Genomic DNA, 576,716 nt, shown 5'->3' with positions numbered 1-576,716 from the left:
TATGATGTCTAAGGTCTTTTCCAACCTAAATGTTTCTATGATTCTATGAAAATATAACACAATGGGCAATGCAATGTGACCCATTATAGTTTATGATACGCTTTATGACACATTTTTCACTCTTTTCTGTAGTCCAGGTGCCATGTCAGGACTGCTTCTTCAAAGGCTAAATGTGGGATTTTTTTCTTTTTTGCCTATTATAGGTGAGTAAAAATTTTTATTGCTGTTGGTAAAATGCAAACCCAGAAATTAAAATGTATCATTTTATAATGCAAAATAATGATCAAATATTCATAAAACCTTGCTGTAAAATAGAGTGGAAGAATGAATGACAAGGCTGGCCATGGGGCATCTATATTCAGAGAGAAATTTAACCGTCCTGTGCTTTCACTCTCTTTTCAACAGGGAGGTACCTCTGAATGATCTAAAAAGCAGTGGAATCGCACACAGAATGAACACGCGAAATTCTTAGTGTACAATTTTCATGAGTACGTACTTTTCTTAGAACCATTTAATTACTTTTTCCAAAATGCACAGAAAAGTAATGGTTCTCAATAGAGATCTTCCATTTTTGTCCCTAGAGACCTCTCAAATATGAGAATCAAAAAAGAGGGACTTAAAAAAAAATATCAATTCCCACATTTATCTCTGCACAATTCTTACAATAATTTTCTCTAGTTTCAACAAGCATCATGCCTACATAATGGCCCACCACTTCATTTTTAGGAGTCCAAGCAAGTTTGTTTTATATGCAGAATCTCACAGATAGCAAAAAAACTGTTTTGAGAGAGACTAAAGTTACTTTAAATCTGAATACACTAAAGCAGAGATAAAGCTGTGGTAAAACATAAAATATATTCAGCTGAGTGTGGCATTCTTTTTATTTTCATCCATTACATACAGAATTAGAAAATTAATTCACTCTAAAGAATAGTTCTTCGAACTCATATCTATGAACAGGAAGCTATTACAGAAATTGTTTCAGAATGTTAATTTATATGTCATAAGCAGCAGGTATTGACTAAGATGCTATGGCACAAGATGGCATGATACACTTGGAACTGGAAAGCAAATTTCTTGAGTCGGACCCACTTTTGTATAGGACAGAGCCTAGAAGTGAGAAAATGCTCCCTTTATCTTCTCTTAGAGGAACTGTCAGCCTTGATGGGATTCAAGGCTGACCCAGAATTTATTCTGGATTGTACTAAATTGTTTTTAAAAGTTCACTCTGACTATCCCAGTAGGTGAGAACCACTAAGACTCATCTGTATTGCCTGTTGTTTTCTACATTGGACTTGTGGAAAAAGCTAGGAAAAACATCCAATGAGTTATTAAAGGATTCTCACAGGAACTGAAGAAACCATGAGAGAAATTCAAAGTCTAGGTGCACCCTCAAGCACAGGATCCAAACCAGTCTTTGTTCTGATCTATTTTATCCTGATGACAGTGCATTAATTTAAGTGGGAATATATAATTTTCCATGGATTTAAATAAATATGATAAAATAAGGAGGTTTTCCTGACAGTCAAATCAATGTGTTCCTTTTCCAAAATAAGTATGTCTAGAAAAACTGAGCCAAATCCTGCTTTGGTTTTGATATAAATTCCAAAGCATAGATCTAGTTGAAGGAAAGAGAGTATATTCCACTTTTCAGACATGTTTGTCCACTTCTCCATCATGCAATCTCACATTAGGATTAGTCCTGCTGTTAGCTGAGGGATCTTGTTCCAATTTCCACGCAGAATAAATAATACATATAGCCTTTAAACTGATTTCATGCTTGAGGATTTCAGTAAGTGAAAGAAATTTTTGAATCTTGCTGATGCTTTCTTAGGGATTGAGACTTGCAGGGTTTGGCACTACCGTAGGGACTATTTTCCTTCCAGTATTCCTTTGCTGCAGATCAAGCCCAGCCAGTCCGCCATGAATGATATCAGGTCTTATTGCAAGTACCCAAATCAGCGAGACTGAGAGGGTAGCCAGCTGCTAATGAGTGGGTTGTTTTAAGCAGAGTGCTCAGGGACTGCAGAGTGAGAAAGCAATGATGGCAACCCTTCAAGGGATTTTGTGAGGTTTATGGGTGAAAATTTATTCTTTAAAGACCGTTACACTTCTATAGAAGCCCAGCCTGTGGTCATTAATGCTGCGGCTACCCAGGTCACCTGGCAGAGTAGAATGGAGGCAGACTGAGGTATGTTACTGCCTTTTTGATGGAAATTTTAGTGCAAGTTTGTATAATTTAGGTAACATGAACCTGTGGTGTGTCATCTTCTATATGAAATTGGTTTGTATGCAGCACTCTGCTCACCTGCAATTGTGCTGTAGGGAGTGTCTGCGGGCAGAGGCTTATGCCTGATCTTTTCCTAATGGGGTCAGCTACCAACCTGGGAAACAGCCTTTTGAGAAGTATCATCCTGCTGTACTTTCATCCCAGCATGCAGGGGGAACACATCACTCTCACCTTCCCCAAGGCAACAACAAGAGCTGCACACATCCAAGCTTGGTCACTGTTGTACGGGAGGTACATCTCTCATGCATTGTCAAAGCTCCTTGCACAGAGCCCTCACATGTGCAAGAAGAAAGTAAAGAAGGAGAAAGTGCTGTAGCAGATGAAAAATGACTATATGCTTAGAAATTCTGAATGCTGATGAAGATGAACGGCTGTTGTACACAGCATCTGAGATAGTGAATAGAGCATTGAATGGTGGCAGAGGGTCACGCTGTTAACACAGCAGGACTGCTAATGCAGGAAGAACTTCAGGGCAGGGAAAGCATTCACAGGTGAGCTTGACACAAAACTGGCTCAGAAGATGATCAACAGAAAAGTGCAGAACAGGAGAGTGCTCCTGAACCTAATAGTTAAGCCAAGAGTTGTTGCCAGTGTTCACAGGTGCTTCTTCTTTCCCTTTTCCACTGGGAAGCAATTCGGGTTTGGAAGGCTGAACTAGAAGTTCAGTAAAGCAATCCATCCTGGAGGTAACCTCTATCCACTGGCAGGTTTTGAGCCTTAAGAGCTCACAGAGGCCTTTTCTACTGTGGCCTTCCTTACTTGTGTTGGCTCTATTGGTGGACATCCTAAGTCTTAATCACTGTTGCCTCTGTCTTGACCAGACACGGGTTGCTCTCAGCACTCAAAGGTGTCTCTCACCTGAGTCATGGACTTTTATGCATACTGCAGATATTTTGATGCTATCATCTTGACTAACCTGGCAAAGATGTGAGACATGTCTTGCACAAAACTTGTTCCATCTCTGCCATGCAAGCAAGCTATCCCAGCCAGTGCCAAAGCTGAGTCCCTGTGTCACCTCTACATTGACTTCACTGCAGTGCACTGACTTCACACTCCTGATTTAGGAATCTGTTGAACTGAAACCTTAACTGACAAGAAAAATATTTCAGCTGCTGTTTGACCAGCTGCACCTTAGTCTTGAAACATGGATTCACCTCTCTGTCAAGGTGTCCTGGTTTTGGCTGGGATAGAGTTAATTTTCTTTCTAGTAGCTGGTATAACATTCTGGTTTGGGTTCATTGTGAGATGAATGTTGATAACACACTGATGTTTTCAGTTGTTGCTAAGTAATTTTTAGACTAAGGATTTTTCAACTTCTCATGCCCAGCCAGCGAGAAGGTTGGAGGGGCACAAGAAGTTGGGACGGGACACAGCCAGGGCAGCTGACCCAAACTGGCCAAAGGCATATTTCATACTATGTGACATCATGCCTAGTATATAAACTGGGGGGAGTTGGCCTTGGGGGATCACTGCTTGGGAACTAACTGGTCATCGGTTGGTGAGCGGTGAGCAATTGCATTGTCCATTGCTTGTTTTGTATAGTCCAATCCTTTTTATTATTTTTGTCATTTTATTATTGTTATTATTATAATTATTAGTTTCTTCCATTCTGTTCTATTAAACCGTTCATACCTCAACCCATGAGTTTTACTTGTTTTTTCTGATTGTCTCCCCCATCCCACTGGGTGGGGGACAGTGAGTGAGTAGCTGTGTGGTGCTTAGTTACCAGCTGTAGTTAAACCTACAACACAAGGTAAGAAAGAGCCCAGACTTGCATTTGCTGTTTTCCAGGATGCTGCTTACCTACATTGTACTGTGCAACAGTTACAGCGGCAGCAGTATAGATGGTAAAGAGGTTGGGAAGTCCAAAGGAAACCTCATTTACTATCTATGGCTGCTGTGGCTTGTTCACATATCCACAAGAGACAGAAGAGTCAAATTATGAGTCCTGTCAGATTACTTTATCATAGCCACTAATGGCCACTTGTTGTAGTGTAAAGTGGGGCTTGTGTTGGACTGAAGGTAATAAAGTACTGTTAGCTGCATTTCTTACTGTTTGCTGCAGCTTGCTTTCTCTCAGAGTGTAGGCTTACAGCCTACAGGCAATCCAGATGCTTCTGCTTCATTTCAAGAACTCCAGAAACAATAACAGCAACTCTTCCACTGAGCAAATGAAAAAGAATTTGATAAAAACTGTGTAAATACAGGTCTCACTCACTCCTTGAATGCAACAAAAGCCTGGGGTTACTTAGAGGCACAAGCCAACAGAAGAACAGAAGGTTAGGAGTACCAAAGAAGGCTGACTTAAGTACTCTATTTCCCATCAGCATCCATCTTGTGCCTATAGGCTCTGCCATTACTCCACAAGGAGGTGCTTGAGAAGCTGTGGGCTGTCCAATGCGGTCTTCAGTAGCAGAGGTGGACTGAAGAATGGCTTCAAGTCTGGATTCATGGAACATGGAAAGGCATGAGATGGAGGGACATCATAAGCACCTGTTGCTAACCCCACTCAAATAGCTGCTGGGGTGTGTGGCTGTCTTAAACAGGATGGTTGCTTACTTTGGGATATCGCATGTTCACTTTGCTAAGCCTTCACTTCCTATCACCTTTATCAGTGTCTCTGGTTTCATTCATGTGTACTAAAACTTGTTTGGATCCAAAGCCCACACCATAAATAAGGGCAGGTGAGGGATTCACTGCAAAATGTACTAATGCTCTGAACTAAGCTAAACCATTATATAGGCATCCAAGGAGGTGTCAGCTCTGTAAGGTCCAAACAAAGAGCAGCAGGGACACACAATGGTAGAATTACAAAAAGTCAAGAAGCAGCAGCAGCATTTTTGATGCAGTGGTAGGTACCCTCAAGCTGGTGTTACCCTGTTGGAGAACCCTTCTGCTTCCACTTTCCTTGCTAACTAGCAAGAATAATCAGATTTGGTACCTCCCTCAGGAAATACAGATACTAAAACCAGAAATCTTGCCTCTGAGAATTCAAAAGGCCTATGAATAAAATCTACCAGGGGTGAAGGAGGACCAGTGACACCTTGTCCATAGAGGAAGGAAGAAAACTGAGGATATCTTAATCATGCAGCTGGAGAATCAATAGAAATTACCACATCCAGCAAACATACAGGCCATTTGCAAAAAATTCTCTTAAAAAAATTCAAGCCATTCTTTGAAAAATATAGCCTGCCTGCCTATTTAGTTATCAGGTAGGAGTTTATAAGGGTCTAGAAGATCTTTTATTTCTTCCTCAGGTTTCATCTAGTTTCTCTCTACCCTTCTATAAACTTAGAAAACAAAATCTTTAACAGATTTTTAGTAGGTAATTTCTTTTTTTCCCACCATCATATGCTGTAAAGACTATTAAAATCTCTCTTTATCTATACGTTTGATGATAAAGTAAAACAATAAAAACCCCAGCTGCAATGTTTTCTAGAAAGCAATGGACTATGAATTGTTGATTAAAGAAACAGATTGGGTACTTACCTCTTTCACATCTGCTGGTAATTTTGTTGATAAATATGCCCATTATCAATCTAGTTCCCGGAATACCCACATATACTTTAAATTGAGAGTTTAATATATGAAAAAAAATATTATCTTTGTATTGCATTGTTATGCAAGATGAAGAAAGAGTGAGGAAAAATACTGGAAACAAAATGGAATCTGATACATTTTAAGTAGAACGACAGTGTTTGAGTCTTCCTTAACTGCTTGGAACTGCTCAGAAAAATCATAGTAGATACCACACTGAACAAATTTACACTCTGCTCTTAGAATAATAAATAGTCAAGAGAATAAACATTTAAGTGAATGGAGGGGCAATGCCAGGTCAAACACATATTTTGCACAACTACGATTTGGAAGCCTGTGTGGTAATAATCAGCTATTCTGATTACTTTAAAGCTATTCCAACTAGCTGTTTTGTTCTCCATTAATTTTTGTAGGTGCTGGTAAATAACACATTGCAGAGTTGAAGGTTGCAGATCACCCGTTATCCACAAGGGCTTCTTACTCTTTTTAGCTGTTACACTTCAGTTATGACATCGGCTCCACAGATCCATGATGGCGCCTAACGACGTAACAGTGCCAGGTAGGAGTGAAGAGTATTAGGATTGGTAACAAGCAGCACAGGCAGGCAGCACAGCAGTCTAAACATGCTGAGAAGCAGGTGCATTACTCCACAAACACTTTCATAATATAGCTAAACATTGCTGTTAGCTGAGTTAGCTTCTTCAGAAATTGCTAGGAAATCTGTGTATACCTGAGAATTGAAGTAGACTGAAACAGCATGCGCACTCACTGTTACAAGGAGAACAGTGTACAGGTGTATAAAAACCAGAGAAGAAATCTGTTTTGCTTTTTGCATAAGCCAATGACGTTCTGTGCTTTTTACTCTTCAGTTACTTTAGCCCCTAGCTATTATCTATATCTATTTTATCAGTAGCAGAAATTTGCTAATAACTGGTATAACCACCAAAATAGTACTAATGCCACATGATGTCTCCTCAGCAGACCAATTACGCCAAGACTTTAGCATTTAGTGCTGTTGATAGTAGTTTCAAAGCCACAATCAGAAGACATCTCAAGCAAAATGCTTTAGCCATTACAAATCTATTTGTGGGTGCAGTATTTGCTGAATTTACCAGACCATTCTTATTTCATAATGATACTACCTACAGAAATAAACATGCAGAGCAGAAAGACCAAAAGAAACCTCACTATACGTGTTGCAAAATAAAGCTTGCAAATACAGCTCTGGTAGATACTCACCTTAGCTCTACTACCTGTGCTGGTTATATGCTTATACTGGGAGCAATGACAGTATATTCTCATGTCACAGAAGTGAAAAATCATATCAGCTTTACACAGGTAGTCAATGTTTGCATCTGCAAGTACAGCTGGCTTCCCAGGCCTCCCTTCAGCTGCTTTTCAATCTCCCCAGTTCTGTATACCACAGGGGGAAAAGGCTTTAGCTGTAACTCGGCTTACCTTCACATTGAGGGGCTATCCTTCAGGTTCTTTTTGCATGATAGCTGCAGGCTGTTGTTGCTCTTAAGATGGAGGAACTTCACAACAGTAAAACCAACCCCTCTATGCTGGTTTTGGCTGGGATAGAGTTAATTGTTTTCATTGTAGCTAGTATGGGGCTATGTTTTGCATTTGTGCTGAAAAAAGTGTTGATAATGCTAAGACGTTTTCGTTACTGCTGAGCAGTGCTCACACAGAGTCAGGCCTTTTCTACTTCTCACCCCACCCCACCAGCGAGGAGGCTGGAGGTGCACAAAAAGTCAGGAGGGGACACAGCCGGGACAGCTGACCCCAACTGACCAAAGGGATATTCCAGACCATATCACATCATGCTCAGCACATAAAGCTGGGGAAAGAAGAAGGAAGGGGGGGGACATTGGGAGTGGTGGTGTTTGTCTTCCCAGCTAACCATCACACATGATGGAGCCCTGCTTTCCTGGAGATGGCTGAACACCTGCCTGCCGATGGGAAGTGGTGAATGAATTCCTGGGTGTGCTTTGCTTGTACGCACAGCTTTTGCTTTACCTATTAAACTGTCTCTATCTCAGCCCATGAGTTTTCTCACTTTTACCCTCCTGATTCTCTCCCCATCCCACTGTGAGGGAGGTGAATGAGCAGCTGTGTGGTGCTTGGTTGCTGGCTGGGATCAAACCACAACACCCTCCTTCACCAGTTTTCTAGCCCTCTTCAAGTCATAGTCTTCCCATTTATCAAGCTGACTCAAGCCCCATTTACTCAGTTGCTTGGGCCTCTTAGGTGCCCAACACTTAGGCAAATTTAGTTCCAGCTTGCAAAGACTTAAAGGGATGCTATTGCACACACCTACAATTTACCTAGCTGATGTTGCCCCCCCATAAGAAATCAAGGAAAAGACCTAAAAAATAAACAGTAACAAAGCTGAGGCTTCATTTTAAGGAAGACAAGAACTGTATGTAGCACAGGACAGAGGCAACAACTCCCCAGGGAGCTGGCTGCAAACAGGGTGTAGGAGAAGAACCGCTTGTGAGGGGTGCTCTACCACTAGGCATCCAAGGCCAGAGGGTATAATTAAGATGTATAGGAGTCTAAAAACATTTTGAAATGTAGATTCCTGACAATTATGTCATATAAATTCAGATTCACTCCAATCAATAGCCTGGAAGCTTGAGCTTATAGTCCTGTTCTGGAATCAATAGGAGTTCTGGCTGTGCAAGATTTGCAGGATATTGCTGTTTGTCACTGACACTGCTGTTTATTACTCTAAAGATTTTTAAAAATGAGGAAGGGAAAAGAATAGCATCCTGATCATTTTGTCAGTGAACAGTATCTAAGTGTCCAACAAGTACCTAAGTGTTCCAATCCTATCCAAGTAACTTTGCCAGATGTTAAATGAAAGGAAAATTTTGTTCACCAATTATTAGTTTTTCTATAAATACCTATCAAGGACTTTTATCTTCAATAAGCTACTGCTGCTATGTCTACTTTTCAGCCCTTTTGTACTCTTCTGTAGTACTTGTTGTCAGAAGATGTTACTTGGAAATGCAAGTCTTTTCTAACTGGTTCTTATTCAAAGAAAGACAGTAGCACAAAACTGAGAATTCAAAATTACCTCTTCTTTAGTGTGGAAAAACAAACTAGAGATCAACAAAATTATATTCTCTGTCAGCACGTGTATATGCTATGAAGCATACTAAAAACATAGGACATACTTAAGTGCAATTCTGCTTAATAGAAGACTTACATGTATGCATTTGGAAAACATCTAGCTACTGAAGGTTATCAGTAACTATTACTTTTAGAGCTTTTTTTTGGCATATTTCTCACAGAATGCAAACAAAAAAAGAAAGACAAAAATACAAATAAGGAGGAAAAGCTTCAGGAAAAATATTGTTACATCTGAGCTGGAGCAGTTGGTTTATCTAAACATTACACAATGTTTTTAAAACGGGCTTAAAATCAAAGGCAAGAGACTGAGCATCAATCTAAGCTTAATGTTTTTGTGATCGTTTTAAATGAACGTGTGAATTCATTTGTAGCTAATAAGTAGATGCAAGAATTTCCATGCCACAAGGTCCAAAATATTTGCAGCCTCTCCAGATAGGAAGCAAACTCAAAATTTGAAATCTGGCATAGAAGTATGAAAAAAACCCCAAGATATGAAAGTTTTCAAGAGATCAGTGTTTCAGCTGAAACCAAAAGATCCAGAAAGATTTGTATCAAATTAAAGCTGATGCTATATTTCTTCATAAAGGCACACTTTTCATTGAGAATTGCAGTTCAGAAGCCTTTGTCCTTTCTTTACAGGCCAGGTACATCGGAACAGGTTCCATCTTCAGGAACCAGAGCCACAAGACTAGACAACACAGCCAGGGGGAGCTCCCACTGCCTTTATCAGTTGCCGAAATACTATTTTAAGTGGCAAAGTCTGTAGGAGAGCTAGGTCTTAAACACAGTTGCCACAAGGGAGTAAACAAAAATGAAATACCACCTATGCTGAGATCATGTGCAGCAAAATATCAGGAATAATTATTAAGAAGACTATATATGCTTAAATATGTATATGTGTATATACATATATGTATATGTGTTTATATACACGTATACATCTATGTATACATACTTAAATATGTATATGTATACATATATGTATAGGTGTATATACACACATGTGTACCTACACATATATCTATATGCACTAATCTACTTCAGATGAAATCTTTTCTGCAGTTTCTTTCACTGGCAAATTGCTATTTATGGAGAACCTTATGACAAGAATTACTTACTGATATAAAGTACCTGACAATTTTCACTAGCTGAACACCTATTTAACCGTTTGTTCATGGAGTCAGTATGTATCAGGACAATTTCTACATACAGTATACCCAATCACATATCCTCCCCTTAGAAAGTCTTGAATGGAGGAAGGACTTACAAACATTCAAAGGTACCTCATCTCTGATCTGAAGTCTGTAAAAATTTATTGCACCTACGTTTGCAAAATATTGTGCGCATATTAAAAAATATCATACCAGCACTCTCTCAAATAATTTTGCAACTTGTTTTCTAGTCTTTAAATTTGTGAGCCATTGCTGCACTCACAAACTAAAGCAGGACTGGGAAGAGTGGATGTCATCCTTGACAAATCTATGAAACACTGGGGAACAGACAGCCCCAAATGTTAAGGGTGTTTAACATGCACCTATGCAAAGAGCAGATGGGTTCAGGGGGTTTAGACACACATCTAAGGAATGTTTGGCCAACTGGGGAGATCACCACAATGTAAAGGTGATGAAAGAAAGCAGCTTGCAACTCTGCCTTATCTTTGTGATCTATGCATGTAGCCAGACAGATAACTTCTGACAGAAAGACAACAGGGGCAGGCAGAAGTCAGGGAGAGACCATATGTGGTGTTGTAGAACTGCTTTGTTTATTCATACCATCATCTCCAGGGGCCTCAGGAAATCATCAGACAAAAAGAAACACTGGAGCTTTGATACCTAGCTGGTTAAATTTGATGGGTAATGTTCTTGCTCTCTAGATAAGCATCGAAGAGGTCAGACTCTGGCTGACCCATGTGAAGAAAAAATAGCCAGGACTTTCTTGAACTAGGTAAATCTTCACTGAAGAACTGTCTGCAGGTTGCCAGTTTATATAATCTTCCTGCAATGCAAATTAACTGGAAACATGCCTTACTAGCTCACAGGATGCACTGTGTGCTAATGCAAATCCTCCTGAGCCTTTAATGAAATTGTAAAATAAGTCTTATATGTTACAGAGAGTTTCTGCAGAAGGATTTCTGTACAGGCTGTAGAAACTATTTCCCTCCATATGAAGTGAGAGGGCAGTTGGTCTGCAAACTGGGAAGCTGCAGAGTGATATCACAGGAAACCTCTCTTAATCCTTTTGGGAACCTCCTCAGCTGGATCTAGATAATAGGACAAATAAACAAGAAATTACAGAAGCCGAACTTGTAAAAGATGGGTTAACAGCTACCTGCATATTTGCCAGACTCTGGGAAAGCTGATAATGAGATCACAAGTGGAGTCTCTCAGTGGTCAAACTGTGGGTTAGAAGTGAAACGTTGAGCCTTATTTTATGAAAAATTTAGTTGATGATTTTCAAATGAAGAATTACAAACACCTCAGAATTTCAAGAACTGACCCTTGTGTAATATAAGAAAGCTGAAAAACGGTGTTTGGTGTTCAGATTGCCTACATGTGTTATCATGTGCCCTACTTAATTAAGCTTCCAGCAAACTCCCCAGAACATCACTGTGTCTAGAATTTAAAAGCTACATGAGCTGTTTATTATAGAAGTGCACACAGGTTAACTATTTCAGGCAGATACTAGAGAGCACAGTGGCTGAGGTTCTTTTCAGACAGAATTTATGTACTATTACATAACAAGTCAGTGACATTTCAGATTTTTTCCATTATCTTTTAAATTTATAATTTCATTGCCAAAACCCACAAATTTAGAATAATAAAAAAACTCTGTTAATTTTTTAGACTTCATTATCAATTTCAATCTCGTATTGCTTATGACACCAGGCAGTATGAAGTAATACTCATGTGGAAACTAAATAGAAAAAATATATATTCATATTGTTACTCTCACCCTGGGACAATGTCTTGAAGTGATGTGACAGTAGAAGAGGACCCTACAGTATGAGAAAAGGTTCATTTCTCCCCACTTGTGTTTTACTGACTCATGAAACTCACTTAGTCAGTGGTATAACCCATTTAGTTTCCAGGACTTCATTTCAAATGCACAGACAGCTTGCAGGTGAAAACTGAAGGTGTAAGCAGGATTGAAAATTAATGCATCCAACAGGAAAGGGTCCAGGTTGTCTGAGGTCAGTCTTTGGTCGGTTGCAGCACTTTACCTTCAGGCTCACCAGCAAGTTCATTTGAGCTGGAGTAGCAGGGTGACCCTGAAGGATACACACACCATTGCATGTATCACTGCAGCACACAAACACACCAGTCATCAAAAGGAAGCAAAGGGAATGATGCAATGGCTATCTCAAGGGATAGGTCACGCTGAACCAATGGGCGCAATTTGCTTTTGTGCAGGTTGGACAAGAAATCAACCAGTCAGCTATGGACTCCTTCTACCTAACTCCTGTATCTCCCTTCCAGCTCTCTGGCTCTGAGAAAAATGGCTCACAATTTTCTTAAAACCTATCTTGTAAGTTTGAGCTGACCTCAAGACAGTCAGATGTTGCCCTGTCTCAAGCAACTTTCTCCATTCTTTTATGCTACTGCTGATCATGGGCAGTTCTGCAGAATAAAAGGTCTAATGGGTTAGAGGAGTCCAAGCAAAAATGTCTCAGCAGTGCAGGAAGCACCTGGGAAAGGTAGTCAGTCATGCTGAACAGAGCAAGCTAGATGGGGTCTCAAGCATGTTCTTCTTCAGCAAGGAGACTATTAAACTGATGTATGGCTCTGTAATACGAGGTAACATTCAGTCAAAGAGTAACATAGATATGAATCATTAAGCCACACTACTCAGGCAGAATTTGCCCACAGAAGTTTCTAAATACTGAGAACCACTTTTTTTTTCAGAAGCTCCCATCAATCCTGCACTGCTAGTGTAAGATCTGTAGAGTTGGTATGCAGAAGTGTCAAACACCAGCATGTCCCATCAACAAGGAAATGGGACAGAGTGAAAGGGAAAGGCAGGTGTTAACACTACAGATCAAGAGAAGTGTCTTAATGTAGAATCCAAAAATGGAGGCTCCCCGGACTGTATATGAAAATAAAAATCTGCAATGACTCCTTTTATCATTTTTCTTTTTGTACAGACTTCAAAAGTTTCCTGAGAAAAAAGCAGAAGCGAAGTGAATTTCACACTCGAAGGCCTAGAGCACAGGGACATGCAGTAAGCACTTGATATGTACTAGCACTCATCCTGACATGCACGGAATGAAACAAAGAGGTAAAATCAACAATATATTTATGCAGCCAACAGGAAACACAGGAACAGGTCACTTGCCACCAGCAGGGAAGACATACATGGCCAAGTTCCACACATAATGGGCCTCCCGAAGGTAGACTTGTACCATGTGTGACCCAGAACAAGGAAGAATGTGTGAGGTGGCACAAACCTGTTTTCAAGAAGCATGTCTTTTCTCACTCCCCCTGACACAGAAAAGCAAAACGGAACAAGTAATCTATGATAAGATGAAAATTTAGTGGAGATGACCTGATGTAAATTTTGTTCACAGAAGAAAGAGCAGAATAATGAGGCAACTGTTTCTCTAGTAGGTCCAGAAAGGATACCATAAGATTTTAAACATGAGAAATGTGCAACCTACATCAAAAGACTCATCTTACCTCAGGACTTAATAGTAAATTGCTACTAACAGTTTAAGAAGGGCATCTGTCCTGCAGAGGATGGTCTTAAGAATTGATACAATTGATACATGCACATTTAGATTTTGACTTACACTTATAAAGCTAGTATTGGAAAAAATTAACTTAGAATCATCAATGTTGCTAAAAATCCCTATGAAAGCAAAAGCCATTGAAGGACACTTTGCAGATTAAGAAAAGATTTCTTGGCATTTTTGATGGGCTATCAGATCACTGAAAAAATAAAATTATTTGCTGATATAGTGTCAGTAGCCCATGTATGGCAACCCTCCTATTAATGAAGTGCCCAAAACAGAGAAGATGTTCCAGCCCACAGCATAGCTGGGAATATTAGGAAAAGCAAAGGCACCACTTTCCAACTTAATGTTGGAATTACCTTCCAACATAAACAAGAAACAAAAATAAATCAACTCCTGTGATGCAGAAATACATTCCAAATCTAAGTTAAACAACAATAGCAATTACTGTCTTCCCATCTAGTCCCTCATACGGGACAGCTCACAAGTTCCTCATAGCAAGTCCACTCAGCATTCTTGATGTACAGTTCAACAGCAAAACACCATGAAAATTAAAGTGCCTTCATAAAGTCTTTTGGTATACTGCCTTGAATACGAGTTAGGTCAGAAAGAGTTTCATGCCATACTAATACAAGTCCTACTCGTTGCTGAGGACTCAACAGCATGTCTCCGAAGATAGAGGAAAGAAATTACCTAAAAGAGCCAGCAACCAAGGTAGAGACTGCTATTCCAAAGCTCACACAAAAGACTGGCAAATAATTATTGAACCTTCACAAGATGTGAGACTTAGGGTGAGGGCCACAGCATCCTGTGTAAAGAAAGCTTGCAAAACCTGAATGACTGAAGGAAAACCAAATGCTATGTTGAAAATAATAGAACAGTATGAACTAGCTGAAAAATGTTAATAAATATTGAAGACCACAACAAGAACATAAGCTAAGACAATCAGATTTCTATACAAGATTATTAAATTCTTCAGGGATTAATACATACAGATGTTAATGACCAAAAGGCTCAAATCAGACATCAGCAACTGAGCCTCTTGCAGTTGTCAGATTAGAGATCAAAGACACAAAAGAGGGGTGCTTAACCACCCGAAAAAGAAAAATCTACTAGACATATTCATGCCTTGGCATTTTTAATTTTCATGAGAGATTCTAGTATACTGGTTTTCAAAATGTATCCTATCATGAAAAATGAGCCAGTGGCAACCCAACCATGTGTATGATGCAAACAAGAAACTTTACTTGCAATAGCAGGCAGATAAGGCCAGGACTGTGTCTGCCCTAGGTGTGTGTAGGGTGTGTGTGTATGTGTGGGGATGTGTGTGTTACACGCTTGTGGATACAGAGCAAAACTACACAGCAGCATGAGCAAAACAGTCTCAGGCAGCAGAGAAAAGTCTACTATACCTTGAAATGTGATTGCAGTACTTCAGCATCCCCATGAACTCCTCAGCTGCCTGCAAGAGTTATATCCATGCCTAATGAAAGGCAAGGGGAGCCAAGACTAGCAACAGTTCCAACAAAATTGTTTTATGTTTTAGAAAAGGAAGAGATCAAACAAAATCAAAGTAAGAACATTGTTAAAAGCTCTAGCCTCTGGAAAAGAGTTGGAAAGAGGCTTTTGGATCTATCCACCAAACAGAGAGAACGGGCAAGATGCATACCAAGGTGTAGTCATCATGCAGCATGACAGTCTTACTGTAGATGTGAGAGAAGATCCAAACCCACGATGTGGAAAATTTTCACTAGCAATAAGCAGAACCTTTAGGACTGCTGTCTATATTTGATTACAGGATTGTTGTACGGTAATTAAATATTATCAAACTGTTACATCATCCTTTTAATATAGATAGGAGATGATTCTCAGATGATTCTTAGATATTGCCCTCATTCTGTGTGCACTGAGCTTTCTGGAAAACAGGTTTGTGTGGGAATTACAGTAATTGCCCAGAATTAAACCAACTCAGTTTTACAAGGGAAAGGTAATATAAAGAGGTAGCTTTACAGGCTGTTTACTGCATGGAAACCTGGTTTAGGCCTACATGGGTGTTAGTTACGACACCTTTGGGTGGGATACTTTCTCTGGGCGGACAATTTTCAAGAATACTTTCCAGTTTGATCTGGTAGTTTTCCTGGCTAGAAAAATAGCTCAGTGCATTTACTTTGTAAGATACTATGCTAGATAGTATGGTGTTTTCTAGCCAAACTGGTAAAGATTATTTCCCAGGCAGAGAAGTCAGCAGTAATGTACTACATTAGTAGTGGAGTAGAGCATTTGATACCTTTCTTGAGGAGGCGGGTATTAGTCTTGGACCAAGAGGTGTGCTAGCTAGTGAAGCAACATTTTTATGTATGTATTCTGCATGCTTATTGCTAGTCACTTAAGACTGTACTTGTTCTGTCAAGAGAAAGCCTATAAGATCAGCTGTGGCTGAGAATTTTTTATTTGGAGGATTTTGGAAGAGGAAAGGAACCTACATTATAATGTAACTACTTTAGAGCTGATGGTTTTCCAGGCAAACAGAAAAGAACAGGGGAGAAAATGAATGTTGAAGTTCAATACGAGTAGTAGCCAAAATGAAAGTGTTTTCTGAATTGAGTATAACACAAAAACCAGTTCTGCTTTGCTTATAAGCAGAGAAGTTCACTTCAAGCCTTGCTTATCTGCACTTCATTAACCTCTATGATGGCCTCATTTGCTCCTTCCACCTTCTAGCAAAGATTGAATATGAAACTGCAGGAGACTGTCACTAAGGAATCATCAGCATTACAGAACATGCTCCAGCATACTCACATACTACCAAGCAGAAATATCAGCCATCAAAATCATATAGCAAATTAGGGGACAAAGGACTTCTTCGAACACATTTAATTTGTCACTCACTGTGTTTACATATACAGTAATTGAAAAAATGCATTACTCTGCAAATTTTGCCCTGTCTTTATTGTAAATATGTTCTAGACTTGCAGCTTGCATTTCATTAGGCACTTTGCTACAGGCCAAACACGTGTGATATAAAAAACTCTGTAGACACCAGGTATACACATTATTGATGAGACTATTCAGCTATCCAAACAATGCAAACTGTAATCAGAGGACAGAACTTGCCTAAATTTGAATGGGAAATGTGTGGGCTTTCCCACACAGCTCATGCTGTTAACGCTTTTCTCCTTCACAGATGGGTCAGCAGCAATGCATTGTAAAACTACTTTGCAATCCTATTTACTTCACTTTAGTTGATGAGGGATGAATTTGGCCCCTGATGTTTAATAACTCTGAATTTGAAAGAAATATTTGTCAGTAAGCACCAAATTAATTCACTTTTGTACCTCAGGAGTCACTTTATCAGAATGATTTTCTGAGAGGAAAGGATTTCAATTGAGACTGTTTCCCTTTCACGGATCAAATAGCATGCAAAAAATGTATTGTGCCACTTAGACCACCAATTCTATAAATTGATTTGTAAGTGCTGACTGCTGGGTGTGCTCTTCTCATGCACGTCCAGGCAGATGTCTAGAGATAGCAATAAAATAAGCAAATTTCTTTTTTTTGCAATAGTTTTTCCTTACATTGGTGGTATCTTTTGATATCAAATGTTCAAGTCTTTTGAAAGGGGAAGGAGAAAGGAGAGAGGATGTGTACAGATTACACTTGGAAGCTCAATAATATTTTAATACAAGAAAAGGACTGTTCTGGAAAAGTTGTCTCCAGTATATCCTTCCAGTATGTGACAGAAGAATTATCAAATACAGACACTTCCAGTTCCAAGAAGATTGTTCTTTACGAACTTATCCTGCTCTTTCTGCTGACATTGAACTGCACAAACATTCATGGACTTAATTAAGATTTGCACCAGTAAAACTTAGGGCTGAATTTGCCATGAATGAGGACTTAACTCTTATATTTGCACTACAAGGATGATGGCTGTCAGAACACCTCTAGGTACAGGTAGTCTGCCTGAGATACTTAAAAGAAGTCTGATTTTTAAATAACCATCAGATATTCACATCATAAAAATCAAGGCCAAATAAGCTATCATCAGGTGGTCATTCAATAACAGAGGCTTCTGAAATAGTAATTTTGAAGAGTCTTTGCACTGTTAATACATTTTAAACAAGAAATATCTGCTTTCTTATGCCTAAGCAGGAACTAGGCTTATCTGACAGACTGTTAAGCATTTCTTCACAAGGGAGGGGAAAACCCATATGCACACACAAAGCTTGGGAGCAGCAGTCATCCACCATGTAATCTAAGTGCCCAGAAAAACTTGAAAAGGAATATCACCAGTTTATGCTTCCCAAAACTCGGCATTTTTTTTCTGTTTTGTATGCTTCTAGGAGAGGGGAAGAGAGGAAAAATGTCCTTTAAGACATTCAACAGTAGAGACCTGCCTCTATGTGAAAGCATCCCTTTTCTCTTTCCTGTCCACACTTGAGCTGAACAGATGAAGTATTTCTGAAGGGAGAAATCAGAAGCACTAGAAATTTGATTTTACTGCAAAGTAAAGTTATGAGTTATTTTGCCAGCCCGTTTATGAGGAAAGAAATACAGATTTTTTTCTTTCCTTTTTCAGCACTTCTTCCTGTAAAGTGTTCTTCTTAATAACTAAATCACTTCAGATGATGAACCTGGGAACCAGCTAGTATCAAGAAAGCACGTTGCAGAAAGCAAGAATGTAACTTTGTCTCTCTGCTTCACCCTGAAAGCTTTGCATTAAGATCCATTCTTGAATTGTCATCTCTTTGGCCCCATTGCTTGATGAGAAATACTGTAGGTTATCCTTTAGTGGGACATGATATAGCCTGGGGGGGGGGGGGGAGCACCATGCCACCAAGAAATAGACAATGTGAGTAACCGTGGTTTTGAAGTATGGATTATTTATATACATGCAGATGAACTTTACAGAGAGAAAAAGCATAATCTATTAATAATTTCTTCACTGTATGAATGGGGAAAGAAAAAATATTTTTATTTTCATTAAAATTCAGCATGCATCAAAGTTGAAAAATAGAGTATCTTTCTTCATGGCTGGAAGTGAAGGAAAATTGATGATTTTAGAATTGTGCAGTATCAGCAAGGAACCAGGCTCGCTAACTTATTTTCCTAACAGATAGAAACATGCATGAAGACAACTAACATGACTGTAGTGAGATCACTTTGAAAGACGATCACCCCAAACACCTATTTAAATTCCCTTTCACTGCAAAGGACACATTTTCAGTGTTTCACAACATGTATTATAAGCCTTACTTCTCTTCAACTGGTGGGATTTTTGTCTGCATTTCTACTTTGTAACTCTTGCTGTACTGATGTCATAACCAAGTGTCTGAAAAAAATTAAGAATACTTGGAACAGAATGACCAAGTCCTCCTGGAGCACTCAAAGCAATAATCTAACTTGCACAAACCATGTTCCTGTGACTGTAGATGGAAAAAAAATATCAGGCAAGTTTTGTCATCATGCTATTTATTAAATATCTAAAGACAGATTTTAGTTAAAGGTGAGTACATACATGTATCTGCATTTGCCATCAGAACATTTTTACCTGAAAGGCCAGTTTCTTAGGTTATGTCATATGAAGATCGGGGTAGTTGCTGCTAGATAATATATGATGTCCATACTGCTTAAATTCAGCTGCATAATTCTGCACTGCAAAAAAATATTTATTCTTGTATGACTACTTCATTCTAAAGCTCTGTTATATTGTGGTTTTCCACCAGTGCAAATCTGTAGACCTAAAGCGTACTTCCAGTACTGTAAACACCAGAGACAGAGTATGCTTTTAGGGAAACACAGAAAAAATCCATAGAAGTCAAAGTTTGATTCCATACTTCCAGTAGAGTAAACCAAAGCAGGTTTACTCCAGAGTTCAATTCTCCTTTTTGTTTTAAAAGCAGAGTTACATTAGCAAGGAATCTGGTGGAGATGAGAAGAGAATCAAGGCAATCAATAAAACAACACATCACACAATGTATGAAGACTTCTTTACAGGCATTTTAAATTAATGAAAGAAGGTGTCAGCTTGGATATAAAGAAAATCATTATTCTTAGCTAATAACATTCTCCTTCCCCAAACTTCAGTACATTTTGTTGCTGTCTGTGAACCTGGATTCTAATTTAACCTTCAGGCTAGCACCTCATCTCAGTTTATCAGAGGCATCAGTCTTCATAACTGTGTTTTGTGAAGATGTTCTTTCTCCCACAATGTCAGGGTCCTCTAGCCTGCACCTCCACAACAGTATTGAATTTTTTCCCCTTACTAGCAGTTGAGAAATTTTTTTCCCCTCTTAGAGATGCCATTTATAGATAAATTGTGTTTGATTAGAGCAAAAGACAGGACAGCAGTGATAAACATACAGATAATTGAAAAGGTAGCGATTTAATTTTCCCCTAAATGCATACAGTCTGCAGTTAAAATTGTTGTTCCTTGTTTACGTTCTCTACAAAGCTGGTGTGGGATATCCACCAGGTTTCACTACTGTGAGAAATTTTGGATAAGAAATCTTAAGTGCACTTTCTGCGCACCCCTTCTCCCCTTACATTCCCTTCACAATTCACTGAAATAAGGCATATTTCCTGGAGATTGCAAACAGTTCTCCCTAATAAATAAAAGTCATTATTTTTTTTTTTACATTATTTCTGGTGTTAAGATCTTTATAAATCTTTCTTTAACTAAGGGACAGACTGTCACTCTCTGTGCAAATAATACATTTGTTTGCATTAATAATTTAGGACTGACTTTGAGTTGACCCCATACTGTATCCCTCAACAGACATCTATGAAGGGATATTTGTAATACCTGTGGACATCTTGCATTACACCAGTGGGAGTTTTCGTCATCAGTAGATGACTAGCAGAAACATGGACAGAATAAAACATGGCAGATATATGCAAAAGAGAGATTGAACCTGATTTATTTAGCAGTCTATTATTTACCATAGCCCTCCTTGGTCTCTCTCTTGGGTACGTGAAATGGCATTATTTCCTATAACAGTAAAATAGAACTGGAAAAAAGGAGCACACATAATAATACCACTTGAATAAAAGAAGCTTAAATCACAAATGTTATTTCCTGGTTCCTAAATACAGTATATTTTCATAGAAGCCTTCAACAATTTCTATTGTCAATCCCCATGTGAAAGAAAGTAACAAGATTCTTATCCTTATTTGTTGTTACTATTTTAGAGCACCCACATGAATACCTGGCACTTTACAGGAGTACAGAAGGAAAAAGGAAGGTCTTGGCCATGATGAGTATACAGACTCCACAGCAAACAGTTGCTGGCATAACAAACCCCAACAGAAAAAGCAAAGCAGATACCTGAGTTACAGGTACAACTATATGAGCACTCAAACAAGCAGGACTAGTCTTAGAATTTTATCTAAAACATACAAAATGTATTTTCCGCTCTCAGTCTTCCCCGAAATATTTATTATGGGCCTTTACTCTCCTCAGACCTGCATACCAGATTTTCAACTACCTGGCAACATAGAAATCAGACTACCAAGATCCCAATCCACTTTGTATTTACAGTTGCAGAAAGTATTAATCAGTATGAAGAGCATGAGGAAAGCATACACTTTTACTTCTGTTGCTTTGATAGAGAATTTTTTTGCCTTAGCAAGCATTAAAATCAGAGGGGATTGTGTGGAACTGGTGGAGCCAGTGGAGTTAACCTCTGCTTAGAAAACCAGAGGTGGAGAAAAGAGGTGGAGGGAAGGTATAGCCAATAGTTTAATTAATCTGTTTGCCATTTATTTGAAAAGATTAAGTATTTGTGTTTAGGCACCAAAGATTAAAAATTTGGGTCCCCCAAAAATGATAAAGACAAAATTTTAGCAGTGGCAGCCCCAGCAATGCATGGGGTCTTACTTATCTTCTTAGAGTATTGGGGTCTTCCTCTCATGTGGCCAGAGGTCACCATGCATAGCCAGGAGGAAAATACTCTCTTGCAAGATCCATTCCTGGTTTGTAACAGTGGGAAAATGCCTGTGGCTTCCCAGATAGTCAGCTCCTTCTTCAAGTACCTGACATTTTATTTTCAGAAGGGGACTAACACCTGGGACAGTATTTCCAAAGCCACCTTCCACCTGAAAGGCAGATACTGAATATGCAACGCTACACACTGCTACCATGATTCTGTTGTGTGACACTCTTGCTCCTGGACACCTTTCCTATAACCTTTAACAACTATTGTTCCCTTTGCCAACTGTTGAAGTACTGCATGGTTTAGGGTACAGATGATTTTTAGAAAGTTAACTATCTGAGATGATACTTAGCCTGATTCATCTTTATTTAAGCTGATTGCGAAGTCCTAGCCAGCAGTGGGTCATTTGCTCAACAGTTGAAACACCCAATTATTATGACTAAGTTTAGTATGTGTTCTTGACCTAGACAAGGTGTGAAAGACTCTGCCACATTAATTTTCTCACAGCATCATTGATCAATGGAAAAATGGAAAGTAATTGAAACAGGAAAAAAGTCAATGGGATATTTTATTTTCTCAATAAGGAAGATGAAATTACTGGTCCTTTGCTTATTTTGAAAAGTGTCATCTGGACATCAGTTATAACTATGCAGGCATGTTTTAAAATAGATGTTACCTGATATTAATAGAACCATGAGAGAGGCTAAAGGAATAAAATCAACCCTTAGGCTACAGTTTAAAATTGGAGAGAAACACTGTGAAGATACAAGCCCACTTCAATGAAATTTTCCAGACTGAATCTTAGTAATCCACCATTGTTATTGGATTAAAATGAAAACCAAAACCAAGGTGCAATGTAACAATATAGTGATTCAAATATAATTCAGTGCTTTTCTCCAAGTTATATTTTTTGAGATTCATCAAGGCCTAACACTCATTCATGGTTAAACAGATACATTGGTATGGAGGAGATTTGCCTGGGATTTTTTTCTACCTTTCATGCTTAGTTATTTCTTTTGAAACAAATCCTGCCTCCAGCCAAATTTAGAAGGCAACATACCTTTCAGAACCACATCACATCCTTGCTTTCACAGAAGAAAGTCACCAAGTCAGTCCTGAGAGCTCCATCCACTTGGGAATTGGAGGACAACTCTGATGAATGTCTCATGAGAAGGGCAAGTGTAGTCTCTGTGGCTTTGGGAGGAGAGCAAGGTCTCTGCCTGATATTCTTAGAGAGCACACATAACCTCAGCTTGACCTTGCATATTAGCATGAATCACTGACTGTCAGGCACAGGCAGAGAATCAGGAACTGGAGCCAAAAATCTCATGAGTTATTGGCAAGAGGTAATAAGTAGAGAAAAGCAATAGTATTTTGCTTCTCTGCTGCAAACCATACAATTTTCTCGTAAAACACTCTTTTGAAGAAGCATAGTTTTAGAAGAAAAGTGCGTGCAGAAGGTGTGGACACATTTTTCTGTATATTATTAATAGATTTGGCTAAGCAGCTCTCTTGAGCTACATTTAGCCAATTATTCTCTCACTGCTTATTGATGTTTAATTCCTAGCACTTCCAGTATATTTTTCAATAAAACTTTTGTAAACTAATCATGATAATAAATTGCATATTTTTCCTGTGTTTAGGGAAGACAGTCCCCTAAGGAGCAGACTGAGGAATATGGACTTATTTCTCAGTTGATAAAAAGGCCTCCTGGAAGTTATGTTCCAAAAATACTTTCAACTAATGTTAAGGGAATTAAAAATGGAATCTCTCATTCATAATATTCTGCTCTGGTGATGCAGCAGAAAATGCTCACTAATAAAACATTTCTTTATTTCTCTTTAAAAATTAAAAGAAAAATCAAAAAGTATTCATGAGTGATATGGGCCAGAGCAATACAAGCCATTTTTTTTAATACATAGTACTTGTACAATGTGGGCATGTTTACCCTAAAGCTTATCTTTGAAGAAGATAATTCTCTCACAGTGTCTAAAAATATGCCAAGAGGGTCAAACAGAGAATGAAAGATATATTTCCAGTAGATAAAAAAAAAAAAAATTAGATTGGGAGAAACAATAAGAAGTTATGTATAGCAAACTCCTTGGAAACACTTCCATTAACAACTTCTCTCTTCTCAGACTCCTTCTCAGGCCATTTTTTGCCCCTGGTTCACCCCACAATATCTTCTCCCTCCATCTGAAAGGGGGATATCACTGTCCTCCCATGCTCAGTAGATCCTGAACAAAGCAGCTCTTGGGCAAAACTCCAGCTAAACCATTTTAGCCTGCATTTGTTTGCTAGCTAGCTTCCCATTGCAAACGGACAAGTATTTGAATTATATCAGACTCATATCTGCAATACTATTCACCAATTTACAACATAAAACCAGAAGCTTTCTGAAAAGCTTTCTCAAAAGAAACAAATAGAGAAAATGTTCCCTTCTGATAGCATTAGATGAATCTGTGTTTGAACACAAACTATTGCACTAGTAGGTAAACAAAGGCTTTCTTTGGTGAGTGGGTGTGAGGGGGAGGAATAAAAGAGATAAATCAACAAAATGAAAATTTAGAATTCTGTGTGGATTTATTTTGCATGAAAATTCATTTTAGGAAAGACTTGAATGTATAATAAGCTAATATTAATAACAGAAAAAAAATACAAAATTCTGAAATGCACTCTGCTAAGTTGCAAGCCAAACTTGTTTTACCGACATATCTCTCCAACTCTGAGGTTATTATTTAAATTATAGGTGGTACAGTGAAAACTCTGTTAGACCTTTAACCACGAAAGTGATTGTAAATGCTGTTCTAATTTATGTACAGATACTGATGCTAATTAAATAATAGCAGAGGTTGTCTTCAAGTTTATGGAGCTATAATCGGCTCCCTTGTGTTCAGTAAATGCCACAGCTACAGTGTGTGGTGTTAATTTCACACTAGAGTGGGAAATGGTGATTGTTGCCGAATATAATCATAAGTCACAGGCAATTTGGATTATTACAGTCAGGTATGGTGCATGGAGAAATGACTTAATCCATAATCACTTTTTAAAATCACTACAAGACATTTGAAAATTATGACTTTTCCACCTCTGCTACAATATACTGTATCTCCTGTTCTTAACCTGAAAGATGACCCAGAAATAACATTAGATACTTAAACTTGCTATTCCAAAAACAATTTCATGTCACTTATTTTTTCTTGCATTTGTCAGGTATAGGAAATTTCATTAAGGTACATTGTTGCTGGTAACAAACACAGGCTAAATTCCCATTCCTGGCAGAGGTTCACACTTAGTCAGTTTTTCGTGGATTTCCCAAAACCAGAACACTCCTAAAGCAGGAGTATGCTTGTGCTTTCCTCCCTCTCTCTGCTCATCACTGATGCCAGGCAGACTGTTCTCACAGCAAGGCTTAATGCTGATGTTATATTAATAGAAGTGTTACAGAGGGAAAGACTGTTATTTGACAAAGTCTTTCAAAATCAGTCAATATGGAAACTTCTATCCTGTCTTGGAAGGCTACTTTTGCTATTTGAATAAAAATGAAACACTAAAATAGAGGATTCTACTTAATCATCTCGGAGTAACCACTCCAGCAAAATCCATCAGTGTAAGCAGGAAGGTTATTTCATCTAGAACAGCTTCATTCACATTTTCCTCTTTCTTTCTCCCTAACCACAAGAAGAAGAGATAAGAGAAGTAGCTGTCCTGTGGCAATACTGATGGTCCCCTCATGTTTCGAGAACTTCTGTCCTCTAATTCCAAAAAGTACCCCAAAACCCAGAAGACTGATTATGGATGGCATTTACAGCAGCTGGGTGTCCCATGGGATTAGCACATGGAAGTCCCCAGAAGAATGTAAAGCACTGGCAGAGGACCGTGTTCTATTCCCAGGCAGGTCAGCAGAGGTTTTCTTGCTCTTGCAAGCCTGAACCTAAACAGCTTCTGTGAGCCATGCCCTGGAAATGGCAGGTGGGAAGCGCTGAACATTGCTGAAGACCAGCTTTAGTTAGGACAACCGTTGTAGAGGTGACCTGCTTGGACCTCAGTATCAACAGAAGTAACCCTCTTCGGGTCACTGGCATGACCGAAGCACGTCAGGCTAAGCGTGCAAAGCCTGCTGAAGGCAATTAGCTGCTACCTATATAACCATGCAACTCCCTGTCTCTATCTGGCTCAGAAAGCAGTACCCTACTTCTAATCTGTTTTAACAGATAATGGTCTCCCCAGAGAAGTGCTGAAAGATGGTTTGCTTACAGTTTTAACACAAGGCCAGGCATTGCTATTGAGAGGAAACTGGACGGGAAAATTGCAAGGAAGTCCACCGAGATCTATCTTTGTATCTGAGATGCTTGCCATTACAACACTTGGCCATTGTAAATGGCCTGGATGATGTTTTTCATTTTTAGAGTGTATGATTTCATATACATAGGCACTCAAATTCTCTTCTGAAATTCCATTAAAATCACCCACACTCCACTGCATCTTCATAAAGTCATCTGCTTTAATTCGGAATGAACTCAGAATTGCAAATCATGGATGCTGTCTGGGTCATCAACATAAACAGCTTCACTTATTAAGAGGTTTTTATCATAATAACTTCAGAAACTACCCTTGACACTAAAGAATTTAGTCCCATGCCATCTCCTATTTCCTGCAATACTATTTGTACTTTACTAAAGATGAAATAATGCTCTTTGTAGACCAAATAGATCTCTTGCTTAATCACCTTCAGATTCTTTTACAAAACACCTGCTCTTCCCTGAGTAAACACCCAGGTGGGTTTTTTTGTCCATGAACCCACAATTTCTCACTTGATCATCACCTTCTCATGCACTTTGCAAGAAACTAACCTATCACAGTTCTCCTAAGCCCCTTTGAGACTGTTTCTGCAATGCTGTAACTCCACTGTTCAGCAGATAAGTAACAGGTTTCTTCTAGAATGTGAAGACCACAGCTTATTAATGTTAGTATTTATTACACCCAACACACAAAATCACACTGAAATTGAAGATACTTCAATAAATCAGTCCTGGAGTCACATTTTTTTCCCAAATATTTGGCTTAAAAAGAAAGCAGTAAAAACCCAAGAGCATTCACTACGGTAAGTAAATGGTAGATAACTTTTGTTTATTACTGTTATAAATTATTGCAAGACAAACCTTCTGATATTAAACTTGAAAATACTATCAAGATAATTGTCAGGAAAGAACCTAGAAGTTTCAGAGCTAGAGTAGGTGTTCTAGCAGACTAAAGACCAAGGAGGAAAGCTATCTATTTACGTAAATGCATGACCATTAATCCAGCCCCACTGTCCCTGAATCATTAGAGTAGCCTCCAGCTGGGACTTGCAGTAGGTTGTCTGAAGCCAGACTCTGTTTATATTCTTATTTGCATAATCATAGCTACTTGGCAGTCCTGCAGCAGTACTGATATGTTTCATCACATGGCTTTAATTTAGTTTGCCAACACTTTCATTGCTCATATTAGCAAGTTTTTAAAATATATTGTCTTTTTGCCCTGTATAACTCTATCCACAGGACAGGCTTTTCTACTCCCTCAGGGTGTTCCTAAGTAAAATTAGCTCATGGCAGAGCTCTCCACAGGCGATGGGCAACAATTATCCAGGAATAGCATAACTTTATGGCACAATTCCCTGTCATATAGAGAGATTTCTTTCCTCCACATAGAATTAACAAATATATTTAACAAAGCATAGATCCTCATAGAAAATAAACCATAATTCAACCAGTGGGTTTGCAAGATGTCATAATCCACAACAGTAATAGAGAGAATGAAAAATCAATTGCAATGAAAGTTTATTGCTTCTAATATTAGTGATTTTCCAAGGTGTTTAAAAAAGATCTTATTTAGCATTTCTGAGGACAGATTTTAATTTACAAGACAGAATAGTAAGCTTTCTAAAGGTGTTTAATATTTCAATGTATAAAGAAATCATTTGTTTTAGAGAAACCACTGAAAGACACTTAGTAAGTCCAGTGCAATATTCTCTTGTGTGTAGCTTTCAAAGGAAGAAATGCAACCGCCCTGTAGAGGGTCATGTCTGATGAAAATGTGTCGTCCCCCCCTTTTTAAAACTTTAAGTCTGCTTATCAACTAATGCTTCTACAGAAGCAGAAATATGTCCCCCAAGCACCATCTGGGAGACCTCTAAGTATCACTTTCAGTAGACGCCTGCCTCAAAACCATTTACGGAATAGTAAGGAGAGGTTTCTAAATACTGTTCAGAAAGATTTTGTTTGAAGTGAAGGACACAGGATGGAAGCCAAAAGAAAGACCAGCTTTAAGTAAAACAAATAAAGAAGGAAACATTGAAAATGTCATGGACCAAAATTACTTGTTAAAGAACAAAACAAACATTTTTCTGAAAAGAACAATCCATAGGATATTTTTTTGTCATTGTTTTAATTTTATGTTTATTTGAATCTGCTGATGTAAATGGAATAATAGTATAAGATTTTTCCAGAAAGCCTTCAGAGGTGAATTCACCTTGTTCAGTTACAGTCATGTGGTTTGAAATCCAGCAATTGCATGTACTATGATATAAGTCACACGTCAGGTATATGCAGATTAAACCACTTTACCACTTACATTGATTTTGATATAGGAATGACTAGTTTTGCAAAACTAGTACAAGAAGTTTACTAAATGGAAGAGCAATTGCAGCTAAGAAAGTATTCACAAGAACCTTGTAAAATAATGCTGTCCACAGAAATAGAAAATTGTTCTTAATGCTGTTTGTCATTGCATTCAGTAGACATGTTTATGCTGGAACAATGATGAACTTTTCAGCAAAGGGAGCCACAAAATGTAACATGCTCTACCATATTGCATTAGATTTAGGCCATTTCTGTCTTCTTTCTGAATTGGACCTGGTGAATTTATTTGAATGGCTCCTTCCCCGTAACAGACAAAACATCAGGGTCTGGTGTCTGTTGAAAAGAGAAGTGTGTTCCTTAGGGGGAAATATGTAACATTGTGAACCAGAAACATTGGAATAGCAGGGACGAGATGATAGTGGAAGTGGACTGAAAACATGGCAATGGCCATTCTCCTTATGAGGCCCTGCTAGCGCAAGGAAAGCAAATGGAGCAAGAGTTATTTCTTTGTGTCTCAATGTCATGACTTCTTACAGTAAAGCCAACTCCCATTCATAGGTGTTGGATGGGATCATCTTATTACAACTAGTGATCTTTCCAATGAAAAAAGAATGACCAAATCCTGGAAAACACAGTAATGAAAGGAGATTGCAAGGTTGGAAATTAGCTAGCATGTCTCTTCCCCGGAGACCCCACAGGCAACTCCTCCAGCCTCAGAAATGTCTGGACACAGAAAGTAGCCAGGGCATCTGATGGAGGTGCTGAGTGAGAGCACTCATGCTTTGGAGATAGGGAAAGGTGGCCAGCTTAACCCTGTCAAAGAAAAGCTCAGCAGAAGCCCTGTTTGCTTTATTCCAGCTGTGAAAAACTGAGTTGCAGCTTTCAATGACAGCCTAGAGGAGGCATTTTCCACATTCCTACATCAACTTTGTAGATCTGCTTTGGTATTGTGATGGAGGAGTGGGTGCATGGAGAAATATATGTGCAGGACTATAGAGTGCTTTCAGTACCAAAGCTCCGACTGTGCCCTAACTCCCACACAAATAAATCCTCTTGCATTAGTAGGGACGTACAGAGTTCAACATCAGGGCAGAACCGAGCTGTGGGTTTCTTTGCTTCATAATAATGTGACTGTGTTGGCGCACTGCAAGAGAAGGACAATGCTGAAGCCTTTGCAAATCACGTTTCAGCATGTATCCTCCCTATTCTGCAGAAGCAGAGTTGGGAATTGCAGGGTATCTTGTCTGGAGCTCTTATGCAATCAGATGGTATGCATTTGCCATTGTGGCCTTGTTTTGAAAGCAAGCCCTTGGTGGGAAAGGAAGTGAGAGCGAATAATAAAATCTACCTCTAAAAATAAGATCAGCTTTACAATAGGCCTTTTGCTCTTACAGAGTTTATATAGGCAAATTACTTGGCAGACTCTGCTCTGACAGCACAGAAGCAAGCTTTAGCCTGCTATTTTTGAGCCACTTATTCATCACAGAAGCTTTATTAAAAATGTACTTTCCATTCTTCTGCAAACAAATACAAAAATCTGGTCTCTGAAGATATCAGAGCCATTCATTTTTGAAGCTGGCAGCACCAACTTGGAGTGAAGAAGGTATGCATTATCATTTTTTTAAGAGCAAACTTTTCTTTTTATCCACTGGAAATAATGAAATATTAAACATTGTATAAAAAAATTTAAAATGTTTTGCAGGGAAGAGAAAGCAAATCACACAGTCTGACTCGAGTTCACCACAGGGAATCTTTCTGATGCTGTGGAGAAGCCTAAGAGAGTGCTGTCAATGCACATCCACAGACTACTCCTCCCATGCAGCCTCAATACTAAAGAATTCAGTGTTTCTAGGGAAGTAACTTCTATGCCCTATGAGCAATGTATGTAATGCACTACCAGCACAGCAGTCCCTGGCTAGTGGTTCAGCTATGCTACACATTCAGAACAGATTCACCTCATATTTCCCCAGAAACCATCACTGCCTAATTTCACCTGGCTTTGCCTGGTATAGCTCTCAGGCAGGACAGCAGAAAAGTCATCCCTTGACTTGGATGTTCCTGCTTGATTGTTGAACACCACCACCTCTGCTTGCCACAACATTGTTATCTACAGACGTGGCAAGAGTTTTCCAATATGATAATTTCTTTTTTTTTTTTTAAGGGGGGGGGTGGCCATTTTTATGTTTAGGCTAAATTTGACTCTTATCATTAGAGAAACCCAAATGATCAGGGAAATGCTAAACAAACAGTTACAGCTGTTTGAACAGTTTATGCATTTCATTACCAACAAGTGTACTAACAGGACATCTCCATCAACACCTCAGAGACAGGACACAGAGCACAGAAAACACCAATTTCCTCTTCCTCCCCCAGTGAGTCAGTTACAGTAACACCTCATTCAAATGCAGTATAAACAACAACAAAAAAAACCCACCCACTATTTAATAGCCTTTGAAAGGTCTTGCCTCTTATCAGTGAGGAACAAAGGCTTGATTCTACAGACTAGCTTAAAGTCTTTCTAACCTGAGGTGCAGAAAACATAATGTAAGATCCATTAAAATACTTAGTCTACCTTAACTATCCATGGACTAATTGGAGAAGGGCAAGGAGTCATTCCCAGATGTCTGTTTAAAGGGACCAAGGTCTCATCCCGACAGTTCTAGATAGCACCAGGCTGACATACAGGCAGAAGATGGGAAGATAGTGAGACTGGGTGCTGGTATCTCCCCTCCCAGCTACAAGAGACTGGGGCATCTCTGCCACCTCCAAGAAGGAAACATGGAGCCAAACAGCATGCAGCAGCCCCGAGAAGGCAGCTCTGCCTCTGCAGGGCTGCATGAGGGTAGGGACCCCTCCATGCCATGGCTGCCTGTGGAGCTGGATCTCCCAGGCTTCATGACATTGGTCCCACAGGAGCCACGTACAACACCAGTGTGAATAAAGGCTCAGATTTACTCCTGTCACAACATCCATAGGAGAAAGACCAGCGAGCAACCCACAGATAATAGAAAAAAATGCTACACATGTAGAGCTCAAACACTGCCCTTGGTTGCTAGACAGCTGTACTACTGATTTGTAAATATGATCAGAGATAGAGAGGACAGAATTGGCTTACTAAAGCCTGGAAAAATAGATATTTTCCTTATAACTGCAAGGATGTAAATGCACAAAGCATTGAGGAAATAGAAATAGGGCTTTGAAAACATCATCAGAAAACTGGGAAGCATATTGTTAATGAACTTCGTCTCACTACTTTTTCCATAGTATTATTATTTCTACTGCTAGAGACTTGTGATCTCTCTTTAGGCTCCATTGTAAGTGGAATTCAATGCCTACATCCTACAAATATAATCTATAAATTAAGCCAAATCTCAAGGTCCATCTTTAGATGGACTTTTCACGTGGTCATATTTGGCTTCATAAAAATAATACTTTTCAAGGTTTGAAATAAGTGTGATTTGATATGAATTTTAAATACTTGATTTCAAAATGTTCATTTGGTATTAACAAGCTCCAGTTGGTCATAAAAACCGCCATGTACATTTCTTATTTAACTGTATGAGCAGATCTTAACCAGTTATTGGGTTTGTGATAATATATACTTAGAGGATCTGAGCCAAAATCTTGCTAGTTATTGGTAGGCTAGCAACTGGATGATCAATTTATTGGCTTTTCTGTTTTTCCAAGAGCACCTTGGCTATTAAAAATTAATGGCCTGAGTGCCTGCAGAAAGCAGGCATTTTTATTTGAGGTTGTATCTTATACACTACTGAAGGCAAAATAAACCCATTCAAATCTTGCCCAGCTTTGGTTTAAACTAGCTTGTTTTAACTTGGTTGCAGTTCTGGAGAGAACACATTGATGTGAAGAGAGGAAATAGTACTGGAATAAGCCTCCTTTGCTTCCCAAATTCATGGAAGAATGAGAGCATAGTTACTGCATTGGGGCTGATGAGGCCACTGCAGACAGTAAGATCCAGGCAACAGAAAGCTGGTGACAGCCCAGCACACGCAAATGCTGGCTGTTCAGAGCACAGTTTTCCATAAATGGTACAATGTCCACTAAACAAAACCTTTAAATGAGGACACTGAAGCCAGTGGGCCAACATTCTCCCATGCTAAGGCAGGGCTGCAATCCTCTGGAGACCTGGTCTTTCCCTAGGCCCCCTCAGAAGCTTAGATGGTTGAGCAAACTCTCTCATTTACTTGTTAATACAAGTATAATTCTAAAACTAAATAATTTTAACACTAAAATGATATCTTTTAAGAAAAAAATGCCTTGGTTAACCTATCTACATCCTATTCCCCCTCCCCTGTCTGAAGTAGGACTTCTTACAATGCTGTAGGATAAACTATAATAGTATAGTGACCACAGAGATTCACAGAAAAACAATTATATGTGTGGTAATGTTGGAAAGCTCATCCCATCTGTTAATTCATCTCATTTACTTGTAACGCAAGAGTAGCAATTGGGAACTGGTTCCTTATCACTGTAGTGATTCTTTATAAAAGGACATAGCAGATAAGGAAAACAGGCCCTAATACAGCAGTAGCCTGCCATTTGGCCTTCTCAAGAGATACTTACCTAACCGCATACTGAGTAGCTGGATTAAAGGTCAGCAATGATTGATGTGGCACTGAGTCACCATTATGAGAAGCCTATTAAAAACAGCTAATAAGGGGACAAAGCAGGACCTATTCCTCACCATTCTTAAATTTTGGGACTTTCTACAAATAATAAAGCAAAAGAGGGACTTCCAAATGGATACTGGATGTGTGTGTTTTCACACTCGTTGTTTCATCTTTATCATTTGCATTTAGTATTCCTTGCCTCCTGTGAGGGAATTATCAGATATCCAACCAAGGAGCAGGCACCAAGTTGAGCATTACATTTCAGGGTACCGGTGAGCAAACAGTCCCTGGAGACCAGACAGAAGTGTAGTCAAAATCAATAGCAAATTATCTATATGAATGAACTTATTTATCAAATATTGGTGTTTTATGAGAATGACTGGAGAAAGAAAGATTAGTTTGCAAAGGATGTAAAAGATTAAGCTTGCAGGATACTTTATCCAGAACTTGTCAGATTTGTCCTGCTAAAGATATAGCCCTGATTTTATGTATTTAACAGGATGCTTTTCAAAGGATCCTTTCCTATAAAAATAGACAACACAAACAACAAACACCAGAGGCAAATTTTTTGTAGTGCCACAGCTTTCTACACAGCCTAGTTTGGCTGTCAGTACAGTTGATAGTGAAAGTCCCACAAGACTTCAAGAGACATCAATTAATTCAGGACTGGGCACTTTCTAGTTTATACTGAACCTCAGTCTGGAAGCTCTGTATGTGTGTGTGCACTACCTGCTATTGCTTTTAAAGGCCTATGTCCTTCACGTTCGATCTGCTATAAGCACTACTGCACTTTCACTAACGTGTTTCCAAAACGTTAATCAGTACTTACCAGTGCAGTAAATATATGGCATGCTGATGCCTGAGATAATTTTGTCAATAATAAACACAGTTATTTCAAGGATTAAAGTTTTAATTAGGATTTCTGTTCTCTGTTTTGAGCCCTCTGTAACTTAAAATGGTCTCATCAAGCTCCATGTCATTACGTATTCTACAGCACATATTTTCTGCCCCATATTTCACTCTCTTCTCTCTTGCCTTATCTACTTTGTTGGATGTCTCACATTCTGAATAAATACACTCTTTCTTTCTTGATTCACTGCATAGCACCAAGTATAATGAAAACAAGTCATAAAAATCATCTTCCAGTCATTATCCAAAAGGCAATAGCAAAGACAGCTGAGGTATTATTAATGAAAATCTGATCAAAAAGAAGAGGCAAGATAATGTAGGTATAATTGTGCTAGATATTTGCAGGTAAGATACAGTAAAATGTGTTTATACTCACTTATACTAGTAAGGGAGATAGGAGGGTAGACAATCCATCTTTAAAAGTCACAGGGGATGTCTCCATTCAAAAACTTTGACTGGCTTTAGCTATTTTGTTTTGTTACACTTAGTAAATTCCCTTTCTGACAATTTCAGTTTCTTTACCACAGTAATAAAATTAAATATATTCAAGTTTATATGATACATTAGAGGGTAACGGGTGGAAGGGAATCTTGAGTAATGGTACAGTGATATGAAAACACAACAAACCTGTAGTGAAACAATTCGCAGCTTGTTTGAAATAAAATTTAGCTTATTCTTTTCCTTTCAAATTATGAAGGGGACTGGCCAGATCATGCCAAATTCTGATTTCCTGGGAACAATATTGCACAACTTATAAGTTTCACAAGCTACTTCCTTTGCCAGTGATCAACTATTTAATTTAGTGCTGTTTGCCTATCCTCATATTTTGGTGCAGGTTCTTACTGCAAGCTGTATCTCTTGACTTGTGATGTCCCTGTTCTGCCACACCACAACTGCCATCATGTGCTTCAACTTACCTAGCTTAGTACAAGAGTCCATCATGCAGCCCAAATGGCACAGCCCAACAACAGCAAGGCAGGGTTTGCAGCTGCACCTACAAAAAGACTGAGTGCTGAAGTTTTAATACAGGCTAATACATTTATTGAATAAAATTAGTGCTGATCTGCAGTATGAGGTGGCATCACAGGAGCTAGCCCCCCTCTTCTAAGAGTGCAGTGCCCTTTCCAGACCTATTAGCATATTTTGATGATGTCTTTTTCATAGCTGGACTATATAGAATTGCTCTCTGAAATACGAGTCTGTTGCTAGACCAGTGCTGGCCACACCAGCAATAGTAATGCTATACTGGGAAAAGAGAGTATGTAGACAGAAAGACCTTCAAAAAAAAATCTGGAAGTAATAGAGCTGTGGAGGTCTGGGGCTCTTAATTCATCCAGCTACTACCTAAGCCATAGCCTCCACTGGTTTTACATGTCTCTGCAGAACTCTCTTCATCAGTTGTATTTCAGTAGGTGGCACTCTGTTCTTGGAGTCTGCCTGGAGCCCAGCGTGGAAAGTCAGCTCTACTTCAATCCCTTAGCTATTGTACAGGGTTGTTGTGGCCGGTGCTGCAGTGTCCCTCACCCCTCCAGCTCAGCCCTTCTCTGCCTCCATCCTGGCCATGCTGCCCTCTATAAGAGATGAAATTCAGTGGTCAGTGGAGCAATCTGTCTGAAACCTGTATTAGTTTTGCAGAGGCAATGGATATTTTCATGTTCAGTAAGTAACTAGTTAACTTCTTAAAGCACTGCAAATCAGCTATAGAATTACACAGGATTTTGTTATACACTACTCAGTATAAGAAAAAACCCAAAACCAACACACAGGAAGGAAAAAAAGTGCAGCTCAGAGTTCAATATTCAGCTTCAGTGGTTTTCTGGAAACCAAACTGTATTCATGTGGCTTTCCAGAAAGTACACAACAGAGGTAGTTGATGACAATAACAGCTGGTGCCCAGGACAGAGAATCCCCCACCAAATGTAAATCAAGGGACAGGGTAGTTTGATGAGTAGGTGAGCAAACAGCTGTTTGTCTGTGGAGGTCAGTACAGAAGGATCATTAACTTCTCCTTGAAGTGATTTTTTTTGTACTCAGGAAACCTGGTCAAGGCATGATTACTGTTGGTACCACCCACTATGTTTTCTTTGCTGTTTATCCCTGATATTCATTTGCACTGGATGGATTTGCAGGCAAGCTGTTGTCCAAGCTCACAGGGACTAGGTTATTGTTTTGCATGGATTTTTCAGCTACATTCAGTGACACTATTGAAAACTCATTGATGAAGGGATTCAGCTCATATGTGTAACAATAGAAAGTGTGCAGACATGGCTAATAAGAAAAACAGGCAAAATCTGCACTACAAATACCTGATTAAAACTGTTTTTGGAAAACGACTGAAATTAATTTTAGTAGTAAAATCTCATTCTAGTGGAAACACAAAGGCAATCACTATGTAAAGGCAGAACACTGTTTTCTGTTTTCTTTCCCCTTCTCATTTCTAATCTTAGCAAGTGTCTCCTAAAGTAGCTTATTGAAATGAAATAACGCTTGATATTGTAAAGGTGTAACATGGTAACTGCAATCAAATTTAAGAATTAACAGTCATACTTTTACTATAAAGTTGTATGGCACCATAAGACTTAATTTCTTCAACCCTTGTTTTCAATGTAAGTTACAATTACTCAACCTTATTTTTTCCTGCCCCCAAATAACTTACAGGCAATTGAAAATGAATGTATTTATGAAACAACATAATGCTTGTAGGGGAAATAATTCCTTTCAGCAGCCCATCCAAGCAGGGGAACCTCTCCAAAATATCACTCTGGTTGAAGTAGATTGGTAAATACTAGCAAGTTATCCAGAGAGCTATAGTCATAACTTTCCATTAAGAGACAGTTGAACAGAGAAGGTGTGCACTGGAAGATTCACACACACCCCATCCATTTCAGTCCTGCTCCTTACAAATATCAACACAAGTTGGTCCATCATTTCATGCGCAGGTCCATCATTTCAATGACCAGTTATTGTTTAGGAAATAACCAAGAAAGAAGTGGTATTTTCTTGTCTCCTTTTGAAAGCATGAGGGATTGTCACAATCTCAGATCCCTCATGATGGGCAAGGATGATCAGAAAAGCAGTCTTCTCTGTGCCTCCCTGCCATCGTCATGACTTACACGCTGTTTAAAAGTCTGCAGAAGCTGTGCTTCTCTGAGCTGAGCACAGGCAACCCAACATCCTTAGGAAGGTCTTTCCTCCTTTCCAGCTGGTGCATTACAGCTCACTCTTTTGCAGTTATTCTCACAAGGTAAGAAACCACAGACTTCTATGACCAGTTTTCTTAAGTAAAGGTGAAGAACACACCTTTTGTAAATAACAAATGGGCAAGGAACAAAGACTACAAGGCACCCAGGTAACCAGACCCATAATAACACCATTAGCAATTCTGGATGTTTGTAGTTATTTCGGATGCCTTCAAGAGTTTTTCAAAATCACTTGTTTTAAAGGAATAAAAAATTATGATCACATGAGTAAATTGTTAAAGTGGCATGGAAGGTGGTGCAATACCTGTTAAAGAATGACAGAAACCCATTCTCCAAGTAGCCCTCTCAAAGAGGACATTTAACAGTTACCTGTGTTGAATCTGCAGCCAATAAAACAGGCTCCACAGATACATGTAGGTTTGTACCACTTCAGATCACTCCAAAAACTACAGGAGCTATTTGAACCTGATCTCAGCTGCTTACCACAGAAGGTTTGAGGCCTAGGTTTTTTTCCTAGTAGTTTAACTTTGACCTAACAAGACTGACTTCTTTCTGAATCTGCTCTTTTTGCATGCTTATCTTGTCTTTCTGTGCTTTCCATTTCAACTTCTTAATCTTATTCCTGAGTTTTTTCTTCCTTCTCCTATTTTTAACTCTCCTTGTAATCCATCTAACATAGATTCACCCTACTAAAAAGGAGTACCTCCTTATTCCTAATTCTGATCGATGCTATACACTGTAAAATTAAAGCAGTATTTAGAGCTTGTGGTCAAGCAGAACTACCTTTTGTTGCTGCCATGAATTAGACTTTCACCATCCCGATATACATTTGTGCAATAAGGTGAGTTTGAAAGATGCAAGCCTTCTCTCTGCTTCTTCAGTGCAGAACTGAGTCCAGTGAGATGGAGAAAACTGGGAGTCCATAAAGGCACTGGCAGAGTAGGATTTGTTGCAGAGGGCCATGGATACAAGTCACCATAAAACCCCCCCAGCTTTTGAAGCTTCAAAATGTAAATGTTATCTTCCTCCTTTTCATGGCTATTACAATCACCTGATTTCCATTTGGTTACAGGGAGTTTCAGATTCACTATCTTGTAACTTAAGTTTTTGTTGTCATTTTTCCTGCACTGTACAGATCACTAAAAAGAGACCAAGTGGGACATTGGAAAACATCCCTTGAAACCTCATTTAGAGGACTGTTAAATCACTCTCTGTGGAATACAACCTGATAGTCTAGCAATCATCAAATGCTCCTGCAATGAGCAACACTTGGTGCCTTGCTGGCCCAGTGTTCACAGCAAGTAAGGGATCAATAAGTAGAGAGCAGATGGAAACCTCAGTGTTCACAGTACATCAGAAATTCATGCCAGAACTTCCTCCCTCCCCTCTTTTAATTTTTATTAAAGCTGCTACATTTTTAGTTGTTCATTGCTGTCATTTTATAATTATATTTATCTTCACATAATGTTAATCAGATTTTTTTAAAAATCTCCTTTTGGATCTCCATTTCTAGAATTAATACACAAGTTTCATACTAGTGATATGTATTTATATAAGACATCAAATGGAAGGATTTTGCTCCTGAAACTTTGCCTGTTTTATTAGTTTGATAGACCTGGAGAAGAGATACCACAGCTAATACAAACCTTGCTTGTATTAATAAAACAGTTAAAAAAACAAATCTCCAGAATTTTTATATACTTCAGCTGTCCTATTTTTCTGTGAGCATTCTCATCTTTTAATATTACTCAAAGGAGAAATAAAAACTCATAAAAATTAAGTCACAAAAAAAGAGTCTCAAGTAACATTTAGAGTTTTACTCAAGCCTGCACAAAGTTCAAGATATTTCATTTGCCTGCAAGACACCCCATTGTGCAAGTGCTTCCACAGAATGAGGACTTTCACAGACCATACGTGCCATGGTATCTACGCTAAACCCTACATTTTCCCCCTCCTGCTCCCTCCTTTCAAATTTATTTTGGGCTTTCAAAGTTGTTTTTTGAATAGGCATGGGGGGGGCATGGGGAGGGAGGGGAAATTCACTTACTAGTTTTGTAATGGTCTTTGTTCCCATTCATATTGTTCTGTAATGATGCATACTATGAATCCTCAGTAATCCTGGAACCAGAATTTCAGCCCAGGATATACCCTGCCACTGGTCAGAAAACAGCATCATCATGTTAAACAACATTCATGTAAAACAAATGGTGCAGCAAAAGACAAAGACAAGTAAACAAAGGAAAAGAATGAACTAGAGAGTGATTTCAATGAATAGCATTAAGTATGAAAGGCAAATTTTCCTCCTGGCATTATTCTTCAATATTAATCTGTGTTAGTTTATGAGCAGATCACAATGGATATTTTTGTATGTCTGAACTGAGAAGAGAGAAGCATGCCTATAGAGAGGAGCATCAGCACACATGCACACAGGCTGCTGCTGTGTGTCTCCTTCTTTCACTAGTGAATACACAGGTCCTGTATGTAGATGCAATGCAGCTCATCCCAGATTGTCAATGCCTACACGAACAAAACATTCCTCTAGAGGAAAGGTAGTTAGGGGAAGTGGTTTAGAGTGCCCAGGCTACTGCTGTTGTTCTTAGGCAAGTCACATAATACCTGCTGAACTCAAATTTTTCCTCTCTAAAGCAAGAACATCTCATATACTTTGACACTTAACAATCTGACAATCATAAGGGGATTTGAGAATTTAGGATAAGAAAAAATAAAGCATCTTTTGGATGTTTATTCATAGCATATTACATTAGACATTTCCAGAGATCTGATTATCTCCTTATCACATACCCATTTTCCAGCCAGAATACCTATGTATCATGACTTCACACCTGTGGAATGACTAAAGGGGGCACAGCATGCCTGCTGCTTTCCAGCCAGGTTGCAGTGCATTACTCTTGAATTCTGATTAAGTTTGTTTTGATTTCTGTTTTGCATTTATACACATACATAGCATACGCCCATCCCTGCAAGGTCCAGTAAGATCAACCACAGAAGTCATTTGGACTGTAGTGAGCAGCAGCTCAAACACAGTGATGCAATCCTTTTTGCTGTATCCTTCTGTATCTTATAGACACTAAGGATTAGCTTCTTTGACAATAGTTCTGTCTTCCTTTATTGTTCCCTCTGTTCTGGTGTTATTTGCCCTCCTAGTTGGGCCCAGACATATCCCATTTCAATATGTATTAACCTCACAGGGAGTAGAAAGATAAGAAAGGAGAACCATTTGGTGCAGAATAGTCACCTGCTTCTTAATTAGAAGACCAACTGTCCAAACAAAAGAATGAATTGCATGCCTGGTTTACTGTGATAGAGTGAAAGGAAGCCTCTAATTACATGATTTACAAAGAAGATGACACCTCTGCTACAGCCCACTTATTTGCAATATGTAATCAGGAGATGACAAGGTCAGATTTTTACACAATGATGAAAGTTTGAGAATTTTTTTGTCTCTTCTTTTTTTGCATCTTTAGGGAATACTAAAAGTTTAAACATCTCAGACTATGTATATCTAAAACCAAAAAAAACCCCAACAACAAAACAAAAAACCAAACAAACAAAAAAAACAAACAGCAAAAACTAAAACCAAAAGTCAAGTAACTTATCCTAAACAACTAGACAAACATGTCCTTGGCATGAACCTTTTTACCTGTCTGTTGGTTGCTGCAAGACCTTCCATTTCTCACAGATAGTTTTAAACTTCATAATTACAATGGGATTATGAATAGACTGTAACTTGATTTAGCCAAAACCTGGGTGCAGGTAGTTCTCACTGCGTACAGTGATAGTGATGGGAAGACAGTGTTAAGAACACTACTTTAAAGTTTTTATTTGTCAAGCCTCTCCCCTGGTAGTGCCCCCTGCACTCAATCAAAGCGAGGATTTTTCACTAACCAGATTGTATTTATATGCAGAATATTACTGTTAACAGAAACATGTGCAGGTATAAGACAGTGTGCAACTGTCTTAGAAGAAATAACAGTCTTCTGTGCATACATTATTCCCCTCTCCCCAACATCGCCCTTATTTTAAACCAAGGCATTTCCATGTGATTTGGGATGTGCAGAGCTAGCATTCTATCTTCAGTGATTTGCTCCAGTCCAGAGGTACATACATCATATGAGAGCTGTCAGCCCAAGAAGTTGCTGCCTGGGGCTACATACTCAATATGTATATGTAACAATTCAGTATATGTATCAGAATGTGGTAGCTGTACCGACCCCCTGACTTTTGCAGCATTGTCTGAAAACAATGCAAGTCTGAGCATCCTGGGCTCTCCATTGGAATCTCTGCCCAGGCAAAACTCCCATTCAATTCAGAGAGGGCTTTGCCCAGGTAAACCCTAAGCACCAAGAGTATTACTTTTCCAGGTACCAATCCTGATCCAGGAAGATAGTTAAGCCTACTTGTTCTACCGAGTCAGCCAAAGGTAAAATCAGAATATTTTAAGCAGGAGCCCCTTATTCTGGGCTTATGCAAATAGGGATGATAGGGCTCACAGGCAAACTTCCAAGATCTAGGTCATCCTTTGACAGGACTCAGGGTCTTACTGCAGCAAAATGTGTGCAGGCTACATACACACACTACATGTCTTAAGGGAAGAGTAATAATGAAATTCAAGTTTGAGAATAAACAGAAGGAACCCAGTTGCAGAAATCTGTACCACAGTATCCTATTTGCAAGGAGAGAAAGGATTTGTTGGGCAGCTGCTCTCAGACTGCACCAGCACCCAGCTCAAGCATTTCATCCCTCTGGACTAAACAATTTTACTCAGGCTTTGCCCTGAGCAGAGTTTGGATTTTGCTCCAAATCCTTACCATATGATCAAGAAGGCATCCCACCAACCCCCAACTGCTCACTTAGTACCCTGCTGCACTGCCAAAGACAGAAGGCAGCAAAAGATGCTCAGAAAGCAGAGTGGAATGACTCCCAGGTAATTTTGAATGTTGCAGCAGCAGAAGATGGGGATTGTGTATGTTTTGGAGAAGTCTATAATTACAAAGAAATTCACTTGGTGGTCTGGAATAAGTACTAATTCTTGATAGAAAAACTTGATAGTCTGTCTCCTGACAATTCTACTTAATCTTTGCTTGCTATAAGTAACAACATATGTTACATTTTTGACACAATGAATATTTTAAACTGATTTGAATGAACAGATACTTTAAGCTTTCTAAAAAGAGAAATGTGCATCTTCCCCTCTCTGGCAGGTGTTTCAAGCTGAGTGTGAGCTAATGCAGGTTGCAAAGGCCTTGTTTTACTTCTCCCCAAACTTACAAGAATAAAGCAATCAGGATACTAAATGCTCATGCCGTGCAGTCCCAAGCTCCAGTCATAGATTGATGCACATACTGCTTATTTATTAAGCAAGTGCATCCTAAGCATTTGGCATTTCTCTTTAAAATAAACAGTCTGCATTAATGAAACCCTGTTTGCTGTCATTGAAATACTATTGCTATTGCTATACTTTAGTTGTAAAAGCTAACAACACAGCGGGTGTTGTTTCATGAGCTCTTAATATCTAGGTCCTTAAACTGACCTATGTTTCATATCATAGACAGCTACAAGCTAGAGCATCTGTATTGACTACAAAAGGACAATGCTGTCTGGTACCAGAGATTTCTCTGTGATCACAAAACAATTTCTCAGCCACTGCTTTAATTATCTTTGAACAGAAAAGAGCATTGCCTGTAGCTCCCTGCTGCTGATTCATAAAATAACCAGGCTATGCAGTGTGACTACTGACATCTTTTGTGAGTTTTAACACATATCCAGAGCTATCCATTTTCAGAAATGTTACTTTGTTGTTATTGCAAAGCATCTAACAAAAGATGAAGAGAACAATATGGTACTGCTTCTCCTTGCATATTTACAACAAGCTTATTAGAAACAGAATTGAATAGCTAAAGTTAAAACAAAAGGAAACTCTTCCCACGTATAAGGTAAATTGCTGCCAAGCCCTTTGGAACTACCATTAATGTGCTGATAATTACATCAGTCCATTACTGGCTTGTTGCTTAAAGAAAAGAAAAAAGCAGCAAACAGCAAATTAGAAGAGAAGGCAGTCTCTATGAAATAGAGATTTCCCATTTGTAGTGCACAAGTATTTTCCAGCAAATAGAGGAAATACAATCCTAGCACTTACACTCTCTGAAACATTAAGGGTAGGGTACTATATTAATATTCTTCCGTAAGGAAAAGGAAAAGATAGTGATCCCATGGTAACAAGAAGCCAGACATACTGAAAACATTTAATCATTACTCTAAACGGCCTAACTACAATCCAGCTTCTACCTCACTGCAACTTCTGTACAGCTCAGACAAAGATTTTGTTTCTGCTTCATACTTTCTTTTTGGTACAAAACATGAGCCAATATAGGAAATATGCAACATGGCAGATTTTGTCACAACTAGGTCTTGCTTCTCCACCTATGTTAAATACCAGTATTTGGAAACTTAGAGGTCACTCCCCATTTCTTCCTTTCTGTCTTCACATGATCCTTTAATACATATTTCTTATTCAAAGACATCTTACAGGCTTTCTGCACAGACTATCAAACACTGCCATGTAAGTGGCCACACACATGAACATGTTAAAATCATTGTTGGCCACAGCATCAGGCAGGAGCCTATGGACTATTCCAGTGAGAAAGGCTGCACTGAAGCACTGAAGACAAGAAATCTGCTGACACTGCTAAGATACTTCAGCTTGTATGACTAGAGTTGATTATACCAGCTAGGTTGGAGAAGAGAATTAAGAATGGTATAAAAAGACATTTAAGACTGAAGTTATGAAAAGGAGCCAAAACAGGCAAAGTCTAGCACCAAGTATGGGAAACATGGAAGTGTTGCAGGTGGCAACCTCGTATTGAGTGTTTCAGACCAGGGGCGCAAGGGAGCGCTAACTCTCTCACAGCTCTTCTGAAAACAAAACCTTCATCCAGGCAGCCACATGCTATATTAGAGTTCTAGTTGTTAAGGATAAGATTTCACATCTTTATTTTATGTTGCATCCTCCACTCAGAAAAACTTTACTAGTATCACTGGCTCTGAACAATAAAACATACCAAATATCTTCAAATCAGAAGATTTTGTGAAAGGATAAATTCCAGGTCATTTTCACTTGGTTCCTTGGTTTAAACTTTCTCCAAGCTTCTCATTACCAGTGCTTTCCTTTCTTCAAGGGAAGGGTAAGATTCACAGACACTTGGGACAGTGGGAAGAAGAGGTAATATCACAAAACTCAAAGTAAAACTGCAAGCATTTGTAATTCTGAGTGCTACCTCAGAAGTACGTTATTAGGATTAATGAGCAGGATCATTGGTGTAGAGTGCAAGAAGACTGTGTAATTCACTAGGGGGAACTTTTACATATGTCCAATGTACACACATCTGTATTTTGTAGTAGGAAAGCCCTCACATGCAGTTGCAGGTATTTATACACCCGCACAGATCTGGTTTAGGCAACTATCATGCTATTTATACTACTTGAAGGTGTGCACTTCCACTTTGAATGTTGGAAATCTGTGGCCATGCAGAAACAGAAACCAGATATTTTGCCTGAAAAATAATAACAATAAAAAAATCCAAACAAGAAGAAAAGCAGACTTCTCTTCTGTCCTTCCTATTCTTGGGCAGGCAGTCCCATCCACTCTTTTGTATCTGTTCTGATGTTTTCACTAGCCGAATTCAACTTGTTAACCTGATAGAAAGCATTTTTTGTTGGTTGGATTTCCTGTCAATTTTCTGCTTTGAGCAAGGGGGAATGGAGACTCGTCTGCTTAATAGTATTGGTAGCACTAGACTATTAAAATCAGTTCAAGCCAAAACATGTAACTTTGCCTTTAAAGTCATGCATAATCAGCCACAGTACAATGAAAGATACTATGATATAAAAAATTTCTGGGTTTTTTCCATGAAAACACCTTAAATAAACAAATGTACAGTTATTTTTAAATAAGAATGAATTTTTAAAATTAAAACATGTGTCTACTTTCATGTTTTACCTTTTCACTTTTTTTTGCAAGATTTGCAAGATAAGTCTTAAGAAGCAGTCTCTTGCCTTCGTTGTTTCAGTGATGTCTTGTTAATAACAAATCCCATATACTAGCATTAATCATGATAAATTGACACATTAAAGAGTGCTGCTGGAGTAATTTTAACAAGTGGCTTTGTTTTTCCTTGTAAAAGTAACACACTTGAAGAAGGAAAGAAATGACTAAATTTCTGAAATAGCAAATGACCTCTATTTCTCTCATACCAGTGAGCAGAGGAACCATCAGCAAGGGCTAATTGTTACCTTAAAGTGAAGCTCTTTGTACAGAAGGAGAAAAATTCAGAGTTCTCCTGGAAGCACTGAGTCCCTGTTTGGACTGTGCTGTGGGCAAAACAACTGGGGTTGTTGCTCCAGGCAGGAACTTTTCTGTCCTACCTGCAGGATAGGCTCATCCACACAGGATTTTTTTACTGTCACATACATTGTATTTTCACAGAGCTGAAGGGCTTTCACAATCTTACCTGTTTGGTCTGGTCTGGAGCAGACAGAGGTGCTGCCACCTAGTCTGGACCCAGCATTTGTGATTTGGAAGGCAAAAGAGTCCTTAATTTTCACACATGCTGCGGTAGTAATTACGTTTCTTCTCACATAAGGATGAGATCCTGACAAAACATTGCAGGTTCACTTGAGTCAAGCCTATTGCCTAGAAATGTATTCTTTATTAAGAAATAATCAGCTGTCATTCCAGCAGCTAGAGAAAGCTGTGAAGTATACAGCACAGGGCTCAAATAGACTAGTTATTTGTAAAAGAAAAAGGAATGGAGAGGCTTACAGACAGTTTCCAGGGTTACTCAGGAGGCCCTGCTAGACTGCATCTCCTTTCACCCTCCCACATCCTTGCAGCTGTCCTAATGGAGAAGCTCTGCTGGGGATGTAGCAAGCTCCAGTCATCACTCCTCACTTGAACGGGTAACAGCATCCCTTTTCGGACGACTGTTTGGACATTCAGGATGGAAAACATACATTCTCCATAGCACGCTTAGTTCTTTAATTTTTTCCTCCTCTTTTCTAAATCTATTTTTTCAAAAGTTGGAGGATCTTTCCCCCTTTCTTTTTCCTCTTATCCTCTCTAGTCAACAATTGGATTTTTCTCAGCAATAGAAAACAGCTGATCAGTCCTAATGGATAAACATTAAAATGTCAGTTTGGAGCAATAGAGTCTTTTTCTGCTCACATTCTGCAGTATTTTCAGTTGGACCCCCATTTAAATTTGGAGCAATTCCAGGACCCAAATGGGAGAATAGCCTTTCACGAGCACTTGGTAGGCAGAATAAAGAAGCTATTGAATAGTCACCAATAAAGGCAGACATGACTCCTACTTCTAAGATCAGAGAGGTACTTATATTTGTAGAGCTTTTTTTCCTGGAGTCTATTTCTTACATGATCTAACAGACCCTTCCTTTGAACAGTATCAGTGTGTATGATATTTTATCAACTAAAAACATTCCTTCCTCAAAAGTTTCCCCATATTCCGTGTAGCAGTAGTTCTCTAGATTACCCTCGCAAGTACTGAAGTGAGTACTTATCATTGCCTCAAAGAAAAAGTGGGATCAAAGAAAAGAATTTTTAAATTTCAAGCTACACATTCACTGTATCTCCACAATCAAATGGGACAAAATATTGGACTGTAACTCAATTTTGGCAAATATACTGTATGTCCTTGTGAGAACAGTCAGTTCAGATGGAGCATAAGACATCAATTATTTTCTGAGGAAAGCTTAAAGCATCAGAAGTGAAAACAAAGTGATATTCTGGTTTAAATGCACCCCACATTCAAAGGCAGCTGCAGCATTTTGGGGATTAATATTCTACCCATGCTTCTCTATGAGTTTTAAATGTTGCCAAAGTACATGCTGAATGAAAACTTTTCAGAACTATTTCTCTTTCCTTAAAGATTTGACCAAACAAAAAAGAAAAAAGGTGCCTGCAGATGCAGGGGACAGCAGAACTTGGTCAGAGAGCATTTTCTACTGGATGGGAAAAATCTTTTGCTGTTACACTGTTACAGGTTTCTCTGGTGAAGTGCAGTTGTTCTGATGAAACAGAAAATGAAAAGGGCAACAAAGTACACTACCCTTTACATTTTTGTGGAGTATAATTTCCCACACAAACATCTTACCATACCAGAGTGCTGACATTCTGAAGGTGGTCTCAGTACAAAAATAATTCTGAAGTTTTTGGGCAAGCCAGACAGCTAGCAAAATAATGTGTATGCAGACACATGCAGGGATATCTCGATACACCAAGATTAATTTGCTATGCTATTTAATGAAAGATCTGCCTCCAGTACCAATGCCACTTTAAAAATATATGCACAAAGATTGCTATCACTTTAGTATAACATGCAAAAAACTTGCCTTTTCTTCCCCACAATATGGTGAAGCTACTGAAATGAAGTAAGCATGAACAAAATGGGAACTCAAATTAATTTTAAATGATCTGATAGGAAATTCTTCCTAACTCCATCCACCCAGCTGCTACACTCTAGCCTTCCTGTTTCACCATTTAATTTCTTCCCAAAGAACTCACCATCCTCTACAAAATCATAGCTTCTAGGTTTTTGAACACAGAGCTCAACAGAATCTGTCTTTTCTCTCAAACAAGAGAACAACCCCCCCCACATACTACAACCACAACCATTCAGACCTTTCCAGCCACTGCAAGATGTACTAACTCCTCCACACCACTTCTGTCCACCCCCCACTTCTTCGTGTGTCACCAAGTTTCTGTTAATAAGATTAGAGAAAAGATGTCACCATACCAGAATAGTATATTTCTTGATATGAATTTTATTTGATACAACAAGTTATAAAAATAAGAAAACTGACATGATAACAGACTTTGAGTCGACTTCATAGTGTTCAGGGTGTCACAGATGCTATGAGAATGTATGCTGATACATGCCACAGTAGACTGAGGAGGAACACACAGGGAAAACCACAGGTCTTGTAGACTGCAAACTAGCTAGTTCCTACAGACAGGACATGATAAATTTGGGGGTGTTGTGGGCTTTTTTTGTTTTTTTTGTTTTGTTTTTGTTTTTTCCCAAAAGAGAAATAAAGTTCAAGAGTGGGTGAAAGTCTTGCAATGAACTGTCTCATGACTGGCAACCAAAGAAAAGCAGCGCTTATTACATTATTCATCCAGCAGTCTTGTAAGAGATACTCAACATGTTTAGTCTTACACTAATGTTCAAAGAGGAGGAAGTGGTACAATTAAATAAACAGAATATGTTCATAGTAAGAAAAAAAAACCTACTGAAAAAAAACTGGATGAGGCAAGCCACTTATGGACATAGATGCAACTGGTTAAATTCAATAACATTTGCAAAGTTGAGAAACCATGCAAAACTATGTACATGTTAGTGTCAGGAACCATATGGGAAATCTCTGTAAAGCCCTATTTAAATTAAGTACACACACAATTCTTTCATGCAAAGAAGAAACAATATGTAGTACTTGGCACCACACAGTGTTTTTATTTATTTGGGTGGGCTCAGGCTCTATGTGGTCACTATATTAACTAATAGTCTGGGGAGAGAAATATTAAGGCAGAATTAACAACTTTCCCAGGCTGTGCACAAAATCTAAGCCAAAACTGCCTGGTAGTTGGCACTCAATTTTTCTAAGAATAAGTTAATTGTACCCAGAGAGCAAGCAAGAGGCATGGCAGCAGTTCCTTATGCTGACTCTATTTTCAACTTTCTACAGCAGAAACTTGTTTTGTTAAGTACCTCAGCTGTGAAAATGAAGGATTTAAATGAAATATACTCAAATCCTTGGCCTTAGTCCTAAAAGTAAACCTGTGAGCATGAGTAAATCTCATTGAAGTCAGTGAATATGTTGAGTCCTTTATAGCACCTGCTTGCACACACTTAGTGGTGCATAGACATGTTGAAGAGGATGCCATAAGGATGCTACATACCCTGAGCACTCCCCCTCTGTGGATGTAACCACTCAAGTCAGTAACATCTGGGAGGTGAGTGGTGCCATCTATAACAGAAATACACCAGTTTCATGTAGCTAGGAAAAGGCACAAATTCAGGTTTTATCTATCAATCACATGGGTTCTGTCACAGTAGAAAGTAAAAAAAAACCCCAAGCAACCAAAACCTAAACAATAAACTATTACAACAGACTATGAAAATTCGGAGTCAACCTTTTCACAAAAGAATCACTCTGCTGAAATAGTTTCCCACTGTCTTTTCCCTGAAAGAAAAATTACATTCTGTTGCAGGTTACTTCTTCTATCATGCAAACTCTGAACAAAAGATATGAAGTACATACTCATTCATAAGGTCTGAAGAGCTGTATATAGTCCTCACAAAACAGGTGTCTATGCACTTGATTGGTTTAATCTTGTTCCCCATTGTTGTCTGCAGAAATGGGAACAAAGCAGTTCAACTAAATGTGTAGCCATTCACAAGCCACCAGAAATGTACAAATGTGTTTGCCTTTTGATGTGGGGTTTATCACTTGAGCTAAGAAAATGAGATACACTAGAGAGCCAAAGGGTTACATCTTTTTAATAAAAAAAATATTACAGTAATGATCTGGTTGGAAGACTCACTTTTTTCTAATTACGTGTCATTTTATAAGTTCTCTTGAGTTTATAGAACTTATTTCTTAAATGCTAGTGATCTGAAAACAACACTGTGCTGCAGGACTTGTTTCAAGAACAGTGCTAGAATAATGATTTAATTTTTTGCACATAATATATATCAGGCATTTACATACAAGGTTAGAGAAAAGGTTATTAAAAATTGATATTTTGATGTAATCAAGTGCTGGAGGTTTCTTTCTAATTTAGGTCCATATTTTGAATTCTAAAACATATTTGCAGTTGTTGGGACAGAGTTAAACACACCCAAAGGATAAAGAAAGTTTTTTCTCATTGAAATGGGGAGAGCTTCTGGGTGAAAACCATTCAGCAGAATTTAACAGCCAGGAAAAAGCTGCTCTGAAGCAACATTACACTACTTAGTGCAGGAGACAGTATATTTTCAAGGTAGGCATAGACAAATTAGGCCCAAACTAACATTTTACTTAGCAATGACTCACCTTGCCCCAGGGTGAACTGCAGTCTGGGAGGGCCACATATGCTGTATGTTGTCTTCGGGATGCTATGGCAGAGCTCAACAGGCATAAACCTGAAAGCAGGGAATATGGCCCAACATCTGCCTCTTCCCTGCTCCTTTTGAGCTGCCTTTCATTTGCCCCTTGATCCAAGATCACATCCTACCCCTCTCTGAGATGGTGACTGTACTTTGCCTGTGAGGGACAACACAGGCCAAGAAGCTCCCTTAGTTCTTGCCCTTTCCACCCACCTTGTCAGGGAGTAGGCACCATCTACCCAATGAAGAGCATCAGAGCAAATAGTTTCTTTTTCCATGCAAAACCTTAGTTATCTACATTGTCATGGGTTAATTAAGATTACAGAGCAAGAAGGTGTGAGCATTACACAGACTTTTGTGCAGAAAGAAAGATGGGAGGGTGAGGCTCAGTCCCAAATGGAGTAAATGCAGCTGGAGAGAAGCAAGGAATTCCTTTTATGGTTAGCAATTACACCTAGTTAGGCAAACGTATGGTGATGAACTCCCACTTATCCTGAGCACATTTATAAGTAGAGCTGTGTATGTCTCATAACCACGTAAGAGTGTCAGATGAACATTGTTAAAAGCTTCATTATCATGCAGTGAGGTGCACAGCACAGTTTCCTGATGATTCAGTTTATGACGAGGTTGTGTGAGTTCTTCCTCTCCTGGTAACAGCTCTCGGCTTTTCACCTTTAATGTCAGCCTTAAAATAGAAATATCTGTCAGTTTTCACAGTGACAAAACCTACAGAAACATTCCTGATCCATCACAATTAATCTAAATGCAATTTTCCCTCTCTCCCAGCAAAGCAAAAAAACTGTTTTTATCTCTGCCACGTCTCTTCTGTTTTCATCTTTTCCATAATGGCATTAGACTCAATAACAAAGTCAAATGTAATGTAAACACTAAGTAAAGACTTCTTTGAAGTTTGGTTAGTGCAATGGATTGATTGGCAGGATTCATATCTAGATTTTGAAGGAGCCAGAATGAGTTTGGACTAACTCATTCAAAGTAGGACTAACAAAAATTTTTGCTAGCTTATCCTGATGTAATATGGCAATGAAAAGCATTATCATGAGTCACCATGTACGTATCATATCCAGTGTCAAGCATTGCAGCAAAAAGATCAAGCACTGTCTTTCAGTAACAAGCTCACTTCAAGGAGACATCATTATGCATTACCAGGACACGCCAAACTATTTGCAAACAAACTGTCCAGTGAATTTATCCCTGTTTTCTGGCCCACTTCCTACAAAGACACTCACTATTTAAACATATTTGTTATTTCCCACAACCAGCCTGGCAAAAGGCAATCTAACAGCTCCCAGACAACTCAGTTGGCTTCAGCTGATCAGGAGACAATGTTATCTCTACTGACCCTTCTCCAAACTAGTAACTGTCAAGTATCAACAGCTGTTCTGCACTAACAAGAGCAAGAGCATATCTGAGACTGACACTTCTCACATGCAAACTCAGAATATGTGGAAAACTTCTTTTCACTGTGGAAATGAATCCCTGCTTATTAAGGGGTTGTGTTTATAACAGTAGGTTACCGCTATTTTTTTTAGTTTGTAAGAGGAGTTTTCAGCATGCAAAAGAAGCCAGGTCCTTGGAGGGCTTTCATCTCAGCAGAACAACTTCCTCCTCCTTACAAGCACAGAAACGTATTTATTTTCTTTACATGCCATCTGTAAACAGAGGATGTAATTTGTTAAGGGCCTGTCTTGAGCTGTTACATGGCCCGTATACAGCTGTACAGGGGAAAATTAGTTCCATCATTAAGAGTACCAGAGTAGCTCCAAAGGCCACTTAACTTGCTAAAAGATTTTCTTTCTTACCAGGCTTGGGATAAGCTCCAGCAAGGGAAGGGGTAGAGATTTGTTTTTTGTTTGGGTTTTGGTTTGTTGGGGTTTTTTTAATGTGTTCAACATTCAATTTTGCAAGCAGGGAAGGGCAAGCTGTTGAGTTAAGATCACCTACACTCACGTAAAGTTGGATTTTGACTTAAGATTTTGGAACTGCATTTTCTAAACACTAATGAAGTTTTCTGTCTCTTCAATGAAACTCAGGCTTGGGGTTGTGGGCCTCTAACTATGTTCACACTTAATTGTAATTCTCTGAATATTCCTCTTCAAAGCAATAGGGCCTTCCATATGCTTCCATATATTAAGCTCCCATAAAGCCTTCAAGGCACAAGCACATTGGAAGCCACAGGCAAATTAAAGATTTTTTTTTATTGTTTAGTATTATGGTTCTGATTGTGGTCATTTTATTGTCTGATTCACTGAGCAGCCTCACAATGGAACTGAAACTGTTAAAAAGATAATTGGAGATGTATTCATGTTAAAAACAAAAGCTTTAGTTTATTTGGAAAGGTTTGACATTCTCAATAGAAAGAGGACTTGTTCTGCAGAAGCACAGGGCTGATAAAATTGTCAAAATTTATGACCTTTTACTATTTTTTGCGTCCCTTAGCAGGGCTTTTCACCTCTGAAAAAAACATGTTTTAAGACTATGCTGGAACAGTAAAAGGGCTGATTGGTGCACCACCACAGAAAAGCAAGTTAATTTGTCATGTAACCAGGACATGGCTTCTCTGAATGTAACTCAATATTACATGCAAAATTCAGAATTTATGGTAAAATAAGCATAAATAATAATATGAAGAGGGAAAGGATTTTTGCATATACCAGCAATTTTTGCATATAGCAGCATTTTTTGACATGTCTATTAATAACAGGATGAGAAAGAAGGGAACAACATTCAACTTCAGTCTAATTTGCCTTAGGAATGATAATGTACAGCACAATTGAGCAGCAAGTTAGCAAAGAACCACAGGTCTACAAGATGCTGACAGGGGATTTTGCACATCCAGGTAGCTGGAGCTGAGCAAGAGGCTGAGCTGTAGCTGCCCTCAAATATCTCTGAGCTCAGGGCAATGACACCAGCTGCTGCTCTGCCCCCAGGTAATTTTCATACCTTGTATTTGAGACCTAATCCACAAACCAACTCTTTCTCCTCCCCGAAAATCCTTAAAACCAAGGAGTAAAAACACCAGTGGGCATGTTTGACTTTGTCAGCCAAAGTGCTTCTACTTTTAGCTGACTGGAAGACATGTTTCTTTAGAGTGCCAAAGTAATGGCTACAGTCTGCTATTTAACACTTAAAAATTGGAGTGGAAGTGTGGATTTCAGAGGCTGTTTCCTGTATAATACAATATAAAGCTGAGAACCGCCATTCTCCTGCCACTCTGGAGCTGTAGTCATGTGAAATTTTAACATAGTGGGATGGAAGGACTAGGGTCCTCCCACTTCAAACAATAGCATTTTATTAGTAGCATACAACAGTACAGCACATTCTTCAGAGATGCTTTTTTATATAGTGCAAATACATGATGTTGATGACATTCCCTCATTGTGCTTCTCCATGCCAGTTGCTGACATAATAATTCAGCAGTAACTTGTATTGTACAGGCCCTCTGCAACCTCAGTTGAGCTCAGCACCCCAATGTGCAGGACCTAGTACAAAGACTTCATCTTTCCAGTACACCCAACAGTATAAAACTGCATCATACAATTAGATGTAAGGGGTTCATCACTGTCACAACAGGGTTGTCAGACCAAAGGCTTTGTACGAAAGGATAACAAACTTTTTCATTAGTGGAAAGTGCAGTTCTTTCAGTTTGTACAGTTGAGGTTTCATATGCATTATTTTCCCTTAAAGTTATATGGCATGAAATAGAAGAGATGTCTTTGAGGTTAATGCCCCCTTATGATAACAATAACCCAAACCATTGGATACTATCACAGCCAAACAAATTAAGACTAACTAGGTATACAAGCTCCTGTTAAAAGTTGTCAATGACACTCCATTCAAGAGTTCTCACAGAAGAACATCCTTCACAGAAGCATAGAATGGTTTGGGTTGGAAAGGACCTTTAAAGGTCATCTAATCCAACCTCCCTGCAGTGAGCAGGGACTTCTTGAACTAGATCATGTTGCTCAGAGCCCCATCCAACCTGACCTTGAGTGTTCCTAGGGATGGGGCATCTATCACCTCTCTGGGCAAGAGGACAGCAGAAGAGCATCAGGGAAGGCAAAGCTGCAGAAATAGCTTTCCAAGCTGTGTGTGTATGCCAGTATTGCATCCATCTAGCACTCAGGATCATAGAGTCACTTCCTAGGTGATTTCAAAGGTAGCTTTGCAATGAAGATCCTCTGCAGAACCTTTCACTGAGTAGCCATGGAAAGTGTGGGCTCAGAATAGAGAGTAAAGGTGACACCAACTTCCAAATATATCCCATCTCCCTAGATACAACCAGTTCAGCTATCCTTCAGTTAAAAGACATATGACACCATTCATAGAAACAAAAAGTTCCAGAAGATGAACTTGATGTGAAAAAATAGTTTTTTCGACTGTTCATCTCTTATGACACTGTACCATGTGCTGGGACTGTGTTAGGCAAGAAATTCACCAGGTATGTTGACCTACGACTGAAAATGTCAGGGGCAAGTTCCATATTTTTAAAGCCAGCTGGCTAAGCTAAAAAACTCTGGGCAAGTTAGTGGCCATCAAAGCCAAGGGAAGGTTCCCCATTTATTTAAATTCATTGTTTTACTCTTTGTAGTTAAATAGAATCCTCATTAATATAATTGTTGACAATTGCTTATCAGAAGTGAAATAATTAGTTAATATAGGTATTTAACATGTTTGGCTTTTTGCCCTGACACTAAGTATCCAACTCTGCTTTCAGGCTCACTTGGAAAATCCCATGGATTTTGGTAGGATCCTATTGATTTTATATTCTAGTTAATGATAACAGTGGTTAGCTTACAGTTTGCTTACCAAAAATATTTATTATTTTTCTTTTATTTCTGATGATATTCTGGCCATTTTGTGCAATTTATTCTAGTTAAGCTTATTGGAAACAGTGAGATTCAGTCTGAATTTAAATAACAAATCATGTTTCCAGACTTTTTTCTTCTATTAATTACTTCTTTTCAGATCATTCATGTGAGTAGTCCTAGTAAAACAAATTCATCCCCTGCAACCCCATTAAAGTCAATGCATTTACCTCCTTTCTGACTTTAGATTCTTTGCATTCTTCAGTCTTCTAAACAGAGATTGAGTTTTACTATACATTGGTATAAAGAAACACCTCCTACGCACCCTGCTGTGCATAAAGGCAACTGGGGCTATTCATGTAAAGTTAGCAAAACTTATCCTCTAAGCCTTACAATAGAGTTCTCTTCATCTGGTTTTCTTTGCATTTGTTCCGCATTGCCTTTTTTTTTTTTTTCTCAAAAAAAATTTTCTTTCTCTTATTACTTGCATGAGGAAGAAGCATTTTCCCAAGGCTATTCATCCAAAATCGAAAGTTGAGTGATAACTGTGAGTTAGACAGCTTAATGGACCAAGCTCTGGCCTTTCACCTCTGACAGTAGTAAAAATGTAAGGCCTTTGTTTATTCATATTATTGGTACAGGGGACGCAGCTCTGAACAGTGGTCCATAAAACTAATTTCCTAATGACTTACATAGGTGACTTGGAAAGCCTGATGCAAAGCTTGTGTTAGTGTGTATGGTATACAGATGTGTATACAAGCATGAGTAAGAAATGGATTCTTCAAGTTGGCACATCATTCAGCATTTTCCAGAGTTAAAACACAAAACCAGCTATCATGGAGTTACATCAAATATCAGGGTACTATGTGTTCCCTAATGCTCATTTGCCTAAATAATAAAAAATAAAATAGTAGATTGTATTGTAGGGAGGTAATAAAGAAAGTTTTATCCCAAGGTTAAAGAAATTACAACATCTTTAAAGACTACTCTTAATTCAGTGCTGAAGGGTTTGTTAGGGAGAATATAACTAGTGAATGTCTAAAAGCACTAAAAAAGGTTCAACTTTAATGATATTTAGAAAGTAGTTTTTCTTTGCATATGAAATCTATGCCATGACCAGACAAGCTTTCAATAGTTCAGTAGGACTGATGGATCCACAAAGACCCTCTCCACACATGTACTGCAATCCCTCCTCTGCTCTGTATACCCTCATTGTAACTATACCCTTTCTGATAACTAACAAGGGACATAACTTGATCCACACCAGCAAGATCATACTCTCTGGTGCCATCAACTTAACTCCCGTATTCCATTAATAAGAAAGATTTCATTAACGTTCAGAAATGATTTGCAAATTAATTGTGTTTCAAATCCTTCTAATACAGAACTGTGTTCTTGAGTTTTTCTGTCAAATTAATCCCGCTAAGTGCATTTAAGAGAGGCAATAATCTTGGGAAATAGCCAGGAAATTGAACCTAGCCTCAAATTTCAATTGCTTGTATCAAAGTTGTTACTCGTTTCTGGTGTAAGACTTGAAAATAATCCAGTGAAATTGCTTCAGAAAATGGCACTGTATGACAACAGATATATCTGGCTTCCTGCATGTGTAGAGTGTGTTTGTGTACAAACTAGAAAGCCAAGGTAAACATTTCAAAGGAATAGAAGACAGTGCAAAGACAAGCAGCATATTTCTTGTCAGAAGTATACAGATTAGGCACATTAAAATCTGATAGTATTTATTAGAGTCTGAAACATTGCAAGAACAATGCATTGATCATTGTTGCTGAACACTTTATTTTCTATAAACATCCCTATGGTGTGAGAAAGATGAAATGTCTGCTTTGAATTAATATCTATTGCTTTCCACTGACAAAAGTAAATTTGTTTCCACAGGACAATCATTATTAATGCTTTCAATCTTTTCAAATATTTTAATTTTTTCAAAGGATCTATGCAAATTTGCCTTACATATTGCTCACAAGAGCAGCAATCTCAAAAAGTAATTCATCAATGTCAGGAAGAGAAGCTTAAACCATGACTTCACATTCATTTCAACTCGAACGTTGACATCATACTTGCCCTGTAAACTCACCAAATGCCTCCCTACCACCCACCCCCACAATGTGACATCATAAAACAAGACATTGGAGTGGAATTGCCCAGGTCCAGATCTCTGTAGATACTCTGTAGGATTATCTCTACTGTTAGAGTGATCTTGTTTTACAGCCTAGGGTCAAACATGTGCACTCAAGTACCTAAGGGGAAAAAAATTACAATCAAGGTCCCTCCCCATCCCAGCATTTTGGTTAAGTAGTAGCAGATACCACATGCACACAAGAACTTTTTCATTTTAGGTGTTTTCTATTTACTTTCAGTTGATGATAGATGTGGTCACTCAGTTGTAACATAAAGCATACTCATATTTTACTGACCAAATATGGAAATATTTTAATGGGTAGAAACAGTCACAGGCCTGTTCACCTTGTCCCACTGGGGAAAAGGGAAACAGGGTCAGGCTTTTCTCTAAGGTTATAATCATTACTAGGAGGGGAGAGATTATTTTGTAAAAAGTGACTTGGCAATCATATCCTCAGAGGCTTCACACCACTCCTTTGCTAAGGTACCACCAGCAACACTGTTTCCAGGAACTTGTCTGTTCTGCTGGTGAATGTTATTATACAATTATTTGAGAATAATATTGTTAAATGCAAATGTCTCCTTCAATACAGTGTTGGATTTGAATTTTAAGGATTGGGGGGAGGGGGTGGTGGTGTTGGCAGTGACATACTGTGTGACATTAGTTCACATTCAGCTGGCCATCGTATTGGCTATGTAAAGGTTCCCAAAGAGAAGTGCTGGGGAGATACCAGAGCATGTGTGCATAGGACTGCAGTACTACCCTGTTTTATTTTTCCTTGCTAATACCTTCCATTCACTACCAGGATGGATAAAATCCTATGGAAATAGAGGACCGCTGTTCCAGCAGTGAAGGTGACGACAAGTTACATGTCTGCAAGCAACGGACCCATCTCAGGGCTCATGCCAGCCCCCCAGGACAGTTTTGTTGTAGAGACATCTGTGAGAGCAATCTAGCCGCTTGACAAAACTCTTCCCAAAAGGCCATGGAGAGGCTAAATCTGGCTCTACTGACCTCACTGAGGTCAATTCGAATTTTTGGTCAATGCAGTGGAGAGTAGAGTCCTTGGGATATGTAATGCATGGTCTGCATTCACACATCTGAGTTTTCTTCTGCCAGGACTCTGTAGAGCTCACTTACGGGGCTCGCCAGCAGAAAATTCAGTTTCAAATCTATGAAAACAACATACTTGACTCCTCTTTGTACTAAGCTATGGTTTCACTCTAATATTTACCCACGTCAGAGTCCGGTCTTTTTGTCATATTCCCATGATTGAACTCTGGTGAACAAAATACCTTTACAAAATACTCAGCTGGCAAATGATACACACTTTGAACAGAGCCACACTGGAGTGATGCTTGTAGAACGATCCTGCTTGGTCACCCTTAGTAGTTTTCCTCTTTGTCTTTTGTTTCTCTTCTTTTTTTTTTTTTTCCTGCAGGTTTGACTTTTCTTAACCTTCCAGATGAGCATTTAATCTCCGCATCCTTTCATTTCTGCTTGGGCTGACATTTTCTTTCTCTTTTGGAGTGTGGGTGGGAGGGAGAAAATGGATTAACTTCACTTCAGGATGAGTGCAGAACTGATCTAACTCTGAAATGAGTGCCAGGAAGATGGCAACACAACTATTTCTGTGACGTCCAAGGAACTTCTACAGGGAAAACTCAAATACCCTCATATATCATTTCTTCAGTCAAAAAGAACAAGGTCAGTTTGGGGCCTGGTGGGATTTCATTTGGCCTTTTTGGGTTTTTATAACTCCAGTTTGTTTGTTCAAGCCATATGGTTTTGCCAAAAAGAATTTGCTTGTGTTTACCAGGAACAAACAGTCAGTGGAGCAAGCATTCATTGTGATAAATAGTGTTTGGCATGAAGGGATGAATCAGAGGAGCACAGCCACTATAAAAGCTGTTCTTTTGCTCAAAGTGAATGTTAATGACACTTGTTCAGTGATAAACTAATTCAAAACACTATGTTACTGGAAAGAAATCCTACACTTCAAGAAATATGCTTGTGTTGCTGTTCAGTCAGAAGCTGGCAGGAGCAACACTGACATAAATATTTTCTTAAATATTTACTTTTTTGCTCTTTCTATGCATATTTTATGACCCTAAAAGAGGTCACTAGAGAGTGCCCTAGTTTTTTTTATTTCAAACTGGAGCTATGCTCTTGCTATAGTCTACCAAGTTCTTTCTCTGTCATTTAAAACCAACCAACCAAAAAGCAATCAGCAATTTGTCCGGTCCTCAGTGATGTTTTTATATATCTGAGTCTGAGTTCAGACTGTCAGGCCAATAATCCGTGTTTTACAAGTTTCCTAAGGATGTATTTATAAAAATCCAGTGGTTTGGATCTGCATGTTTAAAAGGCTCCCTTTTTTCTCATGCTATACTACTGCAGTTGTACTTAGCAAAGGTGCTTGGGCTGAAGCCTGCTTTCCTCAATGAGTTTTCAGCAGGGCATTTTGGTGTGAAGAATCCACAGAGGTGGGAACCACCTCATCTCTTTCCAAACATCTGCAAGCCGGTAGCATTCAGGACACGCTGCCGAGGTTCAGGGAGGGGGAGGAAATAAAAAAGAGAACTTCATAAAGGTGTCTCTGTGTTTTTCTGTATTCAGATTTTCTCCCTGGCTGGTTATTTGCTGTTGCAGGATGGAAGGAAACCGCTGCTTCACTGTACTTTTCTCTTAATTTGTACTATCCCAAGAGCCCAGGTTTTTAAGGATGTGAAATCAAGCCTCCAAAGTTAGCACTGGCTTGAAGTTTCAGAGCCTTAATTCTGCCCCCTTGTGCTCATGTATAATGGTACAGTCTTTAATTAAATTACCACATACTATTCTTCCACAGCACTCCAGCCTCATTCTGTGCACAGGATGGACTGCCCTCACAGAATAACAGCTATTCAGTACTCCTCCATGATCCCCTTCATTCACTGTGGCACATGCCTTATTTACTCTACATTATTGATAATGCTGCTGTGAAGACAGAATTATTAATTTACTTTTCATGCCAATCATCCATTTCACAGCTATTCTGCAACATTCTGAGACCAGGGGACTACTGGGCTCAGAGCCAGGAGTTGTTCAGCTCCAGTGCTGCATGCCCTACCACTCCCCTTCCGTACCCATCACCTCATGCCATGCCCATGTCAGTCTTCTCTCTCCCATTCTTCAACTTTGAACTCTGTTTCCAACCTCTTTAGTCAGCAAATCCTTCTCTTCTCCCTTTCTTCCTCCTAAATGGCAGTAACATCATGACCTGGTGCCTGTGGGAGCAGTGATTGCTGGTAAAGCCCTGCTCAGTCGGTCCAGCAGTGTACACATTCAGTGCAGATGGAGTCTTTGGAGAATTGGCTGCTAAACTTTAACAAGTCTCTACTGAGCATGTGAATAAGATTTTTCAAAGGCTTATAACTTGGCCAAATTTAGGCAGTTTTTCATAGAGATGAAAAAGCACATTCCTGTCACCAAGGCAACCCACTTGCCTAATTTCAAGTTCCTCTGCCAAAACATTGCAGCGCTAGCACTTCTCAACAAACACTTCGCAAGAATTTCTCTCTTTGTTTTTTTGTTGGTTTCGTTTTGTTTTGTTTTTAACATGGCTAACACAATACAATTTGCTCTAATCCTCTTCTCAGAAACAGCTGAACCATTTTTAGTCAATTTTTCCAAAGACAGGCTGAGTCAGAAACACAGCATGGAAAACTTAAGCCCAAATCATTAAAGTCTGGCAAAGCTCTAAGCAACTAGAAATGGGATCTTTACCCTGAGAGGTGCCAGGCAACCACAGACATAGATGGAGCTACCAAATGCACCTAGAAAGAAAGGTATTGAATTTTGGAGGTGTTTAGGTTTCCTTCCTTGTTTCTTTTACATAAATAACAAATAAAATGTCATCTCTCTTTCACCTCTTGGTTGGGTTGCTACACTCTATTTTTCTTCACTTCTGTGGTTAAGAGAAGATTTTTCTTCACTTTTGTGGTAAGAACACAGACAACTGTCACAAGATAAATCACACTAAAACCCCTGAAGTAGCTAAGCAAAAGGCTTATGAAGAAATAAAATACAGCTCTGAAGCTGATTGTCTGGGTATGAAGGCATGAGTAGGGATTGGCCACTGTTGGCTATATCTTTATTAGATTTATATAGCTGCAGTATGCATGCAGAGCTGAAAATCACAGAGCAGGGCTCTAGTGTGCGAGTTCAGTCCAAACATGAAGTTAATAAGTTACTCCTACTCTCTAGAGCTTCCAAGATACAAAAGAAGGATGAGATAGCAGTAGAACAACCCAAATGCTGCACAATAAACCACAGTCTCTGCTTCCTTCCCATCTGTACAGATTGAGGGTTTTACACCCCAGGCACACAACAACAAAAACAGGCACTTTTTTTCTGTTGGGAAGGTGGTGAGGAGGAAAAGGGATGCATCTTTACAATGTTATCTTCATGAAGAAACACGCACACTTGGTGACACCTGGAGCACAGTTTGCATCTCCTGGCCTGCATCTGCTCAACTTAAAACAAATGTGACAGAATTACTCACCACAGAGTCCACTCCCACAGCATGTCACTAGTGTCATCAGGGTAGAGTAGCGGTGGGCTGTGGCTCAGTGGCTCCTTTTTCTTTCACTTAGCAGGCAAAGAATTTTTCATAGGGGAGTCTGTCAGGGGAGTCACCTTTATCTGAATGTGTTAGGAAAAGCCAATGAGTGAGTGATGGAATTTTGAAATGCTTGGAGTCCCTTTGCCTCTTGCCTGAAGGCCATCAACGTAAACAGGCCTCACTAAAATACTGATAAAGTTTGCAGGGTAGATTGGGAAGGCTGAATCCTAGCTTCCATATACTGCAGTATGGGTACATGATACGTAATCTGCACATAGAGGACAGAAGAAAACAGGGCAAAGACAAAACCACACACTGTGCCCCACAAGATGAGGAAATTGAAGATGTATATTAGCTCCCTTCTTTCAGTTATGGCAGGTCCCAGGCAGACCCACAGCAAAAATCAGGATGGACCAAGTATTTGGACTGTACAGCTGAGCTCTCTGAGTTCATGTGGAAGGGGATATCTTCTTGCCAGGTTCAGGAGAATACTTGGAACAAAAGGATGTGAAAACAATAATGACAGAGAAAAGCCGTAGCAGGACCTCCATGAAAAATCCTGCATAAAGTGACTATTAGAAATCTCAAGGCAATGCACAGGAAGAGATTCAATGCAGAGTGTGGGCATCTGACTATAGAGCCAGAGAAGAAAGGTGGGAATGAAGATGCAATTTTTGAGCCTTCCTCATGAACTGAGTTGTTCTTTAGATGACTAAGTTGTGTAAAATTAGATATTATTAATAGCTTCCTTGCCACATCCTGCCACCCTTCCTTCTGGCTGGCAAAAGCAAGCAGCCAGAATCAGGCAGTGGTCAACCGCAGTAGTTCTAAGATCCCCCACTCCTGCTCCTGGTAACAATTGCTTTATTCCACTTATTGTACTGTATTGTTTGATTTTCCAAAGACCATGTGCCTCAAATACATCAACCATACAGCAACATTCCTAAGACTTCCCTTTCTGCCAGTAATAGGAAAGGCAGCTGTTGCATACAGGAGGCAACACATTATGTCCTATGGGAAAAGCATCTTTACAATAAAAATAGCAATGGTGCAGTAAGGTAGAGAGGAAATTATCAAATACATAAGAGGTTGCCCAGTAGATCTGTAACTTCTAAATTAAGGACTGTTACCCATTAGATAACATTGCTCTGAAAGAGGTATATTTTGCTAGTAAGCATGAAAAAAAAAAAAATTGACCTTTTTATCTAGCCATGAGGAGAAAAAAATGCTTCAACAGTTTTTGAAAAGTGACAAGTCTCTGAATTTCTAAGTTCTCATGAACCCTGTGTCCTCAAAATTCCCAGCACTGAGGCTATTATCCTTTCTACACAGAGACAGTCAGTAAATGTTAGATAGAAAGAAACTAGTTTCTGAAAACTGTATATAGAAAGAAGAGTCAAAAGGTTTTCTTAATTAACTGTAGAGCCACCAAATCATCATATAAGATCAGGGAAAAGGAAGATGTTCTGGATTTACATTTTAGAGCTTTGGCATTAGTCAAAACAGGGGAGTAATTTTCTGCCAAATTTTCATCAGAAAACATGCTTGCCTCACTGCTTTCCTTACTGCAGGTCCACTTACCTCTCTGTGGACCTCACAAGGGATGCAAGACAAATTCTGTGGGTCTGTATCTTCTTGCTTCAGACAGCAAATCTGTAGTCAGGTCTGCCAGGGCATTCTACAGCAGCTCCCTTTAAGATGCAATGTAGGGAGCCACAACACACCGTGAGGTACATTGGTTTTTGTTCTTCCTTTTGGATCCATTCTATCACACATGAGTGCAGATCTATGTTTTCATGGTAAGTTTTCTGTTTTCCTACCATTTTTGTGCTTTAACATGCAAATCAACATCTGCAGTCCACTAGTGTCTTTCATTTTCCTTTCTGGGACTTGAAAAAAAAGAAGTCTCTGTAATCAGGATCTTGTTACGTTTGTTTTGTCGAATCCTATTCATGGACACAAGAATCAGAACAACTGTCTTCCCTAATCTGCTGTTCATAAGGCAGATAACTTCCAGGGGACTGAAAACACAACCTGAATTTCAAAGTAGACAACTAGAGTAAGAAGCAGGACCTGAAGCTCAAAGAGCAAGACTGATAAAGTAGTGCCTGTTACTGGCAAGGCAAATACCTTACCAGGAAAAAACACTGGCAGACATCTGCTGTGGAGAGCAGCACAGCACCAGCCAGGGAATGCATAGGATGACCTACAGGTTATTTCTTCACTTTCCTTTTTACCTTCCTGCTATTCTGCTCTCTCCTTGCTCCACTATTTTTTGGTTGATTAGAATCATAATTAACATTAATTAACATTAACCTAGCCACCACTTCAATGAATATCTTAATAAAATGTCAATAAGGGAATATAGATTTTTAATGAAAAAAGGAAAACTGTGTATTTTGGTCTCTGGCAGGAAGGGAGCTGTGTGGTTACTAGGAGGTAGTTTCTGCTTCTGGGTTTCTGGAAAGTCAAATAAAGGCAGCTAGCAGCATTTTATTTATAAAATGAAGCCTTCAAAACTATGACTGGTTTTGCTGATTTGTGAATTCAGTATCACACTACGTGAACAGTCCACAAGAAGAAATTCATTCCAGCTGAACTAGCATTTAGCAGAGGACTGTCCTACACAACAAGAAATGTCTTTCTGTTGCCTGAAATGTATGTCGAGGGTGAGTTTTTATCATATTTTGAAAGCCAGTCTTTGTATTGCCAAAGCCCTGCAGCTAAATAAATATAATTCACTTGTTAAAACATAGCTGTATTCATCTTCATTGAATTTCAACCAGCAGACATGTTAGCAAAAGATGGGAAACTTTGCAACACTTACTAGTAAATTGCAGAAAGAACTTATTTCAAAATGTAAAATTTTGCTTTCCATCTTCCACTGAAGACCATGGGAGCTGTCGTTACTCATAAAAGACAAGGGTCTGGTTAGTCAGCATTTATTTGGAACAAACTGAGTTAGTAGCTGTCAGTCCACTTTGTTCTGCAAGTCTGCTAAGCTCTGTGGGTAATACTGGAAACACAGCTTGCTCTTCTAATGTCCCTAGTGTTGCTTTTAGGTCATCTGACACATACTCTTCAGGTTATAAGAATTCATGTCTCAGCCAAACAAAAGAGCAAAGTAATTTCTAATAGGACAGCCCCCACACACACACTTTAAAATACTGTGATTTTCTCAAGCACTGACTCCCTCAATTCTTCGTATTAAATATATGGAGTCTGGCCAGATATTTCAGGGCTTGAAGTTCACAGTCATCCTCCTGAGTCAGAGCCATTGCATCAGTCCAGACCCAGAGCCATCAGGACTCAGAAAAGCCACAAGGCTGCCTGCTTTTTGTTCCCTGCCAGCTTACAGACAGGGTAGCAGAAAGGTGGCTGAGAATTTCTGGTGCTAATCTCTGAAAATGTTTGGAGGTTTGGAGAGGAAAAGTCTCTCCCACCAGCTCTGACTGGCACTGGAGTTAAACTCAGCAGATTTACACCACTGAAACACCATTAACTATAGCTGTAAAAGGAGTCTTTTCAGATTTGCACCAGCACAAACAAGATTAGAAGAACAATCAAATCTGTCCCTCAAGGAAGTTTGGGGGGACTGAATTCGCAATGCCACAAATAAATCTGACCATTACTAAAGATCAGGCCAAGAACTGGTTGCTCTATTATTACAAATCACATTCAGCTTTATGTCCCAGGAGAATACATTTTAAAAGAAATGCTAAGACTTAAACTTTAGTTTGGAGATACCAAAAATCGATGTAGATTAAGGCATTAATGAAATGCATTCAAATAAATCTGTAAGTAGACCCTTTTCTATCCAATTCCTACTTTGTTCCCAGCTGGTAAACTCATTATCATCCCTGAGATATTTGCACTACAGTTATGTGTTGGTCTGCTCTCGTGATCATGGTCTTGAATGTAAAGAGCTGGGTGTCGTTTGCTTTTACTGCTCCAAAAATAGTTGGGAATACTGACAGCTGCTTAGTGCTGCAAGTGAAAATGATCCTACTTTGTTAAGAAACAAGTCAGAATGGATGTAAATGGTAAAAGAAGTAACCACTGCACCTCAGTCTTCATAATCACACAGATTTCCTTAAACTACTGCCCCTCCAAAGCTAAACAGGAGATATTACATTCATTCACAGATACATCTCCAACTGGTAGAGTAGGTGCATGTATGTCCAGACATCTGACTGAAATAAACTCTTTATGCTAGTTCTGTCTACTTAATATAATTAAGGGAATTGCACTGTCTTAAAATTTAGACATACATTACTAACATAAAGTATCAATTTCAAAGTCCTGTAGACAACCATCTGTCTAAAATGACTGGTTTAAGAGAGTTCTTACCTTTCAGAAAGCTGTATTTAACTTTTTATTGAGTACTACTGTCCATTAAGCAATTCTCTGCCCTTTTGATGGCCCCATATGACAAGCTGACATCTAATACACTTTCTACATTTCAAGCCAGGTGTTCTATTGACAACAGAATTAAACAGAATAAACACTGCCACTACACACTATGTGATTTGCAACTAATATTGTAACCAGCATGAATGAAACATTTTCCTAATAATATTCATTAGCTTCTGTGCATTTCACTCTTCTGCACTATTACCAATCAACCAGTCACAGAGCCTTCACAATACTTTATCCATCATAGAAAAGCAGAGATTTGTTAGAAGCATGCCTGCAGTGCCAAGTAAATATGTTCTCTCTTGCTGTAGTTATTTATAGTTATGTATTTGTTTCCTGGCAGAATGCACACATGGTGGTGGAAAGTAAAATTCTCCTCTTTTATTATTTATAAAGGAAACTACATCAGAATGCCAGAGTGATTTCCACTTTATATTTTATGTGTCTTGTTGTGCAGAAAGTAAACTACTACACAATGTTTTTATGCATATTACTGAGCACGTGCCTTTCGAAAGTAGTCTGGAGTGGCAGTATTGTCAGCCACTCCAGAATGGTTGGCTTCACTTCTTCTATTTTCCCAAATCAGATGTTACCTACCATCTTCTACTGCTATTTTACGTGAGTATGACCAACAAAGCCAGAGCCTGTTTTCTGAATCAAGATTTATAGTGCTCCATGCTGCACAACTGCATTCTGTTGTGCTATAAGTGATATTGTGTCATACAAAAGCAAACATTCAGTAGTTTCTGATACACCCTGGCTGCTAAATAATCATTCTTATTGTTGCAGTAATTCAATAACTAATCACTCTGTACATCAATAGCTAAGACTGTACAGGAACATTTGAAGTGCAGCATTCAAGCTTGAAGTATTGCAAAAATCAAAGTAAAGTAGTGAATACTTATCATCAAAAAATACTATGCTAGCCATCAAAATACTTTAACATGTTCTAATCTTTACAACATGGTAGTAAGTCAATTTGATTAGTAAACCAAGACATGGTAATTTGTTGCATGCCTTACAGAAAGTCAAGAACCGAGCTGAAGGAATTGGGACTATAGGACCTATGCTGAACAAGGTGGTAGGTTTCCACTTTCCCTAAACCCAGGTCTGCATAGCATATCGGTCTTACCCTGCTCTACATCTTTTCCTTCCCATGTCTCTGAATGCCTAACCAAGCAGATAATTTACTTTGAAAGAGTTCCTGCTACCTGACCTATTGTACTTCTCTGTCTCATATTTGCCATTGAACAACATCAATGCAGAAGGAATGTCCTTTTTTTTGTGCAATTCCTCCTTGTAATACCGTATCACCTTCTTCCAAGAGAATTATTTTCATTTCTGTAGGAAACAAACTCAGTGTACTGGCCTCTTGAGATATCTCATGATACAAGATGACCAAGTGAAGTTATAATAATAATCATGCCAAAAGAAGCCACAAGTTTCTGCCTACGTTGATGTATGTGCATTGCATAGAACAGAGCAAGCTTTACTTAGAAAGATGATCCTGAGTAATTTTTTTTGCCACTGGGAAATTTAAAAACCTGACTAGTAGATACTGCAGTTATGGTTTCAGGAGTCCTACAATACATTTAGAGGTATATTTTCTAGGCTGTCTCTGAATAGTAATAATTGGCAAATGCTGAGACAGGGCATGCACTACTTTATGATCCCAGACAAGAGGATCAGAGAGTAGCCTAGAGGAACAGCAAAAAGATGACAGCTGAAGAAGAATCACCAAAATGTACAATCAATTTCTGCTTCATTAAATTTGTCCTGGATAAATGCCTAGCTTTTATTCTCCTGTAGATCACCCCTGGGGTAAGTCAGAAACTGTCAGACTTAATACAATAAACCCAGAGTCCTCTACCTGTTGCACTGCAGATAACGGGTATACCTGTTGGCAAGCACTTAACATACATACATTAAAGAAAGTAAAGTATACAATCCTGATGTGAAAGGTGTGTTGGTATATTTTTGTGTCTCTACCCTCCTTTCTGCTTCCCTCCTGCCCAAATCTCAAGCTTCTATTGAGAATGAAGTATCCAGACTTTCTTGATAAATCAGTACAACATTGCTGACTTCAGAGAAACTGTGTTTCTTCTGCAGCCTTACCACTGCCAGTTGCATGAGCCCAGTCTGCTGGTTCCAGCCATTACTCTATAAGAATTCTCCTGCGACAAAAAAATTTATGTTAGGAAACATTTCATACAATGGACCTCTGATGGCCTGTACAGCATGTCAGCAGGAAAAATACAAACCAGGAAAATAATCCTAATGAGAAAACCCAGAACTTTTCTAAGCTTCATCTGAGCTGAATTCTGCAAACATCAGGGATAGTTAGAGAAAGCTTACAGTATTCCTTAAAATTTGTACCTACAACCTTCACTAGTACAACAGAAAGTAAAGCAGAAGGGAATCTTGTTCTGACAAGAGCTAGATCTGGATCATTCAGTATTTTCAACAATTTTAGTTATCAAAGGAGAATAGAAGCATTTAGAGGAGATAAGAAAAGTGAGGGACGCTTAAATTTCACAAAAGAAAGAGCAAATATGCCTTTAAAAGCACCTAAAGGGATATCAAGAAAGGAGTTTATTATTGCACTAATGATTGTAAACTGGTCTTGAAATCTCAGGATGGTAACCAAGTCCATGATTAGACACTACATAGTGGCCATGGTGACCCGCTTCTTGGACAAAGTCCTCAGAGCAAGACTGCTGAAAGACCTGGAACAAATTAACTTCTAGGTCAAAAGCAGTCACCCTGTCCAGTCTCAAACTGTGTTAAATAAAAAACACAAAGCTCACTGCACAGAAAACCCAAGACAGAAGTCCCTGAAAACTGCAACAGTGTCATTACGTTCACTGTGGCACTCAAGGCTCAGTAACAACTGGCACACTGAGAAAGACGTAGGGAGAGAAAAAGCTCTATGTCATCCTTCAAGATTTTGCAAAAACTAGTTCCGTAGAGTAAAAGTTCTTTCACAAGTGGCATTGCTGGCTCAGACAAACTCTTCCTAGGAGCATTGGATATTGCAGCTGGAGATTATGATCAGCTAAGGCTGAAAGCGCAAGAGTTCTTATTCATTTTAATTTGGACACTGGCAAACTAATCCAGGTGTGGCAAAACTATCTTTGTAGTTTGCATACATGCACAAAAAGGTCACAAGGAAAATGCGCGGGGCGGGAGAGGGATCTGAGCTTCCATAACCAACTTTTTTTCCATCAAAGCATTGATAAACAGGTTGGGCAGAAACCAGAGAACAAAACAGGAAAAGCAGGACAGGTTGTAACATCACTGTCAGGTTAGCACTAATTTTGACAACTGTAGCACACACTGCTTGCTGGACTTCAGGTTTTATAACTAGTTCCACCATCAGTGGCATTCAAAATTAGAAGAATCATAATTCCCTTGTTCCCTTTCCTCATCCAGTCAACTACCTTAAATGGGCTTGACAAGACTGATCCTAGCTGGGTGGTAAAGCTTATTAAAATGTAAGAACAGCTCAGTATTATGCAAAAAAACAATACAGACCAGGCCTACTGGCTTGTCTCCTACAGCAGCAATAAGCAGAGTAAGAGGGCCAGCATCCACATCATTTACCCCCTGGTATTCTATTAGCTGCTTATTTCCAGCTCAGGGCACATGACAAATCTGAACTGGCCTGCCTTTTCAGCAAGCCCCTGCAGATCTCTCTCCCAGAGAGCCCATTCAGTGTGTCCTCGAATGCAGGAGAATTTCTTGAGCTTGTAATGGCCTCAGGCAGCAGCTCAAGTCTCCCATGTGATGCATGGAAACAGAGGAGCTAATTTCATTTGATTGCTACTCAGTCTTGCACTGGAAGAGTCCTACTTGCTTTCCTCATGCTACTTTATAATACACTCCAGAGCACCCATGAGTCAGCGTAAGTTATCCAAACCTGGGACTAGACAGTAACACATTAGTGGTATCCAAAATGTTGCAATTTTTCACAGGTCAGAATAAATCCCCTGCTCTGTCCATAGAAATATTACATCTTGACACTTTCCATGCCAACACTAATGAAGATTTAATATTGAGCTACCTCTGCTGGAATGACACTGTGGTTTGTACAAATCACAATGGTAGGACTTTATGCTGCTGTAGTAACTGAAGGATACCATTTTAATAGCCTCAATTTTAGTCCACCATGGATGTTGGAAAATTTCTTATGCAAAAGAAAGCTCAAATGATTTGTCACTTCTCCTGGCAGACTTTCCCTTGCTGCTCTTTTGGTTCACTTACCTGATCTAACCAGTAATCTGTCCACCATTGAGCTGATGATGAAACAGCACCATATCCCAGGCAAGCAGTTTCAGCCAGAATTAGACTCAGCTGACTCCTCCTGTCCTCTCAGTCTAGATTTTCACATAGTTTCCAGTCTTCCAACATGAAAGCTATCGCTGATACTCTTGTACTATCACAGCCACATCCATTAGATACCTGGTTCATTAAACTATTTTTAAAAGGATTTTTATATATACTTTGAAACATAAGGCCACTCCTTTGTAATGGTAAATCTTGAGCAAAGCAAAGACAGAGAAGAGTGCAGATCAAGAAGACAAAAATTGTATCTTTTCTTCTGCTGTGATTCAGAAAATTAAAGGGAACAACCTTACATGTCTCATTTTTCATCACACAGAAAAACTGAATCTGTATTTGTTGTCTTTCCTGGGCGCTGTGGAGCTGAGTGCCCTTCAGAAAGGCAGCACTAGTAGGTGAGACTCCAGCAGTACAAAACAGTGGCAAAAAATGGTCTGCGGGGTAGGAGGTCTGCAATGACATTTTCAGGTTTGGCTACAACTTTGATCTGGCAGTTCAGGTGCTGGAACAGGACCAGCCAAACCAGACTCACTGCCCAGAAACTCCTCTCTGAATGGACATCTCTTTGTTGGTGTGCAGTCTCAACCTTTTTATATCCACTCAGCAAAACATTAGAGTCAGTGTCTCTGCTCTGGACCAGTGTGTTCTCTTGGCATATGCTGAGGAAAAAACCATGGCATATCCTTCTGACATGAAGACTATGACATGTTGTGCAAAGTCAGCAAAAATCCAGGTCTCCTAAAACAAATACTGCCACAATCATCTTCTTGATATCCCCATCAACTGTTTTGATGTTCTCATCTGAAATACCTAAGTGTGAACAAACTCCAGCTGCACTAAGGCCCCCATCTCCAGAATACCCAGGTATCAGTGAGCCAGTGGACTTCTGACCCACAAGCAGCAAATTGTAAAACTACCTTGCTATGGGATAACCAGTGTTTGGCCATTGATGCTAACAAAAGGAGGTCTTCCACAGAGAGCTAAGAATTGTTTTATGATGATATAGTACCCTTTTCTCTATGAACTCCTCCAGAATGGGTTGCAAATGCAGACCTACAAACACATCACTACACTAACACCACTTCTGTCCAAAGGATGGACAATTTTTTTCTGCAGCACACTGTGGTATTTTACAGAGATGTAACTTGTGCTTAAACCAAGCCAGAATCTCAAACCAGTCACTATTCTTTACAACATCACTAAGTCTTGTCCACATCCGTTACTATATGAACTTTTCATAAGCAGGCAGCCGTCTTTGCCAAGAGCTTTGGAAAACATCATGTTGTCTTAATTCTCTTATAAAAGCTAAAGAAAGGCAGACTTACCCCTCCTGCCAATTGCTTTTCTCCAGGATTTGAGTTGCTGTATAATGGAAGTAACGTTGCCTCCTCACTGATTTCAAGTAGGTTTCTGTCCATACTATGTTTTCCCACAAAAACAAGCAATGAGGAGAACGTGTACAAATCCACTGGGGCTGTAGAAAAAAAGTACAGCAGTGAGCGAGAGGGGGATTTCTTGTTGCAGTATGTAAACTAATGAGCTATTGCTTATTGTATCATCTGCACTGCTGATCCAAACCCCAGCCTGCTGAATACACCTTTATGTAAGGCAATTTGAAGTGACAAATCCCCAGGGTCAGTGGGAATAGGAGACAATCACTATTTTGCAGGTTCAGTGTTATTACATAGAGTGTTTCTAACACATAGTACTCCTGATGCAAAGAAGCTGTAGGGTTTATTGTATGCCAAGCAGAGATCTAGTAACTGGTCTTCATCCAAATGTTGAATTTTACCCCTCCCACCCAGGAAACAGGAAAAAAAAAAATTCCCTTGCAGAGAAACTTTTGACAACAAAACCACAAAGTATTAAAAAAACCCACCACTTTCAAATATTAATAAAACATTTTTGAATAACAAGTAGATTCTCAGGGTAGAATTGCAACATACTGGCACACTGAAGGACTTCATAAGTGCTAGAAATGATATACTTGTCACATGAATTGTGCCACAAATGGAGCTGGACCAGTAATATTTATTAAATTATCAGTTCACTGATTCTTTTTATATTTTACTACTTTGTTCTAAAATATTATAACTCCAGCCACTAACAAAGGAAGAGAATTTACTAATTTGCATTATTTGTAGAGTATAACTTTCATACGTATATAAAAATTTTAAAGATTCACATAGGCTTTGGTTGGGAATCACTAAAGAGGGACAGATTATCTCTGTGTGTTATCTTTGGGCACAAGAGATGTAAATTCATTTTCTATCTTATTGCATCCCCCGATGAAACCACTTCATCTCTCTGTGCCTCAGTTCCCCGTCTATAGAAGGAGGAATATCTATGCCAGTCTTTACTCACTGAAACTGAAAAGCAGTCAACAATATTACTAATAAATAATAAAGGGAATGCTTGCTGAATTAAACCTAAATTTGGCCAGAAAAGCAAAGCCAGGTAACTAAAGGTTTTTGCTTTGCCTTTTTTTTTTTTTTTTTTAAGTACTCACTAAATTCTAAAGAAACACTTTGAAAGACAGAAGCAAACCCCATCTCAAGATCTCTTGAAAGGAGATTAGACCTATCAAAATATTAAGCTCATATCGTGAGGTGAATGCAGCCTAGCTCACTGGGCAGCACTAGCAGCCCTGCAGTGCTAAGCTCTTTCTCCCTGTGTAACTTTTGTCTCCCTATGTTAAACGGACAAGGCAGGCACCTTACTTAGACATTTACATAGTCTACTGTGGATGCCTGGCTGATCAAACAATGTTCCTATTGCTCTAATTAAGGCATCTGAAAGCTACCAGCATAAAATCAGATTATATGAATGCCCTTATAAAATACAAATGCCTGAAAAAAACCCAAGCCTCAAAAGACAACTCAGGGAGCATTAGCCATGGCACCTGCCCTGCCCCAGCCAAAGGGCAGTGCAATGCTACAACAGTCCTGTGCAGCCGAACAGTTTCCTTTCTGCAGGAAGGGAGTCATTAACTGCAGCAGAGATAAAGTTGAAATTCTGGTTACAACATCAGACCAACATTTAAAGAGTAGATTGCATCTACTCATCATCTTTTCTGCAGCCAGCACTTCAAGGGTTTACTGAACCTCCACTTTAGATGCCCACTACAGAGAGAACTCACACTAACAAACAGGGACAAGTTTAATGCTGGCCAACAGCTCCTATTACAAGTGACAGTTTCTCACTGAAACACTTCATATATTTCAAATTATCACCAAGACATACATTTTAATGGTTTGTGCTAACTTTATTGTGACTTTTAAAATTCACTTCCTCACATCACTTCCCTACTTTTTCCACAGATATTTACGTTACTGATGTTTACTCTCTACACTTCTACTTCATCTTACAAAGGTTTCATAACCACCAACTCCATTGCAAATTAATCTTACTACTCACAGCAACTGGATGTCATCAGTGACTAGGTGAGAGCTTTATTCCTTCCCAAAACTTCCTGTCAAAAAAACCCCCACAACCCCAAGCAACTAACACTTAAAAAGCACCCACACAGCTCAGAACAACCAACTTCTATGTTTTCTACAGTGATTTTACTGGACAATTAATTTCAGGTGCCATTTATCTGTGACTTAAGAAGATACTAAGAATTCTCTAGGAATGCACATACTGTTGATTACACCCATAAAACCTTGAGTTATCAGGGTCTTTTTAAGAAAAGAGTGCCAAGATATGCTACCCAACTATTTTCTGTGATCACAAACAAAATCAAATAATTTAAATTATTTCCTTGATCTGTCATTATTGAAAAAATTTGTTTTTTCTTGAGGCTGGTTTACCATGGCCATGGAGTGATGATCTAAACGAGGTCTGTAAAATGACCTTCACTCCATTCCTTTGAATGCAGGTACATCCTCCAGGAGAATGCATGTTCCCACTAGCAACCGCAGTCCGGAAGAAGAAGGAAACATCCTCAGCAATTAATTCCTTTTGCATCCCAGTAACTCACACTGCAGCAGAAACAGAGTCCAGCTGTCTCTGTGCGAAATTTCTTATGTCTACACTGCAATAGTCCAATATATGGGTGGAGACATTAGGTGGAAAGTCTCCAAAAGAGACAAAGAAATATCATGTATCTTATAAAAGAATATTCTAATCTAGACATGCATTGCAGAAAAAAAGAATCATTTAAAAGAGAAAATCAGCTTTGACAAATGTACAAGTTTTACTATGAGTGAACGCTAGAGGGTACCAGTATTTAAACTAGATCATAGTTATAATGATAACTTACCAATAGGGGAAAGAAACGCAGGAGAGTGACATGTTCCTCCTCTCTCCTGCCTGAAAGAACACATTGTGTAACTTATGCCTGTTATTCTGAGTGATGCACAGCCTCCAAGACATGAATTAAGTTATACAGATATTGTCTGAGTCCACTTATCTTGTCCCTCACTTTCAGACACTTGCTAAACTCCATGGTTTATAAGGCTGGTTAAAAAGAAATTCAACTACAACATTTTTTATTGGCAGAGAATTATCATTTTGGGTGAAAATAAAGCCTTAATATTGTCATTAAAACATGTTTCAGGCAGGAAGGCTAGTTTTTCCTTAGCTGAACTCCAATATTAATTTGGTTTCTTCTTACCCAGGAACATCTTCAGCTTAAATGAGTTTTGACATATACTCAAATTGTCATCAAATTAAAAAACACACACACACAAATTTCTTGTAGATAATAAGTATCATTTAAAATTACTCTGTCCAGAGAATAATTTTTTTAAGTACTCGTGCAACTGATAGAGCACAAATGCACAGAACTTCTGCTGGTGAATACAATCTAAGCCAGGTGCCAAATTCTCACTGACATGGAAGAGATTTAGATACCTAACTAGTTTTATGGATTTAGTTCTTCACTTAAGAGCAGCTCACATGAGATCAAACTATTTTTGCTGCCCACATGGCATGCACTTCTGCAGTGTGACTGAAAAATCTTGACATCTGAAATACCATACACAGAAGGAGTAATATAGGACAATTACAAACACACTGAAACTTTGGATTCAGGAAACAACCCAGACCACAGTACATTTGGCAATCTGCGTCCCTTAGAATGTCAATTCCTTCTTTTCCAACCCAAGTAAACTCATCTTACAGAAGTCCAGTACTTGTATTGGTAGTACATGAGGCATGGATCTTTTCTGAGGTTTATCAGTAAAATGGCCTACAGAAATAACACGCATGCCTGCCTGCTTTATCACACCTACCTACAGCAAGTGTTATTAGTCTTTTGTTTTCATGAACAATTCAGTAAAACATTTAAAAATGCAAAGGGGATGGAAAAGATAATAAATTAAGATCATAAGATAAATGAGGGGAAAGATTTACACCTTTCAAGTAGAGGCCTGAGAGCAGAAGTCTCATGCTGACACTCTGCAAAGACATCACATGATAATCCCAAGAAATTATTTAGTGCTGAGGACAACGCTGCCACTGAACAATGAAGGACTTTACTGGCAGAAATGCTGAAAGACTGACATTGATCAAAGTTAACTGCAGCATCTTTGCTCATGCTGCGCACCCTGGAGGGCTGCCAAAGTGTGTCTCAGGTGCAACTGGTGATAAGGCCATACATGACTGTGATGATGACTGATGTGACACTTGTGCCAATGTTAGGCTTCTGAAGGCATCTTCAATTTCCTCTCTCTTGCCTCTTTTTTCTTTTCTTTTAAAATATAACCTGTTCTTTTATTTATTAATTGGAGCTTAATGAAGAGGCATACTTCATCAAATTGAAAAAGCCTAAATCTTACAGCTGAGGCTAATACTGATAGCATTCCCTTTTTTCCCTCAGCTGGCTGATCAGGACCCTTTATTCTCTCTTAACTGCCCCATGCCCTCTTTGGGAAGGTTAAGGAACTGTCGTGGTTTAACCCCAGCCAGCAACTAAGCACCACGCAGCTGCTCACTCACTTCCCCCCCACCCCAGTGGGATGGGGGAGAAAATCAGGAAAAGAAGTAAAACTCGTGGGTTGAGATAAGAACAGTTTAATAGAACAGAAAAGAAGAAACCAATAATTATGATAACACTAATAAAATGACAACAGTAATGATAAAAGGATCGAAATGTACAAGTGATGGGCAGTGTAATTGTTCACCACCCGCCGATCGATGCCCAGTTAGTCCCTGAGCTGGGATTCCCCCCGCCCCCACTCCCCCCAGTTCCTATACTGGATGTGACGTCCCATGGTATGGAATACCCTGTTGGCCAGTTTGGGTCAGCTGCCCTGGCTGTGTCCTGTGCCAACTTCTTGTGCCCCTCTGGCTTTCTCACTGGCTGGGCTTGAGAAGCTGAAAAATCCTTGACATTAGACTAAACACTACTTAGCAACAACTGAAAACATCAGTGTGTTATCAACATCCTTCCATACTGAACTCAAAACATAGCACTGTACCAGCTACTAGGAAGACAATTAACTCTATCCCAGCTGAAACCAGGACAGGGCCCCCAACTAATTTTGTGTGTTGCTGTGAAACAGAACAGCCCCATATTTAGCTGGTGCAAAGGGAAAAGGAAATAAGAAGCCCTTTCCCTGACCACTACCACCTTTAGAGTTGATTTCAGTTGTTGTGACACCATGCTTGTACAAGAGAAATAAACAACTTGTGCTATTCATGTGGCTGTCACAAACTGGACATAATGCCCACAGAGTACTCACAGTTATTTATTGCAGCTTATTAGCTTGCTCTTAACTCACTAGTTCATGCTGAAGGTAAAAGGAAGTCCCTAGCATTGGAAAGGATTTGTAGCCAAATGATGCAGAAGGGAAGACCATAAGAAGTGCTGTACAATGTAAGCTTCATTTAGCTTTGGACCCACTTTATGAATAGATCCCCAGTGCACACACAGCACGTGTAGTCTCAGTCTACTTGCTGGGACACTCCATAGCAGCAAAGTAAAGATCTATGGAAAATACAGAGAGATTAAAGAAGTCGGTTTCTTTTTCTCTATTGGTCATGAGAAGAGTAATATAACTCTTGCATTTCACTCTTGGCTCTTTAATATAATAGCATATTAATGTCATATAAACATGCCCCTAGTGTTTTAGTTCTCACGTTGTTGTTGAACTGGATCCCATGAAAGAAAATACATTTGTTTAGCCCTAGGATGCTTCCCTTGCCACCTTTCAAATATCTGCTGCAAACAACAGAGTCAGCATAACTTTAAAAAGGTCCCAGGGATCTTTTGTCATAGGAGGTGTTAGGGATCGCTAGCAGCTTCCCTGTTATTATTCTAATTACCTACCTGCTAAACAAGTTAGAGAAAAAAACAGTTGCTGTTAGAAGAGGAATTGGCATGATTTGACTCCCTTTAACAAATGGTGCAATTAACACCTCTGATAAGTTTCTTGCACGGCATTTGAGAACTCAGAATTACAGTCTTGCACTGCTTTGCATTTTGCTTCCCTTCTCTGTTAGATTTGGACATATCTTTGCATTTATAGGCTCATGTCTTCACTTTTTTTATTCTGAGGCAGTAGGTGATGTCTGCAACTGACAGGCACTAGTTGTGTGTTTGGTATGGCCCCACATATCAAGTGGTTGATTAGGAGGTACCTTCTGTCTTCTGCTTTGTACAAGAAAAGTTCAGCCTACCTGCTTGGAAACGCTGCTTTTTAGTCTTAACTGTTTTGTATGTGGTCAATTTGTGCTTACATGTGGTGGTGAATTTTTAACTTGGATAAGTGACAGAGATTTGCTTTTCCTTCAAACAGATGCAGGACCAATAAAGATCAACCCCATGCTGATTAATAGACTTTAGCTCTAAGTGGAGGAATTATTCAGCACAGTCAGAGAGAGATACTTGTTGTCTCTCCACCTTAGTAATACATAATTCTACAAGATTTAAAAAGAGTACCCTGAAGTTATACCCAGGAGGACCAGATGAGAAGCTGGCTAAGACACAGATCTGTTCATCAAGAAAGGAGAACTATTGTTGTGGTTTAACCCCAGCCAGCAACTAAGCACCACGCAGCCGCTCACTCACTCCCCCCCATCCAGTGGGATAGGGGAGAAAATCAGGAAAAAGAAGTAAAACTCCTGGGTTGAGATAAGAACAGTTTAACAGAACAGAGAAGAAGAAACTAATAATGATAATGATAACACTAATAAAATGACAACAGTGGTAATAAAAGGATTGGAATGTACAAATGATGCTCAGGGCAATTGCTCACCACCTGCCGACCGACACCCAGCCAGTCCCCGAGCAGCGATTCCCGCCCCCCCCCGCCTTTCCCAGTTCCTATACTGGATGTGACGTCTCATGGTATGGAATACACCGTTGGCCAGTTTGGGTCAGCTGCCCTGGCTGTGTCCTGTGCCAACTTCTTGTGCCCTGGCTGGGCATGAGAAGCTGAAAAATCCTTGACTATAGTCTAAACACTGCTGAGCAACAACTGAAAACATCAGTGTTATCAACATTCTTCCATACTGAACTCACAACATAGCACTGTACCAGCTACTAGGAAAGCAGTTAACTCTATCCCAGCTGAAACCAGGACAACTATGAAATTAAAAGTGTGTAAATGGTAAGGTGGAACCTATGAGTAGTCTGTGTATAGCAGTGACAAATTGTCTCTCTGCTTATGGATCAGCATCCCCTAACACAGCTGCCTTCTGAAGCTTAGAGAGCACAGTGTGTGATGAGTAGGTGGCTGCACCTGAATGAGCTGACTTATCAATTAAAATCATTATCATTCATATTCATTACATTTAAGGATACTGGCCTTATTGTGATCCAGGTTGCAGTGGCATATCATTGGAGAAACGGAAGTTACAAAAGAAGCCTGAACTCACTGAACTCTTTCTTGCCTCTTCCTTCTTCCACACCCTACCTACTCCTTGCTGTGCTTCACTGGCACTTGGCTTGTTCCATGGAGAAGCTGATTTAGAAATGCTGCAAAGCACCTGTTCATAAAAACAAACTGGAACAAAGAACAAAATCAGCCCAGAGGGCTGAGGAGGGTTTCATGGGTGCAAACCCTGGCACAAGATGTGGGGACAGAACTGCATAATGGATGGAGACAGGTGGAACTCAATGACTGACACAAATCTCAATCTAAACAGATGCAGAGAGATTGGAAAATACACCACAACCCAGAGGTCTGTGACTTCTTTTTCTTTAAAGGGAGTCTTTAACTCCAATTATATTGGGAACTGTTTATATATTTGCTTGAAATGACACAGCTCCATGTTAGTTTTAATAAAAAAAAACTTTGACAGAGATGGTTATCACCTGGAAAAAATGAGTTTTTCAACTCTGGAGATGGGGTCGTAACTAAGCAGCAAAACCAAACAACAAATTAGCTGGTGGGGTAGTTTGGATTAGCATGAAAACATATGAAATGGATCAGGACCACTTGATGAATGGGTATGGATGTTAAAAAAAAGCAATGGCATTTAAACACCAATTTGAATAGTAAGAAAACATGTTTTTTTCCTTCTACAGTTATACGCTGGAGGATGAAAGAGAAGAGACCAGAAGCAGAAGGAAAATTTTTAAAAAATTTCCTAGAATAAAAGGCATGCTCTGATTTGCTGTAAAGGCTTCATGAATCCTAGACACAGCTGGTTCATTCTGTCATGTGCTTAAGGAGTGGTTCATAGCTGTGGATAAAATGAAGTATGAATGAGCAAGAAGGTTCTTCTTATTTTGTCTATTTCTGTTTCTTTTTGTACTAGCTATTCTTCTGTGTGTAAACCCAGAAGGTTTCTTCAGATCTGGGAAAGCATAAACCACTGGAAAATTGTAGAGTGCAGTGTAATGAGCATGCAAATTCCATTTTTTGCAGAAGCAAAGTGCTTCTAGAAAGCATGTCAGAAAGTCAAAGGCAAAAGAGACTGCTGTGGCTCATGGCCTAGACAGCACTCAGGACCAATGTCAAGGGAAAACTATACCACATGGCACCCTGGCAAAGATCTCCTGAATGGCTTAATCAAGGGCTCACTCAGAAAGACCAGCCTATATCTTAAAATATTTTTTTTACATATTTTTTACAGATGAAAGTAGCATGGAACAAAAGAAATGTGGATTACATAAAAAGGAGTCACAAACAAGGAAAAAAGGAAGAAAAAAGAGTGACAGAAAAGAAGAACCAGGAAAAGATCAAAGGGCATAGAGAAATCTGAGGGATCAAAAAAGAAGAGTTTTGTGAGAAACAGTGGAAGATTGAGACAAGTGTAGAAGAAGCAGAAAGCAAAGAAGAAAAAGTGTCCATGACTAACTAAAACTGCTGTCTGATGGCATCAGCATCCCCTGCAACCACCCAAAGGCTTAGCTTGACCCGGTCCTGCATGCCAGCCTGCTCTGTAGGCCACTGGGCAGAAGGGAGCTGCCATCCACCTGTCTCATGTTACAGTCAGCAGTGGGCTCTCCCAGGTTCTCTACTTCTATATAGCCCAGAGGACATGACCTGAATTTAGGCTGTGAGCCATCTAAGCAAGTACAGGTTGTTCTTTTGTTTGCTTTTCTGCTTATAGCTTGTGATGTAGTTTGTAATTGTGCATCACTACAGTTTGGTTTTGAATGAAACCAGTATTATTTATACCAAAGTAGCATAGAAAGGTACCATGCCCGTGCTTGCTACTTTTGCTGGATCAAACTATTTCTGCCTACTCTTTTCACTGAGTACTAATTCTAAATATAACTTCACCCTCAGTTCTTATATTTGGCTGCACTTCCTGCAAGTTCCTAGACCCTTTCTCTAGCCACCGTTCTTCATGTGTTCAAAACAGCTATAGGGTAAAAGAGAGCTCAGGAATAGCTGAAAATGTTATGAACATACTGACTACCTTAAGGACATTAGTTTAGATCTCTATCCTTTGTTAAGCCAGCAATTCCCTTGAAATAGTCAGCAGCATCACTGTCTTTGATGGGAACTGACCAATGGATAAAAAAGGCTTTTTTCAGGGGATGGACAGCATATTGCAGGCATTATTTTGTTAGAGATACACATTAAAAATCCTTATTAAATTTCTCCCCCTGACTTTAACAGTGTTCAGAAATAGTTGCTGACTGTGTTAAACAAGAAAATGGACTGATGCAAAGTGCTTCAAAACCAGTCTTATAACCATTGATTGTTCATGACTTGTACAGTGATGATAGACTGCTTTCATCCATCCACACACAAGATCCACCCTCTATTTTGTCACACAACATTTTTTTTCATTTAATTCCTGACACCACTGAGTTACAGCTGGCCTCAAGTTAAAAGATACAGAACAGATTTCAAACACTGCAAAGAAGCATTTGTATCCAAATTTCTGGGTCAACTCTTTATACAGAGGGCCACTGGAAGAATTTACATTTCCCCACCTCTAGAAACCATACATTTATGTAACTGAGACCTTGGCCCATGTCCACCTCTGCATCTGCCATCTAACACAGGCAGTAGACTGTCCCCATGCTGTATACTTTTACTTTCAAAACATCCCTCTTGGGCAGAAATAATATCACACACATACCTTTTCTTTCAATTATAAAAGTGGTATTTTCCCTTGATTGGTAAGTCTTTATAACTGACTTGGAGGCAAATTATTACAGCTCACACCTTTTTATTGCTCCAAAGCAAAAGAGAAAAGCAAGGTATAAGAGAGTTAGATGCTAGAATGCTAAATCAGGATGGAAAATAAGTCAAACAGGAAGCTGGAACCACCTTCTTGCCTTTTATTTCATAACTAGGCTGCCATATTAAATACCATTGTGAAATAAACAGTGCAAAATAGCCTTTTCCTATTTTACACTCTACTGTTGAAACCAGTTAAGATACACAGGAGAGAATTCAAGGCTTCTGCCAACACTTTCATCAGGGAAGCAGTCATTTCACTGTGGCTTCACCATGGACATAATGGCTGTAAGCTTACAATGCAATGAGTTTCTATTATTATATTAATCAACAGTATTAAAAAAAGGTTCCAATTACAGTTTTAATACAGAACAATATAAGTGCAAAGTATTGTTATTATCCTTCCATCTGCTGATCTCAAAGTTCTTTGCATATGTTAGCTAGCCAAACACCATAATTCACAATGCCATAATGTTTCAGGAAGTCAAAGCAAGTTGCAATCCATGCTGCTTTTCTGGGTCAGATACAGCTTAGAGAGTCCTTTATATCCTGCAGTAGTTCAGTGATACCTTTTGAGGAGTTCACTGCATTGCCTGTGTGGTTTAGTGAGATACTCAGATCAGGATTCAGAAAGGTTCTCCAAGGGGAAATGAACTATTTCTCTTAATCACAAAATCTCATATCTGTCATGGAAATTATTTATATCGTCCTTAAATATACACTACCTGAGCAACAGAAAGCAAAGAATAGATAGGTCTAGCTTCTGCAAGTTTGAGAGGTGCTTTTGGAAGAGGGAAATGGAGACATTAACAACTAGAATAATTTGAAAAGCAAAGAAAGACTGCTGTTCCTAGAGATAAGAAGGGAGATTTCCTCCTGCTTTTGGCACTGGGACTTAATACTTTCCTTTACTCAGATTTTTATTACGTTCTGCTCAGTTCTAGTGCTTGAAGAGCTCCCATAATTCCTATACTATGCTTAAAAAGAATCAGGCCCACTGATTCTTTAGGAAAACAAGATACTTCATCTTCCAATACAAACTACCAATATAGCGGAGCTCAGTCACAGATCCTGTGTATAACTGGTTTGTAAAGAGAAAAAACCCTATAGAAAACCTCCTCACTTTTCAAACAAGAACATTGCAATAAAGATGGCTTCTGTCATCCCTGGCTGGGTAACAGAGGCAAGACTATATCATATGCACACTGCAAATTAGCCATTAGATGGGCCATTCTCATGATCCTTTCTGACTTTCAATTCAAACTGAGGTAAAATGTTATGATTAGAAGAGTGAACCTTGGTAAAGATGTGGATACTGAACAGCTGCAGTTATTTTGTTGGATTTAACCTCTTTGAAAGGTAAGAGATGTAAACTACCATCTAACACTTAAATTAGTCAAAAAAGCCATGAAGAATGGCATGTTTTGGAGTGTAGAAATCTGTTCATAAGCTCACAGGATTTATTATGCTTAAATTCTCTCTCCTGAACAGGTGAAAAGTCAAACAGACTGTAAATATCATCCTCAAACATTTTATCCCTTTCCTCACTGTCATCTATTCTGCCTATAAAACTTACCTCTGTCTGGATGTTCTTTGACCAGAACATGCATAATGTTTTAAAAGGAGCATTCAAAACAGACAGGATGGCTTCATAGTCTCAGTCTCTCCCACAGACAATCTTATGCCAATTAGAGATTGGATTTGTTACCTAATGCAAACTGCACTGGCCCTGTTGACAGGTAAACTGGGATAAAGTTAGAAGACAGAAAGTTTGGAAAGGCTTAGTGCTTTTTGGCTTTCAGCTAGCTGAAGTAATTTCTGTTTGCTATGTATATACTTATTATTTGTAGACTACGCAGTGCTGTATCAGGATCATTCCATTGGAACTGTTCTGTGAAGTCTTGTTTCTGTAACACAAACTACACAAGCACTTTTGCAGCTCCACAAACTTGTGGATATTAACCCTTCTGCTCCTCATCAAACAATGTGACAAGATCTACAGATAAACCAGTTCACACAATTTTGAACAGACCAATTGCAACAACCACTTCACAACCTTAGCACAAATCTTTCTTCTAATAAATACAATTTGAAATTTTAAAAAATAAGCTCAGATGCAAGATTATAAATATTTTCAGATCTGTTTCTGCTTACAATTCTGGAAGGAATGGAATAAAAGACATATTTTCAAAAGTGTGTGTATATATTTGCACACAACATTCAAAATGTTTGCATTCCCATACAAGGATACGATGTGTTACCACAGCATACCAAAATCAAAGAAGCAAATTGAAGTTCACCTTTGCAAATTAGTCTCATAATCTGACCCTTCTGGATGATCTTTTCATTTATTCTTTAAATGTAACAAAAAAGCCATGATACATTGCTAATGTTCTGAGATGCTCATTAGAGGAATTCCAAAGAGGTGTGGAAGTAGAAGATAACTACAAAAGAAAAAAGAACACAGTTAGCAACTGAAAGAAGAGGAAAAGAGAAATGGGGTGATCAGTTTTGCTCTGGCACTGATACAGCCACGCTAATACTCTCAAATTCTCTTCTTCATAGGGATTCACATTCTTGTTTTCAAAAGTGAGCTTCTAGTTCCAGTCCCTGTTGATTCATTTATGTTCAACACTCAGTATATGTATTCCTTCCACTTCTCCATTATCTAGATGTCTCTATTTCCATGTAGCCTTTCTTTCTAAATAACCTATCTCTCACCCTAACTTCCCTTAAAATTCTTAGAGTGATTCCCTCTGTGACCTTTACCACCTCAGTGCATATTTTTTGCGCCAGCAACCTACAGTCCCTTCTCAATATGTAAATGCCACTGCCTGAGCAAGGATTCTTCAGATTAAGTTCAAATCACAGGGCTGAATCCTGCAAACCTTCACATACTTAGTCCCTACTCTGAGGTCTCCCTTATGTGTAACGTTTGCAAGATCAGGTTTCCAGTTTGAATGTAATGCTTTTCCATTGACAGCAGTTGGATTTGCATTTCTATCCTGGCCCTGCCTCATTGACATTTCCAACCCCATTTCTTTGTATGCAAAGGATAGTTTTATTGAAAAAAGGGTGCTTTTTTTCCCCATGAAAAGGTATTTGTCAGTGCCACACAGAGATGTATTCTGACTTCTCTGATTTGAAATTTCACTAAGAATTTCATTTGCATGAGACTAGAGCATAACTCAATATGACCCTACTGGGGTATCATTCTGAATTTACATCTTCTGCAGCCACTGTGGGGGAAAGGTTGAATCAGTGCCATCCACCTAACTAAACAAATGGAATCTAAATGCTCATTTCCACAGAGAAGGGTGAAGTGCATTCATTTCAAATATCAGCAACAGCAAAGATGCTATGCAGTTTTGAAACAGTGGTAGTATTTTTGTATTTTAATTAAAAGGACATTTGTCATATCCAATGCAATATAATAAAATGAAGGAAAAATATCTATTATCGATTAACACTATCAACTGTCAGATAACTATTCATTAAAATCAAATAAGGGCATGGTAGTGAGAGCTCTATGATAAGCACTGAAAGTACAGGACAAACAGTATGCTTGTCTTCCTTAGCCTCACCATTCTTCCAGCTATTCAACCAATTCCAGAAGGACATATAAGGCCACCAAGCCATTTCTAGAAACCTTTCTTTCCCATGTCAGAAAGATTTTAAAATGCTGGACCTTAAAATGGCAACTTTGTGATTTATAGAAAAGCTTTTACCAATTGATTGTACCAATCAAAATTGTGTAACCTTCTAAACAGCACCCAAAATAACTTCTTTGGCTTCCACAAATGAGGACAGAGGGCAAAGTGAAAAGAACCCCTCCTCTGCTGATAACTGACCAATAACCACATGGAAAAGATTACTATGCAGGCAAAATATGAGTTCAGCTATATTAAAAGGCAGGAAGTTTGGGAAACATTGATGAGTTTGGGAAGAGTAGGATGTATAAGCTCAGTTATGTATAAAAAGCAAAATTCAGGCTCCACTGAGTCAAAAGAAGATACGTTTAAAATAAAGAGGAAAAACAAAGAACAGGAAAGAAAAGTGAGGGTTCTTTTCAGGACAAAGAAATGAGGACCAAAATTAAATGCAGAGAATAAGGAGGAATATAGGTGAAAAAAAAAGAACTGAGAAGGACTGCTTTAAGATGAGAGGAAGGAGAAAGGCAAAATAAGAAAAAGTAGAGGGACTGCCAGGTGGAGCAAAGGGAAAGGTTCCTGAGTGAAAGTAATGACTTTTTTTTCCATCCTTTAAAAAGCTTTACAATTTCTTTGGCAGAAAATGCTTGGCAGAGGAGATAGGAACGGAGCAGGAGGTTTTAGAGGAAATTCAGAAATAGCAAAGAATTGAAGGGACAAAGGTCATCTTAGTTTAAGAGAAAAGAAAAATAAAGCTATTGGTCAAGGGACAGAGAAATGGACAAGAAAAGAGAAAATCTTTTGTGGAATTGAAAACTCCACGATGCTCACAGTACCTTTCTTCAGCAATGCATGGTGACACTAAAGTAGAGCAAAATCAGTGAAAGATGGAATAGTAAAAAAAATGCAAAGGATACCTTTTAAAAGGACCCCAAGGAAGCAAAAGGAAAAAGGAACAGTGAAGGAGAGAAGATCAGGCAGGAGAGCTAAGAACAGCTAACAAAAGGAATGTGAACAAGTTAAGAGGGTCAGAAGAAAGTAATTCAGTGAAAGGCTGCAGTAGGCAGAAATCACAGTGCCTGGCTAAGAGCATGGGCCTGTACAGGCAATGACCCCAAAAGACTGCAAGAGAGGGTAGGTGGGATACCATGGAATGACAAGGACCTTCACTGTGGTGAAGTTCCCTTAGCCTGACTGGAGAACTGAGGAGAGAAGGACAGGCAGGATTACTGAAGGAATAATAAGAAGAATCAAAAGAATGGTAGATGAGAGCAGCAGAGGCAGATGAGAGCAGAGGAAGGAAGAATCAGATACGACAAGTCCCATCTGCACTGATATGCCATGTGACTGCTTGGGCAACTTGCAGTAGTACTGTGAAATGTTGGGAAAGAAGCAGCTAAATTTGGGTTTACTCATTCCTTCTAAAAATTCCCAAAACACTGCAAAAGCTTCCAGTAATAAAAGTCTATCTTGGCTATAAACCAAATTCACATTTCAGATTTGAATGGAAACCCAAAGTTATCTAGAATCTTGTTTTGTTTATGGCTTTAAACATTTATGGATTAAATGAAGCAGCTCTTTAAAAAATAGTCCACACTCACATACATACATTATAAGGATGATTTGTTCTCTTTGAAATACTGCTCCTGGGAAGATATGAAAACATCAGATGAAACCTGTAAGGCATTTATCACCCTTGTTTGTCAGACTGTAGAGATATATATATATATATCTCAAGCACATCTTAAAAAGGAATTGTGTGGTAACTGAAAGTTATGGTTGTTGCAAGAGATTTGACACTACACATCACATCTTAGTACAGGACAAATTTCTGAAGCAGAGTTTTCAAAGCAAGGCTAAAAGAAAGATCTTGCAGCTCATAAGGAAACTACAAGTGTTCATTATAATGACAGATAATAGAAATCTACTATTCAGACTTTCAAGACTATACAATAGGATATCACAAATGCATGGTGACACTATTTAATCATTAAATTTCATTCCTTTTGTGGCTCAGAAAGCAACTACCATACAATCAATACACAACTTTTTCAATAAACAGAGAATTTTGGGGGCATACTAAGAATTCAGCTGTGGCTTGTCACATGTTCTGCATAAAGAGATGCACAGTGTCCTATGAAAAGCACAGTTTCTTCCCTCCTTTATTCTGGGACAGAAATAAAGGACACAAGCAACAATTTGATACTCTGTCATGAGCAGCCAGTGGTAAAACTTTCTGTATCACAACTCAGCACCAGATGCCTTCTGTCTGCAGTAAGGCACATCCAGAGTAGGGGATGATTATTCCTGCATGGAGGCTCAGCGTTTACTAGCCATTAGCCACATGTTCCTTTCAGAATTTCTGAAAGAAAATGAGAAGGAAAACTGCCTGGTTCTTGAGCATAGCTGCTTTTCAATGCAGTCAATATTTTTTTGTTTTTCCTCCAGGAAAGGATACCATTTTGTTTTTTACGTGTGCCATGGTTTTGCTGGACAGTTCCCCACTGAAAGAAACCAGCAAGATCAGCAGGAGAGGCTCTGAGATATCGTTGCCTAATCCTACTTCCGCTTAATGCTGCAAATTACCTTGCAAAACTCCAGGGAGGCACCACAGTCCTAGGTGGAGGCTTGCTCCCCCTTAGTAGTTTCAGTTCTCATTCTGTGTAAGGCTGCTGGCTGATTAGTGATTGGGTGCAAGCATTAAAAAGCCCCACTCTTTTTGGTGTTAATTTATAAACAATAGCTACTAAAGGAAAACACAAACTCAGTTTCTGAGAGGCTTCTGAAAAGAGAGAAAAATGGTATCTAAAACAGATGTAAAGGGCATTTCTAAAGAAATTTTAACCAAATATTTCTGTATTATTTGAGCTTTTCCTTATTAGATTTGAGTCTGGTCCTACAAAGCACTGAATGCTTATGGTCCTCAGGGAAGTCTGAGAGAACTGTTAGCATTAAGCACCATACAGCCATACCTGTAACTTAAAGATCTCCTTGTGTCACTCATAAAGAGTAAAAGTGGCATTTTGGGGAACTGGTGTTTTTTTCTCCTTCCTCAGACTTATTGGACTTCTGGAAAAGATAAATTGAAATAACTCAGTAAGAGTTTTCCCACAGTAAAGAACGAAGAAAGACTTGGTTCTTTAGAGGCAATAGCTACACCATAAAAAAATTCCAGTTCATGGACAAGATTTACATTTCAAGCACTTTGAATACTTCTTAAAAATGTGATAGCCTATGGCAGACAGCTGTGCTATTATTACTGTCAGAACTAAGTTGATCTGTATTCTGTGATTTATGTTTCCTGGGACAAATATTTTGAAAAATTAAATCCCTCTCTGGAGCCAGAGTATCATAATTTTGGAAATGTTCAGTCCTGGGCTACTGTTTCAGTCTCTCCCCCAACCTCAGATATATCCAAAGTAAAAAAAATTCTCAGTGATTACATTCTGTCAGTCCCTGTAAGAGTGTAATGTATTGGAAAGAGACTTTATTAACTCAGTACTACTATCTGATCATCTAGACAGTCTGGTAGCATTCACACACCCCCTCCCCCTTCTTTCCTTTGTCATCAACTTTTTTTATTATTATTCAAATGAAAAAAAAAAGTAATTAACAGACAAATGCCTCTAAAAGTATTTAAGGTAGAGAGACAACAAGGAAACAAGGAACAAAATTCCAGTTCCTAATATAACAGATTTTATTTAGACAGCAGTGAGCTGCCAAAAAAAAGCCCAACAAAAAGCTGTCATGACAGGAAACATGACATGACTGCCAAAGCATTTCTGACTAACTCAACATGTGAAAATCTGTTCCAAACTGCTGTGCAGGGCTGGTTCAAGACACATGTGATGAAGGCACAGCAGCTGAAACATTAGCATGTCTAATCTGATACAGCTAGGCAAACGCAAACTTTTAACTGATGCACATAGAGTGTGTGTGTGTGTTAAACGAGGGTGAATGGACTTTGACTTCCCTCTTCAGGTCTACTGGCATCCCCAGATGACTTCAAGGTAAGTGACTGGAAGAAAATCAAAGATCACAGCTTCAGTGACCAACTTCCTTACTCACTGAAAGAACTGAAACAATAGTTAAATCACAACTATTACTGCTTTTAAAGTAAAAATTAATATCATTGCTTCACTCTTAAAAGATTTTCTTTTTATCTCTACATCTGTTTATGCATGGAACATCTTGCCAGCAGAAGATACACACAGACAGAAATAAGAGAAGGTGTTCATTATTCCATAATCCCAGCTCCTATATTCTTGCAACATCCTGGTTTGCAGATTCAACAAGTGAATTTGCAGTAATCTTTCTCCTTGTCAGTTATGCACTCACCCTCTTCAATCCACAGACATATCGCTACCAAATTTTTGTGTACAACAGAAGAAAAAATTAGTAGTCTCCACTATGATCAGTCCTTCATTTTTCTTAAGGAAACCAAAAAGCCAGAAAAAGAAATCCATCTGACAATCTTGAAATTTTTACTGACTTCCTAGAGGAGAATTAAAGAATTAACAATAAAACCCGAGAACATACCCTCTATTTTTTAAGCACTCAAGTTCTTAAAGATGATTTGAAACAGGAGATAGTGGAGCCATGTAGGGTCAAGTAATATCTCTTATTGGAGACATCATTGATTTGTGGTTTAAATTATAAGCTCTGAGGGCGGGTATTTTGGATCACCAACTACATGTGTTGTCAATATCCCAATACAACTGCCAGAAGTGAAGAGCATACACAGGGTAGCATAGGTGTAGTAAAAAGAGCAGCAGCCCATGAGACCAAAAAGCCTGTAGCATGCTGATGGGTAAAGGGTTGGTGTCACAGAGCCCTCTCCCTCCTAGCTGTGCATAGCTGGTGCTCTAGTACCAACCCTAGCAGGTCTCTGGCCCTCCAGGAGCTACATTAACTCGCCAAGACACAGGTGAGTTATTGAGGGTTCATTCTCCAAAATCTCAGGTCTCCCAGGCACAGGGAACATAAGATCTGCCATATCAAGTTGGACAAAAGGTTCTTGTAGCCTACTCATCCTGTCCTCACTGATGACCATATGTGGATGCCTAGGGAGAAAATACCTAGAGTGAGAGTATCATTTCAGTCCACTGATCTCTGCTTTTAAGGAGACAGTGAGGCAATATTCATTTGTCCTCCACCATTTCAGCTAAGCTAATGGGTTTGCTCTTAATTCTCCCATGTATCCTTCCCAGAACCTGCATAAATAAACTTTCCTATCACACAAAATGAAAAAATCTCCTAATTATGTACTGTTTTTAAGGAGGCCATATGTAGCTATTCATGTCCACTGAAAACTCTGTGGAGCACCCAGCATAACTGCACACATGCAGCATCTGTCTCCTCAAAGAAAACAAAAGGAGAGACAAAACAGAAGTGGCCTGTCAAGCAAAGTGATAGACCAAGTATCTTCACGTGATCCCTCTCACTGCAGCTGCTTGCTGCTGCCGTCACTACAAAGCCAACTGCAGACAGGCATGCTGAGGAAAGGGAAGTTCTGCAGCAAATTCAGTCTACTTAGGAAAGAGCAGAGCTCAAGCACTTTAGAAAATGTTTCTGCTCTTTCTAGAGTGCCTTGTATCCCCGCTTGGTCTTATATTGGTAAACTAACCTGCTTACTCTCTGTCCCCTTCCAGTGCCTCCTGCATTCTCTTAAGACCACAAGTTCTTTAGAAAATGATGGATGACACCTGCGGTGGTCATTCAAAGGCTTAAGGTTCTTGCAAAGGATCTGCTTTGTTTTCTATTTGGTTTTAATTGGCTGTGCATAATAACAAAAAGGGCTTCACAACCCCCTGCCCACAATCTCTGCCTGGGAACCTCAGCCCTTAAAGGCACAGTCCACACTGCTACTGAGTTCTCTTGAAGCTGAGAGAGTAATATTTGAAAATGTACACAATAAACAGACAGATTTACATCAACCTCATAAACATACAAATTGTTCTCTACATGTAGACACACAAATCGCTTATAGTTGAGTACTGTAGTCAGTTATGTTTACAGTATGGTACAGGCACTTACTTAACAACATCTGTGCATTGGCTTATCTGAGAACATCTTACCTGTGAGAAACAGACCATTGTAAGATGAGCATGTTAATTACTGGTGACTGAAAGGTGACAATAAAGTCTCTTCGGGCTTCTTTTCCTCTCTCTCTGTCCGTAGTTGAGATAGGTGCTTTAACTCAGTTATGTAGTTTAAATTAGCATAAGCCAATCCTAATGCCTCAAAATTGGTCCTGACAGCACGAGCTCTTGTGTGACCATGCAGTGAACTGGATTGGGAAACTGATCCAGGTTAAAATTAACTCAGCAATGTAGGGAAAGAAAGAAAGAAAAAAAAAACAGAGAGAAAGAAAGTACAGCTTTAACACCTTTAGGAGGAGGAAGAGGGAAAGAACCAAGTAGTCCTGGTAGGAAAAAAGCACACACTTTTGTTGCAACAGTGTCAGTTCATGTTGGCTTATATTATTTGTGGCTATGGCATACATCAGGTTATCTTAAGTGGTCCCATTTGCTCCCTAGTTTGCACCCTGTAGACATGCAGTGTCAAAGCTGGTGCAAGAACGGTGGGAAGGCGAAGGTGATGTGGAGTGGGAAGAAGGGCACTCAGTGTCAGCCTGCAGTTGTATCTGATTAAGGATACAGTGAAATTGCACCCAAAGGCCACAGAGGCAACGGAAGAGCATCTTACTCAAAAAGCTCTTTTCTCCCACTTATACTGATCTGACAAGCTTTGAGAGAAGATTTTGTCACAAGTACACTGGCTTTCAGAGTTTGGGACTCCTGTTGTGTCCAGCTTCTCCAGGAAAGGTTCACATCTGGTTAAATCATTAAAAGACAAACCCACAGTTATTATTTGTTTTGTTTTGCTTTGTTTTGTTTCCTGGAGTATAACCAGCAGAGAATATAAAGAAAGCATACACATAACTATCCATACTACCAAATGAACTTAAAACCCCACCCTTTCATTGACTGTAGTTCCCTGCAATGCAGACAGGAACCACAGAGCTTTCCTAAAATGCTAGCAATACTTCTGGGAGCACATATCTGGTTGTGCAAAGCCTTGGGGTCCTCAGCCTGTGACAAGTATTGCCTCTCTGGGCAAACTCTCAAATAAAGTGTGTCTCCTCTTCCAAAAGGGAAGGAAGAGGCCATCTACCATCTACATAGTGGTAATGCATTACATTCTGTTTCCTACTTATTTTTTCCTCAGTGAATGAGATCTATACACAAGTGCAGGAAATCCACCTTTTTTCCCACCCTCTCCTCTTGGCCCTGTGATTTCTCAGCCATGCCTTCATGAGAAAATGGATGGATTAGGGCACATATGCTGGATCCAAGATGTTGTAGACTCATAAGAAGAAAGAGTTCAGCTAGTACAAACTCACTCTGTGGATCCAAATTTGTTAAAAAAAAGTATTATTTGAAGGGTAACTTTGTCCTGGCAGACTTTCTGCCAATCACATATCACCTGTCCTCCTGCAGTAAGCATGAAGCCAGAATAAATAGTGTACCATGTGTTCTAGCTAATTTGACAGAAACGCAGTCATACACTCAGGGCTGATCCAGACCAAATCTGTAATAAGAGATGATCTGGTGGTGTACAGCTCTGGTATTCCTGGACATAGGACCATAGCCCCAGAACAATAAAACTAACTAAATCCTCTTTTAATCCTCCACCTAAAGTTGGGGATTTCTAGTGGCATGAATTGTTTTCTATTTTCTCAGTTCTGAGCAGAGTGTTCTGCAAGGGGTCCTCAACTTCTTCCTCGGTTGTTCTGGAGTCTTGAATCTACTGACAAGCTCCAGGGCTCAGCACAGAGTATGGCAGCAAATTCCTGCCTATCCAAACATTTTATTCTCCTGTGCCTGTGGTGAAAAGAAGCTTAGCAGTGGAAACCTACAGTTTAATTGTTTACTTCCAGAGGTACTGGCTTTTCTTCAGTGTAAACAAAACTGCTTTTTGTGTAATTTGTTGCCAAAAACAATGTCCAAAGTAATTTAATAGGTGCTTTAATTGCTTTCAAATTAATAGTCCAATCATTTCCCCAATCGCTTAACACTCCTGGAGAAAATCCCCTGAATTAATGGTGCTGTTATTACTCTGTATCTGTGGTGCATGCCATACCCATATGCATACACTCCAGCACCAATGCAAGTGCTTGCCAAGACACAGCTCATACAGCTCCATGCTGCTCCACTGGACTCTAAATCTGCATACATGCAGTCCTCCATGTTTCTTTAAATGTTTTTTTATGTATCCATTTTTATGTTCTCCACTTTACTGGAATATTAACTACCTTCCATAAATTTTCATCAGGATATGGGGAAATCTCTTCTTTTACAAATTCCAGGTATCTTCCTGAAGTCTTCCCAGCAGTCTGGAGTGTTTGAAATCTGGCCTCCTCAGGAAGTCAGAACCCAAAATTTCAAAATCAATTCTTTTTGAGTCTGCCTTACAAGGAGAAATTGTGAACTCTCCTGTTATTTTATCTCCTGTCTGATGGTCTTGTTTAAAATCATGCCATTCATACATTTCTTCAGTTTTCCATGGAGTGTATCATTCTTCAGATAGAACTAAGTTTTCTTGGTATTCTCTTCTGCCTGAGGAAATTATTAACCTCAGAACTATTACACCTATCCATTGCCAGAGATAATGGGAACTTTTGTCTTCTTCTTTGCTGCTTCCTTTATTTGCAATGCAATCAAAATTAAAGAGAGTGAAGTACAGCTTAAATCTCCATTAGTTATCCCCTTTCCTCACAGAGAATTTAAGGTGTGAGGGGTTTCTAAAGTTCCTTCCCTCCACTCAGCCCTTTTCCCAGGTTTGTTTTCTTTGTGGTACATTCAGATTTCAGTTTTCCCCAGAGGCAGCAGTTTTTTCAGAACATCCATTTTATTTGGTGCCCAGATTCAATTTAAAGTGCCAAATTAAGACGGAGGAGCACTCCATCAGCAGGGGCCAGACACAAGCAGCCACATCCAGCAAAAGAGAAGGATGGCAAATGTCATCAGCAGGACATGGAACATGGGGTAGAACTGAGGTTTACCCTGCCTCAGCCTCTAAACCCTACTGTTTATGGAGGTTCCATATGGGGACTGCAAGTGCACGGAACAGCTGCAACTTCATTCTTGAAGATGGTCTCTCTGCCTGTCTTCTACAGCTGTTCATTTATTCTGGAGAACTGAGGAAAGATGCTGTAAGTAAGGAGAGAATGGCCAACACCAATATGAAGCTCTCAGCCTCACAGGTCAGACTGCCATTAGGGCATTGGTTAGTACCCACAGTGGGGAAGGAAGGCAAATATATATGACACAGAATAAATGTTAACAGAGGGAACAATACCTAATAATAGCCAGCCTGTTCCACATTCAGTCTCATAAGAACATGACTCTATAACAGTATCCACTATTGAAAGCTATCCTGCTCAGTATTGTAAGTACCCATGCTACCCAATCATGAAAAGAAAGAGAAGATAGCCTTTCGCAAGAATACTGTTTGTGCAAGAAGGTACTATGCAGCCACCAAGATGTACCCTATAGACAGACAGAGAGCAGGAGTTAAAGGATGTAAAAAGGGATGTGATGACAGGCATGGAACAAGGCAAAATCAGTGGACATTTTGAACATGATTGCATTCTAATATATAGTCAGCAAAACTGGACAAGAAATGTTATGAGTACAGGCTTTCTTATGCCATTTACAGTACTTTCTGCTTCCAGGCAGGCCAGATATTTCACCAAACAGGCTCTTTAGCTTTCTATCATGGAAAGAACAAGAACAAAAATGCACAAAAAATAGAGATTAAAAATAATTAGCAGAGTGTTTTCAACCTTTTAAAGAGGGCTGCTCCCACTGCATCTTGAGTATGACTTTATTTCATCTTGTTTTCCTTTACTTTACCCATCTTTACTATAAAAGATGGTCCCAAGGCACAAAGCTCACACACAAATCTTAACTTTCCTAACTTTTGGTATGCCTGAATCTGAGGATTTGGTTCAGGCTGGGTAGAAATAACCTCTGGTCTGAATCTTACTTGTATTTCAAAGTCTGAGATGCCTAGAACTAGGCTAGAGGCATCTCAGTCCCATGTACACATACAAAATAAGAAGACTTTAGAATTTTAGAATGAGCCCAAGCCCCAGGAAAAAACACTTTAGATGATGCAACAGTGTACTAGGTCTGGCTGGCTGGAGCTAAATTTCGTCACAGCAGCCAGTATGGTGTTATGCTTTGGATCTGTGACCAAAACACTGCTGACAACTCACTTGTGTTTTAGCTACTGCTAAGCAGTGCTTGCACAGTGTCAAGGCCTTCTCTGTTTCTCTCTGCCTGCTATGAGCAAGGAGGCTGGGGATGGGCAAGAGGCTGGGAGGGGACATCTCTGGGACAGCTGACCCCAACTGACCAAAGAGATGTCCCATGCCATATAACATCATGCTCAGCAATAAAGACCTAGGGGAGAGTATTTCCAAAGTAGCCATTGCTCAGAGACTGGCTGGGCAGCAGCCTGCTTGTGGGAGGTGGTGATTGCCTTTGCATCACTTGGGTTTGGGGGTTTTTCTTCTTCTTTTTTTCCCCCACTTCACTTATTAAACTGTCTTTATCTTGACCCATGAGGTTTTTATCACATTTGCTCTTCCAATCCTCAACCTCATCCCAATGAGGGGGGAGTAAACGAGCAGCTGGTGGATGCTTAATTGCTGACCAGGGTCAACCTACCACAAAGAGGTAAGCATATAATTTTTCAAGAAAAAGAAAGGAAAAGAAAATTATTTCTGTGCTAATTCTATTGAATTGAAGTAGAAATGAAACAGGAAAAACACTCTTCATTTTTTAAGCCAGAGTATGTTCAGGGGCCATACTCCATGGCCACAGTTAAGCACGTAACAAACATTTGTCTCAGATGCCATTTCTTTATTACTAGGCACTAGATTTGGATAGCCTGATTATGTTTCCACTCTGTAAAACTGGGCTTCCTAAATATCAACAGAAGTTTTATCATTGCTCATATCTCAAGAACAGATTTTAAGAGAGGCCGATAAATCTTTTGCTCCTCTATAGCAAAAGATTGCACTATCCAGACACTAACTAAGTTTCACAACACAAGAATGAGACAGGTAAGTATGTTTTATTATCCCATTTTACAGATAAGGAAATCAAGAAAGAGACATGGAGCAATCTGTGCAAGGCCACAGAGAGTTAGTGTTGGAGTCAGGGCTGGCTGGCTTTCCTTTCTCTAAACCCTGCCTTCAGGTCTGTGGATGGCATTCTTCTTCTGTCAATAGTCCATGTGGTTTTACTTTGTTTCTTTGGGAATCCTGAGATAGCAGAACATTTGAAGTAGTCTATGTTTGATACAACATTCACCACAATTATGTTAAAAATCCCTACTGATGATGAATCACTACCTCTGTCATGCCTGACTGATATACCAATTTGTTCAACTTAAAAAGACCAGAGAGGTGCGTAGTTTAATTTTGTTTATTTATGCTTGCCAATTTAATAATTTCTTTAATAATTCAACAATGGCACTGTTTCCCACCCCCCTTAATCAGTTGCTGGCTCTAAACTGAATGGCAATGATCATAAGCGTTTCTTCATGTCTTTCATGTTATAGTAAAGGACTTGGAGATATTTTTCCCCCCTAAGTCGTTGTTGAATTTGACAGCAGGACTATTCATTGCAGAACTAGCTGCAATTAGAGCAATTATGCAGATCACATGTCTTTCCAGTGTAATAGCTGTTTTTTTGTTTTGTTTTTCTTTTTTTCTTTTTTTTTTTTTCTCTTACTGCAGCTTCTCTAAGTCAAAGAAGAGGATAAGGAAAGACAGACAGACAGACAAGTGGACCACCTACTGACTAGGTCCCACCACGGAATTGGAGAATTTGTTAAATACCTTTGTGCCAGAGGAAATTCCTGCAGGGTGCTTTGCATCTCATCTTGCCAAAGGTCATCATCACAACAGCACCCCATGCTCTGTTCCTGCTTCCCAGGCAGGAAGGGGATGGCAAACACTGATATATCTCTGTTCTCTGCAAAGTGGTTTGGAGTTGATGACTGAACCAAACTATGAATCAGAAGGGAATCAAGATAAAAAGTAGCAAATATAGAGTAGCTTGCATTGTGAAAGTTGCAGAAAGAAAAAGATCTTAGTCTCAGGTACCTGTTTATCTAGCCCCTGTCTCACAAAGAAAAAACAGGTCACTAATTAAGGCATACAGCACAATATGATCTGTTTCCCATACTGAAACAGCATATTGACTTCAGTAAGAACTGTGGACTTACACAGCATCTTTCAAAAATCTATCCTCAGTCACACTAGATACATTTATGCATGTGAGAACCTAACCTTCAAAAAACAGTGTGAACAAAGTAAGAAACTGCTGTCCCACAAGGCATAGTTATGAGCATAATTCTGGTCCTCCAGACTCAGAAACACTTAAAAGCCTAAAAATCTGAGTATTGCCCTTAAATACTTAACTGAAAGGAAAATTAAAGAGACTGACAGTCTTCTGTAACATGATTTATTGCCTTGTCAACAATGCCTTCTAGTCCTGCTTTTGCAAATTTGCTGTCAAGAAAATACCTCAAATTGCCTGTGAAGCAAATAGAAGTATCACATTCAGGCTTTGAAATTATACAGATAACTTTACAAACAAATAAGTTACTGTGGTGACATCTTCTAAACACGTAAACAAAATTGAGTCAGACAATTGACCACCCCTGAAAAAGATCATGCAGTAACATGACAAAGAACTGTTGACATATCAATTGCATTGTTTAATTCCAGCCAAACTTTCAAAACAAACCAAACATATCCTTAAAATAAACCTGGTGGCACATTTTAACTTCCATGTGACCACTTGGCTTCATGTGAGAGCTCAATTAGCAGCAAATATTACACATAAGTTTGCAAAATGTTTTAGACAACAATTCAATACAATAAGAACAAAACGTTGTAAAATTCGCTTTTTGGATATATGGATTTTTGCCTGTAGAAATCAGGAGAAGGTGAAGACATTTATGAGGTTAAACAGAATTGGTTTTATTATTTGTTAGTTCTAGGAGTGTAAAAATATATTTCTTACATGTGTGTGCACGTTATGCAGCCTTTTATCCGCTCTGTCCCCCTCCCCACACAGTTGACAGACAGGGGATACATCCACATCCAAATGTGAAAAGAATATTCTAATCATGAAGGTCTAACAATGAGCTGTTGCACTCACATTGTCAAAACCTCCAGCACAGTACAGCCCTTTTGTGTTGTCGTGCTGGAAGAAACAGATCCAAGAAGGTTCAAATTTCACTGCTTATTCTCCTTGTGAGACTGAAGTAAGAAATGTGTAAAATGTGTAATATAGACAGCTTTACATCTTAACAACCTGGGGACCTGCATCTGTCTTTTGAGAAAATTTGTAACTAGTATAAGATAAAGCAGTGAAAAAATTTAAGGAGGTTTGTAGTAAAATCAATGTAGTTTAAAGGTGAGCTGTAAGCCATCTTCTGTATGTCTGCCTATCTTCCAATATATTCTGTTAGCTGTGTAGACAAACTGCATGAATAGGACTGAATTCATAGACAAATACGTTACACACACATATATAGACTTTCTTAACTTGGCCTGCATCTGTATATGGGACTGATTTTAAAAGCCTTTAATAAAATGACTCTCATTAATGTAAGATGGCTTTTAATCAGGTTCCTAATCAAGCAGTTTGACACTAATGAGACTCATTTTATTAAGGACTTCCTGAAAGTTTGAGTTCAAATCTTGATTTTACTTGGCCTATAGCAAAAGCCCATGTGAAATGCATAGAAGAATGATTTTACTTTTAATTAGTCTTTGTTAAGAGCTTCAAATGATTTAAACTTTTATGCTACATTCACAGCCAATTAAGGACATCAGTCTACTGTAAATGTTTGAAAAGGTTAGTGTAAGCTTTTAATTTGTTATGTCTAAAGCACAAGAAGCTCTTCATCTACTTGTAGCTTCTAAAAATTCAGAAAAAAAAAAGAATGTTACCTGGAGCTTCCAATGTGTTATAACAACTAGAGGGTCTGCAGCAACGGGAAAATCTTAGTTATGTTTGCAATATACAGTTTCACACAGGCAAGCATGATAGGTATAAGAGGCTGCTCTTCTAATAAATACAGGGTTATGAGATGGCCTCAAGTAGCCCCTTGTCATTTCCATGATCTCCTCCTAATGCACACTGGAGGGAAAGGGCAAGGAGCAATGTCATAGCACACATCAAATATGTCTTGTATTTAGCTGCACTGTTGCATTGAGGTACAATATGCTGCACTTGGTATAAACCCAGTATAGTAACCTCTTTCTGTAAGTCCCGATTTCCTCAAATTAGTTTCCCTGGCTGCTCCAGGGGAAGCATAGCAACCTGGTTTTCCTAATAATGAGTTCATGGTAAAACCAGAATTCTGCGCAGGTAATTTCAGCCATTATTCACTGAATGTCCAGCTGTATTTCTGAATGTAACTCGTTTTCTGATTTTATCTTAGTTTGTTTTATGTACAGGTGGGTTTCGAACATATTATGCAACATGCTATCTTTAAAAAATCTTCTTTAAACATCTGGAGATAAAGCTTTGAATTAGCAGTCACATTTTCATCATTTTTAGAGTCTGCCAGGCTTTGAGCTTCACTTTCTTGCCTTTCCAAGAATAAATCTGGTAATCTCTTCTGAGTTTTATCAGGTCACTCCAACTTTCTGTGATACTTCTTGTGAGTGGATTTCATTATCTAAGAACAAGTTTCCTTGAGACATTTAGTTGCTACAGCTGGCTTCCATGTGTTAATTTCTCATCCTGACAGCATCTCCCTGTGACACTAGAGATGAAAAGCTTGCCAGTTGTGTTATATTGTTTTCTCTGTTTACGTTGAAAGGTTTTCCGTTTGGTCCTCACCTGTGGTATTACTGGTGTTAAACAAAGCATGTTCTGTTGGAGGAGGAATTCTTCTTCTCCTCATGCATGCAGCAGTGTTCAAGCATAATTTCCTGTAGCTGAAGCAACAGCAATAATATTATTCAGAAATGATTGCATCATCTTTGTCATCTTGAGACCATCTCACAGCCAAGTTAACAATATTTGTCTGTGCATCTAGAGAATCCAAACCAGGAATAAATACACATTTGGACCCATTCCAGAAATAGTCAGCCAGCATCGTACAGTTACATGACCTGAATCAATGCCCTCCCCCAAATATGCTGGAAACACATCACCCTAATTCAGTGAGCCAGGTCCCGATCACTGTTACACCAACATAAAGCTGGAGTATTTCTTCTGATGACAACAGAGAGTGATATACAGCTGTGGAGTTGATCAGAAAACTGCCCAGAACTAGAGCCTACCAAGCAACTCAGAACACAACTGACTAAGTGAGGACAGGACACCGTCCTTGGGAGCCTGTTGCTTGTTGCTGGATTCCTCTGCCACATTGCAAGTAACAAGACTGAGGATTTAGTTCCATCTATTTTTTTTTATTGAATGTCTACCAAAAATTGTCATTTCTTACTCATTACTTTAGTGCTGGGAGTGATTATATTTTCTCTGGTTTTCTTTATTTCACGAATGGATAGATGAAGTGAAAAGTGAACTAAGTGACACAGGATATACCAAAATCCATCTGCATTAGCAAGTTCTAACTGATCATGTAAATCAGAGCGTATTGCTTCTCTCTCTCATAGTACAAGTGTGACACTTCTGGTGAGAAGGAGCTCTTCAGATAGCCCAGTCTTTCTTATCTCTCAGGGAGATCTGATGTTCAGATGGATTGAACATTTTAAGCTGCTGTCTCTCAGGGTCACACAGGCTTTGTCCAAGGCATTATTCCCCCTCCACCAAAATATTGATGATTATCAGATTTATTTGCTGGGTGGAGCTTCAAAATGTAACTTTTAAACAACAAATTTACATCATGTGTGTATCTGTGAGCATGATTTTGTTGCATTCATGAGACTCTCATGAAAATTTCAGGGAACTTAATGAGCTGGTACATCAGCAGTGGTGATAATCTATACATTATTTTTGTGGTTTAAGCCCAGCAGGCAACAAAGCACTACAAGGCTGCTCACTCACTCATCCCCCTTGGTGCGATGAGGAGGAGAAAATATAAGAAAAGCTTGTGGGTTGAGACAAGGACAGGGAGAGATCACTCACCAATTATGGTCACGGACAGAAAACAGGCTCAACTTGGGGAAAATACAAAATCAATTTGATTTACTACCAATCAAATCAAAACAGGATAATGGGAAGTAAAACCAAACCTTGAAACACTTTCTCCCCACCCCTCCCTCCTTTCCAGCTCCATTCCACTCCCAATTTTCTCTCCCTCCTCCCCTGCAACAGCGCAGTTGGACGGGGAATGGGGGCTGGGGTCAGTTCATCACACCTTGTCTCTGCCACTCCTTCCTCCTCAGGGGGAGGACTCCTCACTCTTCCCCTGCTCCAGAGTGGGGTCCCTCTCACAAGAGACAGTTCTCCACAGACTTCTCCAGAGTGAGTCCTTCCCACAGGCTGCAGTCCTTCAGGCACAGACTGCTCCACACGGGCTTTCCCACGGAGTCACGGCCATCTTGGGGGGCATCTGACTGCTCCGGTGTGGGGTCCTCCCCGGGCTGCAGGTGGGCCTCCGCTCCCCTGCTCCCCTCTGTGGGCTGGGGGACACAGCCTGCCGTCTCACCAGGGCTGCAGGGGCATCCCCTCCTCCGGCGCATCTCCTTCCCCTCATTCTTCATGGACATTGCTGTCTGCAGAGTTGTTTCTCTCACATTCTAATCTCTACCCCCGTTGCAGGTTCCCCTTTTTAAATACATTATCCCAGAGGCGCTACCACTGTCACTGATGGGCTCGGCCTCGGCAGAGGCAGGTCCAACTTGGAGCAGGGGAAGCTTCCAGCAGCTTCTCACAGGAGCCACCTCTGTAGTCCCTCCCCCACTACCAAAACCCTGCCGAACAAACCCAAAACAACTATAGATATACTTCTTACACTGTGAATATTGAAATTTAGGGCTATGACCTGCAGAACTGACAAAAACGAATCCTTTCTTGCATTTCAGCAAATAGTTGCATGGTAATGTACATACCTCTCACTGAGGAAACAATCCTTCAGAATACAAGAAGGTAAAACCTTTCCAATGTGCAAACACCATCACTTTCAGGGTGGCTCTCCATAGCTGCTCTTTTCTTTTTAATGATGATTTTGGCAGTGTTCTTTTGGAACTGCTACCTATCACAAATATGCATTCTGTACTTTAAACAGGTCTCTGCATTATATCTATTTCATGGAATAATCTGCATTTTGCAGCATGAAGAAAACCAGTGTAAATACAATGGGCCACAGAGAAGTGTCAGACTTCTAACAGTTATCTTGGCAAATGTTCTCACTTGCTTTGTTTGCTGTGTAATTATGCAGCTGCTGAAACAAAGGTTTAAAAATACAAATATTTGGCTCTGAATTATCCAACTGAGGAATCAACACAGAAGAGATGAAGGGGAAGATACAGAAGGGAAAAAAGAGTGGACTGCTTATGAGTGCAGAAGAACTTGACGTAATTTAGAACCAGTGTTTTATATTTCTTCCAGAATGAGTGAAACTTTTGTGGGAGCAATCTAATTTCCTTATGAACTGTGGGAGTTTAATTTCCTAACAGCAGAGAAAGGTGGCAAAAACTGTCTTTTGCATCACTCACAATATAAATCCAAACCAAAATAACTTTCATTTTAAAAAACAGTTAAGCCCTCTAGAAAATGTACTTTATTGTCAGTATCACATCATTTACAAAGCTAGGGCATTTAACAGCAAGGAAATGAATATATAAGGAGATCATAAATCATGTATTACCCACATGGTAAAGTCACACAGTATTCTTATCAGTTACTAAAAAATATCTATTTCAGCCTTAACTCTGACCAGGAGCTTAACTTTTCTAGCCTCATTTTGGTAATTAATTACTTGCTTTATTAATTCCTTCTTTCATTCCTTCCTTACCTTTTCTCCTGCGTCCTCTTTTACTCTTGTTATGTAACACCATACAACAAAATCAAAAGGCCATCTAAAAATGATCTGTAGATAAACAACTAAGAACTTAGCTAAACTTTAGACTCAGATGATGCTTTGTGGCTATAGATGTATTAATTTAACTTGTCAGTTATCATCACTCTCCAGACACTACATTTCAGACAAAAACTGCAGAGGTGAGCACAACTGGACCCATAGGAGGCTTACATAAAATACAAGATTCCCAGAACTTTCTGGGAGAAATGAGTTGTCTGAATTAGCGAGTAGCTAAAGACATCCAGATCCCTCTTCTTCCCTCACAAGCTACTTCCTCCAGTGCTGGTTTACACATTGCTGTGCTGAAGACTCACCAGTGCTGTAACTCTGGTTCAGTTACCGTTAATTACCACTGTAGAACTCTGTATTTTGAGCATGGACTACCAGTTACAGAGCACTAGGCTATTAGCTATCAGGAAGATACGATACCTTAGCAAGGATCTCTCAGCAATGCTATACTAGATACACATCATCATGGTCATTATCATTCATGAAAACTTTCAGCTGTGATGTCCCTTGTTTTTCATGATAAACCGAGGTGAGCACAGAGAATAACATCCCATGACTAGGACATACAGAATAGATGTCTTGGTGAGAATGAAGGGGAGAAATGATGGGATGGACAAAGAGGGAAGAGATAAATCTTTCCAGCAGAAGAAATATGATCAGAGAAGGAAAGGCAGATAGACTGCAGAAAGGAAAAAAAAAAACAAAACAAACAAAACCAACAACCCAACACAAAACTCTGAAGAAAAGTATATGAAGGATAGAATTTGGGAAAGGAAAGATCTCTCATCAATGGATTACTTTGTGCTTTGTGCCAAAGCAAAGAACACCAGAGAGGCTCTGACAGAAACTGTCAGTGCACCTCTGCTCTTCAGGAGGTAGAGTGCAGGGGCATCTGCAGAGATGTGCATTTTCTCTATCCATTGTAACAGAAACACCAGAATTGTCTCCTTAACGAATTGACACAGCAAAATGAGTTTCTGAGGTGAGAAATCTGTCATTCCCTTGGAAAAAAAAAACCACTTTGCACTCACAGAATCCTTCTTTGTAGCTGGGCCATTCTTACTGTGTGTCCGTGTTTCTGCCCTCCATCTCCTTTCAGACTTAAAATCTGCCAGGATGTATCAGACATAACTGAATATTTTTCCATTTTTGTTTAAAACTAATAAACAATGAATGGGGACTTCCATTTTTGCACTCTTGGCATTGGTTTAATTACTATTACAGCAGGCAAGAGCATATACAGTTCCACCAGTGGTCACACTACCCTTCTGTTTGGTAAATCCTTCGAGTTCCTTGCTATTCAGGAGTAAGAAAGTTTGTGAATGGTATCTTAGGAGAAAAGGATGTTCCACAGCTGTGATCTTGAAATCCCTCAAGAGAGAATTATTACAGAATTATAACAAAATTATTTCTTATTGGATCACAAAAAAATAGAGGTTATATGTCCTAAAATACGCCTTCCCAACTTCTTCCTTGTCTCGAACACAGAGTGTACAAAAACCTGTCGTACTTCCTAAATGATAGTTGGTGTTCTTTCAGCCTCCTTTGCCTTTAATAAACTCACCACTACCAGGTCATATCTTCTGTTAGACATAGGCTGTAGTAAAGAAGCTCTTTTTCATTTCAAGGCCCAACAAATTGCACTAAACAAGTTCCGTGCAAAGAAGTGGCGGGCATGTAATTCACAGGAGTTGTATTGGGAGCAGTGGAGAGCCCCACCTTAAAAAGGTTGCTCGAAAACTATTATTTCTACACATTATTCAGTGGAAAAGGTGCTCAGGTTCTCTTAAAGACTACAGACATGACTCCTACTTTTTCATACAAGAAGAGGGCAAAGAAGCTTAAGCATAATCACCCTATCATCATGAGGTTAGTTTCTTAGGCATGTACATGAGTATCATGACAAGGTAAGTCTCATGGAAGCCCCTGAAAAAAGATAAGGGAACAAGACTGAGAAGACAATCCTATGTCTAAAGAAGGTACGAAATGTGGCTGTAAAGCAGCAGCTGAATACCAGCTCTCCTAGTGAAGGGTCTGCAGTAGTCTCTAAGAGGTGGTTGGGCACAAATGGAACTAGCCCAACTAGAGCTGGTGAAATGAGGATGGGCCATCCTGGAATAAGCGGGATTACATTTTCTCTCTCCAGGTAAGGGCATTTAGCTAGTATTTTTTAATTATGTTTATAGTTTTAAAATTGAGTTGTATTCTCACTTGCCACTGGACCACTCTTCTTAGCAAGAACATTATCTCAGCCATATGCTAACAACAACATATTGGCCTAAGGACAGAACAGTGAAATAAACAGTGATTTTGCATTTGATGGTGTCTATGATACTATAATAGGAAAGGAAAATCCTATAGCTACTTACAGTATAGCTGAGTCAGTCTTACAGAAAAGGGTAGCTATAATAATTCTGACTCAGGGGACAATTGAGAAACAAGTTAACTGGAATGTTAACTTGAGTGAACTTGGGTGAAAAAACCAACTTCTTCCACAAGGATGAATTCACTCAGATGAGTCATTTCAGATAAATGATTTTTCCACCATCATACTGAAGGGGCCTAAGATAATTTCCATAGCTAAAATTCATAGCCAAACATTAGAAATGTCATTTTGATGCTTACTTTCTGCGTGTATTTGAGATTCTACAGTTGAAACTTTACAATCCAATGAGAAGTTGGAAAGGGAAAATGTGCAGTTGTTCTTCTGAAAAAACCTCAGGATTTAGTGTCACAGAATGCTGGATCAGGCACTGAAGCCAGCTGAAAAAGATTGCTGCTTCCACCATGCTTCTTTTCTCTCCATGCCTTAGCCATTCATCCTAGCTATGCACTGTGGGTTGCCAGTAACATTAGTACAGCTACTTGCACTGTCAACTAGATCTCTGAAATAAAATTTAAAAAAAAAAAAAGGAAAAAAAAAGGAAAAAAGAAAGATGTAAGTTACCACTATTTTAATGACACTGTTTAGATTTCAGCCCAATCAAAGAGATGCATCTGCACAAATGGGAAGGTGGCAAACAAGCATGTTGGTACAGGCATCAGTACAAGCAGTGGGAGACTCTTCAGATAGTTTTGCCACTAACGCTAGCATCTTTTCAAATTGTGCCTGCCTCTATGGTCGGAACTATAATAAGGTGGGAGCCAATCCTTCAAAAAAGACAATAAACACAATCAAAGAAGGAAAGGTAAGAGAAAGCACAGGGTGAACAGAATGGAAAAATATGCAGTGCAGCCTTATTCATAAAAACAAAATTAAATCCACATGGTAACTGAATGAGGCAGTATCAGTCCAATTATCAGTGATCAGGAAAAACTCAGACTCACACCTATTCCAAGGTCCAGACCCAAGTTCTATTTCTTCACTACCAACAGACAGGAAATAAAAGATCCTGCCCTTTATTTCCTTACGTGAATCACTGAACTTCTGCCATTAAATTGCTCTGATGAAACACAACGCTTGGGGTGGAGCACACCCTGGGCAGACGACTGCTCTGCCAAATATCCATCCCTATTTATTTCTGTTCCTTTCTCCTGCCCCAGACTCTTTATCCCAGTTGAGTACTTTCACCCGCCCTGTTTCTTGTCTTCTCTACATTCAGGGCAGAAGGCTTTCCTCCTCTGCATTACCAGAAGGCTCATTAAAGACTGCTGTGAATTATCGTGCTCGCTCTCACAGTGACGAACAAGAAGTGGGAACAGCAATTGCTGCATAAAAGTCATGCTTTGCTGTGGATTGTATACAGGGTTAGGGGTACAGACCCTATAGTGTACACACTAGGAACAGTGAAAGGCATGCCCAGTGATGATAAGCAATCTCGAGGTATTGGCTGCTGAATGCAAAAAAGTGTCTAATGTACAGGTGAAAACCGTCACCCAAAATTTGGACATACATAGGTGGCTTTTCATGAGTAGAGCGATATACCCAAAACAGGGATCACATCCTGTTTCAAAGCATAAGGAGGCAGGTATTTGTTAAGGAAAAAACTGTTGATATAATTGATCATGTGCAAAAACAGCGTTTTATTTAAAAAAAACCAAACACATCTTTATTCTTTTCAAAAGCAGTTCAAGTTAAAAGTAAATAAAATCAGAGGCAAGCCTGAAGCATGGAAACCTGCAGATCAAAGAACTGTGTACCAGCAAATTGGATCGTATGGTGGCTGGTGTCAAGTCACCTAGCTGCATGGTTTATAAAAAACAGTTTTCACTGAAACTAAGGAAATCTGAATACTCCTTTGGATTCCAAAACTATCCATCTTTCTAAGACAGCCTCTAAATGACTCCCTGACACAACCTCCAGATGACTCCCTGACACAACCTCCATTCTTTGAAGATTTCTCTTCTCTTCCCTGAAGAGTATTCTTTCATCTACTATGCTCCAGACTCTCCCCCTCCAAAAGCTGATGAACATGTACCCTCAGTTCCTTCTGAAAACGTTCTCTTTTCCTGAAGGTCTTCAGGGGCCAGCACATCTGCTTGCAGGACTTGTTCCTGGAGGACTTTGGGCTGCCACTTCCTTTATATATATGCCCTCTGTGGTTTCCTCCTTAATTATGATCCCAGGGTGCCTAACACATCTCTGGAGCACTGATGTGTGAAACTCACAAAGAAAAGTGCTGGAAAGTTGAAATGAAGCACAGCACAGTAGAGAGGCTGCCAGAGCTAGTGAGCCAGAGGGATTTTCAGGCTAGGAAAGCACTAGAAAGGAAAGAATAATTTCAGGACTAGGGAGGCAAAATAGCGAGAAGAGAGGCAATTAGATCAAACAGGAGGAAAGTGAGAACAGAGACTGAGGTCAGATCCTGGATCACAATCATTTGGAACTAACAATAGAGGAGGGATTCAGGGATTAGTATCAATAAATAAAGGACAAGACAGAGACACATGGAAACTTGCATTTTGAGCAGTCAGCCAGATATTGATTTTGATCATAGCAGAGGGGTACGAAGTGTGTGTGTGTGTGGGGGGGGGGGGCACGGAAGAGATAAAAGGCACAGGTTGTGACAATAGTGATGAAATGGACCAATTTAGTGCCCTTGCTCAGAGGAGAAAAACTTTCCCCAAAGCATGGTGAGTACAGACAAGCTATCTGGCCTCCAGTAGAGTACAGAAGCAAGCTCTGCTACCAGCTACAAGCAGTCCACATACAGCAGGTATGCTGAATAAAACTATACCACTGCTGACAGTCCCCTCAGAGGTGTCTCCACTCAGCTGGTGCCCAGTATACTTACTTCCTAGCTCTGTTGGAAAGGAACAGCTTAGAACATGGCATGGGTTAGGAGTGCAGGAGTTCTTGCGTGGTTGGTTTTTTTTTTGGGGGGGGGGGGGGCAAGGCAGGGCAGGGAAGTGCAGTCCCCCCTAAGAATGTGGCTATGATGAGATTTTCAGCAAAACTTTGCAGTTTGGGATTCACACTGAAACGGGTTGAAATGATTCACATTGCGACCAATGTCCAAATGCTCCCACACTAGCTACAGTTGCCACCTGCCTCAGTGTCCTCAGCGAAGAAGACTCTATAATCATAGAAAAAATGCTCCTGGGGACTATGTCCCTCCTTTTTCAGAGGCTGTTTTTAGGTAAAGCATAACTTTCACAACATTTTTGTTATGCTACGTGATGCAGTGCAGCGTTAGGAAAAGATACCTGGGGACAATGATGTACTTACCAAGTCTACCAATTCCTAGCGGCTTTGGTACCTGTGTATAAAACACTCTGTTGTATAAGCCAAGTTGGAAGTAGATACATGACAGCAGGTCTTTATTTTTTGCTTGTAGTTTGTGCCTTTTGTACCAGAAAAACCCCTACCATCTATAGCAGGAAATAAGGTAGTGAAAACAACAGTAACATTCACTGAGAAAAGATAAGAAAATAGATTTTTAAATTTATCCTCTTCAGAAAAACAAACTGAGACTGCACAAGGTTCAGATTTTGTGACCCATTGATTGTTATGTACTTCAGTAAGGTGGCCATTCACATTTAAACATACTTGAAGCACTCCAGATATAGGAAGAGAATTGACTTGTATAATAACCATTGAACCAATCAATAAGGAGGGCTAATTGCTAGAGAAGATTTAATGTCATATTCAATGAATGTATATTCATGAATATTAGATGCAAGATGTAACTGTCTGGGCCTAACACTGTGCCTGCTAAATCCGATGAGAGTGTTAATTGTGGTTTCAGCGGACGAATGGTTTGCTAAACAGTGAGCCATCATCTGCGAAATCCCAGGGAAGGTGGGCCATGTCGAGGTCTTAAATCTACAAACAAAAGCAAACAGTATGTTGTAATACACTGAGCAAATGATAATGCAAACCAAAGGAAAAAATACTAACAGGGGAAAGCTAATCACTGGCAAATACATTTTTGGAGACATAGAACAAACAGGGAGGTAAAGAATGAACTTCCCCCTTTTCTCCCCTTTAAAAACAATCAGAGGATGTGGGAAGACTTTCACCATTAATATAATACTGATGTTTAAATGAAAAATGAATGAATTTAAGGCAGAGATAGTGTAAGGTGGAACATGTAGTTTTGGCTGTCTGCATTGTACTATTTCTACTTTATTAGGGCAACAGTGGTTTCAAAGGTAGGAGCACAGGTTTTAGGGGAGGCGAGAGGAACTCCATCTCACTGTATGACTTTCTGTAAAGCATTTAACTTCTCATACTTCACGTCCCTGGAGAAAAAGAATGGCTGCCTGACTTTGTAGGACACCTTGGGTTCCTCTGAGAAAAAAACCCACATCTTTTACATTAGTACATGAGAGTAGTACTTCTCGTGTTCACATTCCTTCACAACCTGTAATGGATCCTCACAGTAGGTCGGCAGGACTGAATTTTATTGACACTTCTTCTAAATTTCAAATAAAAGGGAGTAGTACATCGACAGGCTGCCCAAGCCATTGCGGTGGCTCTAAAGGTTTAGTCCGCTGAGCAACAGCTTGGGCTTGGGTGGGCGCCGAGTTCTCGCCCACCCCACTCAGGCACCTCCAGTCGCCGGTGGCCTTTGGGCCACCACACGACCAGCCGCACCTTTTCTAGGGCCCCTGCGTGCCCCGCTGCCGGAAGCGCATGCCAGCAAGGTGGTGGCAGCTGTCAGCCCCGCTGCGCGGGGACAAGGGGGCAGCAGGCAGGCCGTGCTCCTCTTCACCCCGACCACCGCCTCTCCGCTGAAGCGCCAGCCGCCAGCTCTTCTTTCCGAACGCGGTGACCACGAACGGACTCTGGAGGACAGCTCAGCGCCAACAGACACCGAGCAACCTCCGCGAAGCAGCGGCCAGCAGACGCCCGCCAGGCACAGCCCCTGACTGCCGGTGAGGCAGCTTTGGGGCTCTTCTTGTCCCGCCGGGCACTCCGGCCCGCTCCCCCGGGGCCGGCGGGGCGGGCCTGGCCGAGCGGGGCCGCCGGGGCTCTCCCACGGCCCCTCCTCGCCCCCCGGCACCCCGCGGGGGCAGGGCTGGGGGGGGGGGGGCACGAGGCCTTGCCGCAGGCCTCGCACCTCGCCGCGGCTCCCGCAGCCCCGCCGGCGGCGCGGCGGCCTCCCAGCCCGGCGGGGCCGAGGGGGCAGCCCTCGGGGGCGGCGGCGCCCGGGGCCGGCGGTAGCAGCGGGCCCGGGAGCGCGGGGGGGCGGCGCGGCTGCCATTTCCCCTGGCCTTCGGCGCTGCCGGGCGGGAGCAAGGGCGGGCGGAGGAGGAGGCGGAGGAGGCGGAGGAGGAGGAGTAGGAGGGAGGGAGGGAGGGAGGGGAGAGGGAGGCGGCCGAGCCGGAGTGAACTGAGGCGCTCAGCTGCCAACACTCACACACCGCCTGCCGCCGCAGCCGAGCTGCTCCCGGACCCCGGGCAACAGGGAGAGAGTGAAGGCGAGGAAAAGCCAGACGCGGGAGAGGAGGCAGAAGATCGCTGGCAGGGGGAAGGAAGTCAGAGAGCAGGGAAGCGCGGAGAGAGGGAGAAGGAGCCCTCCTCCCCGCGGAGGGACGACTTCCCATGTAGCTGGGGTCAGAGGGAGAAGCTGGCGCTCAGAAACTGTGAGAGAAGCTTTCCAAGCAAGTTACTTAATCCCCGAAGAGCGGCGGGAGGAGGGGACAGCAGTAATCACCGATCATAACCATTATTCCCTACCCCTCATCATTTAACCTCCGGGCGGTTCAATGCACTACTCCAAGCTCTTCCTAGTTTCCTCCTCGGGGTAACTTCGGAGGACGCGCCGCCGGTGCCGCCCGGAGGTGAGGAGAAGAGCCTCGGAAGAAGGAAGGAGAAGTTTTGTGGGGGTTGTGTGCGGAGGAGGAGAAGATGGGCTGGAAGCGCCGCTGCTGCTGGGGAGGCGGAGGCGGCGGGGACCTTCTCTGCCGGCTCACCCTGGTGCTGGGGTTCCTGCTGCCCGCCTGCAGGACGCGCCTGTACACCAACCACTGGGCTGTGCGGATAACTGGGGGGCTCCCGGAGGCCAACAGGATAGCTAGCAAATATGGATACGTCAATATAGGACAGGTAACCCTCCTTACAACTACTTCCGAGCGGGCGCCGGAGGCGCGGCCGGCAGGCGGGCGGGCAGGGTCCGCTGCCGCCGCCGCCCTGCGTCGCCGGGGCAGGGGCAAGGGCAAGGGCAAGGGACGGGCGACTCGGCGGCCGCCGCACGACCCCGGCTCCGCCGCGGGCCCCGCCGCTGCGGCGGCGGCGGCGGGGCGGCCTGCGAAGCCCCTCGCCGCCCCGGCCTCCCGCCGCGGGCCGGCGGAGGTGATGCGCAGGGGCAGGTACGCCGGAGCCGCGCCGGAGGGGTCGGGGCCGGGGCCGCTCCCGCGGCCGCAGCGCCCCTTCCGCAGCCAGGTGCGGAGCGGGGCGCGCACCGCGGAGCCCTGCCCGCGGGCCGGAGGAGGGGGGGGCGGGGGACCCGGCCGGGGCGCTGCCTCCGCGGCGGCTGAACTTTGCGCTCCGCGCCGGGCACCCTCTTGCCCCCCCCTTGCAAAGGGGAAAAAAACCCCAAAAAACAAAAAACACGCCAATACCGGAGCAGCTCGTCCTGCCGCGAGCGCCCGTCTCCCCGGCAGCCAGGACGTGGCAGCTGCGGCCGTGGGCCTGCCGCGGGGGGCGACCCGACCCCCCTTCTGGCGGGGCGTGCGGAAGGAAAAGGTGACAGGGGTGGCCCCGGTGCCCCGGGGCGGCTACCGGGCGTGCGGCGGCCGCCGGGGTCCCGCGGGGAAGGGCAGCGCGCCCGAGGAACGCCGGGGCCACCGCCGGGCTGCCCAGGGCGGGAGCCGGCCCGCCCGCTGCTGCGGCCCGCGCTGCTGTCCCACAGCCCACCCGCTTTCCGCCGGCTTTGCGGTGGAACGAGGGGAGAGAAGAAGTCGGCTCTCGGATGCCGGCGCTGTAGGCAGAGCTTCCCCGGCCTGCGCCCGGCCGGTTGGGCAGCACCTGGGCTCCGCGGAGCCCGCAGATGTTCCGCTAGAGAACACCTGAACTGGCTAGATCCAGAGATCGACCTGTGAGAAAATCCTTGGATCCAGCCAGGTCCAGGAACTGCAAGTGAGGAAACCCTTGATTCTCGCTGGATCGCACCACGCTGAAAAATCCCCCCCTGCTACAGCTAGGCACAGGTGCTGTTCAGGATGTCCTAAGATCACTTTTTCTGACAGAGTTTGTGCCCAGTATCCTAGGATTTCCTGACAATTGCCCTCAAAACATGAGTAGCGAGGTGAGTGCCTAGAAAATAAACAATTCCATTGCATGCTCCAGTGCGAACATCCAAGCACAGTCTTTCTAGACAATAGTTTACACTACATCAACTGAAAGTTTAGAAATGAGCATTTACAGGTACAGAAGGCTTCATCTTATACATGAGATTCACAAAAACGCAGCTGCATTTACACAGCAGGCCTTTTACATCAACTGGATCGAAGTGAGACCCAACTACTGTTTGTGTTGTAGAATGAGTTCCCGTGTAGTGCATCATTGACTCAAAAGTTTGAAGCACGCATCTCAACCCTTCCCAGTCGTTGCAAGCCTGAATAAGACAGCTGTGCAGGCTATGAAGATACATAATTTACATAAGAAAAACTGGAAAATGACACTGAGATAGCACAAAATGTGATGTGTAAAGCTGCAGTTACTTAGAAAAACTGAGTACCAACTTCCCTGTTGGAGCACTTGGGCAGGTAGGCAATGTTATTCGCAGCTGGAGGCACAAAAATTCAGGAGGAAGCTTTCATGTCAAAATTGAACTCCCACCTTGAAACTGCCGTTTAGGAATCCAAGCGCAAATTTTTTTGCCTTGATGTCTTTCTTTTTTGTCTTACACACATTTTTTGCTCAGGGTGTTTCTCTGTATTCCTATCTGGGCCCTTATAGTGCCGAAATAAGCAACAGTTAGTCGGTTGGAGGATGCGCTTCTTCCCCTTTTGTCTTTTGTCAGGCCAGCTGGCTAACTCAGGGCCTGCTTTTTTTATATCTTGAACATCCAAACCTCATGTTGAATTAAGGAAGAAAGGTAGTAAGCCACTATTGCTTCTTACGTGTCAGTGAAAGTGCCATGTATACACCTATGAGATATTAATAATGGATACATTATTGATCAGGTATACAGGTGGCAATGAGAGAAAATAGAGACTATAAATAATGAAAAACTGGAAAACACATTAATGGGTATGTAGATGAAAAGAGAGCATATGTGAAGGGAGCCAATACTGTGACTTAGTTATGCAGATAGGGAGAGTGCAAGTAGAAGATGAATACAGGAATGTTAAATGATGGTTGCATGAGAAATAAAACTTCAGTAATAATATTAATCATGAACATTGGACAACATCCCTTCTCCCAGTTTTTGGTATTTGGTGCATTCCTGGTAACAGGCAGAATTTAGCTTTTCCTTTTTTTTGGTGCTCGTGTGATTTGGAGAATATCCAGTTGAGTCTTGAAATACCTCTTAAGTCGATTTTCATTGCCACTTTGATGACAGGAAAGCTACAAAGCCTACCTGAATGACTGGATGAGTCAGTCAGAAATAGATGGCAGAAAGGGATGTGTTAAAAGAGGCCGTGAGATCACCCGCTGGTGAGCTGTTGAGAACTCCTACAACTCACAGCTTCTGGTAAAATCCTGTTGCTCTCAAACTTCTTCTGTGGCTTCCATCTCTTGTTACAGAAATTTGATGCTTTAGCTTCTTTGCTTATTGAAAAGAGGAGTTTTCCATTAATTTTTAGGGGACATGGCACAACAAAGAAAGAATCCTCTTTTACTCTGTGCTTTTCCAGGCTACATGTTCTGGTTCTTGTTTCCTACAAATTGCTCCAACGTACTGCTCATTTATCCTGTATTTCCTTACCATTACCGATGTGAAGTTGACAGTAGACATAGAAGCTTGTTCTTCAAAGATATTTGAATTCTTGCAGTGAATCTAGTGCCATTGTTATTAATTTTCTTCATCTATGGCTTGGAAAAGCATAGAGCAGCAACTTAGACCTATCGTTGTATCAACTGTTACTCAGTTTCTGCCGGAAAACTCTTTTCCCCACAGGACTGAACAAAGGTTATGTATCACAAAAACAGAGGCAGCAGATCCCCTTACTGACTGACACAAGTGGGCAGGATATCCTTTGGAAAGTCAGTGATTTTGATTGCTGCAGTTAGTGCCACCAGTTTGGATCTTCTGATTTGGACAGTAGGGCCCACTTGAGCTGACACTCAAATTAACAGGCCTTCATCTAAGGCTGTTAAAGGCCTGTCCCATAACTTCAGGCTTGAATACTTGGTTACTGGTAATGTAATTTCTGTGACATAAGCACAGCTGCATTAAAGACAAGGGAGGAAACACAGTGAAGCATCAGTATAAGCTACAAAAGAATCTGCCCAAGGTCTGTGTTTCACTGGGCTTTAAAACAGCACAAACGTAATATCAGGACATAAATGAATAGAGTTGACTTTTTTTTTTTCCCTTTTCCCATGTATTGCAGGGGTTGCTGGCCTACCCTTGAAGTGCAATTAGTAGTTTCTCTAGTGAGTAAATCCTTGTCTCATGTTAAAAAAATTGCCTCTATTCTTTTTGCATGGGTCTTTTAAGAAAGTGGTCTGGACTAGCAAGCCCTCTGGAACTTTGATAAGGTAGTATAATGCAAAGCAGCCAAGGAGTTGTTCTAAGTTACATGCTGGATGGAGCAATTCGGAGTATAATGCATCCCCCAGCAGCTCCTTGCTGACATATTTTACCCTTCTGTCTTGCAGTGTCTGCACTAAGCAGACCTTTCTCTTAGAGAAAAGTATGTGTCACTGACTTTTGGGAAAGTTTCTTTTGCTGTTCGCAGCTGCTGAGGGTTAAACGTATAGTCTGTGTAGCATTTTGTACAATTGGCATAAATATTATGACTGTGTTGACAGCGTGGTGATTCCTTACTATACAGTGAAAGAAGGAAGCTTTATTTTGATACAGCCATGAAAATTAAGGTATACTGATATGTCATCTTGATTCCCATTAATTTCCTCATTTCTTGTAAACACAGCTTCTCACTGGATATAAATTTGTGGTTTGCTGCTAAAAGAACCAGCTTAGAGAGGCATGACTTGTGAAGCATCTGAGAAGCTGGGAATGCTACTCTAGGCTCCAGTGCTGAAAGCTTTTGTGCTCTTGAGCTATTGACTTAAGCTTTTTTCCCTCACTTCTTCATTTATATAGATAAAAGAGGAGGAGCTCCAGTAACTGACTGGGCACATGCATTTATTTGAATTTGAAATGTGTGGGCTTCAAAATAAGGAATGTTTTCTAGGCTTGTGCTCTTCTAGAAAGTAGTGGCTCATGAGTTGCAGGTTGCTGTCATCAGGTGCCAGGAGTTTCTCATTCAGGCAGGGGACTTTCTTTGAAGGTGCAGAAGAGCAGGAGAAACAAACAGCTGATACCCCAAAGGTGATGAAAGAATGGAAGAGATGAAGATATCTTATCCGTGGCTCCAACAAAGGAGAGAAATGCTGCATTAATTAGCACAGGAGTAAACTTTAGATCCTTCTAATTCCTTTTTCTTTCTTAATTCTAGGCAGGGCTTGAGTATGGGTCAGCACTTTTGAACATCACATCTTTCCTCTCCTAATTGTATTCTTCAAATAATTCTTCTTTTCTGATCTCTTCCAGGGTCTAGTGGCCTAATTCCCACCCTTGGCAAGTGACAGACTACCCTTTCCCTCCAATTTGCTTCCTGCAAGGAATACACAGTGTTTGCCAAAAGACACCTAAGTGTGCTAAGCTTGAGGTGTGGCCTAGGAGTCACTGTTAGATACACAGATGTGGTTTTTTAGATAATGTAAATGCTGATGTGATTTGCCGAAAGGTTTGTTTGTTTGTTTTTTAATTGGGAGTTTATAGATTTAAAGCCAGCAAATCACACAAGGAGTTAATAAATGTTAGTTAATTTCAAACCTGAGGTCCCACTGATTGCGGTGAGAAGGTGGCGTGTAACAACATCAATTGATCAGAAAGAATGGGAGAAATGACTGTTTTCCATTTTCCAAATCTATTCCTGATGGGAGGCAAAAGAAAATTTTGCAAACTAAGTAGCTGAAATTGGAAAACTAGAAAAAAAGCATTTAGTTAAGAGAAAAGGGAGCTTATTTTAAGATAAAGAGCCTGAAGTAAGGTTGTTGTCTTCAGCAAAGGGAGTTTGCTACCATAATCTTCACCACCTTACAGGGATCACTCAGAAAAGCAGGATGGTAGGCTTCTGTGTGCAAAGATGTTCAGCTACCCCAGAATAATAATATAGACAGTTAATAGAACAGACATGCCCCTTAAGAGCCTGTGTGGTCACAGCATTGAAACAGAGTGTACTCTTACTAAAATTTAATACCTGGGATAAGTTTAATGAAGTCCTGGGTATTAAAGATGCAAGTACCAGACTATGGTACTAAAAGAATCAAAGCTAGGTGTACTCTAAGCTGTATGCACATGTAGATGTAGTGGGCTTACAAAGACAGACCAAGGAAAATTGAATTTTCTCTTATTCATGTCAGAAAAAAGTACATTTAGGGACTGGTAGAGAATAACCACCAGATAGAAAGATCTTTCGAAAATGTAAGCACTGAAACAACATTCTTGCAAATGCTCACATGCCACAAAAACAGAAAACCAGCAAATAGTGGAGAATACAAAGGGTATGCCATGGCCAATTACTTCATACTTAGCAGTAGTTCTCTTGTCTGTGTCGTTAAAAGTGAGAGGGAGGAGGGAGAGAGAGCAGAGCTTATGACTACTAAATGTGAGCTTTCATTAGGAGATGGATGAAGAAAAGGTTGTGCCAAATGGGTTCTGGTGATAGAGGCAATCTAATAGTCTTTGTATGTTGTTACAAAATGAGGGAAGATGAGAATCTTGTTTAACAGCATAGTAGTCAAGCTACAAATTATGTGATGATTTTTTGTTTAAAGCCCTTAGGGAGACACACACTAAATTAGACTTTTAAGAATAACAGTTAGTTGCAAGTCCAATTTACAAATGGCAATGTTTGTGGGAACTGCCCATCTCAAACAAAATACATAAAGTGGACCAGGCCAGACTGAAATGGAAGAACCAGAAGAAATCTGTAAAACATACTGAGGTAAGTCAGTAGTGCATCATTCCTCTGGTGTGACAGTGGTCATGTGTGGTATGACATGACCTCTCGCTGACAATAGATGACAGTTGTAGAAGTGAAGGGCAGGGGGCACATCTCTACAGATCAGTTTGTCCAACGCAGTGCCCTTGAGGAGGATCAGCTATGCCCACATCTTTCCTGGCAGATACTTAACCAGTTTTCGAAGGTCTTCAGTAAGGAAGCTCCACAGTGCCAGGCCGTGGTCGATTCTAGTCGCTCATTATTGTCTTTGCCCCAGTGAAGTCTCAACTCTCTCTCTCTTTCTGCAGTTCAAAGCCTGCATTTCTTGTTTCTCTATGAACATAAAGAGTAACAACATCAGAAAAGTTGTATAGTTCTGCTCTTCCTGCCACACACCTTTATCTTCTTTCATCCAAGCCCAGTCCTTTCCTTTGTTTCATATAGGTCAGGCTTTCACTGATCAGTCTTCCTGTTTGACTCTGGTCTTTCGAAGTGAGCTTCTTGAGCAAGGAGCTGCTAGAGCATTACAGCTGAGTACAGCATAAGGATTCCTTCAGCTGTGTTCAGGACAGCCCTCCTAGTATGTTGCCCATTATGGTGTTTGTCTATCCTGTAGCCATTTGACCTTGTTGACTTAGTTCAGCTTGTGATCTGCTATGGTTCACAGATTGCTTCTGCCAAATTCCTAGCCCATTGTTCTCCAGCCTGGATTTGTCCAGTGGATTATTATTGATTAGGTGTAGTACTTTGCATATGTCTTTGCTGAATCTTCCCGTTTTTCCAGACCTCGTTTTACAGTTTCAGTTTGTTTTGAATCCTGTTCCTGAATTCTGTTCCTCAGTGTGCTTGCAGATCCTCTCTGCTTCTTCATGTTTAATAGGTGTCTTTCCTATGCCGATATTCAAGTCACTAGTTGAAATGTTGACCAAAACAGTTTCTAGAGGAGCTCTGCCAGGTAGTCATTTGCTACCCTGCTGTAATAAATAGATTTATCAATGTTAGTTACATAGTTTTGACCTACTGTTGCATAGTTTAATTTTGTGCCCTACTTCAGGAATTTGAAGGGGACTGTTAATCAAGTAGTATTTGAAGATAGGTGCAGTTTTTAATTTGCAAAGCATCAGCTCAAAATAAATATAAAAATTGCAAGGATATTGGATTGGACTAGATCATCAGTGATTGCTATAGTATACCTTAAGGAGTTCATAAATGGATTTCACCCCCCCTTTTAAACAAGTCTAAAACTAACCAGTTTTAAAAGTGGTTTTGGTACTTGTCCTCAGTCTGGAAAGCTTTTTTTTTTTTTTTGTGTGTGTGTGTGTGGTGGCTTCCAACTTACAGACTGAATTTAGCCATGGCCACTATATATCTGTTCTTGTGCTTAAGTGGCTCGTCTGTTTCTCCAGCACATTTGAAGGGGGAACCAGCCTTCACTTTTGCTTTTGTACCTTCTGGTTTCCTGCTAGAAGATAGGCTTCCCAGTCCCATGACCATCCCAGTTGCTGTGTTTTGATTGGCATCTGTTTGCCTTGACCAGAAAAGATGGCCAGCTTGTATACAACCTCCTTACTGCTTTGTACAATGTCATAAATAATTTTCTAGACTTTGTCAGGCAAGGTATTTCCAGTATCATATTTGCATGTTTTGCAGCTGTGTTCTGTGGTTCTGTGATTGACCAGTATATCTTTCTCTTCCTCTCCAAATGATGAATTGTAAAATCAAAAAGTGGGGAGATACATATGTCAGCTGTAGATGTGAATAAATCATATAGTCCCTAGTGAGGAACTGTGGTGCTCTTTGTCACCTGCCAAACACAGCAAAAAGTATGATCAAACAGAATTTTGCTTGCCAGAGATATATAGCTTAAGACAGTAAGTGATTATGTGGCAGCATACTGGACCCAATTTGATTGATATCTGCAGAATGAAAAACTCTTCGGAATGAAACATTGGCAAGTCCAGAAGAGTATCAGAGCTACACCATGAAATCCTGCCAGAATAGCTTGTTGTGGAAATTCTTGTGGATTACATGATAGTGTATGATGGAGATGAGATTGTAAAAGGCATGTTAGCCAGGCATGATCATGGATTATATAGTTCTAAACAAACTAGGAAAGAAAAAAATTCTAAGCACAGATTTCCATATAGAAGGAATCTGCTCCCAGGGAGACAGCCAGCTTTTAAATGAGGGATAGCTGTCCATGAGGGGCCACTTTTGTCAAGTTTCGTTTTTTCTCCCTTTTTTTTTTTTTTCTCTAGAGATGTTTTAGTGTCAGCAGGGAATAGGCCTCACTTATGTTTGTTTTCCAGGGCCAAACTGAAGTTACAGAGATGTTGCAAGTCACAATTAAAACCTTTGCTACATGCTCTTATCATTCTTGTTCAAACTGTAATAAAACCACAGGATTTTGTGCAGGAGTGCTTAGTGGGCAATGAAAGTGTTACTGAGTAGTGCTGTGTGGCTGAAATTCAAGCCTAGAATTGGATAATGTTTCCATTTTTAAATATTTAGCTTAATCAATGGTAGCATGTAGTCTCCCTTCTGACATCTAGGGCATAGAGAAGTAGTTCCTATAACATTTTTGTTCATGTGAACAGCCTTTATTCAAATAGACCTGTAAGGATGCAAGGCCATTCTGGGTCAGCTAGAAGATCCACTTAACCTGCCTGGCTATGGCAGTGGTGTTAAGTTGCTGTCTGTGGGAGAGAATGAACAAAACAAGCATCTGATGCTTATCCCTAACACTCCTGTCAACTGTATTCAGCTCAGGAGACTGCCTGAGCTGGATATGGTTTCTACATACTTAAAAATTCTTGATGGTTTTTTTGTTCAGATGCTTATCCAATCTTTCAAATAAAAGTAAACTTTCAGCATCCACAATGTTCTTTGGCAAGGATTTTAAAAGTCTGCTACTTCACTGCATGAATGACGACCTCTCTTTTGCTTATTGCTTACTAGCTTCAGTTGATGACTGATGAAAGTCAATCTCTGTCCACTCTTACACCATACATGATTTTTTTAGATTTCTAGTATTTTGCCATAAATTGTGTCATATCTAGACTGAAGAGGCTTAGCTTACTTAGCTATTCCCTATACAGAGGGTGTATGATATCTTTGTCCATCCTTCTTCTCCCACTTGGAAATTTTTCAGCTCTGCTATGTCTTTTTTTAATAGAGGGGACTAGAACTGCACACAGTACTTAAAGTGTGGCAAAACCTTGGATTATTCCTACGGTGCCATGTTCTCTGCTTTATTCTCCATACTTTTATTGATCATATCTAGTATGTCATTTGCTGTTGGAACTTCTACCAAGCTGAGTTTCCATGGATTAGTCTGCCATAACCCTGAGATCATCACTTCTCAGTGGTACTGGGCAGCTCAAAAGAGTTCATTTTAGTGTGAGGTTAGGTCTGTAGATCAGTTCATCTACATTTGTTGGCACTGGATTTCATTTGCCATTTTATTGTCATCACTCGGTTTTGCAGGGTCCTTCTGCACCTCACACATAGTTAGCCGTAGTCTTTACATCTGTGATTGTTAACAACAGGTGACATCTACACCTCATTGCTCACTCCCCTTTCCATGTAATTTTTTTTTATGAAATAGTGTGGGTCCCAGAAGAGGTTCTACCATGAAGCTCAACAGAACTCCAGCAGGGACCTCCATCTATTGTGAGAAGCTAATTTAATTGCTTTTTATTAAACAAATAACTAATTACTCCTAAGCTTTATTTTCAGTCTTTTGATGGATTGCTTGTTTCTGCAAAGGCCTTATGCCATGGATTCTTAAATTCTTAAAAACTGTTGGTGAAGGACATTGTTAAAAGCCTTTTGGAAATCCAACAAGAGTCTATTTATCCACCCATCTTTGTATGCTTGACCTCTTCAAAGAACACTAATGAATTTGTAAGGCAGAATTTTACTCTGTTTAACTGTTTCTATAGTGGTCATTATTTATCCAAGTGTTCATTAATTATGTTATTTCTTAGTTTCTACCCATTTGCCTGGTAGTGCCTTGGAAGTCCATAGCACTTCAGATCTCCTCTTAAAAATTGAGATCACATTTGCCACCAAGCTGTCCTGAAATGTGAAAACTGTTTTTTAAGTAACAGATTTCATGCCACTGCTCCTATTGCTTTCAATTACTTTAATTTACTGAGTGTTTTTATTCAGGTATTTCATCCATATTCCTTCCACACTCTGGATTGCAGCATATTTGTACTTCAAGTATCATATCTCTAGTAACGCATCTGAGCTGAACTGAAGCAAACAAATCAATCAAATGCTAAACTTTGAAAAAAAAGTCGATGTTTTGTGGGTATGCTGGGCTCTAGTGAGCCAATCATGAATGAACAGCAATGGCAGGGCTTTAAGCTCAGAAAGTTCCCCTGCCCCTCTTGGAAATGAGTAGCACTGCATCCCTGCAGGAATGGACTGCAGAATAAGCTCTGTTTCCTCTTGAACAACCAAGCCCCATCCTGCATAAGAAGCAGTAGTTTTACCAGTTGGGAGTGGAGCCAATGCAGATACCTGAACAGTGTCTTACAGCTCAGATTAGCTTTGTCTGCTTTTAAAGAAAACCACTTCTCTCACTGGACCTCAAAGACAGTCTCTGAAATTTAGCTCAGCAAAGTATTCAGTTGCAGTTTGTAAAGGCTTCAATAACTTTTTAGTATGAATATTAGAAATGCATTTGCAGGTACCCCAGTTGTATCAGAAAGTCTGACAGACCAGGTGTGTCCCATAACCACCACACAATAAGAGCTCCAGCTCTAACTAGCATGACAGTATGAACTATGATACTGTTTTCAGTTTTCCTCTTGAAAGATTCCCTTTTGCTCCATTGTAAGCCAAATCATTCCCCTTCCTTGGGTCAAAAGCACAACGTTAGTAGGACTTTATTCACACCTATTTGAAGTACAAGGTCATTTCCAGAAAGGACATGTATGACAATATCTGGGATTTTCTTGATGCTCTTGACACATGCCCATCTCTGCATTACTGTCATTACTCCTTTCTGCCTGTCTGATTAAGCAATACCTTTGTTTCAGCTCAGAGAATTTTAAATATCCATCGTCAGTGAATGGACTCTTCTTGATAATTCTTAGGCCAGTGCATGATGATTGTGGCCAACTTACAAATCACAAAGCCATCGCCTGAGAAAACTGATAACCAGAATTAAACAGAATCTCTGAGACTTGCTTTCTAAAAGAGTTAACCGGCTCGTGACCTAAAGAGGCTCTGGACTGTGTTGGCATCACAGGTCTTATCAATAAATGGTTCTACCATTGCAAAAGACTGCTGTTTTGGAAGCTTTCTTCTATGTAAATACCATTCCCAACTTGTGAAATTTGAGTAATTTCCATTTCTTGCCTGGCAACTACAAATATTAATCTGACACGCTTAACTGCACAGTGAGCAATTCTAGTGGTGGCTGGAATCTGTGTTGATTTCCTGATGTTTCTGATCTTGTAGGACTCATTTGACATGAAAACAAATGTTTCAAAATGGAAATGCAAATCCATTTATAAAGAAGAATACATGGTTTTATCCAGTTCATTGCTAATATTCTAACTAACTGGTTTTTTCACTATTTCAGTATTTTCTATTATATATTTAATACCAACATATTCAACAAATATACATTAGAAACATTTCTCCTTTCTCCAAGAAAATCTACTTTCAGGTACACAGCTAAGCATTCACTCAGCTCTCAGATTATAAGATTCTGCTCTCCAAACAAGAAGGCCACTAAGGAATATTCCTTAAATGTGTGAAATGGACAGTGTATGAAAGCTGTGACTTGTTTTTCATTGGTTTTAGTAAATTTAGATATTTCATCATGAATTTGATATCAGATCTTGATTTTTCTGTGTAGTCTGAAGTAATTTAGAATCTGATATATGACCCTAGATATTAGGATGCTAACAATTTAAAATGTAGGCCTCACTGAGGTCTGAATGAAAAAAAAAAAAGTTTCTTCATTAAGTGCTTATTGAAGCTCCTATTAAATACAGTAGAAGATCCCACTGATTCCAGTGAAAGCTGAATTGAACCTTAATCACTCTTCTGGCACTATGGAAGTTGGTACAGCAGGAGAGACCTGTGTATATCTGAACTAATACGTCACATTTTTTTCTTGTTGTTGTGATTGCATATAACTACTTTAAGTGGAATATTACATGACTATGCTAGAATTAACAGTCCCTTGGTGTGCTGTAATATTTTTTTTAAATCCTCACTAAACATTGGTTATGATGAAGTTTTCTTTCTTACTAGGTTTGAATGCTACATAACGCAGTCATTTTGGGGATTATTTTTTGGTCTTCTTTGCTTACTGACTTGCATTTTCTTTACACGTATCTTTAGATCCTGTTAGAGAGACATTTTTTTTGTTTTCACACTATTAAACTTAGGAAACTATAAGATCCTCTCCAGAAACTGTTACTCATATGAATAGTTGTTGCTCAAGTTGTCTTATCAAAATCAATGAGATTACATGTGGGTGTAGAGACTGCTTATATGAATAATGGATACTGGCAAACCTTGTACATCTCTAGCATTAACCAAATAAAGTGGGTGAAAGTATCAGCATCATGGCTGGTTCTGGACAAGTTGCATGCTTCTCTACATTCAGTTAAGCATGTTGTAGACAGTGGAAAGTCATCAGACTTTGATACAGTACAAAGTTGAGGGCATGCGATCTAGGTTCGCCGTACAAGACCATTGGATTTAGTGCCTACACATGCCATATAGATGAACTTAACTCACTCTGAGATATTCCCATGAGTCATTTCTTTATTACTCTTCAGTAAATTATATTGGTGATAAAGGAGGAAATTGCTTAAATCAAGTCTCATGAGAATGTCAGTTAAATGAAAACATTGTATTTACTATGACCAATAAGAGCTGAATTCAGATTTGTAAGACAAAGTACAGCGTGAAAAGGTTTATTGCTGGCAATATAAATGTTCGCTGGAAACAGTATGACTACTGTAGGTCACTGCATTAGTCATTTTGAATGTTATAAACTCTCTTGCTATTAATGTGCTTAAGAGTTTTATATTGATGTTTAAATAACTGGATAGAGATATAACAGTATATCTAACTTGGTGCCCAGTTCTTAAATCTTTTACTAATACAAGTAACCCCATTAGATTTGATTGCCCTTGATTTATGCCTCTTAAATTCCATTAGCTTCAACAGAGTTATTTCTGATTTATGGTTTTGTAAATGAGAAGGGACTTGATCCCACTGGGACTGGGTAGATGTTTACAAGTTTCAAGACAGGAACGACAGTTATTAAATATTTCACAATCGATATTTAAAAGGAAATTAATATGGACATTCTTTACTGTGAAACTTCTCTTGCTGTAGTTTGTTAAAAAAGAAAACCTATTTCTTAACCACCCTTTATATTGTTTGCATGATTGAAATAGCAGTGTCAGAACTTTGTCAAGCATCATTCTTATGCTTTATTATAATTACATATCAGAGAGTACCGATTACAAGAAACAATAATCCTTAAGAGTCTGGAGTAGCTAATAATATATGGAATATGGCAGTTCTGTTTGCTACTTAAATAAACATTCATGATACTGCATGAGTATCCATCCTCATTCTGTCATCATTTTACATTTGTTCAGTGATACAATGTGAAATACGATTTGAAGTCAATAAAATAGTGACAAAGCTCATTTCAGGCCATGCAGTATATCATTTAGATATGTTAAATTACAGAGTAGTGAGTTAGGAAAGGGAAAAAAAAAAAAAGATTTCAGAAAGCAGTGGCAATTTAGTTGACCCCTCAAAATGTTTTAGGTATTTGTTCAGTATTCGATAGCTTCATTATGGGGGCTGTTTACTGAAACAAACGTTACCATATTGCCTAACAGTTTCTTTGCAGATACAATGTTTGTTATGGCTTGAACTTACAATGCATGATTACTATGTTTGAAGTCACTTGAAATATTGCAGAGATTAAGTTTGTTAGTACAGCAGAAAAGAAATACACTTTGTTGCACTCATTTTTACTTGCAGAAGTAAGGTGGTGACTCATTGGGCTTCACAAAAAGGGGCATGAACTACCAGTTTACATTGCACTGCTTTCTGTATTGAAAAGAAACAATAGAAAAGATTAATGGGAATGAAGGCAGTAATTGATTTCCGTTTGAGAATTTTCATGAAATGTGTAATGTTGCCTTGGAACTGCAAACCCACGGTCACAGGTTGCTGAGCAACCTTGCATTGCTTTATTTGATAGGGACATGAACTTGCCAGTTCCTGCGATGCCTCCTTAGGCGAAGCTCGTGGTGACACTGGGGTTGGAATTATTAATGCCCATCATTGTACTTGCATTGTAAAATTTCACATGACAGATGTGGAAATGGCTTTCTTTGCTATCTCCCACCAGCTTTTTTTAGGCGAATATATCTATTGGAAGACCAAACCTGCACTTCATACAAAAGCCTCCTCTCTCCACTTCTGCCCCCCCTCCCCCAATAATTAAGGACTCTGTGTTCATTAATTTTTAGCTACTTTTTTGAACATTGTTCTAATAGTCGCAACCTGTTTATCAGTCCTAGTGAGGAAGTGGGTGAAACTCTTCCTTGCTGACTTTAAAAGAAAGATTTCAAGTACTATAGTGATATTTCTTTCAATTTAATGTTTGAACAATCAACATAGTGTCCAGATATCTTCCACTTCTCACATTTTATTCATTCTTGACTTCAATGAGGACATATTTACCCTCGTCTCTAGGGAAGTGGTACCACATAGCGAATGTTCAGATGGTATCGACGCACAGCACAGTTCAGATTCAAGGAGGTCTGCCAGCTCTTGTCCTCCTGTAAAGACTGATGCATGTTCTTGTTCTCAAAGCTGCAACACCAAAAGGCAGGGGCCAGGCTCAGGCTCTGCTTCTGTCATGATTTTTGGAAGGAATACATGCTTACTGTGGTCTCATGTGACCTGTGGCATGTAAGGCACAGTTTTCTTCACTGCTTATCCATGTAAAACTCAAACAGCATTTTCACCGGGCCTTTATTCAGGCAGCTTTTTCTTGGCTTTATTTACCTGACATGTGTCTTCAGGATATCTCTTTTTATGATTTGGCTTGTGTATTCTTCTTTTTTTCCTGCAGCTAACTGCTCCCTCCTTTCAAAACTCAATTAATAAGGCAGAATATCCAATATCCACGGGATTTATATGAATACATAATCCAAAAAAGATGCCACAATCCTCTTTGGAAGGATTGGTCATCCTGTATAGTAGGGTAGATTAAATTAATAAATCTTACTGTGATTTAGCATGTATTAGAATAAAGCTATGATACAGTTCTAATTTATATCTTTTTAATATCTAAATTCATATTATCTCCTGAGACTTGTGACCTCTGTTATGACTTGGTGCTTTCCCATTCTTCCAAAGATAGTTGTACTGAAACTTAGTTGTGCTACATGACAAAACTTTTTTTTTTTTGATGAAGCAAAACATTTTATGTTGCTATTTGGTCATTAGGGTTTTTTTCTCTTTTTTTTTTTCCAAGTAATTCCACATGTTAAATAAGGTTACCAAGAGACCACTAAAGTACTGGAATCTGAAAAAGTAGAATTTCATTTGGCAATACTTGTTTTAAAATAAAATTGTACAAAGTAACCTGTATGCAAAGGATATGAGCTGGGAAGCTTTTTCTGATTTACCTGAACTTTGTAAAAGTTATAGGCCGATTATCAGTCTCAGAGGAAACTTAATTTGTTTTATATTGCTAAGTATATTTTATAATATATTTAGAGTAGAACATTTCTCTATTTAGAGAAGTAGAATTTTGGAACTCTAAATATATTTTAGAATAAATCTAACTAGGAATTTAGAATTCTACATTTAAATTTAGATTTTAATTTGAATTACATTTTAATTATAGTTTAGAATTGAGACTTTAAATATATTTAGATTATATTCTGGAATGCAGTAGAAAGCCTTCAGAAGAAAACCTATTAGAGAAAGTATTTTTATAGAGGTAAGAAAAAATTAAATATACCAACTTATGTAAAGAATTTCCACTGCAAACTGAAATACTCCTTTTATGTTCTTTTTAATCTTCATTTTTACTTAGTTTAGCTATGGTAGTATTTTCTCAGAATTTTAAAGCTTCCTAACAGATACATAAAAAATCCCAAATCACATTAGAATTTATGAAATTACTTCTAAAAAATCTCAGCCTTGATACCGAATTAGAATGATATCAAGAATTATAATTGACCTCAGGATATTGTTACTTTTTTATCCTACAAACAAAGGCACCTGAAAAGTTAAAAGACTAGAGAGCCTATGTTTATTTTTCCAATGAAAGAGTTAATGTGCTACGTTCTTTTTAAAGCAAAATACAGCAGTATGTAAGCAACAGCAGTGACGTTATCTGAGAGAACATAATGCAGAGCTATTTTATTTTAATGGCTCTGTTACTCATTTTTGACATTAACTGTTTAAAAAACCAAACTGTACTTTCCTAGCTCAAGGTAAGTGCCCAGACAAAATTTCTCCATTCAGATAGCTGAAACACAGAGGAAAAATACAGAAGTCCAGAGTGGCATATGTTAATTCAGTAAGTTGATTTGTTTTTCTCCCTATTTAAACAGGAGAAGGAATGTCAAAGGTGAAGTGGTAAAGCATTAGCGTGTTCCTACCATGTAAAGAGATACAACCTGATTTATTTCTATGGAAATTGTGATGTTTCTGCTGTAATAGCCATATGGTTTAATTTATCTGCCTGTTTTGGAGTTTTGTTTATTTTTCATATGCAGGTGGTGCAGAAGGGACTCTCCTTTTTCCAGCTAAACTGTCCTGTCCTCCACGCCAAAGATTTAATAAACTGAGTAAAAACTCTTGATTACAGTATAGGGTTTTTTCCATCTAGGAGACTCAAAAAATGTTTCAGGAAGGAGAGGTGCGTTTAAGACCAAGCCCAACTTGTTCAGTGTCACTATTCAGGAACAGCAATGCTCTGCAGACATATCAGTTCCCTTTAAAACAAACCTGAATAGAAAGGAATGTGAGAGAAACAAAATATGAACTGGCAAGTCAGGCTATTTCTACCTCGAGCACATAGAGAGATGTTTTCACAACTTGGGCTGTCGAACTTCTGTTAGCTAATTGGGCTTAAAACAGAGTTGAGAACTGGGTTACTTGGGCATTTGAGTGTAGCTGGAATTCAAGCTTTCAGAGTAGTCTGGGTTGCATCTGAGGTGACAATCTGTGTTGATACCCACATCACCTTGGTTCTGCTGTTGCTTCAGATTCCTTTAGTAAACTAAGTTTGGGCACATTAAAAGTGCACTTTTTCTCCCCCACTCGGTAGATATTCCTGTACCATACAGATTCAGAGCCTCTGTAATACAGAGACTAAACATCATTATTTCCATCCTTTAGACTAGTCACTAGTATTATCTTGCTACTACTGCAGCTCAAGACAAGACCATAGTGTTCAGTAGTGCCAGTGGTTTCAGCTTTTTTTTTAATGTTATCTGCCTGTAGTAATCCAAGAAGCTATTTTAACTCATGCAGGGTAGTGTAGGGTATCAGCCCGACAGGGGTCTAACAGAGAGCTAAAATGTTTAGATAGAGTCCTCTTCTTAAGAGTTAGAATTTTAGGTTTTAGGCTGAGAAAGGTCCCAAGGGCCTGTGCTTCTCTCTCCTAAATATTTCATAAACTGATCTTTGTGAGAGCCCCAAATTGTGCAAAACTCAAAGTGGTCCAGTCTTTCACTCCACTGCAGTGAGCCATATGTGGGCAAAATCTGCTATTATTTCTTGTGAATGACACATAGGAGGTGAAATTCCTGATTCTGATGACAAAAAAAAACCAATAAAAAGCTTTTGATTAGAGGGTATATTTGGGACAGAAAGAGTCCCCATCTCAGTCTGGAGGTCAGATGGGGGAGCAGCTCTGCTGCTGTCCTCATGGTGGTTGCTTCACCAGCCTCAGCATGATGGAGATCTGTCCGTCCTGACCCAACAGGGGTGGGAGTTAAGAGAGAGAGCTGGAGGTTACGAGAGTGTGGTCACTATTGCAGTATCTTATGGGAATAAACCCCAACCCCCAAAAAAACTCCAGTACACTGTTTTGCTGCTTGGAATACAAGTCAGGTTCAGGTTGCAGGTTTTGGATGAACGTGCCCTTTCCAGATATGGGTGCTTTAATTTGAGTAGGTCAGTGAACAATTAACAGCCTCTGCAGGGCTTTCTTGCCCCTAAATGCTGAGATCAGAACCCTGTTTTTAAGATATTTAATACTTCCTAAGTCTGGAGGGACACAAGAAGGAAAGGTCGTGGCAGTTTTCTGTAGTATCAATGAACCCGACTTCACCTGTGGATAACAAGGGGCCAACAGGGATCAGAATTAAGGGCTATGGGCTCACCTTCTTCATGTTCATTAGCAGTGTGCCTCAAAGGAGGATAAGTGGTATTGTAACCTGTGTCAACATTTGGTTCTGTCAAAATGCTTTGTGATACTAGGTTGGCTTCACTGGCCTTTAACAGAGGGAAGAAAACTCTGGTAATACCAACACATTCTGTTCCAAATTTTTCAGAATGGAACGTTTTCATTTTTGCTCTGAAACATTATTTCCAGTGTACTTTGTATAATGTGACAATATTTTAAACATTTTGAAGTTTGAAATATAGTTGAAGTGATTTTGTCAAAATGAGATGATGATAGCAAACGTGATAAACTTTCTTAATCTCTCTCTTCTTGGTATTTCCTTCTGTCAAGGACTTTAGCACTTTGGAAATTTGTTGCCATTCTGAAAGAAGTGAAGGGTCAGATCTACCACCCACGTGAGGTACATTGCTGTACCTATTTATAATGGTTTACGTTCCAAGCCTGCAGAGGGGTAGCAGCAGATCTGTGCTTCTTAGGCTCTTCTAGCACTTTATAGAGTTCAGAACCAGATTTGGACCTGATCTGCCTTCCTTTCCCAATCCATTTAAGACAAAAGTCATTAAAGACTGGAGAAACAGGGACCCTTACAATATATCCGCCCATTCACCTGCTCAACAGCACATTGTTTTCCTTTCAGCCCACTGAGACAAGTGTACTTTGCAGCCAGATGTCTAGGTGAATCTTCTCTTAAAAAAAAAAAATTTACTTACTAGGTAAGAAACTGTTGGGAAGGCATCTCTTGGGTTCCTTCCCACTAGCTTGAATGACTTCCCTGCTCATGTTCTGCTACATGGAAGTTTTAGTTGTAGTTTCAGAGCTTAGTCAGATATGTCAGTTTGGTGATCATATATATATTTAACATAGATTTAACGGACAGCTTTAGCATTTGTATTTCCTTACAGAGTTAATGAGGACACAATATGGATGTAGATTAATTCATTCAGTAATTATGTTCTAAATTATCTCAATATTGCCTTAGATTATAGAACTACATATGGAAGAAATATTTTCCAAGCCTAGAAAGCCTAGAAAGTTTGGCTCTTGTTTCGTATTATCTTTAAAATTCACACATTTTCTCAACTTCAAATAGAAAATAAGACCTAATAAATATAAAATTAATGTAAATATGAGGATGCTTTGGTTTTCTGGGATTCCACTGTGATATTGTAGGTTTCTGACTTTCAGGAATTCTTTAATCCTTGAATAAACATTGTATCATACTATTAAAATGCATGTATATATCTATTTAGAATGTTCAGTGATGAAGATTACTCCTAAAGGGAGTAAGTCTCCCCTGCCTCCGCCATCCATTCTCCTTGCTTTTGGCCAGGCAATTCCTCAGGAATGTTTCTCTATTTCTTTTTAAAGAAATCAGGTCCTCCAGGTCAAAAAGGAGATTACAAAGATTTCCCAAGTATAAAACAGTTAAATTGCCATCAGTCTCTAAGGTAGTTAGCTCTGCAATCTGGTGTTTCTGTCCTTGCATTGCTTTTCCTCTGAGAGTGCCTCTAAGACCTGGTAGTTAAAAGTATAAAACACAATTTAACAAGAACATCCATAATGATAAGTTTTATTATGCTATATTTCCATGGTTTAACTGTTCTCCAAGTGGTCCAAGGATTTGGAAGGTCTAAGTAAATTCCCATTAAGGGAAAAGAGGGCAATAAAATTTTTAATAATGCTGGTGTTACCTTACTGTGAGAGGCACTGGCAGTTGGTGAATATGAATTAAATTCTGCTTAAAAGATTTGGAATCCTTTTATTTCATTGGCAGTTATGAACTGAAGCTGTAGATCTCACCATTTTAATTAATTATGATTATTAATAATTGTTATTATCTGAAAACTGATGGTGCCTGGAAGACATGGCGTTACAATTACCACACTTAATTCTAAGGGCTTAATTCTGTCTCCTCAGTGCAAGGTTTCAGAGGGAGGACAGCTGTCAAGCATTACAAAGCCTCAGGCTGTCCTCCTTTGGCTGGAAGGTAGAGCACACAGATCGTTGCAGTCTCTTCTGTGGGTTTAGTACTGCTAAACTGTAGGACCTCCAGGAGTGCAATTATGTCATCTCCTAAATTTGCTGGTTTGGATGTCCTTAGAGGGGTCAGCTAGAGTTTATCTTTAGTAAATATATAAATAAATAAAATCCACAAACTAGTGCAAGGCAAGACACAGAGAACTGGGTGATATTGATATCTGTATAGCACAAAGCAGGACAGATGTTTATTTTCCTTAAAATATGACCTTTCTGTTTGTGCAGTTCTGTGCAGTGGTAAAATAGTTACCTGCTTGAGCTCCGTTTTTTCGGTAAATGTGTCTGCTTGTGTAGACACACACGCGCACACACACACACACACACACAGAGTAGTAGGTTTCTAATTCACTCTGAAGACAGCAAGGTCCGTAAAAGGTCTGTAACCTTTGTAGAGTACTCTGGTATGGTGTATGTGCACTTTGCTGATCTCTGAGGACATAAGGAGCAAGAGTAGCATCACTTTCCAGTAGTTACCACTTCAACCCTGTTTGAAGCTACTGATGAGTCCAGGAAATGTCCGGAAAGTGGCTGATTAAACCCCTTTGTCTCAGGGAAGCATGCCATCACCTGCACTGTTGCTAACCACGGCATCAAATTTCAGTGGTTGATATAAATAATAATAATTCAAAAAGGGCGCAAGAGTAGCCTGATGCTAGGGGATATTCAATGTGCTGTAGGCAGTTAAACTCAGAGTAAACTCTAGTTAATGTGGTCAAAAGTGATGCAATGGAAGAGAATAGACTATTTCTGATGCAGTAGAAGAGAATAGACTATTTCAGTTGGAAGAAACCTACAACAACCATCTAGTCCAACTGCCTGACCAATTCAGGGCTGACCAAGTTAAAGCATAGTATTAAGGGCATTGTCCAAATGCCTCTTAAACACTGATAGCCACGGGACATCAACCACCTCTCTAGGAAGCCTGTTCCAGTGTTTGACCACCCTCTCGGTAAAGAAATGCTTCCTAATGTCCAGTCTAAACCTGCCCTGGTGCAGCTTTGAACCAGTCCCACATGTCCTACCACTGGATGCCAGGGAGAAGAGATCAGCACCTCCCACTCCATGTCCCCTCCTCAGTAAGCTGCAGAGAGCAATGAGGTCACCCCTCAGCCTCCTTTTCTCCAAACTAGACAAGCCCGAAGTCCTCAGCCACTCCACACAGGACATGCCTTCTGTCCATGCCTTCCACCAGCTTTGTTGCCCTCCTCTGGACGCATTCAAGGACCTTCACATCCTTCTTAAATTGTGGGGCACAGAACTGCAGGCAGTACTCGAGGTGAGGCCACAACAATGCTAAATACAGCGGGATAATCACCTCTTTTGACCGTCTGCTTATACCGTGTTTGAGGCAACTAAGGATGCGGTTTGCCCTCCTGGCTGCCAGGGCACAGTGCTGCCTCATATTGAGCCTGCTGTCAACCAGCACCCCCAGATCCCTTTCTGCGGGGCTGCTCTCCAGCCACTCCTCTCCCAGTTTATACTTGTGCCCGGCCTTACTTTGTCCTAGTTGCAGAATCCAGCATTTTGATTTGTTAAATTTCATCCCATTAATCACAGTCCAATGGTCCCATCTATACAGAACCCTCTGCAGGACCACTTGTCCCTCAAGAGAGTCAGCAGCACCTTCCAATTTGTTATCATCAGCAAACTTGCTAGTGGGGCATTCAACTCCTGCATCCAGATCATTGATAAATATATTGAACCCTATTCTGGCCCTAGAATTGAACCCTGAGGAACACTGCTGGTGACCAGCCAGGTGTAGCCCAATTCCCTACAACTCTTTGAGCTCTGCCTTTCAGCCAGTTTTTCACCCAGCGCACCATGAACCCACTCATCCCACAGTTGGACAACTTGTCCAGAAGGATGCTGTGAGGGACAGTATCAAAAGCCGTACTAAAATCCAGAAAAAACTATATCCACTGCCTTCCCTTCACCCCCTAGGCGGGTGACCTTACCACAGAAGGATATCAAATTAGTTAAACAGGACTTTCCCTTCGTGAACCCATGTTGACTGTGCCTGATGATTGCATTATTCTTTAAATGCCTTGCAATAGTACCCAGTATAATCTTGTCCATCGTTTTTCCAGTAACTGAGGTTACACTAAGAGGTCTGTAGTTTCCTGGGTCTTCCCCCTCTCCCTTTTTGTAGATTGGAATAATGTTGGCTAGCTTCCACTCAGCAGGGACCTCCCCAGAAGGCCCAGGGTTCAGCTGCAGCTCTTTGAGGTGTCCACAAGAAGACTTCCCCATATATGTTTAAGGAGGGTTTATTAATGGGCATGCATATGGAGATGTGAGACAGGGCTCATCCATGCTATAGAGTTGCACCACTTCAGCTGGAGTTGCCTTTCAAAGAGAAGGCAGCATGAAATTATTATCGCAGTGCTAATATACTTTAATTAGGCTTAGTCAAACCAATTCCTATTTAATTTATGATAAACTAACTCAGTTTAACTGCATGTTAAACTAAACATAAGTCATTGCTCCTGAAATGAAGATACCAATGGACCAATTGCACAGACTGGGATTAATATCTTAGACCCTGTTGCCATTTTTCCCATTAGTTGAATTAATTTAAATTGTTGGGGGGAGGGGTTTCCCTCCAAAAAAAGTTCTCCCTCATTCCCCTGTGCTGTTTACATCTTTAAATTTTAAGGTAAAATATTCAAGTGATCCTTGAGAATAATAGTTTTCTATCAATATTTCTTCTTAGTCTACCTTGATATTTTCCTCAATATTTTTGTTTTCTCATATTCTAAGAGCATATTCTTGGAGTGTTTCAGTGGCTTATTTCCAGCTCTCTTTGAACCTTTACTGTTGAACTCTCAAGTTTCCAACATGTATTCTTATAGATGCAAATTCAGAATACTGTTGGTTTTTTTTTTTAAGATTAGAGTTTTTGAGTGTTGCTCCATCCTCTCTGGTGATTTCATTCAGATTTATTTGCCTGTTCTCTGAGGCTACCTTGAGTTCCAACTTGAAATGACAGTAAGCTCAATTGCCCCTTTTTTTCTCATCATTAAGGAACTTCTAACTAAATTATTAAGTGTCTTACAAGATTCACAGTGAAATAGAAGGTTAAATTCCAAATGAGTTGGAGAGACATTCTCCCTAAAGCCAAGGAGGCTGAATTATTTTTTTTTATAGGTACGTGAAACTAAAGCTTCAAGTGATGGATGTTTAGATATTAATGATTCTGGAAAGGAAAATTTCTTTGTCAAATTGTGAAGGCTGTCTTAATTTAATATTTACATTGCTACTGTGTACTGATGGGATGAATAAGAAGTATTTTTATTGTACTGTTGTGAAATTTGCAATTTTGCATGAATTAATTTTGTACTTTGAGCTAGTCATTATCCTATGAACTTACTGCTTGCTTTCTGCTACTTCTTTCTTGCTCACATTTGGCAGGAAGAGAAGCCTGTTCCTTTGGTATAGTCTAATGCGATGAACATCCTTTTTATAATTTAATTATATAAATAACCAAATCTAGTGCATTTTACAGTACATTTCCTTAAGCAAACTGGATGGAATGCTTTTTAATAACCATATAGCCATTTGATGATTTTTATACTTGCCATTTGAAGACAGTTTGGATATAGAATGATATAGAATTACTTAAAATACTGCATATAAATTAAACATTAAAAACGTAGATACAGCCAGACTCAGCAGCTCAAGTATAATCTTTGGTTATGCAGTTACTGCCTCAAGGACACTCCATCCATTTCATATCATATGTCCTTCATTTGAAAGATGATCACTGGGTTCAAGTAACATTTCAGCACACAGGAAATTGCATAATTTATAGACTTTTAGAAATGAAAACCAGAAAACTGGTTTTCATAAATTAAATCTCCCTCTCTTTTTTTCTTCTCTCCCCTTACAGATTGGAACACTGAAGGATTACTACCACTTCTACCATAGTAAAACAATTAAAAGGTCAGTTCTTTCAAGTAGAGGTACCCACAGCTTCATTTCAATGGAGCCAAAGGTAAGAAAATCCATGTATATGTCTGAGGCAAAAGCCTTTGCATTTTTTATATGAAATATCATACCAGAGGACATTCACCTGAATGGCAGATAGCATTACAAGCACTGACACACTATCTATTTGCTAAGGTTCTGCTTCTCATTAAAACAAAGCGAAGACAATACCATGCTATTACGTATGCGCTATTCTTGGAATATAAGGTCCAACATTATTCATGGAGGAGTACAGGACTTTTGTTAATGCACTAATCACTGTGCTGTGCTTCTCTGCAAAACCACATGTGTAACATTCATGTCTGCAGATCTCCTTCTGTAAATCAACCAGCTTTCAGAATGAAGATGAGCAATGTAGGATGGTATGATGTTCAGAGGAAAGTTTCTCTTGCTTTTTTCTGGTCTTTTTCTGGACTTGGTGTATGAGGGATTAAATAAGAATGCTCTTTTCTGTGGTTCTTTTGCTAGTTCCTACTGATCTTAATTTTAAGATCTGTTTGAAAAATGGTGTCATATCTTTGGGGTATATATTATAATAGGTAAACTGTCAACATCATTTAATTACTGATTTATAGTTAAGTATAATATTGTGTTGTATCTGTACCCACTGTTCATGCAACCCACTCTTGCCAGCAACCCCCAAAGTCCCTGGTGTTTTTCACTGGTGATAACAGAGTCAAGCTTTTTTTAAGTCCTTGGATGATGACTGTTGTCTGAGAAGGATTTGTCAGGTTTTACTTGACAAATAATTTATGAGAAGTAAAACTTACCAGTAAAATACAGTTTGAATACTGTAGATGTACAGTGTACAAGTTTAGCATCATACAGGAATACTTCTGCAGTCTGGAAGGCCATATTTAGAGCTGAAGTTCCTCCTGAGGGTGGGACATGACTAGGGAAGTGCACATGTTAACCCTTTAATAGCATCAGTAGCTCTGCTGAGCAGTGTATTTTGGGGATTAATATGAAAATGATCAGGGCCTAAACCTCTGTTCCCACAAGTGCTGAGACCCAACATTCAAACAAGCACCGCACTTAGAATAGGCGATACTGCAAAAGGAAGGGAAAGTGTTCACTTCTGTGTCAGTCTACGCTCTTTTCCATGTGTGCAGAGGTGGAGTGAGTTACACGCAAATGCACAAGTTCACACGCATGTACCACCATAAGCTTTGGTGTTACACCCAGCTTCCAGATACCCCTTCTACACCTATGGCAGCCAGTCCAGACTATTGTGGCCAGAATCATGAGAGACTCTAAGGCAGAAAAAAAATCAAAGCCATCATTTATTTTCCAGCACTTTCCATGTTAGGCTGTTTAGGTCTTGTCCCCAGTCTGTCCTGCTGCTGGTAGAGAATTTCTGAATTTCTGAATCATTGTTAAATATCACTTCAATATTGAAAAGCTCTAGTGAGGGTTGTGCAAGGTACTCAACCCTGTTAATGATTCTGTACCCAAAGAGAAGCTGATGGTCTAATACTTAGATGTGGCAAAAGTGTTTGTGATTGACTTTGTGACTACTCAACTGAACATGGGCTTGGGAATTCTTGTGTGGCTGCAAACATGTCAATATATGGACATGTATTTGTAGAATAAAGGACGGTTTGTCCTCAGCATGTATAACATTTAGTGATTATTAAGGCAGACTGGAGATCTAATTTTAATATATAAGCTGGACCTTTTAAAAACAAAAGCTTTAATCTTAAATGAGGCATATTGCATGGCTGTAAGAATTTTAAAGGACCAGTACTATATGCTATTATATTTATGAGTGTTACTGTATCTAATGCCAATATTTGCCGCAGATTAGATGGCATGTGTATCTGTGAACAAAGGAACACTGTGGTTTGTTTACTTTCCAAATCATTTAACAGTAGTTTACTTAATGCTTAAAATCCTCTTGATGTAACACACAATTTCTGTGTAACATGCACACACAATTAACTTGATCTGTGCTTGCTTCAGATGTGGATCACTACTTTGCTCCTGTATGAAATTTTAAATGATGGAATTTTTACTGAGTGGTAGTTCATTAAGTAATTAACTGCATATAATGGAAGAACCGTTACGAAATCTGGTATTTCTAAACTACTTGTGTGGATAGTGTTTAATTTCACTGTATGAATGCACAAAGATATACAGGTAATATAAAATCTTGCTATTGTAGATTTCAATATATGAATTGCTCTGAAGAACTTTGGCTTGATTTTTTTTTCTTCTGGAAAAGCTTCTTGACACTTATAAACAATATGAATAGATCCAACAGGGGGCATAAACTGAAGACATGTGGATTACACATTTTGACAATTTTCTTGGCATTAACCAAGCATTAATCTGTATTTAGGTGCAAAGATAAAGGATATGCAGTGTAATACATTTGTCCATTATGATCCACATCCTTGCCTAGCAATGCTACATGTTGTCATTTAGAGATGAAATGGATTAAGTAGTTTTAGGAAGAGATGCCCAGATGAGACTTTAATGTCCATAACATAGGTTGTCATGTAGAAAATTTGAAACATAGCTTTATCCACAGCATCCTTTCCAGGCCTGTGTATAGTTATGTGGTGTTTCCTATGTGTTGATAGAAAAACAAAAAAGTGAGAGAAGTTTGTGGATTCAAAGCAGAGATTAGTACTATGCATCAAAGCTAAGCATTGAATGAAATCTATTACAGAGGTTTCCGGTCTCTCCAGCTGATGTGCTGCTTGTGGTTAGCCTTTGGCAGGGGTAAATGAAAGCACCATACCATGAATCAAGAGTCTTTTTTAGCTTCATAGAGTTTGCTCAGCAAAGTTATTTTGGTGATGCCACAATGCATGAAACAATGAAAGCAGGAGAAAAAGTAAGTGGGAAGATGGACAGAACCAGTCCATAGCTGAAAGGTATCCTGAAGCTCTAATTCAACTATTAAATTGTTGAGTTTATTGCTGGTAGACCCTCTATTGAAATCAGACTATTACAGCACTTGCAGGGGTGGGAATAAAGAGCTGTGGTGCACCTCTGGGTTTGCCACACTAGTGAAACAAAGAGTCACAAAGTGGAAAAAATTGCAAAGAATGATTGTTACCTCAGTCTGCAAGTCAGACTTCATATCAATACAAAGCATAAGGAAAATCAGGTGGAGCTTTTCTATCACTGAAGAGATTGCAGTTCCAATGAAATGTCAGGGTTGAAGCGCCTATGCATGACAATAATACATAGAAGTTACATGGACATTATAGATGAGAAAGCTGTCTTTTTATACTGAACTGTTACGTGAGATGAAGAGTTTGTAGAGAAGGGCTGTGATAATGAAATTTGTGACTCATATGGTGAAAAATATCCCACAGAATCAAGTAGCATAAAGGACAAAGCAATAATCCTAGAAGAACACAATTCTTAAGGTAATAAAAGGCAGCTTTAAGAATGATAATATATTCAAATTGATGTACATATGAACTAAAGTTTGTTCCATTTTGCTTATGAGGTCCCCAGTGCTTTGCATCACAATGGAGATTTGAAAAAGACATGGCCCACAGCAATGCTCAAAAATGTAAAATTAATAATTCATGTTCCTGTAAAGTGTCACATTTACTAATGGGGAAAACATTTTACAGCATTAGTGTTTGTTTATCAATCTCAACTAACATGACATCTCATCTTTTTAAAATTTTAATTAATTTCAGGTAGATTTATTTGGGGTTTGAACTCCTGGTTGGTGGGTCAGGTTCACTCATCTTTTAGAAATGGAAAGATTTCCAGGCTCTCGTCCACTGAAATAAGTAAAGCTACCTAATTTCAGCAAGATACCCTGCTTGAGCAGTATTTTGCAAACGTGTCATGCCTTTGTCACCTCTGCTCCAGGATCAGAATACCTGGGGAAACATTACTCCAGACATTTACATGTTACCCAGCCTGACCTATCCACACATAGAACAGATGTGTATAATCTGGTGATAAAAAATACTAGTACCATGGCTGGGCAGGGGGGATTCTTACCTTTGCCATAACAAGCTGAACGGAGCTGGTGGTTGCAGTATGTAAAATGCTGGCAAGTGTATCTTTGATGAGACAACACAAAATGATCTGCCCTGTCTTCAGAGGATAGGAAAGTAACAGCAGAATCCTGTCGTCATTACTGGTAGGACATTGTGCATGTTCATAAGAGGGCAGAGGGAAGCAGAACAGTAGCAGCCACAAGTAAATATTTCATCTTGTTGCTATGAAGTTACACCAGTTCATATTGCTAAATCATATTCTGGGTTGATACAGGAGATAGATATCTAAAGAGTAGGGGAAAAGGTGGATTTCACCACAAGCTAATGGTCTTGCTTTGGCAAGGAGCATGCCACTACTTGTGGAGTGCACCATTGGGAAGCATACATTCAATCACTCTGGATCAGACTGCTCATTGCAAATAGAGAGGAGAGTTAAAATTTTTAGTGCTAAGACCATTGTCAAATTCTATTTTTCAATTATTTATGAATTTAAATGTTCCAAGATTGCAGTGTGAGGTTGAGTAAGGAGAAAATAAAGCTTCAAACAATTTGGATTTAATGTAGGGGGCACAAAATTCAGCAGGAATGAAGAATGTTATTACAGTACTAAAACCCCGGGCTTTTAAAAGCCAGCATCGTGGACTTACTGCTTAGAGTAATTCAGATGAGACTGTTGTTATGGGTAAGGTTGTGTTTCATATTGGCAATGCTAAGTGTTAAGTTATTAAACCTCATTAGTGAACAAAAAGATTTTGTTAGCTAAATAGAATAGCACAAGAGTTAAACACTGGGGCCAGGTGATTTACTGATGTCTGCCTGGGCAGCCATAATCTGTACAAGCACTCAGAGGACAAAGAATCAATACTGCTCTACTTGGTTGCAAAATAATAGGAACTGTCATGTTGTTTTCCATGTTCAGAGTTTGACTAGAGGTTTAAGTTAGTATTAAGTAATGCAGTATTTACCACTGTGGTCCCTTTATTTAACTGCCTCAAAAAGCTTTTACACGAGCAGTCCTTCCATCTTTATCTTAGTCAAAATCAAGGATCAGACTTGCTATTTCCAAGGAGCCTGTTGCTGGGTGAGTTAGGACATGAACTGAATCACAATGTGTGAGAGGGTATAGCAACATCTCCTTTTAGCACCTGCCTTCAGAGTATTAAAAAGTTTCATGTAAACATGAGCAAATAGTCCTACAACTTGGATCTCTTTTCAGGGCTTTTTGAGATATGAAGTTGCTGCTCACTAACAAAGAACTGCATGAGATCCTGCTGTAATTAGTGTTGTTGTAACCGCATGTCATGTTCTAAAGTTTGCACAAGTTGGTATTTTGTTTGCTTAATGGTGATTGAAATCCATACTTGTAGGGATGCCTGGTATGTTAGTTTTAGCCTAAACCACATTCTCCATCAGCAGAAATCCCTGGGTAGTCTGTGTTGCTTCAGCAGGCATCAAGAATGATTTTACCATGCTGAAGCTGCATCAAACTTCTTTTCATCTGTGACCCAGTATGGACTAGACTGCAGTTCACAATATACCTATACCTAGAGGAAAAGCACAGTGATTAATTCGAGTGAGTACAGCAATAATGGAGTGGATTTGCAGCTGCCTTTTCTAGCAGGTTTCTCCCTTGTCTGCATCAACCCAACACCTGAAACACTTGAGAAGGTGGGGTGAAATGTCTAATTGTTCTGAGGAATAACAACCTAAAATTTGGTGTTCCTTTTGAGAACATGGAACAGTGTTTGGTCCGTTGGATGATACAAACCAGCTCAAAGCTGAACCTTGGGTGACCATAACCTAAAGATGAAGAGCTTAATCCAGAGCATGTTCAGACAGTATCACATGAATATACATGGCCTTCCCATTGTACTGTACTGGCCAAATCCAGTGCTGCTGTAACAGGAGATAACAGTTCTTCAGTCAGCAAATTTTGTCATGTAATGGTAATTTCTTTTCATTTAACTAGAATAGGTAGAAATATTTAATGAAGTTAATTGTAACACTAATGGGACTGAAGTTTATTTGTGAGGAATAAAAGCTTTGTTAATGTCTAATTCTATTACTATATTAATGACAGCTGACTTAAAGAAATCCTCAAAAAATAATCACTGAAGCTTCCTAGTGGAACTACCTTTCGATGTTTTCTACTAAAAGCAGAAAAATGGCCAGTAGAAATTCAGTGTAATATAATTTTAGAAAAGAAAAATGTCCACTGTCAGGGAATATGGAAGTGTTTCTTGAAATAAATTAGTGTGTTTGATTACTTACACTTACGTTTCTGTTTCATCATGATTATCCCAGTTGTTAGCACCTGCCTCAAAGAGTTTTTGTCTCATCGATGTCGCTAATTGCATGTACATTAAAAAGAAATACTAGATTTCAGAACATCCCAATTTTCTGGTTTCTAAGTAATTTTACAGAATTCCTTGGCAATGACAATCTCACTGTTAACTTTTGAGCAAGAATTGGAGATTAGTCAAGAGCTTTTAACTGGCTCACTTCCTAATTAGTGTAGCAAATGGTTTGAGGAATGAAAAAACCCACATTATTCAGCAGGATTGCATTCTCTTGCTATTTTCATATCATTATTTTCTTAAGCTGGTAATGAAATGGGCAGAGAAATTGAAAGACCACAGCATGGCAAGGAGTTGGGTCAAGATTTTGACCAGTAGGATGCTGGGAAAAACTTCAGTGCCCTACCCTTTTTATCAAATTATCGCAACTTCACAGAAGCCTCATGCCAGACCAGCTGTCAAATCTCCCATTCCAGCACTCAGCAGTTTGTAGGGATTGTGGTAGAGCTGCTATTACGGTCTCTGGACTTCACAGTCAATGAGAAAGGTGTTGGCTGTCTCTAAAGAGGCAGGGAAGGACTCAGCCATCTCTCAGAGAAGTAGCTAAAATCTTCTGAGACAAGAATATTCAAAATGAGTCAGTTTTCATCGGTCTTTTGAGTTTGTTGTATTTGGAGCCTTCTGGTTTTAGGGAGGCAAAAGCAAAAGACCCTACATATATTCAATGGCCTGGAGCTTTTCAAGGGACTTACTCTATCAAGAGAAAGAAAAAAAAAGTAGCAACCCATTCTGAATTTTGCAGAGTAACATATGTCTTGAATGTAAGTCTTAAAGACTTCAAAAAATTAGCTGGATTGTAGCTGGATTTTAGCTTAGAGCTGTTTAAAAACATGGGGGGGTTTTCTTTTGAGAAGTTGTGTTCTTTGACCTCTCTGCATTTGGTGAATTTGGGGCTCTTGCCAACAGGACTCTTTGGCTTTTGCTTTGTAGTGTGTGTTCTGCTGTTAAAAAATATCCTCTTTCCAGTAAACATGTCGAGCAGAGGTTAGGTTCAGTGGCAATATTTGTGACTGTAGTCTAGATCTTGTTACAGAAATTTGTTCAGAAACCTTCAAAAATACATAGAAATGTTCTTTATGAGTGATGGAGGATCCCTCTGGAAGTGAATGTTATACAGTGTTCATTCACAATTTAAGATTTAAGATTCAAAATGTAACATACCTCTTAAATTTCTTGAATTTGAAGACAAATTAAGGAAAAGAGTCTTCCCTTCACTGTCACTAGTGGAACCTCAACAAAAACCTGTATTTTGGTATCTTAAAGCCTAAATCTAACCTGTTCATATGTGATAGTGGTCACGATTTTCTTGTACAGTCAGATTTTACTGGAGCTGCAGTGCTAATCCTAGCAATGGATAAATTCAGAAAAATGTCTTACTAGACCTAACTGCATATTTATTTAACATTGGCTTTAGCATTTGTTATCTCACTTTAGAAAATAAAATTCCTTAGGATATTGATAATTATTTGTGAATGCTTGTTTTGGTTCCTACCTTATATTCTCTAGGTATTGGAACATTTCAGGATATCATAATTGCAAAGTTGACTGTATATTAGTGAAATAACAAAAATAAGGAGGAAAAAACCTCTGTCCACCCATTGCTTCATCAGAGGACACTTCAGCATCACAACCGTGGAGGTAAAGGTTGGAGAAATGGTTTGGGCAGCACGCACTCTAGTATGGTGCAGCATGCTATGGGAGTCTTCAGCCGGCAATTGATTTGAGCAGGGACTATCAGAGGTCGCAGCCACTTTTGCTGAGACTGTAAAAGGTATATGCAGCATGCTGTGTAGCTAACTTAATTCGGCATCATTGTGTTCATCCTGTGTACCCTACCCAAATGCTTTCTAACTTCTCTCCATTTTGGGATAAGATTTTCTAAGCACCTCTCTGTCAGAATTTCTAAACACGTGGCTGTTCTTTCTTGCTTAACAGCACATCTGCCTGGTTGGCTCTCCCCATGCAAGCTGGGAGTGCGCATCCTCATTCAAAGTGAGATCGTTAATGAGGGACATACAATGGATATGCAGCCAGATCACACAGGCTTGTGCAGCTTTATTTTGTAAGTGCAAATGCTACATTGAAAAACCCAAGGAAAATCCATCTGCAGCCTGAAAAGGAAAAGGGTGTTACATTCCTCTCACAGTTCAGGAACTGCTAAAGGATTTTGCTCAGCCTTAATGATGACAAAAGCACTTTAAGTAAATCTATGTGTGGGAAATTTAAACCCATAAGATGGCTATTTCATCATAGCAGTTATAGACATGTAAAAGCAGAGGGTTATAAGGGAAACTGCTTGGCAATCCTTAGTTCATGGATGCTAGTAGGTGTTGATAACATTTGAGTTTCTTTACAGTTAAAGTAAAGCAGTACATGCTTCTGTGTTTTTTAGCAGCAAAGTGGGTTTGTAGGTGAAAAACGATAGGGCAACTAAAAGTTTAAAAAAAGGTAAGGAGAATTAGTCCTTTCTTTTCTAATCTGTGTTCTAAGAGCTTGCCAGGGAAGACAGCAGCTCTTGACAGCTGCAATGGTTTCGCATTATACTAAATGTGCTTTTGCTGTTGTTAGAGTCAGTTTGCATTGCTAGTGGCAGAGAGATAGCAAATTGCTGTTTTGGCTACTGGGCTATAAAACTGTTGGATATCAGAAAGAGTTAGAAGAGGAGGAAGTGGAGATATCCTAGTTTTGAACTAGAGAAAGATGCACTGTTCTGGAAGAAGCTGATCCTTCAGGGCCAAATGGCAGAATATCAGGGGGGAGAGAGAGAGAGACTGAAAGAAATCACATTTTGGAAAGGAGCATCTCAGAGCAGACTGTCTAGGAATGTGACAAAACAGCTTCTATACACCATTTCCTGAGGGGATCCAGCTTCATCTGATACTGATGATATTGGTTATAGTGCAGGATATTCACAGAAAATGGATTAAAGATCTACACCACCACACCCCCCCCCCCCCCCCCCCCACACACCTCCAGCATTTGGAAAACTTTCTGGCAACAGTGTATGTCCCTGATGTAATGCGTCAACATTTTTATGCATCTGTCTGCCTGCTTATGACAGGCAAGACAATCTTGTTTAGTTCTAGTGGTTGTTATCTCACCCAGCTATTCTAAATGGTCAACAGCAAGAAATCATGATACACATAGATAATTTGTCATGTATAGCATTATTAACAGGTAAGTAAAGGCAGGGACAGGGAACGGGAAAGACATCCCTCCCCAAAACAAAGCAAAGGAATCTCCCCCCTGCCCAACTTTTGTGTGTAACAACCTCCTTTCTTTTAGGATCATTTTAAAAAGTCAGTGTCACTGGAAAGCTGCTCATTTTCCTTGGCTGATCTGCTTCACTCTAGCAGATCCTCACTGTTCTGCAAGCTCTAAGTTTTAACAGCTCAGAGGAGGTGCCAAGCAGCTACGTCCTGTTCAGAGCTGTGCTGCTTGAATGTGTGTGGCCTTTGTCATACAACTTTGCTACTTCATCCTTCTGAATCCCTACCTGTGAAATGGGGACAATGCTGACAGTTGAATAAAAACTTCTGCAAATGGCAAATGCACAGAAGTACCATGTATTTTATTCTGTGACAATGTATTTCTCTTGGTGTTGCACAGAGCATTTTATGAATACAAACAACATTTTAGTAAAATAAAAAACTCATTCTAAATCCTTTCCATATAATCCACTTAAAGCAGTCCTATCCATTTGTGTGTTGACTGTTGTTTGCATAAGCTGTGTTTAACCTAGATTATTGTTTGACATTATTTTTTCTCCTTTTTTGAAGGGGAGTAAATGCTGTCACTCCCATTGATGCTGAAGTTCTAAATAAATATAAAGGCCAGAATATTGGGTTTTCTTTTCTTTTATAAAGGACCCAAATTAAAAATTTCTTTTGAAGTATGTTTGCCAAACTGAGACTTGATCCACTGTTTCATCAGTAGCTGTTGTAACCACTTTGAGTTCTTGTATAATAAAACCAGAAGTTATGAATTCTAAACAGTTTTCTGTTTTCCAGGGTGTTCCTAAGAAACTATTTCTCCAAAATGCAGTTGCCAATAGACTCGTAGTCTGTAAGACCAAAAGGAAACACTGTGGTCATCCAGTCAAACCATCTTTGACCAGATGTCATATGGCTCACCAGAATTAATTTCTATTTGAAACAGAGTTTAGCTTTTAGAAATCTTCAGTTTTAATTAAAACACTGTGAGCAATGGAGAGTTTCTAGAACTTTTTAAGATGTTCTATTTTTGCTTTATCTAAGGTTATCTAGCTTCAACTTCTAGCCATTTCACATTGCTGTAACTGTGAGTCTGAAGAATACACTTCTATAGCAGTTTGATGACAACCATATGTGTTTGGACACTGTGACCTAAATGCCCATAAAATCCCCTTTCCTCAGCTAGGAACACCTCCTAGAAGCACTTCCTTGTAGATCTGTTTTTCTCTTCTTTTCATCGTTTTTGGGCTTCTTTCTTGGGTCCTTGCTGTGTCAACATGCTTTCCTTGCCTTGGATGTAGAAAACTAGCAGTGAGAGTTGCAACTCTGCTCAGTGCAGATGTGTGGTAAACTTGCTTGTCATTTTATGAGCCCAGATACACTTCGATGAGGTAGTCTGAAGAAGTCATTTAGGTAATTTAATACTGCCACCTTTGTGAGAGACTGAGATTTCTTACCATCTCTTTTGACTTTCACACTGTCCTGGCAAATATTGGAAATGCAGTCAGGTGGTTTTAAGCTGTTGACTGATGATAATATGTGTGGTGGTGTCCTGGTTTCAGTTGGGATAGACTTAATTTTCTTCCTAGTAGCTGGTACAGTGTTGTGGTTTGGATTTTGTATGAGAATAATGTCAAGAACACACTGATGTTTTCAGTTGTTGCTAAGTAGTGTTTAGACTAAGTCAAGGATTTTTCAGCTTCTCATGCCCAGGCACCAAGAAGGTTGGAGGGGCACAAGAAGCTGGGAGGGGACACAGCCAGGACAGCTGACCCAAACTGGCCAAAGGAATATTCCATACCATGTGATGTCATGCCCAGTATATAAACTGGGGGGAGTTGACCAGGAGTGGTGGATCACTGCTCAGAGACTGGCTGAGCATCCGTCAGTGGGTGGTGAGCAATTGCATTGGACATCACTTGTCTTTCTTGGGTTATATTTCATGCTTTTTTGGTTATATATTCCTTTTCATTACATTATTATTATTATTATCATCATTATCATTATCATCATTATTATTTTGGTTAATGTTTTATTTCAATTATTATACTGTTCTTATCTCAACCCATGAGTTTCACTTGTTTTCTATTCTCTTCCCCATACCACTGGGCGGGGCGGGAGGAGTGAGTGAGCAGCTGCATGGTGCTTAGTTGGCGGCTGAGGATAAACCATGACAGTTATTAATCTACCAGAATCCAGTTTTGTCTTTCAGTCCCTCCTATCGGCAGGTAAAAGAACTGGACAGATGATAAGAGATATAATAATATTGCTAATAGGAAAGTTTATGAAAGCTGTTATAGTTTTTGAAGCCCCTGAAATGTCTTCCCTGGCAAAAGCAGACATCTTCTGTAGCACATCCCAGATTATATCAAACAAAGCTTATGTTTGTATACTTCAGATGATACATGTTTGCATATTTGAAGATTGTCTTGGTCAGAAGAAAAAAGGCTTTGTTGGTACAGAGTATTCCTAGCCAGTAATCACATAAAGAATCACGTTTATATTAGGCCATTTTAAAGTCCTTTTATCCCAACAGAAGACAAAGTAGAAATAGCTTATAAAGATTGCTATCGAATGGCATAAACATAGATAATAGAAATTTTGGCAAGACTGTAGAGACCACACTGCAACCTCATGTAAGAGGCCTGATTGGAGACTGAAAAGCTTTGGTATATGCAACTGAAAAGTCTATCCCATAAATGATAGCCATGGAAATAATGTTTTTTATTTTCTTTTTCTCAGTTTATAATGACAAGTGTTATGAATTATGAGCATGGAGAAATGAATCCATAACTAAGTGACTCTTCTTGGCACATTCTAATGTCAGAATGTGCACAGGGACCATCCAGGAGTTGCAAAGCTGACGTGTTGCCCTTGTTTTAGCCAGGGCTTTAAAATAAATAAAAGCAGTAACCAGCAGGTTCTTTAACCAAGCTTTTATGTGGTTCAACTTGCAGAAATTGAGAGATACTGCCTCGCTGGAAGCTGTGCCAGCAATTTGTGAGGTGTGGGAATAGTACTTCAGTTGAAAAAACATTTGCTTTTCTTCAGACTACTGAATGTAGGAAAATAAACTTCAGTCATTTTTCATTTACCTGGGGGTTGGACTGCAATGTTTCCTCAAGCTGGCCGTATGTGTCTTGCACAGGTTGCTCTTTGCATAGTATTTCAGATGGTGATGATAATGATGTTTAAGAGCTGCAGCAATCAATATTTTAATAGCAGCAAACTTCACTGACAGCTGCAAGACTGGAGTTCAGGACACAAAAAGGTATGCTGGAGCTTGGGTCACAGGCTGAGGAAAAGAGGTTAAGCCAGCAATGACTCAAAAGGACACAGGATGACTTTGTTTGTTTGTTTGTTTCCACTACAGCTTGTGCAAGATGAGACAACGCTAATGATTCCCGTGTCTTGATTTGAAGGGATAGATCAGAGACAAACATGCTGGCCCTGAAAGAAATAGGAGTATTTATCAAGTTGTGCTACAAAGACATGTGAAATGCCAAAGAACCAGTGAAATGGGGTGGTGTAAAATATGCCACTGATACCCATAAAGAGCAAAACCCAATTATTTTTATTATTTCAAAACTCTAAAACTGATGCTTGATATAAGCACTTTCGGCTCAATTCTGAATTTTAAATACCTACTTCTAAGTATATGATTTAAACAGGGTAGGTTTGGAAAAAAATACTTCATCTTTTTCTTATGATTGGGGATATACTAAAGAGTAGTGATAGAGGCACAATCAAAAAAGACCCAGATGGGATCAACTTTTCCCTTGGTTTAAAGTACTCTGATCAGAAAACTGCTTGACTTGATATTTAGTATATGCTTTGTGACTGAATTTTTCCATGGCAGATTTACATCAAAAATTTCCTTGTTGGCAAACCATCATTAAGCAAAAGTGCTGGAAATACACTGAGTAGTAGGTGATAGTTTCTTCCTTTGTAGAGAGCAAGAGTATTGTATGAGGACAATTCCAAGGGGTTTTTAGTCAGTGAAGAGACTGTTCAGGAGAAGTATTTGCTTTGGCAAGACCAGTATACCACCATTGGATGTTAAGTATCACTTAATTATGGAATACTTTTACTGTCTCGCTAATTCTCAGTGGATTTGCTGAACTGGTGTGGATATCTATGGCAATAGAAGCCATGGCAAACCCTTGACTGAATCAACACCTTTAGAATTACACTGGTATTTTTGACATTTGAATTTGACCCCGTGGGAGAGATTTGTCTTCCTAAGAAGTCACTTAGTAAAGGATTTAAGGCCATCTTAAATTAGCACGTGCAGATTACTGAAGGACTTAAATGATTTGTAAGAGTTGTAGGACTAGCCCAAGGAAAGAAAAAAATTGTCAGAAATTTCTACAGTTTTTTTTTTTTTAAAATATGGAACATCATTGCTATAGTAGTATAAACTTAAAACCCAAGATATTTCAACTGCCAGATGTTAGACTCCAAAGCTAATTAAGTTTGGAGAGCTTAAAGTTTTATCCCTTAGTGGATACTGGACTTAGCATCAGCCTTTAAGTTTATTAAGAAGATGCAATTTTAGGCCTAAGTTAGATGGAGTTGTGACATACCGGTGTGTGTTCAGAGTGATATTAATACTAATCCTCATGGTGTATTGAAATTCTAGATGATTACACTGTCCCAAGACTAGTTATACTAACATTGTGTGCAATGGTGTAAGCAGAGCTTTAGGTACTGTACCAAGCAGACCTATCAATTAGAGGTCTTTTTTAAAACTGTGTTGCCTTGTAGCTCTTGAGTTGTTATGAGGTGAGTTGTGTGACCTGTGTCTATAAATGATAAAATACCTTGTATAAACAGAAGAGTTGCTTTTAAGCTGGTGCAGTAAAGATTTTTCCTCACTTTTCCAAGGCTGAATTACTTCAGAAACTGAACCAGAGCGTCTGAGCTGTTAGCGCACTTCAGACCTGAGAAAGGGAAAAATCCCCAACTGCTTGAGACACACTTTGCCTACGACAGCTGGGGCTAGTGCTGCTGGAAGCCACAAGGCAGGAGCCCAGGTTCTCTGGAACTTGTTCTCAGTGCTGCCACAAATCTGCTGTGTGACTTTCATCCTGTAATTTTGAACTGCTCTGTGGTCTGCTGTAGTACAGCATGCAAGAGGGGGTGTTGGGCAGAGGCCATGGCCACATTCACTCAGCAGTTGATACAGTCACACCTATGAATAGAAAACCTGCTGAGACTTTCCCAAGGAGAGAAAATGTGGGTCTTTTTGCCTTTCATTGTTCCCTGCCTTTCCAGTGGGACATGAGTCCTGGCTAGCAGCAGACACACTGACCTTCTCCAGAATTTCAGTGTGATGCTTGTCCTTCCTAGCAGCTATGCCTGCTAATAAACAGCCTTGGGACAGAGACTATGTATCTCCACTGTTAGCTGGGCTGTGCTCTTTTCCCAACTTACTCCTCTACAGTCTTGCTCCCAAAGCAGGAAGAAGACTTTGCTGCCATGCGCAGTTGTAGGGTGATAGGTATTGATATTTGTGAAGAGCTCTGGGGGTGGGAAGGGTGTAGAGGAAAGGCAAAGGGTGTTTCAGATATGTTAAAATGAACAGCTGTAGATCATTGTACCTTGTGGAAGTATGGCTATAGTGCTACAATGGATTACTCCTATGTAGCAAAGTAGGTGGAAACTGCTGAATTCATATCAGGACTGACTGGCTTTTCTGTGGCTACAAGGTGGAAAAATGTGCATTGAATTTCAGCTTTGTTCCATGGGTGAGACCGTGGTGGCTTGCCCTGCTGTTGTGCAAGATGTGTTTCTTTGGGCTTAAGTGTTAATTTCAAGCATTCTCTTCCACCTTCTTTCCTCCTCTGGTTTTCTTTTCTCTCCCCAGTCTGTCCTAACATCTGTTTTTTTATCTTGCATTTTTCAGAATGTGTAGCATAGTTATGACAACTGCTTTGATTGTGGATTGTCATTGACCCTTGCTGAAGAAGCACTTTGTCAGTCAGCAAGAATGCATCACTAGCATTGCTGGATTCATTGACTTTTTATCCAGCTTTAGACAGCTACAGTTTGTGAAATGGTATCTGCAATAATTTTCCATGCTTTTGACCTATGTCAACAGCTACTTTACCCAACTGTCTTCATCTGTTTTTATGGTACAAACTGGCTGCTGCTACTGTGAGTCAGAGAATACTGATGGGTTAAGAAAATAGCCTGGTGCTTAATTATAATTTTAAAACCCCACAAAATTCTTCTTAAGCTGAATAGTCCAACTTTTGGGGGTCTCACTTTTGTGACTCTGCACTTGGACAGCAGGAGGTGTGCCAACAGTCTTAGTCACCCCCTTCTCCATTCCTGAGTAATGGCTTGGGTCTCAGTTGTTCAGTAACCAGGATATGGCCCTTGGGTATTGGTATATCCTCCTACACACTTTAATCTAAAATTTATTGACTTTTTGTTTTCATTACAATGTGACATGCAAAAAGAGAGTGTTGTCAAATGATGTACTTAAGTAGAGCTTGTATCACAGAAAATTTCATGATGGGACAACTAAGGTTTTAGAATCACAGAATCACAGAATGGTTTGGGTTGGAAAGGACCTTAAAGATCATCTAGTTCCGACACCCCTTCCATGGGCAGGGCCACCTTCCACTAGACCACATTGCTGAAAGCCTCATCCAACCTGGCCTTGAACACTTCCAGGGATGGGGCATCCACACCCTCTCTGGGCAACCTGTTCCAGTGCCTCACCACCCTCACAGTAAAGAACTTCTTCCTTACGTCTAATCTAAATCTACCCTCTTTCAGTTTAAAGCCATCACCCCTTGTCCTATCACTACATGCCCTTGTAAAAAGTCCCTCTCCAGATTTCTTGTAGGCCCCCTTTAGATACTGGAGGGTCACTATAAGGTCTCCCCGGAACCTTCTCTTCTCCAGGCTGAACAACCCCAACTGTCTCAGCCTGTCCTCATAGTGGAGGTGCTCCCGACACCTGATCATCTTCATGGCCCTCCTCTGGCCCCACTCAAGCAGGTCCATGTCTTTCTCACACTGGGTGCCCCAGAGCTGGACACAGTACTCCAGGTGGGGTCTCATAAGAGTGGAGTAGAGGGGGAACTTCATGATGTTTGCACAGGGCCACCTCTCAAGCCTGTCAAGGTCCCTCTGGATGGCATCCCTTCCCTCTAGACTAGGAACTGTAACAATTTTCCTCCTATGGCCTTTCTGGGCCAAGCACAGTCTCATGTTCTATCTGAGAGTGCCAGCCTTACTCCTGTCCTTTTCCAGCTGGGTCTATCAGAACTCACATGTATGTGTGTGTTGAGGATCTTTAGGCAAGTGACAAATAAAATGTGCCAGATGCAGCGTGAGACCATCCCCACAGAGAGGACGGATGCTTGCCCAGAGCAATTTCTCTGTAGACAAACTCCAAGTAAAAGTGCTGCAATGCTGTCCAGTGCCAGCTTTCCACATGATGAGTGTTGCCCCTTTTGCAGATCTGTCCTAGCTCCATACACATTCACTGCTTGCTTGGTGATACTTCCATGACCCCTATCTGAGTTTTCTCTTTCTTTTTCTCTTTAATCTGTAGAGTCCCTGGGGCACCTGCTTTCTTGTTATCTTAGCAGGAATTTCTAATTTATTCTTACAGGTGTAGGACAGATTGAGGTAAATGATGGCAGTACAAGGGATAAAGCCATGATTACATTTGGGAGTGCCACCTTCACCAACTCATCTTCACAGACTGAAGACCCCACAACTTCATGTTTAATTCTGCAACATAAAAATCATAGATTCTGGTATGAAATGTATAACCTACTTCAGGGTTAGGGTGGGGTTTTTCCCCGTGCATGTTTTCCTCAAAATGGAAAGATTGTACCTTCAGCTTGCCTGTAACTTCTGCTTTATAGTAATGGCATTTTTACATACTGGACTTGTCACATTTTTAATCAATTTGAAAATATCTATTCAAGCAGACCCTCTCATGATCTATTTGAAAAAGTACTTTTTCACAAGAGTGTCTGGTGTTTGTATGTTAAAAATCACACTGCTTTGATAAATTGGTGGATTTTTTTTTTCAGCATCTTAATTCTTTTTCCATTTTTCAAGCTTTTTTTTCACAGTTTATTGCACTGGAGGAGGTCTTACTGCAGCATACTTACATGGGGCTCCTTTCCCAAGAATTCTATTGAATCAATGAGAGTGAAAATGGCAGAAAGTAGTTTTGTTTCACACAGAGATAAGTTTTCATTATAATTTTTAGCACTTAAAGAGAATAAAAGAGTGGTATGTTTGAATTAGCTCAGAGGAGCTTTTATGCCATAGCACTGTTCCATGCAGGTCTGTGAAGAAGAGCTGCATAGTGCACAGAACAACCCTGTGAGTGCTGAAGTGAGGAGACTGGAAATGGTGATTTTTTTAAAATAGTTTGGTCTCCAATCTGGCTTGGCTTTGATTTCTAGACATTCAGGAAATGGAACTTTCAAAGCTGAAGTCAATGGGAAAATGTGCACTGTTCCCCCTCAGTAAGTGTGACTTTATGGAAATGTTAAAATGCACCTCATTGTTTGCATAGAGTCTCCTTTTGGCAAGAAATGGGAATCTGTATAATCAATTACACCAGAGATTTTCCTTCAAGACCTTTGGGTTAGAAAGTGTGGACACTTTTTAAAAGAAAATATTTTTATACAAATGAGCTTTTTTAATACAGAATCAAACAAATCCAAGATACAGCAGGCATTTGACAGTGACGTGTGGATGACTACCCATAAAATAATCAAGGGAAATATATGTCAGAATACTAAAGTAACTGCCGAGTCTTGACCTCGTGTTCATTAATGTAACTCAGTGATTGTATGTAACAATGTCATTTAAACTGGCAATTTTTTTTGTTCACTTATTAGAGAAAAACCCCAAACCCTATGGTTCAGTGGAGTAAGCTATTCTATTTATATAGCAGTGATATTTTCTGTAAATCAGATTTTATGCACTGACTTCTCAGATGAGAAAACTGTCTTCCTGTGATTTTTTAAATTATATTCTAGATGGCTGTATCAGTACATCCTCAAAATAAAGACAATTAATAAACAGATCTCAGCATAAGGTGTTTGCTAAAAATCTTCCAGACAAGGCTATAATCAGGGCTGTGATCAGGCATGTTGTGATGTTTTAGGTTACTCCGTCTAGTATCCTGCACTGTCTCCCTCGTAGCAGTGCAGTCACTGACTGGGAATGGTAATTTTAACTTCTTCCTTTCACTGATGTGGATATCTGTAGTGCACAAAGTGAGTCCTCATATTTTACACTGGGTTTGTCTAGTTTGGAGAAAAGGAGGCTGAGGGGTGACCTCATTGCTCTCTGCAGCTTCCTGAGGAGGGGACATGGAATCTGGACTGGGATCCAGTGATAGGACGCATGGGACTGGTTCACAGCTGCACCAGGGGAAGTTTAGACTGGACATTAGGAAGCATTTCTTTACCGAGAGGGTGGTCAAACACTGGAACAGGCTTCCTAGAGAGGTGGTCAATGCCCCATGCCTGTCAGGGTTTAAGAGGCATTTGGACAATGCCCTTAATACTATGCTTTAACTTGGTCAGCCCTGAATTGGTCAGGCAGTTGGACTAGATGGTTGTTGTAGGTTTCTTCCAACTGAAATGTTCTGTTCTGTTCTGTGCTATTCCATTCCATTTCATCATTAGAGAGCTACCTGCAGTATCTTTCTATACACATACTCAGGCAAACATGCCATTTACCCTTCCCTGAATTTGTATGAAATCAAATGGCTATTTTACTTACAGTAATTTTATGCATACATAAAATTGTCATTAGGTCTTATGGGAAGACAAGAAATTATGTTTCTTTTTCTGGCTTTGGATTTGATCATGCAGTCTGCACAGCCTTTCTGCAAAATTACTCTTTCATATGTTTTCCCTAACTTTGCTAGGAGCTGAGGAAATAGGAATTATGGACAACATCTAGCATGTAATAGGGGCAGGCCCTGCAACAGATAGACAATCTGAAGTACAGTCACTTACTTTTTTGTTAAAAGGCATTAGATAAAATACACAAAAATATTTATCCATACCTCACTAAAATCTAACCATCTACTATACTACAGGCTCGCAGATTAACTCAAATGGTATCAGCTCTTGTACAAATATATGCGTATACACAAATACCCACATATATACAAAATTCTTTATGTGTCAGATTATTGTTCCAATAAACTGGAATTGTACAGTGACACAGTGTTTATGATTGTTTGGACTAAATAACTGTCTGATGCATGTTCTCAATAATGTTGTCTGGAGTAAAGGAAACAGAGAAAAGGAATTAATTGGGCATTTTATTGAGTCATCAATATATGCATGTATCAGTCTCCAGAAGAACTATGCTGCCTTTATGTTTCAATCTCTTTAATGGTCAGCAGATATTTGCAGCTGAATAGGCAGTAAATAAATGGAGACAACATATTTTCACAGTGAATAGTAAAGAGTTTTGCAATATGTCTTGTCAAGAAAACCCCTTTCATTTATCTATATAGAAATGGTATTAGGTTGTTGAAGTTCTGCTTGAACTTGTGTGTTGCGCAGGCTCCTGGAATATTTTACACTCTTCTGGCTCCATTTACAAAAGAAAGTGTTTTTTCAAAAACTTCTCACAGTTACTAATGGTAGTTCTTATAGGAGCCTTGATGCACAGGAGCCCCTAATGCCAAACTAGATGCCCTGGGTCTCTGATTTACAGCTCCCCTAGGCAATAGTAGTGTTGGTGACTACCTTCTTCCATTAATGTTCATGCATCTAAATCAGAGGTAGCAGTGGTAGAAAGTTTAATCCTCTTCTGCCAAGTCTATCTCATTGTTTTTTTTCTTTGTGGACACTTTTACAACACTATCACATCCTCAGATTGAACACTATCACATCCTCAGATTGTGTTGGTGGTAGGCATTTGTAACTCCTCCTTGCAGACTCAAGATGTGAATGGGTTTACAGCATAGAAACCTGAGACCCCTCACTCAGCTGAAAATGTGTCTAGCACTGAGACCCAGATCTCGTAATAAGGCTTGTAAGGTCGTTCTGTATAAAGCCCTGAAAACCATGGTTGCTTATTCAGAACTGTTGAAGCTTTTTTGTTATTGTTTGAAAAATACTAGTAATAGAAGAGAGGTCCATGATCTATGGCAATCCAGGCAGCTGCGGAGTCAGAGATCAAATGGGACATAGGATGCCTCTCAGTTGGCTTCAGATGTGTTGGGAGGTCTGGGCTACCTGCAAGGAAAGAAACTTTGAAGAAAAACAAGTTTCTGTTGTGAGGGTCTGGAAAAGAAAGCATATATTAGCAGCAAGTGACAAGGAAGTAAGTTTCATTATAAGTCAGTTATAAATCAGCCTTTTTTGTGGAGGAGATATCTAGTTAAGAGGGTTGTTGATCCTACTTTAAAGCAGCCATAAGGCTTAGCGCATACCAGAGTCCTTTGGCTCACCCTCCTTTGGCCTTTGCCCAGATGTGCTACGTGCATCTTACAGGCCTCCAGACTTTGTTACATCAAATGGCGCCTAAGATTGATTAGCTGTCTCCTCCTGCTGAAGGGACCTCTGGATCCTGTAAGATCTGAAGGAGGCAGTTTGCTCTCGGCTTCTCGAGAGGGTGTCCACCAAGATGCATTTCAGCCTCAGTTTAAAGAGGAGCACAGTAACCAGGAGAGAAAGGCACAGGTCAAATTTCTCAGTTCTCTTAGAAGTGGAAAGGGATCTATGATTGATTGTTCCTAGAAGACTTAACAGAGAAATGGGTTTCAGTGTGAACACTACCTGATAGTCTGTATTCTAAACTGCATGATTTCTCCTTTAGAAGAATACTTTTGACCCTGAAGTTAATTCTTGGGAAGGGGAAGAATTCATTTCTTTTTTATAAAGAAAACCATGAAGCCATGCCAACCTCTATAAGGAATGTCCTAGGAATCCGCTCCTGCTGAATTCAGGGGTGTCTTCCTGTATCTTCATCTGACCAAGAAGTAGAGGCCAGAGTGGTATGGTATGGTAGAGGTGGTAGAGGTATGCAGGGTAAGGATCACAAGCAAAATTTCTGTTAATATCAATGGATCTATGTCTGTCTAAGGATTTGGAGCTGAGTTGTGGATGCACAGTAAAGAGATCAGCCTGCTAAGGGAAAACATTAATACCATCTCTGACAAGTAACAAAGAAATACATGAGCTGAAAGTAAACTTCTTTTATATATTTCTGTGTTTGTGTGCATACAGAGATATTCATAAACAGCACAAATAAAAGGTGCAGAGTTGGCTGCTGGTAGGAAATGGCTGTCTTGCTTGGAGAGAGGTGAATTGAATTTTTATAGTTATATCCCATGAAACAATTCAGCAGAAATATGAGCTGCCAGGAAGCTAGGTGTGTGTAAATATAACTTGGGTTTCTCTGTGGATAGTTTATATTATTTTCATTTATAGAAACTAGGTCCCATTTAGAATAGCTAATGCAGAAATAACTGCAGAGTCCTGCCTGCTCTAGGGTTGATGTCACTTTTGGCATCGCCCTTTCTGGATGTGTCATGAATCTTTGAAGAGGTGTCAGACAGACAACAGAATTAGATTTTTAACCCTTATATTTATTTTCCTGTTTCAAGCTCTTTTGTTGTTGTTGTTGTTGTTGTAATTTGACCTGTTGCTCAGTACCCAGCTGTTTCTCCTGGGGGAGAACTTAGTATAAAACAAAGTTGCAGAGTACCTGGCTGAAAGAATCTTGACAAAGAGTCACTTTGCTAAAAATAATTTTGTTTTTTTCACTCTAAGTGGTGAAGGTTATTTAGATATTGGTTAAGCAAAATGTTTGAATATTTTTCTGAATGTTTTTACTTTCAGGAACAGACTTAAATAAAAATTAAGAAAAAGAAACCAAACCACCACCCCCGTCAGAAATTTAGTTAATTTCTCATTGTAATATGCTGTTATATTTTGTAAAAGTAATTGGTTTTATAAATTCAAAAGAGGCACTAGTCTAATAATGAAAAATAATAAAATAATAGCATTCAAAGGATGATAGCCAATGAAGTCCTTCTAGCAGGGGTTTTAAGTAGTTGTTCAGAGAGATTTGTAACACTAAATTGGACATATTCCTTAGTGAACAGTATGTCAAGGTGAGCTGTGCATTCCCACTGCCAAAATGAACTCTTTAACATGAAATATGTCTTGGACTATTGTAATGGGAAACTTCCCAAGATTTCACACATTTCTTGATAATCTCCATGGAACCCTAACACTTTCCATATGTTTTCCTGGTTGGCAGGTGGAGTGGATACAACAGCAGGTGGTTAAAAGAAGGATAAAGAGGGATTATAAACCTGGTGGTACCCAATCCACTTATTTCAATGATCCCAAGTGGCCAAGCATGTGGTACATGGTAAGTACATACAGGGTCATTGGCTCTGTTTCATGCTAGCATTTAGGTGTCTGCTGTGATATTTTGAAAAGGGGCAGAATAGTATGTTCAGAAAAAGCAAATTTTGGTTTTTTTATGTAACTAATGAAGGTCTGTAAACGCCTTACAAGTATTATAAAGAATTCCCTGTGGGCCCTGCAATAGGAAACATTTATTAATGCATTCATTCATGAATGCTTCCTATTGCAAAATGTCTTGGGAATTACTTATTAGAGGATAAACTTTCAGCAATGAGAATGGAAAGAACTTAGCCACAATCTGTGAGAGCAGTGAAACCACTTGTTTTCAATGTTCCCCATTCACTGTTTCCAACATCAGTGTGATGTAAATGTCTTGTGTCCTGAAACAGGAGGAAAGATCCCCGAACACTGACTATTCAATGTTATAATTACACTCTTTTTAGTAATGAACAATTGCATTGTTGAAATAGATGGATTGTTTCTACTCTTTCCTGTCTGACATGAGTTGCATGTTTTCTGAGCCAAATTTTTTTTTTTTTTTTGACTGATAGTAATAAAGCCTGGAGTGAAACTCTTCTTTTCATGGTGTTTTTAAAAATATATGCATTTTGCCTAGGAAAGTGGAAATCATAGAATCTTAGAATAGTTTGTGTTGGACGGGACCTCTAAATGTCATGAAGTCCAACCCCCCTGCAATGCGCAGGGACATCTTCAACTCAGGTTACTCAGAGCCCTGTCCATCCTGACCTTGAACGTTTCCAGGGATGGGGCATCTGTTCCAGAATTAAACCACGCTCATTGTAAAAAAATGTCTTCCTTATATCTAGTCTGAATCTACCCTCTTTTAGTTTAAAATGATTACCCCTTGTCCTATCACAACAGGCCCTACTAAAAAGTCTGTCCCCATCTTTCTTATAAGACCCCTTCAGGTACTGAAAAGCCGCTCTAAGTTCTCCCTTGGAGTCTTCTCTTCTCCAGGCTGAACAGCCCCAACTCTCTGAGCCTATCCTCATAGGAGAGGTGTTCCAGCCCTCTGATCATTTTTGTGGCCCTCCTCTGGACCTGCTCCAACAGGTCCATGTCTTTCCTGTGCTGAGAACTCCAGAGCTGAACACAGTACTCCAGAGCAGAGTAGAGGGGGAGAATCACCTCCTTTGACATGCTGGCCATGCTTCTTTTGATGCAGCCCAGGATATGGTTGGTTTTGTGGGCTGCAAGTGCACTTTGCAGGCTCATGTCTATTTTTCATCCGCTAGTGAAATGAAAAGTTGTATTTATTAGACAATGACTCCAGCTGACATGTCTCCATTTTGGCTGATAAAAGACTTGCTGTCTTTCTCTACTATCCTGTTGATGTAGTTCTAAATCCCTACATGTTGTTTTCTCCCTACGTCACCTATGTTGCTGACAGTGAGACACTCAGAAGGTTTTATAACTTGATACATTGAATTCCTTCAGATAGGGAGGAGAATATGCCTTTCTGGCAGCAATATGTAAGATAATTTTCCTGTAAGTAGATACTTTCTTTTCAGGTATTTTGTTACTTCCAAAGCATTGGTTTAGTATTTCAGATGAATGAACAAGATTGTCCTAACACAGCTTTAAAAATATTTTTAAGTTTTTATTCATTTCATTTTGGCTTGTGATTCATTGTTGCATACATTGAAAAACAAAAAAAATGTCATAGGTAATTTGCAACTAACAGTAAACAGTTGCTGTTAGTGAACTCAGTCAGAAGTCCTTATCTTCATGGATATGAAGGGGGGACTTTAACTTTCCAGACATCTGCTGGAAATACAACACAGCAGTGAGTAAACAATCTAGGAGGTTCCTAGAGTGTGTGGAAGATAACTTCCTGACACAGATGGTGGGTGAGCCAACCAGGGGAGGAGCCTTGCTAGATCTGTTGTTTACAAACAGGGAAGGACTGGTGGGAGGTGTGATGGTTGGAGGCCATCTTGGGCTTAGAGACCATGAAATGATAGAATTTTCAATTCTTGGTGAGGCAAGGAAGGTGGTCAGCAAAACCACCGCTATGGACTTCCGGAGGGCAAACTTTGGCGTCTTCAAGGCACTGGTTGAGAGAGTCCCTTGGGAGACGGTCTTGAAGGGCAAAGGGGTCCAGGAGGGATGGACATTCTTTAAGAAGGAAATCTTAATGGCTCAGGACCAGACTATTCCCATGTCCTGCAAGTCGAACCGCCGAGGAAAACAACCGGCCTGGCTGAACGGGGAGCTTTTGCTAGGAGTCAAGAAAAAAAGGAGAGTTTATCTTCTCTGGAGGAAAGGGCGGGCAACTTGGGACAAGTACAGGGATCTTGTTAGATCATACAGAGAGAAAATTAGAAAGGCAAAAGCTCAGCTAGAACTAAATCTGGCCACTATCGTAAGGGACAACAAAAAATGTTTTTACAAATATGTTAACAGTAAAAAGAATTCCAAGGAGAATATCTTTCCTTTAATGGATACAGAAGAGAATGTAGCAACCAGAGATGAGGAGAAGGCCGAGGAACTTAATGCCTTCTTTGCCTCAGTCTTTAATAGTGAGTCCAGTCATCCTCAGGGTACTCCACCCCTTGAGCTGGAAAGTAAGGATGAAGAGCAGAACATAACCCCCTTAATCCAGGAGGAAGTAGTTCGGGACCTACTACACCATCTGGACACTCAGAAATCTATGGGACCTGATGGGATCCATCCAAGAGTACTGAGGGAACTGGCAGACGTCCTTGCCAAACCACTCTCCATCATCTATCAGCGTTCCTGGTCAACAAGGGAGGTCCCAGAGGATTGGAGGCTTGCCAATGTGACTCCCATTTATAAGAAGGGTTGGAGGGAGGATCCGGGGAACTACAGGCCTATCAGCCTGACCTCCTTGAGAAACTGGCGTCTCATGGCTTGTATAAGTGTACTCTTCACTAGGTGAAAAACTGGCTGGCTGGACAAACCCAGAGGCTTGTGGTGAATGGGGTGAAATCCAGTTGGCAGCGGGTCACAAGTGGTGTTCCCCAGGGCTCGGTGTTGGGCCCTGTTCTGTTTAATATCTTTGTTGATGATTTGGATGAGGGGATTGAGTGCACCCTCAGCAAGTTTGAAGACGACACCAAGTTAGGAGGCAGGGCCGATCTGCTTGAGGGTAGGGAGGCTCTACAAAGAGATCTGGACAGGCTGGATCGATGGGCTGAGGCCAATCGTATGAAGCTCAACAAGGCCAAGTGCCGGGTCCTGCACTTTGGTCATGGCAACCCCATGAAGTGCTACAGGCTTGGGGAAGAGTGGCTGGAAAGCTGCCCGGCAGAGAAAGATCTGGGCGTGCTGGTTGACAGCCGGCTGAATATGAGCCAGCAGTGTGCCCAGGTGGCCAAGAAGGCCAACAGCATCCTAGCCTGTAAGAAACATTGTGGCCAGCAGGAGCAGGGAGGTGATCATCCCCCTGTACTCGGCTCTGGTGAGGCTACACCTCGAGCACTGTGTTCAGTTTTGGGCCCCTCGCTACAGGAAAGACATGGAGGTGCTGGAGCATGTCCAGAGAAGGGTAACCAAGTTGGTGAGGGGCCTGGAGCACAAGTCTTATGAGGAGCGGCTGAGGGAACTGGGGCTGTTTAGTCTAGAAAAGAGGAGGCTGAGAGGAGACCTTATCACTCTCTACAACTGCCTGAAAGGGGGTTGTAGTGAGGTGGGTGTTGGTCTCTTCTGTCAGGCAGCTGGAGATGGGACAAGAGGAAATGGCCTCAAGTTGAGGCAAGGGAGATTTAGGTTAGATATTAGGAAATTTTTTTTTACTGAGAGGGTTATCAAACCTGGGCTGCCCAGGGAAGTGGTTGAGTCACCATCCCTGGAGATATTCAAAAAGCAAGTGGACAGGGTACTTCAGGACATGGTTTAGTGGGCGTGGTTGATGGTTGGACTCGATGATCTTGAAGGTCTTTTCCAACCTAAATGATTCTATGAATGATTCTATATATCATATGAGCATGTCAGTCAGAAAGTCTAGTACCTTTGCTATTCAGTTTCCTGAATTCTTGTATTTTAATGACAGACTAAGTAATAACTTCACTTCCAAAATTCCTCTTATTTTCATTAAAGAACCGTACTACTGAGTTTTCTTTTCCAATGGAAAAATTGTTCGATATTACTCTTTCTGAGCTATTGGAGATCTATGCCTTTCAGGCAGTAACTCTTCTCACAGTAGAAATCTATTTCATTTCTGTTTAATCAGAGTACTGGGTTGATGTAGCTAAGGGGTTTTTTACCTGTTCATTGTCCACTTTCAAAACAGTTTTTATCCATAATGTAGCTCTTTTCAGTTGTTTGTGAAAGCTGTATTTTTTTGGGTCATGCGATCATGGCAGGTCTTTTTCCCAGTTTATTGAAATGTGTACTTCTCTGTCTCCTCTAATATGTATGTTTATTCAGTCTGCCTATCCTATAAATATGTGCATAAGGTGATAGACAGATTCCAATAAATGGCAGTAGATCATGATTGTGTCCTGCCAGTTCTCACTTTTAAAAAATTTTTTCAGCATTTTTGATTGAAACTAAAAAACAACTGATATATCTTTAGGTAGTCTGCTGTTATTGCTACAGACATTCAGCTCTGTGTTAGACTAAAAAGAGGGAGGCCAAATTTCAAGAGAATAATATTAGTCAAGCAAAAGCCCACTATATATTGTGTAGGGTAGCTTATGTAATTTTTCCTTTGTCCTCCTAGATTTGTATAGAAGGTTTTTAGTGCCACCATAGCTTTTGGGTGGAACTAGATTAGTGGGGTGTTTTTTAGCTGATGATAGATGCTTATAGCAGTTGCCTCTAATTTTGTTCAGGAAGATAGCAGTCTCCTATTTATAAATCACTTGTGTTGCCTAGCCACACTGCTTCACAGCTGCCCCACAATTGCCAGTCTAAACCAGAAAGCACTTTAGGGAAGCAAATGGACTTTACTGTTTGTCTTGTACAACTTTCAGAGTATTGTCATTTCTATACCTGTGGAAGAAAGTCCTCACTTGCAGACCCATTGGGAAGGGGCTGTTCCTGGCTGGTTGCATCTGCCTCTACTGAATAACTCTGTGTATTTGCAACATCTTTAGTGGTAGTGGTTTGATGACATTTTATTGAGAGAGATCAGTAAAGTATTAGCAAGTACGCTATCTCAGCAGAGAGAATAACTAAAAATATGTGAATGGGTTGACTTCAGGACTGACTTGGGTCATTACCGATATCCTCATATGACTGTATTTGTGACTGTAACTGTAGCTACTTTTGTTAATCTTATTTACCTTTGTAAGTTGAAGGGGAAAAAAAGGAATTCAAGGCTAGTTAATGGTTTCAGTCATTGCTATGTCAGAAAGAGGTTTTTACGTTGCTGGCCGCACACATGTTATTGAGAAAGTAATAAAGTATTATCACGTACAGGTTTGTGTTTGGATTAATAAGTAACTTCGTTGTGGGTTAAGATTGATACCTTTGGCCATTGAACTGGCGTAATCTCTAACAGGGCCATAAATGTAGCTCAGATTTGTTGACACAAGTCCTTTTATTCAAAGACTTTGTCAAGCAATATCTGATTGATGCTTTTCCTCCCCTAGCTTTTTCTTCACAAGTAGCACCCCTTGTAATTGCCTGGGCAAGAAATATTACATTTTTATTTGTGTGATATCCATGACAAGGAGTTACAAGGGGAATTCAGGCCTTCTTTCTCCTTTGGGCCATCACAAAGTTTAAAAGCTCTCTCAAGAACTATTTTGTAAACAAAAGGTCTTTTTTAATCACTCCATTTTTCTCCATTTACTCTAAACACATTCCTAGAAAGAGCAGAGAGATTAGGAATATAGTTATTTAGCACCTTATGGTTCTTTGGAAGATGAAGCAGACAGAGCTTCCAGAGCCACTCATCACCTGAACAAGTATACTTGTACTTTTCATTACCAAGGAATTATCTATTGAGAATTTACAGCTTCTCATGCTTTCTAGTAACAAGGAAAAGGCAATTTTCTTCTGACTTCTATCCCTCAAAGCAAGTAAAGTTCGTAAAAAAACCCAACTGCTTTATCATGACCTCTGAATCCTGAGGCATCTGTGCTTAAGAGTAAAATAGAGTATTTTTATAGATGAGGTAACATGTGAAACTTCACCTGTTCAACTGTTATTTGAAACTGACCTACACAATTGGGTGCAGCTTGCTCAGAATGAACTGATATCAAAGAAATAAAATCAAAGGGAAAGATGGTCCCTGGTTAACATCCTTTCCAAAATTTGAGTCAGGAGAGAGCTAAGTCCTGTATGCCATCCCCAGAACTCAGCAATCTTTGTATCATCGTGTTCTATCTAATAAGTTTCTTCTCTTTCATTGACATTGACAAAATAACCTGTTTGTCAACTGTATGAACTGTATACAATCAGTTCGCATAACTGAAAGAGGTCAAAGTCAACCCTGAAGCCCTATTGCTATCTGCAACTGTTTTACTTAACTTGTAATAACAACAAACAGTGTCTTTGGAATGACCAAGCGGACTTTGTGCCTAACCAATTTCACTGTACGTGCCAGTTGGTTTAATGAGTTTCCTCATCTTGCCTGCATGGAAAAATGTTCATAAAAACTAGAGCAGATAAATATACAAAAAAAAAACCCACACCAAAAAAAACCACAAAGATGTGGTTAATATAACTAACTTTGACTTTAATAGACTTCAGTCACAAGGCTCTCCTTGCTGACCATTTCTTTTTGCTCCCCACTTCAGAAGAGCTTCATAGTGGTCAGCTGAAACTGGAATCACATGGGCACACAAGCACAGCTTGCTGCAGCTGTAACCTAGCTCTGCTGTGATGCTGGGCTCCATTGCATATTTTTTTAAAATAGAATGTAACTGCAAGCAATTAATTTAGCCATTGTTTATTTTTAACAAACCATTGTTAGACTACAAAGACACTGACTATGTCTTTGCAGTTTGTTCAGACAGGCACAAGTCTTTTTCAACACCGATCAAGGATAATCTTCTTCAGTACTGTTATCATCCCTTCTATTTTTAATAGTAATTGCTAGCGCTGACAGGAGTCTTTAATTTGGAGAAGTTTCCACTTCCTACCAGGTTCTTCCCACTCTGCATGGCCTAGTTTCTGCTAGGCAGGAATTGAACATATAATAGGATATTTCTGTGGGACTGAGAGTTTACTGGAGGAGAAGTATGATGTTTTGAGATGTGAGGGTGGCGGGAGGGGCACTGTCCTGTTAGAGCACCTAAGAATAAATGCGATAGTTAAGCTAACTGTTAGTTAAGCTAACTGTTTTCTTATCACTGGATGCCACTTCATCAGAGAAAGAGGAAATGCGTATCCAGAGGTTACTCCTTATAGTTGGAGAAGGTATGGCCCTGTCAGACAGAAACAGGGGAAAGCTGGAACTTCCATTGCAGTAAATCACTGGGGCAAGATGGTATTCCTTTGAGAAACTACAGCATAAAATAACTAAGCTACTGACAAAAAGAAATAATAACTTTTAAAACGGTGTTATATTCAGAGAATAAGCTATCCAGGGTCTCTGAAATGCATACTTGGGGGACATCCTGAAAATTTTTATGGCAGTGAAACTTACCAGAGAACAAAGGGAAATAGCTGACAATATCACTGAAGTTGTAAACCACAGCAAGAAGTGGAACATGGGAACTTGCCTGTCAGCTTCTCAGATAGAAAATTGGTGGGAGAGTCACATTCATAAGCTTCTTGGTATGGAAGAGGAAGGATACCAGCTATTACATAACTAAACAAAAGAAAATGCTGTCTTTTAATTGTCATTGCTAAACACATCCCACACCAACATAAAGTATAATTCAAAGCCTCACTGGAGTAAAACTTTTGTTTTGTTTTATATGTATCTTAGGTCCACAGTGATGTAAGCTCACCTTCTGTCTTAAATAATTTTAAGGTCTGGTTTTGCTGTTGATCTGTACAAATGAAGTAGTTCCTCTTCTGAAATTTTTTTTTCCTTTTTCAGAATCTCTTTCCTTTTCTCAGCCTTTGTTATTTTCTCTTCATATTTATGCCTCATTATTCCTTCTTTCTAGACATAAACCGTGCTTTGGGAGAGTAGGTGGAAGACAAAATGCATTTGGAGGAGTGCTAAAAGCAGATGACTTCACAGTCTTCTGTTTGGAAACCAAAAGAAGGGCTTTTGTAACGCTGCATTGTACGTCTCCATAGTCTGCCAGTTTCCTCTGAGAGGTAGCAATATAATAGAAAAGGACTACAAGACACTATAATTTATGTAGTCTTTTTAAAAATAAGAAAAACATCAGGTAAATATAATGCACTTCAGTTGCTGAAAAAGTCAAATTTTCTTACAAAACTTCTGAAAAGATACTCTAATAGAAAACTGTAAACCTAAGAAAAGGTACAATGCCTGGCTGTGCTGTTTCTCCAACTGCTTATATTATCATTTAGCTCTGGGGACTTTTGGAATAGCATTCCCAATTTCCAAAACTGGACTGAAAGGACAGGCAGATGCACAAATGCAAAGTGTTTTAGGGGATTCAAGGTGGAAGAGGTTTATAGCAGTGCCATCAGGGCACAATAAAACTAGGTGACTGAGCCACAGTAGAAACTAACATTTACAAATTACTTGGTGAGTAATACTTAGTGAATTACTTGGATGAGACAGCTGTATAAAATTCTTGCACAATTACAGATGTAGTGTGATGTTACTGAGATTTTTAGAAAGCTGTCAAAGATAAAAGACTTGCTGAGAAGCTTAACTCATCAGCCAATATTTATCAGTCATCCTTTTATATTTGCACAGTAAGATTTCTGGTATAGACAGATGAAATATAGTCTATGCTGCAATTGAGAGCACTTCATGCAGACTGATGAGATCTGGATTAGTTGCATCTAGGGCTGGCTGCCTTGAGTTCTGATGCTGAAACCAAAACCCAGGAAAAATCACTTACTTTTCACTTTCAGTGAGGACTGTGAAGTCAGCATCATTGCTTTGAGCTTCGGAAGGGTCTGTTGAACCAGCTTACTTTGTTTCTTCAGAAAACTCCTCCAGTATGCTACATAGTGCTCTCCAGCTATATTTGTGAGCTCCCCAGTGAGCTATACTAGCATTCACAGGGAGGAACAGACACTCCTGGTCTGACACAGTATAGTTGACTCTGGATGACAGCCAGAATGGGGCTAACAAGCCTTTATCAGCAGTGAGTAATGCTAGTCACCTAAGGTCCTGTAGCCGTGAAATAAGGTGGAGGTGAAGAGTTAGACAGGCCAGTTGCCTCCCTTATGCTGCTGATGAGATCTGTGGGGAGCTGGCTTATCTTGTGCCTCTCTTCCAACTCCAGGTACAAGTGGCAGAGCAGAGAAAATGATTTTACGTCCCTGGCCTGGCCCTTAATGAGGTCAGCTAAGGCGAGTGGGGCTGTGGAAGGAGACAGTGGGGTCAAAGGAAGGAGTGACAGGCACCTGATGACACAGGCTGGAGAGAGGCAGAGGGAGAACAAGAGGTCACACTGGGTCCAAGTACAAGCCCAGGTACAGGGGAGACAGAATTTGGGACAGAATTTCATCTCCCACATGCTGACACCACAGCAGATGAATACGTGTCACCCTCCTTTACAACCTTCTAAAAATTATTTCCAATCCACCTATGCCAGGCATTGGCAGCTAAGGAAAAAACTCAGTCTCTTTTTATTGCCCTACCAAGAATTGTTCTTTTTCTGTCTGTGCAGTGGAAGCCAAATCATTGTTCTTTCTGAGGTGGCATGGCATGCTTGCAAGTGTTTTGCATATTTTGTAACTTGGTTTGGTTGTTCCATGCACTTTTTCTGTTTGTGTTTTTTTATTGCATGAGAAGATTGAGCTTTTGGTGTTTAGAAAGTTAAGAAGATGATCTGTGACTTAACTTCAGTGGAAGTGCTGCTAGAGAGACTCAAACTGCCTGTCAAAACATTATCTTGCAAATCTGTATGAGGAAACACACCTCTTGTTCTCTGTGGACAAGGTAGAACTAGTAACATAAGGTCAGGCAATACACAATTTGACTTAAATTCGTTTCCTGTTGGAAGACAACAACATACTTCGAGTAATCAAAAACCTGTAGAAGTGGATTTATCCTTATCTACTGAAAAGAGATTATTAGTGCAACTAGTTTAGCAAGATTAACTAATAATTTAAAGACAGAATGACCAGATAGGCTATTTGATTTGTTCCTCTGTGACATTCAGTTCTGACTTCCAGATAAGCAGCCCTGGAAGTGCCCAGGGGACACAAAACAGAAGCCAGCACTGTTCAGGTGTTGTACCAGCATTTTCAATGAACCAAGAAGCAGCAATACTGAAATCATTGCCATACTTGCTTTGGGAGAGATTTTCCTGAGTGTCAGAGATTTGGTAATAAATCACACAGCGATAGCACACATTCCTTTGCCTATTTCCTACAGTGATTTTATCTTCAGAGGGAGAGTGTCCACTTTTATTTTATCTTTCAATAATTTTTTTAAAATGAAGGTTTTTTTCTGGGCAACAACTGAGTTCCATTAAGAAACTGCAGGTACTTTTCTATATAATGTCATTTGTGAAATATCATTTGTATATAATGTTGTGTTTTTCTGAACTGCCTTTTTCTAACTAGTTTCTGCAATTAGTAAGGAAATCGTAGTGCCACGAAATCTTTTCTAATGAGGTATAAGTATCTGCCTTTACCTTTAGTTCAAAATAAACATATAATAAATTGTATGGCATATAAACGGATATAAAATTGCTAACATCAACAACTGTAAAGTATGCCATACTGGGGCACAATTTGGTGTATTTTAGTTTTTATCTGTCATAGCACTTCAGCAGGAAACACATTCATGTATATACAGAGTTACATACTTATCTGGAAGCACACTTTTTCTCTTTTCAAAGGAGAATGAATTTGTCTATCATTACTTTCTAAAAGCAGTTTTCCAAGAGCAACTGCTTAGTTAGCTGCCCACTTTTCAGATTTTTTTAAATAAAAATCAAGTAATATCAAATAGCAAAACAATTTTTTTTGTTGTGCAGTAATGAGTACTCTATTAATGTTACTGAAAAAGGAAGAGGTAATTTAATTAATTGTAAAAAATAGTGCTTTGTTTCAAGCACTCACTTTATGTATTTTTTTTTTCTATTGTTTGCATACTAAAATTGCAGATACTTCAGGAAAGGAATTGCTAAATATTACATCTACTTAACTAATATTTTATAGCTTTAATTCACATAAAGAACACTGTACAAACATCAGGAAGCCCAAATTGACCAAAAGTGCACAGCCACATTATAGAAGAATCAATTCTGAAGCTTGCCTGTCCTGTGGTCTTATTGCTAAAGAATGAACTGGTGTAACATGTTCAGTTTGCCCTCATCAGAAGCAAACTCATAACCTATGAGACTTGCATAAATTTCTGACACAAACAGTAGCTATATTACTTCTCAGTCAGGGAGCAAAAATTAGTGTTGTGCTTCCACAAGGCAATTTCCTAACCATTCTGTACAGAGGAGAGCCTGATCTCTGTAGTGTCCATCGCAAAGGAGAAATTCCAGAACTGCTATTTAGCTCCAGGTTATTTGGTCTCATACCAGTGTTTAAATATCATTATGCCCCTCTTTACTGAAGACAGATGTCATGTGATGCAGGATAGCATGAGAATGAGGACATCAAACTCCACCTTTCCTGATTCCTGCATCCCTGCTCTAACGTGTCTTCCTATCACATGAGCAAATGTTGTGACTAAAATTACAAGTATGCAGAGGACCTTAGTTCTCGCTGACCGGTTTTTGACCTTAATTCATGCTCCTTTTTCAACCATATTTAAAGAAAAAAACGACAACCAAAAAATGCCCCCCTCTCTCCCCAACAACCAACCAACCAACAAAAAAAACCTAGAAGAAGCAAACACAGTGAGGATGGAGACTTCAATAAAGTGTGTTCTGCACCACTTCATTAGATGCAGGTCATCCTTGGCACTGCTTGTAGCTACTTCTAATGTCATGAAATCTCTGCTGTGACTTACATCTGCTGCTCAAGCACCGTGAAGAGGATTTTTCTTCTAGCCAAACAAGAAACAGCAGAGGAGACTAAAAGTACAGCAAACTCTTATCATTGCCATTTTGGAGAGAAGTCCAGGAAGTGTTTGCACATCTGCATGACTTTTAAATATAGTTTTGATGAAAATTAACCTAAATAAATTGATTATTTTGAACTCAGTTTTTGAATACAGGGGACAAGTGCAAGACCCCAAGTCTCAAAGAGAGCCAGTAGGGCTTTTTGGAAAATATGCCAATTCGAAGGTGTGGAACAATACAGGCAACATCTGTGCTTGCTCTTTTGCTGTGGAGGTTATAAATTCTGCAGAAAGTTAAATACTGGCTGTTTTAAACTAAACTCATTTGCAGCAAACAGCAGAAATGCATGGCAGTCAGAGGGAGGAAGTGTGCAGGAGGGAGGACCCTCAGCCTCAAGAGGTGCAAGTGTGAATATTTTATGATATTGATAGCACTTTTGTCTTACCCTTTCTATTGCATTAGAGTCCACTAATCCATGAGTAGCATGCCATTTAAGCATATAATTGCCCTGTCTTTATCTATTTTTATGTGAATTCCTAACAGAACAAAGGAAGTTATTTTCAGTTTTGAAAACAATTCACAACTGTATTAAAACCAAGTAGTATAAGCACAGAAGCCTAAGGAGAGGCAGATATAAATATACATAAGAGAGTAAACATTAATTATATAGTGGGGTTTTCCTCTTCTGTGTCTTTCGGATAAGGCAGTTTATTAATAAACAGTAAACTACTACTTGGGAGATAGTGTTTTGGTTTTTATGAATATCAACTCCTGGTTACAAGATCACATTTGGGACCCAGGAATCCCATTTAGTAAAAAGTAAAGACAAGTTAAGCAAAGAAGAAACGTTTCTGAAGTTACAAAGAAGTTGAATAACTTCTCCTTTGTTCAACTTTCATGTACTCTTCTACATCCAGGTTTAATGTTGAATCAGGAGACTTTTTTTTCCTTGCAAGTCTCCTTGTCTGGCTGCAAGTAGGCTGTTGAGGAAAGTTTGTTAAGTGCAAGCGTTCAGACACAGGGTTTGAATGCACTTTATATGATCCCAGCTGCTGAAACACTGAAATCCATATATCCTTGATTGACTAAGTGCCCCATATACATGAATTAAAATGTGGATAGAGGAATTAATTAGAAAGTGTTACAGCCCTTACATCTTCGTAAGGAGTCGGTCTACTTACAGAAAACATGACTCTTGAAAAAATCCCTGAAATCTTGTAGCCCACTGAATTTGTGTCTCAAGATTTCCTCAGAGCTCTCATCTGATGATGAAGTTTCCCAAGACACCAAAGCCAAGCTCGAGGCTCTGTGTGTCACATCCTATGACTTACAGTATCTTTGCCCCCCAGCTTCTTAATCCTGTCCCCATCCCTTGCATCATCTTTTATGACTACCTGAACAGCAGACAAAAAAAAAAAAGGAAGACGGAGCAGAATTAACTTTTCTGACAAGACTGAGAAGTTAGATTGGTTCAGCTTTCTTGAGGATCTTGACACTCAATTAAAGGTGTCTACTCTCTAAGTTTTGATTTCATTATTAGGTGTATTTGCTATCTTCTTATGGTTTTCCTTTTTAAAACATTGTATCCTCCAGTTTCCTACCACTCCAAACTGCTGAACTACCACATAGGAGGATAAAAGTATTGTGAAAGTGAAAGTATTCTTCTATTTTATGTCTTTTGTTTGAAAATGTTCACCCAAACACACCATAACATTGGCCCATTTTTTGCTTAACAAGTTGCATGATACTGACCAGTGAAAGAGAACAAAAATCTGAAAGGTTCCTGTCTTTTAAGCCCAATCACCTTTGGCATGTGGTCTTCTTTCACTATATCTGGCTACTGCTTCTTCTCCAGTATTCAAAAGTTTCAAGTATTGACAACACTGTGTGAGTCAGCTTTGATCTTGTTTGGACCTTCAAACATGCTGGTAGCCTGAGACCATGTTATACATTGTGTAAACTATTACCACTGAAACATTCTGAGGACTAATTCAGTAGATATTCTCAAAGAATGAATCTACAAGGGTGGCCAAAACCACTTTGTAAGCTTGGTTTGTTACTTTGCCAAGCCCTAGAAAAAGTGTTAGATTGCCTCTACATTTGAAAGACTCACAAGATTTATCCCACAATCTAATATGAAAAATAAACCTAAGCCTGAGCCCTGCATGCATCTCTTTTTGCCACTTAACAAGTAGAATTTGTACATATGAGTGCGACTGTGAATGAAACAGAAGTTATGACCCGTGTTGCCTCCAGGCAGGCACTAAGCAGCAGACGTCTCCCAGTGCGGTTGTGTTATATGGGGAAGGACAGGAACAATTCACATCTCTGTATACATGTTTAGATAAAAAAAAATAAAATTGAAGTCATTGCCATTTTTCTTCTAGGCAGTTGTGAATAGGGGTGCTACTAGGAAATTGATTCAAATAAGAAAGTTCAAATTAAAAGTAAAGCATGCAATGACAACATTGAGCAGGTTTCCCCCATTTCTCCTTTCTGTAGCAACCCTGTGATTACAGTCACCCTGCATCAAGTTGTTCATCTGATTCATGTGTTGGTTTGGGGGGAGAGGCAAGGAGAAAAATACAGGGCAGTCAAATAAAATATTTGTTGTGAATAGAAAAGTTCTCACCTAGATGCTTGTTTTGCCTGTTGTATCCATGTTAAATCCTGGCATTCATAAGTCAAGTGATGATAGGTTAACTAAGAGAAAGTGGCTGAACAGGATAAAAAAAAAAAAAAAAAGCTGTTTTGGCTGTTCATAAGAAAAAAAGAGAAATCTTTAATAATAAAGTGGCTACTTGCAACCGTGCTGTTAATGAGATGATATGCAACAAAGTACACAGGCACATGATCAGGTCTCATGTAGCTCACTGGAATTAGGCATCCATCCGAATGCTTTGCAGATCAAGGATAGATTTAAGCATATGCCTAAATTTAAGCTTGTACTTAAAGGTTTTGTTGATTTTTTCCTCCAAACCAACATTAATTGGCTGCTAACTGGCTGAAACTTTGTATTTAAATAAGCCTGTTATTACATTATGATTACTTTTTAGTTGGTTATGTGGATTGTTTTATGTCAAGCCCTAGATCTATACAGGAATTGACCAGGGTGTCTGTAACAAGACTCTGAAATGGATCTTCAGCTAAATCAATACAAAAATCTTAATCTTATTTATTTTATACAGCACCAAGGTTATAAAAACAAAATGAACTTTCTTCTTGCTTTTCTTAGAAATGTTTTTTTCCTTGAAAGATCTTTCTTTCATACAAATAGCAGAGCAACCACATAAACCCATATTTTTCTGTTTTAAAACAATCCATACCTATGCACAGAGATGCTCATCAATTAAAATTTCTAGGTTTTGCTCCAGAAGTAATAAAAAAATTTTTTTTCAAAAATTTTTGTCACCATCTCCTAAATGTAAAGGTCAAAGGGGAAGAAAACTCAAAATATCACCTCATTTTCATGTCGATTCCCTTTTGACATTATTGCTTTGCATACTTAATTGAGTTTTATTCATTGTAATTAATATTTCTGTGCATATTTAGAGCAGAGTTATTCAGGATACACTTATATTTAAAGCAGCATAACTGCAGACACTGAAATGCTCTCTCAAAGTATTTGAAGGCAGTTAAATGGCAGAAAGAAGTTTGTTTCTCCTAGGTCATACTTCTTACTGAGGCTTCTGTGGAGTTCCTGACACAGAGTTGCTTTAGTCTCACAGAAGCCAGCATTAGGATCTGAACTCCTTTGGTTGATTCATTTCACAGATATGCCAGAGGACTGTATGATCATTTCATTTGACCAACAATCAGTGCAACTGGTAATCTGCAATCACAAGCCCAGAATTTCTAATTAAGCTGCAGTAGGTTTTCAGTAAGATATACATATAGTAGCTAAAAGATGGGATTTGTAAGAGTCATATCTATAAGAGCATTGTCTTAATGATTAACTATTAAAAATCTTACACCTTGTAGTTGCATGTTTATCTTGCTCTATACTTACCTTGTTAGGCCATTCTCTACTAGATTAAAGAAATGTTCCCCCTTCAAAAATATCATCTGTGTTGAGTTACTTGCATGCTGCAATCAAGTCATGTCTTCACCCTCTCTCAGATAAAATAAATTCTTTGAGCTTGTTAAGAATCATTGTATATATTGTTTCCAGCACTTGGTTCAGAAAACAAGCAGCAAGGACTCATTGTTCATTTTCCAAGAGCATCCTTTTTGAAACATCAATACTAGGCACGTGCACATATCGTTCCAGGAGTAGTATCATTGCTGTTGTTAAAAAACTGTGTCAACCCACTTTTATTGCTATCCCACTGCTTAACTATCAAAGAAAATACATGGCTTCACAGAGCATCTTCTTGAAGTTGTAGGTGACTCTCTACCTTATATCATAAATCCTTTTCACCATTACTGTGTTTCTGGACACTTACTCATTTTATGCCTCGCACTCTCAGTCCTACGTGCATAATTTTACGTGTGATTTTATATAAAATTATATTACAATCATACCGCTTAAATAAGTTCACCTTCATAAGTGATCCAGATCACTCTCTCTATTGCCATCATTACTTCCCACTCCACTAATTTGTGTCATCAGATTTCAGAGTGTGCTATAGGAGAATGTAATTTCAACTTTCCTGAACTATAAGGAAGCATTGTAGCCTCTAAAGATTTGAGACTTAATAATTGCACATGCTCAATAATGTTTCCTTAAACAAAAAGAGTATCACTATATCTGTTAAGCCATCATAATGGCTTCAAAGTACAAACTGACATGTCAAATCCTCTGTTAGCTTCCTTATGAGTGGCTATGTTATTAAGTGCTTACAAATTCGTACTACATCTCTAATGGCTGCAAAGATCTCATTACAGTTTGTAAGTAAATAAAAATGTTTTTGTAACTGCCCCATGCATTTCCATGATAGAACAGAACAGTTGAAAAAAACCAATCAGTTTACTGGAGGTACATTATATTTCCCTGAGAATTCCTCCTTTTACTTGGAAGATGCTTTTTAGCTTTGCTATGTATTTTTGGCACACATTCATGTTAAAATAGGATTTCCAGTTCAACAGCATAGCCAGTAGGAGAAACAAAACAAACAGGGAAAAGAAGATCCATTTACAGCAGAGATTTGAAAATGGAGAAAGCCAAGAGTCAGAAGACCAATGAACAGGAATCACAGAAGAGATGGATAGAGACTGTAGGAATGACAATGAAGAATGCAGACCACAGAGAGGAGGAGCCACAAAGAGTATTTTTTAGCTGTAGTACCAGGAAAAGCAGTGGACACAGAGGAATTGTCAACAATCATAAAATTAAGAACTCTTACCTTTAGTTTATTTCTGATTGTGTATAGTTTTCCCTTCTGACAATGCTCTGATCACAGCTTTCTTTAGTACTTTCTCTGGGTGTCTCATCTGCTGATTTCCTGGGTGTTTTAAGATACCTGCAAATGCTGAGGCAGTTATCATTAATGGGTATCATTTCAAAGTTGAGACTGCCTTACACGCAGATTCTATATACGCTTGACAGTCATGAATGTGATTTTCTTCCTAGTCCCAGTTAGCCAAATTACATTTTTGAGTCTTTGATGTGTTTATACTGAGGTTGTATATTCTGTCTACAGAAATACTTTCCTCTAGTATAAGTTCAAAATTATGTTCTCAAAACAGTTTGACATATTCAGTTACTTTATTTGCAACTGGGGGAAATTGCTTCATACTACTGCTGCAGCCAACACAATCTAGGTGACTTTAGTGATAAGGTCAGGGTTTAGCAGCAGGTCCATTTAGCAGCAGATCCCCAAGTCCTGTAAAGTCTTGTTACTAGGAAGCTCTATAGACATTGGTCTGTGTCCAGTTTTCCATAAAAAACAGTGTTTGGAAATATATTGGACTTCTTAGTACCTTTCTGCAATATCTATATTTTTCTGAGATAGCTTGAATCATGACATTCTGCTGAGATTTCCTTTAAGACCCTTTGCAATTTTCACAACATTTTTACATTTTTTGCCTATTTTGCACAGTCTTTCATGCACAGCTGTGTCATATGTCTCTGGACTAAGCTTCTTCTGCATTGCAGAAGTACTTTTAACATATAATCAGCTGAGTCAAATTTCCTGAGACAGTAAGAGTAACTCTGTAGTACTTTTTTGCCTTATGCAAAACTTTTGTTTTGTTTTGTTCGTGAATAGCCTTTCCTTTTCCTTCCCAGGTCTCCCTAGATTTCTCTGGGCTAGTTCTCTCATTTTTGCCAGATGATCTCATCTGCACAGTATAACTAGCCACTCCCTCTAGTGGTTTGGCCTTATCTTCCCAGGTTTCTCTTATAATACACAGTGGGCCTTGCATTCATCAACCATAGCACGTTCAAATGGTGAAAAGCCCATTGGTGCCTAGGGCACTTACTTCCCTATCGGCAAACTAAAATAGCAGCCATTCATCTTAGTCTGATCCTGTGCTGTTAATGAATTTTCACAGCATGCATTTCAGTGTTAGATTAAACATTTCTGTAAGGCTGTCTAAGGAGGGTATGGAGTGATTTTTATACTTCTGTCTCAAGAGAATAGTTTCATGAGCTTAAAGTTTGTCCTCTGGCAAGTTATAATCTCCTCTGACATACCAACCAAGCAAATAATGGGACCGAGGGTACAATAACCTGATGGCTTTTTATGGTTCTTAGGGAAAAGGCTTCTAGGTTTCAAGTAGCATAGATGTTTATTGCTGAAGTAAAGGCATTGTGAAACAGTTCCAGCTTCAGGAACTCCACATGCCTACAAGAAAACAGGGAGAAACTCCTTCTCCATTACTAATAATGGAATATGGGGTTGTCATCATATTCTGACCTACATGTGCCCTGCTTTTCCAACCTGCTTTTGTCCCTTGAGGAAGACTAGTGACACGTATCTTTCCTTCAGTCTCCTGAACAAGGCCTGTTGTCTCACATAACTCCCTCTCCTTGTCCCTTTCTCCCTCCTTCTCCCCCCAGGACATCCCACCATTAACACCAGATGTCACCAGGCTATTGCCTCATTGATCAGAGGGACCAGACCACAACATAAAATAGAGAAAAAAGGACTGCAGTATTGCAACAGTCCTTAAAATTTGAGTATGAGCATTCAGAGCCAACATCTCTTCATCTGTTTCCTCACAAGTCCTCTCATTCCTACAAGGTCATAACATTCTTAGAAAAACAAGATTCCTGGTTCATCCTAAATAAGCTCCCTACTCACCCTCCACCCCCAGCATTCCCATAACAGCATATTCTTCTTAAACATAATTTTTCTCTTTTCCCTGTAAAATGAAAAGAGAGGGGAAGGGGGTTTGTGTAAGCCCTGGGCTCCTCCCACTCTCATCAGTCTCTGGGAAGATTAATGATTAATTGAAGCCATCTGCTCAGGACCTTCTCTCCATGTGGTTCAATTCCATCACATATGTTCACACAAAGTCTAAATAAAACCACCTTCCTTTCCCATCCTCCTTAATGACTTGAGATAGAAGTGATGGTCTTTGACATGAAGACAGTTTAAAAAGCAAATTGTGAAGAGCCTGTCTTTAGTAGTGTAGAAAGTATCCTTAGAAACTTATGAAAACTGTTTTAAAACAAGACTTACTATCTCTCTGTCTAATTGGTATCTTAGAAATGACAAAAACATCAAGTCTAGCTTGAGAGAGAGAGAGGGAGAAACTTGGTCTTACTAGGTAACTGTGACTCCATGAACTGATGCATTAGAAAAGAAAAAAAAAAGCATCTTGGGACTCTGTAAAACTGCCCTATTTTTCTTTCTTTTTTGGGACTTAGAGGACGCCAAATAAAAATATGAGGCAAAGGCCACAAAAAATGGTAGAATGGAAAGAATTGTCTCTCTGAGGAATTATTCATCCTTCATGAGTACTGGATCCCCAGGGTTTATGGTGTGCAGCTGAGGCCAGGGAGCAGCTGTTCTTTTCACATATTCTCTCTGATTAATAAAAGAATTGCCATACTTTTTTCCTCCTAGACAGGACTTCAGGCAGGTGAAAATGCATTAACTTCTGATCTACTTTCTTGCTAAGTAGGCTATTTATATAGTAGTGGTAGTATAAGTCATAGCAGTAGCAGCAGCAGTAGTAACAGTCATCATACAGTCATCTTGAGAGAATGCAGCCACATATAGATGTATATTTCCATACATGCTTCTTTCCTTCCTGCATTTCTTAGCAGTAGCCACAGGCTGTGGAAATTATTTCTTTTTTTCCCGTCTTTGTCCTTTACTGTCTCCCCAAGATGTTCTGCATCAGGTTCTTAGCTTTCTTCCAACACTTTCTAGGGGGCAATCTGCCCATACATTGACATATACCTCTCAACATGTGAGCATTGATTCAAGGATATACAAGATGCACCAGGTCTGTAATATGCCATTCATATGGATGATTTTTGCATCCAGGGTAAAATGGACACATTCTAGCTGCCTTTATTTGCTATTTCTTCTTCTTCTTCTTCTCCATCTTCATCTTTCATTTCTTTCTGTATATATATGTATTTTTGCGCTTTGAGATGATGTAGTGGACCTTTTGCATTTCTTGTGAATGCCACTTTTCATATTTGCCCCTTAGTGGAGGTGACAGAACATGCACAATGACCATAAGGCATTTTTAGCTACATTTCTCTCTTTGCCTTTAAGAAGTCTTTTGTGTTGCCGCCACATGGGAAAGAAAAAGGACTAGAGACAGACATCCTAACAGGGCCGCAGGTCATGTCCCATGTAGAAAGAAGAGGTGATATTAAAGGCAGATTATTTCTGTGCCTCTGCAGGTTCCAGAACTTGCAGCTAGGAGAGAAACTTTGCTGTCTGTAGACCTAGAAGCAGGGGGAGTTTCCTGCTCCTAAAGAGGCTGCACTGTCATCAGCCTGTGGAGCATGGACATGCAGGGCTTCCCTAAATTAATTCATGTTTAAGCCAGCACACAGGTTACAGAAAAACAACCAGTATTGACTTGAAAAAAGTGCCAGTGATGGAAAAGTGATGGAATTGTCTTGAATACAAATTTAACACATTATGAATTATTCTATTTTTGGAAAGAATAGCAATGTAATCATAGCCAAAGAATAAGATTTATGAGCTCCTTATTTTTCACTGTAAAACCCCATACATATAGTCTTATAAATTATTTGTGTCTCACTATAGCCATCAGATACTCCTGTGAATACAAGAAGCCCTTTTATATTGATTTCCTGCTCTCCTTCATTGCTTAAACAGGCATAAAATAATGTATGTCTGTGATTGTTCTTATTGGCCTCTAAGTGTATTTTTGTTTGTTAACTTAAAGAATCAATAAAGCTTAAGAATCAAATAACTAAAACCTCTGAAGTTGCACAAGCAATAAATTGGTGTTAAATATTTAATATGGTATGCTCTTGAAATAGTTCTTTTGATACAGACACAGATTAAAAAAAGCAGCAATTCAGTAAAGCATGACTCTAGAAGCCAGATAATATTAATGCAAAAAAAAATTTGTATTTGTGATGAATCAGACTTTATATTATCTGCCTGCTCCTGCAAGAGCTTAAAAATATTGTGTGCAACAATAATCAGGAATTATTTAAAGGTGAAATTCAGAAGAAAATAATTTCTTATGCAGTTAGCAATTGCTGTGTATCATGCACTAAATATCAGTTTATGTCTGAGAAAAATAAAAAAAAAATCTTCAAGTACACCATCTTTTTCTAAAAATCATTCTTTCACGTTCTGTTTATTGTGATGAAAGAATAAAAAAAAATTGAGAAATACTTTATAAAAGAAACATTATTTTAATAGTCTTCTTAAAAAATGTAGCTTTCAAGTGCTTACTCTAGAGAAGCCAGAAAATAATTTCAGTAGATCACATTAGCTTTATAGGTTATGATGCTCTTCAAAGCCTGATGTTGTGATTTCTATTACATTACATGAGACATTTGAATAAGGAGCCTACCTTTCCAACTCTCCTGATTACCTCCCTGCTTTACTTCTTTCATTCCACTTTAAAACTGGATCACATCAAAAGCATAAAGAAAAGAGATTATTTCTCTTTTCTTTTGCAGGAAAAGAGAGAACAATTGGCAAGTTTTAACTTAGAACACTGCACGAAACTGTACCCCAGAAAGCTGAATGTAGCATCAGGTTGTCTTTTCTACTAAGGTTAAAAGTTGATAAACTTTGCTGCCTGTCCATTTGCCTGGACCAGCTAAGAGTGCCAAATGCCCCACAGTACATTCCCATCACAGAACATGTAGATGGTCTCTTTTTTCTGATAACTCCACAAAATGCCTGGATCCATTCCTTGCCCCTGTTTGTCCCCCTTCTCCCTGCTGGTGTTGATCAAGGTCAATGCATAGGCCCTTGACTGTCCTTCTTCCTCTATGTGCGATGTTCTACGACTTCTCCTGTCCACAGGTTAGTAGCTGACAAAACCCCCTGATGTACAGAATGTGACTAGTCAGCTTGTTTCTGTCTGTGCCACAGACCATTTAGTTACTACTCTAATGAAACCAGAAAGACTGTAACACTCATCTTGTTCTTGTTCTTGTTCTTGTTCTTGTTCTTGTTCTTGTTCTTGTTCTTCTTCTTCTTCTTCTTCTTCTTCTTCTTCTTCTTCTCCTTCTTCTTCTTCTTCTTCTTCTCCTTCTCCTTCTCCTTCTTCTTCTTCTTCTCAATACTAAAAGAGTCTATGTTCTCTAATCTCTGACTAGGGACTAGTATTTCAGAGCTTTCCTGGGTTCAGGAGCATATGTAATGTTCCACTAAATGAGATCCAAGACCTGCCAACTCACAATTGGTCTTTAAAATTGTGTCATTCTGATTATCATGTTTCTCTATATCCCATTAGATATTGACAAAATCTTGTCAAAGAACATCTTGTGACTCAAAAACTACAGGAAACCAATGCAAGGTACCTCATGAAGACTTACAGAGGGCACAATATGCCATTTCTGAGAGACTGCATGTTACAGGGTTAGAAACTTCTGTTTCTAGTCTGTTTTTATAGACTAACAGGCGTTGCAAAAGGCAAAACAAAATTTTATAGTCATTGTTCTTTTAATTTGATTTTAATCTTTGGAATTCCAAAAGATTTTGACCATTAATATGATTCTTGATTTCTCAGTTTAACTGTTCAATTTTGTTATTGATCCCTACACCAAACCTCTGATGACAAAAATTACTGCAGCAGACAAGAAACATTAAGATAATGATAATGATCATAAGCTAGTTTTTAGAGAGAATTTCACAAAATAGCTAAGAGAATCCAGGCTTATGTCTGATACTGAAAGCATTATGCAAGCATCAAAAAAGAAAACCTTTCTAACGTTATGTCTGCTTGTTAATTGCACAAAGGCAGGCTTCCAAATTGTCCGTCCAAAGATCTCTAAGTGATTCTTTTGTCTTTATGCTCATAAGCATTTAAGTATGAGAAAAGTTCAGTATCTGAAATTTTTCTTACTATAGCCCTCTTCCTTCCTACATGTACTTCAAGAGTCTCTCAACCTTGCAGATGGTTTCTATTAAATAGTAATGGTGGTATCATTAACAATTTCCAATTAAACAGTCCAAAGAAAAACATCATCTTTGAATGCCTTTTAAAAATCTTAGTAAAAATTATTCTATGTTACTGCGTGAGAGGTTTTTTGTTGCTTTTGATGGTATCCTTCGGGCAATAGATTAAAACAACAGATGTTGAAATAGTGCTGGCTTACTGCAGTTGTCTAGTCATGGTACCAATGTAGGAAACTTCTGAATTACTTTATCTGCTTGGAGAGGGGGGAAATTATGTAGACTAACCTATTTCATACTATTCCCTTTAAAATTCAAAAAACAACAGTTCAAAGATTAACATATCTAATAAAAACTTGCAAGCATACAGGTTTTGTGCGTTATCATGACAAAGTTTGGTTTTATTGTAAAAAGGTAACAGGAAAAATAGATTGAAAATGAGCTACAAAATTCAGTACTTGCCCATTGTTATAAAATTCAATCACTCTTGTTCCCATAATTTTTATTATAATGGCAGATGGTTTATTATTTTTTATTTGGGTAACACTGTAAATTAAAAAAGTGCTTCCAAATTAATTAAAAAACTGCCCTCTGCTAAGAAGCTGACAATGTAATTTGGATACGTGGTAAAGAAGCAACACATGGTTAAAGGAAAATTATAGAAAGGAACCCAGTAGCGGAAAATTCCTTACAAGAAATGTTTTTGAAGGAAAGAGGAATTTAAAGGGTGTCGTGGTTTAACCCTGGCTAGCAACTAACGACCACACAGCCACTCGCTCACTCCATGCCAGTGGGATGGAGGAGAGAATCAAGAGTGAAAGTGAGAAAACTCATGGGTTTAGAGAAAGGCAGTTTAATAGGTAAAGCAAAAGCTGCATACAAAAGCACAGCAAAACACGAAATTCATTCACCACTTCCCACCGGCGGGCAGGAGGTGTTCAGCCATCTCCAGGAAAGCAGGGCTCCATCACGTGTGACGGTTAGTTGGGAAGACAAACACCATCACTCTGAACATCCCCCCCCTTCCTTATTCTTATTCCCACTTTATATGCTGAGCATGACATCATATGGTCTGGAATATCCCTTTGGTCAGTTGGGGTCAGCTGTCCCAGCTGTGTCCCCTCCCAACTTCTTGTGCCCCCCCAGCCTTCTCACTGGTGGGGTGGGGTGAGAAGCAGAAAAGACCTTCACTCTGTGTAAGCACTGCTCAGCAGTAATGAAAAAATCCCTGAATTATCAACACTGTTTTCAGCACAAATCTAAAACGCAGCCCTGTACTAGCTACTATGAAGAAAATTAACTCTATCCCAGCCAAAACCAGCACAAAGGAACAGGAAAGAGTGTAAGTGAAACCAAGTAATAGACGGCATCTTAGATGCTGTTCAGTGTGGAACAGCATATCTATACCATATTATGTAGTATTTGAAGAGTAATTGCACTCCAAGACTTAAAGTGTTCTTGATAAAAGCCAAGTCAGACTGCTGTGAGAGAAAAGTGCACAATCTGATTAATCTGGAGAAAATCAGACACTAATCTGGGGGAAGATATAGTTTGTGGTTAACATAGAAGAATCTGAGATCAGATGTTGAACCAAAAAAAACTGGAATTTAAGTGGTAAAAGATAGTATTGGAAGAGAAGAACAAGGCTAGGTAGCAGGGATAGAAGAGCATAGATAAAGAATTGAGAGCAGGAAGATGAGTATAGAGGTAAAATGAAAACAAAGATGCTATTTTTAATAGAATTTTAGAATAAGTTATATATTGTAACCGTAAGAACCCAACCCTTCATCTGCTGTTGAACTACTCCCACTTGGATGCTTCTTTGCTGCCTTTGCATTTTGTATCCATATGTTACATATGCTGTGATCCAAAGTTATAAGTGGGCACGCAGTTATGCCTGCTTTACCCCTGGAATTTATTTTATGCAGAAAGATTTTGTTTAGACTAGCTTTCTGCCCAGTCTTGGAGCAGAGCAAGATAATTTGAGTATCAATTTGACCTGGCATGTCTCTTGGCAGAAACATCAGAGCATGCGGTAAAGCAAGAGATGTCTCTTGTCTTGTGTTTGTCCACATATGTGTAGCAAAGCAGCTGATGAATTAGCCCCCTTCAGCCACCACCACAAAAGTGGAAGTTCAGGTGAGGTAAGTGAGGGCAACTGACTGTGCTAACATCATTAAGGGAAAAAACAAGTGATCTTTTGGCAGAGAGCCAAAGAGCTTGCAAGGGAATGGGTATTAAAACCCCATATGCTTCCTCAGCCTGAGTAGTTTGACTGGCATGGAAGCAAAACATCCCCTAGGAAGAGAGGACAAGACAGTCAGCAAAGCAGCCAAAGGGTCATTGGGCATTTCAGAGAAGGGGATAAAGGGACAGTGTAATAGCCCAGTAAATTTGACTGGAGGTCAGAGCCAGGAATCCTGATTGCCCATTGCAGCTCTCTCTTGGGTTTACTCTGTGGCTGGAGGCTGGTGCTTCCACCTTTTTGTCTCCCTGTCTTCACATCAGCAAAATGTGAATGATGATATTAATAGCTTTTGCAGGTATTTTCTGATGCTTAATTCAGTAACACTTCTGAAAAATGCAAAAGCACCTGGAAACATTACATACTTCTAGTCCCCTTGTTTGTACATTAGGAAGCCTCATGTGTACAGCCATTCCGTTCAGTGTACACATGGCTAGTTTAGATTGTAATTAATTTCATAAAGCCAGCAGCGTGAGCATTTCCAAGCAATACACAGAACAAAAACATTAAGCCTGCCCTATACATTCTTTGGAACTGGTCCCTGAAGTCCTTCAAGCTCCTTTGTGTGCAGATGGATAGACACACAGAGAGAAACAAATATTTGCAGACACAGGGGAAAGACTGTGAGAGAGACTTTATACTATACATATATATAGTGCCTAATAATAGAATCTTGCTTTAGTAATGGCACATGACCACTCTTAAATCCTCTGGTTTGTGTATAACAGTACAGGGCAGTAAACTGGAGAAAAAGGAGAAAAATTACAGTTTAATAGTAATCTGATGTCAGTTTGCACCCAGTATGGCTAACAGTTCTTCAGTGTGCTTACATTCAGGAGGAGAGGGATGGACTAAGTCAAGGCAAAGTGCATCCTTCTGAATATATTTATACTCCTTACAAATTGTAGAGTGCCAAAACACAAGGCTGAAGTGGGGACATGAGGCAGTGGGGCGGGGAATGAGGTGGAGCATACTTGTGTGGCCATTGTAGCTATGATACAAGTTTCTTTTTTAATTCCGTTTTTCTTCCTCTCCCCCTTTGCTTTTTCCCTTCCCTGCACCCACTCTTTTTAAATTATTTTTCGCTGTTACTCTGTCTGAGCCTGGAGGAGCTGGAGGAAAGCAGTGCAGTTAAGGGGCTCATTGAACTCACTTCACAGGGGAGGGCTCTGCATGTGGGTTAGAGTCACTAATGGGGCATACAAATACCCAAGGGTCATGTCTCATTGCGATGGCAAGCCAGATCTCTTCACATGATCTGGGTGCATTCGTGTCAAGGAAGAGGCTTTCAGTTTTAATGTACCGTAAACTTTCTTTCTCCACCACACTGGAGTTGGTTGCTCTGAAAGCTGTATCCCAGGCTGCTCTCGATCTAAGTATCTACAATTCATCAGACACCCAAAGCTGCAAGTTTTTCAGGGTGTCGTTTTGGATACAGGTTCTTAACTGCTGCTCATCTCCTGCTGATATTGCACAAAACCTGCCAAAAGCCTTCTTTTGTAGATAGAAATGAATCTGGATTAGTTTCCAGACATTCTGTCAAGAAATTGTACAGCACATAAGCTCCAAAAAGCAAGGTTTTTTCCATGACCATTTCTGTACAGGCATTTGTCTACTTTTATCCACATATGGTTTGTTTTTCTGAAAAAATTCAAATAATTCAAATGTACATTTCAAATGAGCACGCTTAACAGCTAGGAATAGTTGCTTTGTTTTACACATGGCTTCTAGTGGTTCAGTATGACTGGATGCTTCCCTCTTCTATTGCTTAGCATGAAGAGTAATCAGAAAGAGAAATAAGCAGGACTAGCAATTTTCATTTAATTTGGCATTTCTTTTTAAATTATTTTCTGTCTAAATGAAGATGTTGATCTTGTATAGTTGCTGTTCCAAGCAATATGCTCATGTGCTGATTTAAATGGTAATGTTAATGGAAGTAGGATAATATCTCAGCTGCACACTGCTCACTAATCTGCAACATCCAACATCTTTATCTCCTCTTCTCTCCCCAGCACTGCAGTGATAACACCCACCACTGCCAATCAGATATGAATATAGTAGGTGCTTGGAAGAGAGGTTACACTGGAAAGAATGTTGTGGTCACCATCCTGGATGACGGCATCGAAAGAAACCATCCAGACTTGATGCAGAATTATGTGAGTGTCCACAGGAGTCCAGATTTGCTGCTTTATTATTACCCCAAATAAATTTGCTGCTCCTGGAAAGATGGAGGGAGGGAGGAGGGAAGGAAGAAGAATCATATGAGGGTTTCCTCAAATGTTAACACCAATGGCAGGAAGGAAGACAGCTTTTGGTAATCTGTATCGTTTTAGTTAAGACTATGTTCTGTCTGAATATATTTAATATCTGGATGCCTCTTGTAGCTGAATCCTGAATTTCTGAAGGATTGGAACCAATCATCGGATGCTTTTTCTCTTTTCTGTAATTATTTTGCTTAATATCCTCACACTCTCAGAACTTAGAAATGCAATACACTGCTTATCAGTTAATGCGTGCAGCTGAAGTCCATTTTTGGCCAATATATTTAGCTAGCAAGACAGTAGCTTTTCTCAAAGACTGTAATTTTAGGCATATCCTTCCATGTATTTATTTTTAAAGCTATTTATCTTACTGCTAAAAATAATATTAAAGGAGAAAGACATGACTTGTTATGATTCACTCGGTTAAAAACAGGTGTAGAATATTTTGGGTTTCTTCTAGTAGATCTCTCTTAATAGAGCTGTGTCCTTTGTTTTCTGTGTCCTATGTCTCATGTTGCCTCAGGAGGTTTCTGTTTGCTTGGGGTTCATCACATTTAAATGATTGGTTTAATATACCTTGGAGGGTTGTATAACATGAGGAGAAGCTCCTTCTCTAGTGGGTGACTTCTTGTGTTAGTGTCAGAGCTTGAAGCTGTTCAGAGCATCCGGGCCACACTTTGCTGGAATGATTAGTCCTGTGCTTTGGGAGTAGGCATTACCTGAAAGGACATGACCTTGAGGAACTTAAGATTTCTCTGAAATAAAGTGTGCAAGGTGTACATTCACATAAGGTAAGAAAACAAACAAATATGTTTGGATTGAGCTGGACTGGTGAATATAACCAGCCCAAGGCATGCATATACCTTTAGTCCCATTACAGACATATCTTGTAAAAGAGGCCTGAACACAAGCTTTTTCCCAGTGAGCTTATCATCTTGACAGCACATTGAAGAGATGAAGGTGACAAAAACATCTTTAACAACCCATCAAAAGCTACAGTTGTGTCCACAGTTTAAAGCCGTGTATTTTAAATTAGCCATACTTATATCTATATCCTTCCTCATGCTGCGTGTGGAACTGTTGCGGTAACAAAGCACCACAAGGCCGCTCGCTCACTTCTACCGCCTCCAGCCCTGGTGCAATGGGGAGGAGAAAATGCAATGAAAAGCTCGTGGGTCGAGACAAGGACAGGGAGGTATCACACACCACTTATGGTCACAGGCAAAAACCAGACTCAACTTGGGGAAAAAACAAAATCAATTTAATTTGCTACAAATCAAAACAAAACAAGGATACTGAGAAGGAAAACCAAACCTTGGAACACCTTCCCCCCACTTCTCCCTCCTTCCCGGCTCAACCCCACTCCCGTTTCTCTCTCCCTCCCCCCCACCAGCGCAGGGGGATGGGGAATGGGGGCTGGGGTCAGTTCATCACACCTTGTCTCTGCCGCTCCTTCCTCCTCAGGGGGAGGACTCCTCACTCTTCCCCTGCTCCAACGTGGGGTCCCTCCCACAGGAGACAGTCCTCCATGAACTTCTCTGGCATGGGTCCTTCCCACAGGCTGCAGTTCTTCACGAACTGCTCCAGCATGGGTCGTTTCTGCGGGTCGATCTTCAGGCACAGACTGCTCCAGCACGGGCTCTCCCACAGAGTCACGGCCATCTTGGGGGCATCCCCCCACTCCGGCGTGGGCTCCTTTCTCCCCGGGCTGCAGGTGGGCACCTGCTCCCCGGCTCCCCTCCGTGGGCTGGGGGACACAGCCTGCCGTCTCACCAGGGCTGCAGGGGCATCCCCTCCTCCCCCGCTCCTCCTCCCCTCCTGCCGCACTGACCTCGGTGTCTGCAGAGGGGTTCCTCTCACATCCCGATCCCCCCACTCACGGCAGGTTCCCCCTCTTAAACCTGTTCTCGCAGAGGCGCAACCACCATCGCTGATGGGCTCATCCTGGGCAGAGGTGGGTCTGACCTGGAGCCGGGGAAGCTTCCAGCAGCTTCTCACAGGAACCATCCCTGCAGCCTCTCCCCCGCTACCAAAACCCTGCCAAATAAACCCGAAACAGGAACTCAGCTTTGAAATACATGGGGAGGACTGCACAAGCACAAGTGACAGGCAGTTGCCCTATTTGTTAATGTATGCTTGATCCTAATGCATGCCACATCTTTCATTTTAATCTCTTAAGTTATTTAAACAAACCAAATATAATTCCACCTCCTCAGTGAATGACCCGGATTGTATCATATGTCACCTCATCTCAGTACTGTCCTTCCACTGAATTTAAAGCAGCTATTTATTCCCTTACCACCTCCTCTCTCCCTTTCCTCACACCAACAAGGAGTTCCCCCAAAGCAATACACATTGCTTGTTTGATGACAAATGCCTTCTATATGTCAGATTATTGCTGGTGTGGCTACAAACAGGAATATTTGAGGTGGATGTGGTAACTGGTTTTGAACAAAGAAGAGATTAAAAAGAGCTGCTTGCCATGTCAACACACCACATGCTACCACATCGATTAATGGGAGCCATACAAACCAGCAGCTATTTACTCTATAAAACTATTTTCAGCTGTAAGAATCCTGGTAAATGTGAATTATGGAACAAAAATAGGGAGATATCTTGCAAATAATTGAAACAGTTATACTCCCAGGGAAAAAGGGAATGCAGTTTCTGTTGCATTTCAAGATGTATTTTTATAACAATATTCTTAAAATTATATTATTCTTATTCCTTGAAGCTATGGCTGAAATTTCAGTCATCATTGTGCAGATAATTTCTTGAATCTTGAAACATTTAGCAAAATCCCAATTTTGAGAATGAACTTTCTTAACTTCTAGAAGTTTCTTAGAAGAAATGTAGTCTTCTGGTTAAATGAAACACCACCTCCTATTTCCTCTCTGACACTGGAACTGTGCTTTTTCAGAGCATTTGTTATCCTTCCCCTTTTTCCAAAAATAAAATAAAATATGTAAATCCCATAATTATTAAATATATAGTTCTTTTCTAAAACATGCAATCATCATAAAACCACAGGAATGTTAGTTAACCTAATTACTTTCTTGTAGGAACCTGCTGTAGAAGTATAGGCCACATGAGTCAATAGCTAATTAATGAGAAGTTGGTTTTATTTCTCCTGTTCACTACAGGATTCACAGGCCAGTTTTGATGTCAATGGAAATGATTTTGACCCTATGCCTCGATATGATGCCAGCAACGAGAACAAGTAAGGCACTGTGACTTTTATGACATCTTTAATCTAGTTCATCAAGCAGAAAGTACCAGTTCTTCTGTGAAAGTCTAGGAAACTTGGTTCCTCATAAAGCAGTGTGATTTGCATTTAAATCTTTGTGAAATACGTATTTATGTCTCTCTCATGCACACGGCATGACACTTAGTCTTTGAATGCATTTGGAGCCATCCGAAAACACATAAAAATTAGTTTGAGAGTTCTGGGCACATGAAATGAATCATTTTCAATCCTTTTGGGATGTGGAATATAAGGGGTGACTCTTACTTTTCTCAGATATCATCTCATTGAGTTATTGGGGGGTTATTATGTGTGACAGCTGTCTTGGCTTCTGACTCTCTTGGACTTTACAAACTTTGTGTATTGAAGAAATAGACAAGTTAATGGATTTTTTTTTTTCCCCTGTAATAATGTCTCTTAAAGTGATGGAGACTTAACGTGTGGAGGTTTGATGGAAACCTTATAGACCCAAAGCGGCAATTCTGCTGGATTATAATATCTGTGTCACATGACTGGTTGGATATATTTCCATGAATGACCTATTTCTCCTTCAGAGCTCAGCTTCCTGGTATTTGTCATTCCAACTCTGCTCTTTGGATATGCTGTGTTGAAGGCTGGGGGAGATACTGGGAGGGACACCCCACCTCATGAAGCAGGCCACCTTTGTGCTCCCATGGGTATTTGAGGGTAGTTAGTTGTTCGTAACATTTTTTTAACCAGGTACTTGGCAGAAAGAAATATCTTTCTGTGGAATTGCATGAATTAGAGGCAGGAGACTCCTACTAGTTGTCAACATGCTGACTGCATTTTGTTTTCTAGAGGTTTTTTTATTTGTTGTGGAAAACATTTAGTATTTGCCTGAAGAAGAAAGACTACAAGAGGTGAAACTTTGCCCTTTACACAACTGAAATGCTTTTGGCTTTGTGTAGTCTCTTCCCTACAATCCTACAAACTTTCTCCAGAAGAGTGTAGCAGGTACGAGCTGGGAGTCAGCAACAAAACTTAACATTGGTTTGACTGGAGAAACCAGCTGGAGCAACCCTGGATCACACTTTGATGCGAGAATCCTCTCCTGGTCAACACCTTCTTCATAACAGCAGGGAACCACGTATGGACAGGGTGAAGAACAGGGCCTCATTACTCATAGCTTCCTGTTATGTATAGATCCACTCATCTTACAGTGACTATCAAGGAGCTGTCATAGCTACTTTCAGCTATAGGGTGAAATAACTGTGAAAACTGAGGTGAATTCTGCCAAGTACTTGCTTGGTCAGTCAGCCTGATCCTGCCTGGTAGGGCAAGATCAGAAATATGTAAGGATTTAGCTCTTAGAAGCTATATAAATAAATGTACATACACACACAGCCACATCTTAGTGGTGATGACTAGAAATACTGTTTACCATAGAAACGTATTATGTTGGTTTTAATTTGAATAATAATAATAGTTTATTTATTTAGGACCGCAATCTTGGCATATATTCTCATTCAATTGTTCTTATTTGATACAGTTTACATGCTGCCAAATATTTTTGTCTAGAAACAACTACATGCAAGAGCCGTTTCTTTCCTTTTTTCCCCTTAGGCATATCTCTCTCATCCTATTTTCAAACAGAAGCTCAGTTTACTGAATCTTATCTGCCTCTTCTTCACTAGAAATCTCCTAAAGCAAGAGTACCATGAGAGAATAAAAAGAGAAATTTAGTAAAACCCTTTATTTTGAAATGTGTAAACATTCTACATGTGCAGACTACTTTAAGTTTAAGCAAAAAGAAAACACTGATGTGGAATAAAAGGTAGCTGCGTTGCCTCAGTTAAGTTAGTGAAAAGGTGAGGATTTCAAAGCTAGATGCTTGTATGGAAAATGCTAATACTACACTGAACTTGTTAGAAGATATCCTCAAGATACACGTTCATTGAAACAGAAGAATGAATATAAATCTATCAATTCTTACTCTTTCCAAAGCCTTATATTTGTCTTATAATGGAGGAATTTCATGTGCCATTGTTAGCTCAGTTTTAGAAGTGTCCTGTCACTGGTGTACAAAGGTCAGAATCAGCAAATATGCTATAAATTTTTGGCAGCTAATAAAAGAAATCTTTGGTTTGGCTTATGAGAGGTCTCAGGACTACAAGCAAGGTTTATAAATATGCTAGTTACCTGAAAACAGAGTAGGAACATAGGAACATAAATTGTTTACAGCCCAGATTATGTAGGCATTGTCACTCAGCATGCTGCAACAACTAATTTGCATGACAGACCACTTCGTCAGCAGCTCTAGCTTTGAACTAGGTGTCTATACTATAGCCCTGTACAAAGTGTTGGAAGAGCAAAACTGTGGCTGCATGATCACCACAAAAGGGTAGTCAGCCCCACTCCTTACCTCATGTTTGCTCTTTCTCACTTTTCCCAGCCTTTGCGCAGCTCTCCAGAGTGAATTACACTGAAAGCTGCGCTGCCAACAGCAATAACAAATTGCATTTTCAGCCAGGTTGGGCAGGTACCTCATTCAGCTCAGCCTGAGGTCAGAGCAGAGCGAGACAGGCACAAGTGGGGAAGATGGAGCATGGCCTGAACCTCTCACTGGCAATGCCAGTTTCAGTGAACTGAGGTGACTGTATGACAATGCCCCAAGTGCCTACAACTATTGTCCACAAAACCGAGTGTGATGGACAGGCAGTTGCCAGCAGTGGCCTCCAAGGAGTTTTGAGAAAAGATGTGACAGTCAGCCTGGCCCTTTGAAAATACTCCTCAACTGAGCTGCCAGTTTGCATCACAGCATGTCCCTCTCTCCTGTTGTCCACCACCCCCTATCCCCACACACACTTCAGGTACACATCCAGTCTTATCTGGGTGAAGATGCTCCTGTCCTTGGAGTTGGGGCATGGTGTGGGTACACTTGGAGGCCTCACAGTTTAGGTGCACTTTCAGGGATTCACCCTTTTTGGTGCTGCAAGGAGCCATGTACCTCCACCTGTGAATCACAGCTGAATCTTTTTCTTTGGCTGGGTACTGAAATCATCACTTTCTTACAAAGCATGTCCAGAGAAGGCAGGCTGCTTTCTGTTTTGTTGCTAGTTAGAGTTTTATATGGGATATAAAACTGGACCAGTTTGTTTGTCTCCTAGGGCTGGGGGATTTGAGTTTTCATACCCTGCCTTCCTGGTGAATACTCTCACTGCCCAACCCATAAGGTCCTGCTGTGAGATGTGGTGGTGGGAGGGCAGATACTGTGCTGTACTGAGCTTCATCAGTGTTATCAGGAGGTATTAGCATCAGTGTAGAGTCAGCTTTTGGACACAGAGGATACAGGAAGCATGCTTTCAGTGTAAGATTACTTGGCAGCCTAACCTCTGCTTAGAGGCTTGGTATTTCCAGTTAGCAGATACACTGAGCCTGGTAAGCACCACTTAAGCACCTTCAACATTTGGGGCTGTCACCCTTTCTTTCCTAGTTCCCACTGGGTTCAACAAGAATTAAATGACTATGTAGGTACTGAAAAGCACTGCTAGTAGCCTGTCTGTATTTTTATATGTCTAAAATATCTTCAGAAATTTGGGCGGGAATTCTGATTATCCAGCATACTTGGTCATTTGGCACTAGATACTCAAGCTGTGCCTGGAAGTTGAGGTAACCACAACCAGGGAACATTCTGAAAGCCATGATTTGCAAAGACTTCATAATGCACAAGATTAGTTTGGTTGATTCCTGCTTCCTGCTATAGCAACTGGACAACATTGTGTAATGGTGATGTGTGTCGTCCAGTGAAGGTGGGATGTACAAATGCACCATTGCTTTGTGTAATGATCTAGTTTATTCTGCCTCATTTTATAACCCAACCTTAAGGGCTGGAATGATAAAAAGAATTGCTGTAAAAATAAGCAGGTGTCTCTGGGCACTTTTGCACGCAGCTGTGAAACATCAGGGTATGTGGTCTGTTTGCTAGCTTTTCACTTTTAATTAGTAGTGAAGGCTTTCTTTTGCTGAGGCTTATTGGTGAGGAAAAAGGAATGAGAAAAAATTTACTGGGGGGGTTGTGAAGTGACTGTAGATAACTAGTGGCACTTTCTGAAATTATATTTTTGAAGTTTTACATTAAATCTTCTATTAGCTAAGGAGAATTAGGGAGTAGAAAGAAACACTAGGCTAATCTTTCAAGGCTTGTAGTCAAAATCAGGGTGGGACCATAGTTTCTTTAACTACTATGGTATGTAGGAGTCCTGCCAGAAGTTTACTTTGGTTTCTACAAATTGGCAGCAAATCACGAAGCTTGTAAATGGTACAGACCTATCCTAGAGCTTCCTTTTGCTCAGAGGCTAAAGACAGCAGTCAGCTGTGGATGAAGTAATTCTTGCTATGCAAAGCATCTTGTTTTGGTTTACAGCTGAGTACTGCTGCTTTATTCTTTTTCTGTTATTCCACCATTACCTGTAAACATCTGTATTGAAACAACTAGGCATTATTAGACACAGATCCTTAGACAGAATGCAGATGAGATCACTGAAATGGTACTCTACCCATCGTATAGCCTCAGAAATAAAACAGAAATGTTCATAGTATTAAAACGTTTTGCTATTTTGACCAAACAAAAATATGTTTTTCCGTTTCATGAGAAATTTCTTGGAGATGATATTTCAGAGCTTAGGTCTTATTCTGCTGACAGGTACTTTTATAAAACAGAGGACCTTGACTTTAATGCAATTCTTATTAAACTTATGTACGAAAAAGTAAAAGTAATCTGTTGTTTCTGTTTTGGAGATACTGAGTCACCCTTTGGATGCCTCTTCAACATTTTTCAATGATGCATCCCACTACATAAATAACTTATTTAAATAACCTTCTAAATTATTTTTTAATGAATGTAAGATTTTTGGGAGACAACAATTTTTGCTGTTCAAAAATCATAAACACAAGCTACTTATGTCTAAACTTTACAATATCTGGACAGCTTTACATCTTTTCTCACAACAGCAAAAAAGTTAGAGTTTCAGTCCTGCTTGATCCAACATACTGACATTGTTTTTCTGTGTCATCCATTCCAATTCATTATTACTTTCCTTTGTCAGTCACATTACTGTAGATGCTCAATAAAATGCCAAAGGCTTAATTTTCTTCCAAGAGTGACAAGCTGCTAGTTTATACTGTCTGCTTATGTTGAAGACCTGTAGTATGTTCTGAGTCATTTAATCAGAATGGTTGCTAGATATTGACAAGCAGATCAGCTTCTGTTGCCTCCTGGATGGTCAACAAAGTAAAATTAAAAAGCTTCATTGACTGCTGTGACACCATTCAGAGCAGATATCTGAAGAACTGAGCACAGTCAAACATGGGGAGCCTGAAGTGTCTCATTGCTGGCTTGAAAGATCATATCAAAAAGGTTCCCACTGCAGCAGTGTGATAGAAAGGAGTGATGACAATTGGGTATATCTGTCTATGTAGTTTATGCATTTTCATTGCCAGTATGCACCTGTTGATATTGCTTTGAAATTGGCTGTATCGTGTGCTGCAGACAAAACTGAAGGGAAGACAAGATGTACTGAGAAGCACTGCTGCACCTTCCTGTGCTTTATCTTTTGTGTAAAAAACAATTCTGCTGTCAGATGGCTAATCACAACAGAAAAAGACCTTGGCGATTTTTTAGACTAGTGACTACTTTTTGTGCTTGTGCCTGCTCAGAGCTTTCAAACAGGACCGAACTGAAGATCCTAAGGCTCACACCTGCAGGGAGGACCTGGGAAAGCCAGCGATTAAGCTGTGGAAGGAGGCTGGAGATAAGCTGGAGCAAGATATCAGCTCTCAGGAAAAGGTTTTTTTCAGAGGGAATCTCCATTGTATCTGCTCTTTTTCTGTACGCTGACTTTTCATCTTGATTTTCTCCACCCTCTAGAGGCTTAACACCCAAAGGATTCAGTGATGGTGTCATCTGGCAGAGTGTGGTCTGTCCGATGCCAGTGAAGCATCTCTGATAGCAGATAAATCTTCTTTAACAGGAAGGTAAATTAGAGTAGAGAATTAACTGAATATGTGTATGCATTTCAGATCAATAAATCAAATGCTTGCACTGAGTGTGGTATTGTTAATTCCAGGTACCAATGACTGAATGTCAGGTGTGTAGTGTGTCTCAGTGTCACTGCAAATTTAGTGGATTTTGGTTAGGATTGTTAGGTTACTGCAGATTTTGGATTGTTTTCTCTGAACTGGTGAAATGTTAATTTATGAAAACCAGGGTCTGAACCAAACAGTCAGAGGTTGTTGGTATAGAAGCTGCAGCCAGAGATTGCAATCCTGATTTTTTGTGTTTTGGTTCTATTCAGATTATAAACTCATTGCCTTTATGTCCATATCCTATTGTGCTTCAGTTTTAGCAGATGTTAATAATGAAGTAGGGTTCAGTGTGTCAGTGTCAGCTTACAGTGAGATTGCCACATTTTACAAGGAGCAGTGTTAGTGATTCATCAGCTAGCCTCCAAGTTAATTATGATCTAGTAACAACTAAGTGCCTAGGGGCATGATGCAGCATGAAGATCATGAGATATTAGATCTGTGTTGCTTGCCAGTTGCTGTAGTTAAAGGTCCCAGTGTTAAAATGCAAAAATAAGGGAGGTAAGCATTGCAGCTTGCAGAATAGTACTGTGCTGAACTAGGATAATTTTACAGATTCATTTGGAGCATATTTTTCTTCACTTTCTGTTTTAACTGTTACTTAGAGTCCCTGTTTGCTGTTACCCAATGAACATGCCTGTCCTTCAGGTGGCCATAACTCAGGGGTTAACTCATCGCACATCCTTTGTTTCTCTCAGGGAAGGACTGAAGGACTTGATGCATGTGTTTAAAATTTTTTAGAGGAAAACTTTCTTTCCCTGAAGGAAAAATATTGTAGAAACACAAACCATGAATCCCCACCACGTAGTGTGTTTGATAATGTTTTTCTTTTAATCTAAATCAGGTTTTTAACCTATAGGAAGAGAAGGTCTGCATTAAAGCAGAACAGAAAACAAGCTAAGTGTTGATGTTTTGAAATTCTCATGTTTTCCTGCTTCAGAATAAAACGTGTGCTTATTTGAAGTGTTTTGAGAGTAAGTGGGACCCCAGAATTGCTGGTAGCTGAGGACAATTAGCTGGGCTAGAGGAGAGGCAGTCTTTGTCAAGCTGATTCACTCATCCGTGACAAGCACCCTCATCACTGGTCTCTATGGTCAGTCCCTTGTGAGAGCATTTCATATTGACAAGACAATAAAAAATTCATTGCACTACAGGTCTTGATTCAGTAGCCTTTTGATCCAGGTTCCAGCTTCAATAGTGGAAAATGTCCTAATGAAAGATTTGTCAAACTGCCAAAAATTGCCTTTTTGGTAAACTCTTCTAATCTGCTCATTATACCATCACACTGCATTACATAATCCCCTCTGAAGTCCACAAGTAGTATGATTTATAATTTTTTGAGAGCCAAAGGAAAGACATTTCTTTATGTAGTCATTGAAAGTGAGAGAAGTCAATCAGAGGAATAAACAAACCCAAAGTTGAACCAGATTTCCAGTTGCTCAAAGATAAAAAAGACAATCCTTTTTCACTACCTTGGTATCGGTCGCTGAGTGGTATTTCTTACTGTCTAACCGGTGTTTGAGGAGCAGTGCTTTTCCTTTTTATAATGTATAAGACTCTCATGGTCTCAAAACATTTAACCACAACACTACAGGAAAGCCTTTTTCCTGTTTCTAATTACTGAAGTACCAGACAATGAGCTCACAAATAAAATGAAATTCTGAAGAATTGTGCAACTGTTTCTTGTTCTTTTATGTAAATAATTGATAACAATGAGTCAGATCTTCCCTTCCAATTCAAAGTCAACAATAGGAGGTATATAAGCTCCAATAGTTATGGTATTTGTGGCATTCACTTTTCTTAATTCTTTTTTATGGAGAGTTAGAAATGAAAGGTTTTTTTCAGATGGTCTTTTTCCTAGAGTTGAAATTTCCTTTAAGTATGCATCTGTATTTTCAGATTTTGAACTTGGGAAGAGAGAGTCTACAACTACAGTAGGCGAGTTTTGATTTGGTAAAATGGTGAACCAGTTTCAAGTTGCATGTGTTTATATATACAGGTCTACAGCTGAGTAGAATTTGAAAGCACAAATACATTTCTATGTGTTGTCCCCTCTTCAGACATTGTAGGTATTAGAGAAAAGTTAAAGGGTGGATCCACTCTGTGTATGTGGTAATTGGTTTTGCCAGCTGATTTCACAGTAGTCAGCTCAATCAAATGCAGTGCAAAATGTGGTTCATTGAGACTTCTCAGCCAGCACACAGATGCACAAAGTATAATATTGATTCTTGCTTTAATGCTTGTGGCATCAAAAGCAGACCTCTAGTTACAAGTTTGATAAAGCAATTGTGAATCCAGTGTCAAAAGCTTTGTAATTGAAGCATTTTTCTAAATAACATGCTATTAACGGTTGAACTCTGCAAAGTTATTCTATAAGCAAACGTCTTAATGGCATTAGTAGGTGTTTTTATAAGACATTTTCAGGATAAAACTCTCAGATGTTGCTTTTTCTTACAAATGAAAAAATACACATCTGTATAGATTTATTGCTATAGGCAGCCTTATTTTTTCTAGCCTTGTTTTACATTCCTGTGATTTTTTAATTTTTCTTAAAGATACACAGGCAAATTATTACATTTGATGCTTTAAGCAAAGTTAGATTGCTGTCCTGAAGACAAGTTATCTTTTTTACCTGAAGGAAAGCAATCCAGATAGAGAAATCCAGATGCAGAAGTAAAGCAATGGTTATCCATCACAGAAGTAGATTGTGCTGATGGGGTCTATGCTACAGAAGTTTAACCAGCTTTGAAAATTACTTGTGTTGATATAGAGTCCCAAAGCAATCATCAAATCTCTGATTTTAGCAAACTGAGGTAAAGACTATGGCCTGTTTACTTCTACAACATGTGGGATGGTGAGGCTGTTGGCTAGAGGTGTCAGAGTGCCAAAGAGAGCGTAATGAGAAGGTATGTGTTACTTCTCCTTTCAGCCCAAACTTACATCACTGCACTACTCTTCTTAACACTCCGTAAATATCAGATGAACAGCTACTACCTTGTTCTGCAGTGTAGTGAGTGTGTGAGAATTAGACTTCTTATGTTGAAACCCTTTTTCCAATTAAGAGCAAACCTTGATCTTGCTGAATCAATGATGTAAGTTTTATTAAAAAACAATTGTCAACACAGATAAAAGAAGGGCTTGAACTTATTTCAACAATTTCCTCATTCATCTTTGAAATGCAGCTCTAAAGAGAAATGGGGGTCCATTTAATGCAGAACAACATCAAATGAAATTTAGGATTAAGCACAGTAAATATCTTGCACAGTGCAATTGAAATTGCACTCAGAATTCAAAATAGGTAGGAATATGGTGGAGACCCAGAGTTATAAAATATTCATTTCTTTAAAATGTTATCATAGCAGTCATACACTATTAGAAATGGTGTATGCAGAATGGGTAAAGACCCATCCATGACCTGCCTGCACATCCCTGTGTTGCTCCTCCTTTTTGCCTTATGACCTTAGGATCCTTGCATCTGTCAGTATCGTCCTTGCATGAAAGCATGAATATCTTTTTTTCCCTAAAAGCACTCCTCCAGACCATTTTTTGGAGGGCCAATGGACTACTCTTCCTGCCAAGGAGGTCTAAACATGAAATTCCAGATCTGCACTCTTGTATTCATAGGATGTTTTTCATTTCTGCTTAGCTGTGATTTCAGTAGACCTGATGCAAAATATTTCTGAGAAAGTTTTTTTTTCTGTTTCATTTGTTTTGTAATTGCACAGAAATTGTGGGGCTCTAATGTGGAGATTTTTAAGTAAAATGAGATTGCGCAAGCACCTGAGATCTCTCCAGCTAATATATATTGGTGTCAGTCTGGATGAAAAACATGAATTGGGATAAATAGTGACTGATAGTACACTTTTATACAAAAGCTTGTGAAACAGAAGATGTGGAATGGAAGATAAAATGCCAAAGTACAGAATGTGTCTGTAACAAAGCAGGCTTATGGCCATGAATTTAAGGTGATAAAGAACATAAGTATTAGTGTTAGTTATGATGGTTTAGGAACACAGGGAGGCCCGTATGGAGCTATGTTTAGATTTGTGACAAAAACAGTGTTGATAGCCTGTGTTTTAGCTACTGCTGGACTGTGCTTGCACAGCATCAAGGCCTTCTCTGTTTCTCACCCTGCCCCCTCAAGCAAGGAGGCTGATGGTGGACAAGAGGGTGGAAGTGCACACAGATAGGACAGCTGATCCCAACTGACCTACAAGATATCCTATGCCATATAACATCATGCTCAGCACTAAAGCTAGGGGGGGAGTTTTTCCAAAATAGCTGTTGCTGGGTGCTGGTCTGCAGGTGGGACGTGATGAGTAACTGCCTATGCATCACTGCGTTGTGTTTTTTTCTTTTTTTTTCTCCTTTATTTATTGAACTGTTTTTATCTCAACTGACAAGTCTTTCTCACATTTGATCTTCCAGTTCTCTCCCCCATCCCAGTGGGAAGGAGGGAGTGAGTGACTGGTTGGGGGTTAGCTGCCTGCCAGGGTCAATACCCCAACATTTTAATAATGTACTCATTCCCAGGAGTAATTCTAATAGCTTTGGAAGGGTTCTTTATGGTAACAGATATCTGAAGCATTGTCCCTGCAAGCCCATTTTCATGGTGACATTGACCACAAGATCTGTGATAAGTTACTCTCTGTGTATGTAGGCATGTTCTGGTATAAGAGACTTAGGCTCCAGAGAAGTATCCAAACGTGGAGCTGCTGGAGAGCTGCTGATCCCACAGTTGCTGTGCTGGTCCCTTGGTCCCTGAAAAGCAACACATAAGTGACACCTAGAGCAGTGGAAGTGACTGGATGAAGCATGGGGCAATGCAGGTAGAAAACAATTGAAGAAAAGTAGAAAAACACCTTCTTCAATTCTGTTAACTTGTATCATTTCAGGTATTGCATGTAGCAACAGCAGATACACTTGTCAGGGAAATTTGTGATCATCTGCAGATGTCAGATATATAGGACACTTCAAATACATAAGAAACTTATCACCAAAGCAGGTCAAGGTCCCCTGAAAATCTTAGAAATCAGCTTGCCAGCTATAAGTTCAAATAGATGAAAAGCATTAACCAAATAAATTCTATCACTTTGTTTCTTCATTCACAATTAGGTTGCAATGTAAAGTCTTTTAATTCACAGGGCAGACTTCTGCCATGGGCCAGCACTAATGTGGAACAAAATATTCCTGCCTCTCACTGGCTTAAACACAGTTTGGTAGCTTATGCAGGGATACTGAGAAATTGCAGTCAGAAGTTTTATCCCTGGCTTTGTTTACAGATGCAATGATGATTTGCTTACAGAGCAAAGAAAAGGGTGTAGAATTTACATATTTATTCTGAAAGTTATCATTATTAAGCTGTGGCTATTCTGGTAGCGGTGTGCCTCCTAGTCTCAGATTTGCAACTTAACTGCTTGGTATCTCTTCAGTAGAATGAGAATAGTAGTATTTTCTGACATTCAACAGTATGATTTTTTAAGTCTGTAGACATTATAGTAAAAGATGGTGAAATGCAAGCAGGTGGGAAAGCAAATTTGCAGGGTTTGGTTAATCACTTTTTTCCTTTGCTCAAAAAATAGATGATAGACTACTTCACCTGTATGCATTTCATCCAAAGCTCTTCTTTGTGTTTACTGTATAGATAACATAGTGTAGCCAGTACACAGTGAGCTTTCTCAAGCACAAGCTTGTTCACTGTAGGTGGTACATTTGGAATTTTCAGCAGCAAATTTCTAGCAAGCTTTACGCATTGTGTCCAAGCCTGTGTTTTCTAAGGCTAATATCTTAGATAAATATGGGTGGATTTTCCTAGGAATAACAAATGCATGGCCTAGGCAAAAATACTCAGTGTCAGTATTTCAGTTCTTACTCTAAAGCTTTTAAAAAATATTGAAAATTATAATATATCAACTCCAGGTAGCTGTATTCAGAAACACTGATAATGGTTCATTAGTGAAACTTAATAAATAAACCTGCAGCTTAAGTTAAGTTAATAGGAAGCATTCATAAAGCATACCAAGAGTTTCTGAATTGTGTAAAGTAATATTGGGAGTGACACTAACTTCCTTTTCAATGTGAGGCCTTGATCCCGAAGTAGGATTAATTTTAGACTCCAAAAACATTAACAAACCTTAAACTATGCTCATTATCCATATAGTTGCATGAGGACAATTAGTGTAAGGACTCATTTTCTAAGTCTTATCTTAAATATACTTATGTCATGTGGCAATACTTTGTTTTTGTTATTAACAAGCATAAATTAAGGTGATATAAAACATTGTTAAAATGGTATAAGAAGCTAGCTGCAAAGATTTTTGTTTGTCTAAATACATTTACTTTTATGTCTTTCCAGTTAAATCAGTGCAATTTTTAAGTAAAATAGTTGTTGATGAAGCAATATATCTGCTGACAACATCTAGAAACATATCTAGTGATTTTATGAGGTTTCCTAGTGACTTTATGTATTTCTTTCCAGTCTCTTTTTATGAAGACCTATGGATGTTTTCAGGTTTGGGTGTTTGTTTGATTGCTTTGGGGGTTTTGTATTTTCAATTAGAAATCTGTGTAGTGCATTGACAGAGAAAATGACAAGATGGCCTTTGTGTTGCAACTGATTTTTTTTGCAAGGATCTAAAAGTTTCTTGCATGGACATGGAAAGAGATGGAAAAAGAAAGAGAAGGTGCCTCTGAGGCACCTGCTGAGGTTATTTCCTAGTCAGCTGGGACCTGTAAGTATCCAGACAGCATTTCTTTGGCATGGGACAGCATCATTTTGCAGGCTTAAGCATGAATATAGCATTATTAAGACATTAGAGGACAGTGCATTGGCTCTGGCATGGGAATAATAACTGTCAGGAACATTATTTCCTCTGCAGCTTCCACATTCAGGATTTGTTTTGGGATTATTTCTATAGGTGTTTTTTTGGCTTTCCAGGTATTACTCTGCCCCACTAACCTTGGTTGCTCAGCAACTCACAGGTGCTCCTCTGAGACACAGGTTGGTATAGCCAAAGGAATTGTGAAGGCTGTATGTCCCATGATTTTCCTGTGTCCCCTCCATCTGCTTTTCCCTGTGTCCCGCATCTGATTGCTCTGTCTTCAGGATTAGAGTTGCATTGATATGAAAGCATAACATTCCCAATGTTTAGTGCTTCAAACATTTTATTAATTCCCATATGATAAGACTGCTGTTTATAACCATGGCAATAGCTGAGAAAAGGGAGACACAGTCCTCCATAGTTGTGCACTATACCATATGTATTAAATGTGGTTGTGTTCACATACAGACAGTTCAAAAAATGCATTTGCTCAGCAGAAGAGTGATGCTAAAGCAGGTAATTTGGTAGTAAACAAAGAGCACTGAAACAGGGGCTGGATGTCAGCCCTTTTGCCAGAAAGATGTTTTTTTCCACTATCACTGAATATATTGCTTGCATTATATATGCTGATATTGAACTGAAAAATAACATGTATCTGGAGGAATTGCTGGGGAGATCAACTGCTTATCAACAGATGACCTAAGGCACATACCAGCCATGTCCAGCCTTGCACAGAAAACCACAGAGGGGCAGCTGCAGACCCATATTTATTCTTTCCTCTCCCCAAGGAAACGAGGTGTTTCTACTTTGTGGAGACAAAGTGGATTTCAGCGAGAGGTACCTGAAACACTGAATGACCCGATGCAGGTTACTTTACTGCTGTCATCTGCAGGCAGTGTTAATATATGAGAGGGATAGTGTCCCAATCAAGAAGGAGGTGGTACTGGGAATGTTTATTCTGTTTGGTGTTTTTAGTGATTGCCTTGGGAAGTTTCAAAGATTCCTTTATTTGTGCAAGAGTACAGTGTTACTTTACTGTTATTAAAAGTTAAGTTAGTAAGGTTATTGAGATTCTGCAGAATTTAAGTTCTAGGACTGTGTTCTGTTCGCTGAGACTGTTGCAGTCTGGGAAGAGACAGCTTAATTATTGTATTGAACCAGTAATTGCAAGTGTAAAAATTAACTAAACTAACAATTTTTACCAGGTGATTACAAGAATTTTTCTTGTTTAAAAATAGATGCCTGATTTTGTCCATCTCCTTCCCTCATTTAGTTGTATAGTGCAGTAATTCCCCTTACCATTTTGTTAGCCATGTTCCAAAAAGATTTGAAATTGGACCTTCATTTGTCTTTTTTTCTGTATGTCACAAGTGAAGTGATAAAACTGTCTAGTATCACAGATTAAGAATGAGAAAAGTATAGGCAGATACTCAGTTCTTCCCAAGTGTTTATGCTACTCTATTCTTCAGGCTGTACACAAAAAAGGATCAACCACCCTTTTATACATAAAATGATTGCCAGAATTGTTTGGAGCACATCCTCCTTTTTCTGTGACTTTCCATCCCTTCTACAGCCTCTCAACCACCTTGAACTAGGTTAAAAAAAGTAGGTAATACTGGCCTTGATGTTGCTGCTGAACAGGTTTAATTCCAGTGCACAGGAACTAAACTGTACTAGTTTTACTTGCAATTTGCTTTAATGAATGGGAACAAGAATTGGATTACCTGCCTAAAGAAGGTTACTGTACAGTTAATGTGACAGGCTGTATGAAAAAAAAAGCTCAGCTGAAAGTTTTGCTGTTTGCTGGCTTTTGAACTGTTTTATTTCTTCTCACCAATGCCTTTTTCCCTCCAGAAAAGAGGCTGAATTAAAATTTTACCTTGGGTTAAAACATACTAAGACATCAGTAAATAATATTTTTATTTTTAACACATAAAACTATATACATGGCTAAATATATTATTTGCTGATTTTTTTTGCTGTTTCTCATTTTATGTCATATTTCCTTGGCTCCATCAGACCTTCTATTCATTGTTTGTTTTGCCTTTGGTAGAAAATACAGAAAAAAAAGGCATATTTGTTTTATACATTAAGATTCATTTGTCCACTCACAAAAACAAAACTGTAAAATGGTAATTAATGGTCTGGAAGCACAGTGCTTTGCTGGGCTCATATCAGAACTTCACATTTGTGACAAATTACCTGCTCACTACTAACAACTAACAAATGTAGAGAGATGGCAAGGCAGCATCGTTGTTACCCACACTATTAAGTTTAAGATATGCGTGTCTGAGATGTGAAGTCTTACATGTGTTTATTTTAATGCTGTCATCTTTGATTTTATTTGTGAGAAATAGATGAGATATTTTCAAATTATTCTTTAAGTAACTTCCCATAATCATGCAAAAAGTCATTAGCTTTGGGGACCTTGACTCAAGACAGCTTCCAGTCCTGTGCTGTAACTACATTACAGCACTGTGATGCTCAGAAACAAGATCCCATCTGTGATGTAACACCCAAGTCTTTGGCATTTTTCCTGATATCTCACATTAAAGATCTGAGTAACTAACTTGTTTTTCATATTTACTCTGTCATCTCTTTCTCCACTAATATCCAAATATCTTTCCTTTGTGAAATAGCTTTATTCTTATTATTTTTCACCTGTAGCAGATTATGTTTTAAAGGCTAAAGATGGAGGTTTTCCTTGCCCATGCTTTTAACTTCTGACAGTTCCTTTATATCTCATTTTTCAGATGTTCCTAGAACAACATCCCAACCTAGTGCCAGTTTGGAAAGTATTTTTCATCATCCAGATTATTAGAGACCATTTATATATGAAAAGATCTAAAACATTATTTATTCTGCACTACATAAGACTTACTCTGGGATGCAATAAAATTCATTTCTGGTAAAATGCATTTCTGATGATTGCAGTTAAAATATTTATTTTCTGCAGCAGTTATTACATTGTGGTGTCTCAGATATCACATTTTCCTGTTTATGAATATACTGAAAACATTTGAAAATTTAACTAAAGAAGAGTTTTGCAAAAAATAAATGCCAACTCAGATATTTTCCTACAGATAACAATGGCTACCTAAAATTCCATTCTTCCTCTCCCCATAGAAGTTTGAAAATTATTTTAACATTTAAAGTTCCTTTAGTCCTATAATTTTCAATGTCCACCAACTACATAGTTTAGTTCATGTTACAGGTTCCATCCCTGGGATTCTACTCTAATTTATAATAAAAACTAAGTCAGTTTTTTTCTTAATTTTAATGCATTGTCTTTATGCATAGGGAATATGTTTATTATGTAACTATGCTGAGAAAGGAAGTTGATGGTTATCAAAAATAAGCTGTTCAAACACAGTCTATTAAAATGTATATAATCTTATGTAAACTTTTAGACTATCCTAACCTTTTTACAATTATTTAATATCCACTCTTACAATATGTGCAGCATTAAATTTGCAAAGGATGTGAAGTTTTCTTCTTTTCTGTAGACATTTCCCTGGATCAAAAAAAAACAATCACCACAAACAAACAAACACCTCCCTGCAAAACCCCCACTGTTTTCTTAATTTGTTTACAAACTTAATTCCTATGCTGCATATGTCTTAGAAAACCTCAGTAAATTACTGGTATGCCCAGAAATGTTTGTTTGGGGCTTGCATTGAAATATTCTGAAACTCTTTTCTCCCTAAATTCCTGTTCTGAAAAGACTCATTGGTGACAGGTTGAAGTGGGCTGGACTATAATGTTAGTGTCACGAAAAGCTGGAGGGCTTTAAATCCTCCAGTCCCCTGAGCTTTTTGTGTCTGAAATACTTGATGAACTCCAGAAGAGTGAAATACGACAAAGAGATGCATGGTCAAAGTGTTTGTGGAATTCAAAGAATAGCTGTCAGAGATGGAGGCTCTGAAATGCAGAGCCAATTTATGTGTCAGGGCCTTTTCAAATTACCAGCAGCTGTCTTCACTAACTCTGCATGTTTCCTTACTCTAAACATTCAGAAGCAACCTTCATTAACTTTTATGTTAAAGGTGTTCCTGGTACCTTATACCTTCTTCCTCTTCTGAAAGGCAAATTAAGAGTGATTACTGAAAGATAAATGTCTTATGTTTCAATTAACTCAGTGGGATGGAGACTGATAGTTGATCACAGAACATACACCTTTTCTCTTTCCATCATTGCCTGAAATACTGAGGCATTTCTGTCTCAGAAAAAATCTGTTACTGAAAAAAAGTTATTTTGTGTAACAGATTAGTATGTAGCTGTTAAATTTCTCTTATCTTATGCTTAGAGAGTGATCAAAAGACTGCACCTTTAGCAATCAGGTGCTCAACCACTCTTCATGCATGCAGCAGAAAAAAATAACATACACCTTTTCATAGAAGTGTATTTCTTCAACAATTTTTTTTCAAGTTCTCCATATAATAGTGAGGGCATCGTAAGGCAAGGAAATTATCTTTACTAAGGTCTTCATGAGTAGGTCTTTGACACCTTACTGACTTACTGTTAATGGCAGACTGACAAATTTCCCCCTTATAAAAAGAGAAGAAAATCAGTCTTAATTGCCTGCATATTTTCTTTGTTCTTTCTGTTCTGTCTGTCTCATACAAAAAATGAAAAGGAATGCGTTTCTGAAAAAGTTGTACTTGTTTGCCTGGAATGGAAAAATTAGCTAAAGCAATTAAAGGTAGGCAGAATCATAAAAGATGTTTTTATGGTGGAAAGTGCTGGCCAACTTTATAAGTATCTAAGTACAACTTTGTTTGAAAATAATGCCTGTGCCATCTTATTTCTTTTACCTAATGGCCTCTTGAGCCTAAATCTGTCTTTGAATAGTGATTTTGCATGTCTCTCCTTATGAGACAAACAAACAACAAAAAAGCTTTTTTTCTCTCCATTCCTTTTCTTTCTATTAGACTCCAGGTAGGAGACAAATTTGTAGATGGGCAGAATGTCTCATAACCAAGCTTTCTTTCATGTTTCTATTCTGTGATACTACATCACCCTGACATTAACACAAAGGACAAGTGCAAAACCTTTTAGCTGAGTGTCTCTTCAAAGTGCCATTTAATAGCCTGGGAACTTAATTTCCTTCAACAGAAGCTGGCAAAGGATCCAGTGAAATGGAGGACCGACCCTTAAAGTTTATCAGGTTAGGCCTTTGTAGAAGGGCAGTCATGCTTTCTTCTAGGACTGCATCAACTTTTTAAACAAGTTGTAGGTGATGCAGGCATCCCACAAAGACAGGAGATTGTTGTGTTTCGATATATATACATTCGCAAAAAAATGCTAACTTGAAAGCACCTCTTGTTTCACCCCTTGTTACTGGTTATGCTGCCTCCATAAACTGTAGTTTGAAGTTTTCAGGATTTCATGCTCAGTAAAAGTTTTCATAGCTTTAAAGCAGACAATCAATTTCAGGCATCAGTTTCATCATATTTATTTATCAAGTTAGTTAAGAAATTAGTGTACTGATTAATCAGAAGACTTTTCTAATTTTAACTGCAGAATTCAGAGTATGTTCCAGACTGTAGACTTCAAGCAAAAGTCTAGGACAGGGAAAATTAAAAGCAGTGTGGAAAGAACTTATTTTTTTATATGCAGATTTTTTAGAAAGTCTTCCCTTTCACAGCATAACAGAAATATTATTTAAAGGACCTATAAAAGATAACATATTAAAACAAATTGAGCTGCATATATGATTAATTCACACAGTGGGAGACTGATTGTAAGAAGTGCAATTTTATACATACGACCTTGAAATGAATAAAACAACTTCTAATTTTGTCATTTCCATTATAAATGTAGAATGCAATTAACAATAATCTTGGCAGAGAAGCAAGGGTCTAACATAAAAATCTGCTTACAAAATGTATTTATACCATTACTGGACTTAAAATATGGTAAAAAGAAGGATTTTCCAATACTTGAGGACTAGTGAAATAGTCAGCAAAGTTGATTTAACTCACATGTTCTAAAACTGTCTGGAGATCTAATTCTCTCTGGAATATGCTTTTTACTATGAGAAATTTACATGAAATTTCTTGCTGTGCTTTAATTCAATAAATATGAGTTATGGTACTTCCATACCAGTCCTCTAAAGCTTTGGCTGCTTCTTACAGAAGTTACGTCTACCACTGCAGCTACTTCCACTTCAGCTGGAATTTAGGCTATAGTTTCACATTGCTGTTAATCCTGTGTTACTGTGGGTTGCTGCTGGGAGGTGCAGTCACACTGTGACCCCACCCACACCCGCCACACGTCCCCTCTGTTTCCTCTCTACAATCATTACATGGCCCTGGGGTGACCAGGGTGTGTTTGGTGATCCAGTGGAAATCTAACCCTTTTGGCAGTGCTCAGTGGATGTGGCTAACGAAGCAGCAGGTATCTGTGTACTCTACTGGGAACCACGGAGAAACGTGAGCTGTTTCTTCCATTCTTCTTCAGGCAGACTCCCTCCTCCAGGTGTGGTTTCTATCTGTCCCCTTTCTCTACCGAAAAGCCTTCCTCCCATCACTGCTTCCCAAACTTAGTAACCAGGAAGGGTTTCTTGCCAATGCAGTCTCCTGCTGGGAAGCTGCAGCTCGGCCACATGCCTTTCACCAGGCAGGCAGTGATTTATTAATAAATTATATGCACTGAGGTGATGCATGCGGTTATTTCTACATTTCTAGGGTATAGTCATCCATGCTTTGATGTTTGAGTGATAACACCTCTAAACTTACATGTGGCACCCAGCAAAATCATAATGAGAAGAAGGGAACTTTGGGAATCATGTGTCTTGTAAATAGTTCTTACAGGCATTTTCCTATAAATATTAATACATTTTTTAAAGACCCTACTTCAAACAAACATAGAGCTATAACACTATTTGAAAAAACTTGAAAATTAAGAAGGATCTTTTTAAAACTTGTTTTCATCTGTGATTCCTGAATTATTTATTTCAGGCTTTTTGAAATAATTCTGTAATAGGATAAGACATTGGTATATCAATTAGAGTTAAATAGGCTTTCTTCAAATGAAGAAAATTGGGCCTGAAAATTAGGCTTCATATGAAAAATAAATTTCAAATTCAGTCTTAAAAAATTCTCTGATTACATTTGGCAACAAAATGATGAATTGTGAACAGATTAATAGGAAATTAGTTGAGATATACATATAATTGTGAAACCTTGATCCAGCTTTAGGATTTATCAGCATCCAACTTGTCACTTTGATTTTGTGAATAAAGATTACACTTTTTTCATAGATTATATAAATCTTACTTATCTGATAAGCGGAATGATCTCCTTTGAAATTCTAAAAGGTCAGCACTGATCACTTATATTGCTTATTTTTTTGTTTCTTCTCTTTTTTTCATAGTCCTATTTGTTGTTGTTCTTTCTTTACATTAATCCATTCCAAACAAGTTATCTTAGTGTTCCTCATCTAAGTGTTTCAAATGGTTAAGGGAATGAAGTTGCACTAATAGTAAGGAAATAAAGAGTAACTTTACCCAAAACAAGCTGTACCAAGAGAAGGCAACTGTGATTCTTGTCTGTAATATGGGCGTTAACTTTAATTCAAAAACACCTGTATTCTCAAGATGTCTGTGGAAGCAGTCTGACAACCACCACCAGCAGAAGAGTGCCTCTGTACACAACTGACCTCACTTAGACTCCTCTGAAGCACTTGCCTTTTTGTTATCTTTTTTTCCCTTGATTTTTTAACTTCTTTGTGGCTACCCAAGCCTTACATTATCTTTCTATCTCCATCTCATCAACTCCCCATCTCTTTTCCTGTCTGGTCTGAAACTCCATATCTCCTCTCCACAGCAGGTCTCTGAAGTTCCCTGTCTGCTCCTTGTTGTTTGTGTCGCATTTCTGCAATGGAGCTGCTTAACTGCACAAGGGTGAGGGCAAAACTTACTGGTAGAATACACCCTGTGAAACCTATATTGCAGGAAAAAATCACAAAAAGCAGGAGAAGCTTCCCTACCGTGGTGGTCATATGGATGACCATTGTCACCTTATAGAGAACATGGATCAGGGCTACACCAGTCATCCCACTGTGGCTTTGCACAATGGGGAAGGGAGTGAGCAACCACCGGAGCTTTTGTGTTTTCCTTCAGCAGCTTCTTAGGACTATACCCTAGCCCACCTCTGCTTCCAGGAACAGGGTGTACCTCTGCTGTGGAGGGTACTTCACCTGTTTTTACTGCTTCCGGAAAGGCAGCAGGCTTGCAGGGTTGGCCCAAGGCATGACCAGGACATGCCTATACAGAAGCTTTGAGCATACCTGGCATATAGCCAGTCTTAGGCTTGCCTCTAAACAGCAGTGGGGGCATTGGCGCAATCTCAACTTCCTCATGGAAAAGTGTGGTACACACTGTGCCTACTGGAGGTTGTATGGAGATCTACATACTAGCAACATGAGTGGTTGTGGGAGAATGCAGGACAAAAATTCTGTCTATAATGTAAGAATTGGTTCAAAATCAAGAACTGGTATCCAAGACTTCTTTCTGTTGCTCTGGATTATATATCATTGCTGTATGTCTTTGTTACAAACTGTGCATGTTTCCAGTAGCTAGAAAGCCTACCATGAAGAGTTTAATATGATTGTGATAATGATGTTAAAATGTGTTCGGAGGAATATTGTAACATGGGTATAAATTACTACCAGTGATTAAGTAGTGCAGAACATTGTGGATAGTTATGCTTTTAGCACCTGAGGATGAGCAGAGTCAAAGCCTTTAATCCGAACAGTCTGTGCTTACTTGGAAAAATGTTTGTCTGACTGCAGGCATGGAACCCGTTGTGCTGGAGAAGTGGCAGCCACAGCAAACAACTCACACTGCACAGTGGGAATCGCCTTTAATGCCAAGATTGGAGGTACGTGAAACAATCTCCCACCAAAAAAAAAGTAACCAAAGAGCCACTTGTGCTAAATGGTACATTCAGACCTTTCTCCACAAGAGAAGGAGATTTGTACTGATAACAAACCTAGCTGTGTTAGCAAGAAAATCTTAGTTGTAGAGTGGGTCATTAAATACCAGTACTGAAGGAGTCTGTCTGCAGTGACACTTCTCCAGTGCTCCCTGGAACACTGCCTTCCAGTACACACAGAAAAATAGAAAGTGGGACCTTTGATGAAAACACAAAACCCAGAATTAGGACATTTGGGTTTTCTCACAGATTCAGAACTCTAAGTGATGAACTTTGACAAACCAGAAGTAAATGTACACATCAGGAATATTACCTTACATATTGATCCCAAACAAAACATTGTCAAAACATAACAAATTTTTGTGGGTTTTGGCTGTGGTTGGAGCGAATCTCCTTTTGATCCCTCTGTATGATTGGATTGTTACTTATTCGATGAAGGAATTTTTGTTCATTCAGCCAAGAGATTTCAAGCAGTTTCTATGAATTCTTAGTCAATGGCTGCCCAATTAAGACCTTTGCCTTTATTTATGGAGGTGGCTGTCAAGATGTCATCTGCGTGTCTCCTAGGCTGTAGCCTGCCTGTGCCAGATTTTAATGCTTCAAGTGAAGTTTTACCCTGAACTTCTGATGAAATCATGGGATTGGTATATTGGCTTTCAGTAGAAAGACCTATAGCTCAAACTCATTAATTGTTGATTTTCTGTCCCAAAATAAAGCCCATCTGTGAAAACAGAAACATGTTTACCTATATATACACAGGGGACGGTTCAAAAATATGAGCAGGCAGAGCTGAGGCCATGTTTCCACAATTAATAGTACTGTATCTGTTCTCTACTGGATCAGTACAAGTTTGATCCAAATCAAATGTGAGCACAGCTGCATTTTAAATTAGCCAAAGCATACAACATCATCCTAACGTCAGCTTTCTGTTTTCCTGTTGGCTTCAAGAATATAGACAATACCTGATCCAGCTTAAGGTTAGAGTGATGCATAAAAACAATTTCTCTTCAGGTGGAGAGCCTGCCTGCACAAAGTTACCCTGTCAGAGTGGTTTAGAAAATCTGAACTGGCCAACTGAGTGAGTTTGTGGGAGATTAATAGGTTGTCTCATGTGGACATGCCATTTGGTCATGTACCAGCAGCTATGAAATCAGATTTATTGCATTGTCAGACCAGAGTCAGAGGGGAGTTAGTGCACTGATAGACATAAATGATGGTTTCTGGAGAAGTTTCATTTGTGAGTTGGATAGTCACACAACATGCAACAGCTTAGGCATGTCCTTGAAAAGTTCTCCATTAGTGGCTTCTGAATAGGTTATTATTCATTAAACATTAGGAATGTGCAATAATAATGTTTTAGAAACACTCCAGGCATATTAGCTGAATCACAGCCTTTTCTAAACATAGTGTAAAAACTGATTCAGATGGACATAGTATGAATGCAGTTAATGTCAACAGTAAAGACAGGATATGTATGCCTTTTAATTATTCTTTCATTCATTCATTTATTTATTTTGCACGAGGAATATAACAGCCTTCAAGAAATTTCTCTGGTCTAAGTGAAATAAAAATTTTATTCACTCCATTTGTCACCGTGATTCTGGAGAGCCATCACTAACATTGTTCTTAAAATAAAGCTGGAAAGTAATAACAGGATGTAAGCCTCACTTGAGGTAATGTACCACCTTTTAAAAGTGAATATGCAGTGGTTGTGTTCCCTCTCCACAGGCCATATAGAGTGTAAAATGTTGAATCATATTATGCTGAACTAGTGTTCAGCTTGCTTGTTTCCCAGGGATTTAAAGACCCTCCTGGTGCCTTCTTGGAGGAGCACCTGCCAACAGTGATGTTGAGTTTGCTCCACCAAGATAAGTATTCTTTACTTCAAACCAAAAAGCATCTCTGGACATGTAAGGAATAGTAAGGAGATAAAGCAAAGGGGAAAATAAATCCTTTCCATCAATATTCCATTAAATACTGGCAGTTGAATAAGTCTGATTAATGATCTTTCTGATGGGAAGTCATTAACAAAGATATTCACCAATAATGCTCACTTTTTTTCTAAATATGTTTGTACTCCTTGTTTCATTTCCACACATTTAAGTACCTCTGACTACATATAGGTCAAAAATTAAGATCCTTAGAAATTCTGAGCCTTCTCTTATAACAGTGTAAATGGGGATGTAACCTGCAGATAAGAAAACTTGAGTGAAATTGCAATCTGGACCTTCAGTTCTTTCACAGGTTGTGACATGTTTCTTACAAAAAATTATGTACTCTGCCTGCAGTTTGTGCTTAGCTAAGCTACAGACCCTTTCACTAAAAGACAAACCAGTGTACCATAGGGGTAGATCTTTTTTTTAACGTGAATCTCTGCAGTAATCACACATAGCAAATCACCACCTACAGAGCTTGTGAGGCTTTTTATAGGAAGGGATGGTTAGCATGTTATTATTGTTGCAGACTGATTGTGGAAGTTGCACAGCATCTGTGGGGATTTGGGTGCTTAGTTACTTGGCAGAGCTCGAGTCCTGACGGGAAAACAGTTACACTGAATTATGGCACAACAGATGTAGATTGTCTTCAGCTGACGAGGAATTAGTTCAGCTGTTTCTTAAAGTTTAAGTCAGATGCTGATTAGAAACAAACATTTTAAAAGAAAACTTGCTTTCAGCTCTGTTTTGCATGTTTCCTGTGATTCATTGAAAGTTTGTTCTGACTAAAATGCCACTTACATTTTGGCAATTACTACAAATATTGGAAAAAGTTTACAAAGCTCTAAAGTCTTAGGTAGAACACTCTGCAAAAGCAGCCTGTTAATTGCCTTCTGGACAGCATTTGTTGCACTATCACCACATGCCAAATGCAGTTTGGATGTTTTGTGATCAGCAGAACTAACTACTCCAGACATTTGAGGGAAGAAAAGAAAAAGGAAAAGAAAAAGAGAAAGAGGAAGGAAGGAAGGAAAGAAGGAAGGAGGGAAATTATTTTTGTTTTAAATAGCAAATGAGACGTCTGTTGTTCAAAGTCACCCTTGAAGCATGCCTATCAGATGCTGGCTGGAGAAAGCAACACCTAAGTCACAGTCTTGTCCATGTTGCTTTAGATTTGACCACTTAACCATTAGCAAAAAAACCTGGTGTGAATTACTTCAGATGCAACGGCAGAATTTGGAGTTATTAATCACCAGGTGCATGTAGTATTATTTAGGCTTGCTATGCAGTAATGGAGACATAAAGGAAAGCTTTATTTTCATTCTTTCAAAAGCAGTGTACCTTTTATTGTCTTTATTTAGAACTAAATGTATTTTAATGTGCTTGAAAGAAATTGAGAACACAACTTCCACCCATCATTAATTTTCTGACATTATGCTGAGGAAGAAAAATAAAACCTGAGAATCCCAGGGTTGGTTTAATGACTTTTTTTATAAAGTAAAGTTCAGAGTGAGATCACTGTTTGTAAAAGTTTATTATCTCACAAAACGTGGGCAGCTTTTGTGTGAACTTAGAAATATGATCACTTTTCATTTTTGAGTAATTAGAGTAAGAAAAAAAAAAACCTCTCTCAACAAAGCACCCCCTATGCCTTTTGTTAATTGGAAGTTAAGGTCTTGGTAAACACTCAAGTCTGTGCTCACAAGCAAAATGAAATGTGTCTGTAATTAAAAATATGTAAATTTGGATGATAAATAGCAGTGGCCTTTTAAAGGGGAAAGAGCATCAAACTTGTTAATTGTGGAAGTAATCATTACTCTGTACTATCATACAGTTACATGCTAATTATTATTTCATATTTAACATCCCTTTGATCAGATGTCACACTAGCTGTATGTAGGTCCCTTTTCCTGTTCAGGTTAAAACTGGCATTGACGTTTTTCTCAGTCAGAATTAACTTCAGTCAAAAAGTCTTACAGTTAGTCAAAAGAAGAACTTTTAAGATTTTCTCAGATCCCAAATTTAAGCCTACCTTACTCAGTCTAGTGATCTTAAAACATCATGAATGCCATTCACTTTAGAAGGGCTGACACATTGACTTGTCCAAACCCACATGAATTGATTCTTTTAACACAAGAATTTCAGATTATACCTTACAAAATCTTCTGCACAGGGGAGGATGCTCACAATATTGTAGTTTCAGATTGAATAATGTTACATAGAGGGTATTTGTTAGTAACTTCCTGTAATCACCTTGCTACTATGTATGATAATTCGTCTGTACACACAGGCTTTCTCCCCAGTTTCTTCTTTGCATCCTCATACAATGATGGAATAATCCCGTGTTTATCTGTCAGCAGAGATCCTTTTATTACATCTGTCAACATATTTAGGACTGTGAATGGCTCAAAGTAGGTGCTGCAGCTTCCCTGCTATATAAAAGGAGAAAAAATCCTATATTGTCTTCAAGTGAGGCATACAAACATTTCAAAGTTCAAGTGGGTTTTTTTAAGTTTTCTTTAGTGTAAAAGTTTGTTATTGAAGTTCAAAGGCTGTATAGTGAATAAATGACTTGTAGATAATTTTTAAAACATGAAGAAAGACCAAAATATTCCTTCCTTTTTGTATTTTTTCATCGAGAAACTTTTTTGCTGTTGGAAAAACACATATCCAAACAGGTTTGGGTTTGTTTTTTTTTAACAACAGTAGAATCCTTATGATCGTTCAATCCAATGTCCTACACAACAATTTTCTCCAGGGAAAAAAAAAAAAAGCAGCATTTTGAGTTGGTTGGTCCTGTTCATTATATCTTTCATTCTGAAGGTGTACGGATGCTGGATGGAGACGTGACAGACATGGTAGAAGCAAAGTCTTTAAGCCTTAATCCCCAGCACATCCACATCTACAGTGCCAGCTGGGGGCCTGATGACGACGGTAAAACTGTGGATGGACCTGCTTCTCTAGCACGTCAGGCCTTTGAGAATGGCATCAGAATGGTAGGTTGGCATCAGAGTGCATCTCCTGGATCTGCTCTCATGTGCAAATGTAAGGGTACACGTGCCCAGTACGTGCAAGTGCACAGCATGGGGAAGAGGAAAAGATTCTAAAGGAAAGAAGAAAAACTTCCTTTGTGTAAAACTAAAAATGCATTTTGCTTCTATATTGACCTGACGGTCAGTCCTTCCTGAAGTATCAGCTCTGTTCATTTTCAGCTGGAACACATCATCCTCTGCATCCTTTAAAACTGCTTTGAGGTAATGATGTAATTCTGCAAGAAAAAATAAGACTGAAAAATGCTACTCGCACAGCAGTGCCAAATCATCAAATCTGAATTGCAATGAAATTTTAAAGCAAAAGCCTTGACTGTTTTTCCTTCTTTCCTCCTTTCTTTCATTGTTTTTTTTTTTGCTTGATTTCTTAATGGAAGTTTGATGATTTCAATAGGGAAGCGGGGCTGAAAAAAGTCTATACCCATGTTTCTTTTAGTGTTTATGTCTCATCTCAGAGAACTTACACCCTATTTATAACTTACGTATAGATTTCTCTACAAGTCTGCGCTATTGCATTTTCTCTGTGATGTAGCCCAGAGGTCTTCAATAATACAACAGACAAAATCCTCAACACCCCTATATGAAAAAAAAATCTAAGATATTTTAAATTTTCTTTAATGAGTTACTGTCAAACAAATAAGAGCACAGAAGGAAATGAGTAGTTAGAGGAACTTTTGATGTCAGAGGCCAGTTTTTAGTTCTTCCTTTTACCCTCCTGTCTGTTAAATAGATCAGGGAATTCCTTGTCTTCCAGTGCTCACACCTCTTTCCACTATACAGGACTGGTGGAAAGGATTTTGAAGCTTTGCACTTGAAGGTCTGAACATTATTTTGAATGCAGCAGGAGACTTGCTAGTTCAAAGGTGTGTGGCTCTAGGATCAGAAAAGAGGGGATTAATACAAAACATTTGTTTAAAGAGACTGAAACTGTTGGACCAAAGTGGAACTGAAACGTAGTTACTGGAACATGGTAACACTGCAGTGAGATCGGAAAGTGCAGCTGTTACTGAAGTCAGTAAGTGTTTTAACCGGGTATGCCAAGACCGATTTTAGCAAACTATAGCTAACATTTAGCCTGAAAGATTTGTGCCATGTGTAAAAGACAGTGTCTGCCACTGAGAGACTATATTAACTTAAAGTATACCATAAAAAGCAGTCATAATAGTAAACAGGGACAATGGGTGCAAAGGGGGAATAGACAAAGTTACAGGAGCACCTGGTCAAGCTGACAGTCTGTATGCACAGTGCAGCGTCTCAGGTGATTTACAGTATACTTGACTGTAAGCTGTAAATAAATACATCACAAAATTGATACCCAGTATCACCATAAACATTGCCTAGTAGCACAAGCCTAGGAGGTGTGAATTCATATCTAATCACAGCTGCATCCCTCGCTTATTTCAGTTCCTTGATAAAGTTACATACATTTCTTACCCTCCCCCCTGTCCTCCCTGCCCCAAATGTGGATAATAATACATGCTCAACTACCTAGCAGGTAAGTTATGAAGAGCAATTACTGAAATACTAAACTAACGACAGGGACTGTGTGCTTCCTATGCTACAAAGACATGTCTTTCAAACTCAGTTCTGTGAGTGCTTTACTAACCATGCTGCCACAGACCACTGCCTTCCTTTCACTTGGTCATACGATGACTATTCGGTGCGGATTTACTCTTTTGCTTGTTGTACATTATGTAACATGTGAAGCCTACCATAGCAAAATACTCAGGCATGTACTTAACTTTACCCTGTGAGAAATTCCAGGGGCTTAGCGGTTAACCACATTTAGGGACACTGATAGATTCTGCCCCAGAGAACTCTGTTGTATTTAGTAATCATTACTAAAATAGTTATTGCAGTGCTCTTAGAACAGTATAAAAAGTATCTAGAAGGCAAAATATGTCTTCATTACTGCTTCGCATGCATAATCACTCCTTCTTTTAGATGGAATATCAGTGCTCCCCATCACCCAGATAGAGTTTACTACTGTTTGACAGTGACCACAGAGAATAAGAACAATAAAATGATGAAGGGGACCTTAATGGAGCTGCAGGATGCAGAGGAACTTGAACAAAATAAGTTTTATGCTTAAACATATATATGTGTTAGTTTAAATGTCATATTTCATGTAGGTGAGACAATCATGAAAAGTTCAGCCCAAATTTCTGTACCAGAAGAACTCAGCCATTTCCTCATTGAAACCTCAAAATGGGGATAAATCTGGTAAAAATCAAGAATGTGGAATAATTTGCCAAGAGCATGGATCTTGCCTACAAGCATTATTGTTCCATTGTTATTATTATATCTGTAATATGAGAGGATACCCTACAGAACCCATATGAATTTCATTTTACCAGCACATTTTTCTATATTATTAGTAAGTACCAGTATATAGTGGAAATACAGTATTGAATTTTAAAATTCTGAGGTGGTCTTTTTTTCTGATAACAGTGCAGAAGAAGAGTTTGGTATATTTTTTTGAGAAATAGTTGAAATCATATTTGATTCAAGTCAAATTATTATTTTTACAGTTTAGCTTCTATTTCATTGTATCAACTTTTTGTTGCCCATGCAGAGTTGAATAGATCTGAATATTTCCATATATTTGGAGATTTTGACTAGCTCAGACTATGAGAGCTTTTTAATTTCTACTAAGGAAATAAAAGTTGTCTTTAAAACTTATATAAAATCATACTGATAAGAAATACAAAATGCTTAAGGTTAATCTCTAATTTTCATTCTTTAAAAGGTACTATAGACTGAAAGATTGTAAATGTATGTCTCAATTACCACCTTCCTTAATAGGCTTAGTTTCCAGACCAAAAATTACTTTAAGATGAACCTGTTCTTGTTCTTTTTAATAAACCATGCCTTTCCGTGTTCAGATAGAGGTAATTTTTCTATATTTCCTTACACTGTCGTAAGATATGTCGTTTTAAAAGATGAGGCAAATGGAAGAAGAAAAGATGAATTATCTCTGTGCCAAAATGTTCCTAAAATCAGATCGTTGTCCAAGGTAATGACTAGATACTCAGCCAAACATGGTCTTCCCCAGGCAGTCACAGTAATTGTGCAAATAATAATAGGCAGACAAAAATACTTATTACGTTGTATACAGAACTTGACCTTCCTTTTTTAGAAATATTGAACTGAGCAACAGTATTATATCTAGTATAGCATCTGTGATGTAAATTAAAGTAACGGTGGTACAGGAAAATTTGGCAAGACATTCTTTCAGATCTACACAAAGTTTCAAGATTTATATTCATCTATTGTGCATTTGCACACAGAACTTGGTATTATTTTTAAAAAATGGGACAGCAAAGGGAAAGGTCAAGATTTTTTAAAAGCAACTGAAAAGGAAGTATTGCTCAGCTAGTTTAATTAGAAAATCAAAGGTGGTGCTGAAGAATAACTTTGATTAGAGTATAATTAAACTGATTTATTACTTTTTTTTACATTATACTCATGAAGTAAAAATGAAGCGGATGCAAGAGCCACAGTTTCTTACTCAGTTTGCTGAGAGACTGGGATCCATGAAAAAAATGCCTGGTTTATCTTTAGCACATATTATTCCAATTAACAGCTCATGCAGGGTGTTTTAGAACTATTATTATTTTTAAATCTGCTGAGCTAATATGATTACTGCTTCCAAATCCTGCAGAAAGTAACAAAGATAAATGACTGTACAGTTTTTCCGTAGAGTCCCACAGAGACAGCACATGCCATGAATTGAAATAGACAAATCTATTTAAAGAAAGAATACTGAGTAATAATTGAGTTTATGAAATGACAACCTAACCCACAAGTTAAATAAGCTTTAAAAATTCTGCCCAGGATCAAGGTGAAGGAAGAGGAAACCAATTTTAAACCTGTCTCAAGTACCATGATTTTCTGTCATCTTTAGGGTATTTTGTTTAATTCTATTGAACTTGCATACTTGAGTTCAAAGAGAAACCTTGGGGACTTTGCTATCAAACAATTTCTATGCAAATATAAAAGCTCCCTTTATATCATGCTTCCAATTGACAAGGTCTTCTTCTTGGAAATAGTGTAGTCATAAGGGTGGAAAATTCTAGAGGCCTTTGTTTTAAATACCGATGTATTAGAAGTTGTAGACCTAATAATCTCAAAAATAATTCCATTACAATCACACAGAACAAATCAGGCAAAGGGCAGTATATCCAAAAGTAACATATTCAAGAAAAGATTAGGTATGCTATGTCACATTTCACCCTGCATTCAAGAACAAACAGACTTAGCATTGCAAAACATGATTGTGGCCAAATCATATAATAAGACTGTGCTGAATGTGGGACAAAAGGGAGAAGACAAAAGCCTTTCCTTGATTCAGAAAGGCAAAACCAAAGTACCATTAGATTTTAAGATGACTGACTGTATCTCACAGTCTATAAACACAGTGCTATAAGCACTGGAGAGACTTAGGCTCACTGATTCATGGCTCTGTGATACAGCATTCAGACTAGTTCATTTCTATTCATACAAATAAGCCTGTTGTTTTGGGATCAGTCTCAACATCATTTGGAGAGTCACGCATTTCAGATATTCTGACTTGTTCTTTCACTGCTGTTTGGCAAAGACCTAATAGTCAAGTTTCTGGATATATGACCCCTGTTGATATTTTACATTGCAGGGTTTCAAAGAACTGGTTATCTCACCTCTCCAAATGTCTCGCCAACTGCATGCTTTATGTTGTTTGTTCTGCAGTACCCATAAGGGAGTCCAAATCAGTGACAGGGCAGGTCATCCTTAAAATAACCTAAGAGGGTGACAAGGCAGGGAAATCTACATGGAAACTTTTGGCTTTCTGCCTGTGTCGGCACAGGGGCCTTCATCTTATTGCCATGACACCATTCTATGTAGCAAGCTGGACACAAGCCAAAATGTTTGATGAACATTAATGATCAGATGCTGTGTGGCTGAACATCTTGTGAGAACTCGGCTTGGTGCCTTCCCTCCCATCATCACTGCCCCTTCTCATCTCTCTCGCTTCACCAACTTTGGCCACAGAGTGTGTGTTCAAAGTGTTTGCTGGGAGCAGGAGGCTCTCTTACAATCACTAAACAAGCCTCCTACCCACATGCAAGAGAGAGAAAGGCAAGGGAAGAAAAGGGAAGAAAAGGGAAGAGAACAAAAGGAGAAAAGAAAGAAAAGGATTTCACATATTTTTTATTATTTTATTTTCACTATATGTTTCTCCAAAGCGGAAGAGATTGTTCATAATTTGCAAGTGTCCCGGCAAAGGTTTGCTGCCTGTATTGTACCACAGATGTTTCTCTTAAATTTATTTGTCCTGTCATCACCTCTCTGCATCATTCTGAGTAGGATGTGTTGCCTACACAAAGAGGAGTTATTCTGTTCTGCTTTGCCAGAGAACTGCACTATAAAAATCAAAGACAGAAGTTACTGCAAGAAGACTTCCAGTCAAATGTGTCAAAATAACTTCCAAAATGGCTGTCATTTTATACGTTGAAATATTGTGATGCACAAAGGTTAAAACCAGATTTTTTAAACTGTGTGTTGTGTTTGTTCACCTTGTACAGCTGCCGTTTGAGACTGAATAACACATATCTGTGTGTAAGCATGTCTCATATCGTATATAGGTACATTTTGCATGCACAAGACCTCCTGTGCATTTCTAATTAGTTGGGCAAAAAACACTTGTTGAAGATCTATCAGAAGAATTAGTGCTGTGCTTGGGGAAGGTCTCAAAAGACATGACTTCCAGTATGCTGATGTAACCTAATGTTAGGTCCTGGCATTTATCTGTTACATGATTTGCATGTATACTCTGTATCCCTATTGCATCTGTGATGTAATATATGAACATGTAATGTTATAGTTACTTCAGCATGCCACATTAAACTTTGGGTGGCTCTGTACTACAGGTGGGTGCTAACTATGTACCAGAACTGGAAAAGTCATATGGCGTTTTAACATTGTAATTCTTCCTTCTGATGTCACAAGACGTAGCATCATTGGCTTGAAATAATATTCATACTTCTAACATCGGAAAAGGTGATTATTGTCTAGTCCTGGCCTTCATCATAAGCCAGATCAGCAAAATTTCATCCAATTATTACTGCATCAATATCCCTGTTTTCTTGATCCATCTATTATTTTCTGTTTTCTGTACATCTTTTGGGAAGAGCCAGCCTTGACTGAAACCTGTTATGTCCATGCCTGCACAAGTCACTAACAACCTTCACTATTAAAAATTTATAGCTTGTTACTCATCTAAATTTCTTAGTTTCCACTGTAAAATGCTTTTTCTGCTATATTTATGGTGCATCTTATGGTGTTAGAAAACTCCACATGTAAGTAATTACAGATTTTGGCCAAGTGATCTCTTGGATAAATTAAATTGGAACATAGGGACATAAGACAGGAAATGACCGCGTAGGTCATCCAGTACAGTTCTCTACTATCGCAGGCATTATGTCCTATAAATACATTCAAAAATTTCTATTCTAGAATGAATTAGAAATTTTTTCCCCTCTATTTCTGTTGGGAGACCGTTTCACAGCTGTCACTATTCTATTGGTTAGAGATTTTCTTCTGAGTTACAGCCAGGCTTACTCATGTGCAGTTTTCTGCCCTTTTGTTCCTGGGCCAAAATTGAGCTTCAGCTCCTTCCATTTTTATTTCTGACATATTTAAAGAACACAGTCCCCTCTCAGACTTCATTTTGATGTGACAAACAAGCCACTCTCATTAGTCACTTAAAAACCAGGCTGTCCATCTCCTTGCTCATCAGAGTGGTGCTTCTCTCCACATCTTCCAACCGAATTCTTTTCTTTAATGCAGGTGATCATAATTGCTAGATTCACTAACATGTTCTTTCTTTTTATGTCAAAATCACCTAATAACTTTGTTTCCCTGACTCATCCTTAAAATACTCTCCTTGTAACTTCCTTAACCCCTGTGCTTCTCCAGCATAGCCCACATCATCTCCAGTGCAACCATTTCCACCTCCACCTTGCTGTTACATTAACCTTCTTTTTTTTGTTTGTTTCATTACCAATTTCTTGGAGGGCTCATCACATGTTTTGCAGAAACCAGACAGACTTGTTCTAATACATTTCTCTGTATAAAATAAGTTACCAGAGAAAAACATAACAGCTTTACCTGGGATTCTAAAGCGCATGTTGCATTTTAACCTGTTCCCATTAATGCTGGTGCCTCTTGCTTGGTCCTTCAAAATCTGTTTTACAGTCTTAACAGTAATCTTTTGTATATTCAATTTCCTTCTGTTAGTCAGAATTTCCAAACCACAGTTCATTCCTGTAGTTCTTTCTGAAACACTTTCTGTTTCCTGGCATTGTTTTTTCAAGTGTGGGTACCAGAATGGTGCATGGAAGTTGAAACTTTCTCTGTGCATGCATAGTACCATTTCCCTTTTCCCTTCACATGTTCATATTCATCTCCTGCTTAACCATCCAAGGAGCAGACTACATTTTAGGACAGCTCATTTCCTGTTCGTTATCTTCCATGACCCTAAACTCCCTTTCAGAGTTACCGCTTTCCAAGAGTTTGTCCACCCTCCTGTGTGTTTTACCAACAAGCTTCTTTTCTAGGTCTTACTACCTTGCATTTGGCTGATACGTATATCTCAGAATGCCTTAATGGCTTTGCAGATGTGGTTTATAATTGATATGACTTAGTTTTCTTCAAACTGAGATTGCCCAGCAAAAATCAGTTTAGGTGACAACCTTAACACATCATTAAGCTAATAATAATTCTTTGCTCTACCATTTGCACATAGTTAGCAACTTTCAGTATTCAGCCAAAGTTGAATTAGGGATATTGCCTTCCAGTAAATGAAATAGAATTTAGGCTCAGTGTTATCTGGATGAACTTTGATACTATGCACTTTATTTTCTTTTGGAAATATATAAACAAAGCTAACCTTAAAATGTCTCTCCCTTGCTTTCTGTGAAAAGTGAGCTTTTTCACAGACAGCCAACGTGTAGTACAAAAAAAAAATGCAGAAGAAGAAATAATATACCAGAAATGTTCTTACATTACATTCAATGGAATATACAAATCCTAAAAGGCAGGAAAATTTGGAAAGAAAGTTACAGGAAAATATACCTCAAAATGTCCAGTTTCCTCACAATGTCACAAAGTGTGCTGGAAACCAAAACTGTTTAGTTACCTCATCCCATCTCACACATACATGGAAACTGTCGTAACAAGCCAGAATAGCATTAGTGCTTTTGGACATGTTGTCAAAAGTGGCCTCTGGTTTTGGGTGCCCAGCCTGAAACAGGTGATATATTTGAACATCAAAAACGACACCATTCTTCTTGTGGATTAATTCTTAATTTGGAAAGCCAATACTGAAAAGCAGCTTTGGCAATTGGGTCTCTTTCCATATACTTAATTATATACATTTCAGAGAGCATTTTTGAAAACTGAATCTGGTTACTTTGTATGGGCAAATCACATATCCACTTTACTCATATACTTGAAAAACAGCAGAATCTATGTATTTCTATGTGTAATGTGGGAAAATAGATTTCTGAAAGGCAAATTGCTGGAAGTTTGGCATCAAGAGTTTTTCAGTGCATAGAATTTAACATAAGTTTAAGGCAAACAACCGTGAGGGCAATGATTTTGCATACAGCCTAAGTGTGTTGTTTCTTCCTAAACAAATGCTATGGGAGACAAACTGCATGAAGTGATTATTACTACAGTCCTCAGTCTTCAGAGGTAGAAGTGGAGCAGCCTTGTTTTCCTGCTCATCTACTGAAAAGAGCTAAATTTGCAGAAAATTTGAGATTCTTTGTTGAACCTCAGAAGTACAACAGACATCTCAAAACCTGAAGGTTTCCATAAGGAAGAGCCTGATGCAAGTAGTGAAACTACTGTGTGGATCTGGTGGCCATGGGCTCCTCTCTAGAGTTTTTAATCAGACAGTAGTATAAAGGTGATGAGAACTGCCTGAACCCACTCCATAGAATGGGTGTGTTTGTGTGAAGTCCATCCTATATCCAGTCCTACACAGGTATCTGTCTTGTGCACTGCCTGTTTACTTTGGCTTTGAATGCAGAGACAATTTCACTTATCATTAACTAGAGACTCTTTGTGCACCAGAAATTTTGGAAAACCCAGCTCTTGTTTTATCACAGGTGTTTACAATATACAGCTTGTTTTATTTTTCTTTTATCCTAGTAAGAATATCAGCAACAATAACAATAGCAATGATAATATGGAGAGATAGCCTGACCCAGAACTGGAATTCATGCAGCCCTGTAGCTGGCTCTATTTTGTTTAGGAAAATGAGAAATTCATTCCAGCATTCCACAGGTTCAGATTTCAGTTTCAGCCAACACTTCTTTTGGTTGCACTTTAAGCACTAATTATAGCTCTGTGGGGAATATCTTGGAGCTGTTTAAGCTGTTGTTCTAGTGGAGAGTAAAATAAAAAATACACCACATGCAAGGATGCATGTTGAAACGTTCCACTGATATATCCCAATAATTATTGTGTTAATGCATGGGTGCTTGTGGTTATTCAATACGTGATTTTTTTATGCACACATTAAAATATTTTCACACTTCAGTATTTTAAAGGTATCACATCCTACGAGCTAATAAAATACATTCTTCCTTCTTTTTGTCATGATAAATTAATTTGTCTTTCCTTTTCTTAATTAAGAAGCTGGTTCAGAAGTAGCCAAAAAGTTTAATTTTATTAGCAACAACTTGCCTTTTCAACAATATAATGTAATCATTGCTTTTTGTAAGTAGTGACAGATTTTTGCATTGAGTATGGAGTGTGTGTGTGCCTGTTCCAGCACTAGGAAATATTTTCTTGTCTTCCTAGTTTTCCTAAGAGTAAAAACATGGCTGCTAATATAAAAACACAAGACTCAATTTTTATACATTCCCTCAAACATGCATCTTTAATTATGTACACCTGTTAGGCTTATTAGTAATTTCTTCACAGTTATCATAGGTGAACATTTTAAATGAATTGATGCACAAATGTGAATTTTTCTGAGAGTGTAGATACCTCAAGAGAAAGAATGGCTTCAGAAATTTCTCCATTTGTTCATGAATTTTTACTTTTAATACCCAAGGAGGATGTTTTAATAAACAATAATCTGTTTGGCTATCTTCTGATAGCACTTCAGAATTGCTGGCTTGGACTCTCAGCTTACCATTATCTTTTTCGGAGGGATGCCTACTTTCAAGTGAGAATGTTGTGCAGTCTACAGAAGAGTCTTTTAAAGGGTGCTGTGCCAGCCTATTTTTCATTCCCAGATTAGAGGTTAAGTGGACTGGTAGAAACTCAGCAGGAGCTGGGAGATGCTGCTTCTCAAAAGCAAAATGCTGCCAGTCAGCAGATTGGCAGCACTGTGCCTCTACACAGGGCAGCAGCATCCAGCTCCCAGGGAGCACAGAACTTGGTGGAAGCTGGAAGCAAGGAGATGCTGCCTCTCACAGGTGCATCTCAGGATGCTGTGATCCTTAGTGACTGGCCCTACAGTGGTCATACCACGCTGCACTCAAAATCATGCCTTCATAGTAGGTTTTTTAGGTCTCCAGAGTACTGACCTCTGTTCTGCACGTTCACTTAGGAACACTTCCTCTTTAGAAATTAGTTTTTAAGGAAGAGGTCATACCATGGGCTACTTTTTCTAACTTCCGTGTAAGGATCAATTTCACTTCCCAGCAGTAGTTTTTGTTCTTGGAAGCATTAAGTAATTTTAGAACAATATTGGGGAGAATAAGGGAAATTAAATGTTTAGGCTCTATGTGTGGATCAAATGTCCCTCCTTCTCTCTCTGTTTTATGTTTTCATGTTTTGTTTTCTGCTCATGGGTGTGAGATTTCCAGCATATTGATGCCAAATTACCTCTCCCTGACTGCAACCTCTGTACCTCTAATTGCTCCAGGTAGCGGTTCTCTCCTCTGCCTTTCCTGCTTCTTCACATTTTCTTCCCTGTCCCTTGGTAAATTTGATCACTTTTATAGAGGCAGCGACTCACCCCATAGGCAGGGGGAGGGTTATTGGGGCATTTGATTCCTGGGCAGGAAAACATCAGGATTCACAGACTGGATTAAGGCAGCAGTGAATGAATGTCCAGTCTAAACTTTGCAAAAGAGTGTGAATAAATCTTGCGCCACTGGCTCAAACTACATCTCATAGATGGAAACTGTTTTTATTAGATGGAAGTGTGCTGGAAGCAACTTGAAAGTATGTGGGGCCACTGGATGTCTCTAGATTAGTGTGTGAAGACCTCTACCTTATAATGGTTCCTGCCAGTACCACTAAGGCATTTACTCATAAAGATGTGGTTTATATGTATACACACACATACACAAACACATACCCTTGGAGCGCGGGATGTTCTTTGAATAGTGTTAGGAAATTCTGCAGATGTCATTATGAACATGTTCATACTGCCTCTGGTTCTTGGCAAACTCACCCTTCCATGCTGCTGAACTGGAAAAAAAAGAGCTTTCATATCACTTACCCTGCTTACAACTTGCTGACCAAGGAAAAGGAGGCACTAGCAGGAAAAAAGTGGGAATGCCCCAAGATTCTTGTGCCATGCTTTTCCAGGTGCAATTTCTGCCTTGAGGCCTTTTTGTCAATGACCTGAGTTCATTTCATTCAAGGTCAGCTGCCTGTTGAGCATACTGGCTTTGTCCAGAAAATGTGATAGGAAATTGGACTATGATGAGGTCAATAGCAAGTCTCAGTTGTCAGTGAAAGACTTTTTCTTTTCTTTTTCTTTTGTTAATGGAACACTTGATTATTTTTTTAAAATTATCTGAGATTTTATGCAATTTAAGAAAGTAGACAAAACAAAAGGAGAACATTTCATAATGGTCTGACGTGCACTGACAAGCAGAAGTGCAGTTATGGACACCGTGAAGAGTTTGTAAGAGGGAGTGCATAGCTATCATTGCAAATGGAAGAGCAGAAACAGCACTGTGCCTAGAGGAAAAGGTAATGCATTTTTAACATCATGGGACAAGAACTGAGCACACTTTGCTGCACACCCATTCCACCCTGGTCTATGCCTCTGTTATAGTTCACTAATTCTTTTAGTGTTGCTCAAGTTGTACCCATATTGTTTGTAGATGCACCTTTGCTTTTGAATAATAATGACACATGGCTTCTTTGGCAGCTCAAGGCTTGACTTTTCATCCTGACACCCTTGGGCATCTGGCAGATGACAGTTGATAGATTTAGACAAACAGTAAAAGCTACAGAGTGCCTTACATGTGTGTTTATCTTAACTTTGTAACACGGTCCAAATGTTATTTAACTTCATGTATTTAAAGGAGACCAATTGGGAATGGCATTCACATACAGTAGGACAGCTGATGCTGTTGCTCTAATTACTTGTTTGGTATAGTTACTAGCAAGTTTATAATTTCCTAAGCATGACTGTGTCTATTGAATTAAAGCAGGGTGTTTGGAAACAGGGAGAAAGAGGAAAACAAATGGTAGTTTAACAATAGGCAGTAAATGTAAAACAGAACTTACTTACTTGACACATTATTTTAGTCAGGTTGAATTTAGTTTGGGGGTTTGCTTTTTTTTAATTTTTTTTTTTTTTAAGGCTGCCATTTACTTTGCCAGATAGCTTCTAGGAAGAAGATCTTTAGCATGTTTTCTAGACTGAAGGTAATGCTGTTGTTTTATGTGAAGTTCTGAGTTGTTAAATGTGCAGTATTGCAATGTTTTAGAGGAACGGGAATTCTTTCTTTGTATTAGAAAATACTCTTTTCCATTAGTCAGTGTACCTGGTACTTTTTTATTGCAATAACAGAGATGTTGATACTTTATATATTTGCAGGAGATATTAGTTTTGAAGAAATATTTGTTATTATTTGTTTACAAAAAACTTAGCATAGAAAGGTAAATTTGGGTGCAAATGTCTGTTATTTTGAAAGCCCCGTCATTACTGTTAAAATCTAAATTGGTGTTTATAATTTTTAAATACTGCATTGCAGAATTTCTAACATCCATTGGCGTGTTTTCATCCAGACTACATTTTGTGCCCAAAAATGTATTCACATATCTATTTCTGCAGCTCATTTTTCATTATTAGTACAGCAGCATAAGTATGCATCTAAAGAAATATAGACACATTCTCTGTGCAGAGAAGCTAATAATTCAAGGGTTACTCCTGCAAAATTTACACAAAGTACAGTCTTACCCTACTGTGAAAAGATTTTCGTTGCATGAGTAGAACAAATCATGTTATACTGCTGTTTGCACACAAAACCAGATGATGATGACAGCAGAAAAATGACAGATGGACTGTTATTGATAGGTTATTTTCCTGTATGCATATGTTTTTGAGGATATTCTTTATAAAACTTTTTTTTTAAAAGTGCAAGATAGGCTTTCAGACAAAATATTTAGATTCCATTTTTCTCCTCCTTGGATCTGTGGTTTGATTACTCAGAATTTTCATTTCTTCTCTCTTGGTTGTATTGGTGGGTTACTCTGAATTTCTCATGGGGTACCAATTTGGCCAAATGTAGTTACATAATACTGTGCTTTCAAGAAATGCACATGAAGAGCAAAACTGTAAAATTTTCCAACTAGCAGATAGTTGTGAAAATTCATTTAAAAAAGGGGTTTGCTGGAATATTTTGACATGTTCTGGAGGTAGAAGTGTGTCTGTATAATATGCTTTTTTCTGTGTATTCTACCTGCCTATGCATATATTAACATTGGAGGGGGGGGGGGGTATGTAGGAGAGAGAAGTTGTTTTTTAAGGGCAATGTAGGACCAGACAGGAATCTGTCCATGACTCTGAAATAGATGTCAGAATTGACGAACAAGCCAAAAGTGACCATTGAGGAGGCAGAAGATGAAAGCAAATAATAGAATACTGCTGGGAAGTATGATCTAATTACAAGAGATGATGGGATGAAACCAAAACAAAACCAGTAAAAATCAAGCAGGAGCACATCAGAAAGTAGAGAACCAGCGTATCTTTAGCATAATCCTCCAACCCATTCCCCACAAACACACAGAGGGCCCTAATTTCTGGCTCCCTGACCTGCTGTGATAATAAATCAGTGAATATGCATGAAATTATTTTTCCATTTACCCTTCCTTTCATGTGTCTCATCAGATGTTTTTAGAATGGAGGGGTAAGAAGTAAAAATATGCAAAGGGAGATGACAGGATTGTAGAACGAAAGAGAAGTGGTTCATAAACCAGTACCAGCGCCATGAAGTTGCAAAAAACACATCCCACTGGCTTTGGGAGGCTCTGAATCAGCCCCTGCTGGCTGAGAAAAGCAGGCAGAACAAGAACCCCAAAGGGAACGGGGGTTTTGATTTGGCAAGAGTTCACGTTGTGGGGAAGGAAAGCTGTAACACTTCATAAAGGTTGTCTTTAAAACAACAAAAAATGTTGCTGTTTTGCATCTTTTTGTTAGTGTAGTAGCTAAGATCAACTGAAGGAAATAAAAGAAGTTGAAATAGTTACACTTCCTGGCTGGTCAGACTGATCTTCTGGAGAATGTGGATTTCATAATACATTTAACTTGGCACCCTGGGATTTTTTTCTCTGCTTGAAATGTTTTTTTAATGAAAACTTGCATTTTAGAGACATAACCTTATGTCAACACTAGCCAGGAGAATTTGATATTTAACTTATTTTGCTGGAGAGAAGAGTGTCTCCAGGTAGTATACTTTTATTAACTCACAAAGTGAAATTCATCAATGTTTGAGAACTCAAACCTGGATTGTGAACTGTGAGGGTTTCTTATGTCTTACATAAGCAATGTCTTACATTGATGCAGGTTCGGTTACGCTCAGCACAAAAAGCCCTAGTGAAACCCCTCTGAGCATCTGGATTAAATGAATCTTTGAATTGCTAATTGTTTAAGGTTGACCCGGTAGATGTCCAACAGCAGTTTTTTGTGGTACACAGTTGCACTCTGTTTAGAAAAAAAGACACAAACAAACAAACTCCACCCATGGTCAAGCAATTAATTCATGCACAGAAAGTGGTGGTTTATGCCTTATAACATTTATTTATCATACAGAGGGGTGGGCTTACCCGAAAACCAAGTAGATGCTACATGATGAGTTGCAAGCAAATGAGGTATAAACGAGACTGTTAGCATAATTATAACTGAGGGGGATGTCCCATGTTTTGAGAGAATGTCATGTAAGAAAAGGTGACACTATTTAGCTTATTAAAAGAAAAGTTTAGCTCTTTGATGAACCTTTCTATCTGAACAGTACAGTGCTTCCAGATAGTGAGTGCTCATAATTAATGTAGATCGTACAGTCACATGAATCTGAATTTCATTCATTGGTATGAAATACATAAATATAAATAAGGAAAAGCCCAATAACCCATATATTGCTAGTTGTAAATTCCCATATATCAGCCATACAGGTTACTGATCATCTTCACTTTTCGTATCAATGCCTATTTAAGAGTACTTGCACCACCAATAACATTTTGATTTATGTGGACAGTATATAACTTTGGTGTATTAAGAAAACATCAAGGTGAGGTTACCTATTTTAAGTCCTGATTTGAAATAATGAATATGCCTAAGTAACTTGCCCAACTAGTCATATATTTAAAAATCATGCTGAACTAATGTTTTAATGCTTCATTAGAATAGATTTATAAGAATCTTTTGGTTTTGTCCATTTTGTTTATATATTGTGTTGTGCATTTAGCGTCCATAGTGGACTAGATGGGTTGGACTACATGATCTGAGGTCCCTTCCCACCTCAGGTATTCCGTGATTCTGTGATTTATAGTGTCTGTGAAACAATGATGCTCTGGTTCAAAGTATATAATGCTACCCAAACAATACCTAGTGCCACCAGGCAAGCCAAGAGGAAACAGCTGAGGGCACCCTAATAAATGGAAGACATCATGCGTTACAAAGCATTTTAGTTTCAAATATGGTATTTCTTTTCTGTTTCCAGCCCAGTATGATGTTTTAGTGCTTCCTCTGAGTCTTCAACGCCTCTTTCTTGGTACAGCTGGATAGTGTAGATGCAGAGCAACAAACACTGTATAAAAGTTGTTTCTAAAGCTGTGTTCATACCACTCATTTTCTGAATTTTTCTGGTGTCTCATTCTGAACTCTGCTAAATCCTATTTTCATTTCAGATTCTTCTCAGTGAGCTAGTTTCTTTTGTTGTCTTTCTCTCATCAGATGTCTTTCGGAGGGAAAAGTCCTGTTGGTAAGCAGGTGAGGGGAAAAAGAAGAATTATTAATCAAATCTTTTGTGCCATTTCCAAACAGGGACGAAGAGGCTTAGGTTCAGTCTTTGTTTGGGCATCTGGAAATGGTGGAAGAAGTCGAGACCACTGCTCCTGTGATGGCTACACCAATAGCATCTACACTATCTCCATAAGCAGCACAGCTGAAAGTGGAAAGAAGCCATGGTATCTGGAAGAGTGTGCATCCACACTAGCTACAACGTACAGCAGCGGGGAATCCTACGACAGGAAAATAGTACGGTTTTTAAATTTTTTTTTTAGGTATATGGGTTTGTGTTTTGCATAGTGACTTTGGGGAGAAGGAGAGAAAGAGACCTCATTTATACTAATTAATAGACTGCTTTAGAAAAAAAATCATATGTGGGCAAGTTCATTTAGCCACAGTGTGTTACTTGGTTGGAGTCACCATACTGCTCTTTGAAACCAGCATGGGTATCTCTGCATGTTGCAGTCTAATGCAGTGCAGGTATACCCAATTCACAGCAGGTTTTTCCACTCACCTAGTTACTGTCAACTCTGAGCGATGCTTTCAAAGATCCTATTGCCACTGCCACCGAAAGAGATTTCTTTCATTACCAATATCTTGTGGCCCATCAGTAGGCCTGAGAATGTATCTTCCTTTTGTTTTTAATCCAGTTATCAATACTTTTCATATTTTACACACATGGTAATAGAAGTTTTCCTACGTACCTCTCTATTTTCTCAGATTTATTTTGATCCAGCATCATTCCTCTTTTATATTCAGTGATGGTCAGTTATTAGTCATATTGCTGCCTATTCCAGCTAGCTGATATATTGTAAGCAAGATTAAGCTCAATGGTCATCTTTCCGGTATTGTTCCTCATCTCATTCTTAAACAGCCAGCATCCATTTTCCATTATGTACTCATCTTGGCTGGAAACCAACAAATTATTTTAACTGTGTTCGATAATCTATTGATACCATTTCTATTTGTAGGCTGTATCTGCTTTTTCAATTTGAGTGCATTCAATATGCTTTCCAATATTCAATATACTACTCCTTTTAACCTTTTAAACCCTTGTACTAGGATTAATCAGGTTTGCTGATATTGTTCTCTTCCCTGCTTATTTATTCTAGTCTATAACTTCCAGACCTTAATTTCTTCCTGATCAGAAAATTTAGAAATTTGGGTCGTTTCCCACCCCCCCCCCCGATATTTTCTTAAGCACTCATCTAACATTAACTTCTTTCTGGTCCTTAGCAGACACCTCTCTTGGTGTCAGTGAGAAGTTAAAAATTCTTGCAGCTATGTTTTTTTAATACTGTCTGCCTTGTCTTTCAGGATTCTGGGATGCTGACCATCCCTTCTTGGATTCTTCCTTATTTTCAGATGATCTAATTTTTGTTTTAAACTTGTTCTGAGGTACTTCTACGTTCCAGTAATTTTTCTGTTCTTAACTTGCTTCTCTCCACTGAAACCTTATCTCTCTTCCTGGCATGTTTCTTGTTCTCCCTGATAAATAATAATAAAGAAAAGAAATTACTCCATCTCCTAGCAGTCCTCACTTCTGTGATTAAATTCCCTCTCCTGTCCTTCAAAAGACCTTCACTAACTTCTTCATGTTTAAGTAAGACAATGCAATATAAGGTGAGCAGATGCGATTGTGGTTCGCCAGCCTGACCTCTTGCTTAGCTGACTCTGTAGGACTTCCCTGAGTCCTTCAAATCCAGCAGCTGCTATCAACTTGACTATAATTTTTATAAATACAATCAATCTTGCTTTCAAAGTTTCCAGTGACAGAAATTCCACTTAAATATAGGGCAAGTGGTTTTAATTACCTATTGCCATTTAAAAACTTCTCTTGTTTGGTATCTGAGCTCCTCTAGCTTCAATTTCTAGGCATTTGGTTGTGTCACATATTTTATTGCTAATATGAAGGGCACTCTAGTTGTCTAACGTCCTTCTACCCATGTAGCCCGATTAGTTAATCCCTTTTGATAAATGAAGGTAAGCTTCTTGCATCATTCTGTATAAAGCATGTTTTCTTGTAAACCCTCTCCCATTTTATGAGCCTTGAGCACCCAAACTGGACACACCAGTCAGGTAGCAGCAGTATCAGTGCCAAATGCACAGGAAAATGTCTACCTGTGAGTGCCAGCTCAGTTCCACTCTCTTTATACATTAAGCCTGACTGCGACTTGTTAGCTTCACTCTCATGTAATGTGTTCATTGTTGTGTGATGCCAAACCTGCTTTCAGAGCTGCTGCTTCTCTTTTTTGGAGCTGGTGGTCCAAGGACAGATATGAGGGTAGCTATGGTCTCTTTATTGCACCATTTACCACTGCGTATACTGGTTTAGTGCTCAATCCAGACTAGCCCTCATTATCACTTTCTCTTTCTTGAAAGTTTCTTCAAGTGCAACATTCATCAGAAGGTGCTGGTGTTTTCTTCTAGGTCTTTGGTAAAAGCTTTAGGTCATACTAAGGCCAAGAACCAAATTGTAGAAGGCCTGATTAGAAACCAGGCTCATTTCTTGTATGTGCTATGAGCATATATATCATTTCTCTGCTTCTAAGTATGTATCTGATTTCTCATATATGCTTACATTTTGAGACCTCGTAATTATCCCATTTTATATCTATGTATTATGTGTCATATACATTTTTAATCGCTTAAATTTAAATAATTTAAAAATTTTTTCAATGTGCAGTATCACATTATGTGTCTTGTAGAATCCTGACTGTACTACTTTCAACCAAAATGTTGGCCAGAAAAAAAATACTGCAGCACTTTGGCAAGCTCTCTTTTCAGCAGCTTATGTCATCCAGCATTAAATACACTACTAGTTAATTAATTTATTAATAATTAGTCTAATACTGTATCAGCTCTTTTACACTAGGTAAAAACTTGTCAAGTAGATGAAATTATTAGGACAATAGTGCTTACCCTTTCAAAATAGTGACACTGTGTGTTTTTTCTTTCGATCTCCTGGAACTTCTCCAGTGTCCAAAGACTTCCTAAAATCAACAGTATAGTCTGACATGTTCCTTTTCCAGCTCTTGTAAAAGTCTTTGGTGCTTCCAAACTTCCTGATTTAAACTTTCTCTTTAAAACAGTTATAAATAGGAATATGATTTATCATCTTTGTATGCTCTGAAAACTTCATTTAGATTTTTTTTCCAAAAAGGAACATTCAGTGAAATAGCCATTTACTATACACTGCTATTAACTATTCTATTATTTCCGGACAATTAAAATAATATTGATTTGGGGGTTCTTTTGCTTCTGATGTATTTGAAAATATAACATCCTAATACTTTGTTCTTGTAGACTTCACCATTTGACCTTTGTCTTTCCTTACCACCTCTATGTACCTTCTATCTTTTAATTTTCACTCATTGCTATCCACGTCATCTTTTATTCATTTTTTAATTTATTTATTACTTCTTGCACATGTCAATACTAGTTTTGTTGACCAGTATATCTGTCGTGATTTAAGCCCAGCCAGCAACAAAGCACCACGAGGCCACTCGCTGACTCCTCCCCCTCCTGGTGGGATGAGGAGAAAATATAGAGAAATGCTCATGGGTCAAGACAACGACAGGGAGGGATCACTCAATAATTATGCTCATGGGCAAAAGACAGACTCGACTTGGGGAAAAATCAATTTCATTTACTACCAATCAAATCAAAGCAAGGATAATGAGAAGTAAAACCAAATCTTAAAACACCTTCCCCCCACACCTCCCTCGTTCCTGGCTCAACTCCACTCCCTGTTTTCTCTCCCTCCTCCCCTGCAGCAGCGCAGGGGGACGGGGAATGGGGGTTGGGGTTAGTTCATCACACATTGTCTCTGCCACTCCTTCCTCCTCAGGGGGAGGACTCCTCGCTCTTCCTCTGCTCCAGCATGGGGTCCCTCCCACAGGAGGCAGTTCTCCACAGACTTCTGTGACATGGGTCCTTCCCACGGGCTGCAGTCCTTCATGAGCTGCTCCAGCGTGGGTCCTTTCCGTGGGCTGCAGTCCTTCAGGCACAGACTGCTCCAGCGCAGGCTTTCCCGTGGAGTCACGGCCATCTTCAGGGGCAGCCACCTGGTCCAGCTTGGGGTCCTCCATGGGCTTCAGGTGGCCATCTGCTCCCCCTGCTCACCTTCATGGGCTGTAGGGGCATCCCCTCCTCCAGTGCACCTCCTCCCTCTCCACTGACCTTGCTGTCTGCAGAGGTGTTCCTCTCACATTCCAATCTCCTCCCCTGCTGAAGGTTTCCCTTCTTAAATTTGTTCTCCCAGAGGCACTACCACTGTTACTGATGGGCTCAGCCTTGGCCAGAGGCAGGTCCGACTTGAAGCCAGGGAAGCTTCTAGCAGCTTCTCACAGGAGCCACCCCTGCAGGCCCTGCCCCGCTACCAAAACCCTGCCACACAAACCCAAAGCAATATCCTTGCTTATTTTTTTTAATATTCTAGTAAAATATCTGTATGTTTCTCAGTCCTTATTTGTGGTTTTCTACTTAACAAATTTAATCTTTCCTCTGATTTTTTTAATAGCTGTAGTTTTCTTGATGATTGTCTTCCATTCTTTTCAATTAACGTGGACATTCTGCTTTAACAGATTTACTATTTCAATAAGTGACCATTGCTTATTTTTGATGTGTCACTCCCTTATGATTTGTTCTAGCATCAGAAACACCTGGAGGTGATCTCACCTTTATTGTTAAAGACTTTCTTATGTAACACAAGAATAGATAAATTTATAGTTTACTGAAGTATAGTACTCATCACTTCTAGAATTTATGCACTGTGCTAATACTTGCAGTTTGATATTTTATTGTAAGATTTTTGAAAGGTATACTTTACAAAGGAGAGATTAATTATTATATATAGAATGAACATACATTATCCCTTAATTAGGGAAATAATGAAGAGATTTTACATAAACATTATTGAAAAGATTTAAAGATATGCCTCTTTAAAAATGTCCTTAATGTGGAATCCTCATAGGAGATCTCACACATGCTATCAGCGATAAGTAAAAATAACTTTTAATTGAAATCCTTCAATTCTGTAAGCACTGATTGCTTTTACTAATTGGATCCTCCATTCTTTTGGGAGTAATCCAGTTGCATATGCTGATTTTAGATTATTCCTACAGAGTGCATCATTTTGCACAGTGAATGGAAAAAGCATAAGTGTACTGAGGAGCCATATGAATTAACTCAAATCTGTTGATCCTTTCTTTACCAGAACTTAATTTACCCTTGACTACTCCTGTGCAAAGCAACTTTGATGTTGCTTGTGCCATAACATTCACTGATCTCAAATGCCTGAATATCAGACCATAAATATTCCCTCCAAGACTTTTTTTCCTGTACTATATTATCAAATGACTTCTGAAACACACAACCTATCCGAGGGTGTTTTACTACTGGTACTTGGCATTTAAAGCCAGGCAAGCTTGTTCCCCCTCCAGACACTTTCAGTGACAAAAGAGAACAGTGTACAGTAGATGCAGTCAATAGCTTTCTGTCTGTGTTGTGTGTAAACCAGTTACCCTCATAAGGGATAACAACTATGTGCTTCTGTTATGCTACAGTCCAGTGAGGAATAACATGAAATAGTGAAGCCAGCTTTTCAAACTGAGTATTAATCAGTCCTTTCAACACGTACACACATGGAGACAGGGACATTGCTCTCACCTGTGTGACTGTATTGCCAATAGCCTGATTTTGAGACCAATAATGGTAGTATTGGTATTCTCTTCTCCAACTTGTCTACTAAAATCCAATCCTCCTAAAGAACCTATCAAACCTCATTTACCTTAGAAAGAAGTCTTGTTTGAAACAAGAAGTGAACTAAAGACAGAACTGAAAATTTTGAGGACAAAGTTTTTCAACTGCTACAAAATGCTAAAAGAGTCATAAATGGATAAATAAATATGCATTATGTCATAAATGCATAAAGAAGATATGTATTTGTTTTAATTGTTGTACCACACATCTTTCTCACTGTGTTTCTGACATTTTTGTTTAGACTGCTGCTCCTTTTGAGTCAGATTGTCTTCATATCTTTCCACAAAAAGCTTAGAGCTTGTAGTGAGTTTAATGGGAAAAATAACAATTGAAGAAGAATAGAAAGATTATTATTAATTTTAAATTCTCCAAATTCTATTATGCATATAAATTTGTATGCAATATACAAGTTAGCTATGAAAGGCTCAACTTCATGCCATAACACGAAAAGAGTAACAATATTTGATCAAGACATATGGTGATTTGTTTTTTTGGAGTGAGAGTCCTATATTCAAAATAGGAAACAAAAATACTACTGCAGTAAATCAGGAAGAAGTGACTTGGTGTGGGGATTACAATCAGAATCAAATGAGCTCATTCTTACTTTTTGTCATGTAACTCAGAACAAACTCCAAAATCATGTGAGATTCTGCAATGTTTTAGTACAGAAATACCTATCCATGGTTAAGGAACAGCGAATGGTTACAACTTTACAGTGTCATGTTACATAGTTCCTTCATATTTTTCCTTGCAGTTCTTCAGTTTAATATTTTTTTTTTCTTTTCTGTTTTTTCTATCCAATATGTGTATTATAAGGTAGGTCAACAAACATAACCAATGTTAGACACTCACCGTGTGCACTAAAAAGTCTTATTAAAGTGGTTTGGTTTCGATATGGACTAATAGAAGCACCCACACTTTTATAACTACACAAAAGACTTTATTTTTCCTCTTTTCATTACTACATGTTTTTATAATTGCTTGTTACAAATATAGGATGTAACATAATTTTACAAGGTTTTCTAGTCTGGAGGGTTTTTTCAGTCTTGTACAATTATAACTTAAGAACATAATTTCATCTGCACAACTCTGTTTTCCATATGGAGCTTTTTTTAGTGATTTTGAACTAAAATAAATGGAAGCAAATTCTGGCCTGAAATAACCTGAGCTAACAATTACATTTAAACACACACTGATGTTACCATCCTGCATGAGCTCCTTGTTGCTCAGGGAAGGTACTCCAAGTGTGCTTGAGTTTATGCTCTACCAAATTTTACTGCAGTAACTGGTAGCCCGTTATGGACCAAGTTTCCAATCTTTGGATGTATTAACATGCCCAAAGTGTACAAACATTTCACAGATGCTGCTGAATGTATGCCTTTTACATGGACTCTTAGGGAAAAGAAATGGAGCTGAATGTATGCCTTTTACATGGACTCTTAGGGAAAAGAACTGGAATTACTTTTAGGCATTTTCAAGAGTAGCTGCAAAGTGCTGGCATAGGTATAGGCATAGAAACTCACACTCTGGGACAAAGGCAAATGAACAGTAGGTAAAGACCATAAAAATATACTTCTTTATAGAGGTTATCTCTCATAACAGAGTGAGTGCAGAAGTACTGGCTAATAATATACAGTTGTCAAGGTATTTTTTCCTAGTATTCTCTTCTCTGCTATTTTGAATACTATAGAACAATGCTGGAAGATAGTTTCCCCACTCTAGACCGTGCAGCTAGGTTAGGTTAAGCACCACCTAATATAGTTATCTATATGGGCCTTTCGTTTATCAAACATGTTGCACAAATGCATCACATTTCCTTTGAATTCCCTTTTCAAATTATTTCTTAAAGCACTAAAGAATTTACATATGAAAGTCCCTCACAGATATAATTTATAAACCTATTGCATGGCTTACCTTCTGAAAATAACCTCTCTGCTTAATGTTCCACTTACTTAATTTTCTAAAAAATGCCAATTTATCTCCTGAGTTTCTTTCTCTTCTAAAATATATTTCTGCCTTGCTGACTAGCTTCTGCTCTAAGCAGAACTTAAAACAAAAACACCAAAAACACCCCGTCTCCTACCAGTTCTTAAAACACAAACAAAAGCCTGCTCTTGTTCAGAAACTCTCTCAGGGTATCAAGATCCACACAACATGGCACCTTCAATTTTGGGTAGATACAGATAGATACACAAAGGATGTGAGAAGGAACAGTAGAGTTTTGTTAAACCCTTGTCAATTCTAGGGACACAGGTCATAGAAATCAACATATCTTGAAGAACTGCAGCAGAAGGTAAAAAATGGTTCAATCAGTTCAGAAAGCTCATGTTATGAAATATGAAATAGCAAATAGCAGGAAATGCAGAGGCTTGTGAGAGGAAGAGTAAGCATGTTCTCTGCTAAGGGAAATCCCATTTTTGACCATAGTAATTAACCTCCCAATTAGTGAAACTATGGAAAGATTGATGATGCAACCTTAATAATGACTGTACAGAAATGGCATCTCCTTAATTCTTCAGAGCAAGTTGCTTCTATAAAACTATTACTGTGTGTCTAGAGATTTTTATTTAATAAATGCATGGATTTTCTGCAAGCTGTTGAGCTTCTGCATATGGCAGGTATTACAGTGTGTTGTGGTAATTTGTATCGTTTTTCTCTGCCTTTCATCAGGGCATCTATCCAAGGTTGCTAATTTCATGTTGATTAAAGTAGGCCAGTAGCAGAAACATTGTTATTGTCTTCAGTCAAATCTAGATGATTTAAAAGATTTAGAAGTGGATATAACTCATGACCCTAGAAATACTGCATAGATTTCTCTTGATGTCGTGGTTTAAGCCCAGCACAAAGCACCATGAGGCTGCTCACTCACTCATCCCCCACAGTGGGATGGGGAGAAAATATAGACAAATGCTCATGGGTCAAGACAACGACAGGGAGGGATCACTCAACAATTATAATCATGGGCAAAAGACAGACTCAACTTGGGGAAAAATCAGTTTCATTTACTACCAATCTAATCAAAGCAAGGATAATGAGAAGTAAAACCAAATCTTAAAACACCTTACCCCCACACCTCCCTCTTTCCCAGCTCCACTCCACTCCCGGTTCTCTCTACCTCCTCCCCCAGCAGTGCAGGGGAATGGGGAATGGGGGTTGTTGTGGTCAGTTCATCGCACATTGTCTCTGCTGCTCCTTCCTCCCCAGGGGGAGGACTCATCACTCTTCCTTTGCTCCAGCATGGGGTCCCTCCCATGGGAAACAGTCCTTCGTGAACTTTTCCAACATGGGTCCTTCCCACAGGCTGCAGTTCTTCACAAATTGCTCCAGAGTGGGTCCCTTCCGTGGGCTGCAGTCCTTCAGGCACAGACTGCTCCAGCGCAGGCTTTCCCATGGAGTCACGGCCGTCTTTGGGGGTGTCCCCTGCTCCATCGTGGGCTCCTCCCTGGGCTGCAGGTGGCCATCTGCTCCCCCGCTCCCCTCCATGGGCTGGGGGAACAGCCTGCCATCTCACCACGGGCTGCTGGGGCATCCCCTCCTCTGGCACACCTCCTCCCCTCCTTCTGCACTGACCTCGGTGTCTGCAGAGGGGTTACTCTCACATTCCAATCTCCTCCCCCACTGCAGGTTTCCCTTTGTAAATCTGTTCTCCCAGAGGCGCTACCACTGTCGCTGATGGGGTCAGCCTTGCCCAGAGGCGGGTCTGACTTGAAGCTGGGGAAGCTTCTAGCAGCTTCTCCCAGGAGCCACCCCTGCAGCCCCTGCCCCCCTACCAAAACCCTACAACACAGACCCAAAACACTTGGGCAGTCTGATCAGTATTTTTATAGATCAGCAGTTGTTACAATGGTATATTTGAAGCATACAAATGTGTTGTACTCAACAAAAGATTCCAAAATTTCTCTTTCTGCCCACCGTATTGATAGGAATGACGTCTTCATGGTGCTGTCAAATCCTTTTATTCTGATTAATGATGTTGCCCTTACATGGTTCAGGAACTTGGGGCACCATTTTTCTTCTTGAAACTTTCTCACCTGTCGGTGGTCCTGTACTCTTTTCTTCTCAGATGTGACACTTCTCTGACAGTGAATCCATAGTGCTGAAAAACATGCCTCAGATCTTGGAGGTAATTTACACCTAAACATCTCAGCTCCTGTCAGTAACCTTCCTTTCAAATAGCTCAAATGGGATTTCCACTTCGGAAGATTTCCCTACACATTTTCTGCTGAAATATTTGCTAAGTGAAAGAGAGAGATAAGGGTCTGTAGTTCAAACTGCTGCCACAGCATCCACTTAGAACGTGAGAGACAGTGTTGCCAAATAAGGAGGTGTCATGTTTTACTATGTTTGATAGCTGTAGCTACAGGACGATAAAAACACTCTGGAAGCGTGACCTTCCAGAGGATGAGAAACACAGGTAACACAATGCAGTGTGCTTTTCACTGTACTGAGAGAGGCTGTCTCTTGAAGAAAAGCTGCTGTGAGGGTAATTCTACCTGCCTGACCTCCTGTAGGCTTTGCTACCCTTTGGTCCTCTGAGGAAAGCGCCTGCTGCACCACTTTTTTGCAGGGGACAAGGTACCAGGCTACAAAAGAGACAAGCATGTACTAGTCCCTTTTTCTGCCCTCTTTTTCCTGGCTTCACTTCCACTCCTCGCCACAGCACTGACCAGTGTTTTTCCAAATGGGATACCTGAATCTTGTATGTCTCTGTGTGCATGTAATCCTGTAGTCCTTGGACATGTTAATCCCACCTGCAAAATCACTACTTCCATTTGCACACATATGCAATGTAGTGTTAGGGCTGTTCCTGCTGCAGTTTCATCTCTTAATATGATCAGGGTATTTCTAGAATTTGCATGCATAAAGGTTTTTCCAACACTATTAATTTTCATTGTCTAAATTAATACAGGGTCTATAGGAGACAAGGCAAGAGATGAAGAAATGATATGAATATTTTATTTATGGGGTTCAACTTTTAGCTGATGACAGATAAAAGAAATTATTTAACAAGGTGTGCATTTAAGAAGGATATTAAATAACAGGGGGGATGTCTTTCTAGACTTCATTATTCAAGAAATCTGGCCCGTGGTAGCTTCCCTAAATTAAGGATATGACATTATAAATGCTTTAATCCATATTTTTCAACTTCTAGAAGCTTCCATTTTGTTTCACTTGCTTACTACTTGCCTTCAACAATCATTTCCTGGGTGCTGTTAGCTCCTTCTCTATTAGAAGTCTTTTGTGTTAGCTTGCGTATGCTTACATGTTGTGAGAACTTTCAGCAGCTTTATACAAATTATGTAATATATAGACTACTGAATATGGCTAATGCAAATGTGTGAAACCTATACTTCCCACATGCAGTTGCTTGTATTCTGCCCAGATGGGATGTGGCTCTTTTTACAGATCATATTTTGCATACCTTCCAATTTCAAAGCTAGACAGGCATTTTTACATGCCCTGTGGTTTTTTTTATGATTTTCCGATCCTCTGATCCTCTCCTTCTCCCATCTTTGTGCATATCTGTGTTGCAAATGAAGTATGATACTAGTGAATTTGATGAAATGGTGACACAATCATTCTGTATACTTAGGTAGGAAGCCATGTAAGTAACTTCTCCGCTGCCTCTCAGGCAGATATTTTATGTCTCATAGTGACTGAATCTCAGGGATCACCTGAAATGCTGAGAATAATGTTTGGCATCACAGGTCATTCACTCTGCCACCTTCATGGAGGTTTCCATGCTGTGGTGTGGAGTGCTGTCTGCTAGGAATTGTTCTCAAGTCTGTATGGATTTTGCTTGAGCTTCTGTTAGGTAGTCATGACTTCTTGTCTCTACTGCCTCGCTCTTGCTAGGAACCACTTCTTTGGGAAAAAGAGCACGGATTAGAATCACTATAGTTTAACATTGCTTGAAAGAAGCAGAATTTAGACTAAACACAGTTTTTGTATGTGATTTACTGTCTTACATAAAGAATCTGCTTAAAATTCATTATGAGATAATAACGACCTAACATGAAGTAGAAAACTGTCTCTAGTTGGTATTGCACACTACAGTTTATACAACCACTTAGATTATATATAAAAATATGTGGCAGCACATAATTAAGCAACACATAACAATTTAAAGCTGCAAATAACTAGTTGGCTGGTGATGTCTAGGCCAAATTTGTGATTACATCAGGTTTTTCCAAAGAATTGTTGCTTAATTTCATGTGAATTATTGCATAAGGCATGAAAGAAGGATTAAACATGGGGCTTAGCATGAGCCCAACTGTACTCTACTCTGTCACATACTTCCAGTGTGACTTAAGGCAACCTAATTAACCCCTCCATACCTCTTTCATAGACTCTAAAATGGGCATAACCAGTCTGTATATAAGGAGCACTGTAAGATTTAGTTCATTCCTGTTTGTAAAGCACTTTGAGATTCTTGGGTGGAAAGTGCTGTATAAATGCAAATAGAAGGGCAGAGTTCTAATTGTGCAGTTTTAAAACCCTCTGCTGTTTTGCTAGTTTACAAGTCTTTTAGTTGATCATGCCATGAAATAAACAGAGACCAGGTTATGTTTTCAGTGCAATGCAGAGAACACTTCTCCAAGTTCACAAGTGACTTCAAACTCAGAACATCTAACGTCATGTATTCAGACACCTTTTTTTTCCTTTCCTTGCAATGACAGAAGGAAATACCCTCCACATACATGCGACTCATTCGAGCAAATGAAACCTGTTCTGATTTCTGAAGCTGTGTTCTAAATTTCACACATTCAATTTCTTCCAGATCACTACAGACCTGAGGCAGCGTTGCACAGACAGCCATACTGGAACCTCAGCTTCTGCACCTATGGCTGCAGGCATCATTGCACTGGCACTGGAAGCAAAGTAAGATCTGAGTTATACTCTGAAAAAAAATAAAATAAATTAAGCATACAGAAAGATCTTTCTCACTCATCCAGAACCTTTATCCCAGGATCTCAAAGTGCTTTGGAAACCTTGTAGTAAGTCACAGTACCCTTCCAAGGGCAGGAAAAATCTGCGTGCTTATTTCACATGCAAGAAAGCTGACACCGTGGAATGATGACACAGTACTCAGTGTTGAAATAACTTGAAATGGTGTTGAGCACAGGTATTTTCCAATAAATGATGTACAGCATCCTCAAAATATCTTACAGTACCCTCACAGTGCTGCCTAGATCTGCTGTAATCTGCAGGCTACTATAGGTTGCCTCTTGCATTCATCAGGCTCCTCTTGGCAGTGTCCGTTCTTGAACATTGAAGAAAGTTTTGGAATGGTGTTAGGCTACCATGAACAGAAATTAATATAGTATGAAAAATAAAAATTCTCAACATGTGCATGCTGACACACATCTGTTTTTTCTAATGGGTTAAGTTCCTCAGCTGTAAAAACCATAGATAGTGTAGCTCCATAGTCCTTTTATCTTTAGCTCAGTAAAGTTTCTGTCTTACAAGCATTTTCTCAACTGCAGGATTTTGTCCTTTGTGTCTAATATATATCTTTAATGTGCTTCATGGAGCAGCAGAAATACTGGAGATTTATCAGGTAAATCTGTATTTCACAACCTTTTGTATTACTTTGCGCTGTGTTGGATAATATAAGCAGGTCTAAGGTGGAATGCACCACCCCAAATCCTGCTTGAAATCAAATGTTTCTAAGTGCTAGAAGATTGATTCTATTAAATTCTGAAGAAATCTAGTTTCCTCTGGGGGCAGCCAGTTCCTTTGAAGGAAGTAAAAAATTTGCACACAATAGTAATTTCAAATTGTATGTAATTCATTGTAGCAGAATTATGTTTCCATCTCTAATGTTGTTTTTTTTTAAGAAATCATGGGCCAATATTCAATGCAGAATACTTTTTTGCTGTTGAGTTACAGTTGTGAGAATAAGTTAGTAATTGAAGAGCTGACATAATCTTAAGTGGTGCGGTGCTTGTATCATTATAATTAGATTTTTCTTAATGAAGTCAATAGAAACAAAGGTATTTTAAAAAGTTAATATAATGCTTTTTTTTAAAAAAAAGCTGTTAAATCTCTTCTTAATCTCAGTTTTTAAATCCTTAAATTCATTCTAAACAGTCTGCCCATGCAGATAAAATTGCATCTGTGTAAATTTCACTCTGCTGAAAGTTTTTCTAATTATTTCTTCATGAACGGAGGTTGCTTGTAATTTATTCTTTGTATTTTATATGATATTTTGTGTGCATTTTCTAACAAATGGTTGTTGTAATTGAAAGTTTCAAAGAGTTGTAGCACACTACCTACAACCAAGCTATTGCTGATGTGACATCTTAAAACACACTGAGAAGCTTACGCTTTACATAACCTTTTTTCTCTGTGAACTTTGGTAACTATACCAATGGAAAATCAATGTTATTGCCTATGGACTAGTTTGGGGTTTTTTTTCCAAATTAATAGTGGCAATGATAGGAACAAAAGACTGTATCAAAGCTTCACATATGGTGATGGAGACAAAATGTGCCAGTGACTAAAGATCCTAGCCACTTTTTTGTATTTGTAGTACTCTGTTGCATGGTGCTAACAAGAGGTTCGGGGTGAAAATGTATTGATTTTGCCTTCTTTCAGTGTCGGTATGTGGAGGGCTCTTACTTATTTCCAAATCTTAGCCTGTCTATTTGCATAGAGCCAAAGGAATTATATTAATAATACCATAAAGGTAGTTTTATTAATTTGTATGCCATTCACTAACTTTTTTCTCCTATGTGTACTTACAACCAATTTTCTGAACACAGCCATGAAAGAAAAAAGAAAAAAAAAAATATAAAAAAAGGAAACTAAGGAGAGAAATATTTCAGCCATGAAAGAAAAAAGAAAAAAAATATAAAAAAAGGAAACTAAGGAGAGAAATATTTCCAGGTTTCCCATGCTGATTTTTCCCATAAATTAATCCAGTCCTAGGACTTGAGAAACCTTTGGTCTTGTGAAGTTATAGATTATGAAGTAAGGCCTTTAATATTACAAGGAGATCATATCATAATAGATTCAATTTTATTGTCTGGGATTTGTTTGTATGAAATCTTCAGATTATTTTAAACAGTTCCTGAATGGTAATTCTTATTTATTTACCATATTTGAAAATTCAGTTGTATTTTTCACCTGTGATACCTGCCAATTTAGGTGATCCTAATTAAATGCTAGGAATTAAAGTATACAAAAAGAAGTTTTGAAGCCACCTTAGGTATTTTCTCCAATACTTTTAAAGTATATGGCATGTAAAGGACACATGATATTGTGGTTTAGCGTAAGGGCTTACTGGAACTAGTTTGCATTGAAACAGAGTTTGCATTTACACAGATTCTCCTTAGATTCCATATTAGTGCCTGTGCTAATAGCAGTAGTGTGTATATGAGATTTTTTAAAAAGTCTAGTTGGAAAGGGGTTTTGCAAGGTTAATTATGCTCTTCGTGCAGCAGGCTGCTTAAAAATTGGAGTACTTAGTCCTGAACACTTCTTGAATATATCTGTAATAATGTGTCGTTTCATTCCACTTTGTGCTGGAAAACACAACAAATTGTACCATGAAAGGGTTTTGAGCCTATAAGGCCAGTTTTCCCCAGTAGCCAAGTTCTGTTCCTGGAAGACATCAGGAGGTGAACAGAGCACTAGTCTTGCCTGGATATGAGTTAGAACAGCCACAATGTTTCTTCAACTCACATGCAAAGGTACATTAAACCAATGGAAAATGAGCAAGGCAGATTTCTACTCCAACCTGCCACTTTCTTGCTTTGATAAGCCCCGTATGGTAGGACTGGCAAACAACTGATAGAGGACTTCTTACCTGCCTACTGATTTGAACCCTCCACTTAGTTGTTTTTTCCAACTGGGATCTGCTCCTGAAATCCTAGAAACAAATTGTTTTGGGATGGTGGTCTTCTTACTACCCCAATTTGAAATAACGTGAACATAACTTTATATCTTTTTTTTATTTTTCGTCCAGTATTTGAGTATCAAGTGGCATGTTTTTCTTAAGGAACCAAAGAAGTGTAACTGAGTTTCAGACCGCTTGTTTGGAGTCTTCAAGGGTGTAATGCAGAAATGTAGATATGCAACAACTGTCATACAAAGAAAGATATCTCCTGATCTTAATATTCTATGGTTTTATTATGGTATTCAGGTAGTTAATTGTTTTATCTGATGATTCCCAGTGTATCTAGTATCTTGTTCAGGCTCTAGGAATAAATGCTTGCTTGTATATTGCACTTCTTAGTCATTACATAATGTTGAATTTTGCTAATTGTAAACCAGCAAGTATGGATATAAATGATTCAGTCAGCAGAGGCAGCAATGTTCTTACTAAAAATAAACTGTTTGCATTGCATAGTACCATCTACTGTTGATATCAGAAATACCCTTTCTCATTGATGAAAGGTTTGAATTTGGGATTTGGGTGAATCAGAGTCAGGAGAGACAGTATGCCCACATTTGTTCCAGTGGGCATTGTGCCATGTTCCTTTGGAGAAGCCAAATTAAAAAAAAAATATATCTTGCTGATGGAAGAATACATTGTACACCCCCAAGTGAACAGCATGCTCCAGTGTCTGTAAGCCAATGCATGTTTTCCAACCCATGGTGTGTAAACTGCAGTTTACATGAGTAAGAAATAGCACCTGTGTCGTGGTTTAACTCCAGCCAGCAACTAAGCACCACACAGCTGCTCATCACTTCCCCCCCAGCCAGTGGGATGGGGCAGAAAATCAGGAAAAGAAGTAAAACTCGAAGGTTGAGATAAGAACACTTTAACAGAACAGAAAAGAAGAAACTAATAATGATAAAGATAACACTAATAAAATTACAATAGTAATAATAAAAGGATTAGAATATACAAGTGATACACAATGCAGTTGCTCACCACCTGCCGATCACTGCCGAGTTTGTCCCTGAGCGGCGATCCCCCTATCCCTACTCCCCCCAGTTCCTATACTAGATGTGACATCCCATGGTATGTAATACCCCTTTGGCCAGTTTGGGTCAGCTGCCCTGGCTGTGTCCCCTCCCAACTTCATGTGCCCCTCCAGCTTTCTCGCTGGCTGGGCATAAGAAGCTGAAAAATCCTTGACTTTAGACTAAACATTACTTAGCAACAACTGAAAACATCAGCGTTATCAACATTCTTCTCATACCTAACTCAAAAACATAGCACGGTACCAGCTACTAGGAATACAATTAACTCTATCCCAGATGAAACCAGGACAACCTGAAATGGAAGTATTAATCTGCTGTGTTTCTACTATGTGGTATATTCAGTGCTATAGCTTTGGAGAGAGTCTGTTTTCTTCCATTAGTCTCTTCACATGATCTATGTACTTCATTTGTCTTTGGTTACATGAAACCAAGGCTAGAACAAGGTAGTGCTGGGAAAAAATTTCAGTGAATTCCGATACCAATGATCCATTTAGAAAAGTGACAGTGCACTGCATTTCTCTAAAAGGCAGTACAACCAAGTGTAATCACTGAGATGAGAGGAAAATGGAGTTCACATTGCAAAAGGGGTCAAGAGTGTCAGAGGAAGATACTCTGGATTTCTGAAAATTGATCAGATACTTGCAATACTTCCCTTATTAATTTTCTTACAGAAAGGAGAAAAGCAGTGTACTGTCTGGCAAGGGACCGTTTTGAATGCAGAGAACATATTTCTGTGTCATCAAAGTTATGAGGGGTTTGCTTGTTCATAGAGGCTAAAGGTGATGAGACAGTTCAGGCAAAATGTGGAAGTGCTGTCAAAGGACCTGTATACCTAGGCTTCTAGTGTAAGAGAAGGAGAGATTATCATTTAAGTCCATCAGCTTTAGCTAGGTCTTTGCTCCATTGATTGACTGCCTGGTAGAAAAAGGAATGCTAGAGGCTGTGAGTTAGAAATCTTTTTGTGTCTGCATTTTTTGGAGTAGTTTTAAAACAATGCTCATAATGGTGAAGTATTTGAAAAACAAAACATAAATAAATGCTTAATTTAGAACCTGTCTTTCTCTTGAGCTTTAACCACCTGCACCACTTATGCAATTTCAGTTATGATACTGAGATTGACTTGGAAGTACTTTCCTGAATTCAGGTTGCCCTGTGTTTCCCAATTTAAGGTCCTGTTTTCAGTTACATGTAATTTTGCCAAAGAATAATAGTTCAGTCTGAAATTTTCCATGTAACTTGCTTTAAAAAGGTTTTAAGAAAATTCCATCCAGACATTTCTTAAACTGAGTCTAGGTTAAAAAAAAAAAAAAGTTTGACTGTGATCATTTTTAACTTTTTCATTGAGTTTTACTGTGTCTGCACTTTGGAGCAACAGCTAGAAATAGAACAAGTGGATAGCTGTTGTTCTGGTGCCAAGGCAATGCCTTTTACTTTTATAAGCTTTTCAAAAATCTCCATTGGCATGTGCTCAGTTGAGAGTTTTAAGAGTTTGGCAGATCTATCCCCTGTAGTTTCTTGGTCCTCCAAGTGTTCCCCAGCCTCAGCTTTTAGAGTCTGCTTAGGGTTGTCTTTGAAGTTGCTCTTAGGGGTGCTGCTGGCTGTTCACTTTGAGAGCAGGGAGCCCATCTGTTTTTCCCTGTCTGTTCTTGCAGCGAGAGAAAAATGAGGAAGGTGGAAGACGAGCAGGTTCACTGGATTGCTGTCTCTCTGCAGTTTTTCTTTTGAGATTCCTTGCACCACAGTGTCATAGCTCAACTATATTAAAAGTGATCAGTATCATTGGACTTGGCAGATAGGTCAAATCAATAGCCTAGGTACCATGCTAATCATAACTGCCTGCATTGACCTAAGATAATGTAAGGCTTCCCCACATGCACAGTCACAGCTGGTTCTAAAACTGCCAACTGACAAGGTTTTGGTTGCTGTTGCTTCCACACTGTTGTCCCTCAGCAGACTGTGCACAATGTCTTTTGGGCGGTCCCATTTCATTCTGCCTCTGGAGAAGGCATAATGAGGGATGTGATTCAGGTACCTCTCTCTCAAGGGATTTCTCCTTAGAAAGTCATCATTATCAACCTGCAGTTGGGCCATGGATTGTTTTCTTTTTGGCACTTAGGATTTTCTACCTCTGGGAAAAACACAATACTCTCTAGGCTCTGGAATCTGCCACCACTGTGTGCACCGCAGATTTGACACAAATACATCAGAACACCATTGCTGATGGATGTATGGTTAACCTGCTGTTCATCTAAAGGAATGTATCTGTCATGTCATATCACAACTTGTCTGTGTTCTATCCTAAAAAACAGTGTGAAGACAATCCAAAAGATGTTTGGAGCCAATGCAAAAGCCTTGAAACACTGACTCGGGAAGAGACTAGGATGCACTGCAGAAACTATGGAGATGTTGCATAAATATAAACTGAATGATATAAAGTAGAGCCAGACATAAGTTGATAAAGATTATGTTGTACAGGCAAATTCTATTACCTCGAAAAGATGTTCAAAAAGCTATAGCTTTGAATGGAAAATTCTGATATTCTAGCATTTGTGAGCTTGAGATGTTTAAGATTAATATGTTTAAAATATGAGTGATGTACTGAAGTTACTTAGTGACTGTTGAAATGGGCAGATCCAGTGTGTCTTTCCACAGTGAAACTTGGCAAATATCAGGACACTTGAGAATGTAATTGGTTTAAATTATATGTTCTTAATGAATATTAGTCAGCAATTTGTTTTCAGATGTATATCACTGCTCTTCTTTGTCCAGTACCTAAATTAAGCTAATAAAGGAAAAAGAGGAGGAATATGAAAATTAGTGTAAAAGGCTACTGAGAGCAATTTTGATCCTAGAAAAATATTTTCCCAAAATTTCATTAATTCAACATCTCTTTAGACAGAGGTCTATTGCATATACCATTAACGCTACTAATAACTGCCATTTGACTTACAGTATTTCCAGTTGCCATTAATTTTTTTAAGGGATTGTCATCTTTAGCCAGGCTTGGGTTTTTCCTTCAAAGGAATCTGATTAGATAAAATTGAATGCAAATCAGAAATTAGCAGGAGAAATGGCAAATTTCTGACAAGCAATTTGGAATCCAGAAAAAAAGTGCGAGCAAAGAAGGAACTGAGACCTAGCTCTGAAGTAACCAAATGAATTTTTTTGAAAAACTAGTTGAATGAACAGTGGTTTACCAGGTCAGAAAATGACAAGACTACTGGAGTAGAAACTTAAGTTACATTTACAGGGAAAGACCTACATGCTTATCAGCAAGCACGTAATATTCTTTACTTTTCTAGCAGGAATTTAACAGGATTAGCTGCAGAGTATATGACAATTAGAACCTCGAAGGGTGTCAGACGTCTCAAAAGCATGTGTTTTGGTTTTGTATGTCCATGTATATGCATGACTGGATTGTTAAACACCGGGGTCCATTTTTGTGTCATATTATTTTCAGGAATGAAATGGTTATGGTTGTAGATAGACCATTTAGACACCTATGCACAGGACAAGCACAACAATTAGAGGCTCTTTTAATGTCTCATCCCTCTTAAAATTCTGTGCTGCAACAGGCATCTTCACATTGACTCTTTATGCGATCTGGGAAAGAAGGATGTCTCCCATTAACATAGCTAATATTCCTGTCCATGAGGCTATATATTGGAGTCATTAGCACAGGTGGTAGGGTTGTAGATCTCATGGGACAATTTGGCTGATGTGTAAGTGATGGGAATGTCTGAATAAACCAGGCAACTATTTATTTTGTTTATAAATTTATCATAAAGCCCTGAAGGGTGGTGTTATGCAGAAATTAGTGATTAAAATGATCTCCTACTTCTCTACAAGATGTCAAGGGCACAGAGACTCCATTTTATAGCAATAATTATCCATGTCTGTTCTCTTATAGCCAAGATTTCCAAAGAAGGTTATTTGATACTTCCAGATTGAACGATGATCCTCTTCTTAATCCACCCTGTGGTATTATGTTTTTCCTTGATTCTTTGGAGAAAAGATTATTGTATTCTTCCAGCAATTCTCATCAGACTCTGCTATTTTGGCAAGAAATATTTTTTTCAGATAGGCCACCTTTGTCACATTCAAATTGCAGGCTATGAAGATACTGTAGCAATCATTATTCATGTTGCTAACCATATCATTTTGCTAAACAAAAAAACCCAAAGCTTTACCCTATTTGTACATTGCAGTGAGTGATAGTTTTGCTAATTGTCTCTCTTGCACCAATTATTTTTCTGAACAGTTATTTTTGGCACAGTATCATTATGCAAAAGGATAGAGCCTGAATTCTTTACTGTTTCCAGGATTAGCCCAATTGTCACTAGGGAGACTACTTGTGGAATGAAGAAATCAGATTTGGCCAAAAATTATGATCTACTTTTTCTAAGCATCCAGCTTAAAGATACAGTTAAATCTCAAATTAATATTACTGTAATATAATTTATTTGCCCTATTAAATTTTTTCTTAATTACTTTGTTTCATAAATATTTTGAGAAGCCTGAAAGAAGAGGGCTGTACCTTAGAGTACAACTATTGGTTAAGGACACAACATTCATTATTTTTTGGCTGCTGTACAGGCAATTTTGCATGTAATTGCTCTCACTTCTGCTTATTCTGGTTTGATTTTGAGTATTGTCTGGTATGTGTAATCCCAAGGCAATTTCAGATGAGACATTGAAAAAAAATTCCTGGAAGGAAATTACCCATTTTTTGAAATCAATCCATTATCAAACAGAGTTAGTACTGTTCTTGTTAATGCATTTGTTCATTTCAAAATGTTTAGCCGTTAATTCTTCTGAGATTAATCAAGTGGTAAATCAATTAACATCAGTGACATCTTGTCTGGATCTGGGGCCCACATGGCTAGCAAACAACTGTTTACTCACTTAGGATCCAATTTTGACATGTTTTACAAGTATTTGACCAATTCTGTGATTTTTCCAGGTGCCTTAAAATTGGCTGCTAGATTATCTTGTTAAAAAAAAACAAACAACCCCCTCCAAACAAAAAAATCCCTCTTCTTTCTCCAAATGAACTGCTATTTTGACATCATTCTAGTTTCTTTCTTTTTCTTTTTCTTTATTAAAGTTTCTGAAAAAAATTGTGTGCAAACAATTGCAGACCTATTTTGTTTCAAATGAGGTGTCTACTGTAGAGAGAAAATTTCAATCTGGCAATGGCTCAATTCTTAGTATAGTGAAGGTCCGGTAGTAAGCTACAGAAATTGGTTTGAATATTGTTCTTATGCTGTTAAACTTCTTAGATATAAATACATCCAAACTGCCAGTCCTTGAGAAGAAAACATAAAAATATTATGAATTATACAGTAAGCAAGCAGATTTGGAGGTTGCATAAGAGACAGACTAATTTAACTGTATGCCATGTTGTGTCCTCAAAATCAGACCTTTGATCAAGGTTTTCTGCCCCAGAAATTCTTACATTGTATTTTATGATTGGATAAGGATGGTAGATACAACAGTGAATGGCTTATTTTTGGATTTAGAAGTAAACCATGATTGTGAGACATAAGTTCATTTGCTGAGTGACATAAGTCCAATTTATCAGAGTTTAGTATCATCAAGTGAAGACTGCTGTATCTTTAGATCCTTTATCTAGGCATAGTTAGATCCACCATTAGATCCATCATTCCTCTTTAAATAATCCATTGAGTGTGCCCTATCTTGAATCTCTCCCTTAGAAGTTGAGAGGAGTATTTTAGTGCCTTATTTTTCACCAGAAACATGGACAGCTAGCTTTATAGAATAACAGATTGCTTGGATTCCAGATTATAAAGAATGCAGCTCTCTGGATTCCTGGAGGTCTTCGTGAAGGCTTGAAACATGTTTTTCTAAGACTTTACACAGGCTCCCAGTGAAATTCCTGAGCTGGTATAAAATCATATTGATTTTTTTTTCTTGAAGCATGTTACGTGACTGTCCAAGCATACCCTAACTTACAAACCCCTAATGCTCCTTACATTCCACGACATTTTCTTTTTTTCATCATTTTTACCAGCTCAGCTGGATAAACAATTACTGTCATTCCAGTCCAACTGTCTAATGTGAGAAATTCCACTTTAAGGGAAAAAGAAGTATCTATGGGCATATTAATGCTTTAATAACAGCTAGGGACAGAAGGCATCAGCTCTCCTTAAAAATAACAGAATAATTTAAACATGGGAATACCCTTGTTTGTTGTAGCCAAAACCAGAGAGAAATTAAATGGCCATGAATTGATAGAACTTGGAAGAAATTACAAAAAAATCTGGCTACAATTAATAAGAGATTCACTTAAAAGTCATCTTCCTTCTTCAGATTATTCCATCTTCTCTTCCTGTTTCAACAACAAGCATAAACAGGACTTTCAGTGTTGACTCTAGAAGAATACATGCCACTTCCTGTGGCGTCCCAGCTGTAGGTAGAAAGGTGCTAGGTTACATCAGCATACCCATGGTCCACACACACCCACTGGGAAATGTTCTGCAATGGAAAAGATACATTCAGAATTAAAATCATATTACTGCAAAGGAAATGAGAACAATGTGTGTAGTTAAATGGTTTGGTCGCTGTCTTTGCATTATTCCTTACAACCTTGTTACATAAAACAAGTCTGGCATTTTTAGGCAACTCCTACTTGTTTTCAAGCATATGGATGATAAGGCTATTAGAAAGTAAAATGTGTAGAAATCAGTTACATGTGACTGAATGTCCTGTATATCCCAAGTTTTTCTCTCCTGTATGGAATTACGGGCCATGGTGCTGAAATTCATTTCAGTAATTCCACCAACAGAGGTGAACTTCCTTTGCTTAATACCCATGAATATATGTCAACATGCACACGAAAGATAGGCTAGGAGCAAGTTTTTCTATAAACAAGTTGACTGCAGGTTTGCAATAACTTCTGCATCCCTACTGCCTTCTCCTAAAGCTGCAGCTTATGGAATCTGAAATTTGTCACCAGAAAACATAATTTGATGCATCTTGAATGAAAAAGATAGTGCTCATTTTTCAATAGATTATCACATGTATTCACTGGTTTCTTCCTAATAGTTTGATTTCAGCTCACAGGATAAGCAGGATTCTACTTCGGTGTGTAAGCACCATAAAGCACTGATTACTCAAGTATTTCCAAAAATATATTCTTTTGACAAAAGAAGTTCTGGAAGATGTGAAACAACGTGTGTGGGATGCCAGTCCATGCAACAGTCATTTGTGTACATCAGACAGAGAGACAAGTGAGATTTTTCTGTGTCTTCCACTGTCAGGGGGACTTAGAGAAGAACAAGATATTTCTGCATGTTTGTTGTTACCCTGCGTCTGCTTCCCAAAGAAATTTCTTGTTGAAATTTCTGGTAACTCAACTATGTGTGGTTTTAAGAGTGTAGAGTCACTCCATGTGATGGCAATGTCCCACTCACCCCAGAAAGTGACCCACTCACAATCACCCATGGGTTTTGACCTTCCCCGCTTTCTTATGGCTGTTGGCTTGGTGTAGTTTCTACCTGCAGGAGCCCAAGTATCATGCCTTAAAGATAAGTGCTGAGAATAAGTCACTTGTCTGCTGGCCCAAGTGACTTCTTGGTCTGAAAGACACAAGAGCATATATTAAGGAACTGAACCAAGGTTTCCCACATTTTCAATGACTGCCTAGTCCTGGACAGTGTATACAGCCCATGCTGGGTCTGATAAACTTCATTCTGGTCTATCTTCATCACTACAACTGAGTGGAATTGTGCCAGTGTGTACAACAGGGGCAGAGAATGATACCCTAAGAATGATACTGAGTGTCTGGTGTTCTGCACTGCAATACTTTTTTCCTCTTTATTATTTAGTGGCTCAGTTTATCATTACCTCTACTAAACTGCATTTTTAAATGGAATACTATTCATCTTCTTACAGATGATAGAACAACTATAAAATTGGAAGGAGAAAGAAAAAATACACCAGTCATGGCTGTGCACCTTTAGATTGTGTTCTAAGAAAAGAAATTCTCCTTGGGATGGATCTAAGAGAAACAAAAAACCCCTATAATCTTTAAAGATTTTCTCTAGTCCTGCAGGATAAATGGATATTAATGTCATAGTGAGGATGCAGATGGCATCTTCTTTCACCTTCCTGGTGGAGAGGTTATTAGGAATCCCTTAAAGGAATGGACATCTGTGCAATCAGGCACTTCCTCTGTAACTATTCAGATTCAGTGCTGGCTGCTTGGTCTTCTTGAAGATTACACATAGAGCCTTAGTGAATTCCAAGACCAGGGGTAATAGACAAATTAATAACAACAGAGGCACCTGGAATGGCTTCAATAGGAGCTGAAAGTCTAAAAAATTGCCAGCTTGAGCACACAGTTAGTAGGATTTAGTAGAGCTTTTCAGCAAGCTGACATCTTGGGGTTTTTTTCTTTGCACTGGTAAAGGTAGATGACATAGTAGTTGGTGGTCATACAAATTTCCTCTGTGTGAAATGTACTCCTTCATCTTCCCTTAAGTTTTATGTAATAGAATATTATCATATATCGTTATAGTCTGCTTAATGCAAACCTCCTAGCTGTATAAATAATTTCATGTAGTAATTCTGTAAAATTAGGACTTGTTCTTTTGAATGGAGCAAAGGAAAGAAGAGAAATGAAGGTTTTTTTGGTTTGGATACTTTTTAGCTTACATGACCTTGTATCCTTACATTCTGGTGAAATATGTCTGATCCATGACTTTATCTTTCCCCTTTTTCATAGTCCATTTCTGACCTGGAGAGACATACAGCATATTATTGTCAGGACTTCACGTGCAGGACATCTGAATGCTAACGACTGGAAAACCAATGCGGCTGGTTATAAGGGTGAGAGCTTCCTTTCTTCTTTGCCATCAGAGGCAACATCTTATTTGATATTTCTGAAGAAGAAATAATCTCAAGTTGTTTAGTTTGACCCTATGTTGTGCATAGTTTTGAGACTTTTCAGGCTTGAGTTGAAGGGGCCTATCTTCTCTTTTATAAGGAAAACCTCTTAGAATGACTAAATGCAAAAATGGCAGCTACAAAATGCATTGGCCAGATCTTCTCAATCGCTTTCAGTATTATTTCATGCACTGCTGGCAGAAAACTAAGTAAATTGGTGCTTTTAAATTTTTTCTTGTATAGCTACTATTCTGATAAAAGAGTCTAGAGATGAAGATACAGCAATTTCTGGATTCAGACCATGTTCTCATTCACAATTGTTGACAATTTTGATTAAAAATAGCAAAACAGTATTTTCCAATTTCTATTTTATACCATTCACCCTACAATATTTCTTTTTAACTTTTCTGTCAGATTTAGCATAAAATCAAATCTTAAGCTATCACGACTTTTAATGTGACAGAAATCATACTATTCAGTCAGCTGCCATGTAGGTTTCTAAACTTTTGTACAGTTTTGTAATTTTGTATTAAAGCTACATCTTTTTAGCTTTTTTTTCTCTTTTGTAATGCAAGCAGAAGTAAACATTTGTGCCATTAAATAAGATATATATTTTCAAGATGCATTAAAACTGGACCTTGAATCCATACAACATTGTATTTCAACACAGATTGGCTTCTAATTCCCATTCACTAAATTCTTACTGCTTTCAGTTTGGACTGCGTCTTAAAAAAAAAAAACAGAATGGCTTATTTCTGATTCTCTTTTCATAAGAATTCCACCCAAGACTGCAATACTTCTTTTAGGATGAGATTTGAACTGTTTTGTGCTAGGAACTCCTGAGAGAAGAATGTAATATACAAGAACCGTCAAATCTTTATCGTGGTTTCACTTTAAAACTGGAGCCTAGCTTTAATCTATTTCAGATCAAGGCACTACTACCACAGAGCATCTTTAGTATATCATTCTGACCTATGACATTTCTGCTGCAATTGAATAGAAACCAAACCAAAAAAACTTTCATTTTTGGATCCAAACCAGGCTTTGACTAGGATAGATTTAGAAATGGGTATTTGACTCGAACCCCCTCATCATGTGAATGTTCTGACATTAAGAGCCTGGTTTTGTCCCATTTACAAATGCATGCCCACCCACAGAACACATATATAGTGAGAAATAGATACTTTCTTAATAGCAATAACATTACAGTATTTGTTATTGTGAAACATTTCCTAGGATTTAAAAAGTTTTAGTGGGAGATTGTAACCATATCATCATTTTGTTGGAGCTATCTGAAGTTCAAACAATGTTTTTCAAGTAGCATAAAGTGCAGCATTTTTCTTCCGTAACTCACTTCCAAATTCCTATATGTTTGTATTTTTCCACTTGTTACCCACAAGAGGCAAACACTCTGTGAGTCATTTCACAGCAGCTGTCACTCATTATCAAAGGAGAGGTCACACTAACACACCAGCAGTAGTAGCATTGGCAGCAGGACTTGCACTGTTGCACCACTGGAGCCTGCTTATTCTGAATCCTTGGAGCCGCTCATTTTTCTATGCATTGTAGCACATAAATAGTGAGAAAAAGGGCTGAAAAAAGGTTTCTCCTCTACTTGTGCAAAGTCACAAACATAGATAAGCTCAACTGGGGGCCTGGGATTCAGGAAATACAACTTTAGCTGGCAGAGGTCTGCTGTAGACTTCATGGTGAAATTGAAAAGAGGAAGACAAACTAAGTGCCTCGACCTCTGTGGAGCTCAGGAATCAACCTTAACCCAAGTAAAAGCACTAGTTTTAAGTAAATTATTTTGGCAACTTAGGCTGAGCAAATGGTTCCAATAAAAATGCAGCTCTCTTTAAACCTCTGTTGGTTTTGGAAGAAGGAGAAGAAAAAGATATAGATTAAATCACAACATCCAAACCTGAATTCAAAAGAGGGCTTGCACGCTGCTGCTGGGAAGACTGAAACAAGTTTTTTTACTATTGCACGTGGCAATATTTAGTATAGTATTACACTATTATCCCTCACTGTTGCCAAGAGTAACAATGAAAGTATGGTTTTTCATAGATGAATTACTCTGATCAGACTGAGTTCCTTAAGGAATTGTATCATAATTTTGTTGATGGCAAGATCCATATTTCTTCCACAGCATGTTCTTAACAAGGGAAGGGTGAAAGTTTTTTGGTTTTTTTAATTAACTAAAGCAAAGACAGTCACAAGAAACAATCTGCCTTTCTTCCATGCATACTAGGGAAGAAAGAAGAAAACAAGGAGAAAAAGAGAGACAGGCTTGCTCCTTTAGAAATGAGAGCTGAAAGGGTGAAAACAACAAAAACTTGGAAGAACCTGTCACTCAACAAAGGGTCAGCAAGAGTTGGTAGTTGAAAGTGGGTCAGCATGCCTTTTCAGGGAGCTGTTTTTGCTGGGCTGCATGGCAACACTGTCCCTCGCTATAGTCCCTGGCAGTGTTTTCCCATTGCAGAACACACAGAAGGAGCACACAGATGCCATTACTGGTTGTAAGATCTCCTTTTTTTTCTGTCTTACGTTCATAAAAAGAAAGATTAATTCATGAAAAACACTTGAGCCAGCTAGTGATTTGCTAAAGCAGTGCCTGTTATTTGTTTAATTTACTGGCAAGTAAACAGCATTTGTTAAATGCATGTCAAGGGAATTAACTCAGGAATCAGCAAGAATTTCTTCTTGGTAGTTTTTTTATTATTGTTTTGTTGTCAGCAGGCATGTATCTTTCCTCAGGAACTTATTACCTGGTAGTCTCAAAAAGAAAGACTTGAATACTTATTTTGGGATATTCTTTGGTCAGTCAGTTGTACATATAGTTTGTCACTAGAATAATAGAATCACAGAATGGTTTGGGTTGGAAGGGACCTTAAAGATCATCTAGTTCCAACCCCTCTGCCATGGGCAGGGACACCTTCCACTAGACCAGGTTGCTCAAAGCCCCATCCAACCTGCCCTTGAACAGTTTCAGGGGTGGGGTATCCACAACTTCTCCAGGAAACCTGTTGTAGTGCCTCACCACCCTCACAGTAAAGAACTTCTTCCTTACATCCAACCTAAATCTACCCTCTTTTAGTTTAAAGCCATCACCCCTTGTCCTATCACTACATGCTCTTGTAAAAAGTCCCTCACTGGCTTTCTTGTAGGCCCCCTTTAGGTACTGGAAGGCTGCTATAAGGTCTCCCCGGAGCCTTCTCTTCTCCAGGCTGAACAGCCCCAACTCTCTCAGCCTGTCTTAATAAGAGAGGTGCTCCAGCCCTCTGATCATCTTCATGGCCCTCCTCTGGACTCATTCCAACAGGTCCATGTCTTTATGTTGGAGGCCCCAGAGCTGAACACAGTACTCCAATGGGGTCTCACAAGAGAAGAGTAGAGTCGAGTCGACTCGACTCAAGTCCCTTGACCTGCTGGTCACGCTTCTTTTGATGCAGCCCAGGATACGGTTGGCTTTCTGGGCTGCAAACGCACATTGCTGGGTCACATTGAGCTTCTCATCAACCACTAAAGAGATACATTATGCTCAATTTGGCTTCAAAATCAGAGGGTTTTTTTATAATTAAAGCAGTTAATTAACTGATTATATGGAAAAATACTAGACAACATCTGTTTTTGTGATGATATCAAAACTGTTGATCTGGTTTTGCTATGGCAGATTGGTATGCAAAGGCTCCTTGTTCTGTCAGTTGTTTGGTCAACAACAGAGCATGCAACTGCATTCATAAAAAGGGAATGCTGCATTAATGCCAACTTGTCTCTACGTTGGAAGATACAGAATGAAACACTGCAGTTTTAAGAACAACAGTCAAATCATACGAACAATTCTTTATCTGTAAGTGAAGAGCCAAATATTGTCAAATACTGTCTCTGGGGAAGCAGACCATTCACAGTGAAGGAATACTATTAATTTGAAGGGACATTTTTAGAGAACATCCTTCACTCTTCCTGGCTGCAAAGTGTAGACAATAACACTTCAGTACACTGAAATAAAATGGTACTGAAAGATAAAAGGAAATCAAAACTCCAGCTGCTTCTTTTTTTTTTTTCATTTTCAGGCCATTCCTAGGCCCAGTGGAGGTATTCTTCCTACAGAAACCAAGAGTCATCTCATTTGCCAGGGAGTAACAGACTACCAAAGTTGTCTCACACCCCTTTAGATTAGCCAAAGTATCTGCTGCTTCCACTGGATAATGACCACTGGAGAGAATTGGTCACTTAATGTTTTACGGCTTTTTAATATAATTGCTTAATTACATTATTTAATAAAACTGCTGGTTATTCTTGTTGTGAGCAGAGCATTACCAGTCTGGGAGAGAGAAAGAGACAGGCCTATCTATGCTTCTAGATATGAGACCTAGATTGGCCAGATTTAAATGGCTGTAGGGTGACCAGTAACCAAGCACAAATTCAGAGACTAGCAAGAAAATCTTCACAACAATGTGTACATTTCAGAGAAGACAAATAAACTATTCATAAACACCCTACTGCATATTTTCAATAACTTTAAAATTATATTTTTAAAACATTGTTAGAAGCTGGCATAAGACTTCTGAAAAATAGCAAGCATTTGTGAATGGTTACGTTAACCAATCAAAGTTGTTCATCTATCAAAAGACCTTTCAGTCTTACAGATGCTAGCTGATATTTTCACATGCCATTAGCAGCCAATATCAACTCCTACCCACCCCTAATGCCCATACACATGGTGCATGGAGCAAGTGAAACATGAGCTTTGAGTTTGGCTGTTGTAGTATCCCAGTTTGGGGTAGTTGACGATCTTACACCAAACACATGAAGCTGCCTTGGTCTTTGTAGGAGTGAGGAAGACCATATCCTATGCAAGCTAGACTAATGATTTTTTGTGCTTGAAAGATTAAGCTGATACTTTCAGGTAGACAATGTTGTTGGTAAGTTTCTTGTCCAACTTGTTGACAAACATGGGCAAATGCAAGCTATCTCACATGTGACTTGTTTCTTTAACTCTCCCAGCACTGTGTTGGCTCAAGGCAGTGTTTCCTCACCAGGAATACCCCTAGTGCCATGCCCTCTGGCTACCTGCTCTTCTCAGCAGGCCCATGACTTCATTGCCAAGCCATGACACAGAGCTATTTCTGCAGCTCTACACCACCCAGGGAATCCCCTTAAACCAGATTTTGTGTCCAAATCCATTAGTCCTTGAAAAAGGCTCCAGCTCAGTAGTGTCACTCTCTAAACCATTGGTGTAATGATAACATATCAGAAGAATCTGACATCTAGAGTCCTATTTACCAGACATTAAGTTACGTGATTTTAATGTGGGAAATACATTTATCAAAAAACAAGCTTATAACATACCATTGCCAAATGTGAGCCACACAAACCAGAACCTTACTAAGTAAGGGTTTTTATGTAGCCAGTGATGAAGTTGCAACGCAAAGTCCAAGGGCAATCAAAAGAGACTTCATGGCCTTGGGACAACTGGTTGAGCGATCAGGAACACAAGTAGTGTTCTTCTTTATCCAGTTGCAGGGAATGATGAGGGAAGAAACAGGATGACCCAACAGATCAATAACTGCCTCTGAGACTGGTGTCACCAGCAAAACTTTGAGGGTTTTGATCATGGGTCAGTCTACATGATACCAGGCCAGCTGGCGACAGACAGGGTGCACGTGTCTCAAAAGGGAAAAAGGATCTTTGCACAGGAGTTAGCAGGGCTCACTGAAAGAGCTTTAAACTAGATTTGAAAGGAGAAAGGGATACATCTAGGCTTACTACAGAAAAGCCTGGGGGCAGCATGCCAGTGGTTGAGGAACAGTGTGCTAGTGAGGTCCCCTGGTCTGCTCCCCAATGTGCTGAGTACACTAGAGCACATTTGAAATGTCCCTGTACTAATGCACGCAGCCATCTCAGTGGAGGCAGGGGATGGAGATCCATCTGGCAGCAAAGACACAGGGGTTGTTAATGTGTTAGAAACCACAGAAGCACCTGAGAACACTCACATAGGAATTAGGGCTCCTCCCCCCAAAAAGGTGGCAGGATCAATAGCCCAACTGAAGTGCATCTACACCGATGCATGCAGCATGGGCAATGAACAGGAGGAGCTGGAAGCCATTGTGCAGCAGGAAAACTATGATATAGTTGCTATCACAGAAGCATGATGGGGTGACTCACAGAACTGATGTGCTGCAATGGATGGCTATAAACTCTTCAGGAGGAATAGGCAAGGAAGGAGGGGCAGGGGGACTGATAGCCCCAGGGCACCCCACTGGACCTGTTGTTTGTGAACAGAGAAGGACTTGTGCGTGATGTGATGGTTGGAGGCCATCTTGGGCCTAGTGATCGCAAATTGGTAAGAGGTTTTGATTCTTGGAAAGTAAGGGGGGGGGGGGTGATCAGCAGAACTGCCACCTTGGACGTCTGGAGGGCAGACTTTGGCCTTTTTAGGGGCCTGGTTGACAGAGTCCCATGGGAGGCAGTCCTGAAGGGCAAAAGAGTCCAGGAAGGCTGGACAATCTTCAAGAAGGAAATCTTAAAGGTGCAGGAGCAGGCTGTCCCCATGTGCTGAAACTCAAGCCAGCAGGCAAGAAGACTGGCCTGTCTGAACAGAGAGCTTTGGCTGGAACTCAGGAAAAAAAAGAGAGTTTCTGACCTTTGGAAGAAGGGACAGGCAACTCAGGAGGACTACAAGGATGTTGTGAGGTTAAACAGGGAGAAAATTAGAAGGGAGGGTCAAAGCCCAACTAGAACTTTATTTGGCCACTGCAGTAAAAGACAATAAAAAATGTTTCTATAAATATATTAACAACAAAAGGAGAGCTAAGGACAATCTCCATCCTTTATTGGATGTGTGAGGAAACATAGTGACAAAGGGTGAGGAAAAGGCTGAGGTACTTAATGCCTTCTTTGCCTCAGTCTTTAACAGTAAGACCAGTTGTTCTCAAGGCACCCAGCCCCCTGAGCTGGAAGACAGGGACGAGGAGCAGAATGAAGTCCCCATAATCCAAGGGGAAATTGTTAGCGACCTGCTATACCACTTAGACACACACATGTCTATGGGGCTGGATGGCATCTACCCAAGGGTACTGAGGAAGCTGGCAGAAGTGTTCACCAAGCCACTTTCCATCATTTATCAGCAGTCCTGGCTAACCAGGGAAGTCCCAGTTGACTGGAGGTTAGCAAATGTGACGCCCATTTACAAGAATGGCTAGAAGGAGGATCTGGGGAACTACAGGCCTGGCAGCCTGACTCTCTGCCGGGGAAGGTTATGGAGCAGATCATGCACATACAGGACAACGAGGCAATCAGGCCCAGTCAGCATGGGTTTATGCTTGACTAACTTGATCTCCTTCTACGACAAGGTGACCCACTCAGTGGATGAGGAGAAGGCTGTGGATGTTGTCTACCTAGAATCTAGTAAAGCCTTTGTCACTGTTTCCCACAGCATTCTTCTGGAGAAACTGGCTGCTCATGGCTTGAACGCACATACCCTTCACTGGGTTAAAAACTGGCTGGGTGGCCAGGCCCAAAGAGTTGTGGTGAATGGAGTTAAATCCAGTTGGTGGCCTGGTGTTTTTCACACCCTGGAAGTGCTGTTCTCTAGGGCTCAGTATTGGGCCCAGTTGTGTTTAATATCTTTATCAATGATCTGGATGAGGGGATCAAGTGCACCCTCAGTAAGCTTGCAGACAACGCCAAGTTGGGTGGGAGTGTTGGTCTGCTTGAGGGTAGGAAGGCTCTACAGAGGGATCTGGACAGGCTGGATCGATGGGCCGAGGTCAATTGTATGAGATTCAACAAGGCCAAGTGCTGGGTCCTGCATGTGGGTCGCAACAGCCCCATGCAGCGCTACAGGCTTGGAGAAGAGTGGCTGGAAAGCTGCCTGGAGGAAAAGGACCTGAGGGTGTTGGTTGACAGCCGGCTGAACCTGAGCCAGCAGTGTGCCCAGGTGGCCAAGAAGGCCAATAGCAGCCTGGCCGATATCAGAAACAGTGTGGCCAGCAGAAGCAGGGGAGTGATTGTCACCCTGTATTTGGCATTGGTGGGACCCGACCTTGAACACTGTGTTCAGTTTTGGGTCCCTCACTACAAGAAAGACATTGAGGTGCTGGAGCGTGTTCAAAGAAGAGCAACAAAGCTGGTGAAGGGTCTAGAGAACAAGTCTTATGAGAGGCAGCTAAAAGAACTGGCGTTCTTTAGTGTGGAGAAAAGGAGGCTGAGGGGAGACCTTATTGCTCTCTACAGCTACCTGAAAGGAGGTTGTAGCAAGGTGGGTGTTGGTCTTTTTTCCCAAGAAACAAGTGATAGGATGAGAGGAAACAGCCTCAAGTTGTGCCAGGGGAGGTTTAGATTGACTATTAGGAAAAATGTCTTCACCAAAAGGGTTGTCAAGCATTGGAACAGGCTGCCCAGGGAAGTGGTTGAATAACCATCCCTAGAGATATTGAAAAAACCTGTAGATGTGGCGCTTAGGGACATGGTTTAGTGGTGGACTTGGAAGTGTTAGGTTTATGGTTGGACTTGATGATCTTAAGAGTTCTGGAAAAGACAATCTAGCCATAAATACATGACCAAATCTTCAACAGATTGGTGGATATACAGTCTGAAAGAGACATTGGCACTCACTTGCATAGGTAAGCATTAGTCTTACATGAGCTGAAATGGTTAGATTAATCTGAATGCTTTTACCTTGTAGCCCCTGCTTGGAAGTTGTTTGAAGTCAGAGGAATGTTTAGTTTAGCACCAGGAAGGAGAGAAGCAAAGCAGCTACAATTAATAGCTAGTCTAACAGCGAGTGGAAGTGTCTCCCCCAGCAGTTGCAGAACAGGTATGATAGTAAAAGGTCTGTGTCCTCAAGAATCTCAAACCATGTTCAAATATCATAGGAATCACAGGGTCAATACCATAACCTTTATCATTGCTTTGTACATAAAGCACTGCTGTAGTTAGAGAAAATATCGGAGGTGGGATTTGGAAATTAAGATAGTTATGAAAAAGTGAAGTAAAAACATACAGTTTTTAGCAGCAAGTTTAAAGTGTTTGTCTTTTTACTGTATGGTCACTACAATGGTTCTAGAGGGTTCATTTACTTCCCAAATGCAGCAATTCAGCTCACAGTTATAATTAAATATTTCTTAAATGTAATATTAAAATTGCATTAGGAATTTTTTGGTGTTTCATGTGTTAAACCCAAACAAATTGCCAGGTATCTGAACTCTGCTAGCCTTGAGCAAGACCTAAAAAATCTCTTTGGGATTTTGGGGAAGGTAGCTGGAAAATGTATTGAATTCTGCAGCCTAGATCATGATTATTGGCTTTTTTTTTTTCCCCTAGCACAAATTGAGGTCCACACAATGTTGCTTCCAGTTGAAAGACATGTAAAATCAGGAATATACCTGTATAGTTTCAGAGATGGAGATGTACAAAGGAGGAGAGGGAATTTCTCAGAGAAGTCAGGGAGGTGTCATTACTTCTCCCAGCCTCAAACTCTTCATTATCAAAGCTTCTCATTAGTCATCAGCTCTGCAGCACTCTGTTTTCTGCTGGCTCTGAAAAGCAAGGAATGGAGCTGTGAATGTAAAATGGAGTCTAAGCAGAAACTTCAGGCCTGTGCTGGGATACATAGAGAAAATTAGATTGACATTTTGTGTTACAGTTGGTTGCTTTCCTGGGGTTGTATATTGTGAGTCAAACTTACACATGCTTTAAAATGTAAATGGCTCTAAAGCAGGAGTAACAGCAGGCAAAAAAACAAAATCAGGCTTTAAATTTCTATTAAAATAACACTCAGAATTGTCACCAAACCATGATTAGCATAGCAGACAAAGAACTTAAATGATAGCGCCTCTGCTCAACAACTGACAGACTTGACGTCCGTCTGTCCTAGATATAAAGCTATGCACAATTACTATGATCTGCAGCTCCTAGTATTCCAAACATTGCCAAGTGGTCTGACAGCACTAACAGGATGCACGCCATGGGAATGATAACCTTTGACATTATTTTCTTTTAACAAGCCCAACTCAGACCTTTAGCGAAACTCTGCAAAGGGTTGGGGGGCAAGAAGGAAGGGGAGGGATAGATGTTTTCTCCTATGGACTCATAATGTAAAAGTCTGCCACTGAATGTGAAACGTAGATTTCCATTTTGCAGTATTAAGAAAGAAGAACCAGGATCAACAAATTTAAAAAGTGAATGATAAACTGATAAAATTCTCCAAAGCGGAATACTTTCATTATAGACAACAAAGACTGCATTTCAGAAGTCCTTAAAAGTTACATGCATTTGCATGACCTCTTTATATACTAATTATCAAAGCAGTACACCTGTGAGAATGTTCTAGGCAAATATCTAGCCATACTTATATACATCCATGGCAATGGTGAACATCTTGTGGATGGGGTAGTTCTGTCTTTTTTAGAAAACAACACCTGCCTTTGAGAACACCAAAGCTCTTCATTGCTGTTGCATTGCTATAGTGCATTTCAGTAATTACAAATCTGGCCATTGCTTTATTATCAGAGTGTGTCCACTTTAGTGGAACTAGGATTCAGGCCAGTTAGGAAGCAGATCACACCACCTACTATACAGTATTTTAAGCACTTAGAGCATCCTCTAAGTGATGTAGAACTTCTAGTAATAAAAGGGAAAGATAGTGGCCTATCTAGGACAACTTAGATCAGTTAGATGCCTAAAGTTGTTTCTAACTGTATCACTTTTTTCCTCCAGACAAATCAGTTATTGGGGGGTCGCTTTTAAGTCAGGGGATGAAGAAATTCATCCACAAGGTCTATTACCAGCATTACTGGTCCAGCTATCTGTGTAGACTTGGCTTATGGTTTAATTTCCTGTTGCTTCAGGTTACTGGTCAGAATCTACTACATAGCTCTATGGAGATAGTGTGAAGTCTGCTTAGTTAATTAATTATTTCTGTGCTTTGGTGTGAGGTTAGTATAGTTTTAGTTCTAAAAATCACCATCACTATTAAATAATTTGCAAAACACTTTGTTATGACTTTCTGCATATTTGTGTATATCCTTCCTCTGCCAAAATCTGCTGTAACCCTACACTCACTCAGGAATTAGTTTGAGTGTAAATATCCCCCTGGAGCACCAACACTTCCGAACAGACACAGCCGCTGTGTGAGACAGAGCAGGAAGGGTGTTCTGCACCAAGTGTCTGATACACCTGACAGTGTAGAAATGCTTTGTGTCTCCTGCTAATGATCTGTCAGCATTTCCACTTACAGTGCCTTTGACTCATCTGTCATCATCTGTTCTGAGATGAAGAGGCTCTCACCAAAAGGTGTTTTTATTGTTTGATAAGGTGAAATGACATTTGGCTGCTCTTGAGTTACCGGGGAATCCTAAATGTACCTCTGAGGGTAAATTTGCTCCTAATAGAGGATATAAGTATATTTTCTTAAAAGGTGTTCCATGGTGCGGTCACAAAATGGCATTTTTTGTTTAAATAAAACTTGCAAGCTGCCATGTTTTTCAATGCATCTTTGTGCTTTTTGGAAAAAAAAAAAATCCCATGTAAAAAGACTATCACTAGTTAAAAAGTTATAGCTTCTATTACTGTAGATGTGTCTTGGCCAACTTTATTTCGGCAAACTTTTTTCTCCATTCTAAATGCACATAATCCTCAGATTTATTCCATTCACATAAGCTGGCTCATTTCAAGCTATATAAATGAATGTCTTCAGTAGAAGCTTTATGATTTACAGCCAAATGCTGTTGCAGAGAAGCAGCAGCTTCTCTGTCTTAACAATCACCAGCCAGCAGTAGTCAGGTTTCCTCTTTCTATCATAACTCTGCTCCTTCAGAGACAGAGAAGTAAACCAGTCTTCCTGGTCCTTCTGCTGAGGTTTTCAGCAAGGCTCACTGGTATTTTCCATGACTCAGGGGAAAATGTCCCCATATGCAGGGCACAGTAGATACCATGTGCTCTGAGGACTGCATTAGCTTGGTTTACTCTTACCTAAACAAGCTCTGAGAAGTAAATGGGGAACTGATTCAGGTCTTGCTGTGGGCAGGGGAGAACTTGGCATGGCTGTGCAGAGTACACATGGGCACTCACTGCTGACCATGGACATGGGGTGGCTGAATCCCAAGATTAATGACCTCTGCCCGAAGGCTGTTAATACTCATGAGAGGGGGGAAGTATTTGGGTGCTACTTGCTGTCACTACTAGTGGAGTCTGATTCTGATGCCCCAAAAGTGTATTTCACTCTTAGCCCTTTTTGTCAACCAGTGTCTATGCTTAATAACCATATGTGTTTTAAATTCCTGAAGTAGAGAAATACTGCCAGGATGTCAATGCGAATGTGATCTTGGATTTAATTCCTTAATGTTTTAAGATGGTGTGTTTAAGCCTATTTTTTAAGTGGCTGCAAAATCTCTTAGCAGGTGATACAGTGTCAGAGTTGCATACAGAAACTATTCACAAAAGTACACTGGCTACTGGAGGTTTAGCTTCTACTAACTGTCCCGCTAGTGTTCCTGGGCAATCTATATTTTATTTTATCCATGAATAGGAGCTTTTTGGCAGGCAGAAAAAATGTAAAATCCAGAGGGCTGGTCTTTTTTGTCAAATCTATTATCAGGTAAATCCAGGTTAGTATATTAATGAAGAAATTATTTGTACTAATACAAAAATCAGAAATTTACATAAATACAACTGGAAGCTCAATAAAATAATTTTTTCAGTATTCTGTTAACACCTTTATGACCACAAAAATGGTCAGAGGGCTCGAACAACTCTACTATGAAGAAAGGCAGAGAGAGTTGGGGTTGTTCAGCCTGGAGAAGAGAAGGCTCTGGGGAGACCTTATTGTGACCTCTCAATATATAAAGGGGGCTTATAAGAAAGATGAAGAGAGACTTTTTACTATAGTCTGTAATGACAAGACAAGGGGCAATAGTTTTAAATTGAAAGAGGGTGGATTTAGATTGGACATGACAAAGAAAAATTTTATGATGAGGGCAATGAGACACTGGAACAGGTTTCCCAAAGTTGTGGTTACCCCATCATTGGAAGTGTTCAAGGTCAGGTTGGATGGGGCTTTGAGGAACCTGATATAGTAAGATGTCCCTGTCCATGGCAGGTGGGTTGAACTAGATGAGCTTTAAGGGTCCCTTCCAACCCAAACCATTCTCTGCTTCTATGATTCTATGATATAGAGGCCATTCAGTTTCTCATTGTGCATCTTTGTAGCTGCCACTTTTAAGATAACTCTACTGGGCAACTTTCTGTCCTTCAAATCCTTCTTTGGTGTGATAGTAAATGTAAGAACTCAATCTTCTACCATCCTGCTGAGTCTTTAAAAATACCTGCATTTAAGGGAATTCTGTGGGGAGGGAGGACTGAATTCGCTGTTTGCTTTGTCTTTAGAAAAATTGAGGGGTTGGTTCTGTGTAAAATTTAAAAATACAAATGATGTGTTTAATCTAAAAAGCATGAGGGAGTTGGTTTTACAAGCAAGAATGAAAAAGAATGTTCTTGCACGTTTGTGTTATTGGCTTGTAAAGTAGTTATGTGTTTCAGAAATCACATCCAGTTATCACAGATTACGTCATAGGTTGACACAAAATGGGAATGTGCTAAAACAAGATGAATTCTCATTCAAGATCAATGTTCTCTTAGTTAGGACATGACAAAACAAAATAAAAATAGTTTAAGCCATGTGTCATCATTTCTCCTTTTTTGTCCCTCAATTTTCTTTAGACAATTGTCTTTCCTGGTTGAAGCATTTTCATATACTAAGCAAACAACAGAAACTTAAAGTAATATAGAATTAGAGCTTTATATTTGCAAATAAGATGTAAATGTAAAAGAAATATTGGTGTAGGGCAGTCTGAAGTATTTATAGGATGAGAGTAACTCAAAAGTCTCACATCTTCTAGTCTTGCTAAGCAACATTTAAGAAAACCACAGTATAAGGGGCATTTTAGACTCCTATTTTGTTGGTGTCATTCTGGATGAGACTGGATCAAGATCCTAAAGCAGCATAAATGAGCAAGTCATAATAATTTACATATCAAACAGCTGAACCTCGTTTAGGAAAGCTGCATATTCCTCATTTGACAAACTGAAGTTATTACCATTTCTCTCCTTCTGATTTAGTATTTGATATGTGTATACAAAATATTTATATTTCCAATGCTGATTTCACAGTATAGAAAACTAAAGGCCAAAAAGTAGTAGGGAGAAAATGAGTAAAATAGCAAGGGAGGCTTACCATCTAAGCTACTGATGAGACATCTTGACGATAGGCAATGAAACTGCAGCCTAACAAATCAAGTTTAGCTGCACTGAAGCGCTGGAAATGCTGTGTTTTCGGTATCTGGGCCCAGTTTTCCTGGACTCTGCATGATTCTGTGTTATGATTTATCAACACCAGCCATTCATATTTCTCTTAGTCAAGTCAAGTGGGATATACATGCTGCCTTAAATTTGGGGGTAGCTTTACATGCTCTTTGTATATAAATGAGAAAGTTATTGAATTTTCAATAGCAGTTTCAGACAAAAACAAAGGGATTATGAAAAAGCTGGGGATGTCTATCCAGCAGGTGAGCAGGCGTTGATTTCATGGTGTGCTAATAGAGGAATTGCTCCAGGGATAAATAAATGAACGTTAGCCCCAAGAAATTTTATTTTCTTTAATGATAAGAGGAGACATCAGCTAAACCTCAATATTTACTTTGTGCTGCAGGAGGGAAGTTTTTTCTCTGAAACTTGTCCTGTATCTGTAAAGCTCTGTGTATGCTTGTGATTTTGCAGAATAGGAATAGATCAGTTTGCATTGCTCCATGAATAGAGAGAATATTCAGGGACAGTTCTGCCCATGCACACCATGATCACAAGGACATCAGTTTTCAACCCTTCAGCTCAACAAGAGCAACAGTCTGCTCCTTGTCACCAGCTTACATTACACCAACCTCACATTCCTATTCTGTCTCTGAAAGGCAAATATATTCTTACAAAACAGCCCTGTACCTCCTCTGACATGCTCAATGATTCCTAGCAACAGCTCGCACTAAGTGGGTACGTGCAAGGTCCTGGGGCATTTTGCGCTCGAGGTCAGCTTATCTCGCTCTGCAATCATCAGTACCTTTCAAATGTTGCTTTTCTATCTGGGTTAGCAGAAGTGAGCTTAGTACCATTCATATACAAATCAGTGGCAGTTCCAGATGTTTCCCAGAAGACATTTATGGCCCCATGTGGACCGCTGAGGTAATTTTTAACTTCTGGGAGAGGCACCCTGGCATAGAGTTCACAGCAGTACTATCATATACACAGATGAAGGAGCGCAATTTGAAGGCAGTAGGAAAGAAAATCTGCTTTCTTCTCCAAGACACATGGGTTCAACTACTTTTGTTAACTCTGTGATTCTTTCCTAAATTGCTGTTATTTAGTCTTTGAAAATTATGGGCCTCTGCTGGTACCTGCAGCTGCTAACCAACCCACTAGATCAAGGGCTTTGAAGTACTAACGTTGCAGACAGCCAAATGTCAGCTGCCTGGAAGCTTCCCACATGGAAGGATTTAGGAGTACCCCTGACTGTCAGGAAGTTTTTATTTCGATGGGAAGGCCTTTCAAGGAAAAAATGTACTTCTCTTTCAGCTGTAGAAAAAAAAGCCAACAGGTGCAGAACTTCTCACTCCCACCTCTGCTCTCATGCAAGAGAGTTTAAGCATTGAATCATGCACAATTAACACAAACACATAACCTTGGGTGGTAATTTTTTCTCCTGGATGAAAAATGAACACAATTCTATCTTCAAAGTAATTTTTAGTGTAGGAAAGATAGAAAGTTCACTCTCTAGATTTTATTTGTATTTTTAATGTGCATATTAGAGCAAAAAAAATCTAGGGTGAAGTGACTTAAAATCTATGGAGTTGAGTAGAAATTTGGCTCTTCTTTGAGCTCAGTAGTTCGGTTGAACACACAGCATCTTACAACTGCACATCCTGAGCACTAACCCAATGCAAGTTGCTAGCTGTCAGGAATTAAAAATGCATTTTCCGTGGGTTAGCTCAAAAGATTTTTCCATTAATGAAGAATTATTCCCTCACTGTTTAAAGGTAGTCCTATACAGAGTAACTGTGTACAGTTACAGACCATGTGAGTTAAAAAGCTCATTCCTTCCACTGTTTTTCAGAGCAGACAGAATGATTATTAATTAAAATTTTAAATATCAGAGCAATGCATGCAGTGTAAGAATAGACAAATGACTTCACAGATAAATATGCTCTCAACAGCAGGTGCAGTTTTTGCAAGATGACATCTATGACTAAGGAGTTTTTCATCACAGGAACCATCTTCACAGCACAAACAGTTTCTCCATCTAAGCTTTCCTTGCCCTTTTTCTGGCTGCCTCCACCCACGTCTAAAAATAGGACATCTCTTTCCCAGTCCATTTGTTTGTGGAATACATTAAAGAGAATTCAGAAGGCTGAAGGAGGGCTGAATTTAATTATTTTCATATATTTTAGTCATTGTGTTTCATTTCTGAAAACTGTACCTGCCTCATTTGGCAGAAGAGCAGTGTTTAGTTTTCTCCAAATGAACATTGCCATGCTATGTGCACTTCAGTTTGGGGCTGAAGGGGAAGGACATGAGAAGAAAACCAGTTCATTATACAGTTGTTGCACATTGCAGTATTTTCCATTGAGGAGCCCTCTTCACTTGGCAGTTTCAGACAGTATTAGATACTGCCATATTTGGAAGATGGAATCCTTAAGCACTGATTATTTTTACACTTTGAACTGTTATTTGTTTGACAAGGTTGGGATTTTATTGGATGGAGTCTTTTGAATTCTGGTTTGGCAATGAATAGAGGCTGCTTTCACAAACTCTTTGCAAAGTGCAGTTGGAAAGGCTTACACCTTGTCGCATTTCTGGTTAAAATAGCACTTAAGTTTTTCTGAGGGTTTTCTGGTGGCACTGTCTGTGGTAGCAAGCAAAACTGCTTTATTAATATTTGTGATCTAAAATCCTCCTTCTGGAAGCTTTTTTCTTTCACCTTCTCCTGTCAGAACTTTACCAAGAGCACTGATTTGTCACAATAAAACAACATAGCTAGCAGCTCTTCTAATTCATCAAAATCTATTTGCAAGCTTCTGTTTTGATTGGAACAGCAACCAAAACCTCACAGCTGATTCAGCAAGTGAAACTTTTAGCCTTTGTGAACTGCTGGAACTCTTGAAATAGTTACATCAAGTACTCTTAAAATTACAAAAAAGTGAAAGATACAGAATTGGCACAAGGCTGTTGGAAATACTTCACCTTGTCTAGGTGTTGGGCATTTGGAAGTTTGATTTTTTTGTATCCTAAGAAAGTTGATGCTTTAAAGCCTTCTGCTTCTTTGAGTAGAAGGCATTCAGGCATTAAAGTTAAATTATTAGGCATTGAGTTTCTTGCCGGCTCTCCATGGCATGAAAAACAGGTACAGGTGAGCATGAAACATCCAGGAATTACTGTCTCAGTTACCTTCAAAGTTGACATACATGCATGTGGTATTACAATAACAGAAATAACCCTTCTCTGATTCTTTACACATTTTAACGTTATGTCATATAAGAGGACTGGGCTCAATTAAGGCACATGGACGAAGTGCAATCAGAGGCAGTTTTACTCCCTGGCACTCTGCAGTTCTGGTCCATGCTTCTTGTGGTAAGGCATTGTTATTCATGATGGTCATTTGCTGCTTCTGTAATATAGCAGTGAACAGATTCAGTGAACAAATTAGATATGGTCATTATTGTTTCAGGCAAGGAGATTTTTGAGCTTTGTGCAAAAGCAAGGAAGAATTAGAAAAGAAGCAGGTCCTGTTAGGATGTGACTTTCAGGAATTAGTCTGTGAAGAAAAACAAAGTTTGTGCTATAATTGCAACCATTCTGTTTGTACCTTGCAGTGAGCCACCTCTATGGATTTGGACTGATGGATGCTGAAGCAATGGTGATAGAAGCAGAAAAGTGGACAACGGTCCCTCCACAGCATGTGTGTGTGGAGAACACGGATCGGCAAATCAAGTAATACCCGCTGCCCAAACCCTTGCTGGCATAAACTTATGGAAAGAAATTGGGTATAATTTACCCCTCCCTTGCCTTGTGTAAAATGGGTCATTTTGACAGCTATACTGGGGGTGTCTGTCACATTCACGGATGTCAGGTCATTTACCTGTAAACATTGTTCCATGTAGTGCTTGGAAAATGGCCATAGTTTAAAGAACGCCCCAGACGTTGAAGGTGTAAAACAAGCCAGGCTGGATAATGATTGATTCTGGTATAGATGATGCACCAAAGAAAAAGAATGTTTGCTGGTATGCACTGCAGTCACCTTTGTAAGATGCATGCATAATTTTCAGTCCAGGATCTAACAGGCAAATACTATTTTCATTAAAATACTGCATGATATTGCCTCTCTCAGACAGCCTCAGGAGAGTCGCTAGCTCAGAGGCTGACTAAACTGCTTTCTGCTTGCTAGGACAGCATCTGTAGAACCAGGCTTTAGAGCAGAATTCTGTATGTGCACTCTGTGGATACAGAGACAACATCAATCATAAGGCACACTTCCAAAGCACTAATATTACTGTAGTGCCAATTTAAACCAGCTGAGTCAGATGCCGTTTGGTACAGTTAACATGTAATACTTGCTATTACGTAAGCAAAGACTGTGGCTATGCCAGGCATTTCCTGGGGCTTAACAACCAGCTGTGATCCCATGACAATCCCAACAATTCTCAGCTGGCCACTAATCCACAAAAATGCTCTGTCCCAAAGGCTTATTCCTATTACAGGTTTTTCACTGTCCTCTTTTAGCATGTGTACATGCTTAACAGAAAGCCAGGTAGTTGCCATTAGCTGCAGTAAAATAATTACCCTGTGGTGATAGTTTCAGCTGTGAAGTGTTAAAACTAATGGTTATAGGCTACTGACTTCTCAGAAACAATTGTCCAACACTGTCGTTCATTACTAAGCAAAAAAAGATGTTGTCTTATTTTGCAGAAAAAGCAAGAAATGCTGATATTGTTTTATATGCTTATATTATAGAACAATACGACCTGACAGCGTTGTCCGTTCAATTTACAAAGCCACTGGCTGTTCAGATAATCCTAACCACCATGTGATCTACTTGGAGCATGTTGTTGTGCGCATCACTATTACTCACCCTCGACGTGGAGACTTGGCAATTTACCTAACCTCTCCTTCTGGAACTAGGTCACAGCTCTTGGCCAACAGGTATAGTATGACAACACAACTTCATAGTCCAGTCAGCATGCAGAGCTTGCACTGAGATTGCAGCATCAGCAAAGAACAGTCAAGTCATTACAGTAGCTTCACTGACAGACACAGGCTGATTATTTTTTCTGAAAGAGTTGGGGAGAGTGAAGTACAAATGAACTCAAAGATGACAATCTCTGTCTTTATCAGTAGAAGAGTAGGCTGTAAATCTGTTGAAGGACGTCGTCTCCAAAACAAAGATTAGTCAATTTCAACAGTCTTTTGTGGCTTACCAATTAATAGGTGGCTGGAAAATGTGAAGAAAATAGTAACAGGCTCAGTGTTACAGAAGGAAGCTGAATGGAAGTGTATTTCTACATATTTTTCATTTTTCTCCTTTCTTATCCTTTGTTCACTAGTAATAAAAATCAGACAGAATAGCAGTTCGCTACTACTATTTTCTTTAAGCTTTGTGAATATGGTTATGACTCCTGATGTTACCAATTTCCATATCCTTTTTTTCCCCATACATATTGAAGTGGTATGCTTAACCCATGAAAGTCTCCTAGTAGCACAACTCTGAGAAGTTGCACTAGTACTCTGAAATTAAGGGGTCCATTTGTAAACAGCCTATTAAGATTTTTAAAAGTCAGCCATTTCCTTCATTGCACAGATCTGTGATAGATACTTGCTTTTGAATGTCCAGCCACTCTAACAACCACCACTAAGAAAGATCAGTCCTTTTTCTCATCCTGTCACCTCTGTGTTATGTTCTTGGAGAAACTGTGACACTGCATCAAATTGTCCCTTTTTGTCCAGACTGGGCTCAAAAAGTATCTCTTTATACAATGCAGCATTGCCAACATTAGTACAATTTCAGTCCCTTGAGGTGAGGTGCATCATTAGTATTTGTCCTCAGCAAACTGAAAGACTTCTCAGTGATATTTCTATTTCTCCAGTCTACTAGCAGAAATTTTCTTGGAAGAAAACATTGGCAGTCCTTCTCAGATAAATCTTGCTAAATCAGTGATCAAGAGCAACTGCTTCCTATCAGAGATGGTTAAAGCACTAAGAAACCCCAGGAACCTTCTCAAACTCTACCCCATTTCCAAATGTGCAAATAAGTTACAGTTACAATAAGAAATGCTTCTATACTTCTCCAACTGACAAGAAAATCTTCTTCCTGCTGAGAGCATAGTATGATAGGGAAAATTTTTTCCTTGGTGACTAGCAGATTTGTATTACTGCCATTCTGCTGTACACAAAGCATGGCTCCCACAAAAAAAGTTGATGTTAGCTGATGTAATGTATCTCAGAAACAGCAAAAGCTGCCATGTGTCAAACCTATGTTGTGAGAACTCTTCTGCTATCACACTCAAGTCTTCACAAGTTTATATCCCTAGTCCTACTCTGCAGGGCTTTTAATGAATTGGGAATGGCCTGCTTTCCAGACTGCCTCGTCATCTACATTCCCCAAGACAGATCTGCTCATAGAGTCACTATGTAGGCCTGGAGACTTGTGTGTCTTCCTGTCCCTTAGTGGCAGAAGGACTTGTCTTTCTTCTTGAAAGTAAGGACCTGTTTTGGAGACAGGTGGAGCTCAAATGGACTTGGTTCTGATTGAAGTGTGAACCCACATTTTCGTTAGAAATTAGGTTAATTTAAAAGAAAAGGTGTACTGAAAATACTCTTCAAGCTGTAGACATTAATTCATCAGATGGAGAGAAAGTTGTTCTGGAATTTTGGGGCCCTCTAGAATATCTCATGTGTTTCATTAGGAGTGTTGTCAGTTCCTTACTGATAAAGCATATGGGCCCACACATCTATGCATCTCCCTGCAACACTGAACAAAGAATTTGTCCCCTGCTAACCAGTGCAGAGGCAGACTTCTACCCTCTAAGCAGTTATGAAACAGGCTTGTGTTTTTCTGTTTCAATAAATCCTTCTTTAGTTTTCTATTCTATTTTCATACAGCAGTTCTTCCCTGCTTCAAAATGAAAAAAATTAAAAGTCCTCCAGCTAGGTATCCAAACAAAATAATCTCGTGTAAACCCAGTGGTCTTAACACAGCTAACTTTTGGCTCTAGGCTTTCATGTCTTGCAGCTGACTCACAGCAAGTGGGAGATAAAGACATTCCAGTATTCACAGTTCACCACTGGTGATGACTGGTATGTGGAATAGGTACAAAGTTTAATTCAATCAGTCTCTTTGTAACCCCTGCACCTTAGAAAGTAATTGTTTTCTGTACCTGTGGTAGACAGAGAGAACGCATATGTGTGTATTAAAATAAGGTGATGTTCATCTGTTTCTTATCCTATAGTATCAGAAGGCTAACCAGAAAACAAAGAAACTTGAAAAGCCTTTTAATATTTTGCCACTTTCCAAAAAACAGGTTATTCATGACAGACCAAATACTCATACCAGAAATTCCCTTCCTATGCAAGCTTCAGAGATATACTGACTTGTAAGTCACATATGGCTGAAACAAACAAGTCTGGGCTACTAATATTAAGAAATAAATGTATTTTGCAAACTCTAGGTCTGAAATGCCTAGAGCCTTCACAAGGCCTTTCTTAAGGTAAAGTGATGGATATGGGCACAGTACTTTTCAAAATGGTATTTCAAGGCTTGTTTTATTTGGTCTGGCTGGAAGAAGTCTTACAGCTTAGTGGTCTTGCAATTAGTAGTATACTGAGTGTTATTGAGTCTATATGTTTTAGCATCATGTTATAAAATGAAACTTGGAGCAGGAGTGTTGTTATTCACTAATATGAGAATTTAGTTGCAAGGCATTTGATTTTTAAAGTATTATTGATGAGGACATCAGAATAAATGCATTCAAGTACAAGTAGCATGCAGGGATCGATTGGCAGCAAGCGGTCTGGCAGTTTTTTCTATAGGCAAAGGTCCCACAGGCTGTTTTACATTGCTACTACCTGACTGAGATGCTTTTCTCAGACATACAAGAGCTTTTAATGCACATGTACATGATTAATAGCAGCAATACCAGCTGTTTTTACTGAACCCAAGGAAAACCTCATTGCTTTACCATTACTCATCTGGGTTTAATTTGAACCAGTTTGCTGGTAAAACGTCTTAAAGTGCAAAAGGTATATTTTACACATGTGCACTTCTCCACCAATTCTGGAAGAAGAGTCATTGTGTAGTTTCTGGTGCATTGATGAGTAGGTCCCTCAAGGCAATATCTGGCCTTTTTTCTGCATATTTTATCCTTAATGTTGGCATGCCGTAAAATGACTTCAGTAAGAAAACTTGTTAGTCAGAGGCGATGTGGATTCCTTTGCAGGCATTTGGTGGATTACACTGTCACTGGCTTGAGCCTCATGTGCATTCTTCAAAAACTGCATTACAGGGAACATCTGCTTTGTTGTTTGGAAAGTACTAAACATGATTACATTGGATGTACTGCAGCAGAAGAAAATACAGGCTTGGAAAGTGCTGGCTGGTGTGAGGTTGAGGCTACAGTTAAGTACAAAGGGGAACAGTATCCCCTTTTTAAAAACAATCGGCCATTGGATTTGGCAGCATGGGTTTCTGAGTGTTTTTGAGAGATACCAAGGTCAGTTTTAACAAACAGTACAGCAGGGCTGTGGAGGAGAACCCAAATACAAAGACGATAGAAGAAGCAACCTTAGGGCTCGTTTGTCTCCCACTGAAGTCATGACTTTTTTAATTCTTGCCCTTTAAATTTAAAGCAGCTGCTGCCATTCGAACTGCGTAACTGAAATTTTTTAGCCACGTGGTGGCAAGTTTCCAGGCCACTAGCTTCCTATGCTTATATGGCACTAACATTAATAATACCTCTGTTCAGTAACAAAGGGAAGTATTTTCGTGACCATCTCTTTCCTATCATGAAATCTTAGATAATCAGTAAATTTTAATAACACCCTCCTCTGCAGGAAACTCTTAGATCAAAAAGAAGGTATTCTCATCTAATCTTACCTGCTAGTTTGCTTCATAAAAAGTCTTGATGATCAGAAGTAGAGCAAATGTTTTCTTTATAGGAGCATATTTTGATTTCTGGACCAGTCCATCTTACATCTTTATTGCAGTTTACACATTATACTCTTAATAACAAAAACATTTCATGTATCCAGATATGATGAAAAGGATAGGACTAACCTTCACACTGAGTCTTACTGTCACAGTAACTGAAAAGGACTCTGTGGTGGTATTATTAAGTCCAGGATGAGCAAACAATAATCCTCTGCTTGTACTATGTCTACAGGATGAAGCAGTTCTTGGAAAACTGTTTCTCACAACTCATACTTGCTATGTTTTATTTCATTCAGGTTGTCTATATCTTTTTTTCCTTTTTTTTTTGGGGGGGGGGGGGCAGGGACAGGGGGACAGGGGGCAGAGTGAATAGACATCCCACTACCCTTCTACCATTTGTTGAAGTGCAGTTGCAATGTCAACACCTCTAGAAATATTTTTTTTTTTTGTTATACCCTGGCAGTATTAGCAGTAGATAGGGTCGGGAGCTCTGGGGATACTACAGACACAACATCCATTTAGAAAAAAAGTAATTTTTTTTTTTTTTTTTGCCAAAGGGTAAAAAATACTGTTGATTTGCTCAGCTCTGCAGAAAACACTAATGAGTTTTATGTGCAAAGGAGTAAATGAATGCATGTAAGTGACACTATCCTCCATGTAACTCTAAAATTGATCCTGTAACTTGCTCAAGGAAAGATGTGGAAGAAGAATGAAGTGCAATATATCTGAGATTTAGTGTGATGCATGCCTTTCTTTGATGACTGAGACTAGTAAAGAATTAATCAGGGATCTGTAGAGCAGGCATGTATTGGCTTTTAGATTACAATACCTCAAGTTCAGTTTCAGTGGAAAATTAGAACCTGTCATTAAAAGTTTGACTTAATTTTCTATAGCCAAAGTGGGAGTGAAGACAAGTGACTAAGGACATATTTAGGATCCAGCTAAATGTCTCAGCTTCTGAGGTCTGCATTGAACCAAATAGAAAAGAGAGGAGCTGTTTAAGACAGGCTGAGGAAGAATGCCTAGGATTTCTCCTTCTTGCAGATACGTTTGCCCCAGCTACTATAGTGAGAATGAATTAATCTTTTCCCAGCCTTTTGAAAACTAGCACCATCTCAATCTTACTACAATACTTACTACATTGAGTTTCACTTGGAATAAACTGGGTTGTTTAATGGACAGAGTCCTCTACTGCCCTTACCCTAATCAGATGTCCCTTTTCAAACCTAGGATGGGGTAGGAAGTCTGTATATGTGGCACCAGGTTCATTCATGCTTTTGCATTAGGATTTCTGCCTGTTTAGAGTGATGTTTCTGAAGGTTTACTGAAAATTCAATAGGAAAGCACATGCAGCTTTTAAGAAGACGGCTGTAAGTATTGCCACACAGCTGGCTGACCAGTGTGGTGTGTGGAGCTCAGCAGCCCCACATGTCTATAGGTCATGATGGACCATTTCATGGGGGATATGCATAGTCTCTGGGGATAAGCTCTCCATATCTAAAGATGGTGGTTGCTGTACTATCCACTACTTCAGGCTGGCAGGCACTGTACCTTATAGTTCATGCTACTCTTCTCCAGACAACATTATCATGACAGCTGAGATCTCCATTGCTTCATAAAATTAACTGTGATAACCAGATGTAAAATGGAAATTTAAAAAAAAAAAAGTGTACACATACATTTTAATATAACTTCTTTAGATCCACATCCAGAAGTTTTAAGTGATCTTCCCTGACACATGTAGGTGAGAAAGTTTCTGAAGTGCTCTCTGACCATTTTCTTTTTTCCTGAATACTTCAGTGCAGGTGGGCAGTAGGGTCTGACTGAAGCTTTGGTTAAGTCAGTTTGAGGTGTCTTACATCTCACAGGGTGCTGGTGGTTGCACCCTGTGGAGAAGAGCTGCTCTAAGGAGAATAGTTGACAAAAGCATTTTCAGGTGAGCAGCTTGGGAAGGCATTCTGTACTCTTTTCAAACTCTAAGCTCACATGAAGTCTTGTGACCAATTAGACTAGTGGGCAAGGACTACTGGCCTGTCAGGCTGCCAATTTAGTAGGCTGGAGCACGTCATAAACAAAGACTGCTGCTACAGAGGAGAAAATAGCCTTCTCTTGCCAGCTACTCCACTGCAGCCACAGCCATCAGCCAGTGCAGGGCTTCCTGGCTCTCGATGTGGTCAGTTCAATATACAAGTATGGCTGTCCGTCAGGTGCAGTGGCACCTTCTGAGATGAAAAAAAGGTCTTGATATTAAAAAAGCTCTTTTTAGGCATTTACCTTTTATTGTTTGTGATGGGTGATGGTGGTGTTACCAAGTGGATCCCCTGCCCCCACTGCCTTTTCACACATAAAATTAAAACATAAAACAAATTCTTCTGAGCATTTAGGAACTTAGAGATTCTTTGCTAAAAAGCTGACACCCTTGCTTGTTTGTTTTTTTAAAGCTAGTAGATTTAACTGTGAGAAACTAGCCTTATGTTCCCAGTTGTGGAATTCCAAGAAGGTGGCTAATTGTCTTCCTCTGGGTGTAAAATTTGATTACAGATGAGTATTTCTGCTTGAAGTTATATTCTTAAATAGAAAGGTGATGCAATTTCTAGGCTGAAGTGGTAGCTGTAAAAGAGGCCAAGACTCTTGAATTTGTTTTAAGGGAATAATTATATTACTCTACAACCCGTAACATACATATTCTTATATAGACCTACATATGGCATGTGATGAGTATATCATAAAATTTCTCAGAGACAGAAGAGTCATTATTTTTAAATGTAATGCTATTCATTATAAGCAGCAGCCCATAATTAGTTTGTCTGGATATAGTCAATCATGTAGTCACATCAACTCAAACTTGAATGTCCTGTTACTAAGATCAGTCACCTGAGTAGTTGAATAACAGATCTGGCATTCTGTTGTGGTTATGTTAACAAATAAGTTATAAAGATTCAAATGCTGTTACTCACTTTGGTACTTAAAAGCTTGTTACATGTATGAATACAGATGTTGCAGATCTATATGATCATGGTCATAAAAATGATCAGATTATTCTAATAATCTTGTTTAACTATTTTAATCTATAATAACCTGTAATAGTCAACTAACAATTCATCAGACCATATACTAATAATTTACTAGTCCATGATAAACTGTGTTTAAGTGTGTCCTTGATATGAATTTTGACTTGCTACCAATTTGACAAATAAAAAATCAATTAACTATCTGGACTGGCTCCATGCTCCTTAAAAGATCCTATTCCATATGTATTTCTTTCTGAATAAGGAAGAGTACACCTGAACATTTGATCACTTCATTTATTCATTTAACACCACTGAAAAGGAAATCCATGTACTACCTCACAGGTTCTTTGATTTGAGAATTTAGTGAATAAGCAGAGCAACACAAAAATACTTGGACCGTTGAGTATGTACAACATACACAAACAGAGCCTCAGAGTCAGTATCCTTCTACTTTTTTTTTTAACTGTTCTTTTGATCTCTGTAGCTTTTTGACTCATTTGCAAATTCTTTTGTAGAAACACAGTTTATACATTAAAACATTCCAATTTTAACCTTACTTTATAAAATTCAAACCTTTCCCAAAGAAGTAGTCTTTTCAAAAACTAGTTAATTTTCTATGAAAGAATATTACTGGATTTTCCCCATTTCCATGGATGGATATATGAAAACTTACAGTTTCAGCCATAGCATATTTAAGGTAAAGGTGGTTTTATATACCTATGATAAAGTCATAAGGGATTTTTGTCTCTTCCTCCCAAAATTACTCAAAAGAATGATGCAATATTAAAATGGAAATCTAACAGCAATTTAAAATTCCAAAACGTGACAAATAAACACCATTAAACAAAAAATACTATGGGAAATATTGGACTCATTACAGTAAAAAAACCCCAGCAACTTGTGTTTCCATGTATGTGAATGGAAGCCCAGTGAATACAGAATTTACAATATAATTCAAGAGTATTTACATAATACTGTATAATTTAGTTGCTGCAATGGCAAAGAGAAATATTGCTGCTTTGATGGATTGACAGGGTGTTTAGAAAGTATTACATTAGTTATCAGCAAAACATGGTTTGACAATTTGACTAACTGTTGGAAATAACCTACATAATGACTTAAATTGAACATACCCACATGCAAACACTGGGTAATAACTGCGTAATAATGTCTACCCTTTCAGTAAATGAAACGTGTGCTACATGTTTGCGAGATTTGCTGTATTCAAACAACCGATTTAACAGTGTCATGAAACAGGCCAGTTCTGCTGGCAGAATATATGTGTATACGCATATAGACATACACACACAGAGGTACAGAACTGCTTCAGAAGAAAATCTCACCCAATTATCAATGAAAATGAAGCCTAATTCTAATTATTTTTTTTTAATTTAATGTTATCAACACTAGTAAAGAAGAGTACTATTATAGGCATTCATTTAAAATGGAGAAAGGTTGCACAAATGAGAGCATGAAAATCAGCTTTGGACTGAGTCCTATAAAGTGCACCAGGCATGCAGGTCCACACAGGTCCTATTGCAGTAATACCAGATATGCAATATGCCTCTGACTGACCAAAGTTTTCAGTAAGAAGTATGGCATTTTGTTCGCATCCTGTGTGGCAATTTTTACCAGAAATTGACATATACTCAATTACTACAAAAGTATCCTGCTTTCCTAATGTTTGCTGAACTTCACAACCTTTTGAGAATAAAGCTTGAAATTAGCTTAGAAAATAACAGTAAAGAATCAAGTGAGTGCAAAGATATCTCAGTATTTAGTCTAGTACTAGATTTTTCTCTGTTTTATGGAAAAGGGGTTTCAATCGATTGTATTTTCTACTGCAGACATCTTGTTTTGTGAAAAAATATTTAAGCATAGCTATTACCAGTGGAATTTCCACACATAAAGACCAAATTAAAATAGTGATAAATATGTATACATACCTACATATGTATATATATGCTTATATATAAAATAGATATACATGAATATATGTATATATATGCATGTATCTCTATAGAAATCTATACATACATATATATAGGTGTAAATATATACATATTTTTTAAAGCTGAGCTGTGCCATTTTATTAAAGGCAACAGTCTTGATTAGAATGCACCTCCCATTAATAGCTTTGGGGTACCAGGCAACACGCTGTGACCACTGAATAAAAGTGCGAATTCTCTTGTGTCTTTCCAAAATCTCATTAATAAATTCCAGGTTTAGGTAGTAAAATCTCTGGCCAGTCCTCTTTCCACTTCCCCCCATGGGATCAGCATCACATTGCAGCCTCTGAAATGGGCCCCCATACTAGAAGTTACCATAATCCAGACCTAAGCTCCAACCTCTTCACCCACAACCTAGGTAATTAAATTATGGTAATGTTGTTGGTTAGATGAAACCACCAGATACCATTAGTCTCCCGGTTTTACTCAAGCTCAATTCTGTCAAGTGTTTGAAGAGAGTGATACTTTGGTCAGTTAAATTTTATCTCCTCACAAAAAGTCACATATATTGAATTGCTAATATTGTCTCAGTCACTTAATACATTTTATTGTTTTTAAACCCCTTTTAAGTATTCCAATCCAAAGACAAAAATAAATGTTACAGAAACTTTCCAAATTATGAGTTGTTTGTATTTACATCATGCTGTTAAAGCAACAGATTTGCTGTGTTGTATGCACTTTTCCCAAGACACATGAATCCTATTAAGCATTATTAGCAATATTTTTTTTTTCCAATGAATTCTCTTTCCATCTTCTTTCACATTGTGACAAATGATGGCATGTAAACAATCTCTTCCACCAAAATGACAAGAAACTGTTGAATGTACTTGAAATATGTGTGGGAAAACCATGAGTAACGTTATGTAAAGGCACAAATGAATGAATAGGCTAATTAGTATATCATTCAAGAGTTTGCAGACTTGGAGGCATAGCTCCCCAAATAAAATGGTTCACTTAAAATAATGTCATAATTTATTTTAGGCTATTTGATCATTCCATGGAAGGATTCAAAAACTGGGAGTTTATGACTACTCACTGCTGGAGTGAAAAAGCAGCAGGTGACTGGATCTTGGAAATCTGTGACACTCCATCTCAGCTAAGAAATTTCAAGACTCCAGGTATGACTCTAAGCTTTATTTGGGCTCAGTGAATTCAGAAGAATGCTTGCAGTTGCTCATACTGCCTTGACTGTTTTCCACCTTTTATTTACAGCTGTAACATCACAGGTTTTAGTGTGAAGGCAGAGCTGTGAAGAGCATTATTCTGTGAAGAGCATTATTCTTAATTTCAGTTATCAATGCACTCTTCATTTTTATGTTGCTGTTATTTGCCTTTTAAGACATGTGGTTCTCTTTTATTCTAAACTTACTTCTGGTTTCCATGGAGAATTTCATCTTCTCAGGCATAAACTGCCCTCTTCTTTGCAGTCACATGTGTTGCCTTAAATTATAAAAAGAGACTTTGGCCATTTAGAGCTACATCATACCAGACATGAATTCTTCAAGCAGAGACAGGCCCCTGTACCATGTGACAGGTTACCAAGACTCAGTGCTTTAAACAAAGTCAAATCTTTACTAGTCGCAGTTTTCAAGGAAAAAGATCCAAAACTGCATGAAATTGCATGTACCACATTTGAAAGAAGTTACAGTATACCCATATGCAGGCATTTGTTTTCTTGGATGTTGAATATAGATTTATCAGACCGATCTTCAACGTAAGTTAGAGCAACCCAGAGTTATTAAGCTGTATTCATATTGCCTGTGACTTTCATGGCTGATACAAGGCCCATATTCACTTGGCCTATATCAGCTATATAGGGCCCATGGATTTATTTTTATGTTTTTTTATTTTGCTTTGTATTTTTTATCCTACCCATAAGAAAAAGTGTCATTTATCGGTGTTTACACAACTAGAAAATATCACTATACAAGAGAAAGAAATTCATGGCTTGCTACCACTAGTAGGTTGTATCATGCTCCTGCACATATGGACAGAGTGCCCAGACCTCACATTCATCCACTCATGAATTGTGCTCCTAGTAAGAATTTTTGAGGCTACAGATGTTCTTCTCCTTTTAATTCCCACTGCACAGTTCAGTTTCATTCACATATTTCAGTATCAGCACTTCGAAAGAAATGGAGATTGAGAAAAGGGCTTTCAAAGGGACTCATGGGACTACATGCTTACTTCTATTTGCTAGTTATGGGAGATGAGTATATACTTGCCTTTGGACTTACTGAAAATTTAAACCGTAAAAACCATTTTGAAATAGATATATTATACACAGACAAAAATACCACTGTTTATGCATGAATACTGAATATAGGTCCTTCCTTTGGAGCCCTACATCAAAGTAGGTAGAAACCCTTTAATAAAAATAATCAAAGGTGAAATATCACTTAAACAATCTAGATTAAAACATGTTAGAGAGACGAATACTGCTGATGTATTGGAAATCATTCATCACTGAATCTAAATTAACAGTTACTCTGGTTGGACAGCATGTCAGAATGCAGTAATATTACATTGGAAGCGACAAATCTATTTGATTACTGCTTTCTGATAGATAAAAATTAATTATAAGAATTTGGCTATGAAATATATTTAGGACTACAATGGCATTAGCAATAGAATTAGTTTATAATTTAATGAAATAAAAGATACATTCCATCTTGGGCAGCTAAGTAAATTCACAAAGCAGTAAGAGTTTTCTCACTCATTTGCTAAAAATAAATTCTGAATTTTAAGACATAGATGTTAACTTAAAGTACTTGAAGCTCTAAAAATATATCCTTGTGAACTTAACAATAGGGGATTTTAAGTATATTTGTTCCTGAATTAGTGGGTTATTGAAAGCCATTAAAACTGTTCAAATGAGCCTCACTAAGTATAAGTACTTCTATTGTTTCTACTACATAACAAGCACACATAAAGAAACATTGACTAAAATGCAAACTGAAGTGCTTAAAAGCTTTGAGTTTAAAATAAGAAAGGCTAGCATGATAGGGCATGTACATGTAGTTGACTATTCTAGAATAATGTTAATTGTTTCAATTCCACTTTGTCCAAGAAAGGCCCATTAATGTTTCTGCCACCGGAGATGGAGTACTTCGTTTTCCTCTTGGTTGAAATTTGGTTTGTTAAATTATTCTGATTGGAATGAAGGCTATGTGCAGTTCGCCTGTTCCAGGTAAATGTGCCTTTCTCAGAGGCCAGCTGGTCCAATCATTCCTGCAGCCTACAAACTCAGTCAGACTATTTCCATTGTGACAGAGCAAGCCAGGGCACAGGAGGAATTCTAATGTGTGAACACAGAGTTGTCCTATCTCCTTCCTATTGCAGGTGGTGCATAGGCCAAACTCAATTGGATTTATACATTTTACTTTGGACAAAAATGAACCCTTTAATTTCAAAATTATGACAAAATGGAAATGCTGATTTTATGCTGCTTAGATAATTTTCTGTCTAAAAAATCTAACACAGAGATCAGCCACACTCAACTGCTGTTGAAATTGGAATTGAATGAGAATTTTAGTTCTTTATTTCTGCTCTTCATTAGCTAAATTACGTTCTTTTTAATGCAGCAGATGGCCAGATAGCCAATCTCTCTGCTTTTTAAAAAAGTTTCTCTGCCTGTCTGGCCATGAAATCATATTGTCTTATTGCTTGTCTCAGTTGTCTGCATAACCTGAATTTTTTTTAGGATGCTAAACCAGCAGTCATGAGCCAAAATTTTTAAAACCTGTTACATAATATGGGGTTAATAAGTCCCTATTGAAGACCAAGATAATCAGTGTGATTTTCAAAATTGCTGAGCAGTGAACAACTTTTTATTAATGTCTGTGGTAACTCTAGGGTAGCCAGTGTCATTCAAATGTCAGCTGTATACTCAAGTGGTTAACTTTAAGCACAGCATTTTGAAAATCTTTTATTAACATCTTCTAGAGCTCTGAAAGGAAAAACCAACATTACCAATGTTTCAATTTTCACTCATTTTATTTGCATTGATCATGTCTCACTATGGTTTTGCAGTGGTAAAATGTTCTTAGCTAAGTGATGTTAATTGCACCAGTAAATGCAGAGCAAAGTTTCCAGTATGCTCAAAAGGGGTATTCATTAAATGTATTTGGAAAAGCAGCCATAGACTATCAGCAGAACTGTTCAGGGATTCAAGGGGCAGTTTAGTGTTTGGGTTGTTTTTTTTTTTTTAATTTTCAGTGCTTTAAAATTTGATAGAGGGGAGGAGTTAAACAACAACTAAGTAATTTAATTTTAATCAAATTACTTAAAAGAGACAAAAATCAATTCTTTTCAACTCCATCTTGTACTTGTTGTTCCTGACACAGTCAGGAATGTCTCTGGCTTGAAGGACAGGTTAGGGTAGCTCTTCACCTCTGTGTGTACCAGAACCCACTGGTTCATCCAACAGGCATGAAGGACAGCCACAGTGCAACATGTTTCAGCTACTCCCCTAGCACACTCCCTGTACTAAAGCCTAGAAAAGAGTTAGTAGCATAGACCCATTTTGCAAATTGTTTAACCCAACTATTCTCCAGACATCTTTTCCAGCCCCTTTATGTCACCAGGACAGTCTAAAAGTGGCCAGCTACATTTCCAGCTTCACATTTAAAGCCTGTTCCTGCACACTCCTGTTTTACATACATAGTTGTATAGATCTTAGTGATTTATCAATATCAATACTTTATATATACTCTTCTCAGTACTACAGTAGCTAATCTCGTGGGACTGATTTCTTTTGCTTCATGAGGACTAAAGCCTAAAGACCCAACTCTGGAAGAAAAGGGGCAGTAAAGCCAGAGGATGTGGAGAAAGTAGACCTGCCCAACCAAAGGTTGTGGAGGAAGCTGATACACTGAAGGAATCCTGCTGCAGAACTTACTCTTTACTTTCTTTTAACTGGAGTGTGAAACAGTGCTTGAGACTGGTTAGGTTTTTACATGCATTTCGGTTTCACAAGATGCAGTCTGGTTGTGAATTTAGATCGTGGTTCATTGTATACTGTCTAGTAATATGTCCCCCAGCTTTCTAGAGCAGTGGTTGACCTGTGATGGAAGCTGTCTAGTAACACTTCTGTTCTGAAAGATTTGAAAGTGCCTGCCTTATATTAGTGGTGGATAAACTCAGCTGTTTGGGCATGTTGGGATTAGCCTCCACACTGAACAAATGTGAAGTAAACAAAAGGTGCTTAAACACAGTTTATGGTACCTCTCAGTTTATCACCGTAGCCTGCAGTTTATCACACTGATATCACATCATGCCTGTTTCTTGTTTCTGTTGTGTGCATGTGTTTGTTTAGCTATTGAAAGATCTTATAATTAAGAGCTGCAGTTTTCCTGTAATCAAATTGAGAACAAAGAGCCAACATGTCATCATATCCCTCCACTGGCAAGGTAATGCCACATCTGTTACCCGTAAAGAAATGCAGGGTCCAGTTCATAAAAGTAGTGCATGTGATTTCTGCATTTAATTCTGTAGAGTTTATGGAGGTGGACATGTGCTTGCTGTGAAACACTGTGATATACCCTTTCTCCTATACATACAATATGAGGCCTCTGTTACATACTAAATACAAGCAGGGTAAAGGATTATTCTAGCCAAACTAAATGACGGAATCAGCCAAAAATGGGGAAAGAAAGATTTTGGCTTAAATGTGCATACTTTGTTTATTCATTATAAAAGCGTGTGTGTATGTATATATACTTAGTTATTGAAATATTTTCATTGTGCAAATTAAACCTGCCTTGAGGCAGGCTTCATTTATTTGCTGGCAAGTCACATGAATTTTTCCCCTCTTTATTTACTGAACCCTTCTTAAAAGGCAGCTAATCTCCTGAGAGACCCTGCATTATTCCCTTCACTGCCCTCTTGCATTAGGTGTACATTCAAAGCACCAATCCTTCCTGCAGTAATGTTAGTACAGGCCCTTCCATGTGTGTACAGTCCAGACACAATACACTGTGCCTGAGAAGCATCTTTACCTGTGGTTATTTTTAGTGGGTTCTTGCAAATACTTTTTTCTAGTATTCAGTATTTTTACCAGTGTTCTGGAAGAAGTATAAAATCAGCCCTTGGAAAGTTTAGTGATCTTTGGAGCATAATAATGATGAGGAAGAAAAGATCTGAATAACTTAGCAAAACACACATTTTTTATTGCAGCTAATATATTGTGGTCCATATGCTGTAGAAGTTGGGTTAAAACACAAAAAGGATAGAAACTGTATGTGGAGAAGCTGTAGCTTTGAAAAAGCTGTAGAGATGGCTGCATATCTGGTTAAAAATGAGCTCACTGTGTGACTCCTTTCCTAAAAAGAAAAGTTCCTTTAAGGACCCAGCTGAATCACTCTAAAGAACATTGAGAGGTAACTTGATCCCCACATGTTTATACAGGAAGAAAATATGTGATTTGGGTCTTTTTAATCTAGCAGGGACTAAAGAGCTACATGGCTGTGAGCTACAGGTAGGAAAAGACAAATTGAAAATAAGGTGAATGCAGTTCTACAGCCAAGGTAATTAGCCAGTAGTTTGGCAGCAGGTGTGGTAGACTCTTCATCAGCTCATTTTTTTTAAATCGGGATTGAATATCTCTTTAAAAAAAGTAATGCTTTGCTTTAGCTGTGAAAAGTTGGAAGCTACTGTGTGAAACAACTGTCGTGTGATGTATTCTCTCACCTACAGTTTCTTCTCAAAAACTGAGTATAGAGCAGAGATGGTTTTGTATGAAGTGCAGAAATTTGTGTCCCAGAAAGATTAAATTGGGTTGGCAGGAGACAGATTCCCATCTTTAACCCCAGTATAAACTATTTAAAAGAATTGGGCTATCATCTGTCAGATAGTGGGTTTGCTTATTGTGGCTTACTGCTTGAAGGATGAATGTAAAAGCAGAGACATAATGTATCGTCTTGCTCATGTCAATGGAGGATACCAGAAGACATTGGGAAAAATACAGAAAGTCACTTGTAAAGGTCAAACTAATTTGCTTGCACAGATTGAAAAAGTCCAAGTGAATAATATGAAAGCTCAAATTATTGAGTATCATTGAAATGAAAGAAGAGGAAGATGGCTTGAATTTAATTTTGCATGAAGTATACTAAGTGAATTTCTTGAGCAGAGACATACCTGGATTACATTTCTTTTTAAATAATAGTTCTAAGGGAAGAGTATTTTAACCACAGAACAGCCTCCAAAACAGGATCTTTTAAATCCAGAAAATAAATACTCCCTGTTCCTCTGTTCCCTTTCTTTTCTGATGAGAATTTGACATTTACAACTAGGTACTCAAACATAGATAAATATAATCAAGAGAATAGGTTAAGACCAAACTTATGTTCCGTCTTTTCAAACAAGGATGTATTTTTTGTGCATCATTACTTTAGGCATTATTCCAGGGCTGACTTGTTGTGCTCTTTCACAGAATTAATTCACTGGGTAGTATAGACAGAAATGCGGGGACTTGGAAGTTCACACTTTGTGTCCTGACAGCCTGAACTGATGACTTGATATACATTTATCTTTTTATTCTTCCACAAAAAAAAAAACCAAACAAAACAAACAAAAAAAAAACAACTTGCCAAAACATCAGATAATGCTTCAGGGAGGCAAACAATTTTTTCTTTCTTCACTCAAGTACTGAGAAGGTAAAATATTAGTGATGAACACAGACATTGCAGTGATATATCTGCCAAATAACTAGGGCAAATAAATAAGAAATTATGCTGGTACACTAATGTTCTACCATGTAGATTTTAAAAGAAGTTGTTTCTTGTTAATTGAGGTGTGTCCTGTAAGCCAATGAAAAGTACTCTTGAGTAACAAACACAATGTGACCCCTTTCTTAAGTCAGAATTCTGAATACAGCTAGTTAGCTAAAAGATCTCAGATAATAATTACTGGATAATTAGTGTTTTGAGGGGAAGTGAAATCCAGAGCAAAAAATCCTTGTTGAGTACCATTAACATTTTCCAAGTAACTCTATGGCCAAAGGTATTGTTGTTGATTGTTTATATTAAGTTCAACCTGTGGTGCAAACTTTTACTAGACCTACAAGAGGCTGGAGCACAATGAAAATCTGATTGAAGCATGCTTTCTCAGTTTATAGCGAAGCAGTGATTGTACTATCTATATGAAACTGAAGACACTTATTTGAAAAGCAATGTCTTCTATACGTACTCACAAAGTCATGTTTACAAATTATATGTTTTTGTAAGACACAGAAAATAGAAATGGTTTCTAAAACTAGATTTTAAATACTTAACTTCTAGGCAAATTGAAAGAGTGGTCCTTAGTACTGTATGGAACATCCATCCAGCCTTACTCACCAAGAAATGATTTTCCGAAAGTGGAAAGAGTGCGCTCTAGTCCAGTTGAAGACCCTACAGAAGATTATGGAACAGATGACTATTCTGGTGCGTACATTCATTTACTCTGATTGGGCATTTACTGAACACATAATAGGTTGAAGGAGTGACCTGACATTCTGCATATATAAAATGTTCTGTGAAGTGGATTCTTAATTTAAGGTCAGAACTTTTTGTTTCATAACTTAAAGTTAGATATTTTTATTTCATCCTTATGAGTTTGTAAGCATGGAGTTACATATTTTTAAGCTACACAACATACTATGAAGAATGCACTGCTTTTCATATAAGTATATAAAAATACATATACATACATATTCACACTTATATATGAAGAACATTGTCTTCTATATCTGTGTTGTTTGTCATGGATCCCTATAGAAGTTTTTCAACCTTATCATTAGACTTTAATAGAGTTAGATTTTTGGCACTGCAAAATAAGTAAACTTGGCAGTTTCCTACATGTAATCCAATGTTAGGAGCATCATGTAGATGGTTAGGGCTGATGAATCTTAAGTATAGCTCCGGCAAGCAAACAGCAGGACAAAGTTCAGTTTTGAAGTTTCTGTTATTACAGTCTCCTGCCACAGCATGTCAGACCCATAGCCCCTATTTTAGATGGAGAGCTGCTGAACTCCTTGTTTTGGTGATAAAACACTACCATCTCTGCTGTAAAGGTCACTAACTTCTTAAGTTTTTGTATGAAGCAAACTCACTTTACTTCAAGTTTACTTGATGTTAGGATAAATTTCAAGATGGCTGCCAAACTCAATGCATTTCATTCATGAGAGAGCAGTGATCCTGAAAGTTATAACTTCACCCATGGGCTTTGTTCACCTACATAAAGGCAGGAGTTGATGGTTCTCTCCTCCCGTAGCAGGAAGGACCTATTTGAAAACTGTAAACATAGGATCATAGAATATCTCGAGTTGGAAGGGACCTATAAGGATCATCGAGTCCAACATGAGTGCAGGTGAGATGGAAGACTTGCTAATCAGCAAGAATTAGCCGAGGCTTTTGCAGCATGTAGCAGCACAGAGGGAAGTGCATCTGGGCCCTGGTGGCTGGTTCCATAGCCACTGGTAGCCACTTGGACCAGTTATTACCCAGCTGGTAACCAGAGTAGCCACTAATCATGTTGTTCATCATTTATGTTGACCTGCTTGTTCTAAGTGTTTTTGCTAATAAGTCCTTATTATGAACTACAGAAGCCTTTGCACATTTCTGAATAAAATTCAAAATGAGTTGTAACTCATTAGGACAGCATCTGTTTAGAACCAGAAATAGTTTCTCTTTGATAGATTCTATAGAAGATGCCACACTTGCTAAAAATTACAAATCACTCTGAATAAATACTGAGGCCAGGATTTGCAAGGTCTTCAGGTACTAAAAAACATTGCTTTTGGGGGGAGCCAAATTACTATTTGGAATTCAAATCAAACAGGGGAACAGACTAACTGCATTCTGCATTAAAATACTGTCTCTTAAGGGGTGCTAAGTACTAACTGAGAAGTCTTAATCCTTTCCGCCCCATATTCTGGTTTTATTACAGGTCCCTGCAATGCAGAATGCAGTAAAGTAGGGTGTGATGGTCCAGGACCAGATCATTGTACTGACTGTTTGCACTACTACTACAAATCTAAGAACAACACACGGTAAGACCAAGAGAAAAAATCTTTACTTCATAGATTTCTTAATATATATCTTAACTTCCTTTCCTCTTTTCTTTGCTACAGTCATGGATAATTCATTTTCCACCGAATTTGACAAATTTTCTTAGGAGTTGAAAAAAAACCCTAGCTAATCAGAATTTAAAGTACAGCCTTCAAACACCATTCTTTGATTATTTCCCCATCTCTTGATTATATTTTCATAAGAGGCTATATACATAAAACTCTGATAGCTACTACAGCTTCTGTGATTGAGTTTGAACAAGATAGGAAGAAATGTAGATGGTCAAAAATGGTACTGTATGACTGTCTGACAAGGCATTTGCCAGTGAGATAGCATATGCTGTAGGGAAATAAATGGAAGAGAAGAGGCACCTTGATGCAATGCTTTGGAGGGTTACATCTTAGTAAACATCTGATGATTAGAAAAGCAGCAATGCTGAGAAATACTTCTGCTTTGCAGTCATGGTCCAGGAGCATGGTGGCAGGTTATTTCATTAACAATTCTGCCTTCTCTTCCCTGCTGTCTGCAGGATCTGTGTTTCGACCTGCCCACCTGGTCACTACAATGCAGACAAGAAACGCTGTAAAAAATGCTCACCCAATTGTGAAACCTGTGTTGGAGGCCATAGTGACCAGTGCATGACCTGTAAATCTGGCTACTACCTGAATGAAGTAACCAATAGCTGTATTACCAACTGCCCTGATGGGTTTTACCTGGATAAGAGTTAGTATTTCTTGTTGTTTCTTTATTGTGGGCTACAGAATTTGATCTGGGGAGGTTGCTGGAATACTTACGAGCAGGAAAAGTGTATGTTGATGCATCTATCTCTTATCCTATTCCTCTTATTAAATTGTTGCCAAGTGTGATCAAGAATCTCCTCAAAAATCTTCCTTTAATTCAAAAACCATTCTTAGTGGCAGGATGTCTTTTCTGCTTGTGGCTAGCAGTAACAGTAGCAGAACGAGGGCAGTTCAAGAGCAGGTCAGCCACAGGACTGAGCACATTATCACTATGCTAGAAAGGGACAGGCAGCGCTCACATTTTGAACATGAGGAGTTCCCCATTCACCCCAATGCATATGGTATAGCACCAGATAGAAGAGAGAGCTGAGGAATCTACCATGGCCACTGAACTAGAGCTCTAAGAAAAATAGGCTCCTCAGATGTAAAACACGGTTGCAATTAATGTTTCTGGCAGACCTACATACCTGCGGTGGTGTGACAACCCAAGAGCAGTAATTCTCTGCCATGTGAGACACCTGCCTTCAATTTCCTCCTGTGATTGCCAAGTAGACTGCCTATGTTTCATTTCTAGCTTTGGCTAGCAAAAATACTTATGGGCAAAACACATATTTTCAAATGTGTTTAACACTGCAGTGACTTCAATTATCTTTAGACACATCCTTAGAAGATAAATATGTGCTCAGGAGCTTTGTTCATCCAGGTACCTAACCTTTTGCTGTCTGCATCATGAAGCTGTGTATTTGAGAATTAGTAAAAGCAGCTAGTACTCCAATTCTTCCATTTTTCACTGTGTGAGAACTACAGTAAAGGGAATTCCTTTCCACCCAATTATGATGAATTGATGAAAATTTAGGATTAAATGGGAACAGAAGGTTTTTCTTCTCAGAAAGGTACACAGCACTGCATCTCAAAAGACAACAGTTCTGAAGAGAGAGAGAGTCATCTCTTAAAGTAGGGAGCTCTTGAGATGAAAAGGAAGGTGTTAAGCAATTTATGTGTTGACTTTGTTAAGATCATACCTGTTCATGCAGGTGTGTCTTTAAGCATCAAATCAGGAAGACAGAACAGCATGCTTACGTGGAAAGTGTAAGAGGTAAATTGCAGGACAGACTCTGGAACATATGGCAATCTCTACTGCATATCACTGTTACATGAAAAGACAATTTCAGTCCATACTGCAAATAGTTAACGTGAATTTAAAATATTTATGGAGATTTTTTAATGGCCTCAAAACATATTTTTCTCAGGGTACAACTATAATTTCAAATGTTTAGAAATAGATTAAGCCATTTGATGTTTGATGGGAAAAGCTAATGATAGGCAGAATTTAGCTATTTTAGTGTAGCTTGCTGCTTCCCTTCCTGATGTCAAGCTAGAAAGCAATAAGTCATGTAGTAGTATATCCATATAATTTTATTAAACATCACTGACCAAGGTTTTCTGGGCTGTTTTCCCATTTTTCCTATGTAGATAAGATTGTTTGCCGAAAATGTAGTGAAAACTGTAAAACGTGTGTTGAATTCCAAATCTGCACAGAATGCAAACATGGCTTAAGGTAAGGAAATTATGGGTGTCGCTAAACACAATACCTGAAGAGGCTTACAATGCTGTGGATACACAATGAAGAACATCAGATAGTTATTTAATCTTGAGTGGCCCTCATTTCATGTGTTCCATTGCTGTTTAGTTTGATATGTAGTATTTTCTTGTGCTACTATGTGCCGGTTTGGCTAACAACAGATTTTTAGAAGACCTTTCATTTAAGGTAAAATAAAAGCAACAGTTATGTGGAAAGCTGGCTTCTTCACTTTTTTGACCTACAGTGTTGCAGTCAAAAATTATTTTAGACGTAGAGCTGATGAATCGTATTAATCTTTCTGATTCATTCCTGTGATAGTTAGAAACTATTTTCTTATCTTTATTGTATTTCTTCATACATCCAGTCATTCACTTATCTCAAGTACCTCAGGCTCAATTCTGTTACAATATAGTGTGCACATAATTTAAACAGCAGTGGATATTTTTTCTTCATAGGGGGACTTAATCATTCTTGAAACTGATAGGTAAAACCTGCGAAGCAGCAGTACATATTTCAAGCTCCTTTATGAATGAATGACCTGTTGATCCAAGCAGCAAAGGTCAAAAATCTTATAAAATTCATGACAGAATGTATACTGGCTTTATGCCACATAAAATATGAAGTCAATATTAAGTATCTGTAGGGGTTCTTCTTGCAGAATATGAGTGTTCCACAAATGTTTTAACACTGAGCTTTTACCTTCCATCGAAGTGGATTTTCATCCCTTAGTAAAAGCTGAATGTTGTTTGCTTCTACGACATCAATAGCTGGATTCCTTTTCATTTTGTAAAGCAATTCTCTTTTCTGTGTATTTATGTTGCATCTAGATTATCCAAGTGCCAGCACAATATTTATTATGAATATCTCTATTTTTTTAAAAGTGACCCTTTGAAAAGGAAGTGTGATCTAATGGGAAGAAAAGCATGGGATCAGATCAGAAAATTGGTCTATTTACATTGTCTGTGAAATACAAGTATCTGCTTTCCTTTTAAAATGTTATTAAATTTGCAGTCCATATTAAGATTCTGAAGAACTTTAACAGACTCAGCATGACCTTCTGCGTATCTGCAAAATAAAATTAGTAAATTAGCAGTTTAGAAGTTCCTACTATGGGCAAATATGTCAGGAGACTGAAGCTCATATAGATCTGGGACCTTATAGGACACAGTTTCTATAGAAAAGTTATGTCCACATTTTCTTTATTTTTCAAGAACTGAGTTTCCCTGTCCATTAACACAAACAGTAGCTTGCAGCACCACTGAAGAAAGTAGACAAGTCCATTCACTGTGGGAAGAGAAGGAGAAATTGAAATATAAAAAATTAAAAGAAACTAAACTTCATGTTTTCTTGGGCAATATTAGCAAACTGAGATTGATCTTTGGGTAACATTTTGAAAAAACACCATCTGTGTAGGTGTGACAGGTAAATGGAGCCTTGCAGGACATACTTTTCATATTCCTCAGTTGTTCGAAACTTACTGTATTTCATTGGCAGAGTTATTGATGGGCCAGGCCCTGGGTGGGACTTAGGAGACCTGGATTCCAGTTCTGATTCTGTTACTGGCCCATTAAATTAACTTGGGCAAATTACTAGTTTTCCAATCTGTAAAAACATAATAATGCTACCTGCCTTGTAAAGCACTTTGAGGTGTATGACTGAGGAAAAATAATAAGAAAGCAGGGGGTGTTAGGTTTGTTGAATTGCTAATTTATTTTTTTCTAAACTGGGACCGTATACAGTCTTGAAAATTCCCAGTGGTGCTGAGAACACATGACTTGCTGGATGCAATCTGTAAAGCAGGGTTAGCACTCTCTCAGGGTGGTAATCCCCAGAGCTGAAGAGCACTTTTCGAGAAAGAGTTAAACTGGATGATGGTTCCACAGAAGATGGCAAACATGGCAGAGAAGTCCTGGCTTAAAAAAAAAACAAAACAAAAACAAAACAAAAAAAAACCAAAAAAAAACAACCAAACTGCTGTAGGCATCTTATAACATGAAAGCATAAACAGCTACATAGATGGAAGCATGGAAATGTCTCTTCATGCTGTTTCTTTTTCCTCTGTTACTCACTCTTTTGTGGTCTCTCTCAAAAGTGCCTTCAGGCAGAATACCTCCAACTGTAATCTTGACAAATCTCCCCAGCCATGCAGAACTGGCATTCAGATAGGAGGTTTCAAAGGAAACTGCTATTGCAGAAAGAGGTGGTGATTTCCTTCACTATGAATCTATTCTTAACCTGTGCTGTAGCGTAGTATCCAGAGATGCTGCTGGTTTTTCAAGAGAAGCACGAGATCTTGTTAACAAGTCCCTTAGAATTTTTTTTAATACAGTGGTGCTTGCCCGGTGCCAAATTCCTCATGGGTAATTGCATTTTACATGCCTGAATTTTTAGTACACTTTGGCATTGTTCTTTTTTTTTTTTTTTGTCCCCTACTAGTTAGTAGTATTTACAATGAGTTTGTAAACAGCTTCTGTATTTCACCATGGGCAAAACTGCATTTCATTCCAACTTGAAGTGATTGCTGTCTCTAAATTTATAAAATATGACCAATGAAGGAAGCTGGTATATCCTAATATATGGGTTGTTAGTTTATTAAAAGGGAACTACTGGGTTTTTGCATGACCTTTTTGTCCTCTGTTGCTGTTATCTGCCCTAACACTGTGTTTTTTCCTTTTTTACAATAGTTTGCATGGCACTAAATGTGCTGTCCGCTGTGAAGAAGGAAAATACCATAATGGTAGAGAATGTGAACCATGTCACCGTTCCTGTGCGACATGTGCAGGTACCCCATGGACGTTTATCTGCATCATTTCCTTTCCTCTTGTGTTTTTAGCTCTGACTTTACTCTACTATATCACAGTTACAGTATAACATGATTGTTTACATGTGAAAATTTAATTCTCTTCATACTTCTCTAATATTTTTAAAATACAGCAGACTTCTTTCACTAACATGAAAATCTGTTTTCTAACTGAAAGTGTGCATAAACTCTTTTCTATTTTTCTGGGTTTTTTTCTTTTTTTTTTTTTTTTTTTTCTCTTGGTAGAGCTCATTCTGATTTCCAGTAATACCCTCCATTTTCTTTCTGGGATGGAATAAAGACTGATAGATTTTGTGCGAGGTTTAGAACTACCAACAGCCATTTCAGATATACTGAAATTATGTAAGGTTGTTTATTCTAAGCATGTACCTTTATTTCTTGATGTTACTGTTTGAAAGAAAGTACAGCAGGCAAAACATAGTCTCTAAAATTATAGGATTTGCTACAGTTAGAGGTGCTGTCTGTTAGGCAACAAGAGGAACTAGCCAGTAATATAGTATATTTTCTCTCTGGTTTAAGGTGCTGGAGTAGATGCCTGTATAAACTGCACACAGGGTTATTTCATGGAAGATGGAAGATGTGTGCAGTCCTGTAGTAGTGGTTATTATCTTGATCACTCTACTGAAATTGGATACAAAAGCTGCAAAAGGTATGATCAGTGTCTGATGTTTGGCAGTATATTAGCTATTACTATATTGAAAAAGATAATACTTACAAGAACATAAAACACTGCTGACTTCAAAAAATATAAAAAAATATATTGCATGCTAAGCAAATGATGGAAAAGCAGGGTTTTTTTAATTTTAATCCAAGTTACATCAATGCAGTCTTCTAGAAGTGTTTTTTCTTGTGTCCTTCACTTTAAAAAAGCCTGTAGTGAGACTCTAAGTAGATATGCATAGAAATGTAAAATTTACAAATCTGGCAGAGGATCTGCATTTCTCAGTAACAAACAAAAATAGTCAAACTAAGTTTTTTTAACTGCAAGTTAATTACTATTCATAAGGACCATTTCAGTTCTACAGCTGCATATTCACAAACATGGCACAAGTATATTACCAGACTGCTGCCCGAAATAGCTTACCTGACTCAGTGTACAAATGGGTGGATAAATGTTAGACAAGGCTGTGCTGTGCTGTGCTGTGCAAGGAAGGGACATTTTTTTCTATTCCATTCTTTGTTAAACAAATACCATTTGTTGCCCTTTGGAATCATTTATTACTGACCCACTTTGAGTTCAGGGCAGGAAGGGAATCACCATGTGTTTTCCACACAAAAAAATAATAGATACACAATGCAAATATGATGGAGCCAGAAGGGTGATGAAAGGACTGGGCAGCAGGTCAGCCTTTTCCATCCTGTGGCTTTAGCTCATGCCTTGCTGGTGCATGTATGCACAATCAGCTTAATAATTTTGTTGATTACTTCTGCATAAAATTCCAAAATACTAGAATAATGCAGCTATTTAGTAAAAATGTGTGAATAGAAAGTGATTGGAGGAAAGAAACAGGACTGGGTTGCAGGGGGAGATGTAGTAGTAGTAGTAGTAGTAGTAGCAGCAGCAGCAGCAGCATAGTTTCTGATACCTCTAGAAACAGCAAACAAGGCCTTTGCAATACAGAAGAGGTCTCCTAGGAACTCTTGCATTTGGTGAGGCTGTAAGACCAACTCCTGCCATTGTCTTTCAGATGTGATGCCAGCTGTTTGGATTGCAGTGGTCAAGGAGACAGAAACTGTACGAGCTGTCCAAATGGCTATAACCTAGACACTGGTGTCTGTGTAGTGGGAACAGTCTGCAAGGATGGTGAGTGTAATTCTCTGAAAAGATCCGTTTACCACTGCCAGCTTTTTTACATGTATTGGATTGGTTTGGTCTGGTATTCTTCTTCTATTACAGTCCTGATTTGAAGTCTACATTACTTCTTAATTTTTTCAGGTTTATGAAAAGGAGAAAATACATTTGTGTCTATTAACAAGATTAGTCACATCCACTTTACTTGAATTTTCCTAAAATAGTTTCCCCCCCTGCCAACAACCTACCTTTCTTTCTTTATCTGTTTTTCAAAAGCCATTGCTTTCAAAAGATTTTTATACGAAGACCATAGTATGCTATCAGTAGAATCACATTTATTTATTTCACCACTTTGAACTGTGAAAATGCTGGTAAGTAAAAAAGATTTTAAGGGCCTGTAGTATTGCTTGAATTATGTGAAAGGGTAATGAGAACAAAAGAATTCTGAAATAGGGAGCACCCAATTTGTAGTAGAGATTTGAACTTCCTCCAAGTTCTCTGTGGCAACCAAGATAGCATTCTTATTGCATGTGATTGGCTTAATTATTCATTCCATTCAAATGTCACAATTGCAGATAACACCATGCTTCCCTAAAAATGCTACTGTGTGAACTACTTGTAGATACAATCCAACAAGAAAATCATACCAGAACAAAGCCCAGCGTTAATCCATGTGGAAGATACCTCACATCAGATGTAGAAAAGGTTAACAATGACCCTTCAGTCCAGCTCATTTCCGCTGGATTTAGTAAGGGTTTTACGAAAGACTTAAAAAACGAGAAAAAAGAAAGGGTGCAGGGTTGTGTCTTGTTTCTGTGGACCTTTGCAGCTCCTGTTGGAATTTAGGCCTTCAAACTTTGAAAAGTATCCTGTCCATCATAAAGTTATGTTACAGGTACTGGTAAACCAGTCATGAGACTTTTTCACATCAGGACATTAGCAGTGTCATTGTAATCTAAAGCAAGTCCAGAGAAGGTCAGATATAGAAGGACAAATGAAGAGGAAGTGTAATGCTAAGAGTTTTAAGTAACCACAGTCTCAGTATGGTATGGCAGCTGAATTCTGCAATGCAAACTTTTGACATACCAGTTTGGTCTTTAGTACGGTTGGATAAATCTCTCCATTTGTATACATGCAACTTCAATCAGATACACATGTAGTTGCCCAAGACTGGAGATGCCCCATCTCAGTACTGCCTCCCCCATTCTTCCAAGTGCAGCTGCCATGAAAGGTCAACACACCGGTGTGTGTGCCTTCAGGCAATTGAAATGCACCATGCTGGATCCCACCACACAGCACACGTTCTCAACAGTCTAGGGTAGCCAACAAAAGTCCAGAAGGTGGTTTTTTTCTGTTGATTTACAAAGCATAGAGGGTCTCATTTCACTGCCTAACAATCAAGTGCTGGTTACTAGTGTAACTCTCTCTATAGGCTTTGCATTTCTGTTGAGAATGTTTTATTCTTTTTCTGTGGTTTGACTGTTTTATTCTTTTGATTCTTAAAAAATGAGAACAAATTCCTTTGCTGTAAATATCACTGTTTTCTAATTATTCTCTTTCTAATCTTTTTTTCCTTTTCATAAATGGATACCAATCATTCCCTGTCGGACCACACAATATCTCTTCCTGAAAAAAAAAAAAAAAAAAAATGCTGTTGACTGAATTCCTTTTGATGGACCAAATTTCCTACTTGCTACCTGCTCCTGAATGGTCTCTTCAACCAAATCTGCCTGTCTGACCAATTAAACCTTCCTCCATTGTACACGCCATCTTCTCCAAACCTTCAACCTCCCCTCCTTCTCTTGCTGCTGCCCTCCGGAAGCCACGGAAGAGTCCTGGGCCGAGGGAGGATTCTGTATGCTGGTGAAAAAGAACAATCTCTGCCAGCGGAAAGTGCTTCAGCAATTGTGTTGCAGAACATGTACGCACAAGGGGTGAACTGACACCTCCCAGCATCCTCCTGCTCCTGTAGACTTATAGATTAATCCGTATTATTGAAAAAGGAAAAAAGGAAAAAAAAAAAAAAAGAAAAAAAAAAAAAGCAAGCCACCTCTCTCTCTCTCCCCCCACTCTTTGTCTGGGGAGATGGTGAACTGTTTGTTGGAACTTAAATGGAAAAACTACAACGCGCCTACCTTTCATAACTGGGTGTCTAGAGCTGAGCATCCAGGATCACAGAGTCAGTATTGTGTGACCAAAGCATTTGATGCCAAAATTAACGTTTAACTCATGATTTGATTTCCTATCAACCTTAGGATTATTCCTATTTTTTGAAGGTCCTTTTTCTTCCCTTTATTTCCTGCTTCTTTCCCCTTCAAGATGTTTAAAGAGTGTTTCAAGAATACAACACACGTTTACATGGATTAAAATTAAACAATACAAAAATGTTTGCATTAGTCTTTTTTGTGCTATGTGTATTGACAGGGTGAACTTGAGTTCCTGAGGGGATCAAAAACATCATTAGCTGCAGGACTAAGTTCTAGCCCTTTTGTAACAGTATTTAAAAAAAAAGAAAAGTGAACATTTCTGCACACATTTCTTTCTTACTTCCTCTGCTGTGTGCTGCTTTTTGTATCACATGCAGTATGTATATATGTTTGCCCAAAATGTGGTTTTGGTCATATAGATTTCATTTTTAGACAGCTAGCTTATTAACAGATATGCTAGGATTTTTATTTTATTTTTTTAATTTGTCAAAGCTATTTCAAATAAACTTAAAAAAAAAAATTGTTCCTGTAGTGAACAAATTCAAAAGATACTACTTCTCTTGGTTTGCATAAGTGAGAGTAAAGTATACGCTTGGAAGTCAGAAAACATTGCTAACGTAAGAATTATTCATAAATTATTGTTGTCTTGTAACATTCACAAAAAAGGGGATATTATCATACAGATATGTGGAGCTGTTTCATAGTGCCCATATGTAAATGCAAGTGTGGCTATATGCGACAGGATGTGTTTACAGGACTGGATTTATAATTGTGCCAAATACATCTCCAGGAATAATTACATATAGGGCAATAAATCAATGTTTCTCTTGGTGTAACAATTGTGTCACAATGGGCCTTAATCTGCTTTTATCTGCTCACAGTAGAAATATCAGCAGGAATAGTCCTACTGAGGCCAACGGTGTTACCTCACTGTAAAACCATCCTGGGTGGTGAGAGAAGTGGCCTTTGCCTTTCTCTTTACCCAGGCACACAACTGCCAGTACAAATTTCTGTTTAATGTATCTTTATCAACTTCACTTAGCATACTGTTTAAAAGACAGTCATTTAGCAGAAAACAGAAAATTGAACTTCAAAAAGATACTGTTTTCAGGGGATAATACTTAAAATGTATAAAATGTCTTTCTCAGTTATCTTTCCAGGACACACAAATAGAAAATGGATTGCAGGTGTTTAAGCATGTAATGTTAGAAAATAAAGAGAATCAGAAATGATTGTGGAAGTTTTTCAAATGAATGGATACAAATTTATAGAGGTAATGTGCCACCTTTAGCAGAGAGCAGATAAACTATTACAACCTGGTTCGGTATGACAGTGGGCCAGGCAAGCTCCTTTGGTGCCCATTGCAAGTTTCCTGATAAACGATCAAATTTAAAAGAATTCAGTTTGTGCTAGTTTAACTACTAGTCTGTTACTGCCTCATTTCTCAGTATAACATGTTTAATTAGAACATAATGCTTTCGAAGTTTAAGTTAATTATATATATATTATATAAATATATATTCATAATTGAGATTTAATTATGTAATGGATTGTAAAGAATTTGTTTGGATACTTACAAATGTCTCTAACACTATTATAGAGAAGAAATTAATATCTTTGTTTTCTTTAAAAAAACTGACACGTTGTTATATCCAAATTCATTTTTACTGAAAAAAATACTGTACATGTGTAAAATGTTCAGTTGTTATTTGTAAAATAGGGTAGTTCTGTTGTAACTGATATTGGCCAAAATCAATGTTATTCCATATTTTATTTTTTCTATTAAATTAACCTAAATTCCTGTTCTTTTGGTCTGGAAAAACATGTTGATAACCTATAAGTAAAATATCTTTGTTGAAGGGCACATGTAGCTTTATGGTATAGAGCACTCAGATACCACACAAAAATCATTGAAGCAAATTGGGAGGGGAGGGTATTTAATTTTATTGCTGATATTTTTAAGTGATTAAATTTATGGCTGCAGAAATGTCTGGTTTCTGTGGAGGACACCTTTTGTATCGTAGCAGTGCAGCCATGTCTGAGCCCTAGTGGGTAACAACATTGGCTTCCTCTGACCTGTAAGAGTTTGTGATGAGTCTAATCTCTTGCAGACTTAGGATTAAAAAGTGAAATGCATAACTACCCATTGGCTCAGACAGTTTAGGAGGAAAGTTTCATCTCTGCAGTCATACGTGGCCATTTGCACAGTGAGATATTGATGTCTGTTCACAGGCCAATACTGACATCCAGTACACCTCAGATCACAACCCCGCACTGCCACTTGAGAACAGCAGGCTGTCTGTCCTTGCCAGTAAATCAGAAGGGCTCCATGCAGATTCATCTGTGACCCCTGCAGGGTGAGATCCTCCAGTGGCATTGGCCGATGCTCTTGTTCATTTCCCACTTAGTCCTACAACCTGAGCGGAGACCAAAGTGGCAACTTATCCAAGAAGTCATATATTCAGATGAAGTTTTAATACATTCACTGAAAAATTTCCTGGAAAAAAAAAAAACACTTTTCAGCCTTAAACATCTCGTTGTCACCAAACAGGAGTTAGGTCATCATTTTCATAGTTGTCCTGTCAGTCCTGGGAGCAAGCGTATACAGGATGGCACATCCTTAGCAGTTTTTTGGTAAGACCACACCTGGACAAACTGTTGGCCTAACCCTTTCACCAAGACTGTATGAAGAGCTGCTTCTTTCAGCTCCCACCCCACCTTCATCTTCCAACTGGCATGAGAAATTCCATCAATCATGGTGTCTTTTATTGTCAAGATTTCATCTTTGGGTAGGAAACGTACAAAGGATGATAAAAAACTTGTTATAGCTCTGGCAAAAGAAACCTGCTTTGGAGGGTCTATCTATAAATGTTGAGCTGTGAAGTCTCACAGACAAGTAAGCATAGAACTGAGTTTCAGGCTGAAAACCAGTACTTTCTGGTGTCAGCTCCAACTCTTTGATCATTTTTATTTGTGATGCCTCAATAGCAGTGGCCAGATGCAAGCAGAATGCATAAGCAGCATTATAGTTAGTCCTTGTACAAGAGGATCGCTGCAGCAACATGATTGCAATTGAACGTAGCTAGTTCGCTCCCAGCTGCAGAGTTTTCTTAGGTGATCGATCCTCCCTCTGTGATTCAATGGTGAGTAGTTTGCAGTGTTCAGTATTTGACACTGGTTTTGGCATCCAGAACTACTTTAGGAAGATCAGAAGCTGCTAAGCATGAGCAAAATGATACTTTTCTCCATGTCTGAAAGGACTGTGGATGGCATACATCCAAATCCGTTCATTGATTTCTGCCTTATTTATATCACAAGTCAAAAAGCAATGACAAATTGAAGATGCTCTTCTAGTTAAGACATGTCATTTCCATGGTAAAATGTTTGCCACTTCACATCTGTTTAGGAGAACCCTTACAAAATCCTTGACTTAAATGCAAACTGAACACCCAAGTAGACCTCCTCTTTACTAAAAGTCTCAAAGACAATGACAGCTTTGGTCCAAAAAAAACCCCCAAAAAACTCATACATGTGCTAACACTATTTTTAACCAGAAAAAAGTTTAGCATGCCCCAGACCTGAAGAACATCCTGCAGAAGCCTATTGTGTGGGGGTGTCATTTTATAACGGAAGAAGTGTTTCCTTTTCTGCGATGGCGTTACAGCCTTACTCCCTTTCTAGCTGCAGCTCTCCACCTCAGCCACACACCAGTGTTGTGGGATCAGCAAATCAGATACCTGCCAAGATACGTCAGTGGAAACCTTTTGCTTCTGACCAGTAGCTCCTGTGGCTTTTGGCTTAGACCCTGCCTACCCACACAACAATCTCCACTGGCATAACCTGCCTCTTTCTTTCTGGGGAGGCTTTGCAAACTCCCCCTCTGTAGAGAACACTGTTTTCTAATAAAGATTTCCCTAGGAGACCTTACAGACTACCCCAATCTCTATTGGGATTGCAACTTTCCAATATCCTGTGAAATTCTGAGCAACCCCTGCTACTGAATATATGGTATAATAGCAGGGCTGGTGCTTGTTCCACATTGTCAGGTAATGATAAGAGGTATGACAGTATGAGCCTTGAAGATGAGTAAACCTATATACAGAGATACTAGAGCTGATTACAGCAATCTCACCCATCACTAAGTACAACTTGCAACTGGTGATGACCAAGTTAATCTCTTAATAGCTACATCACAACCAAAGTGAGCCTTATCTGTATGAGTGGCCAGTTTAGGTAACTAACTAGTACTTTTTAATGAAATTATTTAATGAACTGAATGACTGTAAGAAGGCCTGTTATAAATTCAAGATTCCTGTAAAGACATTTAAGTGACTGCTTGTATGAGTCAAAGCTTTCAATTTACAGTGCAACTTGCGGAACAATAACTTGTCTGTGATCCATTACCATGCCTTATATTTATATTGGATATGCCATTGTCATGTCATTGGTACAGAATGAATCAAGAAAAGTTCTGCCATTAGATGTTTGTGCAAAATATTTTAAGCAAGCATTAAAAAAGTTTTACAGCATACAAAGAAAAATCCTAGTCAAGTTTTCATCAAAAGAAACTGAGACCAACAACAACTTGCATAAAATTGTTCAGAATATGCAGTTTCAATGAACATTATGTTTACTGGGGGAAAAACTGATTTCTTTTTTGCATAATATTTATTTACTTGTCTTAAACTATCTTGGGAGATTTCAATTTTTGATGAAATTGATTATCTGATTATTTATTACTACCTGTCATGAGAGTGTATTGGGGCTTAAATCCTCGTCATTGGCAAGGACTAAAGAATTGCGGGTAGCAACACAGTGTCCTTGAAAACAAACTAAGGCTCTGAACCATAGGATTGCATCCAACCAGTGGAAATGCAACCAACACCTGCATTTCAACCATTGGTTCCACACTGATGATCAAAGAGGATTCAGATCTGTTGAAGTCCTGGGACATTTCTGTGAAGTCTCAGAACACAGTAACATGGGGTCTTACTAGGGAAACTGTTCTGAAATCCTCAGGATAAAGCTAGAGAGACTGCAGTAATGTACACCTGCTGCGCAAGGGTAGCAGACACCACCACAGAATTATATTTTAATAGCCACACTATGATTGAAACGATGCTGGAAGTATTTTCTTTCTGGATTAGAAATCAATATTTATTGCATAAAAACAGAGCCAATTTTCACTTCTAGCATGGGAAATGTAGCCAAAGGAAAGCATATTATGGTGAGAAGGCTCTGAGCAGTTAAAAAAAAAAAAATTCCAGTAAGCAATAAATGCAGCCTTTCAGTACCACACCAAAGGCTGATTTTTCTTACATCTCCTTTTTATGAGCAGCTTATGCATTTGCTGCCAAACATGGGCAAGACACAGCTTAGAAGAATGCCCCTTGTACAATCATTTATTTATCAGTGTTTCTCAGTATTTGGGGGATGGATTTGTTGAAGGTTTTCCAGGAAAACATCACTTTTCAAAGCAAAAAATACTGTCCCATCACAAAACACGGTAGACATCTTTGCTTTATGGTGTTACGCAATGAGCTGATTAAATACCCTTTTTTCCAACCAGCCTAGGGGGGGAGAAGCTAGAACCTTGACAGGCGGTGAATATTTATTTACCCAAGGAGAATTAGTGGCTCCATCATGCAAACTCAATAACAGCACTGAATGTTCACTGGAGCGTGACTAATGTGATATAGTCGTAATGCAGATAATACTGCATATCTTTTCCATTTACAATTGTCCTCGGTCTGCCCACTGCCCTCCTCCTGATGCCTGCAGATGTTCTTTGAGATGTGGGTTGAAAGGAAAATCTAACACCTGGTTGCCAGTCCCCATGGATTGCATTGCTGCCAGCCACAGTGCTTATGACCACGCTAATGTGCTGTTCTGTGCAATGCCACTGGATCAAAAGACAGAAATAACTCAAATATTGATTTCCAAATAAAGTAGCCCCTTTTCTTACTCCAAGAGCAAGGCCATACTGAACTGGTGTAAATGCTGCTCTTTCTGGGTCTGCCTCTAGCACAGCCTCCTTGAACACTTTCAATCCCAAGGCTGAAAATAGGGTTCAAATTGCTCCCATAGCCAAATGGCACCACAGAGCCTCTCTCCAGCTATTTCTGAATTAGAAGGGCTGTATCATTTACCCATTTCTACACCCTCAGCATGGAGCATGTGATTGTTAAAGGGAACATCCTGGCCAGTGCTTTCCAGGGTAATCATCAAAAGCGATCACCTTGGCTTTTCTTGAAATGCTTATAGTGGCTACAAGGAACCAGCAGAGATTTTAAGCAAGGGGAGATCACCATTGTAAGGGTATTGAGTTGGCTGAAGAGTGACAGATAGAAATAAAATTTACTCCTTTATACCTTTCATTAAAAGACTTTATTTGGTCTGCTCCTTACTTCCAAGGAGATAAACTTTTATCTTTCTGGTAGATTTCTTTTGGGCTTTAATATGTACTCATGTCCCCAAACTAAACAGAAATTGCACTTGATTAGCAGTATGAATCTATGTTGTTTTATCTTGTTGGGACAATAGTTTGCCTGCTGAAATCTGCCCAGTTATCAGCAGATCAGCAGATCTGTGTTCACATCCTGATTAAGTTGGAGATCTTCAGTACAAATGCTCTGTGCAGGGGTCTCTCTATTTAAGACAAATGACACCACTGAAACACTGCCCTGAGACATCCAGCTCTTCCCATTTCAAGTTTATGTCTATCCAAGTCAGACTGCAGAAATCCTGTGGACAGGGAAGCCTGTGTGTATACAAATTACATACTCCTTGCTGTGCAACGTAGGAGAGAGATATCATGCTACCATGGTTAACTCTGGAATATGACATGTGTTTTCCTCCAGCATTGAAAGATCCTATCTTTAATGTGCTCAGTTGCAGATAACACCAGCTTTACTCAATGTATACAGTCAGCTTCCACCTTTCTGTTGCGTATTTCACAGGAAACTACATGGATTTCCAAAGCAGTACTATCAGCATGATGAGATAATGTTCAGTGAGATTGAGGCACCTCCATTCCACTGCCCTTTAGGAAATTCCCAGCTACTGAGCTTCACAAAAAATAGGAAGCTTGACAAGATCAGACAGGGAAATTTCCAGCTGGGAAGCTCCAGAAATGGAGAGGCTAAACAGATTTTTTTCCATTGTCAGTCTAAAATTTTTGAGAGTGCTGTAGTATTTGCCCCTCCTTCAAGAAGTGACAAGGGTACAGAACAAAGCATTAGCAATACAGATTGGGATTACTCCATTCCCCTTCCCACTTTCTCACAGGACTGTAAAATTTCAGGCTCTAGGTGAGCAGCAGAAAACCTTACCAGGCTTTGACCTTTGTGCTTACAGAGGCAAGGGAGAAGCCCTGATCCCAGCCAGCTTTTACTTGCAGGCATCCACATTATTAGTAGAAATGGAGGTTTAAAGTTAATTTTTAAAATGCTAAAAAAATTACTACAAATGGAGGTTTAAATCTGATTTTTAAAATGCTAAAAGAATATATTTCTGGAGTCTATTTATGCTCGCTCAGTATCCCTGAGGGCTCTGGCTCTTCAATGGGTTTCTAACAACCATTGTATAAATACTACATAGAAATGAAGGAAGAAACACACAGAAGAAAGAGGGTAAAAAAATCCCTTTGTGTCAGCAAAAAAGGCACCTTTGGCTAATGTAAATATTTTTATTCTGCAAGGGAAAGAATAGAGGGCTGTGTAAGATAGTGTTATTGATAAAGGCAGTCGCCTCTCTCCTGCCTGTCACAACTAAAGCTAACCTAAGGCTCTGTGTGATCTCAGCTAATCCTGCAACAAAAGGCCCTTTCATCCTAAAATCATTATATCACACTCTACTCCACACACCGCTGTTCAGGGAAGAGATGTTCAGCCCTTTTCAAAGTTCTGCTTTGTCCCTTGGCACAAGGGGAAGCTTCAGTGACTTAGGAACCAACATCCTAATTTCAGCCTTCTGGTTCATTGCTGCCTAGAGCACTTTTGAAAAGATGACTTCCAATCCTGAATCCCTCTGATCACCTCAAATCATAGCACCCCAAAGTTTTGCCCATGAAGGCTATCTTCTTTGTCCCTTCTGCACATCCACATAGGGAGACAGAAATTTGGTCATTGTGTAAAACAGCTGAGTGGAGAATAATTAGCAGGAGACTGAAAGCTGAAGCTAAACAAATAATTGGAAACTAGGCTCAAATTTATATGACTGCCCAAAATTCAGGGGAAAGGAAATGCCATAATCTCCATGTCCTAGCATTTCCAAGATGAAGACAAGATTTTTTTCAGGGAACTGTAATCTATCAAATATTAAAGCTTTGGGCTAAACAGAGGGGTAACTTTATGAGGAATCCTAAGGGTGAATTTTAATGGCTTGTTATATGCAGGTTAGTCTAAGTTCCTTATGGATTTAAGCTCTATGGATAAATACTTCTTCAGCAAAACTCAAGGAGCTGATCCCACAAACCAGCCAAAATAAAATGTATCAAGGCCGAACATGGAAAAAGTAGAGAGCTCCCTAAGACAGAATCCTCTTGGTTCTCACTGCTGATTGATGAAAAACAATTCTGATCAATGTTTTGTTATCCGCTTTGTGAAACCTTTGTAATCCATAAGATTACATACAAAAGCCCAAGTACAAAATCCATAGCCAGGCTCCCATGAAAGTAAACAAGCAAAAGGGAGAAAATAAGATCATTTTTTCATTGATTATAAAGAAAAGTCACTGGATCAATGCTATAGAAGATAACCAATGAGCATTTTTAAATTAGACAAAGTGATGTTTTGATTGCGAAAAGTGGCAAAGTAACACGTGACTTGCAGTGACTAACTCTCATGGGGAGGCTACAAGAGAAAGATTCATTTATGACTGCCAGCAGATAAAACCATGTATCTCCAGGCCTAACTTACAAGGAAACTTCACACCTTCATCTAACTGGTCTCCTGAAACACCCTGTGCTGTCAATGAATGGCACACCTTTTGAAAAGCAGGAAAGAAATAGTGACAAGGTAAGGGCTGTACACTTAATACTACTTATGCAAAGACATAGCAACGACCTGGCAACTATGATAGTGCTCTAGTCTGGAACTCAGGAGAGACAGGTTCTAGTATGTTAATACACCCTAACTTGATGATCTTACTGCAACTTAGTTTTTCTCCCTCCTTAATGGGAGACAATAGTCCTTACCTCATTTTAAAATTCATCATATCAACTGACAGAAACTCAGCGTAAGTGTAGGGCTCTTGTATGCAGTTAAGGCACAGCCTACAACATGATGTGGCCCAGATGTTAAATTAAACATTTCTAACTAGTGACACAAAAAATTATACATGAAAATCTTCCCATTATGAGGCATTATGTCTGTTAACATAGCCTTATTCATATAATACAGAAGAAATGAAAAAAAAAAAGAGAGTTGAGTCTTTGGTTACTAGTATTTATCTAGCGAGATTTGTAAAGAAATTTATCACCCACAAGAAACTCTGGCAAACAGTTACATTGCCACTTGAAATAGTTTAAAAGTCTTCTTTAAAGTTGCATTTCAGTGTTAACTCTTCAAATATCCACTAAAAACTATTTTGTTAACATTTAGTGGCAGATCTACAATTCTAGATGTGACTTGCAATTCAGAGGGCCTAATATGTAAGTATTTTCTGGTGCACATTCTTATAACAGTATGCTTTAAAATGCTTCACCTTGGAGGATAAAGTAAGCAGAGAACTAGTCTTCTTGGCACTATTCCAGCACAGCTGAAATCCATTACAGCACTTCCAATGAAAGGCACTACAAAGAAATAAGAAAAACTTTTTAAAATTAAGCACTTCTACCATGTGGGAAGGATTTGAGTGGGCATAGCTGAGGTGTATGAATTAGTAGCTCAGGTCCAATGGATAAGCATACAGGCAGTGGGGGCAAATAAAGTGAAGGACAGGAGAAACAAGAAGTTTTTCTAACACGTATCACAAAACAAGATCAGAGAAGCAATTGTTTAGTAACATTGCCTTGACAGATTTCCCAGTGATGTGAAGCCACTAGTATAAAGCACTGAGCCACCAAACCTGCAATAGGAAGACTTTGCAGGTACTGTATTTTTTCAGGGTTGTGTATTGTCCAAATATATATGTGTGTGTATATATATATCTGTATCAAATTATACTTTAAAATCTCACAGAGCATCTGAGATCATGGGTTTCCATGTTATACCCTCTGAATATGTATCAGAAAGGCTCAAGAGGCCTACATTAAGCAAATCTGTCAGTGACCTATTGATCTACTGGACAGCAGGCCACAGTCTTTTTTTCTAGAAAGTGAGAATTATGAATACTCTGTATTGTGATAGTTATTAATCAATACAATGTTTAATCTCAGTAATATCTGGAAAAAATCAGAATCCTGCTCAATTCTATGTCAAACAACTATACAATTTATAACATTTTTATCATTAGTGCTTCATAAAGTAATCTATCATACCAGATAAAGTGTTGCAGTTCAGAAAAGCTACACCACTTCCATGGAATTACGTCAATTTACACAATTCAAGGCCTATATGGGCATCTGTGGGATTACATAAATGCATGTAAATATATATACAAAATGCTGTTTGGATAATAAGAACTATAAAAATGTGTGCATATGTATGCAGACAAAGATTTCTGTTTCCCTGATCTCATCAAGAGACTGTTCATTTGCTTCCAGTTCTGAACTTCTTCCCACTTAGCATTGATCCTAGGCTTCTGAGGAGCACTGTCTTTGTGTTTTCTGTGGCTCTGTCACTGGCTTTTGGCTTGTCTTTTACATTTTTGCATTCTTCAGGAGACATGCAAACCTTTACAAAACAAAAATTGTATCTTTACCTACATTTTGGGTACCTCAGCTTTCACCCACAGTTGGCTGGGCATTCCAGTTGGTATAACTTTATAACTATACTGTTCTCCCCTGAAGAATGATAAGTACTATCCTAGGTTATATCTCATACCAGATATTTCAACTATTATAAAATTTGTTAATACAGATTAATATGGAGTAGAAAACACAAGGGATAGAGAACATAATTTGCAGTATTTTAGAAAATGTTTCTTTCCTACATCATTTTACACTTAGAGCAATAGTTACTGGTACAGTGCCTTTGCTTTTCAATGTAAGGAACTCATTGCAACTGAGCCAAAACCAAGTCATTTCACATTTGTATTTTGACTCCTAAAGTTCACTGCGTTTGCCAAATCTGGATTTCCCAGCAGCAATGCAAATGGAAAGAGTTTCTCCATATTGAAGTATCCATAGAAACTGCAGGTTTTATGTATTATATAGGACTCTCTGCCCAACCTCTTCCATTACTTAAGAATAAAGGAACAGCCAATTCTCTCAAATATATATACTCAGTTAGAATAAATTTTCCCACAGCAAACTGACATTAAAGACCCAATCTTGAGCTTTATAAAACTGCTTGATAAACGGATTTACTGTCCCCACACAATGCTGCACACAGATACAGTATTCATGCTACTTACCAAATTAATATCTCTGCTCTGACAGTTGTGAAGCATACAGCTTACCCATTTGCACCAATATTTTGCTTAATATTCAGTAAATAAAGAGGCAAACTTTGCACTTCAGTGCCATAGTAGTACTAGTGTATTCATGATCTGAAAGTGTTTATGTCTTTATCTCAGTTTTAAGGCAATAATTCTTATTACATAATATTTTTTTTCAAGTGTTTGGGCACCAAATTTTCATTCAGCCTAAATGAGAGCTTTTAGGTGTGGAGTCTTCCAGCAGCAGCTTGGGAGGGGGACAACAGATGATCTAGCTAGAGGTTTGGGAGTCACCAACATGTCTCTGACTAATGGAAGCTTACTCAAGTCCTCCTCCTCACATAGCGTACTCCACACCCATAAGAGCACACTCTTTATGCAGCAGCTTGCAATCAGGAGCATGCTGCAGCTTCACCAAAGGACATTAGGTAATGAATACTGCTAGATAGCACTGGTTTTGATGTAACTCTCCATGGTGAATTTTAAGGAGTTCCATTACTTCAACTGATGCAAAAGAAATAGCATTAACCCAAACAACAAGAATCACTGTCAGATTCACATGGAAAATAAAAATAAATAAATAAATAAGGACTAGAAACTACTAATTCTGAGTATCCACGGAGGCCAGTACTTGTTTTCCTGATACCACAGGGAAACATGCTCATTTCAGTAAATCAGAACAGATCTAATTCCTTTTACTCATTGTATTTTCCAGCCTGGCTTGGTGAATCATTTTTTTAAATGTGAGATGTTGATCTGAAATAAAAAAACTTTTTTCTACCAGGGGAATACCTCGATGATTCTCAAGAATGTCAGTTGTGTGAAGCATCCTGTCAGATGTGCATTGGACCTGAGCCGGACAACTGCATCAGCTGCCCATTCACAAGGTGATTGTCTCCTAGCGCTTTGCAGCACAAAGACCTTGCCTCATCATCTGCAGAAGTGGCTATATGGTCTTAAGCACTAGCTTGCAGAGTCAACTGAAGAAGCAAGCAATGGTTAGGGCAAGCAAAACCCAGGCAAGTGAGAAGACAAGTGGTATCTGAACAAGACAGTTGGCTACATGGGCAGTTGATGTTTAGGCAGTTGATTCCCACAGATACAGAAAAAAATTCTCTTATAGTCTCTCTTTCATTGTCATCCTTTCAAAACCATAATTGCTAGAATCACAACAGCGATAAATTTAACAAGAGTCTAGGGCATCCGTAGTTGTACAGAGCTATGGAGCTTGGCACAAGGCTTGAATACGGACACTGAGGCTAGCAATCAGCTAGTTTGGGAGATATTAATAGCACCTAAACATCAACCCCTAACTGGGGTGTTTTAAGTTAGGTTGATTTTTCTAACCTGCCATAAGGAGTGAACAGAACTAGAAAGAAGCTTTTCCACAGGACATTGCAGATCAGAGGCTTCTGTTTAGGTCATCTTGCACCTATTCCAGGAGTCTGCTTGTTTTAAAGTCATGTCCTACCAATAGCTTTATTCTTGCACTGATAGCTGTGGTTCTGTCAGATTGCATTGTTCTCAGCTGATATTTACAGTGGTATGAAATCAGAATCAGGTCCTGTAAGGCACAGAAAAAAACAACCCAAGCAATCCTACAATTTACCTTGCAAATATCTATGATGTGACTACACCAGTAAAAGACACACCAGGACCAATGGAGTCCAAACAAATTCATAACTGAGGAAATAGTATTAAGTTAAGGTGTGTTACGTCAGAAATGGCATTAGCACAGGAAGTCTGGGCAGAATTTTGGACTGCAGACTGGATTTCTCCAATTCACAATTGCATTTAAATTAGACTGTCTGTGTTTCCTTGCAACCTATTTTGTGAACTTTGCACAGAGATATTTGCAAAACAAGGAAGGTACAGAACAACACCGTTAGGCAAAACCACCTAGGTGTTTGCAGTAATAAGGTCTCTGTGAGTTTTGGAAAGGTGCTTCTGTCTCCCTTATAACAAATCCTCTAACAGTTTTCAATTTTGGTATCTAAGGTTTCCAAAAGATTTCTATACTCCTTCTGTACATTATAAAAGCTGTTAGAAAAAGTCATAGTATGACAGTCAGTAGTAAAAGAAATAATAATACAGAAAAATCTCACCCAGAGGCTAAAGAGTAAATCCTTCCAATGGACATTATTCATTATGTACTTGAAATAGACCTGTTTAATTGACAGAATCCTAAATCACGTGGTATCTGTTGAAGACAATAATGAGTGGCCATTAGATAATACAGACTAAAATTCAGCAGTACTGCTTTCCTACAGGGGAACACCTTTCCTCCTTGAAAGTGTGAAAAGACTTTGGGGGGAATTACTGAAAATAATGTGAAAACAAAAACACTGAACAATCCCTGTTCTTTGTGAAAATTCAGCAGTAGATGTCACCTTATTTCATAATAAAATCACTGTCAGATCATCTTGTTTGACAATTCAAAATGCTGTTACCTGTTTTTAAAAAATTATGGAATCGTAGTTTTTTGTCCAGCCAAACTGATTTTCACAAAATTCCTTGCCTGTCTGAGCTACTGTTTGAGCTACAAAAGTTACTGGCAAGATCTGACCTGCTGGTGTCTTCCATTAGGGACAACATAACAGAAAGCGAGACAAATGTACTTTACCACTGTGTGAGCTGTTTGTAAGGATGGCTATCATTGCAGCCAGCACATGTAATAAAACACAGTAATATTTGCATGTTATATAAGCATAGCTACCTCCAGTACTTCTGTCACATTGTCCCATTTGCAAAGAAACCAAGCAGAAGAGCTCTTAAACATGCAGGTATAGCTATATGAGCTACAGTCTGCATAGGACTATCTTATTGTCAGACTCCAGAGCAGAAATACATCTTTACTGAATACTTCATATTCCCACACAATCTTCTCCCTGATTCCCTCCAGCAGCCTGCCTTGAGCCTCACAAGTCTTTTTAATCAATTCCTAAGTTTTCTTTGTTACGTGCACTTCAGGAAGGCTGTTTGCATGATAGCCTATTCTTCCATCTTCGCACTCCATAAGCCTAGAATTTTCCAATCATGGTAAATTTTAAATGGTTTCAAAGACTATTTGACAAAATTGGTTTTTAACTTTTGTCCTGGTTTCAGCTGGGATAGAGTTAATTGTCTTCCTAGTAGCTGGTACAGTGCTATGTTTTGAGTTCAGTATGGAAGAATGTTGATAACACTGATGTTTTCAGTTGTTGCTCAGTAGTGTTTAGTCTAAAGTCAAGGATCTTTCAGCTTCTCATGCCCAGCCAGCAAGAAAGCTGGAGGGGCACAAGAAGTTGGCACAGGACACAGCCAGGGCAGCTGACCCAAAGTGGCCAACGGGGTATTCCATACAATGTGCCGTCCCATCTAGTATAGGAACTGGGGGGAGTGGGGGAGGGGAATCGCCGCTGGGGGACTGACTGGGTGTCGGTTGGTGGGTGGTGAGCAATTGCCCTGCACATCATTTGTACATTCCAATCCTTTTATTACTACTGTTGTCATTTTATTAGTGTTATCATTATCATTATTAGCTTCTTCTTTTCTGTTCTATTAAACCGTTCTTATCTCAACCCACGAGTTTTACTTCTTTTCCCGATTTTCTCCCCCATCCCACTGGGTGGGGGGGAGTGAGTGGCTGTGTGGTGCTTAGTTGCTGGCTGGGGTTAAACCATGACAACTTTGCAGATTATTTTTCTCCTCTTCTTTCAGAATAAATCTGACAATGACCATAGCAACTCAAATTTATGAAGGCATATTGCAGACATTCTCTAATGCCATTGGCTGGCTCCAAGGAAGCATGCACTATCTTATTGTTATGGAAAGCCTACTGTTCCCTAGGTGTACAGACAAGCTGATAGTCTCAAAATCTGTACTGAGATCCTGAATGGTGCTCAGCTTCTCTAGAAATTGAGTTCTAAGTCCTCAGATACCAAAATGGTAAAAACAGTTAAGTGTGGAAGATTACAGTCTCTCCTCTCTTATTTTCTGAATGTTGAAAACACTGTCAAATTCTACCCAACTTGTTTTATATTCTTTTAATAGTCATATCTGTATTGATGCTTTTCTACTTTTCTCCCATACAGATTAAAACCAGTAAACATTAAATAGTGGTGAAAAAAGGACCAGAAATTTTCATCACATAAAAGGATTCTCTACCAAATGTTTAATTACCCAGCAAAAGGAGAACATTTAGCAGCAAAACTCCTAAGTGTTTGCAGATATGCAAGTCTAAAAATACATCTCCTAAAGGCCAAGATTCAGATAGATATTTGACTTTATGTAGAAAGTCATTTTATTGAAGCCATAATGTTGCTCACAGGAAGACTTTAAAGTAAAACTAATAGGAAACTTCAACAGGTGGATCATTCCTTCACAGAGAAAGATCAAGTCTTGCTTTCCATCTATCAGACATAAGTAACCACTGCAGGGATTGTGGTAGAAGGACATCTAGGTACAGGACCAAAAGGTGATTTTTCTCAGAAAAATCTCAGGAAAAAAACCTAATCTCTGAAGTCTAAGATCCAGGTTCAAAACGTGGTTGACTTTCCACTTAGTAAATATTATAAATAAGATCAGGAAAATGAAGGCGTAAAGTACAAGGACTCTTGTAAATAGAGAGAAAGAAGAGCATTTTGGGTTTCTTGTTAGCTTTATTTAAAGAACAAATAGTTGCTAAATTTGTAATTATGCCTCTCTCTGCCACAAAAGAGTCTTTGACGATGGTCGCTGTGTTATGCAATGTCCCAGAAGAAAGTTTGAATTCAAAGGACAATGTCATTTGTGCCATCATACCTGCCTGGACTGCAGTGGAAGTGAACCTAACAAATGCATTGCTTGTGGAACAGGTAAGAAAGATTTCCTCTTGCAGCTTTTTCCCCTTCCTAGGCCTCCAAGTTTCCTTTTCCCTCTGCTCTCAGCTGTTAGAGCTAATGAAATAAACAGTGCTTTTGCTACTGATCTGCATCATGAACTTGTTTTAACCCTGAAGGGAGTTGGAACACAATTTATTTTTTTAAAAGTACAAGAAAACACAACTCTGCATTGTCCTTGCATCTTTATGCATTTTCCTTGTATATTTTGAGTAGGAGCTACATTAACAGAAACAGAAAGAGTAGCACAGGAAAAAAAGGACAGAAAACCTACATAGCCTGCCTCCGGAAAACAAAGCTCCATACATGCCTCCTCCAGCCTCTACACAGTATGTGCTACACTGAAATGGAGCAAGCTTGCACAAGCAGGCAGGGAGCCAGGGAGCTTTCCAAAACATCTCTCTGGGGAAGGCTAGGAAACGTGTGACGGGTTTCACCACAGACTGCTGTGTCCCTACAGCTGGACAACCAGGGCCTGCAAAGAGAAGCTTACCACTAACACACATAGAAACTCGTCTTTCTGACACATTTTTATAGAGCTTAGGTTGAGATAGAGGGTAATATAGCTAAAGTTGTGGTTGTTCCAAAAAGCAACTTTTCTCCTTTTGAAGCTCCATTTTAAAAATTATTCCCTCTCACCTCTGTAACATCTGATGGCTGAAGAACTTGAGGCTATTACATACAAGTATGTGTAACGAGCCTGAGCCGTCCTTGGAAATGAGTATGTAAGATTTGACTCTCAATTCACTTAATAAAGAGGATTTTCTGGTGACCTTTTTCTGGGGACTGACAATGCATTAACAGCCTTTTTCTTTTCAGCTGCTACTTTCATTTCAGTCCTAATAATTAATGGCCCAGGCTTTATTTAGTAATAAGTGTCTAGATCACAAGAAAACACTAGTATGACTGGCATTAATTTGTCATACTGATGATGTGATTGACTTTCTCACTTTGGGAAATGTGACTGAGTAGACAAAGTTTTCAAATGGTACTTCAGGTCCAATGCGAGGGAGACTTTTGTATAGTTGTTCCCCAAGTCTCTCCCTGTGGTGGACAGCAATATAAATTTCTGTATTTCTGTGTATCAAGAAATGAAGACACTGATGAGAGTCACACCCTGAGGAGGCTGGAAAAGACCATTCTAAAGATTTGTATGTGAAAAGTAAAAGAAACAAAGTCTGAATACTTCTGCAATGGTGCAGCAGTTATTCCTATTATACCTACTTTCTTTGCAGTTTCAGAAATAAATTATGGTAAGCGAATTCTTGCTCTATAGTTAAAACTTAGCACTTAGCACATTATTGTATATAATTTATTCTGTAGGGTAACCCATTAGAAAAATCCCCATGTTGCAGCACATGGCACATGGAGCTGCAGGTGTCTTCACAGGTTTCCTTCATTCAGAAGAACTTGAAGCAGGGACCTCCCAGTTCCCCATGCACTAGAGAATGCTACTGCTCTGATGATAGCAAATAGATGCACACTTGCTATTTAGATTCAAATCTAAACTATTCCAGATTCTAGCTGTGACTAGGATGAGCATTACAGTTTAATCTACTATGGACACAGACTGATCCTTTCCAAAGATGAAGTGGACAGCTTTGCTTTCCTAATGGCAATTCTACATCCGCATGTACAATACAGTACAAATACTTGTATGTTCACTGAAAGGGAACTCAGTAATGGAAATCTCTTGATTCTTATTTTATTAGATTGATGGATGTAAACAGTAATTAGTCATTAGCATGAAATCTTTAAATGCCATAAATCTCCAGGAATGTGGAAGGTTTGATGTCCTGAAACTTTTATACATTTTAGCTCATCTGGTGTAAAACTACAAATCTAGCAGTCAGTGAACAATATTAATTCTCATCAGCTGCAGCACCAGTGATTCATAAAGCTGAATCTTATGCCCAAATGTCCTCTATGGCTAACATTTTTTCCTATTTGTTTGCCACACAGATAGAAGAGGGATCGAACGTTTCCTGTATAATGGGGAGTGCAGAGAGAGCTGTCCTCCAGGTCACTACCATTCAGAGCATACCTGTATGGCTTGCCCTGCACACTGTGAGGTGTGCCTGAACTCCAGCCACTGCAAAAGATGTTTCAGAGGCTACTACCTTATGCAAGACATATGTCAGAAGCATAGTTGTAGAGAAGGTAAGCATCCTTCAGCAGGAGTTAACAAATATTCTATTTAATTCGTTACAGAAATCGGGTTGAGGGTCGTGGTTCCTATTTTGTAATATACAATCACACCTGATCCTGAGGTCCTTAAACTCCAGGTCTGATTCTCTTCTAATATCAAGTTAATGTAAAATAGGAGTATTTTCCTCCAGTTGAGTGGAGTTACACAAGAATAAATGAGAAAAGAAATTGCTGTTTGTCTTTCTCCTTTTTGGATTTGAATAAAGTTTGTTTCTGGGAACCTTGCTGAGTGCTTCCAAATGTTGGCCTTCCATTATCTAGAATTAACCCAAAATTGGTGATTTGCAAAACACAGGTGAAGTGGAAGATCCTGACTCTGAAGATTGCATATCATGTTCAGATGGATGCCAGAACTGCATATTGGGTAAATATTCCCTTTATGAACCTTTATCCTTATTCTTAAGGTAGGGAAAAATTATTCCTCCTCTCTCTTTTCTCACAAGCCTATGTGCAGGCTGCTGAGCAATTAGTCACTGTTGCATTCTCTCACCAAGGAAACTGTATTTTTCCCAGTGTATGTATTTTTTAACACCATTTCTAAATTCTCTCTCCAGCATAAATAAGAATATTTTTGTATTAATTTAGCTATTAACCTTTGCAGTGTTTTTTTTTTCTTTCCTGCTTGAATGCCACACTTAGGCTGAGAGATATACTGACTTTCTGAAGACATTATCAGACACAGAACATTATCACAGATGTTCAAATTTTCTAGGCCTGAAAATAGATCATTAGCCTGTGCTTTTTTTAAGGAAATAGACATAAGGACAGACTCTAAATTTCATTCAAGAGCAAGTCACTGCAATAGCAATGCTACTGCCCTAAAAAAATACTAAAACATTGATTCATTCTTCATGCTTGATTAAAAAAAAAAGTTGCTTCTCAACATAATACGATGTTGGCACACAGTTTGCTGTTTTCAGATAAATGCCATTTAACTTGCTGAACTTGATTGAATCTGTATCTCAATAGCTCACCTTCACAGAGGATTGAAAATGTTCAAAAGACATTGCAATTCATTGTTTCCACTGTGTTTACATTAAGAAAATTTTATTTCCTGTGGCTATATGGACAGCAGTACAACTGATCAGTAACTCAAGACTGAGAGGCAACAGGGTGACTCATCAGAAAGGCATTCCACTTGCAAACTTAGACAAATTTCTTCTTAAGAAAGCACAGAGTTTAGATAAAGTAGTGCCCAACTTAGTACTGATGTGCCAAGATGCTTTGATAAGACCATCTATATTTCAGAAAGTAGGACTTTGCTAAAATCTCCGTGAAAGATTATACAGAAGAAAAAAGTAGACCTAAGCTTTACTTCTTTTGGTGCAAATCTAAAGGAAGTCACCGATCTGCAAATAGTTATCTGGAATTACTACTTGCTAAGTGCTAAACTTAGAGACCACCAGGACCTTCCATCCCCTCTCTGAATTCAGCAGATTTCCACAGACAGAGGAGTTCACACTGGGCCCTCTGGTTTCTCCCACTTGCTCCCTGTCTTTTGGAGCCTGGTTTAATAGGCACTATCCTCAGTACCAGGAGACTGAATGTTGCTATACAAAGGAGAGTGAATAGCAGGAAAGAAAACCCATAAGAAAAAATAAACAAACAAACAAACAAAACAAAACAAAAAATAAAACAACAAACAAACAAAAAAAACCAACAGAAATTAATTCCCACCAGTAGTCACAGCTATTACAATGTTCTTTCTGCTTTTGTGTCAACAATATGTTTCCCGGGGAAACAAGACCAACATAAATGCTCGTGCATGCCAAACTTATGTAAGGATTTTCATCACATACTACTTTCTTCTTTCTACCACTCATCCAATCTAATATGTTATACCATGACACTCCCTATGACTCTTGTGGCCAGCCATTCTGCATGAATGCAGTCAAGCCTAATGCTTTCCTCTGTGACTACCCCTGTAGCTTTCAATATTGCTGAATGAAGAGCTGGAGGGACCAGGTTTTAATATGATTGCAATTACACTGTGGTCTTTTTTTTTGTATGGCATGTTAACCAGATTCATGTCAGCTGCCTGCTTGGTTGTGGGGAGAAAAAAGAAGCAAAGGAGTTAAGGGAGAGAATCTGCTTCAATACCAATCTTTTTTTGCTGCTATCAGATGTTACTTTCTTTCCTATGGTAATATTTTCAGTGCTTTTTACAACACTTGTGACTAAAAATTCTTTCTGTCTCTTCTGCAACTGTTTAGTGCCAATCCTTGCTTTGAATTGGGGTGAAATGCACTATGAATAGCAACTTCTCTTAAAAATAACCATTGCAAGTAACTCAGAGGCTGATTTTGTTTGTATATGACCTTAATAAGCCTGCATAAGGAGACTGCAAGATTGTTCATGGGCACCTGGCATACAGAAAAAGGAGCTGCACTCATTCGCCTTTGTCTTCAGAAGATCACTCATCTCCTAAATATTAATCATCCATAATACTCACTACATATTTACTCTCAGGTTCTTGCACTCAAAGTTCTGATTTAAAATGGGCTTTTTAAAAGCTTCAAAGATCAACAGAATGGATGCAGGTAAAACAAAGACTGTATTAACTCTCACTGCCAAGTAAAGTCGGAAGTACTAAGATGCCAGAGTTTGGTAAAGGGCATATTATTAAGGAAACTCTTTGGTAGTTACGATTCATATACTATTGAGAGTCAAAGAGATTGGTTTAATGTTAGCTCTACTTGGAACAGAAGCACAGCAGTGGGCTAATAGCAAGACCCCAAGCAGCTTTTGCAAATTACCATGTGTTCCTGAAATAAAGCATGACCTGTAAACTTCAAACTTAAAATTAATCAGGTAGAGATGCTGTTCACTTGTGTTTCTGCACTTAATATTCAATGAGTTTTCTCATACCAATAACTTCATTCATAGATGAGTACAGTAATAGGTTTCTCATAGCTTATCAGAAAATTGATATATAGAGAGACTTCTGAAAAAAAAAAAATCTGAACTCCCTGTCTCTTAGAAGAAATGGATTATTTTGGAAACTGTAAAGAGATTACACTGCTATAAAAATAACTTAAAATAGTAAAATTTCAAGGTGATAAAATATGGAATGTGACACATTTAGTTTCTCATCTTTATGGTCTTTATACAGACTCTTTTTTTAAAATTAAGCAAATGCTGCATGATTTCACAGTCTCTGTCCTATCTTCCTTTCAACACCACTGAGGAATATAATCTGAGTAAGAACTGTAGAGCAGGAGTAGGAAAAGCATTCCAATGCTATGAACATTTCTACTAGACGTACAGCAGAAAGCCCTGGGGAATGGTCTATTTAAAAAAAAAAAAAGGAGGAAGCAAAATGTAGTAATCATAGCAATTGGAATCAAAATTGTATAGCTCACATACTGAAAAGTAGTTATTCATATACAAATGCAAATACATTTTGTGCATACTTATGGATCTGCAAAAGACTTAAGACCATTCTCTTGCAAAAAGTCATCAGGCACCTGCTCTTTCTGAAGTGCTTTGAGATCTTTAATATATACTGTAAGAGATAAAAATAATTAACTACTTTGGTTTATACTGAGTGCTGCGTCACTTATAGAAGCTGTGTGAATTTAAAAAGGAGTAGCAGACCACAGTGACATTGCATTGTAAACTGAGAGCAATGAAATGCAAGTGATTCTCTTACTGCCTACAAATTACAAAGTTTAATTGATTTTTTTTCTTTTTTGTAGACACAGATCTAGTTTTAAGGAGGGCTATATGTGTTAATTAAGATAACTGAACTGCCTGTTTTCCTATTAGCCTGAATTTTTGGCCAAAGAAATTTTTCACAGGGAACCAAAGAATAGATCAAACCGCCTCCTGCAGTCTTGGGCAATGTTGTCCTGCTTTGTGCAGGCAAGAAAATGAATTAGTCTCTTTTGGCATGATGCCAGGTACCAGCAGAATAGAGCAAGTAATGGAGGCAGACTGTGTGGGAAATCTCTCTTCTTGATCAGTAGTGAACCTACAGACAGATTAAGACACAGGTATCATACTTTTATATCGGTTTGATACTTTACATCCCATGTCAGACATTTCAGAGAAGAATGTAAAATCTGCCCAGTAAGTAACACTGCAGGTTATTGGTCGCTAGGCATGAGGATACTGAGGTAGAAGATTGACAGTGTTGTAATATTTTCTGGGATCCTCAGGGAGTGAAGTAAAATCTGTCTGTTTCCCTCCAAGTTTGGACCCGGTTTTGTTTTAGGGCTCCATTGTGGCAATATATCTTTACTATATCTACATTGAAGGTCTAAAAGCAAAGATAGGAACTGTCAGAGAGGCTTAATCAAGGACAGATAAGTCTTTGTAGTTTAAATACAGATGATGCTTTCTTTTAAATTCAGGCGATACTTTTCTTTCTGATTCACTTCATTAATTCAGAGGCTGCTCATATTTTAAGGAGATAAAGAATCTTTAATGCTCACAGACACTATTCTGCCTGTAGACACTGTCAAGTCCTGGGATATGTAACATGAAAATTGCCTTAGACAGCACTAATCCCAAAAGGATCTATGGCTTTGTGTACACAGTGTCAAAACAATGGCTGTGCACAGCAGGGTTCACCTCCCTACCTTCTTCTGCCCACATGCTCTCGAATGCATCTGCCTCTGCTTGCTGCCATACTAACCCAATTGACATGCTCAAGTGCACGGCATCCCATGAGATCTGAAAGGCAGACTCTTGCACAGGCATTGAAATCTGAAGTGAGAGCCAAAGACAAGTCAAGTCTTAAGGGCTACTTCAATATGTATGTTTAATCCTAAATTCTTGCAAGCTTCAAATACATTCCTACTGCTGTGCAAGCAAATGCAAACACAAAATTGGACAGGTGAAGTGTCTAAGAAATTGTGCTGAATAAATTTCAAGTCCACACTTCCAAGATTATCTTTATGATTTTGGTACCTCAGTTCTCATAACCCAATTTTGAACACTCTAGGCCTACTTTCTAGAGCAGTAATGAGCTATTATTTCTCCCTCTGATGCAGATAGATCCATGGGCACTGTGGGTTTTCATTACCTCTGACCATCAGGCCATGATTAAGTTTTGATGACTTGTCTTCTGGTGGGCACCAGAAAACACCATGAAGTCTACAAAATTAAATACAGTTTCCTCTGCAAAGGCAACTTTTGAAAAAGAAAGTTCTGCTGAAGCAATGTCATTAAGGAGGATGATTTTCTTTGTGCAATTGCAGCATCTACCTTCCACGTCTCAGTGTGAGTTCACTTAGTCATAGATTTAGATCACTTCAGAATACCACTAATATTTTCTCTGGACTCTTAAAACTGTAATGAGTTTCAGAAACTCTTCAGAGTCAAACTTACCTTTTTAGAAAGCAGTCAGCTATAAACCGACACTGAGGAGAAGAGAAAAAAAATAAGGTAAAACTGAAGAATTTGAGCCACTTAAAGTAATTGTTCTAAGAGAATTTCAGAGTTAATACAATGCAAGAACATAACAATCCTGGGTCTCATTTATATGTCTAAAATACAACACATGGACCAAAGTGTTTTCTCAAACACTTCTAGCTCTCGCTCTCTTTCTAATAATACAATTTGCATTTGCCCTTTTGCACCTACCTAATGAACAGACACAAAATATGAATACTTATGAAGGTAGTAAGTGACAAACTTCTCTGATATCTATTGACTTGCATATGTACACTTCACAAGCAGAAACTGCCACACCATTAACCAATAATGCTAAATATGAGCACCTAGTTCACTGAGGAGCTAAATATTTGCAACACATGGAGCTCAAGTGGATCATTGATAAATTCATAGGAATCAACAGAAGGACAGGTCTTCCTCTCAGAATGGATTGTGAAAGTCAGGCATTCTCCCAATTTATTTGCCTTCTGCCAGTGTCCTCCCATGGAGCTACACATTCCTCATCCAATTCTTACTCACCTACTCACTGATTCACTTCCACTCACCTCACCCAGCTTGCAAAAGTACAGCGTGTTATGATATGAATACTTCTCACTGCTTCCCAGAGATTACTTCATCTCCATGTAGCAAAATACCATATATATCGCCTTTTGACCCATGCAGGTTTCTGCAGAGAGTAGCACAAGGTGGCTTTTCCAACCTTTGCACCAGGACTATTTTCAAAAGCTAACACTGAGAATAAAGTGCTCCTCAGTGAGGGTGCAGAGTGAAGAATGTTCAGAATAACCATCGCACTTTTCTCTTTCAAAACCTACCTTACGGAAGAGACAAACACTGAGAAACTCCAAGGAGCAGTGTCCCTGAGAATAAGAACCTGCAAAATAGGCATTTAGGCCCAAGTGTTTTTAGCAAGGTAAAGCCTGACTAACTCTCAAAAGTCATCCAGAACCTAACTATTTGGTTTGGTCTGGATTACAAGGTATCTGTACAAACATACAGCTATAAAGGCAGAAGTGAGATTAAATAACATGCAAATGATCCACAAGATCCATTATACACAGTGAGATGGGGGGAAAATACAGTCTGTAAGGCAGTGGGAGTGAGAGAAAAGGTATTTGGAGAAGATTTAAGGAACCTGTAAGATAGTTAAAAGGGCATCACTGTGAACAGACTCAAGCTTACAGGTACAGATTGCAATTCTGGCGGTTGTGCTTATGATTAATGAGTGAAGAGTGATCTGGTTCCCATAGCAACCTAAGAAACACAAAGGAAAACTTCATTTCTTCAAACCTTCCCTGATGATGAATAGACCTTGGCTTTCAAAATGCCAGAGAAAATTATGATAAGAATCCTTTTTTATCTCAGAGTAAATCTTCCTCAAGAGGTTAATCTTGCAGAATAGGTTTTATATTTGCAGATAAGAGGACTTGTTTCCACAGGCTTCTGGAGTGAGAATATGCAACCTGTGCAAAAACAATGCCCAGCAAGATTTGGAACTGTTTTTCTCTGATTTTCAGTACTGACATTTCAGTGTAGGCAGAACATTACATTAGAGGATGTTGTCTTTCTAGAGTATAGGTAAAAGAAAATGTCCTTGCACACTGAAGGTGCAAGATGTATGTATTAAAGAAAACATTCTGGTTTTGAAATTTTTCTTTCTCTGAGAAAGAAAATTAGTTCCTGACTAAAATCCAGGCTTGGGGCAAGTCACTGGAAAAACTTAAGATATGAGAGTGAACTATGCATTCTGCAAACACAGAATACTCCAGATTTTAGTTTAGAGTTCTCTGTAGAAATAAGAGCACAGAAGAAAAATACTGCATCAGACCAAAGGTTTGCCCAGCTCAGTAGCCACTGACCAAACAGTGAATGTACTCCTAAAATTACAAAGACAAACAAAGCATGTATTGCTACTCCTTCAACAATTTGCAGTTCAGGAGCTTCATGAATCAAAACAGTAACAAAATGTCAGCTGCTGAATCATTCTGCTGGACTTACTGAAGAACAAATACATTAAAACAAACATAATCTAAACCATCTGCAGACCAGACCCTCTTTTCAGGGAAGTTTGCTGCCTCCCTGGGGCCCAGATCAGAGATGTCACCAGAAAACTGATGAGGTTAGTACAGCCTTCAAATTATTACCTACCCTTGCTCTTTCAAGTGGGTACCAGTGATGTTTCAACAAGAAGACCAAGCTTAATCAAAAGAGATTTCAGTATCCTGGGAAGAATGCTGAAGGATTCAGGAGCACAAGTTGTATTTTCCTCAATCCTCCCAGTAAAGGGGACAGACACTGGAAGAAACAGGTGAGCCCAGGACATCAACACCTGGCTCCAAGCCTGGTGCCTCTGCCAGAACTTTGGTTTTTTATAATCACCAAGAAATGCTGGATTCTGCACCTTTGATGGAGTAACATTGGAAACAAGTAAAAACTAGGTGATGAGTGGCTGAAGAGCAGCCCCGCAGAAAGGGATCTGGGGGTGCTGGTTGACAGCAGGTTTAGTATGAGGCAGCACTGTGCCCTGGCAGCCAGGAGGGCAAACCGCATCCTTAGTTGCCTCAAACACAGTATAAGCAGACGGTCAAAAGAGGTGATTATCCAGCTGTATTTGGCATTATGCAGCCTCACCTCGAATACTGTCTGCAGTTCTGTGCCCCACAATTTAAGAAGGATGTGAAGGTCCTTGAATGTGTCCAGAGGAGGGCAACAAAGCTGGTGGAAGGGCCAGAAGGCATGTCATTTGGGGAACAGCTGAAGACTCTGGGTTTGTCTAGTTTGGAGAAAAGGAGGCTGAGAGTTGACCTCATTGCTCTCTACAGCTTCCTCAGGAGGGGACGTGGAGAAGGAGGTGCTGATCTCTTCTCTCTGGGATCCAGTGATAAGACACATGGGACTGGTTCAAAGCTGCACCAGGGGAAGTTTAGACTGGACATTAGGAAGCATTTCTTTACTGAGAGGGTGGTCAAAGGCTGGAACAGGCTTCCTAGAGAGGTAGTCAAGGCCCCATGCCTGTCAGGGTTTAAAAGGCATTTGGACAATGCCCTCAATAACATGCTTTAACATTTGGGCAGTCCTGAATTTGTCAAGCAGTTGGACTAGATGATCATTGCAGGTCCCTTCTAACTGGAACTGTTTTCTTCTCTCTTCTCTTCTCTTCTCTTCTCTTCTCTTCTCTTCTCTTCTCTTCTCTTCTCTTCTCTTCTCTTTTCTTCTTGTCAAGCAACTCTACCTCAACACGTACTTGTTTCAGTTCTTTGGGTTTATATCAGCCTAAAGCTCAAGGTCTTGATCTTTCAAATAAGCAATTGTATTATGAAACCACTTATTGACTGTAGCAGTGCAAATCTTGGATTCTCCCCATATAGAGAAGATGTTTCCTACGTGAGTCCTTCCTGCATAAATATGTTTTGTTAATGGAGGACCAGCAGAATCCAGCTGTTCAAATTAGTGGTAAAACCTGCCCTGATGTCTGTGGTGTAAACGTAGGACCTCTGGCCCACAGTCTGCATTCTTGCTTGTAAGAGAGCACTCTTTGGGTAATGTTGTTCACTCAGAGGAACTACCTATGTAGTAAGAAACTATTCAAACCTAAGGGGCCATCTCAGCATAATAAGTGTGTTCAGAAAATGCACCTCAACACACAAAGTTCAGTTTTAGTAATATGCATCTTTCATGCTTCTTGAAATCATCACACTGAGATTTTAGTAGGCAAAAACAATGGCCAGTAGAGTAAGAACAAAATATAACATAACATCCCAGTGATAGAATAAAATCTAAGACAAATAAACTGAATGCCCTTTCTTAATTGTTAGATAGTACTGCTGATCTCCTGATTTCATTTCTGTTGAAGTACTCCTACCTTTTATTTTAATAGGAGTAAGAATGAACCACTAGCCCTTCGTAGCCCTGTAAGCAATAACTTCTCTGGTTGATACCACATTTTGGAGCTTCACGTGCTGTGTAAATCTCACTACAGCACTGGTCAGCTATGCCTGGTGAGAGACTAGAGCATTCTGACCCAATATTTAATTTTTAAGTCAGTTTTAAAAATTTTCTATTCCTTAAAGTTTCCTGATCTCATAACTTTCCCTCAGTGAAATCGGTCCCAAAATTTGACGCATTTATCAACATAGATACAAGTATTTATGTATTTATCAATATTTCACCTCAGTCATACAAACAATTGAACTATTTCAGGTAATGCATATTATAATGTTAATCTTTGGTTTCAGTTCATCTTATCTGCGCTTCATTTCTACTTCTAACTACAACATATTAAAATCCTTATTTGAACAGGAAAATATGCCTCATTCCCTTTATTTTGTCAATGAAATACAATAACAGCAATTGACATTATTCCTCTTTTAGAGTAAGGTAATTGAGATTAGAGCTGTGTAAATTTTTTAAGTTAACCAGCTTTACAGCAAGAATAACACTCAAAACATTTTTTGGTTTTATTTGTCTCATTTTCATCCTAATTAAAGGTAGCTTTAATTTAAAACAAAAACATAAAAACAAAAACTAAATAGTGGTAATTTTAGTAAAATTATATTTTTGGAACAGATTAAGTCTATTCAAAGTATTTTTTTCTTTTATGCCTCAAAAATATTATAATTTTAATTCATTAAATTATCTTGGCTAAACCAAAGTTATAGTTTTTGGCCAAAGCAAATACTGATGCCATTTTTTTTCCCCCCATAAATCTAACTGACAGCGGAATCTAGTTCCTTCCTTGGTTAGAATTCACAATCTCTTCTTTGTCCCACTTCATGGCAATATGACTTGTCAAAATAAATTATAATGTCAGAAATCAGAAGAAAGAAGATGCAGCTGATTTACTGACAAAACACACACACACACAAAGAAAAAGAAAAAGGAAAAAAAGTGAAAAACCAACAGAAAAGACACAGGCAAACAAATACCTTCTTACATGAGCTGGAAGATCCAAACCAGAGGTCTTGATTCCACAACAGAAATCTTCATTTTTAAGGCTGACAGCTGAGGTTTCAGTTAGGCCTATGTCTAGTCAAAAATCTTGTTATATTTGGATCATACATTTCAGTTATTTTAATTGAGATGCCATAAAAGATAAAGAAAAAAGTGGTCTAAGGTAGTTAATATATATAATTACTCTTGTTGGTGATATATTACAATTTATAGTACTTTTTTTTTAGATTATGGTAAATTATTGTTCAGGGGAATGTAAAAGGCAAATAAAATCTAGCAGTAACTGTTGAAATTAAACAAATACTGCAGGCTGGCCCTTAAAGAAAAACTGCAATGTAATATAAAATCATTTTCAGTCATTGTATTTAATTCAACTGGAAAAGAAAGGTAAACCAGGCATTAAGTCACAGGCAGTGAATATCCTAAACTTCTCCTGAATGCAAAAGAAGTTGAGTGTATTCAGCACATTCTAGGCTTGCAGCTTAGCCAATAAGTAGTTCAAAAAATTTAATTTTTAAAAAAGTTCATAAACAAAACAGGAAGCTAAAATAAAACTTACAGTCTAATACAGATCCTGCAAAATGTACCCTTGCACTTAACTTCAACTCCTAGCTTTATTGTACACTGTAGATAAGGAAGTCAAGCATGCATACAAGTCATTGCAAGATCTGGGTCTAATTAGACGGGATACTTTGAGTAAGTGCTACTCAAAAATACAGTGGGCTAGCCATGTAAAGTTTCCAGAATTAGGGTCTGTCTAAATACCATGAACATTCAAACATAGTGAAACAGTGACAAGAATTTCCAAAATGCTCTGGAGCACATTTTTAATACAGATGAATTTATGTAATAACTGTTTCATTAAGTCTCTACAGTAAGTAATACTACCAAAAAAAATCACTTACAGTGTTCCTCTACATATTTGAGCAAAAATACCCTTCCAGCGCAACAATGCTATGCTTGTAATGCTAATGCCCATACTTCCCTCCCAGAGTAGAAAAAGACACTAATTCATTTCAAATCGGAGAGTTCCAACAGAATGCATGAATGTTTGGCGCTTGACCAATATTTAATCATTGCACGTACCTATTCTGTGTTATAACATAGCTGCACTCCAAATGTATTGTAATTGAGAAGGGGGGTGGGAGGGGAGGAGGGAACGCGAGTATCAGTTTATTACAGACAAGGAAAGAAACCAAATTACTTTTTCTATTAACTCTAGATGATCTTTACTTCTCTAAAAGAAAGTCACAGAGGACTTGTTTGTGTCTGAGGCCTTATATTTTAAAATTGGTTTAATGTTGTTTCCATTGCTATCAAGATCACTTTTGTTTCTGTCTTCAAAACAGTAGCATAGGCTCAAATAGTGGAAATCAATGCAAATAGAAACTGTAAAATATAGATAAAATATTAGCAGTTCTCATGACAAGAAGTCTTTTGGAGCATGACATACCAACCAACACACTTTATGCCATAGACATCTCATCATTTTATGGGCAAGTTAAGGTCTCAGTGAATATAGGATGTTTGTTACTGCTAGTCCAAGAATTGATTGTGGCAGATTTCAAAGGAGCCACTGTTGAAGAACTGCACATATATATCCACAAAATTCCCTAGACTTACTTAACTCTTATAATTCATTCCAAGATTTTGGAAACATAGCATATGTTAAATATCAAATTCGCTATTACAGGAATAGTTCCATATTTAGTTTTGTCTCTGCCTGCTATCAGACAGTTGTCCTCTTTGCATTCCTTTCTAAACTATGTTCATTATTCCTCAACAGTTTAAATTCAGAAACTATGACTAAGTAGAGAAGGTGGTAGAGCTTCTATTTACTGGATATGTCTTTACGAGAAAGAACAATGGTTCAGTAAGGGTTGATAAATAACATAGTATAGTAGACAAATTGGCAAATTAACTTCAGCCGCACTGGTCCAATGATGTTTTCATTTTGCAAAATTGTCAAGAAATTCTCCCCCCACCTCCAAAATCTTAGGTTTGAAGAAAGACTCAGTGCATTCCCAAGTGAAATACAGCAAACCAGCTATTCATATGAAATTTGTGGCCTTCAAACAAGGTATTTACTATTACCACTTCTGTCTAAACTTTGTGTAAGCAGCAGAATGCAAGTGCTATTTGTGATACATTTTTTTTCTCTCTCCACAATATGTTTTCCAATCCACAATCTAAACAAACTATTTCTACCCATTTGTTCCTAGATATTTTCTCTTAGATCCTAAACCAACTCAAAATACATGGTCTTTAGATCCTAAACCAACTCAAAATACATGGTCTTTACTTATTACTTAATTTTTCTAATCTCTTTGAGAGGACAACCAGACATTGTGTGTATGTTTGCAATTACTGCTGAGATCTGTCTCAAATTGAGCTATATAGATAGCCATCCATACAGGCAGAACTGAGAGGGCAGTTAGGAAAGAAAAATGTCATCAGAACCTCCCACAGGCAAGAGGGGAAAGAGTCCTTTCTTCATAAAAGCCAGAAAGCACATGGAGAGTTCGTTACTAAAGCTGCAAGCAACCCCAGCAGTTTTAACAATGTCTCTTTGATGTGTACTCTATTCTTTGAATTAATGAAGCATAAGAACTGTATGTCCCAATACTAAAATAATTTTCAAAAGGTATAAGTACACTTATTTATCATCATATCAACCTGACTCCTAACAATACCGTATAAACACTGTAAGTTAAAAAAACCACACAAATTATTTGGGGAAAAAAAAAATCTCAGGAAGTGTCCTCATTCAGAAACAATATTAGAGTTTCAGAAATCATTCAAAAAGAAGCCCTGGACAAACCACATGTCTTTTATCTGGAAGTAAAGGAAGACTTCAGAGAAAATATTTTCATATTTTAAGAGTATTTCCTGTCAACATAAAATCTAATAGAAATAATACTAGATCAGGTGATTGCTGTTTCTGTTTGTGCTCTAAACAGTAAAGAGAATATTTTCACAGATCTGCAGCATTTCTGAGTAAAACTTTACACCTCATAAATAAATTGCTAGAACTACTTGCAAAACCAAGTGCATGTTGCCTAACAAGTTTGCATGTGTAAAGTGTGATTTATTGTAGACACAGTTCAAACAGACTCAGTGAAAATTTTGCCTTATGAGTTCTATTAATATCAAAAATAATTTATAGGCGTTTCGTAGTAGAACAGTTTATAAATACATTTGCCCAGGTTGTTCTGTTTCCTTCCATTCTGCTCCCTTTGGGATATTTGAGTAAGGTGAAAGAAATAGAAAGCTAATAGAAGATAAAGGAAGGTTACAGAAAATATTCTTCTCTTCGTGTGAGCATAAAGCCATATTCATCATTGTAAGTTTTAAGTTTTTTCTTTTGAAATTTTCTGTTCATGAAACAAAATTTTTGAATGCAAAAATTAATTTTCTCATGAGAGAGTTTACCCAAAAGCCCCCACCCACCCACCACCACCATACAGAAAGGTGCTGGTCTAGCTCAGGATTTTTAAGATTAAACTGATTACTTACATGTTTTTGAAAAGTTTGCTTTTATAGGTGTCAAATATTTTTAACTTATCTCTGCAAAAAATAAAGAAATAGGGTGAAACTATGGATTTGGCTAACTTAGAGTCTCCCTTTAAGATTTCATTTTGCCTAACCTAAGCTCCTGGGAAGGTTCTGCTTTTCAGACCAGCACTTCCTAAGCACTCAGCACCTTCTAGGTACCTTATGCTGAGGACTCCAAAGTAACAAGTCACTGGGAAAATACAGGCCAGAACCTGACTGTGGAATAGTTTATCTCAAAAAAATGTAAACAGAGATTCAGAGATAATAATGTTCTAGTTATGGCTGTAGTGATTTTAACGTAAGAAATATTAATATAAAAAATGGTGTAGCAACAATTCTTTTTAGCATTCTGGTTTTAACTCTGAATATTATTCACATAATTTCACATTTTTAATTTCAGGTGAGCCAAAAATGTGTATAACATGCATTCAGGACTATTATATGTAAGTATAGCTGTATAGCTTTTCAACACTATACATTTTTCTAAAGCAAAAATGCTTCACTACATAGAGCTGTGCTGTATACATTATTCCATTCCTTTTAAGTACTGCCTCTCAGAAGAGTAACTTCAGAAAAAAGCCTCAGGAAGTGCTGAAAAATTAGCCAATTGCTCACTATCAAGGCCTTTTAACTTATGGACTGATGTGAACTTTGCATATGTGAAGAGAGGAATTTGAAACAGAAAGGGTCTAAAAGTTAAACGGTACCTCTGGATTTGCAGCTAGTATGCTCTTAGTATATTGCATCCAGTTCTGGTATTTGCAGTTCAGCAGAAACACTTACAAATGTAAGGAGGTTAAGCAAAGGAAAAAATACATAGATTAATTGAAAGTTTAACTTAAACAGAGGGAAAAGAAGAACAATTAAGAGATGTCTGTAAAAATTACCGTGACAAAAAGAAAATGTTGATAAAAAGGCTGTACAATCTTTGGCATTGGATTATATATTTTTACAAGCAAACAGCTCTTTACAAACACAATATAGTAATTTCTAATTAAGCATGCATTCATTTTTGTGCCTGCATTTAAAAAGAAAATCAAATTAGTTTTTCTTAAGAACCCTGAGATTAGAAAACATGACTTGTTAATATTTACCAGTTGAATAAGTAACATTACCACAAAGACACTTTGAATCCTTCATTAGAGGAATCATTTCTGTTCATTAGGATGAGAATAGAGCTTTACCATTACCGTACATAGAAACATAAAGAAAACAAACTCAATGACCTCAAAAGAAACTTACTAATGATGTTCTACTTTATCTTACAGGTATAAGCAGCATTGCTTTAAATACTGCCCAGAAAATACTTACAGAGATGAAAGTTCTCTGCAGTGTAGAGAGTGTCCTAGCAACTGTGATAGCTGTGACAAGGACAAGTGTGACTCATGTAAGGAAGGCTTTTATCTCTCAGGTAAGCAAAGTACCAAGTATGGCATGTATACAAAAGTATTTCAGACTTTTTCTTTAGAGAAGGAGTCTGGACCCAACTTCTCAAATTCATTAATCTCTTCTATGGCAGACAGTGGAGGCTGAGGGGAGTTAACACTTTGCAGAATCAGGTCTTTTGCATTAACGTAAGGTGGTTATGTTAGCCAATGATGCCATTTGGTTCAAAGGGCTCATATATTTGACTACTGTTGTGGTTTAACCCCAGCCAGCAATTAAGCACCACACAGCTGCTCGCTCACTCCCCCCCAACCCAGTGGGATGGGGGAGAAAATTGGAAAAAAAGTAAAAGTTGTGGTTTGAGATAAAAGACAGTTTAATAGAAAAGAAAGGAAGAAAATAATGATGATGATGATGATGATGATGATGATGATGATAATAATAATAATAATGCAATATACAAGTGATGGACAATGCAATTGCTCACCACTCGCCAACTGATGCCCAGTCAGTTCCCAAAGAGTGATCCTCCCTGCTGGCCAACTCTCCCCAGTTTATATACTGGGCATGATATCACATGCTATGGAATACCCCTTTGGCTAGTTTGAGTCAGATGCCCTGCCTATGTCCCCTCCCAACTTCTTGTGCCCCTCCAGCCTTCTTGCTGGCTGGGCATGAGAAGCTGAAAAATCCTTGACTTAGTACAAATGCTACTTAGCAACAACTGAAAACATCAGTGTGTTATCAACATTATTCTCATCCTAAATCCAAAATGTAACACTATACCAGCTACTAGAAAAAAAATAACTCTAGTCCAGCAGAAATCAGGACAATTACATATTCGTACTTTTTTGTTTGTTTGTTTTCAGTGCATTTCCACTCTTTTGGGAAAACATAAAAAATGTTGTATTTTATTCAGACTTTGCGAAAGGAGAGGGGGTTTAACTCACAGAAAGATATGAAATTGTTTCCTTACTATTTGCAAAAAATTTGCAAAGTTTTACTTTGACTTTCAAGTCCACATAAAGTAACAAGTCTTAAACGCTCTGAAATGAGCTCAGTTAAACTCACTAAATTCCACATCAGATTCACACAAAAATAGGAATCTCTTAGCTTTAATATGAAGCCATAAATCAGGCAGGTCCAGTTCAGACATGGTGTCAAATATGAATCGCAGAAAATCCTGAGGTTATGGTATTCTTGTGCATTGCCTGCTGAAGGTGCCTGGTAGTGGAGTACAAAAGCATCATACTCATGGAAATCTCTGTGATCACAACCTGAGGTGAGCTGGTGGTCTACCTTTTTTTTAATTGAAATTGGAAGAAGCTCAAAAAGCTATCAGTGTAACAACTTCTAGGGGTTTTGCTGCAGTATGCCAACCCTTAAACTGAATCAGATTTACCTGAGTTTAGCTCTATATTCACCAGAAACTAGAGATTCAGCCAATCCTCAAAATTTTTATATACCTAACAATCTTAGGGAGTTTTGAACTTAAATTTTATATTGGGCCAGTATAATCATTGGGATTCAGCCATAACATTTTTTACCCAGATTTGGACTTCCATAAGATTTGTATGTGCCAGGATTTAGGATGTGGATTAAAACCGACCTAGATATAAATTTAAGTGCAGATTGGTTTGAAGTTCATGAAGTCTGCAAAAGCAACTGAGCAGAATTTAGGTTTTATGCTAAAAAATTAGAGTTTATATAGCTACAAAAGGTTTCATGGGTTCTTATATACTCTTTTTTTTTCTGAAACCATTTCTTGCTGGAGACAGAGAGATGCTATAGCTGAGGTACCTCCTTGTCAGGATTGACAGGGGTCAGTAGACACCATGATGTCAGGCACTGTTTCTGTTGCAGATGGAACATGTGTGACTGAGTGTGGAGATGGCTTCTTCACTGATGACATCTCTAGAGAATGCGAACCTTGTCACAGGAGCTGTGCAACGTGTGTTGGGTACAGCTATCAGAACTGTACTGGGTGCAAAACCAGTTTCCAGCTATTTCATGGGCAGTGTCTGAATCCGAGAAATTCTCCACCCAGTGGGAAGTTCTGGAGTGGTAAGTTGCAACAGATCCCTTAATCTTTTCTTTTTCTTTGAAGACTGCTAAAGATTTTAGAAAGAGGATATCAAGATCTTGCAGCCTGAGTGAAACTGCACTTTCGTCAAACTCATTGTCATTTTAAAAATATACTGACCAAAAATACTGGTTTCACAGAGTGAAATTCAACTTCCTGCAAATAGCATGACATTTTAATACAACTTAGGTGTTCCTTATCTGGGAGTTATCTTATCTGGATAGATAAAAAATTTAAAAATAAAAGATAAAAAGATAAAAATATGAAAAAGTTAGATAATGGATTAAGGTACTAGGAGTTCCTTATCTAAAGTACTGGGGAGCCTTTTAGGCTATGTTTTAGACCAGCTATGTGGCTATTGATTCCCTACAGAGAAGTGAATGTAAGTTGGAGGAAAAGGAAGAAAATCAAATATGCGTCTCTGCATGTGTCTAGTGTGTGTTTAAAAGCAAGCTCTCTTCTTTTCCCTTCTCCCCCCAGTGTAGGCATTTGCCACCATCTAAGGGACCAAACACAGGCTATAGAACTACATTCTGGAGTTCTTGTCCTACCTTGGCCATTTCCACAATCTTCACAAAATAGTCGATTCTTTATTGGTGCCCTCATATATAGCATCAGAAAAACAATTCTCTGTTAAAAAAAAAAAAGGCATGTGGAAGGAAAATGCTTTTAAAATTTAAAGCCGTTGAAAGGAATGATTTGTATTAAATTGTATTCATTTTTAAAATTATTTTCCTTCATAAGCATCTTCAAATGCATCCCAGTACTATCAAAAATTTCTTAAGAAATTCTTAAATGAAAAGTGCATAGTAGAATATTTGTCTTTCCCATTATGTCAGTTATATAAAGTATAATTGAATAGGTTATGTTACCAAATGAGGCAGTGCTAATGGTGAATTTAGTACCAATCACACAAATTAAATCTCATTTGCTATGAATATTCATTCTTTTCAAGTGAAACTTGTGCAGCACGTGGAATCTCAATAGTTAGGATTGCAAGTGGCACTTTTTAATTGTATGTACACCATACCCTCCAACAAAGGGTAAAATTTCCTCTGGATTTTCAATAGCTGCTTTGCTGATCACTGTAAACAAAGAGAAAAGTCAGTGGCATGTAATCATTTCACTCTCTTTATAGTGACAAAGCATCAGCTGGAATAATACATTCAGTTTTAGGCACAGTGTTTAAGGAAAGAAGTGGACAGATTAGAGAGGAAACAGTGAGGATTACCAGAAATCTAGGGAAAAAAATTATTTACAATGAAATGTTGAGATAAATGAGTGGCTTGGGACTAAATGAGAAAGCTAAGAGGAACACAGTCACAAAGAATGGAATAGATTGGGTCTCTGTTAAGAGTGGTAAATAGCAGTCAAAATGCAGAAAAGGAGTTTTAGATTTGGTATTGGAAAAAAGAGGATTTTCAAGTGGAATAATGGAGTAATAGTAGAATCTTTGAGAGATTTGGGGATTTCCATCACTAGTGGCCTTTAAGACCACAGGAAAAGCATCTGACAGAGACGTTTATTGAGTGCAGCAAGACACTAGATTACTTAAGGTCCCTTCCAGCTTTATTTTTCTATCAAGTACAAATTTTCTTCTGATTCCTATGTCTTTATTTGATTCAAACACATCAAAGAATGACTATCCTTAGATCTGTATGACCTTGCATTAAAAATTAAAATATACTAACAAATATTTTCAGAAAAAATATTGACCATTTCTATTCATTGCCTACCTATGGAGAAACGTTGTATCAAAAGAAATAACATTTCTTCACCTCAGAAAAAGATTGGAGAGACCTAAAAAGGAGAAGTACTAATAGGAAGTTGGTCTTCTCCATGCATTTCCTTGTGTTTCATCTATATGAGTAAGCAGTTTTCAATTTAAGACTCTACATCAATGCCATGGACAAAGCACATCTGTAGTTTGGTCTACCTATTGGTTATCTTTTCCTCATGTCATCAAATAAGGTGACTCATTATCAATTTTTTTATTTTTTTTTTTGAGCAGGCAAGTGAAGCGGTTCTGTATATATTAGCATTGCTGTGCTGTGAAACCTCTTTCTCTCCATCTTGCATACTATTTCTCCTTCCTCTCAGTAGTTAAAATACATCTTACTTAGGAGCATTTCAGACTGTAAGATACATCTCAGACCTGTACTGGCTTGAACATTAATGACTGTTCCAAAGTCACAGAATTCCTGCTGCAGCTGGTGATGGGAGCCCAGGGAACCTGGCTGGAGGCTCCTCACCTTCTCTTGGATAGACTTGCTAGGATTCCCACAGTGTGGCAGCAGCTGTGCCATGTAACTGCTGAGAAAGTGATGTTGAACTTCATGGTATCTTGAGCCTTTTCTCACCAGGTGGCTTCCAATGGTAGTAACCTTCAAGTCAAAATGTTAATGAAGTTGTCAGTATCTTTACTGAAGTTACACCCTGAATAACTACATTTATCAACAGTTTGTGAGGTTTCTTGCTCAGATACTGTAGGATCAACTGGTTCTCATAACAATCATTTTCATTTGCTAATTAACAAAAAAATCTAAATGGTTGACTTTTTGGCTAGAATATCACTCTTTCACTCATTTCTTTAGAGGATGCATTCAAGAGGCAAATATCAGCTGAGTCCAGATTTCCAACTGTGCAATCTATATTTGAAATTCTCATACAATGCTGAAGATCCTTTACAAAAAAAAAAGGATTCAAGCAGGACAAGATCACATTTAACTCTAGCAGTACATCACACCAATAGGGTAGTTCTAGTTAGAGACTGCACTACATTTCACACCCTGATAATGTTTCAAAATATGGGGATAATTTTTGAAGAAAAATAAAAAAAAGAAAAAGAAACAGAGTTTCACAATCTGTTACAATTATTTTCCTCATTGTCATAAGCTTTCTGAAAACGAATACATTTAGGAGAAGCAACCACTGCCTTTTATTGGTTTGTTCAACAGTGCTGTAGGATCAGTACAAGAATTGACAAAATGAAAACCTATCTGTACTCCTTGAAACTTACTGACAGTGAGGATGCTGGCTGGCATACCTGTACAGAAAAACTCCCTAGGCCTATGCTGTAATTTACTACAGCATATATTATCTGCATGTAAAGAAGCACATATTCCATTTTGAGTTTGCATCAGAAACAGACCTCATTCCAGATCTTCTTAACCATTTCTGTAGGGCCTCCTCTTTTCCATTACTTATTTTAAAAAAGATTATGGGGACAGAGAAAATACTTTTTCTTTCATACATGGGTGCAAAGTCATGGCACCTTTCCAAGTTTTTCACTGCTTCCTCTGGACAGATCTCCAAATGGTTTATCCCAGTTTACTTTTTTTGTTCTTTAGCTTCTTTAAAGCTACTTTGATTTTCTCCAGAGTTATTTCTTCTTAGCAAAATATAAGGATCTTCCATCTCATCTGCTGTCAAACTCAGTTTCTGAGGGTAGCCTGTCATGCAGCATGGGCATGGTCCAAGTAGCTTGTCCATTCTGCAGGGGATATTAGAATAGTTCCATGTTTGTTCACCAGCCCAGTGTGGGCAATACTGTGGCTGAAATCTGGCTTTTGGCTCTCATCCTCTCTGCCTGCTTATCAATATATGCTTCTTCCACTGGGTGCTTAGTGTCTTCAACACATTTACATTGGTGCAGCACCATGGCAGAGCTGCCTCTGAGCTTCAGTGGGCTGAATTAAAGAACCTAATTAGAGAATGCAGGCCAGACAATTATTAGTCCTCCCACTTCGGGGGATTGAGCTGGGCGTGGGGGCCAAGTATGAAATAAACAACCTCGCCCCTGTCATGGGAATGAAGATGAGATCGCACCAAGCTTATCCTCAGCACATGCCCTGCTCCAGACAATGCAGAAAGACAACACAACTAGGAAGATAGCCAAAATTTCCAAATCCAGTAGTTTACATCAGCTTTTACCACATTAGCCTTCTATTTACTCTTCTTCTTTAGAAATGTTACTATCAGAGAGTTGAGGTATTAGACCTTGAACTGTATTTACAAATAATGAAGCCATTTCTCTTTGGCTCTTCCAGCCACATGGATTCAGTGGATTCCACTGTGGTTTTAGTGACTGTGTTGATGTGCAGTATGGAACAAAGTGAGTTTGGGGAAATAAAGACTGTTGTTTTGTTTGGTTCCAAGGCTAACATAAATTAAAGGGCAGCACATCAGAGCCTGTCATGAAGAAACCACCACAGAGTCTGACTTTCTTTGCAGTTTGAGAGACTAGTCCATCTAGGTAAGGATCAAACCTTTGTGAATGTGGAATACACTTTTTTTCCATGGTTAAGCTTTCACGTCTATTTCTTATGCAAGGATAAATGATAGATCAGAATTTTTATGAGCACACACCCCAAAAACCAAAACATTCTATAAAAAAACAACTTTCTAAAATTATATTTACTGTGGAGGTATACTTTGCTGGGCAAACAGTTCAACTCATATCAGGAATCATTAATAAGTTATATCCAGGTCTGAAATAATGAAACAGACCATGTCTGTTATCCAGGCTTTTTAGAAAGACAGGGCAAGCCAAGAAAGTGCAAAAAAAAAAAAAAGAAAAAAAAAAAGGAGATTGAGCTCTGTGTTTCTAGCGTGAAACATCTGTGTTTTATCTCATGTACCAGATGATGAAATTACTTTGGAAGCCAGGAGACACACTAGTGTAAGCTTGATTCACCAAGTGAATACACACACCCTTTCAATTGGATTAGATGTTTTGCAAGTTATGGTCAGGTCTTCATTCTGCCTGTTCACTGTAAATACCGCACCCTAAAAACTTGTTCATTCCTCGGTTACATGGTTTAGTCTACCACATTCTTCTTAAGAGTACAAAAGGAAAAAAGTGGGTATGGAATGAGGTCTGTTTCTGATGCAAACTCAAAATGGAATATGTGCTTCTTTACATGCAGATAATATATGCTGTAGTAAATTACACAGCTAAATAGCAGCTGGTTCTGTTTACTGTTACATATCACCCCCAATAGTAAGAGCAACCTCCCACAAGCAGCCATTGACCAGCTGCATCCATCTTGCCTATTTTCCTTTTCCTAAATACGGACTAAACCAAAAACAGTAAAAATGTACTGTTTGAGAGAAAACAACAATTCAGGCTTTAATAGAATTATTTAAAAGGACTTTAATGCAGCTATGCAGATATACGTATAAAAATCTCAGAATATGGAAGGGAAAAAAAAGGAATGGTGTGGGTGGAAGATTGTAGAGAAATCATCAGCAGGAGAGAACAGGTGATACATAGTCTTCCGAATGTGAAAATGTTATTACATTTAGACTGCAGAATTAGAGCATCATGGGAAGAGTTAGGAGACCTTTTAAGCATCATCCATTCATGAAATTTTGGGTTGCTAGAGGCAAGAAAAATGATTCATTACCCTATATGTTCTTAGGCATGCCAGTTTCATATTCTAGCTATTTGTTTGTAAAGTAATACTATGGTTATTACAAGATAACCAGACTGGGAATGAATGGTTATTGGGGATTGTGATTTACTTCTCAGCACTCCTAAAATCTCCTTAAATTTACAGTTTACATAAGTCTTCAAAATGGGATAGGTCTAGTATTTTATTACATATGTATATTGTTTTCATTATGTTTTACCGTGTCTATGTAATTGTAATTACCTCATAGAGATATGTAACCTGTTTTTGTGGTTTTGTTCATGGCTGTATCAGTTTTGCAAGGCCAGTGCCACATGCAGAATAAAATCTAAGTAGCATCTCAACTGGATCACATTCAAATCACATCTCACTACACAATGTAAAAGCTAGGCAGGTCACCTTCTAGAAGGAATAAGCTTGCAGTTACAAACAGCCATGGTACTTCGTTTCCTTTTGCATTCCTCACTGCAGCAATTGTGCCATGGTCCAACAATAAAATATACTATAAAAATACTCTCCTTGTAGAAGTCAATGTTTAGAAGCTAAGAGTATTACAAATATACACAGGGAGCTACTTTGATAGCAACTTTAAAATGCAAGTTCTTAAGTCCTCCTTTTACTCATAGAAAAGCATGAATAAACAAGATTTAAAATGAAGAAAATAAACCATCCTTTATCAGTCTGAACACTTACTGTTTGCACTAGCTGGCATAAAGATCCATCATCCATAAAGAGCAGGTAGAGAGAACAAGGTGGACAGCACAAAGAGGATAACTATATACTAGTAAGAACTCTTATAATGCAGTTGTGGTTTTAAATGAAATTAAGGAGGGACTATAAGGTACTTCAAATGCTATTACATTTAAAGGCATGTCTCTTTAAATATAACCATATCTCTGCTCATATGTCCTCAGGTTTTGTAGAGGGTTTCTTGTTTTTTGTTAATAAACTTTACATTTTCCAGAAGAAGTCGTGAGTGTGTCAAGAGGACCACACTTCTTTCCACATGGACTTATGTTTTTCACCCTGAATATTTCTGAGGACTCATTTAATCTTTCTCTAAAACCAGACTGAAAAATTCTGAGAGGTCAAAGTAAGATCATTTAAGCAAAAAGAAAGGAAATAGGGGACATTGTGTTAAATTGAGCTAAAATTTCACTCATTTTTTCGTTAATTCAGTTTGGGGTCACAGTTAAAGTCTTACAGTACTAGGTTTCAAGAAACTCAGCCATTGTCTCATTCATGTTGCACAAGCCAAAATGAGAAAAGAAAACAGAAAAAAAAATATATTTTTCCATCTTCCCACACCCTTCCAGTTTGATAATCCCTTGAATAGACTGAATGGACAAAAGCACTATGGTAGCTTCAGAGCTGCAGTAAACCTTAGGTCAAGAAATGGCTTAGTGTGATTCAGTTTCTCAGTTTCTAGAAAGGAATAGGAGAGACTTAGCTGGGTGTACGTCAAAGTTGTTACTCATTCTGACAAAGACACAAGAATCAATGTGACATTGAGTCAGATTCTGGCCTGAATAGAGTTTAAATAGAAGGCTTTTTCATTTGAAAGAAAAACAAACTAAAAAGAATATAAGCGTAAGGATAAAAACAGCTCAGTAGGTCTGAATAGTTCATATGTTTTGGCCTTTAAAAAAAGAAGAGCAGAACAGTATAGTAATAGAATGCAGTGTTTTTTCAGAGTCAATGTTCCACTTTTAGAATATGGGTGGTTTACAACTCTACATCACAGACTTATGGCTTCTACATTTACAAGTTTCATTTGCAACCGTAAGAGCTACAGACTGAAATTTTAAAGGAAAGCTTGTTGGATCCTCAAGTACAGAATGGCATCCTTTAGTAGAAAGCAAAATAATACAGCCCAACAGCTAAACCCAGTCATTTCCAAGCTTTCCATTTATCATCAGTCCAAAGACCAAGGAAATACATTTTGCATGATCATTTTTCAGCTTTGTAAGGCTATTCTTTGGAAAGTTCTGGTTACATTATTGGAAGTAGTGTGCACAGGTTTCCATAAACAAATCTCTTGCATCACATTTGCCCATTTGGGGAACTTTCTGCTATGCAAGAAAATTACATTTAAAAGCTTCACATTATTCTAAATGTGTGTTGGGTGGTTTTTTTAGTAAATGAAAGCCTATTTCCAGTCAGTAAGAGCTTTATCACAGGAAAAACTCATTAAAAGAGTCCAGAATTAAAAAAAAAAAAAGTTAATTGTAAGATTTCTTCTGTCAGTACTGAAGTTGGGGCATTTAAGTGCTTGTATTTGGAAACTTAAATGTTTTCTCCCGTGCCAATTATCAGAAGCCCAATTGCTTGTGTACATTCCCCTCTGGTGGCGACTAGCAAATATTACAGAAAACAGCAAATGCTGCCAAAGGGGCAAGGATTAAATGGAAATAAAAAGTACTTCACCAAAAAAGATCTTTATTTTTAACTGTAAGGCTTGAAATGTTTTTGAAACAATGAGCTCGTTTAAACGTTCTTCAGCAGTAGTTAACAACTTCTCTGCTTAACCTTACATTCCTGCTATTTATTTTTTATATTACACCAACTCTCTTGCCAGGATCAAGGTCCTTCTCCCCTGGCAACACATACTTCAATAATATTTCTGGCTTGCTTCTCCACACACATAAGTGGTATTAAATTACAGCACTTAAAACTACTCAGTAGGGATTTTAAAAAAATAAAACATAAGCCAGGGTAAGGTAGCTGGATGCAAAGCTGCTGAAAAGGGAAATGAAAATTTGTGTTATTTGCTGCATATTTAGAAAAAGGCTAATGACATTTTCAGTGGGAAAATCAGAACTCTGTCTTGAAAAATTCTGAAGGTTTATCAAAGCAATGGATGGAGGAATGGAGGATGTACAGTGGCAAGCAGACATCAGGAATAGATGGTCTTTCTTTCAGCCAAGATTCTAGAGACAAAGTGAAAAACATTAATTAAAAAAATACTGTGCAATATATCATCAATTATTCAATTTTCTTTTTCAGAGAGTACCAAATGACTAGTCTCTAAAAGGGAAAAATGTTAGGATTTGCAGGCCAGTGGGGATCTTCCCTCAAGAGCAGAAAAACAGAGAAAGTCTGCATATTTAAGGACAGGAAAACAAAAAATATATTAACACCAAACATCTAGCTTTTCTGGACAAATCCTTGTATTCTTACAGATGACATAAAGGACACTCTTTAAGGTTTTGTTCAATAATGAAGAGTGAGGAAAAAACATGAAGCTAAGGAGTAGGCTCTCCAAAAAAATATTGTGGCAGTCAATTTCTGCATCTCACAAGAGTAAGCATGGTCACCAGCAAGTTACTTTGAGGATTATTTGGATAAGCAAACTGAAAATGCCTGTGTGCTATATGGTTAGGTACATCTAGAGGCTTGACAGAGGCTTGACCTGCCCTCTACACTCAGGGGCACTTAAACAGACTAGAATCCTCTTGGAACAGCATGTTGTAACCTGAAATGTAGAAAACAGGTTTTTAGCAGGGAAAAAGGCCATAGAAAATATGTCAGCAAGAGACAGAAAGGATCTAAACTCACAGGACCTGCTATTGCAGAAAGCCCTACAAGATATCTGCATCCACACACTTAAAAGGGCTAAGAAAAGCAGAACAAAATGCTCATTCTCCTCAAGAAGGATGAAACTTACAGGCAAATAAAATCAGTATTTTAAAATTACTTTGTAACTCTAGCTCTTCACTCCCTAAATTAAATGACTATTAACCTATATGTAAATATAGCTTATATATAAATACTGCAAAATACAGAGGTGTCATGGTTTAACCCCAGCCAGCAACTAAGCACCACGCAGCTGCTCACTCACTCCCCCCCCATCCAGTGGGATGGGGGAGAAAAATCAGGAAAAAGAAGTAAAACTCGTGGGTTGAGATAAGAACGGTTTAACGGAACAGAGAAGAAGAAACTCATAATGATAACACTAATAAAATGACAACAGTAGTAATAAAAGGATTGGAATGTACAAATGATGCGCAGGGCAATTGCTCACCACCCCCCAACTGACACCCAGCCAGTCCCCGAGCGGCAATTCCCCTCCCCCACTTCCCAGTTCCTATACTAGATGGGACGTCCCATGGTATGGAATATCCCGTTGGCCAGTTTGGGTCAGCTGCCCTGGCTGTGTCCTGTGCCAACTTCGTGCCCCTCCAGCTTTCTCGCTGGCTGGGCATGAGAAGCTGAAAAATCCTTGACTATAGCCTAAACACTAGTGAACAACAACTGGAAACATCAGTGTTATCAACATCCTTCCATACTGAACTCAAAACATAGCACTGTACCAGCTACTAGGAAAACAGTTAACTCTATCCCAGCTGAAACCAGGACAAGAGGCTAGTCAAGACTTTCTTCAAGAAATCTTCTTTCACGCTAAATGTTCAATGAATCTGACAACTGCCTCCCCAGCAGCAGGAACCTTATTGCAAAGAGCCCTAGCACTGAGGTCCCAGTTATACTGTTGATACCAGAAGGTGGGGCATTTCATTGCTGCTTTAGGTAGCACCGTACTCACTTCACACACTGAGGTCTCCTTGTGTCTCTCCACTCCTTCATCAATACCTACCCATGTTCTACCCTCCCACACCTGCAACTTCAGAGATTACTTAACAGTAAATCACTCCCCCTCTACCTCTTGGACTCCTGATGGTTATCACTTCCACATTTTTTTCTTCCACAAGCCAAGGACTCTGCACCTTCCTCACTTGCTCTTGTCTTTCCAGAGAGCTTTTCCAGAGGTTTTCATTTTTGCACACTGATGATTACCTGATATTACACCGCTCAGGTTCAGCTATGCTCAATATGAAGTCACAAAGGTGACACAGCCTTCCTGTGTACCCAAACCCAGGGTTTCTACATATGTCAGCTGTTTAGCAGTGCTTGAGGCTGCACATCTCAAAAATCAGTTTCAGGCATTTTCTACCTCCAGAAGGCCTTTGTACCTTTGGATTTGAAAAATGTCTTCAGGTGGTACATACTGAAATACCGTCCTAGTCCCACCTGTCTTGGTCCTTGATAGGTCCCTGACTCACCACGGCCACCAACACTTCTGGCTACTAAAGCCAATGCTAACGCTATTTGCTGTCTTGCAGGGTATACACAAGGGTCTAATACTTCATCCATTGGCCTCAAACTGGGCAGACCCAGTCTCCAGTCTGGACTGTCACAACCCATACTTACCCTGACAGTGTGCAGCTTTCTTCTGTTACGTACATTATCCTGAGGATCCTATGGCCTGTGCCTGGACCCTGCAAACATTCTTGGGCCCTTGTTCAGGGAGGGCAGAGATGCTGTAGACAGAAGGCTGATGACAAGGAAAACTCTCCTAATTTCCTGCTATATCTGGTGCTGCTTTTATTGTGCCAGTTACTCTAAAGAGTTGCAACACTGCAGGATTTCACTAGCCTGTGCAAGTAGTATTCACAAGTAGTCCTGGTAAAGAGTGACTAAACATGTCCTTGCCCAGTGCCCTACTGTTAAACAGCCAGGTTTTGATCTGCTGTGCTGTCCCTGCATCCTCCTGAGTTGTTCTTGTTCTGGCCAGTGATAGCATATTGAGATTTTTGTTAATGCAGAGAGTTTTAATGTTCTGAGCTGCTGGTGGAGTCAGACATGGATGTGACATACTGTTATGGACCATCTCCTAGCCACATTGAATGTGGAGCTAATTTCTTTCACTGAGATAGCTATGGCTCAGCTCATTTAGCGGTACAGTTGTAAATAATAATAATTATTAATATTTTTATTATTATTCCTCCTTCTTCTGCCCCTGTGCCATGTTATGCACATACCCCCTTTTCTATAGAGTGCCTCTCTGCTTAATAAAATGCCCACCATTTCCCCTTATGGGAAAGGGCTCTATGTAAGTTTCCTATTCTCCTCTCTCCTCTTTTCACTCAAAGCATTTGCTTTCATGACTTTCATTCAAAATGTCAACATTTTAAACTACTTTGCCCTAACAGGCAGAACAAAAAAGTGTAGTAATATGCTGCATGTGGCTAATAGATACTGTCAGCCAGGCCATCAACTTATAGAAACCGTACATATTTAATTGGCAGAGTAAGCTGGATGTGCTAACCAAGGTGCAAAATTCAATCTGCAACCAACTCCTGATTTATTCTTTATTTTTTATTTTCAGCAAAATGAAAAGGCTACTGTCTTCTGTCTGCTGGCCCACAATTACTTTTTCATCAGACATCCACTTACCTGTGGATCAAAATTGAATCAAAATACAGAGCTGCATGCTGGGACCTATCACATTGCACAGCAAACTTTCTCTGTATTAAGCATGATCCTCGAAGCTCCTGGTCATTTTGGAGCTAAGTAACACATTGAATAAAGTCTATGCAAAGCATAACCAAATTCCTAGTTTTCCACAGGCATAAAACCACTTCCTTTTGGACAGAAATGACAGGCAATAGCTTTGGGAAGAACTATTTAACAGATCTTCTTTCCAAACACTCATTTCTCTTGATTCTTACTCAGAGTTTTCTCCCCTAGTTACAGGGTAATAGTATTCTGCAACCAGCTAGTACAGAACCTCTATGAAAATACCTCACTACACCAAGTCTCCCAAATTTACATACTTTCTAGCTCTTCCTGTTTTAAACCATTAGGATTACAAATCTGGATTTGGGTTTGGAGCACTACATTGAAACTAACATTCTTAAGGCAGATTAGTGTTCTCATTTGTGATAGTCAGTCCAGAATAATGCCTTAGTGAATCTCAGGATAACATATATATTTTCCTTTAATACAAGTCTTAACTTGCCATTTAGGAGAGTGGAGTTGAACACAATCATCAAGTTCTTCAACTTTGTGAATTCCAAAAATTCACAGAGGTACATTTTCAAAACAGCTTAGAAAAAGCCATAGGAAATGGCCCTCCTAAAGGGAGGGTAAATGAATAAAAACAGCCTATAAGACAGTAAAAAAAAATGAACTTTTTTTCCTTTCATACCAGATGCAAAAAAAAAACTGCAGTCCTGTGACCCTTCATGTAGGACTTGTGAAAAATCTGCTGACACATGTACTTCATGTCCAGAAGGTAAGAGACTTCAACTTCTTTGGGTAAGTTTGCAAGAGGCTAAAATATTCTGTACCCTACACACTTCCAGGGAATATTTTCATCAATGGTCACTAGAAAGTTCTCTGACAGATTAAAGCATATGCAGGTAATCAGATAATTGCCAGCTGAAGTCAGGCATCAGCTTGGAATTAAACACATGCCCTTGGCATTACAGGTAAAAAAAAAAATTGTTAGGTGGATGTTGTTCATTTTCTTTCTTTTCAATCAAAAGTTGTAGACATTGCGCAGGCATAACTGAATAGAGATTTACTCAGGAAAATGTACTAGATAATCCTGATGATTCCTTCTAACCTTAAATTTCAGTGAAGGCTGAGCAAACTACTTTGGGAAATGGCTTAAAGAATGTTTTATTCATGTTTTTAAGCATCAAAAAAGTTAAATTTTGAGGAAGTTGAAAGCTTTTTTTATAGCTGTCCAAGACAGGAATCTTTTAAATATATTTCTAATTGGTGCCTTTCCCCACCTGGGTTGCTCTTTTCCCAGGAAAATTTCTTATCCATGATACCTGTGTTTCTCTGTGCCCTCAAAAAACTTATGGCAATGTTGCAAGTGGGAAGTGCGAGATGTGCATGGATGGCTGTGAGGTGTGCTCCGACCACTGGCACTGTCAGAAGTGTCAGGCTGAACAGGACCAGCCGCTCTTCCTCCACAAAGGCAGATGTTTACAGGAATGCCCTCAGTAAGTAACTCCCATTGGATGACTGCTTCTTATTTTCTGTCTCCTTCTCTTTAAAATTGAGATCCATTATAAACATTTAAAGGGAGACCTTAAGGTAACCTAAGCTACCAGAAACTATCACAAGGTAAAAGTCATTTTCAGCTGGCCTGAATAAATAACATTTCCTCTTGCTTAGAGAAAAGTGAAAAATCAAAAGTGAAACTAGAAGTGAAATGCTATGACAGATGGTACACCTCCCATTGACTTCAATAGGACCATGGTACTTCAGGATGGTTCTTTATGGTGACTGAAAAGAAGCCTCTAGTGATTCTCCTAACTTGTGCCTTTCTCAAAGTAGTAGAGAGCAGAGGTGTGAACCCATAAAGTGGATGTATCAGGATCCTGATGTGGAAAAGTAGTGCTTATGTGATGTGTTTCTCTCTTTGGCTTATATTTTTTACTTTGTCCTGTAATAAATGGAATTCAAAAAGAAAGATTCCCATTTGACTGCAATGGATATTAGATCAGGCACTTGAGTAGATCAGGTTCTCATGTTTCTGTGCTCTTTTCATCAGCATTCATCTTACCTATATATACCTATAAAATCTGTGCTATGCAGTATGAAGGTCTTGCTTGGTTAACCTTCTTCTTTAGAAAAATGTGCAGCTCCTGCTTTTCTTGAGATCAGTACAAATTCTCTGGCAGTACTTTCCTGCTAACTTTGTCAAATAAGTCAATAAGGGCCAGTGGAACAGATGCTGATCGTCAAATGTCAGGGTAAATGCAAAGTAATTGCACTAAAGCCTACTCTAGTCCAGAAACAATGTTTAATATCAGAAATTGTGGCATACAAGCAAAAATATTGTTTTGGCATTAATGTTTGTTCTCAGTACTCATTCCCCTAGTTAACCCACACAGGGTGAGTATAACAAAATTAAACCTTTTCATATATCACTGGTCTTTTCAGCTGTTATTATCCCCCTTTTTTCCAAATTCCAGACTACAAATAATGGCTTCCCGGGTATCATTCAGCAAAGTCCACCAGAGTTAAACTCTGGTTTCAGCCTCTGAGGCAAAGTTCTTGAGGCATAACTACTCTCCACTGGAACAGAGGATTAGGGGGGCGGGGAGGGAATAGCATTTTTTGGAGTTTTGGGACATGCTGTAGGGAATGGAAAGGGCTGGCTTGCTGCACTGATAATTTCTGACAGGGGATTTTGAAAGACTGGGCTAGCACGGTACTCAAGACTGGAACAGGAAAGGAAGACAGGACTATGAGAAATAGGGGCAGGATCATGACAAAGGTTAGGAGAAAAAAAAGAGGTGAGAAGAGATGGCAGGCACAGCTCTTCCTAGCTTTTCTCTAACCTTGCTCTTAATGCATCTCCTCAGCCTTTCTTTGGTATGATTATCTCCAAGTAGGAAAGAAGAAGCACACTTCTGCAGGGAAAAACGAGCCTGTTTATGTGAAGTACATGTTCTGGGACTACTTTCTATGTCAACTTCTTCCTTAGTTTTCATCAATGGCTGTATACATATGGATTAGCAATTGTCTCAAAATGTGGACTTGCTTGCCCTTTAAACTTCTAACATTTTGGTTTTAACAGTGTAGACAGATTGGATTGCATCCAGCCTCTCCTTTTATCCTTCTCCTGAAATATAGGTGCATTTTTTTCTATATTTTCTTTATGACTAATAGTCCCAACTGTGGTTGTCTATGGTTGCTCTCAGACCACAGATACCAGTAAAACATGCTCCATCTTCACTGTCTCTAGCCGGCTGTCACTAAATGCAGGTACTACTCAAGCATCCTTGTTTTGTTGGGTTTTTTTAATCACAGGCCTCCTTATTCTTTCCAGCTTTCACACTTCCAGGGTTTTTCCTTTTTCTCTCCTCTAGGGCCACTGAGGTTACACTTCTCTGTCTTTCCCTGATAGCACTGTTGAGAGTCAGCTGTGCAAGACTAGTGATTACATCTTTCTTCCCCCAAACATTACAGATATTCCTATCTTACGTAAGGGGGGAATCAAGAAATGAGCAAGAAAGAAAATCCAACATCCCTTAGAGAGTAAGTACAAGAACAAAGGAAGGCCAGACTCCCTCCATAGCACAAACCATGCACATTTTCTGCCCACAGGCAGAAGGGATGTAAGTGCAGGATGGGCAACAAATTGTGTGAGAAACCTGTTTGATCCAGTGAAATGTTGTGCGCTGGGAAAGTCTCATATATACTCATAATTCTTATATCCTAGGCTGTTTGATAACTATACATTGACCAGCAGTTTGCTTTGTATTTGTTTTCATTCAATAGGGGGTATTTTAATGACTCTGTGACTTGCAAGGAATGCAGTGGATCCTGTAAGACATGCATGGGAAGTGCAACCAAATGCCTGTCCTGTAAAAGTCCTTTGCTTCTGGAGCAGTGGAAATGTAAACCTACATGTTCAGAAAAGCATTTTGCCTCTGATGGAATCTGCAAACGCTGCCCTGAAATGTGTCAGGAGTGCATTCACAATCAAACATGCAAAGGTATTATAAAGAACTGGTCTTGACTTAGCTAAAATCCATCTGGATCTGCCTAGGGGCAGACTGACAGAAACAGAGATCTGAAAAGAAATTCTGTAATGAGCAAAAATTAAAAAAGGGATGTATATATCATTGCTAATCTCTAAGATAGAGGCTAAGCAATCAGTGTTTTATGATAAGACTCAGTCTAAACCATTAATCTGTAAAGATTTCACATTGGTTTGCCTGTTGTTTTTCAGAGAAGAACTGGTTTGATTCTATTTCTGACCTAGAGTATCCATGCCTAAACACTTTTTCACATTTACAAATTCCACATTTACACCAATGTGAAATACAGAATGTTTCTTTCCTAGTTTGGATGAACCTTACATCTCTTTACCATTTTTGCAAATGACTACTCATTATAGAGAATGAAATCTCTGTAATGAAACATGTTAGGAAAGCCTTGGATATGCTGGTGAGTGTGAATACCCCCACAAAAATTTCCAGGATAGTTAATATTGAGCTAGCCATTCTGGAAACATAAACATGGATGAAAAAAAAATAATCATAAACAAAGCTATTAAGCCAAGTACTCATAATAAAATTAGCAACTCAACCCCAGCTCTATGCAAAGACAAACATTCAGGTCCATACATTCCAGCCAGACTCATATCTTCATAATAAACGAAACAAAACTTCAGATGTGGTCATCCTTGACTTTGCAGGAAGTTCATAATGCAGATACTATATCTCAGCAGAAGTCCACCTGTGTTCAGTGGCAGCATGGTTTGGTTAATGGCAGCAAACCTGAACAGGTGACTTCACTTCTCAGTCTCTTGATGCAACACTGAAGATGATGTGCAGCTGATGTGCAAAGGTTGGGCCATTATGGGTACTTAGAGGAGAAAGAGTTTAAAAAGAAAGCACTATCTTCTCAAGTTGTCCTTTTACCTCCTGTTATGACAAGCACTGCAGGATTTATAGTTTCCTAAGAATTCTTCACTCCCTCACTTACAGAGGTCAGCATTTGCTTCCCGTTTGCTTACCTGTTTTTTGCTGTTCTCTGTAGAATGCATGGACGAGTTCTTCCTGCACGAGGGCAAGTGTGTGCAGGACTGCCCTTCTAACTTCTATGCTGAAGACAAGCACTGCTTTCCCTGCCATGCAGACTGCAAGGATTGTGAGGGGCCAGACTCAGATGACTGCACTGAGTGCACCACCGACTTCTTTGTCCTCTACAGTGGCATGTGTTTTGAAGAGTGCCCTGAAGGGACTTACTATGAAGAAGCCACTAAAGACTGTCAAGGTTGGCAGCTGTTGTTTTCCCCAGAACAGTATTGAGATACAAGTGGACCTGGTTAAAGACTATTCCAAAAGGGCCTGCGTGTGCCAGATAATGTCGCTATCAATGTCCTGGAAACAGAGAAGATAGCTGATGCGGAAAAATAACAAGGCATAGCTTAGAACAGCAAAAATTGTAGAAAGCTGGGAGGGAGGTAGCAAAGCTAGATGTGTTTAATATAATGGGCAACCACTCTGGTAAAGTGCTGAGTATTGCTGGAGACAGTATGTTGAAAACTACTGCTCAGCAAAAGCAGTGCCAGTGCAAAAGGAAACATAAGGAACTGCCTGCATAAGATTGAAAATAGTAAAATGTTTCACTAGGCAGAAGCAGAGCTATCACTCTGTTTCCCTCAGCCTCCCATCCTGAGATGATGGCTGCTCCTTGCAAAATTAAAGCTGAAATAATAACCCGAGATGCAACAAGAAATGGTGACATTCCTACTGTTTGTCCATTTCAGCATGCAACAGGACATGCCAGACTTGTTCTTCTTCCACTGCCTGCCTTACTTGCAGAAATGGCCTGACACTGAACCATGACAGGCACTGTGTGGCATCTGGATACTGCTCTCACACTGAGTACTACGTTGAGAAAACTCAGACCTGCAAGCCTTGTCATAAGAAATGCTTTCACTGCTCAGGAGCCACTGAACACCAGTGTCTTAGCTGTGCTAATAACCACTATCTTCTCAGTAAGTGTCTTGCAGGAGCCTCTAGATTTTATTCTATGCTGAAAGCATGAAATAAGGATGTTTCTGTCACATTTATGAAACATCTAGGGCTGCTTCAGCTAATCTAAATATTGCAAAGTTGACCCGGCAAGTAGATAACTTGTGCAAAGATAATTACTTCTGCGGGACTACCTGGAAACCCTTTGTGAGACTGGGCTTGCCACTCAATGGGGCCAAAGCAGGACTTCTAAGTAGCAACAAACTCCATGGCTAAACAAAACTTGTATGTTTCATTTACTTGGTATGTACTGTTCCTGTTGTTTCTTACAAGGGACTTAAAAAGACAAGAAGGATATCCTTACCTTGGTGTTTTTTTACTAAATGTATGCACAAAGAGCTCACATTTTCATGTTGGCTTGTTTAATCCCTGCAGAGATCTGATGAGCAAAGAAATACTTAAGCAGAGATGTTAAAAAGTTGTTCATGGATCACTAGGTCAGCATCTAGTGGATGGCTGAGGTGCAAAACTACTTTTCTGACTTTGGAGCAAAAGACTGCACTGTCTCAGAAACAAACTGGTAAAAAGTATAAAATCCCAGAACTTGAACTTTACTTCTTTGCATATTCTTTAAAAAGCAAACAAAAATTTTAGAAAATTATTGGGAGAAAAAAAATTATTAAAATAATCTTTCATGCAGGAAAAATCTAAAGAGAGTTTGAATTAAAACTGATTCTGAGCTTTTTGAGTCTAATTCTGATGCAGATTTTGCATTCTTAAATTTCTGAGGTCTTGCATCAGACCTGTCTTTTTTATCAACATACTCAGCTGCTTTGCACCATTATAATTGGCAAAGTTGATGGAAGTATGTAAATAACATCCTGGAGTGGAGAAAGAATTGCAAGAAAAATAGAAATAAGGGGAAATATCTTCTTTTGCCCAGTTGCAACTTGAGCAGCAAAACCATAAAGACAAGCTAGTTAATGAGTCCAAGCTACTAATGAGTAATCACTGCTCTCTTAGCTTGATGTATTTGCAGTTAGTTGCATCAGTCTTAACTTCTCATTCAAGATTCCTATTCTAATGACCCTCTGAAATCTCAGTGAAAAAGTGGGATGTAGCTGGTACATTTGGCAGCATTACAGGCATTTATTCCCATGCTATAAAGCAGCAGCCACAGACAGGGGTAAAGACCAATGAACAAATGTCATTAAATCTCAGATTTACCATCAGATTCATCATACACGTGGAATGCAATGAGGCTGCTACTTGGAGTGAAACCTAAGGAAAATGGCAATGCAGATAGAAAGTTTCCTAATTACTATTTCTTCTTTTGTATATTCTGAAAGAAATCACAGTTGCTGTTCATTATTATATATTATGCATTCATATTTCCCAAAGATAAAAAATTATCTGTTCTGAAGAGCCTGTTAATGTACATAAAATGCATAAATGAGGACTGAAGAACTGACAAGGCTTAGAAGAAAAAAAAATAATTACTATACCCCAAGATTCTCTTTTCTTGTTCTGGTACATGCTCTAACAGCATCTCCTGTTAGAGAGTTTGCTCTAGTACAGCTGTATGAGATGTTTTATAGCAGCAAACACTGAATATGACATGTTATTCTGAATTGTTGTCTGTGCAGATACAACCTGTGTTGAAACATGCCCAGAAGGGTATTATGCTGACAGCGATGAGGGACAATGTTCCCCATGCCACAGCACCTGTATCACTTGCACTGGAAAACACAGCTCACAGTGCCTTTCCTGCAAACCAGGCTGGTACAGACAAGGAAAAGGATGCGTAAACCAGTGTCCAGCAGGGTAAGGTCCAAGATCTTTAGATAAGAGCTACATCACAGAAAGAGCGTTGAGAAATTAGATCACTCTGCCTTATTCTACTTCAGAGTGAAGCAGAACTGAATTCTGTTTTCAGGTGAAAAATTCTTATGTTGTCCCAGTACAGAGGTGGTGGAAACCTCCCTTCACAGTAGAAAACTGTGAAGTTGGTGCCCAAATTGAGACTAGCTTGATGTGGTGTGGCCACTTACACTCCAAGGATGCTCTTAGGTTATGTTTATACAGAACAGTGCGAAGCAGAATAAATGTACTAAGTTATCTGTTAGTCATCTTGAGCACAGGAAGCAGTGTAACTTCCTTCAAGCACCCTTGTAGCCTCCACTTAACCTGAAGATTGGATGAGGTTACTTTTGTTTCGCATTGAGTGAATGTTTATAATGGATCATAATAAAACCAACCATTAAAACACCTTTCAACTGAGGACTCATAATTCTAGGCAGTAACTTTATTAATATGAGTCCATTTAATTTCAAAATGTGGATTCAGTGTGCTCTTGTGAACATGTCTCAGAAATCCAAATTTGGGAAGCAGACCTATGATTTCTGGTTCAGGTGCATTTCATTTTGCAGTGCAGTACAGTACAATCACCCTGGGTGTTAAATTGAGTCATCATTCCATTAAATTGGAAGTCTGTAATGACCACATCTCAACAAAACCACAGTGCAGCAATTCTTCTTTTTCCCTGACATCACAACTTAGGTGAACACTGTTCCTCTGCTGGTATCCTTTGGCTAAGCCTGTTTGTGCACTGAAAGGAAATAAGTTTCTGAATTTCCATCTGACAGCAGGTCATCAAGAACAGTGAGGAATTCAGTGCTTACCCAGCATTGCCAGGATAACTCTTGCAGAGCCAAAACAAGAGTTGAGGTCTTCTGAGCCCTGCCTATTTATAAACTTACTTTGTGTCTGAATTCACCCAAGATTCTAGAAAGCCTTACTTTATACACTCTCAGTTAATAAAGTCTTGCTTTATAGCTGAATTTCAATAGCCAAGGGAAATTAAAGGAAATTAATTCTATTTTCACTGAGATTGCAAATGTCCACTGTGACCACATCAATATCACTTTTATACATTGATGTAATCACAGTAAAAGCTAAGGATGAAGGATGTTTTGGTTCTCCTGTCACTGCTGGGCTTTATGCAAAGCCATGACTATCTGATCTCTTTCAGGTATTTTGCACAAAACTCCACTGGATCATGTGAGAGATGCCACAAGGGTTGTAAGGAGTGTATGGGGCCTCAACCCACAGACTGCCTTTTCTGCGATACATATTTTTACCTGTTGCGCTCCAAGAACAAATGCATTAGCTCTTGTCCTGAGTATTACTATGAAAGCAAGGACAATGTCTGTGAAAGATGCCACCCTTCCTGCCGAACTTGTGAAGGTAAAAGCATACACTCTGCTTTGACCAAAAAGAGGGTTATCAAAACACCTGCCAAGGATTATCAAAATACCTGCCATCTCTTTTTTTTTTTTTTTTTACTCTCTGCTCCAAGATTTTGGAAACACATCACAGAGAGACATACCACATACAGTGCTACCAACCTGTCCATGACCTAAGTAGCCACAGCGGGTGATGCAGATCTCCCTCATGGCTGCCAGGCTCTCCCTGGCCCTGGGTGACTTGCTGCACTGGCTGTTCCATGCTGGTCCCTTACTTTCAGAGTGTTGATTGATTGAGACCAAAGCATTTGGTCAAGGTTCCCCACAATTATTTCTTCAGTGCACTGACCTAACTGATTTTCCTGAATGTGTTGGACCTTCCCTGTACAACTGATTCCGAAATCATTATGCTTTTCATGAGTATCAAAACACATAAGAAATACACTTTGTGGGCACATAAAACCTCAAGACTGAGTCCAAGCTCTTTCCAATACCAACTTCCTCATGCTGAACTCCTCACTGCTGATTCTTGCTGTTGACAAATACCCTTTTCTTTAGTGACAGTGGTCAGTATAATTTTTAAAGGAAGTTAGATGACAATTTTTCATGTTGTAATATTGTTTATTTTTATTTTATTTTTCCCTAGGGAAGGGAGCATTCAGCTGCACATCATGTGTATGGAGCTACAGTTTATTAGGTGGAATGTGCAACTCGGACTGTTTTGTAGGTGAATATAAAGTCCAGGAGACACCAGGACAAGAGGTAACTATTTGTAGGCATTTTGTCCTGCGATTTGTATGCTGAACTTTAAATTCTGAACACAATGCAAACAACACAGAATGCTCTTCTCTGAGTTTTCAAGGCTGCTTATCTTTAAATATGCTTACTTTTTTTCTTCTCTTGGCAGAGGAAGCATTGTTTCTCTTTCTGGGGTTGTCTACTATAGAGTAATCCTCTACCAGTAAATATAATTAGGCACAACTTTGTCAATGGCGATACCAAAGCCATGTGAACAAAATCAGCTGTATTAGTAATACAGCATTTTTTTCTTCCCATATAACTGAGATTTCCCCATGGATTTCTGCTGCTTTGTCTGCAAGAAATCGCATCGCATTCTTGATTGACAGCTCTGCTGGCAGAAACCTCTAGTGGAGGGACAGGCTGAAATTAACAGAGCTATATATTTAGTAGAGTAGGACCACAATTAGGTTTGGGTCTGTGCCACAAGTCTGGGCACTCCAGCTTCCAGATTTCCACACCAACTGTCTTCAAAAGATGTTTATTCAAGAATATAGCAGCAAGGCAAGCCAGCTGGCCTGAGGTGCTGCATACCCTGGAGTCTCTGGCCTGGAATATCCCCTTAGCAGTGCTGCTCCGTAACTGTAAGCCTGAGAAAACAGCCTAAGAGCTGGGGACCACAGAGTTCTGCACTTCTTTGCAAGAGCTTTGACTCTGAGAAACTGGACCTCCCACTATGACTCTCCCATATTGATCATGTTCTTCAATTCAGGTATAAGCACCCTCTCGGGTCTGACAGCAAGTTTGTTGAAAGGTTATTGGAGTTTCCAGATCCTCACAGTTCATATGGAGTCCTGGTCTCATGCCAGAAAAATAGCAATTTTTTTCCCAGGAGGCCAGGAACTCCGAACACTGGGAGCCCTGAAATACGTGAGCTCATTCTACAAGGTAGATGTGACAATGATGATCCCTGGTAGCCTTTGTACACAGAGGCTCCCAGGATCCTAGCTGGAATTTGAGAAGTGTATTTGAATCTAAGCTCTTTCTGTAAAACAGAACCAACACATTCTAATAAAAATCTGGTTTGCTAGAAAACTTCCAGCCAGCTTTATTCCTTATTTCTGCTCATTCCTGAGTTAGAAAGGAAATTCATTCTCTTAGCCAATTTTTTTTTTCCAGAATATTTCATGTTGCTTCTCCCATGTCAGTTACTTTTATGATACTCTTGAGTACACTTCTTAAAGGCCAGTTTACCATCATTACTACCAAAGAACCACAGATCTGCTAGCATGGGACTCGCAAAATAAAAACACACTTTCTGGCCAAAAAGCTTACAGTCTGAATGAATTTTATCTTGCTGTCTAGCAAGGTGAGATGTCTAAGCTCCTACAACACTTTCCCCCCTCTCCCTACAAGCAGATCACTGAGAATCCAGGAAATATGCACCACATTTTAGTTTTCCTACTCCCTACTGTATTCTGCCATTGACACCCGTGGTGCCCAAGGATGACCATCCAGACAGTGAAGGACAGGACAGAACTGCAAGGTCAGGTCCAAAGAATCCAAAATGAAAGGTGCGGTGCTTGTGTTCTGTATCCGAAGGAGGACGAGCCCAAGTGTGAGAGATGTGACAGCTCGTGCACTGAGTGCAAGGGACCTGGGCCTCTCAACTGCACGGTCTGTCCAGCCACTATGCAGCTCTACCTGGAGGAAAGCCGCTGCCTGCCCTGCTGCAGTGACTCTGACCTAGCAGGCACCCCAGAGTGCTGTGACTGCAGTGAAACACAAGGTGAGACCATGCTGAAGAGCAGTAATGGTTGGTGACGGGCTTTGTGACTGTCTAGGCTGACATTTAAAAATCAAAAGGGGAACAGAGCAAAAATGTGCTGCTGAGCTGCAGGCACACAGTGTGTTTCTACTGCTGCATCACCAGAATAGGAAGGGCTTTGCACAAATAACAGCAGTCACGACTGATGAGGGAGAGGGCACCTTCTTTCACTCACAGCTATAGTGTTAAATAGCCAGGCATTTCATAAACCAGGTTACTGGGAAGTGCTTGCTTCAATGGATAGCCACCTGAATCATTGCATTTTAAGCTCACCATGTCAAAATGCGTTCGTGCCTGTTAGCCTTTCTGCTTATTTCCGATTATTTCTAATCTTATAAAGAAGCATAGCTATTCCAGCAACCTTGCTTACATCCTTATACCATCACAGCTACAAGAACACAGCTGTGATACTGGAAGAGTAAGGTATTTAGTTAAATGCATTTAAAAATGTAAGCAGGCCTAAACATTGCACTAGGGGTTTTAAGACAAATACCCCCCTGCCATACACACTCACCCAAGTTCATTTAATCTTTTTTTTAACTGGTTGTGTTTTTTTTTTTAACTTGTAGATGACTGTGTATTACGGACCACTCTACCACCTGAAAGAAAAAGCAAAACTACTTTCTTTGTTATTACCTGCATTTTGCTTCTCCTTGTCATTGGAGCCATTGTATTCATCTGGAGAAAAACACGAGCCAAAACCCAGGCTGTCAATAAAGGTGCGTATAAGAAGCTGACAAATCACTCCAAAACCTTTCCTTCCTACATGAGCAACTACCACAAGAGTCCCAGTTACCAGGAAGATCAAGTGATTGAGTACAGAGATCGAGATAATGAAGATGATGACGAAGAAGATGACATTGTATATATGGGCCAGGATGGCACAGTCTATCGCAAATTTAAATATGGACTTTTGGAGGATGACGAGGAAGATGAGCTTGAATACGATGATGAAAGTTACTCATTTAGATAACTCTTTACTAATTTATGAATCTCCTGCTCTGTTGTTTTCCTATTAAATTACAGCAATTTAGTTAAATATGTTTAGTTACTTCTTAGCATGCTGAGCTCAAGATTTTAGCTAACAGTTATTGTAAGAGCAGAATGGTTCTAAAAACAATTTTTCCTAAAGCTTTACATAAATCCTTGCTAGGCTTTTAAGTAGCACTCCAGATGTAGGCTGGTTAAGAGATTTTGTTTCTGTGCATTTGTGTGGAAAGTAAATTCTTTCCCAGTCTGTATTTGTGTGCGTTATAACTAATACAAACTCTACAAACCATGCACGCACACTTACTGAGAACCTTGCCAATCACTACTAGAAACGTGCAGATATAAGCAAGATGGGTGTATTTATCTACCTGATGAATGACTCTGGGATAGAGTGCCAGTAGTTTACTACTTTGTGATTATAGTTACTCAGCAATTCATATTAGAATAGGCAAGTTTGCTGACTTTACCCAGATTTTCGTTGTTGGTATCATCTGGTGCATCTGTATTCCTCAAACCCAACACATTCTTCCTTATAATCTTATGGCATACTTGCCAGTGAAATAGTGCACCTATGACATGATGCTTTAAGATTTCTGATTGTGACTCTAGTCCAGGTAACTATATTGTTTTCACAGTTTGTGAGAAACATAACTAAAATATTTTATATACCAACCTCTGATTAATCTTTACTGTGGTGTTTGTCAAATAATCTTTTATTGTACACACAAACTTCTCCATTTACTTCAAGGGGATATGGTCTATAAGCACGCCCACAAGAAAAGGACTCCTTTTGGCTTTTTAACTACCTTCTCAGTGGTTTAAACACAGAACATTTATTCAAGCAGCTTCTCCATTTCTGTTGTAAATGGCTCAGGATTTTCAGACAATGACAAAGGGAATAATTAGCACTTACTTAGTAATGTAACGTAAAGGAACACAGCAATGTGATTTTTTCTATTATTATTACAGAAAGATAATTTATCATACCAAAGAAAAGGATGTTCTTTATGGCCCTTTGTTGTGAAAGAATAAATTCTTTGCACAAAACTGTCTTGAAAATGCTGTTATTTGTCAAGTTTCATTCACTCTCTGAGTTCCTTTAGATTTCCAGTAAGAAGCTGCTCTAGAACTATAAATCAATTAATTAGATTTAGTGTCTACAAAGGAATCGTGTGAAAATACCTAATTTTTATGGCTCAAGGCCTTAGTGGAATTTTTTGTATTAAGTATTTTGCATTAAGTAAGACCTCAGGATAGTTCCATCTGTAAGTTTAAAGAAGATTTATGGAGAGGTTTATTGTTTCCACTTTCAATTATAACCTTTTAATCATTGCAGCTTCAGTAAGAGAGAGGAATTAAAAGTCATGTGACTTCACAAAAGCCAAAACAAAGACCTATATTTATCAAAAGTTATATGATAGCATGGTACTTCAGAAAGATGCATGTTATCTGTCACTTTAATTCAAGTTCTGCTCTGATGAAGTTCTGAAAAAACGGAAGAGAGAAAGAAGAGTGAAAAAATCAGTTTGGAAGGTCATACTGAAAGAGAGAGACTGTGTTATCCTGCTCTCCTAAACTTGTTTGGATTAACAAGATGCTTTATTATTGTTGTTAATGGCTTAAAACACAACTGTAAGGATTTGCTTTGACCTGAAATCTCTCCTGACATTTCAAAGTCTTAATCCTAGCTATTCCTAAGCAGTCTGAAACCACTGTGATAGATGTAACGAGCATTTTGTTTATGGGGTCTCAGATTAAATTCATCATCATTTTATGAAAACAGTTTCTTGCATTTAAAATTAACCTGAATGGTAAAAAAAACACCAACAAAAAATGCAAATAAGCACTCATTTTAGAAAACCTGTTCCCTAAAAGAACTTCGTCTAAATTTGTGAAAGTCAGACTGTGACAAATTTGCATTTATAAGTATGCATCCAAAAAAACCCAAACAAACAAACAAAAAAACCCACAAAACCACAAACCTCCAAATTCTTTTCAATTGCCAATTTTTTTTTTCAGAGGTTCTTTGTTGTTGATCGGGCACACCATTTCAATCACATTTTGAGTTATCAGATGCATGTTCTTTCACTTCTGATTCTTCCTGCTCTGCAGTCTGACACTTCCTTTCTGGCTTTCAGAGCTTGTCAGATGCAGTCAGGGATCCTGGATGCCAAAAGCAGAAGGGGACTTCCTTGTAGTGCTAAAGCTGCACAAGCAGAGCTGAGACACCACTTGTTGGGAGAGAAGCAATACTGGTAAATTCCCTCCACCCAAATAAGCAGTGCTTTTTGAGAGGAATTCAAGTGAATACTCAAATGATAAGCCTGTTTTTAAGAGGTAGCAGCATGCATGCAGCAGCATGCATGATTTTATGCTGCATGAGTAGGGTGACAAGGTGCATGTCTTACAAAATGGCAGATAAGTGCCTTGAAGGTCAACCTTGAAGTCTCCTTAGGAGAGCAGTAAATAACTGATTAATTAAGTTAGAAGGATATGATATGAGGATTTGCATTCAAGATTGTTTTGGGTTTTTTTTAAGAGGAAGTTTCAAAATAGTGGTCAAGGAGACACAAACTTAGTGACCTGCAAAGCCATATCACTTTTACAGCATTCACAGTTAAAACTCCCTGCTAAGAGTCCACAGGGAGCCCAAGATGAATAAAGTTTAACAGTGAATTGGCACAAGAGGAAATCATTCATGAGTCACTCACACTTCTAAAGAAACTTCATGGAAAACAAGAGTACAACCAAGGAAGCCAGTAATAACAGTACAGAGAACACAGCACACAAAGGAAATACTGCTTTTCTGGATTATTTTATGGACTTCTACTGTCTAAGCCCTTTACAGTCTGTCCTGAAAAAAAAAGGTAGAGAAATTAAAATCCACAGCTGTTCAATTCCACAAATCTTTAGTTGCTACTAAGCCAATTCTTCTCCTTTCTCCTGCTTTCTCGCTTTCTCCTCCACCCACTATAGTAGAGAAAGATGTCCCAAAGGAAACAAGTATCTTTCATAAACAAAGCTGCTACAGGACCTCTTCCATTCAACTGTTGCCTAATTAATTTTTATTTAATCAGCCTCAGATTCTTGTTACCTTTGGCAAACTTCTCTCACTCTCTTGCTTCTCAAGCTTTTTTCCATCTCAAGGCCCTTTCTTCCCCCTGCACCTCTTTGCTGCTCTCATCCATCCATAGAGTTTCCAAAGTCCTTCAGTCCTCACCAATTCCTTGTATTATCTCTATCCTTCTCCCATTACCCTTTCAGTAGGAGAGCTCTTTCAAAAAGGTCTTACAAAAATCACATCTCCTACATAGTTTTACCACCCACTTACCTCTCACGTAATCCAGTAATTTGATTTCAAAGGAAAGTGTAGGTTACAGTGTTCTTTACCGTCTCTTTCCACAGAGCTTATGTAAATTAGGAAAAGTTTTCTCCTCCATGACTCTACCCTGAAGTTTTGCTAGAAAGGTCGTGGAGGAAAGTATATTGTAGGAGTTACATTTCACGTGTCTTGAGGCCCAAGACTCCTTCCTTGACAGGCTGTTCCCTGATCGGACTACGTTCTCACAGCATACCACACATTTGCCTCTGGGTCTTGTGTAACAGTTGCAGGACTTCTGTCTGAGGACTCAAACTGAAATTTCAGACCAAAGAAATAGGAATGAAAATATGATAAATATAATTGCATAAGTTATCACAAAAGCCCTTCAAATGGATATTTTGAGGCATTTGGTTTTCTCATGAAAAATAACGTGCATTTCAAGAGAAATACATATTTTTGCATTAAAAAATGTCTTCTTGTCAATCAAATTTCCCACTTTAAAAGTTACCTATAGAAAAATTCTGATTATCCATAATAAGTCACTATTTTACCTCGGTTACCTATGCTCATTTAAGTCCCTGTTGGGGTGGGGGCAGGAGGGGAGCAAAAGAATATCTTTCAGAGTAGACCAGAACTATCGATTTTTCATCTACCCTTAACCCCTTATGTGTATGTGTGGTTTCAAGCCTGAACTTTAAGGAGTAACCAGACACGCATCCTGATGAGGGACAGATATTCTGACTAAGGTCTCAAAAGCACTTTTGAACAGAAAGAGTTTTTCCACTCTTTTTTTTTTTCCTAATTAGTACATATATGACAATAAGCTATCATATCAAACAACAAATGACTAAAGATTCTGACTGTACACAGACATGCCCGCAATGAACTAGATACATTTATTAGGTGTTAAGATGCAAAATTAATAGGAGACATGCACATGTAACTTCTGTTCTCCTTTCAAGGTAGGTACCATGTGTTGCTACTTTATTAGTTGTTTCCTACTGATCAGAAATATCTAGGAAGTTGCCTAAAACACGCTAGCTGATTTTACGATATCTCTTGTGATTTTATTAACTGCTAACGTGACAAAAGACAATTTTTCCCTTGGAAAAGATATGTTACAAAGCAGGCAGTAATTATTACTTTTTTCCCGTATCTTCTCTTTTCAGATTTAGGTTTACACTGGCAGAAGATCTCTTCTCAGACCTTAACAAACAAAACGTATGCATTAATTATCTCTTTGTATGACTTTGCAGGTTTATATTACACATTTAATTGAAAAATAGAAAGGGAAATAAGTATTCTTTTACCCTTCCTTATTTATTTTGTCTATTTAACATCTAGATAAGCACATTTTCCTTCTCAGGAAGAGTTCAGGTACTACACTTACCTAACAACCTTTACGCTAAATAGTTCTTGCTCTTCTGACTGCATTTTCTTTTCCTGTGTTCATCCATCCTTGCTCACTGCATGTCATGTCTAAAATCCTCATCCAATGATTTTTCTGTATCCTTTCTCCTCCTTCTTGTCATCTAGCATCATCTTCATTTCCCAGTTCTTTTTTTTTCTGATGCAAAACTCTAATTTTGTCACTTAAGTATCTCACTATTAGTTTAAAAAAAAAAAAGCCAAATATAAGTCTTACTGTACTCATTGCACTGAATTCTACCTTCTTTCACTGACAAATCTTCTCACTATGGAAAAGCAAGCTAATCATAACCTCAGAACAAACTAAGAAAAGACACTAAGCACTTTGCAACTCTGAGCCACAAAAAAGAAAGCAAAATTTAATTCTCAGTCATTACAGAAGATGACCATTATGTAAAGTCAGTACTTTAAGTTATTTAACTAATTATATATCAACTGTCATTGTCAACAATGTTTATAAAGTTCTAGTACCCTTAAAAACCTAAACAGGCCACAAATCTATCCAAACACTCCCCTGGGGCAACAGATAATGCAAGTTCTCTAACCATCACACTAGCAAGTAGGGCGTTGTGTTTGGAATTCCTCTTACATCTGTCTTCTCCCTTCAGAAAAATTAGGGGAAAAAATTATAGCCCTATATAGACCACACTCATTACAAAAAAATTTGAAGGCAATTTTTTATCTCATTTCAGTTCTGGAATGAAAACTATTGAACATCTGAATCCTTGGAAATTATAGTGCTTGAGTGTTAAACATAGGTGCTTGAAGATTTAACTTTTAAATCCATGCCTCCAGTGTGGACACTGTGCTGTTAGAACAACAGCATGATTCGTGACAAATACCAAAGTGTACTGAAGAGTCCACTGCATCTAACACAAAAAGCAATCCTTACGACATCTCCACAACACCACATTATGTTACATTCTATCCTGATGCAACTTTAGGGGATGCCACATAGAGGTTATATAAAGATCTATGTATAAACAGCACAAAAGTATTAGAGAAACTTTACCCTAAGAGCCCTAAGACAGATTAATGTGTTTCAAGATACAGGTATGATTCATCTTCAGCTGTAGCAGATGAACCTTTGTCCTGACCCAGATGAATGTTTAAACAGTTGAACCAGAACAGAAGAACAGGACGCAAACCTTTCCACCTGACTTCTAAAAGAACCAAGCAGTTTTAAATTTTTAAAGATTTTAAAGAATAGACAAATCTATTTCCAGGTTATGAAGGTCTGAGGATGTAGCTCCCCCATGTCCTAAATAAAGCATAAAAATCCCCAGAATGGGACTGGTTTTCAGACACACTTTAATTTTAGCGAGTTTAGACAACCTCTGAATGCTTTTTTCTGTCAAAGTTTTTAGGCAATCACCCTTACAAAGGTTTGTATAGGACCAAGATACCTAACTGTGCTAGACATAGCAAAGAAAAGCACCCTAGGAACTAAGTCATTGTCAGAAGCCTCCTTAGACACAAAACTTACTGAACAGCAATACTGGCAATAACCCTTACTATTATACAACAAAGGAGTGATTCTCACAGATCAGAAACTCAATAAACTATTTCCAAGAATTGCTAGAAGTCTGAGGCAGAATAAGACTTAAAAACCACCTACTACCTCTACACAGCAATTTAGAAATGGCTTTTGAAGGATACCAAAGGTACCAAAATGTTAAGGTATCAAAGATATCAAAATAGTACAAAGTCTTTTGAAGCAAATTTTCAAAGTTCACCGACTGCAGCCTTGTTATTGTTGTATTTAGCCACAGTTATCAGATACACGTGCAACTAGCCAAAGGAGTAAGGACTTTCATTGCCTTTGGTTCAGTACAACCTCTCAAGGCAGATATGGCAAATGAGTTTGCAAAAATCTCAGTAAACTAGACTTCAAAATTGTTATCTTTGGCAAATTTCTCTCACCTTGCTTCTTAAGCTTTTTTTCCATCTCAGGGTCTTTCTGTTTTTTCCTTCCTTCCTCCTGTACCTCCTTCTTTTCTATTCTCATTCATCCACAGAGTTTCCAGTAAACTAGACTTCACAGTACCAGTCTTTAGTAGAAATGCTGCTAATGACACTTCCCTTTCCAACATTTGAATTCACTGTATTCATTTGGAAAACTATGTTTGACAGTCTCCATTTCAACAATATGTAACAGTTACTGAAAATAAATTAACAACAGTAACAATTTTAACATGATAACTATCCTAATTTAATAGGTATGTAAGTATATTTAAAAAATCAGGATTTTTTTTAATTGATTTTCAAGTTTTAGTGAGCTAGATTTCATTTTCAGGTAGATTTTGAGAATGTTATGTTGTATACATAGGGAAACGGTTCTAAAGTAAAAAAGATACCAGCTGAATACAGGTTCTGTATCTGTTTCTGGGAAGGGTCCAAATTCAAAATGTAGCTAGCCATACAAGAAGCCTGTATGAATAACTATTGCAGACTATTTGTCTGTGCTCATTGCGCCTTTACATTTTCTAAACATGAAGGCATGTTGCATTTTAACATCTGCTAAGCACAGGTTCTTTAGGCTATTAGATTGTCAGATAGTTTAATGCCACAGCTATCCAAATAAGACCATTATCACCTACAGGCATTTGAAAAGAATTCTTATACTGTTCTTCTCACATTGTCAACAAACTCCATTTCAGAACAGTAATAGACTTCAGAAAGAGACAGTAAATTAAAATGCACCACAGGCTTTATTTAAAAAGTATATGAAACTGCAGAAATACTTACATTGCTTGAACTCCAACAATTTCAGTGACCTTTAGCCTCACTTGGTGTTCGCATATTGCTTTGCAAATAAAGAACTGCAAACATCTGGAACAAAGAATAATGTAGCACCAAGTTTGTAAGGAAGAACAATTCTCCCCCTCCTCCCCAAAACTAAAAGAAGTTTAAGCACCATAATGAAAGAAGTCTGCAGCACCTATTTCAGTATTTGCTAAGGAATATGCACAGATTATTTGGATCACATATAATACAATCAATCAGAAAATCTGTGATAAGCAGCATCACTGCTTTCTCAGTTACATTCTTTATTAATGGTACAGTGTCACAATATAAATTGAAATAGTTATTTGCACATAATACAAAAAAATAACCCTTCATAAAGTTTATACTGTGCTAGGAATCATGTATTGAACTTAAAAATCAATATATAATATTTGATATTAAATAATGCGCAGAGACAGGTACACTCAGCCGAATGAATGCAATCACATTTTCTCTAACTTGAAGGCAAATATGCAAACAGCAGTTTATTGCTTTACTGTATACATGCTTCACACTTTAGGTGAGAGCTGTGAACTAAGTTTCTCAAGTTTTCTAATGTTCTCTATCCTCAAGCATAGTGGTTTTAAACCCAAATGATGAAATGAATTTTGGATAGTAGCATTCATTAGCAGTTACAGAATAGCATTACTAAGACAACCAGCTGGAGGCACTATGATTTCCACAGCAGACACACTGTGGTGGTGCATTCCTTCCCCCCTCTCCGGGCTGATCTATGAACTCGGGAAGTCTCATTAGGTCTTAGTGTAAGTGTAATGAGTTGGGCGGTTAAGCGTCCATTGACCGTACCAGGAACTCTTCTGTGGCTAAGACAAGGAGCTGCAGTGACCATACCAAAGATTCCTGTTGCCTGGCAGAGGCTGAGGATGGGAGTAGGGATAATTAGTTATTTCCTGACAACCTTGGGACCAATCTCAGTCCTCTCCTGACAGCCTTGGACCATCCCGTATCCGAGTCTTAAGTCATTCTCCGACAGCCTTCGAGCCTTCCTTATCTGAATCGTCACTTGTGAAATGGTGCCAGGGCTACTGGAATCCCAGTAATTTGCTGATGACTAAAGCCAACCATCTTCCAAACCCATAAACAGCAGTACTGAGACCCTTTGAGGTCTCCTGGACCACAGCAGGCTGCAACCAGCATCTCACTCTGAGTGGGACGCCTCTCAGAGCTCACAAACTCTTCAGTTTGCAAAGATCGGAGGTCTGCCGCCAAAAGCGAATAGGACCTGGGCTGATGCTCTTTGCTCCTTGAGGCTCAATCCTTCGCCTGTTGAGAAAGATGCCAAAGCATTTGACATGAATAGTTTCACTGACCTCAAGGGGAGTTTTTAACAGGAATATCTCTTTTACTTGCTTATATGTATATCCCTCAGTGTCTTTGTGCGTGTTTGTGTGTGTGCACTAACCTGAATATTCCATAGCAAGTATATTAATCTATACATAAGTCACTGTCGTGAATTTTATTCAAATGTAAATAAATCCCAGGTTGCTATTATAATCCCTTTAGACATAAACTGTTGCCCAAGTCTGAGACTAGAAGTTGACCCAGCGGCACTTAAGCTCTAACAGGAGTTTAGGAAACAAGGGGGTCTTCTCTGAACCTCATGACTCAACAGGAGGGTCTCCCTTATCTTTTTGTATTCCATTAGACATAAACTGTTTCCCAAGTCTGGGACTAGGAGTGGATCCAGCCACACCTAAGATCCATCAGGAGTTTAGAAAGCAAGGGGATCTCTGAACCTTGTGACTCTACAGGAGGGTGTCTCTTATCTTTTTACATTCCTGATCTCTGTACAAATCATGAGAAATCAATTCTAATTCCACCTTCCTTTGTATGTTTCTCTTTTACCCTATTACATCTTTGGTCTCTGTATACACAATTTTAGTTTGATTCTGACTTAATTTTCCTGTGTACGTTTCATCCATGTATTAAGTAACAGAGTGAACCTTACCATCGAATTCTGTGAGGCCATGCTTTTATAAATTCCTATTAAATCATTTTTGCTAATACCCCTGAAGGTGATTCTTTGAGCAGTTCAAACCACTCCATTTTGTGACACACATGAAATCACTGGCAAAAAATAATTTTAAAAGGCAGCTATGAACTTAGCTATAATACCACAATCAATAAAGATTTATTCTTTAAATCAGTTCTTGACAATATATGACATTTACTAACATGGCTACTATTTGTTCTTCCAGAAAAGTAAAACAAAAAGTAAGACCTTGACTTTGTTATATACTCAAGAATGCCTCCCTACACTGGAAAAAAAAAAAAGTTGAAAAAATTCTCACATCATCCTTCAATTTTAAAGTGGAGAAAAAAACAACTCACTTTCAAGAAAATTTTTGTAGAGATTTCCAACATGCATACAGTAAAAGTCCATTAAACTGGTTTGGGGTTTTGTTTTCTGTTTTGTTTGTTTGTTTGTTTGCTTTTTTAAAAAGTATTTCTAATACCATGTACATTCATTTTCTTTAAATATTTTCCTACTAGAAAAGCCAAAGTGTGTTGAAAATATCCAGAGAACAGTTAAGCCAAAACTGTCAATGTCTTTGGAGAATTAAATTTATAAACAACCTTAGCAACACAGGTCAAAATGCTGCTTATTCTAACCAGTGCTTTCACAGAAATCATTCTTTCCTCCCTCAAAAGGTGTATATGCCTTCTGTCTTTGCCATCAACAGGCCTGATGAGCAATTCATCTGAATAATCAAGTTTTGGCTGAAGTCCTGCAGAGCTACAAGGACTCCTTGACTTGCCCAAGGCCTTCTCCCAAATACTCAATGAGATTGGCTGCAAGTTAAAACATTATGAACTAGAAAGCTGGCAGGCTGACAGCACCCACCACAGAGAATTTCCACAAGGCTACCTTGACAAAGGTCTCTGAAACACACAGTGAAATACAGGATCAGAATGGGATGGGACAAGGAGGAAATTAATAAAATTGAACGGTTGGGGGGGGGGTAGATTTGGAAGCGCACACACTATATATATACATACATACTACATAATTTTAACAAATATTTTCCAAATCACTATCAATCCTGACAACATACCTTGTGCAAACATTTCAGAGTGGGAAAGGACTCAATAACTTGTAATAAATACTCAGTATCTACTAAAGTGCTGATATGTTATTCCAAGAATCATAGAATGGTTTGGTTGGAAGGGACCTTTAAAGATCACCTAGTCCAATGCACCTGCAATAAGCGGAGACATTTTCCACTAGAACAGGTTTCTCAAAGCCCCATCCAATCTGACCTTGAATGTTTCTAGGGATGGGGCATCTACTGCCTCGCTGGGCAACCTGTTCCAGTGTCTCACCACCCTCATCATAAAAAATGTCTTCCTTCTATCTAGTCTAAACCTACCCTGTTTTAGTTTAAAACCATTACCCTTTGTCCTATTGCAACAGGTCCTGCCAAAAAGTTTGTCCCCTTCTTTCTTATAAGCCCCCTTTAAGGACTGAAAGGCTGCAATAAGGTGTCCCTGGAACGTTCTCTTCTCCAGGCTGAACAACCCCAACTCTCTCAGTCTTTCTTCATAGGAGAGGTCTTCCATCCCTCTGATCATCTTTGTGGCCCTCCTCTAGACCCACTCCAACAGGTCCATGTCTTTCTTGTGCTGGGAGCTCCAGAGCTGGACGCAGTACTCCAGGTGGGGGTCTCACCAGAGCAGAGGTAGAGGGGGAGAATCACCTCCCTCGACCTGCTGGCAACAGTTCTTTTGATGCAGCCCAGGATACGGCTGGACTTCTGGCCTGCAAGCACTCATTGCTGGCTCATGTCCAGCTTTTCACCAGCCAGCACCAAGTCTTTCTTTGCAGGGCTGCTCTCAATCCCTTCATCCCTCAGACTGTATTATTACCAGGGTGTCTTCATTTCAGCTGGACTAAAGTTACTTTTCTTCTTAGTAGCTGGTACAGTGTTCCGTTTTGGACTTAGCGTGCAAATAATGTTGATAACATACTGATGGTTTAGTTCTTGCAAAGTAGAGCTTATCCTAAGTTAAGGATTTTTCAGTTTCCCATGCTCTACGAGCAAGCAGGTGTACAAGAAGCTGGGAGGGAGCACAGCCAGGACAGCTGACCCGAACTAGCCAAAGGGATATTCCATACTATAGAACATCATGCTCAGTACATAAACTGGGGGTAGTTGGCCACACCCCTGCTTGGGCATCAGTCAGCAGGTGGTGAGCAATTGCACTACACATCACTTGTCTTTTCTTGAGGTTTTTTTAATTTTATTTTATGATACTCCTTTTCATTACAATTATTATCCTTTATTAACATTATTAGTAGTAATATTACATTTTATTTTACTTTAGTTATTCAATCATTCTTATCTCAACCCACAGGTTTTAACTTTTTTGTTTCTGTTTCTCCTCCTCATTCCACTGGGAGGAAGGGGAGTGAGTGAGAAGCTGCATGGTGCCTAGTTGCTGGCTGGGCTTAAACCATGACACAGAGGTTGCCCCAGCCCAGCTGCAGGACCTGGCACCTGGTCTTGCTGAACCTCATGAGGTTCCCATGGGCCCACTTCTTGAGCTTGTCCAGGTCCGTCTGGATGGCATCCTGTCCCTCAGGCATGTCAACTGCACTCTCAGCTTGGTGTCATCTGCAAACTTGCTGAGGGTGCACTCAATACCACTATCTATGTCATGTGTGAAGATATTAAACAGTACTGGTCCCACTACAGACCCCTGAGGGACACCAGTTGTCATCAATCTTCATCTGGACGTTGAGCCATTGACCACTACCCTCTGGATGCGATCATCCAACCAATTCCTCATCCACCAAATAGTCCATCCATCAAATCCATATCTCTCCAACTTAGAAAGAAGGATATTGTCAAGGACAGTGTCAAAGGCCTTACAGAAGTCCAGATAGATATCTGTAGCTCTTCCCTTGTCCACTGATGTGGTCACTCCATCATAGAAGGCCACTAGGTTGGTCAGGCACAATTTGTCCTTGGTGAAGCCATGCTGGCTGCATCGAATCACCTCCCTGTCCTCCATGTGTCTCTAGCATAGCTTCTAGGAGGATCTGTTCCATGATCTTCCCAGGCAGAGAAGTGAGGCTGACAGGTCGGTAGTTCCCAGGGTCCTCCTTCCTACCCTTTCTAAAAATGGGTGCAAGGTTTCCCTTTTCCAGTCACTAGAGACTTCATCTGACTGACATGACTTGATCTCCAAAGACTTTCTCTAATCTGCAGCCAAAAATTTGGATCTTACCTGCATTTAATGCAGAGGGTTGAAAGGATTTTCCTGTGCCTTACATTCTAACTTCAACTTTAAAGTCATTCATTTTGCTGTCAGTATAGTGAACAATCCAGGCAGCTGCCAGCAGCAACCAAAATGCAGTTGTCTTTAGTTACCTCCTCTGCCTTTGGGCCCAAAGAGCAGAAATATTGTTAGACTGGTTCTGCACCCTTTAAGCCTGAACTTTTGCAATGTACCAACTTTCTCCCTGTCATTCACTTCCTGAGCTTTAGTGAAACACTTCCTCGGAAGGGAGCTACACAAGTTATGTGTTGAAATATGCACAGTCAACTAGGTAGAAGTATCTATCTCACATTCCAGTAACTCAATGAGTAACAGTCATTTCCTCTATTTCAATTAAAATTACAATAAACAATGTCAATTAAAATGACAGCTACAACCACAACAGCTGTACAGCATACGAAAAATAGGAACTATAGTGAATTATTCTTGTTACTGTTATCTAATCATTGGCTTCCTGCACCACAGGTAAATTTTTGACTCAATCAACATAAAAATTTTCTAAGCTGCTACCTACAATCCAAATGTAAGACTGACATAAAATTGGGAAAAGAGTTTAGAATAATATTCTCTGTCTGAAACACTGACAGTCTTCACTGAAGTATTTAACTCTCCACACCTTAGGGGCAGAAGAGGTCACAACTACCTTTGGTCTTGCTCCACACATGCTAAGATCTCTAAATGATTGGTAACATTCGAATTCATGATTTTTCTCTAAAGACCTAAAGCAGCCTCCTACTCCTTTTACAGACTGGTTAAATGATCAGGTAACATAAACAAACTTAAATAATCTTGTGTGGTTTTAGTGTTCAGTTCCAATCACAGTTACCTAAACATGTTGTTGCATGATAACCCCAGTAGGCAGCTAAGCAGCATAGAGCCACTAGCTCACTTCCCCAAACCCCCGCCATGGGACAGGGAAAGAAGATTGGATAAATAAAAGCAAGAAAATTTGTGGGTCAAGATTAACAAGTGAAGGAGAAGTGGAAGAAAAAAAAAGAAAACAAAACAATTGATGCAAAGGCAATCACTCACCACTTCCCATGGATAAACTGATGCCCAGCCAAACAAAAGATGTTCCCGAACAAAAGATGGCTAACCTCCCTAAACATCCTCCTCTCCATCTTATTGCTCAGCATGACCATCATATGGCTTGGAATATCTCTGGTTAGTTCAGGTCATTTGTGTGGTTGTGTCCGCTCCCAACCTCTTGCACAGCCCCAATCTATTCACTGGGGGAGCAGAGTGAGAAACAGAGAAGGCCTTGATGCTGTGCAAGTACAGTTCAGGAACAGGTAAAACATTAGTGTGTTATGTTCATTGTTTTGGTCACAAATGTAAAACACAGCACCATATGAGCTGCTATGAAGAAAATTAACTCCATCCCAGCCAGGCCCAGTACACACACACGTCATGCATATATCGAATGATACAGGATATATGGTAGTGCAAAGAGAAGAGCTCCAAGAGATGAAAAAAAAACCCACATGGTTTTGCTTAGTGGTTTACTCTTTTGCCTTCTAGCAGATGAAAGAAGTTGTTGACTTTGAGTTTAAGATGTTCTGGTAAATCTAGCTGTCTTTTTGCCTCTTCAGTGTCTTCTTGAACTGCTGAAATGAGTGCCTCTGCAAAAGAGAAGTAAGAAAAGCAATATTTAAGAGCTGGTCTGAATTCTGAACACACAACAGTAACTGAAAAGGGTGTACTACAGAACAATCACAGGGGCAGAATATATTTATTATTATGAAGTTGGAAACACAACATTCTCTGTTTCTAAAATGACGTGCTTTTATGTTTTTGACCTGCATTGCACTTTTCACTGCAGTAAACACTACTTTTTCCTTGTTCCAAGACATTTTATCAAAAAAATCAACAGAATTTTATTAACTGTTTCAGTGTTAACATCGATGCATTTTTAAAAGAAATGGACAGACTAGACTATAATGCTTTTACAAGCAGCTCATGATTTTCAAGCTACTCCACAGATGACTGACATGATAATGTAATTTTCAGACTGAAATAAGTACTGATAGTCTGGAAGTTGTGGGGTTTTGCTTTTTTTAGTATGACCAATTTATATATTAGTGGATCCAGCTTAAAAAAAAAACATTTTACTGAGTAGTCAAAGGTAAGACATAGAATCACAGAATACCTTGAGTTGGAAGGGACCCATAAGGATCATTGAGTCCAACTCCCTGCTCCTTGCAGGACTACCTAAAACTAAACCATATTACTAGGAGCGTCGTCCAGGCACTCCTTGAACTCTGACAGGCTTGGGGCCATTACCACTTCCCTAGAGAGCCTTCCTAGAGAGCCTGTTCCAGTGACCAACCACCCTCTCAGTGAAGAACCTTTTCCTAATGCGCAATCTGAACTTCCCCCGATGCAGCTTCTTTCCATTTCCTCGTGTCCTGTCACTGATCACCAGAAAGAAGAGATCAGCAGCTCCCCCTCCACTGCCCTCCGTTAGGAAGTTGTAGACCGCCATGAGGTCACCCCTCAGCCTTCTCTTCTCCAAGGTGAACAAGCCAAGTGACCTCAGCTGCTCCTCAGAAATTTTGCCCTCGAGGCCTTTCACCATCTTGGTTGCCCCCCTCTGCACACACTGTAGTAGTCTGATGTCCTTCTTATACTGAGGCGCCCACAACTGCCCACAGTACTCAAGGTGGGGCCGCACCAGTGCAGGGTAGAGTGGGACAATCACCTCCCTCGACGGGCTAGCGATGCTGTGCTTGATGCACCCCAGGACACGGTTGGCCCTTTTGGCTGCCAGGGCACACTGTTGACTCATATTCAACTTGCCATCAACCCAAACCCCCAGATCTCTTTCTGCAGGGCTGCTCTCCAACCTCTTGTCCCCCAGTTTGTACATATAACCAGGATTACCCCATCCCAGGTGGAGAAGCCGGCACTTGCTCTTGTTAAATTTCATGTGGTTTGTGATTGCCCAAGCTCTCTAGTGTATCCAGATCTCTCTGTAAGGCCCCTCTACCCTTGAGAAACAACTACATGAAACAGCTGATTACAAGAAACAGCTACCCTACATGAAACAGCTGATTATGAAGACAGAGAGAGAACAATGACACAGTACTTTCAATATGCAAGAACATGACAAATAAAACATTAGTTTAAGAGACCTGCAATGCTGACCTAAAGAACTGAAGTTTTTTTCTGACTGAATATATCTACGAATGACTATACTAAGAATCTCTCCATAAAAGTCATCTTTGAAACTGGATAATGTGGTTTCCTAAAAGAAGAGAAATACGTGGACAATTATCATGACGCATTTTGAGTTTATTTCCTTTATTGCAAGGATGTTGAGCTAATACCTCTAATTCTAATTCTATTCCACACATATCAGGAAAACTAAGACACTTAGTCTAACATGTGTAACTCAAGATTAAGAGGCTAGAGCTTTTGATTATGTTAGTAGGGAGAATTGTACTTTGCATGGCATTTAAGAACATTGTGGTATTTATTTCAGAGATAAGATTTTCAAGGTAGCAAATGACAAATAATGCTTAGATTTGTTTGATCATTAAGTTGCTGAGTCCAAATAAGTGTAATGAATTTGATCGAAACAGTTGTTTTAAAGAGAGCTTTTACAGGTAACTCACAGGAACTGAATTGATAAAATTCTACAGAGTAAAGGCAGCTACCTCCAAAGCAGGGATTCATGTCAAAATAAAACTGCTCCCAAGTATTAGCAATTAAAACGAATTCTAACAGCAAACAGAATTTCTAACCTCATTTATGGATCAAATTCTGCTTATCTTATTTGAAGTCAATGTCTGGCTCATTTATTATAATCAAAGTATCATGCAAAGCAAAATTCTTATCACTGATTTCTTAATATACATGTAGAAAGGATTCCATCCTATGCTCCAAACCATTTTAGGCACATCTCCATTTCCAACACAGGCCCATCCATACTCTATACCAGTAGAGATATCAGAAGGAAAGTTTTCAACTACTTGCAGAAGAGTTTGCTGCAAAAATTTTAGAAAGTGTACATTTGTTTAAGAAAAGCACATCCCAGAATTTTCAAATGCCTAAAAGCCAAGCTCTGCCTACATGCTATTTACAAGCAGAACACTGATGACAGTGATACAACGTGCCACTTGCAAAGCATAAACCAAAAAACAGCCTCATAAAACGTAGTCCCACATCTCCTAGACATACTACTTCATCGTTATATACATTCTTTTCTATAGTTAAATAGTTAATTCAGTAGTTAAAATTAATAAACTAAAATACATGCAGTCTGAATGCATTTCACTATTAGGACTATCACTGCTTTAATATGGTCAAAGAACAGAAAAATCATGTCTCTTTTCCACTGTAAAGTAGCATCTTAGAATTACTTAAGTATTTGTAATTTTTTTTTAGTAAGTAAAATATGTAAAAATAAATGAAGTTATTATTTTAGTCACCTGCCACTTTTTTCATGTTGCCTTTTAGGTTATTCATATTTGGGGATCTCTAGGATTTTCTTAGAAAACTACAGACCTGAAATAAAATAGATTCCTCTCTGACTGAGGGGAATAAATCTAAGCCTTTAGCCAAACAACCATCCTACTTTAAGTTCACACATGGGTAGAGCTCTTCATGCAAGGTTTCAAGCCAATTTTAAAGAATTTACAGTTAGTGGATTTCTATCCTAGTTCATAAGCAGAAAAAATTTCCCTCCCAGATTCCCTGATATTAAGCCTTATATAAACAATCAAGAGGAAAAAAAACTAAGTTTATATTAACAGATGTCATCACATGTCCAGTACCTCAAGATTTGTTATAGGAGGTTTTCTTGCCTATTAGGATTCGTGCAAATATGCCCACTGACTTCAGCCTATCTTCAGAAAAGGCTGAAATCCATTTGAATTGCACCTCTATCTGTATTCAGACAAAGTCAAACAGAGAATGGCAACGGGAAAATACACTTCTCTTTAGGACAGCTGCACTTGCTCTGCTTTTTAATCTCTGCGTTACTTGCTTTACATTTCCTTCCTTAAAGCTACTCCCAGTGCCTGCTCCCTTTCTTGTCCTAATCTGAGATCTTACAAGTTTGTAAATTGAAAATGGACGTTTTTCAAACTGCCATGCACAGTGTATATGATCGCTTTTCAGCATCTTGCAAATCGCCATGATCATCATCGGATGAGCTAACCAACAAAAAAAGGCAAACAGAAAGAAATCGTTTAACAGAAGGTCGGAAAATAAAACAAATGAGTGAACCAAACTGCAAGCAATGGGGGGGGGGGGGGGAAACAACCACAAACAACAAACAAAAATAAAAGACCACCACAAAACGCTAACGCGGAACAAGCCGAGCCTATTCCCAGAAGGAGCGAGCCATGCCGGCAGCGCAGTGGAGCCTCGGCACCGCCGGCCGTGCCCGCCTTCCGAGAGGTTTCCCCACCTTCCTTTCCTCGCCCCGGCCCCTCCTGCGCGGCGGGAGCACGGCACGTCTGCGCTCCGCCGGCCCGAGCGCTGCGGGCTGCTGAGGGAGCCCCCCCCAGGCCCGGCGTCTCACCGGGGCCCCAGGACAGGGACCCGGTGCGGACCGCCGGCCCCGCGCGGGGGGGGTGCGGGGCCGGGCCAGGGCCGGGGCCGGGGCCGGGGCCGGCTCCGCCACGGCGAGCGGCGAGCGCCTCGCACCTCGCCGGTGGCCCTTCACGGGAGGCGTCACCCCCGCCCCGCCCCGCCGCGGGCCGGTCCCCCCGCGCACCCCGCTCACCGGTGGGGATGCCCAGCTCCTTGGAGCCTCTGCCGAAGCCCTTCACCACCTCCCCGCGGCAGAAGGCGGGCAGGCAGCTCCCAGCCCGGCGGAGCCGTTTCCAGCCGCGCGCAGCGCTCCCCCCCGCCGCGCTCTGGGGGCTACGGGGAGGAGGGAGCAGGGAAAGGGAAGAGGAGGAGTTGCCGGTGGAGCGCTCCAGCTCTCAATTCGCAGAACTCTCCGCCAGGCACCTGCCTCCCCCCAAAAACGGACTCGCTCACACCCCACCCACCCATGCCGGTGGCGTGGAGGTCCCGCGCTGCTCGGGCGGCCCGCTTGCGGGGGCCGCGCTGCTTCTCGTCCCTTCTCCCGGCCAGGCCGCGGGGCCCTGCTCGGAGGGAAGAAGGGGGGCCGCGGGGCCAGCGCGTCGCGCAGGGCCCGCTGCCGGCGGCTGCGCCGGGCAGGCCGCGGGCGGGGGCTCGCCCCGGCGAGGAAAGGCTGCGCGGCGGGAAGGGGGTCGTTGGTTTTGGGAGCCGAACCGGGGGGTGTCTCCGGAGGGAGGCAGGCAGGCAGGCGGCAGGGCTCGGGGCGAGCCGTCGCCGGCCGCCAAGCTCACGGCGGTGTCCTTCCCTGCGGCCGACAGGCTTCGTCAGGCTGCGCTCTCGGGGGGCAGCTGGGTCTGGCCGGGCCGGCAGCCTTCGTGCGAGGAAGCGCAGAACGTGGGCAAGGCCTCCTGGCGGTGACGGGCGGCGGCCAGGCCTTGCTGTGTAAGACCCGGACCGGAGAAGCCACGTTGCGCGCCCTTCGCCCCTGCCTAGAAACGGGGAATGGCATTGCCCCGGTAATTCTGTTTTTCCTTTTTCTTTCAGAAAAAGCTCAGATACCTCACAATACGGCAGACGTCTGGGGGAATCTGTGAAAATAGGGGGGGTTCTTTTTTCAGTTTTTTGTTGGGGTTTGGGGGGGTGGGGGGGTGGTCACTAGGTAGTTATAACAAAATATAGTTGCTTGCTAGAGGTAAATAATTTGTGCTCTCCCATGATTTGTCAGCCTAGTACTGCAGGGTTTTCCTTCAGGAAAACATCCGGACAGAAACACTCGTCCTGTATTCACTCCATATTGGAAAGTAAAGCCCACCTCAACACTTCTTAAATTCCTGTTTGCAGTCACTTTTCATGTCATAGGTGTGTTGAAACACTGCTTTAATATGCCCAGCTGATTAACACTCTCTTTTCTATAGGCCTGATCCAGCTCAAATAAATTGAGTTTGCGTTCAAGATAGCAGATACAGGTGCATATTCAGGCTTCACTACGTAGCAGACAGCCTAAGCTGGTCTGTTAATGTCAGTGGTATATATGCCAAATAAGTCTTGGGGTCTTATTCAGGACTGCTATAGTCTACTTGCACGTATTTATATAAAAGCACATACCAATATCTTGAAAGATCATCAAAGTCCCTGAACTGAACTCCCAGTCTTTTTCAATTATTCCTATAAGTCACAGCTGCTAGCCTTACCAGTTTGATATAACTAGTTACAAAACTGCTGCTGGAGTTACCTCTAATTCTGTTGGCTAATTTTTTTATAAGTTGTTGCGGTTTAACCCCAGCCAGCAATTAAGAACCATGCAGCTGCTCGCTCGCTCCCCTTCCCGCCCCTGCCAGTGGGATGGGAGAGAGAATCGGGGGGGGGGGGGGGGGTAAAACTTGTAGGTTGAGATAAAGGCAGTTCAATAGGACAGAATTGGAAGGGAAAATAATAAGAGAATATACAAAATAAGTGATGCACAATACAGTTGCTCACCACCTGCTGAGCAATGCCCAGCCAATCCCCAAGCCACAGTGCTCCCCAGCCAACTGCCCCCAGTTCATGTACTGGGCATGACATATTATGGTATGGAATACCCCTTTGGCTCATTTGGGTCAGCTGTCTTTGCTGTGTCCCCTCCCAGTTTCTTGTGCACTCTCAGCCTCCACTGGCAGGGCAGTATGAAAAGCTGAAAAGTCCTTGGCTTAGTATAAAGAGGGCTTAGCAACAACTAAAACACCAGTGTGTTATCAACATTATTCTCATCCTAAATCCAAAACACAGCACTATACCAGCTACTAAGAAGAAAATTAACTTTATTCCAGCCGAAACAGGGATGTAAGGAAAAGCAGCCCAAGTACCTATGACGTGTTCATATCTAATTGCAGTCAAAGTTGGTGGTAGCCAGTTCATTCTAATGATGGGGAACTGTCTTGAGAAATTGATTACGTCACACCACAAAATGCTGAATGCTACCAATTCATGGATCTGTGGACACTAGTTATTTTATAGGATAAAGCCAAAATTATTTGAAAAAATGATTCCACCTCAAATTTACCCTCTCTCCAATTCTTTTGTCTCTCATCCTACTTCCCAACCGTTTAATGCTAACATTTTAATTCATTGCTTCAGTTTGAATAACTTTGACTGACTTACAGAATCATTACATAACTTCAGCTGAACAAAAAAGAATGGTGGTAATATATATAAAAGAAGGAAAAGTGGAAGAAAAAGAAGTCCTAAATATGCTACTAGTGCTTACATTCTGCTCTGCCGTCTGACAGCATGGAGAGAGAGATGTTACAAAAAGTTTTATTTAATGATATTTAGTAATCAAACTTTCTGGGAACTATTTAAGCCCAAATATCAAAGTTGTTACTTAGTTGCCTAATTAATAACAGTAGACGATGTGACCACTCGCCCCTGGAATTTTGAGTTTATTTCAGCTGTAGAGCAAAAAAAAATTGTGAAGCAGGTACAATTATATTGTTCATAAAATGTTTATAATGAATTATGCCTTTGGTTATAATTTGCATATAAGGAGATGTATACTTGCATACTTCCATTCTTTTTTAATTAATACTTCGTTCTGGAATAAATTTTTATGTTTTTGTGGCATCCACAAGATGGCACTCGATCTCTTTTTCAGTATCTACAGATTTGGGCACAGGGTTTACAAATTTATCTCAGTAAAAGAGAGTAACATAACAGATCTTGAGAAACTAAGTCAGATAAATATTTGCTTAAGAACTACATGGTTACTAATTTCACAGAAATCTTACTGACGGCTTATATCTCATTCTGTCAAATAGTTGTTAATATTAATCCTTCTCAGTCGTGATGGGTTGCTGTGATCCATGGTAAAAATTATTCATCCTTGATACTGGACACGTTTTTCTTTTGAAATAAACAGTACTTAGTTCAGCTTGGAGGGAGGATTTTACATAAGTAGAATTTAATTACCTGTATTCAAATTTAGTAGACATGTTTCTTCAAAAAGTGTAGGTGAATTTTAGTTACAAATGTGTATGCCAAGAGAAGCAGTTTAGTAGCTCATACCTGCAGTTAGAAAATGCAGGCACTGTATCACACAGCTGGAATAGAATTTCTGCTCTGTGCCAATGCTACATTTTTTACAGGTATTGTTGTTAGTGAAAAGTCTTTAAGTATTTTTTCTACTGTACATAATAGCCATAAAAACCTAAAGAGAGCAGGTGTCGTGTCATCTGTGTAGGCTTTTTTTTGTCCAGGAATAGCCTGCATTGGCCCTCACTTTTATACTCTTTATAGAAAACTGAAAAGGCCTTGTTAATTTTCAAGCTGCAAGGGAGAAAGGTTTTCTACCTATGCAACAGCATCAGAAAGAGAAGATAAAAATGGTGGCCCTGGTGACTCACATTGCAGGGAGGAGGTAGCAAAGGAAATGGCTGCAACGCTTTTTCCTGCTTGCTTGTTATTATTTGTTAAGCTCATACTCTTCCTACCTTTCCTGGGCTGTACCTTGATATGAAAAGGAGTCCTTGGCACACAACAGAGGTTGCCATTACAGCCTTGTTCACACACTAAGCAATCACCAAGCAAACAGGAAAAATTGTGGTGAAAATTTTCCTGCTGTTAAATGGAACCGGATGTTTATAATACTCCTGCCATCACTCATATGTGATGCTGTCTCCCAAACACATGCAGGGAATGTCTGCCTTTGTTACAGCACTAACCAGTATTGGGAGCCTTGCAGGAGACAATGAGGAGTTTGTGATCTTGAGCAAGCCATGTCTATAGCGCCTTGTACTTAAGGCCCATGTGTTCTCATGAGTAGATGCTGTAAGAGAACCTGTGGGAGTGACCCGTGCTTGCCTGTGCTGTGCGCTGATGATGATATGACAGCGATAATATTGCAACCTGTCAGGAGAAGATATATGTTCGTGTTTGTTAAACGAAAGAAAAGCCACCGCAGCATGGGAGGGAGGACAGAATCTGCACAGCATGATGTGGGGGAAATCCGTCCTGGATCCCTCTGATGCTGCACAAAAGCAGGGTACCCTGTGTCTGAAGGGACATAAGATTTACACATTGTCTATATTCTTCTTTTTATTCTACTTTATTAAAACAGTTGTTTTATTAAGCCCTGTGTTGTTGGGCCTTTCTTGCAGAGATCCAGAAACAGCCCTGCACCATTTATTTATCTTTTTCACCTCCCCACCCAGCCAAGTACAGAAAAGCAACCCCTCTTTCACTTAGGGCAGTACTGGAAAATATCAGTCCATGTATGTTACGCAAAGTTGGCATAATACATCAGATCTCCTGCAGGAGTGCCTGAAAAGCCATATGTTCAGATCCCAAGTTTCTGTAGTTTTTTGGGAATAACATATAGGGTATTATGAAGGTGGCATACAGAAAGACTGCCCAGAGATAAATCTTGTAAAAAATAGATGACTTGCTGAAAAGTGGAAAAACGCTCTGCTGATCCTAGTAACTCTGCTATAAAAAAAAGAAATCCACAAAGATAAACAACATACAGCAAAAACGTCACTGAATGAAAATTCAGAAATAATAGAATTACTGCCAATTTCACAGGAAGTTGACAAAATTGCACCATATCAAAAAAAGAGAGATGGTGAAATCTGAGTGGATGTTGAAAGCTTGATGACAAAGAAGGAGCGAAGTAAGGACAAGAATCTAATGCTGTGCATGTTAATAATATTGAAAGGAGCTTTGGCTCTGTGGTCCTACATTAGCATTAATTTGTTTGGATATGCTGGAAGAAAAGCGTTGACACTGTCGCAGAAGTAACTGGAATACAATTTAGATCAGGTCAGAACAGAAGCAGTTTATTACTGTCGCTATAAGAGAGAATATAGAGCAGCAGAGGGACCATCCCTATTGATGCGAACGCTGCCCAAATGGGGCAGCTACAGAGTTGATACAACTGCAGGTTTTACAACTCCTTCTTCCCCAAAACTGTGTCAGATAAGCAGGATATGGTAGATAACAACAGTGATTTAAATCCTTAAGATAAGGAGGCTCTATACAGTACATCCTTTTATAAATAATCCACTACTTCTATGAATAATCCACTCCTTTGTAATTAAATCTTGCTGACTGGCAATACCCTTAGCTGCAAATGTTTCTTAACTAGGGAGGCCTGCAGAGGCCTGTGAGACATTAACTATTTTTCTTCCACAATACTGGATTCTTTCTTTCCTCCTTTCTAAAAGTAGCAATATCAGAGAATATTGTATGAAATTATTTTAGCTAGATACTTTGTGCCACTAATCCTAAAGTCTGCAACATCAGCAAAATTCAAATAGGAAGCTAAGGACCACAATACCCATTTGTGCAACAACTGAGGGTAAAACACTGACATTGTAAAAATGTGTGTATTAGAACAAAATCAAAGATGCTGCTTATGTTATACAGTACCACATAGGTTTAATAATTTCTAATGGAAAGGAAATATATGTTTATCTAGCAAAAGCATGAACACAACAGGATATAAAACAGTTTATCGTGAAGTTGTTTTTGTCTGCTATAACAACTGAACAACAAAACATCTTCAACAAAAGGAGGAAGGAGAAATTAAACTGGAATTTAAATGAAAAAAATCAGCTGTGAAATAGTAATAGAATGTAGAAAATCAAAGGAAAGGCTTGAGCAGAGCATTACAGAGGCAAAGTCTGCACTCTTTCAGAAAGACCCTCCAATTAGATCACCTTAAAGCAATTGTGAGACCAAGCTCTGAAATTAATGAAATCCAAGAAAGAAAACCAGCTCAGATATTAACTCAGAACTCCTGATGAATGCATGCATACATATGTACTTTTTTTTTTTTTTTAGTTTTTTTTAATGTTTATCTACATAATACTGTCATTTTATTATTTTTACTTCAGGAAAGGGGACTTTCTAGGATAATTGGGACTGTTAGTAAATAAAATTTGGAAAATTTTGTAAGGTTGAAGTTCATATAATTTGTTAGTTTCCCAGGTTACTGTATCAGGAGGAGCTTGATTGATTGTCCTTGTGTTTTAGGTTTCCTGTGGTTAAAATACAAGCTTTTCCCAGCTTTACCAGAATCATCTTTCATCACTCCTGCCAGAGAAGCCAGCAAGAGAAGGAGTAATTCATTTCCCAGGCAGTTGTACTGTGCCAGACCTGCTTCTCACTTCTGCAGTGCAATCAGCAAGTCATGTTTTTTTAACTGGATCAGAGCAGCAAAAAGTCATCTAGAGGCACAATGAGAAGCCCTTAATTTACCCAGTACATGTTTTGTACTTAATTTTAGCAAGCCAAGGCTGCAATCCATTTCTATTTCTATTTTCTAAATCCATTTCAGTTTTTGATTCTGTAATTGCAGCTAACTGCTAACCAGTCTCTTGGAAGAAGCTTGTCTCAGGATGGCCTTGATCTGACATGGTTTGTTCGTATTAAACTACTTCAAAACTCACCTGAAAAAAGTTGCCTTCAAAAACATGATAGTTTGTGTAAACTCACAGCGAGTAAAATGAAAAACTGTTTCTGGTGCATATTACAAATATTCATTCATACAGAAGAAGCAGGCGTGACCTTCCCTTATTAACTCTCGCGATGAGTCATGCTCATCTCCGTGACTGAGCACTCAGACATGGTAAGTCTGCTTGTCTGCTTCAAAGTGTGTTTCCCGATCCTCAGTTTAATTGATCAGACTCTTCCAGCTGGAAAGAGATGGGAGGAGAAAACTGCTCCTGACAGACTGAGGGGTCAGTCCCTCCTTTCTAAGCAGTGAGAAGACCAGCAGCTTCTGCCTGCCCCAGTGCCTGGAGGTCACTGCTGCAGCCCAGACTCCTCAGAAGCTTCTGGGTTTTCTGACTGCTCACTGCCTGCATTCCAGCTAAATGCATTGGACCCTTTCTCAACCACTGTTTGCCAAAGAGACACCATGAAAAAGCATGGCAAAAAAGTGTTAATTCAACATGATATTATTTGTTGTTGACCTCTTAAACCTTCCTGATGGAGCACAGAATGAAATGCAATGCTAGAAGTCAAGGGACCAGGGCCTGAAGCAGAAAACCAATCCCTGTCACTATCCTAGCCCCAGTCAAAGGAGTTATTTAAATGGAAAGCAGTGAGTCAAAGTGGCCCAGCTGGATTATGGTGTTTGGCTCTTCTCCCTGCTCTCCTGTCACTGTCAAAGCAGGTCCCTCAGTCAGGAACAAGGGCTAGCCAGGGGACCAGAAGCACAAAGCATGATTCTCTTGGCAACAGGAAACACTGGCACCATCAACCCTCCAAAATACTTTCTGTTTCTGAAAAGCAGTTGAAGAGCACCTGCTGGGTGCATTCTTTGTGAGGCTGGTTTAAAACCAATAGTGTGGGTGGAGGGTCTTACTAGAGACAACAGGCCACAACAGAGGTACGAAAAAGAAGCTCCAATGGCAATTGCTGGGTTGAGTTTTGCACACAGGAGAATCATAGAACTGTTTAGTTTAGAAAAGACCTTTAAGATTATCGAGTCCCACTGTTAGAGAATGAGGGAGGAAGAACATAGCCTGCTTCAACTGCAGTGCTTTCACTCAGAGGCACAAAAAAAAATCCATCTGTTAGTTAGATTCTATATTCACATGCATTAAAAGTATCCTCCGAGGTATTTGGCTATGTGGGTGAGGAGGTGTGAGCCAGGGATGATGGAGGAGGAGCAGCAAACTGGGGAGACGTCAACAGGGTTTGTCAAACACTGTAGGTACTCTTTGCATCTTGGGAATTATCCTTCTCTCATCCTTTCATTTAGGATGAATGTCCTAATCTGTAGCTGGGGAAGCTTAGAAGAAGGGATTTTAAAGCCTTTCATGAGATACACATGACTGCAGGCATAGTGTGATTTTCGTTTTGCACAACAAGGGCGCAGGTACTATCAGAAAAGGGCAGAGCAGTGTTGGCTGTGTAATACATAAAGTATACAGATGATTAACATAGGGAAAATAATTAGCAATCTTTCATCATTTTACTGCTGCTGAGTGCAGCCAAGCCCCTGAGAGCAGCCCATCTCAGAAGCAATATGAAGCCAGCAGAGAGGGTAGGGTATCATGCCTGACACTTGTATTATTTCAGCTCAGCGGCAACAGCCTACATAGATGGAATGGCAATTTTCCAACATTAAAGTGGTTTTAAATATGTAAAACATTTTAAAAGGCCCAGAAGGCTTTGGGCACTCGATGTTCTGGTTAGAATGGCACCTGCTGCCTTAATCCACCATGACCCTGTAACTGTGGCATCTGATCTGACTGGAGGAGAACAGCTGTGAACCAGGAGTACTAGTGCCTGCAGTTATATTTCTTCAGATGCAGGACTTTGTATTTTCCTTTGTTGAACTTCATGAGCTTAATTTCTGACCATTTCTCCAGCTTGTCCAGGTCCCTCTGAATGGCAGTGCAGCCACCTAGTCTAGTCACTCCTTCCAGTTCTGGATCATCTGCAAACATGACAAGGATGGACTCTGTCCCATCATCCAGGTCACTCATGAAGATGTTAAACAGTATTGGCCCCAGTATTGACCCTGGGGTACACCACTAGTGGCTTGTTCCCAGTTTGACTTTTTGCCACTGATCACAACTTTCTGGGCCCAGTCATGCAGCCAGTTTTCAGACCACCTCGCTGTCCAGTTTTCTAGCCCATACTTTATCAGTTTGTCTACAAGGATGTTTTGGGAGACAGTGCCAAAAGCCTTACTAAAGTCAAGGTAAACAACATCCACTGTTGGATCTGCCCTCCCCTCAGACACCAAGCAAGTCACCTCATCGTAGAAGGCCATCACATTGGTTAAGCATGATTATCCCCTTCATAAATCATAGTGACTACTCCTGCTCACCTTCTTGTCCTTCATGTGTTTGAAACTCGTGTCTAGGATCAGTTGTTCCATCACCTTTTTAGGGATTGAGATGAGGCTGACCAGCCTGTAATTCCTCAGACCTTTTTTCTTGGCTTCTTGATGACAGGATTGTCATTTGTTCTCTCCCTGTCATCATGACCATTCAAAGCATGGTCTTGCAATGACATCACACAGCTTCATCAGCACTCGGCCCCATGGATTTATGTATGTCCAGTTTGTCTAAGTGGTCCCTAACCTAGTACTCATCCACTGAGGGTAAGTTTTCCTTGCTCCAGACTTTTCCTAGGGTCTCAGGGACCTGGTATTCCTGAAAACTGGTCTTATCAGTAAACACTGAGGAGGGAAGGCACTGAGTACCTTGGTCTTTTCCATGTCATTTGTTAGCAGGTCCCCTGCATCATTCAGCAGCAGGCCCATGTTTTCTCTGGTCTTCCTTTGATCCTTGATCAAGTACCTGGCCACACAAGGTCCCTAGATCATGGCTGCTCCAAAGAAATACTCCTGCCCTGTGTCGCACAATGGAAGCCCTCTGCAAAGTGTGGTGGGAAGGGACCAGGCTGCTCTGATGGGTGTCAAACCTAGCAGAACCCTTTGAGGCAAATCAGACTATTTCAGGTCTTGCCTTTCATTGCTGCAGATGATTGTAACTGCTACAAAAAGCATTAGTGAGACTGTCCCATTTCTCTTAGTGACTTGTACCTCCTCCTCTCCGGGTTGCCCTTCCTGGCATGGAACCTCAGCAAACTCTGCAACCATGTCAGATCTTTGAGCAAAGCTTGCTGCACAGTTTCCTGAATCAATGCCTCCAGCATCAGCTTGATTTCCATGTGGAGTATCCCTGACTGTCCTGTAGGATTCCCAAGGGGCTGCGATTCCTAGTAGGGAGATAGGGCTGCTGCAGGAATGCCCAGGCTTCCTGCAAGAGGCCCTGCCTCAGGACTTGCTGCTCCTCACCCTCCTGCCCAGGCCCTGGCAGTAGGGTTGGCAGAGAATGTGGGGCACTGGGTCCTGCAGGTGAAAAGCAGCTGGGCTGAGAGCACAGCAGGTTGGGGGAAGAGGAGCATGAGGAGTTGGAGGAAGCACAGGAGAAGCAGAGCGGGCATCAGGGTGATTTGCTCCTTGATGAAGGGCTCAGAACAGACATTTGCTCCTTCCTAGAGCTCATCTGCATGAGCAGGGGCTTTGGGCAGGTGGCATGGATGCAGCCTGTCTCTGCATGAGCTCCCACACATGCGCAGCTGTGCACATGTCTACGGGGACAAGCCAGTCCTTACCCTGAGGAAGGTCTTCAACCTGGCTCCAAACTGTGCATAAGCCCTCCTATCCCACAGCTTCCAGTGCTACCTGCATGCCTCCCGGGGCAATCAACACTTCCCTAATGGTGCCAACTCCAGTGGATACTCTGCCCCTGGGCTGTGTGGCCAAGCATGCAGTTACTGACTGTGGGGCTGGAAGGGGGGGTAAAGCCCTGAAGTTTGCTGCTCTGTCCACCACAGAGTTCCCACCTCTGCACCTTCCTCTCTGCCCCCATTTTTTCACCCGTCAAAAATCAAGAGTGACAAGGCCCAGTGCCAGGCTGGCTGGGCTGCCATCCTTTAACACAGAGGTCCCAGTAGGTCCATAGCAGTGGGACTGGTTGAAAAACTTACTCTTCAGTTCTTCTAATCTGTCTTGCTGCTCCGCTTCTCCAGTCCTTATAGAGATCAGCTGACAGGAGTTTGGAGGGGATGTTTCAGAGCAAGTCCTGCAATGCCAAGATCTTCAGCTGAGGCTTTGGACACTTCTGCTGGAACATACCTGTGACTTTGCCTCAGGAGAAGGCAGCTTGGTTTTAGTCACCTCCTCTTGCTGTTACCATTGACACTGCCAGAGCAGGCAGCTTCCAGTCTGTGTGCCAAGCAATCTTGCATTAGTCTGTTAACAGGACAGAGCTCTTCTCTGCCTTCCCTTCACTCCTAAATCTCATCATGCCTCCCTGAGCAGACTGCTGGAGAAGAGCATGAAGTGAGCTTCCCAGGGGCTTGCCAGTAATCAGGGGCAGAAAAAGAGGAACAGAATAGGAGATAGAAAATTAAAACACCAATTTTTTCTCAGCCTGAATCATGGAGTTTTGGCTTTACTGCAGCTTTAGCCAGGAGTCCCAGCCAGGTCAAACCCAGTCACTGAAGTGAGCTCTTCCAGGTTCACAAGGAGCTCATTCAACACACATGAAATATCACAATGCAACACACAGAGAACAAGGGAAGCAAGTGGAAAAGAGTAAAGTGGTATTAACATAGAAGGAAAGCAACATGAGTTACAATATTTTAAATGCTGGGCTAAAAGAGGAATCCCATGTGGATAAACATTTGACCAAGTACATTTCTGAAACTGAAGATATTGCTAAATATATGTCATTATTCTGCTGGCTTTCAGTAGAAGTAAGAGATCTGTGAAAAAATCTGACCCAGATATCAATACTGATCTATGTGAGGAGTGAATGCAGGTGCTGGTGAATGATCTGAGCAGGGCAGTTTTCTATTGGAAAACAGTGAATTCTGGCTAAATTCTATGAGCATTTTCTGATCTCTTCAACACATGGATAAAACTGGTGGGCAGCAAAGAAGCCAGCAAGCTTGGGCTTGGCCTGTGATTTGCCCCACAGACAAATATTATTTATTTGATTTCAAAGAGTTAAAACTGATAAAGCTGTTAGGATTTGAAACACAGTTTGCATCCAGTAAACACTTTCTACTCTTGCATCAAGAGTGGACGTAACACTGACAACCAGCACAGTCCTCTTGTATGCAGCAGACTCAAAACTAGCTTTTCCCACTTGGCAGCTTACAAGAGATGCCTCAGCAAAGTCTCCTTCCCTTCATCTGCTTTCAGGCTTTTCAGGTCAGACAGAAACCTACAAGCCCCTTAGAAGGCACCTTCCAGCAATGCTAAGACTTCTGCTCCAGGACTGCAGCCCCCCTGGCCTCAAGGTGATCATGGAGTGGCCTCTCCTGTTTCCTCCTCAGGTGGGTGCTGCACTAGAGCAATGAGTCTCATCACACAGCCCATGGGAGCAGATGAGTCAGGATGCCAAGAAGAGCCCAGGTGTTTTTTTAATGTTTAATCTTGTAACTATTTGAAGACATTCAAATTCCTCATTCCTTTAAAATCCATGTTGCCATGAAAAACTCTGATTACACATAGTTGGTTTCAATAATTTTTCTCCTAAGCATAAAATAAAGTAGTAGGTGATCTTTTCAGTCACACTAGCTCCTATACCTATGCAGGTCTCATGCATGCAGTATAATATGCTGTAGGGGACCCTGAGTGAAACAAGCTGATTTCTCAGCTGGAAGCTGTAGAGATACATCAGCAGTATGTTATGCATTATCGTCATCAGGAGCATCTTCAGTTTGAAACATAGTCACCTAATAAGTTAGAATTAATTTTGAGTGCTTCATTCCCTGAAGCCTCATTTCGATTTACTTCCATTTTTCCAAATCTATTTTAGAAAACCTTAAAACTATGTTTGAAGGGCTTTCAAGTTAATGCATATTTTAAAAATGCCAAAGGTCTTTAGTTTGCTTTGGCACTGCAGAAAAAATACATTATAGCATGGCCAAAAACTTGTACAGGGCAATTAGTATGGTTCATAACAGCTTTCTCCTTTAGGAAAGCCTACCTGCAGTGCCTATGCTCCAGCACTTGGTGGTGTCTTCTGCCAAAATAATACGTCTCCGGCTTTGTACAGCACGGTTAAAATGTATGGTGCCAGGAGTAGCTCTTAGTACAGTAAAGGTCATCGATGTTGTAAGGGAATCCCCTCTATTTCTATCAGGTAAGCAACCCCTGAGGTCAGCTACATCTGGCCTCTTGTCTCCACGCTGGATTGTCGGTGATAAATCTTTTCCCTTCAGCGCATGTGCTGAGGAGGTATCTCTCTGTGATTATCATGGGAAGGCACAGGCCTTCTCAGCATGCTGCTCTTTCCTTCAGAAAGCACTGAGAGCAACACTTCTGCTTGGCATGTGGTAGCTTTATCTGAGACCAATGATTTGAGGGAAGCTTGCTTTGCCTATGTCTCCCTTAAAAGCACATACTTGGCACATTTTTCTTCATGGATCATCTCACCTTATGCAGTTCCCTTGTTCAGCACCTTCCTTTGCTGTAGTCTGTCCATCTAGTGCAGACTGCAGTAACACACATCCAAATGGCAATCCATCTGCTACAGCAGCATGCTCACATCTGTGTATTAATGTTGTGCCACAAGTCATGCCTCTCTCTAGGTAAGAAGGACAACCTCTGCAGGAGGTTAAATTCTGGCACGTTGTCCTTAGATGGCCAGAAGCTCAAGGCAGAGCTTTTCTGTTTTTACAGTGTCTGCACAATTAAGTCATGGGTACTGTGCAGGACAAATATGCACTGAGTACCATTTACATCAATCTGGTAGCTTAAAACCACCTTAAGGTTAGTGTAAGCTATCTTTTGAAGCTCCTGCGTACTGCCAATAAGCATGGAGTGGCTACAGTGCAAACAAGAGTTGGATCTCTTGTATCTGCCTTTTCTTGTGTCCTTACACTTCGCAAACTCTTGCAAAGTTTGTTGAACCTGTGAGATATGGAAAGGGCATGTTGTTCTAAAGAAAACTGATTTGCTCAGAAAGAGGAAAATCTGACCTGCCTGCAGCAGAGTGTCACAAAGGACACAGAAAGTAGGATTTAACCATTAGCATAGTCCCATGTAGCACACAGGTTGGGACATGTATCACATATCCTTGCTGCCATGTAAAATGTATGTTTCTCTCTGTTCTTGTGCTCAGAGAGAAACAGGGACAGTAAAAATCACTCTGCACCTAGTATATAAAGGAAGTGATCCAATCTAGGTGTATAAGGGCAAAAGAAAGCCTGTAGAACCATCACTCTGGACACTAGTGTTTAGTGCTTCTGTTTCCCAGGAGTTCTTCACAGTGCAGCCCCCAGCTCCAGAACAGGTGGAATGACTATACTAGCTGAACTTCTGTCCCCATTAAGTGTTGCATCCCATAATGACTACACAGGCAAACAAGTAGTTATGCAAAGAAATTTCTTCATTACTGAGCTCCAAGTTAAAGGTTTTTCCCCCACCCCCGGCCCTTTCTGTTGCTCTTTCCCAGAGTTTCATGGTATCTTGTAGCCTGGTTATCTGACAGGTGTTCAGTCCTGTCCTCAAAGCCTGTGAAGGCTTCAACTGCACATTTGTGAATTTATTGTCATTAGTTAGCTCTATGACACAAGCTGCTGCTCGCTCACTTTGCTCAGTGCTTCTTTAAAGACTGATATAATGAGGAGCTTGTTCAAGAGAAGCACAACCCAAGGAAGGAGTTAGATAATTAGGCAGAGGTAGAACTTCCTTCCAACCACAAACCAACTGAAAACAAATAACTTCAAGATCTGCCTTTATCACACTAGTAATTTAAACAGGCTAGGAAACATTCCTTCTCTTTCTCTGAAAAGGCAAATTTTTTTAATTTCTGCTTTACTTCAAATTAATGGTCCCTCTTCTTCACACATACCAGGTGCATTTTCTTTAAGAGATGATCAGTTCATAGATATCTGCTTAAACCCTGGGTAATTTTCTCCATTTGTATTTTGCTCTGGTCTAATAAAAGGTGTTACCTCCATCCCTTATCTTTGTCCTCAGACATCATGCCCACACCAATGCTTTTATACTATTTAAAATTAGACTCATATTTATATTCCAAATAAAGTTTTAATTCCTTTAAATGTTACCCTAAATATTATTTTGAAAACATGTTCTTCCGAACGCATTCAAATCTTTGAAAGTCAGAGTGATATATTGGTTTACCAATCTGTTGAAAAAGCCTCTGTTTTCAAACTTGTAAAAGATCTAAGTCATCACTGTCAGCAAGGAAGGGTCTGGGAAAAAAAAAAAAAAAAAGAAGAAGAAGAAGACTTTGTTAGTCTTAGATAGTAAGATAAAACCATAAATACACAGAAACTCTTTGTTGTTTCAGGCTTAAGATCAGAAAAACAGTTCAACCATCAAGGCAATAGCACTGGTCTGAAGTCCACTGATAACAACAAAAATCCTCCCATTACTTCGGCTGAAGTGTAGTAAAGCAGAAACGAAAAGGAATTTGCCTTTTCAGAGAAAGAGAAGGAATGTGCTTCTTCACCACTTCCTAGAAGCCTGATTACTTTCCCAATTAGGGCCTAGACAGTTACATAACCTAATCTGAAAAGGTAAACAATTCAAGGTTTTGTTTCAAATAATGGAGTCCAGTGTATTAAGCTGACAATTAAAATTCTTTTTGGGCAACAAACCCATCAGTAAATTGCTGAGAAGCTTTCTCAGGTGAGCAGTGTCCTTCTCAGGAGTTCACTTATGCTGAAAAACTCACCAGGCTGATGAAACAGTCAGGTTTGTGCTACTCATCACAGTACAGCTTATGATCAAGAGCTCATGAACTTATTAGTTTAACTGCACATACATTTCCCACAGTCATCAACCTAATTAAAAACTTGTGTTCATAGCAGACTTTAATTTGTGAATGATAGACAAGGAAAACCTTGTTTTCTTTTTTATAACCACCTCATGCCTCCATGGCCTCCCAGCATGGCTTAGCCTGGCCTGTAATAGTCCCCAGTGCATTCCCAGGGATGTCACTGGTGAACTAAATAGAGCTGTACTTGCTGAGGGGTTTTCTCACGCATGTGATGGAGTAGAGACCCATGAAACTTGGCTTGAAGGATATAAAATATCTCTGCCACAGAAATAACTTTCAGCCTTTTGCAAAACTGGCTGAATTCAATGTAACGATTGCCAGATGAAAGACCTTGCGGCACATTTAATGGTAAAATGAAAGACAGGAACATTACGCGCCTGTTAGTTTGGAAAGGAAAGAACTAAGTGGATCATCTTCCTGTTCTTCTGCATAGTTTTCTTTTTCATTATATATCACGTGTTCCCCTACAGCTAAGAAAGGGTCAGGAGCAAGGTCTGATACCCAGACCTTCCCATACAGAAGATGATCTTTTATAAATTGAGGGGTGGGAGTAATTATTGGTAGAAGTATTTGAACCAGTCTTCCGAAGTATGTTGTCTGCATGGGTATTGTAACTCTTCATGAGAAAATACTGAAATACAGACATTCTTGAGAAAAGGAACATGTCTTTGGAGAAAAAAAAATTCTCAGGCCCTTTTAGGAGGTCAGTAAAGTCATGAAAATCCAGCTATGAAAAGCAGTCCAGGATGGTCACAAACAAGGCCTCAAAGGGACTTGCCTAAAACCAAGCTGAAAACCTGATCCCCTCAGTTAAATGGGTTTCTGTAGCAGAAGCTTTCCTGAGTCTTTCTTGGCTTGAAGGCTGACCAGTTCTCTGAGGCCACCATGCACCCACACTGCCAAGATGTTGCTCGCGCAGGCCCAAAGGACAAGGAGTGTAGCACTGTGCTGCTTCTCTTGGGGTTTTCTGGAACCCAGAATTCAGCATATGGGAAACAGGGGGGTTTAGCAATTTGTTCACATGGAAAAAAAGCTTGTACACTGGGGCAAGTGATAAAATGCTGAGTCAGAGATTGGGAAGCTGTGGAGAGGCCAGAGTATCTGTCCTGCATAAGGGTTAAATTATTGCCCCAAATTATTGGAGAAATTTATCTACTCCCCTTTAAAAAGACTGTAGATTTTTATGACAAAACCCTTGAGAAAAATGTGGAAGCTGAAGTGGGAAGCATCTGAGTCCTTTCTTAGTTAACCTGTGTAAGAGGAAAGGCAAATTGCCGTGGCACATGCCCAGCTTTGCAGGGGGCCAGAATTATTCTGGCCCAGCTGTCCCACGGGGTGCTACCTGCACCCACCAGCAGTGAGGAGTGCCTCTTGATGTAACCAAGAAGAGGCAGAGGCAGGTCCTGGTCCCACCTGAAAATCTAAGCTCTCAGGAGCAATGAAGAAGAGCTGTACCACATTAAAAAAAAAAAAAAAAAAGTTTAGTCATTTGCATCCTGATTGCATAGTCCCATTAGAAAGGTGCCTACAAATAATTTGAGGGCTGTGGGTTGCTTGGCAATGAAAAGGAAACAAGAAAAATCTGGAAGGCACTGCATCCCAGAGCAGAGGAAGAAGTTCCCAGGAGCACTCAGTGTACTCCTGCTCAGTCCTTTCCCTCAAGGGAGACAAATGTGACACACTGGAAAATTTTTATAAGCATGTTGCATGCTCCTGTATGTCAGGTCTGGGTTGTTAGAAAAAACAATCAAGAAAGACAAAAAACAACCACATTCAGTTTAAATCAGGGTGAACAGATGAGCCTTTACTGCCTTAGATGTCTGCCAATATTGGGGGGAGAAAGAGAGAGAAGGAAAGGAAGAAAGAAAGAAGGAAGAAAGAAAGAAAACATTGAAAAAACCTTGGATTAGGAAAGAAGGAATCTTGTATGACAAAATTACTTGAAAACTACACAAAAAAGGGCAAAGCATTAGTGCTGTTTCCACGCTTAAATAGAATGAGTCCCTGTCCTGATGAAGAATTAGACATCCACTAGCTAATGCAGTGCTTAAACAACAGCTGCCACCAGCTGAACTACAGAGACACCCCATGCTGGAAAACTGTAACCTGGGGCTTTATTCTGGGACAGGGAGTTGCTGTTTCTCTAACAAGTGTGGGCAGGAACATGTTTCTAGTGGCACTGGCTAGACCTCTGCTCTGACATGGAAAAATTGACTATACTAACACTTATCTTTTGCAGATTGTAGCCAGAGGAAAATATACTCAGCTGACAAATAGGCAGTTCATTCTCTTTTTTGTCATAAGTATTTAGCAGAGAGAGAAAGCATTGTGTATACGCAATACGATCAGTCAATCTTGAGAAATACTATTGTTCTCAAAAGCCCAAGAGTGTTTAGAGAACTGTGTTTGTATTCTTACACCCTTTGTACACACGTGACATTTCCTGCTTTTGCAATGTAACAGCAGTATGAGGAAACATTGAGAACGCTACAAGAAAAGTTGTCCCCTCACATTACCTCAAAACTCATGAGAATTTCTATGCTAAAAAGGTGAGAGAGCAAAGAAGTGGATAAACTTGAATATTGTGATGACAAAACAAGTTATTTTTCCACAGAAAATGTTACCAATAATTTTAAAACAGAATATATTGAAATGAAAGATACATGGCTACCCTCCTCCTTCTCACTTCTTGCTGCCTACCCATCCAGCAAACAGCTAAGGCAGCATTCCAGGACTCAACCAGGAACTCAAGAGAAGGGTCACATGCAGTGACACACTGCACAGAGATTTTTTTTAGTTTCCTTGTCTCCAGACTCTCTTATTACCCTACTCATCAGCAATGCAGGAAGTGGGTGAGGAGAAGTCAGTATTGCAGCAATAAAAATACTGATCATGTAGAAAGTGGGTAAGAAGAGAGGTACTTGAGGCAAAAGACTGGAAGTACCTTTACCAAGGACCACGCTAGGTATCTGAGAAGAAAGCTAAAAATGATGAAGATTTCTTTGATGGCATGTGTGGAAGGTTGCTTTTCCCCTTTATAGTGCAGCACTGCTCAGCAGGACTGCACACCATGCTTGGGCAGCCGTTGCTCTGGTACACAGGTGAATTTTAAGAGCACCACCTAAAGGGCAGTTCCTATTAACACAGCAAAGCCGGCAAAAAGAGGCTCCTCCTATACTTCTTTACCTCGCATTATTTTGATGTGTGCCACATACAACTACTCAGTTTAAAACTAAAATAGATTATCTCATTTATGTTAGCCATGCAAGTTTTAAGAGTGCGAGTTTTTCCTTGTGCTTGCTTGTAAAACTGTGCATTTCCAGGATTTGTTTTCTCTACCAGCCTGATGCGTTTTCTTCAAGTTAAAAGGAATCACTGGGCCCTTTGAAATCTTTTCTCCCTTAGGAGGAAGAAAGTCGTTACCTAAACCACATGTTTTTATAGATTTCCAATCTTAACAAGGGTACTCCTCTGAAAGCTAATTTTGAAATCAGTGCATTTATTTTTTTGCTGCCTCCACGTATCTCAGCAGACCTTATGTACTGGAAACAGAGACAAGTGGTCTAAGAGCATGAGGGCCCTGCCTCTGGCCCAGCTGGCCCATAGGAAAGACAAGGAGTAAAGCTAAAGCCACCTACAGTTCAACACAGAGGAAACAGAAGGAACACAGGTTTTCTCCTCCTCACGCAATAACTCCTGTACTGTTTGAAAACAATCAACTAAGTTACCTGATAATATTATAATGTTCTCTCTCAAAATATGAATTTTAATATGTCATTGACCTATGGTGTGCTGGGCATTACTCAGCACTTACGTGTCAAAGTCATTCATAGCTTAATGGGCACAGCCAGCTACGTACAGAACACAGCAGGAACACCACCAGTGCTGCTACTTCTCGTTAGTATCAATAATGTGCTCTTACATGGAACTACTGTTATAGTTTCCAGACATCCTTATCTCTAACAAGATGTAGCAGGAATAGGAGACATCCTAAGATGTTCCTTATAAATAATCACAAGGTTTGGAAGGCTCCTAGTTTCAAGCCAGGTAGAAAACACAGTGGTTATTTATTCTGTCAAAACACAAATTAGACATATAACTGAAATAAAGTAAGTGATTCAGGTACTTCTGCCAGGTAATGTATTTACTTTGTCTTGTACACTTGGTGATCTGTATGGAATTATTGTCCAGAAAATGCCATAGATTCAGTGGGGTTTATGTATTTATACAGATAATGTGATCATCCACAGTTGCCGATTAGTTAGTATTAAAAATATAAGATAAGAACTCTCATGCTTTGGGGGCACAAGTTAGATTGCTGAATAAGGTGATTTATAATAGGCTGTTCCAAAAATATCCATTCCAGTATGTGCCTTTGAGATATCTGAAGCATTTCTTGGTCAGAGTTGGAACACTGATCTGATCCAATACAGAACTTTCTGTGGCCCTAAATTTTTATTTATGCTGCCAAACAATTGCATTTTTGGTATTTGTTCAAAAAAAACAATCATAGTGTAAGGCTAGTCCATAAAATCCCATCCTTCACATATCATCTTGAAAACATATTTTGTCTCAGATAATACAGCATTTGGCAAATAAAGCAATATTGGAAATACAAATTTTTTTTATTTGTACCCCAAATTTCTCTTAACAAGAATAGGTAAGTTGTCCTTTAAATTGCCAGATCTGAAGTTTTCTTTGTCTGAGCCATACTTAGGGCTTATAGAACATTCAGGGTTTCTTTTAATCCAGTCTGGTTTACAAACATATTATTAGCATTTCTCAGTTCCTGTATTCACTTAACAGTCAGCTGGGTTTTTTATTTAAACCAAAAAATTAATAAAATATTTTTGTTGCAAGCATAAAATACAATTTCCTCCTGAGTTCAAGGAACACAATCTTTCGGGTAGTTTGTAATAGACCAGTTGTGACAGATGTGAAATTATGAATGAATATAACACTGGGGACAAGGGAAGAAGTTTTTTTCTAGAAACATCTCTATGTAAATATATTTCTTGCCTCAGCATGGAATTTATTTTAAAACCAATAACCACTAGAAGAATAAGTAATACAAATTCCTAATGCTGATTATGCAAAATTCACAATTTTTTTTAAACTTTTTTCCCCTGTAGAAATAGCCTTTTGGAGGCCTTATAGGAAAAAGCCCTCAACTGTATATCTTGATAGAAATGATTTGGGCATCGGGCACAGCTTTGCTTTCACTTTAAGTAAAGAGCTGCTCACCTGCTGTACTTGTTTGGCACCTACACAGCTAGGGTAGTTAATGCCTGGCAAGCTTAGCAGTACTGTAAAATATGATGCCTTTGTCCCCACGGCAACAGTGGTGTATTTAATGAAGACTTGCTGGTCACTGGTCAGCTTTCTCAAGAAGAAGACCTAAACCCACTGAAAGAGGCTCAGACTTGCTGAGTGTCATGGTTTAACCCCAGCCAGCAGCTAAGCACCACGCAGCCACTCACTCACTCCCCCACACACACCCAGTGGGATGGGGAAGAAAATAGGGGGGAAAAAAAGTAAAACTCGTGGGTTGAGATAAGAACGGTTTAATAGAACAGAAAAAAAAGAAACTAATAATGATAATGATAACATTAATAAAATTACAACAGCAATAATAAAAGGATTGGAATGTACAAATGATGCGCAGTGCAATTGCTCACCACCCGCCGACCAACACCCAGCCAGTCCCCGAGCGGCGATTCCCCACCCCCACTCCCCAGTTCCTATACTAGTTGGGACGTCCCATGGCATGGAATACCCCATTGGCCAGTTTGGGTCAGCTGCCCTGGCTGTGTCCTGTGCCAACTTCTTGTGCCCCTCCAGCTTTCTCGCTGGCTGGGCATGAGAAGCTGAAAAATCCTTGACTATAGTCTAAACACTACTGAGCAACAACTGAAAACATCAGTGTTATCAACATCCTTCCATACTGAACTCAAAACATAGCACTGTACCAGCTACTAGGAAGACAGTTAACTCCATCCCAGCTGAAACCAGGACACTGACCTAAACATTTTGGTAGCAAATTTTAAAAGCACATCCAACTTTCATTCACATAAATGATTCTTGCATTCTGTAGTCATAATGCACTCCTGTGTTAGACAAATGACAGTTTTTTCCCCTTTTTACTAGCTTTATTTTTTATTTTATTACTATGTTTTGTTGAGGAGTCATTGGACTAGTGTTTTTAAAAACAGCTTTTTGGAAAGATGCTTGTAAGCCCAGTAGGTCCTAGGAACTAAGTTTCTGCAGAAGCAAGATGTGTACAGACAGCTGGGGACTGGCTGCCTTTGCCTGTGACAAGTGGTACCACCAGTGCGTTCTCCCATGTTAGGCATTGCTTTCCCCACCAGCCCCCCTCAATGACTTTATTTGTCTCAACAATGACAATTATCTACTAACATGACATTTTGACATTAAACTTACTCTAGATCATCAGCACACGTTTGCAACTTCAATATTTGAAAGCTCAATTTGAATACAACTCAACCAAAATCAGTTCAGCCAACAAAGAGAGGTGCTCTGCTGGACCTCACATTCACCAACAACGAGGGGCTTGTTGGGAATGTGAAGGTCAAAGACAGCCTTGGCTGCAGTGATCATGAAATGGTGGAGTTCACACTCCTAGGGGCAGTGAGAAGGGTGTAAAGCAAGATCACAACACTGGACTTCAGGGGAGTGGACTCTGCGTCTTCAAAGATCTTCTTGGAAGAGTCCCATGGGTTGAGAACCTGGATGGAAGAAGGGCCCAAGAAAGCTGGTTAATCAAGGATCGCCTCCGCTAAGCTCAAGAGCAGTCCATCCCAACAAATAGGAAGTCATGCAAAAATGCCAGGAGGCCTGCATGGATGAACAAGGAGATATTGGCCAAACTCAAACACAAAAAGGAAGCATACAGAAGGTGGAAGCAAGGACAGGTAACCTTGGAGGAACACAGAAACATTGTCCAAACATCCAGGGAGGAAGTTAGGAAAGCTGAAGCCCAAATGGAATTTAATCTGGCCAGGATGTCAAAGGCAACAAGAAGGGCTTCTGTAAGTACATAGGTGACAAAAAGAAGACTAGGGAAAATGTGGGTCCATTGGTCAATGAGACGGGGACCTGGTTATGCAGGACATGGAAAAGGCTGAAGTACTGAATGCCTTCTTTGCCTTAGTCTTTACTAGCAAGGCTGGCCTTCAGGAATCCCAGGCCTCAGAGACCATGGGGAAAGTCTGGAGGAGGGAAGATGTATCCTTGGTAGAAGAGGATCAGGTCAGGGAATACTTAAGCAAACTGGTCTTATGTAAGTCCATGTGCCCAGATGGGATGCACCCACGAGTGCTGAGGGAGCTGGCAGATGTCATTGTGAGGCCACTCCCAATAATCTTTGATCATGGCACCTGGGAGAGGTGTCTGAAGACTGAAGGCTGAAAGAGCTGGGACTGTTCAGCCTGGAGAAAAGAAAGGTGAGAGGGAATCTCATCAATGTATATATAAATACCTGAAAGGAGGGTGCAAACAAGATGGACCCAGGCTCTTTTCAGTGATACCCAGTGGCAAACCAAGAGGCAATGACAAACTGAAACACAGAAGGGTCCCTCTGAACACCAGGAAACACTTTTTCACTGTAAGGGTTACTGTGAGCACTGGCACAGGTTGCCCAGGAAGGCTACAGAGTCTCCATCTTGGAGATACTCAAAAGCCATCTGGACATGGTCCTGGGCAACTGTCTCTAGGTGGCCCTGCTTGGGCAGGGGTGTTGGACCAGATCATGTCCAGAGATGCCTTCCAGCATCAACCAGTCTGTGATTCTCTGATTCTGTGAAATACAATGCATAGGTTTAAATCTCCTCCCTACCTATTTAAATGTTTTTGGTTACAAGACCAAAATAGGACTCAGTCTCATGAGACTGTGCTTCCCACCCAACCTGAAAAGGCAGAAAGGACTTTTCTCCGGCTCTGTTGGTACTTGTGCTTCTCAGATTAAACAAGGAAGTACAGTGACGTGACTGATAATAAAAAGTCAAAATGAAAAATAAACAGAAATATTACAACATCAGTGCAGAACTAAGTAATGCTAGGCTGCAAATTTATATGGATTTGTGTCTTAACCAAAGCAGCCCTTTCTTCCCAGTTCTGAACTGCCTGAGTCATGAAGACACAGTGCTTTTTCTGAGAAAAGTGTTGAACCTGATGGTGTCATGTGTAGGTTTCTGAGGTCTTCAGTGGTTTGCAGAATACATTCGTATATTACCAGGGGATTTGTAATTGCAAGCTGCACACAGGACTATACAATCAAATAACAAATACTGTTGAATTAATGAGGGTTAATGACAGAATAAAATCTCTTTTGTTAATATCATGGCAACTGTAAACTTTAAGTATGGTTTGAACATTTTACAGCAGAAAGGCTGATTACTTTAGCACATGAACACGTTAAAAATAGTGCCAAACAAGGGGGGGATTTAATTGATAAGCAGTAAATAGGATGACCACCTTCTCATGTACAGATTTGTTTAAGAAAAAGCAACTCATTTTCCTTACTCTATAGATGCAGCTTTCATGAGGCAAAATTTTAATTGGAACTTATATCCTAACATATTTCCTTATTTTTCCTTATTTTGCTTATTCAGATTGTGATGTGAGCAAGAATAAAATTCTTCCCTAGATAAGATATCACACAAGTCATTAAGATCAGCAAGGTCCTTAGGCAGATATTTTCTGGCTCCATTAATATTCTAGCGTAAAGTGACGTCAATTAAATTCCATTTTTATTTAGTCTGTGTGATAAGCTATGAGATAAGGTCTTAGCAGGAAATGCGGAAAAACTTTATATTCACCTCCATGTACAGATTTTTACTCTCTGGTTAACCACTCAGCACTGGTTGCTGTTTCTGTAAAACTCAGTAGCAGCATGAATGTTATTTAAACATGTTGGGTTTTGAGAATATGGCTGAGATCTTCAGTCATAGTTTTTTTAAATAGTTCACATTTGTGAACTATTCACACTTGTTTACATTCATGCTTTTGAAAAAGGCAATGCAAAATCCTCCACAAACTAAACAGAAAAAATCATTCCCCTTCTCTCATGCCTTATCTGTGTCCTCCCCAGATATAAACTACAGGTTAAATACAGAAGCAACATCATGTTGAGCAGGGAATTTTTTCCCAGGGAACCCCTTCTTTCCATAGGTAGTAAGCATACCTACAGAAGTAACATGTTAGGAAAGTGCTGTATGTTAAATTATAAAGTACAGAGTTATTCTTTGTGCATATGCTGTGCTTGCTTTACACTAGTGATGTTTTAGGTGCAACACCTAAGAAAAAAGAGTAGTAGAAATACTTATTACACTTCCTAAACCATGTATCATGCTCTTTGCTCATGGATCTCAAGCTGTGACAAAGCAGAAGGGCATGCAGGCAGCAGATGGACTATTTCCTGAAATTGCCACAATGCCCAAAGAAAGAAGGTCACGGGCCTTTTCTCCTCAACCACCCATGCCACAGGCATGGCTGCACTGTAGCCCTCATGGGGGGCAGGAAGACAGCTGCCCCAGCTCATCTTCAATGCTCCTTGGCTACCTTTGGCCATCCAGCCAAATCTGCATTGGCTGTGAACCCCCCACATTTCCCCTTTTCTCTGAGAAATTATTTTCTCATTATGACTGAGCTGAATGTGTTGTTTTCACAACTCTGTAAAAGATTCACTGTTTGTCTGACTAGGAGGATGAAAGGGGGAAATAACAACCTTTTCTGACCCACTGGTAGTTAGAAGCACCCCTGAACTTCAATCAGTGATTGTTAGGGAAGCAGATCTACAGGAAACCCAGTTTTGGTTTTGTTCATTCTAAAGTCAGTGAAATAGTTTGGTTTACCCACCAATTTTGGAATTTGAGAGCAATCTAGGAGACTGCTAAATAAACTGGCAAGCATGGGAGCCAGAGCCACTGCTGAATTTTATTCATATTCACATAAGAATTCACCGGAACCTGGCAACTTGCCGCCATACATCTGCTTGTTTGTTTTATTCATCTTTTTCCATATTCACAGGTTTGTGAGAGATTAATAGAAGTTACCTAGTTCCTAGTATTGTACTCTAGCTCTGTTCATAAAAATACTGTATGTGCCAATTAAAAAGAAACTGAAGAAAAGCTTATGCCAATTTCCTCTCTTTACTTGAGATGGTCCTGAACACCTGTCTGTTCTGCGAAGTACTCCACCTGTGAGCAGATGCCTCCCTGGCTCATGCTTTATTTGCTTCTGTGCCTTACATTGGATGTTCTTTGGGCAGCAGGTCTGCTAACCCTTAGTATGCTTCCTTTATTGCAGATGGCTGTGTAACCACCAACAGCATTACTAGTACTGTCCTGTTCTGTGTCAAAAATAGTAACATGCTGTAAAACTGCCAAATAGCCTGGTCCGCCATGCTTCTTGTAATGTGACTTTCCAGTAATCAAATTGCAGCAATCATGCTCCTGTAATGACAGTGGTGAACAGCAGTCATGACACCAGTGATAGTAATAACAACATCTGCGATTTATTTTTTTTTTCTGTAACAGAAAGCAGTCGCAATTAATTTGGCAGTTTCTTACTGAGCAGTTTCTGTTTAAGTTATCCCCACAGCTTACTTAGGCAGCGTAATGGTGTAACTGTACTGCTTTGCTCAACACATGAGGTAGCTTAGTAATTAGAAAACAGGGAAAAAAAGTCACAAGGGACTAAGTCCTGTGCTTGTTGAAGTGAAAGAAAAAACCCTACTGGTTTTAATGGATGAGGATAAAGCCTGTGGAATGCAACCTACAACTCTGAAACAAATTCATTAATAATAGGCATTCAGCTGTTTCTCCTCAGAACTGCATGCTTTTATACATCAGAATTACTTTCAGCAATGTGACAGGGGAAAATGTAAAGCCTTTTGCTTTGATTGTAATGTCAGAATTTTTTGGACATTGGTAGCACTTGTTACCTAAATTTGTATGATCTTCCAGTCATTTGGTTATGCCTTTGATCATGGCATCATCTAATGAAACATACCTTCTTTGACTGTGTTTCTTATGGCACATAAAAGGAACGGAACAGCCAACCTGAGATGGCAAGAGAGTCTTAACAGAGAAAATACCCAATATTTAAATCAAATAAATGATTAAATATAACATTTTAAAAAATGGAGCAATACTGTATCAAAATGTGAAGCAGATTCCTCCTGGACAAACCCAAAGCATATATTCTGTATATGGAAGTGGGTGAAGAACATAGGTGTTTACAAAACATATCAGAGGTATTCTTCCAGTCATCTAAACACATTTCCCATTAGATAAGGCAAGCAGTTTCACTCTGTGATAATTACATTACATCCTTAATTACAGACTGACACTGTAGACAATTCAATGTAATTGCAAAACACCTTGCAGTAGCAAGACACCTCTCTGTTGACATCAACTAAGGAAGCTGTAACAGTCACTTACTGTTGTATAAACCTGCTAAGAATAGTATTTGTTGATTTGCAATAAGCTTTTTAACCTTTGCATGACAACTGCCTGCTTCAGACAACAGGATGATGTTGCATCATGTTCATGGAATGGGTTGGGAACTGGAAGGGTTATAACTGCTTTACAGGTTACAGACCAACTGGATTATCTTTTGATAAATCCTAATGTGTTCCATCTGTTTCCATCACACCACTGAGGCACTTTGTGACCACATAGTTGCTTACAGTATAGAGGTACTACCTGAGAAACACTTTGCCACAACTATACATATCCCCTTCTGTATTAGTCAAGGCTTGCCTTGGGAAGGTACAACCTTATGCCCCTTGTGCTACTTGCAGACATCAACACTTTCTGCTTACCTTTTTAACCATGAAAGCTTTGTGTCTTCAGAAGCAGTAACAGCCTGGGCTCAGTGTCATGCTGATCTGCTCCTTTTAGGCCTTGCCAGAGTGCTGCCTACTATAACTGGGGTTTGGGCTGTTGAGCAGCCCCTCTTGCAGCCTCTAGCCCAGGCTACTGCCTGTGTTCCCCAGCAGGTAGATGCAATTTTAAAAATACTGTGTACCTGCAGTCAGAGCTTCATATGCTTCCCTGTGAGCCTTCTTGATCCCAGCAAGAGCAATCTTGTGAGCACACACAATGTGTGGCATCCTACTTTCTCCCACACCTCATTTTTCCTGCATACTTCTCCCCTACCTCTTTGTACAGTGCCACATAAGACAAAAGTGCTGTGGGGATTTTGCATAGGCTGTGCATCCCAGAGGAACACCTGCTGTTCTGCTTGTGGAGTTCAGTGCACACCATGCAGAACTTCCTGTGTAGTTTACTCCTATAATTTATTGTACAAATCTCATTCTTACATACTCAGGAACCCGGGGGGGCGGGGGGGGGGCGGATATCTCACCTCAGGCACCCAAGCACTAAAAAATTAAATGAATCACTGCTCTGAAAATTTCCATCCTTCTCTCTTGTAAACAGCTGCACCACCAATATGATATCATGGTTTAACCCCAGATGGCAACTAACTACCACACAGCTCCTTGCTTACTCCCCACTAGTGGGATGGGGGAGAGAATCGGAAGAGTAACAGTAAGAAAACTTGTGGGTCGAGATAACAACTGTTTAACAGGTAAAGCAAAAGTTGCAGACGCGAGCAAAGCAAACCAAGGAATTAATTCACTGCTTCCCATCAGCAGGCAGGTGTTCAGCCATCTCCAGGAAAGCAGGGCTCCATCACGCATAACTGTTACGTGGGAAGAAAAATGCCATCACTCCAAACATCCCCCCCCTTCCTACTTCTTCCCCCAGCCTTATATGCTGAGCATGACGTCACATGGTCTGGAATATCCCTTTGGTCAGTTGGGGTCAGCTGTCCCAGCTGTGTCCCCTCCCAACTTCTTGTGCCCCCCCAGCCTCCTCGCTGGTGGGATGCGGTGAGAAGCAGAAAAGACCTGCACTCTATGTAAGCACTGCTTAGCAGTAGTGAAAACATCTCGGCATTATCACCTCTGTTTTCAGCACAAATCCAAAACATAGCCCCGTATTAGCTACTATGAAGAAAATTATCCCAACCAAAAGCAGCACACATGACTAAAAGATTCACTCCCAATAACACAACGGGCAGTTTCAGTGAGCTGAAGGGAGAGCTGCCCACAAGAGCAGCACCGAGGCAGCTGGCAGTCTGCCACCTCCTTGGGACAGAGAAGGAGGAGCCATGCCGGGAGTCTGCAGAGGACCGGCAGCACCTGGGAACATCTGTGCAGAGCGATTGCACTTGCAGCAACCCATCTAATAGTCTCACTGTCCAGGGCACTCTGCATTAGATAAAGCTACAGAATCACCACCTTCATAACCCAGCTGTTGTTTCAGGGACTGTGGCAGCTAATTATGCTGTGGTTTGACTTTGAACTGGATTTTTAAGGAGTACATTTAGAAACGTAGAAGTTCACAGCTTAGCACATAGACTTATCTCAGTGGCCTCATAAGAAGTCCCTCTGTGTTCAGGTAACCAGACTACATGGGTTCTATTCCAGAAATGTTGTCTCCAAACAGATTAATAGTTTCAAATTATCTAAAACTATGTCAGTCTACCAGTAGCACAGCCTCTGCTGATAAGTTGCACCTGATGACTGGGATAATAGTCTATTGCTTTTCCAGAGGACATTAAATTATGCTTATATTTAGAGTAAAAGTGGATTTTTCCTCTGCTCATTTCCCAGCTATGGTTACTTTCTGTGTTAGGAAAATGATTCTCTCCTCTCTGCCAAAGCTTTGCTCTGCCAGCAAAGCTGCTACTCTGCTTTGTGACATTCAGTACCCTGCTTATTAATATTTGACAGTCATGAGATTTATTGGAAAATGTGTTATACAAAGTACTTCAGGAACACTACACTCTGTGTAAACTACTAAACTGACTCTATGCCAATTACACTTGCTAAGCATTTGGGAAATGTAGTAAGGCATTGGATACTTTTGAAATTTTTATCCAACACTGGGCAAGGGAAGAAATATAAGCTCTCAGTATCTCAAAGCTGCCTTTATTTTCATAAATATTTTCTGTTTTTCCAAGGCAGGTAAGTTTATTCTGATAGGCTAGATTGCCTTCTAGGTACTCCCAAGCACCTGTGTGAAGAAGGGTGTAAAGGCCTCCTCATTCAAACATATAAGCTGCATAGTCATCTTGCATGCAGCTTATTGACCCCACAAGAAGCAAGGGAGAAGAAAATCAAACACAAGTTACAACCCAGAGTTGTTTCTTTAGATACCAAAATACTGTGATTTATAAGCTGTATCATTAAAATTAGGATAATTTTATCCTCTTTTCACCCCTTTCACATGCTTCTCTAAATTACAAACATGAGATTATGTGTTTATCTCAATGTGGAACATTGAAATATCACTCTAATTAAAAAGGCATCAGTTTGAAATGAGTTCATTTTTTTTATATTTGTAAGCAGAGGGAAAAAGACCTTTTTTGAGGTTCTGTCCTCTGATGTAACATCTAACTTCCCTATACTTCACTAGGAGTGCCATGAGTATATCAAACAGGAAAATCTGATCTTTGTTTTTCTAAAGCATCAATCTCAAAATTCCTTGTTTTGCCTTGTATACATATCATCCCCTGGAGAGTCTGTACGATACTGTAAAAAGATAGTCTTTTACACATCTGAAGACAGGACTTAGGGCTGCACATGCACACCATTACAAGCATCTGCCACCTAATAACAACCCATTGTGTATCTGAAAAGAAAAAAAGACATGAAAGTATGAAAGTATGGAGAAACATTTCTCGCATCCTTCAAACAGTTTAGCAGAGAAATAGGTTTTTAAACTTGATTTGAACTTCGTCCAGGTTTTGAAGAGAGCAGCTCTTTGCCTGCAAGCTGTGAGTTGGGGATTCTAGGGGAACTACCTTGCTGTCAAAATGCAGCTGGAATGAAACTTTCTCTGTACGAGGGAGGATGTATCATCAGTATCATTAACATTCTGGCTAATTATATAACCATATAGCTCTTAAATGCAGACAAGACTCATACTAAGTCAAGGCACAAGTTTACATGTACAAGATGAGCTGGTTCAAGCCTTCAATCAGATTATTGGCAGCAATCATTCCAGCCTTTCTAGTTCCTTTTAAATTTTCTTAATTTATTTGCATCTGCCTAGCTACTGTATTTGTCCTATGTGAGGCCTAAGCATTCAGAAATAAAGGGGTTTTTTCCTTTGTCATGTTAATTTGAACTTAATAACACCTGCCAAGTGGTGGAGGTATGAAACAGTAGGCTGAAATCATCCCAGCTTCTCTGCAGTTGAGGAGTTGTGGGATGGATGCTTTATGCCATGGATAGCAAGGACAGAGAAACAGTGCTTCTGCTTTTATTTTTAGCTGTCAAGGTATCTATACTTCTTTTTCTTTCTGTCTACAAGTCTCTTCTTCTACTTCGATTTTTGCTTTCCCTAATATTATTTTTTCTTTTATTTATTTGCCTAACCTCACCTGTCAATTTCCCTTGTGTTTATAACAGTTTTTATATTTATGGCCAGTACTATAAAATGTGGGTTAATAATGCAATAGGATAAAACTGACACCCAGACAAATGGCTACTTTAATTCTATTTTAAATAACAACTCATGAAAAACACTTCATTTTTCACATTCTTTCTATAAGAAGATGAAACAGTAATAAAAGATAAAACATGTGCACATTTAAAAAAATGCCTAAGGGAGTTGCTTGTCAAAAGATTTTTCATATATTGAGTGAGCTTTTAATATGGTCCTAAGGCCAGATTTCCTTGACTCCTTCACGTATGACTAGCAGATAGGTAATGGGAGCATATGACAGAGAACTGGGCTTCTTGTGGAATAGAATGGTGGCCCCAGCTCACTTCTTGAGGCACTTTGAAGGGTTGGAAGACTTGAATGGCTGCCTTAAGTTAGATACTTAGTGAAGAAAGGATGTGGCCCTTCTTTCTTCCCAAAAAGTTATTTAGACAATTTGTGCAGATAAGGACTTGGCAAAAGTAAGCTGATTAGGAAGGATACTGTTGAGGAGGTTCAACTAAGAGTCTTTTTTGGTGGTTGCGACATTGCATGTAGCTACACTGGAAAAACGCTGATGTGTTCTTTAGTATTTCCTTTAAATAGTGACAGTGCATTTAGCCTGAAGAGAAACTGAACTTCTGCAAGAACAGCTGCTGCAGTTCTTGACATGTTTCCTGCTTGCTGTGTGTACTCTGTCACTTCTGCACTTTGATAGAGACAATATGGGGATGATGCTGTTTCTGACCTTTCTAACTATACTTATGTGACATTTGTGTACTCTGAGTGCTCAAATGAAGGCTGCTTCTTGAAAACTTGGCTACTGATGGAAAAACTGTTTAGAAAGAACAGTTGAAAGCATTATTCTGCTTCTTCAGTCGTGCAGTTCAACTATGATTTAATTAAAAAGAATTTTGCCCCAAACTAGACTATAGCACTCTTTGCATACTTTCTCAGTGCTTTCTCAGTGCCAAATTGGTATGTATATACTGCTTCATGTTTGTGTATATGCTCTTTTCTTAACCTAATTGTAAAAAGAGTCTCCTCTCAACATACACACATCCCTTCTCATGTGGAATCTCTTGACATTTTTTGTCTTAATTCTGATGATCAGAAATCTTGGGAATTAATGAAGTCATGGGTTTAGTAATGGGATGTAATTTCTTTCTATCTCAGTAGTTCAAATCCATTCCTAAGTTAACTATATAGTTAACTATAGCTTTTGATTACTAGGTGAATGGACTGTAGTTGTACTTATTCTGATTCTTCCCATATAGACACTGTGCAACAAACTCCTACTCCTTTGTTCAGTTTAACTGAGCAATTTGTTACTCACAATACTTAAATCCTCCAGGGTGATACCACTAAGGCAGAGTCATACTGGTACAGAGTGCTCTGACTCTCTCTTTAACATGTCATTTTTTCCTGAATAAATAAAAAGTTCTAATTCTGAATGTTTGTGTAAAGCCAGCAGGTACCTTCAGTTTTAAACACCAAATAATAAACATTTTGGTCTACCATTCTTCTGAAATTGTATCAGATGGAAACTTACTGAGTGCTTAAGTTGCAACCTTGTAAATTTAGCCTTCAAAGACTTATTTGATGACTAATATCTCTCACAGAAGAGGATTGAGGAATGGAAGAAAATGCATTATTAGTTTATAGTAATCAGTGCCCTTATTTCTGTATTCAAGACTTTCAGCTGTGACAAATTCCATAATAAGGCTGTATATTGGATTTTCCATTTGAGTCTCTGGTTTGTCTTAAAGATAAAAAAAAGCCTTGTGCAAGGTGCTCAGTTACTAACAAAAAAATCCTAGGTCAAATTGATCATAGCTTGTATTTCCTACATTTATGTTATGGTTTTGGTAGCTTTACAGAACTCCATTTGCTTTTGGGTTCAATCCTACCAAAATAATTGAGAATTTTGCTACCAATTTGAACAGCAGCAGGACCAAATCCTTAGTGGCCTGAAAAAGTCTACCAGGAGAATAATAAAGTTTTCCATCCTTCCAAATCATTCTTTAAAAAAAAAAAAAAAAGTAAAAAAAAAAGTTCTTTCTGCTGTGCAATAAATGTTGTGGCACATGACATTACTCCAGTCCCACTCCCTTAGACATTTGCTGAAAAGCTTGGAAGACACTGATTTCATTGATCCACACTCTCCAAGAATCTGCCAGTGTGCCAAATGTGAACTGTCACCAAAATCGTTCTATCCACCAAACAAATTGCTGACTCAAAACATGTCAGATTGCACTGTGGGTATGAGAAAGCAATGTTTTTATTTAACATGGTGATGCAATTCAAACACAGTTAAGAGGGGGGGTTTACAAATGAGAATTGTAATTTCACTATCACTGTGAAAGTCAAATAACTAATAACAAGGTCAAAGAAACAGTCCAAAGCACTTAAGCCATTGCTTACTTTAGCAATTACTTTTGAAACACAAAATGCTCATAAATAAAAGTTTATGACAATGCTCTGACTCTGGCTGTTTTTTTTTTACCTTCAGCTAAGTGTTTGCAATAAGGTTTTATCGACTTCCTGTGCTATAGGACTATCATAAAAATATTTAAGAAATTACTGTATTTAATAAATAAAAAGCATGGGTTTGGGGCTAGATACTAACAGATTAAATATTTACCACTAGATTCACAGTGGGAAGAATTGCAGGTAGTTCATGATAACAGATATGCTGTATATAACTTCTTTTTGACCTTTTCATTTGGCATGGGAATGGATGTCATCTTGTTGATTGCCAGACATGAAACCATCAGCAACAGGGACAGTGTTATCTTAAGAAACATAAATTGAAATGATAATTTGGAGCAGCCTGAAAATATATTAAAAAAATCAATGCTCTGAAACACACTGTAGTAAATTTGGAGGCAACAAACAAGACTAAATTCCTGTTGCCTTTACCATTACAGAACTGAGAGTAAAATACGTCATCCCTTCCCTGAAAAGATCAGCCTTAGTATTAGATGGCTAGTAACTTAAGGGTAAGTACATGTGGAATTTCAGTCTATGGGAACATTGACCAAAAAGAAGTTAACTAACTTATAACTTCAGGAAAAAAAACACCAACTCCACACCCTGTTTTTCATTGCCTGGCAAACATCTTTCAGGTATCACACTGATATTCATTTATAGACTTAAACATTGGATTTAAAATAATCAGTTTTCTGATGGATTTCACATGGGGCACTTGGGTATACAATTTATTGATTAGATCTCCACAATAAGAAAACATCTATTTTTAAACATGCTAACTGCTTTGTCTAATGTTTTTAATTATTTCACAGTTAAGCATCTCAAAATTTCTCTGCAGCTCTGGGAACACAAGCAACAATACTGAAGAACCTAACATAATGTTAAGTACATCCCCAAAGGTTAAATGATCAGTTTGGACTCATTGTCCCATCTGAATGAACACCAAACCAGAGTAACATGATGATCTGTAACCTAAACAAAAAAAAAAAAAATTGTGACATCTTTTTATGTACATATATAATACTACAGATTTAGCAACCCTATGTATGGAAAGCTGCACATTGTTGAACTCTAGGTCATGATGTTTCAAGTAATAAAGCACTGCAAGTTCTCTTCCTTTGGGAAGAACAAGCATGCTGCATCATTGCAACTTGACTTTGCAGCTGTTCGGGCAAGGAAGTTCTCTGCTTGCATAAATTCCAGCTTTTAGAGAGTGCCTGGCATTTAGCAGCAGCAATTTTAAGATAATTTTGTAGGTCTTTTCTTAAGTGGAAGCTGTCAACCCCTTTTTAATAGTAAAAGTAATAAGCATTTTAGCTTCTGATGATTAACATCACTTTAAGTGAGAAAGTGAAATACTGATAGGAAGTGTTTCTAAGTGCAACATTCAAAGAAGGGAGTCACTATGAAAAAGTCCCTGGCTAGTTCCTATTTTGCTGTTAATTACTGCTCCACCCAGAAAGCCAACACAGTTTATGAAGTTTAAGTAAAACAAATAAACTTGCACATTTTTAACCTATTAGAGAATAGAATATGCATGTTTCTTAGAAAAATAGGCAAAAGTTGCAGGAATCCACAACACCTAGCTTTGAGAGATTGTGTTTCCACAAATCAAAACAAAACCTGAAATATCTGGTTAACCATTTACAATGAAAAATAGCATGCAAGGAGAAACTGAGGAGAATATAGGAATCAACTGAAAAAATAATGAACATTAATTATAGAAAAAAGAATAAAAATGGAAATTATTGCAAAAACTGAAATATTGATGACATACATGAAAAAGACACAGTGATGCAAGTTTTTCAAGGCTTTATGTACATCTTTTGAAGTATTCCTACTGACCATTAATTCTTCAGTGCTCTGTATGTGGGAGTGGGACTGTGGTTTTGTTTCAAAGACTTGTCTTTTGTCTGCAACAACTACGAAGATTAATCCATTTTCTGTTTCATAAAAGGAGTCACAATTTAAGAGAGAAACTTCAAGAGTCCAGAGGCACATATGATGAGATCCTCAACATTACCTCAGACTCACTGAACACAGGTAATATATTCACTGTGGTTTATCCAAGCAAGTGATATAGCTATGAGACCTGTACTGACATACCAGCTGGAATTCAAGCGTGCTTCTCCCCCTGCTTGTCCACTGTAGGAATCTGACTTCACCCCACTGGAAAAAGAGTATCTTTGAGACTACTCACGTAAAAAAGCTCTTGCAAATTCAGGCTTTAGCAATGTATTAGCAGCTCAGTAGCAAAGTTTGGATTGATCTTGATTGTGCAAGATTACTATAATTAATAATACTGGCTATTTGATCATAATGACAATCATATTCCTCCTGGAAAATTACAAATATTATCTGAAGTATTCCTGCAATTGCATGCATGGGGTTAGAGACCGTATCTCTGTGAGAAGCCCACAGCAAGTTAGTGGGGCTGTATAAACAGATGGGAAAACAACCATTGAAGATGGACCATGAAGATTCAAGGTCATCATAACTTGGTGTGAAGCAGAAATGGCCCTTTCATTGCTAATAGAACTCAGTGACAATTAGTCACTTAGTTAGCAAAGAATTTCTGGAGCAAAATAACCTTGCCCTGAGGTATGTACGGACACCTCAATTGTCATTTGGCTGAGCCTATACATGTACTTACAGGGAATACTGAGTAGAGAGGTGAAAACCCTACCAAAAAGACATTAACTACTACTATAACCAAGCCAGTAGCAAGTGAGAGAGCTCTACTATTTTAGTTCTGTGTAGCTTAAGAAAGTCAGACACCTCTAACATACATATAGGCAAAAGAAACAGGTTTTCTGTTCCTTACAGATTTGCTTAAAAATTACTTGTCTCCTACTGCCCTGGCAGCTCTTTTCTCCTGATGGTATAATTCACATCAAATGAAGACAGCTTTTCTTTTAATGCATAAAGAAGAATTCAAATGAAGTTTGGAAAGCAAGAGTACTAACAGGAATGTGATCCTATCATATTTTTTTCTCTCTTATCTCTGCAATAAATGGAGCAGATACTGGTTCCTCAATAGCCAGGTGTTTTCAGGTGAAGGGCATCCAGCTTTTATAGACAAGCAGATCTATTCCTTATCAAATTTTCTTGGCCTTTTCTTCAAAGTCTTCTTCAATTTTAGGATACAAACAGATGAATTGCAGTCATGAGTGTAATGAATAGCCATGAAGGGAAACAAGATTGGAATCTTTCTACAGGTTACGATGCAATCAAAAACCAGCTACTTGTTTTTTCTCTTAAAGTTGTTCCTAAATAACATTTGAATACCAATATACAGTGATAACACAGAGAAGCTCAGCAGAAATGTTGAGTCAGAAATGACACCATTATCTATAGCAAAACTACTGGGTTAAAGAAAAAAAATTTCTTCTAACATAATCCTATAGAGCAGTGTTTTCAGGAGATATCCCAGTAGGAAGTATGATAAATGCTAGCAATTAGGTCATGTGTGCAACTCAAGAACATACAGTCAAAACTTTACAGCTCTTTGATGACCTCTGCATAAGGATATCTCTTCTTCAGCACAGTGTCTCATTATCTTTGACAGTCTTCTGTTCAGACATCTAGATCTGAATGCAGAGAGCTCACTGAGGGACAGAACACTTGAAGCATCATGATAGATGTGTTGCTTCTCTGTTATTAAAGGTTTTCCAGATATACCTTTCTCTGGATGGAGTCACAAGAAGATTCAGACACTCCAAAAGAAATTCTCCTGAATATGTTGGATTTTGAAGGCAGAGGAGAAGGAATTCTCAACATCTTACAAGCTTCTGGTTTGTGTGCTCCTCCTTTTGTTTGTTCTCTGTTATGCTTGTTATTTCATTCTTTCTTTTCTGACTGGGAACAATTACTAAAACTTTTTTTAGCATTTTCCACTAATAGAAAATTCACAGTAGTGCATGCTTACTCACGTCAGACTTAGAAGCAGCAGCTTGTTAACTACAGAACATTTGCTTGATCTCTCACACAGCCTAATGCAGCATCTCATGCAGTGTTACAAAGTCACAGTCTGCCTAATTATCACCATGTAGAGAAAGTGCTGAAAGACATTGCTTTTGGAGCCCTAGCTGTGTAACTATGTTAGTATTGCCCTTTGGCTGGGCTAATTAAGTGCTAGGGCAACTCTGTTGTACCTGGTACCAGAGTAGCCTTCAGTATATTTGCATAGCACTGCACTGTGCCATATAGACAGCCCACAGCGGCTAGCCTTACCACAAGAATAGTATGTACTGGCATTCGCTTCTCTCTATGATGATGTGATATTATAATAGAAAGAGAAATACACTGGAACTCTGTTCCTATGCAGTTATAAACGAATGTGTCTGGAAAAAAAATGTGGACTTGGTCTCTGCCTCCATTTATCAGAGAGGTTTTTCACAGTTTAGAGCTCCTGTTTAGCTAGCAAATAAAACCATGTTTTCTTGACCTGATACTAATTGGTCATGACCCACACTCTGAAAAGATTTCTGAAATGAGTGGAATATAACTTTCATGTAACTGTCTGCACATGCAAAAGCCAGATACAATTTTTTGTTTGGAAATAGTAGGATATCACACTGATACATAAGTAATGCACTTCTGAATACTCTTAGAAACCAAATTTTCTCCTCCCCAGTGATGTATGTGAGCAGAGCTATACACCCATGTGCACAGCACCTCAAGAGCAGGATTTTATCAGTAAAATGGCACCAAAACCCATTGAAAATTGGGGGTTGCACCTCATGGTCAAATTCCCTGACATGAATCCTGAGTACATTTTTTCTCTAAAGGTGAGATACTCTTCAAAAGGAAAAACAAAACAGCACTGAAAGACTTGAGAACAAACAGTTCATTATCAGAAGGGACAGAATCCCCAGCATGGGAGAAGGCATCTCTCTACACAGAAGATGTTGCACTGGCATTTGATTTCCCTGAATGACAGTCTTGCTCAGACAATGAACTGGGAGATTTATACTCTATTGTCAGAGAAACCTGAGGCATACACTCAGACCAGAGTGTACTTTGATTCAGTATCTCAAAAAGAAGTCATAGCTTTGAGAAGGAGAAGTCCACAAAAGCCAGCAGAAGTCTGCAGGGTGCATGCAACATGCTAGTACCTGCATTTTCCTTTGTTTTGTGTAATTATTGCTTTTGTAGGATTTAAAGATGCAAAGATTTATACTAGTTTGTGTTCAAATGGAATTTTCATTTTCCAGGTTGCTTCAGATATGAAGCAGAATTCTTATACTCCAGTAACACAGATTATTGTAAATTAATGAGTGTATCATTAGTGAGTATGTAAAACATTTATAAATGTAATTTCAATTTAAATCTGATGCTTCTTTAAAAGTGTGAGTTCAAATCATCCTTTTAGATAAAATGACATTTCTACAGTCATTGCAATGTTATTTTAAATGGTGTGAAACTAGAAGAGTAGTCAATAAAAATGTTCAGACAACATTTACTCTAACATTTTACTAATTTCTTCCCCTCCTCTGAAGATTTTGCACCAGTTTGCATCTATATCCTCTAAGCAGTAAACTCAACAGGAAAAAAATGGTTTAGAATATCTCCATGACTGTATCACAAAATGGAGTGGTTTGGACCTCTTAAAGAATCACCTTCAAGGGTATTAGCAAAAATAATTTAATAGGAATTTATAAAAGCATGACTTCACAGAATTCCATAGCAAGATTCACTCTATTACTTAATACATGGATGAAACACACACAGGAAAATTAAGTCAGAATCAAACTAAAATTATGTATACAGACACCAAAGATGCAATAGGGTAAAAGGGAAACAAGCAAATGAAAATCAAGTTAGAATTGATTTCTGATGATTTGTACAGAGATCAGGAATGTAAAAAGGTAGGGGAGACCCTCCTGTTGAGTCACGAGGTTCAGAGAAGATCTCTTTGCTTTCTAAACTCCTGTCGGAGTCTAGGTGCAGCTGGGCCAACTCCGAGTCCCAGACTTGGTCAACAGTTTATATCGTACCAGAGTTCCTGGTACGGTCAATGGACGCTTAACCACCCAACTCATAACACTTATGCTAAGGCCTACTGAGACTTCCTGAGTTCATAGATTGGCCCAGAGAGGGGGAAGAAATGCACCACCACAGACTGTTCTTCCTAGGGATTAGATTACTTCAGATACATGTCCTAAACTGGGAAACAGAATCAATGTCATCTAGTTTTTGACAGCTAGGAGAGCTCAGCACTGCTCAGTTTTCAAGTGAATGTGTGGCAAAACTTAATTTAATTAATGATCTGCCAGAACTTTGCATGCTTTCTGGTTGGCAGTGCTGGCATTTTAACTCACCCAGATGCTTCTCCCTCTTTCACTTTTAAAGAAGTTTTTACAACCTCTTTTCTCTTACATGCAATTTCCCCTGTGGACCTGGCTTAGATTATGTAATTGTCTTAAAAAAAAAACCAGGAAATAATGGCAACACTGAGACTGGAAGTCCTGTCTTACACATTGTCATCACCATATACACATGCTCTGCAGCCTCATAGTTACAAGAACCAAAGAAACCCAGCTTATCGCAGAACTGTTCACTAACTCGGACAAGTGCAAGGATATATGAGTGGCTAAGAGGACACAGTCATGGATGAGGAATCCAGAAAGACTGAATTTATTTGTAAACTTGACTGGACTGCAGGAAGAGATTCAGGGAGGAGACAGTTTCCCATATGTCATTGGTTCCAGAAAAGTGCACCTGTTCTGTTCAGAATAATAATATGAACAGTACAAAGACCACAGTTTTGCTCTAAGGCGGGGATGAAGATGACCGATTTGCTAACTTGTAGACAAATGTCTGAATTACTACGGCTCATGTGAGTATCTGTATGAAGAGCTCTCTGATTTCTAGAGTGACTAGTTCTGCTCAGTTATCTGCATTGCTTATGGAGCAAAAAAAAAAGAAAGGGGGGGGGGGGTGGGGGTAATGAGCAATCAGTTCTTAGATGCCAAAGACTTACACTCTTCTGAAAGCAGTCATCAGAAATCCTGGTAATACAAACTGAAAAAGGTCTGCTTTCTTAAAAGCATTCAGGGCCCTTTTATAAGGCCTTCTCTCTTGCCCTTGTTTCAGCAAACAAAATTCAGGCTTAGTGTTGACATGCTGATATGCCATAGCTCATATCTCCTTGATGGTAAGTAAAAATATAAGAAGCTTAAGATATCTGCAATAACTAAACAGAGAGGAGAAACTGCCCTTGAATATTTAGACAAATATAAGGGACCAATAAATCTTAATTTCCTGTAAAGTGCATCTTTAAGGAACATGCTTAACATTATTTTAATATATATCTTTTTTTTAATTATTTTCATAAGCTGATCAAATCAGTAGAACTGGAAAACAGTGGGGTTTTTTTAATATCACCTTGCATGCTCTTCAAAGACATGATGGGAGAGGAACATAGAAGAGTGAAATAGAACTCTTTGTAGTTCTATATATTTCTAGAAAAAAAAAAAACCTCTCCAAATTAACATATCACAGAATTGTCAGTCTTGAAACAGCATGTTGCGCTTTAACTCCTGCAGAAGTCATGATCTAGAGGAAGGCTTTTGATGCAAAAGGCTTTGTTACCCATTGTTACTCAGAAGGCTCTAAGGTGCCCCTTACTTCATTTTCAGATTTCTAGAAATCCTTTCTTAGTTGTTTTTTTTTTTTTTTTTTGCTTTGGGGTTTTTGTTTTATTGTTTTGTTTTTTTGTGAATGCTGAGTAAAGTGTAACTTCCTATGTGCAATTTTCCTTCAGAAAATTGGTCCATGGTTACTGGATATGTAAAACCAAAGGAACATAAAAATGAAATTACTAATGGGGGCCTAAAGTACTATCTGTGCATGATGCTGGACTCTATGCTGGACTTACTCAGTAGCTCAAATCAGCAGTGGCTTATGGATTTCAAGACAAAAAAATTACTTTAATCACCCAATCTCGCTCCTCTGTTAGAGACAACTGGAACTCACAGAAGTATCCAGCAGTGACTGAGCACTCTACATGGCCATCCTTACGCAAATTCTTTGACAATGTGAAGATGCAATAAAAATGTTAAATGTTCTGCATTGGCAAATTGATCCAGCTGCAACTGCTGATGGTTCCAGCAAAATTCATCCTGGACTTGTGCACCACTGGCTCTCCCAGTAGCATAAACTTGTTCTGGCTCACAATGGCACACAATCACACTTCTCCCTACATGGTCAAGAATGTAAGCTGATGAGGAAGGAAAGGTAAAAAACTCATCAGTATAAAGCTAATTCATATAAACTGTCTGATGGAGTGTGAACCAGCAAAGTGAGTTTATACCAGATCATCACTCTGCCACAGTGCTTTTGATCTGGAACTATGAGTCTTAAAACTGACTTTTGTGTATTGCCAATACATGTCTTTTGTCACCTATTTATAAAAGTAAATAATAGTATTTCTCTCATCTCAGGTATTTTGTGAAAGAAATACAGTCTGTGAGATGTTTTAATATTTTGAAGCCTTGAACATAAATGTCCTCTAGATAAACATTGTGGTGACCAACTGTGACTGACACACTCCCCACCCCTCCCCCGGCTTTGTAAATATCACTAACATGAAACCACAAGCCTCTTGCCGCAGCAGGTGCCTGACTCTGAACGATGGAAACTGACTTGCTTTACGGAACCTGACATGCTTTTACGGAAGCAGGCCTGTGGCTTGTGGCTTGCTTTTGGATCACAGCTACAAGTAATTGTGCGTAGGTAAAGCAACTCTCTAAAAGCTGACTTTAGGATAGAGCCAGTGGAGGATCTCACTAATGTGGTGACATCTTCCTGGCCAGGGATGCTTGACTGTATGACATTGCCAATCACCATAATTGCACTCGTGAGAGTTATTTGTATTATCATTATTCTTATCACCATTGAATGCATAACTGTCTTTATCAATGGTTATTTGAATAGAGTTAGATCTGATAAATCCAACATAGTGAGCATTAGTGAGTATTTAGATGCTTAATAAAGTATACATATATTGGCAATTGTGATATTTGATTGGTTTAATTCCCTCCCTGTTGGAGCTCAATCAGTACTTTTATCTCCTGTTTGCAAACATTGTCTTACGGTCATTGGTCTGTTATTGCACATACATGCACTCTAAACAGTTGTGTGGAAGTAAGGCAGTCGGGGGTGGATCTGGGCACTGTTGTGATCCAGACCTGCCTGACAGCCTGAACCTTTACCAACACATGACCCCTCAGGGTGGTTGGGTTATGACAAACATCACCATCAATCCCATCAAAGAGTGATTACATGAATGTGAAGAATGTGTTGGACTACCACTTATGGCTCCAGTTTTCTGCACTTTCCTCGCTAGCTCATGTGATGTAAGCAGCATAAAGTACTAGCATGGAATTCAGTGCAGGGCAATCTACCAAAATTATAATTGCAGAAAATTAGATTGTAAGGAGCAATCTACTACCACACCTAGTGGCAACCTTTACCAGGCTGGTTTTCATGTATCTGTGCAGGATGCTGCTGTCAGACCCCAGGGCACTTAGGTACCACCCTGGCAGTGTAAGGAGAAGAAAATGGTCATTGAGATTCATAACTTGCCATTTACTGACAGTTTTCTTACATCATATAGCACTGTTACTGAGTGCATGCGTGAGTGAGGCAGTGCATTTCTTTCCCACCCTCCAGGCTGACACAAACTCGGGAAGGCTTGCTAGGCCTTAGCATAAGTGTAACGAGTTGGGCAGTTAAGCAACCCTTGACTGTGTGAGGAACTCTTACACAGCTAAGACAGGGAGATACGCTGTGCATCTCAGGGACCCCTACTGTTCGGCAAAGGTGCGGGGACAGGAGTAGAGATAGCCAGTTCTAATAACAACCTGTAGCCAGTGCTTTCTCATAACAACCTTGAGACATTACAATCCTCCCCTGACAGTCTTGCAGCATCCCATATCTATGTCTTGAGTTATTCTTAAACAGTCTCAGCACAGCTGGGATTCTAGAAATTTGTTAATGATGAAAGCCAATCATCTCCTGAACCTATAAACAGCAGCGCTAAGTGAGGCTTTTTTAGCTCTCCTGGACCACAGTGGGCTCCAACCAGCATCTCCCTCTGAGTGGGACGCCTCTCAGAGCTCACAATCTTTCCTGTTTGTGAAAATTGGAGGTCTGTCACCAAAAGCCGACATGACCTGTGCTGATTCTCTTCGCTCCTTGAGGCTCAAGCCTTTGCCTGTTGAGACAAATGCCAAAGCATTTGATGTGAATATTTTCACTGACCTCGAGGTGAATTTTTAACAGGTATACCTCCTTTTCTCTCTCTTTTACTCTGTTATATGTGTTTCTCTTAGTGTCTTTATGCATGCATGTGTACTAACCTGAATTGTCTATAGCAAGTAAGTTATGGTAGGTACATTATAAGTTATCAGTAAGTTGTAGCAAGTATATTATAAGATATTAAGTAAGTTATAGCAAGTACATTATAGGATATAAGTTTTTACTTTCAAATTTATACTTAAATTCCTGTTGTGATTTTTATTCAACTGTGAATGAATTTTAGGCTGCTGTTGCACTCATAATTCCTTTAGATATAAACCGTTGACCAGGTCTGGGACTAGGAGTCAATCCAGCCACACCTAGACTCCGACAGGAGTTTAGAAAGCAAGGGAGTCTTCTCTGAACCTTGTGACTCAACGGGAGGGTCATTTTATTCATGTACTAAGTAATAGAGTGAACCTTGCCAATGAATTCTGTGAAGTCACATTTTTTATACAAATTTCTATTAAATCATTTTTCTGTTGCTAATACAATTGGAGGTGACTCTTTAAGCAATCAGAACCTCTCTCTCAGTTTTAAATTCCCCTGATGACAGTGAGCCAAAAAAAACACATTCAGGTACCTGTTTGGTTCAGCACAAAGAAGAAAGAAGGAAGAAACTCTCTCCTACTTTAGGATGCTTTTTTGCAGGAAGAGGAATCAGGGGTTCTGTCTGCTCTTCTTCTTGGGCCTGGGACTTGGTGTTGCCTGTTCGCAACGTATAACCAGTGTCACTGCTATCTGCAGTTCTTAAAACTTCCTTTGCAAGAGTTCTGTAAAACAGTTCAGTCTTGCTGGTTGAGGTGAAATGTAATGTGAAGCAGTCCACCTTAAATATCTGAAAGGAAATTTTGAGAAGCCTTGATGGTATTAGATTATTCTCTGTCATCTTCCAAATACTTGTATCACCACAAGCTAGTTAATGCTGCAGATTTTGCATACATTAAGAAAGTGTCATCCACTCTAAAGGTTCAGAGCTGAGCCAGATGGTACATCTGACGGCAGTGTATATGAGCCACTGTACTTCTACTGGTGTGAAAAGCAGAACTGAAGCATCAGGGGATGAGATCAGAAGCTAGTTTACCAGAGATCTCTCTTGCAGCTCTGACCTAAGGAGGCCATCATCATTTAAGTGGTGTGACTATTGCACATTGATTTGAGTAAACGTGTGATGTAGTTGCTCTGCTATCGTTTGTTATAAATACCATTGCAGATAAAAACCGCAGTGAAGTAAGGACCTTGATCAAAACGGAACAACATGGAAGTAGCACGTTGAAATGCTATGTGATTTCTTTCACACGCGCACACATACAATAGTTCCTTCTGCACTTGGAAGTCAACTTGCATGAGTCAGCGTATCCGACATCAGTAATTACAGCTATAAATGCACAGCTATTACGCACTCATCTTGTGTAGCTTGGGAGTAGTCTCTTCTACCAGGAATAAAAAGGTCCTGAGCAGACGCTAAGGGTTTGTAACCATTCGTGAGCAGAGACAGCCACCCATGCAGCCTTAGGTTGTGTGGCAGGGGTACAGCCCCAGCACTCTGCTCCCTGAGAAGAGCTCAGGCCCCTGTAGAAGAGATGTTCCCTTGAATGCAGCAGTGTTGCAGATGAGGTCCTACCAACCCTCTATTTTCTTCAGCAGGAAATCTTTGCATATTTGTTCTCCCAGCGTCCCTTCTGGGAAGTTCCCTTCACTCATCTGCACCGACTTATAGCCTTCCTCACTGCCCTCCTCCTCAATATCTCCCTGAGGCCTGCAAAACTTAAACATGGAAAGTACGTGACGGAAGAATTAACAACTTGGATTTTTGGCCTTCTCAGCGTAGATGGAGGTGCCCAGGCAGATGCTGCAGTGACAGTTCTTGTGTTGTTCTGCTTAGGGCGTACGCGCATCTAGGGTGGCCAGCCCAAAAGCAGTTTTATGTGAGAAGCAGCACTGGGAGCTCACATGCGACGAATAAGCACAATCCTGGAGAAATGAAATGAGAGGTAAGTAAGCGAGCACGTGCCGGATGGTCACCCTTCGGTCCAGGCTGACAGGCTCGGCCCGGAATGGCCAGCTGGCCGCGGAGGCAGAATCCCTCCTGCCAAAAACGGGCCAACAGGTGCTGTCACGCTTCAGTGGGCCACCACGGCCCCGCACACCAAAGCAGCACACAGCCCGTCACGACCCCTCGCAGCTATGTCTCCTGGGGACCCCGGACCCCCAACCACCAGCCGCTCCCCCGCCCTGGGCCCCCACGCAGTCCCCAGAGCGCTCGCAAGCACGGGGCGAGAGGCGGCAAAGGACGAGGAGAGGCAGCCGGGGCCACGGGGACGCCGGCCGGCGGGCAGGCTGGGGAGGACGCGCAGGGCGCACACCGGGCGGCCCCCGCCGCCTCGGCCCTCGGGACGGGCGGGAGGAGCCGGCCCGCGGGCGGGGCCTGGACCGCGGCCCGCCGCGCCGCACCGCCTCGGCCCGCCTCACGCAGCCACACACCGGCGCTGGAGGTGAGGGAGCTGCGGCGCTACCGTCCGGGCGGGTCGGGGGCGGTGGGGGTGGCAGCACGGTCCCCGCTCCGGCCTCGGGGGGCTCGGCGGGGCGCCGGAGCGGGGAGGCGAGGCGAGGCGAGGCCTCCCGGCGGGCGGGGGGCGCCTCGCTGGAGGCCGTCACAGGCTGGCGGCGGGTGAGGCGGGTGCAGCCGTACGTGCAGTTCTTGTGTCGTTTCTTGCCTTATTTTTCCCCCGCCGTGGGGCGGGCGGTCTCGCCGCGGGGCGTGGGGGCTTCGGCGCGTGTCTGATTTTATTTTTAGGGCTGTTTAATTCCACACACACCCCCCAACGGCCGTCCCAGGGAGCAGGTGTGTGTGGGAAGCCGGGCGGCGCGGGGGCTGAGGGCTGAGCGCTGGGGGCTGGCGGGCGCCCCGAGCTGGGCTCGGGCAGGTGCTGAGCCGGGCCGGGCGCGGCTGGTCCCTGTCCCCGCTGGGGAGCCCCGCCTGCACCCGAGGCCGTGCCGGCTGCAGCCTGAAGGACTGGCAGAAAACGCCTCTTATTTCTTGTCCTTTTGTGTTTGTTGGTTTGTTTGGGGCGGATTTTTTTCTGTGAACTTCCACGGACTTTTAAGTCTTTTAATTGTGGGACTGTAGCTTCTTAAGGAAAAAAAAAAACCAAAACCAAAAGCAAACCCCAACAAAACCAAAACCCAACAGCTTGCGAGGGAGTTGTGAGGGGTAGGTTCCCGCATGCCTTAGGCGCTGGCTCTTCCAGGATTAAGCCCATCGCCGTGGTCCGGCCGGGCTCTGCCGGGCGACTGCTGACTGACTGCTGCTGTCGCCGCCGCCGCGGCCCCCGAGAGAGAGCAGGGCTGCACCGAGACCTTTCTGTCCAAGATGCTGGTTTTGCTGAACAGCCTCCGGCAGCGGGCAACTCTTTTGAGTACTAAACTTGCCTCTTAGTACCATAAAGTGGCTTTCCTAAAGTAGCAATGTTTCCAATACGCTGCTTAGGTGATCACAGGTCGTGGTGGGTTTTCTCCCCCCGCCCCCTCTTTTCTTTTTAATGCTGCTTCTTCACAATGGAGCTATGGTATGTGCTGTTGCTTTAGGAGAACTTTGTGCGGATGTTATGTTAGCTCTCCCAAAAGAAATGTAAATATACTTGTTTCACATTGCTTCTAAAAGGATACTGCTTCAGGTGAAGAAACAGTGGTTTCGTTCCTTCTATTTTGTCAGAGAGTTACGTATTTATGTAAATGTTTTGAGCTAATATTTGGGTAATGGAAGGTGGAGGAGGGCTCAGATCAGAATTAAAAGCACAGAAATTCTCCTTAAAATGCACCTAACATAAGGAGCATTGGCAGTTTGGGAATTAGTGAATGTATATTGTAGCACCCACTGGGTTTTTTATGTCTCGGCATAAATTTATAGGATGTTTATCCCATGGTTTATTATGGTAGAGATGCTTATTAATAAAGTTCATTAAATGGTCTCTCAAAATTCTTTCATCTTCAAAGCAGAGAATACATAGTCGGATGAATGCCTAATGTAGTTGTTACTCTGACTGTTCCAGAACCTAAAAAACATAAATAATTCTTAATTTTCTCACATCTCTTCCTCCACCCAGATGCTTTCTCCCATCCTTAATGTACTTTTTTGCCTTGTAGCCATCTCAAAACTGATTCACAAAACCCAAAATTGAACACAAATATTTAAATGTTTTGTTTTTAGAGGTCAGTTTCTGGTAATTAATATATTGAGGGAAAAATAAAACATGATTGTAAAAATGTTCCTCTTCACTCCTTTTATTTTACTGTATTTCATCTGTTTCCTGGATTCTTCCACTCCCCCAGTTAGATAAAACAGTCAGTGGAAAATCACATTCTAAGTTTAGGAATTGATCCTTAAAGCGCTAAAAACAGCAGGAGGTTTCTTTCACTGAGTTCAGTTGGTGCTAGTTTAGGGCTGTTTATAATCTTTAGTTACATATTTAGGTCTTCTTGATAGCGGAAGAATTGAAACACGTGCCTAAAAATAAGCATATGCTTACATGGTTTGTTGTAATTGCGTGTGTTTGTGGAATGGTGTTGATTTTTTTTTTATTTATTTATATTTTTTTTTTTAGTTTTGTTTCTTATCTAGCCTGGAGGTAGCAAAGGGTTTTTTTTTTTTACTTTTTGACACCAGCAGAATGGGCTGGAAACTATAAAAAATACTTTCTCTGTGGCTTGCATAATGTGGTCCATATAGTGTTGAAAACGTGCTTACTGATTCTTGCAGCTCCATGCGTACAATGTCTCCTCTGTGTGTTTATGGTCTGTGTAACCAAGGCACTTCACGTGTGTTGGCGTTCTTGGGTACTTTAGGATAGAAGCTGGCAACAGCCTTTCCTTAGGACCTGGGCAGCTGTTTAAGGCGCTGCCTTTCCTTCTGCCTCCAGCTTCCATTTGGTTTTAAGGGGAGATAAGAGCTGGCACAGCTTCTGTGCTGTTTTCAGCACCCTGCAGGATACGGTGGTGTGCTAACAATTGCTATAGCCTGCCTTAGTGTTTGTCTTACAGGATTGCAGAATTTGTACTTGGTGGTGTTGCAGTGTGGTTACTTTGGTTACTGCTTGTAATTATATGGTGGTATAGTTGAAATTTATATACTGTGGAACCTAAAAAGCAAACTTCATTCATCAGGCAAAATAAAATGTGCACTTAGAAGCATATAGATGAGCAGTTTGGTGTATGTTGTAATGTTCAAAACCCCATATTGCTTAGAACTGAATAGCTAACTCTGCACAAGTTAAATGCAGTGAAATGCTTTTCTAAATGAAGTCTTACTGACAGTGGATTGGGAGGGAAGAGGGTCCTCATGCCTTCCCTGCCATTCAGTGTTAGTTACAGCTTGGACCATTCTTCACCTTCTAGATGTAATTTGTGTTTGAATCCATTTTGTACTGTACCTGCTTGTTGTGGGCCTACACCACTGATACTCTGAATTTTATTTTCCCTAAATAGATGAAGTGTCTGATTTGTCATTGCAGATTCCTGCTGTGGTTACGAGGTCATGCATCTTGTCTTATTCTTCATGTTTGTACAGTCCAGAAAGAGCTTTTTCTCCTTCTGTGTGAGGAAGAAACTTCAAGTCCTCCCTGAGTGAGCTGGAAATCCCATCTTTTACCTTCCCTTTTCATTCTCAAGTTGTGAACTAGAAAACCATATCAACCTGTGGTAAGGTACAAGCTCTACCATTTTACTGTTATTTCCTCCTTGCTGCAAAACTAGCTGTTTTAGTGTGATCAGAAAAGTGGGGAGAAGCTGTAGGTGTTGCAAGTGCCTTGTGTATTTTCACCATTGTCCAGATGTGCTTGTGTTTTGTATTTTGAAATAGGAGATTTTTAAAAACTAAAAGTAATAATAAGCTTGCATTAGTTTCTTCAGTATGTCACAGCTATGGTCTGCGTCATAGTCAAGTAAATTACTTGTAAAATTTTGTGTGGTGCTGTGTATGTGCACAGCCATAAGATGCTTCCATCTTAGTAAAGCAGGTGCTGGATGATGGCCATTTTATTAACTGTGCTCATTTTTATTGATAGCTCTTTTAGCTCGAGATTCATGTCTTGTATGACTACATGCCACCCACCCAGCCCCGCTTTGTTTTTTATGTGATCCTTGTTACTGCAGCGTTTCAAATTCTGTGGATAGTGATACACCTTTTAAAATGTCTCTTTGAGGCCAGGGAATGCCAGTATTACACACCCTGGAGCTGAGACATAGAGGCTGAAAGATTCATCTAATGCAGTGTAAGAAGTGCGTGTCTGCAGGTCACAGCCCAGTGTTAATAAGAGGATTTTTATCCTCTCTTAGTAGAGACCAATTCACTGTGAATCATAAAACTCATCCTATGAAAAAAGTACCAGGAATCTGGAACTGGGTTCCACTTGGTTCATTTCGTCTGTACAAACTTCCTGAGTTGGCAGTTTTCTGGCACGTGAAGATATAAATTCGAAAGCCTGTCTTGGTGTCCTTTGACTAGAGCTGCTAGTTTGTGATCAGAATTATATTAGTTATAGTGGACACAAATACAAAGATGGTTTGATTACACAAATACTTAAAAAATTGAATATCATTTAATAGTAGAAATATTGCTGTAATTTACAAATGCAGTTATTAAATCTTGTTCACAACTCCAGAAACAGCACTGTGCTGTTTCCACTGAAGGAAACTGCTAGCATTTAAGTTTATAGCTTGATAAGAAGTGCAGTTTAATGGGATGTTGCCTTCAGCACCAAAGCTAACTTAAAAATACTACAACTGGTATGGCAGTTTGCCACTTTTTTGACTGTGGTTGCACAACTGTTGGTAAGGCTTTGTGATAATATCAGATCACTGAATTGATCTGAGTTTAAAATAACTTTGTAAGAACAAAAGAAATTGATGTGGAGAACAGCTATTTTTCAACTGGCTCTTTAACTGGTGCTGTTTGCTGGTATGACCATTTGTGCAGCTCTGCCGTGGAGGTGTGTAAATGGCAGTGGAGAGGCGGAAGAGAATTGAAATTAGTAGAGTGAGACTTGTTCACTTCTTTTGCTCTTGAGAAAAGTTTGTAAGATTGCTGTTGGCATTCCTGTGATCTAGTCAAGAGAGAGAAACCTGTTGCTTGGTTGCAATAGCTGTTGCCCCCACCGTGTCCCCAGTTGCATCGTAGTCTAAATCTCACTTTCTGTGCCCGTCAGGGCTTTTTGTCTTGTTGCCGCAAGCCATAGCATAGCAGAGCCCATGGTCAGACCTGTGTCTGCAAAGGGAGTGAACGGGCCGGATTCTCCTTGAGCTTTTTTGTACCCAGAACTTCCCATCCCTCTCTAGCTGGGAAAGTAATTTGCTTTTTTCTCCTGTTGAGTTTGTTTCCACAATAAGTTCTTGGCCTGGGTACCAGTGCAAGTCAGCCAGAGGATACATCCATGCAGCTAAATGATAGCTTAATTGGAGCAGGGGTGTGCCTGTCACTCTCCGGGTCTCAGCATAGCTAGTCCTAGCAGCAGCATCTGGGGGAGCAGGGAGGTACCAAGGGTGGCAAGCTGATAGGAGCTCCAGGTCTGTACTGGGGCTTGTAGCCTGTGCTGGCCTCTGTCCTGTGTTAGTTTGCTGCTTTTGCAGACTGGCATATGTAGAAAGATTTCCCGGTGCTGAAGTGGCACTCCCATTTAGTTACGTAAACTCTTGTGAAGTCTCCTGCCATTTGCCAGAAAACCATGAGAGCCAATAAGCATTTTGTCTTGGATTCGTTACAAACTGTTATTTCTTCCCCAAATCTAAGGTTGATTTTTTTTCAGTTCATGAAGAGGATTAACTGCATGAAATAGCATTTCTCAAACTGTGGTTTGCTCATTACTGATGATTTTTGAGGCAACAGTAGGGTCACAGGCTGTGTCAAATGATCGTCGTTTTTTTTTTTTTTTTAGTTTAATAAAGGTTTCTGCTGGTCTCTGAGTGATTTGGAGGACAGTTTGTAATCTGATGGCTTACAAAATTTGGGAAATGTGTTTCTTTGTTTGCCTTTTTTTCCCCAGCAAACTCAGTTGTTGGTAAACCATCTTAAGTACTCAAGATCCAGAGAAATGGGGAGCAGCCAAGTTTTTGTCTTGATAATGTAAAAATCCATGGCAGCCACCACTGCTGTCTGTCTCCAATTAGAAGAAATGTTTCTTTTGGGTCAAGATAGCAGTCTTCATGGTTATGTACCTTCCCTAACCCAGGTTGTAAAGTTGTAGGATTATTAAAGAGGAGGTTAGAAATTCATGGGCTTCCTGTTACAGCTATAGATGAAAATCTTCAGAGGATGATCAAACTAAATGGAAAGATTCTGGGATTCCCTGGATACTGCTAAGATAACTTTCTGCCTTGAAAGTTCTGCCGATGTTCTTTCCCTTTGTACCTAATTAAAGTCTTGGGTTTAATGTGTCATGAGTCAAGGCTTTTTGCCTAAGAGTAATGCAGTGTTTGTATGAGACCATCCCCAGGTTTACCGTGTGGCAGTTAGTGCTACATGGTTTGTTGGTGTTTTCTCGTCAGTAGGAAGGTGTGTGTGTGCAGTGGTATGCAGTTTACTTGTCTGTGAATCATTGATAACAGTAGGGCAGTGACTTTTTTTTAACTTCTGGAAAAGAACTAAAACCATCTCAGGTAAGAACACTGAACTTTATTTTCAGTAGTGCTATCTGAGTTAAGGTTTTTTGATCACTTTATTATTTAAGGTTACTTCAGTGCCAAGTTTGATATTCAGAGGTCCAGTAAGAAATGTGTCAGATTTATCACAGACCTTTGTCTTTAGTGTGTGCTTCTCTTGTTCTAATGTCTTACAGATTTGAGAGGGCTTGTGTACTTATTTTTTTGAATATATAAATATTTTTGTATGCATAGTTCTAAAAAAATATTGCTAAGGCGATAAATAACCCTTTTCAGCTTTTTTTCTCCAGTGTGTCTGCTGACCATATTAGGAGATGTTTATCTGAGGCTGGAGGGGTGAAAATTTACCTTCTTGGCTGACAGAGAGGTTGCCACACAGTGTAGTCTTTTGGCTTATGAGTCAAGGTAAAGATTACTGCACCTTTACAATCTTCATAGTGCAAAGCATAATCAGCAGATCCATACCTGCAGGTGCCAGTTAGGATCTCCTCCGTTTTTCTTTGTGATATGATTTATGTGTGTCTGTTGAGAGAGCAGAGGGGATGGTCCCGATTTGTATGGTGTGGAGCTTGCCTTTTACCCAGCCTACCCAGCTCCCGGTCACCAGGCTGCAGAGGAATAAAGTGGTATTTCTGTGGCTCTGAGTGGTCTTGTGTAAGACCCCTCAGAGCTCTGGATAAGTAGTCTGGAAAGAAGGCAACACATATGGCTTACCTTGCATGGAGGAGCACACCCTTAAGTCAAACTTGAGTACCCAGGTTCTGCCCAAACTGGTGGTTTTGCTTGATTTTGAGTGATGTGGAAGTCAGTATGGATAATTGTATAAGGTATATTGCAGTGCATGAAGGCAGGCACACAGTGAAGCCTTTGAGGGACTGGTACATTAGTCCTTTATTTCCCCCTCTAGGTTGCACACACTTTGAGGAAACACAGCTTTCACATTCAGAGTGCTAGTGGAAGGTTCTGGGAGGGAAGAGAGAGTTCCCACCAAGTTCAGTCACTTTGTTCAACACAGAAACAAAGGAAGTATTATGAAAAGGTTTTTGGCTAGGAAACAGAAAACCTTTTCATGGGAGTCCACAGCTCCTGGTTTTGTTTTTAATACAACCATGATGATGTAACAAGTCATCTCCTTAAGTAATGATACTTGTACATTTCATGTTACCAGGTTTTTGTTTATGCTATAAACCTTTTGCCAGCTATTCACAGATCACTACAGTAGGACACTAAAGTATTGCAAATGGAGAGAACCCTATTATGTATTTCTGAATGGCAACAGAAATCTAAATTGGAACCTTACTTTGCTTCGAGGCTTTGCTGGTCTTTACACTAGAAATAGTTTGAAAATATTGGTAATGTGGATAAGTAAGGATCATAGTCTTTCATGATCACTTTTTCTCTGATTCTTAGACTTATGCTGAAATGTGTGGTGGTGATCCCATAAAGAGATGTGGTGCTGCTGGGACTGCTTTAATCTTCAGTCATGTCAATATGGTGATTCTTAGCATATGCAGAAAGCAGAGATGACGTTGTCAAAGAGGGAGTTTATCATCCGATTTCTAGGCAGAAAAACACACATAGAATATTATTGCTTGGTGTGCATATAATGGAATTCCAGTATGAGATATTAGAAGTGCCTAAAATTAACAGCAGATTCAGTGTACTGTGGTGTTCTCATGCAAAATAGCCAAGAAACATACTAGTGCCTAGCTAGACTGGATATTTTTTAAAGCTGTTGCATGCCTTTGTTCAGGGTTTACAAGGTTGCTTCTCTTTCTTTAGGTTACTACTGTGCTAGAGAACATACCAGTTTCTGTTGTGTGTTGGTGTATACCTAGGTGTGACTTTTGTCATGTGCTTTGCATACAATTACGTTGGAGTCTGAAATGTTAATGCAGACAGACAGACCCCACCTAGGACTGTCTATGTTATTTGACTAGGTGTTTGTAGCAGAGTAGCAAAACCAGAGGTTTTGAGTGGCAAATGAATACATTGAGTGACCTACAACCTATATAGCCTGCAATGAAGGCAGTGTTTCCCTCATTTATGTCTCCTTACCTCAGCAGACTAGGTTATTATTATTATGTGAGCACAAGCCTGCCTCTTGTGCTGTAATTAGCCACGAGGGAGCATACAAAGCTTCAGGGTAAAAGAAGAAACAGATTTGGAACCACTCTTCAGAGTTACTGGTTCTCAAATTGGGATTATTGACTTCTGTTAGCAGCTGAACTGATCAGTTAAATTCCCCTTTCCCATAGCATTCCAGTAAGTCATTAAACTAGTTATTCCATTGCTAATTAGTACTCTCACTTTTTTCCTTTTCTGTGTAGGCTTGGTTATAAAAGGGGGTCTGTAACACACTCTTGTCTCACTACTAATTTTACAAGATACTGTGCTTGCTGTGGGAAGGCTGATTGTGTTGTAAGATGAATGTACCTTGCAACACCAAGGAAGGAAATTGTTATCTCTGTGTTTCAGCAATGTACATTAACAGTATTTTCTTATTATATGAATAGTTAGAAATATTGTTTAGAAAGTAAAAAAAGAGCCATGGTCTGCTCTGTCTTGGGGGCTCCAGTTTCTAGATTTATTTGGATTTCTTTGGGATTTGAACTCCACTGTACCAAAGCCCAAACAGCACATGTCTTGTATGTTACTGACTTCTGAGTTTATTTTGACAAGTCTTTTCAATGTCTGAACCTACCCAGCTTCTTTCTGCTTCATGTGCTTTATGTCACAGAGGTGACAGGAACTCTACAGGGTGGAAAACACAGATGAAGATTGACATGTCAAGCTGACAGGGAGCAGTACCCTCTTTATCTTAGTTTCTCCACAGGAAAAGTTGTTTAAGGATCCCTACAGTGGTTGTGTACTGCAGAACTCATCTTTGAACCTGCTCAAGAAAGATCACTGTAGTTTAAGTGCATTTGTGATCAGACTATGACTTTGGTGCAGGCCTAAAGCAGTTGTGCATCATAGGAGTATCCTACCTCATTTTTTGATGCTTGAATTTATTTACCTGTGATGTAAGAATGGTAATTTTTTTAACAGCTGTTTGACCTTATGTGGATGCTAGTCATTAACTAGTAAGCAGCCATGAACATCTGCACAATTACTAAGTGCAGTTACCTTTAGCACTTGCCTTGACTCCTCCTGGTTTGTGCATACACACTGCAGAGACTACCTGTAATTCAGAATTGCCCTTTGCATCTCACCACTTGAATCCAGGTTCCAAGTTCGGTATGAGGTGGCGATCTATGACCACAGAATGTTGAAACCTAATCAAGACCCTTTCCTGTGGTGCCACTGTTTGTGTTCCCTTTGTTAGTTTGCTGCACAGGCTTCTCATCCACAGCTGCTCCCTCTGACGAATGTAGGAGCTGAAGTGGTGAGATCCGAGTCTGCGTATTCTTTGGGTGAGCAGGGGAGGCCCCTGCTAGGGGTAGCTGTGTGCCCTGACGCAACAGGGCTTCTATCTGGTAACAGCTTCTCCATACTTGCCCATATTTCTTTTATGTGGGCAAAGACCACTCTGGCCCTTACTAGGAGTCTTCCCAATGGCAGCCTTGCTGGTGCCCTAAATCAGCCTTGTGGCACAATGGTATGGCTAGATGTGCCCCTGGACACAGGTGGCAGAGGGGACACATCAGTGCAGTGTTGATGCAGATGACTGATAGCGAGGAGATGTGCATCTGGGGTACATGTAATGTATTACCATAAAGAACTGATGCACATACATAATCTTTGGCTGGTTTGGATCTATGTTTAACTTATAAAGGAATTGTGAAAGTCACCTGTGTTTGAGGGACTGCCTAATCTCTTTGGTCGTGATGTGATATTATACAACAAAGTGTAGCTTTGCATGTTTCATTCTTCTTGCATCAGATTGTGTTTGAGTAATTAAAAGTTGTGTTTGAAAAAAAAAAAGGCTAATGAACAAACATCTTTTTATTGAATTAAGGTGTTTGATGAGAATTGTAGTAATAAAAAAAAAGCATCTATACTAATGGTGTCCTGGAAGCTAAGTTGCTTAACTTTGTTATTTTAAATAATAACATATATTGCTAGGTCATAATCTAACTTTGATTGTACATTTGTCTTTCAAAAGGGAGATACTGTAGACTGATGTATTTTTTTTTCCTCACCCCGAGGCAAGCTATCAAAACACTGGAGTGGTTTATTTCAGAAAATACACACCACAGCAATTATGATAAAATATCTTCAACTTTTTCCATATATGTCATTATTGCACTGATTACTTGAGCCGAATCTTACCTATTTCTGACTGCATCCCTGTGCCAGGCCGACTTTGTGATCAGAGAAGCCTTGAAGTCAGTGGAGGACAGTAGTGTCAAGCACTTCATAGCTCTTTGCAAAACTCAAGGGGATTTCCCCTTGGTTGGGAGAGGCTCAAGGAAGAGCTTAAATCTAAAATCATAATTTTCAGATTATTTTAACCTGAAATTATCTGGTCTATTCATATGTTGTTCACACAGTTAGTATAGAACTTTGAGTTGAATTTATGCAGCTAACAAATATGATCTGAAATTCCCTAAATCTAATTTATTTGTCCATGCAAGCCTGATCTATCTTTTCAATGTCTGGTATATGCCTGATTTAATGTGCAATATCAGGATAGCATCATTAGCTATAGCAAATATGAAAGCACATGAGTACATTGTCCGTTTGGAATGGTTAAACTGGAGGTTAAAATGCCAGTGTCAATTTCAGATGCCTTCAGCTGAAGCTAGATGTGTAATAACAGGCTGTGGTAGAAAGTAATTTATAAGTGGTTTACTTGGGTTTGGGGTTTTTTTGGTCACAGCATGACATTAGTAGAAGAATTTAGTTTTTCTGTGTTATACCTGCAAATGATGATAAAATGCATGATGAGAAGTGTGGCTCATAAAAGTTGAGTTAAAAACAAAAGGTGCCTTAGGATATTTTTGTTGGCTGCTATTGAGCAATGTCTTCATTTTTACATAGAACTTCAAAGCAGAAAGAATTTAACTTGAAACTTAAGGTCTAATTACAGGGATGGTAAGTTTATTTCAGGATTTTAACTTGTTTGTTGAAATGTAAACATTCTTCTCAGTGTTTGCAACACTGTAATATTGTGCTAAAGCATCACAAATTATATGAAAACTGCTAGAAATATGCATATTTTTATGAAGTAGTTTGAGAGGGTAAGTAAGTAGGCATAGTGAAAAATGAGACTTAATTTTCCCATTTGCAATGATCTCTAAGGGGTGTTAGTGATGAACCTCTGACTGGAGTTTAGTAACTGCTTGGGTTAAAACTTTGTTGCAGTAGCAACCACATTAAATACTTCAATGTTTGCTTGCCATGCTCATTTAGTATTGTTTATCATGTGTTTTTATGCAGAATACATTTGAAACAGTGGGAACTGTTAGATTTAGAGACAGCAAAGCTGAGGCTGAAAAGGTTGGGAGCAATTTTTCACTTGGGTGTTTTGGTGGTACTTCTGCTAATTGAAACAAGAAGCAGCTCTTGACACAGGGAGATGGAGGGTCAGAGTCTCTGTGGGACCTCAGAAATATTCAATATAAACACCAATTCTATCAACTGTAAATGATATTTAGAAAGGGCTTTGCAAACTCCAAGAAATACTATATAGTATGTATCTACAAAGTCAGTAATGTACTGGAGGGTGGGGGTTGCAGGTTGCAAACTTGGATGAGGGAGAAATAAAATTCTTTGATGGTTTTCTTACAATTTCTATGAGGTTTGCTGGATACTGTGTCTTTGCCATTAAAATTAAATGTAAAGTTACAAACTCAAATTTTATAGAGCACACCTGATGCAACTTCGCATTTTATTGAAGAATCAAAGCTAGCTGGTATGTGGAAGTGAGTAGTTCAGCAAGCTGCGGCTGGTTCTTGTAGCCTTGGTTCTGCTCACTGCAGTGAAAGCAAACATTTCAGTGGACTAAACCCTCAGAGAGTGAACTATCATTTCAGATGCGTGCAATGGCTATTAAATGTAGAGGGAGAAAAATACCATTTGTTCCACTTTTAACTTTGTTGCACTGATAGCAGATAACAAAGGTGGGTGATAACAGTAAGCAAAAGCCAATGTGCAAGGAGTATTGCTCTAGGTAGCCTGGGAATGGTATGCGTGAGATTATTTTATCTCCACTGTGTTGCATTCCGCTGAGTTAGCACCAAAGATGATTAATAAGGTCTTCTTTAAAAATCTGTATACAGGGGCAAACTGTATCCCCAGGTATCTGAGTTTCACTGGGAAGAGAAATTCCCATTCCTGCTCAGCTAGAATTGGATTGATTTGGACTTCGTCCATGAAAAGTGGTTGGCACTGGAGCCCTTATGCCTTCTATTGACAAGGAATTTTTTCTTTTGTTCAGCAATACGGCCTAAGAATGCCATTAATCAACAGTAAGTTCAGCTAAACAAGGCCTTAAATACATGCAACACAAAGTAATTTGTCTGTTTAGTTGCTGTGATAAAAGATACAAAGATTTGAAAGCCAGGAGTTACTCAGATCCAATACTGAGTTGCAGGGCCACACAGTAAAATTGTAAATGATTTTGAATACAGTGTAAGACTAAGTTAAACCCAATTAGTTTTTATGAAAAGTCAGAGACTTCCAACATCAGCTATAGCATTGGAGAAGCAACCTGTTATTCACTGATTCATAATTCATATTATGCAATGATTTTAATAAATATAATAATGTATTTGCTCTGATACTCATTGTATTTCAGATATTGTTAGAACATATCTTCTCATATGTAAGAATGTATCTTCATTATGTAGTAAAAAAATGTTAGTCTCCTAACATTTTAGATACTACTTTTCAGTAAAAATCCATCTTTTTTAGCATGAGTGTTATATGGGAACAAATTACTTTTCCATTTCACAGTTCTGATGTTATGTTCTGTTGAGGATATTTTGCATTTGTCACTGCATGTTAGCAACAAATTGTTTGTATTTCATAACCCTTTATCTGTGTGTATATATATGTACTGTATACATATGTATAACATCTTCATAATATAACAAAATTGTATAATATGTAATATATAATGTAGAGAGTATATGTAATATATATATGTATATAAATTGTATATGCATGTATAAAAACATTCTTCAGCTTACTTCAGAAGAGCCTTCTGGACTCATGTAGAGTTTACACTTTGTGTATTTCCTTTCAGGCTAATATGCCTACCTATGGCTTAAATACATGCTTTTACAGAGATGAGAAGCATATGCTCTTTTCCTATGTTTTTGAAAGCCTGCTCTAAATAGCAATGTTCTTAAATTCAAATTTGTTTCTAGTAAGAAGGAAGTGATGACAGTAAGTTTGTGAATACTTATGGTATAGTTTTTTCTGGCTTGAATTACATTATGGAGGGGGAAAAAGGGCTGCCAAGGAGGTAATTTCAAGCCACACTTTCTTTGAAAAGGTAGGAATGATTAAGGAGGTTTTCCTCTCCCCCCTCCACCAAGGTCTTAATTTTGACCCTATAAGAACTTGAACACATCTTGCATGATTTCCTAGTTTTGAATGTGGAAACTTCACAGGTTGCTTAGGCTATAGGTGTCTGTACTGTCATCCACATGGTTGACTCTGTCTCTTGCTACTTGTCCCAGTGCTACAAGGAAATCTAGAACATGTTTTATAAGGTGCATAGGCCCTCCTTGAAGTTGTAATTGAAGAGAGCTTCTTGTTAACAAGTTAGAATTCTTACATACTTGTGCAATTCAGACACTAGAATTGAAAAATACTCTTTCACGTCACATTGTTGAAGCATTAATAGGTCTTTGCTGTGCAGGCATGAAACCAATAAGCATTCTCTTTTCAGTTGTTCTTAGCTATGAAGCAAAGTGGGCAAGTTGCATCCCAGGTGCAGGCAAACATGTTTAAGCCTTGATTTTTTTTCTCTGGCTCTTCTGCACTGTAGCAAGGTGCATCCCTAAGTCACCTGCCTGCTCTTTATCTAGCAAGGTGATCTTCTGGCATGATGGACCTACTTCTCCTGTCTTGTGTTTTTCTTTGTGTTTTCCTTAGTCTCTTGGATTTGCATAATATACTTGTTTAAGATGACATTTACAAAGATCTCTATAGCCTGGCTCCTTTGTTAAATGTGAAATACATTGGACTTTTTACTATTTATGCCCTAAATTGGGGGAGAAGAGGGTCAGTGTATATATGAGAATAAATGCTAGTTTTATTTATGTATACGTAAATATATAACAAAAGTAACTTTTACAAAGAATCATGAGGTCTGAATTTTGTCAGGCTAGAAGACACTGAACTGATACTATTTTACTGTGTTCTTAATAACTAATGGAACAAAACTGAGACATGCATTTACCAACAAAGCGATGTATTATGGAGTGAAAAATAACAGAAGCCTGTGGAAAGTTCACAACTTCAAACTTGACATCTTTCTTTTCTTTTAATGAAATCACATTTGATGAAATGTAAATGTTCTACTGTTGTTCTAGGTAGCCTATAATTAGCTACTACATGGTATCATAGTGCTTTTTGTTGTAAAGGGAACTCAAGAACTACTTTATGTTTAGGCCTGATTCTCCCAGAACACTTCTAATCATGTCAATGCCCCTCTCACTACTTTTTGTGAATGTAAACATTTTTTCAGTGCCATAAACTTGCTGTAACCATCCCTTCTTTGTGACTGGAACAAAATTCATGTAAATATTTTTATTACAGCTCATTCCAAGTTCTAAGTGAATCTTAAATGAATCTAAACTAAATGAATCTTAAAATCACCATTTTAAGGGTGACTGATGACCTGTTCCCCAGGATATGCAGTTACTTTGATATAAGTATGTTCAAATAAAATCAGATTGAATATACATGTTTAGGAAAGTGTGTTTTGAAATACAATCTATGAGGCTTGGTTTCTCTGGAGAGTACAGGGATGTAGCAGCATCTCCTAAAATTCTAGTTGCTGATGCTTATGCCCCATCAAATAGATGTTAGAAACAAGGATGTTGGTTGAACAGTGAAGCAATCTTCAACTACCTGTCTCATTTTATTTGGATTGTTTTTAAGTTCATGAGTATTACAAAATTCCTTGAAATGGGAAAACAGATAAATTGCACCCTGTGGAGATGGCAAGATTTTTCTGCTCAAAAAATATAATGCATTAACATAAATAGCCAAGCTTGAAAGGTAGTGTGCTGCTGTCTTCATTGCTGCTCTCATCTATGGCATGATAAGTGGTAACCCAGCTGAAACTCCTATCTTAACAATTGAGGAGGCAGAAATGGGTATCTGAAAAATCAGAATAAGAGGAGAAAACTGTAAAGCAGTTGTTCTCAAACTTACCAACAGAGTTATCAAACACACATAGTCGGGGGGGTGTCCTGATATTATTTTTGCAGCTGTTCCACATTATACAAATGTTTACAAGAGTCTGAAGGAATAGTCTGAAGGAATGAAACCACAATTCTGCTAAAGTCCTGGTGCAGAACAGGGTAGTTAAATCAGCTGCCTGCTGTGAATTCAGTGATTCTGGGTTGTTCAGAATGTGCCCTAATTTTGACAGTCCAATTTCTTCCAAAGCAAAATCAAAACAGGCAATAGCAACAATAATAACACTTTTAAAATACAGCTGATCCTTGCAGTAATGTGGCTTGTACATAATTTCCATTTTTTGGAGGTGAGGAATAAGGAAAGTGGCAGGAGTGTTAGGACATGCTTCTGCAAAGGAGATAAGGATGTCAGAGACTCTCTACTTCCATGATTAGACATATCGTTTTGTCCTGTGGGCTCCAGGTTCTTAGCTATCTAACTAAAATATAGACTGTTTCCCCGTAAGAGGTGGACCTGTTTCTTATCCGAAGATGCAACTATTGATGGCGTAGTGTGTGAGAATTTCTCATTAAAGGGAAATCTCTTGTTTATGCCTGTCTTTGTACTTACAACTAATAAAAACATTCAAGTAGTTTCCCTTTTAGATCACTCTGAACTGTGGACTTTCGGGACAGGGTGGTTTCATATTCATTGTTTCTTTAGGATTAGTTTTGCTGTTCCTATTCTATGTGGATACTTCTGCAGCTATTGCAGTAAAGGTGAGAGTTTTGTTCAGTTTGTGACATAGATACTCCCACTTATTTTTTTTTAAACAGGGCCTGGTTCTGCAAGCAGCTAAGAATCACAGTAATTTTACTAAGGCCATAGTGATGCAGGAACTAAGGAAGACACGTTTCTTCAGAAACAATATTGCTTCTCTTATTTTTGAGCCACCTCTTGTGATACTTAAATTGTTCCTATTTATTTTATAAATGTTGACCAGAAAAACACCTCAAGGGAGTGGATGTGGACTGTTTGTCATTCGCTTAGTCAGTCCTGACATTATCATTGCATTTTTGCAAATATTACAGGCCCATGGAAACAATGATGCATGGTGACAAGTGATGGGAGGAAACTGTTGGGAAAAGTGTGCAGTGACAAGGTTAGAGTGTAAGAATATAGTGATGAAGCTTGCTCATATAGGATCACATGTACTGGAGCATACAGTCAAATGATGATTTAATAAGCTGTAAAGGCACTTCTTGGACTCTCATCTCAAATTTAACACTGATAAAATGGTGTGTTCTGCAAAAAGCCTACTCAGAATGTATTTATGGACTGGTTTTATGTTCAAAAATATTAATGAATTTCATTTGACACAGTGTTGGGAGTGGGGGAAAAATCATGCTGTATTTTTTCCCTTATTATCAAGTACGTGTTTTCCTCATAAGAATTATATAACAACAAGCTGCAAAACGGGATAAACAAATGTGTTTCAAGTTATCCTGAGAGCATTAATATAGTTTAGTGGTGGAATTTGGAGATTAAGCTAGAAAATGTCTAGCAGGAATGTGGATCAGTTGAAATTACAAGATAGTCCAGATGTTGAATAGGAAATAGCACTCTGAAAAATCACCTTTTAACAATTTCAATGAGCACATGAAGGAACAAACCTGATCGATGACGTATTTGTAGCTAGCAATTAGGTCGTTGTGTCCAGGATGAGGCACTGTGAGAAAAATTCAGACTTCTGCATGGTGTCTCCTCTTCTGTGGGACAAGGAACAGAGGCCTCAAGCACTGCATGTTGAGTGTGGTGCTTCATGTTTGGGCCTTGCAACAGATACCATGTGACTGAGGTCTGTGCAAAAATACAAAAGGTGGGCTCCTTCTGTGGTTATAAACTGCTATACTAAAATTCACACATGAATGCTATTTGTTGGCCATTAGATGTAAATGCAGGTAAATCACAGCAGTGATGTCCTGTATTTCCATCTCAAGGCCTATAGTTAAACTTGTATGTGACTTAGAAGAAGAAAAACACTATGCATGCAACATTTACATTCTCCGTTGTCTTTAATCTGTGATGTATTTTGCATAGTGTAATGACAGAGGAAAAGAAAGGGCGTGTGAAGCCTAGATGTCTGTGGTAAAGGCTCTCTATTACCAAAAAAACATGTTGCAGAAGTAACTTCACTTGCAGAAGTAGCTTCACTCATTTGAGCCTTTTCTGGTGTATTGTGATTGTGCTTCTCATCCCTGTGAGGCTAATTTTGGCCTCTGGTAATGGAGGTAGGAAAGGAGCTGAAACACATGTCTTTGTTGACTTTGCAAGAACAGTGCAACACAGAACTTTTGCAAGCTAAGTACAGGTTCACATCTTGCTCCTTTGACTGCTTCCTTTAGCTCAAAGGTTCCTTTTGTAACCATCAAATTATCCCCCACAGAGAATATGCAAGCAAAAACTCTTTTCTGCATGCAGATGTTACTTTCTGCTACAGAACAGTGTGCACCTAGCCTTCCAATTCTATCTGGTTTGCATGGTAAAACACCATTTGGAGGCTCATCACAAATATGGACAGTAATGCAACCTTAGTTGCTTGACAAGGTTTTAAAATATGCTTTACCAGCATCTGCTACTAAAAGATCAATATATTTGAAATAAAAGTGCAGGAGGATGTTTCCCAATATTGACAGCATATACTGCAAAAAGTCAAAGTAGTGTTTAGTATCTTGCTGAATTCTTCAGTATATTTGTTTGCTTTTGTAAAGGTTTCATCTGGTTATTAAGCTATAGAGCTGAAACATTATCTCCTTTTGCTCTGATTTCCTGGTACCAGAATTCTTAGTATGATTGCTTCTGGTTTAGCCAAAATTACGCATACAGGTAATAGTTTAGATGGATCCATTTACAAATATTGCTGTGCTCAATGTATTCCTCACAGAGATGCATCAACCTATGCAGTGGCTAAAAGATGCATGTATATGGTGGTGTTTTGTTTTGTTTTGTTTTTTCCTTAATTAAAGAAATGACAGCAGAAAAGGATATAAAGTGGTTGTCTTCAAGCCAGGGATACTCAGATGCCTACTGAAAGAAGATTAGGAGTGTTGATAGTTAGCAGAGGTGTGAAGAGTTAATAAAGACTCCAAACTTTTTGAGAGGTGTGTAGGACTGATTTTTCTCTGTTTTGGCTGTATAAAACTCCAACCCTTTTTCCTAACAGCACTGAGCTTGTTATGCGGTATAACTAAAAATCCTGTTTCAGAGTTTGGGATCACAATGTTATGCACTGATGTGCACAGTTAAGGGTAATAAAAATCACATCTCACACAGGTACACCAGCTGCAGGTTGGTACCAAGTAGCAGAGGAAAATATGAAAAGAAGTGTGTGTGTGTGTGTGTGTGTGTGTATAGATATATGTATAATTTTTCACTGCATGTGAAGGATAAATTTCTGTCTGTATTTTGTGGTCCACCTAATAATAGTTCATGGTAAATATCTGAAAGTGATGAAGCCAAGGCAGGGCAATCCTTTCTTTTCACAGTAGCTTGATAAAAGCAAATGTGATTTACTTCAGCAAGGTGCTGAGGGCTGCTGACCCATACGAGGGTCACTGGCACAAGCCAATTCTGGATTGTTTGCACAGGCCCCCTCCAGTGGTCCTTTGCGGATACATCTCCTGAAGCTTTCCTGCAGCACAGGAGCAAGTTAGAATGGTTGCATCTGCAGCTAAGCTCTACTGCACTTTGAGTTTGGCTGGTTGGTTTGTTTCGATGTGTCTTCTTGATCTTGACCATGGATTGATGCCATTTTGTATTGTATAGGTAGTAGTCGCCTGATAACAGGCAAATGGGGCAGGACTGAATACCTCAAGCCCTTTCTGTGAGATAAATGTATGTACCTGTGCTTCACAGTGAACTGACCTTTCTGTATGTTGGGACAAAAATACTTGTATTGTCCTGGGGATAAAAGTCAAGTTTGTTTTCTTTGCTCTCTACCCTACAACATAACTTTATACTACCAGCTGTTTATTGACTTTTAAATTTTTTTTTTCCCCTCCCCTGAGTATCCTTTTGACTATTCAAAGTTAGTGGACTGAATGCCCGTTTTTTAATAGACCAAAGCAGAAGGCCCTTCCTATCCATGTATTCCCTTCTACTTTGGCTCCCTTGCTCTTCATCCACTATTGCTTCCTAGTCCTCCCAGTTCAACTGTGCACAATCTCTTGCTGAGTTTCTCCCTTTCTTGCCTGTTCTCTTTTTTCTTTGTTCCCCATCCCAAATTGCTCACTGTGTTCACTTGCACCCTTCCTGTCTGCTCTATGCATGAAAGTCTTCAAAGTGAACCAAAGTACGCTTTTCAGCTAGTTTCAGTTTTCTTCCTGCTGTGAGGACATAAACACAGCAAAGGAAATGAGCGAAGTGAAGGCTAGCCCAGAGAGACTGAGTTTCAATAGCCTTGGCTGCTTTCTGAGCAAAGAAGGGTGCACAGCCTCACAGGCATACATGCCTTATAGGTATGAAATACACCTATAGATTCCTTTTCCATCCACCCACCCTGATACCTGTCAGCTCTTGGAAGCTGTATCTGTTATGCAGAGTACTCCTCTACCTTAAACTTGGTAGTATGAAAGGAGATCCTTTCAAACATGTGCAGAGACCACTTTGGGTGAGTTTGGGACCTGCTGGGCCTATTGATATAAGAGGTTGTTCAGAGGCAGGTGTACCAACAGAGGCAAATTGTTTGGTAGAGCAAGTAATCAACGGTTATTTAATTAGAAGACCTCATTATCACTTCCATGATTTGGAGAAACTCCCAAGTGAAGTGTCTACCAAAAAGCATTTGCAGGACTTCTGCTTTACCCCTGTGAGGGGAAAGTCGTTTGCCATCAGCTGCTGGGTTAAGGCTGTGTGTCTTTGTCCATCATAGCCTCACTTAGCATCAGTGCAGCAACTGCTTCATCCTCTTGAGCAAAAACGCAAGCTTAGACCTGAATCTCCAAACCAGTGCTTTCTGCTGAAAGCCATTTGCTTTGAAAGGAGGTATGGATATTGTCCAGTTTTTCTGGCTTTTATGCCAGACCGACGTTAGCCACTGCTGGTTAACAGCAGCTTTTTTTCATGTGGTGCAGCGCCTTCAGTCTGCCCTTGTGAGGCATCTTACAGTGTCTAGCCTTCCACTCTGTCACTCTGTCACATGTGCATGCACTAACTTGCACACACACACAAACACCCCAGCCAGAGCACCTTGGTAAAGATTTTTAGCTGATCTCATAATCTGCTTCTTAAACTAATGGCCTTCTCTTACAAGCATTTGGATAATACAGTGCTCTGAAAGAAAACCATTAACACCACCGTCACCATTTTTGTGACCTGCTGCTGCACCTGCTCGTGCAATGAAGGGGCCATCTGTGTCTGTCCTGTGGCCATCCGTACTGCTAGAATGATGAGGAGTGGTAAGCATGCAAGGTAGCCTGGCTGGCTCTTATTTGTCTCACTATTTTCTTACCCTTTATTTCGTGGTCCTTAGTAACTAGTGCAGGGCTGCAGTTTAGTGTTCTTATAATGGTACCATATTGCAAGCAAAACTGAAGACCAGGCTCTTTGTTTGCTATAAAGTTAAAACATAGCTAGCTAGTCCAAAATATTAATGAGAACCCCTTTTCTCTTACCTAGCTAATTGTCAGGCTGCTTATTCCTGGGAACAAGACACAAACCCGAGAGGGTCAGGGGGTAGTGAGTGCATATAGCAAACAGCAACTATTGAAAGGCAATTTTCTATTAATACATTTAACAGATATTTAAACATATGTGTCGTTCAGCATACTGATTTATGTCACCTCAGTCTAAAAAAAATAACAACCCAGTAACCAGTAAAATCATAGGCTGAAAAAGGTATTTAATTTATTTAATTGGACATTCCAGCTGATTAATGCCGGGTAAGGCATATCAGAAAGTGGAGTATCACATTGTGTATTTTAAATCATAAGAACACTCTGTTCCTGTGAGAACATATTGATTTAATTGATTTTTTTTTCACTTTAGTTTATGGAAACTTTATAATATTCATAGACAGTGACTATATTTTATCCTGTTGGAATTTTATTCTCTTTCTAGTTAATGTTTCATACAACAGTATGCATTAGGCAAAAAGTGTAATTAATGTTTTTTTCCTTTCCAAATGCTGAAAGCTGTATTATTCCTTTTGAAAACCATGGTGTGGGCCATTAACTGACTTACAGATAATACTGTATGCCTTTTCTAACCTAGTCATAATGATCCTTCTAACCCAGTTATAATGATGCATTGAGAGGTGTAGATAGTCTTTCAGAGGGCTTTTGTGTGAAGGAGGGAGATTGTTATTTGGGCCTCTCAAGAATTCAGAGACCTCTTTCATTTGTGGGAAAACTCGCACTCATTTTCCTTGGAAGAGCTGACAGGTTCTGGTCTGTTCTCTTTAAAATTCAGTGGTGTCAGGCAGTGTATGATTCTGCTACAAAGTGCTCACCCACTGCTTGCTCTTGTTGCTGGAGGAGAACTGTCTCCTCTTTGTTTTAAGTCCCATTATCATTGTGTTCACTATCTTTTTTTTTAATTGAAAAAGCTAATTTATGTGCAGATGTATCCTTTGCTTATAATGATAGCTTAAGATTTTTAATTTTCCCATAATATTTCCACCTAGGTTATTTAAAAAAAAAACCCAACAGCTAGCCATTTGCAGAGAATTTCCTGGGGAGGAAGACTGTGGTGGTGCTTATATATTGTTTATGAACTTGCATTTTTTTAATACAAAAATGTTCATATTGGTGCAATTAATGTGGAGTATAAATCACATCTAAAAAATAATGGAGTGTTTCGGAACTGGCAAAAATATTTAGTAATGACTTCATTTTACTTCCTTGCTGCCAAAAATGGTCAGGGACAGGTTTTTTAATTTTGTTTGGCAGGTGAAAGACTGTTGGAAAACAATTTGCTTACTTCATTTGGCAGTAAATAACTACTTAAAAATGGTTATTTGAAAACTTTTGTATCGCCATTTAAAAATTTTGTGGCTAGGTTTCCATACCTTAAAGCAGTTGTACATATTTCTTCCCAAGATATACCTCATGTTCCTTAATGTCAGTAGAATAGGTATGTATGCTGATGTGGTTTTGTTTCTTAAAGTACACTACAAGTATAATCATAATTTCACATGAGTGCCAAATTCAGTATACTGTCAGGCTGCTATCAGGCAAAAAAGTAGTCAGTTGCTCTGTCTTCTCTGCCCATTGAAGACTGACTTGGAGAACAGAAGCATATGGTTCCTTATAAGGGCAGTAGTAACCTTTACATTTAAGCAGCCACATGGTTGGAAAATGGAATAACTTTAAAAATACTAGCAGTTCTATTGGTGTGCTTAGTGGTGCAATTCCACTCCAGTGGCTGTAAAATGTCTGTCTCAGTTTGATGACAACTAGACAGAAGCTAGGAACAAATAGCAGCTATTACCTTACATGCTGAGCAGTTCTTTCCTTTATTGGTTTCGGAACTTTATTTTATTGCATTACTCTTGGTTTTTGAACTACTCTTCTCTGATGCAGCTTCTGAGATTGGTTTTTTCTCCCTTGAAGCTTTGTATGTAGTTTAAATAGAAACATGTTGGAAAGCTTGTTTAAACCAAGAAGACTCCAGCTTTTGTGCTTTATAGGGTGTTTCATAAAATGGGATAATGGTGTCCCTTTCCGTAGCTTTGCAGGAGATTTGGGAATGCTTTCTGAGGAACTTTTGCTCTATAGGAAATGGAGAGCTCTTAATATAATCAAAGGAATTTTGATGATGTAGGAGTTGCTCTGTGCTGAGAATGATACAAGAGAGTATTTTAAAAACAAACTTCAAGAATAAAGTGAGCTTTCTGTTAAATTATAACTAAAATTAAGTTGGAGGGGTCCAAGGAAAGCTTCTACTAATTGCAGTTTTAACTTTCCTGAAGGAAAATATGGGGGGGTTTAATTAGTCATAATAGATTTTATTATTCGGTAGAGTAACTTAAAGTGTCTTTCATATGAATTTAGTCATATCTTTCAAATTTAGCGCTTGCATCAGTCATCTGTATCCGTTCCTGAGTGACCTTATTTTTCACACAAGCTAGCCACCTGAAAAACAAGTTGCTGTTTAAATACACATTAGTGAACCTAACCTTAGCCATGTGTTACTGTAGATATTTCCCCTAAGCTAATCTTAAGCTTAGTTCTGGTGCTGTTGCCCAGCCCACTGGGCACTGCTGCTAACAATTCTCTCCATCTGTCTCTCAGTCTTTCTTCCTGGTTTTGTCACAAATGGACTTGCAACTCTGAGGTTATGCAAATGTATGTGAGTGATTGAAACAACTGAGACAATGGATCTCTCATTCAACATGGGCCAAAGGACTGGCATGTTGCATTACCTTCCTCATCCCCTCCCAAGTTTCTTCCTGATCTCAGGGGAGACCATGTAAAAGCTGTGCTTGCCATTGTAAGGAATTTCATTATGATTAATATTCTTTGGTAGGTTACTTTTTTGTTAGTTTAATTGTCTAGGTGAGTTCTCCTGGAGCCTGAGGAGCACTGGCACCATGGTAAGGATGCTGGCAAATGCATGCTTGGAAGGCAGGACCCTAGCAACACCAGCCTGGATCAACTGAAATTGTTGCAGATACACAGCCTGAGCGACACATGGTGATATTATGGAAACTAGGAGGAATCGTGACAGGGTATCCAGACCTTTCCCTTCTTCAAGACAATACCAACAACATTTAAAACTCTAATCTGTAAAAAAATCTCAATATATTGCCTGTCACGTCCTCTAAGGTAGTCTGTTCACTCTTCAACTATCTTTTTGCACCTGTGCAGAAGGGCCCTCAAATAGAGACAACAATGGGATTTTAAAGACTTGAATTTCTTAGATAAACTGGCTGCTGAAAATCTTAACTTAGCCAGCATTCAGTAAAAGCTATATGTAGAAAATTTATACTTGCAGAACCCAGGGTAAGAAAGCATAGAGAATTTGAAGATCATGATAATCCACTCCAGCATTTAGCTCAGTGTTTCCACAGCATATCCTTCTGCAAACTTTGTTGTGATTGATTACATGCTAACACGGTAATGGGCTGAATAATTCCCAGTGGTATTTCACTTACAAGTTGCCTGTGGAGAACTGATAAACAAATTATGCCATCTGTTTTAGTGCATGTGAATTATTTGAACCACAGTTTTTGTGTGTTGTCCACTCAACAATCTTTTTTTGAATGTTCTTCTAAGCAAATAATTTATATTATCTTTCTTCATTATGTGCTTCTGTTGTAAAGTTATCTTTGTGTAGCAATTTTGAGTTGGTGAAGAAAAATATAGTGTGGCTGACCTTCTAGTGTGGTGGGAAAAGGTGGATGAGTAGAGGAAAGATAAAGGTCTCAAAATAGAGCATTATGACTGCTGTGAAGTTCTTGTTGTTTCATACACATTTCTCATCAAAGTAATTTGTTCTGTGCTTTTCTGCCTTTGATCTTGTGTGTTCTCTCTGCTTTTTATACTTAGCCTTATCTGTTTGACCAATTTTCCATTTTTTTGTATGATTCTTTCTGGAGTTTCAGATCATTAAAGTTGTTGGTTTGACCAAATCCCTCTTTTGTATATATTCCCCGCCCAGTAAGGTGGGATTGTTTGCACCTCTGTTTGTGTCATTCCTTCAGAAAATAAGTAACACTTCCACTGACCTCCTGTTCCCCTTGTTTGAGAATTCAGTCCCCTTGGATCTTACCTCCTGATTATGTGAGCTATCCAGCTTACCTCACTTTCCTTCCAAAAATCATGACCACTGTGTTATGTGATCCCTGCCATTCAAGTTTCTATGTACTGTCAAAGGCAAGGGTAGAAGTATTTTCCCTCTGATTGTGCTTTTTGCTTTCTTAATCAACCATTTGTCCCAACATGCTGCAGTATTTTATTGGACAACATGCATTATGTAGTGGTGTTAGCTCAAAGTGCAATGTCTGGTATGTGTTAGTAACATTAGGACCATTGCCATATCAAAGTTGCCAAAGTAAAGAAGCAGAGCTCCGATTCTGGACTCTGCAATGTCTTCTACCTGTGCCCTTCACTGTGTTACTACTGTAACTTCTATTTTCTTCTCTTGCAGTTGTATATAGTGTGCAGATGTTATCTTCTTTCACTTGTTTCAGAGAAAACCCCATCCTGACAATTTTTATTCATTTGTAATTCCAGTTGGCTTTACAGAAAGATTGCTAGTCTTCTAAAAGCTACTGTTGTTGGCACATGAAATCTCAGTTATGAAAATCTAAGTGTCAATTGGGAAGTCTTCTTTGGCTATGTACAAATATGCCTTTCTACTTTATATGCTTTCAGTTTGCTACAAAATAGTGAGAAATTAGTAAGGCCATTTCACTTTGTAAAAGGAGGGCCTGTTACCAGTTTCTGCAAAATACACAATGTGACGTCAGTTCTGTCAGGGATCAAATGTTTGTTCTTTCTGATTGCTGGTCTGGGATCATGATTTGAAAAAGTCCCGTGGTTCTTAATACATGAACACCATCTACTATGCAGTAGAAAGTTTGCTCTGCTTTTACAGTTGGTGTTTGGAAAGATGTTAAGAGATCCTTCGGTGCTTCTGGGAAAAGCAGAAGACACAGTTAAATAGACTAATAGGCAGTAGAGGAATAAGATAGATTTAAGACTCTCAGAATGAAGCTCTGAATTTGGAAATTCATGGCGGGGGGAACAAACCACCTCTTCTAGAGGGCTTTCAAGTCACCTGTGAGATGCAGAATTTAAAAATACAGAATTGACATATGGAATGGGATGTATTTTGCTGGAAGAGCACAGTATGCTATGTTTCCAAGGACTTCTAAACTTTGATTCCTTTAATGAATTTGCCGTTCTATTTCCTTTGTTATAAGCAGGTTTTCATCTGAAAAATCACAGCAGATTATTTTCAAAACAAAGAATGTGGTTTGTTACAGAAAATAAAATACATAGCTATAGCATCTACTATTGTTGTGGCTGTTTCTGTGACTCTGGATATTACAGTTGTAGAGTAGTCCGTTTTGCCTCAGAGAACTAGGAGTACCACTTTAAATGGAGGAGGGCAGAACTCCTGTAAGTTGTCAAATCTCCAGGGTAATCAAACTGTATTCTGAGTATTTGTAAACTTTGATGGAGGTGATACTTGCTAATTTCTACCTTTTTGTTTGTTTGTTTTCCCCTTCTGAAAGCTAAAGGAGGAGGGTAGATGATCTGATACTTCTTGCAGTAAATCAGAGCATTGCAATATAAACTTATATAGTTTATAAATAACACTGATAAAATACATTTCAAGTTCAGCCTGCAAACTAAAAAAAAAAAAATCGGTACTCCTATTATCACTTTATTTAAAAAAAAATCAAATACTGTGCTTTATTTGTGGAAATAGGGGATCACTGTAGAAATCAAACGGTATCAGAATCTTAGCATTGTACTTGCGTTAGTTACTGAGAGCCTGAAAGATCTGGCAGGGCACTGAAACTAATGTGTGTTGTTAAGGTAGGTAAATAAAGGTGGTGTGAACAGCTGAGGTGACTTAGACTAGGTGAACAGTCTGAATGGCAGTTTTGTGATGCTCTCTGCTCTCTGCTTGCTGCTTTCTCTGTAGCCTTTATGCTACCCTGACATTATCATGAAGACCATGAGGAGATTTTTTTCCATTTTACTGTAGATGTGAATTTCATCACTTTGCGTACTACTTGTGATCTCTACCTCTCTCTTATTTTTGAGGGAAAATTTTTAAAAGTAATTAGATTTATAGGTTAATTGTGGCTTGAAACTGGACAATGTGAGCAGGGTTGTCTTAGGAATAATTTTTTTTTTGCTGGGCATAACAGGCTCTACAATTTCTGATCTGCTTTTTTTAGTTCAGTGCAGCTGTTCACTCTGAAATTTTTCATCCTAGCATTAATTAGCAAGACCAGGCTCTTCCAGTTTTCAGCAATGCAACAACAGTACTGTTGCAAATTTCACCCAGAAGGTTTGACTTTCAATCACTCTTAAAACCTCCATAACCAGTTGGAGACGGAGGGAACTTGCAAAGGTAACAGACCTAACCATTCTTTTTTTCTTCACTCTTTTCCCCCTCCTCTTTACAATTCATACTTTTTTTTTTTCTGCCAGATAGGCAGAAAAGATAGTTGGTTTGTTTTTTTTTTAAAATTTTTTTTTTTAGCAGGATAAATCAGTGGTATCTACAGTGCAGTAAAAAGTTTGCTCTGCTTTCACAGTCTGGAAAGATGTAAGAGATCCTTCAGCACTTCTGGGAAGAGCAGATGTCACAGCAGTTGACACTAGAGGTTAAATAGGCTAACAGGCATTACAGGAATCACATAGATTAAAGACTCTCGGATTGAAGTTCTGAATTTGAAAACTCATGGAGGAAAAAATAATTTTTCAGAATTGAAGCTTTGTCAGAATTTCTAATGATTGTCTAGTGCATTGTAATATGTAAACATTGACTTTGTTCTTAGGATATGTTGGTTTAAAAATATATACTAGCTTTTACTCCTTGGATGTTTCAGGTTGTCATGGTTTAACCCCAGCCAGCAACTAAGCACCACACAGCCACTCACTCACTTCCCCGCCACCCAGTAGGATGGGGGAGAAAATCAGGAAAAGAAGTAAAGCTCATGGGTTGAGATAAGAACAGTTTAATAGAATATAAAAAGAAGAAACTAATAATGATAATGATAACACTGATAAAGTGACAGCAGTAATGATAAAAGGATTGGAATATACAAATGATGCACAGTGCAATTGCTCACCACCCACGGATTGACACCCGGTTAATCCCCAAGAAGTGATTCCCCCTGCCCCCACTCCCCCCAGTTCCTATACTAGATGTGACGTCCCATGGTATGGAATACCCCGTTTACCAGTTTGGGTCAGGTGCCCTGGCTGTGTCCTGTGCCAACTTCTTGTGCCCCTCCAGCTTTCTCACTGTCTGGGCTTGAGAAGCTGAAAAATCCTCGACTTTAGACTAAACACTACTGAGCAACAACTGAAAACATCAGTGTTATCAACATTCTTCTCATACTGAACTCAAAACATAGCACTGTACCAGCTACTAGGAAGACAGTTAACTCTGTCCAAGCTGAAACCAGGACACAGGTATGGGGGCGTAAAGGTATGTTTGATCTTAGATGGCTACGTGACTTCTGCTATAAAGAAGTGAATCCATTCCACAGACTAATGTCTGGGATATTACTAAAAAAACCAAACATCCCCCCCCCCAAAAAAAAAACAAACAAAAAAACCTCCCAAAACCAAGGAGGAAGAGGATAAAAAAAAAGAAAAATAAATAGCTGAACTGTATTTCTATTATTTTATAACTGAGTGGCCACATACATTACCTCAATTTCTACTTGAGGGCTATGTAACTGTCCAGACACTCATGTACAAAGAATGTTCACTGACATTAAAAGACATAAGGTTTTTGGAGCTGGGGTTAACTTGTGATGAGTGTTGAGATAGCTGTAGAATGTTTCATATATTGCCTCTTTTCTTACTCTGTGCTCTACACCAAATTATGCTTCCTTTCAGTTGTTTACATCTCCTTATTGGCACGCTGCCTGGCAATGCTTCCAGGTTCTTAAATACCACTCTGCATTGTCTGGTCACCTCAGAATGAATGCAATTAAATAATGAAAATAATAGTTAGCATTGTTTTAAAGCATAAAGAAAAGCTCTGTAAAGAAGCTAAAATAGAATAAAATCAATTTAGGTCATACTTTTCACCTGATGTTAACAATTCAACTGCCTCCTGAGTGTTCTGAAAATAATGCAACGCAAAAAACCTCTGAGGTCCCTTCTTCAGTTCCTGTTCCCAGGGACACCCAGAAGTATGCTGGTATTTGTAACTTGATTTCCTATGGAAACAAGATGTATGTATGCAATTTATATATGTGTCTGAGGATGTTTTGTGTGTCCCAAGCCCTTTCCTTTACAAATAATCTTATAAATAATCCTACTGTTCAAATTCTACTGGAGAGGGAAGAGGAAAGCTGTTGCCAGTTTTGGTTGACCTAAATCTGTCAACTAAATTTGACAGTGGTCCAGAGTACCAGCAAGTTTCATGAAAAAATAGACAAGGCGAGTTGGTATCTAACTGGGAAAACCGGTGCTGGTGTACATATCGTACTAGGTGGCAGAGAATCCAGATGGGAGGGAGACTTTATAAATGCATCATCTGCAAGAGAAGTTTGTTCAGTGCCTAAGAAGGTGTGAGGTCCAGTCTTGATCATCCCAAGAAAGTAGGGGAGTTAGCTTTATTAGTACCTTTTGATCTTGGAGCTACTCTCCAGTAGCTGCAAGAATACCATTAATGGTTTTGGGGCACTGGAAGTGGGAAGGGAGGGGATCACAAGAGGACAAGTACTTAGAGAGTAGTTTTTCATTAATGAGTATGTGTTGATGGATTTCCTCTGATGCACTGTGATGGGTTGACCCTGGCTGGACGCCAGGTGCCCACCAAAGCCGTTCTATCACTCCCCCATCCTCAGCTGGACAGGGGAGAGAAATATATAACATAAAGCTTGTGGGTCGAGATAAGGACAGGAGAGATCATTCACTGATTACCGTCACGGGCAAAACAGACTCAGCTTAGGGAAAATTAGCTCAATTTATTACAGATCAACCAGAGTAAGGTAATGAGAAATAAAACGAAATCTCAGAACACCTTCCCACCACCCCTCCCTTCTTCCCGGGCACAACTTCACTCCCGGATTTCTCCACCAAGCCCCCCCAGCGGCACAAGGGGGACAGGGATGGGGTTTACGGTCATCACACGTTATTTTCTGCCGCTTCACCTCCTCAGGGTGAGGGCTGATCACACTCTTCCCCGCTCCAGCGTGGGGTCCCACCCACGGGGTCAGTCCTCCACGAACTTCTCCAACGTGGGCCATTCCCACGGGCTGCAGTTCTTCGCAAACTGCTCCAGCATGGGTCCCTTCCACGGCATGCAGTCCTTCAGGAGCACACTGCTCCAGCGTGGGTCCCCCACAGGGTCACAAGTCCTGCCAGACAACCTGCTCCACGGGCTCCTCTCTCCGCAGATCCTCAGGTCCTGCCAGGAACCTGCTCCAGCGCGGGGTTCCCACGGGGTCACAGCCTCCTTCGGGAACCCACCTGCTCCGGCGTGGGGTCCTCCCCGGGCTGCAGGTGGATATCTGCTCCACTGTGGACCTCCCTGGGCTGCAGGGGGACAGCCTGCCTCACCAGGGTCTTCACCACGGGCTGCAGGGGAATCTCCACTCCGGCGCCTGGAGCACCTCCTCCCCCTCCTTCTTCACTGACCTTGGTGTCCGCAGGCTTGTTTCTCTTACATGTTCTCACTCCTCTCTCCCGCAGCTGTTTCTCACTCTCCCAACTTTTTTTTCTTCTTAAAAATGTTATCACGGAGGCGTTACCACTATCACTGATTGGCTCGGCCTTGGCCGGCGGCGGGTCCGTCTCAGAGCCGGCTGGTATGGGCTCGCTCTCTCTCTCGAACACAGGAGAAGCTTCCAGCAGCTTCTTACAGAAGCCACCCCTGTAACCACCCCCGCTACCAAAACCTTGCCACATAAAACCAATACATGCACGGAAACAAACTCTACAACTCACAGGGAGTTAGAAAGCAGGTATGTTTATTACAGCACTGGGTGCAAGGCGGATCGCTCCTCCTAACTTGCACACCGTCAGGTCTAATTGTGCAGGTTAAGTATATGCTCTACATACATATTCACTAGATTTCCAATAAATATTATACATATTCATTAGTTTTTCAGGAAACTATTAGCATATGCAAATGTCCTTTAAGCAGATGCATTGAAGGTCTCTAGTGGCCTTCAGGAGTCCTCTGGTGGTCTTCCTTAGTCTTCCTCACTTGTCTGCTACCTGACCCTCCTCAGGTGATTATGCACAGTATGGTCCTTTACATGTTTTGATACATCTTATCCTAAAGAATGCATGTTAGTCCCTATAAAATGCTTGTTAGTGCTCTTATTATCTACGTTTTCATTAGTGATGTAAAACCATATGGCTAGTTTAAGCTAAATTATCTACAAGGACGAGAACAAAGGCAGGAGTTCTTATCTTTTCCAACCCTATCTATTCAAGCAAGGCCTCTGCTTGTCCCCTCTCAAGAAGATCGTAAATTCATCAAACATTTAATTAAGTTTTGTGATTGCTCATGGCTCCCTCTGTTTGACATATCAGTTCTTGACAAGTACCAGTCTCTGACAGGCTTAATCCTTGACAAACACCAGTCCTTGGTATGTAAAGTTACAGAGAGATAATCAAGACGAGCTAGATCATTAAGCAATAAGCAGTTCGTTCTCTATATCACCTCTGCTGTGGAACATTTTCGGTTTAGAAGCTTTTTCCCTTACAGCATCACTGTGTAACAAAGATTTCCAGTTTCACACTGGAGCTGAAATCTGGCAGTGTATGATTCTGTCCCCCAAGTGGTTTGTTGGAAGTGTGTTGCCATATAGATCTGCAAGTCCTTTAGTGAATTGAGGAACTGATTTGTCAAGCTACTTTCACAACTACCACAAGGGAAAGTATGACTGGGCAAATCTTACCAGTAAAAGTGAGTTTTGCAATAAATGAAATAGCTGTGATTTTCATAGTTGTATTAAAAGATGCTGCTTTAAAGTCGTAACAGAGGAGTGACAAGGGCTACCAAGGAATTTAACTTGATGACTCTTTTTAATGGAATACACTATAAATGCTATTTATAGAATTAGAAATATCTGGCAATATCTTTACATGTTGTGCCGACAAACTGCCATTGGCAAGAATGCAATCTTGTGTTGAAAACTTCCAGTTAGTTAGGACAGATAAAATGATTATTCTGATCATCTCCATTTTTTGTCTGGTGCTGACTTAATATCCTTGGTAAGAATTTAAGATGAGATTCTGTGTGCTTTTCTGAGGAGTCAGCTGCCCCATTCTGGGGGGGTTTTGTGTTCCTGGAGGAAGAGAACTGTTTAAGGATTAGAAAGTGGCTATCTGTAATAAACCGGTTATCTGAAATGCACAGAAGTATCAGAACCAAATTTCTGGATTAATTCCAAAATTGTGTATTCCATCCCAATGCATGTCTCCTGAAAATCCAGTTGTGTGTTTCAGACTCTTAAAGATTAAAAATGTGCACCAGTCTATTTTATTTGTATACTGTTGGTCTTGGACAGGCATAACTGCTTCTTGTATTATTTAACTTCCAGTACTGTCCCTGTGTCCATTGAAAATTTTAAGTGTCATTTCATTTTGCTTTTACTCCTCATATTTAAAATGATAGATTATGCCAGATGAAAAGATAGCAATACATTTTCTTTGAAATTAGGTTTCTCTTTCTGAATGTACTAGCCACTGTAGAAGCCTGCCAGCAGTATACCTGGGGACATGTCTGTCACAAAAGCTAGTTAAAAAAAAAAAAATTTAACTCTCAGCCAGGAGAAGGCAGCAGTTCTAGCGAGAAGCTACATGGTTTGTATTTGGAATGTGATTCCTAAATAGCATGTTTTATCAGTACCCTTAAAAAATTATTTGTTTAAGAAAATGATCTAAAGATGCTAAGAAATGCATTCTTCAAACAAATGCTGTTTTCTTGATAATGCAAAAAAGGCAGAACTAGTTTTTGGTTGGATGAATAAATGTGTGAGGCCTGTAGGAACCTAACGACAGCTTTTGTCATCGATATTGGCTTTCATTGAAGGTGAGAATTCTAAAGTTCACTTGAAATTGAGCTGAAAAGCCATTCAAGTGTTAGTACCAGTACCTGTTCCTGTGAGCTGGGCCTAAGCAATTAAGGTCGTGTAAAAACAGATAGTTACTTATAATCTGGCAAAATGAATGCCTTATGCTGTCAGTAAAAGGTAAATTTCTGCTATATAAGGAAAATGCAATTAAAAATTCAGAAACAAAAAAGAGAGGCTGGGTAGGAAGATAGCATTTGCTGTGTGTCACGTCAGTTCTCAAAACTCCGGCTGCATGGTAGGCAGGGCGGTGCTGATGTAGCAGGCTTCTGGCTAGGCAGACAAATTAAAAAGGTGCTCCTGTAGCTTTAGGTGGAAGTGCAACTTTTTGCCCAGAATCATGGAAATTGCAGTTCGTGTGAGTTAAGAGGGATATGATTAAACAATTCCAGTGTGAGAAACTAAACTGTAAACCACAGATTTTTTGTTGAAAGGTTGAAGCATATATTGAGTAGGTGTGATTCTTTTAAGTCTGCATTTAGGACAAGGAGATGTTCTGAGCAGAAAGTTGGAATTAAAGGCTGTGGACTTGTGTCTCGGGAACTGAACATGTCAAGCTAGGTTTTGCTGCGAATAAGACTCATGACCAAAATGTTGACGCTTCTAGAGCATTTGGGTAATATACTCTTTAAATTTCTACAGGACTTTAATGTTGCTCTTATTTGTTATCGGGTAGATTTTTGGCATCTAAGAAGCTAAACAGGAGATTTTTATAGCCCAGTTTTTCACTGAATACCAGCAGTGTTTTTGAGACTGAATGTTTTCCTCCTCTACCCCCCGCCCCGTCTTACTTTATTGTGAGCCTGCCCTTTGTCAGATACATGCAGAGATCCAATGCTTTAGCTACAGTGGTTTCCTGCTATTGTAATAAATAAATAAATAGTTATAGTTTAGCCTGGAAGTGGGTCCAAGACTGTAAGTTGTTACCTGTTTTTTTACTGTTAAACCTCAGCAGGACTGAGACAGTAGCTCTTGCTATGCACGATATAAAGCACATGAGAAGGCACCCTGTACCATTTCAGTAGTTGCAGAGCAGGGAGAAAACACATGAAGTAATGCTTGCTTTGCAAAAAAATTATTATCATGGAATAGGAGACAGTTGTCACAGTGAAGATCTTGAAAGAGATTTAACACAAACCCAGTTAAGTTAAAGCTGTGTGCTCTGTTTCTCAAAAGATTAGGAACTGGAATAATTCTATTCTAGATGCCTCTAGGAATGAAATAAACTGGCATAGATAGGAAAAATTTACCTTCTTCATGGTGTATGAGTTTTCGTACTTGGTGGTTACTGAACTTGGGATCTCATTGTCTGTTTTCCTATCCTTGGCAGTATTACAGGGGTGTATTTTCACATGAATGAAGTGTTCCTGAATAATTTGTTTGACTATGCTGGGAACAAGCAGGCTTTTCTCCCATGTCTGGCAGGAGTGTTTTCTTTAGCTAACTTCTTATTGAAAGAAAGTTCCCATGTTGCATTCATATTTGGCTTTTGTTGAGTATGTATGATCATATTTTAGGAATTTTGGGGAGTAGTAGAACATCTTATTATATCAATAGTCTTGGGGCGGTGTGGAGAAAACCAGTTTGGGGTTCTTGGTAGTTTTACCCAGGGATCAGTTGGTTAAATAGTCTTCTTCCTACTAGTGATTAAAATGACATTTCTTTTCCTACAAAAGCTGTTTTAACAGAAGTTCTTGATGTCTGTGTTTGTGTACTGATAGAGTTACAAACATGGATAAGAATTAATATTAAATGTGTGAATATAGGTAAGCTAGATAAACTACACTCGGTTTTAAAAGCGATCAAAACTGAGTTGTTGCCTTTACGTAGGAGTCTGATGTGTAGGATGATGCTAATCTAAATGATCCAAGTGAAGGAATTAGTGATGAAGATGCATTAATTGCATGAAGGCTACAATGAAGAATGTAGCTAGCTGCAGTAGGAAAATACTGGTCTGTAATGTTAAAAGTTTTTTCTAAGGAGGCATTGTTTTGTTCTCAGAAAATCCAGTTCTATTTGTTGTCTTTTTTTTTTAATCTCAGGTGCAGTTAATAGTCTGCTTCTCTGAAGAGGAGGAAAGTATGGTTTTGTAGCCTTTTATGAAAAGGTTTCTTAGTTGTGTTACGTATACTTTTCACATTACTGGAAAATTAAATTCAGTGAATGAGGCGTGGGAGTGTGTGGGGTTTTTTTAAATCAATTTTTAGTTATGTACAAGATGCTATTTGTACTCATTAAGGACAAATGAGATTTTTTTGCTTCCTGTGTGGTTGACAAATTAAATTGAAAAACAGCTTTACTGATGTGGCTTAAAACAGATGTGGAAGATGGGAGGGAGACATGATTCTAAAGAGGTATCAGATAATATCTGATTATGTAATATTTTCTCATATGTTTAGTCAAACCATTTTAACTATGAAATAGCTGACCTCAACAAGACTACTCGCAGAAATTATGCTGATAGTAACTACCATTATGGAAAACTTCCAAAATTAGTTTATTTGTTATCTACAACTATTCAGTGTGCAGTCCCCCAAACCATCACTCCTATTGCTTATCTTTTTGGCTTTGGTGGGATTAAAATATGGGCTACCCCAAGTGTGTGGAGATTATAAGGTTTAGTATTTAATTTTGGAAAAGATCATGTAATTAAACAACATTCCAGAGCATGTATGTCTACTGCTCTACATAAATGTTTTATTGTAGGGTTGCTTGTACCACAGTAGTGAAATATCTAGGGCAAAGGGAAATTAGACTGCACTGATTCTATCCTGTGTAATACTGCTAGTTTCTAAGTACATTAAATGACCCATTAGTAACCAAGTTATTTAAGATGATTCTTGAAAAGCATCACTCATGGCTGGATTCTTTCTTGGGCTGAATAATAGTAGAAAAAAGAAATCTACAGCTATTTTACGAGATGTAAATTTGTGATGGCATAGTGATAGACAGATTTTTCTTTTAATAGGTTCTAGAAGACATTAACTCCCATGAATGGCTTGATCTTTGTTCTCAGCTCCAGATGACTTTTCCTGTTGTTCATAAGGGTACGTATACTTCCATTGTGAAAGTGTTGGCAAAATCTAGAACGATTTTAAAACTCGTCCTTGTAGCTTTTTGTTTTGTTCACTTTGGCAGCCACACTTAAGAGTGTCTGACCCAAGTGATCTCTAACTTAGTGGTTTATTCTTGATCTAGCATTACTTTGAAGCCATGATAAGATGCAATGTTGAATACCTCCTTGCTCCTTTGAGGAGATACAGCGTGTCAATGCAGCCAAAGGCCTTGGACCTCTGAGCCATGCCACTGAATATCTGGCCCAGAAGCATCATAGTTTTGACCATCATTGTAGCTTTCAAGATCATCTCATGCTGTCTGCTGAGGAGCAAGATTTCACTGCAATGTCTTCCTGCAAACCTGCATACTGGTGTGGGGAAAAAGAAATAGAGGGTCATGTAGAATCAGGCATACGCTGAATATGTTCCTGGGGCAGTGCTGTCCTTTTAGTATGCCTGGAAAATCCTTCCAGGAGTATCCTAGATACGTCACTGATCTTGGTGATTTGCTGTCCTCTAAAAAGTTTTAATTTAGCAAAAAATGGATAACAAATTGTATGATGTTTTCTGAAGATTTACTTCTCTAAAGCAAGTACTTTTTTTATAACTTAAGCTTCTTGTTGTTAGATGTCATCTGTTACTGAAAATGGAGATGTTACTTCTGGAAAGCCAAATGAGGAGAAAACATATAAAAAGGTAAATAAGACTTACAGCATTTTCATTGCATGTTTTTCCCTTCATATTGGTAATTCAGACCTGCTGTAAGTGAAATATATTGGAGAACTGACTAAATACAAGAACAAACAAAACACATTCTATGGATTTTTTGAAAGTACCTTATTCCTTCTGTGAAATCATAAGACATTTCTACCCACTGCAGAGCTGACTATTTGAAAGCTTGTTCAGTACAGCTTTGAAGTATACACTCTTGCTAGATAGATGGAAATTCTTTGCTCTTAGCAACAGATACACCTTTGGGCATAAACATTTAGTACAGTAAGTTCCCAAACGCTTTGAATGTTTATGCGATGTGTCTGGACTGCAAACCTACCCTACCACCTCCTCAGTGCTTTGCCAAACAGTACACTTTTTGTTTGCTTTGTTTTTTTAAAAAAAAGAAATATTGTTTAAGAAAGGACATATTTAATGTAGGAGCATGCATCAATGGTAGTAGCAGAGACCTATTTAGGTGTTGTAACAGTAGCTGATGCTGGTTTCGGTTTTCTTTTTCTGTCACTGATTGTCAGGGACCAGCATTATTTAGGTCCACCTTGCACTGTTGATAACTAATGGAAGCTATAAATGCACATTTTTCTATACATATTTACACAATCAAATTGTTAGCTGCTGGATTTGATCATTTTCTTGACAGATCACCTCAAAGGAGTGGTGATTTTTTTTTTTAATTTCTGTAGTCTAGCACAGAGATCCACATACTCCTACAGTATATAACATGGGTTAGGGTTCTTCATTTCTGAGTGTTGCCTACAGCACTGCTAGTGAAGTCAAGGAGAATAATAAGCTACTATTTCTTTTCCCACCCCTTTTGTTGGCAGCTATATTTTCAGTAACTGGGTGACGTTAACATTCCAGATAATTTTCTCAGAAATGAAAGGAAATAATGTTTGAGCAAATGCTTTTTTTCTTTTTAGATATAGGTTATGTTCAGTCTCCCAGCTTATGACATTAAAATATTGAAGTCTAAATTGTTTTTGACATCTAGTACGAGAAAGGAAAAGAAATTCAGTGCCTGAGGTGGACACTTTTGCAGTTTTATATTGCTAGGCTAGACAAGACCAATCCTGGTAGTCCCACCACAGGTGAGTGTCCATTCCCCCCAGTCATCCTACATGCTATTCTCTGTTCCTGTTCAGCTCTTAAATTCACAATATTCTAGAGGAAGCCTTGTAAAGACATCTCACCATGGCAAAAATTCTTCTGTGTATTTACTGGAAACACATCTCTGACAAAACCTAGGATTCACAACCACATCACATCTGGAGATCACTGTGACTATCATCTCCAAATTCTGCCCTTTCCCTTGAACCACCAGTTGTCTGTACTTGTCTTTTATGCCAGTTTAATTCCTTTTCTTATACTTACACCCTCAATTGTTCTGTGTTCAGGATCCTGTGTTGCATATGCCCCATAGTTTAGTGTTATTACCAAATATTATCATTATGCTCCTGCTTTTTCTGATAATGTTAATAAAAAAATTAAGAAATTTTGACCTCACAATTTACCCATGCAGGGGTTACTGGTAGCATGTCTTTGCCTGATGCTTTAACTTTTAACAATGTATCTCTCCTCTTAAGCCAAATTCCTTGCAAGCCTTACACTTCCTGTTAATTCTCACCTTCTTCAGATATTCCATGTAACAGTGTTTCATATTCTTTACAGAAGTCCAGAGGAATCCACTGCATATGTCTAGAAAGTTGGTTACAGGGTGAGCCTGGCAGGACCTGTGTTTGACAGAGGAATTTCGTGCCATTTCCCATTTAATTCCATATTTTTAAGTAACTTTCATAGGGAGATCTTGCTCTGTTGAAGTCTTGTTTACAGTTAAAATCCGCCTGTCTTTTATTGCCCACATCACTTTTCTTCACTCTTTTATACAGGTATTGCATTTACAGTTCTCCAGTCATGTGTTGTTGCACTTGGTTTGTCTGGCTGGAAAATACTTGCAGTTCTGTCCTGTGACTTCCTGTGCCACTTCCTCCAGAAATCTGGGCTGGGGAAGAGCTTATTTCTTCAGCTGGTGCTTTTTCAGCTACTCGGGCAGCTCCTGTTCCCATCTACCACTGCCGTTGATCGCAGTGGAAACACTTAGCGAGATACTCATGCAGTTCTGAAGTCAGACCATGCTTGCTAACCCATACTCATTGCTGAGAGGCTTCACTTCTGCTTTTCAAAAAAAAAACCCAAAACCAAATCATAATAAAGGTGAAGAAGCTTGTGCTGTTCAGCTTAGAAAAGCAAAGGACAGTACCTTGGCTTGAATTGTGGCAATTCTGGTTTTTACTGTGCTCTGCTTTGACCTCTAATGTATAGCACAAGGGCGGCTGTATAACTGCTGTTAAAATGGGACTGAGTAAGTTTGTGAAGGACTGTGTGGCATGGGACCTGAGGCAGTGGTAGATATCTTTGACCTGGAATAGTCTTACCAGTGATGTGCTCCCCTGAAAAGGTCTGGTAGCCAAAGAAGTTGTGTCATGAGATGTGGGCATGGAGGGTTTCAATGGAACAATAGTATAGCTGGAAGTAGAATCAGTAGCTAGCATGTAGTTCAGAAACACAGACGTTAGAAAAGTTTTGTGATGTCAAGTTTTATGTGGGTAATTCAAGGGATTTCTAGTGATAATTCTGGGAGATAGTCATCCTGACATGTGATGACAGTTTCAGTCTCAATCTCACCCTGGGTAAAAGGTCACCCTTGCAAAGCAGAGAGATTAGTGAAGGAAGAGTTAAGGTCATCCTGCCATTGTCTCCTGTTGTGGGACCCATTGGTTCTACATGAGGACTCGGTAACAGTAACTGTGTCATGAGCTGTGTGGTTTGGTCTTCACTTTAAAATCTTCCTTGGGCTCTTTATCTTCTCACAGAGCAAAATGCTAATGTGCCTCTTCATCCTCTCCCAGCACTTGCAAAGGGGCTTGCTGATTCAGGATCTGCAGTTGCTTTGTGGCAAAAAACTACATGATACTCAGATGCATGCTGGAATGTCTATAACACCCAAAATAAAATGAAATCTTTAGGGATAAGGGATACATTGATACTACCCTGCTGAAAGGTTACATTTTCCTTGCATTGGGTGGGGGGTGAGGGGGAGCAATCCTGAATCTGATCTAAAAAGCAAAATAACCTTTTGTTTTAAACAATTTTGCATTTTACTTAATTATAACCTGTGTCCGTTCATCTTTCATAATAGCATGCAAAGATTATGTCAGCTCAGCGTAAGTCATATATATATATATACATACACATATAAATTGCATACAAACAGGAAAAGTGATGCATGGAGAACATCTGCTTTGTGATGTAAAATCCAATGACCCATAAGAGAAAATTAAATACATGTTTTGGCTTTAGAGGCATTTTTCTTGTGCCAGATCCAATGGGAAATAAGCCAAACTAATCAATATATATTAAGTAATGTTTTAGTTGTTTGATCTGGAAATGTAAATATCCCTTACTGAGAACTGTGCATTATCTTATAAGAGAAAGCTGGGGGAAAAATAGAGAAAATAATTGCAAATACTTGATTTTTTTTTAATTAATCTGTTTTATGCAAGTGTAAAAAATTAGTATTTTTGTCTTGGAGATAAAGGTGCTTTTTATCTAGTGTAAATGAAACTGCTTACCTTAGCCAATACAATCTGTCCCATTGATACAGACATGAATGATGGCCTACTAAAAGCCATTTCCATCAGAAAACAAATTATTTCTAACAGCTGTTTGAAGAAAAACAGTTTTCTGCTGGGGCGTGTAGAAAACCTTCACATTCTTTTCCTTGTGGTTCACTCCCCCTTACTTCTGAAGACTCTGGAGCAGATGATGTAGGTACTGCTTTGAGTAGCAGCTGGACTGGACTGACCAGTGTGGAAAAGACATGCAATTGCAGTTGCACCTAGTGATGTGGGACTCAGTTGCTGCAGCAGATGGAGAATGAATGGGAACCAAATACTCCTTAATCCACTCCCTCTTCATTCTGTAATTCTGCCTTTTGCACTCTGTTTGTACTGTCAAGGTGTGCACTGCTGAGGGTGATGTTCTCATCCAGCGCAGCTCATCTCTGTTGACTAGTTAGCTGTGATAAATAAGTTTGTAGCTCTGTGCTAAGAAAAAGCATCTTAATCATGCACTGGTGAAAATGGACAATCCTCAAAATGTGCTTGTCCTTTCCCTGTATGTATGCATCAGTGTCTTTTGGCCAGCTGTAACTCTTTAGCATAGTTTGGCCTTGGGAGAGTTCCCAAAGGTATTACTTGTTGATCCTGGGGGAAGAAGGAATCTTGTTTATAATGGACAGGTTTATTCCTGATCTCTGGTATATTTGCTGTGCAGTAGCAATATGTTCCAAACGTCTCATGAATCTATGTAGATTATTTATAAGAGCTATCCATATATTACAAACATCTGGAGTAATGACTGTTCTTCATTGTTTTAAAGTTCACCTCAGTTGGGTAAAAACAAACTTTCTCCAGGAAAGCATCTCTGACTTCATCCAGGTTAAAGCTTTCCAGAATAATAAGTAGTCTGTAGGCCTATCAGTTGCATTTCTGGGACTTTAGATTCTTCCAATATTTTCTTTATGATTTTGTTCAGCTCAGCTAAAATAGAGGTAGGTAACATCTTTATCTGAATTAATTAAATCTGCAATTCTTCAATTTCCTGCAATAGTCAAGTTTTGGCCCACTTCCCTGGCAGAAGAAAATCTGACTTGCCACATGCATGAATGTAAACATCTTGGAGCTCCAAGAAAAGATCTTCTATTATTAAAACCTTGTGCGAGGCCTTGCACGGGCATTGCTACAATATCCTTTGAGACTCTGAAATGCATAAACAGACCAAGACAATGGCATAGTTTCTATTATGAATCATGCTTCTTCATTCAGCTCTGGTTTTGGGGTTGGGGGGCGGTTGGTTGTTTTTTTTTTTAACTTTGGGTTTTTCTGCCACTGCAATCTGACATAAATGTTCTTCTGGCTTTTAATTGTCTAATATTCTTTAGTCAAAGTCCTTGAGAGATGATGGAACACAACTTTCTGTTTGTTTGGTTTTGGTTTTGTTTTTCTTTTGAAAATCACAACCTTCCCTTGCGTATCCTCTCTTTAAAATGGTGTTATTTAAGGTGGGTCTATTGGGCTGTTCAGCTGCCGTTATTTGCTACAAGCGTTACAGTCTCTGAAACTCCTCCTGCTTTTTCTTTGTATCTGTAAATTTCAGGAAGTTGCTAATTTTACAGTGTGAACATCACCTAAAAAATTTCAGCCACTCTAATCAAAGAACTTAATTAAGAGACTTAGTTAAGAGAAACTTAGTTAAGAGACTTAGTTAAGAGAAACTTCACAGGTACATACTCAATGCAGCTTTTAAGGTAGACAATTCAAATAACTTTGAGATCAAAGAAATCTTAAATTATGCAAACTGTGGCCAGCTCTTTGAGGGTCGGCTTTTTTTGGTCCGTTCATTCGTTTGGGTTCGGTTTGTTTGGTTTGGTTTGGGTTTTTGTTTGTTTGTTTGTTTTTTCAGAGAGAAACAGAGGGCGGGGGGGTGGGGGAGGATAGGCTGTAGTTATTTGTTCTATTTCGTGCTTGAAGATCCTAAGCAAAGCTAGGAAGGGAACCTGGCAACAAAATGCAGTCACCAGACTGTAGCTTCTCTTGGATATCCATCACAGTCTTATCACTGAAGTCTGGAGTATGCAATAGCCACTTTTTTTTATTTCTTCCTGATACTTTGCAGACTTTGTTGTGAGAAGCTGCTGACACATATGCAGCTTTTGTGTTGCGATGTCATCACACAGTAGTCCCTAAATCTGCTTCCTGACAAAACAGATTTCAGTAGCATTCTGATGCTTAATACTAGTATGGTGGCAAGAATGGGGCACAGACAGGTCTGTCAAAGCATATTAAGTGTGTCAAAGAAAACCATACCAGAATTCAAAGCAGATATATATAGTGTACTCGTGGAAACCTGTGACTAGATTACCAGAATCTCTACTTGTAATCTGAAGGCTGCCACACATGTATACAATTACACTTTGTTTCTCATTATTACGTATCTTGCGGCTCTTCTGCTTAGTGTATTACAAGCACTTTATGTAACCTGTTCAAAACTGCTTATCGTAAGCGTGAGTCAGTTTGCCCAGGAGCAAAGGGAATTTGCTTGGATAAAGGAAGCCAGCTACCTGTTGTTAGACCTTGCAAACATGTATGAGCAGCATTGCTGCATCACTTTTGGCATTGGCTTATGGCCTGCATCTCATGTCTGCATGTAGGGTACTTAATCTTGCAGACATTGAAACTTTGCCACTGGAGTTTTTGCTGCACTGGGACCTATGTCTTCAATGGCAGACTTCTGAGCACTTTTTACATCTGTAAAGATATTGAAATGACTGTCTGCACTGGCTTTGCCTGGAGCAATGGCTACTACCAACTTTACAGGTCTCAAATTCTTTTTCTTAGAGAGATAGAGAGAAGAACCAAAGCACTTGGATTCATGACCCCTTCTGAAACTTTGGCATAAATGTTTTGAAATGGACAAAAAATTAATTGAAAGCCATGAAGTCACCTGAATCCAATTTTGGAAAATAAAGGGAGATCAGATTCAGCTTGGGTCAGAAAATCATTCTGATATAGCAGTTGAGCTGGAAGAATGAATTATTCAAAGAACTACAAGAAAACTACTTTTACCAACTCTGAACAGTAATTATATAAAGAGGGGGGGAAAAATTATAAAATATTATCTGTTGCACTTGTTTAATGATCTAGCATTTATGTTAGCATTCAGCATAGTATGCCAGAAAAAGATAAGTTCTACTGTTTATATTTTAATAGCACAGCTATTGATATGTATAATTTAAAAAGCACAGCCAACACTATATAGAGCAGCATGTAGTGCTGCCCTAGTTTGTGTTGAGACTTTCCTCTGGGGTGCAAAGAAAAAGAATGACCAAAGAATGTGGCATAGACCAGTATAATTTCAACTTTCTGAAAGAAGAGATACACCCTGGATATTTCTGCTCTTTGCTGCATACCTTCGTTTTTCTAGGTCTATGGGACCATTTCTAATTACATCTGCATTGTACAAATAAATACTTGTCTGTCTTTCTGGTTATTTTGAGTTATAGATTGCCTTATTATTAGAAAAACATTGGGTAGAGTTTTCCTCTGGAGGTCACAGCTGGTTCTTGCAAAGCAGACTAGCAGCACTAAGGTATTTTTGTTCTGTGGGAAGAAAGAACAACTTAGTAAAAGCCATTCACAAACCCCTAGACCTGTCCCCCCCAGCAGCAAGATCCAGAGGTGAGGATGATAAGCAGAAGTCCAGCTTCATGAACTGTGACCTGCAGCAGCTGGTCAAATATTTGATAGAGAGAAAAACAGTGTGAACTGAAGGAAGAGTGAAGGAGTACTGTGGCTGTAGTGACCCATGGTTACAAGTTGTGGAGAAACACTAAAACTAGTTCAGTCAGCGGGATTTTCTAGCAATTCTTTTTTTATGTCCTTGTTTGTGATGTAATGTAAAAGGAAATCGATAGCTCAAATACGGCAGCTGCAGAGAGCATGCTGAGATAGGGTAGCCACCTCCAGAAGCTTCAGCTGCAAGAAGTGTTGTTTCAATGGGACTGTAAGCACAGCAGGCACTCAAAGGCAAGAGAGCTCTAGTGCAGAAGCAGTGGACTAGGCAATAACCACACATACATCTTGAATCTAATTGCAACTTCCTAATGTTCAAAGAGAGCTCTTTTTAAATGCTGCTTGAAGATGATATACTGTTTTTCAATAGGCACTCATCTCAGGTGGTTTGGCTTAAGGTTTTACACAATTTGTAGAGACTTTGTATCTTTTCAGGAGTCTGGAAAAGATAAACTGTGTTTGCATGGGAGTGATAGTGAGCATGGATTCCTGGTACTTACGGTAACCACTATAACTGAAAAACAAATGCTTACTTGTAGTAGAAAATTCACATCTGGCTTAACCCATGTGGCTTGAATCATTTTGACTAAGCGAGACCCTGTGGATTTCATGTATTTTATTCTTTTTTAACTTCACTGAGAATGCTGCCTGAAGGAAGGCAGCTATTGCACCAGTCCAGTTCATTAAGTCCCGCTAAGTTGCAGAGTGGGCTGGTGAGGGAGATGAGCAGGCTTCTCCACAGACAGCAGTAGACAGAAATGAACTAATGGCAGCTACATTGTGGGAAGCATGGCTGCAGAACAGTGTTAATCAGTGGTGGCTTCTGCTCAGATGCCTTTTTGTCCCTATGTCTTACACAGAACTGTGATAACTAGGTATCTCTACCGTTTCATTAGGCAGATTTTAAAACCTGTTTGAATGACAGTAGTACAGAGGGTGAAAGAAAGCAAACATCATCTTGCCTTCCAGAGTGATAATGAGTTGGAGTTGCTGAGGCAGAGTTCGCCTTTCTTTCATTGCTTTATAGCACCTGCAATAAGGCAGATGTCTTCTGGAAGAATCACCATCTTTGCCCCAGAAAGTTCAATAGGCCAAACTTCAGCTGCAATAAAATGAGTTATAAAAAGGCAGAACAGATAAACAAGGACAAAGTTTACATCCACGCAGTCCTAAAGGATGTCCCTAGGATATTTACTTTTAAAGGAGGCAAGAATATTAGAGTTATATTTTTCATGAGCTGCTTGTGGGGAATACATAAAGACTTAGCAAAGAACAATTGCGAGTTAAAAGAATGGGAAGAAACTTTGTGAATGAGAGTAGAAGGGAACTTCTACTAAATTAAATGAAGCCTACATCCCACTCAATTCCTCTCTGCTCATGGTTCATTAAATGATTTGTTTTCTGTCATTAATAGTCCCATACAGATGTAGAGAAAATACAAAAAAAATTAGTTTAAAATCTGTTTACCATATCTGAAGTCTTTGTGCACTATGTACTCAAAACCAATCCTTTACTGTCACATCAGTGGTTAGTTAGGTTTGCCAGCCATTTACAACCTTCACACTCTAATGGAAATAATTATTGAGCAAGGTATAATATACTTTCTGGAACTACAGTACCTGTATTTTTGTCATCCTTGGATTTTTTTCATTTTTTTTAAAAGGCAGACTTTTCCACTCCTTTCAATAGCCTTGTCCCTAACTTGCACAGCTGTTTAAATAGCTTCAGTTCAGTTGATTTTTTGTTAGCTGAATGTAAACTACCTTTACATACATTATGTGTAGCTGATTAACACCTTTCTTTTATGAAAATAGCAAATTCAAATTTTACAGAATTAGCCTGAAAGCAATTATCTGTAGCAAAAGCAATGTTAGGGTACTGCTTAGTACATCTGTGGGATCATGCGCAAACTTAATACCCGATTTGAAAGGATTTAAGTTCTCATTTATTTTGCTACTCTGAAAAAGGATTTCAGCTTGGATGATGTAGATTGAGTGGAAGACCCATCTGTAGAGAAGAGCAATTCATGAGACAGCACATTTGGTGCTAGAATATTTTATCGGTGATGCAGATATTCCACATACCTAACTGTTGCTGTTCTGTATTATATTCTGTTTTCATCCTGTAACTTGTTGTTATGCTTTATGACTCTGCATATAATTTTTTATCTCTACAGGCCTTTTAGCAATGTCATGTGACAAATATAGAGAAAATCTATAGTAACTTTTGACAGAAAGGGGAAAAGTTATGTTTCATCAGGATGAAGACAATTTAACCTTTTATATGCAGGGATAAAACTGTGGAGAGGCAGTAGACAGGACGAAGAATTAAATTTCATTTTGAATATGTTCGTATTGTGGACAGCAAGGCAGACTGACTAAAATAGAAAATGTGGGAATACTAAAGGTGGAATTACATAAGCATTATGAGATACAGTGAAGGAATTTTGTAGCTTGAGGTAAAAATAACAAAGTCATTACAATAAATCCCTCTATTATTTGCTAATCTATTACTCGCATATAGAGCAATCTAAAGAGGTAGGGTGATCCCATTCGTTGAATGTGGAACTGGTTCTAGCAGAGTCTGTCTGAGAGGCTTTTTGACTCAACAGTTTAGAAATTGTAGGACTTCACTTGGAGCATTTTATCCTCAGTACAGCTCTTCCTGAATTGCAGCTCTTTTCCCTTTGCTGATCTGTTCCCATTTAACAGGCAACTGATGGTAGGTGGAAGAGGCATGTCCCTACCAGCTTTGAAATACTGGCACACAGGTGCAGTAGTACACAGAATGGGCAATTTCTCAGTTTGCATGGCTGCAGGAGTTGTAGTTTACATTATACTTAATCACATGGTTTCATGCTTTCCTTCTCACTATCTGCATAAGTTGCAGTTTAACCTGAATTTGTGTGAAAGTCTTGATTTTGTCTCCTGAACTAACTTTTGTTGAAAACCTAGAGTGGGGAGAGACTGTACCTGATTCTGGTTGTGGATTGGAGAGAAATCCAGGATTCCCACTAACAAGACAAGAGTGTGCTGACCATATGGCACAAAGCACTGAGCTAGCATAAACTCAGTGTCCATTGAGATGTGTTCAGGAGGTGATGACACATTAATTTTGAGGAGGTAGGCTTTTTGCTAGTTCAGACTTCACTTGTCCTCCTGCAGCCAGTAGAAGGACAAACATAAGCCCTATCCAATTTGTTTTATGTTGTTGAGGGTATGATATTTTTTTATTCAGCTGGGTGGCTGATGTTAGTGCTTATGTGAATCAGGGAACTGATCCTGCTGAAAACCTGTAGTTTTATCAGCTCTTTTGTAAGTGGTTGGCTGGACACAGAGAAACTGTTGCTGGCACAGTGGGAGGAGTACCAATGCATAAATCTGGGGGACTGGAGAAGAAATAGCAGGTCTCTCCTTTTCAGCAGTAGCATTGGAAGTGAAGATTAGTGTAAGCCAGTAAGACCTTGACTGGTCTGAGAGAGATGAGGTTGTGTGCCTATGCCCATTCAAGTCTATGCTGTTGTATGCTGCCAAGGAGGACAGATCCTGGCCTGGCACGTTAGTATCCACAGTATCAGAGCCAATAAAAGGCAGTTTACTTTGAAACTGGCAACATCTTTATGGGTTTCTGTCTTCATTTTCAGTACAAAAACCACCAAAGCACCTGTGCAGTAGACAGTAATACCCTAATCAGCAAGGGGAGGATGGTAAAACTTTTGCTTTGTTGTTAACCTTTAGGTAGCAAAGGCAGTTGTCACAGTGTGCACCATTTGCTACAAATCCAATCAGTTTCATAGTCTAAAATTCATCAGCTGCAGTTGTTTATCCTGCTAATTATTCTCATCCTTCCATTTCTTAGAGCTTCAGAAGGTGTTGATAACAGGTTAAATGATCCAAGAATCACTGTACAGTCACTGTATACTGTCAGCTGTACGGTTACAGCTGATACATGGACTCAGAGCCATGTTCTGAACCTCTGCATGAGGCTAATAGGAAGAAAAATTTATTTCAGTCTCTAAAAGAGAGAATGTGTGGCACAGAAGGTTGCTGAATTTTTTTGCTTGCTCTACAGCATGAGAATATTCAAGAAGAATTGAAAGAAATAAGGAACTTAGGTTTGAAACTAGATTTTGCTGCCTTCACGGGCATTAAAAGAGGTGCATGAGTAAGGAAAAATGTGTGAGAGAGTTCTGTTTTTCCATTTGCATTTGTGGATTCCAATAAATATGTTTTTGTAGTAATAAAATGGATGAATCAAGAACATTTCCCCTCAGGCTTGAGGAGCAGCTTTTTTATCTCTTCCTTGGATTCCGTTCTTAATCACAAAATAGTAATAAAGAAAGAAGACCAAGGCAAGTATTTGTACTAAGACAAATTCCAAGGTTTGTTTTGTTTTCATTTTAAGCCTGACAAAAACTAGTCATTTACTAAGGGGATATTGGGTGACCAGCCTTTGTTGGGGTTAACTTGTAAGAGTGATTCACAGACAATTGACTTTGGGCCAGCAATTGCCTTCAGCATGCTGTAACTACTATCAATTTGTTTGAAAATGGTTATTAAAGTATCCTGAGTGTTGCATAACATTGCTTTTCTGTTAACCCCATGGGTGATTACTAATGGTACTCTTGAATAGGAGTGAAAATTAACGAGAAGGTAACCTTGTAGGTAAGGTCTGCACCATACTAGTAGAAGATCTTACATTCTGCCCCCCAGAGACTGTAGGTCTTCTTTTGAATTTGCAGAAATCCTACAGAAATTGTTTATGAGCTTGAAACATGATCCAGAGTTCTCCTCCTGAAATCACATTGCCAGGTTACCTGCCTTGTTGGGGTGTTTTTTGTGTGTGTGTGTGTGGTTTTTGTTTTAGTTTGGTTTTTGAATGGTTTATCCTCTCTCATTAATAAAATACAGTACTGTGCTATCTGCTGCTCTTTCAGATGTAGTCCCTTGCTGTGGCAGTGAACAAGATGGGCATGAAGCAGAAACTCTATTTGTATGTGTATTGGTTTGATCAAAGTTACATAACTACTTCTTTTGTTGGGCATTAATCATTCATGAATAGAGGCCTTTCAAGGAAAGAAAAATGTGAATCTTCTTATGACACAAAGCCAAAGCTTTTTAATAGTCGAAGTGGCAGTCTAAGAATGGTGGTGGTGTTTGTTCCCACCAAACTGCCTATTCTAAGCTGTTACTCAAGTGCAAGTTCTACTTCATGTGCAGTCTTAATTATTTAGGAGCTACACATCTGTCTTTTCTTTTCAAGAATAAACAGTCACTCTAGCATATGCTGTTCTGAGAACTATAACAGGAGTAGTTTTGTGTACTTGAACCCCTTCTTATGTAATTCCCAGTCCTGAAATGTTTTTGTTCAAGTGCTGAAGTGGTTCTGACCCTGAAACTTCTGGTGTTCTTTGCTTCCACTGATAGTCCCTTGCTTGTTTGGTGGGTGGGAGGTAAAACCTGAAAACAGGAACCAAAATGGTATCTTCAAACTGGTTAATATACACCATGTCAAACAAAGATACTCCCTTCCTGATAGCTGCCTTTCCCTTCCCAATGGTTTTCTTTATTCACTCCTTCCTTCTTTTCTTAAGAATTCCTTTCTTGACTAATTTCTTATTTTGACTGAGTTCTGCCATTTTTTTTATCCATCCAACAGGATTGTCTAGTCAGCATGAGAAAGTTTCAGATATGGTCTCAATTTACGTATACACAGTATCTATGACTATTTGTCCCTGTCCTTTTGAATGCCTCTCTCCCTTGCAAGTCCTGTTTGTTGAATTTAAGTCATTTCACTCTGTGTATAGATCTTTATATAGAGATTTTTCTTTCCTTTCATTTCTCTCTGGATTCCCCGGAGTTAATGCACCTCTTGCATTGACTGTTAAGCAGAACTTAATAAATACATTTGTATCCAGAATCTGCATTTAAACCATTAGCCTGCATTGTGTTGCCTTGGCATGTACGTACAATTGCCTGGAATTTGTAACTGTTTTTCCCAGAAGATAAGGCATGCTGTTTCAAACTCGTGAAGCAGTTTGAATGCAGTTAGATCTCACAGTTAGATTGGAAGTGTCTTAAGAGGTTCATGATGGATGGCTATAGGCTGTTTTGTAAAGACAGGCAGGGAAGAAGAGGTGGAGGAGTCGTGCTTTATGTTAAGAAGAACCTTGAATATATAGAAGTCAGCTATGGTGATTGTGGAAGCCCTATCGTATGCCTCTGGGTCAAGATGAAGAGGGGTCATCTCCAAGGAGGATCTTAGAGTAGACATCTGCTACCAACTTCCAAACCAAGACAATAAGGCCAACGAAGCAATATTTGGGTCACTTAAGCAAGCTTTGGGTCAGCAGAGCCTGGTTCTTACAGTGACTTCAATTACCCAGACTTTTGTTAGAACAATACAGCAGCTCAAATGTCATCCATCAAGTTCCTGGAATGTGTAGAGGACTGCTTCCTCATACAAATCTTAGATGTGTGTCGTGGTTTAAGCCCAGCCGGCAACAAAACACCACTAGGCCACTCAATCGCTCCTCCCCCCCAGTGGGTTGGGGAAGAGAAATATAACAAAAAGCTTGTGGGTCAAGACAAGGACAGGGAGGGATCAGTCACCAATTATGGTCACGGGCAAAAGACAGGCTCAACTTGGGGAAAAAACAAAATCAATTTAATTTACTACCAATCAAATCAAAACAGGATAATGGGAAGTAAAAGCAAATCTTAAAACACCTTCCCCCACCCCTCCCTCCTTTCTGGCTCCACTCCACTCCCAATTTTCTTTACCTCCTCCCCTGCCCAGCGGCACAGGGGGACAGGGAATGGGGGCTGGGGTCAGCTCATCACACCTTGTCTCTGCCGCTCCTTCCTCCTCAGGGGCAGGACTCCTCACTCTTCTGCTCCAGTGTGGGGTCCCTCCCACAGGAGACAGTCCTCCATGAACTTCTCTGGTGTGGGTCCTTCCTATGGGCTGCAGTCCTTCAAGAGCTGCTCCAGTGTGGGTCCCTTCCACGGGCTGCAGTCCTTCAGATACAGACTGCTCCAGCACGGGCTTTCCCATGGAGTCATGGCCATCTTTGGGGGCATCCACCTGCTCTGGTGTGAGGTCCTCCATGGGCTGTAGGTGGGCATCTGCTCCCCCACTCCCCTCCATGGGCTGGGTGGGGACAGCCTGCTGTCTCACCACCGGCTGCAGGGGCATCCCCTCCTCCGGTGCTGATCCTCCCCCTCCTTCTTCATTGAACTCGGTGTCTGTAGAGGGTGTCCTCTCACATCCCACTCCCCTCTCTGCTGCAGGTTTCCCATTCTTAAGTATGTTATCCTAGAGGCGCTACCACCGTTGCTGGTGGGCTCAGCCTTGGCCAGAGGTGGGTCTGTCTTGGAGCTGGGCAAGCTTCTAGCATCTTCTCACAGCAGCCATCCCTGTAGCTCCTCCCCTGCTACCAAAACCCTGCCACACAAACCAAAAACAATGTGCCAACGAGGAATGAGGCACTGCTGGACTTGCTACTCACAAACCAAGAAAACCTGCTTTGTAATATCTCAGTTAGTAATAACCTTGGCTGCAGTGATCACAATATTGTGGGGTTTGGGATCCTGCTGAGCATGCTGAAGGTTAGTGCTAAGACAAAGGTTTTAGATTTTAGAAGAGCAAACTTCAGCTAGCTCAGAGGTTGATTGGGAGTGATTCCATGGGAAGCTTCTATGGAGGATAAAGGAGCTAGCAAGTGCTGGAAGGTTTTCAAGAACACTACCCTGGAAGCACAAAACCAGTCATGCCCTTTAAAGGTAAGGGAGGCAGGCAGAGCAAGAGACCCCCTTGGCTTAACTGTGACCTTCTGAGTCTGCTCAAAACCAAAAAGAGAAGCGTACCAGACATGGAAAAGTGAACAAATACCTGTTGAGAACTACAAGGGCATTGCCAGTGTGTGCAGAGATGCAGTTAGAAAAGCAAAAGCTGAGCTCAAATTGAAATTGGCCAGAGATATCAAAAACTACAAGAAAGGGTTTTTCAGGTACGTAAACAAGCAGAAACAGAAGGAAAATATTGGCCCACTGTTGAACAGGAGGGGTGAACTGGTCACCAGCAATGCTGAAAAGGCAGAGGCTCTCAACACTTCCTTCATCTCTGTCTTTATCAGCACTGCTGGGCCCCAGGCCTTCAGAGCAAAAATCCAGGTTGATGCAAACACAGGCCCATCATCAGTGACGGAAAAGTTGGTATGTGAACTATTACAGGAACTTGGCGCCTACAAATCAACGGACCCTGACAATATCCACCCAAGGGTGTTAAGAGAGCTGGCTGACATTGTTGCGAGGTTGCTCCCCATAGTCTTTAAGAAGTGGTGGAGATGAGGGGAGACCCCAGTATGCTGGAATAAGGCTAACGTCACCCCATCTACAAGAAGGGCTTAAAGAAGGATCCAGGAAATTATAGGCACATCAGTCTTACTTCAGTCCCTGGGAAAGTTATAGAACAAATCCTCCTGGGGCCTATCACAAGCCAAATGAAGCATGGGATTGGGAAAAGCCAGCATGGATTCACCAAGGGCAAATCACGCTTGACAAACCTGATGTGCTTCTATGACAGAGTAACCTGCTCAGTTGATGTGTGGCGAGCAGTGGACACTGTCTACCCGGATTTCTCCAAGGCTTTTGATATGGTTCCCCAGAGACTCCTCCCAGAGAAACCAATGCATTACAGTCTAGACAAGTGGTCTGTGCAGTGAGTGGAGAACTGACTGACAGACCGCTCTCTGACGGTGGTGGATAATAGCTCCTTTTCAAACTGGCAACCTGTCACAAGTGGGGTCCCCCAGGGATCAATATTGGGCCCAATGCTGCTTAATATCTTTCTAAGTGATCTGGATCATGGGATCAAGTATCCCCTGATGAAGTTTGCCAATGATACCAAACTGAGTGGGGAAGTGGACACTTTGGAAGGGAGAGCCACCCTGCAGGAAGACGTGGATAGGCTGGAAGAGTGGGCTAACAAGAACCTTGTAATGTTCAACAAAGACAAATGGAAGGTCTGGGAAAACATAATCCAAGAGTGCAGCACAGGCTGGGATCTACCCATCTGGGGAGCAGCTCTGTGGAAAGGGACCTGGGGGTCCTGGTGGACAAGCAGCTCAGTATGAGTGAACCGTGTGCTGCTGCAGCAAAGGAAGCCAACAGGATGCTGGGTTGCATCAACAAGGGCATCACCAGCAGAGATAAAGAAGTCATTATGCCACTCTACCCGCTGCTTGTCAAGGCACACCTGGAATACTGTGTTCAGTTTTGGTCCCTGCTATACAAAAAAGATGTGGACAGGCTGGAGAAGGTCCAGAGAAGGGCCACAAAAGATGATCAAAGGACTGGGAAGCCTGTGATATGAGGAAAGGCTGAGAGATCTGGGTTTGTTCAGCCTTGAGAAAAGAAGGCTTGGGGAGACCTTATCACCATGTTCCAGTATTTAAAGGTTGGCTACAAAGATGGAGACTCCTTTTCTACAAGGAGTCACACAGAAAAGACAAGGTGTAATGGATACAAGTTACTCCTGGGGAGATTCTGGTTGGACACAAGAGGAAAATTTTTCTTAATGACAACAATCAGCTCTTGAAATAATCTCCCCAGGGCAGTGGTGGATTCCCCAGCATTGGACACTTTTAAGATTTGGCTGGACAGACTACTGGGCCATCTTGTCTAGACCCTGCTTTTGCCATGAAAGGTTGCACCAAATGATCTTTGAGGTCCCTTCCAACCTGGTATTCTATGCTTCTATGATTAGTTAGAACACAATGTCTAAATGATTTGGGCAATTTGAAAAGTCTCAGTCTGTACAACCAGAGCATTGATTTTTGTAGCTTTTGCTACAACATAGTGTTTCTTTTAAGTCTTTTCATTGAAAATTGGTCATCTCTCTGTGGTCTAGGGGGTAAAGATGACATGGTGGTGTTATTACGAAAACGATTAAGAGTTTAGCATATAACGTTACTGATAAAGAACAGAAATCTATTTTTAGGAAACTCATGCTTGAATTCTTACTTTCTATGCAGACTACATCCTCAGCTATTAAAGGTGCTATCCAGCTGGGAATAGGATACACAGTAGGAAACCTTACATCAAAACCGGACAGGGATGTTCTTATGCAAGACTTCTATGTTGTGGAAAGTGTCTTCCTACCAAGGTAAGGACAAGCCTATTCAATGTATTTTCAATAGGATTTCATAATGAAACTCTTAACTAGATATTTCAAACAAGGATTGTTTTCCAGTTCTAACAAAATGAGGTTAGAGTAAGTTTAATGTATGAGAGCTTGAAAATTATCCTGTCTTCATGTTGTCATTGAAAATGAAGGTAGGGAGAAAAATGGGAAGATCTTCAACTGAAGATTTGAGACTTGTCACTTTGTGGTGGGTTGACCCTGGCTGGACACCAGGTGCCCACTAAAGCTGTTCTATCACTCCGCCTCCTCAGTTGGACAGAGGAGAGAAAATGTAACAAAGAGCTTGTGGGTCGAGATAAGGGCAGGAGAGATCACTCACCAGTTACCGTCACGGGCAAAACAGACTCAGCTTGGGGAAAATTAACTCAATTTATTACAAATCAACCAGAATAGGGTAATGACAAATAAAACCAAATCTCAGAACACCTTCCCTCCAACCCCTCCCTTCTTCCTGGGCACAACTTCACTCCCGGATTCTCTACCACGCCCCCCAGCGGCACAGGGGGACGGTTAATGGGGTTTACGGTCAGTTCATCACACATTATTTTCTGCCGCTTCATCCTCCTCAGGGGGAGGACTCATCACACTCTTCCCCTGCTCCACTGTGGGGTCCCTCCCACGGGAGACAGTCCTCCACAAACTTCTCCAACGTGGGTTCTTCCCACGGGCTGCAGTTCTTCAAGAACTGCTCCAGCATGGGTCCTTTCCACAGTGTGCAGTCCTTCAGGCACAGACTGCTCCAGCGTGGGTCCCCCACGGGGTCACAAGTCCTGCCAGAAAACCTGCTCTAGCATGGGCTCCTCCCTCCACAGATCCGCAGGTCCTGCCAGGAACCTGCTCCAGAGCAGGGTTCCCACAGGGTCACAGCCTCCTTCGGGCACCCACCTGCTCTGGCATAGGGTCCTCCCTGGACTGCAGGTGGATATCTCCTCTACCACGGACCTCCCTGGTCTGCAGGGGGACAGCCTGCCTCACCGTGGTCTTCCCCACGGCTGCAGGGGAATCTCTGCTCCGGCGCCTGGAGCACCTCCTCCTCCTCCTTCTTCACTGACCTGGGTGTCTGCAGGGTTGTTTCTCTTACATGTTCTCACTCCTCTGTCCAGCTGCCGTTTCTCTGTCTGTCCCAACTTTTTTTCCCTTCTTAAAAAATGTTATCACAGAGGCATTATCACTATCGCTGATTGGTTCGGCCTTGGCCAGCAGTGGGTCCATCTTAGAGCCGGCTGGTAATGGTGCTCTCGGACACAGGGGAAGCTTCCAGTAGCTTCTTACAGAAGCCACCCCTGTAACACACTGCCCGCTACCAAAACCTTGCCACACAAAGCCAATACACACTTCTAGAGAAGGAAAATAATTGTGATACTTTCAATTAAAGGAGCTGTTGATTACAGCTGGAAGTGATTTGTGGATCTATATGCAATTAAGTATTATGTCCACCATTCACATGTTTGTTTAGTTTCTAAAAACTGAGAATAATATTTGCCATTTTGTTGAGGTGTTATCAAAATTATGAAAATTCAAGTCCTGCAGTGTTAAGAACAATATAAGAATTTACACTATACTATAAAATTCTAGCCAGGACTTCAGCCTGTGATGAAGCTTAGCTCTTACTAGCTGGCTGCCGGTTGTGCACCATTACTGCTCTGCATTTGGCTGCCTCAGCTTGTATCACTGCCAAGTTGATGGTATAGAATTTGTAATAATATAGTTATGCTGATGAGAGAAATCAAGGTCATACTCATTTGGGGGGTTCAGAAGCTGAAGTACAGTGCCATGTAACTTTTCCAAGTTACATTTGCTAGGAATGGATGAAGAAGGTGTAGGAAAAATATATGTCAAAACCAGGATGACTTGCTCTGTTCAGTGTTGTCTGGGTTCTTAGAAGTGCTAAGTACCAGTAGTGCCCATCATTTCTGTAAAGGCATGCTATGATTGCAGTATTCCCTGAATTTGGGAATGCTGTCTTTGAGTTTTTCAAAGTTTTGTTCATGTGCAGTTTTAATACTACTTCATAAACTCTTTCTAATAATTTACAACCCTTAAAAATTACTGACGTCACTAAAACAAAGTTAAAGTGACAATGTACAAAATAATTGCAGACACTTTAAAGTTGATCTCTCCTTATGTAAATTTGCTTCATTCAACTTCTGTTTTCCTCTGAACTGAGAAATCCTTTAAGGAAAAAAAGATCTGTTTCTTATGTGAAATGAAGCTTTTACATTACATTGTTCAGTTCCTAGTAATTGAGGGTATTCAGATCCTTGTTCTGGTGTTAACTATAAGGTTTGTGCAAGTTTTGTAGTCTTTATCTCATAGATGAGGTAAATATAGAGAAGTTAACTATGTGCATGTGGTTTCATACACTCTAATCACAAAATTTTGCTTGTTTAAAAAAATCCAAATTACAGCTGAGAAATTTGCATATTATGTAAAAGTTTTTATTGGTCTGAAAAATGGAGTGAGAGGGAGTGAGCCATCATATTGGTGAAGTGTGTGACTGTGACAGCAATGCAGGTTTCTGTAGTCTGGCTGCGATGCCAAGTTTGTTCTTCATGGAAATGAAATGAAACATACATGCTCAAACTGTTTTATTACATAGCACTGTTTTGGGGAAAAATCTAATCTCTATCTTTTTTGACATAGTTTTAAAGGAACAAGTAAAATAAAATGGTTTGTAGTCGATAGCATTGCATATGTTTTTTCTCCTGTGAGACTTCCACGTACACTCAGAAATGAGACTTCTTTGTTTTGTGTTGGTTTAAAGGGAGAGCTGGGAGAGATCCCTTCTGGCTTAGAAAGAAAACAAAGGCAGAAGGAATAACCTGTTTGCACTGACAATATTTATTATAGAAGCTTTAGTAGCACCTTTCTGGACAGCTTCCTATAAATAAATAAATAAATAATATGAGGCAAATTAGACAAAAGTAATGGCCAGAGCAGCATAGCTTTTTTTTTTGCATAGCTATCTAGTAAGCAGGAGTATGTAACAGTAAGTCATCTTGACTGCAACAAAGAGCCTCTCTAAAGAGAGCACTAGCTGATAACATTCTCTGTGAAACTAAAAATTGGCTATCCATAGCAATCTCTTAAAGCATGACACTAGATTTTTTTATGCTAATGCACAGAAATGTCAAATTTCAAGTCCTTCCTGTGTCTCAATGTAACATGCACATTCAGTTACCTAAAATGGTTTCAATCCAAAGTGGCATTAGTTTGCATAAATAGTAATCATTTAGGATTGCATGTAATGATACAGGTTTCTTTCTTGCTGGTTGAGGGTGTTGGGACATTGTTTCATGATGGCATTATGTGGATTGCTCCTGAGTCATATCTATAGGTAGCTTCGTTACCCTTGTCAGAGGTAAAAAGCTAAGGTTGAGTGTTCTTTCAGATAGGGCTGCTGTCCCTAGGTGCACCTCAGGTGCTCTTCACTTTTTCTGATGACAGTACCTACATGTGAAGGCAGTATTGTTAAAAGTCATTACTTTAATCATTTTTTTTTCCCCTTTTGGATTGGTTTGGGTTGAAAGCAATTAGCTGAAATTAGTTACATCAGCAGGTCCAGTGGGCTGACCTCTATGTGGAAGCACCTCAGAGCAAGCTGAGGTTAAGTAAGCTTTTTGCCAGATGTCGGCAGCTGAAGGAGAACCTGACAGTACAGCAAGTGTGGTGCTGAAAGCAGGCTTACCAAGCAAGGAGTAGCATTTTTTCCACTTGCTTTGGGTACGCATAATTCAGCTGCAACTGCAAGCAGGCTATTAGCTGAACTTCCCCTTTATTGTGGCCAGTTCACAGCAACCTGCCTTTTCGCAACCTGTCCTGCTCCACCTTCCTCCCATGTTTCCCCTACATCCACCTTGCCTCATACAGGTCTGGCAGTGAGGTGAGACGACAGCTGTTTGGCAGAGTCATGGGCACGCCTGCTGCTTGGACAGCAGCAGATGCACTGTTACGGTGGCAGTGATAAAATAGACCTGAGCTAGTAGAAATGCAACGAAACAGCAGCCTGCACACCAGCAGGCAAAATAGTGTTATCTGTGCCCTTTTACTGTCAGGGGAAAACAGCCAGCAGTTGTTTATAAATTGTTATCAGTTGCAGAAGATAGTTGTTTATAAATCGTTATCAGTTGCAGAAGATAAATAGTCTCTGCATATCTCTCAGGCCCTGAAGTAAACCTCAGCACCACCTGTACCTCAGCTTCGGTAACCATAGCAAAACAATTCCAGGATTTCATGAAGGAGACAGAAAAATGTCAGGGTTAAAAAGTGGTCCATTCAGACCTGAACATAACTGCCCTGCGTATTGTGGGAGCTATTGATGTAAATCAGGAGTAACTCCATGGATTGCAGGTTATGCCTGGTCCAGAGTTACAAAGTAACTGGCTTAAATTGGTCAGAGTTTAGCCCAGATTCATTCAAGTGTTTGTTTCAGGAAGTGACTTTGAGTGAAGTACAGGCATCTGTGTAGAGTAGGTGGATTTGAATTGGTAAAGTGCTTACTTTCATTTGTACGTTGTAGTGGTGAATGGGGGTGGAAAAATGCCGTTGTCACTTTCTGCTTCACATTGTGGCACCCCCTTCGTCCGTTTCTCTTCAGCCTGCCCAGGAGTTTATAACATGTTGCATTTGGAAACTAAGTGAGGTATTACTAGGAGCTGCTATAAAGGAGTTAACTGAGAACCACTGTCCAGATTGAGTTTAAATGGCACTATGCAAATGTGCTCCTTGGACTGAGAAGCAAATGCAGTCTGCAGTGACCCAGTTGATTCTGAAGATACAGTGTCTGAAGTCTCCGCCCAGCTCCCTGAATAGGGTGAAACCACGGGGGGAATTACACCAAGTAAATTCTCTTCTGGCTTTTAAATGCTGCTTTGGAAATCTAGCAAGAGAGTTGCTTACCTGGTGCTGGTAGTGCTGCAGCAGTGGCTGGAGAGTTCGGTGGGAAGGCTGTGCATCCTGCCTGTGCTCTGTGCTTTGTCCTATGTCTCAGCTGTGTGAGGCATATTCTCCCCTTCCTGCATTCTGCTCTGTGCCCCTGACTTACTTGGTTGGAACCAGTTCATTTCTTGGTGGCACATTTTGTCTCCAAATCAGTCATTTGTGCAATGTCACTACAGCAATGTTTTGACAGCCGTTTGATTCAAGTGTGGAGCTGGATCCAAGTAATGTGGCCATGGTTAGAAAGGCTCCTTGCCGAGCTAATAAGCCTAGCTGTCTCAGGCAGTGGTGGCTCGAGCTGGTCACTGGGCCATGGGGCCATGCAGCTGCCTGTGAGATGGCAACGTGTGCAGCCTGCTAAACTCTTCCAGCAGACGTACTAAGTAGGCACATTTTCTATGGTGATGCTTGACAAGCCGAGCCGAAGCTGCTCCATTCTGTCAGCTAACTTTGGCTAGTCAGTCATATGCAGCTTCAGAAATGCAGAGCATTTGGAACAAGGCAATATGTTTCAGGCTCCATCTCTTTTTGTTTTCTTAGATGGAGGCTGCTGCTAAGCACAGCTGTGAGTCTGACTTTTTTACATCAAGCTGTTAATCAGTCTTATGCACTTCCCCTGCTAATACGCTTAATTTTCAGGGTCTAGACCCTGCATATTGAGAACGTTTGCTATGGTTTCTAATTTAACTGGTAAGTCTGTTATATGCTGTTGACCTGTATGCACCCTGCACCTACAGTCATCTGTACAGTGAACAGGTTCAATTACAAATTGCTTTCTTGTGATGCTAATGAAAGATTATTCAGTGCTTTCTGCTATTTAATGTCAAAAGCTTAATATTGTATTACGATATCATTTGGATGACAGCCCAAATAGGTAGTCAAAAGTACTAAGAAAAGTAAAACCTTTGACATATTTTAACCAGTCTGGGCTTTATTCTACATCTAAAACTGAAGTGTACTGTTTTCTCGTTATGTTTTTGAGGACTGATTTAGAAAAATGAGGAAAACTGACATTTGCCCTTGGAAAAATCCTTGTACTAAACCTGTATCATAGGTTACCTGATGGGCTAAGTAGTGTCTTTGTAATTAAAGAAGTTAGTAAAGAATGTTCTGCAGGTTCAGTGTGAATAGTACTCAAATGTCCACACTAACGCTTAGTTGGTGTGTAACTTATGGCACTGTATTTGTTTCCAGTTGGGCAGTTTCACAAGACAGATAAGAAAGTGGCCTGAAGCCTTTGATAAAGCGCTGCTGCTCTTCTTTGGTGCTTTAGTTGCAGAGGTACACAGGGTGACCCAAGTTCTGACACACTTTTTATGGTTTGTGAGTAGAGTGATAGCACAGATAGGAGGAAGTCATTTATGTTTGCAAAACAAATAGTATTCAAAATGGGGATACTGTGGCAACAAAAGCAAAAACATGTTCATTATGAATTACAGGTCTTAGCTACTTCTGTTACTGTCAATTCTTGGTAAACCTGTGATAACCTGGATACTTGTGTGGTTCTGTAGAAATACTTAAATTATTTTTAAAGTACTCTGTGATCCCTTGGTTTAATGGCATCTCCAATTGATTCTGAAATAGTCATATCATCATCATCATCATCATCATCAAAAATGTCTGTGTATTCAGCTGTTGCATAGATATGATTGGCTTGACTTGTTTTGAAGATGCTTACTTTTCACAGTTGTATTTCAAAGCTGCCTTGCAGAGGATTGCTTAGGATAGCATATAGTAACCGAAAGTATAGGACAACATACCGTGAAAAACAAGGATATTATCACTGGACTTTATCCCACAATATGAAAAAAGCAAACATGCACCTATTTGTACAGGTAGCCATAATAGCTAATTCCATCATGTGGGAAACAGTTGCTTTCCTAAAATGATATATAGGAAATTAATACACCAAAGCACCACCTGATCTGTCAGTATGTATTTATTGGGTATTGTTTGTAGAGTTTAAACACATTTTGATGTATTGTAAAAGAGCAGCTTTGTCCAAGAACAGTGAAACTGAGATTGGATACTCTTAGTTTTTTATATTTGGAGCATTTAATTTTAGATGTTTTATTTTGATTTTAAGGTTTAAAAAAGAGTTGCTTTCACATGAGAGAACTAAGGTGTTCCTCCTGTTCACTGTTTTTACAGTAACATACAAGAAGGTTATACATGGCCCCACAAATACAGCGTGACTATTTCTTTTGTTGACAGCTACATCAGAGCCTATTGACATTGCTCTGTGATAAAAGCTTGCTATGAAGAGATGCAGCTAGCCTTCTCTGCCCCTTCAGATAGGTGTGCTATCTCCTGAATATGTCCTACCAGGGTGAGGCCATAGTAAAGAAGAGCTGCCGAGAAACATATCTAGGTGTCTGGTTCAGCAAAGTTTTCACAAGCCATGGTGTTAGCCATTAAAAGTATAGTTAGTTTTAGTTCATTTTTAGTTTGATACTGCACAACCTACACTTAAATCAGCCTTCAGCATTTACTAAGAGACAGGTTAAGATGCACATACTGTCATTTCTAGGTGTGCTTTATTTAAAAAAAAAAATTATCTAAAATTCAACTATTAAAGCAAACTTGAATAGTAAGCTTAATCTCTCTTTTTTTATTCTACCTACCAATCTTTTGCTTTTGTGTGGTCTTACAGCTAAGGTTATTAAAATACCTCATAAGTTACAATTGCTTCCTAATCTTTCCAAAGCCTATATTGTTTGTCATAGCTTGTATACAGACTTGGATTCTTCAAGGTTGCCAGAATCAAAGCTGGTATTAAGAGTCTTTATTTTTCCTTTTCTTTTTTTTCTGGTAGACCTGCACCTTCAACTATCTGAGAGGAAAATTATACGATTACCTTCTTTTTTTTATAGAGTACACTTCTATTATATCCAAAGCTCCATTTTGCAGATTAAGTTTTTTGTCAACAGATCATGGGTATTTTTCTTGTTCAACTTCAAAGACATAATCATCCCCATGAAACTCCCTAGCCTGGTTAAAAACTGTTATACGTAGTGCTTTGTGCACATACTTTAATCCAGCCAGAGTGAAATGCACTTGTAAAAAGCACCAAGAAAATGTGGGGAGAAACTATGAAATACATTCTCTCAAGAGCTAATAGAGTGGAAGGTGAATATTTTCATGTCTAAATAGGGTAAAGATTTATTTACATCAAGCATTCTGTACAGTGGAAACTGTCCTTTTCAGGTAAGAGCAAAGACATACTCAGCCACAAGGAATTTGAAGGTTTTCCATTACTGTAGGAAATTACTGGAAGTGAGGACACTCTTTCTGTTAAAAGTAGCAACAAGAAAACCTTACAAACTTTCTTCCAGAGGGGTAACAAAACAATCTTAAATTTGTGTCAAGCTTGCTGCTTGCATCACAGAGGAGCTTACTGTTGGGATCATGTAAACTATTCTATTAGGCAGTGAAGCCGAAACTAATTCATTCATATGTTCAACAGAAATGGTAGGGTGTAAAAGGGATTTTTTAAGACGATTTCACAAAGAATAAGGACACTTTTCTGCATAGTGAAATTGACTGTCATATCTGTAATAAAGTAAGCTCATGTGCTCTAAATACATGGAATTGCTCTCTGTGTAGATGCTGTTCCAAAATAATTGCTCTGTTTTGCAATTGTTCTGGAATAAATCTCTACTTACTATACATACTGTCTACCTGCAGACCCCGTATTGGTCATTTTACTCCATATGCACTTATCCATGGTATTATCATAGCAAACCTCCTTATCTTCATTTCAGCCTGCTGAAGTTCCAATAAGAGTACATGTTCTGGTATAGTAAGGACATGTAATCTGTTTATTGCCATGCTTTCACAAAAGAAGCTTTTGACCTATGGCTGCAGGAAGCAGATTTATAAAGGTATTTATGTACTGAAAGGTAGGACTTTATAAAAAAGTTTAGATGATTAATCTTCCCTGACAATGATGTGGTGCTTCAGCAGGGAACACTCTGTTCTGTTCTTGTCTGCATCTTACAACAATTAAATGTATTTACAGGTATGCCCCCAGGTTCCCAGCAGCTATATATTACCCCTGTGGCATCCTCATATTGCACAAAAATTCAGTGAGATGCATCCAACTATATAAAACTTAATGTCAGACAAGACTGACAGTGTTCTGAGCAGCTGAAAGACCTTAGAAGAAGCAGCATTAGCAAATAACTGTAAAGAAAAACTACCATCTTCAGCCTAGTATCCTACAGATTTCCGGTTTTTGCTATCTAATAGAACAATAATGTACATGTGGATTTGATTTTAACACCTTGGACTTGTGATACTGTAGACGATAAAGTGATCAGATGAGTTCATTAGGACTAGGCAGCCTTCACTAGTTGTTAAGTGTATGGTTTAACACTCGAAGCAGCAGTATTCTAATGTCTTTGTATGTAATCATTGGTCATACACAACCATCTTTTTATTTGTGATTTCCTGACAGAAATCAAGTTGGTTTTCCCTCCTTTCATATCCTATTCAAGAGTCTGAAGTATATGCATTTCTAGAGCCTGAGAAAACTTGTTCACCAACTCACGCCGTTTAATTAGCAGCAGTTCGGCTCTGTTGGTTTTGGTGGTATGCATGCAGGGGCAGCTAGGTGGCGTTGGATAGACTTCTGTCATCAGTTATTAGTGGAAGGTGACAAGTTTGTATGACAAGCATTAATTATACAGGATCAAAGCTATTAAATATTATCATGATATTTAATTTAGTCTTTGCAGGAATGTTGCTTAGAGTTTATTCCTTTTCATATCTGTGTGAATTCCTTGCTTTTTTTGGCTTGCCTTTTTTTTTTTTAATACTTTGGATATTCTTCTTGTGAAGCATAAAGGTACATGCTGCATTTCTGAATAATTTAGTTAGGATAAATGAGTAAAGAAGTGCTGGAAGAGCTGATTTTGGCCACTGTGTCAAGTCTTGAATTCTGTACTCATCTAACCAATCAAACCATTCAGACTTACCAAACTTTGTCTTAAAGCTGTTCTTGTCTGTGTTGAAATCACAGTATAGAACTTTACTCTTCTGCTTAAAAGCCTTCTTTTAGTTTCCATCATAAATGAATCCACAGCCAGCTTTTATATATTTTTTAGTTCTGGCAGCATTTTGCTGCTGACCTTTTCCTTTAGCTTAAATCATGCAGTATTCATCTCAAGACTCATACAACTGCAGCCTAAAAATACAGTGAGATGGTAAATATAAAACATGGAAAAGAGCTAAGGAGGCTGCAGTATTTATTTATTTATTTATTTATTCCTTTGAGAAAGACTGTCTTCCAGGCTGGTCACCCTGGTAGTCTTTGTCTGTGCCTCTTCTAGTTTGAATCTGTATCTTGCATACAACTGCATATCATTTTCCAGAACTCCCCGAAGGATCTGTACCTTGTGTTCCTGCTTAACCAACTGAGCATGTAAGCTAGTGCTGGTTTAGATTGAGGTGGGGTAAAACACATGACACGACAGGCAGACAAACAGAAAACCACTTTAAGGTCAGCAGAGCCAGAAGGGCTTCCCAGTTCTGGACTATACTAGCAAGAAAGAAAGAGATACCGTAAGTGCAGTTAGCCTGCAGAAGAGATGAATGCTGAGGGTGCCATTTCATAAATAAGGCTGAGCCAATCAATGTTTGCTGGCACCAAAAAATGTATGTAGTCCTGCTTCTTTCCCACTGCTCTGGCCACACAGTTCTGCTCTCTGTGTTGTGCTGTCCTTAGTATCCGTCTGACTCCCCTGCAAACCAACTCAGGTCACCAAGCTAGTGTGAAGTTGTTTAGCTGCGTTACCTTCCAAACTTTTTGCACCTTACATGAGGTGGGGATGACCCTTCCTGTGTCAATAAGCTATTAGACTGGCTTACCTTGGAGGGATATTGGAAATTGTAGCATTAGTTTACACCCCATCTTTACGCAAATGTATATAGGTGGTGAAAATAGTAATTTCCTTTAAGGAGGGAGAAAGGAATGTGCTGGCAGTATTCTGTCTCTCACAGACATTTCAATTACACTGATTAATAGTGATAGGGAGGTTTATCTGCATTTATGACTCTTGTCTCAGAAGGCCAATGCTTGAGTTAGACAGCTTTACAGTAAAACTAGCTACAAGGAGGAGGTCACTAAAATTGCTCAATAATAATTGCATTTGGTTTATTTTTGTTTTTGTTTTAAGTGAAGGGAGCAATCTCACCCCTGCTCATCATTACCCTGACTTCAGATTTAAGACGTACGCACCTCTCGCCTTCCGCTATTTCAGAGAACTTTTTGGTATCAAGCCTGATGATTATCTGGTAAGAGCTTGCAGTTTTCCTTTGAAGTACAAATTGTTATAATGTATCCTAGTTTCATAGTGACAGAAGAGGATGCTTTAATGGTACCCAAATGGGTAGTAAATTTTGTGTGTGGAGTGGTTTATAACTGGTGAATATTTTTAGTGTTTTACAAAAATTTTAATTCTTCATCTTTGTGATGACTCCTATAAAAACCTGCCTTGTTAATTGACTAGAGTAACTTGAGTATTACTGCTCATTCAGGTCATTGTTTCTACAGAAGTTATAATCAGTACTTGTGTGACTTCTACCAGTTCAGTTCTAATAAAATGCTCCTGTCTTACTTGCATTATTTATTCACTTCCTTAAGTAAGTGTTCATCTGCAAATGTTCCCATCTAGCCTTGAGAAAAGTGGGTGGTGGGCTAAAAAAGAAGCATTTTAGAGTATCTCCTTTGTTCTCTGTATTTTATAGTTTGAAGACTTATTCCTTCTCAGTATTCAACTGTTTATGTGAGAAGAAAGTGATGGATTTGCTGCCATAATAGAAGCAGGCTTTACTTGGCAGAACCACTTTGTGCACTGCCAGGGATGAGGATCCACTATTTTACTTCTCGTGTAGTTCTCCTTTCAGAAGGGTAGTGTAAGGCAAAGGGCTGGATTGTTTTCTAGATGTTTGCCTCATGTGCAGTTTGTCTCCTGCTGGTCAGTCCAACAAATCAGAATCTCAGTACAAATTAGCAATTTTATATGTCAGAGTTTTATTGGTAACTTCTTTGAATGAGTTTTTTAGATCTTTTTGTTCCATTATTGATAACTGTTTCTTTAAAACCAAAAGAATTTGAAAGAGCTTGAATAAGTAAAAAAGAAAAATTGATTAAATTGTGCTGAAACATTACTTAATATATTACTTCACTGACTTCTGCTTTGCTCAAGTGTCTTATAAGGGTTTTTTTCCTTCTTGAACAATGACCCTAAAAGCAAAACTTAGCTGGTTTTGCTTTTATTTAGGTTGAATGTGGAAGTCTGATTTTATTTCTTTAGTACTATGTATGGATTTTGTATTACTAGCCCTCATTACAATAATTATGTATAGAAACAGATAATTCCTTTGAATTATAGATGTTAGTAGCAGGGAAGTGCAGTTGGGTTGGAGTTTTATAAATCACAGAATCACAGAATGGTTTGGGTTGGAAGGGACCTTATAGATCATCTAGTTCCAACCCTCCTGCCATGGGTAGGGACACCTTCCACTCGACCAGGTTGCTCAAAGCCCCATCCAACCTGGCCTAGAACACTTCCAGGGATGGGGCATCCACACCCTCTCTGGGCAACCTGTTCCAGTGCCTCACCACCCTCACAGTAAAGAATTTCTTCCTAATACCTAATCTAAAACTACCTTCTTTCAGTTTAAAGCCATTACCCCTCGTCCTATCGCTACACTCCCTGTTAAAGGGTTCCTCCCCATTTTTCTCTTAGGCCCCCTTTAGGTATTTTAGGCCCCCCTTCTCTTCTTCAGGCTGAACAGCCCCAACTCTCTCAGCCTGTCTTCATAGGAAAGGTGTTCCAGCCCTCTGATCATCTTTGTGGCCCTCCTCTGGACTTGCTCCAACAGATCCATGTTCTTCTTATATTGGAGGCCCCAGAGCTGGACACAGTACTCCAGGTGGGGTCTCACGAGAGAAGAGTAGAGGGGGAGAATCGCCTCCCTTGACCTGCTGGTCACGCTTCTTTTGATGCAGCCCAGGATACAGTTGGCTTTCTGGGTTGCAAGTGCACATTGCCAGGTCATCCTGAGCTTCTTGTCAGCCAACACCCCTAAGTCCTTCTCCTCATGGCTGCTGTCGATCCATTCTCTGCCCAGCCTGTATTTGTGCTTGGGATTGCCCTGACCCATCTGCAGGACCTTGCACTTGGCCTTGTTGAACTTCATGAGGTTCACACGGGCCCACCTCTCAAGCCTGTCAGGGTCCCTCTGGATGGCATCCCTTCCCTCCAGCATGTCGACCGCACCACAGAGCTTGGTGTCGTTGGCAAACTTGCTGAGGGTGCACTCAATCCAAACTTTGTCACCGACAAAGATGTTAAACAGCGCCGGTCCCAATACTGACCACTGAGGAATGCCACTTGTGACTGCTCTCCACTTGGACATCAAGACATTGACTGCAACTCTCTGAGTGCAACCATCCAGCCAATTCCTTATCCACCAACTGGTCCATCTGTCAAATCCTTTTCTCTCCAATTTAGAGACGAGGATGTCATGCAGGACAGGAATGTCATTATGTATATTGTTTATCTATCTCCTTTTATGGACTTGGCAAAAGATGAAACATGTCAGCTGTGTTGCCAGCTGCTGAAAAGACTGTACTTCCTAGAGTAAAGCTATTGTCACTTGCAACTTCTGTTCCATCTAAGGAAGCATTTGCAGTAGCATAAATTAAAGATTATAGAAAGACTGCTTGCTGTTGATAAGAGATTTGTGATGCTCATCTTAGCTACAAAATGACTAATCCCTGAGGGAAATTCCCAGTAAAGGCAAGTTGTTGCAGGTTCTTTTTCCTCTTGGCGTGGCAAAAGACACTAGTGATATGTTTCTAAGGAAAAGGGGCAACCAGAAAAGCTAGTTTCAAGATTGAGTGCACCTTCTTTTCTTGAAAATGCAAAAGCAGATTTCCTTCAACAAACGGGTATTTTTGTGAAATACAGTTGGAATTTCAGTGTCTGTCGTAACTGATGCATGCCTCTGTTAGGGTTATATTTGCTCTGCAAGCATGTTAGAATCCATTTCTGTTGTTACTGAATCTAAATGGGCATCACTTTGAAATCAAAGCAGGTTGCAGTCCCTTACAGTCTAGATGCAGATGTGATCAGAGGGGTACTATGAACATGAAACAAAGCTATTTTTAGTTTGGGACCCTTTTTCCAATTGGTTATGACCAAATCGGTTAAGATTTTGGTCCCAATAGCAGCCGTCAGGGTTCTGGCTGAACAGTCCCTCTTGTTTCTGTGAAATCTGGATCTGTCACGTAGTGATGATAATTGCAATTCAGTATCTAAAACACTTGACTGTAACAATATGCCAAGTGACAGTCCAACTGTGGCTGAATGGGAAGTGAATTAAAAAGAGGAAAAATTACAGCAAGCACATGTGAGTTTACACTGTTAATTTGGAATGACAAAGCCCAAAGATTTACAGTTTCATGCTTTCAAAGGAGGTTGAGCAGTAACGCACTGTAGGAGTCAGACTGGATAATGAGGGTAAATACTTTTGAACAGGTGTTGGAATTAAATTGTCCCTGGAAACCTCATGGAGTAGTGGCATTTTGCAGGGAAACTTCCTGATCATAAAGTACTTAATTGTCAGGGGCTTGAGGATTGTCTTGCTTTTCAGTTTTGATTTGGCTTTCTTTAAGTGTCCAGTCAAAATTATCTGGGCTCTTTGTATAGCAGGACTTGGTGGGTACACTTTTATTTTACAGGAATGAACTCAACTGTAAAATGACCAATACACAGGGCAGATTAATAACTTGTGCTTATGCTATACTGTTTTATTGAGCTTTAATGTTTAAGATAACTGGTTTCAAATGCTTACAACAATGACAATTACTCATGAAACTTTATATATTTTGGCAAGAAGAAACAGGTGTTGCAATACAACTGCTTATTTGCTCTGAAGGTCTGTAGTGTTACATACCAGTATTGCTGTTCTATCTGTAGATAATTGCAACTATAGGATTAATAAGAAAGGTCTGTTGCATTAACTGGAACTGAGTGAACTGTAGAAGCAGGGAGACAAACAGGAAACATTTTTGTAGCAAAAGTCTCTTAAAAATTGCAAGCAAGGGAAAAGCTTCAGCTGGAGCCAGGATAAGAAGACGCATTAAGGCACTGGTCTGAGTCCATAGGAAGCGTGCTTCTGTAGTTCAAGTGCTCACAAAAGAACATATTTATTAGATTTTCTTGTATCACCTTTCTTTGCTATCACCACCCACTGAAATAAATGGCAAGACTCCAGTTGAATTTAATGAAAGCTGTTTTCAACAAACAAAACTGTTTTTTCTTGTGGAATTGCTCAACTCATCTCAGGCAATGACCCAATAAACCAGATATTTGTTACTGAAACAGTTATTCCTTCTGTTCTGAGAAGACCAGAAGACATACTGCACTGCTAAGAACAATTCCATGGTGCTTAAACTACTTACAATTCAAGTCCTGTGTAATTTTGTTTCTTTCAAAGACTGAAGCCTTAAAATATTGGGCTGTACCCTAAATCCCTAAGTGTGTAAAATTGATGATATATAACAAAGGAAAAGAGTGTCTGAATGAAAGATTAATGATATTTTAAACAAGCTCTCAAGTTTAATATAAACAGATATTTATATGTTTTGGGGCTTAATGTCTCTCCTCCATTTAGTTTGAATGAAGCATGAAATGTGAATTAATGGAGATTTAATAAATGTACATTAGCCTTTGTGCAAGATCTGATTCTACTGCTAAGGAATACTCCTTGGTGTCTTTTTCCTCCTTAAAGTGATTGTAATTATTACTGTTTCCCCGTGGAAGAGAAAGCCTGTCTAAGCATCCAAAGTAATGCTCCTCCAAACCCCAATTTTTCCTACTTACTGGTATTTAGTTTTTCTGTTTCAAACAGTTTTCAGTCAGAAAACTACATTAGCAGCTATACCAAGATTATTATTCTAATGATTTCAATCCCAGTTTCACAGAAGAGGACTTGCCTATTTGTCTATAGTGAGAAACATCTGCTCCAACTGTGTTTGTTAAATCATGGTGCAAAGCAAACAGTTGCAGTAAAAATGTCATCTTAAGGCTTCTGACTCAAGAATTTGCAATGCTGGCAGTGTGGGAATGGACTCTCTCCACCACAACCACTCGCTTCATGCCGGGGAAAGTTCAGCTGCTGCAGTAGGACATGAGGAGGGACCATATGCTCAGCTCCCAACTGCTCTTTCACAGTTGTGCAGCATGTTCTGGGCAGAGTGGAGTATAACAACTGCCCTGCCAAATCTCAGCCAAATCACTGTGACCCAGCCTGCCGTACATAGCAGAGTTGCTGCAGTTGAAGACCAAAGAATAAGCTCCATGATTCTCCTGTGCCTATTTGAACCTGCAGTTCTTTGTATTAAACTTCTGTTTGAGTAACTCATGCATTGGCAGTGAAAAACAATTTTTGTCTCTTCCAGTACTCAATCTGCAGTGAGCCTTTAATTGAATTATCCAACCCAGGTGCCAGTGGGTCCTTATTTTTTGTAACTAGTGATGACGAGTTCATCATCAAAACAGTTCAACACAAAGAGGCTGAGTTTCTTCAGAAGCTCTTGCCAGGTTATTATATGGTAAGTAATTGAAGACTGTATTTTACCTGTATTTTTCCTGTTTCGTGTCACACTTCTGACAATTCAGTTTCATTTGTTGTCTTCTAATCTTTCATTGGCTTTATCTGTATTTTTCATAATATTTTGACATTTTTTACCTGTCTTTCAACTTTGTACCCCACACACCCATCAGAAAGAATAGATATAAATCAAGAATATGTTTAAGATAATAATTGCTGTTCTTTTAGCATTCAAGATGAAGCTGAATGTCATCATCTGATTTGATACCAAACTTTGCTTCTAATAAGTTAGTAACAAAAAAAGGTTTCTAAATTTCTAATTCAACTTTTTTTCTCCATTTTGTGTTTGTCTACCCTCTGCATTTCACTCAGAGTGGACAAAGAAACTAGACCGGTCAGTTTCACTTTTGTTTCTGGACTACTTCTAATTTCCATTTCTCATGTATTAAAACAATAATGTAAAAAATATTTTTATCCATATAATTTGTTCAAAACTTTATTTTTAAATTGATCTTTTTGAGGCCTAATGCTAAGTCAATTGTATTTGTTTATGTGTGTCAGTCATCAGAAAGGGAAACGATTGATCCAAAATAAGTAGAACTTAATTCTCCTTTTGTTTTTTAAACAAAAGCCACTCATACATGTGAACAGAGATTCTTCTGGGTGGTATGCGGGAATTCAGACTGTTAGACCTGTGACTGACTTTCTTTGCTTTCTTAAGTAAACACTTGAAAAGTTACCCTCTTTCTTGTACTAAAAATGGGGAATATTGTGTTTATTACACTAAAGTAACATGGATTCACTGTTTGTTTTAAAAAAATTATGCACTTACAGCATGAAAAAGAGCAATGGTGGCAGGTATTTTTTTTGTTGTTTCTAATCATAATCATCAGCTCAGCATAAGTTTGAGTTAGTACAATATACAAATATACAATATACAAATATACAGTGTATAAGGCCACTTTGCTTTGTTTCTGAGAACTTTTCCAAAGTGTAAAACTTTAATCACTGTGATTATTTCCTGTGAAAGTACTTTCTTCCCATAGTTTTATGTTATGACTTAGTAATCATGTAAGACTTGAAGTAGTTTTTCCTCTTCTTGCTTTTTCGTGCCAAAACTGAGTGTAGTTGTATTTAGAAGGAGGATTTTTGCTCTCACCTCTCTTATCCTCTCCTAGTTAATTTTTTGCCTGTTGTGGAATTTGGATTATTTCACACTTTTCTGTTCTGATGGTCAGCTGTGGTTCTGTTATGACCTAACACTCCTGTGGAGACAACTTGGTCATTTGGCACTAACCCTCAATGGGAAAAGCCTCATGGAGAAAGGGGTTCTGTTTTTCAGACTCCAAGTCAAGGTAATGAGAACTACAGTTGACCCAAACTCCTTCCAGCAGGTGGAATGCAAAGGTTGTTCAGGTCAGAATAAATAAATTAAATTTTCAGGATGCGTTTAGGTTTGGCCTAGTCTGCTCTTTCATGGGATGTGAGAAAGAGAAACCTGGCATAAATGCAGTTACTGCTCTTCTCTTGGCCTATATGAGCTCCTGGCAAAAAGACAGTGTTTATGCTAGCTTTCTGAAATACAGACCCACAAAGGAAATCAACTGGTCAAACAAACTATACTCAGTAAGAAACCAAGCACAGTTTTCTTGATGTTTGTTAATGTCCTTTGATATTAGAAAAAACTTCCATAAGCTTCCATGGAAGTTTATTGAAAATAGACATATTTAACAATATCTCTTTTGTTTTAGAATCTGAACCAGAATCCAAGGACTCTTCTACCCAAATTTTATGGGCTGTACTGCGTTCAGTCAGGAGGAATTAATATTAGAATTGTTGTAATGAACAATGTTTTGCCACGAGCCTTGAAAATGCATTTCACGTATGACTTGAAGGGCTCCACATACAAACGGAGAGCATCAAGAAAAGAGAGGGAGAAGTCCAGCCCTACATTCAAAGACTTGGATTTCTTGCAAGACATGCATGAAGGGTTGTATTTTGATTCTGAAACACACAGCGCACTAATGAAAACACTACAGCGGGATTGTCGAGTGAGTAAAAATTATTAACTATTTAAACTTCTGTGTTCACATATGTTCTAGTTTTACCTGAGCAAAACAGAGAGTGGGACCTGGGTCTGTGTGCTGTTTAACCTCCATTCCTTTTCCATGCAATTTAATTAGGAAAAACTATGGATGTCACACCACTGATGAAGCCTGTATTTTAGTTAAGCTGTTGGGATCTGAGAACATAGAATCATAGAATGGAATATCCTGAGTTGGAAGGGATCTACAAGAGTCATCAAGTCCAACTCCTGACTCCACAGAGGGCAGTCTAAAAGTTAAACCATATATCTGTGTTGTCCAAATACTTCTTGAACACCAGCAGGCTTGGGGCCATGACCACTTCCCTGGGTAACTTGTTCCAGTGCTTGACAACCCTCTCACTGAAAAACTTTTTGCTAATATCCAATCTGAACTTCCCTGATGCAGCTTTAAGCCATTCCCTTGCATCCTTTCACCAGACACCAGACATCAGCACCACCCTTGCTGCCCCTTTCATGAGGAAGTTGTAGACAGCAATGAGTCTCCTCTTCTCTAAGCTGAACAAACCTAATATCATCATGCACGCCTCACAAGTCATGCCCTCTGGCCCTATCACCATCTTTGTTGCCCTCCTTTGGACACAGTCTAATATTTTTATATCCTTCTTATATTGTGGAGCCCGGAACTGCACACAGTACTGAAGGTGAGGCTGCACCAGTGCTGAGTATAGTGGGACAATCTGTTGGCTATACTGTGCTTAATGCACCCCAGGATACAGTTGGCCATTTTGGTCACCAGGGCACATTGCTGACTCATTGAGCTTACCATCCAACACAACCCCCAGATCCCTTTCTGCAGGGCTGTCCCCCTATTTGTCTGTACATCCAGGATTACACTGATCCATCTGTGGAAATACAGATTAATACAGGAAAGTAGTCCAGCAGAGATTTTAATTCTTGTTCTTGCTTTCCATTAATTTGGAGATTTTAATTTTTCTGAGGCGCAATTAGCCCTGTGGTACTATTGTTATATATGATAACCTGTATGTATAGCTGCAAGCTCAGTACTGCTTTAGTAAGTCTGCTTCTTTGTAAGTTGACAAGAGCTAGGAAACTGAATGGGGGAGGCAGTCTAGTGGCAGCAATCTTATTTCTGGAGCAAAGTAATTTATTCCTCACTGAAAGGTAGTGCTTACTGCCCACTTAACATTTTCAAGGCAGGAGAGGCATCTGCCGTTGTCCTTTAAGAGGACCTTGGTGAATGGAATCAGTGCCTCTTGAGAACAGGAGAATTGTTGTAAAATGGATTTTTTTCTGTAGCAAAGGTAAGAAAATGTAAAGTAGGAAAAAGGGGAGTTATCCAGGTCTCTCAGAGTTTCACAAGATTCACAGGGGTTGTGGAAAAAAAAGATTGGCTTTGTCTGAGGGGAATCCTAAGAGTTTCATAATAAGAAAGCAGAATGGGTAGACTGAACTTATCACATAGAAGAGGCATCCTGAACATCAGGGTTTGTTGTTCGCTGCCACCTGTGGTGCAAGACGGAAAGCATTGTTTTTGCACATGAATAGTACTTTTTGTTTAATTATCACAGAAGCCTGCAATGCCTTGTGTGCTTGGTTTGTAAAGCTGGCTGACCTAATGTTCAGCTGCATATTCAGTGTGAGACACTTATCTAACACCACACATTGTTCTTTCTGTAGCTTCTTGCAGTGAGTGTTTCCTGAGCTCCTGCCATGTGTGTGATAATGCAGAATGCATCAGTATGTCACATCTGGGGTTCTGGATGCCCTTTTGTGCATCCCCCCACTTGTCAAAGGTTACCCAGTCAAAGCCTGGGGGGGTCTATTGTATAGAAAATAATGAACGGAATCTGAAAGAGGGAACTGGGCTGAAAAGTAAAAACAAGAATCAATCGTTTAATTGTTACATATAAATGGGACTCTTACTGGTTCTTTGAAAGTATGGGTAAATTCTTGCTTCATGTCACTTGAGTGCTGAACTAAACAGTTTTTTTCAGTGTGTGCTCTTAGATTAACAGCTCTAAAGTTAGTCTGGAGTTCTTAAAGGCCCAGCTAAATCTTAATATTATTAAAAGAAAAGAAGAAAATTATCTTTAAATAGTCAGTGTGTATAAATAAATACATATATATACACACTACAGTATAGTATGTTTCTGTAGGTATATATACACACTGAATGTTATATGTATATAAAAAAATGGCATTTTTTTTCTATTCAAATAAGTCTTACTCTCTGTTGTAAAACAAAGGGAGCAGACACTGTTATCTTTCACACAGCTGAATTTGCTCAACAAATGAGGTTGGATCTGACTACTTGCCTTGTACTACTGCCTTTAGAAAGAATAAAGATAACTCCATCCATTTCAGGAAAAGGACGTCAGTTTTGCCACTGCTTTTTTCTGCCCATATGGTATTTTGATAGCTACTTAGCGTGAGTGATAACTGACCTAGATTTTTAGGGCTTCAAAACTTGTCGTCTCTTTTTGCTTTTACTCCAAAGTGAGAAAGTTAGTGTAGGCACTGGAATTAAAAATTCATTAAAGAAATTTTTTTATCTTGTCAATATTTCTGGACTAAGAAATTATCTTTTGTGTGGCTCAAATTTGGATTATGTTTTCACTGTTCGTATTTGCAATCAGAATAGGTAAGCAATGGTTTGTTTTTTCCTGCTTCTTTAATATAAACATCCCTGACTGGTAGCCCCTCTCCTCCTTAAGCTCCATCACTAAGTGCAGAGGCCTGGTAGAACTTGCTGGTGATGACAAAGGCAATGGTGGGGACCTGCTGTGATCTGTGTCTGCTGTCACTGTATCACCTGCCCCATTCAGCAATGGGCCCATGTTTTCATTGGTCAGCCTTTTAGCACTAACATAGCAGTAGAAGCTCTTCTTTGTGCCCTTTGACATCCCTTGCAAGTCTCAACTCTATCTGAGCTTTGGCTTCTTTGGCAATAATTGCCATCCCTATGTGCCCAGGCAGTGTTTCTCAATCCCTCCTTTGTAGCCTGCCTGTCTGTCCTCCCCCATCCCGTATGCTGCCTTTTCACATTCAAGCCATGCTGTGGCTTCCTTGCTTAGCTGAGCTGACCTCCTGATACATCTCAGCTGACACAGAGCTCCCTCGCCAGAAGAATGTAGTAGTGGGTATGGCAGTGGTAGACCAAACTGGAGTATCAGTTCTAGTCTGTCACACCTTCCTGCAGCTCTGATGAAGAAATGCATGATCTACCCGGTTAGAGGATGGAGCTGAGTGGCTTGTGGTGATCCATCATGGGCTGGTGCCTCCAATAGCCACTCCAGGTTGTCTACTTTGGTACAGGTGCAGATTGATAGCACTGTTCAGCTTCTGCGTCCCCTGCTTGTTATGTTCACACTCAAGGTGACAGGGTCTGACAGCTCTGCTCAAGGGCCATTTTGCACTTTTTGCACCTTAGCTAAACCAAGGAGTGTAACATTACAGTGTTCCTAAACATGTAATATTCCTGAGTTTATCATACATACAATGCACACAATTGAAAATTTGAGCTAGCTTTCAAATTCCAGACTATTGGTGAGACTTAGTATAGCTATCCTATCCTTGCCAGCAAGCACTATCATGGTTCCTGGAGTGGGTGGCAGGGGGGAGACAGGGGACACACTACAAGCAAACGGTACTAAAAATAAATAACTTCACTTGCCTTAATAGCTTTCTGAAAAATCTTTGCTTTGAAGCCTTATTCGCCTCAGAGTGCTTTAATTTGTAAAGCAAATGTGCCTGGATTTTGTGTAATGGTAAATACTGAGAGTATAGGAAGGTAGTTTCAATAGCTGAGGTTTATTTTTAGTAATCATGCTGTTAGCTGCTCTGATCATTATATAAAATTATGAATTATTAAAGAATAGAGCAGATTCTCCAATTTTTAAATAAAATTAGTCTTACAAATAATAACAAAAACTGTTCTGCTCCTGAATGAGACTAAGAATTAAAAGCTTTATGGCACATAAGCAAGTACTAAATAAAAACAAAGTCAGTAAAGACATTAAATAGTTTAAAGTGCATTTGGGGATTTCTTTTTTTTTTTTACTTAAAGGTGCAGAAAATTAAGCTCTACATCAAACTTAGCTGCTGTTGTGTTTCACTATAAACACCTAATCCTGCAGAAATTGTTTCTGTGTGGAGGAATACTTTTGTGGGGCAAAGCATAAGCTATGGCATTAAGTGGTGTGTTAGTACAAGTAACATTAGCACAACTCTGTATGAGAAAGGCTAAAAGAGAATTAATAGTAGTATTCTATTTTTCATAGTTTATATGGAATCAAAGTAAAGCTAGGCATCCATTATTACTTATTTGATCTTTATTGGAACTCTTAAGCAGTTTAATAAATACAGATTACCTCTGTTCTGGGCAGAAAGCACAGGGAAGACACCTGTTCTCTGATACAAGGAATTCACAGTCCAAACACACAAGTTACAAAGTTTGTCTTTTGATCATCCCACGTTAAAAATTAAGATAGAGTTTTATAGAGATACATGTCAAAAATTACTGCAGGAAAGGTACACCAGCAGATCAAATTATTGCAGGAAAGGTACACCAACACATGTCATCAGAATATGGTGCAGTGGTTTGATTATGAAAACACTCTTAATATCTTCCCTGTGATCCCTTAAAGTACGGAAGAACTGGTACCTATTGAAAGAAAAAAAGAAGGAAGTCCCGTTTAAAACTGACAGTGTCATGGTTATACAGAGATATTATTCTACAAACTGTTCTTCATCTAGTTACCTAACAAACTGTGTTAATATAACTTTAAACAAGAAACATGAATTTCAGGGGAATAGATAGTCACAGGATTCTGTATCTGTAAATCTTTGCTTCACACACTCACACAGATACGGTATGTTCTTGAATGTCAACTAGTCATATGCAGGAATTTGGGGTATTCTATTAAAAATAGCCTGGTTGTGTTTTTCCCTTTCCATCTGCTGCTGAATCCAAGAGAAAAGAAAATTTAAAAGGGCTAAAAGGAGGAGTGCATATTAATGCAGTTAGCTCTGGTAACTGGGCAAATGGAAAAAAATTTTCCACATATTTTTCCTCTTGCTCTTTACTTTGCTGTTAATGTCTGCTTAGCAAGATGTCTACCTGTATGTACTCAGATAACCTATTTTTGTCAGTCAGTGGTCAATTCCCAGTATTTCTTCCTCCTCTTGCGTAACACTATTTCATGTATATAAATATCAGAGATTAAATAACTACCTATGCAAATCAAGCATTATTTATTTATACGGATATTTGGGATAAAATTCCCCAGCAAAATTGAAAAGACATGATATTCTAAAAACTGAAGTTAAGATTTATTCCCCACCTATTTAAAAAAGTAGGGGAAAAGTGAGCCAGAGTTCATAAGAGCACTAGTGATCTTCATTTGTTACTTAAGTTTGACTTTTTTCTTAATGAAGCATATTTAAGAGTTGGCCTATAAATTCAGAACTAGTTCTTCTCTGTTAACTTGGTGACCTTAGGGATCCTGTCACATTTAAAACTACATTAACAAATGTTTTACACAAACAGACAAGGCAACTCACTTTAAAACCAGGGAATTTTGTCTTGCAGTAAGTAGATTTTCTGTCTCAATAGGAAGAGTATTTTCTGAGCTATCAGTTGAAGTGCTAATGACCTACAAGTAGGCAAAGTATGCATGTTTTATGATTTCTTGCTGGGGATATCTCTTCCAAATTCATGAAGGTGGAAAAATAAGTTTCTTCTCTCTGTAAATACAGCTGTTAATAAGAACTGAGATTCAAATCATCTTTACTGTTTTATTCTTCACCCTTTTCCTTAAAGCATGTCTTACTGCAGATGAGGAAACGAAAACCTTTCCTGATGGATGAAGGTTGACTCAATGTTCTTCCCTCTGTTGCAGAACACTTAATTTTTATAGTGTATTTTTGCATTAGAAAATTAGGAGAATGATTAGATGCCTCATAGGAATATTATCAAGATTATTCAGCTAATATCTCCACACCATCTGGAGGATTAAAGTTTGTGAACACCATTTTTTGTCTGGTGGTTAGAGTGGGAATTCAAGTCATAGGGGGTTTTTTCTTTCTCATTGCTTAAAATTTTTCAAGACATGAAGCACAAAATGCATTGCTGTTAAGACTATTCAGTAGAATTAGAAACCAAACAGCAGAATTTAGCTTTCTGTATTATGGGATTTCCCTTCTGATAATTTTAAATGGAAATTATCATAGAATCATAGAATCATTTAGTTTGGAAAAGACCTTCAAGATCATCGAGTCCAACCATCAACCGTACCCACTAAACCATGTTCTGAGGTGCCTTGTCTACATGCTTTTTGAATACCTCCAGGGATGGTGACTCAACCACTTCCCTGGGCAACCTATTCCAATGTCTGACAACCTTTACAGTAAAGAAATTTTTCCTAATATCCAATCTCAACTTCCCTTGCTGCAACTTAAGGCCGTTTCCTCTTGTCCTATCTCCAGCCACCTGAAAGAAGAGACCAACACCCACCTCACTACAACCTCCTTTCAGGTAGCTGTAGGGAGTGATAAGGTCTCCCCTCAGCCTCCTTTTCTCCAGACCCCCAGTTCCCTCAGCCGCTCCTCATAAGACTTATGCTCCAGACCCCTCACCAATTTGATTGCCCTTCTCTGGACACGCTCCAGCACCTCAGTGTCTTTCCTGTAGTGAGGGGCCCAAAACTGAACACAGTGCTCAAGGTGCAGCCTCAACAGTGCCGAATACAGCAAAAAAAACACCTCCCTGCTCCTGCTGGCCACACTGTTTCTGATACAGGCCAGGATGCCATTGGCCTTCTTGGCCACCTGGGCACACTGCTGGCTCATATTCAGCTGGCTGTTGACCAACCCTCACAGCTCTTTTTCTGCCAGGCAGCTTTCCAGCCACTCTTCCCCAAGCCTATAGCATTTCATGGAGTTGTTGTGACCCAAGTGCAGGACCTGGCACTTGGCCTTGTTGAACCTCGTACAATTGGCCTCGGCCCATCGGTCCAGCCTGTCCAGATCCCTCTGTAGAGCCTCCCTACTCTCCAGCAGATCGACCCTGCCTCCCAACTTGGTGTCATCTGCAAACTTACTGAGGGTGCGCTCAATTCCCTCATCCAGATCATCAATAAAGATATTATACAGAACAGGGCCCAACACCGAGCCCTGAGGAACACCACTTGTGACCCGCTGCCAACTGGATTTACCTCCATTTGCCACAACTCTTTGGGCTTGTCCATCCAGCCAGTTTTTCACCCAGCGAAGAGTACACTTGTCCAAATGATGAGACGCGAGCTTCTCGAGGAGTATGCCATGAGAGACAGTGTCAAAGGCCTTGCTGAAGTCGAGGTAGATAACATGCACAGCCTTTCCCTCATCCACTAAGTGGGTCACCTGGTCATAGAAGGAGATCAGGTTGGTCAAGCAGGACCTGCCTCTCATAAACCCATGCTGACTGGGCCTGATCTCCTGTTTGTCCTGCACATGCCATGGGAGCGCTCTCAAGACAAACTGTTCCATAATCTTCCCTGGTACCAAGGTCAAGTCAAGCTGGCAGGCCTGGAGTTCCCCGGATCCTCCCTCCGACCCTTCTTGTCAATGGGTGTCACATTGGTAAGCCCATTTATTCCAAAGCTGCACTTTACCAGCATTATTTTTATTTAGTTTGATGCAATACTGTTAGTTTCTGTTTTGTTTTTTTCCTTTTTCAGACATGTAGTAGCAATGGTTGGAAATGATCCATTTGCTGGAAAAGCAAAAGGCATAGTTAGTTAGGAGTGCTCTACATTTATAAGAATTTCATGCAAATCTTGAGGAATGTTCTAAACAAAAGTATTTGGTTACCCATTTTTCATTTGTAAGTTAACATTAGAACAATAATTAATATATTGATACCTGTATTGCAAAATATCTGTTATGGAAGCAATGACAATCCAATTGTGGTCATGCAGTTTTTAAGAACAACAACATAATTTCAAGATGTTTCTCCTAGTGAGAATTGAATGGCTCTTTAGAGTCTGCATTTTTCCTTTATTATATTAACAGTGTTCTCTACAGACTTTCCTAAGGAAATCAGTTTAAAAGTGGCATTAATGGCCTGACTAACAAAGAAGCCTGTAAAGACAAGAAAGTTCAAACTTGAAGACATAGAGGGTCTTATCTCATAAGTTTCAAGTCTGGGTATTATTTTCATCACTGCTGTTTTAGATAGTTGCTGCAAAATTCTCAAGCTTTATGGCATGAACGCATATCTGAGGCAACTGTGACGGAGATCTTGTATGATCAAATTTATTCACTGGATTTTTCAAAACCCTTAGTAGCAGGGGTGGGGCTGTTGGTTTTCTTGTCTTTTTTCTACCTCAAAGGGTCTACACAGATTATTCTTTAACCCAAATAATTTCAGTGACCCATTCTACAGCATGTCCTTACAAACAGTAGTGTTGTCCTAACTTGCAGGAGTATTGAACTGCAGCATAGAGAAGAAATAATAGATGGCATAGCATGGCATGGAGGTGGAGAATGTGCTAATGAAGGGCCTCTTTGTCAGAAACGGTAGTTTGAGGAAAATGGACATGGAATGATACTGCAGATCTCTTGTATCTATATATTATCACTCCTGTTTTATCAATTGAAATTCCAGATTTCTCTTTACTTCTACTTTGAAAATTAGAAACCAGATTGTAATTTTTAGGACTGTTAGCTAACAATATGTTTCAAGAATTCTGTTGAAACGGGAAGTGACTCCACGTACACTTTAAGGGAGTTGATGATTTATTTTCTTGAGATTGTTTCTAAACCAGGCCCATCACTAGTCATTTGACATTTACACACTTGTTTCTACGAAATGCTTATTTTGCAAGATAGTCTTTTAATTTTGTGGGATTTTTATATATCTTCTTATGATGGAGAGTAATTACTGATTCAGTGTAAAATCAGTCTTCTTTCTGTTACATTAGTGCCTATGTCCCTTTTCCAAAATGCTTGTAGGAGAGGAAATGCTCACTTGCATGGTTATCCTTTCAGGTTTTACATTTCATAAGTTTGTGAAATTATATTTTTTTGAGTAGTATTTTCCCTGATTGTTTTATGAAAATGACCTGCTGACTTGAGTTGTTTTGCATGGTTAGCAATGTGAATGCAGATTTCTGCATCAGACAGTACACAGCTTGGGCTGGCTGCATCTAAAATAAAAATGAAATTCCATGGCAGAAATACTTACCTTGCTCTGTTAGTCACTGGCTGAGATAGGTAAGTGTAACCATGTCTAAGATGATTCACAGAATGCTTTAACGTCTGATTAACTTAGAGAAGAGAAAATCTGATTCAGGGAGTTATTCTTCCGTGTTCTGAAACATCATATTTTGTGATGCCATTTCACTGGGGTTTTTATGCGGTATGAAAGCAAAATAGTGCTTAAGGCTAGAATGGGATGGGTGACGCTTTCCATCTGGAAGTTGTCAGAGCAGCTAAAGCCAGCCTTGCAAGCAGTACTTGGTGACCAAGTGACAACATCATGTTGACAGAATCTGTATAGCTAGTGAAATAACACATATATAAATACAAACAAGATGAACAATTTAATGTCAAGTTAGGGAACTAAGCATTTACTTGTCATTATCAAATACATCACATAACCCTGGTGTGTACTAACAAATAATACTCTTACTGAAATCTCCCAGTGCCATTTTGCTAGCAAGGTGCATTTCAGAGTGGTTACATGAGTAAAGGTTGAATTTCTCTCACTTGAACTACATAAGGAGTGTATTTCTGGGCGTTAATGTCAATTTCTAGTGATGTCACATGGATTACATCAGGTGATTCACAGGCCTTTCTCATTTTGCTATGAATATTACCCTTTAATACTGTGATTTATTTGAGCTTTTTTTTTTCATTAGATTAGGATCTCAATTTTGGTACCTTTGTAGCAAAAACTTGCTGCTGCTTCTCAAAAGCAGTTCCATCTAAAATCATCAAAGCTACTTGCAAGCAACCCTCAAGCCAAGGAAGAGCTTATGCCTTTTTGTGTTCTCATAAGATGCTGCATGTTCAGAAATACCTTGATGTGCTGCATTCTGTAACTTCTCCTTGGCAAACCAGATTAATGTGTACAACTGTGTGTGCAAAATGTTACTTACACATTTAAAAATAATCATGATTTGATATTTTAAATATTAATGATGGTACATATGTGAGAACCCTTCAGATATATTCACAGCTGGAAATCCCACTGACTGAAGTAAAATTTCTGTCTTAATACAGACTGAACACAAAGGTTGACACAAAGTAAGTTTTTGTTGAATGCTGATGTTTAAGATTCTTCCTTGTTATTCTGGTTAATTATTTCTTATCAGAATTTTCCTTAGAAACAAACAGGGGAGTAAACCATGCTTAGATCTGGTCAAAAGATTTGTATTTGCATAAGGAGTGGCTGGTTTGGTTATCAAATTTCTAAGGAGAGGTAATCAGAACTTTATATCAAACCAGTAGGTAGACAGAGGGGCAGATCATATTACAATATCCTGAAGACACTTTGTAGACTGGACAGTCCTGCCTCTGAGTAGGATCATGAATAGGGTGTTCAGAGGACAAGGGCTAGAGTTCATATGCTATGTGCTGTTTGTAAGAATATGTACTGCAATTAATCCATGGGATGTGCAGGTGTTTCAGTTTCATAATGAACTGGAATAACAAAATAGCTGCTTGTTTTTATGATGTTTTTCAGTAATCCTAGAACAAAGTCAAAAGTAGTCAGAGAGATTTTTAGCCCATTGTATAGTACAAGTAGTATGGGTTTAAGTGACAGTGGTGAATTGATGCAGTCAGAAAGATTAATTTTGTCTCATAAGAGGTCTCTGTGGAAGAAGCAGCAGCATATTATACCACAGCCTTCCATGAGGCTACATCCCATCCTAGATGTAGGTTATGTAATTAGTGCAGTTAAATCATAACGTGTCTAATGAAATCTAACTCAAAAGGCGGTAAAGAATAGGTTGAAGGCATACCTGTCAGCAGTTATGTTTATAACGGTAAAATAAAAGTGGCAATGCTTTTTCCAAGCCTGACTAGCTGCTGTAATCTAGCTTTGCATAAACAATCTTGCTGACTGTACTACTAACGTAAGTCTTTTTATAGTGGATGAATTGTATTATATTTTTTTCAGCCTACCCAGAATCTACTTTAAGTATTTGGTGGCAAACATCCACTGATTACATATTTTTAATGAATATATTATATAGAAATTTCTTTTTGAGAAAGTCTGAATAAAGGGTAGCAATAAACAAGCAGTAAAGGGAATTCTGGAACTTATTTGGCACCAAGTGTCTGTGCCTCTGCACCTGTTAGCTGAGCTATTTTTGCAATTTATGATCATAAACCAGGAAGTTACTAGCCACCAACATTCCCACATAATGCACAGTAAAATGTTCATTATCTTGTTGTATGGCAATTTAGAATGTGCTTTATTATTGTGTCCTGAAACCCTGTGTGAGTTCTGTCATCAGAGGATGCCATGGGGTACTGCAGGCCATATGTTAGCAGCCTTTTTCTTGTTCCATTTGAACTAACACACCTCTGTGCAGGATTACTCTGGGCAAGATCAAACCTACCACAACTTCTAAATTCCTTCCTTGTGTCTGGAAATCAGAATGAGGCTATGCATTTCTGCACTTAGATTGCAGAGTGTTATGCTTTGTTTCTTCACTTTAAATGCTTACAACAGTGCTAAAATTAAGACATCATGTTCCTCATGGAAGATAAATGCCAGAGATTGAAAAGAATTCAGCTGTATTATACAGTTGGCTTCTACATAACTTAGTGAGTACATAAGAAATACAGATGGAGTGGAACAGAGCTTTCCTACCTCTTTGCCTATATACTTGGACATTGGGGTTAAAATTATCTTGGGGATGTGTTAAGTAGTAGACTCCCTTTTCCTCCTCATACAATTTTGCAAACCACTAGCCCTTTCCTGGTGATTGCCAACAAATCTCATTTTGGATTTGCAAAATATGTCTTAGAGTTCACAAGCCATCTCGGTGTTTTGTGTAAAAATATTTATACTTTGATAGTATTCATCAAAGTGACATACATGGAGTTACTGGTCTTTATTTGTCATCTCTGCAAAATTCCATTTTGTTCTTGTTCACATAAAAAGATGTATTATTGCTTCTTGATTCCATTCCAAAAATTACACCATTATCTTAGGGCATTGTGTGCCAAAATGTATCATGAATCATTGCTGAGCTGCATAAGGTAAAGGAGAGGTGAGTGGCACAGCATATCCTTCATAGTTGCTACTGTGTTTTCTCCCTCCACTTAGCACTGCTGTTATATAAGATATTTAACATAGTGGCTGTCTCTTAACAGTTTGGTTATACTACTAGATATGAACACAGCTTGTTTTAGTTCACGTTTGCATATTGACTTGAACTGTATTTCCTTTTAATGGAGTATGCCAGATTTCATAGTGATGTAACTAACTAGAAACTCATGATAGTACATGTGCCTGAAAGAAAAAAGGGAACTTGCCTACTGACAGAGGCAAAAATGGTTGGTAGAGCTAGAAGAGAAGTCTGGTTGGTTAAGTCATAATTCAGAAATAAAACTGCCTTTGCAGGTTAAATAGGCCCTATTTAGCCTAATAAAGAGGGGTGCGTGATTTTTATACCCAAATCCAATCAGCTGTTAATGAGAGGGTGGTAGCAAATGGGTTTTTTTGACATTTGAAAGTTCTGCAAGAATACTTTCTCTGTTATAAACAGGAGGTGAAGAGGAGGTAGAGAGTAGTCTAGAAAAAAATGCTCAGTAAAGTCTGGAATATGCATTAGAGGTGACTTTAAAAATGCCTGTAGTTCAGAAGTGTACAGTGGAACTATTAATTATTATTTGCTATAAATAATAAAGGTGCTGACTGGACATATCTTCCTTGACTACAAAATAATATCAGGTTACATTTCAGCTATGCATCCTTCTTTCCCACTTGTAACAACAGCACTGAGCTAATTAGATAACTAGCACTTTGACTTATGTGGGGTAGTAAAAGATTTTTGTTTAATTATAATTTCACACATTTTCCTGTTAAGAGAAACTTGTGCTTTGAAGGCCTATTTTTACTTAGATTTTCAAAATGCTGCTGTGTAATTCATATTGTATGTAGTCTTTTTTTGTTTCAGTAGACCCATTTGTTCTTTGTTGGTAGGTTCTAGAAAGTTTTAAGATCATGGATTACAGTCTGCTACTGGGAATCCACATACTGAACAGTAACATGAAGGAAAAAGAGGGAGAGAGTTCCCAGAGTGCATCGGACATGAAACGTCCTGGAGGGCAGAAAGTTCTCTATTCCACAGCCATGGAGTCTATACAGGGCCCTGGGAAGTCAGGGGACTCCGTCACCACAGAGACAACAAACACGTAAGTGCCATAACCTGCTCTTAAAGTTACTATTAAAACTCACACATTCTGTTTCTTCAGTTTGTGCCACTTGGTGTTACGAGTCAAAACATTCAAGAGTACACTGCATTTCAGGAGTTGAAAGATTAAGCCTTTTTTTTTCAAAAGCTGAGCCATCAAGATTTGCTGCAGAACAGGAAATTAAAACATTGATTAGTAGATTGATCATCTTTAAATACATGATAGCAAATTTGGTTACTTCAGAGTCACTTATGTATGCACAAGTGCATTCATTTATAAAAGAAATATTATGAGACACCTATTACAAGAGTCCCAGGTATAATCTAATTTTAACTGGAAGCAGCCTTATGAGCCAGTAGCAAAAACTATTTATTAATGTTGAAATGGATATTCCTACAGTGGTTATTTTCATTTCAAAGTAGTGTATTCAATACATGAACTGTATCACCAACCACTGAAGTGCACTCATATCCATTTATGGTATTTCCTGAGATTAAGAACGGCTGCTTTCCTCTTATTTTTCTACCTAGCAAAAACTGCAGTAGAATTTGAGTGTATAGAGGATAGTTATTCAGTTTTTTCTTTTGAAATACATTCAGTGTTAGTGAAAGCATTATGTTCACCATTTTCGTTCCATGTGAGTCCTTCATTATAATGAGGGTTCAATTTCAAATTAAGGATTTACTCTTCTCTGGGTTCTCAAGGGAGCCATCTAGGTAAATACAACTAATGATACAGAAACGTGCTTAAACCTACAGCAAACAAATCTGAAAATTATGATATTTAGCATTTATAGAGAATTTCCAGGTGTTCAGAGCTCTAGAATATGAATTAGAGCTGAATTTCACTCTGATTTTACAGCATTACTCACATTCACACAGAAGATGGTAAATGCTCTTATATGGTGGCAGAGGTGTTGCACTGACAATTTTAGGGGGTGTTGGTTTTTGGTTTTGATTTGGTTTTGGTTTTTAAGTAAAAGCCAAAGCTGATTATATAGGTCATCCAAGAAATTCCCTGTGGTTATTATGTGCCAGGTCCTGCACATGGTTTGGGGCAATCCTAAGCACAAATACAGGCTGGGCAATGAGTGGATTGAGAGCAGCCCTGAGGAGAAGGACCTGGGGGTATTAGTGGATGAAAAAATGAACGTGGGCCAAAAATGTGTGCTTACAGCCCAGAATGCCAACTGTATCCCAGGCTGTGTCAAAAGAAGCGTGTCTAGCAGGTTGAGGGAGGTGATTCTCCCCCTCTACTCCACTCTCGTGAGACCCCACCTGCAGTACTGTGTTCAGCTTTAGGGCCCCCAACACAAGAAGGACATGATCCTGCTCAAGTGGGTCCAGAGCAGGGCCACGAAGATGATCAGGGGTCTGGAGCACCTCCCCTATGAGGACAGGCTGAGACAGTTGGGGCTGTTCAGCCTGGAGAAGAGAAGGCTCTGGGGAGACCTTATAGTGGCCTTCAAGTAGTTAACAGGGGTCTACAGGTCATGGCTGAGTAAATACTCTGAACCAAGTGGAGATCCAGGCAGTCAGGCTTCTCAGCTTGATACTGTTACTTTTTATGTCACTCATCTGTCTGTAAAGAAATTCTGGAAAAGCACATACTTAATTTTTAATGAAAAAATATACAAAACAACCTTTTCAGACTTGTTGTAATGCGCAGGCTCTCTACAGTTGTGTTACATGTGATCAATAAAGTGACAAAATTCTCCTTTAGCTAGGCAAAATTATTTATTTTCCCTAGTAATAAACTGATGTATACTTTTTCCCAATTTTCAGATCATCTAAATATTTCCAATTCTGTCTAAAAGTTATCCTAAAATACTCTTTATTTTTAATGGATATTTACCACTGGATCACAGATATTTTAGGTTTGCTGTTTAAAATCAGTTGTACGCTAAGTGACCCACATTTGACTGATTTTGCACCGTGGCATCTAGCTCTAGTGTTGTGCCCCTTTCTTTGGGTTTGCAAGTGGGTACAGTTCAACTGCTAACTGATGTTTAGAGATGTCTTAAAAGATAATCTAACTACATTTTTATTGTTTCTCTCAGAATGGGAGGTATTCCAGCTAAAAGCCATAAAGGAGAAAAGCTGCTTCTATTTATGGGTATTATTGATATTCTCCAGTCTTATAGGTAAGTTGAATTTCTAGTTTTTATTGAATAAGCTATTCTGAAATTACTTACAAATGTGGACATTTTATAAAGCAGTTCTGTTTTTGTTTTTATACGCTTAGGTTAATGAAGAAGCTGGAACATTCTTGGAAAGCTCTTGTTTATGATGGGGTAAGTAGATTTTATTTTTTTTAACTGCTGATATTTTAGCTAATGGAATGTTGACTTATATTGACCAGGAAAGAGCTAGCTCCAGTATATTTGTAGTCTACCATCACCATGTGGTTTGGGCTGTTGCTATAATCCTTTAGGTCCATTTCCCAATACATGCTCTGATTTTATTTGTTGATCTTTCAAAAAGCAACTAAAAGAATCAGCTTGTCCATATAACTTAGACAAGACAATGGCCACTTAACAGGACATTGATGAATCTGTACATAATGTGAAAAAAGCACTTCAAATGCTAGGAAGATTTTGCAGAATATGGCTATATAATTCATAACTCCTAATTTCATAAATTAAATAGCTAAAGAAAAAAATCTTGAAGAATTAACCTTTAAAAAGGAAAAGCTTGTTAAGATTCACTCGTTTTGAGTATTCCTGAAATATCGTTTACCTGAGGTGTCCAGCTTCTTTCTTGATGATTTACTTGTGATTTACTTATGGAAAATACGACTGAGACCTTTTTCAATCTTGCAGGATACCGTTTCAGTTCACCGACCAAGTTTTTATGCAGACAGATTTTTAAAGTTTATGAATACAAGAGTTTTCAAGAAAGTTCAAGGTAAGAAAGTTGTGACTTTTACTCTTTTAGATATTTTTATAATCATTACTTTATAATGCTCCTGTCTTGGTGTCATTGTTTAACCCCAGCCAGCAACTGAGCACCACACAGTTGCTTACTCATTCCCCCAGCTGGGATGGGGGAGAGAATCGGAAGAGTAAAAGTGAGGAAACTCATGGGTTGAGATAAAGACATTTTAGTAGGTAAAGCAAAAGTTGTGTGTGCAAGCAAAGAGAAGTAAGGCATTCATCCAGTACTTCCCACTGGCAGGCAGGTGTTCAGCCATCTCCAGGAAAGAAGGGCTCCATTATGCATAACAGTTACTTGGCAAGACAAATGCTGTAACTCTGAGTGTCTCCCCCTTCCTTCTTCTTCACCCAGCTTTATATGCTGAGCATGACATCATATGGTATGGAATATCCCTTTGCCTAGTTTGGGTCAGCTACCCTGGCTGTGCTCCCTCCTGTCTTCTTGTACACCTGCTTGGTAGCAGAGCATGGGAGACTGAAAAATCCTTTAACTTAGTTGTTGCTAAGTAGCACTTATCCTAAAACATCAGTGCATTATCAACATTATTCTCAGAGTAAATCCAAAACACACTGTACCAGCTACTAAGAAGAAAATTAACTCTATGCCAGCTGAAACCAGGACACTTGGCAATAAAGGAATGCTTTCTTCAACGTCATGTAGCACTTACCTTGCCCGAAGTTGAGTTTCTTCACTGGAGCTAATGGCATTGTACTCTAATAGTAAAATTACAGAGAATTATTTGCTATGTATTTTTTGTCACATCAGAGCATCTGAAGGTAAAACAGGTTCCGTTATATTAGCATTGATATAAAGATAAATTTAATGACTTAATAATGTGTCCAATCCTGCATCTGTTATTTGTAGGAATACCCCCATTGATTTTAATTTATTTAATTTGCAAAAGTAAAGATTGTTTACATAGCACGTCCAGCATGTTTGAAAAGATAGGCATTCTTCCCTTTCATAGACAATTCTTCTGTGTTTTATCAAGGAAAAAAAAATCAGAAGTTAGATATTAATAAAGTCTTTTGTCTTTGTCACTACCACTTGTTTCTAGTTTTCCCCTCCATTTCTCCTTCCTTAATCTTTTAATTCATTCTCAAGGCTAAGATACATATCACTGTTAGCTACTTACCAGGTGTGGTGGGTTGACCCTGGCTAGACACCAGGTGTCCACCAAGCTGCTCTACCACTCCCTCTCCTCAACTGGACAGGGGGAGAAAAATACAAGAAAAGGCATGTGGGTCAAGATAAGGACAGGGAGATCCCTCACCAATTACCAATCATGGGCAAAACAGAGTAGGCTCAGGGAATTTCACTTGATTTATTACCAGTCAAATCAGAGTAGGGTAATAAGAAATAAAACCAAATCTCAAAACACCTTCCCTCCACCCCTTTGTTCTTCCCAGGCTCAATTTCACTCCCCAATTCTCTACCTCCTTCCTGCCAAGTGGCACAGGGGAACGGGGAATGGGGGTTGCAGTCATTTCATCACATGTTGTCTCTGCTGCTCCTTCCTCCTTATTCTCTTCCCCTGCTCCAGCGTGGGGTCCCTCCCACAAGAAGCAATCCTCCATGAACTTCTCCAACATGGGTCCTTCCTTCGTGCTACAGTTCTTCACGAACTGCTCCAGCATGCGTCCTTTCCACAGGGTGCAGTCCTTCAGGAATGGAGTGCTCCAACATGGGCTCCTCTCTCCATGGGGTCCCAGGTCCTGCCAGGAGCCTGCTCCAGCATGTGCTCTCCACGGGCTCACAGCTTCCTTTGGGCATCTACCTGCTCCTGCATGGGGTCCTCCACGGGCTGCAGGTGTATATCTGCACCACTGTGGACCTCCATGGACTACAGAGGGACAGCCTGCCTCACCATGGTCTTCACCATGGGCTGCAGGGGAATCTCTGCTCTGGCGCCTGGAGCACCTCCTCCCCTTCTTCTTCACTGACGTTGGTGTCTGCAGGGTTGTTTCTCTCACATGTTCTCACTCCTCTCTTCCAGCTGCTGTTGTGCAGCAGTTTTTTCCCATTCTTAAATATGTTGTCACAGAGGCACTGCCACCATCAATGATTGGCACAGCTTTGGCCAGCAGCGGGTCTGTCTTGGAGCCGACTGGCATTGTCTTTATCAGACATGGGGGAAGCTTCTACCAGGTTCTCACAGAAGCCACCCCTGTAGCCCCCCAACTACCAAAACCTTGCCATGCAAACCCAATACACAGGGGAAAGAAAAAAAGCCAAGAGAAACCCACCATCACTACAGAAGGACATCGCTACCAAGAGTTGTCCAAAGGCTCAAGTCTTGCAGCAATAATTTAACTATTGATTGGCACTTCTTTCAAACTGTAGATCCTCTTAAGGCATTGGGGATGTAGGGTAAATTCATCCTACATAGGTGTGTTCTTCCTGTATGTTGTGGTTTAACCCTGGTGGGCAGCTGAGCCCCACACAGACAATGGCTCACTCCCAGCCTCAGTGGGATGGGGGAGACAATCGGAAGGGTAAAAGTGAGAAAACTCCTGGGTTGAGATAAAGACAGTTTAATAGGGAAAGTGAAAGGTGTGTGTGAAAGCAAAGCAAAGTAAGGAATTCATCCACTACCCATCCACTACCCATAAGAAGTATAGATATTTTATCATAATCTGGGTACAGCTATGAGGCAAAACAACAGAATTTGCAAGTATTAAGGAACAAGTTTATTTTCAGACTTGCTGCATATAGCCTGACTTGAAAATTGACAGGGCAAAATTAGCTATCATTCAAGAATACACATCTTGAACATAAGTCCATATATTCATATCTACCTTCAATTATAGTTCCTCCAGGACAATAAAAAAAAAATAATCAAATTTTAGAGACTAATCTTACAGGCTTCTTCCATCAAAAGTTCAGATCAGGTTTTATTTTCACTAAAATTTCTACCATTGGATGTCAATATTTTTCAGACCATACTGGCCTTTGTTACTCTGCATTTTGCCTAAAGATAATATCACTTTTCTGAAGACCAGTATCCAACTGTTTTTGGAAAGAATCAAATTATTGGAATAAGCTTGTGAAATTCCAACCCTGTCCATGAAAACCAATGTTAAAGACATGGTAGATTAGAACAATATATGTGATTAGGTCTAAAAGAGCAAGAAAGAAGAGGGAAAACTGGTAACTAAGAGCAACAAAAAATCAGAAGTGTAGATGATAAGTCCTTTGTGAAATTATAAAAAAGAGGAAAAAGAATAGGATAGACTGATGAAAGGAGAAAGCTGAGAGTAGCTGAACTAAAAATAAAAAAAAAGATATTTCAAGTAGAGTGAAAGAGTCTTCAGAAGAAAAAGAGAGAAAGAGAGAATTTTAATTAATCCTAATTAGTGATTCCCTATATGCATGATATGTTGTGACAGCTATTCAGGAAAATAAGACTTTTGGAGAGTCCTATAAATATTAATGAATTGATGGATAATTCCTGTATGAGTTGGTCATGGTATTGAAAGGAAATTCAGCCTGAAGCATTGCACATGCAGACACAGACGGTGATGACTGCTGTGATGCATTCAGTGTGGGTCCAGTGAGGAAGGCTGTAGGGGAAGACCTGATAAATATACCAGCGAGGCAATGATGAGTGCTTGGGGTTCACTGTGTCCCAGGCTGCTCTTTGGGGAAAAGCTCTTCTGGTTATCTGAGCAATGAGGGATTTTTCAATGATTTTGGCACGTGGTATAATACCTTATTATAAGACATACAGATCAGCTGGTTTAAATAGTATGCATCCTTACTAACTTACGGTTTTACTGCCAGATTATTTTTTAAATCTGTGGAGGTGCTGAAATTGCACTTTTTTTCCCCAGTAAGAGAAGGGATGTATTTTTTGAGTTTCAAGGCTTTTTATAAAGCAGAGTTCTTGGCAAATAAATATAAATTAACTCGCTAGAACTATGTGGTTTATAGAGGAACTTTAAAATGGATACTAGTTAGCAGTTTGATAATCCTACTCATGGAACTGGAGTCCATTTCGCTTGGAGTTAAATGTCAAAATGTGGAATGGACACTTGGCTCAAATACTACAGGAATATTGAGCATATGGCATTGTACCTAATTGATAGAAGGTGTTTTGTAAATAGCTTTTTGACCAGTGTCATGCTGTTCTCTTAACATTGTCATTAGTTATCTGGAGTGAGAAACAAGTCTATGTGGATAGAGGTAGAACAAAATACAAATGAAGGATAGATTTAAATGAGATTTAAGTGAAACAAGAATGACTACAAGTACTATCACAAATTAACAACTTAAGGTGTTAAAAGTTAAATCCTTCAGAAGAGAACATTAATATCAGAATAAAAGAATCTGATGTGATATGACAAAATATGAAGCAAAATTCAGCTGAAAGGAGGAGGGAGCCTCCTGAGCCTCAGATCTCTTACACCCTAGAATAATTTTGCCAGAGAACTGGTGGGAGCTCTGTTGTCTGAGACAATACTCAAAGGAACTCCTCAGCACTGATAGAGAGTAAGGAGCAGACAACTTGATACTTCTGTCTGTTGGACAAAATAAATGTCTCATGCAGCCATACATGTTTCCTGAACCTTTGAGTCTTTTTTCAGTTCTTTCTAATTCTGAGTGCTAGATTTATGTCATCACAAGACACAACCCATTCTGTATTTGAAAGCTACAATGCACAATTAAGGACATCATGCCTAATTTTCTCGGTAATCTTAATTTGTCTGTCTCATTTTTCCAGGCTATTAACCTGTTTTAACATCCCACTCTTATTGATCCGCTCTGCATACAAGGCTATGAGTCTACTTTTATACGGATTAATGGTTCAAATGCATTATCATTCTGTTGTAAAATAAAGAATTGGGAGTATTCCTGCCTTCAGGAACATCGTCTCTAAACTTCAAGTTACAACATTTAAGTTTAAATTCTTCAGCCCTGTTCTGAATCTCTGCTTTTTTCCCTAGTGCACAGAACAAGCCTCCATAAATAACAATAAAAACATAATAAGCAGATTCAGCCTCAGGGAGAGGCTAGCTCAGCAGCTATCTACTGTGTTATTTTTTAACAATATCCTGGAGCTATGCATCTGATTCTCTTCTTCAGTCTTTAGCCAAGTGGCTTTGATGCTTTTAATTTATATTTTGTAGTAGAGCACAATATGAACTATTGCAGTGCATCTGAAGTAACTTTGCAGCCAATGCATGGAGGTCAGCAGCTGGCAACTGAAAACACTAAATGAACTGGCTGGCATCCTTCTGGAGAAGAACTACAAATGGAGGTCATGGTTCAGTAGTAGTGGCAATGGTCAGATCCTAGAGTTTCACCTCAAATGCCATTGCAAGTAGGCAGGCCCTGGTAAGAATTATAAAGGGGGATGCTCATACCTGAGTGTACAAGCCATCAACATTTTGGAAGTGTTTATTTTACCCAAAGAAGATGTTTGACATAAGTCACTGAAGTGGAAATTCTGCAGTAGCATGTCCATCATTATACAGCAGTAGTTCACAGCTCAGGAAAATGATCATAACCTGTCAGAATACTCCAAATGTCTTTTCAGGTTTCCTGTATTCTGTTTTATTCTGTATCATTCTGTCTTTGATTACATGTGTTGATACTCCATAGGAGATTTGTAACTTAGTGATGTCAAAGTTGGTTAACTGACTTGATTTTTTTTGTCCTATGAGCAGTAAGAAACCCAGAAAAAGACAAAAGTACTTCACTCATAGATGAAATAACAATGCCTTTGGCCCTAGTTTTGGTATAATATTTGGTAAGTGGGTTTGTATCTGGATGTGTTCTTTGTCTGTATTCAGAAACTCTAGCTTTATAGATGGTTTGCTTTCTATATGCTGTTAAAGATGTGCAGGGAGGTAAGATGACATCAGTCAACACCTATGTTCATTTGGTAATGCAGCTTTAAAGTCTTCACCTTCAAAGAAACGGTGCAATTCCATCACAGCCCTAAAGGCAGCATCACAAGAGATAGTATGTGCAGTTAGCCAGGAGTGGAAGGATGAAAAGCATGGCATTCTTGCTGAAGGACAGAGCTACGCCAGCCTTGATGAAGAAGGTAATGTCTTTCAAATCAACAGCTCAAACAATGTTTTTAGAGGAATTTAGTATAAGCTTTAGAATCCCTATAACTAGAAAGCTTCCAATCATGATCTTTCAAAACTCCAGAGTCAGGCTATTCTCATGGAGAGAGTTGTTAGTCATATTTGGAAGAGTGGACGTTCAGGAGCAAGAGAAAGACAGAATTAAGGTTATAGTATGGTGTTAATATTTCAGATTTCAAGGGATCCTAAAAAAATTTTTCCAGCCCAGTAGCGGATTAATGCCAGAGCCAGTGCTATTCTTTTCACTGACTTTTAAACAAACATGTCATGTGAAATGTTTTGAAGCTCAGTTCATTGTTCCCAGAGTCTTTTTGAAGAGATACAGACTTTGTGTCTTTCAGAGCTCATCTGCAGCCAGGCTCAAAGGAGAACCAGCTGCCTAATCTCATCTGAAAACTGGGCCCTGGTAGTGTGAGACCAGTCCCAGAACTTAGAAGAATTCATCAACTCTTGACACCACTGTTTAATATTTAACCTTGGCGTTGCTCTATATTCTGCTGAATGTACTGGCTAGCAGCTGAAATTCGCCCTGTAAAGCAAAACAGTGTGGGAATGGGCACATGAATATTACAATCTCATAAATTCAAACACATGAAGAAGCTTCAGGAAGCTGTTGAGAGCACTATGTGTCTCCACACACTTGCATAAAGATTCTTGGATTCAATTTGAAATTATATTTGTTAATGTTGTTCTTTATTTTTGTGTATGCAGTACTAGGTTCACGCCACCGGCCGGATCTAGTGCCAAGCACTCCATCTCTATTTGAAGCAGCTTCCTTGGCAACCACAATTTCTTCTTCTTCCTTGAATGTAGATGAACAGTATCAACATAATCAACCTATGCTCTATTCTAACAGGTAAAGGCTGTATATGTGATATATATACACCACCATTTTGCTAAAAGCCTGACAATGTGTGCAATGGAAGGGGACTCTGCGAAAGAAAAAGCAGAAGGGCACATGTCTCTGTAGCTCAGTCTTGAACCTCTCCAATGAAGGAGGGATGCCATAAGCCCATAGGATTTGTTATGTATTTGTTTATTATATGTAGCATCATTGGACTCACAAAATAGAAAGCATAAACACAGCAAAAATGTTACAGTATACTTCAAAATTTTTTTCATGTTCCAAAACTAAACTGGGCATTAAAAACTTGCTTAGGCCTTAGTCTTTGCCATAAACCAAACTACATTAAGATCAGGGTAGGACATACTTCTTGTAACATGGCTGTAACCTAAAACAGCTGCAGAAAACTGATGTGCTAGGAAAAGGGAGCTAGTTTCAAGTTGATCTTCTTTCTGAGTGTACAGTGCTGAATGGTCTGCTTGAAGTTCTTTTAAAATTACCATCTTCTGAAGTGAATTTATAAGAAAGTTGACCCATGGGTGTGATTAGAGCCTGTCTAATTTTAACTCAAGGACGATAAAAACAGGAAGGTCTCAAGAAAAGTTGTGCAGATGCTTGTGAGCTAGCTCGAATGTGATTTGCTTGTGTTTGAATATACCTTAGCCATGATTGTCCAATACCATACTTATGCCAAAAGTCTTGCTGGGAGATCATTTCTGTGTATGCCTGTGCTGTGTTGTGTCATCTTGCCTGCTTGCAGATCTCTTTACCACGCGTAGTACTGCAGAATAGCCATTTCTTTGTCTGTTTTGTCAAGAAGGGTAGCCACTGTGAACGCAAGTATCTTGAGTTTTGTCTGGAATAATTTGGAATCCTGGACTACACAGTGTCTGTATAAATTTGGTAAGATTACTTATGTGCTGAGATATAGTTCTTTACTTTAAACTGCATATTGTCCAAAAAGATCTACTTATTTTAAAAACAATCTTGAGGCAGTAGGATTTTACCTCCTATTAAAATTTGATCAACTGCATTTTCATAAGAAGTAAAATGACTTGCAGAGTTACTTGGTCAAAGTGATATTTGCAGTTTCCATTTTCATTAAGTTGAAATAAATCTCACTTCCATAGGTCTGGTGTTTTGCTATAAAAATTTGGAATGAGATGTAACAAAGATGATGTTTTAATTACAGAACCGTCTATAATTTGGAACATTGTCCCAAAATGCATCTACACAAGCTTTAGGAAATAAAATTACTCATGAGTAAGCATTAGGAGAAATAGAGCTCCTTCTATTCAACTTCTGCAGTCTTGTCCAGTTTGTGAAAAAGATAGCTGTAGTACTTCAGTACTCCATGATCCTTTACCAAGTTTTAGCTTTGCTAGAAATAATGATATAGAGTACTGGCTTTTTTTTATTTGCTTTAAGCATCAAATAAAACTACAGAACTACTTTGCATTAACATCAGCCAGCAAAGGAGAACTGCAGAGTTGTCTGGATAAAGAGTTCAGATTTACTGCACTTAAAACATTTCAAATACTCTTTAGTCTCCATAAATTAATTGTAGAGAAAAGCTATGAGTAAGTCCATGATATTTTGCTGTAAAGATATTCCAAAATGATTCTAAAATAAATAAGGTTTTTAGCAGATCTAGACTTTGTATGCTTAGACTTGTCTACTCTCCAGTTGTACTTCAGTCAGTGAAATAACCTAAAATGTTGTCAGTTACATGATTACTCTGCACATTGTTAACTTACAAAATCAGATTGGAACTATAGGGTCTCCAGTGCCAGTTTGCATGCTTTCAATTCATCGGTACAGGACACGTTTTCTAACACAGCAAGCCTTGCACCAGCATTCATAGGTGTGTGGCTCTCTACAAGTCTTGTGTCAAAACAAAAGGCCTTGCCTCATAATCAAGAGATCTGCCATGAAGGCTGATCAGCTAATGTCCTTGCTGGTCTAGATGTATCCTCTTCAGCTAGGGCTTGGTGGCAATTTTTTCTCCTGACCAAGTACTGGTTCATGTCACAATCTCAGTATGTACGATTCACAAGGATTAGCTTCCCTGTCATAGCTAGTAGCTTTCTTTTAGGATTTAAGAAAGCTGCTAAGCATGCTCAGTATTAAACTAATTTCCCCAAAATTATTCTGGGCACTTGCACTTTTGTACCCACCTCTGCTTTCTGCAGCAGTGCAGGGAGGTCCTTCCTTCTTCATAGCACTAAATAATATATCCTGCTGAAGTTTTATTTATGGTTTTATGGTACATTGGAGGAACTTCAGTCCTCCCATGAAAAAAGCTGGCAGGGAAATAAACCCACCAAAAAAAACATGCTGCAATGAGTTGTATATATCTTAGATTTTTCTCACTGGAGTTCTGCTTTTGAGTATTACAAAATGTTGTGATGCAGGACTCATCACTTTGCCATTTGTCTGATAAACAGAAAGCCTGGAGCAGTCTTTGAAACAAAGCCTGAATGAATGATTTGTTGACAAATGTGAGCCTGCTTTCAGTCTTTAAATATGTAATTGACTATGACATTCTGCTTCAAGTTATTTAATAGAATTACAGTTTGGCATCTTCATCACACTTCCTCCTCCTCCTTCAAAGTGTCTTGGCACAAAGTAGAGAGTACACGAATTTCCTTGTAAACAGTCAGAAATCCCTGGTCTAGGGTAATAAAGGGAGGTAATCCTATGTGCATAGTAATAATACTGTATCTGTACAGCTCCTTAACTCCTCTTAACACTAATGAGCAGAATGTGCCTGTACCAGTGAGAAGGCAGATGCCATTATTTGCCTTATTGAAAAGAGAGTAGTAATACTTCTGGATACCTTGAAGCACATGACATATTTTTAACTTTGTTTTTTTGGAATTACCCTCTGTTTCTATCAACCATGAATGTAATCATTCTCCAAGGAGAGGGAAATGGCATTTTATAGGAGAAAGGATCTTAGCACCATCTCTCCTTAAGGGTGCTCAGCACTCGTGGTAGGAAGTGAGGAACTGCCGCCAACATGGTTAAGCAGATATAGAGGTGACCTGCTGAGCCAGAGCCACCTCCTGAGGCTGTATCAGGTGAGGAGAGTTTATGTAGACCTGCCTTGGTAGGGATTAGAACTAGCATAACTAATTGGTGGATAATGCAGAGCAGCATTTAGGGACTTGTAATTAAAGCAAAAGAGACTGAGCAGCAGTTGTAAGCATGCAGCTTATTAGGAGTGTTTTTCCAGAGTGCTAGCTGATTATTTTCTACCAAGTTTTTCCTCAGTCCTTGAAGAACTAGATGAAACTCAAGGTGTTATGCAGGCAGTGTGAGGTGGAACTGGTAAAAGTAGTGAATGAAGGAGAAGTGGGGAGGGGCAAATGGCTGTATTTTTTAGCATAAAAGTAACTTTATCTAGAAAAGGGAAGTAAAAAGGAAAAAATGGACAAACGTGACATATGTTATTCAGCCAATGTAGGCTCTCTTGTTTTTGAGAAGACAGCTGGTTTCTGTTCTATGGAGCTGTTTCTCAGTCAAGTGGTTCTGTCATAAGCAATGTCAAGCACTCATTTAGTAAGAGAACAGAATTGACAATTTATTGCTTCTATTAAAATTTTCAAAGATTTTCCACTCCTCAAGTAGCTTTATATATACTGCAGATATTTTAGTACCTAAAAAGTCTGTTTTCCACTAGAATATAAGTTCAATTTTGAGTCCAGATACACTCCTTTGAAAGGGTTTATTTGCTTTATCTTAGGAAATGTAATACTTAGATATTATATCGGGAATTATTTTTATAGCAGAAGTGATAACAGATTTTTTTGCCCTCCAGGTAAAGTTTTCCTAATAAGTACTAATTAATTCAATTAAAGGTGACAAATCTAAATGTCCTGAGCAGTATGACTGTTGTGTCAGTTGACATGGCTTTTACAATTGCAAAGAACTGAAGGAAGGTTAATGCCTTTACAGGTGCTTCTGGAAATATTTTAAACTGGAATTCCAAGATACAACAGAAAGTCTCTTTCCAGTGTATTTTTCAGCAGGTCTCATGGCTTCCAGTCACAAACCCAAACAAAATCCCATGATGTGTAAAGGGGTACTTCACCTCTGTCTTTAGAGCAATGCCAAGATACTGCGGATTATATAAGGAGGACAGCTGAATTCTTCTGACACATTTGAACCTAGGAAAATCTATATGAAATCTAATTCTTGTTTCTCTTTATGCATTCTGTACCTCCTTTCTGTAAGATTGGTATGTAGTATGCACTTCTGCCTTCTCTTTCCTCTTCTTTCTGCTTTTCTGTAGATTTTTCAATTGTTTGTTTGCCTTACCTTTGCATTGCCGGTTTTTGGTGCAGACCACTTGAAATTTTGAGGGGTTGTGTGGGTTTTTTTTCCTCTTACACAATCAAAGCTTCCTAAAACATCCAAACTTTGAAATGAAACGTCCCATGACTTTACATTCTATCAAACAACCTTGTCAAAGGCAGCTTAGAAAATGAAAGTAAAATTTTCTGCTGTTTTTTCAGTGGAAGGGATTTGTAGGTATTAGTTTTCCTGTTGTAAGGATTACTTAATCACACCTTTTGCCAGCCTGGTTTTCTATGTAAACAAACTTTTTTGTGTTAAGTTTAAATGTTCTGTCTGTCCACCCACCACCCTTAGCTTCTGAAGCTTAGACAAATTTGTCTGAATCTGATTTGAACTGGATTAAATTCATGCAAGCTTCATGAAAATAAGCAGCTAGGTGGAAGAAGAAGACTTGAATGCTCCAATGCTAGGAACAGGTGCACTGAGACACTGGGGAAATCCCCATGGGAGAAAAAGAAAATTTGACTATAATTGAAGCAACATGTAGTTGTGGCTTAAAGAAAAACAAGGTTTTCCCAGTTCTCCTGTGATAGAATTACTTTTGCTTCTTTTTTTTCTTTTTTAATTAAGAACCAAGATAAAATAGACTACTTTAGCAAGAGGAGGGCACAGCACCATTGAGAACACTCGTGTCTGATCATTACTGAATGGGAGAAAGTAACTCCCATTCAGTAATGGGAGGGGTTTTGCTTGGCTTTTCTTCTTTTTCAATCTAAAAATTAAGGATGAGAGCTCAGTCCACTGTTGAAATTGTACAAAAGCTCTGTTCCACTGAAGCGTTCTTTCTGATACACCGTGTATATAGGGATTTCTCTTGTTCTCTCCTGTGCTCCACCCTGCCAATTTGTCTTTGCCTTACCAGAAGTTTGCATTAAAGCTGGCAATCAGTGCAGCTAGGATGATGCTGTTTCAGAAATTTGATCTTTTAGTTACCAACTGCTGACAGCATGTGCATTGCTGTTAAGAGATTAGTTATGAGATTTTTTTTTTTTTACTCTTTTATGCAGAAGTTCCATGTTTTGAGTTTTTCTATGGTAGAAGCTATATTTCTTCGTATCCAAAAAGCTTTGTATGCTTTAAGGTATACTGTCATTCTTTTTTTTTTCTTCCTATTATAGGATAACAGCTGTAGTAGTTAATGACATATCTAATACTAATGCACAATGTCTAAAAGTGTTCAGTGGTACTTAATCAAATAAACAATTTATGTTTATTTGCTTCTCCATTATGCTCTGTTGGAACAATACTGTGATAAGGTTTACAGAGCAAAGAACTTAGCAGAAAAGCAGATTGAAGGATACTGGTTTAAAGAGCATGACACTGCTACCTACAGTCCCGAAGAAGCATCAAAAAAGCATTGTTGGACAAAAGACTAATATATATTTCATTTAATCTTACAGTTTGTTATTTTCTTAATGATATAGGCTGGCATTAGAAGAAAACAATGTCATCTAAGTGAACAGAATTCTCCCCTCTCCAGTGGTGTTGGAAGTTAATATCTGGGTTTATTGTAGTTGGTATATGGAGTGTTTGTGGGAATAGAAGAGAGAATCTTTCTTGGCATATAAATGCTTGTCCTTTTCATTGATTTACTAAGGCATGTCTAACTTTCAATGGTTTAAGCCTCATACATATACCTAGTATGATGATCTCTATCTTGTGGAGTTCATAGTCTTAAGAAAGTTTAGTCTGAAATTTGCTTTTCCTACTGGCTTTTCACTGAAGTCCAGGTTGTCATATGAGTTACTTTCATAGCCAGAGGAATATTGAGTAATCCTGGAATTCAGTGTAAATGGTTAAGGATTGTCAGTCCTTACTATCAGCTACCAAGTGGTTAGCATCAGTACCAAGGGATCAGTGAGGCATCTAGATTTCATGAAAAAGAAATACAGTTCTTTCTCCATTTAAAGTTTTCTGAGCCATTTACACTTAATCTTTTAGTCATTGAGATATTAGAGAATGCTTAATAATGTATAAGTCTGGAAAAAATTAATTTAGTGTGTGTGGTTATAATGCTGCTCTACTGATGTATTATTTAAGCATGTGAGACTTCTCTTAATATATTAAGTATTTTCTTTGTGTAGGTATTTAGATTCAATATTAAATACCATATGGCAAGTAAAAATTCAGAGCAGACATTAGCTCCAGCAAAGCAAGGAGAGCTGACTGATTCTCAGATGTAAACTATTTGTTTGCCCATTGATATTCTGAGGGTTGTGTATAAAATAAAGGCTAGAAACTCTACACAGAAATTATTAGTAACTGTGCAAAACTAGAGACTTCATATTTTGCCATAATATATTTGCCCTTGTTGGAGATTCTGAGAAATTTTCAATAATTTAGCTGTGAAGTGTGGCAAGAAAGCAGTAACAAAGATATTTTTTTAGAAGACCTAGCAGGAGTATTTCTTTAATGAAAGTTGGTAAGATAGGCAAGTATTTTGTAAAGCAGAGGTTCTGTCCCTGGAACGGATCAGTGCTGTCCCGAAAGGCAAATATCAGTGTCCTGGCAATGGAAGAAGGACCTAACAAAGGCTAAAGGACTAGTCCTGTGAACAGAAGTTCTTCAGTCTGCTTTAAGCAAGTGATCCTGTGTGGTGTTTTGTAATTAGTGACCCTGTAATTTCACCTGTTCCTGCTGTAAGCCTAGAGTTATATATTGATATGTAAAGGTACATAACTTTTTTCAGAAAAGTAGCCTCTGTCATTTCATAGATGACTACATTTCCTGTTACAAAAGTTCATCCTCTCAAAACATCTCTAGAAAGAGTACTACCACTATGTAACTCAACAGGATATTAAGCAAACATAATAATTAATAGAAAAGAGAGCAGTTAATAAATATAGTACCCTGTTTACATCATAGCTGGTTTAATTTATTTTTTTGCTCAAAGGCACTGTCTAGAAGTTTCTGATAAAAGTTCTGGTGAATAACAAGAGATGTTACCCCCTGCTTTTGAGTCTTTCCTCAATTCTAGTGCTATCTAGGTAGGCAGCTTCAAGGCATAGTGAGAAGACTTTGCTCTGTTCCAAGGTTTATTTCACTTTCATGATGGAGGGACCCTTCTTTTGGTAAAATGTTCACAAGGTGCTCCACCCATTCAGAAAAATAAAAAACTCCTGAAAAATTGATGTTCTGTTTGCGGTAGGCCAATGTAGATCTGAGGTTCTGGTGGTACTTGTGACATTACCTGACCTTATCATCAGGTAATTGGGATTAACGGTTACTAGGGAACAGACATTGGTAGCCCTGTGGAAGGAATATTAGCTCAAGAATGTGTCCTTCATTAGCAAATATGTATATATGACTTTTTTATGGATTTTTTTTTAATCTCACTGTTGTAAGTGTAAAAACAACACTATGTATCTGAAAGCAGTGAGCTTTTCCAAGATTTGCACCAAATTGCGGTATCAGGAAATATACAATGTTGCTTCACACTTTGGTTCCCTGTAGTATCTTCCCTTGAGATGTACTACCATATCATAAGCCAGTCTGCAGAATTATCATAAGCTTCATCAACATCATTTTAAAGAGTTATCATTTTCATGTTTCCTAATTTGATGGCATCCTTTGTGTCCTTATGCTGGATGAGCAGAGTGACATAATTTGTCACTGCAGTCTATACAATGTGTTGTGTTGGGTTTTTTTTCCTTTTTGGTACTTTTAAAAGCAGCCCCTTAAGTTGCTGGGAGCTTTCTTGTGAAGATCTCTGCAATGTACTGAAGTAGGAATGCCTCTGTCTGTGCTTACTAAATTAATTGGATCTAATCCCATTCAGCTGTTGATGCCCTGTTTGTAGCACTTTTTGTTGTAATTTGTTTTAGTAGAGCCCTAAAAAGTTTGTAAGTGTTTTTCTTCATAGAAAAAAGAAGTTTTATAAATTATTTAGCCAATGTTTCTGGAAACAACTTGGTTGTTGATAAGTAGAAAGAAAACCTATACTTTTTTTTAACTTGACATTTAAATTTATTGTTCAGTTAAATACACAGATGTGCATGTGAAACTCCAATGGTAATAGTAGTTACTTCATACATAAGCAAATGTTTCCTGGTCCGAATTTGTCCCTCTGCATGCTGCTTTTCATATTCCCTACTCATCCTTGCAAGACTAATTTCATTACTTTAATTTTTTCTAGTGAGGAGGATCCAGAGCAGCTTCTCAGAACAGACTTCAAGTGTAGATGCCTCCAAGGGCTGATACACATTGATGTGTACCTCTCAGAGGATTTGGCTATTATTACTCAGTATTTTGTAATCTAGACTGATTACAATTCCTAAATTCTGATTGCTTACACCATCTCTTTTCAACTACATACATATGTCAGGTACAAAAATGAGAGGTCTCGTGATTTTAATTGTCACCTGCAAAGGTGTATAGGTTTGTTGACTGTCATGAAATCTATGTGCTTACTGTGGTGTTTACTGATTCGTGTGTAATGGTTTGTCATTAGTGTGTGTAGTAGCATAGACTCACTGTCAGACTCCTTCACTTGAAGCAGCATTTAGATCAGTCATATCTATTGTTTTCTCAGGTCTGTAGTTTTGATGTTTGTCAACAGTGTTAGTGAAATATTACAAAGTAGTTTTACTATGTTTGACCTACTTTTCTTTTTTTTCAGACACACATGTAATTTATAAAAATAAAATGCAAGGTTGGGTTTTAGAGGTGATATGTTTCTACACTGTAAACATTAGACTAATTAATGCATTTAGTTCAACAGGTCAACAAATACCTGTTGTGCCTGTTCACATTAATATGTATGCAGGACAGATTTTCTGCAACGGTTGGTATTGAATTGTACTTTAGAACAATAGTTTTACTGCTCATTTATCCTACAACATGTTTTTCTGACTAACTATATGCATTGCACATATAATTATATGCAATGAGCTGATAATTTTTTCAAAAGCTTACATAAGAGTTTTCAAACACATTGGACATTGCAAATGTGCTGCTATTTAGAGGATCAATATTCTCTGGCATATGCTACAGGAAAGCATATTGGACATCCAAAGATAGATATCAAAGCCTATTTTCATTACAACTCTTCACAATAGAGGTGATGCAGTGGCTCATTTTAAATCCTGGCTGTTGTATTTTGGCACTATCTGAGAGAAGCTGATAATTATACAAGAGGTGTTCTTCACACTGCAGGAGAAAAAAACCCCAAATAACTAAAAACAAAATATAGCTCAAACTTCTGATTCAGTCAGTTGTTACTACCTGGCACTTTCTGCCATTCTTCAAAGGCTGTGCAATGACTTGGAAAGGAGACTAAAGAGTTCTACCTGTCCTGCAGGCTGCCTTGCAAGTAGACAAATTATGGTGAGGCATATTTGTTTCTTCATGAAGAAAACACAAGTCTTTTATTTCTAAAACTGTCACTTTAGTTTAGTATAAATAAAATAGAAGGACAGAAATAGTAATTACAATTTGGGAGGGTTTGAAGGACACCAGTGGTGGTGGTGTTGGTGTTGGTGGTGATGGTGGTGTTATTATTATAATAGATAATCCTGCCAGGTTATGCTAGTTCCTTGACAAAGTGCAATGTTTTTCCTTTATTCCTTGGAAACTTCATAGGATTTTACATATATTAACCTTAGATTAAAATGGTAAAAGTTATGCTGTTCTACAAATCTGCAGAAAATCAGTCTAATTTAATTGTTCCTTCTGAAGATCTTGTGTCCAACACCCCTTTTTTCATATTTGCAAGTAACTATCCCTAACTATCTTTAACTTTTTAAGCTAATTTGAGTGAGGATTTTTTTTCATCCAAAGGGCATTTTAGAAGGACTTCAGAAAATGAAGGTTTTATTTTATTTTCTTCTCAAGAGGAAAAGAACTTGAGCCTCGTTTTTTATTAAATGTATTGAAGTGTGCTGATTTAGAAGGTCAAATTATGGCTTTTCTCCTCACTTCAGCATAAGAACAAAACACTTAGTGCTTCTTAAAATAGGATCCACATTAACACTAAGGATGAGGCCTTAAAAAAAAAAAAAAAAAAAAAAGCTTCTTGCTTTTCCCCCTTTTCATACAAAAACTGGAAATCTTGTTCTTATGCATAGCTTCACGTAGTTCATAGTCACTTTGCCAGTTGGGATGCATTTTCTTCATGCTGTCATTGCAAGGCAAATACAACAAACAAAATGATTGTTGTATTCTGCCATGAAAATGATTTCTAACTAAGCACCTGTAACTAAGAAGGTGTTATTACATTACTGCACAAAAGCACTATACTGCAGTTGCAGTTTAGCTCCTGGCAAAAGCAGTTGCTTTCATACTGATACCAGCATGAGCTCCAGATGGAAATTAACATGGCAGTGACTTGGAATTTCCACTTTCTCCTTTATACACTTTACAGATTATCTTCCCAAAGTGGATAGTGCATGTTCTTTTAAATAGAGAAAAACTTCCAGTTATGAGCTTAAGGTATATGAAAGAAAGCTCTGTCTTGCAACAGTTTTTCTACACTTCTCCTTTTTATAAACAATTCTTCATGCAGAAGATAAATCTTCCTTACTTGCAGAGTTTGTCTCTAGTTATTCAGTGGAAAAGTCACAGCAGCAAGGAAATTGCTATCCGCAAATAAGTTGCGGATTTTTAATTGTAAGAAAAAAGGTGGACTGACATCTGTGTTGTTTCATTCTCTTCTTTCATATCTGATTTTGTTCAAGGGACTTCAGTCACTGCTGGTTTTCTGTGTGTAAGATTACTATATCTTTGTACTTCTGCCCCTCTTCTCCCTTTTCTTTCTGTATGTTAATATATATGTATAGTATATGAGTTGTTTCTGTATATTAAATCTCTTTTTTAGGTAGTTAACTACTAAACAACCAAACTGTGACATTTGTAGGAGCTCCTCTTTGACTTCTCTTAACATGCTGGTTTTGTTTCAACCCTCATTTTCTGCCTGACTGTATTGTGTATTTCTGTAACAGGTAGGGAAAAAAAACAAAAAAGAAGCACACTCCAAAGGGGAGATGGCACTGTCTTTATTCTATGTTGTAGGTAAAACCAGTAGTTTAACAAACACAAGACCGAGTGCTGAACTCACATTGCTATTGTTTGCTGTCCACAGCAGGCTGTGAAGGAACATAAATGATGATTTAACAAACTAAAAGCAAAAGAAATGCACTGCCTTCTAATGGAAAAGTAGAGAAGAGAGTAGGAGAAGTGTCACAATAAGCCAGTGAATTAAACTGAAATAACAGGAGCACTAGGTCTTAGTCTTCTGATACATGAAGGATATAAAATAAAATGCCACTGGTGTGAATTGCAGAATCCTCACCTTGTCCTGAGTACAGGTTCCAGAGGTTTTCTGGAAGGGAAAGAAGTTAAAAATAGCAGCAGTAAAGGTGGCAGTGATGTGGCCTGATATGTATATGAAAGGAATAAATATTTCAGGTTTTTTTGCTTTTAAACCTAACCTTATGCAGGAATGAAAGCCAGGTATACACCACAGCCTGCCTGACTTGCTTTACAGTTAGTAATGCAGAGCACTGTTTTCCAGAAGGAAGGGTTGACCAGTAGTTTTGCATATTTTTATAGCAGTAGTAGCTGCTCACTGCACATTCATCTGATGTCACTGGTTTTCATATGTGGGCCTTTGCACATCCAGAGGCCTGAACTGTGCAACAGCGAAGCTCAAAATTCTGCAAGCAAAAGTGACTCTCTCCACCCTGCCTCCCTTTTTGCCAAGTGTCATTTCTTCCGTGCCAGCACTTATTTGGTGGGAGATGATAAAACACAGTTCAGCATTTGGCAACAGACCATTTTTTCCTTTCCTATCTGCCCTCCGCCCTTCAGTAAAATGAAGGATTGGCAGAAAACTGATGTGACTGAAATGTTGCTCAGTAGACTACAAGGAACAGGTGTAAGAAAAATGGTACTAAATCAGTGGGAGCTGGGTCACGCTCGGGACACAAGAAATAGTCTTGCTATTGAAAAGATGCCTGATATGTTATATAATAAAAGGAACATTGTAATGTGGCAAAGGTAATGCTGTGCACTTAATACCAGTATGACCTGAGGGTGACTGATGATTCATTATTTTGTTGAGCATTTGAATTTGTTTTCTACTTTGCATGCTAGCTTTGCCCTCTCTGAAATTATACCCCATCTGAAACATACTTAAACTACAAAGTACTGCAAAGGGAGGTGGAAATTAGTCATTTGCGGACTGATGGCTGTAACCATGTTTTCATGCCAAGTTATAATTCAGAATTGTTTGCTTTTCACCTTGTGTGTAAATAGATAAGAACTTTTAAAATACATCTCAGCAAAACTGACAGTTGAGTTTTCAAGGCAGCCTGGAGTCTATTAGTTTTTGGCAGCTAGTGAGGACAGGGGATAATGGGCACCTAACTCCATTAAAACACCTTTGAGAGTTTCAGCTTTGTGGTTCCAAGTGTGTTTACAAAACAAAATAAGATTCCTGTCCAGATACATTTGCAGCTTTACTTTCTTTCTGGATAGCAGAGAACAGAAAATCCTATCCAAAAATGAAATAATAGAGTGCCCCTGCTCTGTAAATACCACTTTGTTGCAGAGCTGTACTAATTACAGTATACTCTTGTTCTTCTCCCACTTTCCCTTCTGAACTGTTGGCTGCAAGTGATCCCTTATCTGCACAAGAAAGTCCAATGCTATTGTGCCTAATTACTGAATCTTTTTTCCCTATTTTGAATTAAGAAATGCTGTCAAAATTTATACCATGTGTAATGTGGAAGTAATTTATTTTGAAATTAATGAAATTATCCCATATTTACTGTGACATAGTTTCATTCTTTAAATAAATATTAGAGTTCAGGAACAGTATTATTTCCTGATAAAATTTTAGTTAATGCAAAAATAGAAATTGTGGTTTGTGTACATTAGTCAAATATGAGCTGCCAATTATCTAGCCATTGTCAACATACCTGTATTTGTCCATTTACATTCCCTCTTTTCAAGTATTTGAAGCTTTTATGTTTAAGAGAGAAACATATTTTAAAATTTTCAGCTATGACTGAGCTCTCTGTAACTTGTATTTTTGGTTGACTGTAGTCTCCCTTCTCTTTGCAGTAAAGGGTTGCCTTCAAGTTCGACATTCACTTTAGAGGACAGTGCCATCTATTTGACTTCAGAACAGAGCACACTGGAAATGGAAAATGATAATGCTTCAGTTTTGGATGTCTACTTAGTAAGTTGTCAAACTCTTTCAGATGGGTTTTTCCCCTGGAATTCCTTTGATTCATGCTCAGTAAGTAACTAAAATACATGCTTAACTTCAAGGTCCAGAAGTTCATTGAGGTATTTCTTGTACGCTTAAGTACCTTGCCAAAGCAAATCCTTAAAGAATCTATGTGCCTATTAACTATTGTGTTAATAGTGAAGTATGCCAAAATGCCTTTCAGTTTTTCTCTAATGGTGGGGGTTTTCTTCCTATTTATATAGGAGAAAAGAAAAAAAGAAAAAAAAAAAAAAAAGAAAAATCTTTCCTCTTCATGTTGAGTATTCCACAACGTAGAAATTAAATTTTCTCAGAAAGTTTGTGTTTACATAAGTGATTTTGAAGCCAGTGAAGTAGAGCTCAATATGAAGTACATTAATGGCTCCCCTTTTTGCTCTGAAGGGTTGTCCAGTTGTGGTGGCTGGAATATGACTAAAAATGTATCTTTTCCTTGCTGTTTTGGTTCCTAGTGAGCAGTTTATCTGACTGCTGAAAGATAAGCTCAAGTCTACATCTTTGGTTGTCTTCATTTCACCTGTGTTTTAAAAATTGTCTTGGTATCTACAGCTCACATTCCACAGACATAAAGGCAGGAGGCACACAGCTCCAGTTCCAATTGAGTGAAGTTTTGTGCATCTAACCCTTTTAGGCTGTTTTGAAAATCTTAGTGTAAATATAGGAGGGAGGTATGTTAAGCTTGGCTTTTTTTCCAAAGGCTTGTTTTCCTAAAGAACAAATTAAACAATTCTGCTATTATCCTAGTAATATTTTCCCTCTATTTTCATAAATACATGTCTGGTTTTGTGGCAAGAATTGTACTAGAGAGGAAGCGTCAAAAGGAAAGTCTGTTCATTAGGTTTCTAATAAATGTTTCACACAGGCATGGTTGGTTCCTTTTTAGGTAAAGTTCACTGAATTCTTTATTTTTCTTATCTTTAGAGTTTCCTGATTTTTGTCTTTAGAGATCCACAATATCGTATCACAGAACAGCCCAGGTTGGAAGGAACCTCGAGAGTTCATCTGGTCCAACCTTTTGTGGGAAAGGGAGTCTAGACGAGATTATCTAGCACCCTGTCCTATCACATCTTGAAAACCTCCAGCGATGGAGACTCTGCCACATCCCTGCAGAGGTTGTTCCAGTGCTGATTGTTTATCCCGAAGAAGTTTTTCTTGTGTGGAGATGAAATGTGTTTGTCACGTGTTTGTGTCTGATCCCCATGCTGTTTCTCGGTAGGCTGTACTACTGATTTTTTTTTCCTCTGTTTAGCCAGCAGCACTTGAGTATATACAATACCCACTTACTAGCTACCAATTTAATAGTTCGGCACACTTAGGGGAGTTGTTGTCTATCCTGTCTCCACTGAAACAAGACAGTAGTGTGTACCAGTGTCCAATCAGATGTAGGATTTACTTAGTTAACTGTGACCTCAAGTAGCCCATTAAATCAGCCTATTCCTGTAGGACTTGTGTTAATTGGGCTTGTTGCTGATATGATGTTGACATGAATCATCTGTTAAGAGGGACTCACAAATCCTGAAGTGTCATGGGAAATGGACAAATGAGTAATCACATGCAGCCTAACCTTGCTAGCAGATTGGCTGACTTAGTGAATTGTGCTTTAAACTAACAAACCTGGGGCGTAGGATCCAGAGCTGTGACACCTGCATGTTCATAAGCAACAGGGTGGATGAGCACACCTACTAGAGTAGTGGGGAATGCTCCCTAACCCTTTACAAAGGCAAGAACCCTAAGTCCAACCACCTCAAGTGCATGTATATCAACACACATAGTCCGGGCAGCAAAGAACTGGAGCTCCATGCCCAGCCTGAGAATTGTGATGTGATAGGAATCGCAGAAACTTGGTGAGAAGACTCGCATGACTGGAAGACCACAGTGGATGACTACAAACTCTTTTGGAAAGATAGGAAGGGAAGAAGAGGAGGTGGAGTTGCATGTCATAAAAAAAGAGAAAGTTGAGTGTATGGAGGGAAGCTATGGAAACCACAAAAGTTCTATCAAATGCCTTGGATCAAGATTAGATTGCTCATCACCAAGGAGGATCTTATGTTGGGTATCTGTTACTGACCTTCCTACCAGGATGATGAGGCTGACAAAACCTTCCTTTGGCTGCTCAGGGAAGTCTCAGGCCAACAGAACCTGGTCCTCATGGGTGACTTTGGTTACCCAGACATTTGTTGGGAGAAAAACACAGCGGTGCACAAGTTGTCCATGAGATTCCTGCAATGGATTAAGACTGCTTCCTGCTACAGGTGCTGGACATGCCAACTAGGAACAGCACATTGCTAGATTTACTGCTTACAAACTGAAAAGACATACTTGACAACATAACTACCAATTATAGGCTTGGATACAGCAGTTGCAACATTGTGGACCTTAAGATCCTGCTGAATACACTGAAGACCAGTAGTAGGACAAAGGACTTGGATTTTAGAAGAGGCACCTACAATATACTCAGAGCCCAGATGGAAGGGATTCCATGGTAAGCATGCATGGAGCACAAAGGAGCTTGTGAGTGCTGGGAGTTTTTAAAGAACAGCATCCTGGAAGCACAAGAACAGTCCATCACCTACAGAGGGAAAGGAAGAAGGCAGAACAAGGGACCACCCAGGCTTAACAATGAGCTTTTGGATGTGCTTAAAAGCAAAAATAAGTATACCAGCTATGGAAAGGTGCCCAAATACCCATTAAGGACTACAAGAACCTTGCTAGGGCATGCAGAGGAGCAGACGGGAAGGTTAAGACTCAGCTAGAACTGAAGTTGGCCAGAGATGTCAAGAAGAAGCAAGGGTTCTTCAGATACGTGAGCAGCTAAGCAGAAGCACAGGGAAGACCTACGCCCATTACTAAACAGGGCAGGGAAATGAGTTACGAATAATGCTGACAAGGCAGAGATTCTCAATGCCTTCTTTGCCTCCATCTCTACTGGCATAGCCAGACCCCAGCTCACAGGATCAAGTAGGTACGACAATACACATGTTGACCCACCAGTAGTGGCCCTCTGCAAGGGCTCAGCCTGCATAAATTGATGGGCCTGGAGGGAATCCACCCCAGGGTGTTAAAAGAAGTGGCTGACGTTGTAAGACCACTGTCTGTTATCTTTGTGAAGTTGTGGTGATCAGGGGGCTTCCCTGATGACTGCAAGAGGGCAAATCTCGTATCCATCTACAATAATGGCCCCAAAGAGGACCCAGGAAACTGCAGGCCCTTTAGCCTTACTTCAGTCCTTGGGAAAGTGGCGGAACAAGTGCTGCTAGAAACTATTACAAACCGAATGAAGCAGGCAATTGGGAAAATCCAGTGCAGATTTACCAAAGGCAAATCATGCCAGGCTAACCTGATTACCTTCTACAACAAAATGACATCTCCTGTTGACATGGAGAGAGCAGTGGATGTTGCTTACCTGGACTTCAGCAAAGCATTCAACATTGTTTCCCACAGGCATCTGCTGGACGAATTGGCAAGATGCAGACTGCATGGGTGGTCTGTGCAATGGGCAGGAAATTGGCTCACAGGCTGTAATCAGAAGATGATGATGAATGGGTTTTACTCAGGCTGACAGCCTGTCACAACCAGGGTCCCTCAGAGATTAATACTGGGCACCATGCTGTTCAACATCTTCATAAATGATCTGGGCAGTGGGACTGAAAGCACCCTGACCAAGTTTTCTGATGTCACTAAACTGGGTGGTGAGGTGGACACGTCAGAAGGGAGAGCCATCTTTCAGAGAGACCTGGACAGGCTGGAAGAGTGTGCTAGCAAGAATTGTATGAAGTTTAACAAAGACTTCAAAGTCCTCCATCTGGGACAACATAACCAAAGAGCCCAGCACTGGCTGTGTGGCTGGGGAGCAGCCTTGCTGAGAGTGACCTGAGGATCCTGGTGGACAAGCTGAACATGAGTCAGCAGTGTGCTGCTGCAGCAAGGCAAATTGGATCCTGAGCTGCATCCACGGGGACATTACTAGCAGAGACAGGGACATGATCATCCCACTTAGCACTTGTCAGGCCACATGTAGAGTACTGTGTCCAGCCTGGGCCCCACAATTCAAAAAAAGATGTGGACAGACTGGAGAGGGGCCAAAGGAAGGCCACGAAGGTGGTCAAAGACCTGGGAGAACCTGCTATATGAGGAAAGATTGAAGGAGTTAGGTCTTTTCAGCCTGTAGTAGAGAAGTTTCAGGAGGGACCTAATCACAGTTTTCCAGTACTTAAAGGGTGACTACAAAGAAGATGGAGTCTCTCTTCAGAAGCAGCAATGGGTACAAGTTGCATTGGGAGAGGTTTTATCTTGATATAAGAAAGAACTATTTTTACAGTGAGAACAATCAATCACTGGAGCAACCTCCCCAGGGACATGGTAGAGACCTTATTGCTGGAGGTTTTCAAGATGCAATGGCACAGGGTGCTAGATAACCTCACCTAGGCTCCCTTTCCCACGAAAGGTTGGACCACATGATCTCTTGAGGTCCCTTCCAACCTGGGCTGTTCTGTGGTTCTCTTGGCCCCACTTAACATAGAAATAATTTCTCGTTGATAACTTCTGAATTTGGTTTATAGTATAACAATCTTTTTTATCACTAGAACTGCTCAGCACTGTAAAGTGCTTTTTTTTAAAGTTTGAAGTGTATAGGGTGGACAGTGGAATGCTCTGAAAATCTAGTGACAGGCATAGGTAATACCTTCTGTAAAGCTGTCCTTATGAGTTTCAGGTGTTATGGTGATCTCTTTAGTTAGTTTTTGGCTTGTAAAACATTTGTTACTCTTGTGTCTGGGAGACTGCAGTAAGTATATGTGTATTCCACTGATCAGTATCAACAGAAAAATAAATAAAACCCAATTCTGGACATTATATGAACAGCCAGTGTTTATTCCGCTGAGCAAAGGTCTGGAAGAGTTAATAGGTCTTAAGTGGAGAGAATCATAGACGCTTTTTTGACCTACCAGCACCCTTTCTCTGCACCCTGTAAAATCCAAACTCAAAACACAATAATCAAGACAAGGTAGTGGTACATACCTCAAGTGTCTAGGTATGCAATGGCTGACAGCTTCAAGGAAATTGGGTACTGAGTCTAAGCACCTTACTTCTTAAGTGGCAAAATCATCTTGAGTAGTTACAGCCCCCGCCTTCTTGATCCTGTCCCACACATTGTATTGATGCCTTCTTAACTATTTTGAGATTGCTGTGGAAGTGACCTGTAACTTAATCACATGTACCCCTGTATGTATGCTGAGATGTTTATGGAAGAAGTAGTAAGAAACTGTTTTGTGCACTAATCTTTTACTTCCTAATGCTCCCCAATATCCTTCGGTGACCCTGAAACAACAGTTAGCCTCTGGTCAGGAAAGTCTGATAGTAAAGGATCAGTGATGTGTGTTATCAGTTTGATTCACTGGTGCTGAGCAGAAGGCAGTTTCATTTTTATAGGAGGATGATTAAATGCTGGCTAGAAGGGAAAGATGCATGTTTTTGAGAACACCAGGAACAGTTCAGTCATTTCTAATGTATGTCTCAAAAATAAAGCAAATCAGGGATGATTGCATTAGCTGATTTAAGCCACAGTTGAAAAGGTTACATGATACATTTTGACCTTTTAAAAGCATGAGGAGAAAATCTAGCTTTAAATGGCATTCCCAGATTTTCTTTTAATGCTGTAGTTAATATTTATTGTCTGTGTTTCTACTACAAGGCAAGCTGCTGTAGTCTTACCTGCTAAGTATTATAATGAAAAATATCTTAACTTGCTTAATTTCAGTCACTCCACTAATCCTTTGGTGTCTTTGCCTCCTGCTTTGAAATGCTCAACTTCTTGGACAAACTTTAGTCCGCTAGTAAATTAAGAGCTATGAATTTTTGATCCCATGAATGGAAAAAAAAAAAAAAAAAAGACATTAGACATTGTAGTAAAATAGATACTTAGAAGCAAAAGATGCCCTGGGAGATAAACAGAAGGTGTCATGTACATAAGCCAGTAACAGAGAAGGTAACACTCTTCTATTTAGCACTTTGATGTAGAAATCCACAAAACAACAGAGTAAAACAGTGTTTCCTTCTTCCTCTGGAAATAAACATAGTAGCTTTTTAAAATTCCCCTGAAGCCCTATTTATTGGTGTCACTTCAAGCACTGTCAGCTGATATATAAGCAGAAAAGCATTAAATGTTAGCAAACGCTATTGAACACAAAAGTCACAAGTAGTAAGGCTTAAGAATTACTTTAATTGATTCACTGCAAGTAGGCTTGATTTCCTTCTCCAAGTGTTGGAGGAGCCAACAAGGAGAGGTGTTATTCTGCACCTTGTTCTCACCAACAAGGAGGGGCTGGTGGGGAATGTGAAGCTCAAGGGCAGTCTTGGCTGCAGTGACCATGAAATGGTGGAGTTCAAGACCCTGCACAAGGGCAGCGAGGAGGGCACACAGCAAGCTCGCTATCCTGGACTTCAGGAGAGCAGGCTTTGACCTCTTCAGGGATCCGCTTGGTAGAGTACCATGCGATAAAGCCCTGGAGGGAAGAGGGGCCCAAGAAAGCTGGTTAATATTCAAGGATCACGTCCTCCAAGCTCAAGAGCAATGCATCCCAACAAAGAGGAGGTCAGGCAAAAACGCCAGGAGGCCTGCATGGATGAACAAGGAGCTCCTGGACACACTCAAAGACAAAAAGGAAGCCTACAGAGGGTGTAAGGAAGGACAGGTAGCCTGGGAGGAATACAGAGAAATTGTCTCAGCAGGCAGGGATGAGGTTAGGAAAGCTAAAGCCCTAATAGAATTAAATCTGGCCAGGGAAGTCAAGGGCAAAAAAAAAAAAAAGCTTTTATCGGTATGTCGGTGATAAAAGGAAGACTAGGGAAAATATGAGCCCTCTCTGGAAGGAAACAGAAGACCTGGTTATCCAGGACGTGGAGAAGGCTGAGGTACTCAACAACTTTTTTGCCTCAGTCATCACTGGCAAGTGCTCCAGCCACACCACCCAAGACGCAGAAGGCAAAGGCAGGGACTGGGAGAATGAAGAACCACTCAGTGTAGAAGAAGATCAGGTTTGAGACCATCTAAGGAACCTGAAAGTGCACAGGTCCATGGGACCTGATGAGATGCATCTGCGGGTCCTGAGGGAACTGGCAGATGAAGTGGCTAAGCCACTATCCATCATATTTGAGAAGCTGTGGCACTCTGGTGAAGTTGCCATTGACTGGAAAAGGGGAAACATAACCCCCATTTTTAAAAAGGGAAAAAAGGAATATCCAGGGAACTACAGGCTGGTCAGTCTCACCTCTGTGCCTGGCAAGATCATGGAGCAGATCCTCCTAGAAACTATGCTAAGGCACATGGAAAATAAGGAGGTGACTGGTGACAGCCAACATGGCTTCACTAAGGGAAAATCACGCCTGACAAATCTAGTGGCCTTCTACAATGGGGTTACAGCATTGGTGGATAAGGGAAGAGCAATTGAGGCCATCTACCTGGACATGTGCAAAGCATTTAACATTGTCCTGCATGACATCCTTGTCTCTAAATTGGAGAGAAAAGGATTTGACAGATGGACCAGTTGGTGGATAAGGAGTTGGCTGGATGGTTGCACTCAGAGTTGCAGTCAATGTCTTGATGTCCAAGTGGAGAGTAGTCACAAGTGGCGTTCCTCAGTGGTCAGTATTGGGACCGGCGCTGTTTCACATCTTTGTCGGTGACAAAGTTTGGATTGAGTGCACCCTCAGCAAGTTTGCCAACGACACCAAGCTCTGTGGTGCGGTCGACATGCTGGAGGGAAGGGATGCCATCCAGAGGGACCCTGACAGGCTTGAGAGGTGGGCCCGTGTGAACCTCATGAAGTTCAACAAGGCCAAGTGCAAGGTCCTGCAGATGGGTCAGGGCAATCCCAAGCACAAATACAGGCTGGGCAGAGAATGGATCGACAGCACCCATGAGGAGAAGGACTTAGGGGTGTTGGCTGACAAGAAGCTCAGGATGACCTGGCAATGTGCACTTGCAACCCAGAAAGCCAACTGTATCCTGGGCTGCATCAAAAGAAGCGTGACCAGCAGGTCAAGGGAAGCGATTCTCCCCCTCTACTCTTCTCTCGTGAGACCCCACCTGGAGTATTGTGTCCAGCTCTGGGGCCTCCAATATAAGAAGAACATGGATCTGTTGGAGCAAGTCCAGAGGAGGGCCACAAAGATGATCAGAGGGCTGGAACACCTTTCCTATGAAGACAGGCTGAGAGAGTTGGGGCTGTTCAGCCTGAAGAAGAGAAGGGGGGCCTAAAATACCTAAAGGGGGCCTAAGAGAAAAATGGGGAGGAACCCTTTAACAGGGAGTGTAGCGATAGGACGAGGGGTAATGGCTTTAAACTGAAAGAAGGTAGTTTTAGATTAGGTATTAGGAAGAAATTCTTTACTGTGAGGGTGGTGAGGCACTGGAACAGGTTGCCCAGAGAGGGTGTGGATGCCCCATCCCTGGAAGTGTTCTAGGCCAGGTTGGATGGGGCTTTGAGCAACCTGGTCGAGTGGAAGGTGTCCCTACCCATGGCAGGAGGGTTGGAACTAGATGATCTATAAGGTCCCTTCCAACCCAAACCATTCTGTGATTCCTTTACACTTACAGTAGAACAAGAACCTGCATGTAAACAGCACAGTGACAAACTTTGAAGTTCGCTCCATTGTGATGCTGTACAACTTAAGTCATCTGCTGGTAAATATAGGATTTAAATAAATAAATATATGCCTCACCTATAGGATTTCATTAATGACCTATTTTGCTTGAAGACTACTTCTGTATATTTAACTGTAATGGAAGATTCTTAGGTAGTACAGAAATTGTTACGTGGAAATACAGCATTGCCTCCTGTTGAAAGAAGGGCTCACAAAATTTGTATGTAATTTAGAAGTCACTACCATTGAAGATATGCTTGCAAAGGATTGATAAGGGCTTCAGTAAAATAAAAGAATGGAATAACTTTAGTAATGAGCAAGCCCAGCATATGTAGAGTCTGGTTAGTGTAGCTATGATTTGTGTCAGATGAATTGCATAAATAATATTATTACATTTAGAATTACTTATGCTGTGGCTTATGTCCAAATGCCAATTTGATTGTAGGATTTTGAAGTCTTAAAACATCGCTGGAGATTAAATTTGTGTTTCAAAGCTGCTGTAAATGTATAGATAAGCAGATTTACAAATATTGGTCTATAAAATGCCTGTTTAGAAACTGTCAAAACTGTCTGGCTCTTCTTACTCTTCGGTGCTCTTCCTCTTTTCTTCTGTTCTCACTCCCGTAGTTCTGTATTAAAGCCTGTCTCTTTGAGCATTTCCTAGTTTGTATTGAAACCCTTCAGACTGCCAGGTTACTGTCTAACTCCTCATCTTTGCAGTTATTTTCTCTTACAAATATTTTCACCCCTTCAGCTACTTTAATTTTTAGCACCCTAAGCTGTCTCTCCTAGTATAAAATCTTCTTTTAGAGAAGAAGATTCCCACCTGGCTCTGGCTGAGTGAATCATCCCAGTCAGATACAACTTTGGCTATTGGATTGTACTTCCGCCATAACTCCCTGATGAAGTGTTTATTTTTCATTCAGAAATATTTTGCTTCTCGGTCTTTCATAACATTTGATTCAATTCTAATCATGTTGTAGTTTTCTTCAGGGTGGTGTTGTGAACTAATAACAAGTGCGGCTGAAACTAAAGCAGTTCCCAGGCAGCATAGATGTACAAACAAGCTAAAAAGTGTACAGTCATGTGGTGATACTTACCTCAAATTTTGATATGTTGTTCTCTTTCTGGAGGCCTCAGTTTCTCTGCCTCACCATTTACTCTGAAGATACTGATGGAAGAACATGGTAGATGGAACATTAATTCTGGGACTATCAGAAGGGAATTCAGGCCTTCTCACTCACAGACATCCTTTCTTTACCTTGAGAGCAGAATAATCCCTAGAATGTTATGTGCGCATACTGGAACCAATCAAGCGCTCTTTCCTCAATGTAGAATCCTATTTAATTAGGGCTGAAGGGGGCAAACCTACTTGTTTTATGCAGTGAGGTAACAGCTCTTTTCCTCTGTTATCTGTCTTATCCCTGTATCCATCCATGCATGATCTTAAAAAGCAGAGGAAAAAGAGGCCTGTGTTTCTCATAAAACTGAAACCTGGTGTGAGGTGAAACAACCACCAAGCACTTGAATGTAGTCTGGCAGAGGTGTTCTTGCAGAAGCAACGTTACGTAGGAAGCAACCTAACAGCAACATTCCAGTCATCCTTGCATGAAAATCAGATACGGGAATTATGTGCTTGATTAGATTAAAAAGGTACCATTTCAGATTACAAGTATTACATTACCTGAGCAAACCAAGTGCTAAAATGCCAGCACATATTGTCACTAAACTACATGTTCTCATGCCCGGGGCTTTTAATGCACCATATAAGGAAATCATCATCTCAAAAACAAATCCATGAAAAGAGAACTGGAGCACAAAAATGCTCCAACACAAGAGGGCTCAAGTAGGCTCAAACTTTGTAAATCCATTATATATCCAGTGTGAGACATCTCAGACAGTGATTACAGGAATGCATCCTATAGTCTCATTTGTCCATTACGTATAATTTCAGACCCAATTGCTATGACCAAACTCAGTCTCTCTCACAAAATAATGTTTCTTATATCTGCAATCAAAGTAACCCCAAAAGTTATGCAGTGGTTACAGAGTTGCTTAGAGGATCATGTCCTGCACCTTGAAATAGATGGTGTTTTTTCTATAATAATATGCACAAAACTAGACTGTACCTTATGCAGAGATGAACATCTGAAAATCCCACCTTCTTAAAATGGCATCAGTACCATGAACAGCATTTCTGTGACTGACTCACGCAGTTAGCAGTTGCTACAAGTTTCTGTCAGGTCTGTTTTCTCCAACTCTGTTAGCAAATTTTGCTCATTTTTTTTTCCATCGCTGATTGTCACAACCCATGCTGGACAGACCAGGGAGGGGTTGTAGTGAGTTCAGAATACCCTTAGGCTAAATTAAGGTGAAGCGACACCAAATGATCAGTTAAATGTTTTATTTATGGCAGAAGCAACCTAGATCTGGAAGGCGTAATAGTAAGCAGTGTGGTTTCTATTGAAACATCTACAAAGGTAAGGAGGAGAAAGAGAAGAAAAAGAGATGAAAACAAGAAAAGGGGAGAGAGAGAGAGAGATTACCACCCTTGGATCCCGCAATAAAGTTAATGGTCGATGATGCTGACAGTCATCGTAATCCGCCGGTAATGGGTACACATGGGAATCCTCATTTTTGTGTCTTTTATAGCCCAATTCCCACTTTTTCTCACGTCAATCATGCCACTCTTGTTTTTCTGCGCAGGGCCCCTAAGGACTTATGTAACTCTCAATTTTCCGCACAGGCGCCATCATGGGGGGTGGTCATGAGCCCCTTCCCCAAATAAACTGCGGGTGACCCCTGACCACATACAGTGAGTTGTTCCACCCAGTTCATCAGGACACGGGACTGCGCATCCTCCGACACGCCTCCGGCGTCCTGTGTCACATGTGGTGTTGCTATGCAGAACTTACCTCGTTGCAGCGCCTTGCAAGCAAGTTCCGTTCCTTCCCTCAACCGCAAAAGCCAGGCCCCAGTCTCTGTCCATCATGACGGGTGTTTGAGGCATTAACTCCATGCAGTCTCTCACACTGATCCCTCTGAAATGCTTTGGAAGGATCAGAGGAAAGGGAGCAAGAATAAGCTAGTTGTAATTGCATTACATAATTAGTGGAATAGCATAAAGCTAGCATCAGCAATACTGCTAGTCTCCTTAGAGAGTGAAAAGTAGTGATAAGGCCAGAGGGTCTGAAGCTGTGTTGAGTGACCATTATATCTTGTCAAAAATGGACCTGCAGTCATTCAGATCTGAGCTTTCAGCCAGAAAGTAGATGGTGCTAGTGAAAATTTTGACTAATTTATCTTGGCTTCATAAAACATTATTTTGTTTATTGGTACAAGCATTTTTCAACTTTTTTTGCCAAACTGATTCTTAAATATTTTTTTTAAATCCTTCTTAGCCTTATGTCATATTCTTTTTAAAATACCACTTTCTTTAATTTTACTTACTTGTCCAGCAATTTCACTTTGCATATTAAATTGTTCTGCATCCCATAAGTACATACTACTTTACTCCCTTAGCACATTCAGGTGCTAATATGGCAGTAGATAGACTTTGATTGCCAGACCACAGCTATCGAGAGAGAAAGAACAGCCTCTGAGAAAGTAGCACTGTGCTAATTAGCATTAGCATCAGTGATTAGGAACACCCTAACACTGATGCACAATACAGAAACAGTTTTAAAAGTTGCCGCAGAATAATATTGAAATATCATTCTTCAGTGTTCAAGGTCTAGTGCCAGAAGGCATAACTAAAATATTGATTTAAATCTATTGGTTACCTTTTTCTAAGACAGGCTTTAAAAATTACTTCAGAGACTTTTTGCTGTTGTTCATAGTCAAGGTTAGATTGTTGTTGAACTATTTAAAGGTGGGTTAATGCTTGTATCAAAAAGTACAATTTAAAGGTGATGTTAAAAATCTGTTTAATAAATGGGAACTTATGCCTTCATTATATTTTTTTATAAGGTTTTAGAGTAAGGTCACTACAGATGTCTTTGTTTTGGTCTTGTGTCGTGCTCCATGTTTGATACATTAGCTGACATGCATTCAATTTACTGCAGTATTTTGTTCAGCTGTCAGTTTATCCTTAGTTTGAGTCGTAGTAATAAGGTGTTCAGCAAAGAACAGTTTCTCTTCAATTCATCTGTGACTCCATAGACATGCTAAGAAGTGATCGACTATTTGCATTACATAACCATTGCTTCTGTAGAAGATACTGTGGAAAACACTAATTCATTAACATTATTCAATGATATTTTTTGTGAAGTGGAATGATTGCTATGACATTGACTACAACATTAGTTGTGCCTGCAAGTTTTTGGATAGGTATGATTTTTCAACTGGGGAAGGGTGTCATGCAGAAGCTAACAGGACTTTTATAGGTGACATACAAAGACTGCTGTTTTTCCCCTAGCACGTTTAAGTAACAAAGGCCCCAGTCAATTCTTCAAGGTAACTAAAGTTGTTGTGAACTGCTGAGTGCTCTCAGTTTGGACTGTCTTCTCTGATGTCCAGAATGTTCAGCATTTTGCAGCAGCAAGTGGTTCTATTTCATGTAATATAAGTGTACTGCAATGTCTGCAAAACCATAGGGGTTAGCTGTTGTACAAGAAAAGAGATCCAGTGCTTTTGATTAGGGGGCAAGGTAAGAAAAGAATCACTGCTAAACTGTGCTGCAGCCTGTTTAGGGGAAGAAAGATGTTACCTATTTATAATTCTGTAAGAAACCAAATAAACACAACTCTTGACTTCACTTGTCATTTCTGTATTTCCAGTAACAAAGAATATATGAAGAGTAAAACTAAGAGAAGTGACTGTGGTTAATGAAGAGTACTTTCTGCACTCCTGATTTAAAAGGGAGGAATTTGCTGAGCCTAACAAGACAAAGAGTAATAATCAACTCAACTTATTCTAAGAAGCATCAGGATCTTTGAACCATAGAAAGGATTGATGGACTTGGCAAAAATGACATGAAGCATTCCACACTCTGCTATCATCTGCTGTTGCTTGCTGAACTGTGAAGAACTGTGTATTCAGGCTGCTTTCTACTATATTGCCAATCACCTTTTTTGGACTTGAAAGTGATATTTTCTTATCAGCTCTCTAGTGGTTTTATTTGCATGCATTCTGTAACTATGCACAAGCAAAATCTATTATCTGCTTTACCTATTTAAAAATAAGCACAGTGGTGAATAAAATTAATTTAATTTGTTTTGACTATTCCATTCTAATCACTTAGGTCCACATCAGTGGAAGTTGGAATTGATGTCATACAAGGGTTAGGATAAACCTCTGCACATACTATATGAAAATGAGCCTCTCAAGACATTTTCACTGTTGGTGAAAAGGAGAAAAAAATGTTATTTATAAGAAGGCCTTATGTTGTGTACATATATTGTCTTTGAGATATTTTTGATTTTAGTTTATTTCTTGTAAAAGAGAAATTATATAATTTATTTAGTAAATACTACTGTAAACTATAGTTTTATTGATGAATAAAATATTTTGTTCTCAAGACTATCACAGCTGTCAGTCTGCTCTTGATCTGTACAGGACTTAAAGTTCTCGTATTTCTCTACCTTCATGAGATGGTCTTGAGAGGCATCTCAAGAGATATGACAACCACTATATAACATGGCATCTGTCTTTATCTTCTACCAGCTCTATAGTGAAGAGGGGAATCTTGAAATTAGAGCAGAAGAGGCAAAGGAACATAGTCAACAGGCATTGCTTCATAAAAAGCATTTTAGATTTTTCAGTGTGGTCAATAATTTTAAGATACCTATAGAAACTGTTCTGGTTTCCTTAATTTCCCTAGCAGCAGAGAGATAATCCCAAACACCAGTGACCATCAGTCCAAGATTTCATACTTGGATGCAGTGGTGTATTTAAAAACTACACAGGCGTCACTTCGGAAGTTTATGAAAGTTGTTGGTAATAACATTTCTTCTAGGAGTAAGCGCAGCAAACCTGCTGGATTGGCAAAACCAGAATTTGGCACTTTATTTCCTAGAATTCTGCTTTGTACCTCTGAAGAATTTTTCATTTAAGGTTTTGGTGTGGCTTTGGTTTTTTTTCACTTTGATGTAATCCTATAACCCTGATAAGGAGTAAGGTATTATTCCTTAATTACGCACAGAATAGAGAAATGGAAAGTGTTTTTTTTTCTCTAAGTTTGTAGAGTCTCTGGCTTAACTTAGAGCCTGTGTATCATGATTACCTCTTTTCTAGGCTTTAAAATTAGATTGCTTAATGTCAGCAAGATAATTCTTCTGCAGCATTCCTCTTAGGAATGCAAGAAACCAGTCTGGATGCCCTGTGAGCAAAAACATTTTGTACATCAATGTGAAGTGTCTGCTTCTTCATGCACAGTGTATAGCATATTTAGAATGTGTCTCTATGCAAAGTAAGTATTTCTGATTAGTGTTATTTGGGGAAAAACATGAAATTTCTTAGTTTAAGCACCAGATTAATCTTCATAAAGCATATACATGTCACTTTTTTCCCAATTACCTAGCAGACTGTAGTGTCTGAATCATTTGTCCTTAGACCCTAGAGGACACTCAACTTAACTGCAACAATTCTGTCCAAAACCAGAATGTATGTACTAAATGATTCAGAGACTGAGCCATCCTTTGTGTACAATCCCTTTAACACAGTCATTTATAAATGAAAACAGTCATTTAACACTTGCAAAAGGAAGTCCTGCGTACACTGTGGAGCCTATTGGGAAAACCTTCTCCAAAGCACATGCACTTACAAATCTGTTTTGGGTTTTTTTGGTGTATGACTACATAGTTCCACTGAGAGGGAAGAGGGATTACAGCTAAGCAACATTAATGATCAACAACTTGGAACTCATTTCTTTATCTAATACATGAAATGGTATAAAGCTTCAAACATCAAAGAGTACAGGAGCTTGTAAGGATGTGTATGTTTCATGCCTACGTATTTCGTTTCTCTTCATCTTGTATTGGTATTTTGCATTGGTAGCACTCTGATGAAAATTTGAAGACTTTAAACGTATCTATAAAGCTGATGAGGCAGTGCACGTCAAGTAAAAATAAAATATATACAGAAGGCATAATCAACACTCTGGGGTATTAAAGTAATGTGTTGGTCTGTTTCTCCAGCTCTAAACAGATGGAACTCACCACAGGGAGCAAAATTTGAAGAATTAGGTCACAGACATGGGCTATCTGTGTGCAGTGATACCTGAATACTCTGGACCTGCAAGCTGCCCAGAATGAAAAAGCACAGGTTGATGCCTGCTTAGAGAAGAAAGGCAGGGAATAACTCCAAATTTGTATATCTGACCCTGTGACTTAATCATATGACATTCAGAGGGTGAGTTTTGCCTTTGGGAGTAGCATGTAATAGTTGTCCTCCGTTAAAAAAAAAAAAACAAAAAAACAAAAAAAACACCAAAAAACCTTCATGTCCTTGTACTAGAATTCAGTGGTTTGAAAATACTGACACCTATCACAAGATCTGTTTTCTTGTTGACTTGGCTTATACTTCAGGCAATTTAATTTCTTATAACTCAATCCTGTTTTCCCAAACTCTTAACACTAGACAGTGATAAAAGAGTAATCAGTAGTGCACTCCACCTGTTCTTCATAGAAGCCATTTACTGACCCATTTCCAGTGGTGCATGCATTTGCTTGCAACACGAAAGATACCAGCTCTTTCCAGACTGAAGGCATGGGGCCTGACCCTGCAGCGATTTTGCATCTGGAACTGCTTTGCAGTTATTTTACACAAGCCTAAAAAGGCATTGATACCAAAGTGCTGTGGTATGAACAACATTAACCTGAGAGACAAGGATCAAGATGAAAAACATTAAAAAATCATTGCTAAAGTTGCTAACCCCAAACTCAGGCCCTTTTGAAGTTGTGTGAATGATCGTCGCTGGTAGTAGCGTCCTGTAAAGTTCATTTACTGGAACATTGTTGACAGTTTTTTAAAAGATTTGGTAAGTGAGATTGCTAATACCAGGGAAAATGTTTAATTGACACTAATCAATTTGTCATTAACCTAGAAACCATAAATGAGCATTTCCTATTGAGAGTTGCATATGACCTTGGATTATTAGAGAAAAAATCACTGTGGAACTACCTGGAGAATACTAGAAAATACCTTCTGACTCTCTTTTTATAGGAATGGCAAGGTACGTAAACAAGAGCCATCTTTCACTAAATCAAATGCTACATAAAAGAACAGGCATTCCTCCATTCTTCCAGCTGCTTTCCCCACTTCCCACCAAGGTATGAAAAAGGAATTGTTTGCTTTACTAATGTATTCTGCAGTCTGATAAAAGTTTTTTCTCCCTACAGGCCTTATCTCAGTATGTAGACCATTATAGCTGTAAAAACATAACTACTTTCTTCCAGAAGTGATAAGAATATGGGTTGGTCTTCAAGGCTAGAGTATCTTGTATCTGCTGGATGTACAATAAAAACTTCCCTCACAAAATGCAACAAGAACACAGACCCCTACAAGGTCTGAGGGAAGATACTGGTAACAAAGAAACACTCAGGACTCTGCTTGAAAGAGACAAGAGGCTGACTAAGCTAGATAATATGGTTTAGTACAGAGAACTCTTAGCTACAACAGATGTCAAAGTCTATTTGAAATTTGCACAACCAACTTGAATTGTCTGGGCTTTTGCCCCTCATATGGTAGAAAATAATTTCAGCTTAAAGCAAAAAATAACACAAATCTTGTTCAAAACACAACTTATTCCCTAAAGCATTGCAAGATGCCAGCTGTTAACTTGAGTGAGCGTTGTAGAAATGTAAAAATGCATCACAGTAACCAGTGGTAAGCTTCTTGATACTTGTATGTGTTACATATTTATGATTTTACTGGTAACTGTTGCATTTTTCAGTCATGTCCTATGGAAGGATCTGAAATGAAATTTGTCTACGTTCGCACAGAAAATTTTTTTTTAAGAAACTTTTTCATCAGGTTTATTTCTTATCTTTCATCTCCCTGGTAAGCCTATTTTATTTTTTCAGTTTAAGTAACAATAAAAGATGTCTAGCTGAGACTCTTGACATCTTCACATATCATTAATAACACGATATCACCAGCATTTAAATAACTCAGTAGGAACTTGGCCAGTCACATTAATACCCTTCTCTTTCTTCACTGCTTTTTGAGGCTCACCATCAGAAGTTCTATCAAACATATGTCAGGTGTGATAAATGATGTGCTTTATTTCCCTTTACTGGCTCAGTACTCCTACCTACAGGAGGTAATAGATCAGAACACTTGCGGTCACAGAAAATACTGTCCTAGAATGGGCCCCTGAGTGGATGCTATATTTTATAATAATGTACCTTTCCATGGACTCAGGTATTCACACAGCCAAAATAGCTCCTGAACACGCTGGTGACCGAAATCTGAAGTGGTCCATATGAAGTGGTCACATCAGTGCAGTTACCTGGAATTAATTAACTGCTGTTAACAGGAAGTGCAATCTAAACAGTTTTTTAAAGTGACTTGCAGCTACTCTGCATTTGGGCTGTGAATCCATTGTCTAACTGGCCTGTTGTAACGTTTGAACCCAAGATACTAGCTCTGGTTCTTGTCCCATTGCTCCCTCTCTGTACTGCTAGTGTGTCCTACAGTTCTTGTCCTAAATTGTCAAGAAAGGGGGAATCCCTCTCTATTACTGCTTAGGTCTGGAAAAGCAGTAGATACTGTACTTCGAAAATTTGTCAGAGAAGTGAACAGGAACTGTAGAACAGCACAGCTACAGGATGTGGATTCTTACCATGCAGCTTAGGAAATGGCTGCGATTACAACACAGTTTCAAAGTATTTTGCTTTGTAACTCAGGCTGCTGCAATTGGAGTGCTGTCAGCACCTGTGGTGTGTAGGAACTGCTTGTATGTTAGAATCTCTAATCCTTGCAAGGTAGAAATAAATAGCAACTTTCCTTTGCCCTGCCTGGGGTTTGGTTTTGTTTGGTTTTTTTAGCGGGGGGGGGGGGGGGGGGGGGGGGTTGCTTTTAATTTCTGTCCTTTCCAGGCTCCAGCTCCTTGTAAATCTACCCAGCAACATTGCTTTGCCTGAAGTACCTGCAGAGATTGACCCACGAGCAGTTTTCCCTGGTCTGAAAGAATAGTAGCTGAGGTGAGGGTGCACAGCAGGAGCAGTCATGTTACCAAGTGACCGTCGCAGCTACTTGTCTTTATGATCCCAGTCAGAGTCGAGGTCCCCAAGTTCTCATAAGTATGCCAAAAAGGCCGAGCGCTACACCAGGACCCAGCACCTCTTTTTTCCAAGTGTCGCTGCTGCACGACGTTTACGTTGAACAGTACACGTGCGAGGCGAAGGACATCCTCCCCCTCCACCGCACTGGTGGGGAAAGTACCACCTCCTGGAAAAGACACGTCCTGCAGAAAGACCGTGCTCGACTCCAATACGGCTTGGCTGTCTCAGTAGCAAAACATTAGGATTTAATTTGGTCTGGCTGCACTGCGGCTGAAGCCAGACGGGACGGGACGCGGGGCGGCGAAGAGACGATTCTGCTTTTCTCCTTCAGGCGCGATCGCCCCGGCGCCCTTCTCCTGGCTCAGATGCTTGGGTGCCCCGGTGCCCCACAGGCCGGTCGCGCCGGCGCTGCCCCTCAGAAGCACCTCGCCAGTCCCCGGACCCGCTAAGGCCCGGGAGGGACCCGAGCCGCCTGCGCTGCCCACCTCCGGCCGGGAAGGGGAAAGAGCTCTGGCCGCTCGGGGCCCCCGGAGCGGAGCGAAGCGGAGCGGTGAGAAGGACCGCTCCGCCTCCCGCCGGGACCGGCCCTCTGCCCCCGCCTTGACGGGCGCCCCGGGCGGCTGGGCCAGGCCTCGCCGGCGACCGCGCCGCTCCGCTCCCTCGCCCCGGCGGCTGGCCGCGGCCGGCCCCGAGGCGGCCCGGCGCTGCTCCCCGCGACGCCGGCGGAGGGCAGCAGCGGCCGCGACGCCTCTCCTTGGCTGGCTCCGCCCCGGCCGCTTCCGTAGGCGGGCGGCGGCGACATGTGGAGGCCGGGGGCGGCCGGCGCCGTGCGCGCAGCGCGGCGGGCGGCGGCGGCGGCGCGGCGGCGGAGCGGCGGCCCCGGGAGCGCCCCGCTGGCGGGGACGGCCGCCGCCGGCCGCGGCCAGACGGTGAGCGCGGGGCGGGCGGCGAGGCGCGGCCTGCGCCGCCGAGAGGGAGGGAGGGAGGAGGCGAGCCGGCAGCGCTGCTGCTGCCCGGAGGCGGGCGGGGCGGCCCCGGGCCGGGCTCCGGCTGCGGGCGGACCCGGGAGGGGAGGGGAGGGAAGGGCAGGGCGGCTGGCGGCGCTTCCTCAGCCGGGCCTCGGCCGTGAGGCCAGCCAGGACCCCCGCCGGGCCTTCCCGCGGGCCACCTCCTCCCTCCCTGGCTGGGGGAAGGCCGCTCCGCTCCGCTCCCGTCCCCTCCCGCACCGCCCCCGCGCGATCGGCTCCGGGGCGGGCGGGGCGAGCGCTGAGCGGCGGCCCGGCAGCGGCCCTCCCTCCTCCGGCCCTGCCGGCCCCAGCGCGCCTCGGCCCTCCGCCTGTGGGGGAAGCGGGGGCGAAAGCGCCGGGCCGGCGGCCCGGGTGGTTGCCCGCCCTCGCAGGTTGGAGCCGCGCTGCGCTGTCGGGACGGCAGCGGCGAGGGCTGCCCTGCGGGGAGGCGCCGCAGCCTTTGCCGAGCTCCAGGGCGACGGGCTTGTTCGCCCGCGGGCCTTTTCCGGCGGCAGAAGAGGCGTGCCGGCCACCCTTGGCGAGCGCTGGGTCTGGAACGTGTTGGGGCGGTACCAGCTGTGCGTACGCCAGCACCGTGCTGGCGGCCTCGAGTCGTGAACTGAGCGCCAAGGCAGGTGCGGCCTCTCGGCCTGGGCAGAACCCGAACGCATTTGTGGTCTTAAGTTTCTGATCCCAAGTGCGTGTGAAGGAAGTGCTAAAGGGTGCAGTCAAAAGCGTGCAGGCGTCAGTGTGTGTATTGTGTCAGCCCGTGTCATCGCGAAGGTGCCAGGAGTTTGCTGTCCTCTGTCCGTGTCAGGGCTTTGGACTAACAGACAGGTTCATCTGTAATGCCTGAGGATAGATGTCAAACCGCGTGGGGAGAGAGATGTTTTTGTGTTTTGCTTGTGCGTGCTTGGCTGTCACAGTTCCTTTTTAAAGGTCACTTGCTTTTCAGCTCACTCTGTTAGTTTTCAAAACCTTGTGCAAGTGCAAAAAAAGCCATCGAGAATGCTGTCTCACCATTCATCCAAAAATGCACACCTTCATAGGCCAGGTTAAGAAGAAAATGGCAAGCCTGCTATCTTCCTGGTGGAGACCATAAGTGCTTTTGCTAGTGTGTTGGACGAGGGGATCGACTTTATTTTTACACGTGTTGATGTATTGCTTCCCCTCAAAGGGGTTGTCCGTTTTGCTCCCTTGTCTTCTATTGCCAGTATGTTGATAGAGCTTTTCTGTAATTTTGATTTGTTTTTTAAAGCTTTTTTTAAACTGAAATTGGAAAAGAAACAGCTTGTTTTACAGAAGAGATCTGTAATGTTAAGTGTGATGTTAGCTCTTTTGTAAGTAAGGAGGATTCAGGGCTTCTCTTTATTTCAGTTGAATATATTCATGACTTCTAAGAGAGGGACATGAGCTGTTGATAGTGAAGCATTTGTGTAGTGGATACTTGTGAAAATCTCGGCCTAAGCCAATTGTCTGAAGTTGCTCAGTAATTCTGTGGCAGAGCAATAGAAGAGAAAACAGTTCTTCTCTTTCCTAGTTCACTATTGTATGAATAAAATTCTTTTTTTGTCATTGATTTGTACCAGAAGACAACAATATTCTATGTTGCCAATCATCCAAGGGCTAAAGCTGCACAATTCTTTCTATATTAGCTCTGTGATACAGAATATGAATATTTCACTTGGGGGGTGTGTGGAAAGGTCTTCAAGGATCTATTTAATTTATGTGACAAACATGTGACTTATAATTTTTTGTGTTTTAACTTTTAATTCCACTTTACTTACGGTGACTTTGAACAGCAATTACCATGTGCTTCAGAGGTGAAGAGCAAGACTGTTCAGTTCATGAATTTAAGAAATGCAGGAACTCTGAATGACACAAGGTAAATTTTATATTGAGATATTCATATCAAAATACCATCTCTGCATTTTAAAATAATTTCTAGTCATGGAAAGACTGTCAAACCAATGTAATATTGATATGATGATGTAAAAGAAAAGTACAGTTTTAGCTAAAAGCATTTTGGGTGAATTGGGAAATCACTTAGGAAGTAATTCATGTACCTGAACACACGTGTCTAGCACCATTCCACATGTCAGAGTACATGAAATTTCTGCTTGCGCTCAGAGGATGTGACATGGTACCTGTCGGAGACTTCTCCCCTTCTGATGCAGCACTTGGAAGCCCAGTGGAGGATTGCGCAGATGTCTAAAGTGTCTCTTACCATTAAGTACCTGAACTGCACCCTGAACCAGTACATGAATCCTGCCTAATCCTAAGGTTTCCATTCTCCACACCCTTAGGTGTTTCTGTGGTGCCCCTCACATAAGTGGCATAGAGTCTATTTCGATAACTGGCTAGCAAGAAACTTTAAAAAAAAAATTATGTTCTATATCATCAGCTGAAAGATACTGAGTCACCATAGTTCATAGTAACTGTTGTATTGCCATATCCATTAGCAAAAACTGAAATGATTTCACTGAATTGTCTGTGGCTGGAGATACCCACCTACATACTCAGTTAAAAATAGACACTGGTATGGATGGAAAAACTTAGGTGATTTAATTACATTGGGTTAATTAAACTGATCCAGACTTTGTTCCCAGTAACTTTTTCTACTTATTTGAAGAGGATAACAGAAGCAGTCTCACAAGCGCTGTAAGCCTTACACAATGGCTACAAGGGTGCTTTGAGACTCTCTGAAGAAGGTGGTAATTGCATGTATTAGTTCATAAGCACACTTTAAATAATGTCTAATTACTGGGCTGCATTGGTAATTCCAGTTGAGGAGTCAAATGGTGTATGTAGAAATGGCATGTGATATTGATGTTTCTAAAGTGCTTATAGTTACAGCGTGTTTCTTAGAGTCAGATGAATAAAGCTTCTAAACAGGAGATGCTTGTCTCTATTCGTACAGTTCAAAACTAAGTAATTCTTGCACAAAGTCCTTTTATGAAAATGCCTCTTTTGGAAATCTCACTCTGTCCTCTTAGTACACAGGGGTCAGTACATCTAAGGAAAGAAGTACATATTCCTCACTTAAGAGATCAGTACTACCAAAATTTCAAAATTCCAGCTCCATTTATAAGGTGGATTGTTACCTACATTACCTTAAGAAAAATTATGACTTGTTCTGTATGATCATTTCATGTTTACTGTTTCCTTCAAGGTCATGGTCTAGGTATGTTTTTATTATAGGGAAAATACTGTCTTCCATGTTTTTCCTCCTAATTATGGGCTTGTATGTCATTTGTAGCTCTTTAGATGAGACCACTTACGAAAAACTGGCTGAAGAAACACTGGACTCCTTAGCAGATTTCTTTGAGGACCTGACAGATAAGCCCTTTACCCCAGAAGATTATGATGTCTCTTTAGGGGTATGTTTTAAACATTCTATTACCACTGTCATTATTGTAGATTTTTTTTGTTCTTTGAAGGAGAATTTTAAATTAGTCACCTTAGTGCAAACACTTAAAATACAATGAGTTTTTGCAGCTTTATTGTTAAAATAAGCCTGTTTATACTGACTGGAGCAACTGTTCTGGTAAAAAGTTACACATGCTGTTGTATGATTTGAGGATTTAAAATGTTTAGTGTGTAGAGAAAGACATAATATAGAATAATAAATCAGCACAAGAGGAGACAAAAACTGGTTTCTAATTTCACAGTGGTCTATAAGTTTTTCTAAACATGCATAGACCTCTGACATCAGCAGTCACTTCCTTCCCGATGAATAGTAGGACAGGCCTACGTGGCATAGTACATGTACATCATGTGTAACTGGTAGAGCAGTTTCTTTGATTGCTCTGAATACTGAGAAGCAGCATTTGTCTTGACCAGGTAGAGTACGTTTGTCCTGGCTTTACTGATGAGAGCCTGTGGTGGATGGAGAGAAGCAACAAGGTGATGCAATGTTTGGATAGGTGGTTGCAAAAGTGAGACCAGAGCATACATGGGGAGAAGGCTATTGACACAGGAGGCATTGGGTGGCTGCTAGCCCAATAATTGGATCCTTTAATAGGTCAGCCACTCACATTCTTTTACAAGAGTGTAAAAGATTCAAATTAAAGATTCAGAGTGTAAAAGACTCAGATTAAAAATGTCCATTCTATTTGTATAGGGAATTTATTAGTTTTTTATACAATTCCTGAAGTGGTTTGTATGTTACAGCTCCCTACGTGACCTGGAGGAGAGTGCAGTTTCTCCCTACACTGCTGTCTGCAGCACAGGTCTTTCACTACTGCATTTTTTGAGGTCACATAATTGCTGCTCCCTCTTCATGTCTTACCACAAGGAGGCTGCTTTCTAGTAGCCCTCTCAGTTAAAGTTTTATGCTCAGGGACATTGAAGTAGATGGTTTGGGTTGCACTGTGCAAAAATCCAGCCAACCCTGTAGTTTTCAGACTTGGTCCTCTAACTTTGTCATCATAATGTTCATTCTTTATTTCTTATAGCTAGGATAGAAAATAACCTATTGTTAGTAGGCTTCTGTTGTTGCCCTTAGCAAATACTAATTGTCGCTTTAAGTATGTAGTTATAGCTAATTGTTTTTCTGGTGAAAAGCAAAGAATTGTTTAACCGTTATTATTCAGTATGTCTTAACATATCAGCACCTATTAGCCTGATTTAAAGAGCTTAGGACAAGAATTAGTAAAAAGATTATAATTTACCTCTTTAATATTCTTAAACACTTCATTATATGAAGGTGATGAGTCATCTTAACAGAATTTTATCTCCAGCCACTGTAGTGTGGATTGTGTTTGACATTGACTCACTGTGAGGCTCAGAAGTAATTCTTTTTACATCCATCTTAATTTTTACCAGTACTCCTTTGTTGCAGTGACGGTATGATGACATAACAATATGTTGTCGTTTCTGTTAAGACCGAAAGGTTAAATAGTCCCAAGTTTACCAGTTAATTCCAAACAAACAAGGCTAGTGCTATAGCAAGCCACAAGGTGGCGAACATGATAAAGGTCCGTTATGCCTGTGAATTGTTAAAAGCTTGATTTCTTCATGCAATTTATATCTTCGTATCCAGGGGAAAAAAATCTTTCGAAGAATATCCTTGTTACCAGGAGCTAACAAAAATTCATCTAGTAGTACAAATCTTAAAATACGTTAAAAAAAGTCTTGCAATTTAGATCTTAAAAACTCAAGTTGTATTTTCTAGTATTTCAAAAGTATTGCAGAATTTCTTGGAAAATGTTTTAAACACAACATTAGAAGTTAACCTTTATTTAATTTACAATGACAGAGCAACAACACTCGCCAACAGCTGACACACAACAGTATACGTTTTTTGTTAAAGCTTTGGAAACCTATTTACTTAGAGTGTTTCTATAGCATACAGCATAACATCATAACATCATGCTGAATACTTAATATTGCACTAAAAAGCACATAGAACAATAGTGAAACCTTTATAGCCCTATTCAGGCCTAATTCGCCAACCTGCTCTTACTCTGCTGTATCTCTACACATCTAAAACCGCTGAGATACAGAAAAGTTTGAATTCTGACAACAAGAGAAGTAGTTTGTTCTTGTCCTTCTTTGCACTAAACCAATATCCAATTAAAACAACTGGTAGGACTACCTGATGGCAATATTAACCAGGGGAGCCTTTTATTTTTGTTTTATTGATCACAGCTATAAATCCCTTATCAAGCATAGAAACAGCATGGAAAATAAGGTAAAAAAATCAGACCTTGAGAGTGTTATTTCATGGCTGGTGATCCTTGAGATATGTCAGAAACCAGTAACAGAGTTACTTTGTAGGGGAATGAAGCTCCAAACTACTGCATGTGCTACAGAGTAAGTTTCCAGGCTGTAGGTACTCATAAATGAAAGTGGTTTTTCCCCACACTAAGCGTTTATACATAAAAAATAGCCCTAGCAATGATAGTAGCTCTAGTAGTATCTTCTTACTAAAGCATGAAAAGTATGATTCCCCTAAAGAAGCTTTATCATGCTATAGGGGATGAATTATTTGAGAAACTGTAGATTAAATGTGAATAACCTATTAGCTGAATCTTCAAACTGTATTCTGTAGAGATACCCTTTTCAATTAGCATAATTCAGGTCATCTGTAGTTTAACTCTAGTCCAAGTAGTGTTGTTCTTTTATTCTTAAAGTTAGGACAGAAATATTTTTGTCAGAGCTACATATGCTTTTCAAATGCGCTTGTGAAAATTTCAGAGAAATGTGAATTGTGTTGTCAGTAAGAAATGTGAGTAAGAAAGAGATAATAAATCCTTACTAGGATAACGGTCTAAAGCTGGCACGTAACTAAAACAAACCAGACCTCATGGAGTTTAGAAGTGGAATATTTCTGAGGAACGATTCAGGATCTAAGCACTTCATCAGAATTATTGGAGAAAGAATTGTGTTTATTCACAGGAAAACTGTTACAGTTACTTAAGAAAAGTTAGGTAAAATTGCATAGCTCAGGTATCTAGCAATAACACATAAAGCTTCTTGACTTTGAACCACACCAATCCTGTATTGTTCATGAATAGAAAAAGTTGTTGTTGGATGATATTTTAAGCATTGCAAAATGAAGTAGCAGTCCTTTCAAGATGACAGGTCAAAGCTCAAGAGGATTATTTGAGTAGTGCCATTGTGAATGGTGCAAACACACTAAATCAAACTCTGACCTCTGAGAAGGTTTAAAGTCTAGATCAGACTCAAAGATATGCAGGTTGTCCTAGGTATTAACACAAGTTTTTGATACCTAGTGATCATTCTTCCAATCTATTACTGTTTGGGAAATAGCTGGAATGTGATACAGATATGTAAGTTTCTATTTATCTACAGCAGATGATGTAATTCTTGTCAAGTAACAGGATGCATATTTTTAATTTCTCTCTTTATTTTCTTTGTATTTTAAGAGTGGAGTTCTAACAGTTAAATTAGGTGGAGACATGGGAACATATGTAATCAATAAGCAAACACCAAACCGGCAGATTTGGCTGTCGTCACCCACTAGGTAAGTTTTGTGTAAGTTAATTATGTAATGTCTGCAGATTGGGTGGAAAGGCACTTCCCCTTTTTTATAGCAAGGCATGGGCTATGTAATATCCTTTTCAAGTAACCGTTTAACTCAGTATATTCTGAGAACATGATATAATCTAAATGTTCTATAATAATTTGTTATAGAGGTTTGAGATACAGTGCAATATACTGACATACCTAATCCAGGAAATGTGTGATACAGAACTTTCATACCCTGTTCTGATCCAAAACCACTGTCTACAGGAATATAGCCTACTCATAGAAAAAATAAACAGCCATGATTAGAAAAAAAAACAACCAAAGCTTCTGTTGGAAAAGAAGTGACGATGATGTTATGATCTAAACATCTCTTTGTATTTAAACAGGGTGGCTCCTTCCCTTTTAAACTTGTGGGATTTCCTGCTTTATATGTTTATGTGCTCTCCCACTGGTTGTTTTTCTCAAGCATCTGCGCTTTATGGAAGCCTCGGCTAGCTGTTCCCTCTGCCTTCTCTAATGCTGTGTTTCAGTCCATTTGAGGTTTTCTGATTGGTTTCAGCAGGGAGGGCAGCCAGATACGTGGGAAAATGTTGTAACTGTCTCCCCCAAAAATTTGTATTCTGTGCCACTATCCCAAGGAAAGAAGTGAGAGAGTTGGTCAGTGTTACTGGTGAAGGAACCAGCTAGCTGGAAAGTATGAGTACTACCAGTAACTATGCAGGCGTACCTCTTGAATGTTGTTCAGAAAGAATGTATTGATTGCAAAACCGGGAATGGTTTTGCAGTAGTAGAATTCTGTAGTAGGGTTTGTGTCGGGGGGGTGGAGGAGGGTGGAAAGCACAATGAAATTTAAGATTTTTAGAGAAACAATAGACATAAAATTTACCTGAAGAAAATTCTAATTTTGCTTTAATGTACTTATGTACTGGCTGGTGCACAGTGTACTAGGTCAGTAATTTTTTTCTACTAACTCCTATCCCAGAATCCTTTTATTAATTAAATAAGTTACTTAACAGTACATGTCTTGCTAAGGCACAGGACTAGCAACCTAACAAACCTTTTTGTTTAGACAGATGCAGGCTGTGTGTCAGAATTTATTCATTCCATATATTTTGCAACAAGCATAATTTCTGAACCTTGATCGTGTTTAAGATGACTGTAAGACTTTTGTGTCACTGACACAAAGGTTTCAACTACTTATGAAAGCCAAAATTCAGAGAATTCCTATATGTGTGGGGCCAAGTCTACTTGAGCTAAGACATACATGCTACAGAATATGGAATTTGTGAAAAATTGCTAAACTTTTTTTTTTGATTGCTCCAGTAGTGAATAAAAATACACAATGAAAGAGATAAACTTGAAAATTCTCTGATGGTATTTTTCATCATCTGTGATGAAAAATGATTCACCTACAAACATCAAGTTTTGTGCTTCCTTAACTGGTATTATGGTAAACAGTAGTATTTCCTGAAATATGATGCTACATGTTGACTTATTCCTTAACTTCTGAAAAGCAACCCCAGCAAATACTGTATGATCTGGAGTGGCATACTTCTTAAGTGCAATATGCTAGGAAGTGAAAGATGCAAATGTTACTGACAGTGATCACTTGCATTGAATGTTATATTTGGAAAATTTGTACAGTAAATGTAGAATCTTGAGTCTTTAAGAACACATCCTGAGGGAGACGAATTCTTAAGATGTGAGAGAGAGATTTTCTTGTGTTTTTTGACCTTCTGTTTGCTATCTTGCATCTATATACCAAAGTGAATTTAAGCTTGTGTTTGTAAAGCTTTACTTAGTTGAGAATTTAAAAAGGGGGGGTGAGGGGGTGGGTACAACCTGCCAGCAGTGCAATTGCAGTAATTTCATGTACCTCCTTTGACTGAAAAGATTTTTCAACCTTACACAGCATCTCTTAATAATACCTTAATGTGATATTTTAATTCTTCTTACTGTTTAAAAATGTATGCAGACTTTCCATGAGAAATATATTTAGTCTATATTTAACTTTGTAGGCATTTTATGAAATTCACAAGATCCTTGCTTAAATTATTAATCTAAATGGAAAAAAAATCACATTTGTACAACATTTTAGAGATTCAGAGAACTATGGAGGTGTTTCATATGCTAACTGTATCACTGATATTTACTATGTAACATTTAAAAACAGTTCAAGTAACTTCGGCATTTCTTTTCTTTGTCCTTGTTGATTAAATGGCCTGTCTTAGCCTGATTTTCATGAGTGGCTGCATCCCATTCTGTCATTCTCTAGGTGCAAGACAGTATAAACATACGCTTGCACTGCAAAGACAAAGAAGTGAGAAATGCATAGTAAAGTAACTGGAGCACATAATCTCCATTCCAAATAGTTACCAGTTCACATACAGCTAGTGAGATTTCAGTGGAAGTGGCTTTGATTTGTGTTTGTGACTTTTCATAGTTTGGTTAGTGGTTGTAAAGTTCTTCATTTCAATATTGCGAGTAATTCAGGTTATTCAAAGTTCAGATTAGTGTTTATTTTTGTAGAGAACCTGCAGATTGTTCATGTGTGTAGGTAGGAAAGACTGTTTTCTAGCAGACCTTGTGTGTGGATTATCTGAGTTCCAAGGCATTTTGTCATGTAAGTTCAAGGATAAGGCTGATGGTTTGTTTGTTTATCCCAGGTGACCATTTAATTCCTTTTTCTTTTCTTAGTCTTTCTAGCTGATGTTAACAGTAGTGAGTACTTTTCAATCATTGTCCTGTCTCAGATGTGGAGAATTGAGTGGATAGTAAGGTCTGGAGTGGAGCCCAGGTGTTCAAGTTTCCTTCTTGATGCTTATTGTAGGACTGAAGAATCAAGCCAACAACTATACGATAGCACAGAGGAAAATAGCATTTTAAATACAAATCTCCCACATGCCAATATACTTGCTTTCAGCTGGTAAATTCTTTTGTTGCATCTAAAAAGAAAGTGAGAGTGGTAAGCTGTGTTCTGCTGTGCTTGGACTATCTGCATGTGACTGCTGCAAGAACTAATCAATAGCATTAATTCAGTATTATACAGATATCCCTTGTAATATTTGTGTGCAAGAAAATTATACAGGTGAGGGAAGAAGGGGGCAACAGAAGAAATTGAGGAAATCACTGCCAAAAGCAAGAAGGGAAGAAGCTTGTGTCCACTGGGAGTGACTGATACCTCTTGTCACCTTTCAGATATATCTGTTGGATGGCTCAGCAGATCTGGCCTTTTCTGCTCCAATTCCTCAGACTGCCCACCATGCTGTCTGTTCCTTTTCCTGGGCACTCTCTGGGGTACTTTATAAATACAGGCTTCCAGCAGCAACTCGTGAATAATCTGTACTTACACAGAGTGTGTTTTGTTTTCTAGTGGGCCCAAGCGCTATGACTGGACTGGACGGAATTGGGTGTATTCTCATGACAGAGTATCCCTTCATGAACTACTATCAAAAGAATTTTCAACAGCGTTAAAAACTAAATTGGATTTGTCCTGCTTAATATATTCTGGGAAAGAAGATACTTGATGATATTCTACCTCATGGAAGTTTAAAGACTTTAACCACAAGCCAAGCCCTTCTTAGGTTTCTGAAGTACCTGAGCTTAATTCTGTTGTTGTTTTTCTTGACATCACTATGTTGTGCAACAAAACTGAAAATAATGTATTTTTCTCTAGTGCTCAGTCTTTGGATTTCTGTGTCACCGCTTGAATCTGTGTCCATGTAGTACAGGTGGTTGAGGTTGCCCTTCCTGTCACTGGATTTCTTACTTTCTTACTGCAGAAGTCAGTCATGAATTCTTACTGACTGTAGTCTTGTTTGGACTGACCCAGCTGGTGACTTCTGACTAGCGCACAAATGCTAAACTTCTTTTGGTGAGACATTCACCCCAAAAAAGAAATGCCTGTGAATCGCATTGACCTAAGTCATGATCTTGTTAATGCATTGCAGTAAAATTTGTGGCTATTGCGAGTGAATAATGCATCACAGCCAAATTAAACATGTCATAAATTAATTACTGTGGCAGGTAGAAACTTTTCATTTTGTATCATGCATGTAATAATATTTCAGAACTTGCACTTTTCTCCAAATTCTAAATTCTAGTTTCTTTCATGTTAGGATTTTTTTTTTTTTTGAGCTAAACTTTAAATTACTTAGAGGTCTGTGTGGCTGTAATCATCATATGGAACTGGAAAGGCTGGTATGTGATGTTTAAGTTGTGCAGCAATATCTCTGCAAACACTTCATTCTGTTACTGTGGATTTCTCTTTCTGATCCCTTTTGTTCTTCAAACAGTAAAAATGCATAATTTATTGACCTTTTTTCTTTTAGTTGAGCAAAATTTGCAGTAATTTTGTTCTGCTGCATTTCTTAAGTAAGTGAGCTTAGATTATCTTTTTTTCACTATGATACAACAAGGCTTCCCTTAGTACCTTGCTGACGTGAAAACTTTTGCCTTTTTGCTTCTTAGAATTGAGTATGATACTTAGGCTGATGAAGCTGTCTTTTTCAGTCTGTTAAAAAATGAGAATGAAATAAATTATATACTCTGGATCTTAAACCAAAAAGCTTTAAAAGAAATCGTGAACTGCAAGAAGAATGCTTCAACTCTTGCACTGTTGTATTATTACCACTGGTGGGATTTAATTGCCTATAAAATGGAAGCACAAAGTTGTTGACTAATTCTTGAGGAAACAGTTATACCATACTCTTATAAATTGTTTATCAATATATGAAAAGATGTTCAGTGCAAACTATTTTTCTTCTTGGTTCCTCTGATGTTTGTGTTTAGTTTGGCATGATTCTCTGGCTAGCTAGAATCATTCAGATGTGATTAATTTTGTCACTGAAAAACAATAGCTATACAGTATTGTTGCCCAGTAATTGCATTTAAAGTATAAGCATTGTTACCTGCCATTTTTCACTATTAAATAGAGAATAACATCGTACTAGAAGCAGCTCTTGGCTAATTGTGCACGCTGTTTGCATGTTTTTCAATCAAAATAAAAAATACAACAATTATCTGAAATTTCAACTCTACTGTATCAGGTAAATACAATGACTACCAACTCATATGAGTACAAGAGTAAAAGATGTTTGTTTTTTTTTAACAAAGGAAAGCTAAAAATAGAACATCTTTTTACTGTTTTGAATTTAGAATACTGAAAATAATTTACAGCATATGGAAAATGATAGTATTTAGCTCAATCTCCTAGTCATTCAAATAGCTATGTAAACACATTTGTACAGATGTTAACGACTTGATATTTCAATCCAGGATACTTCCTCCTGGTTCTTCCTTTGCCCGATCATGTATAGCTTATGTCATTATTTTTCTGATTGACTTTTCAAAAAAATATTTTCTTAAGTAATTTGCATGCAACATACTCACTAACATGCATCTGATTCGTATTTGGAGGTTCAGTCTTCATTCCCTTGCATCTTGTGCAAATGTTTATACCAAAATAAAGTTGCATGTAGAATTCCTAATTCATGATGTAAAGGTGTGATTTCAGGCTATGATGATAAAGCTGAAGACCGCAGACAAGCGTATTGTTTGGAATTCTTTGTGTTTCTTAAAACACTGACTGGAAAGATTCTGTTCAAAATTTGGCCATTCAGGGTGGGTTTTGTAAGAGCATTTCAACTTTAACATTTGACATGCCTTGCCCTTCACCCATAATGCTACTGCTATTTATGCAAACAGTTTCCTGATTTTAGGTATCTGAGTAACAAATGGATTTAATCTAACCAGTGAAGATAAATAGCGTCAGCAAGTTAGAATGAGTTTTATCTCAGTGTACAAAATGAATCATAGGATGTGACTCATTTTTTGCTCTAATACTTGCATCAAAGTGTAAGTAAGGGCAAGGACCCCATCAGCCATCATGCTTGTACAGTGGAGGCACAGGACAAGCTCTGATCCTAATGTCAGACTTTGTATATTGCCCCAAGACAAGTAACTCTTCCATACTATTTTTTTACTTCTGTAACTTACTTGAGTAAGTTCTATGGTTACATACCTTACATCACATCAATCATTTCTTGCTTTACCTCCCAAAAGAAATAGCTGAAGGAAAATCCTTTGATATGCACTGTGGACAGTTAGTATGGGTAAGAGCTGTTGCGTTACTGGCAGCATTTTTGCCACAAGACAGTTGCTCTGTCTTCAGTGAAGGAAAACATACAGAGTACTTTTGAAAGAAAAGTATTGGGATTTGTAGCTGTACTGAATGCTCAGACTCAGCAGAGAAAGTGGGTGCGTTGGGGGTTTTTTACGTATTTCAGAGTTTTCACCAAAAGCTAATCACTCTTTTTCATGATTGTTTTTTTCTGCTTCTGGCCTACAGCCTGAATGTCCTAGCATGTCCAGCCTTGCTAAAGTTCATTGTCTCCTGTGTGCCAGTGAGTTCTTTGGAAGTCTCCATTGATTCATGTAGTGAAGCTTACAGCAACTGCTCGCCGTCTGTATTGGTCACAAAATACTACATTTGCTTGACAGGAGTTAATGCACCTAAATGCTTGTCTGGTGTTTGTTGGTTCATTTTCCTTTCCACCTGTGATAAGTTTTAGGAAACATTACCTTTTCCCTGCAAGACTGTTCCATGTGATGAAATTATCCCGTCTTGTTTCCTTAAAATTCCTAAAGACTTTAAGCAACTTCAATAAATGGGATAAAGACCTGTCCTGAAGAGGTGGTAGCCAAATGAAGGGGAATTCACAGGGAGGTTTGTGTTTGGTTACTTCTAGTTTCTGGTTAATGGTTGAACTCTGTGATTGTGCTAACCAGCTCTGGAATGTGTGGGAGTCCTGGGAAGGAAGGCGGAGGCTTGCCAAAAT

At 39.3% G+C, this 576,716-nt stretch overlaps 4 protein-coding genes and 1 long non-coding RNA gene across 7 annotated transcripts; 3 read left to right on the top strand and 2 right to left on the bottom strand.

The window, feature by feature from the left end:
- Positions 1 to 111,314: 111,314 nt before the first annotated feature.
- PCSK5 (proprotein convertase subtilisin/kexin type 5) lies at positions 111,315 to 367,795 on the top strand. 2 transcript variants are annotated; one of them, XM_075021033.1, is made up of 37 exons: positions 111,315 to 112,334; positions 136,777 to 136,881; positions 159,705 to 159,818; positions 187,665 to 187,808; positions 191,057 to 191,133; positions 212,877 to 212,965; positions 217,777 to 217,949; positions 234,292 to 234,504; positions 246,800 to 246,900; positions 259,706 to 259,809; positions 277,785 to 277,902; positions 278,923 to 279,111; positions 289,113 to 289,249; positions 296,411 to 296,554; positions 298,059 to 298,161; positions 298,710 to 298,903; positions 300,394 to 300,478; positions 303,187 to 303,284; positions 303,843 to 303,972; positions 305,012 to 305,127; positions 319,648 to 319,750; positions 323,562 to 323,698; positions 325,685 to 325,882; positions 326,226 to 326,294; positions 340,236 to 340,278; positions 341,104 to 341,246; positions 343,085 to 343,285; positions 355,710 to 355,793; positions 356,319 to 356,514; positions 358,805 to 359,022; positions 360,071 to 360,307; positions 360,804 to 361,034; positions 362,658 to 362,835; positions 364,043 to 364,257; positions 364,903 to 365,018; positions 366,597 to 366,783; positions 367,392 to 367,795. In XM_075021033.1, exons 1-37 carry the CDS (start codon positions 112,137 to 112,139, stop codon positions 367,793 to 367,795), a joined length of 5,592 nt encoding a protein of 1,863 aa, XP_074877134.1. In that variant the 5' UTR covers positions 111,315 to 112,136. The 2 variants fall into 2 exon arrangements, with proteins under 2 accessions (XP_074877134.1, XP_074877135.1); XM_075021034.1 differs by lacking the exons at positions 319,648 to 319,750; positions 323,562 to 323,698; positions 325,685 to 325,882; ... (12 more) ...; positions 366,597 to 366,783; positions 367,392 to 367,795 and adding an exon at positions 306,938 to 307,236 and having other exon boundaries at positions 111,321 to 112,334.
- Positions 367,796 to 368,300: 505 nt separating this feature from the next.
- LOC142027130 (riboflavin kinase-like) lies at positions 368,301 to 386,662 on the bottom strand. The gene is made up of 9 exons (XM_075020814.1): positions 386,659 to 386,662; positions 386,379 to 386,588; positions 384,496 to 384,626; positions 383,801 to 383,900; positions 382,138 to 382,275; positions 375,311 to 375,394; positions 372,525 to 372,739; positions 372,278 to 372,340; positions 368,301 to 371,446 (listed from the first exon to the last, which is right to left on the bottom strand). The coding sequence occupies exons 1-5, from the start codon at positions 386,660 to 386,662 to the stop codon at positions 382,148 to 382,150; spliced, it is 573 nt and encodes a 190-aa protein (XP_074876915.1). The 3' UTR covers positions 368,301 to 371,446; positions 372,278 to 372,340; positions 372,525 to 372,739; positions 375,311 to 375,394; positions 382,138 to 382,147.
- Positions 386,663 to 432,787: 46,125 nt separating this feature from the next.
- On the top strand, positions 432,788 to 557,163 carry PIP5K1B (phosphatidylinositol-4-phosphate 5-kinase type 1 beta). Of its 2 annotated transcripts, none has more exons than XM_075020976.1 (16): positions 432,788 to 432,829; positions 435,845 to 436,031; positions 469,055 to 469,133; positions 469,770 to 469,838; positions 487,320 to 487,450; positions 498,607 to 498,724; positions 503,904 to 504,056; positions 505,807 to 506,106; positions 519,328 to 519,539; positions 521,599 to 521,682; positions 521,784 to 521,832; positions 522,361 to 522,445; positions 528,372 to 528,527; positions 529,285 to 529,429; positions 542,843 to 542,960; positions 556,427 to 557,163. In XM_075020976.1, the coding sequence occupies exons 4-16, from the start codon at positions 469,770 to 469,772 to the stop codon at positions 556,427 to 556,429; spliced, it is 1,623 nt and encodes a 540-aa protein (XP_074877077.1). In that variant the 5' UTR covers positions 432,788 to 432,829; positions 435,845 to 436,031; positions 469,055 to 469,133; the 3' UTR covers positions 556,430 to 557,163. The 2 variants fall into 2 exon arrangements, with proteins under 2 accessions (XP_074877077.1, XP_074877076.1); XM_075020975.1 differs by having other exon boundaries at positions 435,845 to 436,036.
- On the bottom strand, positions 552,749 to 562,272 carry LOC142027230 (uncharacterized). Its single transcript, XR_012649057.1, has 3 exons — positions 561,739 to 562,272; positions 554,564 to 554,697; positions 552,749 to 552,819 (listed from the first exon to the last, which is right to left on the bottom strand). It is a non-coding gene; the product is annotated as an uncharacterized LOC142027230 (long non-coding RNA).
- A 364-nt stretch (positions 562,273 to 562,636) lies between these two features.
- FXN (frataxin) lies at positions 562,637 to 575,366 on the top strand. Its single transcript, XM_075020977.1, has 5 exons — positions 562,637 to 562,803; positions 564,684 to 564,766; positions 566,141 to 566,261; positions 569,775 to 569,872; positions 573,251 to 575,366. Exons 1-5 carry the CDS (start codon positions 562,675 to 562,677, stop codon positions 573,402 to 573,404), a joined length of 585 nt encoding a protein of 194 aa, XP_074877078.1. The 5' UTR covers positions 562,637 to 562,674; the 3' UTR covers positions 573,405 to 575,366.
- The last annotated feature ends 1,350 nt before the right edge of the window (positions 575,367 to 576,716 follow it).

Source organism: Buteo buteo, chromosome Z, assembly GCF_964188355.1.
Source record: "Buteo buteo chromosome Z, bButBut1.hap1.1, whole genome shotgun sequence".
Taxonomy (NCBI): Eukaryota; Metazoa; Chordata; class Aves; order Accipitriformes; family Accipitridae; genus Buteo; species Buteo buteo.
This window is presented reverse-complemented; position numbering and strand designations above follow the sequence as displayed.

Bases quoted from the DNA above. Each gene is read 5' to 3' on its own strand.
- PCSK5 (XM_075021033.1), top strand. From the start codon at position 112,137: ATGGGCTGGAAGCGCCGCTGCTGCTGGGGAGGCGGAGGCGGCGGGGAC. The intron at 259,810-277,784 runs GTGAGAGCTTCC...TGTACCTTGCAG, and splicing joins CAATGCGGCTGGTTATAAGG to TGAGCCACCTCTATGGATTT. The intron at 362,836-364,042 runs GTAAGGTCCAAG...GATCTCTTTCAG, and splicing joins GTAAACCAGTGTCCAGCAGG to GTATTTTGCACAAAACTCCA.
- LOC142027130 (XM_075020814.1), bottom strand. The intron at 384,627-386,378 runs GTGCGCGGGGGG...CTCTTCTGCAAG, and splicing joins CATCCCCACCGGTGAGCGGG to TAGTTGAAAACTTTCCTTCT. The intron at 383,901-384,495 runs GTGATAAGAATT...CTCTTCTTTTAG, and splicing joins ACATGTATATTAAGAAATCA to GAAACCACATTATCCAGTTT.
- PIP5K1B (XM_075020976.1), top strand. From the start codon at position 469,770: ATGTCATCTGTTACTGAAAATGGAGATGTTACTTCTGGAAAGCCAAAT. The intron at 519,540-521,598 runs GTAAGTGCCATA...TGTTTCTCTCAG, and splicing joins ACCACAGAGACAACAAACAC to AATGGGAGGTATTCCAGCTA. The intron at 521,833-522,360 runs GTAAGTAGATTT...TCAATCTTGCAG, and splicing joins AAGCTCTTGTTTATGATGGG to GATACCGTTTCAGTTCACCG.
- FXN (XM_075020977.1), top strand. From the start codon at position 562,675: ATGTGGAGGCCGGGGGCGGCCGGCGCCGTGCGCGCAGCGCGGCGGGCG. The intron at 562,804-564,683 runs GTGAGCGCGGGG...GACTTTGAACAG, and splicing joins CCGCCGGCCGCGGCCAGACG to CAATTACCATGTGCTTCAGA. The intron at 569,873-573,250 runs GTAAGTTTTGTG...TTTGTTTTCTAG, and splicing joins TGGCTGTCGTCACCCACTAG to TGGGCCCAAGCGCTATGACT.